The 414,870-nt window shown below is 40.1% G+C and overlaps 43 protein-coding genes and 1 long non-coding RNA gene across 122 annotated transcripts in view; 21 read left to right on the forward strand and 23 right to left on the reverse strand.

Moving 5' to 3' along the window:
- The window catches only part of LOC117610197 (putative tRNA (uracil-O(2)-)-methyltransferase), a 24,579-nt gene extending 3 nt beyond the window's left edge, over window positions 1-24,576 (forward strand). The window contains exons 1-6 of one of the 13 annotated variants that reach the window (XM_034337280.2): window positions 1-89; window positions 381-415; window positions 488-1,460; window positions 1,544-15,216; window positions 16,248-18,497; window positions 20,757-24,576. The exon at window positions 1-89 is cut by the window's left edge and continues 3 nt beyond it. In XM_034337280.2, coding sequence (XP_034193171.2) covers window positions 522-1,460; window positions 1,544-2,425 — 1,821 coding nt within the window. In that variant the 5' untranslated portion in view covers window positions 1-89; window positions 381-415; window positions 488-521 and the 3' untranslated portion in view covers window positions 2,426-15,216; window positions 16,248-18,497; window positions 20,757-24,576. Of the gene's footprint in view, window positions 90-111; window positions 289-380; window positions 1,461-1,543; window positions 15,217-16,247; window positions 18,506-20,756 lie in introns of those variants that run through there. The other 12 variants (XM_034337281.2, XM_034337282.2, XM_076691710.1 and 9 more) reach the window with 12 other exon arrangements.
- LOC117610192 (uncharacterized) lies at window positions 1,873-10,143 on the reverse strand. Its single transcript, XM_034337271.2, has 24 exons — window positions 10,005-10,143; window positions 9,813-9,931; window positions 9,453-9,737; window positions 9,231-9,365; window positions 8,997-9,161; window positions 8,777-8,908; window positions 8,561-8,704; window positions 8,361-8,478; window positions 8,115-8,257; window positions 7,807-8,050; window positions 7,640-7,718; window positions 7,434-7,569; window positions 7,213-7,352; window positions 6,738-7,133; window positions 6,443-6,677; window positions 5,998-6,334; window positions 5,791-5,906; window positions 5,401-5,715; window positions 5,046-5,302; window positions 4,807-4,960; window positions 4,562-4,674; window positions 4,245-4,494; window positions 3,904-4,183; window positions 1,873-3,831 (listed from the first exon to the last, which is right to left on the reverse strand). The coding sequence occupies exons 1-24, from the start codon at window positions 10,105-10,107 to the stop codon at window positions 2,711-2,713; spliced, it is 5,517 nt and encodes a 1,838-aa protein (XP_034193162.2). The 5' UTR covers window positions 10,108-10,143; the 3' UTR covers window positions 1,873-2,710.
- Window positions 24,577-25,418: 842 nt separating the features above from the next.
- GlcT (ceramide glucosyltransferase) lies at window positions 25,419-28,036 on the reverse strand. Its single transcript, XM_034337302.2, has one exon. The coding sequence runs from the start codon at window positions 26,879-26,881 to the stop codon at window positions 25,685-25,687; it is 1,197 nt and encodes a 398-aa protein (XP_034193193.1). The 5' UTR covers window positions 26,882-28,036; the 3' UTR covers window positions 25,419-25,684.
- A 159-nt stretch (window positions 28,037-28,195) lies between these two features.
- Window positions 28,196-32,244, reverse strand: hay (ATP-dependent DNA helicase hay). 2 transcript variants are annotated; one of them, XM_034337275.2, is made up of 15 exons: window positions 32,104-32,244; window positions 31,659-31,870; window positions 31,471-31,581; window positions 31,251-31,400; window positions 30,996-31,166; window positions 30,744-30,935; window positions 30,592-30,689; window positions 30,405-30,511; window positions 30,038-30,334; window positions 29,704-29,972; window positions 29,473-29,637; window positions 29,216-29,402; window positions 28,997-29,145; window positions 28,801-28,917; window positions 28,196-28,722 (listed from the first exon to the last, which is right to left on the reverse strand). In XM_034337275.2, the coding sequence occupies exons 2-15, from the start codon at window positions 31,698-31,700 to the stop codon at window positions 28,612-28,614; spliced, it is 2,166 nt and encodes a 721-aa protein (XP_034193166.1). In that variant the 5' UTR covers window positions 31,701-31,870; window positions 32,104-32,244; the 3' UTR covers window positions 28,196-28,611. The 2 variants fall into 2 exon arrangements, with proteins under 2 accessions (XP_034193166.1, XP_034193165.1); XM_034337274.2 differs by having other exon boundaries at window positions 32,020-32,236.
- A 121-nt stretch (window positions 32,245-32,365) lies between these two features.
- Dus2 (Dihydrouridine synthase 2) lies at window positions 32,366-34,680 on the reverse strand. 2 transcript variants are annotated; one of them, XM_076691716.1, is made up of 5 exons: window positions 33,977-34,680; window positions 33,398-33,893; window positions 33,042-33,287; window positions 32,625-32,969; window positions 32,366-32,555 (listed from the first exon to the last, which is right to left on the reverse strand). In XM_076691716.1, exons 1-5 carry the CDS (start codon window positions 34,164-34,166, stop codon window positions 32,447-32,449), a joined length of 1,386 nt encoding a protein of 461 aa, XP_076547831.1. In that variant the 5' UTR covers window positions 34,167-34,680; the 3' UTR covers window positions 32,366-32,446. The 2 variants fall into 2 exon arrangements, with proteins under 2 accessions (XP_076547831.1, XP_076547830.1); XM_076691715.1 differs by having other exon boundaries at window positions 32,367-32,555; window positions 33,380-33,893.
- A 2,322-nt stretch (window positions 34,681-37,002) lies between these two features.
- On the reverse strand, window positions 37,003-40,456 carry LOC117610212 (transcription initiation factor TFIID subunit 6). Of its 3 annotated transcripts, none has more exons than XM_034337322.2 (11): window positions 40,169-40,456; window positions 39,898-40,011; window positions 39,650-39,710; window positions 39,370-39,581; window positions 38,967-39,285; window positions 38,491-38,894; window positions 38,207-38,410; window positions 37,951-38,133; window positions 37,656-37,869; window positions 37,248-37,570; window positions 37,003-37,158 (listed from the first exon to the last, which is right to left on the reverse strand). In XM_034337322.2, exons 4-11 carry the CDS (start codon window positions 39,547-39,549, stop codon window positions 37,066-37,068), a joined length of 1,920 nt encoding a protein of 639 aa, XP_034193213.1. In that variant the 5' UTR covers window positions 39,550-39,581; window positions 39,650-39,710; window positions 39,898-40,011; window positions 40,169-40,456; the 3' UTR covers window positions 37,003-37,065. The 3 variants fall into 3 exon arrangements, with proteins under 3 accessions (XP_034193213.1, XP_076547682.1, XP_034193214.1); XM_076691567.1 differs by having other exon boundaries at window positions 39,370-39,579; window positions 39,898-40,082; XM_034337323.2 differs by having other exon boundaries at window positions 39,892-40,082.
- Window positions 40,457-40,685: 229 nt separating this feature from the next.
- Window positions 40,686-43,907, forward strand: LOC117610215 (E3 ubiquitin-protein ligase ZNRF2). Its single transcript, XM_034337326.2, has 5 exons — window positions 40,686-40,875; window positions 40,990-41,401; window positions 43,363-43,458; window positions 43,561-43,666; window positions 43,748-43,907. Exons 2-5 carry the CDS (start codon window positions 41,023-41,025, stop codon window positions 43,803-43,805), a joined length of 639 nt encoding a protein of 212 aa, XP_034193217.1. The 5' UTR covers window positions 40,686-40,875; window positions 40,990-41,022; the 3' UTR covers window positions 43,806-43,907.
- A 1,561-nt stretch (window positions 43,908-45,468) lies between these two features.
- Window positions 45,469-55,393, forward strand: LOC117610209 (uncharacterized). Of its 5 annotated transcripts, none has more exons than XM_034337309.2 (27): window positions 45,469-45,484; window positions 46,291-46,473; window positions 46,555-46,669; window positions 46,736-46,959; window positions 47,027-47,312; window positions 47,727-47,915; window positions 47,990-48,165; window positions 48,227-48,478; window positions 48,552-48,595; window positions 49,651-49,680; window positions 49,748-49,872; window positions 49,955-50,093; window positions 50,174-50,339; window positions 50,417-50,524; window positions 50,605-50,820; window positions 50,895-51,022; window positions 51,092-51,214; window positions 51,285-51,493; window positions 51,555-51,700; window positions 51,770-52,033; window positions 52,109-52,259; window positions 52,885-53,424; window positions 53,496-53,801; window positions 53,863-54,252; window positions 54,324-54,649; window positions 54,724-54,808; window positions 54,887-55,318. In XM_034337309.2, the coding sequence occupies exons 3-27, from the start codon at window positions 46,655-46,657 to the stop codon at window positions 55,316-55,318; spliced, it is 5,070 nt and encodes a 1,689-aa protein (XP_034193200.2). In that variant the 5' UTR covers window positions 45,469-45,484; window positions 46,291-46,473; window positions 46,555-46,654. The 5 variants fall into 5 exon arrangements, with proteins under 5 accessions (XP_034193200.2, XP_034193199.2, XP_034193198.2 ...); XM_034337308.2 differs by lacking the exon at window positions 45,469-45,484 and adding an exon at window positions 45,910-46,157; XM_034337307.2 differs by lacking the exon at window positions 45,469-45,484 and having other exon boundaries at window positions 45,911-46,473; window positions 54,887-55,187; window positions 55,257-55,393.
- Window positions 52,263-59,773, reverse strand: Sec5 (exocyst complex component secretory 5). Of its 2 annotated transcripts, XM_034337320.2 has the most exons (11): window positions 59,260-59,769; window positions 58,873-59,173; window positions 58,459-58,654; window positions 57,887-58,388; window positions 57,525-57,814; window positions 57,158-57,342; window positions 56,979-57,093; window positions 56,624-56,902; window positions 55,994-56,320; window positions 55,728-55,912; window positions 52,263-55,655 (listed from the first exon to the last, which is right to left on the reverse strand). In XM_034337320.2, exons 1-11 carry the CDS (start codon window positions 59,366-59,368, stop codon window positions 55,469-55,471), a joined length of 2,676 nt encoding a protein of 891 aa, XP_034193211.1. In that variant the 5' UTR covers window positions 59,369-59,769; the 3' UTR covers window positions 52,263-55,468. The 2 variants fall into 2 exon arrangements, with proteins under 2 accessions (XP_034193211.1, XP_034193209.2); XM_034337318.2 differs by having other exon boundaries at window positions 55,728-56,320; window positions 59,260-59,773.
- Window positions 59,774-60,326: 553 nt separating this feature from the next.
- On the forward strand, window positions 60,327-63,495 carry Akt (AKT serine/threonine protein kinase). The gene is made up of 7 exons (XM_034337324.2): window positions 60,327-60,611; window positions 60,936-61,203; window positions 61,282-61,504; window positions 61,591-61,788; window positions 61,869-62,139; window positions 62,219-62,455; window positions 62,541-63,495. Exons 1-7 carry the CDS (start codon window positions 60,530-60,532, stop codon window positions 62,879-62,881), a joined length of 1,620 nt encoding a protein of 539 aa, XP_034193215.2. The 5' UTR covers window positions 60,327-60,529; the 3' UTR covers window positions 62,882-63,495.
- On the reverse strand, window positions 62,992-66,137 carry LOC117610214 (acid phosphatase type 7). The gene is made up of 7 exons (XM_034337325.2): window positions 65,815-66,137; window positions 65,500-65,694; window positions 65,095-65,422; window positions 64,836-65,018; window positions 64,549-64,768; window positions 64,286-64,480; window positions 62,992-64,221 (listed from the first exon to the last, which is right to left on the reverse strand). The coding sequence occupies exons 1-7, from the start codon at window positions 65,912-65,914 to the stop codon at window positions 64,120-64,122; spliced, it is 1,323 nt and encodes a 440-aa protein (XP_034193216.1). The 5' UTR covers window positions 65,915-66,137; the 3' UTR covers window positions 62,992-64,119.
- Window positions 66,138-66,468: 331 nt separating this feature from the next.
- LOC117610210 (uncharacterized) lies at window positions 66,469-105,223 on the forward strand. Of its 6 annotated transcripts, none has more exons than XM_034337311.2 (18): window positions 66,469-68,785; window positions 69,264-69,376; window positions 69,489-69,546; window positions 74,458-74,518; window positions 75,020-75,101; window positions 76,225-76,310; window positions 76,872-77,013; window positions 77,738-77,928; window positions 95,074-96,967; window positions 98,584-98,760; window positions 101,156-101,375; window positions 101,794-102,029; window positions 102,134-102,464; window positions 102,546-102,760; window positions 102,842-103,044; window positions 103,439-103,611; window positions 103,685-103,849; window positions 103,929-105,223. In XM_034337311.2, exons 1-18 carry the CDS (start codon window positions 68,722-68,724, stop codon window positions 104,423-104,425), a joined length of 4,908 nt encoding a protein of 1,635 aa, XP_034193202.1. In that variant the 5' UTR covers window positions 66,469-68,721; the 3' UTR covers window positions 104,426-105,223. The 6 variants fall into 6 exon arrangements, with proteins under 6 accessions (XP_034193202.1, XP_034193203.1, XP_034193204.1 ...); XM_034337312.2 differs by having other exon boundaries at window positions 74,461-74,518; XM_034337313.2 differs by lacking the exons at window positions 66,469-68,785; window positions 69,264-69,376; window positions 69,489-69,546 and adding an exon at window positions 73,581-74,250 and having other exon boundaries at window positions 74,461-74,518.
- A 1,554-nt stretch (window positions 105,224-106,777) lies between these two features.
- LOC143305995 (protein stoned-A-like) lies at window positions 106,778-114,606 on the forward strand. 5 transcript variants are annotated; one of them, XM_076691563.1, is made up of 3 exons: window positions 107,339-107,765; window positions 110,608-110,811; window positions 111,856-114,606. In XM_076691563.1, the coding sequence occupies exon 3, from the start codon at window positions 111,889-111,891 to the stop codon at window positions 114,604-114,606; it is 2,718 nt and encodes a 905-aa protein (XP_076547678.1). In that variant the 5' UTR covers window positions 107,339-107,765; window positions 110,608-110,811; window positions 111,856-111,888. The 5 variants fall into 5 exon arrangements, with proteins under 5 accessions (XP_076547680.1, XP_076547678.1, XP_076547679.1 ...); XM_076691564.1 differs by having other exon boundaries at window positions 110,608-110,720; XM_076691565.1 differs by lacking the exons at window positions 107,339-107,765; window positions 110,608-110,811 and adding an exon at window positions 106,778-107,332.
- LOC143305996 (uncharacterized) lies at window positions 108,252-110,658 on the reverse strand. Its single transcript, XR_013063261.1, has 3 exons — window positions 110,256-110,658; window positions 108,433-110,075; window positions 108,252-108,330 (listed from the first exon to the last, which is right to left on the reverse strand). It is a non-coding gene; the product is annotated as an uncharacterized LOC143305996 (long non-coding RNA).
- Window positions 114,607-114,706: 100 nt separating the features above from the next.
- Window positions 114,707-122,393, forward strand: LOC117610251 (protein stoned-B-like). The gene is made up of 11 exons (XM_076691560.1): window positions 114,707-115,294; window positions 115,380-116,358; window positions 116,418-116,586; window positions 116,660-116,861; window positions 116,941-117,435; window positions 117,510-117,744; window positions 117,816-117,984; window positions 118,072-118,186; window positions 118,290-118,608; window positions 118,673-118,883; window positions 119,474-122,393. Exons 1-11 carry the CDS (start codon window positions 114,707-114,709, stop codon window positions 119,616-119,618), a joined length of 3,627 nt encoding a protein of 1,208 aa, XP_076547675.1. The 3' UTR covers window positions 119,619-122,393.
- A 2,601-nt stretch (window positions 122,394-124,994) lies between these two features.
- mlt (tubulin folding cofactor E like protein mlt) lies at window positions 124,995-141,866 on the forward strand. Of its 3 annotated transcripts, XM_076691854.1 has the most exons (12): window positions 124,997-125,279; window positions 131,233-132,243; window positions 132,346-132,515; window positions 132,997-133,105; window positions 133,386-133,490; window positions 133,779-136,081; window positions 136,162-136,361; window positions 136,819-137,114; window positions 137,337-137,447; window positions 137,522-137,800; window positions 139,243-139,583; window positions 139,741-141,866. In XM_076691854.1, the coding sequence occupies exons 2-6, from the start codon at window positions 131,245-131,247 to the stop codon at window positions 133,929-133,931; spliced, it is 1,536 nt and encodes a 511-aa protein (XP_076547969.1). In that variant the 5' UTR covers window positions 124,997-125,279; window positions 131,233-131,244; the 3' UTR covers window positions 133,932-136,081; window positions 136,162-136,361; window positions 136,819-137,114; window positions 137,337-137,447; window positions 137,522-137,800; window positions 139,243-139,583; window positions 139,741-141,866. The 3 variants fall into 3 exon arrangements, with proteins under 3 accessions (XP_076547970.1, XP_076547969.1, XP_034193386.1); XM_034337495.2 differs by having other exon boundaries at window positions 139,243-141,866; XM_076691855.1 differs by lacking the exons at window positions 133,386-133,490; window positions 136,162-136,361; window positions 136,819-137,114; ... (2 more) ...; window positions 139,243-139,583; window positions 139,741-141,866 and adding an exon at window positions 133,540-133,670 and having other exon boundaries at window positions 124,995-125,279; window positions 133,779-133,917.
- A 533-nt stretch (window positions 141,867-142,399) lies between these two features.
- On the forward strand, window positions 142,400-151,863 carry LOC117610279 (uncharacterized). The gene is made up of 10 exons (XM_034337491.2): window positions 142,400-142,548; window positions 143,152-143,273; window positions 143,556-143,730; window positions 145,141-145,468; window positions 145,548-145,851; window positions 145,933-146,217; window positions 146,419-147,596; window positions 147,997-148,395; window positions 148,467-148,625; window positions 148,729-151,863. Exons 2-10 carry the CDS (start codon window positions 143,184-143,186, stop codon window positions 148,889-148,891), a joined length of 3,081 nt encoding a protein of 1,026 aa, XP_034193382.1. The 5' UTR covers window positions 142,400-142,548; window positions 143,152-143,183; the 3' UTR covers window positions 148,892-151,863.
- Window positions 151,864-152,684: 821 nt separating this feature from the next.
- Window positions 152,685-154,140, reverse strand: LOC117610283 (uncharacterized). The gene is made up of 3 exons (XM_034337502.2): window positions 154,010-154,140; window positions 153,612-153,696; window positions 152,685-153,200 (listed from the first exon to the last, which is right to left on the reverse strand). The coding sequence occupies exons 1-3, from the start codon at window positions 154,138-154,140 to the stop codon at window positions 153,006-153,008; spliced, it is 411 nt and encodes a 136-aa protein (XP_034193393.1). The 3' UTR covers window positions 152,685-153,005.
- A 470-nt stretch (window positions 154,141-154,610) lies between these two features.
- On the reverse strand, window positions 154,611-160,839 carry LOC117610282 (uncharacterized). Of its 3 annotated transcripts, XM_034337497.2 has the most exons (7): window positions 160,695-160,839; window positions 158,923-159,124; window positions 158,214-158,453; window positions 156,751-156,837; window positions 156,442-156,573; window positions 156,043-156,194; window positions 154,611-155,954 (listed from the first exon to the last, which is right to left on the reverse strand). In XM_034337497.2, the coding sequence occupies exons 2-7, from the start codon at window positions 159,121-159,123 to the stop codon at window positions 155,828-155,830; spliced, it is 939 nt and encodes a 312-aa protein (XP_034193388.1). In that variant the 5' UTR covers window position 159,124; window positions 160,695-160,839; the 3' UTR covers window positions 154,611-155,827. The 3 variants fall into 3 exon arrangements, with proteins under 3 accessions (XP_034193388.1, XP_076547971.1, XP_034193392.1); XM_076691856.1 differs by lacking the exon at window positions 156,751-156,837 and having other exon boundaries at window positions 154,613-155,954; window positions 160,602-160,729; XM_034337501.2 differs by lacking the exon at window positions 156,751-156,837 and having other exon boundaries at window positions 154,614-155,954.
- A 2,819-nt stretch (window positions 160,840-163,658) lies between these two features.
- Window positions 163,659-165,297, forward strand: LOC117610155 (proteasome subunit beta type-2). Its single transcript, XM_034337208.2, has 4 exons — window positions 163,659-163,882; window positions 164,079-164,435; window positions 164,516-164,691; window positions 165,002-165,297. Exons 1-3 carry the CDS (start codon window positions 163,792-163,794, stop codon window positions 164,689-164,691), a joined length of 624 nt encoding a protein of 207 aa, XP_034193099.1. The 5' UTR covers window positions 163,659-163,791; the 3' UTR covers window positions 165,002-165,297.
- A 108-nt stretch (window positions 165,298-165,405) lies between these two features.
- LOC117610154 (signal peptide peptidase) lies at window positions 165,406-167,456 on the reverse strand. The gene is made up of 6 exons (XM_034337206.2): window positions 167,106-167,456; window positions 166,779-166,889; window positions 166,615-166,697; window positions 166,351-166,525; window positions 165,777-166,270; window positions 165,406-165,696 (listed from the first exon to the last, which is right to left on the reverse strand). Exons 1-6 carry the CDS (start codon window positions 167,388-167,390, stop codon window positions 165,621-165,623), a joined length of 1,224 nt encoding a protein of 407 aa, XP_034193097.1. The 5' UTR covers window positions 167,391-167,456; the 3' UTR covers window positions 165,406-165,620.
- Window positions 167,457-167,577: 121 nt separating this feature from the next.
- LOC117610152 (uncharacterized) lies at window positions 167,578-173,675 on the forward strand. 6 transcript variants are annotated; one of them, XM_034337204.2, is made up of 4 exons: window positions 167,578-167,893; window positions 168,283-168,667; window positions 168,746-169,218; window positions 169,287-173,675. In XM_034337204.2, the coding sequence occupies exons 2-4, from the start codon at window positions 168,586-168,588 to the stop codon at window positions 170,964-170,966; spliced, it is 2,235 nt and encodes a 744-aa protein (XP_034193095.1). In that variant the 5' UTR covers window positions 167,578-167,893; window positions 168,283-168,585; the 3' UTR covers window positions 170,967-173,675. The 6 variants fall into 6 exon arrangements, with proteins under 6 accessions (XP_034193095.1, XP_034193093.1, XP_034193092.1 ...); XM_034337202.2 differs by having other exon boundaries at window positions 167,578-168,056; window positions 168,283-169,218; XM_034337201.2 differs by having other exon boundaries at window positions 167,578-168,017; window positions 168,283-169,218.
- Window positions 171,861-174,259, reverse strand: LOC117610153 (uncharacterized). The gene is made up of 2 exons (XM_034337205.2): window positions 174,081-174,259; window positions 171,861-173,685 (listed from the first exon to the last, which is right to left on the reverse strand). Exon 2 carries the CDS (start codon window positions 173,647-173,649, stop codon window positions 172,450-172,452), a length of 1,200 nt encoding a protein of 399 aa, XP_034193096.2. The 5' UTR covers window positions 173,650-173,685; window positions 174,081-174,259; the 3' UTR covers window positions 171,861-172,449.
- A 3,443-nt stretch (window positions 174,260-177,702) lies between these two features.
- Rpn1 (regulatory particle non-ATPase 1) lies at window positions 177,703-181,050 on the forward strand. The gene is made up of 4 exons (XM_034337560.2): window positions 177,703-178,003; window positions 178,094-178,818; window positions 178,896-180,466; window positions 180,540-181,050. The coding sequence occupies exons 1-4, from the start codon at window positions 177,926-177,928 to the stop codon at window positions 180,839-180,841; spliced, it is 2,676 nt and encodes an 891-aa protein (XP_034193451.1). The 5' UTR covers window positions 177,703-177,925; the 3' UTR covers window positions 180,842-181,050.
- A 26-nt stretch (window positions 181,051-181,076) lies between these two features.
- On the reverse strand, window positions 181,077-186,373 carry LOC117610313 (VWFA and cache domain-containing protein 1). Of its 3 annotated transcripts, XM_034337557.2 has the most exons (9): window positions 186,145-186,372; window positions 185,494-186,033; window positions 185,066-185,431; window positions 184,816-184,992; window positions 184,269-184,738; window positions 184,008-184,209; window positions 183,030-183,934; window positions 182,575-182,953; window positions 181,078-182,496 (listed from the first exon to the last, which is right to left on the reverse strand). In XM_034337557.2, the coding sequence occupies exons 2-9, from the start codon at window positions 185,966-185,968 to the stop codon at window positions 181,964-181,966; spliced, it is 3,507 nt and encodes a 1,168-aa protein (XP_034193448.2). In that variant the 5' UTR covers window positions 185,969-186,033; window positions 186,145-186,372; the 3' UTR covers window positions 181,078-181,963. The 3 variants fall into 3 exon arrangements, with proteins under 3 accessions (XP_034193450.2, XP_034193448.2, XP_034193449.2); XM_034337559.2 differs by having other exon boundaries at window positions 181,077-182,496; window positions 182,584-182,953; window positions 185,494-186,373; XM_034337558.2 differs by having other exon boundaries at window positions 185,494-186,372.
- A 1,112-nt stretch (window positions 186,374-187,485) lies between these two features.
- LOC117610318 (transmembrane protein 64) lies at window positions 187,486-189,685 on the forward strand. The gene is made up of 4 exons (XM_034337565.2): window positions 187,486-187,688; window positions 187,761-188,359; window positions 188,433-188,594; window positions 188,674-189,685. Exons 2-4 carry the CDS (start codon window positions 187,829-187,831, stop codon window positions 188,836-188,838), a joined length of 858 nt encoding a protein of 285 aa, XP_034193456.1. The 5' UTR covers window positions 187,486-187,688; window positions 187,761-187,828; the 3' UTR covers window positions 188,839-189,685.
- A 226-nt stretch (window positions 189,686-189,911) lies between these two features.
- On the reverse strand, window positions 189,912-192,111 carry LOC117610316 (alanine--glyoxylate aminotransferase 2, mitochondrial). Its single transcript, XM_034337561.2, has 8 exons — window positions 191,971-192,111; window positions 191,805-191,893; window positions 191,528-191,712; window positions 191,101-191,416; window positions 190,836-191,039; window positions 190,432-190,746; window positions 190,113-190,364; window positions 189,912-190,054 (listed from the first exon to the last, which is right to left on the reverse strand). The coding sequence occupies exons 1-8, from the start codon at window positions 192,038-192,040 to the stop codon at window positions 189,947-189,949; spliced, it is 1,539 nt and encodes a 512-aa protein (XP_034193452.1). The 5' UTR covers window positions 192,041-192,111; the 3' UTR covers window positions 189,912-189,946.
- A 470-nt stretch (window positions 192,112-192,581) lies between these two features.
- On the reverse strand, window positions 192,582-195,495 carry ECSIT (evolutionarily conserved signaling intermediate in Toll pathway, mitochondrial). 2 transcript variants are annotated; one of them, XM_034337564.2, is made up of 3 exons: window positions 194,464-195,495; window positions 192,954-193,999; window positions 192,582-192,874 (listed from the first exon to the last, which is right to left on the reverse strand). In XM_034337564.2, the coding sequence occupies exons 2-3, from the start codon at window positions 193,828-193,830 to the stop codon at window positions 192,582-192,584; spliced, it is 1,170 nt and encodes a 389-aa protein (XP_034193455.2). In that variant the 5' UTR covers window positions 193,831-193,999; window positions 194,464-195,495. The 2 variants fall into 2 exon arrangements, with proteins under 2 accessions (XP_034193455.2, XP_076548032.1); XM_076691917.1 differs by having other exon boundaries at window positions 192,954-195,495.
- A 4,583-nt stretch (window positions 195,496-200,078) lies between these two features.
- Window positions 200,079-202,373, forward strand: Eaf (ELL-associated factor). Of its 4 annotated transcripts, none has more exons than XM_076691515.1 (6): window positions 200,079-200,612; window positions 200,710-201,078; window positions 201,234-201,465; window positions 201,528-201,761; window positions 201,901-202,190; window positions 202,269-202,373. In XM_076691515.1, the coding sequence occupies exons 2-6, from the start codon at window positions 200,937-200,939 to the stop codon at window positions 202,370-202,372; spliced, it is 1,002 nt and encodes a 333-aa protein (XP_076547630.1). In that variant the 5' UTR covers window positions 200,079-200,612; window positions 200,710-200,936; the 3' UTR covers window position 202,373. The 4 variants fall into 4 exon arrangements, with proteins under 4 accessions (XP_076547630.1, XP_076547628.1, XP_076547627.1 ...); XM_076691513.1 differs by having other exon boundaries at window positions 200,288-200,619; window positions 201,889-202,190; XM_076691512.1 differs by having other exon boundaries at window positions 200,288-200,612; window positions 201,889-202,190.
- Window positions 202,374-202,589: 216 nt separating this feature from the next.
- On the reverse strand, window positions 202,590-206,420 carry Chpf (Chondroitin polymerizing factor). Its single transcript, XM_076691504.1, has 6 exons — window positions 204,895-206,420; window positions 204,504-204,811; window positions 203,846-204,436; window positions 203,505-203,780; window positions 203,248-203,428; window positions 202,590-203,156 (listed from the first exon to the last, which is right to left on the reverse strand). The coding sequence occupies exons 1-6, from the start codon at window positions 205,538-205,540 to the stop codon at window positions 202,846-202,848; spliced, it is 2,313 nt and encodes a 770-aa protein (XP_076547619.1). The 5' UTR covers window positions 205,541-206,420; the 3' UTR covers window positions 202,590-202,845.
- A 139-nt stretch (window positions 206,421-206,559) lies between these two features.
- Window positions 206,560-209,095, reverse strand: LOC143305989 (uncharacterized). 2 transcript variants are annotated; one of them, XM_076691517.1, is made up of 4 exons: window positions 208,599-209,095; window positions 208,257-208,506; window positions 208,010-208,073; window positions 206,895-207,074 (listed from the first exon to the last, which is right to left on the reverse strand). In XM_076691517.1, the coding sequence occupies exons 2-4, from the start codon at window positions 208,414-208,416 to the stop codon at window positions 207,047-207,049; spliced, it is 252 nt and encodes an 83-aa protein (XP_076547632.1). In that variant the 5' UTR covers window positions 208,417-208,506; window positions 208,599-209,095; the 3' UTR covers window positions 206,895-207,046. The 2 variants fall into 2 exon arrangements, with proteins under 2 accessions (XP_076547631.1, XP_076547632.1); XM_076691516.1 differs by lacking the exon at window positions 208,010-208,073 and having other exon boundaries at window positions 206,560-207,074.
- A 114-nt stretch (window positions 209,096-209,209) lies between these two features.
- On the forward strand, window positions 209,210-209,705 carry LOC143305990 (NADH dehydrogenase [ubiquinone] 1 alpha subcomplex subunit 1-like). Its single transcript, XM_076691518.1, has 3 exons — window positions 209,210-209,349; window positions 209,448-209,534; window positions 209,607-209,705. Exons 1-3 carry the CDS (start codon window positions 209,251-209,253, stop codon window positions 209,631-209,633), a joined length of 213 nt encoding a protein of 70 aa, XP_076547633.1. The 5' UTR covers window positions 209,210-209,250; the 3' UTR covers window positions 209,634-209,705.
- A 1,401-nt stretch (window positions 209,706-211,106) lies between these two features.
- On the forward strand, window positions 211,107-234,030 carry Lapsyn (Leucine-rich repeat activity-regulated protein at synapses). Of its 4 annotated transcripts, none has more exons than XM_076691510.1 (4): window positions 211,107-212,067; window positions 230,972-231,189; window positions 231,428-232,299; window positions 232,377-234,030. In XM_076691510.1, the coding sequence occupies exons 1-3, from the start codon at window positions 212,019-212,021 to the stop codon at window positions 232,265-232,267; spliced, it is 1,107 nt and encodes a 368-aa protein (XP_076547625.1). In that variant the 5' UTR covers window positions 211,107-212,018; the 3' UTR covers window positions 232,268-232,299; window positions 232,377-234,030. The 4 variants fall into 4 exon arrangements, with proteins under 4 accessions (XP_076547625.1, XP_076547624.1, XP_076547623.1 ...); XM_076691509.1 differs by having other exon boundaries at window positions 232,394-234,030; XM_076691508.1 differs by having other exon boundaries at window positions 231,428-234,030.
- LOC117602079 (interleukin-1 receptor accessory protein-like 1-A) lies at window positions 232,357-296,386 on the reverse strand. Of its 2 annotated transcripts, XR_004580877.2 has the most exons (9): window positions 295,406-296,386; window positions 264,623-264,804; window positions 259,153-259,366; window positions 250,186-250,319; window positions 249,615-249,779; window positions 246,982-247,119; window positions 244,870-245,867; window positions 243,046-243,208; window positions 232,357-232,487 (listed from the first exon to the last, which is right to left on the reverse strand). XR_004580877.2 is itself a non-coding variant. In XM_034319602.2 (7 exons), the coding sequence occupies exons 1-7, from the start codon at window positions 295,618-295,620 to the stop codon at window positions 245,428-245,430; spliced, it is 1,488 nt and encodes a 495-aa protein (XP_034175493.1). In that variant the 5' UTR covers window positions 295,621-296,386; the 3' UTR covers window positions 237,654-245,427. The 2 variants fall into 2 exon arrangements, 1 of the variants encoding a protein (XP_034175493.1); XM_034319602.2 differs by lacking the exon at window positions 232,357-232,487 and having other exon boundaries at window positions 237,654-245,867.
- Window positions 234,666-242,816, forward strand: LOC117602076 (putative multidrug resistance-associated protein lethal(2)03659). Of its 4 annotated transcripts, none has more exons than XM_034319591.2 (14): window positions 234,666-234,891; window positions 236,335-236,451; window positions 236,893-237,192; window positions 237,273-237,419; window positions 237,657-238,081; window positions 238,174-238,330; window positions 238,404-238,606; window positions 238,676-239,492; window positions 239,583-239,766; window positions 239,834-240,010; window positions 240,082-240,538; window positions 240,623-240,995; window positions 241,060-241,756; window positions 241,844-242,816. In XM_034319591.2, exons 2-14 carry the CDS (start codon window positions 236,375-236,377, stop codon window positions 241,985-241,987), a joined length of 4,158 nt encoding a protein of 1,385 aa, XP_034175482.2. In that variant the 5' UTR covers window positions 234,666-234,891; window positions 236,335-236,374; the 3' UTR covers window positions 241,988-242,816. The 4 variants fall into 4 exon arrangements, with proteins under 4 accessions (XP_034175482.2, XP_034175479.2, XP_034175481.2 ...); XM_034319588.2 differs by lacking the exon at window positions 237,273-237,419 and adding an exon at window positions 234,973-235,123 and having other exon boundaries at window positions 234,669-234,891; XM_034319590.2 differs by lacking the exon at window positions 237,273-237,419 and having other exon boundaries at window positions 234,669-234,891.
- Window positions 296,387-301,541: 5,155 nt separating the features above from the next.
- On the reverse strand, window positions 301,542-304,131 carry LOC117602081 (uncharacterized). Its single transcript, XM_034319605.2, has 6 exons — window positions 304,033-304,131; window positions 303,116-303,197; window positions 302,870-303,023; window positions 302,565-302,756; window positions 301,909-302,017; window positions 301,542-301,825 (listed from the first exon to the last, which is right to left on the reverse strand). Exons 2-6 carry the CDS (start codon window positions 303,192-303,194, stop codon window positions 301,628-301,630), a joined length of 732 nt encoding a protein of 243 aa, XP_034175496.2. The 5' UTR covers window positions 303,195-303,197; window positions 304,033-304,131; the 3' UTR covers window positions 301,542-301,627.
- Window positions 303,075-337,887, forward strand: LOC117602077 (acetylcholinesterase). Of its 6 annotated transcripts, none has more exons than XM_034319592.2 (11): window positions 303,075-303,217; window positions 305,999-306,199; window positions 306,494-306,747; window positions 319,940-320,108; window positions 323,886-324,223; window positions 324,441-324,671; window positions 325,112-325,403; window positions 325,640-326,275; window positions 326,371-326,532; window positions 327,195-327,370; window positions 331,483-337,887. In XM_034319592.2, exons 5-11 carry the CDS (start codon window positions 323,911-323,913, stop codon window positions 331,656-331,658), a joined length of 1,986 nt encoding a protein of 661 aa, XP_034175483.1. In that variant the 5' UTR covers window positions 303,075-303,217; window positions 305,999-306,199; window positions 306,494-306,747; window positions 319,940-320,108; window positions 323,886-323,910; the 3' UTR covers window positions 331,659-337,887. The 6 variants fall into 6 exon arrangements, with proteins under 6 accessions (XP_034175483.1, XP_034175486.1, XP_034175484.1 ...); XM_034319595.2 differs by having other exon boundaries at window positions 323,899-324,223; XM_034319593.2 differs by having other exon boundaries at window positions 319,940-320,104; window positions 323,899-324,223.
- Window positions 337,888-339,771: 1,884 nt separating this feature from the next.
- Window positions 339,772-342,935, reverse strand: LOC117602078 (RCC1 and BTB domain-containing protein 1-like). 2 transcript variants are annotated; one of them, XM_034319601.2, is made up of 10 exons: window positions 342,462-342,935; window positions 341,801-342,000; window positions 341,547-341,705; window positions 341,235-341,469; window positions 341,029-341,159; window positions 340,702-340,974; window positions 340,500-340,624; window positions 340,343-340,440; window positions 340,139-340,269; window positions 339,772-340,063 (listed from the first exon to the last, which is right to left on the reverse strand). In XM_034319601.2, exons 2-10 carry the CDS (start codon window positions 341,957-341,959, stop codon window positions 339,923-339,925), a joined length of 1,452 nt encoding a protein of 483 aa, XP_034175492.2. In that variant the 5' UTR covers window positions 341,960-342,000; window positions 342,462-342,935; the 3' UTR covers window positions 339,772-339,922. The 2 variants fall into 2 exon arrangements, with proteins under 2 accessions (XP_034175492.2, XP_034175491.2); XM_034319600.2 differs by lacking the exon at window positions 342,462-342,935 and adding an exon at window positions 342,101-342,432.
- Window positions 342,936-343,765: 830 nt separating this feature from the next.
- LOC117601994 (RCC1 and BTB domain-containing protein 1-like) lies at window positions 343,766-346,460 on the reverse strand. Of its 3 annotated transcripts, none has more exons than XM_076691507.1 (10): window positions 346,291-346,460; window positions 346,007-346,206; window positions 345,721-345,918; window positions 345,430-345,652; window positions 345,225-345,355; window positions 344,903-345,169; window positions 344,703-344,827; window positions 344,546-344,643; window positions 344,454-344,485; window positions 343,766-344,077 (listed from the first exon to the last, which is right to left on the reverse strand). In XM_076691507.1, exons 1-10 carry the CDS (start codon window positions 346,376-346,378, stop codon window positions 343,976-343,978), a joined length of 1,464 nt encoding a protein of 487 aa, XP_076547622.1. In that variant the 5' UTR covers window positions 346,379-346,460; the 3' UTR covers window positions 343,766-343,975. The 3 variants fall into 3 exon arrangements, with proteins under 3 accessions (XP_076547622.1, XP_076547621.1, XP_034175282.1); XM_076691506.1 differs by having other exon boundaries at window positions 344,352-344,485; XM_034319391.2 differs by having other exon boundaries at window positions 343,766-344,273; window positions 344,352-344,485.
- Window positions 346,461-347,491: 1,031 nt separating this feature from the next.
- Window positions 347,492-348,913, forward strand: LOC117601882 (zinc finger protein 706). 7 transcript variants are annotated; one of them, XM_034319204.2, is made up of 4 exons: window positions 347,492-347,902; window positions 348,000-348,248; window positions 348,410-348,554; window positions 348,646-348,913. In XM_034319204.2, exons 3-4 carry the CDS (start codon window positions 348,411-348,413, stop codon window positions 348,733-348,735), a joined length of 234 nt encoding a protein of 77 aa, XP_034175095.1. In that variant the 5' UTR covers window positions 347,492-347,902; window positions 348,000-348,248; window position 348,410; the 3' UTR covers window positions 348,736-348,913. The 7 variants fall into 7 exon arrangements, with proteins under 7 accessions (XP_034175095.1, XP_034175097.1, XP_034175098.1 ...); XM_034319206.2 differs by having other exon boundaries at window positions 348,000-348,241; XM_034319207.2 differs by having other exon boundaries at window positions 348,000-348,214.
- Window positions 348,914-350,211: 1,298 nt separating this feature from the next.
- Gnmt (Glycine N-methyltransferase) lies at window positions 350,212-353,075 on the forward strand. The gene is made up of 5 exons (XM_034319203.2): window positions 350,212-350,390; window positions 351,044-351,402; window positions 352,058-352,193; window positions 352,275-352,395; window positions 352,486-353,075. Exons 2-5 carry the CDS (start codon window positions 351,069-351,071, stop codon window positions 352,774-352,776), a joined length of 882 nt encoding a protein of 293 aa, XP_034175094.2. The 5' UTR covers window positions 350,212-350,390; window positions 351,044-351,068; the 3' UTR covers window positions 352,777-353,075.
- Window positions 353,076-355,977: 2,902 nt separating this feature from the next.
- eag (potassium voltage-gated channel protein ether a go-go) lies at window positions 355,978-397,586 on the reverse strand. 12 transcript variants are annotated; one of them, XM_034319038.2, is made up of 17 exons: window positions 390,874-391,071; window positions 390,577-390,758; window positions 389,073-390,491; window positions 375,013-375,113; window positions 374,411-374,543; window positions 373,291-373,348; window positions 372,813-372,919; window positions 370,875-371,143; window positions 370,501-370,800; window positions 370,140-370,408; window positions 368,947-369,212; window positions 368,289-368,574; window positions 367,849-368,212; window positions 364,598-364,713; window positions 363,424-363,540; window positions 359,774-359,931; window positions 355,978-359,707 (listed from the first exon to the last, which is right to left on the reverse strand). In XM_034319038.2, exons 3-17 carry the CDS (start codon window positions 389,149-389,151, stop codon window positions 358,677-358,679), a joined length of 3,654 nt encoding a protein of 1,217 aa, XP_034174929.1. In that variant the 5' UTR covers window positions 389,152-390,491; window positions 390,577-390,758; window positions 390,874-391,071; the 3' UTR covers window positions 355,978-358,676. The 12 variants fall into 12 exon arrangements, with proteins under 12 accessions (XP_034174929.1, XP_034174928.1, XP_076547584.1 ...); XM_034319037.2 differs by having other exon boundaries at window positions 390,577-390,783; XM_076691469.1 differs by lacking the exons at window positions 390,577-390,758; window positions 390,874-391,071 and adding an exon at window positions 397,136-397,586 and having other exon boundaries at window positions 370,155-370,408.
- Window positions 365,286-367,705, forward strand: LOC117601833 (MTOR-associated protein MEAK7). The gene is made up of 2 exons (XM_034319049.2): window positions 365,286-365,550; window positions 365,631-367,705. The coding sequence occupies exon 2, from the start codon at window positions 365,631-365,633 to the stop codon at window positions 366,960-366,962; it is 1,332 nt and encodes a 443-aa protein (XP_034174940.1). The 5' UTR covers window positions 365,286-365,550; the 3' UTR covers window positions 366,963-367,705.
- Window positions 397,587-401,878: 4,292 nt separating the features above from the next.
- On the reverse strand, window positions 401,879-402,637 carry Grx5 (Glutaredoxin 5). The gene is made up of 3 exons (XM_034319533.2): window positions 402,427-402,637; window positions 402,215-402,356; window positions 401,879-402,119 (listed from the first exon to the last, which is right to left on the reverse strand). Exons 1-3 carry the CDS (start codon window positions 402,499-402,501, stop codon window positions 401,932-401,934), a joined length of 405 nt encoding a protein of 134 aa, XP_034175424.2. The 5' UTR covers window positions 402,502-402,637; the 3' UTR covers window positions 401,879-401,931.
- Window positions 402,638-414,870: the final 12,233 nt, after the last annotated feature.

Raw genomic sequence — 414,870 nt, forward strand, 5'->3', positions numbered from 1 at the left:
TTAAACAACACTTGATTGAGCCAGACAAAGAACGGGTACGACAAATTATGGAAAAGGCAGTACACGATGCAGAATGGATCATAAATAAGGTTATATGTATACCGCAGTTCACCAGAGTCCATAACTGCGAAAAGACCAGTTTTCGTTCTTTGCGCATCTCCAGTACGCATCTTCGCCCTGATTGGCGATACTCCCGAACGAAGTGGAAAGCGATTAGCAGAGAGCTCGCTGCGTTCCCCCACCATCTTCCAATCTGCGCGTCGCAGTTATGGACTCTGGTGAACTGCGGTATACATATATTTTTTATGTATACAGTATACACACAAGGTTATACGTATACATCTTTATATATTCTAACAGTTTGTTAACTTTTTTTTCAGTATACTAAAATGGAAGCAGAAAAAACGCTTGAAAAGTAACAGTTTTAATAAGGTAGTTAATTTCTCGTTAAGTAGACAAATTACATAATTATTTTTGATTTTCTTAGTCAAGAAAAAGTTTTGGAGTATTATACTTAAACAATGGATTTCACAACCATAGTAAGCCAAGAATCTGGAGCTAATGCTTCCCAGTTTTGTAAAGCAGTGAATATTTGGTTGCATAATCCTCAGATTGTGAACCGTAAGATTCTTGCTTCGAGTGAAATATTGGATATCGAAGTTAGTTGCGATATTTTGGAATTTTTTAAACGTATCGACGCTTTAGATATTTCAATGGTAACGACAGAAGATCAGAGAGACGATATCAATAGCGCAAAATTGTTAAACGTATTGCGTATCTCTGACGAATCGTCCAATACACAGCGTAACAGGAACATTCGATTATACATGACAAAACAGTTGCCACGTATGCCTCATATATTTTCTGCTGGTATCGAGTTTCTGCTGTTGGAAAAACAGAAAAATTGTATCATAAATATTCATAAACCTTTCGTTACGGACAAACGATCCCTTGGGCCTAGAATGGCGTACATGATACAACAAGAAGCGGATAAGTTTACGTCCCTTGGTGTGTACAAATTACAAAACGTTATACACGAACAGTCGAGTATAGAATGGTTAGAGAAGAAGCTCTTTCCATGTATATTGAGGTGGATGAGAAACGAATCGAGAACCGCGTCGACACTGTCTTCGTTAAATTTCGTATCGACTGAAAAATATGCCAGATTGTATTGTAAATTGAAAGAGAAGCACGGTATGAAATTAATAAACAATTGGCCGGAAAATACAGATCCGCTGAAATTCGTTTACGAAGATATCGCTATAGCTACCTATCTGTTGTTGCTTTGGGAGAAAGAGAGGACAGAGAAAGGAACGAGTGATTTACAATCGTTCCTCGATCTAGGATGTGGCAACGGTTTACTCGTGTATATTTTATTCAATGAGGGTTATCGCGGACTGGGGATCGATTTACGACGGAGGAAAATTTGGGATTTGTATCCGTCTGAAACACCATTGCAGGTGCATCGATTTATTTAACTCTAACTAACACGAAAATTCCAACACCAAGAATATATGTGTAATGATTGAATTTTGTTGCACAGGTTTGTACCGTGATTCCGTCCTCCACGACGGTGTACACAGGAGTCGATTGGATCATTGGAAATCATTCGGACGAATTGACACCATGGATCCCTGTAATCGCAGCGCGAAGTTCTGCCGACTGTCGTTTCTTTTTATTACCTTGTTGTCCGTACGAACTGAACGGCACCAAGTATCAGAGATGTTGCGCTTCGAAAAGTCAGTACTCAGAATACATTGAATATATTAAAAATCTAAGCAACGAATGTGGTTTCGAGACGCATCTCGACAAATTAAGAATCCCATCTACTAAACGTATCTGTTTGATCGGTTGGAAAAGGGTAGAGGAAGAGAGAAAAACGAGAGAAGAACGCATTCAACGAATAATAAGCGCGAAGACGACACTGATGCAAACTAAAAAGCAGAAAGAGGATGATGTTGGTGAATGGACGTGTGACTTTAAACCGAGAGACACTGTAGAAAAAGTAAGAAACTGCACGCAATTAGATAAAACATTAATCAAGAATATTGTTGATACCGTCGCGAATCAGCTACTTTACAAAGGTCGTATCGTATCGGTGGATGAAACGCAGAGAAGAACTTGGAACGCGGGTCGATGCCTGGAGTTATGCGAAATCGCAAATTCGATACCGAAAGAAACGATGCTAAGTCTACGAAAAGAATGCGGTGGTTTGCAAACTTTACTGAGAAATCATAGTCATATTTTTTGCGTAGCAAAAGGAAAAGTTCAGTTTAGAATACCCGGAGCGGAACAGGATGATGGCGGACGATCAAAGAAAAGGAACTTTTCGACGCCACGAAAGAAAACCAAGCCCTGTTGGTTTCATGAAAATCATCCGAACGGTTGTCCAACGAGTGAAACGAAATGCAACTATAAACATTGATGGTATGATCGGGTGAAAGTAAAAACAATGGTAATATGTCTTAAAAATTTTATTTTCACTATATATCATATAAACAGAGTAAACGTGTTCTATACATCAAACACGATGGATTATTTCGTTCGTTTTGTTCAGGATAACACAAAACTAACGGTTGAACGTTGACTGTCGTAAAACACATTGGAAGAACGTAGAGTATATTGTGTACATACAGTATATCGGGTTTCGAGTAGTTGGAATAAATTTCATTAATAAAACAAAATCGATAGGAGGTGAAATTTGTACATCCTATTTAAGGAATTCAACGAATGGTATATCATCTAAATTCAAAGTCTTTGTTTCAAGTACGCTGTCTTGAATTGATTTAGGTAGAAAATATTGACGCCCGCGCTTCAATTTCTTCGCATTGATCGTATCCAACTGATGTACCCGTCTCACGTGTGTTCGCAAGTTGCCTTTCTGTGTGAAAGAATATTCGCAGTACGGACAGGCGTACGGACGATCCCCCGTGTGATGTTTCTGATGCATTTGTAGAGTAGATTTTTGAGCGAATGATTTTGTACACAAATCGCACTTGTACGGTCGATCACCCGTATGAATCCTCTTATGCCTTTCAACCTGATAAGGCTTCGTAAATGTCTTTCCACAAATGTCACACTCTTTTCTGGCCGAGTTTCCTTTGGTTAACGTTTTAGTTGTTGTCGGTAAAGTTTTATCGGCAAACACTTTTGACAATGGTTGCTCCATTTGCATCGTCGAAGTTGCAACCGTTAACAGACAGTTGTTAGATTTCTGTTGATGCGACGACGACGACGACGGTAATTGTGCTGTATGAATATCTTCCTTGGCATGATCGTTGTTGCTGGTACCGGATGAAATACAGAGGGTCGGTATACACACGGAATCGGACGTCATAGTCGAACGATTGTAGGACACGTTATTAACCGACGTCGATTGCGACAATAACGATTCCTCGGTTTGAATAGTCACCAGTCCGTTCGTTAAAAGAAAATGTAGATTAGTAACTAACTGCTGATTTCCTTCGCTCGCTGCCATTGTTGGATTATTGTTCGATACGATAGCCGCATCGGTATCGGTATCAAAGTTGATTTGATCAGTTAAACAGGTTGCAGCTGCCTCGACGCTAATTGTATCCAAGCGAGGATAATCCTTTGTCTGCGGCAATTGTTGCTGCTGTTGATTCAGTTCGAAGTTACTCGTTTTCTCTATATTTCTACCAAGATTTTCTAAATCAGCCGCTACTTCTGCTATGGCAGCAACTTTTAGATGTTTCTGTTTCCTCTTTGGACTCTCCTTATGTTCCCGCGCGTGTTTCAATAAATGTACTTTTCTGTGGCCCGAAGTCCGAAATCTCGAGTCGCATACAGGACATTTGAATGGCTTCGAACCTTGATATAATCGAACAAATTGTAACAAATACTCTTATCTATTATTACAAATCGTTTATGCATATTACTCACCTGTATGTAACCGCATGTGAACCTTTAGACTGCCCTTGGTCGCAAACATACTGTTACAAACATGGCATCGGAACGTCTTCTTACCGGTATGAACTTTCGTATGCGAATCCAAAGTACATTTCACGGCAAAGCTTTTGCTACAGAAATCGCACTTGTAAGGTCGTTCTCCTGTATGTGTACGCACGTGCCTTATAAGATCACTCGGCTTGCGAAAAGTTTTCGGACAAGACTTACACTTATTCGTGTATTCTTTTCGTTCCCTTTTCTCCCCTGAAACAGTCTAAAATATTACAGTTATTACTCCTCTGGTCATACTATCGAGAACACTCTCCTTGACTTACTTCTATTTGATCCATCACTGCCTTTTCCGCCATTGTGTCCAACAGAACCTTTTCAGAGACAGCTGAGTCTGGATCTATCGCGATATCGTTTAAACACGGGTCGCTGTTATTCGTAACTGGTTGTAAATCTGACGAAACCGAAGTCTCCGTAGACATTGCGTTCCAAATCGAGATTTCATGAATTTTGCTATGCGATCGCAACTGCGTTCTGCTACTGAAATATTTCTCACAAGACGAACACTTCCATGACCTAGAGAAATTACAATAATTGAATAGATCTAAAACGCACGAATGAGTTTAACAAAATATCTACTTACTGCTTAACAACATGTATCTTCGAATGTCTGTTCAGTCCACCGTTTGTGCAAAATCTTGAAGAGCACTCTGTACATTGATATTCCTTTGTTCCACGATGAGTCTTTAAATGTTCCTTAGATCAAACGAAACAAGGGAAACGTGAAATATTTATAAAGTTTTCCCGGTATGGACTTGATACGAATCGTATTAGAAACACGCCAGCCGAAATGGCAACGAGTAATAAGATAATTTAAATAGAGAATACCTTTAATCCGATTGCCGTAAATCCTTGTTGACTACACATATGGCATTGTAACAAAGATTCACCGTGTGATATTTTATTCGTACAGGAGGACATCGCGTTCACTTCTGATTGATTCTTTATCGATTCTTGTTGTACCGATCCTCCGAACTCTTCTCTGCGCACACAAATGACACGTATCATTCTTTTACGTTTAGCGGTTATCACATGGTTAGATACGCGGTAAGACAGAAAGAACTTACGTCAATAGCATCGGACTCATTACACATTGTTTTCGTATAGCGTCTTCGTTCACTCCTTCCAATTCCGTCGTTGCATCTTCCTTTCTCGAAAGATTTTCTTGCGAAATGAACACTACCGTTTGAATACTAGTTTTTCCCGATTCTTCTCTGTCCTGGGCATCCTCAGACAGCCGATGTTCTTTCGCAGTTCTAGGGAGTATACTTACCATACTCGTCGAATCGCTTGCAACCAATCCGATATCAATTTCAGTGTCCGACTAAAAGAACAAAAAACTCTTATTCGTCAAATTGTTTCTGCGATACATTTGCTTATTATTACAGATGCCTTTTATTAATAATGATACTTTGATCTTACTTGCAATGCAATATGATCCATCTCGAATGAATCCAATTGCGATGAAAATACATGCTCCTCGGATGGTTCTACGTTGCTGTCATCCCCTTCCTCTTTTTTATCATTATTGTTATTGTTACTGGTATTATCATTGTCAGTGTTTTCGTACATAACGTTCAGCACCGTTCGTTGCTCTTCCTCTATGCCTTTTGCACCATCAAAATCATTCGCATTCGCGTTGTTTGAATGTCTCGAATGACTATTTTCAAGATTAATGTTCATTCCGATGTTAAAAAACTGCTGGTTCAATGTTTCTTCTATTTCTCGTATACTCTCCTATAAATAGAAATTAGATTTTCAACATTTCAAGCAACACAGTTGGATGATTTACATTATTCGTGATAGGTGTACCGGTGTAAGTGCTTGATCACCGGAATAAACGGGGGGCAATGTAACCGAACCAGTTTCATCAGCGTGTAACATTTGTGTATTTTCAAGATTCGCCATTACCGTTTCCGATATGTTGTCTAAAACAAAAAAAAGGCAAAGGTGTAAGTTGAAATAAGAATGTTACGATTCTTGAAAATAAGTTATACAACAGAGGAATTCGAAACGTACGATTAATAAACGTCGAAGCGTCGCAATTTCCTGATAAAACTGGTCTCGTCTTCTCCTGCTCCGGGAAAGTTTGTGAAAAATCGGTACCGAGTTGTGGCTGAAACGATATTTCAACCGCGCCAAGACGAGAAAACGACGTAAGATTGTCGGAAAACGTAGAAACGGCCGTTGTAATAATAGCAGAAGTGGCAGCGACGGTCGTGACGACATTTGTACTGGTAGCGTTCGAAACAGAGGGCGAACAGCTCGATTCGAGAGTTCTCATTTCTTTGGAATCTTCACGGAAAATCTGCTCCGTCGATTGTTCCTGCATTTGAAGTTTCTGTTGCTCCAATTGCTACAAACGAATAGAAGAAATAATTGAACGTTCATATGCAATAGTAATCTGCAGTGGTCGTCGTGTCCATTTTTTAATCTTCAGTAGATATATACATATATATCATACCCGTTGTGCCAATTCGTGTTTATGGATTTTCATATGCTTCCGACAATTCACGTAAGTCTTGAAAGTCTTGTGACAGTACGGACACATGAATGGTCTTTTGTTACTGTGAGTAACTAAATGCCTTTTCATGCTACTTTGCGTAGAAAATTTCGCATCGCATATGGGACAACCGTACGGTCTCCAATCTTCGTGCGTGTGTAAATGTGATTTTAACACGCTGTTCGATGTGAATCTCCTGAAAGGACATGAAATATTTATCCCGAATATTTATTCGAACGCGGTAAGGAAACACTACCTGTCGCATTTGGTGCATTCGTAAGGGCGTTCACCGGTGTGCCGACGATGATGTTGCTTCAAGTGACTGATTTTTCTGAATGCCGCTTGGCAGACCAAACATTTGTGCGGTCTAGCTGGATCGGTAGACGCATCGTAAGCACGTTTTTCCTTTGATGCTACTTGCGCGACGCAAATTTTATTCCCCGTATCACTGATTACCAAGGGTTCTTGTAACACTACTTGCTGTGCTAGGCTCTCCGCTTCGGGTGATAACTTTGACTTATTCTTAGCTTGAACTTTCGACTGATTGACAGACTGACAGACACCGCTGATACTTTCTCTGGTGTGCACACCGCTGTTCTTATCATCGTCGACAATTGTTTTATTACAATTGTTTTTAGATTTTCCATGCAATCTGTGATTAAAATACATTCATCTTTGGATTAACGATTCAATATAATCTGGAGAAAAATGTAGCGCGAAGGCTCGCTCACCTGGTATGGCCAACTAAACTTCCATGACACGCAAATGTTTTATCACAAGAATCGCAAGCATATCTTTTCGTACCAGAATGAGTTCGTTCGTGTGCTATCATGGTAGACTTCAAAGCGAACGAACGATAACAATGCGTGCACTGAAAGTATAGAAAAAGTGTGAATGCCTTGCAACAGAAAGGTATATAGAAGAAATTTCTTTTTCCCTGACAATCGCATACCTTGAAAGGTTTCTCCTGCGTGTGTACACGAAGATGACGTATCAAATCTGACGACTTTTTAAACTCCTTATGACAAAAGGTACACGCGTACCACCTTATGTTCCCTACGCATCGCTGTTTTATGGTTAAATATTTTCTATAAAAACAAGGAAAATACTGTATGAGATACAAGTTAGGTTCTTTCTTAAAAATATGAAACAAATTACCTAGTGCCACCGTCGGGCGCTCGATCCAATAACGTTACAAAATTAGTACGCGCCCCAAGCTTTTTCGTTTCCGTCGTACCTTTGACAAATAAACTTCGTAAGCAGGACAGTACTAATTAAAGATAATTTCCTCACGTATTCTTGTAATGTTCAATTGCATCGTATACCTTCGTTCAGGGTTTTATTTTTACTAGGGAGACCACTATTTTTCAGTGCTTCTTGTAATATATCCTTTTTCATAGTTCCTTCCGAAGACAAATTTGCTTTGCTATTTGACGATTTTTCAATTTCTTCTGTGTTCGCTTCCAAAGACGCCAACTGTGTTATAACACTGTCCACGGTCGCACGTATATCGGATTCCATGATATCGGCCGGATGAGCATCACTAGCAGCAGCAGCAGTGGTTCCTTCCTAAAAATTCCATACAGTTTGTTTCAATCGTTTTATTGCATTTTACAATAATCGAAGAATTTACCTCGTCTATATCGGCATGCATGCGTTTCATATGGCCGTTCAAACTTCCAAGCTTTTTAAATATGCACGAACAATAGTTACATCCATATATTGGCTCTCCCTCTGGCACATTGTGAACTCTCATTATATGAGCGTTCAAATTACCTGTGGTGACACGTTGTACAGATTTGTTTAGAAAAATAAAACGAATCGAAGAATATACGAGTTCGTAGAAAGTGTATAGCGGTAATCGCAATTATAAAAGTACCTTTCTGACTGAATTTTGCGTTACAAAGTTCGCAAGCATGAGGCCGAATACCATTGTGCTGCCACGTATGAATCTGCAGCGAACTTTTTTGTGTAAATGCACGACTGCACACGGTACACTACAAAATTGAAGGAAAATCAAATTGAACGTCGATCGACGAGCATCAATATTAACAACGTACAACATTAACGTGAACTCACTTTGAAAGGTTTTTCACCGGTATGCACTCTGATATGGCGCATTAATTGACTCGGTTTCTGGAAAGACTTTAAGCATATCGTACATTTATATACAGTTTTATGTTTCGTTCCTTTTTTCGTCTGTTTTGTCACTTTAGTCTGCAACTAAATAGGGGGAAAAAAACAAATGATAAAACAAATGAAAATAAATTTTAAGACGTGCAACCCGCTACATACCCTGTAATGTTCACGAATATGAAGCCTGTACAAAGCCGGTTGACTAAATTGTTTATTGCATAGCTTACACTTTCGCGCCTCTTCCGTCGCCCACTTTTCTCCGTGAAGTTTCAAATGTGCATCCAATTGAGCCTGTGAATTACAAGCAACAAACATGTTGTTATTTTCTACTTGACACAACTGTTTCTTCATTTACTCACCGCTAAAAGGGGAAACCTACTTTAGTTGAAAAAGCGTCTTCGCATTCTGTACAGAACAAATTTTCTTCTTTTTCGTGTAGCAACATATGAGACTTTAAACTAGCCATTCTTGTAAATTTTTTCCCACATTCTGGGCACTTTGGTTCGCCCGTATTATGAGTCGCCATATGAAGAGTAAAATTGGTCTGGCACAAAGATATCAGGTATTAAGAGACGATAATTGAACAACGAATTAAAAAATCGTTATCAATTACCGGTACATTGAACGATGCAGAGCATTTTGGACACCGATGCGGTTTCTCTTCCGCATGATTTTCCATGTGTTTCCGATATAAAGTCCGTTTGACAAATTCTTGATGGCATATGTCGCATCTTAAACATTCTGTACCCTATTATATTTGAAGGTCATGCAAATAGTTACAATTATAATTGTATATGGAATAATGTTGATAGTAAAAGATAAGCAGTGAAATTACTTGTAAGGAAACTGTTGCAGTTTTCTTAGGTCTTCCAGGGCTATTTCTTTTGACACCATCGTTTATTGACTTTTGCACAGAGCTTTCATCCTGTTTGTTAATTGTTGTTAAATCATTTTGCAAAGGAGATCGGTATTCCCAACTAGTTTCTGTCTTGCACTTTGCTTCCATGGACATTTGTGACTTTAATCTGTCGTCAGTAGCAGTACCAGATTCAACATTTTCTGTAGGCTGTTGTAGATCTGTCCCATCTACGATATCTTCTATGTTCAGTTGAAAAATAGGCTGAAATAATCATACCTCTTAAGGAAAAAGTTCTCTTCGAAAATAAATAAAAGGACAGAATAATCCTAAACCTACAGAGTGCAGTATAAAGTTTTCATTAAAGTTTTTTACATCAACCAAGGAAGTTGGTGAACCGTTTTGACCGATGAGCGTAACTGGAGTTGCAACGATTTCCATCATACCATCTTTATGTTCTGTAAATGTTGTAACGTGTTGCAAATTAATCTCCAAATGTCTTCTGATCGTTTCGTTGAGGAAATAACTCACCTGTCACTGCCAAAAGCGTTCGACCATCCTCGGTGGTAACAAGATTAATCGGTATAGCCTCAACGTGAGGTGATTCTGTGATTATATTATGCCGCGTCAACATCTTTCTCTAATTTCAGAGTACTTGTGCGATTAACGAAGAAAATAATTCTTCGTACAAGTATTTATATATATATATATATAAATAGGTACAGTGATATTGCACTGGAAACAACGATGATAATATTCCGATGCACTAACTATGTTTACGAATACCTTTCATCAATTTCAATTGTCTAAAAATTATTTCGGACAATTCAAATATTTGAAATTGTTCGTAAAGATGCATAATTCACTTTTCTTTCTTCTTTATTTTACGAAAGATTAAAAAAAATTTAACCTATCGTGGAATAAGGAGGTTAATTTCACTGAAAGGCGTCATCGAATTATAATGAGTCGGTAAAGAAAACGCTAGAAATAGGAGAAATTACATTGCATGTAGTTTAGGAAGAACGACATTTTGTTCTACCGCCGGTAAAGTCATTCATTTGAAAGTAGCCCCTGGAAATTGCTTATCAGGGAAATGAGTTTACACGAGAGGGCCGGGAAGCCGGGAAAGCCTATGGAAAGGGGCATCGCCATTTTTCCAGGAGAAACCTAACATACTCGATACTGTAGAAAAAAAACGGGTTGATGGAGGTCAATGTCTTTGCATCGTTCAAAGCGTCAATGTGACTGATGCATCTCCGATGCGCATTCAAGTTCCAACTAAAAGTTTTGCAGCAGTACTGCAGTATTTTTACCCTTGACAACTCGTCGTGTAATCGTGGTAAATGTTCGTGCGCACTCGACGTGAAATCGTTATACCACCCTAAACTCTGCACGAACTTCATGGCATTGAAAATTCGGATTCTGTTTATGAACAGTGGTTCTCAAAACAAACATCACAAAGAAAGAATATTTTCTTTAATTTCACATAAAAATTTTATTTGTAAAAACAGTAATTTACATATATAAAAAATAATAGTCAATGACTTAGGAATTCAAATAACAACTCGTTATGCGAATGTAACAGGTGCTGCCACCTTTTGCAAAAAAATTTAGCAATCTATCAGAACGTATTCTAGAAAAAATTTGAACATAAAGATCGTAATATATCTGAAATGCATAAAAGTAATAATTACGCATACTATTAATTGTTTTTTCTTTTAATTCAGTAGTCACATCTTAATCGTAAAAACAATGAAAACACGGTAAGTCTCATTCGCAAACAAGTATATCTGTTCGTGTACTATTCCAATCTAGCGTTACGTTATTATTTAAGAAGCACTTATTTTTAGTGAACCGTATTAACGCAAGAATTAATCTTAATGATAGTCACGGTAATTCTGGTACAATTTTTTAGTGCGATTCTATTATCATACCTCGACAAACATTGAGACTATCATAATGATCACTTGGCAGTCGTTTTCACGAACAACGATAACGAGACATTTACGCCTATTTTACAACATTGATAAATAATTAACTAGCTCGAAATAGGTACTCGTTATTTCTTAGATAAGTATATCGTCGTTGTAATAGAAAACGAGCTATATTATAGCGGCGAAAGCTAAAAATAGAATTTCGCCACATTTTTACAGTGAGCGCCAAAAACACTATTTTAAAATTCAACTGAGCGATATTTTAAAATACAAATGGTTCCTTGACGGATCCTAGATGGACCCCGTTCACTGTTTGCACAAAACTGAATTATTTTTAAATGTTATTCGTTTCTTTCCTTGATCTAATTTTAGCCATATTTTTTTTTTTACATAACAGTATTATTCTTTTCTTGTCTAGAGTCTTTAAGACAACAATACTGATTAGGTTTTTCCCTTTTTGTTATTACATGACGGGAAAAAACACACGCTGCAGTTTCTTTCCTCCCCACTTATCAATGCCGAATGATTCGTATCTGTCTAAGTTTTCACCTTCCGAGCACGCTTCCAATTAAGTATTCTTCCGCGTGTCCAATTATATAAAGGAAAGAAAAATGTTGTTACGTGCAGAATACAAATAAATTATTTTATTCTAAGCACAAAAGCTTCATGTTCTGAAAAAGGAAAGCACTGTATACTTTGCAATGCTTTATATTACAGTAGAACGTTCGATTATCCGAACATGGATCAGCCGAGTAAATACTGGAGTCTAAATAGAATTAGTTCGGATAATCGAGGTTCTACTGTACCTACTACTTACTGTTACAACACTGTTATAATAATACAGTAACAACGAGAAATTAGTATATAAAGATAATACTATTCCGTAAGCTCAGTCTATATCCGATAGTTAATCGTCGTTTCTAATTCGAAGCGACGGAAATTACCAGTTTCTTTGAATGGTAATTATCGCGTGAACAACGCGAGACACGAAGGTGTTTCATTTTCGAAAATCAGTTTAACAACGTCGAATGAGAATTCATCCGTGAGTTGAGCTCTATTTCGCGTTGAAGAGACGCGACGTACCACGAAGTGCTCTCTTGTTAACGATTTACTCGATGCTGGTAGGCACAATGCGCGTGTAATGAAGTAACAAAGAGAGAGAGAGAGAGAGAGAGAGAGAGAGAGAGAGAGAAGGAAAAAAGAAAAATCGTAATCTTGAAAGCGGGTCGGATCTCGAAACTTCACCGACCTAGTGATATTAAAAACCCGTCTCGCGTTGCTATCGATCATTGATGTGCACGGCTGCTAATTCAAAAACGTTTCGGAAATCATTTCAGTCATGCATTATTCATCCTCCATTTGCATACAGTTTTTGGGGCCAGAGATACTTCCGTTTAATTGATAGGCTTCAATCAAAAAAGGAATTTCACTCTATACTTTTAGCTCTGTGTACGAATATGTAATTATAACGAAGGCGTTTCCAATATGACGTGTGCCGTTTGATAAAACTTGCAAATTCTGTTCTTTTGAATCGTATCAGCTTTACCATGCTTCGTTTCACCAAAGCGGATGTACAAACATCCTCGTTAGCTTATCTGTTTTTGACAAATAGCTTGAACCAAAATGTAACCAAGCAAACGAGATAATGTGTACCAAGAATTGTCTCTGCGCTTCCGATAAAAAATAATTTCCTGTGCTACTTTTTCAAATTTATATTCCTAAACGGCGCGGTCCAGACAGGGGGTGAACTTTTCAACTTAGACTTCAACGAAAGCTTCTGTAACTTCTTCTTCCTCTTCGCGTACGAACGGTTTGACCTTTAATGAAACAGCCGTGGAGAAATTTAATGAATTCCGCTTTCGGATTTTAAAGCGAATCGTTCCTATCGTCGGCTAATATTTCGTTCAATATGCGCTCGTTATGATAGAAATCCAGAGAAACAAGGTGGAAATTTTCACAAGTTCCTCGAACGCCTCCGAATGACGCATTGTTCTTCCTGTTCAGATTTCGCATGTATTCAGGGACAGAGAACTAGGAACCTTGCTCAGAGAGAGCTTGTTCCCTTGTTCATTTTGAAAATAAACGTTCTAAACAAGTACCTGGAAACTTGTTAAGAATATTCCACACCTCGTGGAGACCCACAATCTCAGACACTTCAGGTACTTGATTTATTTAGATAGTTTTTATTCGGCTACCTGGAATGCTTAGGTACTCGGCTCAAGCGCTCAAACACTCGGCTACTTAAGTACCTGGTACCCGAGCATTCAAGCACATCACTGTAGAGTACTTGGGTACCTCAAAATAGGTACGGTTGCGTAAAATTTAGGTATCCCTTAGTTAAAAAGTACAGGAGATTCTAGGTAAGGATCTTCCTAGGTTCCTCCAATTGGTGGGAGACTCCTCCCCTCTATTAATTCTTAACCGATTGAAACGAATCAAGTAGTACCATGAATTTTTCATGTTTATGAATTATTCAACTGTAGTAGGTATTATTTATGACACTTGCTTAGTAACAACTCTTATGACACAAGAATTCGCACGCACGAGTTCGCCAACATCACTTAAAGGGGTCTTCTGAATAACCCTCGGATGCTGGCCGTTCGTAAATTACACTAACGTTTTCTTTAAATATCATTCCCTGGCCTTGAGATAAATCTAGGGGACAGCAGGTTTTGTGGGAATTACGTAATTTGCCAAAATGAATGAACGTGACTTGCATGATATTTTTAAATAATTCCCTGCGACCTCATTTGCGGAAGATAGAAGGGAAATGATGAGTGCACTGAAGTGTTCGCATCGTAAATTACAAAAATCTTCAACGAGATACTCGTTAAGGAATTGATTTTTGATGAACCGCGATACAGTTTCATCGTTTCTACTATCCGTCGATAAAATCGTGTAGGGATGAACTGACCATGTGAATCACAAAGAAACAATAAATTATTTTTTCAAAATAAATTGATAATACGTGCAAGGTTCTTGAATTTGTCCTTGATATCACTATCGATAAAATCGTCACGTCAGATAACGTACACTTCTTCTTTTTCTAATGAGCATAATCATAAATAAAAAGCTGTCAATTTGAAAGCGGAAATATGATCTACCGATTGCAAGTAGGTACACGACTACGTATGTATGTATATACACGTGTGTCGTGTAACGTGACAATGTGAAAAATTTACACAAACTGTTTTCTTTTGACAATGAAAAAATTAACGGGTAACAGGACACCTGTGTGCCCAACAAATACCAACAGTCGTGCATTTTCTGTAGAAGACCACGGATCGAATGGGATATCGCGTTCAAATCACTCCACCTTCCGTCGCGTCGTGTTATTTTGTTTCGCGTATCCGTGACAGCTTGCAGGAAAATAAATAAAATAAAAAGTCACGTCATCCTTTTGACGGAGATCGTGCGTTATACATCTATTTGCATAGGTTAACATTTAAAAAATATTATTTTATCAAGGAGGAAGAACCGAAACAGGAATCACCGATTCCACGTAACGGTCCGTTCCTTTCACTTGACCTTTTTAAAATACAAATATGTCTATCGAGCACTGGTTTTTCCTTTAAAACAAAACTTAGCTCACTATTGTGACAGACACTTGACGTCAGTCTTCAGATAGATGCAAATCGAAGTAAAAAGGAACAAAGTGACGATGGTAAAACAGTGTTGGATTCGCGCGGGCAAAAATAAGGGAGGAGTCTCTAGTATAACACACGATGGTGTCGTTTACATGCCACGAGAATACGATATACGTTTTCGATGCCGAAGAGAAAACACAAGATATAATGGTTTCCATTCAGGTACTTTAATAAACATGTACAGTTGAACGTATTATTATTATTTGATGATGTATATATCACCTTTTGAACACGGGCGGACTCCAGCGTCATTTCACAATATATGACCGAGCAAACACAGTGAAATGATACGACCTTGAATTCGAACCCGCCTAATACGCATCGAATGAAATTATTATAAACTATAATTGGCAATGTTTCGCGTGACACAAGAATTTCCAAACAAGTATATGTAACCGTTTGTGTTTCTTTAATCCCATCCCTCCGCAATGAAATAAAAATCGCGCGACCGTTTAGCAGCGTGTCGAAGATTTAGAATAAGATCGTGATAAAAAGAAAAGAAAAGAAAAGAAAAGAAAAAAAATTTGCGCTGAATTTTGACGGACGTCCGTGTTGGTAAAACAGTACCCTACAATTTAATTCCTTTCTTTTTTATTTATTAGGCATGCGCGAATTTCTTGTGTGTAATTTCAATTTGACAGCGACAGGATAGATGCAGCTTTAAAATGATGCTGCTTGAAGACACTTTCGATAGGTTTAGAAAAATGATGCGAGACACATAGATTGTCCATTTTCTTATAGCGTATAGTCACGTGTGTACAAAACCGGAGGTGCTTGAACAGTCATCGAAAAGCAACGCGAAGCGATAAATTCGTTTATAAATAATTCGCTGATGCCTAAGTCAGTGATGCGAACGCACACGGAGCGGAGAAGCGTCCGTTTTACGTTACACATCTAACAAATATCACGCATACGCGATCATCCACGCGTTGAGCACACTCTCTCACACATACACGCACAACTTCCTTGTACGTTCACGTTTCAGGCTCCACCAACAAACGGTAGATATACACATATTGCTATCAAATATTACAGACTATCGATTATTCTCGACAGAATGTACAACATTCGATCGTTTCAATGCTTTATTTGGCAGTAAAGAAATTAAGGAATTAATCTCGCGGAATTACACACCTCTAATAGCAACGCAATGCTATATCTATCTATGTATACATAGACTCGTTATTTTACAGCGCTACGGAAGAAATACGTTTGGAAATCAAGAGAGGACCGACTGGACGTTGAAACTCTGTTGCGTTTATGTAGTACAATAGAAAAGAAAAGAAAGGAACATTCGTGAATACTTAGTTTTGCACGATTTCCTCGCTCTAACAAAGATGAGATCAAAATGTGTATGTATGTACACCCGTGAACAGAAATTACAATGATCGTTGATTCGATAAAGCGTAAAACCTACAAGTAAGTAACAAGTGTCTTCTATTTTTCATCGCTCCTTCGTTCTTTAACACAGCAGCATTCAAACGTTCACGTTTGAATTTTCTTTCTTTCGTTGTGTACATTTCGAGTCGATTGGCGGCATGAGAGAAGAAAACTTTGTTATATTATTTTTCGTAACATCTGTAATTTAGCAGTTATTTCAAACAGGAGACAGATTTATAAACACCTTGTACATATATATTTCCTTTCGATATTAATGATCACGGTTCGCCGGTTGTTCTCTTCTTTTAACACGTTCGCTACGAATACGGTGGTTCTGTTGTTCCACTCATTTGAAAGATGTGCGTTTTCATTTAAAAATAGAAATTCGCAGTTCAAAGTAGTATGCGTGTACATACGTGTGTACTACTGTTCCTACGATAATAGCCGTTATATCTGAAACTATCTTAAGTAATAAATAACGCCACTCGAAGCAGAGCAAATTACCATTAAAAGTGAAAAATTACGATAAGACTAATGTCGATATGTATACGAGCTCGCGGTGGCTCGTATATCGCAGCGAAAGTGTTAATCAACGTAAAGGCGAACCATCTCACTACTGTAGCTTCGAACGAAACCGTCCTTTAGTGACGTACCATTCTCTCGCAATTGCATTCTATTCATTCCCGTGTTCTTACAACCTGTAATGTGCCATTTTCTCGTCGCAACCCATATAACAAAAAGAACGTATCCAAGCATATATCACTCTCGAAAGAAAGAAAGAAAGAAAGGAAAGAAAAGCATTGAAAGAGAAACAGGTTACTTCGTTTTATTACAATCCGAAATGTATCACAGTATTAAAAGGAACTGAAAATAGTTCTTAGTTTTGGAATAATAAACACTTGTGTTGTGTTTACGTCAAAGATAATCTAAAAACGCATAGCATCTTATCGGAATGATCCGATGATAGAAAGGCTTGTTTTACGATTACTCATCGTTTAGTTTCGTTAATCTATCGAACCTTTACGGCACAGTTGCCGTCGAAATTCGTAGAACGAAATCAAGCCAAGATTCGAAAGGATGCAAAAATGCGGATCATCCATTCGACGAATCGATGACTCATCCATCGACTGGGGCTTCGAGAAATACCGAATCCATATTCATGAGACCTCTTTTTTGTTCACCCTCCAGCTGGCTCCAAAACAGCCGGTAAACTTATGGCGTTCTAGAGTTTTAGTTGCGTGTAAGCCTGCGCACACGCATGCGCAAATACAAAGTAACGCGCAACCCGATAGTAAAAAATAATGGTACATACGCGCTTTCTTTCGACATCTGTCAACCGGCGAAATTCAAGGGAGAACGTAGAAACTACATTAGCGCACCGTGTGCAACGATGTCTATGATTACACAATGCTTAGAGAAGTCTTTCAACGTGAACGTTTAACGAGACTGGACGCCCACGATTTGAAATCCTCTTAATGGTGGTAATAAGATCGAATCGAGAAAAGTCGATTGCGCGCAAGTCAAATTTCAACGAAAAAGTCAGTGATTTAATAGGAGAAACAGGTTTTTCGAGTCAGTCAGATCAAAAAATTTGGATAGGTATTTGTTTTCGTTTTAATATCTTCACAATTGCTTTCGTTGCAGTTCCCCAGTGCGAACAAAGTGCATCGAAATAAAGCCGAAAGTACAATGGATTCGGTAGACTCGTCGGTTTCACGCAGTCGGAACCGTTGTAATCGGATTGTTTAACGTGTGTTCAGTAGGCTGGCTGCTCGTGAAAAACGTAGACGCAGGAAACGTGTGAAGCGTTTAAATCCCAATCGACTCGGATGTGTTCAATTACAAACTGGGTCTGAATTGTTCGCAGTCGATAACTGAGTAGGCATCGCCGACGAATCGTTTAAATCTCGCCAGGCCACGTCATTCGATTTCGTGGAAGATGGAATTTGTTCACGGGATGGTAGGAATAACTTAGAATGTGAATAAAATGACTAGTAGGCTATAACGAGTCCGTATCTAAGTATGTACCGGGTGGCGCCCAAAGAAACGTTCATATACTAATCGTAAGTATGTAAGTATGTATATGTTACTTTAAAAGCATCAAATCTAATAAATCATTTATCAAATTAACACATTTACCGTAACATATACATACGATAAAAGAATTATATTGATTCAAGTAAAAGCAACGGTAAGTTTTTGATGTTTCACGCTTACACGTGTCTTATCTACATATATAATATTATTCAATTATATTTATGATATCCAGATGTAGGTACACGTATAATTTCTGAACGTTTCGAAACGAACTTCTTTCCTCGTTTGTCTGTTTGTTTGTTTGTTACGTTTATTGCCAGCAGCATCATTATCAGGAGTTCCTTCGCACCACCGGGTACTGAACAAAACGGATTTAGAGCTTTTGTAAATGTTGATCCATTGGACGCGGCTACGCGCACCGATGATGACATATGTATATTACATAAGGCGCGGAAATTCTATCTAAGCGGATCACAGTTACTTCCGCTTGGCCACCTTTTCAATCTCCCTTAAGTATAACCTCCCCTAACCCTCGATCGCACACTTACAAACTACTGGTCGATTTTTTAATGAGATTTTCCGCGATACGCGAGGAGCACAGACAAAGCAAACAGGCCCCAAATTGATCAAAGTGTCCTATCAAATCGACAAATGAATCTTAATGCGTTCGATTTATAGGACAGTTCTTACTTAAATAAATATTAGTTGATTAATCGTTTACAAAACACCGTTTTTCTATTTCTGATTACACTCGTGAATAGTCCCTTGGTCTGCTGCTTCAGTTCTATTATAATGATCTTTTTACTTATTTTATATGATATAATATGTTTACAAATACAAATTTTTTGTTCAAAAGACAATTATGTAATTTGAAGAGAGACAGGAAAAGATTATACCTATCTTTGTTTCATTCTTAGAATTTATGCAGCAATCCAAGCGATTATCAAAAACGCAAAATCATCGATAATCGTAAATAAAAAGAAATTATAGCACAAAGATCTTCCGAAGATTATAATCGAAAAAAAAAATTTCCATATCACTGATAATACCTGATAATGGTTCGTGCTGTGGTGCAGATTCGAACGACTTCCAATAGTTCTAGATCCTCCTTGATTATGCGCGAATAATACTAATTTTCAGTATGCGCCGCAATTACATGGCTAATTACGTGAAAAGATATTAATAAAAAAAGAAAAACGAATGTTAGTCCTCTCTTTCCTTAATGCCGTACACTTTAGTGCGCATGCGCATGCGCGTGCACGCGTACCACACGACAAGTTCAGTAACATTTAACATTTAACATTTAACACAGTTGATTAAGCAGTGAATATAGAGATTTATTTTAAATTTCTGCTACCTTTTAATTTGATATATACTTTGAAAAATGTGAATCAAGTACAATTAAGAATTTGATCCGAAAAAAGAAAGTGATTCGACTTACAATTAGATTAGAGGTGAATCAACTCTGTTAGTATTATCTTCAAGTTATGCGTTTACGTGCACGTTTTGTTTCGTTTTGCATCATATCATTTCCGCATGCTCGACGATTTTTTTATTCGTCAAAAGAAAGTGAAGTGGAATAAGAAGAAAGCATAAGCAAAGAGTTTTGAGAATTGCAACGAGTCGAAACAAAAACGTTAGAGGAAAAATGAAATTGCGATATCAACGAAGGGTACGCGTTCGAGTTTACTGATAGCAATGTTTCAAGGATCAATGCTCGTCACTGGTACATCAATGTCGGAATGAGTCATACGACGTGAACGAATTGTAATAGTACAATTACCGTTGAAGCCTCGCGAGTAAATTTTAGTTTGTATTGCGGCTCGCAATCGCATTGAGATCGTACGCACGGTACGTTGTCCTCTAGCAACGGGATCGAAAGACTGTTTCCAGTTAATATAAACAAACGGATGTCCGGTTCAAGGCTACCTTTTAAATGCACCGTCATATAACACTTTCATTTACAGGCAAAATTTCCCAGGAGTGTTTCCCTCAGATTTTAATAAGCTTTTGCATATTAATACATTCGTGCAAGGCGCCTAAGGAAGAAAAGACCGCTCGAGACTTTTCGGCGAGTCTCGGGGAAGATCGTCAAACATCGTGATATAGAACATCTTCTAAAATGTCAAATATGTATTAATAAATGCATGTTTCTTTGTATAATTAACAATTATATTATTTCAGACTTTAGAAAATGTCAACGTGAAATTATTAACATGTAAAAGTTGGTGCAAAAATTTCAAGGGGCATGATACATACTAACATTAATTTTAATTCTTTCATAGGTTTTCGAATATTAAGGGAAAGAAAGAACGTTCATTCAGGTGTTCGCCCGATACTTTATACGTTCTATACACCAAACGACAATGCTTATTACTCGAACGAACAAGGTAAGCTCGAGGACGGTATTCAATTATGTAATGATAGTAAACGAGACTCGAGGTTTGATTCGTTCTTACGTGTACGGATTGATCGTATATACCGTGGACGTTTGCGTGAGCACGTAATCGTATGCGGACAGATATGACCGATACGCAGCCGATATATGTATATGTACGTATGTCTTTTTTATTTCGTACCTTATGGAATCATTTTGTTTCAAAGAAATAGGAGATAAAAGACATTTCTTTAGAAAATCTTTCGTGGAAATGTAACATGAAACAGTGAAACAGTGAAAAATGATAAATGAAGAAGACTCATCTTTATGATAGTCATCGCTTACACTTTACTCGATGACTAAATTCGTTTTATCTACTTTCCTTTTGAAGAATTCGTTCCGAGACAGTCACGGCATGAGTCAGTTTATTATGTATCGTATTAATTCCTTAATCTAAAACACGTCACCAATAAGATCGATTAACAGCGTAAAACGTTTCTTGAGAAAAAGGAAAGTTTATTGAATATTTTACGTAACTGCTACATACACTTATACGAATGCTACATACCGCACAATGCAGTTCAGTATAATATGAACATTGTCGCGCACACGCCCATAAATCGAATTTCCGATATCGCTTTATTACCTTTAGATTTGGTTTACATGGAACACGCGAGGCGTTCTCAACCGTGGGAATCAAATTTCCGATTGTTTTATTAACTCCTATCGACGTTATTAACATTCAGTCCGATAAAAAATCTTTTCTCCAGTTTATTGTAATTTTCACTCTTCTTCTTTTTTCTTTTCTGACCTATTTATTTCTTAATTACCACCTTTTCTAATATACTTAATTTTTTTTCATTTTCAGAGTAGAAGATCTGAGGGAAACGAAACGAAGACTGGAACAGGATTTGAACCTACGACACCTTTGCCATTATAACCAAGCCCTCTATGAGACTTCGCTACGGAAATACCTATCAATGGAATTTTATTTTTTCTCTACTTCCTCATTCTAATCTCTTACTTTCTGATAGAAGACATTTTTCTGAGTACTAGAAAAAATTTTCACTAAACAAAGAAAGGGATATCGTTTCTTTTATTCGTTTGCTCGGCTCGATAGATATTATATTTATAACTAAAAAGTAAACGCGATAGAAAACGGGGCGATGTTACGTAAGGAAACACAATATGTAAACCGTGTATCGATAGATCGACATTAGCAATCGCGTTTGGTAACGTTCGATTCACGTGGAAACGGAAACCGATACAAATTTGATAAATGGATTAAACGCGTATCATTGTTATCGCTCGAAATGTTTAATCGAACTCACAAATCACTGTAAAAAGAAAACTCACTGCGTTCATTTTCTCGAAGGTGATTCTAGAAATATATATATATATATTTTTTTTCCTTTTATTTAAATCGGCACACGGAGGTATCTGTTTTATAGTAAATTTTAATCGCATCTAAGAACACGCCACGACAATTTCAAAGAGCGTCCTTTGAGCGTCGCAAAGCAATCTTCCCGAGATTTCTCGATATTGTCCTGGTTAAACGTTTTGCTTCCTCTCATTGAAACGTTCTTAATCTTTCCGCTTTATTTTTAGAACCTCTAAGAACTGCACTTCACTCGATAATTTCCTTCCTCTATTTCTGAACTGTTTTTCCCTTTCATTTTCTTCCCATTCAATTATCATTCGCCAAGATAATTTATTATTTTAACCTATGACTTTATACGTATACGTATGTATTTAAAAACCTCTTTCCTTGTTTACACTTTCATGGGGGTAGAGATTTCCAGTAACGAACAATAAAAATAAATTTTCGCGCCCTTTCTACTGCAGGTTCTCGATCAATTCGATGTATCGATCGCACGTGACTCGAAAATGTCGTGCGACCAATGAAAATCAAGAGAATCGCGAACGACATAAATAATGGCGGCGTGATAGCAGTTCTTTCGATGAATCACAACGAATCGGGTAGACAAGCAATATTCCTTGTTTTATCGCGAAATATACTCTATAAAAAACGAGTATTCACGGTCCAATCCATGGGGAAAAAGTTCAACCATTGCAATTGCTCCATCAATCGACGTGAGAATTAATTGCACTCGATGTAGGTATTGAGCAGAATTCGTGTGTACTAATTGTAAGTAGAAATCGTAATATATTTAAATAGAAAAAAAAAAGTTGCTACAAAAAATATATTTCGAAAAATTTTGACATTATGCACGACTCCTAAGATTAAAAAATACATATTTATATACATGTTTATATGTATAATGGAACATTCGATTGGAATGCAAGCCCTAAAACCGTTACAGACAAATGCGGCAAAACATTAAAAATTGCTCGATGTAATTGTCGCTTAATTAAACGTGTTTTCTATTTGTTGAAATCCGATGTGCGATAGTGGGTTAAGCAGTTATCGGCCACATAGCGGTATACGACAGTATAAATATCACAATTAATTGACCACTTGACTGATGAAAGTGTCAGGGTTCAAAAGCTTTAGATTCACTTTTGTCGTTAAGCGTCTCCGCTTAACGCTTGGCTCGTTGTACAAAAAACTTGCAGAATCTGCAATTTCTCACCGAGCCTGATAACATTTCTCGCGATGCTAGATAGGCTTCTATCTACGTATCAACGCAAATTCGAAAAAATAGCTACCCTTTAGATGTCTTCTAACCATCGTAAAGCTTTGTGAACTCTCTAACAATATATCTTTCAAGTAACTTGTTCGTCAGGGTAAACTAATCTCATATCGTATAAAACAAAGTAAAAAATTAATATAAACCCTCCTTACAGAGCGTCATTATTAGGTATGCTCGATACCGCGCTAACCTTCAACTCTTCGTTCTCATAACCTCTGGCTATACGTTCAATTATAAAAAGGTATTAATATTGCTGAAGTTAATTAGCAAACTTGAAAGTTTAAAAAAAAAAACAAAAAAAAAAAAAAGAAAAGAATGATTGATATTTCCATGTTACTGGTACGAACAATAACGACGATGTTTACCACACGAGAGGTTAGCTTCAGAGTTCAACATTCATAAGATTTGTCACGGTTGTTAAGCATCTTAAGGAACAATTCAAAACCGAATACGTATTATCATAAAAAAAGTTGACACTTATTGTCTTTTCCGTTCTCATTTTCTTTTGTTACCTAATAACATGAATCATGGAAAAATAGAAACGCGGAATGATAAACCTTGGCATAATGACTTGGCTGCATATTTTCTAATCAGGTTTGCTTCAAATATCAAAACGTACTTGACGGTTCATAAAACAAAAATGGCAGATTTTTAAAGTTACCGCTTGCTAAGCACGGTAATTGGTTCTAATGAACGGAGAACAAAGAGTTGATAGTTTTGGTTAGAAAAGGCGCAACAATCGCGATCGTCGCGACACACAAGGAATGTAGAAAAACAAGGAACCATTTGTTTTCTGGACATACTATCGCGTTAAAAAAGGTCTGCATCAAATTTCTACCAAATCTTGAGATTATTGAACTTTTCTGAACTTAAGAATGAAATAAATGCATGGATCTTGATGCGGAAGAGATTAAATTACTTAGGATAACGTTATTCTGGTAAGCACATTGTTTTACAATAAGTATAGCTAGTAGGAAAACAATTGATTACTCAAGTTTGCCGTCTCATCGATTTCCTTTGATTTCATGATTTCTTGTGACGATAATAATAATAATAATAATAAAAAAGATAATATTATATAAATGATTGGTTAAGATACAAAATCTTGCTTAAGTAAATGTAAATTTATGACACGGTTAATCTTAGAGTTAAAAATTGAGTTTTTTCTCAATGTGAAGTATCGCAAAATTTAACTAACAGTAAGTACCCGTTATCTTCACGCTAGTTGACCGAATGTTTTTTTAAATGACTACACATGCGTCATCCGTAATGGGTTAATTAACCGTTTTACTAACGCACCTATGCACTCTCCGATTCCACTTTCTCTTATTTTACCGACGTATATCTAACGAAAGAAACTATGCGGTGCCAACAAAAATACTACCGCCATTTAAAATTAGCAATTTCAGCAGCAACAGAATCTCGAATGATTCTAATAAATTTCAATAATAGACAAAGGGATAAATAAAATATTAACATTGACAGTATCAATATCACATATGAAAATAAAATAACAAGCATGTATTTTGAGAACAAATTATTAGTACTACGTCAACAAGATAATTAAGTTAATCTCGGTACCCTTACAATAGTGATTTCTCATAGGAATCATTTCATTAGAACACATCAATAATTTACCGCGGGGTATGCTACCATTAATGACTCATTTGACCTTGTTTCTCGCGAGGGCCTTCAACAAAATTTACAAAAAGTTTGATTTCACTTATTATTTTCTAACGTAACTAGAAAATTTTTTATAATATTGCACAAATAGTGAGCGTATCGTGAGATGGCGGAGATGATATGGCGAGTAATTAAAAATTTATTTTCGCGCGCACGTGCGTAGATACGTGTCGCACGATCATTGTATTTACGTAAACGCGTACTTGTGTAGGTGCGCGCGCACGCGAGCATCCCCTGTTTTTATTATACGGTGTGCGTATACGGCGTGTATTATTTTTTTTTTTACTCATCTAACGTAATACATCTATAATAAGTAGTATATGCGTAATAGCATAATATATCGGATATATTACAATACACCCACGCTGTTGTACATTGTGGATGTCGGTTTAAGAAACTATCAATGAAAAGAAAGAAGTAGAAGAAAAAAAAAAGAAAAAAGAAAAAAGAAAAAAAAGGAACGAAAGAATTGATATACAATATTTATTTGACGCGTGATTTAATACTTGACTTTCGCCTTAACCTCTTCCGCGACGCCACCCCACCTGAGTTTGTAAACGCGCGATCGCCACTGTATCAGAGGATCTAGAACCGCTTGAAGGAATAAATAGGGCCTGGTAATCTCACTGAGTAACCATCCGCAAACAAATTCTAATTTGTTGAACGGCAACGGACCGTTCTGTACGACGCACAACAGCGTCCAGTCCAACATAAACCACAATAGTATATGTACCAAATAGAAAACCAGAGAATCCCATTCGAAGAGTACGCTGGCCGCCCAGGAAGCACAGGCACCTAACACTAAACACTCGCTCAACGGTTCCAGAATGATCATTGTAGGTAACATAGCCACACGTAGCTTCGCCCACCTTCGTAACCTCGCTTGGAAAGAATGGAGCTCGCAGTGGCCGCTGTTCTGCAGAGCCGGCTGCGAGGACACAGTGATACGCCAACCCCGATCGGTCAACGACTTTGCGTAGAAAAAATCTTCGGCAAGATACACTCCGAATGTTTTTAAACCACCAACCTCGTCGAGGGGCGCTTTCCTCAGCAACGCCGACATACCGGTATGACAGTTTATCCTGAGCAAATCGGCGGCAAGGTACATACGGGACTGTACCGTACCGAAGAAGATTTTCTCGTATGCGGCTGCGAAACCTTCGCGATCACAGGTAAACGGCATCTGATGTACCAACGCGACATTGTCGGTCATATAATTAACCATATCTAACAGCGTGTCCTCTTTCATCTTGATACCACTGTCACTGATCAACACGAGCTCGTGTTTCGCTGCCTCGTATGCCGGTTGCATATTGTTGATTTTCGGATTGACACCCACGTTGCAACCACCGATAAATAGTTTTGCGTCCACCTCCGGATACTTCTCGATCAGTTTACGCACTAACATTAACACAGGATCCGAATCGTCCTCGACGCAGAATAGTAGCTCGTAACGAGGATATTGCATGGTGAAAAAGGTCTCTAAGTTACCGAACAGATTCGGATCAACGCCCATCAATGGTTTGATGATCGACACGCCGGGTAAGGGCGTTTCGTACGTTGGTACTTGAATGACTTTACGGTGCAGCTTCCACCGTCCGGCTATCAAAGCCAACACATGAACGATCCACATAACCGACCAGAATATTATAAAGAATACCGCGAACCCGTAGAGGGTATATACCATGGAGTTCATCTTCGAACGAAGATCCTCGTCTCTCGGAGGTGTAACCTCCGGGGTTTTTCCTCACCTCTCACCGTCGCTTTTTTATTTCGTCTCGTCGCGTCTCGTCTCGTCTCGTCTCGTCTCGTCCTCGTCTCCTGATTTTATTATTCGATCCTTTCGTGGTGTTTAGCGACAGAAATGGTGCTCTCGAAGCCCGCCATCCTTCTACGCGACGACGATGTTCGCGGCATCCTCGACGTTCCCGTCGTGCCGCGATCAGAGATACCGTTGAATCGCGCGGGCCATCGGTGTAACGTTTTTGGCGACTTCCACGGTGTAGCACCGTTTTCACGGCGATCACAGCGACGGCGGCGGCGACGACGACGAAGACGTGACCACCGCTTCCAATACATTCACGCACTAGGCTTCCCTTGCGGTTAGGGTGGCTGCGTAGCCGACCACGGCTACCAGCACTCGAAACGCCGGCACGCTATGTCGGCGTCTATTACCTTCCTCTCCTTTCTTTCACTTTCCTTCCAGACAAGGATCGTCTATTTACAATCACCACAGACACCGGAGCACCCTCTTTGTTACGACCAACCAAACGATCCACCCCAATTTTCACCGATACATCGAACCTTTCTCCTTTCCTGGCTGAATTCGATTCCACGATACAATCAGATCTCTTGCTTGCTGTTCTTTACTTGACAATCTTCTCCAATGATGTCACCTTATTCTCCGGGATATGGTATCGGAGACACACCGAGAGGATCACAGTGGTTGATGCTCCCTTCTGAACGACACTTTCGTTTTCCTTTTGCTCAATACAAAGATACGCTAATCTTTTCAGTGCAACATGTATACACGTCAAAGCAGCACGGTTCGGTTTGTGTTCACGAAAAACGACTGCCTCCTTTCATAATGATGCGCCTACGCGGCCTTGTCCTGTTCTGATTCGCCCGTTACTACTGCACTGCCACCGAGTGCCGATGCATGTCATATTGATAACCAAACTTCTGTCAAGTGACGCGCGAACCGATATGAAACGTTTCTCGTGAAAAACCGTATAGTTAGAAACGGTCGCGACAGCCACAACTCCTCTTCGATAAAACGACGCACCGTCAAGCGTCGACGGTATAACTGGCTGCATGTGACAGCCGGTAGCTCGCACGGCTAATTTGCAACTAAGTTCAGAGTGAACGCGTCAGCGGCCGGAATGGCCAATCGGCGTTTGTCGCGCGTATTTCATGAACGTGAAATAAACATAATCTCCTATCCTATTTTGACAAATGTTCAGCCTTGAGATAACGAGAAACTTCATTTTCCATAAATTAAGACAGGGAATGTAGAACGATAAATAATAGATATTTATTTCCTAAACAATTATTTACAAAATTATTCTGCAACTCCTCAACAGACTATCTCTGAATAAGTATGATATTGAGTATACTATAGATATACGAATCGTTATCGCTTTAAACTAACAAATTTATCAGAAATATATTTATCGCATTTCTTGGGATAACTGATCATTAGGTTCTTATAAATCCAATAAGCAAAAGTATAAATATGTAATATAAACGGTACCCGGTATGTACAAATTATTGGTTGTACTACCAAGTTAAAAGCGTAGGACTGATATTTTGTATGAACTGAGAATTATGCATATAAAAGTTACTTCTTAAATAAATAGAAAAATAATAACGAGAGTGAAGTAATTTTACATATATATATATATATATATCTACAATCAAAAATTTTCATGCTCTGAATTTCTTAAACAAAGGATGCTTATTTGCCTTTTTGTACTCAGAATAAACTGCATCATCTGCACCAGACATGGATGTCATGTTTCCAGCTTTACGTATAATCTGAAACAATTTAGGTGGAATAAAACAATTTGTACAATTTTTAATGTGATTAATGATATGCTTATAAATAGAACATACTGGTCTTGGTCCTTCACCCGGTATCCTTTCCTCATCTGCATCCATGTCGCTAGCAGACAGAACTTGTTGCAATAAATGACCCTGTTCTTCCCTTGATGTATACATCAAGTCTGGTTCCTATATTACGAATAATAGAAGAATTCATCTAAATTAAGGAATTTCGAAAATAATTATCAAATAATGAATAAATGCATACTTCATCCATTCCTGCAAGTTTCGTGATCACTTTATAAGCATATCCTTGATTCACAAGGAAACGTTGACGCTTTCTTGAATAATTCATTTCCATTGTGTCTTGTGATACTAAGGTATAGAAAAATGCATTGTACTCTTCCGCAATAGCGCCTGCAAGAATTTGATTTTATAGTATTTAACACGATTAATTAATTTATTCTAAAATAATAGCAATAATTACCTTTCTTAGCTCTTAAAATACGTCCCAATCGTTGTGCTTCTTGTCTTCTTGAACCACCGTGTGAGGATATTTGAATTAATACATTTGCTTCTGGTAAATCGAAGGAAGTGTCAGCCACTTTACTCACGAATATCGTATTTACTTTGGTATTAAATTTAAAATTTTGCAAAATTTGTATTCGTTCACTCTGAAATTAATTGTTGTTGTGTACAATATATATTTCAAAGTTAATAGAATATTTTGTTTTTTATACTTACTTGACTAGTTGGACCATAAATATATGGTTTATTCATCTTAATAGCATAATGTTTTAAAGCAAAAACGTTATCCGAGAAAACAATGGTTTTATCACCTCGCCTTTCGTGGTACCGTATCAAATATTGGCAGCAACGAAATTTGTTAGGATTCATTACGTAAAGCAACTGCAAATAAAAATATTTGTAAATTGCTAAATATTACTATTAAGTTGAAATTAATTTATTACCTACCAGCTTTTTACTCATTTTGCAACCAAGATATTCCCTATAAAATTCTGGCGTCATAGGACACCAAACTTCAGCACACTGTACCCTTGCAATAAAGCCTCTCTTTTGTAATTCCAACCAGTTGGCTTCGTACAATTTAGGTCCAATCAGAAAATTGAGATCAGCAATCTTGTCATCTTCTCGTAATAACGTTGCGGTCAAACCCAATTTACAATGAGACTGAACAATAGTTAAGACCCTTCTGAACATTTTTGCTGGAATTGTGTGGACCTCTAAAAATATAATATGCGTTAGTTTAACGAAACAAATATGATACATCTTACAACAAGTGTATTACCATCCAAAACCATTATTCCCCATTCTTGTTCTTGAAGCCATCGCATTGTTTGTTCAGCTTCCCATGAACGCTTTTGTGTATGCGTAATCATAGAGTATGTAGTGATTAAAATTTCACAGCCCATGGGTTTGTCTTTAGCTTCGCTTGTAAATCGGCATATCATCGAATCGTCCGCGGTCGACCACATTTTAAATTGTTGTTTCCATTGTTCTACCGACACTCCGGAATTACATAATACCAATGCACGTTTCCGAACTGTACAACAAGCTGTCACACCTACTAAACTTTTACCGGCACCTGTAAATAAGTATGAGAATTATAATATTTATAACACAATACTTCCACTGACAATCAAACTATTACTTACCACAAGGTAATACTATAACACCAGATCTGGCACGTCCATTACCAAACATTTTTCTTAAACTCTTCTCCTGATATGGTCTTAATACAGCTGATGGTTTTAAATCAATACTACGGTAGAACAAATTGGTGTTTTTATACATTCTCTATTTCATTTAAACTATATATATATCTGTAATAATTGTACTTACTTTATATCAGGATTTACACTATCATTGCGGAAATCATATTCTGCCAACAATGGATGTTCTAGCTCTATACATCTCTTTTGTATAACTTCAATTTTTTCCTATAAAAAAACTGATGAGTATTCTTTAGTAATGAATATGTAAGATATACATACCTGATTTACTTCAAAACTGACTGTTTTTAATTCTTGTTCTTCTTCTTCCTCTTCATCCTCTTTATCCATTTTGTCATAGAAAGTAGATATATCTTCGGGAACAGTTGCTGTTTCTGCTGGAACTTGATCATTAGATGTTTCAGTTACTTTGGTAGTTCCAGGTGGAACATTGGTTATTGCTTTTGCCCCAAACTAAACAATATAACCAATTAATGTACTGGTACTTTAAAATTGATATAACAATTTTATTACCTGTAGAACTTTTGTTTTACTTTGAACATTTGTAATTATTTCCTCTTTCTCATTTTCTACACTCTTTTTTAACCTACATTCTTGTATCTTTGGATCCTTTAATAACTTTTGTAATACTTCTGGATATGGAGATTCAACAAAATATTTATTATGCTTCAATACCAGTTTTACCTGTATTAAAAATCAAAATAATTTAATGCGTATAATTCATAGTAATCTATACATATCTATATGTTATGTTATCAATCAATTTACCTTGCCATACGATAATGTACATAATTTAATAAATTTTATAATACCATCAGGAATACTGGTTTTACTAAGTCTCTTTAAATACTCTATTATGTCATGTGTTTGAAGACCAACGCTAACAGCAGCATATAATGAATAAGCAGTTAGTTTGTACTACAAAATAAATGTCACATCAGAAATGTTCATTCTTATATAAATTCATTGTTTGTAATGATCATTTTACCTCATGAATATGTTCTGGCCGACATACAGGTTCTGAGATAGCAATTAAGAAATCATGAGCATGTTTATATACTGGTGAAAAGGATTCTAAAAAGATATGTCCATTTGGTGCCTAAAGAAAAACTTCATTAATGTAAATAAAATACCTTCAGCTTGTGAAACATGAAAAAGAAAGTACTGTTGACCTACCACCCAAAGAGGTCTTGAAGCACAATCAGGTTTCAGAATCATTTGTGAACGATAATCCTTTGCGCCAAATTCATCTTCCAATGCAGTTTCATCTTGTTTCTCGACATCATTTTTTGCTGCATCAGGAACACCTGATGTTTCATTATCATCTAAGGAATCATCATCATTAAATTCTTCAAGATCCTCTTTACGTTTTTTCCATTTACCCCTATCTGTAAAAGTAATAACACATTTCACTGTACTAAGAAGTAACCTCTTAAACAATTACAAATCATTATTCTTTTGAAATATGACGGATAATAAAAAGAAAATCATAAGTAAAAGTTACGAAACTGTTTTAAAATAAGTAATAGTTTCCTACCATTATCTTTTTTAAAACGTTTAGGAGGACCCATTATCGAATAATAACGTTGTTAAACTATGAAAAAATTTGTCTAACTCGAACCTTTTTTATAATATGATAGTGAATTTGTAAAGTTTGTATTTGTTATTTATATTTTCAGCTGAAACAGAATCCTTTGTATCGCATTCTAATTGTGGCATGCACTGAACAATACTGAAATGTATAATCATAATATGCCAGAAATGTGCAATATGAATATTGCGCCCTCTATACATTTTAAATGAACTTAAGCTAGAATACGGATTGAAAAAAATGCTGTACCATTTTGTAACAGAAAAAATGTTTTATTCATAACAAAAGTAATACAAAAATATTAGGTCAAATCTTATAAATCGACGTAAAAATATTTCGTTTATTAATCAGTTCTGTTTCTAGGTTATTGATATCAAGAAGATATATTGTCATTTGTGGTGAAATTTTTGTTACTGACTAGACCTAATGAAACAAGGCAAACCAATGCCGCTCCTTGTTCTGCCCACTTTTTATTTTTTTCCCTGGAACAAGAACAGAAAACAATTAAAATACATGTTATTACCATACATTACATACTTCTATTTAATTACCAGAAAGATGATCCGAATTTCCTCCCATCGACGGTAACAATAGAACGGAAGAGCTTTCCTCTTTGTAATGTATCGTAACGCGGCATTTTCTTCCTCTGACTTTGTGTCCATTTGTGTAATATAGTTTTTGGCAAATCAAGATCCGTCGAATAACTATTTCTTAAAAATGCACAATGCATTAAAACTACGTCCTCTTCATCTAATAATTTTCTCTTATTTGACATTTGGTCTTCATTCTGTTTATCGTCATCCTTCATAGGCGAAACCTGAGATCTTCCCTCTAAACCTTTTTCATCAAATTCTTTTCTTTTTAAACGACAATAATCACTTAAATTCCATATAGCGCTAAAATGAGACATTTATTGTATTTATGATGATAGCAAACAATTGCACTGTTTTTACTAATACAATCTATACCATATTTGCTCTAAAGTTTGAGAACTAAGGAACTTTCTGCCTAGTGCTGATTCTTGTTGCTCACGAAGAATATTCTGTATGCAGTACTTGGTATTTGAAGGTGGATTATCACAATCCACAGCATATTTTAAATACGACTTTATCACATCTTCCATGGGAAGTAAACCATCTTTGCTAAATATTGAACAATTCCATTCAGCTGCACGTGCAAGCATTACGCTACTACATCCTGTAACTTCTTTAAACCTGTAAAGAACTATAATTATCCTCAAACTGCATAAGTAACATCATGTAGAATATTAAGCTACAGTTGATACAAAAAATTACGAAGATATTACTTGAAAATATCAGAATACTTCTGTATTTCTTTTGAACCTCCATTTGCTATAACTGGTATTGAAAGCTTCTTGGAAATTTCTCTTAAAATTTCATTACGGTTTGCATGTTGAGGCCTTTCATTAACAGTACGACCATGAACTGCTATTGCTGATATACCAGTTGAGGCCAAAAGTTCACAAAGTTCCAAAGTTTTGTCTAGGTCTGGCAATACACGAATTTTACAAGTTACTGGTATACTCAAATTGTCTACCAATGTTTTTAGAATATTCATTGCAGTTTCTGGTTCTTGTAAAAGGGCAGCTCCCATTTTTCCTACCAATGAAAACAATTTTGGGCAGCCCATATTTAAATCAATTCCAGCAATATCTTGTTCAATCATTTTAGCAACTTTCAGTGCTCTTGCTGCATCACAAGTACCAATTTGTAAAACTATTTGATCTCTCTCTCTAGGACATGTTCTAAAAGTTATAGTACCATCTGTTTTGTCTACATAATCAATTGTTCCTAGAACATCTAAAAGTAAATTCATTTAAGTTTTTCTTTGTTTGCATTCAACATTTTCTTGTAATAATAACATAGTACTGATATCGTCTTACTATTTTCACGGCGAAATGATCTTAACAGTTTCCAGTCTATGAGTTCTTCTGTGTATACAATATTAGCACCATAATCAAGTGCAAGAAGGCGCATAGGAAGGGTACCAATACGCACCATAGGTGCTAATATGAGTTTATTCTCATAATTCAATCTTTCGTTTGCCAATGACTTTGTTACTTTTTCATCCATTGTATTGTCAATACGTTATAATGTTTACTACAATCTTCAAAAGCATAACCTCTAGCGAAACGAAAGTTAATCGAAACAGTAATTAACAGATATACAATCCTTTGTCACCTGTTATCAATGTATAATAAACGTAAGGTATCTTCACTTTCAAACATTACTATTAAAACTAATTAACAGGTTAACAACTCCAAAAACAGTGACTACAGATCCAAAAAAGACTGAACATGCCGACATGCCTCCGTTTTCGAGCGCCATCTGCTCTTAAATTATTTTAAACCTACATTTGAAGTATACAAACTAAATAGAAATTTAATGATCTATTATAATTAATTCATGGATACCCTTCGTAATAGTTGTCAGGTAAATAGCCCCCTGTGGCTCGGGGGGTTTAGAATACGGCCACGGTATCCCCTGCCTGTCGTAGGAGGCGACTAAAAGGGGTCACACAACACATACACACACGCTCGCACGACGTACACACACCGATTCAAGCGAAAAAGATGAGCAGACTTTAAAAGTATGGATCGAGTGCAAGATTTAAAAGTATGGACAAGTACGAGTAATGAAATTTTAAAAAAATGCGCGGGGTTTGGGGTTGGCGGAGCTGCCAACCCATCCCCGAAGGCGCGTGGTCCAAAGCGTTCGTTAGGTAACATGGAAACAGAAAAGTCTCCAAAATTGCCAGTCTTTGGGCGAAATTCGAGGGTCAAGTAAATAGCGCCTAATTATAAGTGATATTTTTCTTTGTTTCAGTTCTTTGACCCAATTTTTACTACCTTTGATTCTAGCACAAAACTGAACAATTATTGTTGTAATTATTTGACGAACATATGTATATTTACTTCATGCACTTTAAGAAATAAATTATTTGAAAAATGCAACTAAGTTATTATTTAATTTACCCAATTTCATTTCTGAGTTATTTAATACTCGTGAATTATTTTCTCAGCTATTTATTTAACTGATTTAAATTCATTTATCATTTTTGTTATTCAATGTAAGTACTAAAAGTCCGTAGGGGTCCCTGACACCCCGTATGCCGTAATGTCGGTATGCAGAGTTTCACAGGTTCATAGGGGTCCTTGACACCCCAAAGATATCAAGCCGATAAGTACAAAGCCCCACCGGTGCATCGGGGTTCCTGACACCCCAAAGACATCAAGTCGGTAAGTAGACACCGCGACCTGTGCACCGGGGTCCTTGGCACCCCAAAGACATTAAGTCGGTAAGTAGAGAGCGCGAATTGTGCCCCGGGGTCCTTGAAACCCCAAAGATAGCAGTTCAATAAACAGAGAGCGCCGCCTATACGTCGGGGTCCTTGACACCCCAAAGATAGGAGGTCGATAAGTAGAGAGCGCTAGAGGTGCACCGGGGTTCCTGACACCCCAAAAACTTCAAATCGGTAAGTAGACAGTGCGAATTGTGCACAGGGGTCCTTAACACCCCAAAAATAGCAGACTGATAAGTAGAAAGCGTCATTGATGCATCGGGGTCCTTGACACCCCATGTTACCTCCTGACCCACCCAAGAAAGGAAGGTCATAATGAATATGTAATTAATTTTTAATTTGGAGCACTTTTAGGAATGCCCAAAAATCGTGTTCCTCCTGGATTTCAGCTCTCCCGCGGGACCCTTGACCGGCTGCGCAGTAGTTAACGGAGAGAGTTAGCGCTGCGCAGTAGATTTTTTATAAAGAGGCTTTACCCAGAAAGGCCAGAATTGATCCCCCTTAATGAATATCTAATTAATTTTTAAATTGGAGCACTTTTAGGAATGCCCAAAAATCGTGTTCCTCCTGGATTTCAGCTCTCCCGCGGGACCCTTGACCGGCTGCGCAGTAGTTAACGGAGAGAGTTAGCGCTGCGCAGTAGATTTTTTATAAAGAGGCTTTACCCAGAAAGGCCAGAATTGACCCCCCTTAATGAATATCTAATTAATTTTTAAATTGGAGCACTTTTAAGAATGCCCAAAAATCGTGTTCCTCCTGGATTTCAGCTCTCGCGCGGGACCCTTGACCGGCTGCGCAGTAGTTAACGGGGAGAGTTAGGGCTGCGCCCACCGCTGCAGGCCACCGTGGAGGTTTTAGTGGGTACAAATCCCACACTACCCTCGGCCCCTCCCCAGGGGGGCGTGGGGTGTCTTTTGAAGATTTCCTCCACGTAAAAAAAAAAAAAAAAAAAAAATATTTCCGACCATGAATCAGCGACCTCTGGTGGGAGAAAGAGGAACTAAAGCTAGCACCAATTTTGGCCCTCTAGCGGCAAAAATGTGAACTAAAATCTCGACCTCGAATCAGCGCCATCTGGTTTTTGAAAAAGGAACTAAAGCTAGCACCAATTTTGGCCCTCTAGCGGCAAAAATGTGAACTAAAATCTCGACCTCGAATCAGCGCCATCTGGTTTTTGAAAAAGGAACTAAACCAAGTAGGGATTTTGGCCCTCTAGCGGCAAAAATGCGAACTAAAATCTCGACCTCGAATCAGCACCCTCTGGTGGGAGAAGAAGGAACTACATTTTACACAAATTTTGTCCGTTATGCAACAATGTTACGATTTCACGAGACTTTACTTACCTTTACTTACCTTTACTTGATCCGGTATTTATAATATATCATGGTATTTGTAATATATTTATTATAAGAGTTACAGGGTGATAAGGGATGCAGAGATGTAATGGGTGCAGGGATATATAGGATGCAGAGGCCTAAGGAATACAGGGATGGCTTTATTCCAATTTTATATTATTTTATTAAAATGAATTACGATTTTTAATTTAGTAATTATCTTATGTTTTGTTATTCTTTGTCGTTTAATAAAAGTAAACGTATATATGTATAAAGTTTATTAATATTACAATATTATTTCTGTACACTGTATTGGTAATTTTGTTCAATATTATTATCACTGATAGGAATGTTCTTCTTCTGGGCTCAGAGAACATTCGACATTCTGTTGAGTAACGAATACATTCTGTGCTTTTGTTGCTATATTTCCCTGTCATCAGAAGTTTTCAATAGTTATTAAATTATTAAACTTCCAAATTAAGTATTTTATATCGTTTTTGATAATATATTATACAATACCTGAGTGACCGTAGTAGTACCATGGTTGCTACTAGACATACAAACAACCACTAATTTCGGTGCATTACTTTGTATATGGGTTTTCTGTTGAGTCACATTACTTTGAGCTATTTTAACTTGTTGCTGCGATGGTTGTTGTTGCGGTTGTGACTGAGATTGTTGTTGTATTGCACTAGTGTTAATATTTGTAGCAGTTGGAGTTTGAGAACGTGATTGTAAGATCACGAACTTTTGTCCACCGCTCGTGGTAGTTCCACCGCTAGTTCTACTTGTACCGAGCATAATTGTACGTCCAGTTTGTTGGCCAGGACTAGAACTTGTCACTTTAATAAAAGATAAGAAATAAATTAAGAATAGATACAACCAAAGGAAATATTTATAGTTTCAAATGACCAAAAATAACATTACCAGCTTGTACAATAGTTTTTCCAGTGCACGTAGGACCTTGTTGGCTTGTCGTTAAAGCAGTTGTCGATGCAGTTGTTGTTAAAGTTACCGGTTGGGTACGAGCTTTTGCAACTGCCGCACACAAGGCAGGACCTATATAGCCATAATCTTGTTTGTAATCTTCCACATAATCTGGTGGAGATCGTATTGTTTTTAAAACGGGAGCAACTGATTTCTACAAAAATGTATTACAACTTGGCATCAATTTTCACAGAAAAATGTAATAAACATTGTATAGGTAGAATGCAACATTTACCACAAGAAGGGTTTTTATATGACCTGCTCCATTTTTATCTACACTTGACAAACCGGGGCCTTCGATACATGATTCGATACGTTCAGAAATTGATTTAATTTTTGGAATAACCAACGCTTTAATTACTTCCGGGCCTAATTCGCACAATCCTTCGATTGCGCCGTAAAGTGATGCCAGCGGTGTCTGGAAAGTTTGCAATCATTAAAATTTTATTGCTAGTTTTTTTTTTATACACATTGCAATCCTCCTATCATACCTGACTGTTTTTAGCCAATGCCTGACTAAACATTCTGGTTACTCTGGTCTGTACATTATTCGTAGAAGTATTAAAATTTTTACAAATTTGAGCCATAAGGCGCGATGCAAAATCACGAAGAGCCCAATGATTGTCTACTTCTGGTCTCATACACAACTGTCGTGAAACTATACAAGTCGCAATAGATGGTATCAATTCGTGCAACTATAATTAAAATATGATGTTAACCAAAATCAATGAACTGTACATTACATATTAAAGATAATAAAACTTGTAATACATACGTATTTTTCTAGGTACAGGCTAGGATTGTCCAGAAGAGCTTTAACCATACGCATTAGATAAATGAGAAGTGCAAGATTATTTTGCACTACATTAACACGTACACCTTCGGCGATAAAAGTGCACATACGTGCTAACATTTCGTGTAAACCAGGATCAGCAGAAAGAGACTGAAGAGCTTCAGCTCTTCGTGCTTCGTCTGATCCAACACAAGCTTCTGTAATTTCTTTATAATATAGTTGCTGTTCAACGCTTAACTCATGGGTAGCCAGCTGTTTGACATGAACAGTTTCTACGTTACGTAATTTCTGACTTTTGCCACCCCCTCCAGGTTTTCCAACACCAATATTTTGGCTCTTATTTGTAAGTTTACTAGTTGGATCAACACTTTCTAATCTTTGAACATCTATTGTATCATAAATTAATTAATGTTAGTATTTTATAAAATAAATCTTTGTATGATATGTTAAATTATTACCCTTAGAGACTGGAGGTGGATTTTCTGGTATAGTGGGTTGAACACCATCTATGCAAAGCCAATGGGCACGTAGTGTAATTTCTAAAGGTAACTTGGGCCACGTTTGTCCACTAGACATAGATATTACTTCGTTAAGATCAATTTCTTTTTCCTCTACAAAGTGTAATTCACGACCACCGCCGGAAGCAAAACGAAATGGTACATGGTCCTTGGCAAAAAATCCATAAGTTGGTTCAATGTTCTTAATTTTCAAAGCATGATCAATGTCATACGTTGTCATACGTTGACGTTTTCCATGCCTCATAAATTTTGCTGCATCCTAAACGTCAAACATTCAAACAAAATAAATTCAATATAAGTAACAGATAGCACTAATACAAATATAATTTAAAATTATACAAACCTGTATGATTTCTTTAAGTCTGTAGCTTACATCTTCGGCAAGATCTTTAGCAGCTTCATCAGGAAAATTTCCAACACCTATACTTTCTGCAATTACTTTTATTGATTCTTGTGATAATGTAGTACCATAAATGGATTCACTTTCATTCATCTTTAATATATTTTGTTTATCACATTCCATATGATGTAAACCGAAAGCCCTTTTCTAAAACTCTATGTATACACTAGTTATAAAAATACACTAGTTAACTCCAAAATCAATATGTTCACACTATACTTACGCTATTATGTTTTAATTACAATTCTATTCATTGTTACTGCTACGAATATAAACACTGATTCCTAAAAATGAATTTTACATATAACATATACATAACTAAAATTCCCAATTCACAGTATGTACAGTGTAATTAATCAATTTCTTTCGATTTTGAACTTGTAGTATTATATATGAAGTATTAAGAAATACAATTTATTTCATAAAATTTAATAATAAACCTTAATCTGTTAATCTTAAACAAACCTGTACCTATATACAAACAGAACAATTGCTTCGGTGTAACTGTTCATAAGTCATAAGTGGTCACCATAGACTAAGTAAGAGATAGACCGATCAACCTTACGGGAATTCGTATATTATGATCTGAAATACCGATGTTGTTACAAATTGAAACACAAACGTCTATGCTTCCAATATATGTTTGTATTCAGATTCTACAAAACCGTATGAGAAACGTATTTAAAATACGATAAAATTTGTATGTATGTATGTACATACATATGTAGAACTAAATAAATACCTTTTTCTCCATTTAGACGTACTCTAGGGACTTTGCATCTGTCCCTTTTTGCCCACCGAAAGGTTGGCATTGCTGCCAATCCTTTCTCGCGCCATTTTCAATTTACATTATTCTGCTTTTCGTGTTACATTTTTCCTTTGCTCGTTACATTTTCTTTTCTTACATTATTTCCATACTTTTTATTCTTCTTTCCTGTCTTTCTCTTGCGCCCCCTTTTAGTCGCCTCCTACGACAGGCAGGGGATACCGTGGCTGTATTCTAAACCCCCCAGCCACAGGGGGAAATAATTGAATGAACAACTTGTTCACATAATTCTTATTTAGTAGATAGATCTTTACTCTAAATTAATAAACAATTATGAAAAATTATAAAAATATTATTATATACGTATATATTATACACCTACGGACGTTAAATGTTAGTGTTTAGTATACATACTAGGAAAATTTTATGTATGAATTAAACTATACATACCCAACATAGCAGCTGATCATTGTCTTCTAGGAAGTTTCTCACAAGATGTCGGGGGGTATTTTGCGTGACAAGCCGCTAGTATGCTTTTGGACGATATGACTTGCTCTCTGCGGTGCACGTCTACAAAATTCCGGCCTATATTAAATCCTAAAGGGCTGTAATATTGTCGGAATAAACATTATTAATTTTGACTATTCTTACAACATTGAAAAATAGAAAAACTAGGACTATTTGTAAGAACTGTGTCAGTGCGTGTATCACTGCCAAGACCAATTATTTGGAATATTAATTTTTCATGTGATTACGAAATAGAATTTTTATATTGGACAGAAATACTTTTACTATAGTTGGAAAATACGTTACCACTATTTAAAATTGGGATGGGAGCCAAAGCAAGTACGGTGGCACAATCTGCTGGAGGCAATGGACAATCCTCTACTGGAGCAAATGAAGCTGCGATGCAAGGTTTTTCTATGCTTCGCTCTCTTCCTGGAGGTGTTAGCATGTTACAACATCAACATCAGCAAGGAAATCAATCACAAACCTCTAGAGTATCTGGAGATAGTAGACAGCGTGCTCGTTCCTTAAGTTCAGTGCCAGATCTTTCTTCTGGCGAACAGAGCAGTCTTGCTTCTTCTGTAGGAGTTGGAGTTGGTCAGGCACTTGGTCTACCACAACTTGATTCAGATGAAGCAGATGAGGATAGTGGTCGGGTATATGCAGCGCACAGCTTGCCTTCTCATATTTGGTCTCTTAATGGTACGTTCATGAATTTAAAGTTACTAAATGATTATAGAATTTAAAATCATTTTTTCCTTAATAGTATATTTATACATGTTTTCATTAATATATATTACAATAAATACATGTTTACATTCATATACACAAATATATATGTATATATAAATGCAAAGCATTTGTGTTATTATTGGTCAGTATTTTTCTTTTAACTGAGAAGTATATGGAAAGAAAAAATAAATGAAACATTTCAATAGTAACAATGTATTTAAATGTTGAATATGTTATTGCATCATATTTTATCAAATTGTTTTGATAGTCCTCGTATGAATTAAAAAAGTATAGCATCCTTTTAACAAAAAGAAAATTAAAATCATCTATATGTTATAAAATTTATTATAAATTTGGAAATTAATTCAAATTTCACTATTCTTAGTAAAAACAATGAAACATTTTCTTATCAGTTGGTGCTAGACAATAATAGTACATATTAGAATACATATTAGAGTAGAATTAGAATTATACTATATTAGAATGAAACATGCAGGTATTTGTGTACTACACTCAATATTTAAATATAAACATATGTACAAAGTGTACAAAAGTAATGGTCATAATTTTTAAAACAATTATTTGTAAGAAATGCAATTTTCCTATAATAAACTATTAACATTTTTACAGAATTTAAATAGTTCTTAGGTACAAGATGACCCTATTTCAGGCCTTCAACACTATAGGGCAGAAATGGCTATCTGAAATCAAGTGTAGGTCTAGCCTACTTCTATTTTATATCTATGTCCTCTTCAATGTGTATAGATTATGGTTTGTATGTAATGTCGAAAACGTTGGTAATTATCAGTAAGTATAATTTTTCAAAAAACATTTATGCAATAAGAATAATTATTTCTTATGTATTACATCAGTTTTATTTAGACACAAGACTGTATCTTGAAAAATGGTATTGACGATTACCGACGTTTTTAACGTCGTACACGGATCACAATCTATTCATTGTTTTCTTAGGAAGCTATTCTACATAAAGAAAGTAAACTTGGACTGCGATTATTTTACTAACATAATTTAGATTTGTGGGGCCTGATGATAAGGATCTTGCATTAAAAAGAAACACTGTAGTGTCGTCACGACCATTACTTTTTTAATACCTTTTGTGTGTGTGTGTGTGTGTGTAATTAATGCACACACGTGCGTGCATATACAATTTATTACTATAAACATATGAAATTCATAATTTAATAACGTATAGATAAATCGGTGAAATTATAAATTAGTTGATAATATTATATAGTACATTGATGGAACGAGAAAGTTTATCATTTGTTATGTAATTCTATATTTATGCGCGTCTAATATGAACATATAAAAAGTAGAAATTTAATGCTTTTCCATATCTTATTTTTAGGAAAAAGAAAGATTTTTTTAAACATTTAACATTCAGTAATTTTTTTTAAATACATTACATGACTTTCTTATTACGAGGACTTCTTCTTTTCATTAAATATGCTTTTCTACAAATTACACATTGTTGTTTAAGTACATATTTTTTCTGAATTTAAAAAACAAAAGGGAGGGTTATGTAATAATATTTTGTAATGATAATCGTGGGTGAAATAAAGGGCGTTTGTTTGGCGCATGTTGTCGAAGTAGTTGGCCCGGTAACCACGTATATAAATCAATTGTGATCTAACGTAGTTCAATAAATTTTAAATTCCGACTGTAAAAAGTAATAATTTTTAAAGATGGAATTTCACAACTATTTAATTGTATGTATATGATGGGTAAACTAAGGTTATGTAGGTTTTATTATGGGAATTATAATAAGTTCATGTCTAAATGAGGCTGAGGCTGAGGTTGTTCCAGTAAATCAAGTGAGAAGAATTTTGTATGGTATAGTTCTCCCTAGTTTTCACAGCAATTCATTTCTGTGTTAAAACCATGAATAATATATTTATTTTACGTTTAAGGTCTAAAATGTCCCGTTTGTTCCAAATTTATTCTACCAGATGATATAGAATGTCACCTGGTCATGTGTTTGACCAAGCCACGTCTTAGTTATAACGGTAAGTTCATGTCTTCTGCTTTTGTTTGATTTTGAAATTCATATTATTCATTTTTTATTGAATATCTATTAATATGTAATTTTGTATTATTTTCTACTATAGAAGACATATTATCTGACGAAAAAGGTGAATGTGTTATTTGTCTTGAAGAATTACAACCTGGTGATGTTATAGCCCGCTTACCTTGCCTTTGTATATATCATAAAAAGTAAGTTTGTATGGTAAAATTAAGATTAAAAGAAAATCTATTAAAAACTTGATAATAAAGTAAAATATTATTATTTTTCAGTTGTATCGATAAATGGTTTCAAGTGAATCGTAGTTGCCCTGAACATCCTGGGGATTGATTTATACCCTTTGAACTTAGAAAAGCACAATGTAACTTGTTAATTCTGAAGACTCTCATCTTAGTGGGAACGAAGTCGGAGGAAACGGAAAAAAATTAAAAAGCTAGTCAAGATGGCTGCTAGTCATCATGGTGGTTGGTGTATGCGACTGACTGAATGGGACATACTCAATTTGAACATGAAAGCAAACATTTAATTAAATCCTTGATTATATTATCTGTAAGCAGGGGACTTAAAAAATCGCCATAAGATTCAACGACACACAGTGCTAATATGTATGTGTATCTATAATTAATCTATTACTGCTTTATAGCTTACTATCAATTGTACCATATTTATAAATTTTACTTAGTTTTATATCTTGAAATCGAAGTAGCATTAAGCAAGATCGTATATTTGTTATTATTACGTACTTTTTTTTTTTTTGGAAAAGGGAATATAAAATGAATATTATAATTCCAGAATAATGATTAGAAAAAGTTTATATTAAAAGCGTTAATTGTAATTTTATGGTTTCATAATAATGTTTCATTTTTGTTGTTTGTTGGGGAATGTATATCAGAAAGGATATTTTTGATACTTTCATAAAAGGAAGAGTTGGTATATATCAAAGTTTTAAGAAACAGACTTTTATTAGAAATGATGTTGATGTAGTAATAACGGTAAAAAGTTTAGATTTAAATTTATCTTTACTAAAATTACAACTATGTGATAAATTTCATTTACGTTTTTAGAAGCTAGAAGGTCTCTAAGGATGGAATGTAATTTACTATCAATTACAAGTTAGTTATTTCATAATTAATATCTTTTTTATATGATAAGTGTTAATATAACTCATAGTAGTTTTTATAACAGAAATGAATATGGTCTGTCAATTTTCCAGTAATATACTCATTGTATATATCTGGATTAAACTTGTATCATACAAGATAAAAAGTCTAATAAAGTGAATATTCCAAACCAAATATAATTATATAAATTTAAGAATTCAATACAATTATAATAATGTAAAAACAAAAATTTTATGTCAATGGGAAAGTAAAAATTAATTCCACATTTTAAAATTATAAATAATGAACACTGTTATACTCTTATTTGCAAATTTTTTCATCTATGATATTCTTGCAAACAATTTGTATACTTAGAAGTCACAATATAATTTTGTAGCTTCTGTTTTTAAATGGTACCAAGAGAATAAATCAATTCTTTTATGAAACAATGCTATGTGAAATATTTTGTCGTTTGAACCATTTTATGTATAAACAATTTTATTCACTTTCTATATTGGTTTGTAGAATATGTTTAAATGGGGATCCGGAAAATTCATCGCCATGTATCGGGAGGTCGTGGGAACTATTCAGCAAGTAGTTTCCGCTGTTTTCGTATAGATGGCGCAATGGTCGAATAACTTCAAATTCCGCGTCGGTAAAACAGTCAACGTTTCATTGCAAATTAGGCCGAACAGAAACTGATTTAAGCGCCACCTCAATTATCGCATACTATCAACTAACGGCATACTATGCTACGTCTCCTTTCGCATACACCTAAATGACACGTGTATGCTACGATAGCTATATGTATAAGTACATAATTAAACAATACTGACCATGCATTCATTATTATTAATTTTCTTTCCGTAAAATTGTAGTTGCAATGTGATACACTTCAGAATCTGAAAGGTATAGTTCCTGAAAAATATATAACAGAGATTAAATAGAAAAAAAAAGCATAAATTTCGCAGCCATTTCGCTAGTATTATTTGCTGCATAATTAATAAATGTACCATAGAAATAATGATACAGTTATTAATTAGTCATCAAATAATAACGATTGCCCAGGTCTCACCACGAGGAGGTTGCTGCGGTTTGGAGACGCGCCCTACCTCATCCCATCCACCCTCCATTTATGCAAATTTTTACTTTCATTCAATAATGAATTCCTCTCGAAAATTGTTATAAGAAAAATATTTGTTAGTCAACGTGGCGAATTTGTATCAAATGAAAAGCAGAAATTATGTGTTCTGTAGACGTTAGTTGGATGCGATAATTCAGGTGGCGTTGAAATCAGTTTCTGTTCGGCCTAATTTTCGATGAAACGTTGACTGTTTTACCGACGCGGAATTCGAAGTTTGGCCTCCACGCTAGCATCGCCTTAACATATGTTAGGTTTTTCAACCGGCTAAATGTAAACATGATGCGTATGCATAATCTGGTATCAATGAACTCTTAGTGATAGAGTAGTCATTAAATATTCATGAGTTACATGAATCTGTACGTAATAAGTATCTACAATTTCATTCCAAAACCTGGGAGAGATTGTGCCACATCGCTTCGGATCGCATTAGAGTCGAGCGTATGTACACAGACTGATACAGACAATGTTAAGATTATATTAACGAAGATTTAAATACAAAGATGCAGTGGCCGTCGTTTACTCTTATATTGACCGAAATATTTTTAGCTTTTATTGCTTATTCAATTTATAGTTTGTCTTTGTTGTTTGTGGCACCAGTTTGCGAGGAAGGCAAATCATGCTTAACGTCATACTTGAATCAACAGCCACAAGTACAGTTACAGGTGTATAGTTCTATTGATAAATATCCCTCAGATCGACAGATCGATTTTGTGTATGGCAATGAAAATTTTAATTATACACACCCAGATAACTTGTGAGTATATGCTGATCTTGTATTAGTAAACTTAATGTCGGTAAACATTCTTTTAGATAAATATTATTTCTGTTCTTTCAGTCCTTTGACTTTGACCATTCCACGCAAAACACGAAACAATGGAACATTGTTTCTACATATTATCATTGCACCAAGTTCTAAAAGATATGGGAAAAGTATCATGGATGCACAAAGGGTACGTGTAAAAGATAACATAAATTATATTTGTATTTAACTGTCAATTAATACAGAATTTTCTCAGGATCCATATGTATCTTATACGAGTATTAAAATGACTCAATATATGGTACCTGAAGCAGAAGTTTTTAATCTACTAGGTGAAAAAGAATCTCGTGTAAAAAAGAAGAAAACAAATTCAATGCAACCTGTGACTCATCTCAAAAGCCGTGTAACTTTCACGATAATGACAGATGATGCGAAGCTTCCTGTGAATAATGTACCAATGGAGCTTGTAAATCACTTGAAGTATGACAGTAATGTCTTTGATAAATAGTTATTTGTAATAGGTATAAAGATAACAAATTTCTTCTAGGATTATACATGGGAAAACATTTTTACCCATAGTCAAGTGTGATTTCCTACAAACCAGACATCATGATTTGGTAAAAATCATGCCTCAGAATGACACAGTCAATATCACCTTACAGTATTCTCCAGTTTCTCTTGGAAAGTTAAGACTGTTGCTACACGTGGAAGCTACTATGCAGAGCTTAAAAAATCTCGGATTTTCTGATAAAGATGTAAACGAAGTAAAAGGAATTTTTGCAGACACTAATATATATATCTTGGGAGGAACTTTCTTTATTGCAGCCATTCATGTATGTAAATTAAACCAGGTCACCATCTGTTTCATGGCTGACATACTGGAGCGAAGCAATTGATTTGCAGTAAAAGTAACTTTAACAGAGTTGGGACATGATATAGCAATTAAAAGTAGTGTTTAATAGTTGATAAAGTAGCATGTAAAAAGTAACAGTGAAGAGAAATTTAGATTATAGCATAATTAAGATTTCTCTCATAGACTCAACATGGGTATCAGTTTCTGTGACCATTCCTCAAGGACACCACCAATCTCTGATTTTATTCTATATAAACACTCACAGTGACCACTGTGATCGGCTTGCAAAGAATGGTCAAATTTGATATTTTAAAATTGATAATCTTCGCTCCAACAATGTGTATGGGAAAATTTAAGATACAATGTAATATGATTATGTTTTACATTACCACAGTTGCTGTTTGATTTTCTTGCCTTTAAAAATGATGTCAGTTATTGGAGGAGAAAAAATAATCTTGTAGGCCTTAGTAAGTGGACTGTTGTATGGAGAGGATTCAGTCAAACTATCATTTTTCTGTACTTGTTAAATGAAGGTTCTTCTTTGCTCGTTCTTATTCCTACTGGGATTGGATCCATTATTGAGGTAACAATATTTTTTTTTTTTTGTTTTTTTTCTTTAATACGTTTTAATAACATGTATTTTATTTGATTTAACAGATATGGAAATTAAAGAAGGTATTAAAGTTTAAATTTAACAGAGACAATAATATTAATGTAGCTGAAGCTAAAACAAGACAGTTCGATGCAGAAAGTATGCATTACTTAAGTTACTTGTTATACCCTCTTGTCATTGGTGGTGCAATATACTCCTTGCTCTATCAGCCTCATAAAAGGTGAGGATTACGTTTAAATTTAAAATATATAACTTTTCATGCGAACATTTAAAATTTTCAGCTGGTACTCGTGGAGCATAAATTCCTTAGTGAATGGTGTCTATGCGTTCGGATTTTTATTTATGCTTCCTCAGCTTTTCGTGAATTACAAATTAAAATCTGTGGCACATTTACCATGGCGAACGTTCATGTACAAAGCATTTAACACATTTATCGACGATGTGTTCGCATTTATAATTTCCACGCCGACCGCGCATAGAATAGCTTGCTTCAGAGATGACGCAGTTTTTCTTGTTTATCTTTATCAGCGATGGTGAGTCATCAATTTTTTACTAAATACTATATTCTCTACGTTGTACTCAATTACACTATTTATATCTAATTAGGCTGTATCCAGTAGACAAGTCTCGCCCAGATGTTGACTGTATTGGTGAGGAATCTGTTGACTTTAATAGTGTGAACAAAAAATTGGATTAAAATAAAGATTTATTTAATTGCTATTTATATTTCTATTATGTTTAACACAAGATAGCGTTGTTAAACAATATTGTTTGTATTAGTAATGAATATATGACACGAGCATGATTAAATGTTACAGCATTCAAATTTTATAAAACTAGTTTAGATTCTGTTAAGGAAGCTTGAAATACCAGTATTTTTTAGTGTTACATAACAGAAGAATAATCATTTAGAAATAAATAAAGTTTGCTGTGAATAATATTTTATTTTTTATTTTAGATAAATGTTCTGTTATGAATTATGCAGTATAGTATTTTCAATGTAATAATATCACATGTAAAGCGATAACGAAATCCCTCAGGCTTTTAGATAAGATTAGAGTGTATTCAGTTTTATTTCATTTAATCTCTCCACAGCGACCTTTAACATTATTTCCTATGACACTGTAATAATGCAAAATTTGAGATTTCAATGATTTTACATTCCATGTATGCTGTAACAAATTAAGTGTACGTGTTATGTAATTTTTTCTCGAGATTATTTCCAAGGTCACGTAACACTATTTAAGTGGTACATGAAATGATGAATAATCTGCTAGTATAGTAGTAGTCAGCATTCGTACATGACTGACGTTTCGGTTTAAAGCAACATTTAAACTGCATAAAAAGAAAATAAAGCGCGTGATAAATCGGATATAGATTAAGACGTTCAAAAGCAAATATGATCTATCATGAACGATTACGATTAAAATCCATCATTACGAATCCTGTAATTGTATTTGTTGTTATCATATATTGTTAGATAAGTGTACCAATCACAATGTCAAAAGCGATAAAGATAAGAAATTTTGATTAAATTTCTTGGCCCTATCTATTTTGCTCCCATTTTCGTTAGAATCGTACAGTCGTAAATATCATTGATATTTCATCATTAAGATTACCGAATGCAGAATGGCAAACATTCTGTGTATCGTACAAATTTTACTTTTCATTTTTTTTACTTTACAATTATACTTTTGGATTAAAGCGATAAAAAAACGAAAATACACCAAAGAAGGTAAGCTTTTGCGATTGACTATTGTTAATAGAATAAGTATGAAACTATTCATAAAAACTTCTTTTAGATGTTTACTTCTCACTAAAACGTTGGTGGGCAGAGTGTTGTATTAATCTGAAAAAGAAACAAGACAAGAATTTGCATCATTCTGGAAAAGATGTTTCAGAAAATTTAAAAATCAAACATGAAGATGTAAGTTATTATTTACTTCACTAAATTAACATTCAGACTGATTCATTTTACAATATTTCTGCTTTATTCATATTATATTTAGAACAACAACAGTGTACTTTTCTATGGCACAGATCAGAAAGGTAACTCCTTATTTGTTAAATTTTCTCACAGAAAATTTAAACTGACTGAAGTATCACTGCAGCTTTCTACATCTGATGGTCAGCTATATGTTTTGCCCGGTAAAAAAGAATCTTTATTTGCCAACAATCAACATTTCTCTTATTAAAATACAGCATAATATTATTAATTTTATCAACAGACTATCCGGACACTACGCTGGTAAGCAGTTTAAATCAGGAGTGGATTGCTGGTGGACTTAAAATTGAATTTTTAGAATTTCAAAAACGTTGGAGGATAGTTTATAATGGCATGCTTCGGAACTTAGCTCGCGGTGATAATATTGATCACGTTCGCTTGAATTTCTTGTAAATATAAAAGGAAAAATGTTTATCATACTATTTAAACAATTTTATGTAACGTTAAACTGATAATCTTTGTTTAGATTCATTGAAAGTTCATATCCGTTAAAATGGCCAGAAGATTGGAGTTCTAAATTGCATGCTGAAGTATTAGCGAGTGAACCATGGAGTTTCAAATGGATAAATAAAATGTATTCGATAAATGTAAAAGCATACAGTTACAATTTGATTTTCATTTATTAAAATAATACACTATGTTTAATGTTCACAGAAAATTATTCGATAACGCAGGTTTTGATCAAACGGGATCGATGTTGGGACAAATAACGTACAAGGATGCGTCTGTTTCTACAATGTATTTGCGTGGACTTCACCAGCATCGTTGGGGAAAACATGAATTTCACGAATCAGTTACTTTATTCGTTGTAATGCCACTTGGGGATATATATTATCTTGGCGTGGGCAGTACAAAACACAGCTTTCCACAGTAAATTTATATATACATTACACTTTTATATACCATAATCTTCAATTAATTAAAGGAAAAAAATTTGCTTACAGACTGCAGTTTGGTCAGTTTAAACATAGCAATGAAGAAGTATACGAGATAGAGAAAATAGACTTCAAGTTATCTGATTTTACCCAAGGAAAGTTTAATGCTAACTCTACACACAAAGTGGGATTCGAAGGTTAATTGCAATTTATATAAACGATTCGTGTTTAAATCTACAGATAATAGATTACATGTTTAATTTCAGTCGATGGTAAGGGGTATAATATCGTTGTAAGGGGTAACGATCCGTTAACATTACATTATGGTCAACCATGGAACTGGATAAATAAAATTGCTACTGTAAAGTTAGAAGTCAATGGGAAAGAGGGTATGATTACTGGAATATTTTAATATAATATTTCATGGAACAGTATCTAACAGATAAGAGTTTTAAATAGGTTCTGGATTAATACAATTATGGTCTCCTTATAGTGGACCATGTCGTACAAAACTGCCTAAACAGTTACAGTTTTTGAAAGAACCCAACATATCTGCACAAAAAAATGATTATGTTTTATACTTTAATGATAAGAAATGTCAAAATGAAAGTATTGTCGGTGGAAAAGGATTTTCTCTTGCAATATTAACCGCGATAAGGGATGTAGAAGTAAGTGTTATGAATATTATTGTATTTACAAATGTATTTAGATTTGTGTTTATTTTTATAGTACGTTGTACCGAGAGGATTTTGCATAACTGTTTTTGCCCTGGAATTGCAATTAAATACATATAAAGAATTACAAGAAATAATCAGTGACATTGAGGACGTCAGTGTCGGTAGAAAGGACGGTGATCTTCAAAAACACTGCGACGAGTAAATTATTCAATTTATTAAATTTATAAATATTTTTTGTTTAGAGATATTTATTATCTGTATTTTCAGAGCAATGAGTATTATTCAGTCAACTCCTTTAGCTGATAAGATAAAAAATGCGGTTTTGGAAGCAATAGAAAATCTGGAGTCAGTAGATGATGATAAATCACCTAGATATGCAATAAGATCTAGCGCTGTAGGTGAAGATAGCGAGGAAACCTCCGCAGCTGGACAGAATTCAACATATTTAGGCGTTCAAGGGGCGGATAATGTTATCAAAAGTATAGCTATGTGTTGGGCGAGTTTGTTTTCGTATCAAAGTGTTAAGTATAGGTAATTCCAAACACAGTAAGTACAATTAGTCTTTGTAAAATCTGTAACATTAACGTTAAATCATTTCTATACCAGGCAACAACATGGCATGTTTATAAAAGCATCTATGGGAGTTTGCGTGCAAAAAATGGTAAATCCTGATGCAGCTGGTGTAATGTTCACTAGACATCCAACCACCGGCGATCCCTCAAATATTATTATTACAGCTAATTATGGACTAGGAGAGGTATTGTTGAAAAAAAAAAAAAAAGGAAAAAAAAGTAGTACAGTGGTACCTTGGTATACGTCCTGTTTGAACGTAACAAATTTTGCTCGGTATACGACATAAATTTTTTCTGTGAATTTTTCGTCATTTTTAAATAATTATCTCGGAGGAAAAATTAAATGAATAATCAATTATATTCGGAGTTGATGTATTATTAACTGACTGATCATACAAGTAAGGATATCATATAACAAACTATAACCGCAAAACAGGAGGCAATCAAATTTATTCCATTTGGTTTGTTAATTTAGAATCTATCATTAGGTTACATTTATATTTTACAAATTAATTATGTTAAATAAACCAGTGAATATTTTTTATAAACTACTAGGAAATCGTTTAAATGCTGTTCATGACATAAACAGTGTTTAAATTATTTTACAACCCCATTAATGTAGGTATAATATCAATAACAGTTTCTTTTACATGAGAACGGATTAATCAATTTTTACATTACTTCTTATGGGAAAGGTTGGTTTGGTATAAGTGCAAACATCAGGAACGGATTAAGGTCGTATACCGAGGTACCACTGTATGTTATAGCCATGGAATTCTACAATCAGTGATATTTTTATGCTTTATGCAGACGGTTGTATCGGCAGCGGTTGAACCTGATACTATAGTCGTTCACAAAACCTGGGACAATAAATTAGCTGTAAAAAGTTCGACAGCAGGGAATAAGAAGGAAAAGATTTTGGCAAGTGGCGATGGAGTAGTTACAGTTAAACTGGACGATCAAGAGAGCAAAACAGTTTGCTTGCCAGACAAAGTAGCTTTACGATTAGCTGCTATAGGAATAAATTTAGAGACTCTGTTCGGCAGTGGTAGGGACATAGAATGGGCAGTGATCGACGAGAAGATTTATTTACTTCAAGCTCGTCCTATTACTACGTTATACATGTGGACAGAATTCGAACTGATACACGAATTAGGAACAGGTGTTCCTAGCGATATTGACTTCAACACATTTGCCAATGTCGGCGAGGTGTTCCCACATCCAATGTCACCCTTAACAGTATCTATTCTTCCTCCAACGTTCAATTCAAATTTGAACGATGAAATTGGAACGAAAAATCAGACCTGTTTCAGCATATTCAGCATGAAAAACGCCATAAATTATTATGCTGTAAGTTATACTGAAGAATCGTAATGAAATTTACAATACGTATGTTATAAATTATGTATTTTTATTAACAGACGTTTCTACGAAAGCCTGCTAAGAAAATAACGCTTCAGAATAAGATCGTAGATATTGCACTTAGCGGAAAAGTGGTAATAACACCGGAACATCATAGAATCGCGTGTGAAAGAAACGGTATAGCTACTGCAAGATTTCAAATGCTTGCAATAATAAAGATGATAAAAGAAATGATACAAAACGGTAGAATAGAAAGGACTGCGGCGGAAACTTGTAAAAATTTAAATTTAAAAGCAGAAGAATTTTCTACCGCCCACAGTTTATACGATGAAATCACTCGGAGATTGAAGGATTGTTTCAGACCGGTAGGTTTTTAGATATTATAATGTTTTAATTAATATATTATTGAATTGTATGAAATTTCAGCAAGTAGATTATCATTCGCATGCATCGAGAGTTAGTATCAGTTATCAAATCTTCGCAATGACACTACTGACAAGCGGTTACACAGACTTCGTACCAGAGCATTTTTCAGACATTGCGCTTTTATTGAGTTCTTGCAGCGATATTATTGGTACCGAGGTGGTGATGAGCCTTAAAAAGATTATAACTTACATAAAGAAAGATGAAAAGGATGAGGAATTTAAAATAGTTGAACCTACAAAAGGAATTGATTGGTTGAAAATTAATTGCCCAGCTGCTGCAGAAGAATTGAACAAGTTTCTTAAAGAGCATGGGCATAGATGTATTCAGGAGATGGACTTTATCTCAGAACCATGGGATCTTAGACGTGAGAATCTCATCGTCACGCTTCAGGTAAACTTGAGTGAGTTATTTGCATAAATACAATGAGAACATATCAGTGAACCAAATTACATTTTTTCTAGACAATGATATCAATCTCGGAAACGAGCAGTCCAACTAAAGTACTCAGCGTGGAAGAAACAATAACATCGTTAAAAACACCAAAATCAGCGATTTCTAGATGGCTCCTTAGAAAAATTACACCTCTCTGCAGAAAAGCTGTTACGCGTAGAGAACTAACTAAATCAATTTTTGTAAATGTGATACACAGATTCAGATTAGCTTTTAGAAGATTAGGAAAACTGATGGTTTTAGAAGAATATATACCTTCAGAGGATCTAATATTCTTCTTAACGATCGAGGAAATAGGAGAAACTTTAAATCACCGTAGTGCAATATTAGTACAAAAGTAATAGAATCATTGAAATTTTATGATATTTCAAAATCTTTCAAATCATTGACGCATTTTTACACATTTTTTAGAGCTTGTCGTAGAAAACGAATCTTTCCTAAATTAAAAGAACTCGAATATCCAGAATTTAACATTGGTATGCCGAACCCTATAAAGGTAAATTATCCTATTTTATTTTATAATAATTTACGTACTATAGAGAAATAAAAAGAAACAGTTATTCCTGTGTTACAGAAAAGTATAGATGTGCCAATAAGCGATGGTAATGTAAAGATTGAAGGAACGTCGGTATGCGGTGGTTCTATTGTTGGCAGAGCATGTGTAATAACAGATGTATCACAAGCGAACACTGTACAACACGGTGATATTCTAATTACTCGTTCTACTGACATTGCTTGGAGTCCATATTTTTCGTTACTGAGTGGAATAGTTACGGAATTAGGAGGACTAATAAGCCATGGAGCTGTAATAGCTAGAGAATACGGGCTTCCTTGTATCGTTGGCGCTAACAGAGCTACACAATTTTTTCGAACAGGTAAAATTTTAGTATTCAGTAAAGAAAAAGAAAACGGAGAATACACTAGATATATAAATGTATTTTCAGGCGATACTGTATTACTGGTCGCGGATACCGGCACTTTGCAACTAGTGAAGAAACACGAATAAGAAAACCAAAATCGTGTCTACCCTGCCCATATTGTCCACTCTCGCTTCTCAGCTTACGGACAACTAGAGAGATTTTACTGTACGTTGTAAAAACATAATGTTGGTAAATGTAGTGATTTACTTACTTAGATGCTTACGTTACTAGTACAACTATACAGTGGTAACACGATTAGGATCAGCAATCAACGTAGGAGTATTATTCTTTGTATCACTGGCAAGACACGACAATTGTAAATGCATGGATGTTGCCACTTTTGATAACAGCATGTCGACTCGCATGCGATCTTCTTTGCTAACAGGTTGTGGTATAGCATCTAAAGCTTCTTCGAAGAAGTTTCTAAAAAATAAAAGTAAAATAAAAGTATTTTAATTGTAAGATTACCAGTGCTAACGAAAAGAGAATACTTACTTCGCCCTCGTCGTACTGTAAAATTGTAAAGCATTTCGTAAAAATATAATGTCTGTTCGTGCTTGTACAACTCCGGCCGGTCGAAATTGAGTCACGCATGACATAAGTCTCGCAAGTTCTTCCGCTACAGTTTCTACTATATGTGACAATACTCGCTGTAATAAAGCTGGCGCGACACGACGTACCTGTAAGAAAAAGAAAGCGTTACGATAAATAAAAACCGTGTTTCTAAAATCCAATTTAGCTGAGGATGAAATTGTAAATACTTCTGCATGAACTCCGATTAAATTTGCCAAGATTTCTTGCGCATACGGTCTCACGTGAGTGGGCTCAGATTCAAAGTCCCATTCTAAACCGCCTAGATACATGCTCGGTTCGATTGTACCGACTAATGGATCGCAACGACGTTCCAAGTATGCATCCAAGACAGCTGTATCCAATGTTTCTAGTTGCGTCCAATCAGAGTTCCATCCAACCGCGTTTGATAAACTTGGATAATCCAGATCCTTTAATGCGTCTCCAATTCTTGGTAAGATGGTGTTCAGTGTATAGCGAATATTACTTAACGAGATTAACAGGCATTGTTCCCACGTCTGATAAAAAATTCAGAAGTAATGCTAAAATACATTACTGACTTCAAAAGATGCTACAAATTGTATTTATTTATTTATTTATTTTTTGTAACAATAATTAATATATATATAGCATATGGTATTAAGATTGATTATCTTCCTTTATAAATACACAGGATGTCCTTTAAGGGGGTGGTAGCTGGGGTGAATCTTCGCAAAGGAAAATGTTGTTCGGATTCACTCCAGCTACCACCCCCTTAAAGGACTAACACGCTTTCTGGGACACCCTGTATACATATATTAGATACACATTGCAGAACTTACTGGGCCTTGATGTTTGTTACCCTTGCTTTTATACCCGGAAGGGGAACCAACCAATTGGGAAACGGAAGACTCGTCATCATCTAGAGCTTCTTCGCACCCGCTAAATGCCAAACTCTGTAGACATCGCGTAAACGATGTGAACAATGTTTTGATAGAATTGTAATATAAATTTTGATGCGCAGGATTGGCAAACAATGGTCCTTCACGAGGACCACAAGCAACCACTTTCTCTCGTGCTCGTTTCGAAACTTCCATAACCATTTCTTCAAATAGGTATGGCTATTTAAAATTAAAAATGTATTTAATCACAAAACATGTACCTTATCTTACTGTTTACGAAACGAGAAACAATTACCACTTTCGTAAGGCCACCATCTTCGTTTAAATATTCTATTTGCCACGATTCCTTTTTATGTAAAGCTGATATACTTTCTGCAGTTTGTTTAAAAAGAGCCCCGAGACACTGCAACCTGATTTAAAACTTCTTTAGTTTATTACAATAACAAAAATGTATATCTGTGCAATGTTTCATACCTTAAGTCGAGTATAAATTTTCCGAAAATATCCAATGCTTCGTTTGGCAAATCCAGATGAATTAACGAAGCATACATTTGTCTAATCCTGCGTAAGATGTGCAAAAGCCATATGGCGTCCAAATCGTTGCTACATATACCTCTCATGGCTTCCATGGCATGCTGCATGCTTGACAGTACTAAATTCTACATCAAAATATTTTTTTGTAATGGAAAGAAGCCGTACATTTCAATCATTGTAATTTCACGAATTCTTCATTCTCCTCGAAAACATCTAAGCACTAAGGCGAGGAGACAGGCGCAGGGGAAGGGAGCACCCGGGATATCACCATTTATCATAGGAAAGCCTACTATACTCCATACCGTACCTTGAACGGAATTTGTTTCTCTGCATCCACTGCAACGTGCAACTGTCCTGTAAAATAACTTTGACCTAATCTCCATAAATCGGGTAACTGTTCAACTATTATATCACAAATAGCTTCAACACACGATATTTGTGGCGGAACATTAGTTGTATCATTTTTGTTTGATTTTAACTGTTTATTATTCTGCGCCGATTTCATTTTATTCGAATCCTCTCCAGTCAAGTTATCGATTTCTAAATGTTCTTGCATACATGCGGTAATACTTTTCTTTAAGTAATTTGAATGTGAAACTGGGAAAAGGTAATTTTGTTAGTGTTATATTTTGTTAGTGCTTCATGATATACGTTATCATGTATAAATACCTATTGCATCCCAAGCTGGATCTCCTTCGGCTTCCAAATTAACAAGATTTCTGATTATCTTTTTATGCTCCTCCAAACTGAAAGGCATTTCTTCAAGCTTTTTCCTTAGATGCACTTTAAGCATATCAATTTTATCGTCGATTTCTTGTAACACTTGTTTGAAAACATCAATTTCTGTGTTTTTAAATAAATTCTTTACTCTAGCGTAATCGTTAATTACAAGATCGTAATTGCTCCGTTTTATATTTTTGTCTATATTAACTGGCATACAAAAAAGGAACTTGTATCTTTGCATTACAGCTAGGGCATTTCTCGTTGCATCTGCTCTGTCTCTTCTTGCTAGTACATCGTCAAATAATTTGTTAGCCTCCGACATAGACCTCTGAATAGATTTTTCTAATTTTTCAGTAGGATCATTGCCATATGTTTTTACATCACTTTCAAACTGTTCTTTCAACAACATTATTGTGTCTAATTGTTCTACTACCGAGCCTACATTAGCCTAAAACATTATTTAAAACATCAAGCAACATTGTAGACATTAAATATATTTTTGTTTTTTAACTGATTACCTTCAAAAATGATAGTTGACCTTCTTTCTGTGAATTTACTTTTCTCTTAAGATATGCCAACCCAGCTTTCAAGTCTTCAAAAGTGGTCGCATGATGGTGTTGCAATAAAAACCATCCAGGGTGAAACTTTTCACTAGTAAGATCACCGCTACCTTCTCCAAATAATTCTATTAATTCATCTTCAGGAAACTTTTTGCTGGAAAAAAGTATGTGAAAGTGATTTGCGTTAACGCGTTGACTGCTATGGTATGTAACAGAAAGCTCTTTACGGAAGCCAACAACGAGTCAATTTGTGCACAAAGTATGGGATAACTACATAGTTGGTGTCCTAGGCAATAATGCAAACTACGAGTTATCTCATAGTTGGCAGTCAATGTGTTAAACTGATAAAGAATGTTTATTCTATTAACATACTCGTTGCCTTCTACGCTTAAACCTAGAGGATCTTCTTGTTGATAATTAGTTGGGGACAGTGTTCTTCTTCCCCATACAAAACTTTGCATAGGAGCTTCTTCGACCCAAACTGCAGATTCTTTCATAGGACCTATAGTTTCATGGTAACCACGAAATTGTACTGTTGATGTTCCCTGTCCTCCACTACGGGTAGTTACTATAATATCTCCACGACCTTTACAAGGTCCTGATCTAGCAATAATTTTGTTAGAAGATTTCCATTCTGCTGACAGAAGACAATCACATCCACATATTGTCAAACCTAAATGGAATAAACGTTGCATGAATAATGAAGTTTATTTAAAAAAGCAGAACATTTTTAACTACTTTATTACAAGTGAAATTAACCTATAAGATCCTGTGCCTTGTTACCCAAAAATTCACCACGGACTATTACACGAGTTCCAGGAGGACCTTCTTTTGGAGATACGCCCGTCACAACCGGAGGAGGACCCATCTCCCTGATTATATTTTAATACAAAATTCTTCTATCTTTGTACAAGTAAATATCGATTACACATAATTTTAACCTTAGTAACTTAGTTAGTGTATCTTGTGTTCAGATATTTTTACTTATAACACATCACAGATACACTTCATCTTTTTAAATTATAGTTCTTTTAAAATCAACATCACACAATACTATTGAAAAGATAAGAATATGGGTTAAATCGAGCCACGGTTTCTGTAAACGATGGCCAATAATCCAATGACAGAAATGACAACTGATATCCGAGAGTGGGAGGTAGATAAGTTTAATTAAATATATGAAAAGGAAACATAAATTTATGGTGAAGATACTTGCTTATACAAATTTGCTCTGTGATTAATTTTTATTAAAGACACGGTAAAAAATTATACATAAAACGATGGGAATTGTGATGCAATTGTAATTTCTATATATGAACGTTTAAATCGTCATATAAAATAATTCATTTGACTAATTACATAAAACGTTTTAATTATTTGTTTTTAGAGTTGAAATTTGTTGAAATGATATGCTTTTATTCAGAATTTTAGATAGAAATAATTCAAAGTAGGTAATTATTTAAATATAAGAATTCAAAATCACTGATCATTTCCAGATTTCCAGTTACCCCATAAGTGCACGGATAATCATACAGTGGCATATACGATTAAATATTTTAATTTATTTCAAAGAAATAGTGTTTATTTTTTATTAAATACATATGCGTCCTTCTATAGATACATTTATATATATATAATAAACCATAATAAACAAAAGGTTTTGCGCATGCTTGTCTAAAAGGATAGAATGCATAGAAAGATGATATTGACGACAATAGTTGCATCGGATGCACCAATGTTGATTGAAATTAGGCAAGCGTTGTTCATGAGAATTCTTCTTTATTTGTAATCGATTGATGCGCCATCTCCGGAATACAAGGAGGCAATGCTAGTTAGTGCGCATTAGTGCGTCTGCCGATCACAGAGTATAGTCGAGTTTACCTGCCAAACGTGTATCTATGATTGCTCAAGTTTGTATACTCGTGCCATCCTTGCTGTTGTATTTCGCCAATTTTTGTGGAATATTGAGCTTGGACGGAAACACGAAGTATCTGGATTCTTTCCATAAGTGCGCATTAAGAGAGAAGTTATGGGGGACGCAGCGATGAACGTCGCAGCGTCCGGTGGCGGCGGTCAGCGTGTCGTTAAAGAAGGCTGGCTGCAAAAACGCGGTACTGCAGAGCACTTTCATAATATTTGTATTTACTTTATCGTTTTATACTAAGCTGATCAGTGATATGAAATTGAATCACTCTTTCTTATATTCACACCTGATGTTTTAAATTATGCAATTCCCTGTTTAAGAAGATGTCAAAATTACATTCATTGATGTCCTTTGAAGAGATATTAGATATAATTTTTTTTAAATTAGTCCTTTCATTTTTGCGTCCTTTCGTTTTATTTCGTTCACGTTAAATGTTATTATTTTTGTAAATAATTGAAGAAAATTATTGGTAGAGACAATTAATAATTCAAACTTTATTTTTTATGTATAGGTGAACATATAAAAAACTGGAGGTCAAGGTATTTTGTTTTAATGGATGACGGTACACTGGTTGGCTTTAAAGCTAAACCGGATCAACAAATGGCAGCTTCTGCACAGCCTTTAAATAATTTCACAGTTCGCGGATGTCAGATCATGTCTGTAGATAGACCTAAACCTTATACTTTTGTAATAAGAGGTTTACAATGGGCAGCTGTAATAGAAAGAACCTTTCACGTAGAAACGGAACAAGAGAGAGAAGATTGGGTTGCAGCTATTAGGTTTGAATCTTTTGGATGTCACAGTCGCAAAGTTCAAGTTTCCTTAAACAATATCTAAAAAATTTCTTTTCCCAATAGGTATGTAGCTGCTAGACTGGCAAGCGAAAAACAAACCCAAATGCAACATTCGTTTTCATCGGAAGATGTTGATATGGAGTCTTCAGGAGTCGGTAGGTCAGATTCTTGCGGATCTGTTGGTGTAGTGTCTTCAGATACGGATGGTGGTAGTATCGATGAATTGTCCGCAAAGTTTAGTGTTCAAGGAACCTCGAGTAGTAAAAGTACAGGGAAGAAGAAAGTAGTATGTGTACAATTGTTACGGATTACTTTGTTCCTTGCAATGGAAGGATCGACTTGTTCTAATATTTGGATAAACTTTTATTTCAGACCCTTGAAAATTTTGAATTTTTGAAAGTTTTGGGGAAAGGTACGTTTGGAAAGGTGATACTTTGCAGAGAAAAAGCAACGGGACACTTATACGCTATAAAAATATTAAGGAAAGAAGTGATCATTCGTAAAGATGAAGTTGCGCACACGCTTACCGAAAATAGAGTATTGCGTACCACTAATCATCCGTTCCTAATTGTACGTATTTCCGTAGGTTATTTCATCATTTTTCAATTAATTTTATTGCTAATTTATATTTAACGTTTCTTGATTTACAGTCTTTAAAGTATAGTTTTCAAACAGCAGACAGGCTGTGTTTTGTAATGGAGTACGTAAATGGCGGGGAGTTATTCTTTCATTTAAGACGTTCGCGCGTGTTCGGCGAGGATCGTACTCGATTTTATGGCGCTGAAATAATTTCAGCATTAGGCTACCTTCATTCGCAGGGTATAATTTATCGTGATCTCAAATTAGAAAATCTTCTCTTAGATAAGGATGGACATATTAAAATAGCTGACTTTGGATTGTGTAAAGAAGATATAACGTACGGTAAATACGGCGTGTAAATTGAAGTAGAACTGTTTTGAGTGTATAAAAACATCGAAAAGTATCGATAACGAACTTTTAGGAAGGACGACGAAAACATTTTGTGGAACTCCCGAATACCTTGCGCCGGAAGTGCTCGAAGACAATGACTATGGAAGAGCAGTAGATTGGTGGGGTGTTGGTGTTGTTATGTACGAAATGATTTGTGGTCGATTACCTTTTTATAATAAGGATCACGAGAAGCTTTTCACGCTTATTGTAATGGAAGAAGTAAGATTCCCTAGAACGATCAGTAATGAAGCGAAAGATATGCTTGGTGGTAAGTAAAAATAGTGTACATTGATCTTCATCCGGTGAAAAGTAAACGGCAAATATTTTATTTGATCTTTAATATTCGTTTGCAGGTTTACTTATAAAAGATCCAAGTAAAAGATTAGGTGGCGGACCCAACGATGCGAAAGAGATTATGGATCACGCATTCTTTTCGTCGATCGATTGGTCCGATCTTGTACAGAAAAAAATTCCTCCCCCTTTCAAACCTCAAGTTACTTCTGACACGGATACCCGATATTTTGATAGCGAATTTACGGGTGAAAGTGTTGAACTGACGCCGCCTGATCAGGGCTTCTTAGGGAGTGGAGGTGGTTTAAATTCGATAGCTGAAGAACAGGAACATTTTCCTCAATTTTCGTATCAGGAAAATCACCCAGCAGCAACTTCTCCCATTGTTTCTATTAATCACTGACAGTACCAAGCGTTTCCTTTATTTGCGTATTGAAAAGCATGACTAAATGCATGGAAAAGTCAAAGACACTCGATCGCGAAAAGTGATTTGTCTAACAGTTTGGAAGAATCTTTCTTTCTTTCTTTTTTTTTTTTTTTTTTTTCTCAAGCAGATAAATCGAAATATCAGTTTTCGCTAATTTACGATGCTTTTTTGTGCATCTTCGAAAGATTTTAACACATATCTCCGATGGCAGATTCGCTTGTACACGTGGTATACGTGCGCGTATACGTGCATTCGTTAAAATTGTACATGGAAAAATAATGTACTATAAGATTCAACTATTTATACCTGCTGAGTAGGTCGCGACGATATAATTTTTGTTTAAGAAAAAGAAAAGTGGAAAAAGCAAAATAAGAAAAACGGAAATTAAGTATATCCCCTCAATTATGTTATGTTATACAGAGTGGCACATTTCTTTTGCGAAAGAACGATATTATCATAGTTACAGTTCTGTGTTTAACAAAAAAAAAGAAGAAAAATATGGTATTTAAAACTTCCTGGCTTCATTGTCAACTCTGTTGATAATTTATATAGAAGGGCAGTTCCTGGTTACTTTTTTTTTTTTTTTTAAATTCATTAGTCAACTGTTATAGCAGAAACCAAAATAGCAAATTATACTTGGCAAGGAGTCAGTCAATGGGCAAGTGGTTTATCCATTTTGAAAGTAGAAGCATAGAAACATTAACAGCTTTAAGTGAACTATTATGTAAATTTAAAATCGATTTTTAGCATCGAAAGAAAGCGTTTCTTTGTTATACTAGCGCTATTGAATTAGGAAATTTTTCTTCTCCCTTAGTGTGGATCGCGTTATTCATCATGTATCATTGACAAATAATGATTTACTGTGAGAATCAGATGGAAATATGAAATGCTACCCTAATATTATATTATTAATATTATATGCTACGATGATTATACATACATATATTTATATTTTAACAATTAAAGGATTATATTGTACACATGGATTATTAATAATTTCCATCTCATTTGTAATTAGTAAATTTGTGTAGTTTATTCGTTTTTATGCAAGAAAGAATAAGGTGAATTTTCTAAAAGTATACACAATGTCAATTGCTTGAAATTAACAGATATACCATTTTGTTATTTACCATAAAAGAATATGGTGCATTATTGAAGAAAAACGACAGAAGACGTTTACATAATATTTCAATTAATATTTCCTAAATTATACTTTATATTTTATTTGCAAGGTAATCTAAATTGTACGCTGGTAAAATATCGTCCTTCACGAGCCAAATTTGATCCAAAACAGCACCCTCCTTGTCGTCCGATACCTAGTATCAAAAACATTGTAAATTAAATAATGAACATTCCCGTTTCTTCCAAAGTATTTAGTACCTGCTCGAGATAAAGATGAGTCAAATTATATGCTTTCATTCTTGTATATCCATAATCCGCACTACGATACGCGGACCACTCCGGTCTCTGTGGAACAAACTTTTCTCTACCTTCTTTACACCCCGCTGATCCAGTTACTATGTGTACAGGTGCCTTGTAATTCTTATATGGTTCCTCATAACTACCATTTTGTACCTGTAATTATTTCTTCTTATTTTTCTCACTATTGGTTAAGTTTATTTTAAAAAGTATGTTTGCATTACCTTGAAGTTGTACATGGGCCACATACGCTCATAACTATGTTCGTGAGCCCACAATAATAAATCTACTTTATACTTAAAAAAGAGATCTTCAAGTGCGAACCAATTTAAAAACGGTAATCCAACTCTGACAAGACTTTGGTGATTGGTGCAATCATCAGCATTCGCATTACTACAGTACATTGGTCTGTGACCAAATGTTACTATCCATGGTCGTTGCATTCTGTACATAATTGTTGTTCATTTTTACTCAAACATAATAGAAAAGAAGAAAAAAAATGTGAACTTACCTATTTTTAGGCATATTTGCTTCTATTAAATCTTTTTCTAGCCACTGGTACTGTTTAACAAGTTGCTTTATACCATAATTCATAAAGTAATAAGCTTCAGTTTCTATAGCTATGAAGTGAACAGGTCCAACATTAAAACTGTACCATAAGCCTTCGCTATCTCCAGGCATCGTAAAACGGGCTCTGCCAAAGTTACATTAATATTAATAGGATTATAAACGAATTGATTAGTAATCTAACATTTAAAATGCATTCTGACCTGTAATTACTAAAATTATACTTTTCTTCATGATTACCAGGTACTGTCATATAAGGTAAATAAGCAGCAACACCTTCTATTTGTTTCATAAATTCATCACCGACGTGTGCATTATCAGTGTCCATATCATATGCAAAATCTCCTACATGAATTGCTGCATCGTATAGTCCACGTTGTGCTTCTTCCTGCAATCTTGACAAACTCTGAGCATTTTCGTTACCCATGTCACCGAATATAACAATTTGTGGAGACCATTCTGCCGAGTCTTTAGGAGCAGTTTTTACATAGAATACATTTGACCATCCGTATTTACTACCACAATGATAAACTGTTCAAATAATTTAAATAAAGGATTAAGCAAATAGTCCCGACATAAAGGGATGCACTATAAAAAATTATACTTACGGTATTTACTATTGGGTGTTAAATTTTTCAACCATACTCTATGGATGTATTGTTTTTGTTTTTCATCTCCACCATCAATAAATAGAGTGGAATTTCCTGTCGCTGTAAGAATTAATCCTTCTACTCCATATTCCACGATTGATTCTTCTGTATTGTTTCTGGTACTCCATGTCACAACAATATCATGAATATTGTCTTAAAGAATATATCAAGTTAATTTTTTTGACAAACCTTTCGTCATCCTTTTGATGATGAATATACATAGAATAACAGTATGAAAAGGAAATATAATAAGTAAAATATGGTGCATATTACCTCCATAGGCAAGATGCACAGCTTCAGGTTGATAGTAAATAACGTTGCACAGTGTGACAGAGATTAAGGATAAAATAACGAATCCAACGATCAAAGCCATTTTATTATAACTGACAATGTAAATTACATCTGACGTTTATTAGTCACAATAACAGTCGATACATATATAAATATAATATGTATATCTTGTGTGTACGCAAACGATCTCCGTTTTTCAAGATTTCACTGTATTTATACTACGCTATAAGGAAACACACTGTGTTCTTATTTTCGATGAACAAAGAGTCGTAATAAATATGGACTTATCACTCATGATCGAATGTCAAAAACAATGACTCAAGCATTATCGAAAAACTGTTATCGGTTGCGTTGTATGTACAGTTATTTATGTATCACAGTTCGCAGTATAGACTGTTAAACTTATTAATTGTAAAATATGTTTTGTATTTGTAATATTGTAACAAAATCAGAAATTTGTCCTCATTGATATTTAAAATCGTTTAGCTTTTTACTATCGACGAAGCATTTGTAGAGTTATGTTACGATCCGAAATTATATAATAGCGCCATCTCGAACTACGATGGTAATTAGTTACAGTTTGATGCACATTGCATTTAGAATATTCAGGAGTTTAAAATATTCAATAAACAGCAAATATCGGGTGAAAATATTTAAAACATTTTTATTCGTACAATCTAAATGTTAGATTCGAGTAAATAATTCAATTATCTAAACGTAATACGAACAGGGAAGATGAGATGGAAGAAGAATTTTACAATAATTGTATGAAAATTTAAGTTGAACCAGCTGATATTAATCACGTAAGATGAAAGGTGAAAGCTGAAAGGAACTACATAGCTCGAGAACTGTACAAGCAATTACAGAGTTAGCATCCCCTATATTGATCACGCGCTGTGTCATTTCTTTCTCCGTCTTTCTCTCAGAGAACTCTGATTTTCCGACGCACGTGCGCGGACACGTTTTTCCATATTGAATATATGTATGTGAGTACATTCATCGAACATCATCAGCTCACGTTTCTATTTTATTAATTTTAATCGTCGCGATTGTCCTTCCAGCATTAAAATATATTCGCGATTTGAATAAGTGCTATCGAATGTTTGACGTTATTCGAAAAAAAAAAAAACGTTATGGATGGATAAAAGGTGGATAAAAATGAAAGTAAAATTTGTATAAAAAATGAAGAGCATTTTATTGATGAATCGACAATGCAAGTAATAAAAGCAACGGTGCGGTGGAGGATTGGCAACTCGAAGATGGAGGGGTTACCGCCACGAAAGTGACGACGGCGCCGTGTTTAGCTGCTACTGCCGCCGCTTCGCGGCGAGGGATGGAGATTACCGGGCGACGAGCGATGTCAGGGCTGCTGCCGCCGTCGGTTAACACGCACAGGTTCACACCCATCCTCGCCGATACCTTAAACCTCTCTGACATCGCGGGAAACGAAGAGGATCGCTTTCGATCGGCGGAAACTATTGTTGTCGGATTTCGGTGAATAATCGATTTGATCGTAGTGCGTATCCAGATCGGTGAAAATAATTGCGATCGGGCAATAGAAAAAAGTGTTGTAATGTGCATCGGACCAGAGTAGGGTGGTCGAATTTGCTGTGATGGTTCGCGCGATCTTGAAACAGAATCGAAGTAAAAGGAGAGAGAGATAAATAAGGAGAGATGTTAAGGGTGTATAGAATTTAGTAAACTCCGAGGGAATATTTAGTGTGTAAGTACACGTTAATCGTTCGAGTGAGAAATTCATCTTTGGTCCTGCGTGCAATTGGGATGTCGTAAGTGTCCTTCCTAGAGGGTGGGCGGAAGGGAGAGTGGAAGGGTGGGAGAGGAAGAAGATAATTCAGACAGGAGCGAGAAAGGAAGAGGGTAGAGAATTGCATATGGGTTTTCGACGTTGCAAGAGAATGTGTTTCGTTTAGTGTTATCGAGGTTCCTTCTTGGAGTGTGTGTGTATAATCGAAACGGCAATAAGCGATGAGGTTAGCCGCTGAGAATTTCGCCTCTTCGAATCGGGGCTCGTTTCACGGATGCCACTCGGAAAGACCCATGCGCTCAAGGATGCAAGTAATCAGGATGAGCGAACCGAGCGAGGAGTCGCATTCAGTGAAAGCTGTAATCGATAAGCTTGGGCTCGAGAGATTCTGAACTCTGTGATCATTTGTGGAAGGCGACATTGTTACAAGGATGTAGGGGGGCCCACGCTCGGGGCCCCGGTGAGGGTTTCCTCCGAACTCTTTTCACGTTCACCTTCGTAGAAGAAAAACGGAGTCGTGTCAAGCGACTTTTTAGGACTTCCTTGCGTATATTAAAGTGCATACATTACGTATAATTAACACGAGACAAGAGAGATCGTTTCTCCAACCGGAAGTAACAGTCTAAACCTGTTTATCGAAAGGAATGATCGACGCTTATTTTTAACAATTTAACGCAATTCTCTTAAGGAATACCCCGTCGATAATCTTCTCGTCGTTTGTAGTCGTTAATATCGGTGTACGTGGATGCAACAGCCTTAGTAATTGTTAGTGAAGTTTGAAATTCCCGCGCGACTTTGGCGACCGTTAGTTCGAATCAACCGATCGAGAAACTGTGTTCGAAGTCTTCGAGGATGCGTTCACGTTTACAGAAAACGTAGGTGTTGCTAGCGGAAATATAGGTCGCCAAGTCGATAGTAGCATGGAACGCGAGGATGCAAGAGGAGCAGCGAAAAGAATGGGACGCGATAACGACGTTAATATCGGCGAATCATTTTTTCGGTGATGATGGGGCGGCTTCGTGTGTCGTCAAGTTTAATCGTGCACGTCGCGTCAAGATTCGACCGAAGCGTCGCTCTCTTCTAGTAATCGAGTAGACCAGCGTCTATCATAAAGACCAGCGAAAATGGTCGATTTAGGAGGATACATTATCATACTGATCAACCACAATGATAAGATCAAACTATATGGTGAGTATCGATTGCATCATAACAAACATAAGATCCATATATAAAATTTAATTTTTTATTAAATATTTCTTCATGATATAAGTATTCATTGCAAGATTCTAATTCCCCTTATTCTGATAATTTAATATCATTCCATAATTTTACCTTAATATTTATAATTGTAATTATTTCAACCACATTTTTTATATTAATAGATATTTTTAATAACAAATTTATTGTTTGTCACTGTAAAACGAGAAACTTCTTTGTTCCTGTTTAATTAGCACTGGCCTATATGGCTTAAGGAGTGCTACAATAGTTGCTCATTAAGCACGTACACGTTTAAACGTATTTTAGCTGTAAAATCGTTTTTATCTATCTTTATGTTTTGTTTTTTTTTTCTTGGAAAACGATACCGCACGAAATTATTGACGTGTTTATAAATTATTAAATTTCCAATATTGTTTTATAATTGAAATTGGTATCGAATATGCTACAGGTTCACCGGCTGACAACGCGGACACGTTGGAAGTGGCCGATGAAATTTTACAAGTGAATGGTAGTACGTTGGAAAATGCCAGTCAATCCGAAGTCATTCAGTATATTTATCAGGTATCTCATACGTTTATTTATTTCTCCCACGTGTAAATATAATTTCTAATTATCGCAAACGTTAATTGGTCTGATATCGATCGATTAATCGATTAATCGTCTCTTGTCTTAGTGTATCGAATCGCGAACGATATGTCTGCGAGTGCGGAGGAGAAGCGGAAACAAGATGGGTGAGTGTTTTTCCAAAACGTTTGTTCTCTAATTTCCATTAGTTTATAAAAATGTTGTCAGTTAATGCGGATTTACAAATAGCAAGTAAAAAACTACATAAAATCGTTCGATTACACGTAATGGCGCAGTTAAATTGAGTAACAGGGGTTGGGGATCGAACATCGAGTTGATCGCTACCGAGTTTCGATATTAGGATCGATAGTTTCGCCAGTATGGCGGCAACACTTGTCGAAGAGGACAGCTTTTCCGTAGTGATTCTCAAGAATAGGGAGTTTCTGTTCAATGTTCAATGCGATTTAACATTTTTACAAAGTAATTAACTGTCTTCTCAATTGAATCGTTCGTGTCAAAGTTATCCTCGGTGGAATCGTAGTTCTTCAGGATTTAAACCGTACGGTTGCGTGAGAGATCGGCCGATTTCGTATTACCTCGTGCGGTTCCGGCGTTCGCCAGGTAAACGTTCAGGTCGTCGCTTGTATGTACCAGTCACGATAGAAGGGCGGAGGGGGCAATGGGAAACAGTGAAGAGAACTCGGCGAGAGGCAAACAGCACATTCGAACCGAGGGAATCTAACCTTCGAATGTGTCCGCTGTCATGCTCGGTTCTCGCTAGTACGGAACCGTACATACGTGCCAGCGGTTCCGCGAGATTCCGCGCGCTCTTACCGTCCTCCTAACCTCTTGTCTTTTCCGCGTGGTTGCCAGTGGAATTTTCGCAGGACGTTTCACGGTAGCGGGTTCCTTTCGCCAAACCAGGAAGCATCCTTAACCCGAGTGTGTTTACAGTGTAAAAGTGTGCGTTTTGTTCGCGGATTCGTGGTGGGTTTCCCAGTGCATTCGTGGCCGTTTCTGTGTCTGTCTGTGAGCAGCGTACTACGCGGTTGTCTTACCGGTCGAGGGAACCGGGACGACGAACCAGATGGCAGCTGGGTGCGCCGACGTATCTTTTAGGATTCTGAGGATGCGAGATTACCGAGCTCCAGAATCTTTCCACGATCTCTAGTTGTTTACCGTTAATCGTCGATCGCAGTCGAGAAGGTGCCGTCGATACGGAAGGTGATTGCTTCTCCTTTCTTATTCTTTTCTTTTTTTTTTTTTTTTTCATTTTTTCTTCCTTGCCGTGTTGCTTTTTAAGGCCACGTTTCGTTCGTCCTCCGCTCGATTATTGCGCAATCAACGTTTGTTCCCCCGCTTGTGTTATACGGGTCGTATCTCTCTGCGAACGAGAGAAATGCGTTTTTGTAGAGTCGTTCGTTCGTTCGGCGGAGGACGAGACGCGAGGCGCGCGGCGGTGCGACAATGTGTCATCGTTACGTGACACGTTAACGGCAACGTTTCCGTCCGCGAAAACGGAGACGAGGAATCTGTCGCGATTGCAATTTCTTGCTTAGCCCGGTGATCGGTGTCGTCTGCGAATTAGGATTCTTGCTAACGAGAGCACCGGTTCCTTCGCTACTCGAGCTGGAACAAAGGTAAACTATTGAGTATCGTCGGTAAATCGAACCATCGAAACGAGTTCCATTCGTATCAGCGAGGAAAAGGAATCAAGCTGCGTTCTTTCTTCGTTCCATCTCCCCCCCCTCTCTCTCTCTCTCTCTCTTGCTCTTGGAATTGAAATAAAACGAGAAAAGTTACGTGGAATCGATAATCGATTAATTTTTTTATTCGATTACTCGATGGTCGTTGAGTACTCTTATAGGTACACCTAATCCTAATATGCTATTATTAGGAATTATTTTCGTTACGATGTCCGTTTGAAGTGTTTTCGAGTTCGCTTGGTAGGGAAATTGTTTAAACATTAATACCGTTCTCGCGTCCGATCATTATTATTCGTTGTCGCGTAACGAGATTTACGAGCGTCGAGTGGTAGCGTGCTCTTTCGTTTGACTGGTAATTAACCGGCTCTTTCTAAAGTGAATAACCTTTAATGGTTGAGGAACTCGAAGAGAGGGTCAAAAAGCGCGCGCATTAATAGCGTAGGAGGGCTGGTAAAAGTGCATGGAATTAAAATTGAATTGTGAACAGTGAAATTTCTGTTGCGCTCGAAATCGATAGATACGCGATATGTATATCCTGGTCAGAATCAGGGTCGGCCCAGAGATTTCGTGGGTCCGAGGCGGGCTCCAAAACAGGGCACCTTTACATATATGACATAAAAAAAAGTACCTCCAATAAAATTTATAAAATTAACATTAAAGCTTGTATAACTAATTTAGATTTGCAATTACATCGATTAATATTCAAGTAAACAATTCTTTTGCATTCTTTGAAGCAAAATCCTGTTACGGGGGCCCTGGACCTTGGGGGGCCCTAGGCGGTCGCCTAGACTCCCTAGGCCCAGGACCGGCCCTGTTCAGAATCACTTTTGTTGCGTTTCTATCAACTATATCAGTTACCTTTCAAGTTAATTTACGTATCACGGTATCCGAATACTAATACGGTCCACTGTACGCGTTAACCATCTACTTTGAGACATATTCGTTCATCGAGCGTCTGAAAATACTCTTGCACGATCGATAGAATCTCCGATAAAATAGAAAATCTCCGGTCTAAAGCAACGCGAAAATGTTTCGTTGTCGAGAGAAAAAGAAGAAGAAGCTCGATGCATCTTCCTGTTTCGGCAAGGAGGAAGAATCGAAAGGAGGAAATCGAGTCTCGATTGGGAATTCGAGGGTATCATTTGCGGTGGTTCAGCCACTTGTTAGCGTACGTTCCTTCCGAGTTGCACGCGTTACGAGCACGGGACAATTACTGAATAGCGTGGCGAGTGAAACGGTTAGCGGTTAGAAGAAACAGAGGAAGGAAGTGGAAAAAAAAAGAGAGGAGAGTAACGCCGAGGGAAGGTGTACCTATAAGAGGGTCGCGAGAAGGTGTGTAGGAGTTTTACACGGGCGTTAAATGCACGGCGAAGGGCGAGAGAGGAGAAAATAGATCGCTGGAAAATATATTTATGCTTGGCTCGTTTGATTATCAGGTCATCCTGTGATACGAATTTTCCTTAGGTATTTTTAGAAGGCTCGCTTTTACTGTGCGCTACAAATACGTGATCAATGAGGCAATTAAAACTCTTCCTTTTATACTTCGATCTTCCTGAGAATTTAAATACATATTCCCTAATGGGAAAGACATCGAATACTCTTGTACCGTTTTGCAATGCGAACTTTCGTTTCCGAGACACAAGCGATCGAAAATTGGCCGTTCAACTTCTGGGCTACAGTATTGCCTCGAAATAAGCAACTCGCTTTTATTCCCTCTTCTTTGTTTCAAGTCGCCGGCAGAGCGAGTCGCTTATTGTAAGTGGCTAATATTTTTAATTTATTGTTTAATTTAATCTAGTTTTTTTATTTTGCTACTATTATTATAGGACAAATTAAATTCATCAACTGCTGAGGGAGTATGATTTTATTCTCCGCTGCCGTTATCTTTATGCCTAATTAATTTTTATTAATCTAACATTTGGAATTGTTAAATAAGTAATTGTGGTGTAATTATTGAAATACCAAGAAATTGCTAAATACTTTCTTCGAGGCTGGCAGTAACACCTCCTGGTTACAGCGTGAAAGTAAATTCGATTAACGATGACCACTTTCCTCTGCTCGCTACGAAGTAAATTGAGTTGACGCTTCTCGATAAGATCGAACCATTAGCAGTGGAAAACGCATGCTCTAAATTGCCCTGGCTGCGCATAATCTAGACTCTAGAACACTTCAGTCGACATGTTCAAAGGATCTTGCCAGTGATTTTAAATACGGAAAAATCTTTTGATGTATTTGCAGTGGGTGATCAAATTATTAGAGCCATGGTATGAAAAATGGGTTTTTCATGTTTGCGTAGAAATAGAGCCAGAATTTTAAGGTTTTTACATTGTATAACTTTTAATCAATAATTCTCCACTATTAATACACAAAAAAATACATTCAAAACTACTTTGTTTCTTGGAAAATTGAGAAATTATTATATTTATACATTGGAATTTGTCGTAGTTGTTCGTTTTACAATTCGTCGATTTCGGACCCTGTCGCCAGTAAAGTCATCGACAATTGATACATTACATACTTCTGTTGATTAGAAAAGTTTAGACACACGGTAAAAGCGTGTGTGTTGTTGTTGAACGGAAGGCATTGGCGTAAAAGTACGTTGAACCGTCTTTCCTCTGTTCATTTTCACCAGCCATACCAGTGAAACATTTCCAAATATAAACCCCTTGGTCGCTACCAGCGCCGATGCCATCCATTCCTGTCTCTGTTCGGAGAGTTTATTTTCTATGGTCCGGCGACACGTGCGCGAGAACTGGTCGTTCTTCTCCGTTTCCCAACGATTTTCCGACCGTTCGCTACCTTCCACGAGTTTTCCACGCGAAAGTTTCTCAAGTTTTCTCGAAGGAACGCCGCGTTTTTACCCTTTGATCGTCCGCGAGCAAGACACGAGTCGAGAATGAATGGAAGTGAAAAGAATCAGTTGGTGAATAGAGGATAGCTCGAAGATGTCCAGGTTTTTCCGTAGGGTGATCCTTTGCGGATGTTTGTCCCGACCGGGAATCGATGGACGAAGATTCGTCGTCGACGAATCCGTGGTCGACGATGGTTCAAAGTCGATCGAGTTTCCGGCGGACGAACAGGAATCCGAGGATGTCGCGAAATACTTTGATTTGTCCAGTATCAAGTTCATAGACGACGAGGAGGTGGACGAGGATGCAGGAAACGGTATTCTCTTCGATTCGTTCGAAGTTTAATTATTACGCCGTGTGTGACGGTGATTGTAGCTTCATTTTAAATAGAAGTAGTCGTGCCTAATTTTAAAGTGGCACCAAGCCACGATTTTTTCCATTCCACGAACGTCGAATTCCCTTTGAATAAATAACGTCGAACAAACTCTGTATTCGCGATTAATTGTTTGAAAATTGTTGACAGTAGAGCTGGACGGCTTCAACGCTGGTCGGGTCCGAGAAGCTTGGGTCATCGCTGTCGAAAGGTAACTACACTCGTTCCTGTTTTTAAAGAACTGTTAGCTAATAGAAATTTATCAAGGTTTCACGCGATTGTCTGTCAAAGTTTTGGCGTAGAAAATTCACACGAGTCCTTGAAAGTCCTTGATAGTCTTTGAATGAAACGTTGGCGCTTGTTCGCGTAGCCAAGTTCACTGGCGCTTGCTATAACATTAATGTTTTATGAGGTACTTTGGCTACTGGTTTTAGGTCAGTTCACCTTGCGCACTTTTAGTCGTTTCTACAGGGTGTTCTGAAATTCCTGTACCACCAGTTTAAGGGGTTAGACCACTCTAGGGCAAGAAAAAAAATAGGCATATTTTGGGAATTTCTTTTTTTTTAAATGATGGAATAAATCCAAATTCTGTAAGCATTAAGGCACCTTTTAAGCAAAAAGAAAATTTCGATTTTTTCAAAATTCTAGTGGCGCCTAACCCTTTAAGGTCGCACACTGATGATATGATAATGAAACGGCATTTTCGTTACAGGCGAGCAAAAGAAAGACTGCAGAGGCTGGCATCCCACTGGAGGATTCAGCCGCGGGATATTCAAGCGATTTTACACCAGCAGGTAAGATTCTTCCAGTCCTGGTTTATGCATTCGATCAACAGGTTAATCGATTCGCGTACAGTTCGAGCGACGTTCTCTCTTAAACGGCGATCGATAATCAGATAAACTACGATCTCACGGTTCCATTGTATTCAAACAGTCAAGAGTTTCTATTCCATCAACGTTCGACCGTGATCCATCGAACATTCCAGTCGGAAGACCAACCGCGAATTCATAGCGTATTTCCAAACCAGCTCTGTATCGTTGTTCGTCCAAATGGAACAACGATTCGCGAATGAATCGATCAGGGAATAATGATACCCGTCACGGGGTTTGCTTACGATACATGAAATGCAAAGTAAACGAAGTTAAGAGTGAACGGTGGACGGGATCATGGACGGCCTTGGATAAAGATTGATTCACAATACAGCTTACGCCCAAGATACTCCCACAGATGTTGGCAAACGAGCTAGTTACTAATCACACGGTTAAACACTTAACAATTCGTTACGGTTCATCCTTTGGATCTTGGCTAGACTTGTTTTTCCGATGCCGTCACTGCGAACTTGCTTGATTTTGTCTGTATTATTAAGAATAGGAATAATTAATTTTCAAATTTCAAATGTCAACCTTTTAATTTGGTACCTTACATTATTACAGTATAATAACAATACTTTGGAAAATAATATTTTTCTATTGTTTTCTTTTAATTATTGGAGTGCCTGTTGTAATTTGCGATGCCGGTCACCGGTGACCCCCATGGCGTTCAAGGTGTTAAGCTCAATTTCTTGCAGCATTTGAACGTAATTACAAAGTGTGAACTAAGCTTAAACTCGCGTGGCTTCGTTCCCGCGTATGTATTCCACAGGTTGTGGCCCAAAAACCGTTGCCAGTATTTTCTCTTTCCATATTTCTTTTTTTCCTAACTCTGTTTTTCCTGGCACGATCATGTGTGTTGCCAGAGAAAGGAAGGAAGGAAAGAAGGAAGGAAGGAAGGGAAAAAGAGCATCGATCGAACTGTCGCGTCGGGTAAGCCTTTGTTTTCGCGAGAAACGCGGGTGGGGGATGGTAACCGACAGGTAAAACTCAGCTGATTGTTGTTCGTATTCCGTGTATTTTCGTTTCTGTCTATGCACACGTGCAGATCAACGAGGCAGTCGCGTCGACGAGCGGGGACAGTGCGGGCAAAAATGTGACGGGCAACCAAATAACCGTGACGCTTGCCGACAAGTAAGTGCCATTTCATTCCTTTCATCATTCTTTGAAATATCTAATTGAACGGGACGTTTCAAAGCTTTTTATTCGTCTGTTAATATATTTTAATTGAACGAAAAAGGAATAGCGATTTTTCTTTAAAAAGGTTTATTCAAATAATATCCGTGTCTCCTATATAATTTATTTCCATTTTATAGACGTTTTATTTCCGCCTTCCTGCTCGTTATATTCATCGTTTCAATTACGCTGCCATGGATAATTTCACTTTTTGCATTCTCAAACGGTTTCGATTTTCTGCGATGGAAAATGCATTTATCGCTCTCGAGTAGAAACGTGAAAATTCACGACAACACCGATGGGAAGTAGAATTATGGACCGGATGCGAGAAATTGCGATTGCCGTGATTGATATCCCATTGCGATGCAACCGCGCATACCCTGTCCGTTGTTTTTATACCGAATGCCATTCGTGCGTCATAACTCGATTCTTCGCGAAATTTCCCTGGTTATTTAACCCGTTTCTCTCGTTACCAGAATTTATCGAAAGGCATTGAAAAATTTGGAAAATCTGTTTCAGGGAACCAAGTTCGAACTCGTTCACCCCGAAGCTGAGCAACGGTACGATTCCAAAGGGTTTAGGGAAGGAGGTGAAAGACGGGAAAGAAGGAAAGGACGCATCGGAGAAACAGCAGATCTGCCCCGAGGAGACGAAACTTTTGGTCTGTCGATTTTCTTCGTAGAAATATCATTCCGTACGAAACGATTCATACGTGCCTCGTCGTAGAATTGCAACGTCGAGTTGCATCGATGATTTAATATCCTTGAAATCCGACTGGTCGTTCGCTTCTCTCTTTGTACCTTCCAGCGGCAAATATGATTTCTTTTCTCCTTCTCTGGTTGATTATGTAAACGCCGCCTGTGCGCGTGGTTGAGCAAGTGTGAAGTAAACATTTCCCGGAATCGTAATTCATTCCTGCATAATTAATTGCAAAGGATACCGTGAAACTTACCTTTTGTATACAAATAATCCTTTGCGCCCGATGCTAGTCTCGTCTACAGACGCAAAAGTTCATTGTAGCAAAAGTGCCTTTGAGCGTAATTTTTAATTATTTACAATAACTTCATTCTCTTCATTCTGATCTTGCTTCATCCAGTGCAAGAATATTAGAAATTACATTGGATTTAGAACTGAAAAATCTGAAAAAATTCACAATCGTAAAGAAACATGTCTAGAATATTCTAGAATTTTTTCAGTTTTTTTTTGAATACCAATAAATAGGGAAAATATGGCAAAAACCGTTTTTTCGATTTTACCCTCTAACTACCCTCCCGGTTGAGATACAGGGTTGAAACTTGGTGCTGAAGGGCACTTTTGACCATCTTATCCTGCTATACCCTTTAACAAATATCTGCGTTTCGACTAACGATGATTCACGTTTGCAGACACCGGTGCAAGGCGGAAGAATTGGAGAACGACGTGCCAGCAGTCCCTTCCAAAATGGTCAGACAGAAGTCCTGATCGGCGAACCGGAGGGCGGCCCGAGGTCGCCGCGGGGATCCACCTCTTCGGCGGTGAACGACACCAATTTCCTCAACACACCGGATGAACGTGACGATCAGAAGCCAATTTGCAGGTGAGTAAGAAAAATACTACGGTGATGCATGCTTCTTTCTTATTTTGTCAGTGCTTGACTAGCGTTGCGTCACGCCGTGAAGAATGTTCCTGCAGATTACATTATACATACGTGTATAATCTGTTTGACTTTACTTTGAAAAGCGAAAGGATTGTATTATCATATTCATTAAGAATATTTCACTCGGTTCATACGTCTTATCTGTCCGTCGAGAGACAGCCAAAACCTGGTTGTTTCACCGGTAGAATCCTTGTAAGGAAAGGCTTGAGAGGACGTAGGCGTAGATCTCGCAGTTCCCTGCAACTTGTCTGTCCGTCGAATGCAACTGCATCCTAGTTACCCTTCCGGTGCATACGGAACTCTGCAGGTGACTGTCAGATGTCGCGGTGTACGTGTTCGTTGCGATACCTGTGCTTCCCCGTTACCAGGGATCTCCGTTATCGAGAGAAACCAATCCAGGAGTTGAGATCCAGGTAGACAAACATACGGTTCTCCCGTTGAAAGATCAGCCATGCATTTGAATAGATCCCCAAAGCTTCTCTGAATGAACTAACAGTTTTTCTTCCGAAACTTGTACCATAGTAGGAATTACCTGCAAGGTTGTATAGAGGACAGTTCCAGAATCGGAGATGACATAATCGCCGGAAGATGGGATAGGATGGATAGCGTGTACGAGAGAGGGAAGGTTCGAGGAATTTTCGGTGTTTAGTCAACTAGCTCATGGAAGTTTTAATTGAACGCATATCGTCAGAAGTTCGTGGTCCGTGAAGCACGAACGCAATTAATTTGTAGAAAGTGCAGTCGATGGAGTAGGAGTAGGCCACTCGGTTGGGAGGATCGTGCAGAGTCCTGGTACATACATGCACATATGTGTTCGGAATCTAGGGTCACTAGGGTTCGGTTTCTAGACCCTATCGGGAAGTTCCTACCGGAATCTCCGACGTGGCGGGATAGTAGTCGGCAAAAGTGGACCTCGGGGTCTCTCTGTAGTCAGTCCGGCCGGTATTTCACGCTTGTGACACACCCACCCGGCCAGGCTGGTGTAAGTGCAACCTAAACAATGCGTTTTCCAGTCCTCGCGATCCACCGCCTCGCTGTATCTCAGCGTTTCCCAACCTGTGCATCAGCTGATTTCAGAGAAACACAAAATTGCAACAGAGTTAACTTAATTGCATGCATACCAGGTCAATGACTGAGACTTATTATCATTCATCGAGACGCGAAATCAATTTCATTGATTCTCTACGAGATGAAAATTACCATCTCTACGATTAGTAATTCAATTAGGTTATTGCTTCATGGCACAATTTCATGACACGATTTTCATAGCTCGAAAAAATATCGTTTCTTCGGAGTTTGAAATTCACAAGAGCACCGTGCTCAAGAATTCCGCACGGAGTTTCGTGCGAGTTGATCGCAAGAGGAAAGTGACATTCGCCAGGATGGTATTCGAGCAGGCAAGATTGGGAAACGCTGTCGTCTTGGCTACGGATTCCTCCCTTCTTCGTTCCTTTTCTCACTCTTCGTCTACTTACGAGCGTACGACAAAGACGAAGGAGGCCGAGCAAAGGCGGTCCAACAGCCTCCACGCTTGCGAATACTCTTCGTACGCTTTCTATTACAATTACATTCGTATTTTTTCCGCGCGAAATTCACTTCCATTTTTAGACCGTATTAGCCGCCTTTCAAAAGTAACGATCGTTCGTTAATTAACTGCACGTTACGGAGAATTCGAAAGGAGTCGAAAGCGCATTGTTGAACAGCGCGTGTCTTTTTTTTTTTTTTTTCTTCTTCATCAAACAAACGTTTACTTAATAAGTTTCGTCGGCGAGTTACTAGGAAAACAAGCGAGACGAAAATGACCGTGTAGGTACATATTCATAAAAGGGATCAGAGGAGGCGTACAGGTGCGAATGAATGCATCCATTGACAGAGGAGTCGCTTTGACAGAGGAGCACACCGTGAATGGACCGAAACGAGAGCTTTTTCGACTTTTAGATAAACGCTGGTGACACGAGGTCATCTAGGAACTAGGCTGCTAGATCGCAATTATTTCTTTCCCTTTTTCCCCTATTTTCGCTATGGATCTCGATCGAGCCGTCGCTGTCCCAGTTCTTTTCTCATCGTTTTCTCGGTTAAACCCTTTGAGAACCTGTACAGATTGCGAGCCCCGTTTCCCTGCAATGAATTTCCTGTTTCAACGGATGTTGACGCCTCGTCGCTCGAATGCGAAGCGTTACCCTTGACTTTTTGGTAACTATTTGTGCAGCGATCGAATCGTTTCAACTTTTATTTATTCGATCGTGCCCGTACACTCGGGTATATGTAATTGTTCGGCTGGTAATTTTATTCGTTGATACGTCGGAGAAAAAGAAAGACTTTCTCGAAGATAAGCGCTCCGTGACCGAGTCCTGCGATTGGTGGTCTGGTATCCGTTATCCGAGCCACGGATATCGATTTGCGTTCACGAAATCGATATCGAGCCGACATCCTCCGACGTTCAGGCTCGCACACGACCCCGTGTACAGTCTTGTAACATTTTTTCACGTCGTCGCCTCGAGCCGATTTGCATTTCACGACGCGGCTCGAGGACAACGTTCGTTTGCTTCGCTAGACGCTAAACATGTAATATCTTAGATTTTGTGTATGCGCAGTATCGAATAGTACACAAATTTCTTACCATGATGATCTCAAAAACATCCAGCTCTGAAACCAATTTTAATTGCTTTCTGATAGTCAATTTAGGTTGTATACCGAACCTGAGTTCTCAATTTTGATGGGGCCATTCGGATACTTATCCCAAAATTAAACATACAATTGGAAATATTTAAAAAAAAAAAAAATAAAAAATGTAATTCTTTGTATTGATTATCCGACACCGGTGTTATGATTGTTTCGATTTAGCGAATGTAAACATCGACGATTAGTATCGTTAGAAAGACGGCGAAGCATTCGGTGCAACCGACGGTAGGTCCGATTCTCGTGGTCGCAAACGTTTCGTGGAGGCTCACCGTGACACAAGCCCATGGAATACCGATTGCTCACTCTCCCATGGCGTTTCCTGTTCCGACCACGTATACATCTCCCTTTCGAAATGAAACGCGTAATACAGAAGAAGAGGAGAACGAGGAAAAAAAAAAGAAGGCATACGGGGCGCCGTAAACGGAGACGAAGGACAGGGTGGAGACGATTTAACGACGACGATGACGGCATTGGTATCGTCGAATCGACGCCTCTCCTATTGTTTCTTTGTTGCATTGTGCGCTTCGTTCAATGCCTTTTATTACTCGGCCGTGTTCCTTGGCTCGGTGTACACGAGCCAAATGCAAAGTTAAAAGTCTTGTTACGTGAATTACAAACACTTGTATCGTTTAAAGGGGTTATATCTAGTCAGGAGGCGGAAAAAAGTGATTTTCCAAGTATTTGTTTTTTTTTTTGGAAAGACGTTTGCATTTATTTTAATGAATCATTTACATTGAATTAAGTTGATTTAAGTGTGCCGAAATAGGACTACCCAAACGATTCGTCGATATTCTTAACATAAAGTGACCGATTCTTTGTTGGAGCAAACAATGGATCAACTTAATAGAGGCAATCTCGATACTGAAGAAAAAGGTGTTGAATAGATTACAATAAAAAATATCACGGTATCAATTTAGCATAGCGGAATATACATTTTCTGCAGAAATATGAAATAAAGAATATTTTTATTCAAAGTGTCCAGAATTAATTCCGCCAGTGTATCTGGGGAGGAGGATTTTCCAGCAGTTTCGAGAGGTGGAACTCGTCGAGTAAACTGGATGAAACGGATTTCTAATCCCGTCTCGTCGAAACCGACGAGAAGAGGATGGTAATTAACTTTGAAGGGAAGAAACACGCGAAAGCACTCGATTCGGAGTTTCAAAGTTACTGGATATACGTAGAGAGCGCCGCTTTAACGGTTCAAACCACTTTCCTGGAGCCCGCCAAGAGCGCAGTGAACGAGCACTCGACGCGCACTTTCGAGCACCAGCACTTGCATGTATCAGCCTACTGGCTGTTTCTCGTGCGCATCATAATATTCACGGTGTAACTAGCTTCGAACGTTTAGCTGAAAAATATTCCAAGGAAAAAAGAGAAAAGAGAAAAGAGAAAAGATTAACTCACGTTTAAGATTGTACACGGTGTCTTCGAATTGAACAGATTATCATGGAATGTGATTTTGGATAGATTAGATTAAGTCTCGACGATTCCACAGCCGTAGGGCAGTTATTTATTGTACGCGATGTGGCAAGATGACAGAATGAAACAAATGTCAGATGTCTGACCAGAGATAAAGAAGAAAGTGAACAGTCTTTCTCTTAATGACTCGTGACGTCATTGTTCAACTCTGGCTGAGATTAATTGCGTAAATTGCGTAAATTGCAGAAAGTTTTTAAACGGTAATCTTAAGAGGAAGTATGACGATTGTGCAATCCAGAAAAGAGGAAGAAGATAAGGAGAACGATTCGTTCTGGATGTTTCCTAATGGATTTATCAATTAGACATAGGAACAGTCAGCGCTGTTGAAATTTTAAATTCTTTATAACATACATATATTACAATCTGTGACTTCGTTATCGTATTCATTGGATCGCAGCGCTGTTTTTGAAAAAAAAAAAAAAAAATAAAGGAAGAAGAGAAAAGAGGAAGAGGACGAGTAAACAAGTGGATCAACGGGAAGAAGTACGGATCGTGAGACAGGATCGAATAATGGAACGTTGACAGAGAGGCGGTCGTTAATCAAACCGATTAATCGAATGTCATGGAAGGTTCGTCGATGAATTTCCAGCGCGTGGAAAACGGTACTTAAATACCCCCTGTTACCCCGCACAATACTTTCCAATCTTCCACTATAATGAGCCGCAACAACGCTGCTGCAGCTGGGAAATGGAGCATTTTATCGATGTTTCTCTTCTCTCTTTCTATCTATCTCCTCGGGAATCAGTTATTTAGACTATCGCGAGGCTCAAGGTTGAAGGCGTGTATCGATTTGAAAAGAGAAACATGTAATTATGTTTCCGTGGAAAGTCGATCGTAGTTCCATTAACGTCGCGTACCCGTTCAAACCAGTCGGTCGCGTGTCGTTGCTGATACTAACGATAAGATCAATTATTCAGCGACGATGCTCAGGATTAATGGTAAATAATCTCACGAGACGAGAAATCGAAGATTCGTCGAGATTTTCTTGCAGATACAGTGGGTTACAGAATACCTCATTTAAAAATCGACCAAATGACGTGAGCTTTCTCGAGAAACTATACTGTATATCGACTACTTTCCTATCCGTTAATTGGAATCAACTTAAATTACTATTATCCGTAATACTTTTTCGTTAGTGAAAAGTTTTTGTTTTAATTTGTCTGTAAGGATTTAAACGAACAGTTATTCTTCGAGCTCATCCACTTTTTTGCTATCGCATTAGCTGTAACGCTTTCTCGTTAGAAGGCCTAAAGACTTATTACCGAACAGAGATACTCGTATCTTAATTACTTTGTAATAAATTTAAATAAGTCACTTCTTTTTAAGTGCATGCACTTTCCTGCTCGTGTTAGGTTCAAACGAGGTTCGTGTTGGTATTTCTTTCTACCAAAAGAAAAGACCTTAATAATGCAATTATTGAATGCACTTTCAAGTTTTTCTTTTGAAACTTGTAATTATTGCATAGCGTTGAAGGCGTGCAATCGATTGACGTCTTCCGATCGAAAGAAATCTCGTAAGAAAAGAAATAGGTCGAGTTCGTTGGAGACCTTCTTTTTTTCTTTTTTCTCATTCGTTTCGCGTCAATTGCAAGCAACGTAATCCTTCGTCTTACACTTGGATGCCGTTCACGTTCGTTTGAGAGCCACTGACCTATTGTCAAGGTTGAAACGAGCAAGCTAATTGAAAGTTCATTATGGTTCTCGTGGTCGTAAAACGGCCGGGTCCGTTCTGTAATAAAAATTAGTAATATTCAACGACGATTAGCCCCTTTCACTCAGGTAAAACGCGATCTTTTCATCCGCAAGAATTCCAACAATGGCAACAGTTTTCCTCTAGGTATACTTATTTCAATGAAACAAATTTCTTTTCTACCCGAATACATGGAAGTACGAAGCTAGAGTTATTTTCAATGTTTGTTTATCCTTTGTCGAACGATGTCCTGAAAATGGTCGTTCCTTGGAACGATAACGAAATAAATGAAAAATCACAGAAGGATTTCCGTTGTTCGTAGATCTATGGATCGTCGAGGTGAGCAGGCATGCGAGTACGTGCAGGGACTACGCTCGTAAAGGAATTCTCGGCTCGGATAGAGTGACGGTCGTTCGTTTCTCTTTCCTACGATATTTCTTGGCAATCCAGTCACAGTCACGCCGAGCCTCGAATTAATAAATAATCGCGGCAATAATGAGATCAAAGTTTTTAACGTTCAGCCTTTCGGATCTAACCGATGATTTCCTATATAGAAATAGAAATTATTTCATTTCTCGAATTTCAAACGAAAAATGTGCCCCGGGCTATAATGATTGAACGGCGTCTGCGAGCCGATTACTAACCGTATGGCGGCGAGGTTTCACGGTATCGTGGCCTTTTCAATGGAAATCGTTACGGGAAAAGCCGACGCGGCTGGCTTTACCTGCATACTTGTTTACTCGTACCTGATGTCATTGTGATATACATCCCCTCTCGAAAACCTCACCAGTCCTCCACGAATTTCCGATCGACTAGCTACTGTGCGCTTAAGCCTACTCCACGCTTGGATTATCCTGGCTTTTCCTGTTTCATTTATTCCCGGAGGACTTTTTCCTCACCTTTTCACACCACCGATCACGTTAGTACACCTATGAACGTCCTATTAAATATGAAATCTCCGACAAATTAATTCTACTTTAGAATCTACTGTATACTCGTCATTGTTTCACTTTAATTCCGCACTATATGGGGGATTTTTAAAACTAAATTCCGCAGTTAATAGATTAAATGGAACAACTTTCTGGCTGTATCATTTTTCTTGTTACACATCCAAGTGTAACACAGCTTGTACTCTGATGTTTTGTTTTAAACGGATGTTCGTAGACGCGTAGAGTTTACTCTGGTTGTAGGGGAAAAAGAAATGGGCCGAGCGTAAATGGTTTGCCTCGGGCAAAGCGTGAAACAGGCTTTAGGTAGTAGTTGGCCATAGTTGAGTTTGGGTTAGTTGGATCTCCAGGTAGGGTGGATTCACCTAGTGTACACCTGCGTTTCCTGTCCCTCGAGTCGTAGGGACGCGCACCTGACAACCGGAAGCCAATCGTCACTAAACCAGAGTGGGAAGGTTTAGCCTCGTTCCCAAACGAAAGTGAAATATGAATTTTCTTAAATGCATTCGTATCCACCGCCGTAGTCTATTTAAAATTCACGTCCCTATGGAAAAAATTAAAATTCAAAAGAATGAAATTACACCCGCCCTCGATTTACGCGAGTATTTTTATCTCAATTTCCGCGGAATTGATTTACGCGATCTTACTTTACGTGGTCAGATAGAAAATAGAATTGTGGTTTCTCGAGAAGTTATACAAATTAATTTACTGACAATGAGATATGTGTCTTTGTCGTTTAAAAAAATTTAAATTTGCCGAAATCGGGAAAGAAATAATAAAAGGCAATCCGAACCTGTAACGAAAATTTAAAATATGACATAATTAAATTAATTAATAATTAAATATTAAATCGACGTCATCTTCGTTTCTGTCGACGAAGATCGTTGGCGTTCGATAGCATTAGATACCGGCGTGTTCTCGTTTCTACGAGCCAGGTAAGAAGGTCGATTCCATGGCTTCTTTATTTTTTTTCTACATATTCGTTTCGAGTGACTCATCGATGGGGTTGCGTCTATCGCGTGCACGATTGATCAGGCTGTTTGTTCTGTCAGGTGTGCACACACACGGTGTGTTACCTGCGAGGCAGACTATTCGATCGGACACGTGTATGTACGCACGCGAGTGCCAGTCGATGGCTTTCAGGGATCTGTTATCGTTTTAGGAAAAGGCTACGAGTTACTGATAAATAATTTCCATTTTCCCTCCGTTTTCATATGGTATGTCGCAACTGCAGTCGGGTATTTAGAATAAAAAAGGGACAATTAGTTTGCCTGAAACAGAGGAACAGTAGGAAACACTTGTCGGCAATTGTGAGTCAAAGTCTATTCGCTGAAGGCGAGTACTGAAAGAGGTTACGTGTATGTGCACACACGGTCGAGAAAGATAGTAACGACGCTCGTATGCACACAGAAGGAACGAGAAGAAAGATAAGCGTTCGATATCAGGTGGCGGGGTCTGATAAAGACCACATTCCAGGTCCCAGTTCTCATGCTGTACGTCGACCGTGCGTCGTGTCAACAATTTTCGATCCTGTGTCCACGCGTGTCTGTGCGTTTTATTTCTTCACCCGGTTCGTTCACCTTCGTCGACAACCCTGGCAGAGGGTTGCATCCACCCTCGCGGTCTAATTAAAAGCATGCGATCCGAGTGAAAATGATCGACGTCGATTGGGCCGGTTGGTTCCACCGCGATTCCTGCAGAGCCTGTTGGCTCTGCATCGCCAACAGACTCGGCTTTTCCACCATTTTTTGCAGGTAAACATGTTTCGATTGCGAATGTACAGATTTTGTTTGTTGCGTTCTCGAATCAGATTCACGAGACACTGCTTGATAATTATCTGCTTCGTTAAAGCTTTGATAAGACATAAATGTTTCGTGTCGTCGGTTAGATTGTGTGAAACCGAAAGTCCTCGTTTCGTTCCAAAGGTGTATATCCATGCGAATGTCTCGATTCTGCTCTGAATTATTTTTCGAACTCTAACGAGATTCGAAAATCGTTCGAAGCAACGTTTAAACACGATCGAGTGCAATTGGTTTCACTCTGAAACCTTTAGAAGACCGTTCTCTATTTGAATTCGCTCGACGACCTTCGAATTTCACCGTGTAATCATTGAAAACCACAATTATTTACGTCTATCCGAATAGAAGCTGATGCAGCCACCAGCAGCAGCGGTATTTTTCTGCATTGCAGGTTACGCAATCGTTTCGTAACGACCGAGTTAATTCACGTTCGCGAGGAGGAAACTCATCGAGGTCCGGTCAGCGGCGTTTGTTCGAACGTGAATTTCACGTAACGACCGGAAAACGACCGATGAAAAACTGACCAAGTTCCGACGAAATAATGAACGGCTTACGTAAACGGTACCAAACGACGAGGCGCGAACGTGTCATTGTAATTGCATGAAAATTATTTTCCCAGCTAAATTGCGCGTGCCGTTGAGAGCGATAACGACAGTAATACTTTAACTGGAAACCAGTAGATTGGGCGAGGAGCAAAAAAAGATTTAAGAACGAAAGAGGTGTTGGAGGTGTAGCGAAAAATGGAATTTTTAAAATTGTGCTCGACGGATTTCTTACGTTTATTGCGGATTTCCAGAGGATTTCCGGAGGAAGAACGATAGCTTCGAGAAGGATCGTAGGATCAGCTGAGAGTAGAAAGGCGAGGCAGTAATCGAGAGTCTTGCGTTCGGCTTCCTGCGTGAGCCACGGCGGCAACACAGGGTCGAGAGACTTCAATGCCTGGTTACGCGATGCCCGGAACGCAGGAGCGACGACACCAGCGGCGTACACCGCGACAGAGAAAGCAGCCATCGAGATGAGAGTAATCGTGCGTTTGAAAGAAAACATTGATAACGCTGGAAATGGAGAACGAAGAAGAATTTACGACGAAATGTTTGCGGAAAACAGAAGACCTGAAAGGTGAAAAATGATCTAACTTGAAGAAACGCATTCCGTGTATTCTCTGCTTATCTTCACGCGAACATACGTATTTGAGGAATCTTTTTCCAAAAATAACTTGCGTGTAACGTTTCAACCTCTCTCAGCCCGTTATCAAATAACTTTCTTAACTTGAAATAAAGGTGTTTGATAAGGGTCTAGAACAAGGTCGGAGCATCGTTTCGAACTGTACAGTTATACGAAAGATTATTTTTAAAACAACACGCTACGTGCCGGTGCCTCCGAGCAAAATGTCACTGAAATTTCATCGATTCTCTATCAAGCTAAGAGAAAGAGTGTTCTCCTGTTTTTCGCTTCTCCGGCGAAAAATACCGGGTACGGTAGTCTCGTTGAGAAACAAAAGCCAGCCGGAATTTCGTGGCACGAACAAAGAACGAGGCAAAGACGAAGCCCAGAAGAGCCGGCCGGCTCGGGTATATACGCGAAGAGGCAAAGAAACGGACGAGAAGGAGCCCTGGTGGCGCACGGTTAAGAAGGAAGGATAAGGAGAAGCTGAATAAACCTGGTGTGCATCGAAAAGAGAGGAGGATGCAGGTTGGAGGGGCATGAAAACGGACAACACCAGGTTGGAGGGAGGGCAAGGTAGAAACGCGCAGCTGAAAAGTGGTGGAGAACACTGTGGAATAAGGAGGGGTCGTCTGTTGAGGTGGGGAAGAGAGAGAGAGAGAGGAGAGGAGAGGAGAGAAGGGGACACCGGTGGCTTGCCTCGGAGTGAAGCGAAGCCAACAAACTCACGTCAGTTCGAACCTGGAGGGATGCCAGCGTTCTTCGCGCGTTCCTCACCGTTTATCGTGTACCCTGGTGTCTCGTGGTCAACGGATTGTACCCCTGTAAACTTCCAGACACTTTACTACCGGTGGTGAACTTGAAGAAACATCTACGAGTTTGCTCGTCGATGCAGAGGGTAACATTTTTGCTCCTCGTACCCGTAAGAAGTTGCAAAGAAGGATATTTTCAAGGACCAACGATTGGAAACGCGAAAAGAAGCGAGCAAGAGTCTCGTTGAGTGGTTGCCTCAGTAACAACCTAGGTGTTTCGAAGAAAATTGGAAGGAAAAGAGGCAGAGAGTTTGGGTCGTCGAAGAGGAAAGTGGTGGACGGAAGATTATTGTTCGAGTCAGCGAGGTTAGGAAAGGGTCCGGATGATATGAGCCGGTCGCAATTAAGGCGGTTAACGGAGTCGGGAATACCTGTCCGGCGTCGGGCCAAAACCGGTACGAGCGTTCTCCACGCGATATAGCGCGCCTTTACCTCCTCCGCCTCCTTCCTCGTGGCGCATGCAGCCTTCGAAAGGTGCATACACCTTCGCTTGCCATCGAGTCTGCGCCTCTTCGTGCCACACTGTACCTTCTTCTTATTCTTCTTCCTTTCCTTCTTCCAACCCGTTCCTCGCGTGTCTTTCTCGTTACATCGAGTGATATACCCTGGTTCTTGGGAGTGCTACCGTTCGAGAGTGGTAGGTGGGTCGACGCACTTAGGGGAAGTTGGTGATACGAGAGAATAGCATTTGGAATATCTGTGCGTGTCGTGGTGCGTCCGAATATCGAAGCTGGTGGGAATGTTGAAAAGGGCGGGAAGTAAGAAGTGTTTGGTAGGATAGAAGAATTTTTTGACAGGACGAAGAGGATGAAGAGGACGATGATCGACGGATAGAACAAGGGAGAGGATTTAGAAGAAAGAAAAGAGAGAATATGGAAGGTCTTCGGATAGAGAAACATTGAGATTCTTGGCTCGTTTGTTTGCCGAGCGAAGAATATAACCGCGAGCTGCGAGAATCGTCCATGAGGTTTGAACGAAGGACGAATCGTTGAGAAGCCACGCCATGAGAATCCTCAAAACGCTACACTGGTACGTTTCAACGACCTGACGATAATTCTTCTCGGTTAAATCTAACGTTCTTTCTATGGAAATCAACTAGAAAATGAAATTGCTTTTTCGAAAATGTACAGCCAAACGATGACTGATCAGGAGTCGTGACACATTCGTCTTTCACGGTAACTGAATCAGACTAGCAGATAGTATGAATCAATGTTCCTATTGATTAAGAGATACGTTACTCGTATCGTGTTTGATGCGCAGGAAAGCAACTCGTTCGTTAGCAGAAAATTTTTTTAATTATCTTCGTTCAATATATTGCAAAATAAGAATCTCATAGTCTTCCACGGTTCATTGTTCTAGACTGGTGGAATTAATTCTGGACACTGAATAAAAATATTCTTTATTTCATATTTCTGCAGAAAATGTACATTCTGCTGTGTTAAATTGATACCGTAATATTTTTATTGTAATCTATAATGTTTATACCTGATATTTTCACACGATTTGGTTTGTAAATGTTTTAAAATTTTAATTAAAAAAAATCTAAACTGTTTTTGCGCCTGGCAACACGAATGCGCCTTTGATATGTTAAAATTATAATTTTTATTGTATATTTAAAGTACGGCTGTAAATGGTCCTTTTACTAAAATTAGAAAACAATGATTAGAATATATTAAATAATTTGAATAAATGCGAAATTTCAGTGTCCAGAATTAATTCCACTAATTAACTTCGAGTAGCGTTTAATTAAAAACACGTTGATGTAGATGAAAAATGATCTACTCGTTGTCTTTCACGGTTCGTATTTCTATGGATAACTTTACTAGGGATAGAAATGATACACTTAAGCAATAGTCACCGAACATGGCTGGAATTTCTTCGAAAGTAGATCGTTTGGGGCACGTGGGTTAGGTCAGCACTGTTCACGTAATAATGTCCATTTGTTTTAACGTTTATCTAGCCTGTAGCCACGAAAATATGGGTAACGAGCATTTACCGAGGTCGGTTTTAACGAGCATGAATAGACAAGCAACGGTACTCGTCGAAAGGTAGGCATCGTTCGATGCAAAGACTCGTCGAGGTTCAGAGCTCGAAAATTGCTCGAATTTCGGCGAAATACCGGGAGGTACGCGTAAAATCGACTCCATAACTGTTTTCCGTTTCGAAAATGCCGAAAAGAGACGGTAAACTTCTGAAATTAAAGCCTTTTTAAACCCTTTTCATGTTTACCATATCAAATATACAACTCGTTATTGTCAAATAAACAGTTTTATATTCTACTTTGTGGTCGTAGCCGGTTTTACGTTCGCTACCTTGTACTTCTCGAATAATTTATTGGACAAACTTCGTCTTTACGGACAGAAGATTCCCAATTTCCAGGGCGAATCTTTCTCGAGATTCAGAAACGATTGTGCAATAAAAAACCGTCGAATAGCTGTTTAAAAATATGTAAGATACGAGGAAAAAAAAGAAATGGAAAATTTTGCGACAGGTATTTTCGTTTCTACAGCCCTGCTTACCTGGCCGCCTCCGCAGGTATCCCCGTGCCAGGCTCGTACATTACCAATCACGGAACCTTGCGAATGTTTGCCATTCTGATTTTTCCCCTCGCTTCGAATTCCTTGCCTCGGAAATTTCCCACGATGCGCGAACCTTACCGTTGGAAAATTTCTCTTACCTTCGAAATCTGAACGCCTCCGTTTCCTGGAAATAAGTATCAGGAAAATTCGTAGCGTCGGCATTTCCGATCGGAATCGTAAGATTTATTATACCGTTTGTTTTTACTTGGACAAAAATGGTGTAGCTTTTCCAAATAGAGAACATTTCTAGGCCTGAAACGAGTGAAATCTCGGAGGAAGCTCGTGAAAGGAACATGTGGAATGGTTTTAGCGAATTCCTTGCGGGAAGAAGCCGACGAAAGAGAGTTCGGGTGCTGAAGAGGCGCAATGCCATTAGGTCTGTTCAGCTTTTGAACCTCTTCAAGACGACACGGGGTACTTCGTGGAACGACCGTAGACAAAAACCAGATCCTTCTCAGGACGAAACTGCTCGGGAGTTCAGAGTTACCATTCTTCGGAACGGAAACGATTTCTTTCGGAATCCTAGATTTTTCAACAACCTTCAACAACGTTCAAAGAAATTCACGGTTATTTGTCAAACGCGATCCTGTTCTTGCCTCGTCGGTGTTTTCTAACAGCGGAAGTAGAAAAATAGATTCGAACGTTAAGCAGGTCATTTTTAAACTGGATTAACCCATTCGATTGCAAAAACACGATTATTAATTTCATCCTTGTGACACTGAAAGCCATTTGACATTGACCGTTGCAACCTTGAGGAAATGATAAGAGGGGAAACAGGAAATGGTTAAAGAGAGAAAGTTTGTCGAGAAAGTGGAAGGAAAAAGAAAGACTCGGGTAAAAATTTATTGGTCACCCAGTTATGGATAACTCGGTAATGAAACTTGTGAGCATAACTATGAAATGAGATTTTAAAAAAAGGACACTTTCTCCGAATGTAAACGCGAGAAACGTTGGGAAAATATGGAGATTGGCGTTCGCAAAAGAAGAAGAAGAAGGAACGCTTTGATTGGAGGTCACTTTGTCGGATTTAGAATTTGTTTTTCCAACAAGTACCCCGTCGAATCGAGACTCGTATGGTCGTTTCCTTAAACAGTAATCCCTATTAAAAGCGTGTAACCTAGATATCGTTTTCCTGCTTTAGATCGAGAGTTAGAGAGCTGGTCGAGTTTCCCATCGCGGTAGCCAACGCGTACTCACACACTGCTTACCATGTATCATTCGATCCATTTTATTTTTCATTTCAATATTACATATTTGGTAAATCGTAAATGATATTACAATAGATAGACCAGTATTTGCTTAGCACCCTATAAAGATGTACTCGAATAAATCGAGTACTCGCACACCTCTGGCACCCTCTACAATAATGTATTTATTTATTCGTTAATAAACGGGATTAACCCTTTGGTACAAAATTTTTAACAGAATAATTTAGGAACCTTGGTGCATATAAGATACTACATAGTACTTGCGGCATTCAATGGTATTACACTGTCAAAGTATTAGGCAGATGGTTAATGTCGTTTTTACAAAATTCCAACAGGAAGTACAGTGAAAGCACATGAACCCGTTTACGTTTGACCGTGCTCGCATAATGAACCGTGTATGCTATATGTCTGTGTGTACAAGGTGTTTCGAAAAAAAGAATTGTACGTCCCTTATTGCGTTTTTTAAACACGTACGATTAAAAATTCCATGCTCTACTTTCGGGGTACCATATTGTTATCTCCAGTAAGTAGCCCGTAAGTGCATCCAGTTAATTATCAAATTACAAAATGATAAAGGACTTTTCGATTATTCTTTAACACGAAAAATCTGCAGCTTCCATTTGGAATTTTTTACCGAAGACACCCCGTAGATTCTGTCGCTTTTGTTCGAAGGAGCAGAGCATAGTAAATACATATTGTCTGGTTGTTCTTGATGGAGCCGGTGAATTCACGTGGTCGCCACTTACGAACAAACCGTAATGCCGTCGTCTCTTGTTCTTTGTCCCCTTTCCGTTTGCCCTTGTAACTGGATCCACGGGAAAAATCGTATTCAATCACCAGCCACCGTGTTCTTCGAATTCGTTTTCGTTTTCTTCCCCTTGCCACCGAGCTGAGTCTGCTTTCTGCTGTTTCGGAGTAACGTTTTACTTTTGCTGTAAATAAATTGATAAATATAATTACCAGATAACCGAATGCCTGTACAATCAAAGGGTTAACGAAGGGTTGACGGTGTAGGAGGATCTCTGTAAAGCAAGATCTCGTTAAATTTATTCTTTCTTTTCCTTTGTTATTCTCCTCGTGCCATTGGTGATATTCTTTTGTAGTCGAGAATCGTCATCCTCGAATACCGTTCGATATCTAATCGTAAAAGGTTAACGAGCATCTGGTCGTTTCTAAAACTGTTCCAAGAATAACGTTGGTTTAATATTCCCAATCGCATGCATGAAATTTTGTAAGAACACTAATTGATTATTGGACAGTGTGTAATGAGAATGGAGTAATTTCGAAAGTCGATTGGAATTAATTAATGTACTCGCGCGAGTGTGATTGCCAGCGATCGGAGAATTGAGATCGGGATCGGGATCGAATAACCGGCGTGCTCGTTCGATATTCGTCTGAAATTTCTATCGGGTTATTCACGTTGCTGTTATCGAGCTGGTAATAGCTACGCTACGAATACGTGCACGCCGGTCGAGTATCGGTTGCGAATTTTCTAAGCTTGCAAATGGATCTTTAATCTGTGTTTTCCAGAATCTTGAAGCTACCCCTTTAAACACCAGGTGTTTCGAGTTGGATAAGATTGAACCGTTTCGACGATAAAACTCGACTCGTTTTAAATACCGAAATGACACGTACCTTTGTAATGGTCGGATCGGAGTAGAGCAGGGTTAGTTGTAACTCCCCTGTATCCAGTGTCGCGTAAATTTCCACTTTCACGGAGATTCTTCACGCGCAGGTTCGACACGCGCCACTACCATCCACAGGTTTCCATCTTTTTATAACGTCGCCTCTCTATTTTTTTTACCGTGAAAGCATCCCTCCTCTAACGACGTTTCATCGTGCAAATTATTGTACATCTTGTCGTGAGGAAAATTCGTATTCACCGTGTGTTCGCGCGACAAGTTTCGTTTCACGGTACGTTCGAGTTCGCGGCGAAACCGTGAAACGTTTGATCGTAAGAAACCGAAGTATCTAGCTAATTGTATTGAAAACCAGATAAAGTTGAAGCGACGGGGAATCGTCGAGGGAACGTGAGAAGGTGTGAATCTTAATTCCGAATGATTGTTTCGCGCCGGCAAGTGGCTGCAATTTTAGTTGACCTCGATCGCTGTGTCAGGAAGTTCGTTATCTTCTCTTCAGCTAGTTCCATTCTTCTATAGAATTTACATGCTCCATGTTTGTGTCAAACCGTTCCCACAACGCTTGCTCGGGCATCGCTTTTTCATTAACTCTTACATCTGATTCAACGTAAATGTATTTAATTATTTCATCAAGAATTTTCTTATATTTTTTTTTTCTAATATATCAGTAACTGTACCAGCTTGCGTCACTGTATCGTAGTAGCTAGTTGTAAAACATTGCCAAGTACAAGCAGTCATCTTTTTTATATTTGCCGTTGCTTAGAACCTCCAGCTTAAGAACGAAAAGGTTTGAAAGTTAAATAAGAGAAGGTGGAATGTCGCATCGATAGCGATAGGGTTAAAAAAAAAATTAGGCTAAAGATGGTGGAGGTTGGAAGCAGCGTGCCAAGAAGACGCTTTGTTTCTTAAATACATAGCTGGCAACTGGAACGACCCCCTTGAATAGCAAGAGGCAGAACGTTCTGGTAAAGCCGGGAATAAAACGCTAAGAAGAAAAGAATTAAGTAGCGTTGGTAGTTGGTAGTGGTAGCACTCGTTGCATCGAAAATCGTTAAAAGGGTCACCTTTCTGTTTGCGTGTTGCCAGGTCCCGAAGGCGTAGCGTAGTGACGGACATACACTCGCAGCAGCAACAACAGCAGCAGCAACAGCAACAACAGCAGCAGCAGCAGCAGCAGCTGCAGGAGAACAACAACAGTAGCTCGCGGGAGGGAAAGAAGGCTGCGGAGGGGCTGGTTCCCGATGAGATGTGGGCCCCTGGCGGGCTAGGGCCTCACCGGGAGCTACCAGTCGACGTGCCCGACACCCTTCTGCAGAAGGCCTATCCCAACAAGGTAAACAACTGCTCCTCCGAGTATCGGAACGAGCTTCGTGGTCCCCGTAGCGCTAGCGATCTCGATCATCTCGATCACCTCTCCCTAAACCTTAAAAACGCCGACACCCTTAAATCGCCGTCGACGCGAATCACCAACGCTGACGATCGCGCTAGAATCGTGCCGTCCGTCGATCTTTCAACCGACATCACCGACGACGCGATCTCGAAACACTGCCTGAGAAACGGTCAGCCTCAAGTGCTCAAGATCGAACTGAAGATCGAGTCGTCGGAGAACCTCGAGGACGAGAAGGAGAAGGAGAAGGAGAAGGAGAACGAGAACGAGAACGAAGACGAGTTGAAAGACATCAAGGACGCTGGAAAGGAGACGGATTTGGACAAGTATCGAAACAGTCCGTCTACCTTAGGCTCGCCGGACTTGAAGAATCCTTTCAAGGATTTCGAGGAGGAGGAGGAAGAAGAAGAGGACGAAGGAGTGAACGAGGAGACTACGAGGGGTCAGAAAGAGTCGAGCGTCGACGTGGACGTCGAGGAGGATTATCCTTTCGCTAAGGAGGACTATCCCACTATGTTGAAAACCTGCAGCGACGACTCGGCCAGTCCCAGAAGTTCCTCCGGACGGTCCGACAGCACCGCGCCCCTCGATAGCAGCCTAGTGTTGAGGCACGCGAAGAATCGTGGCAAAGAATCGCCCGCATACGACGCCAGAAGGATAGATCTCGGTTCGCCTTGCAGACCGGTCGTTCCTGACATAAAAATAGCCCCTCTGTTCGGTAGGACCCGGGACACAACGTCCTTCGACAATCCCGCCTACGGATTAGCCGACCTGCAAGATCTCCAAGGGCTGCTGATGAGGTCGGACGAGGTGTCGGACTTGACCAGGCTGATCGACGAGCAATGCACGATATCCAGAATGCCTCGTGATCAGGAGCGAGCCTCTCCGACGTTACAGAGCCCGTCGCGACCGGAGACTACCCCTTCGAGCAAGTCGGCGAAGAGTACGAAGGCTCGGAGACAAAGCGAAGGGGAACGCTCGAAACAGAAGGCGAAGGCGAGAAGCGTGGACGCGGAGGAGCTGATACGGGCCGGATCGAGCGAGGATCTTCTGGGAATCGAGTCGGGCAGCAGTCTCTCCTCGTCCTCGAGGCAACGGCCGAAGAAGAAGAGACACCAGCAGATCTCCAGCGGTTACTCGACCCTAAGGAGCGACGCGTCCACCGATCTCGAGCACCTAGATCGTAGCTTCCTTATGGTAGCCGGGAAAACGTACCGCGAGGTGGCCGTCGATTGTCCGCCCGATTTCGTACCCGTCACCAAGTGCCACCCCGTCTATCCCCCGCCGAACAAGACCCCGAACAACAGCAAGCACAACACACTAGAACCGAAACGGGATCGTGGCGGGAAATCGACCGATAAGTGCAACGTTAACAGAGACAGTAGAGATGCGTTAACCGGCTGCGGGGAGGACGGGAGTGGCGCGTGCACTGGCAACAGCAGCAGCACGATCCTAGTAGCCTCGTCACCACCCTGCATTCCCTCGAACGACCTTAGTAGCTTCGCTGCTCTAGCCAGCGGCGAGGATACTAGCGCCACGGAGAACGTGGCCGCGCGCACGCTAGACAGAAAACGCGACTCCTCGTCGAAGAAGGTAAGGTCCAGAGTAAAGAGTTTGCTTATCGACAGCTTCTTTTCTATCGTGCACCAGCATCAGCAACCACGGCACGACAAAACGCTTCTTCACGCTTCCAGCACGCGGCACAATTCCTCTGATAGCTCGTTACTCTCCTGCTCTAACGATCGGCTTCGACGTTACAGCCTCGTACCGAGATCCTACGATCCGGACGACGCTTCCTCTTCGTTCTCGCTCACCACTCGCAAGCTGTCCGTTTCCAAAGAGGACCTGCCCGCATTCTGCACGGTACAAACGCGTTTCGCCAACGATTGCCGCGGATGCACTCCTCCCAGAGTCGTTCTCTCGAACCGGCTCGAAGAAAGCTTCTCTCTCGACGATCCTTTCCCCGAGAAACAGAGCACCCCGGTCAGATGCTTGTCCTTCGTTCAGGAGACCAATCAGAACTGTCGTAATTCTTTGCGCGAGTACGATCGTTCTGTCGATCAGAACGTGAAATCTTGGAAACACGAGGAGGACTCTTTTAACGCTTTCGACGACTCGCCCAACACTCAGAATCAGAAAAACTCGCGGTTATCTTTCGAGTATCGACGCTCAAAATTGTTGAACGCTTCGCGCGACTCGCGGACGAGGAGCGAGCCGGAATTGTCAGCTTTGCGCGTTGACGATCGTCGTGCCGATCGCCGTGATTGGTTCTCAGACGGCTGTTTCGTTTCCCGTTCGAATTCTTGGAAAATCGTTGTCGATAACGTACGAGCTACCACGAGAACAACGAAACCGTCGCCGGATGCACCGAAGAAACGTACGTACCCCTTGTGCGGGGACCTTGGCGATCTTGGGAAACATCAGGTAATGCTTTGCTTCCATCTTTTTCACGCTTTTTTTGTCGTCGAAACGGTCTTCTCTTGCGCTGTCTAACTTAGCCGTCTATTTAGAAACAGTAACGTTTTAATTGAGTCGTCAGAGAACTTCTCAGGGTAAGAGCTCCTTTTAGCACCCCCCCTCCAATCTAGACAACAACGAGATTTTGGCGAACGAGGGAACAAGAGACACGAGATGATATTGATTAGATGAACTTAAAATCTCGTTGTTTTTGTCTAGAAGAGTAAGATCGCGGTGATGAAAATGGCCGCAATTTTTCATGAGCCAAGAATTTCCGCGAGAAGTTTGCCTGGTAATTTTTGAGTCGATTGGAGGGGGGTGCTAAAAAGAACTTCACCCCTTTTCAGGGCATACGCAGAAGAGCAATCGACCGTTTCCGCGGCAAGCATGCTAGAGAAACCTCTAACGTTTACTCGCAATCTTCTAGAGAATGTACATACATATATCGTAGTGCACGTGCTTGCTTTCCGACTGTTTTTCTATTCTCGCCTCTCTCCCTGTTCTCTCTTTTTTTCAATTCTCTGGCTGTTCTTCGCTTCCGTGTGTAGCCAAGAATATAAACGCCGCTCGAAGGAATTGTTCGAGCCATCGTTCAGAAAATAATTTAAATAAAAAAAAAAAAGAAAAGAACAAAAGAATCGGATATACAGACACAGGGATGAAGAGAAGAAGTCTTTGGTAGTTGCGATCTCGAAGGATTTGCCGAAGGGACCTTTAATGCGAGCTGTGTTTTGTTTGAAACGGATTTTTAGGCCGGTCTGAACGGAGTGAAACCAGCCATCCCTCCGAGAGATCAAAAAAGGGCACCTGCCAGACCACCGAAAGATAATCTACGTTTGTCCGCCAGCCAGAACAACAATGTGGAATCGACCGATAACGCGAATGCCGAGCCCACGCAGCAGCAACTGCATTCCATCAGGAAATACCAGGTACCGTGTTCCTTTTCTTTTTTTTTTTCTTTTTTTGGAAAACCTATCATTGGTCCTACACCTTTTTTTTACGTTAACAGAGATTACCTTCAAAATGATTCCTAGGATCTCTAGCGAATTTGTTTTCAAATGGAATAGAAACAGAATCGGGTGTTTATGGTGTTTCATCGTTGGAATTCATCGAATGCTCATTGTTTCGCGTCGTTTCGAGCTCGGAACGATGCAAAGCCGCAGGAATAATTGAATCGTTGACCAAGGTATTTCGGTGTGGGAATGGAAAAAGTATCGAACGCGTGGAAACGCTTGGTATTCCGCATGAATAATTTAGCGTTGCGTAACATTATAAAAGCAGCGTAGGACAGATGGTTGTTTAAGAGGGACGTTAACAGTCGCCACGTTCCAACAGGAAATTACGGATCCAGCAGAGACAACAATGCTCGTCGAACAACCGTGCCCCGGCGCCGTGGCTCTCCATCCTTTTTTCAATTTCCTATATCGTCGGATAAGAATAATATTTGGAGAGAGATGAATTTTAAATTAAGTTTCAATTGTCATTGATGAGGTAATCATCCAAGTACGCCGCCAGGTGTGTCCGTTGATAAGCCAATATGATAGGCCCTCTTGGAACGGTTAAAAGTCGAGTATCGGTACTGAGAAATACCAGAAACAGTCTGGGGTATGGCGTCCCGACGCGACGCGACTCGACGCGAGTCTGTTGTTAGCCCGGGGAAGAAGAAAAAAAATTCTCGCGCCACCTCGACCACCTTTAAGTCAAGTGTGGTCTGGAATGTAAAGAACCCCGTGGCAATGGTCTAAGATTACACGACTCCAGTGTAACGTTACGAACTTTCGATAGGTGTAGACTGTTGGAGGCGGAGAGCCAGGCAGGCTGACTCAGGCCAACAGCATTCGTCTCTCCCTTTTCTGTTCCCCAACCATTTTCCATACCCTGACCTCGGTTAGGACTGCTCTTTCTGCCTGTTCATGGTAGAAGACCCGTTTTTTTTCTTATTTCCGAGTCATCGAAAACCAGACCACATCGGTAGATTGAAAACTCGGAATCTTTGATGTGGAAGTTGGGCTTCGAAGCTTCGAGTGCTACGCCAGCCATGCGCGGGCGATCTATGAATTATAGAGAAATGTTTACTTTGGTTCTATTTCTTTTTTTTTTTGTTGAAAAGGTAGGCAGATTCATAGGAAATCCATCGAATAGAAGGTAGAAGCTGACGTTCGAGAAACCCTACGCGTGTACAGCGAGAGTAAACGGGGCTTCGTCCAACTATTTCTCCTCTCTGGCGATAATACGCGAGCCTTGTGCGTTACATAAATCACAGATCACCGATCGCTGTTCAAATGATTTTTGCGTCAACGCGAACTGACATCAGCTTTTTATCACACTCGGTGGGCGTTGATCGACAAACATTCATACTGGCTACTCTTTTACAACAATAGATCATATTATACGATAGTGGAATTAATTCTGGACAGAAATTTTAAATTTTTACTTAAATTTAATATATTCTAATCATAGTTTTCTAATTTTAGGGCGTCGCTTATATAAAAAAAATCAGTAGAAATTACAATTTCAACATATCAAAGGAGGTAGAAGAAAATTAATGATATCCTTTCATCCTGTGATTGGCTTGAGGGATTCGATTGAAACAAAAATAACAACACAGTTTAGATTTTTTTAAATACAAATTTTAAAACATTTACAAACCAAATCGTGTGAAAATATCAAGTATAAAGATTATAGATTACAATAAAAATATTATGGTATCAATTTAGCATAGCAGAATATACATTTTCTGCAGAAATATGAAATAAAAAATATTTTTATATTCAAAATGTTCAGAATTAATTCCACCAGTGTACAGGGCGATACATGCGCTTAAGTTCAATTTTATCGAATGCTTGCTTGATGTTAGATGGAATGTTACGTCTTCCACGAATCGTTTTTCCTCTGTCAACGTGTCACACTTGTTTTTTGTTCCTTGAATGTTCTTTGAGTAAGATACGCTTACGAGGAACATTTCGATAACACGAGGTAGGTAATCGAAGGATTCACGATGATACTTCCAATTTACACGAATATCATTTTTCTCGTTTGCAAATGAATGTTGAATAATCGAAAGATTCGATACCCTGTTTTGTCTGTTACGATAATTACCTAGAATTACCCGAAATCAGGCTTTTAAAGGAACGAGGTAAGGAAACGAAACATTTCAGTCTTGATAAGTGCGAAAAAAAGAAAAAGAAAACATTCGATTCACGGCTGACAGCTCTGAATTTCTTATTTATCGAAGATAATTAAACGTGTTTAGTGTTTATAGGAAACGGTTGGATCTGTTTTGAAATCGTCAGAGGGATTGATAAATGGACGATTCGATTGTAGGAGCAGTTGCGGAAACGAAAGGATGAGGAGGAGAGGCAAGAGATACTCAATCGATCGCTTCGTGGATCTAGAAAGCTGCAGGCATTGGAAAGTCACGCGACGAGTCTTTCTGGCCAAGAGAATCCTGCTTACGCTCAAGATGAGGTGACCACAGTCGCTCGTCCGACCCATGTCGTTGCAAATGCAACGCAAGAAGCCGAGGAGCCTCCCAGGCCCCTCAGTAAGTTCTATTTTCTCTTACACAGGCTATTTCAAAATCAATGTACAGTGGTACCACGGTTCCTCATGTTTATTTATTTATTTTATTTGAACATACGGGCATGGCCCTTTTTATAAATGGATACATAATGCTTTCAATTGTTCAACCATTAACATAACTTATAGTTAATATAATTTTTGTGGATACGCTATTGCTGATCAGTGCAAAACTGGTAGAGTATACAGAAAAATAAAAAGAAAACCGAGTTTTGTTTGGACTTATATTCAGTATCGGGAAAACTCAGAGAGAACCTTAGGATTTTAAGACACCCTGTATACACTGTAGTCCGTGATTCGCCTTCTCAAGACTCGTATTTCGATATCGTTACAATTTGATAAGAAGAATCTCGTTTAATCAGTCTTCGTTTCGTATTTCTCAGCGTACGGAGAGGTCGTCGCTACGTTGGAGAGGCTACAACTTCAGCTGCGAAATATTTCTGGTGCTCTAGGCATCTCCGGTCCGGGAGTGGAAGCCGAATTAGAAGCGGTGCGAACACTTTTGGTACAGAGTCGGTTCGCGTCTGCTTTAGCCACCCATCATGCTCTGAAGAATCGCTTAAGATCCAGCAAAGCTCTGAAACATCATGCCGAGGATGCGTCTAGCTTGGCTCGTGACGTACGTCCCGATACTCCATCTATTCCCTTCTTTCAACTATGTAAATTTAACCGAGCGATAAGTAAGCAATTCCAGAGTACTCAATCGTATGATGTAATTTCTAGGTCGTCGATATTCTCGAGAAATGGCAGTCTTCGTCGACGGCAGCAGGTGTCGGCGGAGCGGAAACGATCGCCGCCGTGGAGGAGCTGACCGGAATTCTGACGAGCTACGACATGGAAGCTCTCCTTCTCACTCACGACTCAATCGTCTCGTGCGTCGACGGGTTGCAGAGAAAGCAGAGTCCTTCCTCATCGTCACCCAGTGGTCCTCCTAGTCCGAATTCCAGCTGGAGGGGCTCTCGAGGCGTGGACAATATCAAGATCATCAGAATCGAGAAGACTAACGAACCTCTGGGTGCTACCGTTAGAAACGAGGGCGATGCCGTTATCATAGGTATTATCATATCGCTCTAGATAGTATAGCAAACGCAATTTCCTTTGAACCGAACTTCATCGTTAACTGCTGCTGCTACAGGTCGCGTGGTTCGTGGCGGTGCAGCGGACAAGTCCGGGTTGCTGCACGAAGGCGACGAGGTTCTGGAAGTGAATGGTGTGGAAATGCGCGGGAAAAGCGTGAACGAGGTGTGCGACATTCTGGCCGGCATGCAAGGCAGTCTTACGTTTCTCGTGCTTCCAGCTCCCACGAGTCAGAGAAATAATTTGTCCAATAGAAGGGAAGACACCAACCAGGTATCTAGTGCTTAAATATCTTCTGATCTTCCAGAATACAAAGAATCAAATTGCTAAATACTTTGTGTACCTTCTCATTAGATACAGCATATACGAGCTCATTTCGACTACGATCCAGAGGAAGATCCTTATATTCCTTGTCGAGAGTTGGGTGTAAGCTTTCAGAAAGGTGACGTGTTACACGTGATCTCTCAGGAGGACCCGAACTGGTGGCAGGCATACAGAGAAGGAGAAGAGGATCAAACTCTGGCTGGCTTGATACCTAGCAAAGCTTTCCAGCATCAGTACGTTGATCGATTTTAACCCCTAGGCTGCTGAGAGCGCCTATAGGCACTTAGAAATTTTGCGTTTGTGGACAGTTGACAGTTTGGTTTTCTGTCATGGAAGGCACCTATAGGCGTCCTGAAAATTTTATCGATAATTATTCTCGGTTCAGAATACAAAGAAATAAATAATATTGTTTTAATGTAGTGAAATTCAGTTTTTTTTGATTATTGAAATATGTTTTCACAAAAATGCATCCCAATCCAAAATTTCGCCGTTCTCGGCGTACGTCGTAACTGAATTCCTACCGTATGGTACGGCCGGTGCGTCTCAAAGTCTGCCGTAGTCAAGGGATTAATCGAACAATCTTTGGAACAGTCTTTGGAAACGGGTAAAATTATGTTTTCGTTGCAGACGAGAATCCATGAAACAAACTATCGCCGGTGACAAATCGACCGTCCGCGGTTCGAAAAAGTCCAGCACGTTGTTGTGCGCCAGAAAGAATCCAAAGAAGAAAAAACGAAACAAATTCGGGGCGAACTACAACGATGACGGCTATCCGCATTACGCGACAACTGCCATCGATGGTGGATACTAAAGTTGATTTTACTAATAAGTTTACTAAAGTTTTTTTACTAATAAAATGTTCATAATTTATAGATTACGACAGCGAAGAGGTGCTAACGTACGAGGAAGTAGCTTTGTATTATCCGAGGGCGAATCACAAGAGACCAATAGTTCTGATAGGGCCACCGAATATCGGACGGCACGAGTTGAGACAAAGGCTGATGCAGGACAGCGAACGTTTTGCAGCGGCTATTCCTCGTAAGCACTCGTCGATCGAACCATGCGTGTAGAATGTGTGTTCGAAAAAGATTTAAGCGTGTTTCTTTCTCCTTTTCAGACACCAGTCGTCCTAGGAAGGATTCCGAAGTGGACGGTCAAGACTACCATTTCATCTCCCGTTCTCAGTTCGAATCTGATATTCTGTGTCGAAAGTTCGTCGAGCACGGTGAATACGAGAAAGCGTATTACGGCACATCCGTCGAGGCAATTCGATCCGTCGTGAACTCTGGGAAAATCTGTGTCCTTAATCTTCATCCTCAGAGCTTGAAAATCCTGCGAAACTCGGACTTGAAGCCTTACGTAGTGTTTGTCGCGCCTCCGAGCTTGGAGAAGCTTAGACAGAAGAGGATCAAGAACAATGAAAGCTTCAAGGAGGAAGAATTGAAGGATATAATAGAGAAAGCAAGGGAAATGGAGGACAAGTACGGCCACCTTTTCGACATGATCATCATAAACACCGACACAGACCGAGCTTACAACCAGTTGTTAACGGAGATCAATTCGTTGGAAAGGGAGCCTCAGTGGGTGCCTGCGACTTGGATACAGTCAACGTAAAGCCTTTCAAACCATCCCAGATTTTCGCTGGAACGGCAGCGGAGGCCAGTATTCGAGAGAGGCGACTTGAAAGTCTGACTGGAAGAAATTGTCATAAAGGACAGGTTCTTTTATCGGTGCCTGTGTTATACAATATTACGTTTCGTACAGTAACGCTCGTCGCCCAGGCTGTCGTACTCCAAGTACCGCTGCTTCGGTGCAGTCTTCCGTGTCGTATTTGGTGCCATTGGATGCTCGAGGATCGTCGTCGATAATCTTCCAGATTCTTCGTTCCTCGACTTCGAGCTCTGCGTCGCGTGGAAACAGATAAACGAGATAACCTCGTCTCTGGAGTCGGATAAATCCCAAAGAAATAATCCTTTGGTTGTCGGATGCACGACGCACGTTTCTCGAGGATTTCACACTGCACAATTTGTGTTCGCATAGAGATACGGTGTTGCCTTTCGAAAAAGGCAAGATTTTACCACTTCTCATTCTCAAGCTATAAGGACAAGCTTTTCAAGTTTTACTTTGATATTGAAATAACAACTTTTGCACACTGATAGATTGTGATATTCCAAATGTATGAATGCTGCGGTCCAAGTGTGCCTCCTCATCAACAGTCCAGAACCAAAAGATAAATTCTAATCTCAATTTTTTTTTTTTACCACAACACGATTCCAAACTTGGGCCATTTAGAGAGGCAATGCAGTAATCTCGAAGAAAAAGTCGCTACAGTTCCACGTAAGATACTAACGTTTCTCAAAGATGTGAATCTTGAAACCCCCTCGTTCTTTCCAAAAAAAAAAAAAAAAGAAATCGTCAGATTTTTCTAGGATACAGCAAGTAAGAATCTTGTACGACAGAAGCGTTTTCACGTCCATGGACGTTTTTTGTCATATAACATTCAGTAGTTTCAGAGACATCTTACGTAAAGGAACGTGTCACGCTATACTTTAGCCCGGAAGATCGCGAATCGTTCACGGTCAACGTCTCCTGGTACTTATAATTCGTGTGAACTAGTAAACTCCAAAAAAGGCGGAACACTCGTAAACGTTTCATCGTTCGCCCTAGGCAGTCTCTCGTGTTTGTTTAGAGATGAAAAGTCATACCTTCTCCCCCCCCCCCCCCCCCCCCCCCGTAGACCCTCGTTAAATGATCGATAGACTTAGGATCGTGTGTGAACCAGCGTAAACAGATGTTTGAAAAATTTTGGATTAAAAAGAAAAAACAAAGAAGAAGAAGAAGAAGAAAAAGTTCTACGGTATTTATTATGTTGTTTTCTTTGAAACGTAGAATTTTTATTTGTTATTTTCTTTTCTTTCTTTTTTCGTCTGATGTCGCACTTTGCGTCGATCATGTATTATTCACGAACCATTTGCATCTTCTTTAGGCGACTAGCAATAACGAAGGATGTGAAAAACGTGGCTCCAGGGAGAAAAGAATAGAAGAAAGAATTGCAACGATGATCGATCAGTTTAGTTAGGCGAGGAAGCTTTTTGCAAGGGTAATTTGACCCTTTCGCTGCGGACTGTGTACAGAGAGTAAAGCTGAGTAGGAAAAACTTTTACCATTTTATAGTTAAAGATTTCCAGGGATTGAAAATTGGGTGTGTTTAAATTTTTGACGACAGGCAACTTATTATACAACATGTACTTCAGCGAAAGGGTTCATTTTTGTGTGAAAGGAATGGAAAAAAGAACGGCGAAAACGATACTATAATTCTCTATCGTTTTTGTAATCTGTCTGTTTGAATTAAGTTTGGAAATTACGCACGATGGTCGGAAGTATTGTGCCAAGTAACGGACCGCGTGTTTAAGAGACATGAGAAAAACTGAGATGTGCCAAAATATCATCTGGATTCTGTCCAGGAAAGAATTGAATTTTTAGCAGAATAAAGAAAGTAAAGAGAGTGAGAGTGAGAGAAAGAGAGGCAAAGAATGGGAAACACGCTCAACGGCACCTTCGTATCTGTCATTATATTGATTCTGTAAATATTTGTGCACTTGTATAGAAAAAAGAGATGATGAATAAGAAGTTTATCGTTATTATTATTAATTATTATTATCGTACTCTTTTTCTCGAGCAATCATTACATGTTTAAGCGAACGAAGGTAAGTAAACCTTTGTCTAATTTAATTTCACATCAGCGCGAAGGTTTCTGGAAAATGTTATTAATGATTTTTCTCTGTGTGCATAGTATACCTCGATAGTTAGTTTTGGATCCCAACCGCTAGATGGCGCTGTTCCAGAATCATTTTTTAAATTTTCCTTGCCCACATAATAGAACCGTATAGAAGATTGAACAGGTTTAGTATCATCTTTTTAATAATTAATCATATTTACAGTACAATATTGTTACATTCAAAATCAATTTTAAACAAAATTTTATCTTTAATTTATCAATATAAATAACGCTGAGCTCGAGACAGTGATTGACAATGATGAAGTATGGTACCCCTTATCACAAAAGTACTTATTAAATACTATATATAGATACTATACATCTATAATTTATATTAATAAATATTAACAAGCCTACGACAAGTACTTTTTACTTGAGAAATACATATCTGTATCTCTTATGGTGCTTTGAATAATTAAGATGACATTAATTAGGGAAAATATTACACTACCCTTTTTCGATCTACTATTAAATTGGTCGAAGCGATCAATTTTCCATGGCGTTCCACGTAAGGATCGATCGGGGAGGGAAAGCAGCGCGCGTTTCGGTTCGAATCGACGTTTCGCGGTCCCCGCGGAAGACTTAGACCATCGAAGAAGGGTAGTAGCGTTCGGAAGAAGGGGTCAGAAGGTTGTTCGGGGCGTCGGTGGCGTCGGTGGGCGTCGCGGTACGCGCATGTTTCTCCCGCGAAGCGGATCGATGCTGGAAATAGCTCGAGCCGCAGGAGAGAGAGCGAGTACGAGGTGAGTCGGCTTCGCTTTCAGCCAGGGCCTTCGTGGCTCTCCACGCCCGCTCTAGCTGCCTCTTTTCTCTTCTTCTTTATTCCAGACGAAGGGAAAATAAGTACCCCCCAGTACCAGATCTGATACGTTGAAATTCATTATTCGACTCGTACTCTGTTCACCGCGGGTTTCATCGGGTCCGCCCGCGAGCTTCCCTCCATCGACCTTGTTCTTCCTCTCCACGAGACCCCGGTCTCTTCTTCTCGATACTCGTTACTTCCGATGGTGGTTCCATATATCCTGATTAAAAGAGAATAATAAAAGTGCGTGTATTAATCTGGACAAATTTCATCGACGAAACAGACGCCGAGATAAGAAAGGGGAGGTCTGTTGTCCGCGGGGATGAATCGGGAAAAATGTGCGTCGTACCGATGTGGCTGACCAGGCTGGAATCGTAAGTACTCTAATCGAGATAGATTAAGGTGAATCCAGGCTTTCGAATGTTTAGGAGAAACTTATAGATTTTCGCTTGTCGTACGCGACATCTACGCTTCTACCGACGATTGATCCGTTCTAGAAAATAGACGACACTCGCTCCTTGTACATTTTCGGCTTAATTTATAATTCAGATCATCGCCGACCTTTTTCTTTTTCCTTCTCGATTCGTCGAATGATTTTCTCAGAGATGTTTTCGAATGGCCGGGTAGCTTCGTTTCTAGGGTTTCATTCGAATGACGCTTTTAGAGTTTCCTCGAGAAGATTCGGGGTTGAGCGTTACCAACGAAAGTGTGTCGAGACAAGCTTTTCCTTTGCAGTTTTTTTTATTTATCCGACTGTTATTCGAAGGTTTGACATCGTTTGTTTCATGCTTGATTAACGTGTTAATTGGCACAGTGAAAATGTAGTAGAGCGCACTAAAGCACTAATTATTATTAATGATGAGCACTCAGTTTTTCTTTCCCTTTCAGTTAATTATTCGATTACACAACGTCTGAAACACCGGTGACCTCCATTCAACTCTGCGCAAATATAAGATTATTTATTTAGAGTGATTGTGAATAAACATAATAGTTGCAAATATTGCTGAAACGACCGCGGCTTCGTGAACATAGCTGACACACCGATGATCGTTGCTAAGACGATAATGAAAGCTTCTCATTTAAAACTTGGCTTGATCGATACACGCCGTTGGCTTTTACTACCTCGTCTTTTTCCCCTTTTTTCCTCCATAAATTCGTCCGAGGAAACGTCGTGTCCGCGGTTTCTGAATTACCAAGGTAAATTTTCTGTAAGATTTCTCGATTCTCGGGACGAAGTCTGAATGGAAATGATAGCTGAAAGAATTCCATAGAAATAGTTTGAATTGTGTCTGATGGAAAATGTGACGGATCAAAGAAATTCTCGAGGAAAGAGCAACGTCTCTGCTGATTTTACGCGTGCGCCTTTGTAGGACAAGCGTTACAGGATATTGGAGGAATGTTCCTCATTGAAAAGTTTCTCAATTACGTCATAAATTCTATAGTACCTGTCTATATAGAGTATCTTCAGTTTTCCATTGAATCGTTCTAAAAGGACCTTTATCTTCAATTCTTACCTTTATCATTAGGCATCGTTATAATTTTCCAACAATTAATTCCACTTATTTTTGATAAATATTGCATTCCATAATGTTATTCCACATAAATAAATCAAGGTGCTGCCGTTTTTCGAAACATACATAGAATCTATATTTCCACCACATCACTGGATTCAGTATGGGGTTTGGATCTTCTAAATATAAATCGGCATGCGCGCCATTTTTTCCCCTTTCTTTGGGTTTCGTGACCTCGTTCTGTTGAAACCTGTGTTACAATTTTTCTAACTATAACGTGCCCACGTACCATGGAATCATTTATCATCTACAACTGGAAATCGCCTTGAAAAATTTACCTCCTGTCCGTGAAATACAGGTAAGTCTCGATTAATGCTGGTTCAATCAAGACCTACCTGTAATTCATTTTTTCCAGTGCCATTTAATAAATGATCTGCTTGTTTAAAGAAGTTAAAAATACTAGTTAGTGTTAGTAATTAATTGGTAACAAGTGTCGGTGTCGATTCTCTGTGCCGTGTCACGAGGCGTCCTGGTCGATAATCCCTATTCACCCAGTGACGCTCCAGCCAAATTTAATTATCTGGATCTTGTAGATGAGAATATGTACACCTTATCATGCTGAGTTATCGATGTCTTCTTCGTGCGTCATTCGATTTTTCTATTTAACTCTTCTTCTTCTTCATTTTTAAAGTTAATCCATGATAAACAGAGTTCATGTTCTCTCACGGTTCAATAACGACGAATAGCAAAATGTACGAAACAGAATTTCATCGATAATTGAAGGGAACAGAAAAGAGGGGCACGTGCTCCAGATTACTGTAGGGTGGTCGTGTCGAGTCGGTGTGCTAACAAACTCGTCGTCGACAATCCCTATGATACCTTTACTGAAACCGATATACAAAGTACACCTGCACACACGACAGGGAAGGCTATAATCGATAACAGGAATCGGTCGACTTCTCCACAATTTCTCCTACAACCGGTGTTCTAATTCTATCAGTCGTCCCTTGAAAATCGATTTGTTTCATTCCAACGAATGCTGGGACAAATTATTTCTTCTTAATAAATTACTTGCACTTCTACTCGTTTTCAACCAACGTCGTCATTTTGATATTAGTTTAAATAATCATGGAGGCTCTTGGAAGTCTTGTTCTTTCTCATCTGGAGCAGAGCCTGTTTAATAGAATATACCAAGGGTTAATTAAATTTTCCACTCGATACGGATTAATAATGCTAAATACTATCGCGTAAGACTTTAAGCTTCTTATCACCGATACAGACCCCACCGTAACATAGTGAATCGAAATAATACTCTTCAGCTGTACGAAAAGCTTAAAAATGCATCTTCTTTACCTGCACTCCCACAAATGGAATTAATCGAAAACAATTCGTGCCGGATGAAAAGTTCAGTCATTCCTCATTGATTGGCATAAAAGTTGAATTGGAAGGGTAAAATGGGCATGGATACGGTACTGCAATCGATTAGCCTGTATTCTGGCAACGATCCCATGACGCGTGCACGTCCGAGGCTTGGATTCGTATGAAATCGTTAGAAAAATCTCGGATAACCAGTGTATTGTTCCAATCGCAGCAAACAATATTTCTCCTCCTCTTCCTCCTTTTCTTCTTTTTCATTTGATCCTTCTTAGTGATTCACTAGATATCAATCGATTTTTCCAACCACGTACAGATAGCCTTCTTACAGTATCGACGCAGAAAAGTGCCGAGGATGGACGTCGTCGAGAACCGTGTTTCGCGACGTGCACGTGTTAAAAAAAGGACAGGACAAATTTAGCACGACCTGCTAAATAAAGATCGGTAGTGTGCAACAAGTATTTATGATGATACGAGAAAGTACAGTACATCAGCTGGTAGCAGCTGCTGTTGATTTGCACGTTTCGACTGACATGTACGTTCGAAGTTGATGGAATATGGAAAATGGCCGGACAATCCGTTGATCCACTTATAAGTTCTTGAACATATCTGTTTGAACTTTAACCCTTAAAGGTCGGAAGGCTCAGCTGTGGAGATATACAGGGTGTTCGACAACAGGTGGGCAAAATTTTAAGGGCTGATTCTAGGGATCAAAATAAGACGAAAAATATCAAGAATAACGAAATAGCGTTTGCGGCTTTGTTTTCCAGTAATTAACGTTTAAAGATTCGAGTAAAAAGCGCCTGAAACCTGCAACCCGTCCAGCACCGACGACTGAACCGACGTCAGGTCAGCACGGGGAAGGTACAGTTACAGCCAAAAATCGTTGAATAGTAGAAACTTACTGCAGCATTCGGCTTCGATTCTTGGTTACGACTATACCGACCCCTGCTGACTTGACGTCCAGTCGTAGGTGCTGGGCGGATTGCAGGTTTCAGGCGCTTTTTACTCGAATCTTTAAACGATAATTACTGGAATTATGATCCCTAGAATTACCCCTTAAAATTTTGCCCACCTGTTGTCGAACACCCTGTATAAAGAAGAATTGAAAAATGATCGGTATTATAAAAAGAAACGTTGACCGTTAAGGGTTAATTAACCGTAGATGGAATGGCTGAAGTTTGAGTAGTCTTGTAGGAGTTCCTTAACACTTTGAGTGGCACACTAAAATTCTGGAAAATCATTTCAGTTATTAACATCTAACAAGTCTATTTATATTCTACTTTAACGATGTTTACCTTCTTCCGTAACATTATTTATAATTGAAGAGATCGTTAAACGACGTGGCATTCAAAGTGTTAAATTTGAACCGGGCACTTACTCCTGGCACGCAGAATGCAATCTTGCAATTTATCGTGGATTTACTTTGATTCGGACGCGTTACACGTTCCTGAAAAGTAATATGAAAAGTGTGAATCACGTTCTAGTAGTTTAGAAGCACTGAAAGCAACGAAATGTGTGAATATCCTGATGGATCTGGATCCTGACGAGTTTGACGTTGGAATTCGGTTGGTTCCAGGGGCCTCGCGCGTTCCACGTTAGCTCTTAGAGGATGCACAAGCTAGCCAAAGGCCTGAAGAAGAAGAAAAAGCAGAAGAAGGGTAAGAAGGGGGCAGAGGAAGAGGAGTTCGATCCGGAGGAGCTCGAGCGTTACAGACGCGAGCGGGCGGAGGCCCAGCAGAAAGCCGAGCAGTCTGGCGAACAGTCCAACACCGCCGCCACCTCCGACGAGTGGAAGAAATTCGAGGCGTTAACAGCCGGTGTCGATTCGATTCTCAAGAAGACCCAGGGTGATCTAGATCGTATCAAATCCACATCATTTTTTCAACGTAAACCACCGTTAGAGGAGGAGAAGAAGAAGGAGGAGCAGGATAAAGAGGGGACCGAGAAATCGTCCTCGAAAAAGTGGGTAGGTTTCGACGAGGACGGGAATCCAATCGAAGAGGAACCACCAGACTTCGAAGGGAAAGGAAAGAGGAAGGAGGAGAAACCGTTGGTGAACGAGGACGGTTTCGTGGATGTCCCGGAAGACGAAGATGAACCGGAGGACTCTGGCGACGAGGACATATTCGACACCACTTATGTGGATGTTCTCCAGAACATCGACGTTCAATTAGCTTACATTCCGGACAGCCCTACCGAGCAAGAGGCAGGAGACGACCCTTTCGACACCACCAACGCGGACAAGGTACTAAAGACCGTCGACAGAAAAGGGAACAAGTTAGTGAGTCTAGGAAACGCGGTCGAGGTACTCTCCGGGAGGATCGACTATGTCAGTTCTTGCAAGATCTCGAAAGGTAGACGGCCGAGACTTCAGCAGGATCTGTTGTTAGACGATTTCGAGGAAGTTGAGAAACCGGAGGACAGTAACGCGGTCTCGGCACCTGTCGAGGTTGAGAAAACCTTGCTGGACGATGACAACGATCTTCCGGATATTCCTGTGGATCTGACCAAGCTTCCGCCCGTCTTACCAAGACCAGCCAGCCCTGCTGTCACTCAGGACAACACCGCCGTCGAGAAGGAACCATCGAACGGACCGCCTCTGGACATCTCAGAATTCGAGGTGTTGAAGGAGAAGACCATCTTAGAGGAAATTCCTGACTTGGACGAGGCCGAATTTGATTTAACCTCTGCGCCCGAAGATCCGGTGCTTCTCGAGGAGGCTGAAGATCCATTTGGGAGCAAAGGACCGGACGCGGTTGACTTCCAGTCGGAGATAATCGAAGCTAGTTTCGAGGCAGCTACCTTCGTCGACGAGGAGGATCCTTTCGACACCACTTTCGCCGATAATATCCTTCCTGGCAAGACTGAGTTGAAGTTCATCGAAAAGGAATTGGAAGAGTTGCCTGTGTCGGAGGTGACGATATCGTTGACCGATCCTGCCGGTCTGAACAGGGATTACGAGACTGGTGGTTTGCTCACAGAAGCGAACGGGATAAGAAGCAATGGTTTGCTAGGCAAGAAAGACCTTTTAGGAGGATCGACGACCGATCTCAGTCAGCTGACCGACGAACCTATAGCACCGGTTGAAGACATCAGCTACGTTGATCCATTCGACACCTCGGCCGTCAAGGAAATTCCACCTGGTAGAACGGAACTGAAGTTCCTCGAGAAAGAACTACTTGGCGAAGAGACGAAACTTACCAGCTCCCTAGAGGACGACGACTTTGACCCCAGAAAGGACGAGCAACCAGTAGCCCCGGTCCAAGCGGCTCCCCCCAACGCTCCACCGAGGCCAGCTCTTCCACCTACGCCAGCTAAACCAACTTTCAAAGTCGATTTCGGCGAAGACGAGGACGAAGCTACGACAGTAGAATCCAGTGATCTTGGACGAAGAACATCCAGGCCGGAGGTGCTTGAGTTAGCCCCTGCCAAGGCGGTTGCCTTCGAGTTACCAACACCGTCCAAGCGACCCGATCTCCTCGCTACCAGCGAAGAAGAAAAAGCGTTACCCTCGAAACCGCTCACTCCATATTACTCCCAAAAGTCAATCGACGAAGGTCTGCCCATCGAAGAAGAGGAAGTTGACGTGGATCCCTTCGACACGAGCTTCGTGGCCAAAGTAGCTCCAGGAAAAACTGAGCTGAAGTTGATCGAGTCTGAACTGTTGAAGCAGGAAACGAAGTTGCCTCACAGCTTGAGCGATCACGATTTCGACCCCAGGGCGGAGGTAGAGCCAACCAGGAGGCAGAGCGACTTCACGGCTAGCTCCGTTAGGCCCAGCAACTTGAAGATCAGCGAAGCCCAGAGTACGGGCCTGCAAAAATTCAAAGAGCAGAATCAACCGAAACAGCCAAAGAGACAAGAAAGCTTACTGGACGCTGAGATCGAAGTAGACGCCAAGCCACTTACCCCTAGAATCGAGGCGAAGCCCATCGAGGAGGAAGTACTTTCTTACGAGGACCCCTTCGATACTTCCATCGCCACCAATATCCTTCCTGGTAAGGCGGAGTTAAAGATTTTAGAGAGTGAATTGCAACAAATACCTGAAGAGATACCTGTACGTCCGGCAAGCATCGCTTTGACGGCAATCGTCAGCAGCACCGTTCCAGAGATAGACGACTTTGATCCCAGGGCAGAGGAGAGGAAGGAATCGAAAGACTTCTTGTGTATCGACGACCAAGATCCCGGGGCGAAGGTACTCACCCCTGTACAGAACGAGAGCTTTAGTTTAGACGAGGAAGTGGATCCTTTCGACACCAGTTTCGCTACCATTGGACCAGGAAAGACCGAGCTTAAACTATTAGAGTCCGAATTGATGGAGCAGTAGAAGTTTCGTTTTAAATATCCTTCCAAAGACTCGCTAACGCCTTTCACGAAAGTAATTGCGCAGGAGACGCTTAAAGTTAGTCAATTAACCTTCGATCAACATGGATTCCAAAGGAGGAAATCCGTTCTTAATGGACGACGACGGAACCGGCACGAACGACACCATGTCCGGACAAATCTCAAACCCCTTCCTGCAGGATTTCACAGACACGGAGCCACCTGCTGGCGGAGAGAATCCGTTCCTGAACTTTGGCGGGGATCAGTCGTACCAGTCGACGATCACCGTCGACTCGACCAATCCTTTTGCCTCTTTCACCACGGATACCACCGCACCGAGCACCGGCTTCGAAACCACCACCACCACCACAACCACCACCGATACCTCCTCCGCCAACATATTCTCTGAGCAAGGAACAAACATATTTGTCACGACCAGTGAATCCAGCAGGAATCTGTTCGAGGCAGAAGCCCCCGCGCAACCGTCGCAGGAAATCTTTGATCAAGCTGCGGCCGCACCAGCCCCTCCAGCCCCGGCACCAGCTCAAGCGAAGAATGGGAAACCAGCACCTTCGAGACCGCCTCCACCGAGGCCTCAACCCCCAGCACCTCCTAAGAACACCAAAGACCTGATCTTGTCCGTGACTGGGGCAATGGACGCCACTTCGAATCATCTTCTGGATCGATTACAGGTCTGTATACGTCCTCTCGTTTCCTGGCCCTGTTTATGAAATGCAGAATGTCATACGGTTAGTCTGATTTAATTGTTTATCGCAGGCGACGAGGACACCCAGTCCTACCCTGATGCATTCTCCATCTCCTACACCGGAGCACAGCTTCGCGGACCTCTTGGACGTCGACTCGAATATCCCAGACTTGATGTCCGACGACAGCAAAGGGGTAGAACCGTCACAGAATCAGGATATCCTAGACTTGTTCGATGCCCCCAATACCGACACGACCACCACTACTATTTTCTCCACTCCGATGACCACCGCGGACACTACCAGTTTAGACGCCGAAGTCGCTAACACCACCGCCGTCCAGGATAATCCATTCGCCAGTATGACGGATCAGGAAGCGACCACCGATCAGGAGGATGATGATTTTAAGTCGGACTATCCAGAAACCGCGTCTGTAACCAGCGAAAAGAGGCCCTCCATCGCTTCTACGACAGTGGTGGTTGGCTCTGAACCCGACACCAAGACTGCTCTCGACTTAGATTTTAGCAGCGAAACCGAAGCTGCTGTCACGGAAACTCAACATGCCACCACAGCTGACGAATTATTCGCCACGAGCGCTATGGACCAGTTTTCCACCACCACGACAGTGTCCGCGTTCTTCTCGATGGCGGAAACGACTACTTCTGCTCCGTTTCCAGTGACAGATAGTGTGTGCGTACCGTTTGCGATCGCCACGAGGGAGCCAATCGTGACTAGCGCACCTTCTACGCAGTCTAGCGGACCGTTTGCAACGGACTTGCTTGGCGATTTCGGCGAATCTGCCCAGGACACCAGTGGAGTAAGGTCGACCAGTCCGATTCCTGGTGCAGAGTTTCCCACTAGCGAAGCTTACAAACCCGAGGAGCAACTGGACAACTTTGCGGCCACCACGAAAGCTATCGAAAACACCAGCGATGCATTCGATATTTTCGCCTCGAAGTTCGATAAGGCTGCAGAGTCGGAGACTAACTCGGGTGATCCGTTCATGGATGCCTTCGGAGGTGGACCAACTGCTATGGACACGTCCAGTGATGGTAAATTAAATTGAAGTATATTTTCGAGCAACTTGTTACTAATTGTATACCGTTCACAGTTTGGGGAGACTCGTCTGCAGCCGGATCAGAAACAGCAACCGCTGGTTTCGGCGAAGCTGATGGATTCGACTCGTTCTTAAGCATGACTGCTCCTCCACCGGAACCGAGGATGAAAAGAACCGAATCTGCAGAATCGGACGAGGGTCCAGATTTCAGTGTATTCATCAAGTGAGCATCGACGGTTTAATCTCGAAGTTGCGCACTCGTGCCTTGTATACTAACGTTTATCGTATTCCTTAAGACCAAAAGAAGATGAACAGGCTGCGACTGGAGAGGGTGGAGTGGTACCCGCGTTGGCCCCACCGCCAAAGAGTCCTCAAAACACAGCCTACACCGATACCTCGCCTCGATTTAATCCATTTGACAAGTTTGGATCTGCACAGGACGCCATCCCTACCACAGAAACAGCTCAACCAGCGGAACTGACAAGAACAGATTCTCAGGTAGTACTTTATACATAATCTATAGTACTTTAACGGTCATTAGTACAGAGTATAAAAAACTGGGACAACTTAACTTCAGGAAACTCCACCAACACCTCTGTTCGACGAAGACGTCAGTCAACCTTTAGAGGATTTCCCAAGAGTGACGTACACCGGTGACGGTTGGGAGATGCATCTACGTCAACCTAACAAGAAGAAGATAACTGGCCAGAGATTCTGGAAGAAGATCTTCGTCAAGTTGGTTTATCAAGGCGATAATCCTGTACTTCAATTGTTTAACAGCAGAGATGACAAGGATCCCTTCCAAGAGTTACCCCTAGTACCCTCTTACTCGGTGTCCGACATAGGAGCACAACAGTTTGACCAATTCGGAAAGATATTCACGGTGAAGCTACAGTACATTTTCTACAAAGAACGACCTGGTGTTCGACCTGGTCAGGTGACCAAGGCGGAAAGACTTACCAATAAACTGAGTCAGTTTGCTGCTTATGCCATTCAGGGTGACTATCAGGGGGTGAAAGAATTTGGAAGTGACTTGAAGAAGTTAGGACTCCCCGTTGAACATGCTCCACAGGTAGAGTTTCCTTCTTGTATTAGGAAGTTTCTTATTATCATAGAACTGTCACGAGGAAATGAATCTTCCCGTAGATTTCCCAGCTGTTCAAGCTCGGTTCCCAATGTTTCGAAGACATGAAGCAATTTTCCTGCGTAGTCGAGGAAGCACTGTTCAGACTAAATGCTCATAGAGATAGAGCGCTGCATTACAAGATGGAAGAGGTGCAAATAACAGTAGTAGATGAGCTCTATGTCGAGCAGAGTGCTCAGGGTATCGTTGAGAAGCAGATAGCTCGTGTTCGACTGTTTTTCTTGGGCTTCCTTTCTGGTAAGTACTCGTAGCACCATCGCAGCCAGGGTTGCTGGAAGTGTAATGGATCGTTCATTGAATTATTCCAGGCATGCCTGACGTCGAGCTGGGAATAAATGACATGTGGCGTCAGGGTAAAGAAGTAGTGGGTAGACACGACATCATTCCAGTTGTGACCGAAGAATGGATTCGTCTGGAGAACGTAGAGTTCCACGCGTGTGTCCAGCAGGATGAATACGAAAAGTCTAGAATCATAAAGTACGTCCTTTAACTAGTCTTCGTAACAGAGTTTTAACTGTACTAACAAACTAACGCTAATTAACACCCCCTTAACCCCGTTCGAAGGTTTAAACCACCAGATGCATGCTATATCGAACTCATGAGGTTCCGAGTAAGACCACCTAAAAACAGGGAACTTCCTCTTCAGCTTAAAGCCGTAATGTGCGTTACGGGTAACAAGGTAACATCGCTTTCTCTCCTATTTTCCAAGAACAATATTTTCACACTTGTTAGTGTTGCGTTATATCCTTGTAATCTGAACCTCCTGTTCTTTGGGCTGGCAGGTAGAGTTGAAGGCAGACATCCTTGTGCCTGGATTCGCGTCAAGGAAACTAGGACAAGTGCCCTGCGAGGACGTAATGGTCCGTTTTCCGATTCCAGAGTGCTGGATCTATCTATTCAGAGTCGAGAAACACTTTAGGTACGGGTCCGTCAAGTCGGCTCATAGAAGAACTGGAAAGATCAAAGGTATAGAGAGGTTCCTTGGGGCGGTGGACACACTGGAACCGCAACTGATGGAAGTTACCTCGGGTCAGGCTAAATACGAGCATCAACATCGTGCTATCGTTTGGAGGATGCCCAGGTTACCGAAGGAGGGCCAAGGTAATTCCTCTTGATTCCTTCAGTTCGCTGTTAACATACTATAATTGAAACCTACTATCTTTAGGAGCGTACACGACACATCAACTGATCTGCCGCATGGCTCTTACCTCGTACGACCAAATCCCTGAGAATCTCGCCGAGTACTGCTACGTTGAATTTACGATGCCTGCGACCCAAGTGTCTCACACCACCGCGAGAAGTGTCAGCCTTCAAAACACTGACAGCGACGCTCCACCAGAGAAGTATGTTAGAAATCTGTCCCGACACGAGTACAGGTACGTCCTTTTTAGATAAGGCTCTTCTTTAACCTTTTGCCGTACTTTGACGAGTCTGACTCAGTTCTAACATGAACTGTTGTACAGTAAAACCTGGATAAATGCAACATTGAATGCCCAGAATCGACACCTCGCCTGGATAAATGAAACCTTTGAAACCAGAGCCGACACCGCGACTGGTTTTGATTTCGATCTCTCTTGCTTTTCGCCACTGTCTGTCCCTTTCTACGTTCACGCTTGGCTGGTCGTCGCGTGTAACTCGAGATTCGACACCTCGCTTGGATAAATGCAACCACTGGGTCCCAATCTCGGTTGCATTTAAATTAGAAATAATTTAATAGATAATTTCAATTAGAATTTGCACAACCAATTTCCTTGATTTGCCTCAATATTATAGCAGTGATTAGTTAGCTTTGGCAGAAGCAAATGCTGAGAAAATGGTACGGTAAGGAGTTTTAATAATTAGAAGAAGAAAACTTGAATTTTCTCTTTACAATGGTAGATGGTCCACTCGTCAACATAATCCATTTACGATTGAAGCATTCATTAATATTTCAAGAAAATAAATTTTCTCATCAACTGTCAATTAGGGTTGGAATCGAGCACACTCAAGGCGAAGGACCAGCAGCATACGTAGCGGCGACGTTTACAAGGAAGATCCCAGAGACAACAACGGAGGCACCGAGTGAAGTGTCAGACGCGGGTGCCGAGTCCGATTCGGATTCCTCCGATTAATCTTCGCTGTCTGTATGTAAGGTAACGGGTTAAGATGTTACGAAACTAAACTAACGAGAGTCTTATAAGACGATAAAGAAAATTGCTTGCTAATAGTATATACAGAAAAAGAAAGAAAGAAAGAAAGAAAGAAACCGATGCCTGTGAATCGACGCACGATGCGTTTTGCGGGTCATGGATCATTTCAAGAATGTGATTTTCTGTAGCTTCAAACGCACATCAGTATTACAAAGTTTATAGCTGTGCCAAGTGGGAGTGTTATTCTAATTACGCATGCGTTGGGAGATCATTCCTCTTCAGGAAGGAAGAACCTTTTTCCCACCGCTACTTTCCCTCTTTAGCATACGTACAGCATGCAATTTTAGATCTATGAAGGATATAAAACAGGCCTCAACGTCGATATCGAGTATGTTTCTAGTTGTATCGATGACAATTTCTATCCCAACTTACGCTTTTAATCCTTCTCCGTGACGCAAAGCTCCGCCTTTGGCTTTCGTTCTCGCTTGGCAAAACTATACCGCAGGATACCGTTCGCGTTGTTTCGCTCGTTTCGTGACCCACGAAACGCTTGTCGCCGTGTGTTGTTCATGTAACAGTTAAAGAGAGATATACATATGAAACGAATAATTTATAAGGGTGGACAATACTGATTTTACGTTCAGTCTAGCTTGATAAGTAGTTATACGCACTCGCAGCGAAAGGCTTTGCGCCGCGGGCAGCATGTTTCAAAGACGGATATACAATAGACATTTTATTATTTTACATTTTAGATTCCCGATTGTTTAGAGCGTTATATTATTTATGTGAAATTTTTCTTATTCTGAATTAATTTATCAGAATTTTTCATTCGTTTAACCCAGGGATGGGCAATTGTTTTGGCTCGGGGGCCACTTTATGGAAGCCGTGGTTAGCGAAGGGCCGCATCTTTTAAAATGATTATATTCATTAATTAACTTTGCATTTCAGAAAGGTATAAATTGCACCATAAATTGTCCTAGGGGAAAATACGAGAGAAGGAAATCTCGGTTCAAGGCGGATTTTTCTGACTGACGGTGGGGCACAAAAAAACTCTTAGCGGGCCGCTATTTGCCCACCCCTGGTTTAAGCTATTTCAATGTTTCACAACATTTTTAAGAGTATAATTGTTATACAATCAGTCAGAAAAATATCTGTACACTTTGTTAAATCATAATAGTTACAGTATTTCATAGTATTTATCATTATAAATATATAAAATAATGTAAATATTATTTATTTATTATTTTCTGTGTTAAAATTACGCGCAATACGCTAACTGAACATTAACAAAGTGTACGGAGATTTTTTCGACACAGTGGATATCGCAATAACACGACGATCGGAGGACAATAGTTGTTAATTGAACGGACTCGTTACAATTCGAAGGATCGTACCCGCGTATCGTATCGTTTTGAGCTTGCAAATGATCTATATCGAATGTTATCTAGTCGTTTTTAAGAGTTAGTTTATTGACATTAATCGACGGTTATTAAGCACGTAAGTAGACGATAATTAATCAAAGTTTGCCTGTTTCGAGAATGCGTGTTGATGGAAGTGTGAGAAATCTAGTCGTTAATTTATTTGAGCGCTTTGCAAATGATATATCTAATGACGTATACAGGGTGTTCAATTATAGGTGGGCATAGTTTAAGGATGCTCATCCATAGCCGCACATCCTGTACAGTCGTTTCAGTTTCGCGTTTTAATTTGTCGAGAATATAGCAGTAATGTTGATTAATCGAAATTTCCCGCGGTTAGATTAAGTGAAACGAGTGTGTATTTATCTGCAGATAAGGTAAGATTATTCTATAAGAACGAAAAACTTAGCCACGTAAGTTTCCGTTGAGGTTTTACCGATTTTTTGTTTCACATTTTTCCTCCTGCAAAGGAGATCAGAAGAGTCTATTCTAGTCCTTAGCACGTAAGAAGATCGTATGACCATTCAGGTTTTACACCAGTCATACGTTAATGTTAAGTCTATTTAGGAGCTAAATCGATTGAATCAACGACGTTCAGTAATGTCGACCGAGATATGCCAACTAAAGTAATAGATAATTAGAGCTATTAATTAATAATGTCGATTGTTGCTCTGATCCGTGTCAATGCGAATACAGATTCACTAGTTTAAATCTTTGAGCGCGCGTTTTCTGAAAACGCGCTTGGTCAAACGATCCATCGAATCGTGTCAGACAATACAACTTAGCTGCACCGGATAGAAAAAATACTGCTGAAGGCTGTATGATATATAAATATTGTATTCCGCTCTTTGAAACAGCGCAAAACTTTTCGATCTGCGGCATGATGGTCTGTTTCCGTTGGTACATTAAACAAGTCCCGAGGGAACTTTCCCTGCGAAAAGTTCGACCCAGGATATGACGTTTCCAGCTCGTGATCTCAATTACGTGTAATATCGCGTTATCTTGGGATATCCAAGGCGGCGTTTGTGTATCTAAAAAAGAGAAGATTCATTTAAACACACGATGCATGTATAGATATCTTAGGAAAGGTATTTAAATTAGAGGATATGTGCATTGCCAGCAAGCCTACCGATGTTTCTTCAAGTGTGATTAAAAACCGTGCGATTGTGCGAAAGAGAAAGAGAAGTAAAGGAGAGGTCGTTTTGCCACTTCGAGGAGATTGTAATTCGAGTTTCATTTTTTAAGAGAGGATAAATTGATTGTTTTAATTAAATCTTAGTCTTACGGTATATGAGATTTCGGTTGAACATTGCCTAAAAAAAAAGGAACAGATTTTATACACTTACTGGTTCCTTAATTGAAAGCATAATTAGATCTGTCGACCAGTGGTAGAATTATAAACCATAATCATGAAAGATACGAGTCAGAGATTGATCTTCTGTTTAAAATAATCATGGAAATGGTATAGCAGGATAAGATGGTCAAAAATACCCTTGAGCCGATTTTATTGAGCTATGCACCATTTAATAGGTTATTAAAAACAACCATTATACACCAAGTTTCAACCCTACGCCTCAACCGGAAGGGTAGTTAGAGGGTAAAATCGAAAAAACGCTTCTTGCCATATTTTCCCTATTTATTGGTATTCAAAAAATCTGAAAAAATTCTAGAATATTCTAAATATGTTTCTTTATAATTGTGAATTTTTTCAAATTTTTTAACTACCCTTCCGGTTGAGATACAGGGTTGAAACTTGGTGTATACATAATGGTTTTCTTTAATAAGCTATTAAATGCTGCATAGCTCAATAAAATCGGCTCAAGGGCACTTTTGACCATCTTATCCTGCTACATCCTTTACCTAAAAAATTTTAAGTTATTAGGTAGACATATTATTGTGTTCGAACACTGTGCAGTTGCTTTCGATAGGATGTTACTGGGGCTAAAAAGAGTCGGTAAGGTAGATATTAACATATACGACCTCCATTTGTTGTTGCTCCTATAGATATCATCCCTGACTTTGCGAAAACTTATTCCTTTACATGCGTATGATTATTATTAAGCTGCGTAGCCTTTAGATATAATCCTGTTAACTGAAATCTGTAACGATTAATTGTAAAGAAAATATTAGTAGTGTCGTTGTTGATCTTATTATTATTAAGCAAGAAGAGAAAAAGAAAGAAAAGAAGCGAATGTTCTGTACAGGTGAAGAGGCTCTGTAAAGATGCAGTTTATGTGTCACGCTAAGATCGCTAATTACTAGAATTTAAAAAAGAACGTCCGTTGTTGTATGGAACGAGTAACGAAGGAACACAAACCCCTTGAAGATGCATTTTCGCTTCCCGTGTAGGGTATGTGCGGGTACCCGATGTTTTCCGAACCGCCCCGACTAGTCGGGTACCCGACACATTAGTCGGGCTACACATCACTATTCCCGTGTAATCGTCGCCCACCATGACAGATCGATCGATAATTTCGTCCATCAAGCTTTTTATCAATAGCTGCAAAGTGAAATTTTGTACCAAATTTTCTCGATATTTTAGTTAAACAATTCAAAATTACTTACTCATTTATTTACGTTGTTTCTTTCGATCGTTAGCCGACCAAATTTAATTTCTTTACCACGCGCAATAACCTGATATATCAACGAATAAGAACATAGTGTCGATATGTACTTGGTAAAAAACGATAGCATTTAGCACCATCGATTCTTCGAGAAAATCGAAACTGTTTTATTTTTCGGTGAGTGCTTCGATATGTGGTTAACAAATATTTTTTTTTAATTCCGTTAAGGATTAACGTTGCGGACGCGAATCTCAATCTCGAAAAGTTTATAAGACCAGTTGAAATGAAGAAGGACACAGAATATAAAATGTTTCGTTTTGATCGTTGTGAATAAGTTGAATATTTCTGACAGCAACGAGTCTCGAAATAATGGTAAGCAATTAATGATCGAGAGTTTCGAAACATTCCCTGAAAAATGGAGGTACGGTACACGTACCTCTAATCTCCGATCTGTAATTTATAAATATATAAATATATAAATATATATACAGGAACACGTGTATGTAATGTCGTAATGTGTAATTAAACATGTATGTATGATCTGTAATTGTGATCTAATAGTAATCAATGCGATGTATACAAAATGATAAAAGGAAGAGCGAGAGAGAGGGGGAGGCGCCGATCGAAAGGAGCGAGTTTCTCTTCGTATATGTATGTATTATAATTTCGCAAATGAGAAACGAGAAAATGACAACTTTCGAGAAATTAGACAAAAGCAAGTGTAACACTGTTAGCTAAAGGTATTATTGATAAATTCTATGTATCAATAAATAATATAAAATTGTTTAAGCGACAAAGTTGGGTTAACAATGCATCGATTTTTCAAAAGAAACATCATCAATACTCCGCTCATCATCTTTATTTTTTAATTTTTTTTTAGTCATGCTCGTGGATTTTAAAGCAGAAGATTCTAATACATCCTTATCTATATTCAAGTTTTAACGAAATTTTGTAATACTAGTGTCATTGATAAATTACGAATGCACGTTTCGTAAGTGATCTTAATCATCTTAGAAATTCTTGTTCATTGCATTAATTGATTTCTTCTTCCTTGACACTGAAATTCCTACCGCACCCTAATTGAATTATTCAAGCAACGTGACAAGTATCATAAAAAACATCTGTTTAATTAATTAAATTTGAACAATTGTTAAGTATTTCAAGTAATTTAAATAACTCATTCATGTATGCTGTTTAAATATTGTTTATTCATGATATTGTTTAACACAAAATTGTAATACGGCGACGCGCTATTGCGGGATGTGATTCTACGATTGGCTGAACGCCTAAGCTCACGTGACCAGTCTGACAAGAAACGCGCATGCGCATTACCTTCGGCGTTGTGCGGGAATAGTGGAGTTAGCTCCCGCCACCTCTACAACCATAACCAGAAGCGCAACTCAGCTGTTTCTGTTTACTAAACAAAGGAGCCAGAAATCAGTTCAACGGTGGACGGCGAGCGGCACGTTTGTGTGTCCGTACGCGACACCACATTCTACCTAACCTCTTCGATCAACCAATATAAAACCGATCTCGCTTCGTGATCGCAGGTAAAAATCGCGAGTGCAACCAAACCAGGATATTCTTTGTAGCCTCGTCGACCACGGGATATACGTACACAAGTATCAGAGGAACGAGCGTGAAATAAAACGGATGAAACAGTGAGTACCTGTAACATCGAGCTTTAAATACACACGATTGTATACGTTATCCAGAGCCAAGACAATCCTTGACCCGATTCTTTCGCGATATTCTTATACTACGTCTTCATTTTTTTCCCGTTCGGTCTTTCTGAACTTGTGCTTAATCGATCCAACCTAGCACCACGATGAACGTACAATGAACGTTGTTCTTTTAGGAGTATGTAACGCGAAATTTTCCACTGGACGTTGATTAAAGAACCAGAAATTAAATTATCGGTCTAGATGGTTGTGGTGTACCGAGAAACCTAGTTAATGGACGCGCCAGAGGTACGATCCTGGTAGCAAAGATATTAAATACGTCGTACTCCGTTTTGGAGTAATCGAATTGCTTTGAAATTTTCCTATGATTTCACGGGTTCTTGCTACTGAAGCATATTTTCCTACGCGTTGTGCGTTCAAGCCTTACATAATCGCCATCAGCTGTGCGCGCACAATTTACGCTTCTAAAGCAGCGCGCTTTGACAGCTGGTAGCGTCATATTTTTATCACGATGCATTTTTCATGGAGTACTATTTTTCAACGTAATCTTTATTAACATGTAATTCAAAATCTGTTAAACTCTCCTTTATAGTATGTTAAAGGGATGTCTAATTTATCGGCAATGAAAGTGATGGTTCATCAGTTATTAGGTTATATTTGAACGTTGTTCAGGAATTCATTTTTCTCAGCAGACGCGTAGATCAGATGAAGGTTGAACGATTGAAAATTGAATTTGTAAGACATTATTAACGGCAGCATGATAGTATGAACGTTTGTAATAGTTTTCAGAATGTATTACACGTAACGTTAAAGCTGAACGATAATAGAGCGTAAAAGAAGCTGGAACAAAGAGTCACGAATCGTGAGAATTGCGTCGATCCTTGTCTACTAACTTCAAGGCCAACACAATTGAAAGTACAGTACTTTTAACACGTTCGTTCGAACATAAAGAAGCGCAAAATTTATGCAGTTTCAAATGGCGCGTCTCAATTTGCAATCTTCCTGGAAAGTTACTTTTCATTTTTTTTATTTTTTTTTATTTTTTTTAAATCATGTATCAACGTTTCATCGAGTTATTACGAAAGAGCAATGCTTGACGTCTTACTGTGCATGTTGCATTGTAAAACTGATTAGATAAATCCGATTTATATTGCGACATCGTTATCACGGTCATTCGAGTACGATCAATTGATTTTTCTTCCGGCAAAGAAATGAAAAGTTCTTTCAACAAGATCAGCGTTCATTGGAAAATCTTTCTTCGGAGCATTTTTATCGGATCGAACCGTTTTAGATGGAACGTTTGCGGAAGACGCAGGTTGTGTAAACGAAAAAGGGATTTTACGCCGGGAATAACGCTTCTGTAACGTTTATAGTTACAGTAGGCGTGTTTCGATGCCAAAAATACTCTTATAAATAAATGATTAGAAAGCATGCCGCGTGTTCGGACGTCTATTGTTCTATGATGCGTATAGCTAACTTTCTGATTTATTTTCGAATAGGCATTTTTCAAGGAAAACAAAGAAAAAGGAAGGATATTAAAATTAGTTGAAGCATAGTATCGATCGATTGGACTGTGTTTCCGAATGGCTCCATCAAAATTGAGAACTCAGGTTCGGTATGTAACCTAAATTGACTACAAGAAACCGATTAAAGTTGGTTTCAGAGCTGGATGTCTTACCGTTTTCGAGATATCGTGGTAAGGTTAAGTTAGGTTTGGTTAGGTTCTGTGTATGTGCATATCGAATAGCGCATGCGCAGTATTGAAGAGCGCATGCGCAGTATTAAAGAGCGCATGCGTAGTATGGAATAGCGCGTACGTAGTCCCAAAATTGTACAAAAATTTCTTACCACGATATCTGAAAAACGGTAAAACATCCAGCTCTGAAACCAATTTTAATCGGTTTCTGGTAGTCAATTTAAGTTATATACCGAACCTGAGTTCTCAATTTTGGTGTTCGGAAACTTATCCATCGATTGATCTATTCGAAACGGTAACTCTGCAGTCTGCAAGAATTGACAAAGGGTCGATGTGATCGTGTTAAATCGTTGATCCGATGAAGTGCAAGCAAACCATCGTCGCGTCGGTGAAGCGTCCTCAGTTCAAAAGGGAGAGGCCTGGTATAATACGGACGAGGCTAGCACTTTTGTGTAGCGAACGGTGTTCAATGTATCTCTTGTCGACTTTCACAGAAACATATGTAGATGTAATTGCCGTGCATCCATGTGAGACACGCTCTCAAAAACCGAGAAACGAACAAAGAATACGTGCGCAGCGCTTACCAATTTTGCGGTAAATCAATGTCTCGAAAAGTAAAAAGCGTAGGTTAACGATAATCCTTATTTTTCAAACCTTGAATCATTCGATGATTATGACGCAGTTGTATGCGATTTAAACGGTGATTAATCGTGTAAAACGCGTTACGCGTAATTGATAGATTAAGCAAAGAAAAAGGTTGGGAAACGCTGCTAACATGTATCCCCCCTGCGGTTACGTGGTATATACATTAGAGAGGTAGATCTATGCGTGTATCGTAAATGCACCACTGTAGAGGTGTGTCTCTGTAAGTGCGTGGCAAATACATCTATACACGTGCATAATGCTCGGGTCGTGAGCAGAACGAACGGCAACCTTGGGCAAGCGAGTAATAATCCGAGACAGGAGAGCATTTGCGCAGCATACGGCCACCGGACTTTCGTCGATATTTACTTCTGCCGACTATACATATTGGTAACGGGGAAAGAATAGATCATTGATTATCTCGAGGCAAACGGAAATCTTCATTCCGTTAACACCTGCGAGGCTGCGTGTACCAAGAAATCTCCGCGTTTCGCGTTAACTCATTAACCACTTAACTGCGGAGTTTAGTTTGAATAAAAACTCCTCGCGGTATGCGGAATTAAACTCAAGCAAAGAAGTGTATACACGTCGACCGCAAAAAAGTAAAGCAGAAGGTGGAAGAGTTACATTTTTATTCGATACAAAATTAACACTACATTGTTGGAAAGATTATTATTATTAAAAATTGTCAAAAAGTTATATAGTACAAGTTACCGAGCGCAGTTAACTGGTTATTTCTTAATATACACACAACTTTGAGTATTAATGGGTTAAAGATTCCTACGTAGTTTTATTTCAGCCTCAAGTTAGAAAGTATCGTTTATCAGTTTTTGTTAGCCTCCAGAACTTGAACTAAAATGATTAGGGGAGAATTATAGTGGAAAATGGTCGAGAGGCCTCCAAGTTTTCTGCTTCATATCTCGCAATAACTTTCTAAGTCCTTGAGCTACGAAAGAGTAATGCAATATCACGGTCTGCTCGAAGAATGAAAAATCCGGCAAACTAGTTTCCTTTATACTGTTTTACGATTTTATTTTCCACTCGAAATTGATTGATTCATACAAGACGCGCTTGCAAAATATCCCAGCTTTCCGATTGACCCAGTAGTAGTCGGCTGCTTCTGTTTGACATTTCGTAATCGTCAGTGGCAGCGTATATTTAGCTACACGCGTTGCCCCTGCGCACCCGGCAACCCGTGAATTTGTTTGATATCGTTGAACCGGCGCTACTACACCGGAAGTCGATGAATAGTCAGCTGTTTGAACCACTTGCGCGACCTAACTTCTGTAACGATTGTAAAAGTAATTCTCTAAACTTGTTTTCCATCGAAACTTCACCTTCGTCTTTCTCTTTGTTTATTTCCGCGATCGAACCGGTTTCATCCAGAATTTTCAATTCAATTTGTACCGTCGGTTTTACGAATAGTTGGCGCGTAAAATCATCAGCCAAGGAGAAAGTAGCCTATTCGTGTTTAGCATTGTTACCCCGTCCGATGTTAGTACAGTTAACAAATATTGCAGTCTCGTGATGCAACCAAACGCATTGTGTAATTTGATTACAATTATTTTACGTACTGTCAATTTGAAGAAACATATTTTTATACTTTCTAACATTTGAATGTAATTTCAGACTTCGGATGGACAAATGCCTTATTCCTGACCTATCTTCCTACTCTTCCATCGAAAAGGAATCATCCTGAAGGACCTTCCAATATTTCCTCATCATTCAACATACACCGTCCGGCTAATCGTATCGACCTGTTGTAACACGATGGCTATTCAAAATTTCTGTTCCAAATGCTTGAGCAACATGGTTCAATTTTAGAATCGTTCGAGTACTTCAAGATTTATCAAAACAGTTACGTCGTTCAGTGTTTTCGAGACTTCTAGGTAATTATTCATTTTTGTAAGAGCTACCGATTATTTACTATAATAATAATAATAATAATAATAATAATACAATACAATAATCTTCCCCCTTTTCGGTAGTTTGGAATGCGTTTCCGCATATTCTTGTTAGATAGTTGAAAGTTATAAAATCGTAGTGACCATGAATAAGAAGACTTTGTATATGGAAAGTTGGAAATTTCACAAGTATTTTGGAGAGCAGGATAATTAAGCATATGGCTAGAAAAGACGCGTGAACCGCAAGGGTTAATGAAACGGTCGATAGGAAACCGGTTAACCGAGCATCCAGGATTGAAACCAGATTGAATCGACTGGAGTAACATCGCTAGGCTTCTACATAGTATGCAGCAGCAACACGATGCAACGAGCTGTTTCTAGTCGGGCTTCTCTTAGGCAGACCCGTGCACGGAGAAAGTTAATTTCGCATGGCCGTTGAACCGATATCGCGATTACGTGTAGGGGAAGCAAGGGAGTAATGCAACGACTATTATGCCGGGGTCCACTGCCAAGCGTCGATCACCCAACGAGACTCCTCTTTGTTCCGATTTTCCAGTGGAGATGAAACCCGTTGCGTCCCCCAACGAAAGGATACTCTTGTCTTTCAGTACAACGTATACTTTAACGCGGCTGGAACGATATAAAATCACCGTTAGAAAGCGAGAGATTCCTATTGCTGCCTCGTATTACGAACTACGGTTTCGTGATAAATAGAAAGGACACTGGTTGGCGGATGTCCAAGAATCGCGAACGCGTTTTTCACTGGCACGTAGGATCTATGCCAAATTGACGCAACTGTTCCCTTCTCGTCCGCGTTGTCCGAACGATAATCCGTAATCGCCCTCGTCTTGGTTCGTTGCACCGCTGCGCTTTTAACTTGTAGGATTTTTCGCGTGAAAACCGTCTACCGCATTCCATTCGCGCGATTCCTGGTTCCTCTTAGCGTTGTCTTTCATTGGGTATCGTCTTCTACGAATCGTCTGACGTAGAAGATACAGACACGATCACCTGTTGACCGAGTCTTCCTAGAATCGCCTCTCGTACACCGTTCTTGAAACACTCCGTATTGTTAACCTTTAACACAGTGAAAGTCTAACATTCAAATCGGTTTATGCGCTATCTATGCTTGCAAAAATGATTTCCTCGATCACACAGCATAGCTGGGGGTATCTAACCGATGATGGTATACGCAGGATTGATTTAGGAGGTTGATGTTAAAGTATCCCAAAGAGTACCTGGAGAAACGAATGAAACGAGATACAAAAGAGCATAGAATAACTGCGTGGGTGAAGCTCGTTCGGCTGTGGAATGGTTTTCCAACGTCAACAGGGGAACCGGTACCGGTTTTTCGTGGCGCAAAAAGACAATACCGCGACCTTAACGGATATGGTCAGACAAGATATTCCGCGTTCGACGTCGTCCTCGAGGATCCTCGATCCGCGTACTTTCTTTTTACCTCTGTTGCCCCTTTCTTTTTCTTGTACCCTTTGCCAGCGACAAAAGCAACCTTGCGTGAATATCACTCACAGACTCTTCTTTGTCTCTTCTTTGTTAGTCGATGATGCTTTGAAGTTCTGGCCAATGGTGTTGTTTTGTAAGGCATAAAAATCGATGCTACTATGATAGTTCCTGTATCGACAGAAACAGATCCATTATGGAAAGTATAAAATTGACGTATGGTTGCTTTCAGAATGCAGTAAACATGCCGTCGTTGTTGGAAGCGCTGGAGCTTAAGTACGGTAGTTCAACGACCGACTGCTCCCTGACGGACGAGGAGACAGAGTCGAGCTCGCCGAAGGCCGCCCTCTCGGTCAGCATCTTCATACCTAAGAAGTCACCCCGTCACACGGTGCCGGCGTTACTGGTGTTACAAGACTGCGACATCGAGTCGGCCGGGAACGACGCGGAGAAGCTTCGCAATAAATGCAAAAACGTTGAGGAGCTCGATCTAGCGCAAAACAAGCTGTCCCAATGGACGGAGGTGTTCGGTATTCTACAACACATGCCGAAGATCAAGTTTGTCAACTTGAGTTTCAATTGTCTGGCGGAAGTTCTTGAGATCAAGCACGGTAGTTATGATCTGTTGAAGAATCTAGTTTTGAACGGTACCAGGGTCTCCTGGTCGACGGTCCAAGGACTCGTTCGGCTCCTTCGTAATCTCGAGGAGCTTCACCTCTCCCTCAACGAATACAAGACGGTCGACCTGGACTATCAGAAGTCAGAGAACGGTAACGATTCGCTAAAAAAGCTCCACTTCACTGGAAATCCCGTTGAAGTATGGAACGAGATCTCCAAGCTGGGATACATCTTCCCGAACCTGGAGAGTCTGGTGCTCGCGGAGTGTCCGATAAGGTCGTTGGCCCTTGTGGATAATAGGAACTCGAACGAGGAGACGTGTTCGAAGAAAGAGACCGAGAACCTTAGCCAGGACAACGAAAACATGAACAACGTGGACGTGGAAGAGAATACCGTAGACGAGAAAGGTAACAGGATATTCAGCGAGGTGAAGGTCAACTACGATAGGTCCGAGTCAGAATCAGAGTCCAGTGGCACCACCATTAAGTCCTCCCACGATCCTTTTAGGAAACTTAGGTTCCTAAATGTGAATGGTACCCTTTTGTCCACTTGGGACGATGTGGAGAGATTGGCCAGATTCCCGGCGCTGAAGTCGTTGAGGATTCAGGGCTGTCCTCTTTTCGAGGTAAATGTTCTGAAAACCTTGTACACCGCTAATTCATGCACTTTATGTATCATCCTGTAGAGCAGCAAAACAGCAACAAAAATTGTTCTTTTTTCGTTACAGAGTCCTCGAGAGTACACGGAACACGAAAGGAGAGAACTGTTAATCGCCAGACTTCCAAACGTGGAAACGTTAAATGGCGGTGGCGTGATATCGTCACAAGAGCGCGAGGACGCTGAAAGAGCCTTCATTCGATACTACATGGACAAACCGGAAGCTGATAGACCCGAAAGGTGACGCGTTTCTCGCCGATTTTAACGAGTTTCATGACCTACCGTTTCAGGAAAAAATACTTCTTATTCTCCGCGTAGTCTTAATACCAATGTAAATTAGAAAAGAATCAATGTAAAAATCAACGAAGAATTGTATTTAATGCAAATCGCTGCTAAATTTGTCAGAATTTTAACGACAAGCGAACTCTGGCGTCTGAGAAATCGTGTCTCTATTTAGAGTCTCCTCCTTATTTCCTGCTTCGCCATTTTTATATCTTAATTTCTCGCTCGGTGTCTCTATATCGTCATCGTTATTCTGTTTGCATTCTAATGTTAATTAGATTCGTAAGTGTGTCATATGATTTACACCTGTTTTCTACCCTTTACCGCTGTCGTTTCTATTTCAGTCAAACTAGGACCCATAAAGTTATTCTAGTATCGTCACCATTGCAGACGTCGCTGGTAAAATATATCTCGAGCTAACCCTGTTCCTTGGTTTCAGGTATTCCGAGCTTGTGGCTATTCATGGAAAGCTGGATCCTCTGGTACACGTTGACCTAACGCCAGAGAAAAGGGTCAAGGTCACGTTCACTTACGGAGACCTGGTCGAGGTAAATTTACAAGATAATTTGACTTAATATCAGGGTCGGCCCTGAGATTTCAGGGATCCCGAGCTTTAACATTAAAGCTTGTATAATTAATTTAGATTAGCATTTATGTACATCGATTAATATTCAAGTAAACATTACTCTTGCATTCTTTGACGCAAAATCGTCTTATCAGATAAACAAATCAGCTTATTAAGAAAGAGTTTACAAAGCAGTTCAAGGATGAAAATAGTATCAATTTTGTAACTTGAAGTATTATTAATATTAATTATTATATTTGTAGGTACGATCTGTAGATGTATACAGAACTGTTTTCGAGTTGAAAACTAAACTGGAGACAATGGTTAAAATCCCCGCTAATAGGATGAGACTATTCTACGTGGATCAGGTTTGTTTCGACAAGTTCAGTTATTAAGAAATCCTTCTGTGCTTTACAGAACGTTTGGTTCCTCGAGAAGCCCCATAAAAAACACGGAATCACCATCTAGAATTTACAACAATTTCCATGACTCCTGACTCTTGATATCCCTTCAAATTTTCCAAACATTATATCATGAAATATTTTGAGGTATAATTGTAACTTGATACTATATTTGAAGCTTCGTTCATGTGCCATTTATTTTCAAACGAAAAATGTTCAAAGAGGTTTTATGTTAACATAGTTATATATCTACAGGTGATGAAGGCACAGTATGGACCAGAAGAAATGCTGTATCCGAACAAACAATTGTATCGGTACAATATTCGAAACGGCGACGAAATTATAATTGACAGCAAACTAAATCGCTTCGTCTCGACGTCTTCGACTACGTCTTCCATTCGTTCCTGAAGAAGATTTACCAGCGAATCGTCGGACGATACGAAACACACCTGACGGTTGTTGGAATCTGATCTCCATTGATGAATCCTACGGTTCAAAGGACGAGTTTGCTTCGATCGTAGATCGACCACGAACTTTTTTACATATACATACACAGAGTAACTGTTCTAGCAATTGTATTTATCGATTGTTCAGGGTCGAGGAACGTATCGTATACACTGAGAACAGATGGAAGAAACGTTATGAATGATGAATGAATGCCCGAGGAGAAACGAGGTGGGATATTCACGCAGTATGAACGTGTAAAGTGAAATTTGGATTAAGCAGATTCGATAGAGGCGACGAGCAAAACTGTGAATACACGCAGGATAACAAGTGTATTATATTCGTCATATTTTTACGAAAAATTTCAATGGATACAAGCTCGTAAAGCATAGAGGCTCTTCGAAGCTTCGCATTAATCTTTAGCGTAGATTTCAATCAAGCCTACGGGAAGAGTAGAAAAAAAAAAAATTGTATAAAGTACTTATAGTTAAGTAGTACTCGATTTACAAATTGTTTTCAAGTAGTACGCGTTGTCTGTTGCTTCGAAAGATGAAAGTTAACACACCTTGACCATTGTACAAAACAGAGAACCTGGTGACTCAATGGTCGACTCGATTGAGGATGAAACATTAAAAATTCATATAGATCTTAATGTCGTTGTTGGTTTTTAGTAGAGTTAACATTTTTTGTAACGACAAAGGCGATACAGCTCGGTTACACAGGTGAATTTAACTGTGTTAACAGAGATAGTGGGGAGTTGAATGATCGAACTCGTGAATAAATTTCTAAACGTGACACGGTCACATAATCGCAGAACAATGCAACGAGCGTGATGATAGAAGAAAGTTATCGAAGCTGCTGAATAGAATAAACTATTTTTATAGATTGCAGCCGTCTGTGTGTAAGATTAACGTGAAGAAATCGATACAGCTTTGTTCTGTTTCCACTAATGACGAACACACCAAATTTTGCTTCTTTTTGTTATTTTTTTCTTTGGAGAAGTAAGACCTTGCTTTATGATGTAGCAGCTTAATTAATTTAAAATTCATATGTATGTTTACATAGGTGGTAGAGAAGAAAAAATGATTTCTGAATTATGAAAAGAAAATTATATCATAATTTTGGTGTGTACTTAATCTTGGAAGTTATCAAGATAACAATGAATTAAGTATGTATCGCTATATTCTATATTTTTAGTTTGTAATTCATAACATGTCTTTCATTATATTGATTTCTCTTTTGATGTTTGTAAAATGTCCAGGGTGAAGCCTCGTTATCTAATGAAGTCTGATGGATATAAGACGTTGACCTTTTGCACTTGTATGAAAATTATGATAATTAGAAGATAACGTACAGAAAAATAAGTGGAAGTAATTGGCTATACGTTGACTGATCTACAGAGTTTAAATTATTACTATTTAGTGCAAAGGGTTATATAAAGGAAGACACGAAGATGTTGCACGTTTCAGTTTAGTCGCTTGCAAAGTTGGAACCTTGAAGAGTCACTTAGTGCCTGCCTTTTAATAGCGTAACTCGAATACTTCTAACACTGCCCTGTAAATACCATGAAAACGCGTACTTCAAAGCATCTTCGTCGACTCTTCATGGTATAATTAATTCGGTTGACTGGTATGTGTATCTCGTCCTTGGCATTGGAATATTTTATGCTTCATTGGTAATTATTGAATCAGTTATATTTTTACAACTGTATTACAAATTTCGACAAGAAAACCATAGAGAACAAGGGAGAGCGTGTAAATATACTCCAGTGCATGGGAAACAATATATTCATCAAAAGAGAAAGAGAAAGTTCATCATTGACGAGGAAAGTCGGTCAATGTAAATCTTTCAGAGATGGAATCTTGCATTGCGAACATTCTTGAACGTTGGATTTCAGGGTGATCTGAATGGATCTGAATTGTTCCATAGAAATGGATGAAAACCCTGAAATTCTACGACTTGTATGTGTCTAGTCTCGGAAAAGGAACCCTGCATTGTTCTCGTTTTATAATATGATCCTTTTTTGTGCTGGCGCAAATGTGTACGTACTAACGAAATAAAATCTTTATATGAGACGACCCGTGTTTCTCTACACGATGTCGAAGCTAAATAATGTTTGTATTAACTTTTCAGCCATTTACTGTTTGAGATTATTTAACAAGATTGAAAACAATTTTATGGGGTTGAATTACAGGTCAATGATCAAAACAGCCATCAAAGAGCGCCAATAAAAGGAAGATGTTTACGAACTTGGTTTTTGCATGTGGCTGCATAGGATGTATCTGTTTTGACCCGTGCGAGGAACATTGATCGAAAGCGACCCTTGGTGCCAAAACAACCCTAAAGGAGACGCTGTGATAATTTAGTGACGACATATATTAACTTGAATAAAAAGTAAAGAAAAGCATTCTTTAGTAATGTTATATTCATATATTTATTAGTCAATGATTTTATCTCTTGAAATTCAGCAGGGGATGGCTTTGCAACTCGCGCCACCTCTGTTCTTAGGGGTGTGTGCTTTTATTGGATACCAGAGTTGGGTGCCTAAATTCGAGCACCCTGTATAATTATTTCTGCAATTGTAAAATATTCGTTTAGCTCTATATTTACAGAGAATGCATTTAAACGAAATCTGATAAAATGTATGCAATCATTAGTACCTCAAGTCTGTAAGGATACTATAGTATAAAGAATATGTTAAAACATTAACAGAAAATAATTCTACAAATCTTTCATTTTCTTTTTGAGCTGCTCTTACATATAAACTCAAATCAGGATTAATTTTAGAACTATGCAATTTTGTTTGATGTCAATTTCAGATCAACCCCTTTCATGTTTGAATCGATTTCAGATGCTTTCTTGTACACACCGGCGGACAAGTAAACAATTAACGTCGTCGTGAAATTCTGTTCGATTACATGGTGCACTGTCCGATCCGGAATAATAGAGAGGCACGAGGTGACAGCTCGTTACGAGGCTCCACTTTTTTATTCCTTTTACCTTTGAAATTTTACGACCGAGTAGGATCGTGACTAATCCTACCCTGGGGGAGGGTGCGCCCCTACTATCCGCTAAATCCGCACAGAGGACTATGCTGATTCATAGGCCCCGTATCTCCAGATTTTCAACATGTTCTTTCTACCAAAGGTGAATTATTTTATCATATATTTATAACCAACTTTCTTATCATAATTATTCTAAAACCATCTTTACATATTTTTTGATATTTAATTTGCAAACACCCTATAAATTGTGTTGCAAAGAAAGTGTCCATTATTACCATTATTACCACCTTGTCCTTCATTATTGCCCCCTTAATTTACAAATACCATGTATAACAACACAGCTACAATCATATTAATTTTGCAGATCCTCTAGTATCCCTGGTATTTATGAGAAAATTTCAAAACTGCCGGTGTTAGGAGATGGTCAATGGCCCATCGCCAAGAGACTGCACCCCTGGCACAGAGCAGGCAGTAGGTAAGGGCAGCGAGTGCGCGGTGGAGAGAGTACGCGAGCATGAGTAGGACGTGGGTCGTCGTGTGTCGCTGCAGAGGGCCGAGAGAGCGGGTCTCCCGCGGAACACAGCTGGTACGGACCGTCAAGATGTAAGGTGTGGGCAGAGAAGTGACGGTAGCCGTTGGCCCAGGCCAAGAGAACGCACGAGGAAGAGGAACAGGAAGAGGAGGAGGAAGAAGAAGAAGAAGTAGTAGTAGTAGTAGAAGAAGAATCGGAGAGACGACCCGATCGAACGGACGATCCGGGAGGATGGAGTAGCGGGAACCAGGGATCGATTGCTTCCCGATAGTTGGCATGGAGGACACGACAGTGGGGTAAGTGAGACACCAGGGTTCTCGTTTCCTTTATACCTTAACTGTCCTACATATCTTTATCTTCGATTGACTCTTTATCAGTTTTCACTACGGATCTCCTGTTCACCAGGCTCGATCGAGTGTGTAAGGACGAGCTTGAAAGAATAACGTGAAAGGAAAGATGATGAGACGATGAGATAGTCAGTGAAGAAGAAGTAGATAGCGTACAGGATGTAGGGAATTTAGATCGAAATATGGCTCGCCAGGAATGAAGATGCGATACAGGACACGCTTTTCAATAATGAAAAGAATGATGCTTCGTGGAAGAATGAGAAATTCAGAATTCGCTTGTTTCTTATAAGACTGTTCTTCAAAAAATCAAATGACCTCTTTTCAATAGTGTACACCGAGTTCAGTGGGCTACTAGATAGTTGCATTTGTTTTTCAGAGAAGAACTATTGATTTTTTTTAAATGGTGACAGACTTGTTTCTTCTGCTTTTTAAAATTTCTGTTTTCGATAATTCATCGACTTACCATTTGAATTCTTATCTGAGAAGAATTGCAGTGTTTTATCATCTTCTTCTTGGTATCGTGTGATCTGAGATTTCAGATCACTTCTGTAAAGATTCATTACAGTAATTGATAAGGATAACTAATGGAAATTCAGTAATATTCAGTGATATCTGCAAGTAGATCAACGTGTTATACAAAATGTTTCTTACGTAAAAAACGTCGATTCTTTTTTACTCTCGTTCTTGTTGTACGTTTCAGAAGCGACCCTTTTCATTTTACCGAAGCACGCTTGTCCCACACCCCCTAAAGTCGTTCACCGTTCATGGAGACGTGAAACGAGCGTGCTCGACTCGTGTCCTGAAAGCGCGTGAAGCTTTCGACGCGAATGGTCGATGGGGGTTTCATGGGGTATCGAGTGGTGGAGCGTCGAAGTGCGTCAATGGGTTAAGAAGGAACTTAAAGCGACCCTTTCGCTTCGATTCACTTTCTCCTCGCATCAAACAATTACTTTGTACAATTAGTCGCCTGCGTGACAATTTCAAATGATGTACATCTAACCGTATTAGTTAGTTATAGTAGATTTTTTGAAAATAATTCATAAGGTCATATTCCAAATTGCATCGCTTCCATCATGGGCGTTGCGTTGAAAAAAAGCAGGCCTGCAAACAATGCACACTCATCCATTGTCCATGAAATAACCCGAGCGTCGCTCCGTTTAAGCAATTTTTGTCCTCTCCAGGCTGGGGATCTATTCGGGACGCGTTTAGAGGAGTTCATTGTATCGTTGAATCGATCGAAGATTTTATTCTCCCTCGTTGCTACTTCGAATCCTGCGTATCGATCAGTTTCTAATGAATTTATTGACCTGTTTCTCGATCTTCGCCAAATTTCTATTACTTAAAATATATCGTTTCGGTTAGCGGAAAGTTTCTCACCAGTTTTCTTTTAGCTATCCTTCTGTTTCGAGGAACATTCCGTGGCTCTGCGAAAGATATTCCAATGGGATCGAGAGACGTATTGTAAGCGTGCAGTGATAAAATCGATTCGTCAGCGCCGACGGAAAAATATCCAGATGGTAACGGAATTTTGAATGCCGTCCGACGAGGAGGACGTTTATAAATAAAATTGAACGGTCAGGTTTGCTGCGCAACCATCTCAACTTCTAATACGTCGAAAGATAAAATGTAGCAACGTCATCGAGCAAACTCCCGCTCACGAAATGCTCCCCTAGAGGATCTACATAGTTGAACACGGGGGAGGATAACTATAGCAGTAGAGCAGGAGTTATAGGTATATAATACTCGCTGATCCTACCACTATTACTACTATAGTAATTTAATGATAATCCAGTAACAATGTAGTTAGCGGCATATTAATATTAAGTAGCGGAAGAAAATCTTAATCTAAATTGATATAACAACTTCTTTTTCATTGTCTGCGAAACAAGGTGTACCAAGGATCGTGCTAAAGAGTGTCTAGCGTTTCTGTATAAAGCGATAAAGGGGCGAAACTACTGGCTACCTTAATATTAAACTGCTGCCGCACGCAAGGAGGTGTATCGTATCGACCACTCTTCCTTTGATTCGCTGTAATTGTAATAATGAAATCCAACCAACTCGATGCTCGAGTATTTATTCCGTCTTCTCATTACCGTTAGTACCATCGTGCAATTAAGGATCAATTACACGGTGTGTAAGGACGGTCATGTTGGATCATAAGTAACGAGGTGCTTGCCTTGTCGCTTGTCAACCGTAAATTGCTCAAAGTATGGCACGCAATCATCAACGAGAGCTTTCCATCAGGGACTAGAATTGTCTATGGGTTCTCTGTTTACTTGGCGTCACGAGTACTGTCCATTTGGTTATTACTGTTATATTACCACCTTGCTGTATAATCTGCTAATAGAAAGATTTCCAGAAAACGCCAAAGGGTTGAAATACGAGGAAGACGAAAAATCAATGCTCGAACCAGAGGGAATCGATTAAGAATAGAATGAAAACGAGATCATAGGAAGAGAGAGAGAGGTGAAATGTGAGGAAGGTAACGGGTGGATAAATCGTTGAAACCACGAGGCTGGTGCCGTTTCATTATTCATTTGGCCGACGGAACGATTATCGGCTATCGGTGGTTGACGATCGCCACCTTCCTCGTGTATGAAAAATAAAAAAAAGAAAATTATGTCTGCTGTGTCTATCCGCATGTATGTACGTACGCGAACATCGTGTAACCGCTAACAAGGCTTTTTCTATTTATAGCACCGTCGTCGTTCCCGTGTTACAGCTTCGAGAAGCCTCGACTGTTTTCCGATTTTCTCCATCAACCAACCTTACCTACCTACACCTGGAGCTCCTCATCTATTACTGTGATGCACTTTGTTGTTGTTGTTGTTGTTGTTGACACTTGGAGTGTATAGTCTAGAGTCTAGAGGATCTTCAAATTTACAACTAATAGTTAAGCAGGATGTTAAAATATTGATTTTAGAGAAAAAAGTTTCAAACAAAAAATGAAGCTCGTAAAAAGCTCTTTGAAGGGGGTTGAGGGGCAAACGAAGCTTTGTCGCCATAAATCTCCTTTTAGGAACTTTCTTCTCTAATCAAGGATAAGCTTTGGCGAAAATTTCAGAAAAATCGGAGGGTTGTCATTTTGAACGCTTGTAAAGCTTGGTTGTTATCAGAGGACGCAGTTGAATTTTCAACTGTCTTAAAGATCTTCTCTGTAACTATAAGAACTTTCGTTCCAATGTTCTCCCCACGTTCTATTTATCTCTTCCTTCGGGAATAGACACTTTTCTGATATTGGCACTATTCCATGCTTTTGCGGCCACTCCCACGCATTAACCAATACGCTTGGTTTCCGTGCCTTAACATTCAGTCGTTCACCTTTCCAACGGAAAGCACTGTATAACACAGATGTAACTTGGAATCTTCTTAAGATCAATGTGTTAAAAATTTACCAAGATTCTTATCAGAAAGAGCCCATTACTGGCCCTTTATTTTATTATTCTTCTGTCTTATTCTTGAACCATTTATTAATTCAGCTGGTATTTGCAAGTAACATCTGCTATAATAATTGACATTGACATAGTAGTGTTAATACAGGAGCTGATATTTACAGTTTCATCGTAAAAATCGGTATACCGCAGAAATCAAAGATGAGACGTTGATCGATCGTTTTTCAATCGCCAGAAGCGGCTGTGGTTTGTTTTAAAACGATCTCACGTTCGCCTGAAAGTCACGAAGACTTCGTTTAGCCGACATTTCCTTTCCAGACGACCAAACAATTAATTTATCGAAAGATTGGAAGCCGTGAAATAGATTCAGACAGTGAAACGTTCTTCGTTTTTTAACAACGATCTTTTTCTATCTTTTTCTTCGTCATCAATTTCCTTCTGTTAGATACTGGAGCTGAGTTATGCTTATCACGTAATCCGAAGGTTGTTTCGTCAAGAAAACGAAGACGAATTTACGGCTGAACAGGGTGCATTTAACAGTCTGAGCCCGTCGAGACTTCGTTGCTAATTGGCTCAACGTATCAACGACCTTTCTCACCTGCCGAGTTCCTTTTTTTTTTTTTTTTTCTTCCCTTGGCTTGGACAGAAAGAGCTTGGAACGGACCAGTTTACTGGAACATGTAATTTTTTCATCTTATTCGCTTTATCGAATTTAATAATTGGCATTAGTAACGTTGTTAGGATAATTAGTTGATTCGTGGAAAATTTAATAGGATTGATTATCTGGAACTCTCTGTTTGATCTAATATAATTTTTTCTTTCATTCATGAAACAACTCGGTTATGTTATTAATGTTTATGTAACGTTTTATTTTTAAATTCATACTGTGTAATGCTAACACGTGGCACGGAATGATTGAATATTTCCTGAAATAACTCAACTTCGAGTCGAAATATTTTCCTTTTCCATTGTTCTGACAGGAAAACGGTTGTGTTTCGTTTTCAAGGGAACAACGAAAAGAAATGACGAGAGGATCGACGTCTCTAACTTCTTGGAATATCTTTAACTTCTTTACTAACCATTCGCGTAACACGATATCACAAACTCCGAGGCGTGGTAAAATTTTTAAGTACATCAAAAGCGTAGTTACCGGAGAGAAGTTACCGGAGTGACTGGAGTGTTAAAAGAAGACTTGGTATCAAAAACTGATTGTTCTAAGTCTTCGAAGAAATTCGCATCATTTTTCGTGAGATTATTGGAGGAAGTTTTACGAACGACGTGACCGCATTTTCATCGCTCGACGAGGTAATAGGGTCACGCAAGAAAAATATTTCGAAATGGTTTAATGGAAAATTGCAGCGCTGATATACGACAAGTGGTCCTCAATGTCGGCACATCCTGCACATTACTGCGCGACCTAATCGATTCGCTTAAATGTTCTGACATCGACTTTAATTAGCTTCTTTGTTTAGCGAAATCACAGCTACTCGACAGTAACTGTTAATAATATTTTTTTAAAAATAAAAAATATTGGGAAGGGCGGGTAGCCCCGGACAGTTTAATAAAATACAAAAAAAAAATTTCTCTTTCAGGTAATAAATATAAGGTCTTTTTGATTCATTAAATAACTTTAAGACAACAAGCAATAAACTGGAACCTCTGTTTTTACTCATTCGAAAAAAGGCGAGTAGCCCCGGATATCATTCAGCAAAACTAAAATTTATATAATGACCTAATTTGCTTGGCGTGCATACAATTACTGGTTTGCAATTGTTTTTTAAGCACAAAAGCCTTTCCCTACATTCTTTGGAAAATTATTTTATTTTTTAAATATAATTACAGAATAAAATATATAGGCTTAAAAGTAATTGGAATCGAATAAAAGCTAAAATGATGGGTGTTTTCCAGCATCATCGAGGGCTAAACTATTGGGATAAAATATGGCGTCAGAGATACCGAGCGTTCATCAGAGGAAGCTTGGACCAGCGCCGATAGCATCCTTCGAAGACCTGTCCGACGAGGTGGAAAACGTGAGTCCTTCCCTGTGTCCTCCCTGACTCCTCTCCAAATCGGCTGTTCCGAGCGAGATCCGCTCGAGTTGTTCTCGTTGTCGTCGAGGATCTCGTCGAACGCGCTTCACCTGCGTCGTGATCCCCGTGTTCGAAAGTCGAAGCTCCGTTGTCCCGTGAACGGAACAGAGCCAGACACCTGTGTCCACCACCACCACCACCACCATCACCAACCACCATCACCACACCCCACAGTGACACTGTGACTCGACGACAAAACCAGCCTTACGAATTTGAATGCAGGGGGAACCGGCTACGCGAATGCCAGGCATCGTTGAGGTGGCCACGCCGGCAACGCCTGGTAGTTCGCTTAAGACACCCAGCACGCCGAGAATTGACATCAGCAGGGCGAGCAGTTCCTCCCACCATGAGGATAGTAACTCCAGGGACTCGTCGCCGGAAAGGGAGCTCCTTGCAGGTACCCATCGTCTAAAGACATACACCCCCCACACCTAGGACTACCCCGGTACCGTTCGAACCTTATAAGATATTACATATGAAACGATCGATTTCTGAAGAAAAAGTCAGGCTAATCATCAGAATTCTTCGTACCATATAAAACATAACTCGTTCAGACTCGAGCTAGCAGCTTTAATATCACCCCCTTACGTACAATTCGCACCCTTCTGTCGTCATATTGGAACAAAGCAGGGGAACGATAAGATCGTTGGTGACTCATTGTTACCAAGTTCTCTTATTCGACCCTCGAGTTGAAAATATAATTCACCGTTGTCAACCATTGAAAATCTTCGGGCAAACAGAACCAATACACTTTCGAGCGAAGAGCTGTTGTTGCAGACGATGCGTGAACGATTGCAATATACAATTTTACTGCGGCAAAGTCTCACAGTTTTCCGCGTATCTTGGAGATTGGAAGTTGAATCGTTTACACGGGTAAATTGAATTTTCCACGGGTATTCGACGGAGACGTGTGACGAAATTCAATTATACCCAGCTAGACAATGCGCCAGACCTTACAGCTTCTCCTCTCGTGTGGAAATTTCAGTCGTGATAACGCGACCAAACAGCGACAGCTTGTTTCTTTGCTCGTAGAAACAACCCTACTACATTCTTTTTTAGTCCTCTGCTTTTTTGTCTTCTCTGTACAAGCATAGGTGAAAATAATCTATTGCAGCTCTGATAGGTCTGTCTACGATTTTAAAGGTAATAGGATTTATTGTAACAATTGTAGCGGTACAAATATAGTTTAGACTGTTGAGTCATTAATGTCACCACCTAATGGTAAATATCTTTGATTTTTGTTAACATTTTAATTTATTCTTCCTGAATGTGTTTCGAAATAACACGGAAGAGTCGTTTGTATTTTGTAGTTAGAGAAGCAGGTTCTAATCGATCGCGAGGTTCTAAATGGTCCCTAGAGATACGCGTGCCACGAATTAATACGCGTCGCAAGTTGCGGGAGAATCGAATGGAAGTTTGTCCTATATTCGAGAAGCAAGCTCGATTCTATCAAGTGACACACAAACGCGACACGATTCTCATTTGCTTCGTTAACACTTAACGCATTCATTTCATAACGTAGCGCTAACTATGCTAGTAGAAACCAGTATATACCTACTATCACTGATTACAGTATTAATATTGTAGCTCTATAGTTGTATTTATAGCACAGATTGTGCATCGTAGACAGTGTTATATTTGGTTTAGAGTATAATAAGGAAATATAATTGGTAAAAGACAGTTTGTAGATTCCTTTAAAAAATAGATAGTGCACTGTTAGCTTCAGTTATTACAGATTAAAGGACTATAGTTATTAAATTAACGAGCTTCAGTTCGGTCGTTAATAATATACGAATGGAAATTGTAGGTGGAGAGCCTCCGGCTGGATGCAAGCTGACTCTGGGATACAAAGAGGATGCTCAAGATTTGAGATCCTCGACGGAAGAATTAGATCTGCAAGATCCGATTCACGAACAGGATCTCAGAAGGGAATCGAAGAAACTCGCCAAAAGACGAAAGGATGATTCTCAGTCAGATTACAGTGGTAGTAAATTGGACCGTGAACGCAAAGACAGCAACTGTTCCGAGATCATTTTGTTGAATATCAGTGGAAGAACCTCCAGACTCTCTTCCGTGGGTAGCCAAGGTTCTGGTGCATCTGGCAAACTCTCTGTCGTTTCAGCTACTTCCTCGAGGTACACGAAAATTTATGTACTAGGTGTGGCAACGTATCCGAAGAATACTGAAGAGAGCTAATTAGTATTTTCATTTCAGGTCACCTAGCCCACACAAATGCCTGCTGGAAACATCGTTCTGTGGGAGCAAGCCAACGCTGGCAGACAATCTGATAGAGCCATCAAAGCCAGAGACAGACGACCTAGAAAAGATCCTGTTGAAACGAGAGGCTGACACTACCAAAGCGTTGATTCCAGACAGTATAAAAGTGTCGATGGTCGATGGAAACTTGAAACCGGATCCCTTGGACAAGCCTCGAAGACGGGGTCGCGAGGAAAGAAAGGAGATCTTCAAGAGGGAGGTGGAAATCACCAAGAGATTTTTAGAGAAGGTGAACATAGAGGTAAGGGTTTCACAGAGTTAAACTGTAGTGCTTAATTTGGAATATACACAGGCAAACTTAACGATATTTTGGCAACTGTAGCTGCCTGTCGTGAAGAAGTCAGCAGACACGCAAAGCACAACGTCCCAGCAACAGACGCCGAAGAACCAAGCGCAAGAGGTTCAGAAACCAGCCACGTTAGATTTCAACGACAAAAGAAAGAAGACGCAGAACTTCAAGGAAATCGTGCAAACCACTCCGACGACGAGCAGCGTAACCGGCAGCCCGAAACTGCCGAGGCATCAGAAAGTGCGGGACCTCGAGGGTTCACGAACACCCAGTCCCTCTTCCGTGTCGAGGAAGAGCAGCTTCACCTCCCTGTTCAAGGTACTCCCTCCAATTAGACACAGTAGTTCCTCCTAAGCTACCGATAATAGAAAATAGACAGAATAGGTTAAGCTTTCTACGCTTCTTCACTTCGTCCAGCACATGGATTCCTCGCTTTGTCTTTGTAGAAGATCCGCTAGCTTTAACGAGAAGAAAAAAAGACACTGCATGTTCTGACCACCGCATGTTCGACTTTTCAAGGCCCGCACAGACAGCAGTGTTTTGAGCCCAGAATCACCGTCGCCCAGCACGAAACCACGCCGTAGCCTGACCTCAAAGATAAAGGACACCACCGAGAGTCTGCGAAGCAGATCGAAGTCACGCGAAAGAGTGTCCATCGACAGAGGGTCCAGCTTGAAGAAGGACTCGAAGAACAAAGGCGTCTTCTCGTCGACGTTAAGTCTGTTCAAGAAACGTGAGAGAAAGAAGAGTTACGACGAGGCTATCGCGGCTTCATGTGGGACCGACTTAGAGGGCAGCGGAGGACACCCGTCTTTGGAAAGCATCGGTCACGTGGAGTTCCGGTTTAACGCGGAAAAGGAGGACCGCAAGGACGACTCGATTTTTATAAGCCTCCACGCTGACGATAGAAACTACGAGGAAGCGCTGCCGTCGGAGAGCGTCTCGATTCCATTAGAAACCCCGACGAAACTGTTGGACGAGTACGAGTCGGAGCCTCGTACAGGAAGCATAGTGACGGAAGCATCGATAGAACATTACCCGCCACCGTCGAGAATCAGAACCGAGGTTCTGATCGAGACCACCTCAAGATCGTACGCGTTAGACCATGAGGTACCACGAAGCGGATCCAAGGATTCAGAAATTTCGAGAAGCTCCTCGAAGGATTCCAAGTTAAGTGGTCAAGTTAAAACGAGCGAGGTTGTTGGGAAATCATCGACGGTGGAGAGCAAACACACGGAACATCGTGTGTCCAGTAGTTCTTCGAAGGATTCGATCGGTAAGAAAGAAGCGACGAAGCCTAAGAGAAGAAGCAAAGAGGTTAAACAAACGATAGAACCGCCTGAAAGAATAGACGAAGGTAGACAGAAACAGGTGAAGGAACAAGTGATACAGAGCACGGAAATTAAAAGCTCGAATTTGCTGGACGACCTGATCAGTCTCGCGGATGGACTCGCGAAAATGTCCAGCGTGATTTCCGATCTGGATCACAACAGCTCGGAGTCGGAGAGAGACTCTGAGATCGAGTTCGTCAAAAACAAGGTTGAGAAACTCGCCGAGGAATTGCCTGATGAGAGAAAGGGTTTGTTCTACGAGGAGAGCTTCGAGGAGGATCTCCCCTATGTTCCCACCACCTTGCCTATGGAGAAAAGCGTGGCTGTGCCGATGCTGCCGGTTAAACAACGACTTCAGGAAGTAAGGTAACTGTCACAAAACCAGATGCAGCTAACGATGCGATTAACGGTTGACGGTGAGATTGAAGCTGGGTCTAATTTTACCGTAGATGAAAGGGTATAGTAGGATAAGATGGTCAAAAGTGCCCTTGAGTCGATTTTATTAAGCATAGCAAAAATCACGTTTTCTTTCTCACCCTGTAACTACCCTCCCGGTAGAGATACAGGGTTGAAACTTTGTGTACAATGGTTTTTTATTATAAGCTATAAAATGGTGCATTGCTGAATAAAATCGGCTCAAGGGCACTTTTGACCATCTTATCCTGTTACACCCTTTTATCAAATAATTTGTACTATCGTTGATCCGGCTCTACTAACCGTTCTTTTTCTTCAACTACTGTCCCTTAAATCATTCGTTGATATTTAGAACGATCCCCATTGAGAGGCCTCGATCCACGACGCCCATAAATCCGACTCTCCTCGACGAGTTCGTGATGCACACGTCGCTGGACGAGCGTCGCGTTGAGAAGATGAAGATATCCTTACCGCGGGAGGAAAGTTTTAAGCTAAAGAGTCCGAGGAAGCACGCGGCGAACACGTTCATGGAGTTTGCAGGCAAAGTGCCCGATGGAGGACGAAAAAGTGCTGGGAAATCGCCGAGTCCACCGCCACTGCCACCAAGATCGTCCACGAGACCAAGCAACTGGATCAATTTCGAGGAGATTCCTGAAAAGAGGAAAGCACCGAAGAGAATTCAAACGATCCCCCGATCAGATGACGAAGGCAAATCGGGCGGGTACAGTTACGTTCAACCAGAGGAGTGCAGGTATTTGACAAAAGTTCTCCGTATCAGGGTTAGTAGATCGCATCGATTTAATCGATCGTCCATCGTTGCAGGTGCGAGTGTCACGAGGAGTCGCGAAGAGCGTCGATGAAAGAAGCGACAGCAACGAGAACATCCTCCTCTTCCTGTAGCAGCAACGGCGAACGACCGTGTAACGGCGATAATTGCACGGTACCTAGCTCGACATCCATGGACCGTGCCAGCATCGTCAGGTAAACAAGCCCGGGTACGATCGTCGATCAAAGCACAAACGGTCTCGTAGGGCGATTCTCGAAGACGCTAGTGATGAGTAGAGGTCTGTTTCTGTACTTTCAGTGACAGCTCGCTGGAGTGTAGCCTGAGCATCGAGGAAGGCAGCCAATCATTGTACGCAGGCTCCTCGAAACCGTTTAGCATAGACCTGGATGTAAGGTCGAACAGGTCCAGTATCGTGTCACAGGACGAGACTGACGAGACAGCCTGCACCAATAATAGTTAAACACCGGCACGCCTCGCCTTATTCTCCTTATTTCTTTTTTTTTCTAGATTCTCCTCGTTGAAACTCTCTCTTCGAGACGAGTTCTCCGTTGCTCGTTTTAGCGCGCGTCTAGCTGTGTTCTCGAATTTCTATCGAACCTTTTCCCCAAGAACGTAATACTATTCTACGATGATGTCTTCACATTAATAGAGAAGTTTCTTAACGAGTTATTCCTATTTCGAGATGCTGTCTTAGGTAATTTTTAGAACTAGAAATAGCCCCTCCAAATGGGAATACCTTCTTAACGAAACGAAAACATGTATAAGCACAGAGTCGTTCGTTATTCTGCAAACGCGTACAAAATGTACAGGGTGCCTCGAAAAAGATGTACACCTTGGAAAAAAATCAGAAGAATCCTTTTCCATCTTTCGTGTACCATCTTCTTTGAAACAGCTTGTATACTTGAAACTGTCAAACGTTATTGCAATTTTTCTCGACTTTTCTCATCGTTGGCCGTAAATGTTTTCTGAAATTCGATTCTGAAATATTTCACGGTCGATTTCATGAAAACATTTTTGCGAAAGTCCCTAAATCGTTTTAGAGTAAAACGTGAATCTTCCACGAGAGCTCGTTCGTTCCCTCGTTACTTGAAACTTTGCACTAGGGTATGCTTCCTAACGACGGTGGCTCGCCTTTGAAATTATTCGTTTCAAACTTTTCGAGATCCATCCTGTTAAAAATTAATCGAAATTAATTAGCTAGCTGGATTTGAATTGCCTTGAAAGTATCCTGGATCTCGAAAATTAGGGAGCACATTTTCTATGCTTCATATCATGTAGATAAACTTAGATCTGTAAGTGATTCGTTGATAGAAGAATTTAAACGCATGAGAAATTAATCGAACGTTGAAAAGAAAAGCAAATTATGATTAAATAAGGATCTCAACCTCGTCTTTTCTAAGTATCCTTTTCTCTAGTTCATATCGCGGTTGGGTACAAAAGTCGAGGAGTTTCTTCTTCGTGCATTTCATCGACACATCATTCTATCAGTATTACGTGTAAGAAATCAGTGTGCTTGGTGGGCGTGTATGAGGAACTCGTGTGTATCGTCATTTCATAAACGGTGCACAGTCATGGTGCACTTCATATCCATGGAATTCACATTTCATTCGAAAATGTAACGCCTCTATTATTGAAGCATAGTTTCAGAAACGAGCCACCATCCACGGATAAGAAACGACGAAAACGAGAAGATGTTGTTATTGTAACGAGTTTAGAATCAAATGACCAGAATCGTACCAGTCGCACCTTCATCTTGGACGTTAGGGTATTCTGATTTAAGGTTTATGCTGCTTTTAAATGCTGGAATCTGTGCATATGAGCGAGATTAATATCAGTTCGCATTCACTACTTTGTTATTCCATTTCACATACCTCCAGTGGCGGCTCGTAGGTAATATTAATGGGGTGCTGTTTCAGAAAATGTTTAGCTTTTGTTTTTAAAAAACCGGCACTGCGGGAGCGACAGTGCTCTCTCTCCCGCGCAGCCTCGCGCGCAGCTTCCTATATGCGCATGCGCACGCAGGCAAACACTACGCCGCTGGAACTGTGAAACGCACAGTTCCATATAAGGATTTTTGTATCTTTTTCATTAACAGGGGAATGGCTACTGACGTTAAGCTTAAGGATTATATATTGTACAAGTATAACGAAAGAATTAAAGAAGAAAGGACACGTTATATTAAATGTTATCGATAATATCAAGTGGAAATAGGGGGTGCTGCAGTTCCACAGTGCCTATATGCGAGCCGCCATTGTATACCTTTTTGTCTATTTTCAGATTCGTAGAAGCGTTGTAAAGGCGTTTCAAATTCTTTCGTTCACAGAGATTCAAGGGAAAAAAAGAAAGACTTGTATACACGTTTAGGAATTGAATGGTTATTCTGTTTTTTGCCATTGGAATAAAAAAGGAGCCTAACTGGCACCTGAAAGGTAAAGCTTAACGAATTGTTCAGTGGTTAATCATGTAATTAGCTAGCTCGTCGAGATCTATGAAAGGATCTTCGATCGACGAGACTTTTCTTAGATGTTGATAGTTTATCTTTGCCATCTTCGTCGGATATAATCCAACTTCATCGTATTCGATATCCATTGAGTTTTCTAGTACCATGATGAGATATGGAGAACCTCTAGAGATCGTCTGTTACTTGCAGACGAAAGATCAACTCGTTAGAGAAGATTTTCTTCCATGGATCATCGATCTGCTGATTTGATGATCAAATTCTTCATTCTCATGTACATTTTAAGAATTCCAAGTTTCTCTCTTGGATTTTCATGGTGTTCTTTAGAAATCTGTATATGAAAGAAATTCAAAAGAGGAAGATTAGGTTTTCTTTTGCTGGACGTGTTCAAGGATGTAAGTTAATCCTTTGCATTCTGAACTACATTGATTAAATTACCTTTACGAGCGCTAAAGGTTGTATGTTTGTTTATTTTATAATTGGATAAAAGAAAAGAATTCTTCTTTTTATTGCAAATTTCATTCTTTTTTTTTCAGCCATTTAATGACATTCAAACTGTGATACATCGTCGTTCGTGTGCAAAGGATTAAGCTTTTCTGTATCCCAGAAAAGAGGAAGAAAGACAAGAATTGAATGGATATAAAAGTTGTTCAAAGGAACATCCTGAAACCATATTGGGATATTCCTTGGTAATCAACCATCCAGTCTCCCTTTAGCAATACATATACACATACACACAGGAGCGTTCAAGATTATTTTTAAGATACGCGACGAACTACGAGAAATTTAAAAGAATATTTAAATGTTTCTAACGTTGTGTATATAAATAAAAATGAATTTTCAGAGAGTGCATATCTTGAAGAGGTGTGTGTGAGAGAGAAAAAGAAGCGAAGAGAAACGTCATATGTGTGTGAGAGCGAGAAAGAGAAAAGAAGCGGACAAAGAAAGAGAATAAAATAATGTTTGTGTTTTGACGGCTGGCTCAATCATTTCAAACTGCGTTCCTCTAGACACTAGAATGCTCTCTTGCCGTCAGAAAAATTGTAAGAAATTAAAACAAGCTTGATAACGATCATCGTTAATGTTACGGATGAATCCCTTGGCAAGGAATCGTCCACGAGTTGAGATTTTGAAGAAAACATTGCCTGAACCAGAATTCATTTGAAGGTATCGTTTAAGTTCTTCTTTTAGAATTATCAACGGTACATCGATCAAACTATTGGCATTTGAATCTATTTTCTAATAATTGATATGTATTCGAAGGCTCTCGAACGTCTCGAGAGTTTTCTGAGAATCTTTCAATTTAGAGCCAATTAATTTGCAAAGTCAAGAATAAAGACACAGAGAAAATATTACAACCAGAACACAAATCAAAGTTTCAAAACGACGAGGAGAAAGGTCGAAGATAAATAACGAAATAAAATAAAATAAAATAAAATAAAAAATAGTAGAAGATAAAAGAGAAACGTGTAGAGAAAAAGGAATCTGTAGGAGAGGAAAAAGCTTCGTCGTGGACGGCTCTAAGCCTGTTATTTTCTCAGAAACAGCATTAAATTATTCCTATAGAGTCTATTCTTATAAATATAAATATAAAAATATATATATTATATCTTTCGACTGAGTTCCGCGTCAAATTACCGGAAGTTCGATCTTCATATTCGTTCGCGGGTGAATTACAAAATGAAGTGAATAAGAAATCCAAGATTTTTTTCGCTGTATATATATGTATGTTTATTCTCAAAGGAGCTATACTGCTATTATATAACTTACAAACAAAATATAAATAAATATATATATATATATATATATATATGTATAGAGAGTGAGAGAGAGAAAGAGAGAAAAGAAAATCACACACACACACACAATAAAACAAAAATTCCAATAAAACAAAGTATGGGATGTATGCTATACATATATGATATTTCGAAGCACATCTGTTTTAAGGAATTGTTACAGAATGATTCAAATAAATATTATCTTAATAAAACTGATGACCCTTCTGGGCGGATCGTTAACCGGTACGAAAAGAATAAGCTTCAAACTAATTTCTTCATCCTCTCTATGTGAACTACCATTCATCTTGTACGAATCATTATGTACAAATTAATTTCATTTAATTAATATATTGACTGTTAAGCCTTTGGATCTTGGATTTTATCGATGTCCCATAGATACCGTCGTGCTTCACCTCGTCCTTCTTGATGTCCTTCTCCTCTTTTACATCTGCGACCACCGATTGATCATCGTTCCTTAACACTATCGTGGATGTCGTGGTTGTTGCCATTGTATTGTTATCTTGCATGGATTGCTGAAACGATAAGTATGATTGAACAATGGTACATTTGAAGCTTAGAACTGTTGGAGATGTTATATCTTTCAGTGGCACACAAAATCTCGACAGCCCAAAATCCCGACAGCCAAAATCCAGACAGCCCAAAATCCCGATTACCAAAACTCCGTGTTCTTGGTTAGGTTAGGTTAGTTTTGTTGTTTGGCGTGGTTGAGTTAGTTTTGTGTATTTCGGATGTGTCGGTTTGATTTTGATTTTAGGCTGTCGGGATTTTGGGTGTCGGGTTATTGGCTGTCGGGATTTTGGGGTGGACCCATATCACCATTGGGGTGGACACAATTAAATATTCTCTTTCAGACACGACAAATCAACAGGAAGTAGATCCTTCCTCGACCTCCTTCCACAACAGAAAGTTCCACTGATAATTACCTGCATCACGTTTATGAGGAACAGGAAGGCGAGCAAGGTCAACGCACTCAACGCTGCTCCACTTCCGCCTTTACCCTTGTAGCTTCTACAAAAATTACTCAATTTGGTTTAACGTTAAATAGTCACATTTGAATAGGTATTAAACAGGGCTGGTTTTGGGTCTAGGCAGACTAGGCGGCCACCTAAGGCCCCCATAAAACGATTTTGCGTCTAAGAATGCAAAAAGAGTAATGTTTACTTGATTATTAATTGATATAAATGCAAATCTAAATTAATTATACAAGCTTTAATGTTAATTTGATAAATTTTGTCATATATGTGAAGGGGCCCTTTTTCGGGGCTCGCCTCGGACCCCCGAAATCTCAAAGTTGGCCCTGATATTAATTGATATTAATTACCCTCGTGAGCCATGATAATAGCCACCAGAACCACTATGATGGTATCCATTAGAGTTGTGGTATCTATCGATGCCAGGATGATAAGGCCCTTTGGCGAAGTTTCCAAAGTTCATCAGAGATTTGAACGTCATCTGAAGGAATATCGTAAGCAAACATGAAGTACTTGAAAATAACGCAAGCACTATTACCTTGCCTTGAAGAAGAAAAAGCTTCCGGATTTTACAATCTTAGACTCTCTCCACGAGGCACTAAAGCAGACTGTTTCGTCTAGAAAACTATTGTCTGTTCAATCCGTTTTCTGTCACGGCACGTGAATTTTCATGGTTCCTGATGACACCTACGTCTTTCCACTCCTTGCACAAGTTAAACATACATTGTCCTCGTTATCGTGCTTGGTTGCAATAGAGTTTCAAAGATTAAGGTGAACAAAATAAAACTGTTAACTGTAAGAATTTTCATTATCAATTTTAAGTATAAATACTCATATTGTATGTATCTGTTATATTCTAATATGTTTGTACAATTTCAGGAATAACGATGGAAGGTGAAATGAAAAGAAGATTACTTATGAATAAGACCGTTTATTAGCTTCAATTTAAATATAATCGTACCACACGTCATACATACAACTTATTTCTAAGTGATACGCTAACTGAGCTAAATAGAACGTGGTTATTGCGAAACACTCCACCCGTATATATATATATATGTATAATGCCTATATACAGTAGATAATTTTGAGCGGGTGATAGAACAAACACAATATCCTGAGACGTTAGCTTGTATGAATAATGGAGGGCTCTTTCGAGGACGAATCAGTCGTTTACGTGCAAAAGAACAGAATAATCGTACAATTTGAATATTTCAACAAAAATTTCGACCTGTCTACAATGTTACAACTTTAAACTTTCATTCAAAATTGTTTTTTTCTTTTTTCTTCATAAAAGCTATGTCCTATTTTCCATCGTAACTGATCCAGTCCTCGAGGGTATACGCTAACTCTACTAGATTTAATACATTCAAATAAATAGAAATAAATATCGTGATTGTCGTTGAGAGACCTAGACGAACGGTTCACAGTTCGTTCAGGCCTGGATTCTCGTTCAGTCTATTTCTACGTTAAGTGTTTCTCTCCCACTGCATGCACTTTTCTCCTTTCTACCTAACTCTCTTTCTCTTAGAACTTATTACAACGTAAAATCTGCATTAGTGTACTCAGAAATGTAGAATCTACGTTAATGAACTCTCGGTGTTCACGGAAAAGATGCGTAGTTTCCAGGGACACCAAGAGTTCTTCCTATAATTCATTGCATCATTGATCAAATCATGGTAGCGTAGTTAATTGATTAATGAATTACTATACAATCACTATAAAGATATTCACACTGGCACTTGTTACTTTACAGATAGGACCAGTGTGAATGACCTTTTAGCGTTGCTAGTTTGTTGTATGTCTAAGTACACGTATCTACACGTGACCGTTAGTGTATCAGTTGTAATTAATTGATTAAATAATTTTGACGTTAATGAAAGACCGATTAGGAGGTACTAAGCGAGAAGAGAGTTAAGTTTCTGGTTTTGGTCTCGGCACGCTTCTTGCGCATATTCCACGTCGCGTCTAAAGCTATTTTATCCACCATTTCAAGTGCGATCTAAACCTCGGGACAGAAGAAAGCACTCGAAAGCGATCGAAAGGAATGGAATTTGAAGCTAGTTTCCCGGATTTTCGATGTTGAAAAATGCGGATGGAAATCCGGGGTCGATGGTGTCCCTGAGCGTCTAAATCGTACTTGAATGGATCGAGACGAAACCGCTTCTTCATACGGCGTTACAATCCACGAACAGAGTTCTGCAATCCTCTCCGGTACGTCCACGTCGACCTGCCTCGTAGAGGGCCTCGAAACCTACTCCGCTCTGCCTCTGCAGTAAATAGCTCGTCGCGTATCTTGAAGAAAGAATAAACTTCCGCTTAGACACTTATAATTTAACCGTTTCAGAGGACTGTCAATGTAGTTTTCAGGGAAGATACGTACGATCCAAGCTGACAGAAGATGGACGATGTGCCCTGAGCATCTGCAACACACTCGGCACTTGCCTCGCAGAGCGCTCTTTCGGCGCATCCTCTCTGACCCTCGTCTTCGGCGCGACCAACATTGTTAAAGGATTTCACCGACCTCATGTAACCCTGTATTTAAAATGTTTATTCGTTTAGACACGACCAATTGTTAATGTAAAACACTACAGAGTCCATAACTGCGAAAAGACCAGTTTTCGTTCTTTTCTGCGCATCGTCGCTCTGATTGGCGATACTCCCAGACGAAGTGGAAAGCGATTGGCGGAGAGCTCGTTGCGTTCCCCCACCATCGTCCAACCTGCGCGTCTTATTGTTAGTTATGGACTCTCGTGACGTGAAGTATAGATATAAGTTGTACCTTCAGCATGGAAATGGATGCGACGGCAGCTTCTGAAACGGTATCTCGTCTTCCCATAGATCTGGCCGTCAATGAACGATGAGAGAACGAAGTCTTCAATGCGTCCAACAGGTTGATCACTATGCTAATGAACTATTCAAGAAGAATCAAGGTCAATTGATACATGGAAGCAACAATATCAAAGATTCTTTGATCCTCTCTGCTTTGTTATTAACACATATACATGATACTCGTTAAGATATCAAAGGGCAGTTCTCTATACGGCAATTGAAAAGTGCAAAATCGATAGAAGAGAAGCATTCTACTAACCTCGGAAGCGTTTTTAGCCATGACAGCAACCTGATCGGGGTCTCTGCCCTGTCCTAGAAACGCACCCAGCACCGCAGTCAAAATGCCCTAAACAACCGACACCAGCCGTGTGCTCTAAGTTCACATTCTCATAATTGTATATGTACAAGGAATCGTATCTAACGTTGCACCCAAGCAATAGATATATTTTCGATAGATACGCTGAACATTCACGATAATGAATTATTGATCACGTTAACGTATTCAGTCGATGCAAAAGATATATTTGGATTAATAATTAGATAGTATTGTTACTTAGAGAGGCGTTACGTAAATTAATCTCAAACAAACCTAATGCATCAATACATGAACTTCATAAGAGTTTTGTTACCAACAAGGGAGAACAGACATTCTTTCTTTCGACCATCGAGAGTGACGCATTTAACTTCGCCTCGAAAGGGAATTAAATCGTTTAGAAAACGTGAAGATCGTTAACGGATCTAAGTCCCCGTGCGAAAGTAACGTCGCGACTCTTAATTGCCGAAGAGACAATGAGCTTCATTACCGTAAGCAGTCTCACGTGTCAGGAAGCGATTTGTACATCGTTGTAAGTTTCTTTCAGAACGATATACCTCCGCGTATAAAAGTAGAGAAACGGATAAGCGACGATTATTTTACAATGCATGCATGAACGGCACTTATAAGTCCTCAAGGTTTCCTATCACTTTCTGTTTTTTTTTTTCAGAAGACAAAAGGATAACAATAGATGAATGGAGAATGCTTCAAGATTTTAAGACCTCCATTAAATTTTTCAAAATAAGGTAATACCAATAATTGATAACTGTTCGTGTTCGTTTCATGCTCAGCGATATACTATCTACTGCTACTATATTAATTAGCTATACTATCTTAATTAGCTACTGAAATGTACAGCGTGTCGTGTTTAAACTAAATGATCTACAGAAGGAAACAAATCGAACGATTCCATGGTAAACTTGAATGAAAAGAAGAACATCTAAAGCAGATTTCCATAGAAAATAGAAAAAAGAATGTAACTCGTCGAAGCGATCATTGCACGGTTGTTAACCATGGAATAATTCAGTTCTCCGATGCGTTTGACCCACATCGGCTCTCGCAATACATGTACAGTCAATTCGGCTTGTGCTTTCGTTACGCGACCCGAATCGCGATGAAAGTCTCGGAAACTCGTTGCTCTTATTGCTTGAAACGATTTTCAACGACCCTTCGTTGCTTTCTAAATCCGTTTTGATTGGGACCACCTCCGCGCGTACGAGGACGGCATTGTATTCCGTCTACCGATTAATTATATTTCTGCTCTAAGCGGAAATGACCGTAGTTCCACGTATCGTTTCAAAAAGGATGTACACCTCGACAAAATTTGTCTTGTCAGTTTTCATTGTGTACATCCTTTTTTTTTCAGAAAAAGAAGAGATATGACACGATCAGAAGGATGCACTAAGTACCTGCATGGGACTGCTCTGATTGTCAACCTTGTCGATACCGTCAACGGGTTGTTGAGGACCTCCTAGCAGAGCTGTCAGTACCCTGAGACCTACCGAAAGCAAATTCGCCCAAGGGCTAGCTGGTGCACCATCGTCGATCTCGTTCTTACTCGGTCCGGCTACACCGCCAGTTTGTCCCAACAACATCTGCATCAGCATACTCAACATGTTCGACCACGAGAACCCGGTACTGCCACCTTCCTGATAGAACAGTTCAATGGAAAGTTCGACATACGTTGAAATTAATTGAACATAGAATTGAAAAGGTGATATATTCCAAATTCGACACAGTGGTATCCAAAGTAATATTACTATTCCATTTTATTAATAGTTGTATATTTTTATACAGGGAGTAGATGGAGTAAATGGATTAGTATTTATACAGATAATCCTAAGGAATTGGGGCATCAGTTTAGTATATAGGCTGCTCCCCATTGGGTTGTAATCTATAGCGTTGGATAACTTGGAGGATGAGGATCACAAATATGGTGGTTCCAAGTGTCGAAGTCTTAAGGGGGCGGGAGATATAGGGGTTGACAGTTGCAATGAACTGAGACTCGAATTTAGTATATAGGCTGCTCCCCCCAAGGGAGGTTATACCCCCCGGAATTGGATTAGATACCGTTTGTCAGGTAGTAGATAGGTGACATGCATAAATAAAGAGGCTCACTTGAATCTGATTGGTGCTGATATCGTCTAGGTCATCAAGGGCAACCTTCTTCATCGCGTTCGGTTTCTCAGCAAATTTCCTCTCGTCCCTGACCTGTTGTTGGTACTGTTGCGGATGATACTGGGGATGCTGTGGCAGTGTTGCTGCTTGTCCCAGGACAAGCGCCACCAAGCATAGCGACACGTACTGATTGTAATGCATTCTACAAGGGAAAAGTATAAACTGTCCATTAAGGATAGTGTTATTTAATTTTAAACTTATGTTTTTGTATTTTAATTATTCAATTCTACTAAATTTTGTCCTGTCACGGTAGTCAACTGGTTAAACGAGGAACGAACGTGAACTCTCTCTTTCCGTAATCATCGAATGATTCAAAAGAGAAAATAAGAGGGAACGACCCACTCGAGAGAAAATTCGTGAATCACGTTTCTAATACATATGACACACAATTGACCCAATTGATCATCGACGAGAAATCAAAGATATATCACATTGTTTCCAGAAGACACTAATATCCATCCTGAGTTGAAGGACAACAATCCTATGATTTCGTTGAAATTTACCTGGTCCTTCTACTATCAATGGCCTTGATCTTGGAGTTAAGAAATGGTAGGCAAGAAAGAGCAAGCGATCGCGCGAACACGGAACGAATAAAGCTGAACGAAGTGGAGGAACAACGCGAAGCGCGGCTGGAAAGTGTGTCAGAGCGGTTAAGGTCGTCCTGGCAGCACCAGGTAGCCCACTTCTTGATCCGAGCTACCGGTTTGTTGAACCCGGTAGGTACCGTTACCTGAAAATGCGGTCGCGACCTACTGTCGTCTTTGCCGTCCTCCATTGCACCGATTGGCTTAATGAAGAATGGGAAAAATAAAATAAAAGGCACGAAGAGGGAATGGGAGAAATTCTTTCACTCGAAACATCCAGAAAATTCTAGACAGGATTAAAACCGTATAGTTTTCTTAATGATGAGAAGAACGTGTTATTGAAAACCAGATTTCCTTTTTTAACTGATACGAATTAAACTTCAGAAAATAGAGCTAATTTCTTTTTTTTTAATTTGTATCTTTTCCCTTAGATTCTCGTATATTACTCTGAATGTAATATAAAAATGATAACTTTATTATAATTTATCCAAATCTTTATTGTATAAATTTTAGGAAGGCTACGCAAACGAATGAGCTCATCTTTACTTGGTTAACAAACGGATCGAATACTGAGCTCAGAAACGGATTGATTCTTCGACGTTTAAAATACAGTTAGAAGAACGGAAAGAAGAGTATCGCGTGCAATACCGTGAAAACAAACAAGAAGAGTATCTTACAGAGTACCACACCTTTCGAAAACGGTACCTACGGCACCGGAAAAATTGCTCACGATTTCTAACTGTACCGTGATACCTGCAAAAGGTATTTTCTACCTGTCCCTGGCTTGTTCCTTGCAATTTCAACAATTCTTACATCTGAAACTTTTATTTCAGATCTGTCAAACGGAAGATAAGCAACGAGGCGCCATAGATTGAGCTTAAAATATTCGTAATCCGGCACCAAAATACTTTGCCGATTAAATATTTCTATTTCTCGTATTCTACATTGTGTAAGTACGAAAGCAAAACACTTTGTTCTAATAAAAACCGATGAAAATCGTATCGAGAAATGTTTCGACGCTTGCACGCTACTTACGTGTATTTCAATGGCAAGTATCGGAAGAGAAACGATCCACAAATTTTCGTAGCTTTCCTTGATTTAAGACAATGTTAAACAAGCTTTACTCACTTCGTTACTTCCAGGTAGATTTCCTTGACACTGACTCTCAGTTCTGAAGATGAAATTCCTCGCGGGGTCTTCTATATAGCTTGCGCACTTACGTGGGGGTAGACTGCACGGCCAATGACCACACACCTTTGGCACTATTTTCAATGGAACTGACCAATCCTCTGCTTCACTCTTCGTCGCGGATTACCAAGCTCTACTTTTCGAATACTTTTCGACCAGATTTTACGCTCCTCAACGTTTCGCACGTTTTTTATATTTCAACCAAATTCTCTTACACGAAACAGTTGCTGTTCCTGACAAACATTTTTCTTCTACAGATATAGTTTTAAATAATTTCAAACGATAAGATACTTGTTTTAAATTTAATAAGCATCTTAAGAATTTCGAATCTTCTCGACTCGAAACAATGGCAAATTCTTCAAAATTTTAAAGGTCTGTAATAATCATATGATAGTAGTTGACGTAATTTTTTCACCCACTTACGCATGCATTCTTGCTAGGATATTGCCACCCCGGATTCCTGTCATGCTACCCAGAAGGAACCAGTTGTAAAGCGAATATTTCGCGAAAGAAAAAACAGCAAGAGAGAAAGAGAGAGAGAGACTATATTCATGAATGAGATCGAAAGAAATCTCTGTCAAGCTTTTCTGAACATAGAGTATACATAAGTAGAAACAGAACGTTATGCTTTCATAAAAAAATTGGTGAAACAGAAGGAGAAAATACCAGTTGGATTTAACGAGCTTCCAGGTACAATGAATTATGTAAAATTACAGGGGCAAAAACGTATCATATTATGTAGCTTAACAAATGCATTAATTATTACAGTAAGAATACAGCACACTATTATTAATATTTATTACTTATTGGGGAGGTTGTGATCATGTTCAACGTGTTAACAGGCCCCGCAACTTGCACACGCCTGAATAATTAAAAGAAAACAATAGAAAAACATTATTTTAAGTAATATTGCTATGGTACAAATAATATGAAATGGCAAATGGAAAACTTGAAATTTAAAATTTGAAAATTAATTATTACTATTCTTACAATAATTAAAGCTTTGATACGTCCCAAAAAAAAATGCCCAATTTCACTGTACGTGTTAACCGATATTCCTGGAAAAAGTTCAGATCGAACGCTAGATCAAATCTTCTATTCAGTCATCCGCAACGTTACAGGCTTTACTTTTCTTCGTCAAGGCTCATTTTGTGTTGCGTGCACCCTGGACTGGGTGATCGAGATTCATCATAACTGTTTCAGTAGCGGAATGTTGGTGTAGTGTCTTCTTATTAGGAGGATCTCGCTAATCATCGTGTACAGCGGCGACCCGTACTTCATGAAACGTAAATCGAATCCCAGGTGAACGTACTTGTTAATACATCTTCGACTCTCTCCCTGTTTCGACGTTATCGAACGACTCTACAGCAGAGAGATAAATAATTCGATACATAAAGCTGTAAGTAAATAGAAAGCATTCACATCTTTGATGAAGAAAGTTGTCTTATTAGATAGATACATTTATTCGATGGCCAAAAGAAAAAATTTTTTATTATTAACATTTTAATTATATTTGCAGTATGAAGATTAGTACGTGAATGCGTAATTTAGTTCAAACTAATTGGATACTTCGGTGTAGTGTTAAAATGCGCCGAGAGTCCATCGTTGAATGCTTCACTCGCGTCATAGATGGATAGTAACGTAACGGGATTAACGAACGACCTTCAACGAGCCTAAGCTGGCGATATTTCCATGAACTTGCCTTGGATATCGATACATTTTGTTCCTCCATTCTTTCTCTGTTGATTGAACGGAATGAAACAAACATTTTGTTTCATAAGAACAAGATATACAAAGATTTGTGCAATTTTATTTCAGTCTACAAATTATATATTTAGAGGAACCTGTCTTACCTACAAACGTACAATATAATTAACGCTATCTACGAATTATAGCTGTTTCTTATTTCAGTTATATCTTAACCACTTACTAATTAATTATACTTAATAATAAAATCAAATAAGTTACACGTAACTATAAATCTTTTCAATTTTATTTCAGAAATATTAAATTTGTCGATAAAATAGATTTCGTCGAATGACCTGTATAGAAATGATTGAAGCATAAATTTTATCGGCGAGCCGAAAATGTTGAAAGGAATACGATCTTTTTGCAATAACGGAAAATGTTTAAACAGTTGTTAGCGAGTTTAAAGTTCGAAGGAACGGGAACTCGTAACAAATATATGTACATGCTCCGTTTCTGCACAAAGAAATTTCTTCATTTAACGAGTTTCTAGACTAAGCGTTATCTCTCTAAAATGTCCTGTTGAACGTTCGTTCTTCCCGAACGAACCACAGGAAATTATCGGTATTCCGGCATCTATAATAAGGCTGAAAGGAATAAAAGATCGAGTCCGCTATTAGACCTTTACCACTGACATAGAAATGCAACGGCATACCAGTTGCACGTGAACCGGTCATTTCTGTGCGTCTCTCCCTTCCATTTACTTTTATCGTAACTGAATAAATATACGATGATGATTAATTTATCCTATGAGCTCCTATAAAGAAATCCGTTTACTGCCTGTAATACAATCTTCTCTGAAGTATATTTTTATTCCCTTCCATTATTTTTATTTTTCAAAGTTTTGAATAAGTATACCACAGTTCACCAGAGTCCATAACTGCGACGCGCAGGTTGGAAGATGGTGGGGGAACGCAGCGAGCTCTCTGCTAATCGCTTTCCACTTCGTTTGGGAGTATCGCCAATCAGGGCGAAGATGCGTACTGGAGATGCGCAAAGAACGAAAACGGGTCTTTTCGCAGTTATAGACTCTGGTGAACTGCGGTGTAAGTACCATGCACACGTATATAGAGACAATGTGCTTGCGTGTGAATCTCACCGATAACATTTATATGTGTTTGTAGCGACACCAGCGCCGCCTGGATTTTCTGCGCCAAACTAATTTTAGAGGGCCTGTGCTATATTCACTGGTCATTGTAAATTTAACCTCACAATTCGTGACAGGCAATTTTCAGTGTTCTTTGCGAGTGTATACTTCTAGTGGAGTTGGTTAAAACAATCTTTTGTCAAAATGGAATGTTTAATCGGAATACAATTTAAAGATTTCGTGTTAGTTGCAGCCGATATGACTACAGCTCAATCCATTATGGTTATGAAAAGCGGTATGAAATCATTTACTTGATTACAAGCTACAAGAAACTTGAAGGAAATTTATTTTTTCATTGTTATTTCTATTTTATATGAATCCTTATATTTGTAAACCTACTTATGTTAGTAGTGTAATACAAATGTATACGTAAAATGTCTATAGAATGAACATAAATCATATTATACTTTTCATTGGTTCTGTTATTTCAGATGAACAAAAAATTCATAAAATGTCTGACAAGCTTATTATGGCAGTCTCTGGAGAGGCTGGTGATACTACACAATTCTCAGAATACATAGGAAAAAATATACAACTTTACAAAATGAGAAATGGCTATGAGTTATCACCAAAAGCTGCTGCGTCCTTTACAAGAAGAAATTTGGCTGATTATCTTAGAAGCAGAACACCATATTTTGTAAATTTGTTAATGGCAGGATATGATAACAATAATGGACCAGAATTATATTTCATTGATTATTTAGCATCATGCGTCCGAGTGCCTTATGCAGCACACGGTTATGGAGGATTTTTCTCTCTTTCCATTTTAGATAGATACCACAAATATGGTAATAAAACTATTTCAGTTAAATATTGCACCAAAATTTATGAATACAATAATTGTCTATCGTATTGTGATATATTACAGATTCAACAGAAGAGGAAGCTTATATACTAATGAAAAAATGTGTCAGAGAAATACATAAACGGTTAATAGTTAATCTTCCGAATTTCAAAGTACAAAAGGTATCTAAAGATGGCATAAAAGATTTGGAACCCATCACAGCAAAGGTTTTGGCAATAGAAGATGCTGAAAAAGCATAAGTAACTATTTCTGTTCATTTTATTTGTAATATTGTTTACAGCTAAAAGGATAAATATATTAAAATAAAATGTGGTCAATAACGTGTACATTTGAGAAATTGTTTTCTTTCATATAACAAATCTAAACAGTTATTAAAACAAAAAATATCCAAATTTTAAAAAAATGTTTTATTATATTTTTGAAAGATTTTTACAAATTGTTCTAACTATACATATTTTACAAAATTCATTTTTGAAAAAAATTAGCTTATATATTAAAATTAAATAAAACTTGGTTTCAAGAATTACATTTATCACTATCATTTTCCAGATTGTGTACATACAAATTAGTACTTTATAACGAATAACACCAAATATCATATAATACTTTCCATGAAGCCAGTTTTTCAAGGAAAAAAATGCTCACATGATCCGTGACAAAAATAAAATTGTTACTCGCTCAGATTTAAAATGTATACAAATGCTGATTTTATTTTTGATAACAGACTTGATTAAGAAGAATAATTACACAAGACAGCTTATAGATACCTTGTACCAATTAAATTATAAAGCTATCACGTGCATTTTCGAACAATTCTAGGAATAATTACTATCAATTTTTCTAAATTTTTGTATGTTTATAAAAATGGAACAATTGTTGATTATAAACTACAGTAAATTATTAATTCATATGAATTCATATGAATTCATATGTATCAGAGTATATTGTCATTAAAAAAAAAAAGTCGAATATCTGATTATATCCTTGCAATGTGCACGTACGACATAATACATATGTCTTAGATACTTCGAATTTTATGATTGTGCGTTTTGAGCATAAGACATAATAAATTATCGATTCTATTTCCTACATTCGACAAATTTTGAAAGAGTACAGCATAATATTAATGCTGAAGATTTTATTATATTAATTATTTCAAACATGAATACTATGTCTCCTTTTTTCCTTCAGTTTGTGCTTGTACAGATTGTTCTTCTTTTGCAATAGTTGGATGATCTTCATAACTGCATCAAAAAATTAACAATTTACAACGGGTTTCAACTTTACATACAATAACAGAAAATAAATATTTAATAATACGTACGAAAATAATGCCTTTAAATCTCCTTTAACTAATGCCAAAAGTAAAGGAGTTCCTAAACAGGCAGGTACCAAATACAAAAGAGCTGGCTGTGCATGATTGAACAAATGCATAATAAGCATCGTCGCCAACAGTCCCATGAAGTATGCAAAGAACGTTGAATAGAAGTACACATTTGTTTTCCTACTCAAACTATTGTCAAACCGCAACAGAAGAGCAATAAAAATTCCAGGTAAAACAATGTCTCCCAAACCCAACATAGCAAAGTTGCTAGCAGTAAGACCTTTTTCTAATATATCTTGAGGGAACACTAATTTAATTGGTACTTCAAATGATTTTGCAACTGTTACCATCACGTCAGTACCAAATACCCAAAATGCGTCGTAAAACAGGAGTCCGCAAAGCAAAATACATCCTGTTACAACATTATTTAAATGCAACAATTCAACTCCATTAATTGCAAATGCAATACCAAATAAGTTATTGGCAATCCAATGCTGAAAATCATAATGGTATTATAATCATTTCTGTAATAATTAATTTCTGTTTATTAGGGTAGGGCATTAAGTGAGGATACCTTCTTCAACAGATACCAAGCACCAACAAGAGAACAACATATCAAACAGACAATATCATGGAGATTGAATTTATAATTGATAATATGTTTTGCCTTATCATCTTCACCTCTGGTAAAAAGTATGTGATATTGAGTTTTTGGAATTGCAGCAGGTACCAATGATGAAATTAATGGACTGAAATTATTGGATACAATTACAATACATAACATTCAAATCTTATGATTGGATTACATAAAGATATTAAAATCAGTAATTATTCATACCTAGTAAGGTGACATAAAGCTAAGATTCCTAAGAAGAAAAAATAACCAGCTAAGATCAGATTGACTAATTCCTTTGCAAAAACCTGAATAAATAATATGACACTGATATAAAATATATTTCTAACAACAACAATTTACAATATCTAGAACTAAATTAATATTACCTGATACAATACATAAAGCCCAACTAATGTAAAACTGGAAATGAAAGGAAATATTGCTGCTTCTTTACGTGACATTGTATCTGGTTGTTCTCCACTTTCTTTATATTGTTGCTAGAAAATACATAATAATAATTTGTATTACAAAACTACATTTCATTGATAAAAGGTATGAAAACTTTCTTTGTCAGAAACTATCTGAATATGTTACAAACCAAACACTTTCAATAATTGAATCTGACAAATGTCTAACTAAAGCTAGACACTGAAAAGTTATAGAGATATGCTTAGAATGAATGTGTAAAACATATGTCAAAACGCGTGGCTAACCTGCTGCTCCTTATGGTGTTTAACAGCACGGTAACTACCGAAGAAAATAGGTAAAATAGCCATAATTATCAAGCTTCCATAAGCAATAGCCATTCCCTCGGGTGTCGAGGGTATTCTTCCCGTTATGTGATCATTGTTTTCCGTAATATTTTCACCCGCTTGAGTTAATAATTCGTTTACCTCACTTGCCATCTTGAACCTATTAATTCGACTGTGTATAGTCAACGTTGTCAGAGGTAGGGTAAAAATGGCTGTGTAGGGTAAAACTCGAACTATACAAATCATTAGAGGAGACGATAGAAAAGAGAAAACGATGGATCCCGTGACGTTATCTCTGACCGACGCCACGTAACCATAATCCATCGCATGATGTGCATACCATGTACTGTACGCGTCTGCTAAGTTGAGACTCCTAAGGAATTGGGTCTGATTGGTCGGAGCTAGATGGGCCAGACTTAGGCACGCAACTTATACAGTTGACCCACACGCATTCTCGCTATTCGCTCTCTAGATTACAACTACTAGTAGAAACTACTACTACTACTACTACTACTACTACTAGACGAGGGTTCCTATTATTGAAAACAGGACTCCCGATCCCTCCACAAGGGGTGTTGCCACGTTGTTCAGCACGGCTTAGAGTCGGCTCTCTTTGCCCTTAACCTAGTGATTTTATCGAGGATGTAATGGCAGTACTAATAAGCTGCTTGGATGGATACTCGTGTGATTCCACGAAAACCCGCTGTGAAAATTCATGAAAATGGCAAAGAAGCGTTCGCGTACGAATGGTAAACAAAACTAGGAAAACCTGTGTACAGAAGAAAGATATTAACAAATTTCTAAAATGTAACTTTGAATCAGACATAAAGATTTAATTGTGGTGTAAAGTCAACATTATAGTCGGTAACTCAGGTTAAATTTTCTGCTGTTTAATAGTTAAGGAAAATAAAGGTGTTACATGAATGTTTATTTTAATTACATATTACAAATAAATAATTTACACGTAGTCAATAAAGTTAGGGAGAACGCTTTTGTACATTCAGCGTATATTCATGTTATTTTTCTTTTTGATTCAGTACAGTTTATATCTCAGAAGCACAGTTTATAATACTTAACCTTTGTTATCATTCTTATTTTTCAACAGTATTGTATCTAATATACTTATTTATTTTAACAGATTTTAATACATTAGGACATTAAATAATGGAAACAACAAAAATTAATAAAGTATCAAGAAATACGTGTAATCTGCTACATAAAAAAATTAATATTAGATCTTTTAAGCATGATGTAAATTCTTATCAAGAGGTATTCATTTGTACCCTTTTAAAAGAAGTATTTAATCACAAATTGTGATAAGCAGTAAAAAGATCAATATAGGGATATAAGATACATGTTGGAGTTATATGGAATAATTGTATAAAACCTTATGGTCTTCAAATAAAATACAGTTATATGATTCATATATAAAACTGGAAAAATGTATTCAAATAACATCACAAACAGAAGATTATATCATAGAGGACAAATTGATGTAATAGACATGCCAGTACAATTCACATGTAATTATAAATATTTTTTTGTTTATGAAGATCAGATATCTAAATTTGTAGTATTAAAAGGCTTACGTGAAAATACAGCAAATGAAGTAGCTATAAAGCTCTTGGATATACTAACTATTATTGGAGCACCACAAGTTTTACAAAGTAGAAATGGACGTAATTTTGCAGAGCAAGTTGTAAAAGAATTGCGTTTATTGTGGAAGGATTTTATAATACTTCATGGAGAAATTTTAGAGAATAAAGAAAACAGCAGAAATTTTAAGGATTTACTTGAAGATTGGGTACGGGATAACCCAACAAAGACATGGTATGAAGCTTTAAAACATGTACAGATTATGCAGAATTCGACGTTTCATTGTGAAAGCGGAAAAATTCCTTACGAAATATTATTTGGACGAAATGTTCACGTAGAATTTCAAAAGCAAACTAGTACTGTAGATTCAAAAGAAAATATATGGGCAGAAGAAGAATGGTTTAATACGAAAGATGACGGTAAGAAGGATGGAAATGAAAACTTAACTGAGGATTCAAGCATGAGGGATGCAGATAGTGTAAGTAAAATATTAGTAATATAGTAATTGTTAAGTAAATTATTAACAATTTTCTTCTAATTTATTAGTCAAGGGATTTTGACAATGACTCCTACAGTGATGTTAAAGATGATCCTCAAAGAGACACTCCTGGTTTTAATTTTGTTAATGTTAGAAGTGAATCCTTAAATATGCATACTGAAGATTCAACATTTGAGGATGAATCAGTGGCAGAAGATAAAATAAAGATAGAAACTCAAGATTTAAAATGTACAGTTTGTCATAAACAGTATATGAAGCCTGGTCATTTAAAAAATCATATGAAAACACACATAAAGAGAAGAAAGTTGGAATGCAAACTCTGTAACAAAAAATTTCATGTTTTAAATTTATATGAAAAGCATGTAAGGCAATCTCATAAACTCAAATTATTCAATTTGAGTAGAACCAGAAGGAGTAAGGATTTACAAGACGATTCGATGTTAGATGCAAAAGCGCCTGAATCAAAGTGTTTTTCGGATGGAACTTTGAGCGATACAGAATCCAATGTAACTGATAAATCTCCGAAAACAACAAAAGAAAGGAAAAAGTCCCTAGAGAATAGGCCATTAAAAATGAACGGAGACCCAGGTCTGAAATGTACATATTGCAATCAAAAATTTAATTTTCCTAGTGTACTGAAAAGACACATGCGATCTCACACAAACGAAAGACCGTATATATGTGAAATTTGTAATAAAAGTTTTAAACAATTGGGTCACCTTAGTCAGCATACATTAACGCACAAGGATTATCGTTCTTTCCACTGTACAGTTTGCGGGGTACAATTCGAGACGTTGAGCTCGTTAAAAGTCCACACTCAAACACACAAGGAAGACTATGTTTCAAAAACTAAAGAGCATTTTCGTTTATTCGAATGCGATAATTGTAAGAAAGTGTTCACTACTAAAAGTGTTTTGGAGAGGCACATACTTACCCATTCCCAAGAACGTCAATTTGCCTGTGTAGTTTGTGGAAAAAGATTCAAACAGGCAGGACACGTGAAGTCTCACATGTTGGTGCACACAGGTGAACGAAAGTTTGAATGCACTGTATGCAAAAAGAGATTCAGTCTTTCGAATTCTCTTAAGAAACATATGTACGTACATAATGGGGAGAAGCCATATCAGTGCGACGTGTGCGGTGCACGGTTCCTCGAGAAGAGAAATCTAAATGGGCATTTAATGACTCACACGAACGAGCGTCCGTTTCGCTGTAAAATTTGTGGAAAACGGTATACTTTGGCGGATACTCTGCGTCGCCATATAAGCGCAGCTCATGAAGATGGCCGCACGTATCAGTGTGAAATTTGTGCAAAAATGTTTAAGCAACTTGCTCATTTATCTGTTCACAAAAAGGTTCACAATGATGAGCGACCATTCCAGTGTCATTTGTGCGAGAAAAACTTCAAGCATAAAAATGTGCTTAAATCTCACTTGGCCATACATGCTAATGTCAGGCCATTTGAATGTGATGTGTGTAAGGCTACGTTTGTAAGAAAGACGAATTTACAAACGCATATCGCATCAGCTCATATGAACGAGAGACCGTATGTTTGTAATATATGCGAAAAACGATTCAAACAAATTAGTCATTTAAATGGTCACATTGTAGTACACAGTAATTTAATGCCTTATCAATGTGATTTCTGTGATCGGCGATGTAATAGATTGGATAATTTGAAAAAGCATATGCGTCTTCATACGAAGAACAAAGAACAAATAGTATAAGAGTATTATTCGATACAAAACATTGCAAATTGTTTCAATGTGAAACTGAAAGTGTATACAGTAATGCTCGGTTGAATTTCACATCAGCAGGATAGCGTTTGTATTCAGCTGGGTAAAGACGAGCACGCCGTGGCACGGAACGAACGTATTTGTGCGAATATTCATTCGTTTGGACGGTAGCGCGAATATGTCACATGGCACTACTGTAATGCCGCGCAACGAACCAATTTCTGTCGGTCTTTTGCGCGAACACGAAGGGGTTCCTTGCCGCAGTGTGGACGGTTTTCTTCGGGTTTGCCGTGTTCGAACCCAAGTACTGAAAACATTGAACCGATGGCGAATGCGCGTTGAAATTCATGGTTCGTTCCATGCGCGGCGCGTGTTCGTGGTAAAAACGAAACACCGCGCACAGTTTGTAATGCCGCGTTGCAGCCGCGGCGCGCTCGTCTGAAAAATTTAATTTACGTTCGCATGAAACTTGTAGTATATTATTTGTAACCATGCATGTACTTCTATGTAGCTAGTATACATATACTTGTAGGTTTTACATATTTTTTTATCTTGAACAGAATCTCATACCACTTATAAAAGTTTTATTCTTTTGAAAAAGTATAAAATAACAAACGAAGATTGATGTAAAAGAAAATTTCACTGGAATGTAGCTACAAATTTTAATATACTTTTTAATATACTTTGTGTTACTAATTATAAACTTTACAGCGGTCTAAACATAATTAGGATTAAGATGCATAATTATACTGTATAAATATAGAAATTTTTAACTGAAATCAAACCCTTTAGTTATACATGTACTTGTGTATTTAAAAGTTTTATTCTTTTGAAAAAATATAAAGTAACAAACGAAGATTGGAGTAAAAGAAAATTTCACTGGAATGTAGCTACAAGTTTTAATATACTTTGTGTTACTAATTATAAACTTTATAGCAGTCTAAACATAATTAGGATTAAAATGTATAATTATACTGTATAAACATAGAAGAGAAATTTTTAACTGAAATCAAACCCTTAAGTTATACATGTAAGTATTTGTGTATTTAAAAAAAATATGAATAGTAAAATACTTTTTATATAGAGTATATTGATTCATTTTCTTTTTTTTAAATAAAAAAAAAATACTTTTTATATAGAGTATCATATTGATTCATTATTTTTTTTTCTTTAATAAAATTTTCTTTTTTTTTTAATAAAAAAAAAATTGATGCCAATTAGTTAAGGACATCAATTAATTAATTAGTTAGATAACTAGGTGATAATATGCCGTACCATAAGCAACGTTAATATAATATTCGTAGTAATATAATCAACGTGATATTCGTAATAATCCGCCAGGTTTACTAGAACCTAGAACTGTTGTTATTTACTTCTCGGAAGTCTTGAATAAATCTGTCAAGATCGCCTCAGCTCCATTTTGATCTGGTTCGACAACAGTAGATTGTTTTGCTAGTTTGAGCTGGTCCAAACGCTAATATAAAGTGTTTCCGTAACGTCTCGCACTTGCATACAATTCGATCTTTCCTTTAATCCACTCAGCTCTCCACACGCCATCCCCGTGACATTTTTCCAGAACTCCTGCGAATATCACAGCCAAAAACATGTTTTCTTTGGGTGAAAAACCTCTGAGGTATCCGTCATCAATTATCCTCGCCCAGCGGTAACCATACTGGAGTCTACCTTTTAAAGCGAACGTTTTGTAAAAATTGTCTATAGTTCGCCAAGAAGTCAATGTCTTGTCCAAGAGGGTGTAATCACGCAACATTTTCCAGTTTAAATCTAACACCCCCGTGACTTGTTCTATCATCTGGATCATGCCCAAACCGTTGTTTGCCGTATGCATCAGTACAGCTTCATTGAGGAACTCAGCCACTCCCGGATTCTTGTAATCTGTTTTTTGTGTTAATGTAAATTCATGCGCGAGAATTGTAAAAATCGCCGAGGTACAAGGCGTCCCTTTGATTAAATCCCTTGTTATTTCTTTTATGCATCTTTCACACGGTGGAGCCCATGGTAATTTCGCGGACCAATCTGTAATTGTGGCCAGTTTGAGGCGAAATTGTTTTTTCAAAAACGCATTTGTCATTTGAGTCTGATTCTTGATTGCTGCGCGGAAAAAAGAAACCGCCAAGAAACTAGACATTCGAATAAAAGTTGTTTCATCTTTGGTGACAACTCCATCTGCTTGAATTTTGTGAAGCAAAGTTTTGACTAGATCTTTGAATCTTTTGGTTTCATATTTATTTTGTTGTTCAGTGGTTACCACTGTAGCTTGCATGATTAACTGGATAGTTGTTCTCGGTTCCACTTGATTAATAGTTTCCTTTAGGCTGGTGTTTGGTTTGTAAAACACTCGTCCTACTACGGATGGGTTCCATATTGTGCCATATGAGGTAGTAGCTAGTCCGACCACGTCACATACAGTTGCGGCTAAGGAATCACCAGGTCTTATTGTACCCGAAAAATAGAAATCGTAAAATCTCGCCAAAATCCTTTTCAGCTCTGCTCTTGTAAATATCACATCTGGAAATTTATATTTCATCCGTAGTTCACGTAGATGATCATCACTCCAACCTTCTTTATATGGGGCTGTAGCCGAAGGGATATGGTCGAGTATCTCATTGTCTGTGGCTTTAAATTCCCGTAGCAAAGCTTCCAATTTAAAATCCATAATTAAATTTCTCAGTCGTGGTTCTCTCTAAATCACCTAAAAAAACGATAAAATTATATTTACCCTTCTCCGCCAGGATTACTATAAAGGAATAGAAAATTGTCGTAAACATAATAAATTTTTAATACGTGAAATGAAACGCAGAAATTTTTGTTTTTCTATCCAATTTCTGGAAAAGACGGTTTTGAAATGAAAGAAAAACACCGACAGATGGATCAGATTTACAAGGAATGCACAATCTATAAAAATTTAATACAAAACGTCGACGGAACGAGATACGGAATTTAAAATTCTCGATTTATCGCCATAACGTGGAAGAGCAAGTAGGTTTGAAAATACAAAATTACTTTACTTAAATAGTTTAATTTAAAAAGTATATATAAACATTCGATTTTAATAAAAATAAAACAATAATAATTAAAAATAATTACCATCCATATAGACAGAACTATTACAAATCTATGAACGCATGTAAGATGATAATATGGACGCCAAAACAGAAACGGTAAGACTAAAACGCAAAAACAAAGAAATTGGGCGATATAGGGCGTTTCCCTGACGTTAGGGGGGTTCCTTGACAACAGGGGCATTCCCCGGGGTTCCCCACTCAAACGCCACCTCTGGGTAAGAGCCAGAATAAACCATACAATCAATCAATCAATCATCAACGCTAAAACCGCAATGTTCTGTTGTGTTGCCAGATTTCTCGTGGATTATAGGGATTTTCAGTCCAAGGGCCGTGGATTAAGTGCCCGTGGAGCGCTAAGTACTCTGCTCAACTTACATATGTATGTACATATGTAAATAATTGTAGTGCGCATGCGCAAAATATACTCAGGACTCTTGCCAACAGAGAGCATATCGGCGCGTTACGTATAGCGGAAATCGTTTAAATTTCCCTCTGTGGCTCGAGGGGCTTAGAATACGGCCACGGTATCCCCTGCCTGTCGTAAGAGGCGACTAAAAGGGGTTACACAGACACATACATACACGTACACATGCACGCACACACACACCGATTCGGACAAAAGATGAGCAGACTCTAAAAGTATGGACTGAGTAAGATTTAAAAGTATGGACAAGTATGAGTGACGAAATTTAAAAATGCGCGGGGTTTGGTGTTGGCGGGGCTGCCAGCACATCCCCGAAGGCGCGTGGCCGATAGGGTTCATTGGGCAATATGGGGACAGATAAGTCCCCAAAAGCGCCGGCCCTTAGGGGCGAAATTAGTGAGATAAGATGAGATCGTTTAATTTTCTGTTTCATATTCTATGGGCAAAAGTTCTTTTAATTTTTTGGAGCAACTGCCATTCTGCTGAAGATCTTTTATAATAAAATAACAAAAATAACAAGATAAATGATTTCATATATTTTTATATATTATATATTATTTATAAATATTGTAAATCGAGTTCCTTTTCTTTCTCTTATACCTTCCGGCTAGATTCATGTAGGTAGCTAAAGGCATACATATACCCTTATTTTAATTTCTGCGTTCATTTAATTTGCTGTAATTATCTTCTTAGTTTATTGAATAAACTACTTAGGAGGACGAACGTGTTGATTTTATTACTTCCGTCTGCACCCTTTATATCTCCGATTCCACTATATCTCTGCACCCTTATATCACTACATTCCTTACATCCCAGCAACCCTTACATCTCAGTATTCCTAACATCTCTGCATCCCTTACATCTCTGCATTTTTTTCATCCCTACATTCCTTACATCGCTTCATCCCTTATATCACTACATTCCTTACATATCTTTATCCCTTATATCCCGACATTCCTTACATCTCTTCATCCCTACATTCCTTACATCTCTGCATCTCTTACATCTCTGCTTCCCTTACATCCCTGCATTCCTCACATTCCTGCCTTCTTTATATCCCAACATCCCTTACATCCCTGCATCCCTTACATGCCTGTATCCTTTACATCCTCGTATCAAAATTTTTTTAAAAACAGCGCCCCCTAGCGGCAAAAATGCGAACTAAAGTTTCGATGTTGAATCAGCGCCCTCTGGTTTCGGGAAAAGGAACTAAAGCTTGCTCCATTTCTGGCCCTCTGGCGGGAAAAATGCGAACTAAAATTTCGATGTCGAATCAGCGCCCTCTGGTTTCGGGAAAAGGAACTAAAGCTTGCTCCATTTCTGGCCCTCTGGCGGGAAAAATGCGAACTAAAATTTCGATGTCGAATCAGCGCCCTCTGGTTTCGGAAAAAGGAACTAAAGCCTGCTCCATTTCTGGCCCTCCGGCGGGAAAAATGCGAACTAAAATTTCGATGTTGAATCAGCGCCCTCTGGTTTCGGAAAAAGGAACTAAAGCTTGTTCCATTTCTGGCCCTCTGGCGGGAAAAATGTGAACTAAAATTTCGATGTCGAATCAGCGTCCTCTGGTGGCGGAAAAAGGAACTAACTTACCTTTACTTACCTTTACTTACCTTTACTCGAAGCAGTCTTTATCATATATTTATTATAAGGGATGCAGAGATGTAAGGAATGTAGGAATGAAAAGAATGTAGGGATGAAAGGAATGTAGGGATGAAACAAATGTAGGAATGAAACGAATGTAGGAATGAAACGAATGTAGGAATGAAATGAATGTAGGGATGTGAGGAATGCTGGGATGGAAGGAATGCAGGGATGGAAGGGATACTGGAATGGCCTTGGCCTATTATGAGGGATAAAATTATATAAATGACTGGAAAAGGTAAAATAAATCTGGTCCTCGGCTGACACCCAGAAGAGTGATATAATCATAAATGTTATTCCCCTTCGATGAGCTTATTCAATAAGCAAAAAAAAATAAATGAAGTAAATTGAATAAATTCAGGTAAAAAATTATGCTGGTTGTGCCCCCTTCATACGGACCTGATATTATCCAGGGGTGCTAGGGACCCCGAAGCGCCAATGACTATGTCTACATACCAACATGATAACATCTGGGGTGTCAGGAACCCCATAGGAACCGGTAACACAGTTTTCATACCGACATTATGGCATTCGGGGTGTCTAGGACCCCGAAGCACCGTTGACACTCCCTGTATACGACATTATGGCATTCGGGGTGTCTAGGACCCCGAAGCACCGTTGACACTCCCTGTATACAACAATATGGCATTCGGGGTGTCTAGGACCCCGAAGCACCATTGACACTCCCTGTATACGACATTATGGCATTCGGGGTGTCTAGGACCCCGAAGCACCGACGACACTCTTCGCTTACCGATACTACGGCATTCGGGGTGTCTAGGACCCCGAAGCACCGTTGACACTCCCTGTATACGACATTATGGCATTTGGGGTGTTTAGGACCCCGATATACCGTTGCCGCATACCGATATTATGCCACCGGGGTGTCAGGGACCCCAAAGCAAATAGCGAAATATAAGAACGAAAAACGAACAAATCGTGAAACTCACTTGTTCGGAATAGTGATGGGTTTGACCGGATCTAGCGAAATATAAGAACGAAAAACGAACAAATCGTGAAACTCACTTGTTCGGAATAGTGATGGATTTGACCGGATCTAGCGAAATATAAGAACGAAAAACGAACAAATCGTGAATCTCACTTGTTCGGGGTAGTGATGGGTACGACCGTCTCTAGTGAAATATAAGACCTAAATACGAACAAATCATGAAGCTCACTTGTTCAGGATAGTGATGGGTACGACCTGATCTGTAGCGCATGCGCACTACAATTATTTATTGTAAAACATACTTGTAAATAATTAAGAAATTATTCACTCACAAACAATGAAAATGATATATTTGTAAATCACAAACGATTTCCAATCAATTACAGTTATCAGTTATCACAAAATCTGTTTATTATAAAAAATTACTAAAAACTTTCGGCTCACATCGGGATTGAAATAAAATTGCTAATTACGAAAGAACTAATTTGTCACAAACGTTAAAAATAGATTCACAATCAGTCACAAACGATTTACAAACGAAATATACTAAGAAAAATTAAAAATAATCATATTTTATTATTCCTTCCGGCTAGCTTCATGTAGGTACATATATCCTCTGTAGGTTTCTAGCACTAGCTGAGGAAATCATCCATCTGAAAAACAAATTGGGAACCTTCAAAACGATTTTCCCGAAATAACATGCAGAGACGATTCTTATAAGTATCTAATTGATGATAAAAAGCGGTGACTAGCAAGTAGAGGATACGGTCATTCCAACCTAAACTGTAATCAGTTGCTAAAAGGAAATTGAATTTTCTGTTCTGTATTCGTTGTATGATATAATTGAAACAAAATGCCAGAGAGCGTAAAAGTAGAGTCGAAGACGAGTAAGGATGTCAAAAACGGAAAGGAGGAGGATAAAAATGAATTGGTAATTTCAGTTAATATTGAAATATTACGATATTTCAGTGTTTGATGGGAAAGGTACTAACATTCTTTTTTTAAATGTAATATCTTTTAGTCTGAAGAAGATAAACTCCTGCAGGAGGAATTAACTCACCTGGTTGAACGCCTACAAGATCCCAATACTAGTTTACATCATTCTGCTTTAGAATCACTTCGCAATCATATTCGTGCATCTACAACTTCGATGACCAGTGTTCCAAAGCCTCTTAAATTTATGCGACCTAATTATGATACCATGAAAGCTATATATGATAAGTTAGCAGATGTAAAAGCAAAAGAGCTATGCTCCGATGTTATTTCTGTTCTTGCTATGACAATGGGCGAAGGTAGAGAATGCTTAAAATACAGACTCACTGGATCTGCAATAGCTATTGGAGAATGGGGACACGAATATGTTAGGCACTTGTCTGGTGAATTGGCAGGAGAATGGGATGAGCTTTCGGATGATGCAGAAGCTACAAAGAAATTAATTGCTCTGGTACATGAAATTGTACCATATAACATGGCTCATAATGCAGAAACTGAAGCCTGTGATTTATTAATGGAAATTGAAAGACTGGATCTTTTAGAACAATATGTGGATGAAAGTGCATATCAAAGAGTTTGTTTGTACCTAACAAGTTGTGTAGCATACGTTGCAGATCCTGAAAATAGTACTCTTCTTCATGCTGCTGCTAAATTGTATAGAAAATTTGGTCAGTTTCCACAAGCAGTAAGATTGGCTATGCAACTGAATGACTTACCACTCATTGAAGATATATTTACAAAGTGCACGGATCTGTGAGTTGAACTGATATTCAAATTAATTTCATGTAAAAAGAAGAAAAATCCTATTTATCATTATTTTTTTGTTTCAGTTCAGTGCAAAAGCAATTAGCATTCATGCTGGGAAGGCAACAGATTTTCCTAGAATTACCTGAATCCACTCCAGAGTACGATGATTTGGTAGAAATAATGTCTAACTCTTTGTTAAATTACCACTTTTTGAATCTGGCACGAGAATTAGATATAATGGAGCCGAAAACACCGGAGGACGTGTACAAGTCACATTTAGAGAATTCAAGACCAGCATTTGGAGGTGGTCAAGTTGATTCAGCAAGACAGAACCTCGCTGCAAGTTTCGTTAATGGTTTTGTAAACGCAGCATTTGGTCAGGACAAATTATTGATAGAAGATGGAAATAGATGGTTGTATAAGAATAAAGAGCACGGAATGCTGAGTGCAACAGCGTCTCTTGGTCTTGTATTGTTATGGGATGTTGATGGTGGTTTAACACCGATAGACAAGTATCTATACTCCTCTGAGGATTACATCAAATCTGGTGCGCTGTTAGCTTGTGGTCTTGTCAATTGTCGTGTTAGGATCGAATGCGATCCCGCTTTGGCTCTTCTTTCTGATTACGTTTTACATAGCAGTAATATTATGCGTATCGGTGCAATAGTTGGTCTTGGTCTGGCGTACGCGGGCTCAAATCGGGAAGCTGTTTTAAGTCTTTTAGTTCCAGTACTAAGCGATCCCAAATCTAATTGGGAAGTGATAGGAGTAGCAGGTCTTGCGCTTGGAATGGTTGCCGTAGGTTCCTGCAACGCTTACGTTACTACCACGATAATGCATACTTTGATGGAAAAATCAGAGGCAGATCTTAAAGACACGTATGCACGATTTCTACCGTTAGGTCTTGGTTTATGCTTCTTGGGAAAACAAGAAGCGGCAGAAGCAATCATTGCAGCTTTAGAAATAGTACCTGAACCTTTCAAATCAATGTCCACGACTCTGGTAGAAGTGTGTGCATATGCTGGTACTGGGAACGTTCTTAAAATTCAACATCTTTTGCATATTTGCTCCGAACATTATGAACCGTCTAATGAAAAAGAGGACAAGAGCGACCGTAAGGACAAAGATAAAAAGGAAGAAAAGAAAGAAGATAAGGCGAAAGACCTTAGTTCTAGACAAGCAATCGCCGTACTTGGCATTGCTTTGATTGCAATGGGAGAAGAAATTGGTGCTGAAATGGCGTACAGAACGTTTGGTCATTTATTGCGTTATTGCGAACCTGTTATACGGCGGTCGGTCCCTCTCGCACTTGGACTTATATCTGTTTCTAATCCGAAATTGAATATATTAGATACGTTGTCGAAATTTTCTCATGACAGCGACCCTGAAGTAGCGCATAATGCAATCTTTGCGATGGGTTTAGTCGGAGCAGGAACGAACAATGCTCGTCTAGCTGCAATGTTAAGACAGCTGGCTCAATTTCATGCTAAAGACCCGAACAATTTGTTCATGGTTCGTATTGCCCAAGGTTTAACGCATCTTGGGAAAGGTACATTAACGTTATCTCCTTATCACAGTGACAGACAAGTGTTAAGTCCTGTAGCGCTAGCTGGACTTTTAGCTACACTTATTGGATTCCTTGATGTAAAAAATAGTGAGTATTTATAAACTATTATAACATTACAATGATTTGGGGTTCATTAAATGGATATAATTTTTGTTTGCAGTCATTCTTGGTCGTTCACATTACTTGCTATACACGTTAGCAGTAGCAATGCAGCCAAGGATGCTGGTGACATTTGATGAAAAATTAAATCCACTCGCTGTACCAGTAAGAGTGGGTCTTGCCGTCGACGTCGTAGGTCAAGCAGGAAAACCAAAAACCATTACTGGTTTCCAAACTCATACAACACCTGTCCTGCTTGCATACGGTGAAAGAGCTGAGCTTGCGACAGAAGAATATATTCCTTTAACTCCGATTATGGAAGGTTTTGTGATTTTAAGGAAAAATCCAGATTTTGTACCTTAAGCGAAAAACATATTTCATATTATATAATAAGTTCTAGTATAAAATATAATAAAAATGATTGTGTATACACAATTTTTCTGGTATATAATTTACAAACTAAATAATAGATTTAAAACTAATGGAAACGATCGAAATTTATTTTTCACGAATCACTGAAACATTTGAATAAATAAATAAGGAATTTTGATAATTTTTTGTATTTTTCATCCACAATAATAATAAAACTATACTTTTTCAACGACAATTATTATGTTTTAATAATTAAAATACTGATACAACGTGTAAATTACTCAAAAAGTAACTATTGTAAATTTCATTTATAAAAATAGTAAAATTTTCATTTACAATAAATCGCATTTTTCTTAAAGTAAACAGTAAAATATTGGCAAGATGATGTCATAAGTAGTTCAGTCATGTATACACGAAATGTAAATTCTTACGAGATTGTCTCTTAAATCGTTATATTCTTTGATATAGAAGTTAACGTCTCTAATACAATAGAAACCTGTACATCTTTTCCAAAACAGTATCTCAATGTATAAAAATGTAAATATCTAATAATTATGCAATAATTTTATATCTGTCAATATTTTATCGTAAATCTTAAAACTACATAGCTTACACTTATAGAATATATAAATAATTAATCTGTGATGATTACTTTTCAACTACGTACGTAATAGAAACAAACTGTAGAATCAAGTATCCCGTTATTTTATGCGTACAAAATTACCTAAAATGATATGTAAATTTCCAAAAGTAATTTCAATAATATGGGATACTTCAGTTACACCATTTGTTTCTTATATCAAAAATAGATGATTGTTCTAAGTAATATTCGAACACATTTAGATTTGTCGCGTCGCACTTAAGTAAAAACACACGATTTAATAAAAAGAAAAGTAATAACAGTATAAGGTTTCCAGTTATTGCAACATATGTAATTACAATTAAAGTTTTCGTGTAAAATATTATCTTTAAATAATATTATTGGACATATATATCTCTATATATCACTGCAGTTTGTAGAAACTTAACATGTATGTAAAAAAGTTACCAACTTTTTTCTTAATTAAACAAATCGTACCTTAACAAGGTTTTTATATTTACTTAAAATACTCACTAACAGAAATTTGCTTCCATGTTACAATGAACAGTAACAGGTGCTAAAACATGATGAGGAGATCCTAAATGAGTTGTCGGAGACGGAAGGCAAATAGATCGTCTTCGAAGATCAGGTTCGGTGTTATTGCCAACTACCAATAATGGTTCAGCAAAAGTTTGTTGTTCAGAATCATCGTAGGGTGTCATTGTACTATACCCATGATCGCTATCACCTCCAGGTGGTTTCCTGTAGTTCGTCGATACCTTATATGGCGATATAGGAGGAATACTATCTTTTATAAGAGAATCTAAATTATTTTTCGTTTGTTCTAACTCCATAGGTTCTGCATCTCCTTCTAAATGTGTCATGCGTAACATATCAGGCGATGTATGTATATGCAAACACTGATGTTCTAAACCAGATTGCACAGAACGAAGTCTATAACAAAAAAGCATAATTCCTAGTATTAAAAGAAACGCTAATATTCCACCAGCTACTGGCCCGACGGATGGCCATTCGTGTACTGCAATTTCTTCGGTTGACTGGGAATCTAAAAACAAAATAAAAATCCAATTAAACATTCTATTTTGAAAATAGGATCTATATATTTAAGAAGGAATTCACATACTATATATACCATCGCTAAGGGGTATATAAGACCCAAGAATGCCTCTGAAACATCGAGACATGTCGCTACAAAAAGGAGTTTGTAAAAGTGTTTCTCCGTCGCTATCTACATGGCACCATTGGCAGCCTACTATTCCTAGACAATCGTTTTCCATCTTAAATGCCTTACAATCAATGGACGGACAGATTTTTAAGTTTGTAGATTGTATCCAAGACATCTGTGAGTTTCCTCCGTGTTCATACATTACTGGACAAGGTTCGAGATCACGCATATCGTGCATATTATACTCCGCGCAGTTTGAAAAATATAAAGCACATTCACAGGGACATTCGCACTCCGTTTGTTCCATTCTTTTACAATTCAAACACGAACGATCCATCTATGATAATTTAAGATACTTTTGTTAAGCATTAAGAACATTGATATCCATAAAGAGTAGTTATGTTATTACTTACAGTGCTGCATGGACAGAATGCTCTCAATAAATTGCAAGTTATGTTAACTACTCCCAAAAATACATTTGTTCCAGGTACAGCTGCTACTTGGTACTTGACACAATGCTCACCATGGACGATATTCGTAAGTACTTCATTGAGGGAAGTGTTAAACTGATAGTATCTTTGTACAGTACCATCTAAATAATTTGCACATGCTTTCTTTTTTACAAAGAATTCATGATTCAATATATCATTTGCAACTAACAGTTCTTTATGCGTCAAATGTTGTTGTTCAATCTTTCCGACTGGTTCTAACAATGCTGGATGAGATACCAAGTATCCTTTGTCATCCATTAGGAAACATTTCACTGTAACATTATTGCAAAATGGAAACATTTCTTTTAAGAGTCTAGCAATGAAACCCATTGTTACGTCCATAGATAGAACTGCTACAGCAATATCGTTTGTTCTGGATTCTGAATTACGATGAACTGTACGACTCAAAGTAATAACGTATCCTGAACCACCCGCGCTCAAATAAGGAGGTGTAAAGACTAATTTTCCAGGATATTCCAATGATTTCCCGTACCACATTCGTCTTTTAGGATCAAAACTAGAGTCAAGCATGATTCCTGGGTATATTTCTAAGACTCCGCTCACAGTCCCAGTAATATACCTTCTTATTATAAATTTATTTAAAGTACTTTCTGTGTGTCTATCTTTAAAGTGCCCTAATATTTGAGTCAACGTGGCTACATCTGGTCTAACAGATTGATGAAGACCAGGATTAGCTAAAACACCTGTTAAATCTTTTAGATACGCCATGTAACTTTGAACAGTTACAGCAGGCCCGGTTTCCAATAATTTCAGCTGTTCTACAGGTGACTGGAAACACCATGGAGAAAGATAAACCACTCCTGTTGCTAGAAAATAAATATGTATATATATATTTTTTCCTAAAATTTAAAGGTACACTTTTCATGATTATCAACTTACACAAAGTTAAAAGTTTATTGTGGTAGGTACATAGAATACTTTTATCGGTAATACTATGTAACAGTAGGTCGAGACGATGATGTAAAATATTTGTCGATGACGTTGGCACCAATTTTGCAACAGGTATTACACTTTCATTAGTTGCTGACACCAAACATACTATCAGATCTTTATAGGCCAAATGTTTCCATCTATACCATTTCTAAAATATAAAATCTAAATCAATATAAACTGTACGAATATTGACAAATATTAATATACCTGTTCGCCTAATCTTGTTTTCACATTTAGAGCACCTTCGTATTGCTGAATCATCGTATTTACGGTCTCAGGACTAATATTTTCAATGTGATGCAAGTTAACTTTGAAGGGTTGATCCATCATCATTTCCATTCGCGGAAAATCTTTATGAATCCAAACTGTACCTTTGCTATCAAATAATATAGCATATATATGGAAACCGGCATTAAAATATGTTATATCATCAAGAAAATTTCGTAATTTAATATCTAAAGATATCAGTGCTTTGTCTGTAATATGTCCAATAGACAAAGTCATTGTTTTACTATACAAGTCAAAATATGGATCAGACAGGTAATAATCTTTCTTATGTTCTCCTGAACATTTCAAATCAGAGAATAATTTTGATATTTCATAACCAAGCATATTCTGTGTTGGAAGAGTTAAAATACTACTATTGTACTTGTTATCATTTGTATGTGCCTCTTGATCTACGAAAAAAAGTATAGCGTTAATTATATAACAACAAAAAATATAAACAATTATATATAATACAACTTAAGTGCACCTGAAAGAATCAGAACTGTTCTTAAGTAACCATTTACTTTCCCTGTAGATATCATGCTTTTTATCTTCTTTATGGGCGAAGTAGCTTTAAGTACATTAGTCAAATGTATAAATACTATTTCACCCTTCACATTTTGCAGCAATTTGTTGAAATTAAATTCCAATGTATCATTTGTTTCTAAAAATTAAATAAGATGATTCTGTAAAAACAAGCTAATGATAATACTTACAAGGTTTAAAATAAATTATACCTGTCCTGATTAAGCTGTGAATATAGCGTGCTAACTGAAACTTATTGACATCTGTTGCTTTCAATAAACCATCTTTACAATATATAGAATTATTGCTAGAGAGACCAATAACATTAATATGGTCTGACTGAGACAGCATGTCAATTATTGTCTCTGCAGTTATCTGAGCTAAAGTAATATCCCCTTCAGACATGAACATGCCATGCTCAAGTAGCAGTAAAACTTTTTTGTTTGGGCAATATTGGGACAACAAAAGAGGTCCAATATTGTGACCTGCACTGGGTGGACCGCACATAGTAACAGGATACATAAAAGGTAACAGATGTAAGTTCTTCCATTCCTGACTTCTTATATTAATTGCCAGAGCTGAAATATATACAAAAACATGTAAGAAACAAACAAAAACATTAAATAATTAAATTCAATACCTTGAGCAATCTGTGAGCAAAAATCAGACAACCCATTTGATATGATATCTAATCCACTTAAAGATCCAGAATAAATGAATTGATCTTCATTCTTCGTTAAAATCGGCTCTACAACGTGGTAACTTTGTTTAAGAAGTTCCGCGTAGGACGATAGTTTCTTGTTTAATTTATCAGCCAATAAATTTAGCTTGCTGTTCAAACTCCTTGAAACATTTACAAATTCCATTTCGTTAAGCAATATTTCGAAGGATTTTAAACCGAGTTCCGAATTTGTGATCGACCGAAACTCGTTTGACAATCGGACCACGATATCTCGTAAACATGTTCCATTCAATGGTTCTGGATTCACCTGTTTTCGTAATGTTTTACCGAACTGACATTTTGAGTCAGTAGTCGAATCATCTTCGGCTATAGTGTATAAATTCAGAAACACTGTCACGATGAATCCGAAATGCAAAATCCTATCGACGATCATTCTGTCAACAGTACGAATAATTTAAATGCACCGTTTGTTACTGACATTAGCGGCTCAGAATTCACCTAAAATTACAGATTAGTGTTAACGATCACAGTATTTAGACAGTGTTCATTCAAAGAGACAGAAAAACAATCATTATATCTGTTAAGTATAACGTGTATATTTTCTGTAACCTTAAAAATTCGTTATGCCGCCATACCGACGCGACCACCACAAACAAGGTTGACAAGTGTACAACTGGAAATATTACTTTCCTAGTCCTATTACTTTCTAACTGAAACCCAACCGATATGTCCTTAGTATTCTGAATATTATCTTGTGGTTTTATAAACCTTCGATTCTCCCTTCTTATTTTTAAATGTTATTCTAAATATTATACATGAAATAATGCGCTATTGCACTACAGTGCAAAAAACGTAATGGATAGCGGAGATTTTTCATTTCAAAAATAGATAAATTAATGAAATCAATTATTTGACAAAAATTAGAACTACAATTAATGAATTACAACAAAAGATTTCATTTAAATATTCATTTATAATTACATTTATGCTAACCATCGTACTCTCCCATCACTACTATCTCCTATATGTCATATACAAAAAGACTGGACATACTTTTGTTCACGAGGAGTCATGATCTTTTAGGATAAATAGTCAAAGATTTAATGTATGTCAGTACTTAAAAATAATATACACATTTAAATTTATTTAAGTTTTAAAAATGCCGATAAAAGGTGGTACAGATTCGATCCCAGCGCCATCTATACAAAAATAGCGGAAACTATTCAACAAGTTACCGACTTATCGACTCTGTCAGCCGATAAATTGTTGTAAAGTTTCCGCTACCTTCTGATAGACGGCGCTAGTGTTCCCGCCTTTAAAAATCTCAGTAGGTAAGTCGTTGAGTAGTTTGAGCCGTTTTTGTATAGATGGCGCTGCTGTCGAAGCATCGAAGTACACCATCCTTCTTCTCCGACGTCCGAAGACAGACTGATGCGCTTCAGCGCGAAACGGTTAATTTAGATTTAGAGCTGTACGTCCGCTCAGGACCGGTTTTAGCAATATTGGCGCCCCGGCCAAGATTATCGTGGCACCCATTCAGGGGCTAATCAGGGAAGATGTAGACATAAATGTCGCAGCATATATAGCATATATGTAATATTACATGAGATGCAGCTAGAGAGAAGAGACAATGAGAAAATATCGGTATATTCGCATGTTAGAGACACCGGGCTGCGACGCCTACTACAGATCTAGCGCCCTGGACGATTGCCCGACCGCGCGCCCCTCTAACGCCGGCCCTGCGTCCGCCCCACCGCCACACAGCCGGCTACCTTTACTTAAATGTATTTTCATGGCAATCTATTTAAAATACAAATTTGTCAAGCAATTATTTTAATAATTTATCAGTCTTCTACTGATTTTGATTGATTTCTAAAAAATAGAATCAAAATTGTGTTTTTTCAGTTGAAAATACGAGGTGTAGTAAAAGAGGCACGACTGTTATACTGATCTAGGGATGTCTGGGACCCCCAAAATCATAACACCTAGAAAACAGTGTCATGTTCAGTCCTTTTTGTATTTGTAATCACAGCACGATTTGTTTTCATCGTAAAAGTTATATGTTTTACCATGAATATACACAACAATGTAAAAGTCCAATGTAATAATTAATTTCCTTATTTTATTAGTGTCATTAATTTGACATAACATTGGTAAGGATGAAATGTCTGTATATCTAAAACATTATCATATACATGCAATAATATTTCATACATTTTAAACAGGTCATAACAGAAGAATGGCACTGAAATGAGTATTTTAGTATACATAATGAATAATAATTGCATTGGACATGGATATAATTAATATAGAAAACGTAGAAGCTGGTGTGCGTCCATCAAAAAGTTCTACTCCAATACAATGCAATTGCATCCATTCAAACTCAATATGTTACGTTATTGTAACAGTTGCTACCCTAGCTCTTCTGGGAGCAATTGTTTTCATCTGTAGGGACTATATTAAAATCCTACTTTATTGGATTGAACATCAAAACATATGGGTTGTTACTGTAATATTCATTGCATTGTTTAGCGTGGTTTCATTCCCTATTGTAATTGGTTATTTATTTCTTATCATTGCTAGTGGTTACCTCTTTGGTATATTAAAAGGTATAGTAATGGTAGTGTTATCTGCCAATTTGGGAATAGCCATAGCACATGTTACTCTTAGTGCATTGTCATCGAAATTGCCTATTGGAACACTTTTGCAAAATAACACTGCAAGAGCAATTCTTAGGGTTATTTCTGGACCACAAACTTTTAAAGTTGTGTTGTTTGCCAGATTAACTCCGATTCCCTTTGGTCTACAGAACACAATTTTCGCGGTATGTATCTTTTGACAAAAATAAATTGTGTTTATAAAAGTTTATATTAAAAATAATGTATATAAATATCCAGGTTAGTAATATGGGTGGTTTTCAATACCATGTAGCTAGTGCATTAGGCTTACTACCTGCTCAGATCATCAACATTTATCTTGGTAGTAGTTTAAGATCTATGCAAGATGTTCTTGAGGATAAATCAACAGCAGCAACTGGTTACATTGTCTTCTGTTTTCAGGTATATCATTCTGTTTTTTTTCTCATCAAAATATTAAGATTGTTTGAACACAAAATATATTTTTTCATTTCATTTTCAGATTTTAATAGGCATTTCATTAATGGTGTATGTTGTACAAAAAGCACGAAGGGAACTTCAGTTAGCATTGTTAGAAGCTGATCTTGCTTCAATGACAGATTCTTCTCATTACCTTCTTGACACGCTCCCAGATTCTAAAATAGTTCTAACTAACTTAATTGCTTAAAGGTTTGAAAGAAAATTTTATTTTACTAATGGGTACCTACATGTTTCATACTTAATATGACTCATATTATTTATGACTAATGACGGAAGTAAAATTTAATACCTTTTCGGAATTCAGAATTAGATTTCATTAACTAAACAGATAGTTATTGATATTTCTTTTTATATCATATTCTAAAAGAACTGAGTATTTTATAATACAAGCAATAATGGGAAACTGTATAGCTGAATACATTTGAGCAGTTTTTAGACAATAACAGGAACTGATAGAGTCACGTGTTCATATTATTTCTTTTGATACTCTAATTTTGTGCCAAATCTCATTTCCATTTATTAAAAGTCTTCATGCATTATATTTTAATTCGTTATAAGAAATTTGACTGCATTTATATTTGTCAGTATGTCTTCATTTTTATGTTCTGTTGACAGCCTTATACATTTTTATTTAGGAGAATATAGTTTCTTCTTATAATGCTGTTATAAATAGGTCTTCCATTAAACTGATTAATTGTTACAATTTTAAGAAACATGGAGGTTCTTAAATACTCAGATATAATTTATTTAACTTAAAATGGATGAAACTTATTGTTCTCGTTTATCTGCATATAATTTTATATATTAGTTTAACTTAAAATACATGATTAAAAAACAACGTGTAAAAATACATTTACCATTGTAAAATAATTACCATGACAATTGCATTTGTATAAAAATAATTATTCCGTCAAGAAAATTATCGAGTAAACTTACGCATTTTATCAGGAAGACTGAAACTATGGTAAAAGGTATCAAATGTTCACATTAATTCGTTACATTTTTGTTAACTTGGACATCTGTTTATCCGATTCTATAAAACGTATTATTAGTTTATTAGGAAAACATACGTTTGTACATACATAGTGATCAATCTTTATTGTCTATGGATATTGTGAATCATTAGCATCATGTACAATTATATTGTAGTGACTGCAGTGTAGTCACAAAATCTGCATGTTAAATTAAGGTGTAATAACAATAAAGAAAGAAATTATATTGTACAAATGTAATATAAATGACTATACCAAACAAAATGGATTGTATTCGCTTAATGTATTAAATTGTTCTTTGATCTATTTATGGTATTTTTCTTTATGAACTTCTAATGCTCTTCTTATAACTGCAACTGTAAAATTTGCATCTTCCTTTGTTATACATAAAGGTGGTTTTATTCTCAGTACCTATGTATAAATAATTATAAATATATAAATATTTAAATATTATAAATATTTAACTCACATTCCCATGTACTCCTCCTTTTCCGAGAAGAATTTTCATATTCTTTATATCTTCAAAAATATCAAGCATGTGTTCAGCTTTTAAAGGACTTCTTGTCTCGGCATTTGAAATTAGTTCAACTCCAATCATCAATCCTTTCCCTCTAACATCTCCAACAATATTGGGGAATTCTGATAACAACGTACTTAATTGATTAATCAGGTAAGTACCGACCTTATGTGCATTCTCCTGAAGACGTTCATTTTCTATGATCTGAAATAGAATTATTCATGTTCCAACAATATTTTAAATAATTAATATTTTAATAAGCGATACTTGCATCAAGCACCGTTATCCCTACGGCGCAAGCAAGCGGATTTCCTCCAAACGTATTGAAATGTAAAGCGGCATTTAGACTCTCAGCAATTTCGGCGCTTGTTACTACTGCGCCTAGAGGAAATCCATTACCTATACCTTTTGCTAACGTCACTATATCCGGTTCAACCTTATGGCTTTCAAAGCCCCAAAAATGCTCCCCTGTTCTACCAAAACCAGTCTGAACTTCATCCGCTATACACAGACCACCTTGTGCATGGATATAATCATATACTTTCTGAAGAAAGTTTTTAGGATATTGTATTGTTCCTCCTATTCCCTAAAAATTACATAATGCTTATAGATAGTAGCTATAATTAAAAAAACAAAAATCAATTATTTTGCATTATTCGTACGGTAATAAGGTACCTGAATACTTTCAGCTACAAATGCTGCTATACTGTGTTTGTATGGCAAACTAAATTGAAATGTCTCCTTAAAATCATCAAAGTATTTATCTGAAGCTATACATTCCTTCTCCCCACAGGCACAATTCCTTCCACTCACTTGTACAGGGGAATCTCTGCAGCTGGAACCACCCCAACTACCCTTGTATACATCTGGGTATACCATCTGAAATAATTAAATAGTATTAATATAATGATAAAGGATCTAATATTTGTATTGCACTTACGTGCATATAACCAGGTGGTTGTACAACATAAGGATATTTCCAGTTACTCAATGCAGTAGATGCTGAGGTTCCATAAGTTGCTCCATGATAGCCGTTTTTTAAAGAAACAATATTTTGATTGCGAGTATAAAGTCTAACCATCAAAAATGCTAATTCGTTAGCTTCAGATCCACTGTTTGTTAAATAGACTACTTTCAACTTTCCTGAAAATTTATCGATCAACTTGGCCACATATTCTTGTAGACGAGGTTGCATGTAGACAGAAGACACATGGTTCAATTTCGATGCTTGCTCAAATATAGCAGCTACTATTTTTCTGAAAAGTAAAAAACAATGATTTTTATTGCTCGATAAATATTTGAATTTCAATTCAATTCGTGTTAACTTTTCAAAACTTTGTTATCAACAGTTAATAAGATTTTTTTACGGATGAGAATGTCCTACAGATACGGTAGCGACACCGCCAAACATATCCAAATATCGTTCTCCCCGATGATCCCACAACCACTGTCCTCGGCCTTCGTGTATAATTAGCGGTTCTTTGTAAAATGGTTTTAAAGAAGGCGATACAATCGTCTCGTGTGCCCTTTTCATGTCTTCGTAGCATTTGCCCTAGATTAAAAAGACATCGTTAACTTAGGCAAAACCCAATCGATAAACTCAATAGATAAAATTAAAATTTCTACAATAACATGAAATATTACCGTATACGTAGGAGGTACATGTTTGCAAGCGGGCATTTCCAAACAATTTTTTACATCATTTACAAAAAATCTATTTTGTATGATAAACCCTAAAAGAGTAATTGAATGAATTTTTACTACATGATCCATTAAAACTTTAAATATTAATTAATAAAAAGATACTTACACTTTAAGTATGATAAATATGATGTATTAATATAAGCTGAAGAGGCGCTTATAAATTTATTTACTGGCATGTTTGTTTAAAAGTTAATTTATACTTGCAGATTCTATTTTCTATTTTATTAGAAATTTAATATTCACTTTTATAAAACTTGTACTGGAAAGTGTTTTAACCGTGTAAAGAACGATCACTTACTGGCAGTACATGATTATACATGCACAAGTTTAAAAGTTAAACGAATTTATTTTGATACGAGCATTCATGTATAAATGTAGATACGTTAAGGTACATGCTCCCGAAGGAGGTCAAAAAATTCGTTTAAGAATACTGATAGATACGCATTGTTTCATTGCGAATTAAGTGTTCATCGTGAATATAAATGTTGTTTTTATTTCGAGTGAAACTTTAATTCACATCCTGTAAATGCAAATTATCTAAATTACTCAAATTTTACAAGAAAAAAATATATCTTTAGGAATTTACTTACTTTGCTACTGGCCATTAATTATTCTGAGGAAGTTTCTGATATGTGGACAAGAAGAAAGATAAATAGTAAGCATTATAAATACTTTATTTATACATTTTTATGTTACTTATGCTCATAAACCATTTAACTATTCTTTCAATGCATCTGTATCAGAAGGTAATTGTTCCATAACAGGTTTATTTTCACCTTGTTCAATAAGTGCTTTTTCTTGCGTGAGTGATTTCAATTTGAACACTATTGGTATATGTTCTAGAATGGGATTTGTTTTTTCTAAGCACCTTATCCAAGATAATAGAGAATCTTTGGAAGAAGTACCAGTAGCACATATCGCATAATACACACCATCAGGCTGTTCATGAATGGTATAAGGTATTTTAAAGTGATGCCTTTCCCAAAAGGGAATTTCTAAATTAGAAATATCTGAAAGAATACAGTAGAATGCATAAAAATCTTATTGCAGTCTAAAGTAAACAATGTTTAAGGCACAGTTCGATCTTACCATCATAACTCTCATAAATAATTTCTCTTTTTATTGGTTCCCCTTTTAGTACAAAATAATCCATGCAGGTAGTTCCAGTCCAAATTATAAAAGGACCTTCTACAGATAAGGATTTGTCAGTTGGTTGTACAGCAAGTAGTTCTTGTTGTGATCTGCTCATAACAGATACGATCCATGTATCATCAATAGCATCTGGTACATCTTTTGTTCTATATTCGGTAACATTGCTTTGTACATCTATGCTAGATATTTTTTCTATTGCTAAGTGTGCTAATTCTCTAGGGTCTGATGGTGGAGGTTCAGGGACTGGCCATGGATTTAAATGAGCAAATTTTGACATCCAATAAGTCATACGCCAAAATTTTTTAATAACATAACTTCTTTCGCCAAAAATATTTAATATCATTTGCTGCATTTCATAATCAGGCATCACAAAATTATCTTCCATTTGTGCAAGCAATTCTATAGCTGTATCTTGTTGCTTTGGATAATGATAAGACATGGCTTGATAAATATTCACTGGTATGAATTTCCCTTTTGGAAATACATCTAGTAATGCTTTGTACGTTTCCAAATCTTTATTCACACCAAATTCATTCATGTATTTTAATGCCTTTAATATAAATTGTGTATGTCCTCTTAGCAAAGTATTCTCTTTAAGATATATACGTATTATTTCTAAGAATACTTCTTTCTCTTTGCTTTTTGATGCATTAAAATAATTGAGTGAAATATCACTGGATGCTTTTTTTCTTCTATTATACAAAATTTGATTGTTGTGAAAAGCATGAACAATCATCACTTGTGGACTAAAATGTTCCTTAGTTATTAAAGATTTACTTAATGAAGTAAAAGCTCTTCTAATAAGTAAACTCATGTTAATAAATTATTCGAATTTTGTTGTTACATAAATTTAATACCATTTACAAATGTACATTATGTATGTATCTTTAACCTTCTTTATAACCTGTTTTCTTGATTATTAATAAATTACCTTAGTACATAAATGTACATGTGCAATTAACATTCTGCGTATGTTACATATTCTGAAAACATTAATAACAATTCTTAATTTCAAATATTAAAATATATCTTGTTTGACTAATATATATTGTATTTTTCACGAGAGAATAGTATCATTTCGCGCAGCTCGACTGAGCTCAGAATTTCTCCCACCAGTAGCGCTACCTCGCCATGATTTACTTCCCATTGCATTCGCCATATACACGGTGGACAAAATATACTAATATAGGAACGGACCGAACGGAACGGCTTATTAAAGGACAAAGGTAGTGAATTATAATTCACAAGTTTATGATTACCGGATATACTTTCTGCCCAGCGGGTCTTATACCATACAGCCATACAGCGCATGCGTGTTACCTTGGTAGCGGAGCGTGGCAGAACCAATCAGAGCCAACATGCGCAAACAAAACCAAAATTCGTTCATCCGATGGTACTATTCTCTCGTAAAAAATACATATATTTGATATAATGTAATAACACAGACTCATAAACGCCACCCAACGTAACAATGAAGTACTAATTTTAAGATCAAAAAAGGCCAATGAGAGATCCATTTCTTTAGAGCGTCGAGACCGAACTTCGAATTCCGCGTTGGTAAAACAGTCAACGTTTCATCGAAAATTAGGCCGAACAGAAACTGATTTAAGCGCCACCTCAATTATTGCATGCTATCAACCCTATCAACTAACGGCATGCTATACTACGTCACCTTTCGCATACACCTAAATGACACGTGTATGCTACGATAGCTATATGTATAAGTACATAATTAAACAATACTGACCATGCATTCATTATTATTCACTTGTATTATTTGCTATTACCATAGAAATAATGATACAGTTATTAATTAGTCGTCAAATAATAACGATTGCCCAGTTCTCACCACGAGGAGGTTGCTGTGGTTTGGAGACCAGCCCTACCTCATCCCATCCACCCTCCATTTATGCAAATTTTTACTTTCATTCAATAATGAATTCCTCTCGAAAATTGTTATAAGAAAAATATTTGTTAGTCAACATAGCGAATTTCTATCAAATGAAAAGCAGAAATTATGTGTTCTGTGGACAAGAGCGAGATCTGGCGTCTGACCAGAGTCATGGATAAAGTCATGGCCTTTCCAATGTACAACGTCTCTGCTTGAAATATCTTCGCCAGGGTTGATTTCTTTCTACCATTGCGTATCAAATAACTTTGTTCTTTCTAAATTCCATATTTTGTGATTTTCTTTTTATTTTATTTTTAACCGACTTCGAAAAGAAGGAGGTAATTAGTCATTTGTAATTAGTCAAAAATCATACAGGTTCCTTTTTCAGGAACTATAAAATTACTATAGTTATACGTTTTATATGGTAATATTGCAATCCCGAAAATACTTTTCTGAATTTAAACTATTGTTTCCCAATTAAAAAATATATAAATCTTTTTATCGTAGCTCTTAGCTTGATATCGCTTTCTAAAAGTTATCTTTAGAAAACGATATCAATTACCAGGTCACACCACATGGAGGTGGCTACGTTAGTGACCCACCCTAAAATCATAAGAACGTGAAACCATTCAAAACAGGCAACATAAAATAAAAATTTAAACAATACAATCTTGAAATAGAAAATAAAATTAACATCCTAATATCAAAAACAATTGCGAAAATAATAATAATTTAATAATAAAATGCTGTAACGGAAAACAATTATTAGGATTAGATATACAATAACGTGAAACCATTCAAAACAGACAACATAAAATAAAAATTTAAACAATACAATCTTGAAATAGAAAATGAAATTAACATCCTAATATCATAAACAATTGAGAAAATAACAATTCAACAATAAATGCTGAAATAGAAAATATAATGATCATAATTAACAAAATAACAATTCAACAATAAAATGCTGAAATAGAAAATATAATGAACATCATAATTAACAAAATAACAATTCAACAATAAAATGCTGAAATAGAAAATATAATTAACGTCATAATTTCTGTAACAATTAAAAAATAATTCAACAATAAAATGCTGAAATAGAAAATATAATTAACATCATAATTTCGATTACAACTGAAATGAAAAATGCTGAAACAGAATATATAATTATCATTACAATCTCAGAGTAGGTTTTAAATAAATAGAACATAATTAAAATAAGAACATGAAATATAATTGATGTGCAAATCAATAAGAAAAGAATAATTTATTTCAATAAAGCAATAAACGAAAAAGAAATAGGGGAAATAAAATCGCGAGTTGACCATTCAACGAGTTGGGTATTGAACTCGTAAAATGTAGAGTTCAATACATCCTGGACGGTATTATTCATACCGTTCAAGGAAAAACACAAAAAATGAAAAAACAAATTAGCGAGCATAGTGACAGAATGACTGTCCATCCGAAGATGGAGAGCCATTAGTAGTTCCCCTCTTCTGGGCAAATTTTGCCGGGGCTCTTCAGCATATAGCCTCTTCTTTCTTCGGCAATAGCCTCACAAAAATCACTCGCGAAAATTTTACGTTTGCTCAGACATTTGTAAAAACGTAACACGTAAACGAGCAACGATCCCTTGAATCGCTACTCGCATACCTGCACAATTTTTGCAAATGTCCAAGCACAAAACACTTTTTAATTTCACTTCACTTCACTTCACTGCACTTTCACTTTAATACTTCATTTTTGTAATCGGGTCTAGTACCACGACTACGACTTACAAACTAATAAGGCTTGGCCTTGAAAAAATCAAGAGAGAATGCTAAATTAATTAATTGATAAATTAATTAAATTGCATTTTCATATTTTCTCTTGATTTTTGGTTTCCCAACCCCAGATACAAGCTTCTCACGTATTAGAGGAGAATACGAAGAGAAACATGAAAGCTTGCTCTGGCCCTACCTACTTATAAACTAAACTCAATCACACCAGAAGTAAACTACCTGCCTGCCTATCGCTATATTTAAAAAAGGGCAAAAATCATTCTCACAAAAATTCACTCCACGGTTCTCATACAACCACCCGGGTGCAAAAATGCCTACACCTAGGGAGAACGTCCCGGGACGCCTCCGACACCCGAGTTCAATTCAACTTTCACACTCTAATAAAATCATACCTTTTTGCTGAAATCGACTGACAAATAATAGTGAACATTATGCTAAAGTAATACATTTCATTTTCGTATTCTATTCAATTATCTAATGTAAAAATTTTTCAATTTATTCTTGATAAGTATTTTGTAATGTTATAGTAAGTTAAGATTGTTAATAAACGATACAAATCCCACATCCTAACCACACACACACATGTGGAACTTCTATCGTGGTTCACTATTGGTTCACTACTTTTGTCAGTCGCGAAAATGTATTACACTTAAAACTAAACCTTGTCCACCGCCCTCCACCCACGCGAGTACATCTAAGTACCCGAATGAGCTTTGGGCATAAAAATGAACAAGGCCAAAGGTATTTTCACCTACCAGTTTTCTTCATGTGTGCTGAAATGCCTAAGCTAAAACGTATGATTAGCAAAAACTAAAGATGATATTCTCACTTTATTAAAAGTAATTCCGATTTAGTATATGGGCTGGCCCCCCCAGGGGATTTTATTTTTAATAAAAGTGACTCGACTTTGCAAATATAAAGGTTGAAGAGCAAATACAGAAAAGCAAAATTGAGCAACTATGACACAAACATGGTGCACTGCTAATATCAGCTGGCAACGAAGGGTCTCACGCCCCCTAGACTTACGCCAGACGCTACATACCACCCACCCCGCCTGGACGTCGTAACGCCAGGACAGGATGCACCCCTTCGCTAAGAGCGCTACCCGCCCGTCCAACACGTTGCATCCAACGGTGTCAGATTGACGGACGCCCATAGTATAGACAAAAGGACTACAGTTTAGAATATGGTAACATATTTTCATATGTTCCGTATCCTAAAGCTGCGCCTGCAAAGGCCTAGTAATGCATGGGTTTATCTCCCATGAGATGGTGTTCACGGTCTTATGCCGCGGAATCCTTGTAACTAATTTGATTAAATAAATAAAATATTGGACTGAGTTTAAAAACCAAAAGGATTCCCACCGAATACTAGTCAGTGCATTGTCATATTTACTCTCGCGTTGGAAATTTTTCGCAACACTAATTAAAATAGAAAATCCTGATCTAGCAACATGACTAAAGGGGATCTTTAAATTATGCTTGAAGAGCAAATACTGACCCCCCTGGGGGCCAGCCCATATACTAAACTGATGCCAATTTCACGAGTAAAATCGGAAAAACGTTTCAATTTCAAGAGCGATTTCGTTATCAAAGTAAGTAGTTATAATAATTAATAGTATTCATGCTTATTACTTTGATATTGAAATGCGCTCATCGCGAAATAAATTCTTGTACATATAAAAAAGAAAGTGTATTGTGAAGTCGGAGGGTCATCCGACTTCTCTACATTTTTAAACTCGAAATCTATGTATGTAAATATGTACAAGAAAACCCTATCCTGAGCTAAGGCATAAAATACAGAAAAAAGCAATTTGCACGATTATCATTGTATAAAATGATACAGTGATATTCGTGGGTCACTATGCTCGCTCAAAAAATAAAAATTACAACCAATTCCCGTGTCGCTACGGACCATTCGTCCTACGACATGATGGGAACCGGAGGAACTTTAAAGCATGCGACTCACCGATCGTTGACTTGCACCACTGCACTCGCCACGCATCTTAGATTGATCCATAGCTCGACTGTTGGCTCGTCAAAGAAACGGTACCCTCACTAGCCAAAGCACTCATCTGGAAGCATAAAAATCACGATTCTTGAACGATATATATTTTCTCTCAATTTGTTGTAGTTAATATGCTAATACATACTATAATTTAAAAATATGCATGCAAAACTATATGGGAATAACTACATCATAAAATACGGTAAAACGCATGCAAATAAATACATCCCAAAACACATGAAGATCAAAACCATAGAACACCATAAAATATTTGCAAAATTGTAGTAAAACACATAGGGTACCACTCCAGAAAACCTACTAATAAATCCGTATAAATATACCAAAACACATAGGGTACTACTCCATAAAACCCACTAATAAATCCGTATAAATATGCCAACACACATAGGGTACTACTCCATAAAACCCACTAATAAATCTGTATAAATATGCCAAAACACATAGGGTACCACTCCATAAAACCCACTAATAAATCCGTAAAAATATGCCAAAGCACATAGGGAATCACACCATAAAACACAATAAAGCACATGCAGGTACATGGGGTACCACACCATAAAACACAATAAAGCACATGCAGGTACATGGGGTTCCACACCATAAAACGAACTAATATATCCGTATAAATATTCCAAAACACATGGGAAACACTATAGGAAACACTATAGGCAAACACAGTAACACTTGTGGTAATACACTGATAAATCCATGCACGAATATCCATGGTATCAACCCGTACCGGTATATGTTTGACAGATCCATCCGTATCCTTCAGCGGTCGCGATAAGACTGATTAGATTTGACCTCTCTCCAGGTCGCGCTTGTACCGGCGCGCTGCGCGCGCAATCAAGCATGACGTTCCGCTTCACCGGTTCCGCAGATTTAACTATTTCTATCTGATATTTGTTAATATTTGTTTAATTATTATTTTATATTTTACAATTGTTTATTAATCAAATTATTGTTATATCTATTTCAATTGTTTATTTCTTTACATTTCCGCGTGGGTATATTGCAAAATTTTGTTTAATTATTCTATTAAAAATTATTTAATTATTATTTTTAATTTTACAATTGTTTATTAATCAAACGAACAAACTGCGCCCTACAGAATGAACGAGAAACTAAATTTCTGGTCTGTTTTACCTTGTTGGCGTCTTTCGCGAGTGAACAATCAACGAAATCGTAGTTTTCAAATTACTTCTACCTGGAGACTTGTACATCATCCCTTGGGTGCTCGTTTTATTCCATCCGACCCAAAGAATATTAGTCTTGTGCCTATTTGGACAAACTATTGGCAGAAATGTTTATATTACGAATAAATCAATCTAGCTGAGTCCGATCCGCCATTTTCTTGACCGTTGACAGACAGCTATTTCAATATTTTATAAGTTTTTGACGATTTGGATAATATAAGGACCAGACTAATATTCTTTAGAGCCTCCTGAACACGTCCCTCAAGTTTTTTTGCATTTTGTTTAGAAATGAGGACGTATTTTGAGAACTCGCGTCTAGGGATTTTTCTAGGGTCTGTCGGTGAAGTTTTCGACGCTCGCATCACCTTAAACGTCATGTCCGTCATGGGATATTATAGAGTACAGATAGTCCATCTATATTCGATACAGATTCTATGATAATACTTAAATAATTCCTCTAATTCTATGGAAAGTTAATTTTTGCTGAAATCAGTAAAAGGTTCATTACAATGCTGTTGCTCAGAATCCGTGAACAGATCAATCGTAACATATCTTGAGTTCGATCGAATCGACGAAGCATTGAACAGCTGTAATTAATTCTGATAACGAATTCTTAAATTATCAATCGAATTAACCATAAGTGTGGATCTTCATGAGTGCAGATATCAGGAGTAACTAGGTCAACGAATCTTATTGTGTGAGCTGTAATATTTTCGTTCGACTTTTATATAGCGTACTAATTTGATGCTCATTAAAATATAATTTAATGATAATCCTTTCCATACACATAATAGATCAAATGAACGAACTGGCTAATCGGTCGTAACAGTATAAACGAAGGAACTTTCGAAGCAGCTGTTACTGGCAGTTACTGGCAAACACAAGTGCGCGTGTCTGCCATATTTTGGCAAAATAATTAGTAAAACCTGGGACGATTAATCTAGATCGTCCGTAAATTTCACGTGCCTCCAGCACCTTGCGTATTCACGATATCAAGAAGTGATAAATAAAGGTGTATTCAATGAAATCAGTCACCTCTGTTCCTGAAGCAAGCTTCGGGCGTGACATGGCAGAACGCCTGGGTTTGGGACCCGAAATTCGGGAACTCAAGCTCGGACCTACATTTACAAATAATAGATCAACAGCTTTTCATACTTTGAAATGTTAGTATGTCGATTTATATAATAGATATTATATGATAGATATATAAATCTACTCTGAGAGAATTTTCTGGATGTCAAGTACAAAGAGTACCAGCAGTTGCCAAACCGATCAACTTCCAGATAGCGATTGTGAAATTAAATGTATTTCATTTCAGATGATTTTAAACCAGCCAGTGTGGATGTTTCTAAAGTGGCAATGGTAGATGTTGGAGCAAACAACACAATGACAGTTACTGTCCCCCATTTAGATGGTGCTGGAATTCCTCATACAGTGTTTAAAGGTTCCCAGAGACCCTATAGCAAAGAATGTGTATTAATAATTGATAGAGTTACAGGAGAAATTACTTTAGAAAAGTTAACGGCAAACATACAAGTCAAAAAGACCCGGTATGGTTTTATACTCTCATACTATCTATTAAATTATAGTATATACATATATTACTTTTTAGAACCGAACCCAAGTCTCAGTCACACTTAGGGATTTCCGGAGGTAATAGTAGCAACAGACCTATAACTCCGGTTGAAACCAAAAGGAGTCCCACGCATGGAAGGGCAAATGGAAGAACGAAAGTTACAAGTGGAAAGAAAAGGGAACCCAGTGTGCAGTTACATCCGAAACAGTACAGTCCGCTTAGAGTTTCTCCTTATCATGGGAAAAGTCCACCTTCAGCTTTCACTAATAGGTAACAGATATTATTCCATATGAACAGTATTTCATTTGAATTTCATTCAAGCTGTATTTATGTAGTAATGTTATAAAATTATATTAAGATCTTTTTCTAAACGTACTAAAAACATACAGAACTTTAGTTCACCATTTAGTTCACCAGTGCAACCACAAGTGGCATCATCGACTCTGGCTAGTTTGCCGATGATCGGTTCCGACAACGATGATTGTCCTTTACCATCATCTGGATCGTTACCAACTGTAAACTCTTCGGCACCTTCAAGATCGTCCCCTGCAACAAATACTCAGTCTACCATGAAACCTTCCATAACTGTAGACAGTGAATTAGTAGCTCTCAGTGATTCTACATCAAGTAGCTCAAGTTCAGATAGTTCAGACAGTGATTCTGATACTGAGAATGCTCCAGTGTTAATGGGAACTAATGGTATTTCTTTCAGAATGATTTTTTGAAAATTTTTTCCTCATTATATTTTAATTGAATACGTATCCTTTTTTTTTTTAGGACATTTGAATAATACAACTTCGTCACCCACCGTCCTTATGCCACCAAATAATCTGTTGAACGATGATTTGCAATTATCAGAATCAGAATCTGATAGTAATTAATGGTAAAGTATATTATAGCCTTCGTCTAATAATGTTTTATGCTTTAATGAATCTAATTCTGTTAAAACTTTTCAGGGAAAAAATAAACGGTCTTTTTAAGATCTCCTTCGTTTTAAAACATTCGAAAAAATTGAATGCCATACCAATTAATTGATTTTTCGATTTGATTAATTGATTCTGTGTTAAAAGAAACGATTGAATGACTGAAACGATTGCATTAATTACAAAATATTTATTTAAATGAAATGCTGTATAAATTTAATAAAGTATTCGTTATAATATAAATTTTATTACGTACATGCATAAAAGGTTAACATTTCATATCAAATTTCATATCAGATATAAAACTTTCGTTTACTTACCTCATTTAAAATTATCTCAACTTTTGTACTATAGAAACTACATAATTATTTCCAACTCGACAATAATATAAGTTTCAACGTTTGATAATACTTATTTGTGATAAATATAATTTATGCCAATAAACTATTCTTATAACTCTGGTAATCTAGTATTAATCTAGCGAGTTGACTATGTCGACCCAAATAAAGATTTCTTGATTGAATACAAATCTTGTACATATTGTTTGTAGTATTAGCGCAATTAATGTTTTTATATTTTACTTTGAGCGCCGGCTCTACTGCACGTAGTACGTGAATATTACTAAAAGAAACGAACATCTCGAACAAAGATGTAACAGGTATGTCCTGTGACAACTTTAACAAAGAATGAATGTCTCGATCAGAGTGTATTATTGGAATACTAACTTCCACAGTTTTCCGCACTGTAACAAAAATGTAAAAGTATTAGTTAAAACAAATATTCTATTTAATATTCAATAAAAGAACCTGTATAGAACATAATCGAGTACATACTTGCATTATAATCCCTAACATAAAACGCAATGTTATTGTAATTGTATTCATCGTATCTCCCATGATTTCTGTTAATATCTGTGTCTTGTTTCATATCGTTTATGTGAGCTATATCCGGATGGAATTCCATAAATGGAATTGGGCTAAATATTTGATACTGATTGATAGTATTCATACGAACCTAAATATTTGAATGTTAATTAATTTGCAAATTTTTACTATTATATACAAATTATTTCTGAAATAAAAAATATTACTCTATTTAAATAATCCAATCGAAGCTGTATGTCCATCTCGACGAAAAGTATTAAACTTTCAGGTGAAAATTTTCTAATGCATAAATCTGTTACAGCGATATTTAATAACTGATTAGATCCTATAGATGTTATATCATTTGGTAAACGTACAGAGAGCCAAGTGATTTTGGACTGATGTTTCTTGTATTTTTCAGCCAGCATCAGAATATAGTGTTTAATGTCGTAATACATATCTTCCTTACCTTTTGAAGTGGAATCAAAATTGTATAGAAGCACCTGTACATGAATAAGTATTAAACAATTATATTGAAACAATAATTAATTAATTTAGGGATACCAACCACCATAAGGAAAGTTTTGTACTTTTTCTCCATACAGTCTAATGCATATTGCTCTAAAAAATTTAATGCAGCCTGTTTGTTCAACGAATCTACAGTCAATATTATATTTATTCTTGTGTTTTCTGTTACATATGGCACAGGTAAAATTTCAACTTTACCCAGTGGCTTGCATACTTCCACCCTTTTTATCAATTCTTTATCAGTATTAGTATCGATAAACACTAAATCTAATATGTAATCCATCCCTCGGGATGCATCAAACTTTTGATATCCATTTAACAATCTTTTAAATTTCAATTTTTCATCATAACTAGCAATAACGCTAGAAGCCGTAAAGTTTATTATTCGATCTATATCAAACTTTGCGTCAGTTTTTAATTCCTGCACGGTGGAGAAATCAGTATTAAAAAATGCATGAGTCTCGTTAAAATACGTCCATCGTAAAATATCGAAACGCCCAGTAGCTTTGTTTCCAGGTTGATTACCAATAGGCCAAGAAATATTTCGTTCTTGTAATGGTCCTAAAGGTGCCATATTTAAAACAGCCTTTCGTATGTAAGAAATTTTTTCCTGAATCTTCACAGACTTCGTCTGAAATTAATAAGTGGTAAGAATTAAAATATCAAATGATAACTTCAAATATGTCCAACAAACTTACTGCTGCAAAATAGGTATTGAATTTATAAATAAGAAGGTGATCGTATATTGGATATATTACAAGAGAACGTAAAAATTCTTCATTTTTAGCTAATTCTTTAAAATTTTGTTCAAATATAAAGGTCGGTTTCAATTTTGTAAATACAAATTTCTGCCCTTGTATTTGGTTGGAACAAGGCGTTGACATAGAATGGATAATACATCGACCAAAATTAACATCATCTGAATCGGAATAAGCATTTTTTACGCACCAATCTAAATTACTCTTCAATTCTTGAATCACTGAATTACTCAAGAGAATTCCTGAATCTGAAAAGAAGGGTATAAGTCATTATGGTTCCTAGAATATTTACTTCGTTAGAATGAACTTTTTAATACATTAATTATTTTACCTAAAGAACAATAAGTTGGGATATCTCCAGGAACGCCTACATGAACATTCTGACTTACACTGATCTTGGAAACAAAGTTTAATAATTGTTTAACATTGATATAACTTATATCTTTGACTAAAAAATAATAATCATAATCTTCCAAGTAATTATCAATGATATACTTCATAGTATGAAATGGTTTCAAGATACTCCTAGTGTCTGTAAATCCAACTATACCAGGAAGAGTTACATTAGGTTTGGTTCCTTCCGGTATAGAAATAAAATACCTTACTTTATCTACAATATGGGCAACTGTTTTATTAATTGCTGTGTCTCTACTGTGTAAATATTGCTGGCTTGTTATCACTCCTATGAAGAGCTTTTCTCTGATTCCAAGCTCTGTAGAGTAATATCTTGGACGTATTAATGTTTTGGAAACTTTTTGTGCTTGTTGCGGTTTATTGTTAATGTTTATCTTTGGTTCATATTCATCCAACTCGTCTTGATAGTTTGAGTAATGCAGTAAATTCTCTGTTTTACTATCGTACTCATTGATATCGAGTGGTACTGATATTATGCTGAGACTTAAACCCATGCTTAATCCAATTATTAAATACATATTGGTCCAACAATAGGATAGAAGTATTTTTAGTACTAAATTCATTTTTAATAGTATTTATTTCTGTGTCAATACTTAACAGAAAAAATAGGAAGATTCTTTAGTTATCTAGTTTCAAATTTTTTTTTCATTTTTAGTGCTATCGGTATCTGACATAACCATGTTTATGTAAATAGGATCCATAATAATCATTATCAATAATCTTCTTTTAAAATTTCATTGACTGTGTGTATATTAGCTTATTATAGAAGTGTTTTTCTAATATCACTTTACCAATATTAAATTAAATTATTTATGTAATTAATCTGCTTAGTGAAACACTAACAAACTCGAATGCCATAAATTTAAAAAAAATTGACAGCGCCGTCTTGTGGTCGGGAGCGGAACTAACTGTTTCTAATAGGAGAGCAGGAAGCAAAGGAGGTATACCAGGAAGTATACTATGCGCATACAGAGAAAAATCATTAATAACTAATTTTCTAGGAACAATTTGTAAACCTTTATGATTGATTCTTGAAGAATATGCTTGTAGCAACTTTCCCATATAGATTTTGTAAAGAGCTTGCCAGTAATTAATTAATTATAAGCAATTATAGGAGCGGCGACTCGAACCTACAGAAACGATCACTCCAAAAATTGTTAATAACTAATTAATCACTTATTGGAAGTTCATAAAACCTATACCAGAAGAAAACTAAAATAGTATTCTTTATTCTTTAATCGTTGAAGTACGGAAATTGATCACCGGAAAGCAGATAACTATGAAAGTTCCCTATCTTGAGTAAGCGCGAATCGAGCCGTCGATCTTAAAATTGCTATAATTTATTAATTACTGGTTGGATTTTGACAAAACCTATACGTGAAAGTAGCTGCGAGCGTGTACTTTAAGAATGAATCATAAAGGTTCATAAATTATTCCTAGAAAATGAGTTATTAATGATTTTTCTCTGCGTGTGCATAGAATACCTACTGGCATACCTCCTTGCTCTTTCTGCTATCCTGTTAGAAATAGTTAGTTCGGATCCTATCAGCTAGATGGCACTGTTACAAAATTTAAAAACAGGTAAATGAAGATTCGGTTTATTTTCTTAAATATGTAAAAATATAATAATAATACATACAATCATTTACAGTTCATTCAAAGTTAAGACCATAAAAATCTCTATAAAGCACAAAGAATACTGGGTCAGATCAGTACTTGGTATATCATAATAATAACAAAATTCGTCAATGAAAAAACGCTCAAAAATGTAGGAGGCAACTAAACTGATAACATTATAATTAGTATTTCTTAAACCAACCAATGTGATCATTAACAACTGTAAGGTATAAATAATGTTCATTAACAATTGATGCTTTCTCATCTGACTCTCTTTTCTCTTTGGTTGTAGGTAAAAAAATATTGGCAATACACCTAAGGACAATACTGTAAGCCAAACTTTTTGACTAACGCCATATCCGTGTAAGAAACCAGCCGTAAATACTGCCAAAGGTACAACATCGACAATCTTGGAGTACCAGTCATAAAAGATCCTTAAGTACTTTGTAACATCAATTGCTGATGTGATAAATGGAGCTCCTGCAAGTAATATTGCTTAAAAATAATGTGTTCAATGTTGGATGTTAATATTATCAGTGCCACTATATTCACTATATGTTATAGCGTGAACTAATTGTTTTTAAATAGCCATAAATGTTTTTCAAGATGTAATTTATAAAAATATTATAAAACTTTCAAATCATTTTATTAAACAAAACCTTGTAGTAAACCAAGAAGAAATAAAAGATGATAATATTTGATCTTAATGTTTATAAATCACATAAAAATATATTGATGTAGTTTTAAGATTGTCTGAAGAATAGTTGGAACTTGCGAGAAATAATATGAATATCAGATATTTAAATTACTACAGATTCTAATTATAACAGGAACCATAAATAATTTATAACTCCTGGGGTACTGAAGCTTCTTTCAAAAAAGTTTGCAAAAACAAATGTTAGTAATAAAATCACATTTTAATGTAATCAGTAAAATAATGGGATTAAGGTAGATGTTTAATAACTATTGTATGAAAATGTTATATGTAAGGAAAAAATTGTACAATATTTTTTTTTAACATTCATAATTACTATGTAGACACAAAAAGTTCAAGCAGTATCATATGTACAAAATCATTAAGGAACTACAACATTTAGTTCAAAACTACACATGCAAATATATTTTACCATCAAAGCAAGTCATACTACAAGAAGTTAATGATATGTGTGTTTGAAAAAAAGCAACATATATACGTAAACAATGCATGCATACAATATTAAACAAAACTGTTATATCATCATGCGCTAAGCATAAATAAAGTCAATATTTACTCAACATTATATTAAATGTATAAACTAATATAATATTTGAATAAATACTACTCTACTGTTACTGAATAACATATTTGTTTAACCATTCAGTTTATGAAATATTTTATTTGAATCAGTGCACTGAATTACAATATTATTTCTCACCTGTTCCAACAAAATTGAAATATTACAAATGAAGAATTAAAAACACGTCTTCTTCCTTTGGGTCCTATATTCAAAAGTCAAATACAATACCCTTATGTAGTTTCATACCAACTAATCCTTTGCGTGACCCCCAATAACTTATAAGATGAACTTTTAGGGGGCCCTGTACAGATAATGCTGTTTTAAAAATATACTATACAAATGGCAAGATGCAAAATGTACAAATATCAGAAAATCTTTCTCTTACCAAATCTGAGCAATCCAACCATTGAGTGTAAAAGTTGCATTTGGAAGGCACGAACTGACCAAGTGGTTGCTTTGCCGTAATAATTATTAAGAGCTCTCATACAACCAATTGTCACAACAAATTTCGCTAAATGCGCTAAAACGCTGCTGGGACAAAACATCGTCAGCTTTTGTTTAAAAATACTGTGTTTCTTGAATTAAATAATTTCAGGGATGTAACAAATTTAACTCCAACTTCCATACGAGCGCAACTGTGAAAAGTTAATACAAAATAGTATTCTTATTCATTAGTAAATAATATTGTTACAATTTCTTTGGTATTTGAGAAAGGAATAATCGATACCGATCAATCATTATCTTCCAGAGAGTAATTCATGTTATTGCATCTGTCCGAATTTGTTCAACTCTGTTAAGACATAAACGGTGACATAGATAGTAGCACGAACACGGTATTTAAATATAGTAATGCTTGACTTCTGCAAACAACCTGAAACAACCTCACGGGGGCAAGGTGTATATTTTTATTAATCATTTGTACAACATATGTATGTATAGCAACGAGCATAGTAGACTTTCCCATGGAAAATAGCGCTATCCCTCTCATCCTTCTCTAGAGAGAATGACAACGTAGGGAAGACGGTCCTGCTTCCTCTGTATACTTGATGTCACGATAGTCCATAACTGCGAAAAGACCAGTTTTCGTTCTTTTCTGCGCATTGTCGCTCTGATTGGCGATACTTCCAGCGGAAGTGGAAAGCGATTGGCGGATCACTTTCCCCCACCATCACTGCGTTCCCCCACCATCTTACAACCTGCGGGCTTAGTTATGGACTCTCGTGACATCAAGTATAATGTCATTTCCCCTAGGGAAGGCAGCTTTGCTCGATGTTGTATGTCGCGTATAAATACCTAGCATATCGGTCGAATACAAATGACGTAATTCTAGATGAAAGTTCCATTTGGGAGGATTGTGATTTGATAACAATTTATTAAAAATGTGGTATGAAATACTTCCTACGATGGGTATAATAGCAGTTTGCTATGTAGTACCACAGTTAGTTCCATATTATGTAGAAAAATTGGTTTATGGAAACGTAAGTAGTTTTTGTAACATAACCTCTATACAAAAGTACATTGTTTTCATTTACCGATTATGAGTTTGTAATAATTTTTACATATTTTATTGTTACAGCCAAGAAGGAGAGACTTTACTTTAGATTGGACTGCAGTTATGACTGATAGGGATGAGTTGTTAACCGGTGACTATAGGAAGCCAAAGGTAACTTGTAATCATCTTTGAAATATTAGTTGTTTATCAATAAATACATTTAATATGATTATTCTATTTCAGGGCTTGGAGGCTATTCCAGATAACTAAAATTTATTCAGTATCTATTTAGTATTATTGGTATGTAAATATAATATTTCAAAATACATAATTGAATAATGACTTGTGGTATTGATTTCCTTTAACATTCCTCGTTTTGTATAAGTTTGCATTTTCATTGAAAGGAATAAATACCCTGGAACAGTTATGCGATCGTTTCAAAGGGTACATCGCGAATCTCATAACCCGTTATTGCAACGAAATTGTCCTTTGAGTGTTACACGAGAAAACTCGTATATTTCTGGTCGTCGAATACTCGGAACAGAATGTAGAGTTGAGATGAAAAATTAATAATTGTAAAGTAGTTCCGTCTGGAGGAATATTGTTATTATATGCTTCCGTGTATGTACAACTAAACGGCTGAAGTCCTTTGATTGTTCACCGGTCGGTAAGAAAGGAATACCTGCCAGTTTCAATAGGAATTCTTGTTTTCTTCATTTAAAAATATATTTCCCCAGAAAAGTCCGCTATTTCAAATAAATTTCGAATATTATGAAAGAACCGTTTTAAAGGGAAAGTAGTTCTAGATATTCCGATCGGCGATATTCTTTGTTTTCACGCCATTATGGTTTTGAACCCCTCAAAAATATATAAGATCGGCCCCTATGCATAGGCAGAGATAACGAACAATGGACAGCCGAGGGGGACGGGCCTTTGAACCAGGAGCATAAAGGGCGTTACAGGTATATACCGTATGCTTTTTTTTCAGTAAAAATTTTGATAGAAAAGAAAGCGAAGTAATTATCACGAAATTAATTAAACCATTACGTTGACAAATTATCGATAAATATTTTCGTTGGATTTGATTTCATTCAAAGATACAACTTAAAACGTTCGCACAAAGTACGATAACGTGTCGATAAAATCGTTCTTTTCAAAGAAAAATGTAAACGTATATGTAGTATGTTACATATGGTTTGAAACGTTTTTTGCTCGAAGGTGAAACAATCGTTACAGATATAAAATAACGTAGATATCGTTAGGAATAATAGGTATTGCACTGACTCATCGATTACGAATACGAGAGGATATAATCTTTAGCTCGAGATAGGAGCACTTAGAAGGCAGGTACTTTCATCGAACGGATCTCAAAACGTTTTCTCCAATCGGTGTAGCGAATCCGGTCACGAAATCGGAATTTATCGATTCTCCTATTCATCTCCGGCACTCTTACCTGACGGGGCTTCCGACTAATCGATACCGATCGTTCGTCTTCAAAAATTACTCACCGAGAGTACTATGTATGTTCCGATGATTTCTGACACCGTCAACGAGTGGCAATCCCTTTTGTCCGGTACTGTACCGTCACCTAGAAGGTTAATTACCTGTCAGCTCTTATCCGTGTCGTAGGGCATGCCTTCAATTTCAGCTGCAATCACGAGGAAAACTGGCAGGAAAATCGGCCTTGCTCGAGATACCGCTCGACGAGCTGGGGCTGGAGCTTTAAATCGGTCCTCGCTCTGAACGAGCAACCTCGCAGTCCAGTGCGAGGCGTCGTCGGAGTAACATCGCGCGTCACGCGTCAATCCTTTCGTTCACGATTTTTTAATTCGATCTTCTGCCAATCTTTTTCTTCAAATTCTGAATGAGAAACATATTCAGTACGGATCGAAATCAAGGCAAATAACAACGAAGAAAAACGAGAAGGGGGAATCGTGTTCGTTAACGGCGGGAATTCTTGAATCTCGGTGGTCAAATAGCAAAGTGCATCTGCATCTCTCAGGCATTCGCTCGTTTGCTTCTCAAGGATTCTCTTCGGCAAACTCGTTCGGAATAATATTTCACTGGGCAGAGAGGGAGAAACGGGAGAGGGGAACAGGACTTTGAGTCGTTTTCTAAAGAACGAAATAGCGTGGCACGTTGCAACAAGTCCTTCGATACGCCACACTTTTCTGCTTGCCCCTGTGTAACCTACCCTTCTCGTAACGGTTAATTGTTCCATTTCGTACCGCGAGGGAGAGAAGGAGAAAACAGGCGAACAGCATTTGGTGCAGAGTGTATCGAGGAAAGTTTCGTTTGGCGTTTCACGGTCAACCTGTTAGTCATGTGGGAACGGTAAAAACTGCTCGGGCAGGAACTCTGGAAGAGCAGTTTCTCGGAAACGGACGTCGGAATGGTAATAACGACGCGGTAAAACCTGCTTCTATGTAGCTTCAAGCAAGGATACACGACGCTCCGACGATCGTCCTTTCGGTCGTGCGTACGCTGTGATGTTTATTTACCGGTTTTATAAACGGTGCGTTCTCATAGGTGTGTGCAACGTCGTTTCGTTCGTACACGGTCCTGTAAAAAGACAGGGTGCTTAAAAACTCAAGACACAAACTGAAAAAAAGAAAAACACCGAATCAAAGAGAAAATTGGTCTAACGGCGTAACCATGCGGCACTTTCGGAACGTATCCTGGGGATGGCACGATAAGAAGATGGGTAAGCGAAACGTAGCAATCGGTATCTGTGTTTCAAACCGATTTACCGGCTGTGCGGTGGCTGCTTTTGTTTCGAGTGCGAGTGCTCGTTCGCTGCCTACTCGAAACGCATAATCGACGTTTACTACGTGTTTGTCCTCGTTCCATCGGTGAAAATGTCGACTTTTGTTTTCCAAGTTACTTACACTTGTTATGCCTTGGTTGGTTATCGTGGAAAGATCCACTACGTTCCACGCGATGCTCCGAATATAACAATTTCGACGCAAAAGGAATTGCGACTCGTCTCGTGAGAAATCGATCGCATTCCCGTCTGCTTACTTTTTGCGACCCATTCAAACCTACGAATTACAATAGATACGTAGATATCGGAAGCGTCTTTGGAGCGTCGCGTCCGATTGTTGCTCGATAGGTGCACGTATCGATACTGACGGAAACACGAGTCGATATTTTCGGTCCAAGGACGCCTCGAATTCTTAAACATTTAACTCGAGGTCCATTACGTGTAATTACCACCTTTGCCGTTATAAGGTTAGCTTTTTTTTTTGTTACTTCATCATCAGTTACGGGACAACCGCTGAGGGAATTGCACGAGGATCGAGGTTACTTGAGGCAAATATTTAAGATCCATTTAGAAGAAGCGGTAGAAGGATGGCGAGGTCGGCGAGTCTTTCTCGACGGAACCGTCTTGCGAGATTTCTTCCCGTGCAACGACCATAGATCAAGGATTAAGATCGAGTTAAATTACTTTTCTTTCGACGTTGCGCTCGCGTTATCGGCAAGAAAGCTAATCTATGTTCCTGAGCGTTGATAAATCGGCTCTCGTGGCATGCTTTCGACCACACTTTTTTCCCTTCTAATCTCTAACAACCGTTGCTTCCCAGCGTCTCGTTTGCTATGTAAACATGCGGTTGTTTCGTGGACAGGGTCGAAACAAATATAACCTGCAACGATAAAAATCGGTCGTTCTTGATATAAAAAAAAAGAGGGTGCCCGCGGTTCCTCTTCTTCGGAAACGTCGAACGAAGAACCCGGGACAACTTTTTAATTAAAATAATATTCGCTGCTGCAATTAAAAGTTTCCATCCCTTTGAATTCGTGCATATCCGCGCATCCTTTTTCCAGAGTTAAATATTCAATTCGCGGTTCGCAGTTAAGCGTCGGGGCAAAGAATCGTTAGTTTTTTATCCCCGATGTTAGCTCTGTTCGAAAAATAAAATAATCGCTTGTACGCGTGCAAAGTTAGCGATGCTGGCTTGCTTTTCTCTCTGTCGGTTCTGCGAAAGCGGTTACGTAGCGACAAAGGAAAGGTAACGGCTGATTTATCAACTTTCTTATAAGGAAGACTGCTCAGATGTTGCGGCAATATTTAGACGGATTTACTGCAGAAAAGAATGTTCTTAAGCTTCGTTTTCTACACGATTTTCAGCGTGGACGATTTCCAGGAACTTTCAAGCAAGTAGAAGCCAGCATTGATTGATATCTGAAACACGCTGAAAGTTTTAAGACTTGACCGATAGAATGAAACGTCACGTATAGTAGTTATCGGATCTTGTAGCGCCATCTGTTGAAAGCTTTCGGTACAAATAGAGGGTAAACTTTAGGGGTTCCTCTTTCTTTGCTCTTTGCTGCCGTTAATTTCCGTTACGATTCTTAAAACTTTTAGTGCGACGCAGTTGGCGGCGCGCTCGAGCCAGGAGGAAAGTCTTAATGCAAGGGGTTGAAGGTTGACGATTTCTCAGGTGTTTCTTTCAAGAAACGAAGAAATGTTGTCGGAGGCAACGCCTGCCTCTTCAAAAGGGTTCGGAACGGTGATACGATACGGGCGTTTGATACAGGTGGATGGATACTGGCTTTAGAATCGGTTGGCTGCTTTCGTCGCACGTTTCGAAGCGTTTCCAAGGGTTTCTCGTCCCATCGTTACGCACGGCACGCGCCGCACGATTGTTCGCGTATTTAAACGTGGTAATTAAACGTTGTTGCATCAGAGCCAAATGCAATAATCTTTGCGCGCGTCGGTTGGTTTCCCATTCACCGGGAAACGCGAGCGAATAATTGCCTTTTGCTTCATTGTGCAACGCGATCGGTCGGGCTCGCGTTTCGCACTCAAATCAGCATTTTCTCTTTGTCCGCTCACGCGTTCCATTATACGAAGCTATACTTTTCTTCCCGGAACACCGTTTCTCCTCAGCTTGCCCGGTGACCCGACCGTTCTTTTACAACGGCTGCCTAGCCGAGGGTTCTATTCTGTGTCACCCAATGTCTCGAGGATTTACGTACACCTGGAACAGATGTAACACCCCACCCTTCGACCGAATAAGATCGAAAGAGGTCAAAGCAGTATCGTGACTTTCTCATAATTCTTACCGTCAATAGTCATGGAAATTTTTCCATCAACCAATTTCTGTTCCGCGTTGTTTCCAGCGTATCGCTATCGATGCTTTGACCATCGTTTCCGAGCCAACATCGTTGCTTTCGCCGAAAGGATAAGGTAGCCAACCGTCAAACTTACTTTCGCCTCTCGCTTTTCCAGTTGAACCGACGAGACTCGTTATTACATTCCCGTGTTTACAACTGTGTATCGTTTGCTTTTATTATTTTCATACGATAACTCGCCCGCTTTTCCCCCCCTGGTCTATCGAACGAACACGAACTGCCGACGATGTTTGCCCCGTTTTATCGAGAAACGTGAAATTCAATTCCTCTGTATCCGCTTCAGACAAATTGTCTTTCGCGTTGATCCTCGTGTAACGTTCGGTATACAATCGCATTCGTGGAACAACGAACGGGTAATCGTTAACTTTGTTTCAACGACGAGATAGAGCCCCGCATGTTCCGGGTCTTGTTCGATCCACTCGTCGATTTGTTATAGATATTATTTTTATAATTGCATCTACCTTGCTGGTTGATCGTTACGTTCACCGAGAACCTGCTATCGGCACCGACTATGTACCTCGATTACCTCCGGAAAAATCTCTTTCTCTGATCTTGTTACCTTTGCTTCCTTAACGTTGCTCTTGAAACGTTAAATCGATGGAACAAAAAACATTCCCTCTTTGTTTCCAAGTATACGAATACTTTTCCGTTGTGCTCGATCGCGAACGATGAAAATAATTTTTGCGGAACGATTAAAGCTTTCAATTGAATAAATAGATATTTTATTCATCGTTCCGTTTTCTACTGAAACGCGTCTTCCACGGTCCCCGATTCCCATATTTCTTTGCGTATCAGTATAAAAATGAAATATCGTTTCGAGAGAGGGTAAGCGATTAACGTCGAACGATCTTTGACCCGGCAGCGAACTCGCTGCTCGAATCAGTATACGTCGAATTAATTTTATTCAACGAAACGCGACCGTGATAGCTATCTAAATTAAAGATCAAAATTAATTCCGTCCGAGAGAAAAAAAAAAAAAAAATCCGAGGAGATACGTTTAACGTTGGAGAAAAACATCCCCTATCTGTGGATGTGCCAGTAACGGTACAACGTGCATTTCAGTTTCAGTTAGTAGTCGGCGTGCGGCAGTCGCGTTTCCTCCGTTTCGAAGCGACCAGATAGAGGAAAAGAAGGAAAAGGGAGGCTTTAGTGGAGTCGCGTTGAAATCGATGTTCCAGTTAAAACTGCACGGGGCATGTTAATGAGCGTTAATGGGAGACTAGCGGGGCCACGGAACACCGGCCACGGCAACAAGAACGGAGGAAAAAAAAAAGACGCAGGGAAAAAGAAAGATGGATAGCGGGAAAAACGCAGAGTGAAAGAGAAGGAGAATGGCAGGGAACGAAACTATAGGGAAGGAATAATTACGTAGTTCAGCTGGAGGACAGTGGTAGCGGGTCTGCATTCTTCTTGAAATTAGCGGGAAATTTCATTGCGGAAGTTGGATACGCGCGAACAGCGTGCAAACTTCTTCTGTACCGAGTTAGCGAACGAACAACCCCGACACTAGGATTGTTACAGATTTCCTTATACTTCGTTGCTGTTTCACGCTTTTACGTATTCCCGATTTCCATTCCTCCCCCGCGACACGCGATTATTCGCGATTAGAGCCGTGGGAAATATTAATATTAATCTGTTGGAAATAATTCGTCGAGTCGAGTAGAGAAACAAAGAGAATTCGAGGGAAGGACCTATTTAAAGTTTCTAGTTTCTCAGAGATCTTTTATTTAATTCAAGATTCGCATAATTCCGTTGCATCACAATTGAGAGCTTGTGAAAAACGGGCACACGGTTCCCAATCAGAGACGGTAGGCGGACCGTTCGCAACGACTCGAGGAAAAGAATGAACGCAACGAGTTCTATAGAAAAAGGCTCGTTTGCCTAACTGCACCTTCGCTAAACTACTATGCGATCACCTCTTCTGAATACTTGATTGCACGTTTCAAGGCCGTTGCATCTACGGAATGCACATCGCAGCGGAATCGTTATAGAGTATGCAGTAACATCTCGATAAAAGGCTAGATCGATCGTTCGCACGCGAAACAAGAACGCGACACCTGTTACTTGATTCCAACATTTTTGCCAGCTGTTTAATTACAAGTAGATTGCTCGTTAAATCGACCGTCTATTAATTATCGATTCCTATACAGAAGGACGTCGTGTCGTGACGAGAATCGTTTACAAGTTTGAATTTACAATTTCATTTCATTTTCTAACTTGTCGATTCGCGTTATCGACATAATGTTCCCTCTTTGCGGAATTATCCGATAAAATTTTGATCGACATCGGCAATCATCACTGACCCCCCGTGGCATTGAACGTGTTAAGCGGCAAAGGTTGAAGAAGCTTTCCAGTTTCCTATAATGTAAGAACTTTTCTATGACCCCCGGAGCTTCTTTGCCGGTTTTTCCCTCGGGGGAACAAAACTGGAAGGTGAATTACCTTTCTTTCCACTTACTTTTTAGGACGTTCTTTCGAGCAAAGCGATGCTGTTCTACGTTCTATCCCGGATTCGTTTCGTTTCTTGTTCGTAACGCGGTATTAATGAACCTCCAGCGAAACGAACCATCTCCTTTTTCGTTCAAATAAACGTAGAATTCTTGAATTCTCGTTAGCCGGCCGTGAATCGTAATAGCGAAAGAAACGTGGTTTTGATAAGTGTCGTAAAGCGGAAGAAACCGTCGCTCGATTTCTTCCACCTTGCCTAAATTTAGCTGATGAGCGTCCTTCAATTTAATCCGTTCTTCTTGACCCAAAAAGCGTTTCCATCCTCGTGTAACGCCAGCCATGAACAGGTTACCCGACCAGCCAATTATTAATGGCCCGTTGAAACATGAAATTCCCTCCTTAATCCATTCAAAGTCTGCCTTGTTTGTCCCGTCCGCCATTCAGTTTAAAACCTTGAAAGAACTTAAATACCTTGCCTCGTATTTTCGAATCGGCCAACCGAGATTCGAACCTCGATGAAATCTACGAGTTTAGTTTCAGATTCGGTTTAGTCTTCAAAGTATTCGAAGGTTTCAAAAGCGCGAGGAATAAAAGGAAAAATTTGATGGCTGGCAAGCGGATCGCGCAATTTCAAATACAGCTCGAATTGCGCCGCTTTGTTCGAGGCGATGCGAAGAGGAAAAGAGCTACTGCATTCTGTCCTCGTCTATTTGATCCGATTGATTCCGCTCTGATATGCAATACATTATTAATATCGAATGTCAGTGGACGTATTGATATCGAGTGTCACGCTACCGGTCTTCGAAGGTCTTCGAAGGCGACGAGCTTGCGATACCTCGGCGATTTTTCATTCTTGATCCTAGATACCTACGTTTATATATTATGCGCGATATTGTCGCGTAATGATTCACCGAGAAAGACAAGTGCTTTCAATGGAATCCGATAATAATCTTCGAGGTGAAACGTGACGGCATTGTTAAGATGCCTTCGAAGAAAAGAAGATTTCGCGGAATATCAGAGTCATTTTTAAACATGATCGATATCTATCATTTTCCACGTCTCTGATTTGCAAATATCGGTCTAAAAAGTGTAGAAAAAGAGAGGGCGGAGGATCCACCGGTGCAAAGAATTTTAAAACGAAAGTAGAAGCTTCGGTGTGTTTCGGGTTAAAGGGGAGAAGGTGAGGAAACATGGAAATAGAGAATATTCATAATTCTCGTTGAACTCGGTGAGCGATCGAGCACGAGCCGTCGAATAAATTTGGGAAAAGCATAGAGTTGTCAAAGGGGTTGATATCTGAGGGAGGGTGGTTTTTCCCATCGGTTGATGCGTGCAACGGGAGAATAGGAGAACGGTGGCAGAATTTCTGTGGGTTCATTTGTCCAAGTCCGGGATGAGAACTCGGCGCAATGGATACACGCGCACAATATATCCCAGCAAGCTGCAGAGAATATTTATGAAGCTTCGACCGAAGATGAATGAGAAATCGTTCGCGAGAGCTTTGTGCGATCCTCTGTGCGATGGCTGCCTTCATCGGGAACACGTCAAACGTTCCCCAGAGACTTTGCTTCGTTTCGTCACCCACTCTAATGATCTAGCTCGCCTTCAGGGATATTGTCATCCGGTGACGAGGATGTCCTGGTGCATAAGGTCAAGAAGACGAGAAACAACCCCGTAATCTTGAATGATTTTTCTTCTTCTGCCTCGTCGACTGCAGAAGAAATTAAAAATGACTACTACCTCTTGAAGTGATTTTCAAAGAGGACCTTGTTCCGTATCGACGTGCCGGAACCATTTTAAACTGTACACTTCCTGGTGCGAACGAGTCGCTTGTTCGTCGACACTTTGTAGCCTGACGTCTCTATTTATGTACGCTCACGAACGTACCTTTTGCTAGACTCCTTTAACCCTTTAACGCTTTGACGGCCACGCGTTTCACAGTGCATAAATGTGCAAGCGCAGTGATCCAGGCTCGCTATAAACAAACTATTAGGATACGGTGATAAATAAAACAGGCCGTTCCTACTTCTAAATTTAACAGTTTGGAAACTGAGAACTTGTATAGAGGAGAATATTCGGGGGCTGTTGATCGAGACGTTCTCACAAAAAAATAATAGATTACTTTTGGCTGTGTTTCCGAATGGCCCGACCAAAATTGAGAACTCAGGTTCGGTATATAACCTAAATTCACTACAAGAAACCGATTACAGTTGGTTTCAGAACTGGATGTCATACCGTTTTCGAGATATCGTGGTAAGGTTAGGTTAGGCTAGGTTCCATGCACGCACAATATCGAATAGCGCATGCGCAGCATTGAAGAGCGCATGCGCAGTATCGAATAGCGCATACGTAGTCCCAAAATCGTAGACGATATCTCCAAAACGATAAGACATCCAGCTTTGAAACCAACTTTGATCGGTTTCTTGTAGTCAATTTAGGTTATAACTGAGTTTTCAATTTTCGGGGGCCATTCGGAAACTTATCCTTACTTTTTGCCTTTATCTTGTTTAATAAACTCAACACAAAGAGGGTTCGATAGGTTTCAACGCGAATGAAAAGCGTAGGAAAAGCGCTTGAAAATCTTTCGTTGAACGCCGGCATACGACTACTACCCTTGCCGCGATATAACCGATATTCGAATTATATTCTGTTTGCAAATGAAGCGTGGATCGAAATATTCTCATTACCGATCCACCCGGCCGCTTTGGAGGAGCTGCTCGAAACTTTTTCCACGCTTATTCGTCGTGCGGTGGCTTTTCAACTTTCGAGGGGTCGAGCTTTGTAGCATTATTCAGCCCGATGATTCTTATTAATTCTTCGTGTAGCCACTCGAGCCACTTTCCACCCTCTTCATAGTTCGCCCCAGCCTGCAATTTCATTACGGATCCATCCCTCTTCGCTTCCGTTTAATCGAACCGGTCGAAAAGACCAAGATTCTCTAAAGTCGCTTGAAATCGATTCAAGTTTCTTTTATGAACGAAAGGGCGGACTGGCCGGCTCTGTCGAATTCGCGCGGCTGTTTATAATTAGCGGCTTCCGAGAGGAAAGGAAGTGCACGCGTGCGCCGCTCGACGCACGTAAAACGGTGAGGAAACAACAATGCCTGTTTCTCGTCAGACTGACGGGACCACTCTATAAATCGACCGTTAAAATAATATTTGCCCTTTCCAACATTATATCCGGTGGCCGAGTAGCAAGAGGCCACCGCTCCTTCTTGTTTCGTTGCATGCAACGAAATGCGATCACGCAATGGCGGAAACCTAACGATCGTACGATCGGAAAGTATGAAATGTTGGTTTTTGATTTCGAGCGATTCGCCGAGTGGTGGTAGAGAGAATGGGATGAAACGTGACTAGCGATCGGATGGTACGCGCGCTCTCTTGAATTTCTGATTCGAGGACGAGAGCCGTTCTCGTTTCTAGAGCAGGCAACTGGTTAACCCGGAATCGAGGACTAATTGTTACGTAATCGATACATGAAAGTCACTGCCAGAGAATAAAGTGACACGAGATCCTAGTTCCGACCGCAATGGAAGCTTGAAACTCGCGAGCGATCTCGTTACGGATCGCCTACTTCCTCTTACCTGACAATTCTCAGCTAAATAAAGCGATGACGCGTTACTCAGCAAAGTTACCATTGCTTCTCCATTCAAAATGAAATTTTGAATACTAAACTTTTTTCCCTTTTTTTTACCTCGTATCGGTCGTATTGTCATCGAGAATGCGCGTTTCCACCGTCGCGTCGTTGCGCGACAATTAACGAAGTCGATTTCTCTATCGCCGATTCGATCGACGATTAAATCGAACAGATATCGCGTCGAATCGTTTCTCTATAACGATGCTTGTTATCATGAGCGATAACGGAACGCTCCGTCAGTCTTCGGCGTTCGGGCGTGGAACAATGCCGTGAAAAAAAGGGGCGAAGAATCGACGGATATCCGATTCACCGGCTTTACCTCGTCGATCACTTCGCGATCGATAAATCGTGCGAGGATCAACATCGCCCCTATACATCGTGTACTTTCATTCACCCGGTAGAATTAGGAAGTTCTCCACTCAGTTGGACATTTTATTTTTAACGAATCCAATCTATAGGGTTATCCAAATTGAGTGTCACATTTTCAAATTGAAATACAACGCAAAGTATTTGATTTTTGTATGGTTACTTTATTTTGATACTAAGTCTATTTTATGACATTAATTATGAAAAACAACATCATTCAACAGTCCTTATCCATTTGATATATTTGACCTTTAACGAAGGAGTAATTTTTCACGAGGAGGAAGGTTAGGGAACCCGGAAATTCAAAAAATTGAGAAACTTCGCACAGAAGTACAGTAAGTCATCCGTAATACGACCCTGTTTTCGGTTGGTGCCATAATTCGGTTTTAAGGGGTGAAATTACCCCTTGAAAAAAGTTCGAAACTTTCTTTTACGTGGAATATCTTTACTGTACTTGTATGCGAAGTTTCATAATTTTTGGAATTTACGGGTTCCCTAACCTTCCTGGTTTAACACCAGGAAGATTTTTTTTATTATGGCGTTTATGGAAAGTGAAGTTTACGCCAATAATCCAAATCACAATCGTTATTGATGAAATTGAATTCTACTTGTGTGAAAATGTAATGAAAAATTGGGTGAAAAATGCCGAGGGGGACATTTAAGTAATATTGTCTTTGATAATTACTTTGCGTTTTATTTCAATTTAAAGATATGACACTCAATTTGGATAACTTTATACTATACTTCCTTCTTTTATCTGTACGTTACGAAAATTCTACATAAAATCGGCGATGATTGTGCATTTCGGGAGTCGATGATTCACCGTGACACAATCAATCGTTAAGAAGTACTTCCACGGAAGGCGATAACGCTTGCTGGATGCACTTTGCTTGCCAGACCACCATTGGAACGCATAAATCTCGGTCGCACGCGACCACGCGAATACCTCGGGACGCAACCTGAATGCAGAAGACGATCTCGTTCGAATCGTTTACACGGAATTAAATTGCTTTTCAACGCGCCTTCGTCTTTCCCTTTCAGCTACCCTTGCCAGTTCAGGCTCGGTTACAAAACTTTCCAACAATTCTTCTTCGAGGTTCGTTTCGTAAAAACGAAGGAAAAGAATGCAAGGACGACGCTTTGAATTTACGTAGTCGGAGCAGCCGCGGAAACGAGGAGAAACAGTAAACTTGACCCACTCCTGAAATATCGTTCCCTGTTTCTCTAATAACCTACCCGAAGGAAAGGGAAAGCTGCCGTTGCTTGTGTTCTTACGAAATTAAACGATACAGGTCGAAAGAAACTGGGCGGTCTATAAATCACGGTACAAGTAGAGTTTGTTAGGTAGTTAATCGCGTTTACTTCTCTGGTGCTGCTTGTTCCTTTTTCTCTTGCCAGGAATATACTCGCATAATTCGCTTCGAATAGCGTCGAACGAAGGTAATTGAAAATTCTCAAGAGGGAAGGATCGCGCGAAAAACGGCGGGAAATCGAGTTGCCCGGACGAATGTCGGTAATTCCAAGCCGGTCCTCAACGTCGACGGGCCGAAGAATCAAATAAATAAAATCGAGACTCGCGTTGCGAGCGGAGCAGAGAAGCGGTTGTTATTTTTAGTAAGATACACCGAGGGAGCACGTTCTGCTTCGTTTCCGGGCCAAAGAGGATCCTTCTTACTTACGGACAAGTGCGATTCTCGAGTAGAACCGATGGAAACTCTAGCTTTCCCCGTGATCCATCCCGGCGAACTCTTGCTTCTTTGGCTCGGAATGGATCGGAACGGGATCCATTTTCGGACCCACCTAGCGTTCTTCGAAATAGAGAGAGAGATAGAGAAAAAAATGGAAGAGATTGCAAAAGACAGAGATTTATATTTCCTCGAGGAATTTACACGGCTGATCGGCCTGATCCCGAAACTTCTTACGACCAAAGTGCTAAAGAGATGCTCGTTAAGGAGCACGGAATGCCCGATAAAAAATTCAATTTATACGTAAAAAAGTAGTGGGGAAACTTAGATGAAGAAAGTTCATAACTGGCCATTAACTCGTTTTCCCTGGCTGCAGGAGTTGCCTTCCTTTTTCCCCAGCCCTATACACTCGTGTGGAAAAAGGAACAAACCCATCGCTTTTGTTGCACTACCCCTATTATGCGCCGCTTCTAAACCATACTGCCCGCTTCGATTCGATCGTTCCGATAAATATCTCCTTTAGTTATTTTCTATTTTCCTTCGAGGAAAATCGCTTCTTATTTTTGCCACGGTCCGCTGGCAAATGCCAGATCGAAATAAAGAGCCAGGTGGATTTTCATCAACGGTCCGAGCTCGGGAATGTTACAAGAATATTTTTCGCGGTTCGCTTCCTGCCTCTAGCTCTGGTTAAAAATAATAATGGAAAAACGAAATGAATCCCAGGTTATACGGCACGTACCGCCATTCTCTCTATGTTAATATCCTTCCCATCAGCCGGAGCCATCGTTGTTCCGTTTCAACTTCGTCAAATGAAATTATCCGTTAGTCATCGTAGCCGGAGTTTCCTCCTCTCTTCTCTTCTCTTCTGCTCCGGAGGCCGTAAACGAGGTCGCGAAACAAAGCTGCTTAGAAAACGCAACTAATGCTGTTGCCCCGGGCGTTAATCGCCTCTCTGTTCCTTCTACGTTCGGGTTAATTTTCAACCCTTCCAAGATTCGTCTCACCCCGGTGTCAACGACCACCGTCTTCCCTCAAAAAGCGCAAACGCATTTCGTTCCGCGCAACCTGTTTCACTCTTTCCTCTTATCTTTTCATACACCATTTTTATTATTCTCGATAAGAGTAACTTATGCTCGTTATCAGGAAGAAATACGCGTAGAAAAGTTTGATTTTTCTGCGCGTTACAGAGCAAAAGTTTATCTTTTCTATTACGAGATAACGAAGCGCGTACAGAAAAGCGAATTCTAGCAGGTAGGAAAAGTTACTCTCGGCCACTGATTGCCGCGTTCGCAAAGATTTGAATAAGAAGATCGAACTTTCAATTATTAAGAACCAGAATATTTCATGGCTCGTATCTTTCGCTCGACGAACCTTGTTAGTCTTTTGCGTTGGAAACGATGTATCACCCATGAGACCTATCGTGTTCGCGTACAACGATAGAAACAACAAAGAGCCTAGACTACAGTCCCTGGCCATGGAATTAGGCCATCAAATTATTACTAAATACATTGATAACCAGGTATACATAACAATAGATTTGTTACTATTGTGATGAAAATAAAATGATGTGGGGTGCGAATGTTTGTCTGGAGCCTACTCAAAAGACTTGTTTAAAACTGTCCAAATACCACATTATCTGAGTTGAAAATAAGAATTACAGATATTTGGGAAAATAATGAAGATATAAAGCATGTGATCAAGCAATGTATACGGAGCATACCGGAAAGGATACAAGCAGTCATCAAAACAAAGGATGGAAATACAAGATAATAATATCTGTTAATAATGTTATGTACAATATCTGATTTTGGAGTCCAAGTTAAACCGCAGCAAATATCATAAATTTAATTATTTAACAAAAGCATAAATATAATTAGCATAATCATCTGATAAAAGCTTTAGAATTGTAGCAGTCGAAAAAACAAACAGTGTTTCATCTCGGGATTTGTCTGTCAGACTCGTCAGTGGGGCTAACAACAAACGGTCCCTGCTCCAGACACTTATCATACCGCGCTTCGAAACTTGTATTTATTGGTTCCCGGCCCGTACTCAAGGCGTCCGGGGAGACGAAAACCCCTCCACTAAACGATTGCGACAGAATATTCAATAATTTAAAATTTCAATGTATGTTTGATATTGTACACTAGTAGTGTATTATGTTAGTAGCTAATAAATTATATCATTACGATTTGAACAGGGCTTTTAATTTTACGGATAACGTGAAAAATGCTGAAAATTTGTAGTGGTCCTAATTCGATGGCCAATGACTGTATATCAATCGGGGGGGTATGCGTGTTACCGCGTTATCCGAAACATCAGATTGGAAAAAACATTGGGAACACAGGGTTCACGCTCGGAAAGCCTCAAGCTAACAAACCAGGCCTGCAAGCTGTCGTTCGAATTTCCGTTTGTTAACGGAAATCGATTCGGCTGGGCTAAAGGTAGAAAAAGCGAGCATTCCAGGTGTCTTTTTGGGGGCGAGAAACAACCGGTGACAAGAGGGTCACGAATTGCAACTCGTTTCGGGAGCACGCAATAAACGAGAAACCGTGTTAGACGGACGTACTATGCCGGGGAAAATATTCCAGTTACGTGGCAAATAATCGTGGGAATTTCGGAGGAAAGGAATCCGGTCGAAAGTTTGGTTAGCGGGACGATCGTTTGCCAAAGGTATACTTTCCTTTTTAACGATACCGAGTGTTGTTATTTGCGTTGTTAAAGTCAGCAATGTTCTCCACGCGAACGACTGGCAAGAATTTAATCGAACACCCGTTACAGGGTAAACTATGCGCTGTTCGTTGCTGTAACAAAAGGGATTAAGATTCGTATTTCTCCCGATAGTGTCCTGTTCCCGATTACCATCCCTGTTCGCTCTCTTTTCCTTTATTTTCTCTCCAAACTACAGCTTCGGTTGAACCAATTGTTAATAGCCAGCCGCGAGAAGTACGAATGTTTGCTGGGAAAATATCTGGTCCCGGTGTTTGCACCGGCTTCAAAGCTGGCGTTTGAATTTTTGACGAAACACCGCGATTCCTCCTGGCGGTCGTTTACCTTGCGTTTCTCTCTCGACCTTCGACACTGATTCCTTTTCTTTCTGTTCCATCGCTCAGGACCCTTCGAGCGTCTCGCAAGTGTTTCAAGGTTGATGCTCGATCTTCCAACCGATTGCCTTTTAGCCGTCCCAAATACAGGAGGGTAGAACGGCGCTTTGTTAATTTGCTTGAAATAATGAGCCGGACTAATGCAAGATAGCCTCGAAGCTTTGATTACATTGGTAGAGTAAGGTAATGGACCGGTCGTAAATAAATTCTTCTTTGCTTTTGTTGGCCCCATTAAAATTGAGAACTCAGGTTCGGTATATAACCTAAATTGACTACCAGAAACTGATCAAAATTGGTTTCAGAGCTGGATGTCTTACCGTTTTTGAGATATCGTGGTAAGAAATTTTTGTACAATTATGCGCTATTCGATACTGCGCATACACAGAACCTAATCTAATCAAACCTAACCTTACCACGATATCCAGCTCTGAGACCAACTTTAATCGGTTTCTTGTAGTAAATTTAAGTTATATACCGATCCTGAGTTCTCAATTTTGGTGAGGCTATTCGAAAACACAGCTTTTTATTCTTTCGGATATCAATTTACGTGATCGGGAACTCATCGAGCGTTGTTTGCAAATTGAAATTGTACGGTTGTTTGCGATTGGATCGAGCAGCATTTTCATTTGTTCAGTTATTAAACAAATAACGCGCGATTCCGTTGGTCTGTACGCGTATCATTCAGCTGGTAAACACTGAGACAGCCGTTGAGAATTATGAACGTTTAAATTTCGAAAACGAGCCGTCAACCTTTATCGCGACAGCGTCGCGACGTCTCAGGTTTTGTTTCCAGAACGGGACGCTCGATCGCTTTGTTATTTCTGGTGATTTTCTCCTCGGATACGTTTTATTTCCAGACGGATCGTCGCTTACACTTGCAACACGCTAAAATTGCACCGCTGCTTAACCTTCCACGCGAATCTCGCTTCCGATCGATCTTCCACGACCTTTAACTGTTACCAGCGAATTTTAGCCGCGCCTCTCAACAGATCCTTGGTCGCAGCGTTGTCATTTTGATTGATTTAAAGCGGCATGTTTAATGGAACGTAGCCTGAACCTCGTCTTTAGATGTTCTTTTCTTGGAATAATTAAAAAGTTTAGTTTATCCGAGGTGTTCCGGCTTGATAGGGCGAAAGAAGTTGGTCAACGAGTTGGAAGTGAATACTAAGCAGCACGAAGAAACGAGAGCTTTGCTGCTTTTGTTGAAGCGGTAGCGTTTTAACGTGCGAACACGGGCACACCTATACACCTATACCTTTCCTTACGAATAAAAATTGAATTCGTAAGATTCTGCTTCCTTAGAAGTAGAAATACTCTTTCGTCTGCTTTCAAACAGCAATTTATTTCTTCCTCGCGACTCGTTTTAACGCTCAATTACTCTCAATATTCCTTTAGAAAGAAAAAAAAGCTTTTCAATGCTTCGGAGTAGAAATTGAGCGTTCAATGAATTCTAAGAGACCGAATCCTTGTTGATCATAAATGCTGTATGTCAGAACGTCCAGCTAGGATGAAAGTTTTCAGAGACTTCGATGCTTAAGATTCGAACAAAGCAGCCGGAAGTGAAACGCCTGATCTTTCTCGTAACAATTTCAGACATCCCATACATATCATAAATGTCTGATGAAACTTATAATGAATGACTGTAAAATACCCTCGCAATCTCAATCAACAAGTTGAAATTGTGTCGAAACTGAAGGCAAACGTGTCGCGGTGATAACGTTATCCACAAAGAATTATTATATAACATTATCTTGACACGACATGCGTCTTGAGTAGACGTAATCCATTCTAATCTACTTAAGCTGTTAAAATGGAAATAGATGTCGTTTCCATTCAGCCGAATCGCTTCTGTCTAAACGAGTTTTATTTTATTTCAATTCCCTTCCATTTACCCGTTCGATCGTTAGTTATCGTATCGAAAAAGTTATAAAGAATGTCTGTATGATTTTCATAAAGAAAAAGAGTTTCAACTGAAATTTGCACAGTTTGAATGGGCAGACGCTAATCCCTGGGCATCGAATTAGGACCACTACAAATTTTCAGCATTTTTCACGTTATCCGTAAAATTAAAAGGCCTGTTCAAATCGTAATGATATAATTTATTAGCTACTAACATAATACACTACTACTGTACAATATCAAACATACTGTCCGTTCGTCTAGTGTATTTGGTAACTTCAAATAAATTATTGAAATTCTAAATAATTATATAGTGTGGGACTCATATCCGTCCAGAAGGGACAAGGCCCTTAGGGCCTGAGGCTTCACTCTCCCAGTTGACTCCGTTTTGCGTTGTTACCTTTTTTGTGCAGAGATTTGCACGGAACTGGACGTTAGCATGCAGTCATCATTGGTATCATTGGAAAGAACACGTTTTGAAGTTGTGTAAAAATTCTTGATTTTTCAATTCCTATGGCTAGATTTTGAAATAATCTCAAAACCGATTTAGGTGTGTTTTGCTACCTTAACAGCTAAAACAAAACTTTTGTGCGAAAATGGTTGAGAAAAAAAAGGAAAAAATATTGACTGTTCCAAATCTGGAGTTTAGCCTCCTTACTCTAGGTGTTCTAGTTTTATTTTCATCACAATAGTAACAAATCTATTGCTATGGTAATACCTGGTTATCGATGTATTTAGTAATAATTTAAACGACCCAAGACGATTTTCATATATGACATACTATTATAGCCATAAAAGTGAAATTTTCGTACGTGGTCCTAATTTCGTTGGCCAGGGTTGATAACATTTTTCGATAATGATGATCCTTTTTTTTTTTTGCCGTCAAAAAGAACGAAATTACTTTGGTCTCATGTCGAAAATAGGTAAAATTCCGATGGATTGCTCGTGATGAAAAAATATGCAAAGCAATGATTGCGATCGTTTCAGTCCGTTGAAAGCATTCGCCTTTTCGGATAACCGAACCGTGAATATTAGCCGAGATACGAATATTCGTTCTCTCCAATTTTATTCGTGTTTTTTTTTTATCATGATGAACCAATAGGTCAAGCTCCTATTATTCTAGACCCGGCTGATCATTGAAATTGACAAAATTGTCGCAGCCGAAAAAATGAAAAGGAACAGAGAGTTTATTCAAATACAAAGTGCTTCGATGTTGAATACGATGCTCTTTTTGAATAACCCGGTAGGTTGAAACGGCTCGTAAAGCGATCGTTCATTCCTGCTTTCTAGATCGTGAAGCAGCGAAAATTCGCTAGAGAATCACGGATCAAACGATTCGCAGATTCACTGATTTACGAAAAGACTTTGCTCGGGTTCGAGCACGAAATGGGAACATTTATTGCCTCTGGTCACGGTTTAACGACTTGCTTGTCGCGAAATTAACGAAAACAAATCGAAAGCTCTCTTCTTCGCAGTCTATCTCCTTTTACTGGAAAATATTTACAAGTTCAAGCGAAACTCCCTTTGGAAAGCAAGCAACCGTAAGAAAATAAGCTAAATTGAAGGTTTAAAAATAAATTTATAAAACTCGTTCTATAGACAGACTCGAGAGCTCGTTTTCAATTTACCTTTTGAAAAGTTTCGCCCGTAAGCGAAACGTGTATCTACATACTCGCTATATTATACAATATTTATCAGCGTTGTTGAGGTAAAAGCGTTTAGATAACGCACTGTTCAAATAGTCAAGTACTTGTACAATAGAAACAGTAACAATACAGGTCTCAGCGAACTGGTGTTTCCTAATTGAATCAAATTGAATTTTCGCAATTTTGACCCAGCCGGATCCTCGAAACTGTTCGCACGATTTCGTGCTTCGACATCCCCCTCTTGATTAGAATAATTAATTTTTCATGTTCCGCACAATTGCAGGGGATCCTACGTCCTTTTCGTTAACAGTACCGTGGATAAACGCGATCGAGTTGCTAGTCTCTTCTTTCATTAGATTTCGCAGACCTGTTGCTGTGTAACGCGTTCACCTTTGCGATAACAGCGTCTATTTCGGTTCCTCTCTTCATCCGCCAGATCTCTGTTAACCTTTTCGTCACGTACATTGTATAGAGTCTGTTTCAAAAACCTTGCGCTTCGTGGAAAGGGGTGCTCTACAGAAAATAGTACAGTGAAAGCTGGATATATGCAACAAACATTGGGACCCAGACGTTGCATATATCCAGCCGAGGTGTCGATTCTGGGCATTTAAACGTTGCATGTAGCTTTTACTGTATTTAAGTTCCTTCCTTCAAGCATTTAGCTACAGCAACTCTGTCTTCTAATCGAAAGGCAGCAGCCGTTTCTCGAGTGCCTTCGATATCCAGGAGCTTGTTGAAAATTTATGCGATCCTAACACGTCGAGCTAAGCGATATTTGAAACTTTAAACACTTTGCATTTTCATCGAGGCGGAATCGAATCGAATCGAATCGAATCGAATTGAATCGGCGAAAAGTAGCAACTCGGATTAAGCGCCTCGCAGTTAAAGAACACGAAGGATCATCGGCTTCGAATTTCGCGACGCGAAGCGGTAAATGTATCTCGAGCGAGTTTATTCGTGAGAATATAGTTCGTTTGCTTACCTTTAGCCGCCTCTGCAGTTCATCAAAGCTTGCTATAATAAACAGACGTCGCTCGTTCGCTTGGTCTTCCCTCGAAACTCACCCGGACGGTCGTGAATCTTCTTTCGTATCAAACTGATCGAACAGAAAATCTTCTTTGACGGTTTCTTTAATGTTTGATGAAATATTCGATGGGTATATGGTTACCTCTAACGAAGCCTCGTAAGTTCAATTTTTACGTCACTCTAATTTCAGCATAAACTTCCGAATCCTTTTAAAAGTAGCTCCCGGGCGAAGGACAGTTTCCCGACCGAAATAGACTTCGATAGGTGTTCCAAGCTAGTGAAAGATTCAACGGAATCTGTAAACTCATGTACCTCCCTGAGAGACACGGTGTCTCGAGAATACCTATCAGAAATTCTCTGTTCATTGTTCATTCCCGAAAGCGACCACCTACTGGGTCAAACGAGAATAATTCATTGTAATTTAATGCCGCATACCGCATACCGCTTCGACTCTACGTTGTATCGGATTTTCCAAGTTTTCCTCGTGAAAGATGTCCAGTGTTCCATCGTTAACGATGCCACGAATTCTCCGCGAACCAGTATCGTGCCTTTAATTTAGCTTAAAAATCACCCTGACGTTGCAGCGAGAAATCGCACCTGCACGAACGTTGCCAACGTCTCTCGATATCGTTTTCGATTTTCAGCGTGAAAAATTTCGTTTTCAGATATGAGCATATTTCTCGTTAATGGCCTTTCGATGCTGCTCTTGGTTGTCGCTATCGTGCCAGAAGCAACGGTCCTCGGATCTAACCCGACGTTGATCATGGAGCAGGATCTACCTTTGAAGACCTGCAGGTACAGCAAGGCGTACTCGATGTTTCAGGTTCGTTGCAGCAACCTGGGTATCGACGATATTCCATCCACCCTGAAAACAGACATACAAGTGAGTTGTGGAAACTTCCGGATTGAACTTTACCAAAAGGTGGGAAGCAAATCCGGATAGGTCATATATCATTGGAAAGCCCTTGACGAGAGGAACACAATGGTGTGGGTGGGAGGTGTTAAATATGTGACCCTGACACATCCGGATTTGCGTCCCATCTTTTGGTAAAGGTCAACCAATTTTCGAATAACCTGGTTATAACAGAGGAATCTGAAAATATTAATCATAATTCCTACAGATTTTAGACGCATCGGTGAACAGAATACGAAAGCTGACCAACGATAGCTTAGCCGCGTACAAAACCCTCTCGTACCTATACCTGGGCGATAATTTCATCCAGGACATCCACGAGGGGGCATTCAGTAATCTCCAGTACTTGGAAGTCTTAGACCTCTCGAAGAACGGATGCCGCGATCTGCCCAGGAATCTCTTCCAGTTACCTTACCTCCGGAAGGTCTACCTCTGCGACAACAAGCTAGACGACGTAGTGTTCAGGCGCATGGACGTAAGGTCACCTCTGACTTTCCTGCAACTCTCCAAGAACAACATCTGCAGGATACCTCAGCTCGGTCCTGTACCATCGCTAGCGCACCTGAACGTCTCCGGTAACTGCATCGCTGCAGTTTCGCCGGAGGACCTGGCGCCTTTCTGCTCCCTGAAGCTCCTCGATCTATCCGGCAATCCGATCAAGTTCGACGCGAACGAATGCGAGTGTCTCGCGTTCAACGCGTGGTTGAACGCGCGTGGGATTCACTCGAGTCCCGTGTTCAACTGCACGGACGAGGAGGAACGTGGTTGCTCGCCGAGGCAGGAGTTCAGCAACAAAACCTCGGAGCTCTACGAACGGTGCACGGAGATTCTCCGATTTCAGATAGAAACGGAGAAGGCGAGAACCACGTGGATAGTGGTCGCCTGTTGCATCGCCGCGTTCCTCTTCTGTTTGTTCATCAGCCTCCTCTGCGTGCACAAGAAGAACAAGCGGAAGAAGAGGAGGCTGAAAGAGGAACAGAGGCTGAACGCGAACAACGCCAACACCGAGCTGTTGAACAGTAATCTGAATCAACCTGAGAACACTTGAACTTTTGACAACGGTGCAACGTCGAAAACGGGGTACGTCCGTGTTTTAGATTTCTCTTCTATTATACAGGCTGTTTTGGAAAACACAATCTTCTTTTGAACTGTTATAGAAATCTGTTGTCTGCAGGTGTGTGCCGTTTCCTGTTTCGGAGCGAATGAATTTCTAGAAGACTGCGCGAGCTGGATGATTTGGTGAACGTCGAACATCCGGTAACAGGTGGCTGAAACCGACAAGAAATCGATTTTACATAAACGGGCATCGAGAACAGAGGGTAAAATTTGTGATAAAACAGGTCGTATTCTCCTTGATTTTTAGCCTTTGTATTTACGAATCCACGTTATGAAAGATTAAGCAGTAAAAGTGATTTCACTGCTGTGCTATACAAAATTTATACGGCTCTGATTTGAATAATCCATTTAGTCGAGAACGAAACTTCCACAAATTTTATCCTACATTTTCGAAACATTTCTAAAGAATGGTAACGTTCAGCAAGTTATAAAAGAGCGAAAGAATCCCTGAGCGAGTAAATGAGAGAAAGAGAGAAGAGCGCGTGGACGATATCAAATAAAATCGCGGTTAAACCCACAAATACTTAGGTCTAACAAAAGATAACTCGTATTACGATTATGGCACAAGTTTGTCAGCGATTTACGTGAGGTTCAATCGAAAACCGATACGCAGAATCGTTGCCCTTCGTGTTTTCAACCAGCAACCAAGCAATGAAACCTGCGTTGTTCACGGATACAGAATTTCAATATTAGCGAAACATGTAAACTGATGAGAGTCGATTCGTTTTAATCTAATTTCAACACGTTTGCGGTCCATTTGAATTCTATACATTTTATCCAATTCCCTAATGGAACTAATTTATTTTCAATCGATGTACTTAACGTTACCAACAGTGTACTGGAATGCAGCGATTAACGAGAAGCTGATAAATCTGTTAACTATAAAATTTCATCAAATACTTTGAACGAAGTTACCTAATATTGGACTTGTACTTAGCACCGTACTGACTACATAGCCCACCACAGCTCATCGAGAATGCTTTTCTCTATCCATGTATTGTACAAAATCCCCCGTCTACCTATTTGCGTAAATTACAGTTGCGTGTGCGTTGATGGCTGTATGGAATTGTAATAACATGTACGATTCTAATTAGGTCGGGTGTAAATGTTTGGACGATCTTAGTTTCAAGCGTCAACCGTTTGACTGTATGCCATGTGACATTCATTTCTCTCAATCACGTTGGTCGTTATGCGCTTTTATATATTAAAAAACTTTCAACGAAAATGGACAGTCGAGCGGTTAATTGCTTGCGACTGAAAGGGAATATATAAATAAAGCTACGAACAAATATTCCTGTTTTTACGGTAAGCGAAACTCCATGTTGTAGATATATGTATATTATATATTAATGTATTAATATTATTCTATTTATTTATATTTACCGAGAGAAAAATTCTCTATTTTTTTTTTTTTTTTGCGAGACATCCACGCGACAACGATGTGCCATTTGTTTTTCTTCATTTTTAAAGAGCGTATTACTTTAACCAGGAGTACGAATTAAATGTAATCGTCGTGCTTTCCTGTAAAAGATGCCAAATGTTAACCCGTCGCTGAAAAACAAAGGCAAAATTGAAAAATATGTCCCGTGGTGTCGGAAAATTGATACGCCAGTTCCTAGTAATTGTACGATTTCCCTTTGGTTACCTTGTTTCCGTGGGAAACACCCGTTTAATCTTCAGCGAGTGAAAAACATATCTTTTTTAGTTGATTCTCAATGGAAATCTTGTATAAGTAAGACTAAAACTGATTCAATGTCTGCCAGTAAATGAAGCGCGTTGTGTACTTAAACTGTACTCTTAATACTTTTCTATTGACTTTTCTTTAACTTTTAATATACGGTAAGAATGTAACTCCGTAGGTTGTACAAAAATGTTACCAACAATTGGATGAACTCTACCAAATAAATCTTAAATCTATATACGAGATATTGATTTCTAATCATTTTTATACCCCTGGTTCACAATTCAGTTGTAAAATATCCCATAAAAAGTTTCAAATTCGACCATTGCGGCATCTCTACGAAAACGGTTGAAACTACTTATCAATTAAATGTCTTATCCATCGATCCTACGGCAATCGGTAAGCCTCTAACGGCATTTGATGAGATAAGGCGGGAAAGAGGAAATTAACAAGCAGATAAGAGCCAGATTTGGATAGAACTAAATTTGACATTTATGGAAGTATTTCGTTACTATTTCTGTAACCGAATGATTGTGCTTTTAGATCGTATATCATAAAAGTACAAATGATAAATGAATGTTCTTTCCGTCAGAAGATGCCGTGCCGATCGTCACGGTGAAAAGCAAAAAGCTATTACATTACAACATGCGTAAAGAAGAATGTAGAGATATATCAAAGATATCTGGCAGTATCACGTGTTAATTTAAGGTTAACCAATAATGATACATTGGAGCGCTGTTCAGTCAAGCGCAAGGCACAGTCGAGCAACGGCCTTCTACTTAAGTGGACGTCTGTCATCCAGCGTATTGTTGAGTAATCAAAAAGTAATGGAACGTTCACGTGTTGGAAAGTAGAAACGACTATCCACATTAATTGTAAGTGACACAAAGAAACCAGTCAACATTACGTTACATGTCATTTCATAATTTTCAATTTATGATTTTAATATAATGTAGCGTCAATCTCGTTAAAGTTATTGCGCTTCGAATGTCGGAGAAAACCGAGTGACAGAGATCGTCTTATTAAACATTGCCGTTTTATTAATTGGTGAATCACTACCGTTGGCGATTAGACGTGACGAGCGATTGTTGCACGCAATTTCGAAAGGTTCAAATATGTATTTTCTTTATTAACGTTATATAAATCATATACAGATTATTTATTCATTTATCATGTTAAATAATTGATCTATTACACGAAAGAAATCATGCGCTAATCTAAAATGTAAAACTTCGATCGCGGTCATCGTGATTTGTAAAAATGGCTTTACCCGAAATAAGCACATGTCGATTAGATTACACCTGTATCAGTCATCGCTTAATTTTGATATATGCCGTTATTACTGTTCGTAAAATTTTGTAAACACTGTTTCATATAAATCATTTTTATCTTCAATTATAAAATTTCTTATAATATACCAACTATTACTCTTGTAAAATTCCTATGAAAAATATCTTTCCAACAGTTTGTTAGTTCAGTTTGAACTGAACGAATTTATGTTTTGAGAAAAAACTCATGATATTTCTGTTTGAATAATAAGACAAGGAAATGTGCACCAATATAATGTTCATTTAGCCTGTGAAGGAAAGATCTTCTTTTATAAACACAGATAGCAGCACTAAGCAGTATGAAAAAATATGAATCAAAGAATTTAAATTATTTGATATTAAGAATCAGTTAATCATTTCAAAAGCATTGCCTTTGTTTCATTGTAATATGAGTATGTTAGCAGAAAGTAACATACAATGTAGTAAAATGTTTATTCAAGATGGTAATTAACTATTTACTCACTCAGTTACTATATCTTATGAAGCAATGCTGGATGAATTTTATTTTTGCTGCTAACTCATTCTGTTATAGATCATAAAGGAAGTTAGTTCCTGTGATATTGATACATTGATTTCAATATATACATGTATTGGCACAAGTGTCGCAAAGACCTTCCTCTTTATCAAGTTGTTATAATTTTTTTTTTTTTTGTGTGTGTGTGTGTTATTTATGTATGTTTGTACTTTGAAGGAAAAATATACAAAATTTATAAAGAAAGATATTTACACTGTTTCTGTATTATACCCACAAATAATGCAAATTATGAATATTCAGTGCACTTTTTTTCTCATTGGATTTGTGGAATTTAAGATATTTTATTATCACATTTTTTTTTGCAATGATTAATATGTTTATTTTCACTGAAACTTATATGTATAGATTATAGTGTATCTTTTGTATGTTTGTTAACTTTCTTTAGAAGAAGATAGTATCTTTTAAATGTTATATAATACTATATATGTATTTAATAATCTTTTGTCTAATTTCAGAAATTTACATAAAATATTAGTAAATGAATAATAAGCTATCATGGATGGAAAAATAAAAGTAGAAAGAAAAAAGAACCCAAGAGAAGGAGCAAATCCCCTTAGCATTTTAACATTTGCGTAAGTTTTGTAAAATGTGATAAGTTTTGTTCCTCTATTTTTTTTGCTTGTCATTGACTGCCAACTGATACACAAAATCATGGTGATAAATAAGCATTACTTTTAAAATATCTTGATAACTGATACTGAGAATCCTTCTGTAAATAGAACAAAATCTATCTTGGATTCCTCTTTCAAGTAAATAAATGAAGCTTTCAACCTGTTTATTGTTATCTATTAGTACACTTGAATAAAACTTTTCATAGGAACTTTTTCGTTATCTTCAATCAATTACCAATGATATTAGTTGTTCAAAAACAAAGATAAGATACATACCTTGAAATATTTGGCATAGTCATTGATAGAGATAATGAAGAATAAAGTTATTATATTTTTTATATTGAATTCAAAGCGTTCTTCGCTTTACCGACATTCATTTTAATTTTTAACTTTTCTCAACAGATTTACACTGCCTACATTTTGGGTGGGTTGTCGCAAGGATTTAGAAATAAATGATTTATACAGACCCCTCAAAGAACACACAAGCAGTCATGTTGGTAAAAAGATATCAAAACTATGGGAAAAAGAGTATAGTGCATATGAGAAGCAAAAGTTGCTTAACGAAGAGAAAGCAAACAGTGATAACAAGTATGATGTTAAGAAGTTGAAGGAACCCAGTTTAGTAAAAGTTCTTCTAAAATGTTTTGGTGGTCAATTAGCACTCTATGGAATAATTTTAGCGGTACTAGAAATTTTCTTCAGGTATGTAATAAGAATATGATGTATTCCTATTTTTCCAGTTTTATACATAGAATCTTAAAATCTGTTTAATATCTGTTCAGACCGTTACAGCCTTTGTTTCTTTATCTTCTGATTCATTCCTACCGTCAGATGAAAGTTCCACATACGCCGGTGCATACCGTATTATCATCCAGTTTACACAACTTATCCAATTCGCAAGTTCACGAAAGCGAAGATGCAGCCGAATTGTTAAGTCCCTTTAAGCCCTTTGTATCCTGTACCTGCTAATCCTCCTACTATCTTGTCTGTTGCGAGGCTTCATTATTCCTAATTGTTTTGTCGAAAAAGTCTAAATCGATTTTACAAGAAAATTTGCTACTTCATTTAACGTTGTAACAATAGTTACACTTGTTAGAAAGTTGTAGTTGCGTTATTAATTTAATCTACAAAGATCTATTAATAACTCAACATTGTTTCATGTACAGGGTAATGCAGCCAATATTTCTTAGTCGACTTTTACAATACTTCAGCAATAACTCAGAGACAAAAGATAATGCATACTTGTATGCAGGTGGTGTGATATTGTGTTCGGGCGCATTAATATTTGTTATGCATCCATACATGATGGGTGTACTTCACACGGGAATGAAAATGCGTGTGGCATGCTGTACGTTAATATACAGGAAAGCGTTAAGGCTTTCAAGAACAGCTTTAGGCGAAACAACAGTAGGACAGGCAGTTAATCTACTGTCGAACGACGTTAACAGATTCGACGTAGCAATTATACATTTACATTATTTGTGGATCGGACCGTTAGAAACTTTGGTTATTACATATTTTATGTATAACGAAGTCGAAATACCTGCTCTTCTTGGAGTTTCGGTGCTCTTGATGTTTATCCCTCTCCAAGGTAATGAATCTCGATAATTCGTATCATTTGTTCTATTTTCTATATTTTTTTTTTTTTCATTACTTCTCTTTAACTTCTCTTTAATTGCACAGGCTATTTGGGTAAAAGGTCTTCCGTATTAAGATTGAAAACCGCTATTAGGACGGATGAAAGAGTACGATTAACAAACGAAATTATCAGCGGTATTCAAGCAATTAAAATGTACACTTGGGAGAAACCGTTTAGTGATTTAGTTGAAAGAGCAAGAAGGTATTGTTTATTCTTTCAACGGTTCTCTTGGTTTTAATCAGCAAATACGATATCGTCTTCCATATGATTACAGGAGAGAAATCAGCGTTATAGGAGCCATGTCTTTAATCAGAGGTATTATTATGTCTTTTATCATGTTCACAACAAGGATGGCCCTATTCATTACGATAATAGCATATATTTTATATGGCCGAAAAATAACTGCCGAAAAAGTGTTCATGTTACAGGCGTACTATAATATTTTACGTCAAACCATGACTGTTTATTTTCCACAAGGTAAGTAGAAACGAATAAACAAATATCGATAAGAGGTGATTGAACTTCACAAAGCTGTCGTTATTGCAGGCATAACGCAAATGGCTGAATTGATGGTTTCCATAAGACGTTTACAAAGATTTATGTTACACGAAGAAATGGATATTAAAAAAGAGAAGAACGAAGATTACAATGAAACGTCGAAGGACGAAGAGAAGAACAAAAATGACGTAAATAGCGTAGACAATGAAGTAAGCGGTGCAAAGCCCGTGAATGAAGATGATAGCATTATATCTATAAAAGATGCTAGCGCAAAGTGGGTTTCGTACGAACAAGAGGACACACTAAAAAATCTTACCGTCAAAGTAAAACGAGGCGAATTAATAGCGGTTGTCGGTCAAGTTGGTTCTGGTAAAAGTAGCTTGCTTAATTTAATACTTAAGGAGTTACCCGCATCTTCGGGTAGTATAGAGGTGAACGGAAAAATTGCGTATGCTAGTCAAGAACCGTGGTTATTTGCTGGCTCTGTTAGACAGAACATACTCTTTGGTAGACAAATGGATCAGCATAGATACGATCGTGTGATTAGAGTGTGTCAATTAAAAAGAGACTTCACCTTGTTTCCATACGGTGATAAGACGATAGTTGGTGAAAGAGGAATTAGTTTATCGGGTGGACAACGTGCTAGGATTAACTTAGCCAGAGCAGTATATGCCGAGGCCGATGCGTACCTACTTGATGATCCGTTAAGCGCCGTAGACGCTCATGTCGGGAAACACATGTTCGAAGAATGTATCGAAAAATATTTAAGAGGAAAAACTAGAATCGTTGTTACGCATCAGCTGCAGTACTTACGAAATGTCGATAGAATAATCGTCTTAAAAGACGGTGATATAGAGGCTGAAGGGTATGTTTCATTCCATTCCACTGTTCCCTTGTTTTATGTAAGTTAATTTCCGTATAGAAACTTACGGTGTTCTTCTCCTTTTTTTTTTAGTAATTACGACGAACTTGCTGCAATGGGAATAGATTTTGGAAGACTCATGGAGAAACAACCACTCGACGAAGAGGAAAAACGAACAGCATCTGGCCCACCAAGTAGAAGTACTTCTCGAAATGCTAGCATTTCGTCTTTAAGTTCATTGAAGAGTAGTATCGGTGAGAAAGATGACCCAGTGGAAGTAAGTACATTCGTATGGTCGGATGAAGATTAAATTGAAGTCATTCATATGTACATTGTTGCTTTAGGTAGCTGAAACTCGCTCGAAGGGTAGAGTTTCTGGTAAAGTGTATTCAGGATACTTTCGAGCAGCAGGAAATTGGTGCGTCATTATTGTTGTTGCTTTGCTCTGCGTCATGGCTCAAGGATTAGCCAGTGGTAGTGATTTTTTCATTTCTCAATGGGTGAATATGGAAGAAAAATATGTGAGTATTTCCTTTGCTCTCTTTTCAGTTCACTTTTAAATTATTATAAATAAACACGTATTCGTTTAAAGGTAACAGAAACACCGAATGGAATCGTAGAAAATTGGGAGGGTCCCATCAGCCGCGAAGTGTGCATGTATCTATACAGTGGTTTAATCGTGTGCACGATAGTAATCACTTTAACACGTTCGTTCTCATTCTTTTCGGCGTGCATGAAAGCATCCACCAAGCTGCACGATCGAATGTTCCGATGCATCAGTCGCGCTACTATGCGTTTCTTCAATACCAACCCGTCAGGACGTGTCCTAAATAGATTCTCGAAGGATATGGGTGCTATAGACGAAGTGTTACCAATGGCGCTAATCGATTGCGTACAAATTGGCTTGTCTCTGCTCGGAATTATAACTGTGGTCGGTATAGCTAATCCATGGCTGATGATACCCACTGTGATCATTGGAGTGATCTTCTATTACATTCGAGTTTTTTATCTGGCAACCAGTCGCAGTGTGAAACGTCTCGAAGGAATTAGTGAGTTGACCTTCGGTAGATTTTTATTTCATTTCAAAAGTTTTATGGAGTAAAATTAATCAGAGCTTCGATAATTATTCCCAGCTCGATCGCCAGTGTTTGGGCATCTCAGCGCAACATTGCAAGGATTGCCGACTATAAGAGCCTTTGGAGCTGAAGAAATTCTGACAAAGGAGTTTGATCAACACCAAGACTTGCATTCATCGGCGTGGTACGTCTTCATAGCGTCATCCAGAGCGTTTGCATTCTGGTTGGATTTCTTCTGCGTTGTCTACATCTGCTTGGTCACTTTAAGTTTCTTAGTAATGTATGATTCTGCGGTCTCAACGCAAGGCGGTAACGTTGGCCTTGCCATAACTCAGAGTATAGGGTTGACGGGTATGTTCCAGTGGGGTATGCGACAAAGTACCGAGTTAGAAAATCAAATGACTTCCGTCGAGCGTGTTTTGGAGTACAGGTGAGTTAACGATTAAAATTCATTAAATTTTCAACAATTAATATTATTCGAACGATGATTTCAGTAACGTGGAAAGCGAACCACCATTAGAGAGTACACCAGATAAAAAACCTCAAGATACTTGGCCGGAAGAGGGTAAAATAGAATTCAAAAAGGTCGCGTTGCGATACGATCCGGCAGAGGCTCCGGTGTTGAAGAATCTGAATTTCGTGATTTACCCTCAAGAAAAGGTTGGAATCGTTGGAAGAACTGGCGCTGGAAAATCCTCCTTAATTTCAGCGCTTTTCCGTTTTGCGTATCTCGATGGTGTTATCGAGATCGACGGTGTCAACTCTATCGAGATAGGTCTTCATGATTTGCGTTCAAAAATCAGTATAATCCCTCAGGAACCGTTCTTGTTCTCGGGCTCGTTGAGAAAGAATTTAGATCCATTCGATAGCTACAACGACGACGTACTCTGGCAAGCTTTGAGCGAGGTTGAGCTTAAAGAGATGGGCCTGGATGCTCACATAACCGAGGGTGGTTCCAATTTGAGCGTTGGACAACGTCAGCTCGTCTGTCTGGCACGTGCAATCGTCAGGAATAACCCCATCCTTGTGCTGGACGAGGCTACAGCGAACGTAGATCCACGAACCGACGAGCTGATCCAAAAGACGATTCGCGAGAAGTTTGCTAAGTGTACAGTGTTGACCATTGCTCATCGTCTCAATACCGTGATGGACAGTGATCGTATACTAGTGATGGATGCTGGTACCGCCGTGGTAAGTGTACCACCGTTAATCCCTCGTCGAGTCTTATATTTCAAGTGTGCATCAAAATCACACATGATTAATTCGTTTTATTCTTAGGAATTTGATGCTCCATACGTTTTGATACAAAAGAATGCAGGATACTTGAAGGGCATGATCCACGAAACTGGACCAGCAATGGCGGAAGCATTGAAAGAAGTAGCTCGTTACACTTACGAGAATCGTACATCCACTGCCCTTTGATAAATTTTCAACGTATTACGCCAATTTCTACGTTGGACTCTGCATTAAGCCCCATTCTATAGGTTCAATTTTTTAGTAGATCTATTCTGTCGATAATCTTTTTTGTACGGTGATCAATCTGGTGATTACATAGTTAAGTGAAGGCATACGTTATCATCATGATTCTTTTCGTCTCTTCGACCTTCAGTATTATTGCATTGTTTTTTGTAAATGAAATCGACGGGAACTTTGTACTGGGACAAAAGTCGCTGTGTTGTACTTAATCGTCAAGATAAACTCGTTAAATAAGAGGCGTCACAGTACTTTCTTGTTTTGTATACGTCGTGCCACAAGTAGGGATAAACAATTTACCTCGCTATTAAGTAATTTTTGAGATGTTTATACGCAATATTAGGTTTCTCTTGCTCTCGTGTCGGTGCTATACGAATACGAAAAGACGGGTGGCTATTTTTTCACTTTACAAGTAGAACATGTCGAGCGCTATATTGGAAACAAATTTTTATTCAAACATCGAAGACGGTACCTTGATTTTATGTACATAATCGTTCAAAGAAGAATTACCAATTAGAAATCTTCGATTGTTTGTACTGTATCGTTTGCTAGGTCTTACGCTTTTGATACACTATGTCGTATCTGTTACACGTAAGGCAAAGTCAACGAGAACAGCGTTGTCAATGCAAACAATTACATAGTGTTTGCAAACAGTGCAATTCTTCCTATACAAGCTTCAAATTCATATCTTCATACTATTCATATTTGTCGTACAAGCATAAATGTTTGTAAAAATAAAAAAAAGAAAAAAAAAAAAAAGAAAAGAAAACAAAAACAATTGCCTTATGTACAAGTGCCTATGTAATTTAATTATTATTAATGAAAAATATAAATGCAGAGAATTATTTATCTTGCTATGCAGTGTGTCTTTTTTCCCTTAAAGATCTTGTCAAATTCACCTGGGGTCGATTACCCCAGGTGGTTACACGATAAACGTAATCGGCAGTGAATGTATTATATTATCTATATATATATGTATATATATATATATATATATATCTACATACTTGTTAAGAAGAAAAGTAACAGCAGTCTGACGTCTTCTGGAAATATAAATATTCTCGTTTATTCACGGTTACTCGAACAATTTCTCTTCTCTCCTCGACGTCAGCGCGAAGAGAAACAGAGCTCTGCCTTTTCTTTATTTTCCATTTGGTACTTTCGTAGAGCCTTATAATAAAAAGAAACGAAAGATTAATGCATTAGGCATACTCTGGCTTATTTTTTTTTTTTTGTACATTTCGCTTCGCGAGAAATGCTAACCAACCGTACATAGTTTTGTATTCACGACTATACATATACAAAGTATAAAATGAAAGAAAGAAACCTCGTACACTGTTGTACACTATCGTTAAAGAAACAAGTATACCTCCTAATATGTCTATACTCTGCTTACTCGGCTCGCAACAATTGCCCGGGGCACTAGAGTATCGCCCAAAACACATTATCGCGAGACAAGTACACTAGTGTATCGTAATACTGACAGTAAAGAGAGATTACTATATATGACGTTAAAAATTAAGCTCAACGCGCGCGTTGCAGATCGGTCTGTAACACCTAAAGTACAATTACACGCGGATATAACAGTTAGGCTACAATATTGTTACAGATAATCGTTACACGCTACGATTAGAATTACAATTACAGGATTTTTATCGGGATTACGTTCGCCAGATACATTTTTCTAAGTCTCTGGTATTCGATGGACTGATAAGAACACCTTTCAAAGAACGGTACAAAAACTGATATACATATATATATACATATTATATAATACGCACAGATATGTATATATATCCATTTTTTCCCTTTACACGTATATACAAAACAGTATAAAACATTACGTTTGTTATTCATTTTGCATGCGCTTTCAAATCCCTAATAAAATCTAGCGTGATAGTTTGCTTAGAAAAGTGTGCCCGGTAACGTAAGTGCATGATACTCGTGCGCCGAACCCATTCGACAAAAAAGAAAAAAGGCTGAATGTAAAAATCTAAAAAAAAAAAACGGTATAAATAATACGGCTAGCTAAATAAATAAGGACGATAGAGCACCGATCTATCCGATATATACAAATAGAGAAAAGAAACTCGCTTGCAACGATCGATTACGTAACACTGGCAACGAGTAACGAGACTCTGATCGTTGTTTCGTTGCGCTCGAAACGCCGTGCTCGCGAGAAGGAAGACTGCGCATTAACCGTTTCCCCATTCTTCGAATTTCGCATAAAAATATTGGTACGGTGCGATGGGAAAAGAGGATATTTTTGGTTAAATAAAATTGAAATCGAGATTAGCTGCCACGAGAAAAAAGAATGCTCTGGAACACCGGTTGACGCGATCGTTCCGTTTGTTACCGACGGTCGGTAATGTTGTACAGGCTGTCCCAAAAGTTGCACTCAGCGCGAATAAAACTTTTGACGCAATCTTAATTACTAAAATCACTAGAAACAACTTATTTCTTCGTTTTACTATAACGTAACGTGTAAAATAATAGGAGTTGCGGTTTTGTGACAGCCTGGAAAAGTACGAGTTTACGAGGAACGATCGGTGTCGTTGAAAAGACGTTTGCGAGTACGATCTTGCGAGATTCGACGAGGAAACGGAATTGATGTCGCTCACATTTAATTATGTTACAAATAGACAAATTTTTCACAAGTGTTTCGTCGCACGATGGCGGTTCGTCAATAACTGGCTCAAACTTTATACGCATCTAAGCATTGTTTCGTACCTTTATAATTTGTATCGAGCCTTTCGAGAATTAATAAAAAAAACCACTGAATATCGCATTCGTATTAAAACAGGCGCTAAAATATCAATCGAATTTTATACCTCAAACGTGTTGATGTTCAACTGAAGTTACACGTCGAATCTGTTTTCGTTCACTTCCATCTCTATACACCTGTTTCGATGCAAGACTGGTTGAAACTCGATCGCCAAGATAAACAGAAAAAAACACAATTTACCGTATAAAATCGCATTTCGCGGGTAGTAAAGTCGACAGAAGCAAAAAATTTCACGCAGCTTTGAACGATGGCGTAGGTCGGCGGCCATGACACTGTACATGCGCGATTCTCGAACCGGCAGATCGCGCATTCGATTATCGAACTCGATCAGCTATGTTTAAACATCGCGATAGTAGAGGCGCGAGAAACGTTTGAATTTGAACGCGTAAAACGTACCGCACCTATAAAACATCACAAAATTTTGAAAAGCAACGAGAGTTCTTCGAGATCAGCATCTCTCGAGCTATTTTCACACCATGTTACCTTACGTGGACGCAAAAGAGGAACGCGAAAATTAGTGAAAGTAGAAACAAGTCAATTGTTCTGCGAAACTCTTTCTTTCTCTTCGAAGCTTGTTTTTTTTTTCTTGCGGTTTTCTCGCGAATTAAACGAGAACCTCGAGACTTTCTCGCGAACGTGCCTTCTGTTGTCCACATTTTCCATTAGCTTGAACAATCATGGCGACCGATTGGCAGGCACTGTCGGAATTGATCGGTCGTACAGGCGGCATCGCTAATCGAAGCTTATACCAGAATTTTTGCCCACCCGATACAGGGCTGGTGTTCTCGTCCCACTTAAGAATCTTCAAGTGATCGAGCGACAGCTCACCAGCATCATTGCAACCCCGATTCGATCGTTTCGCGATCGTGGTTGCATTTGGTAGTTCTTTCGTAGCGATTACTATCGTTCGCGTAGTGAGCGACGATAATTGTTTGAGAACAGCACCTACGCTGCTCTCGGTCCACGTGTTTCCCAAAGAGGACGGGCTCAAGACGACTATGACCCTTCGGCTTGAAGCGGCGTGTGGTCCAATCTCCAAACCCCCTGGAACACAATGTTTCCTTTGAACGACAGGCGACAGAATTTTAGGAAATCATTAATTGGGATCAAAGTTAAATCACCGCGAGAGATTCCATGCTCGGATAAGCATCGTGGATCATCGACGATCCCCACAGGTATCATAGAATATCAAAATTTCAGCAACAAAAATGGAAAAACCAAAAAGTAGCTAGGGCCCGATTGGAAAGAAAATTTATGTATAGGTTGCTTTGCATCGTTGGAATCGAGGTGGCAAAGGCAGGCGGGCAGGCAGTGCGCGGCAATTTACATGAATAAAATCCTGGTTACACCCGAGAGAGTCGGCTCACCTACACCGGCCAATTTTGTCCTGCCAATTAGAAGGAAATTAGCGTCTGAATATTTTGCGGCGAGCAGCCGTTATCGCGTTGCAAGCCTAACTGTTGATATTCATGAGATGCAGACGCGGATTAGGTCGAAACGCGTCCGCGAAACTAGATCCCGTTGCACCCTGTTAACTTTCGCCCACTTTTATCCCCTTGTATTCACGGTAATAATCGCCTTCCTTTTGCCTCCTTTGCCCGGTCGAACCGATCGATCGATCTACTCTACCGAAACGCCCATCGATCCTTTCTCCCATCCCTAAAGGATTCGATTTTAATCGATAGCCCCGCGACCAGGGTCTCTCGTTTTCTTTTCGTTGGAGGGATCGAGAAGTACTATAGAGAGATGAGACGTTGACGAGGCGTCGTCGATAAATCAGACTTAATCGCGATCACACACTAATCGCGTCGCCTGACGAAAAAGAAAAATTTCGCTTCGCGACAAAGCGAGATGGTACGAAGTCAGCGTTGCGGCGTTGTGGGGACTGTGCCGTCCGGCTCGTCAACTTCTCATCTCTACATAGTACAAGCCTTTTGTTTCTGTTGGAAGAGAAAATGCGTTATCCCCTTGTCGGACTATTCGGCTAGAGGGGGCCCGGGGCAGTGTGGGACTCATATCGCCCAGAAGGGGCAGCCTGGCGCCCGTGAGGTGAGGGCAAACCCAGAAGGGGCAACCCAAAAAGGGGTTGACCCCAGACATAGTAGAAGCCTTCGAAAATTCAAAGTCCCCAACTGCGGCGCGGCGCATCGGTACTTACAATTCTGATTGAGCTGAGAAAGCTCAAGCGACGTGCACTTGTATCGATGTCTCGACTCCAGGGTAGGTATCACTATTCCGATGACCAGGTTGGAATCCTTCTCGTGGTAGCACACCAAAGCGTCGCATTCCTTGCCGTCTGTAATTCACAATTGTGTTACACGCCTGTCTGTTCTCCGTTCTCCTTTCTACTATTCACCGTCCAGTAGGTACTTTGCGATTAAAAAGTGCGAAACTACGGTGTTTCTCTTCAACTTTAATTCTAAATTGAAGCGGAAATCGTAAAAATCTCGGAAAAGCTAACAATCAAAGGAAAAGAAAAAGAAAAAGAAGCAGAAAGGTTAATAAAAGGCGGCGACAGTCGCGTTTACGGAAAAGGAAGCGGCAAGAAAACATTCGAGATAAGAGTAGTTTTCTGGCGACGTCGATAAGGGAACGATCTGTATGGCAAACAATCGTCGCGAGCAGGCTTCCTATTTACGAAAACGGAGCGATAAAAATCCGTGCCAGCCTCGTCTTCGAGGCTTCTCTCTGTTTCTAGGCCATTGCTTTTCTACTCGAAACCGTGTTTGCGATGCTGTTTAAAGCATCGACGAAGCTATCGCCAATTTCATAGCGAGTATACGACGAAACGGGGCAAAGTGAAAGTGGCCGATTGTTTGTGGATTCGAATAAAGGAGAGTCGGTCACGAGTAACGCGAATTCGCGTAAATTGTCAGTCCCTTCTCTTCATCTCGATCGGTTAACAGGAGAACAAAGAGAAAAGGATCTCCGTGAAACGTTAATGGGAGACGTCGTCGAGTCGATGCTTCCGAGAATCCTCAGTAATCGTGGTAATTTTCTAGCTTCCGTATACGGGGCTGTTGCTCGCGGCACTCGATGTAACCCCATCGTGGAGATCTCGTCGTTCGCATAGCACGCGGCCTATCCTTCTGTAACATGCTACCGTTTACACGTGTAACTCGCGTCTTCGCGTCTACTCGCGATTTATCGACCTCCTCCTCTCCTCTCGTCATTTTTTCCCCTCCATTCCACCGTTCTAGCCTACAGAATTTCATTCGCTAATAAAATCCCCGATTCCTGGAATATTCAGAAACAGAATTCGGGGTAGAAAAAAGTTAATTAATCCTGCATCGACGTTAATGAAGCTACGTTAGAACGTTTCAACGAACAAGTTTTCATTTAACCGCGCAATTTACCACCTCCCTCCGGCAAAGGAATCTGATCCACCTAGGTGTAATTGTGCCGTGATAATTACACGTAACAGCGTGTAGCAAAGAAAACGCGAAACCTTAAGATCGACTATGCCTTTTAAAGGAAAATTCGCGACAGTTGCTGGAAGTAATCCAAACGAGAGGATGTCCGTTGCGTTTAACGCGAAACAAATGAAATTCCTTTAAAACGAGATAAAACGAGGCAAACCGCGACAATTGACGCAAGAAGGCGGATGGAAAAATGATGAGCGCGATGTTTATCGAGTAGAAACCGGGAATTCCAACATTTCAATTTGCGTTATTATCAGCGTAGACGGTTTCTAATTACTCGGAGCATCGAAGGGGGCAGATTAAAGTTGCTCGCTGCCCGATTCGGTTCGCGATGGAAAGAAACGATGGAGAAACTCGTTAACGTCGCCCGTGGGACTGTTCCAGGTTGGATTAAACGAAGATTAAGTAAACTGGCATCGAGCGAGAGCACTCGTTTCTCCGGAAGGTTCGTGATATTACGGTGATTCAGACGGAGAACGCGCGCTTCCTTTCGCCATCGAGCGGATACGAGGAGCCCCGAGGACGAAATGGGAATTCGATATGTTAATTTCGGCCTGGGTCAGAAAAGCTGGCGAGTCTGCCTCTCAAAAACTTGCCCGGAACAAATGCGATTTCGTGAAGAGAGCCGTTTGTCGAGAAAAAATTGAAAAGAAAATAGGAAGAATTTGCGGGAGTCTCTTTTTTCTTCCGTGAAAAATATCGATTGTTTTACATTTTTGGAAAAATGGAAGGGTGTAACTAATTTGCATATATTTATATCATACTTTTGCTCACGTGTACAGTTCTTATTTACGATAGACTAGGACGACGATTGACACGAATAAGAAGAAAGTACTGGACCAATCGACTTGAAATTTTAACTGTAGTTTGACGAAGAGTCCTATTATCGTTTGACGATAATAGATTTATTTAAAATATCAAAAGTATGAACAATTTGCCCAGTAAAATTGAACATTTCACTTTGAATAGCATTTACCATTTCTCACAAAATATTTTTTTTTGATGATTCTAGGTCAGACGATAATTATATGTATATATATAAAATAAAACATTATTAGAATTTTTGATTTTAGATAAACTGGAGGGTAGATGTATCAACCGGCACTGAAGAAATTACTAAAAAATTTAAATAACTTAACAAAAGTATGAAGTCACACCCTTTCATTTTACAATCGACATTTTTCACGAAGGAAAAAAAAACTCCCCCCTTAAGTCCTCCCTTCGTTACACCCTCTTCTATTCCTGACGTTCGAGAAAATATGCATCATCGTTGTTTATAGCCTGAAAGATGTCACGTTTCTCGATAAAAGGACACGATAAGAGAAGAGGTTAAGATTAAAAAGAGATGACGAAGGGTTTTGATAATTACCATTCTCCTCGAGGGGGGCGAATTTGTCGCGACAAAGCAGAAGCAACGGTAGCCAGCAACGAGCGTAAAAGGCACCGGCTGAGATCAGCAGAACCAGCACCAACACGCCGACCAGGAACGACTTCCTCCAAGATCCATTCTGAAGTCCTAGCGCGAACTGTGGTTCTGTAAAAACAAATATTCTCTTTATTTTTCCGTCCCCTTCAACGTGAACGCGAACGCTTTCTTTCTTTGCAAATATTACAGGGAGAAGATTAGAAACCGCGCGCCTTCGAGCTTGGCGAATCTAAAGGGAATTCAAGAAAATGAAATTTTAACAGAAAATTTTCTGCGGTTGTTGGAGAAGGAAAATTTGTATCGCTGTTAACGCAAGCGTAGAGCGAATCGAATCACGACGAGTGTATGAATTTCGGTTAATTGGCCGGAATTAATTGGGCCACGCTGGTAACGAGCGGAGAATTAAATCGGATCCGATTGAAATCGGTACATCGGATCGTTAATTAGCCACAGGGGATACATTCGCGATTCTTTTCCCCTCTCTTCGTCTGTCGATGAAGCCTCAATGTATTACCTTGTCGATAAATGTGAGCGGTTAAAGTGATCTCCTCGTCCACGCCGTTGCTCACTTCGCACTTGTACTCCCCGTAATCCTCCAGAGTTATGTCTTCGATTTCCAAGTAAGAACCGATGATCTGATTGTTTTCCCTGAAAGCAGTCGTTAATACTTTTTTAGCGTTACCCTGGAACTGATAGATTGACAATAACATGGAAATTTCAATTCCCCGCGTCGGAGGACACGCGACTTCAACTCCAAAGTCCTCCTTTTTCGTCGAACAACGACAATCGATTTATAAGTGGAACCGACTGGTGTATTTGTCAGCTTTAAAATATTCTTTTTCCACCCTCTTGTTTTTTTTTTTTTTTTTTCTCCCTCGATCGCTTCCATTAGCCTTGATTGGATAATCCGACCTAAAACGATTTCCATGAAAAATAGAACAGGCCGAAGAGGTATACTCAGTGTCCGTGCGAATATTTCATTTCCAGGTAGCCGTTTTAATTGCACCTAGAAACGAGTAACTCGAGCACGCGAGATCGTATTTGGATCGACTGCGATCGTTTGTCCGTTCGTAGAGCGTGAAACTGACTGGAATCGATCCTGTTTTATGTTCGATATCGAAAAGTTTGCGCGGGTCTAACGGGAATTTTCAATCGTCAAACTTTTCTCCCGTTCGATTCGACAACTTTTAATTAAAAAGTTGCGCGGTTAAATACGAAACAATCGAGAACCGTGGGGCAACCTGATTTAGGACGCCGAAAATTGCATAATATTGGGTGAAATCGATTCCTGGGAAAACGATTTACCACCTGATTTTTGTCCATTAACCGCTGGACGGCCATGGTCGCGCCTATCCTCGGGATCAATCGACAGGAATGAAGATTGATGGGTCGCCTCTAACGGCAGTTCATAGAAGAGAGCCTGCAAAGGCTCCAAGTATCTCGTCAATTGAAATAGTTTAAATCGACTTAACGGCACGGAATTTATAGAGTGTTCGTAGAAACGCGTTACACGATCGTGGATCGTGCCTGCCGCGATCTCGCGAGGTGACGGGAAATCGATGAATGTAATCACTCTTCCTCCCTCTCGTTCTTTTTTCCTGCCTTTCTTGCTTCCCGGTCTCTATCGTGTACGCTATCAACGTCGCCCGATTGATTCCACTTAATTAAGAGAAACCAATAAACTCGCTACTCTTTGCCACCACCTCGGAAACTCGATTCCGGCCACGAACGGGAAACGCAATGACTCGCGTCGTTCGTGTTTTAATTAAATTTCAATACAATTAACGAGAGGATAATAATCGTTTCGCCATTTCACGAAGAATCCACCGGTTTCAGGAGCGACCCAGTTATTTTCAACCGTGTCACCTTGTTTCGCTAAGGATTTTCTGGGATTTTTCCAACGCCGCACACGTATCCGGAACGAAATCAATAATTCAGCCGAGATGCAGGTGCATCGGCTACGCGCATTGTTCAACCGACGAAATTTACTCTGTCAGCCGAGTTTTGTTAAAGGTTCGGGATTTCTTGGAACGCGTCCAACGACTTCCGTTTCCGGCTGCATTCGCTCGATTATTTACATGGAAGCGTCACATCGCGCTGGAAATTCGCGGCTCTGCGACGCGAGATATGTATTCGAAACCCGGTTAAATCGTTCACCCTCAGCTTCCCTCCGGCTCCTTTCGAATCGAATCAAGGGTTAGCAAACTCCGTTCTCCAGGGAAAATTAATTAACTCGAGCGGAAGAATACGATTGCGTCGAGGATCAGGATCGACTTTCGACTTGGCTTGCAACCTGTAACTTTCCACGGTTGCCTGTTCGCGATACTAATTTCGTTCGGCATTTCCCAACGAAAGTTACCGGTTACATTGAAATGTTCCATAGGAATTTCTATTTAGACTTCTCGAAGTAGCGATTAATTAAGATCCCTGTACGGTTAGCAAAGAGTATAGCAGGATAAGATAGCTTATAATAAAAAACCATTGCACACCATGTTTCAACCCTGTATCTCTACCGGGAGGGTAGTTACAGGGTGAGAAAGAAAAAGTGGTTTTTGCCATACTTTCCTTAGTTAATGCCGAATAAAATCGGCTCAAGGGCACTTTTGACCATCTTATCCTGCTATACCCTTTCGTATTAATTATAAATGGGCGATATGAACCATCTCGGATTTTCTTCAGATCGGGGATGAAACTGAAACACGGGTTAGATGAGAAAACGCGTGACGTAATTTCCTGTCAGGCAGGAGCGGAACGAAAGGAGGACGAAAGGAGGACGAAAGGAGGACTAAAAGGGACAGGCTGAAATAATTAAACGGCACATTGTAATCCGCGATGACAGTGCCGGTTGTCCCGGCGGCGGCAGACGGGACTCGTTCGTCAAATTCCAGCCAGCTGAATCAGGACAGATTAAGTTTCCCAACGAGGAGACAGTTTCGCGTGCGTAGGCACGGGTCAGACAGGATTAAGTGTCTGCGCTGCGATTTCTCTACGTTTCACCGAGTGCATCGAGCACGTATTCACGGTCTCGTTGCCGTTCGTGTTCCCTCGACGACTCATTTCGTTGAATCGAAACTTTTCACCGAAACCATTACGAACGGATTGTCGCGCTATGATTCGTTAAATCGCTGGAAAATCGGCGAATAACGTTCGCGTTGAACGGGAAAATCGTTAGACCGTTTGTCTGGATGTAACAGGCGTTGACAGAACAACACTCCGAGCCTACGAATTCCAGCTGCGTTGCGTCCGAAATCCGACCGCATGCCGGAATCGATGGAAACAGACGATAATACGCTAATTTAATCGAGTAAATTGCACGCTGACCGTTTCGCGCACCCGCTTCTATTGATCGCGGAATCGAATTAGCGGAATGGTCAAATGTTAATTAATCAGTTTGTCACTGGGCTATCGTTGCGTTTTGCGATTTCCCCCTCGGCTCGATTCCATTTCATCGCCTCGATTCTCGCGGCAAGTATCCGTTACTTTCGTTCGTTTCTCTTCCGCAAAATTTGTTCGACGGATCGTCGAAGTTCCGTCCTCATCGCGGTGTGGAAATTGAAACAAGAAAGAAGAGAATATTTCTCGTTATCCCCTGTTTGCGTCGCTACACCCTTTCTATTTCCATTTTCCAATTACTAGATCCATCTCTCTCTCGTGGAACACTTCCTTCTTTCTCCGCCCTTTTGTTCCCTTTCAATTTTCCTCTCTGGACGTTTATTTTCTCTCGCGAAATTTTCATCATTCTCCGGCCGGCAAACTTTCACCGGCCCACCCTCTTTCGAGGTTCGTTCGATCACAATTAAAAGAAGTAGAGAAACCGGCGGGCAATGCTCGATAAGACTATCGATATCCGACCGTATTACACAGCGTACGCCCCTGAACAATGCAACGACATCGAACAAAAGAAGGCTGACTGCACCCACTGCACCCACTGCACCCACTGCAGTTTCCTAAAACTCTATTCAATGAACTTTCCCTGCCAACCAACTTATACCGGTGAAATTGAAAAGGAGCTTTCCACAGAAATGTCGATTTTTTAACCCTTTTATCAAACCGCGGCTTCGATCCGCAAGGGTTTGCCTTTGAACGCGATGCGCATACCTCGCTTCACACTGATAGCGATGCGGTTGAGAAACGAAGTTTCTTCCAGCGATACCGTTCCAACGCTCCAGGGATAGTATTTTACGGGGCAAACTCGGGGAACGTGGCGATTCAAAAAGAAGAAAAACCGATCCGTTCGTTTCAGATGCAGTTTAAATGTTCTCAGGGTACTCATCGATCGTTGGATAACTCGATGTCTCCTTTCTCTTACTCCGGGGACTGCATTATTCGAGCGGGACGGCTCGGAATTAAGTTACAGGCCCATTAATATTAATTCCGGTTCCAACGTGCCGATTAATTCGCCAAGTCGCAGGGAATTAAACGGATTACGCGGGAAATTTAACCGGTCGTGCTCCAACTGTTTTTCACTGTCACCAAACTCGAGGGTGGTATATCCTTTCCCTTCCCTTTTACTCTGCCAATTCAACCAACCGTCCCGTGTTAGACATTAGAGAAATTTCACTTAGCGGAAACGAGCTCGTTTCATTTTCATTAGAACCTGGAAACTTTGATGGTTTGTATTTGGCCCGGGACTGTTTGCAAAAATATTCATTAATCCGAAGCTATTAGGGGTATGAAAAAAGATTAGCACGATACGAGCGGTTTTGGCGAAATCTGCCTCGTGTTTCATTTTTATTTATTTATTTTTTTTTCGATGATTAGTTCGATGATAAATCTTGATCTCCGACGGCTTCTAAACACGAAGCAACTTTATTCGCAGACTGTGGCTCGTTATTCCTCTCTGAACTTCATTGCGGTATTCAAACATTTTCCACGTTTATCGCCGACGGGATTACAATTAAAATGCTTCGCGGAGAAGTGGGTCAACCTCTGGTAATTGCATCGAATTCATCGATGTCCCGGGCTTCGACGACCCCGAAACTTGATCGAATATCGTTTTTATCCTGCACAGTTTTTGCTACCCTCTAACACTGATGACCCGCCTCCCTTTTCCTGTTTCCTTTGTTTCCTCTGCTCTTTTTTCGATATTTCAACCATCATTTTTCTTCTTCTTCTCCCTTTCACCTTATTTCTTCTCGGTCCGTTTCTTCAACCTTTTCATAAGGTAAACGTTGAGTCTTTCAACAACTTTCTTCTTATATGTAGCTACTTCTTCGGAACACCGTTCCTCGCCACGATCGTTTTGTATTTTTTATCATTTATACTCGTGCAAAGTTCAACGGACTTTTTCAATACCTTGCGAACAGTTTCAGTTATTTCCGTGTTACAAGCAGCTATTCGAAAATACGCGCGACAGCTTGGAATGATAACAACGACAGGTGTCAGCGGAGGAAGAGTCTTTCTACGAAGAAGTTTGATTTTGATTTCGCTAATTGGATGACGAAACGAGAGTTACACGGTTCTCTGCTTTTCTGTTCATCGGGGCACAATTAAAGCCGACAGAAAGGGGCAAGAGTGCCTCGAGTGGTCTCGACTAGTCGAGATCCACGAGCGAGCAACGCGAATTTGCATTCGAACGCAATCAACGTTAATAGATCCGCGTGAATGGCGCGGAGCTAGTAGGCCGAGGGTAATTCGTCTCTATTAGTCGGTGAGTAACCGGTCGCTTAGGATCTACGGGACCGAATCGCCATCAATCCGTCGGAATCTGTTCGTTGCACCTGCTAATCCCGCCCGTCCATCAATCCGCCACCCAGCTGCACCAGCCAACAGAAATGAAGCTTAATCGTTTCTCTAAGACATTACCATTTCGACGGGAATTACTACCTCCTACGAAGACGCGATGAAATTGCTTTAAACAAGAATCGTAATTCTCAAAGTTTCATTATTTTTCAAGAGTTTAAATCAAGAGTTACATTTTTTGGTGTGTTTTTTCGATTCAGTGGTCGAATCAGCGAATTTCCGGCTTCTAAAAGATCTTACTAGACCACTGTTTATCCCGATAAAAAGGACGAACCGATTTCTCGTTTTCAATCACCAGAGTAATTTTAATCGCGAGCCAATTAATCAAGAAAGCATCATCTATTTAGCTAGGTTCGAATCGTAATCAGTGACAGGAGTTGGATTTGATGTTATAAGGTAGGGGATTAACCCGATCTTCTCGAGCATAATGGAAGCTCGATTAAAAGGGAATTGAATATAAATTGGAAGTTGACGAAGAGCGAAGCGGTTCTTCGTCTATCGATGATCTCGTTTAATCCTGAGCAAGGAGCGGCGAAGCTTAGAATATGAGAAGCCTGGATGGGACCACCCATAGCCGGTCGAGTTCAAGCTCGCTATCTCGCCACGATGATCGAGAAGGCTCGACGACAAAACGAGAGACAAAAGGAGAACCGGCCAAGAGAGACCGGACAGAGACCCGTGACCCTTCTTCTTCTTCTTCTTCTTCTTCTTCATCTTCTTCCATTTCATTCCGTTCTTCTCGCGACCCGGTTCTTCCTCTCTTCCGACTACCCGGCTTGACCTCACGACTTTTCTTTCCTCCTCGAGGGACGCTCTTGCCCTCTTATCGACACCGACCAGCCTGCCCTTGCATTTAATTGGACCCTGGAATCGTTGCGTGTATGTACCTCGACGCGATTCCACTGGCCGTTCCTTCGACCTGTCTATGACTTCGGATTCTACATCGGTGAAATATTTTCGTTGCGAATTAGGGGAGACCGGGTACGGTTGTCACATTTTTTTATTTTTATTTCTTACAGGTTATAGTTAAACATCCAGCTCTGAAACCAATTTTAATCGGTTTTTGGTAGTTAATTCAGACCATGGGTTTAGTTTCTTTTTTATAACAAGTTACGTACCGTGTCTTCTCTAATTTCACCGTGAAAACGGAACAGCAATCGAACGGGGCTGCATCGAAATCAGTCGTGATTGGCAGATGGAAGCCATCCTGCCGCAAGGTAACACTCGATCGATCGTGTGCACCGAATCGTCCATGAACAAAGTCAATTTCCTTTCCCTCCTTGCTCTGTCTGTCTATATCGCATTACTAACTGGAAAGCTCGCGTAGCCGAGTCACTCGAATTAATCCGCAGGTGGACCAAGCTGGACGGCTTCGCAAGAAGCGTTCGCGGACGGACAAACGAACAATTATCGTGTCGCATTTTTCTGTTTCCTTCTGTTACGTCCGCTCGTCCGCTCGTCCAGTCGTGCGGTGGTCGAGTTTCGAGCGTGATCGAGATCGAGATCGAGGGTACCGACGCGACGGTGGAGCGGAGCGCACGCGAAAAAGAGGGCGATTCTTAGCGAGGTAAGAGAGCAAGGTATCATTACCGTAATGACGGAGCTCCGCTAGAAGAAGAGCAGCGAAAGAGGGAGGGACGAAGAGGATTCCTTGGAATTTCTTGCCTACCACCGCACTTCCTTTCTCTCGCTCTTTCTTCTTTCTTCCATGAAAGAACCCGATTTCGTCCTCGTTCTTGCCCCAGCTGGACTCCGTCGAGTTTGTCCCGGCGTTATTACGTCCATAATGCCCAGCGGTGGGAAGGGCCGCGGCAAAAAGGCTAATCACGTGGACCTGCAATCGCGCTCGTCGACCCTGACGACTCCTCTCCGTCGAGGTTACATCTCTACGGTCTTCTGCCGCGGCGCGGCGCATCGCGCTCTTCAAACAACACCGTACATTTTACCTTGAAATTCCGTCATCTATCTATCATATCGATCTGCCTAGACGCGTACAGCTTGTTCCACGATACGTAACAAAACGAAAAATAAAAATCCTTTGATTTTATTCGAGTACTCGAATTTCGAGTGAAACAATGATCGGTCGGTCGAGCCGAGTCCAAGCGCTTGAATTTGCCGAAGCTACTCGAAATCGACCAACTGTTTGAAACAGAAGCGAGCTACTCAAATATTCGAGCTGAAAATTGATCTTCAAGTAAATCGAATATTCGAGTAGTTTGATTTTTTCGAATAGCTCGCTTTCGTTTCAAACAGTTCGTCGATTTCGAGTAATTCGGCAAAATTGAAGCGCTCGACTCGGCTCGAACAATCGAAGCGAGTTCAGCTCGTCTCGTAAATTACGAGTACTCGCACACATCTTTGATTTGAAACAAACACCCTTTCTGTTTTCCTAAACAAAGCTCATCGTTAGCAGAAGACAAAAGCGCAGGGTAAATTGCAGAGAATTAGATCGTTCCGAAATCGATACGGAAACGTTGGGAACGTAAAACCGTATTGCAGGGTCTCATTATATTCGGGCCGGCTACAAGCATTACCCTAGAAGCGTGGATGTGGTCACTAATTGGAAGACAGGTTTGCAGCACAATTTCGAAATTTACCCGCGAGACACATGCTTGAATGCGAAAGCATTTGCATTCGCGGAAACCACGGACAACAAAGGGTGTCTGCAGCCGATTATACACCAGCTAAACTTTGTTCCATACGCGAACAATACTTTACAAAATTAATTTCCATTGCCCTTTAGAGTTTATACGTACAATCAGGGCTTCTACCTACGAAATTCTCAAGTGATCGTAAGACAAAATTTATTGGAGCGATGCTCCGCTATTAACCCTGATTACTCACTCACTAGGGGGTCTGAAAGACCCCAACATCAATTTCAGAGATTTTTTTCTCAAAATATGTCTCTAGATGATAAAAATAAAATTTCAGCCAAATGTAATTAAAATTGAAAATGTTATGAATTTTTGAATGAAAAAGTGGTCTTTCTCCAATTTTTAAACTATCAGAACTTTTCTCAGATCTCCATATAAATTTAATACCTCAGGAATTTTGAATTGACTTCAAAAATGTTTCAAGTGAAAATCTTCGGTACAATGAGTTACAGAACGGTCGAAACTTGCCCGGGGTCTATACGACTGAAGTTAAACGACTGATCGGGATTGTGACTTTTTAATTGAAAATCTAGATTATCAATTTTGACCATTCTTTGCAAGCCGATCACAGTGGTCACTGTGAGTGTTTATATGGAATAAAATCAGAGATCGATGGTGTTCTCGAGGAATGGTCGACAGAAACCGATACCCATGTTAAGTCTAACAATAAGAGAGAAATCGGAATTTACGTGTTCCGTAAATTAAAACTCGGGTTGTTTTGTTTTCTTTCGCGCTCCAGTATGTCAGCCACGAAGCGGATCTTTTCAAGATAACCCTAGGACCTCCGCATCCGGTGGTAAACACCGTGGGTATTTCACTAAGCTCCTATCAAGCGTTTCACGAACAGGAATTTCACGGCTCCCACGTGACTTCCGTAAGCAGGATATATGCGAGACTAGGATGAAAGAGAACTTCCGATACGCCCCTGTCGAGCATGTCCCTTAATTAACGGTTCGATATCGTACACGGTACGCTTTCGCGTTCGATCTTCAGCAAAACCTCGACCGACTCTTCTACCATCTCGAACTTCCTGTTCCGTATTTTCAAGGTTTTCTTTCGAAATAAAAATAGAATTTATAACTCACCTGGACACTCTGTGCTGGGCGATCCTCCCTTGACTCGGTAAGGTCGCGTTGCTGTCGCTTTTCGACCAGGTCACCGAATTTTTCGCATCCGGAAGCTCGACCTTTCCCAGGTAAGCTTCGCAAAACAATCTCGCTGCACCTCCCAGGGGAACCAATTGCGATGTTGGCTTGTACGTCGGCAGTGGTTTACCCGTATATCCGCCGGACTTCTCTCCTAAAAGCATACGGCCAACACCTCGTAAAATATTTGACAACCTCTGCAGGATAGTACCGGTTGTTTTATTGATTTCACTTCTCCTTTAATCCCACTCTCTTAAAACCAGTCACACCCATATCGATAATTCGATCGAATAAATCATGTTTCTAAAATGGTTGAAAATATTAATTTTGATATGAAATAAAATTTCTAACAGCGAAAAATAACGTAGCAGGAAATTGGCAGCAAGTTGACGGACGAGGTAATTCAATGGAAGAGTGGGTGGGATTTCATTTGGGTTACGGAGGGTCACTACTCGATAGCCAATTCCACCTCCTGCGAACCTGCCCAATCGATATCGTTTTCTACACACTGCGGAGATACAAAATCTCTACAAATCTTTTCCAAGATTTTTTTCACGTTCCCTCTGAAGCCATCGAGAAATCTCGACGAATGCAGTTTCCAAACTTTCCGTAGCTTTCGAACGGTAAAATTTGTAGGCTAACGAGACGAAACTTTCTTCCAACTACCGCGACTGTTTCACGTACGTACATACGTCCTTTTACCCGTTTTCGCAGACCGCGATCTATATAGACGGAGATAGAGAGGAGCTTTTGTATCTAGCCGGAACAAACGCGCAGAAAGTATTTCATGGAAACGCGAACAACTCCTAATGGCTGAATTACAGTTAGACGAGAGTGGCGTTATTAAAGCGATTTTCATTTCCCGTGCGATTCATTCTTCGCCTCTGTGCCCCTTAAAACACCCGGGTGTCCTACCGCGTTCGAGTAATTACGAAATCTCATTTTCCTCGTGGGCGGCCGCAAATTATCCCCGCGAACCACCGAATGTCCTCTTTTCTTCCTTCTCCGACGCTAAGCCCGCTACCGATACGTTTGATAAACAAATAAATCTTCATATTACAAAGGTAGATTGTATCGCGTTCGAAACACACAATCTCCATTTTCGACTCTACTCGTCGCGGCGCGGCACGGTTAATATCCTCGATGCATCGTTTGACAGTGGCAAATGCAGCTGTGTATACATACATGCGGGTATTCGGGTAGAATCGCGTCGAATCGTGTCACGTGTCGCACAGGATGCGTGTGCATCTCGTATACATACGCGAGTGTAGATGCACCTTGTCTCGTGTCGAGCCATGGAATTGATCCACGGGGGTAAACGTCGTCTACAGGCTCTGTTTGCAACCGACAGCAAAGGACACAGTGTCCATTTTCTCTTAATGATAATGTAGGATAGTGGACATTCTCTATTAGGTAATTTCGTTGTAGTTTAGTTATCCATAATCCAGCCGCAAATACAATCTTCGCCAAATTCCAATCGAGCCAGAATTCGTTTCCACCTTACCATCGTGTCAAATCCTACAATATGTAATTACCTCTTTTGACTTTCCACGATAAGCCTTTGGTACGTTGCGGAAAGATCGAAATTTTTCGCTCGTACGTGCTAATGCGTACATTAATTCCACGTATTCCGATGCGACGACGAGCAACGCCTCGAAGTTGAATAACTTTGAAGGAAATACCAGCCTGTTCTTTGACTCGAGACACGCGTGCATCGCGACGCGCCACGTTGCATCGTGCATAACGCATCGAGCAACATCTTGAGGCTGGTCAGCAGGCGCCGTTAGTCCGTTTTTAAACTATTCTTCTCTGCTGAACGACAAGAACGCGAATTGCGAAACGGTTTTATTGCTGGCAAGTTTGATCATTCGTTCTTTCGTTGGACGTTCGAGGGGGGTCGTTAAACGGAAGGACCGAGGAAACTTTCCGATCAACCGTGAAGAGACTTTCCTTCCGTTGTCGCGGTGGAAAACTCGCTTCGAAAACGAATCCCCGGATACGGCGACGGGGATGAAACGCGTTCCTATCGACGTTTCTCTCGTTCTTTCAGGCAACTACGCCGAGGATTCCTCTCCGGATTGTAAGCAGAGAAACAAGAGGAATTGGAAGTCTTTCAAGAACGTTTCCATGACAGGTATTCAACGGTTCCTGCTACTGTTGTCGGTTACAATCGCAGTCGTTTAATGTCGAAATTAACCGAAGTACCGTTCTGTCTCCTCGAACGAGATCGAGCAAAATTTCAACGGTTTCGCGAGGAAATGCACGAAATGCAGTATCCCCTGCGTAGCTTGGAGCAAAAGCTGAGCGGAGCAGAGCCAAGACCAAGTTCTCGAGAAAGACTTCCAAGAATTCCGGTTACCGGTGGCGAAGAAAGGGCACACGATTCCTTTCGCGGTTTTAACAGGGCTTCTTGGAATCGCGCGTGGGTAGCTTTATTCAAATACTTGTACTTCTCTTTGCTCCTCTTCCCTTTCTACGTTCGCGAAGGGAAATCGATGAACACGGAACTAGAAGCAAGGGCGGAGGAGACAGTGGGTCTCGGTTCGCGAGGTAATAACTCGAAAACCATGCTCCTTTCTCCATTTTATTTCCCCTCGTGACACTCGGCCGTCACGCTCGCGCTTTTCCACGGGCTTAAGATTTCCATTAATCTCGGAGAAAATCGCTTCTTCTGCTTCCGAGAGAATCCATCCGGCTCACTGATAGCGTTACCTTTCTTATCCCGGGATTACGAATTTCAATGGGGGGGTGGTGGGTTTACCTTTCACAGGCTTTTCACTTCTTACCAGATAATTCTCGATTCTACGGGTAGAATCTGTTTTTAGTTTCTTTGTGATAAGTAAACTTTCTGGTATCCAGTCAATTCGTCGAATGCCAATTCATCGAACGGACAATTCCCCGAATTGACAGTTCATCGAAAAATTGATAATACGCTTATGGTACTCCTTATCACATTATATAAATTGTATTTGGTCATGATCTAAATACAACCTCACCGAAATTGGAATAACCGAACTTAGCTCTTCCGATGTGTATTCCTAAGAGGTACAAAGGTAATTTTGGTCATTGCAATTTCGGTCGCCTGAGGGATGTTTTATAAGCCAAGCAAAAACATATAAAGGGAAATTAACCCCTTGACATACAAATAAAACGGAATTTGATGCGTCCGAAAAATTATTATTATTATAATTATTATAAAATAAGATAAAAAACATTCGACGAATTGTCATTCGATAAACCAAACTTTCTACTTATCTTTAGGAACGACGGGGATAATTAAGGTAATCAAAGTTAGCGGTTGGCGGTTGACTTTATGCGTTTGCCGTTTGTATCGAATCGTAAAACGCGAAACGGAGAGGAAGATAGGTGCGGGGCAGAGTTGGGCCAAGCAGAGATGCAGCGGCTAATTGCATTACCGGGAACATGATCGCTCGCAGCCTCACTCGCTACGAGCTGATACGCATTTACTTAATGTACGGGCCATACAACCGCTCTGGCCGTGCACTTAGCCCTCAGCTATTGGCTCGTAACTCACCCTCCGTGTCGCTCCAGCCCCTCGTATACATATTTGCTCGAATCGACTTTCAAGAGGGTTACTCGGTTAGCAAATTAATTTCGTCTCGTCCGTTCGGTTGTTCCGTGGAAAATTATTGTCGATCGACGCGTCGCGACGCGACGGCTAATCCGCTTCGATCAGCGAGCGCGAAACAGCCAGGGATAAGAAAGAATAGAGATTCAAAGCCGAAGCCATTTGCCAACGCAAATTAGATCTTGCTAGACCTATTATTCCCCGTTTCGTGCTCGATTTACCACGCGTTTCGTCTCCGAAAGCAGAGGATTCGATGAAAAACCGTTGCCCGAAGGGTTAATCGTTGAACAAGGAGAAATTGATTACGGGGAAAAGGCGTCTAATCGAGAGGTTCCACGAAAATAAAGCGACGAGATACGCTTCTACGTTCTACGCCAAGTTATCTCCGATTCGCAACGCGCATCCGTACCGATAACTATTTGCCACTCTCTATCCATTCCCTTCCGTTTAATTTCCAAGAAAAAAAGTCAATCGATTTACGCCTCCTAGAATCTACCACCTACCAGGTAAGTAGGTACATACCTATCAGCAATCCTAAACATGACGCATCGATCGAGTTTGCTCGCTTCCCTCCTAAATCATCCCTAGAATCGTTGCTGCTGAACGAGAATGGAAAGGCGATCGTCGAGCAACGTAGCTAAATAATCGAGAGAGAGAGAATTTTCGAGCCAATTTTCGTTGCCCGGATCGATCCACGGGATAAACGCGGGCTAAAAGTCTGTGCAAACGAATCGTCGACGAAGTTCGAGGCCGCTCGTTTCGAACGGCGATCGTCCGCGTCTGCGAGTTATAGCATGCGAATTTGAACGATTCTCTCCCATTTTTTCTCGTAAATTTTCGGAAAAATCGAACAAAAAAAAAAAAAAATAATTCATACCGTGGCTGTAATAATTTGATTACCCACTGTAAAATCTAAATTAAATTAGAGTCTTCAGGAATCGTGTGAAATTTTAATAATACACGAATGGAATAAAAACGATTATTCCAGCGTCTGCAATAAACCTGTAAATCGAACCTCGACGTGGAACGGAGGGAACTGAAAACGACGAGTTTTACATTATTAAAAGGAACGTCAGAACGGAGAGAGATCAAGTGTTTGCTCGACGATTCGATCTCCTGTCTCGTATCCGTGTCGAGAGATCTCGATTCATTTGCACGGCATACTCTTCTCTGCACTCGATTCTCTCTTTTCTCTGCTGTTTTTCCCCGCGTCGCGTCGATTGAAAAGCGATCGCTAACGAATCCGAATCCGAATCCGAATTCGTGAAAGCTGGAATAAATGGTACCTGGTAAATCGTCTATTTCTCCCCTTGTTTTCTGTCCCGATACAGAGAATACGCAAAGAAATTCCCTGTATTTTCAATGAGCATGGTATCGATATACAGGATGTTACAGTTTCAGTGGTCCAAAAGCAAGTAGGTGATAAAGAACATTTTTGATGGTTCAATAGTTATTTCAATTTTAATGATTTGCTCATTATTTCCTACCTTTTGCAACAAAATCCGTTTGTATTATAGTAAGATTATCAAAATTTTACATAGAATTTTTCTAATAGAAAACACGCTTTTCGCGAAGACATTTTCTTTCATAACGATTCTTTTAAAATTAAAGACCAAACACCAAAGTCAGTAATTATTCAAAATAAAGAGATATCTCATAAACTTTTCTAGCAAATAGAAAACAATTTGTTTTTGTGTTTGATAGCCACATTATTATAGGACCTTTTTTGACGAAAATGATGTCCTCTATCGCCCCGCTTGCTTTCGGACCACTGAAACTGGGACACTGTGTACAGGTTGGTAATAGAACGGAGACACTTACCAAGCACGACCAGGGTGATATCTCCTTCGAGGATGGTCGTGTCGTTCCTTGCTCGACAGGAATATCGTCCCGCGTCCGATGCTCTCACCTTTTGCGTGTAAATCGTCTGATTCGCGCTCTCTGGATACAGGATGAAGTGACTCTCGCCACCTGGCCAAGGATAAGCCCTGTTGTCCTTGTACCTGCAACAACAAACGCGACAACGTTATTAATCGCCGTTCCAAGATAGAGAACGACCTTTCTCTCAATCGTACGATTCGACCAAGGTAGCCGGCATTTCGCTAAATCATAAAAAATACCTTTAGACTCGACTCGACTTTTCGATGCTCCTATTCGTTCGAAATTGCATCGAACAAAACACGGCTCGGCACGGTTTTGAATCTCGCAAGCGTATCGCGTGCTCGGAAATCGAAGCGGCCCGCTTTCAGAGGAAACGATTAAACCCTATCCGTTTCTGGTCACGGCTTTTCGCGCTGCATCGCGAAACTACACGCTCCGAACAGCGATTTCTTCTAGCTGGATGACTTGCTGGCTGCTCGTTTTTGCGGTAAGCGAGGCGAAATTGCGAATCGAAATTACACGTGCCGGATACGAGGCGTTCCCGTGGGACAGGTAGCCAAGGGAACGCGAGAAACGTGTTGCAAACTGGCGAACGTCGAAGAAGGACATCGTTTCGCGTACTTGGAGATCGAGTACTCGATCATTTCCATAATCAGAGCGTAAATCGTGGCGATAACGACGGGGCCCGATCGATCGTCGGGAGCATTTCCATCGGCACTTGCACGACGCGCCGCGCCGTGTAATTTCACCGATACCCTAGCGAAAATCATGTCTCTGTAATATCGTAAATTTGCTACGTCGATTTTTTTAGATGCGCCAATCGTCACGTAATATTCTTTTTCAAGGAAACTCTAAACTTTCCCCGATGAAATAAACAAGTTCCCTCTGCCCACGCTCGTTGGACGAATCAATTTTCTGGCTTGACACGAGCCCATTCGGTTGTTATATTTCCAGGAACAGCGCGGCGTTGCGTCATCAGTTATCGCAGAGTTCGCGTCAACGAAGCTTTCCAGGAAAATTAACCCAACGATTCATCCCAAAAGGAACGTAACATCGACCCACCAAGGCTCCTCGAGCGGTCGAGCGGAAAATATCGATTGGAAAGCAATCCCTGCAGATATACGTAGGTACTCTCGGTCCTACAGATTCCCAGAAGTATACGCGAGCAATTTCGTCGTTGGTTATCGGTTATCGGTTATCAGAAAGGCAGCTTACGTTGGCGAAAGATTCGCGAGAAAATTCCTAGCTAGTGACGCGGTTAACGCGTACGACATTGTCTTAAACAGCGAACATTATTCATTTTCACTACATTTTGTTTGACTTTTTCTAAAATATGCAAATAACTAATTCTGTAAAACAGTTTTCTATTCCTTTTTTGTCTTTCTGATGTTAAATATTATATGCAGTATTCCTCCATATAGCGAGATGAGTCATATTTGACCCCCACTGAACATTGTTGAAGTTTCTCATATTATTTTTGTATAGTTCAAATACCTACATTTTTAGAAAACTAAATATATTTTCGTACATCTACATTGTACAAAATTACCATAAGAAACATAATGACTTATTAATTTGAAAAACAAGTCATTTTGACCCCTCCGGTAAAAGTAGGTATACCACAATCGCCGGTTGTTCTAGATCGCGATTGAGAATCGAATAATTTTGTTCAGGTCGCGTCGTTGGTTAGAGAGAGAGGGGAACGAAATCGCATTGATTTGATTTTCCATTTTTTTCCTATCGCGTCCCACCTGTCCCATTTTCCATGAAAACGGTTTCTCGAAGCGCCGTGGAATAATTTCCCGTTGCCGCTATTGATCTCGTGGGGAACGAAGGGCGTCGGTGGATCGACGCGGCATGGAAATTTCATTCGGTTAGCTTGGAACGAGAGTTATTAAAATCGTGAACCGTGAACAACCATGGTCGACAATCGTTCCCCCGTTAGGAACCCTTTAATTCCCTCATTTTTCTTCCTTTTTCTTTTTTTTTCTTTCAAGTGACGCGGAAGGAACTGTCGCCTCTTTCGCGCTCTATTATTTCGAAGCAGCCATCGATTCCGATTCCCGGCACGTATCTTAGAATTTCTGGCTTTCTCCCGGCGTTGCACGCTAGGTACACACCGCGTGAAACAAAGGACTTCCGGTACCGGTGAGCCGCGAAAATATCCTCGGAGCCACGAAACGAGTCGGAGAAAATTGAATCGTGCCGCCTTTTCAATTTCGAGAAAAGAAGGGCAAACGTGCGCGTTGAAATCCCTTCTCGGAATCGACGCGTGACCGACTCGGAAACCTTTTTTTTTCGCGAAAATATCACGTCGTGGAAAAGCGGCTATTATACTCTAGCGTAGGCGATCGAATTAACGACGACAATGCTGGTAAAATTCTAATGGCAAGGAAAAGACAGAATTCCGGGAAAAGTTGCTACGAACTCTGCGGAACGAGTCTTAATCGCATCCACTTGCTTCTAAAGCAATTGTAACGTTGAGTGCTCTACAGAAATACCAGGAATACGAGAGAAACGGAGAGTAACCTGAGGAAAGTTTCAATCATTCTATTAGTTTCGGTACGCGTTGTATTCTAACGCGATTATAACGCGTTACTAGTCAAGCCGGTCAAGTGTCAAGAGTGTAGACGTTTAGTGGAGGGAGAGAGAAGGTTTCGTCTCCCCGGACGCCTTTAGTTCAGTCCGGGGACCGCTAGATGGCGGCGAGACGATCGGGTGACAGTGTTCTCGCAAGCGGTCGCCCGGCATGCAGTCCAAACTGCGGTATGATAGGGTATCTGACGTGTCTGACAGACGTGTCTCATCCCGAGACGAAACGCTTTTTTCTCCCCTCTTCTACAAGAGTAAAGGAAAACGTTGACGACCCGCGCAAGAGACAAACCGAAGGTTGGATCGATCGGCGGAGTTTAGTAGCGATGAACTTTCTTAGAAGAGCGACATGACGCGACGCGACAACGGCGGGACCTCGGTACACGCAGGGAGCAATATCGTGGAAATGTGGTACGTGGTCGTGGAGCGGTATCAGCGGCTCGTTTTTCCCCTCTAATCGTTTCTACGAACAGAAAAGTGGAAGATTGCTCGGCGTGCAATCGATCCGTACCACCGAGTCCCTACGTAATCGGCGTGTATCCTGTCCACCAAGCCGCGCTGTCGCACCACCTTTTACTCTTCCTGCAATTTCCTTTTCCTTTCTATTTTATTCCAAACAGATTTTCACATCCGGACTATGGAAACGTCTAACTCCTCTAATACCTTCAAGGCACACGGTATTCGATGCAGGATTTTAATTCCAGCTCTTGCTCGCGATTCCCGTAGCCGGTAGCGAGTCAAATAAGCGACTCGTTAACCTGTCCAAAGCAGCAGCATCGAGAATCGATAACGTGACACAGCAACCCTCCGCACATCGATTTCCATCCGATGAAATTTCCATTTTGTACGAGAAACTTCTAATAATTCGTAGGAAATAAAATATTATATTTACCTTAGAAATACGGGTATTATTTGTTAGGTCGAAAGGGTTAATACAACACAATTAACAAAGCTCAAGAGAAATTGCAGGTAAAACAACGACGACGTCGAGGTGGTGGAGGACGATGATAGTTGTCTGCACTTTCTCGCTCGTTGGCCGAGGATTTACGAGCGCGACCGCAGACTTATAATTATGCCCGAAACGAGGATAACCCGTTAACCGGGCTGCAATGAGATGCGAGGCAATTGAGAATGTATCGAATATCGTTCGATGAAACGCATAAAGCGAACCACCAGCGAGAGGCTGATTACAAAAGCGGGGGGGCGGGTAATTAAAAAGCGCGAGACCAGCGTGAATCAAGGCTTTCGTGAGAAACTTGTATAAAATTGCATTTTGATATGCATTTCATTTCAATACGTAATCCTATGCATCGAGTAACGAGGCTTCTGACCAATCGAACGCGGTAATCTCTGATCTCTTTTTCGCGAGGATTCAATAAGATCAAAGGCCGAGTTCGCTTTCCAGGATGGCGTGTGCTGCCCGTTACGCGATCGACTGGGGAAAAAAACGAATCTTTCGCACGAATCGATTCTCTTTGGATACCGAAGAAGAGATCAAAGCTCGAATCAGGATAGCTCGCGTCGTCCCAAAGGACATCTCCTTTCGTTCGGTTCCTCGTCTAGAAGGATTCTATCCAACCTCTCTGCCACAGTCGACGATCCTTAAGGACGATAACTAAATCTGTGCAGCAACCTTTGTTCCTTACTATTCTTTATGAAGAATATTGAATTTTTTTTCAAATATTTCAACGCCATTAAATGCGGATCGAGGCGATGAAAGCGCGGAAATATAGCGATTCGCGCTGCTGCTTTCACCGCGAAAGAAAGATGGATAAACGACCGGTCTATCGTCGTATTTCACCATAAGAGAAACGTCGATAGCGTTTCGAGCGGCAAGTCAATTATTCCGAGATTTGAAAAGCGGAAGCGTCGCGAGGTCGTTAGACAGAGGAATAAGGGGCTGATTGAATGGTTCATCTCTGTCAGCTGCGAGAGTAGCTGGCGACTGCTTAATCATGTACCAGGTATAAATTAACACCTGTCCACTTGTGACGTTGCCTGTTACGAATGACGCAAAAATGTCTAAAATTAGTACACTTATAGAAAATAACCATCGTTTACGTACGGTTCGAGAAACGTCGAGGTAATTGAGTTGACTCTGCTGGATTTTAATCCACCGCCGTCCCCTATTCTTTCAGAAGTCTCGTTTCTTCCGAAACTCCCGTGGGATTATTATTTCTCGGGCAGGTGCTTTCCCGTGAGAACCGAGCAACAGGAGAACTTTGTCTCGCCTTCCAACTTTCTTTGTCCCAGCGGACGAACCGTGAGAATATTAACTCTTTCTCTATGAACGACGTACGTATTTGTCGTCGAAAGTGGATCGCAAATAAACTAGACTTATTCCAAGGAATAAACTTGACTCAATTAGAGCGAACCAATTGTAGGTGGCGTTTTGCTGACGAAAAAGGAGCTCGTCTTTTCTGTCGAATCGAGTTCGCGGCGATCCAATTATTCAGCTATTGAAAAGGTCCGTCGCATCGAATACCGAGCAAGAATACAGATACTTCCTTCGCGGCAACCGCAGCCCGAGTCTTTCCTTCTCCACGGGAAGCTTGTCCGTTGCTCTAAATACTCCTCCTTGTTCTCGTTTTTCTACCTCGACAAAGCCTTTCCCGTCTAACGCGATTACTTCTTCATCGAACCAGCTACGCAATTAATCAACGCTTAATGTATACGCCTACGAGGAGCGAGGTTGCTGCGCTCACCTTAATTTAGGGGTTAATCGCAAACTACGGTCTATTTTATTATAGCGCAAAGCCGAAGACAGCCATCGCGGAGGATCGAAAATGGATGTGTCGTAATCGTGTTTAGTGGAGGGGGTTTCGTCTCCCCGGACGCCTTTAGTTCAGTCCGGGGACCGCTAGATGGCGCCGAGACGATCGGGTGACAGTGTTCTCGCAAGCGGTCGCCCGGCATGCAGTCCAAACTGCGGTATGATAGGTGTCTGGGGCAGGGATCGTCTGTTGTCAGCCCGAAATACCGTTTGTTTTCTCGACTGCTACAGATGTTTAGGTGGAAGAAAAGGATTAAAACGCGTTTGTAGGTGGACGAAGGAGAAAGCCCGTTCACTTTCCAGGTGATCCCTGGCCCATTAAGAGGCATTCTTCGAAATTCCCATCAACTGGAAGAGAAGGAAGAAAGGAGAAGAGAAAGAGAGAACGAATCGATCCATTCTTGGCTCTCTTGAGACGCTATCATCACGGCCGGTACTAATTGCGTGACCGAGACTCGAGACCGTGGACAGAGAAACGAGGGAAGACTCTCATGCCTGATGTACGAATTCTGTTCCTCCGATAAGAGGATCGTAGTCTTCTTCTTTGCCGCTAATTCACCATCCGACTGAATATTTTCTACGTGTTTGCTCGTTTTAACCTCGGGACCAGTTATTTAAGTGCCGTCCAAGTTCGACCAGACAAGAAACAAGAAAAATCTTGAATCCTTCTCGTTCGCGCAACAAGTTTAACTCCGTTTACGCGCAAGATTAGCTTGATACCGGTGTCGGTAACCCGAATGAAATATTTCCTCTTCCTCCATAACCATTATTGTTATACAATAATAATAACAAGGAAGTAAGCAAAAGAGGGTTGGGGGCAGGGAGGAAACGCGGTAGCTGAATCGATTTTCCATCAGGAATTCTGTGAAGTGTCGTGTCTGGGAGAGCCACTGTTCCGTAGAAAGCTAAAGCCGAAGCCACATGGGTCTCTCGGAATCGATCGCTTTATCGTTGCCTCTTTCGATAGCCGTGGCGCGAATTTATCGCACGCCCACCTCGAAACATTACACGAACGATTCCGTGGAAACGATTAGCAATCGTTCCGATAGACCGACTCCTCGCCACTCTAAGTGGTCGTCGGGAAAATATTCACTCCTCCGATTGCGTCGATTCCATCGCAGCTTTGTTTCCTTCCACGAACAATTGCACCACGAACAATTGCTAAACATCGTCCATTCCGTTAAGGGTCGAACGAGTCTTGGAAAAGTCCAGTGTTTTCTATCGGAACTCCAGGTTCCGTTTAACGAAGAAAGCATCGTAGTGAAATTAAATCGCTTTGATCGTCCTGGACGAGTTTAGACAAACTTCCCCAATTTCTCCCTGATTCGTTTTTACGAACAAAACTTTCGACAAACAGAATAAATTAACGCTCGTCCACCGGTCGTGCCAATGTTTCCTTTTCCCCGGTTCCCTTTTCCAGGAAATTGGATTTTTCGTGATTTTTCAGAGCTCTACGAGCTTGCCAGATTTTCCACTCGACTATTCGGGCCAGAATCTCTAAATATTTGTACGCTCGTTCGAGAGTATACTAGGAATCAGTGGAGAGCACTCGAACCCTATTCCGTTCGGCAACGCTCCTCCATTGGAGGTCGTCGATCTTACCCAGTGACCGACACTGACCTTACCCCCTAGGCCCTAGGCAAGGTTACCCTCGCGTGTTCGCAACCTATACATCGGAAAACTTCGCCAAGTACCGCGTCTATCGTCTGAAACCGAGTCGCCGTTTTTCCCAAACTTTCAACGCGAACACCACTGCTAACTTCGATACGAAAGAACGTAGCTTTTTCCAGGAACGGACAGCTCCGGGTTTTCACCCTCTTATACAGGGTGATCCTCTCGCTAGGGGATACAAAGGAACACTGGCGACAATGGACCCCTTGACCACACCATAAAGAGGTCCGTATTGTCACGTGCCAGCGGGGACCTATCCGGGCCGAGACTGCTCTGTGTGTCTTCGTGGTGCGATCAAGGGATTCATTGTCGTCAGTTCCTTTGTGTCCCCTAGCGAGAGGATCACCCTGTACATACGATCCTGTAGGCGTTTAGTGGGGGGGGGGGGGGGGGCCCTATTCCGGGCCGGGGACCGCTAGGTGGCGGCGAGATGACAGTGTTCTCGCTAGCGGTGGCCCGGCATGCAGTCCGAATTGCGGTATGATAGGTGTCAGGGATCAATATCGTCTGTTGTCAGCCCCACTGACGAGTCTGACAAACGATCCCAAGACGAAACGCCCTTTTCTCCCCTCTCCTACATTCCCTTTTTCTCTCGATTCTGCCAAAGTACACATATGGGTACGGGCTTCGGGCCACTCGTTTTCGTGGGCGGTGAGAAAGAATACGCTTTTTTTCCACCTCTGAATTTACTGCGTCGAGGGGAGTTTTTCACCGGCTGCCAGGACGAGTGCTTTTATTTCCTGCACGCGCACAGAGAGATTCGGTTTTCCCTGAGTGGAACCGGTGGAACAGCGCAGTTATTAACGTCGGTATAATTAATTCCTGAAATAGTTTTCAGACAGTACCTTTTGGTTGAAAAATAAATCGAAAAGCCATCGGGATCGAGGTCGAGAGCTTATTTTCTCGAGTTCATCGAACTCCACGAAAAATTCGCGCCGTTACGTTTTTCCTTTCCGTTATAATCCTCTGTCACGATTTCAACGAAGAATATGGAAACGCGAGAGACAACTGGCGTAATCGGGGCCGAGCTTCTTTCTGCCCCTGTTTTTTCCTTCCCAAACGTCGTTTCGAGTTTTTTGCGCGCCGTCAAGATCGTTGAAAACGGAGAAAATTAGGCCACGTTTTCCTGAAAACGCTCTACCCTTTTAATTAACCGTTTTCGACGTACCTGGTGCGCGAAATTCCCAGTTTCATCCCGAACGAGCACATTGTCGCGCATTAATCCCAATATCGGCTGGTTTTTGTTGCACGATTCTGGTAATTTTTAATTTAAACAAACGTGTCGCAAGTCCGGGACAGTTAACGAGGTAAGAAGGATCGTTCGTCTGTAAAGCGAACGACGCTGGTGGGTATTATCGATGTGCATCAGGATCCCACGGAGAAAGCGGAACACTCTGAGAAGCACGGTGGTGAAGAGTGGAGAGGAGAGGAGAGGAGAGGAGAGGGAAGAAGCTCGAGGAAGGAACACGGGTCATGCACGTGGATTATTATCGGCAAATGAGAAAGAGGAAGGCGAAGGAAGGCGAAGGAAGGCGAAGATGGAGAAGGGAGGTCGAAGGTACGGGTAGGGCGTAGGATGAGGAAAGAGGTCGAGTAGTTTGTTTTCAAAGGACAGGTAATAATGGCTGTTAGAGGTGGGTAGGGCAAGCCTGCATGGAACTCTCGAGGATGGTTTGTATGCAGACGACACAGCTCGTTCCGACACCCGGCACGCGTGATGAAATTTCCTGACGGCGGAACGCTACCTTTTACGTCATCCAAATGAAACGAAACGAAACGAAACGGAACGGAAAGCTTCGACGACAAGAAGACACGACTCCTTTACGCAACACTATCCGCGAGTTGTCCCTTTATTGCCGGCTTATCAAAGGGAGCGATCGTTAACGCCTTCCCTTCCGGAACTAACTTTTCCTTCTAATAAAATTTCGATACCGCACGCACAGCGAATGCTAAGACTAGTAATAGAAACGGTGGAATTAAGAACCATTTCTTTCCCAAGTCTCTTCGCAGAAATAGATTTTGCGTTGCTTCTGTTCTTTCGAGACGATTCTTCTTTAATTATCGAATGTTCCAAGAGACGGCATCGATTTCGTAGCCGTTGGAAAGAAGAAACAGAATGGACGCTCGTGGTGTTTCGAAAGGGGTTAAAGTCGGCCGTCGAAGTTGATTTAATTGCATTTGCATCCTTCGGACAAGGAGAGAAGAAGAGAAACAGAGAGGTAGCAACAGGGGGAATTGAAAGGCGGCCGTCGTTGTAAGGGACAGCTGCTTCCGGTTCCTCGAGCTTCGACAAACCTATTTCGAGGAAGGAAATTACCTGGCGTCACGTGGCAGCTCGCAGAAAACTGAAACAAGCCTGCTTCAGTTCCCTTTATCTCCATCCACCTTTCAATGTAGTACCCATAATTTATTTACACTTTTTAACAAATTTCCGGCGACTTTGAATCGAGAAAGACAAAACGAGGGATGGAAAAGAAAAGTAATCTCACTTTAAGCGGTTGTTTGCAAGAAGAATGAACGGGAAGCAAATTCACGGATGTTGAAACGATAAGGAAGTGTAAATGAGCCGTTAAGAACTCCCTACCGACTCGGGGAACTTTATTAAACTTCTATCGAACTCCGTGCCTCATTAAATTGTAATTATTGGCTCGTTACCAAACCTTTGTCGATACATTGTTTTAACAAGCCTGCCTTTGGATCAAAAAATTGTAAAAATCTTTTGAAAAGGAAGGCACGTAAAATACACGAGCTGCCGAGTTAATTCGTCGTGCGTTTTTTTAAGCAGCGCGGCAACCGTTTCGATCCCGTTCCGTTCGTCATCTCGAGGATCCACTTAGCATAGAAAGAGGAGTCGAGAGGCGGTAGGAAAGAGAAAAGAAAGATCCTCCGACGTGATCCACTCTCGGCCAGCGGTCCGCGAGGCCGGGATTAATTAACGTTCCCTAATTTGCATAGCGTTTCGCGCGTCAACCAGCTACGGAAGCTCTATTCCCCGAGCACCCGGTACATGCTGGAATTTCAGCGGCCCGAGACAGGATCCGCCTACCGTCTCCTACGCTCTCCTTATGCCTCCTTTTGCTTCTTCCCTCTTATCCTTCGCCATTTCGTCTCCTCTCATCTCGTTTCGTTCCATAGCTCGACGAAACGTTTAAAACGATGACCGGTAAATTCGAAATTTCACTGGTTCACTTTGCAAAATCTATGGATACGCGAAAGTTTGTTAAAATTTCAGTCGGTGGCATACGGTGGTGTCCTTGCACCGATTCTCTTTCCGTTCAATTTTAAACGACCATGCAATTATACCTTCCTTCGCTCAGAATTGAGCGGCTAAAAATTCCATCGTCCAATTATTTCTAACCGTGTTTCGAAGCCGAGCTCGTAAATTTCTGCGGATTACCTTTCGAGGGACCCAGCCCATCCCTGACCCGCCACTTTTTCAGGTAGCCGCTTCGTTTCGACAGATTCCATAGATTTGTACCGGAGAAAGAAAGGGACTTCTTCGTTTCCCTTTCCTGTCTCTTCTTTCGCCCACCGTTGCTTTCGTTCCCCTAGCTTTGCTCTTTTCGCCTTTTTTCCACGGCCTGTTACCTGCTCTTCGCGGAACGTTACAAGTTGTTTCTGTGTCCGATGAAGTCGTCCAGACAGTCGGCTCCCCTGTTCTCTTTCCCTCGCTAATTTCGTTGCTCTACACACCGAGGACACGCGTACCTCGATAATATCGAACGCGGACGACACGAGTCTGATCGCCGTTTCACATTCCTTCGGCAACAAACTGGGAAATCAATCGGATTTCGTCGAATGTCAGCGAATCGTTTAGCGGCTTCGATAATTTCATTTCGATTTCGCGATTTCGAAACGTTATCTAATCGGTTCGAGCGATTAAAAGCCTGCCAGCGACAGGGCGTAGGCGAAGGAAACGGAAGACGGTTTCACCGAGGAGGTGAGAAGGGAGTTGGGTAAAGCGTTCGAAGCGCTTTGGATCGGGCGAAGCTCGCGGTTCAACCAGTCGATGGGGATTGTACAATGGAAAATGAAATTCTCGTTTAATTGAAGCTGAATGGCAAATTGGGGTAACGACGCGAGCCGATCAAAGAAAAACGAAACGCTGCCAATTTATCGGCTGAATTTCACGCCGCGTCATCGCTCACCGGAAGTAATCAACGCTGACCTGCTTGTACGTTAACGAGACGGTCCATCCGCTTCGTTATTCCATTAGTCCATCTGCCTGTCGTTGGAACGCACAAAAAACACCAAACTCTTTCCTTTCGACTCGATCGATCCTTATCGCGTTATTGCGATTCGCGCAGTTTCCATAACGCGCTCGAGTTGCAATTACCGTGCTCGGAAAATTTAGCGCAACTGGAAAGCGGTTTGCATGGTCGATGAATTTATTTCAAACTGTTATTCCTCTCGCCGGAAAATTCGATAAACATCGTTTCGACTCTTCGCCTAATCCTGCTCCCGTTCGAGTTAACGAATTAACTTCGGGATCGTCGACCGTCGCGTGAAATTCAGCAAAAGCGCACTAATTTACCCCGCGCACAGGTGACTCGCACGCAACCTCTAACGAGCGGATTTTCAGCCTCGCCTGCGTTTCATTTTTACGAGATCCTCGTAAATCATTCTTAATCCTTGCTCGAATTTCGGACGATTCGATTTCGGGGACTCGGCTTTGAGACGAACGGAACGGAAAGGAAGGCGGCCGCCCGTGACAGGATTAGCCGATAAATCTCAATTCCGCACGGATCGTGAGCGATAAATTCTAATCTAGAGAGTCGCGTATATAGGTTGACGAATACGGAACGATGCAACTCTCGGAGCCGATGTCGCAACGAAGCCAGTGTTCACGCGATTCAACGTACGCGTCAGCTATAAATCGTTTTACGACCCTTCCGATCTTCTTGACTCGTAAACAGTCATTTTCCGGGACAGACCGCGCGGAGGCGGCCAACGCGCGTTTCTGATTCTCGTTACAAAGGCTAACACCGAGCCCTTGCTCGAATCGGAGTTTGCGATCAAGGTATAATTGCAGCACCGAGTGAAAATTTGTCAAACTGGTGAGCAATCGATTAAACTCCACCAACGCGGGTTTGGAGAACGCTTTACGACGTTATAAACGGAACACGGTTTAACTGTTTGCGCTTCTAATTACCTACGCTGGTTTCGTTACACGACCATTGCGAATTTAGCTCGCAACTCGATGCAATTAAACGCTGCGAACGCGTTGATGTTTCGATTTCAACGAACAAACGTTTTCAGAGTTTCTCGAATTTTTGCGACGCTATGATTTCGCACCAATTTCTCTGCTCCCCAGTTATCGTTACCGTCCGTCCGCGTTACGGTCCCCGAGGATTCCGCAAACGGAATACAAGAACACAGGAGAATGCATTATTCTAATGGAATTTCGCGGAAGGAGCGAGCCAGTGTTTCGAGTAAACACGATCGTGCCTCTGCATTGTAGACGACCAACGTCTTAGCCGCTGATACTCCCAGGAATTAGATTAATTGGCCTACCACCGGATATACCTGCCCTGCGAGCTGCCGCGAGAAACTCTATCGTTAGCTCAATTTCATCCTTCTTCTACTGCTGCGCTGCTACTCGCTCGATTACGAAGCGAAAAGAAGGAAAATAAAATTGGGATCCAGCTTTGCAATTTTCACAATTTTCACAATTCTTTCTTGTACGTGGCTCTATGATAATATTCCCTCATTCGAATCGCCGACGTCCGGGTTCTTTTGCCCCCCGTCCGATGTGGACGATGCTCGGTGCAGTTATTGTTTACTTCGGAATACAGTAAAAGCTGGATATATATTATTTTCTCCTTTATTATTCATGTTACTTGTACTAGTAAAAGAAATCAATCACTACAAAGAAACTAAATAATTTCCTTGGGTCTAAACGGACCCAGGCATAGCCGCTCAGAGACCAGCCATCCGAGTGTTAACGGTCTTGCTAATCCATTACCAAGTTCGTTGATCGATCGAGTTGCTGAAAACAAGTCCACTAAGTACCGCAAATTTGTAACAAAGGAATCTGTAAAGGATATCTGTTCGCTTCGAATTCTCGTGTTGGAAAAAAGGCTTTACCTTTGGACGCAACAAGTACTCGAACGAAGGAACGAGTTTAACGAAAGGGAGGAAATTTGAAGAAAAAGCCTTTGCGAGCGCTCATTGTTTCGTAATAGAAACGAGTACCTTTGCTTCTCGCCACTTTGACGGACTTTGTTCGACGTCGGAAAAGCGAGCAATGCTTACCGTACGAAAACGCCAAAACAATGGACGATCCGAGGTGAAAAAGTCTTTTAACCGTTTAATTCGTGCCTTCCTTTTCATTCGAGAGGCTAAAAGCTTACTTTTTTCTTCTTCGAGACTATATAATATTGTAGAAGCATACAATGGGTGATCATATTATTATGAACAGTTCGAAATTACCACTTATTTGAAGTTTGATCAGCAACGGAATTAAAAATACACTTAAAATGGTACCTGTTTATTGCAAAACTTACCGTTATATTTTTATTATTATGCTATTGCTATATTTTACAACTTTTATAATTTAAAACACATATAATGTTAATATTTGGTCACGTAGCTCTTGGCATCTACAGGGTGTCCCAGGAAGAGTGATCTCTTTCTGGGACACCTTGTATAATTGCCTGAATACGTCTCGGCATGCTTTCCATATTTTTTCGGCAATTTTCTAGCACTTCTGGGTCCGTAATGCCATACGAATTTAAATTTGTCAATCAATTATTGCCTGTTAGTTATTGTCTCTGATGCAATGGGACGCTTTAATAATTCCCATAGATTTTCTATTGGGTTCATATCTGGTGACTTTCCAGGCCACGGTAAAACTTGAATATTTTTACTAGTTAAGTAGGCTGTTTTTGCAGGAAAGGATATATTTCACTTTTATGGAATACACAATAGCATCGGAAACATAAAATATGTAAGTTTTCCATCTGTTCATAATAATTTGACCAGCCACTGTAATCAAGATACATGGTCGTTTAATTAAACGAGGAAAGTTTTGGGTGTCGAGGGAGGAGGGTAATTTTCTGTGGGCCGTATAAATGTTGTAAATGGTAGAAGGTTGAATCGTGTAACAGAGAGACGAACAGGAAAGTGGAAACGGGAACTGACGTAACTCGCGTTCGATCCAGCCCGTTCCCGTTAAATTACACCTTCTCCCGGTCGAGCTACACGGGTAGCTACATACACGGACCTGGTGGAGGAGCGACGAGAGACGAGTACCGATAGTCTGGATCACCGACACGGCACGATGCGGCACAAGGATCACCCTATAAGTAATCTTGTCCAGCGGTAACAGCGCGCCTTTAAAAGCGCTTCGTCTGATGGATTATTCAAGAAGAACGCGTGCTTATTGGCGAATCGGTTCGACGGAAATAGAAAGCCAACCGCGACAGAGGCTACCGATCTCTTCGATATGAAATTTGTTGAAAACTAACGTTTCGAAGGGTGGCGGGAAAATCGTAGGCGATCAGAGTCTTTCGTGGAAAGAAAAATAGAGGGAAATCGGACGATTTATAGGTATCCGATACTGTTGGGGGCAGGGATAAAGATACGAAATTGGAGACGTGTGATTTTAATAGAAACGAGGTGCTAACTCGACTTTTGAATGAACTCTAGTGCAAAGGGTAGGTCGACAGGATTTTGGGTGAAATTGCATAAATATCTGTGCATTTTTTCAGCTATACCATAAATACAATGATTTTTTATTTATTTTGAGATTACTATTTTATTAATTATTACTAATTTTTGAATTACTATTTTGTAATCCATGCAAGCTCGGTTCAAGACAGCATTTTGACAATTTTTTGTTCTTCTCTTTTAGATGATTCTATTCATGAATTGATTTTTCTGATTTTTTGAAGCAAAAATGGAAGCGATTTTTTTATGATTTTACCATTTTTAAATAAATTAAAATAAATTTTGATATACATAAAAATATACAAAATTATTGTTATTTTCTATTGCACATAAATAACATAATAAAACCACATGAAAAAATAATACCACGTAATAGATCGGTTTTTCTTTTGCTGCAAAAAATGAAAAAATCAATTCATGAATAGAATCATCTAAAAAAGAAAAGAAAAGAAAAGAAGTATTGTCAAAACACTTAACCTGCTCGGCTATTTCGGTTCATACTGAAATTTAGCTATTCATTGTATTTATGGTATAGCTGAAAAAATGCATCCAAAACCTTTAACACGATTTGTACTATCGACTTCCCCATTCGAATGCACTAGAGCTGATTGAAAAGTCAAGTTACCACCTCGTGGCATCTGCTTGCGAGTGAAAAACAAAAGGGAGCACGCCAAGAACCGTGGGCCTCTGCACTCTCCGCGTCCAGACAGGAACGCGGTGATCTCATCCGGATAACGATCTTGAAAAACGCATCCGGTCTTCCTTTTTTGAAACTAATATCGCCAGACGAGAAAGGAACGAAACTCGATTCTCTCCTCTCTTCGCGCGACGGGGCTGTGATTTTCTCACGATATCAACTGATTTCGAGATGATTCCGAGAGACGCGCGTCGAACAGCCACTCACCGTCAACGACGATAAGCGGGCCTTCGCCTCCATTATCCACCTTTTTGCCCGGCTACGCCACGTCGCTGCCTCGCTTTCTCTTCGACGATGACTAATGCACCTTCTCGAGAGTGTTCGTTCGTGCCTGCACGGTTCACCACGTTGAACACCGGAGAAAGGATCTCGCGCCTGGGCTCTTTCCTTCTCGCCGACTACATTCGAGATCCTTTTGCCGAGCGACTTTGACCTAGCCAGCTTCTAAGTACGCGGTTCGTTCGATAAAATATCGAATGGACGAAATGGAAGTCGAATGGAATTTTCAGCCTCTCGGTGACTCGGCGAGTCGACTTTTTTTTTTGTTCGCATTATCAAACCCGATAATGGGTCCTATAGGTCCTATGGCGATAGCAAAGAAACGATTCGGCCGGCCAAGTCTCTATCGAGATTCGAGGAAAGAAGCGATCCAATCTACAGGGATAGGACGAGGGTCTACGGAGGAGAAAAATGGAAGCGAAATCGATACGGGGTTTATTATCGGTGCACGCCCACCTGGACCTGCATAGGCGGTTGCCTGCGATGCAACAATTACTATCGAAAAGCCCGTGGCTGTCGAACGAGCATTAGAGGTTCCAGCCTCGGCTACGCCGACTTGCTCGGCCAATTGCCCTTCACCGTTCTCCGTTCTCCGTTCTCCGTTCGCGGAATAATCAGCCAAGGGAGATCGCAGCCCGAAGAAGCAGCCGGTGAATAGCTGTTATGAGTTCCCTTTGTTCCAACTCGCCGATCCACTCTCTCCGTTCCTGTCTCCTCCGCTCCTCGAGCTCTTTTTCCTTTTCTCCCCGGCGCGACCACTTACATCGGTCGTTGGTTCCGGCAAGCCGGCAGCAAGCAGAAATCGGTACGTAATACGAGCGAAACAACCGACCCGCTACGCTATTCGATTATGTATCGGTGAATTCAAAGTCGAAAGAAGAGTTGCGAAAGGGAGTTTAGACGCGTTGCGCGTGTAAACTCGCGAGAATCGGTGCCCACCTACGGCCTCCTCCTACAGGAAACGGCATATTCCGTTCGGGACATCCGGTCACGCTTTTTATAGACAGGTGCTTCTCCCACTCTTTCGTCGAATACACCTACGCCTCTGGAATGAGCTCTGTTCGCTCGTTAAACGACGCTCAACTCGACGTGGCTCGAACGACAGACATTTTGTCGCCGGTGTCGCTCTACGAAAATCGATGCCGAGATTTTCGACTCGCAATAAGCCAGCCTTCTCGAAAACAAGGCTCTCGCAACGAGTTATCGGTTCGATTCGGCAAAAACTAAACGGGAACGTTTAAATATTTGATTTACGTTTCATTGGAAATCAACCGATTGAAATAAAATCGCGACGATACCAGGGGATAAATATCAGAAATTAGCTGGACGCTCGTTTTAACGAACCTGTTTGCACCGCTTCAAAGGCACAGCGTATTACGCGCGTTAAACAATGTCATCGAATTTGCGAAACGGCGATGGCAAATAGGAGATGGTTGGTAAACGCGATTTAATGAATTTCAATGCAGACACGTCCGCGCTAAATAATCCTCGCATTCATCGATGAAGAGATCTATCTCGAGCGAGGATCGGTCGTTTCCCCATCATCCTACCAAAATTAGTCTCGTTTGCATCGAACAATCTCTTCCGTTCGAGAAGAGATCAGCCTCTTTCGACTATGTCCTGTTTCGCTAATGGCATCGCTTGTTACACTGGATGTAAACTAATAACGAGCTCGATTCCACGCTCCGACGGCGCAGCAATTAACTTTTGCCTAGCTAAAAGGACGGACCAATGGTACCCGTTCGTTCGTTCGTTCGTTCATCCTTCCACGGTACAGTCTGTTCTCGAACGTTTGCATCGTTCGCTTTTCGAAGCTAATTATGGTGAAATAATTTGCGAATCGATGGAATCGTTTCTCGAGACACAACGGTGTTTCTCCGATCGGACGATCGTTTATCCGTCGCAAGTTCGGTAGAAGTAGGACTTTTCGACGCAGCGTAGCGAGGCTGGTCCGAGTGGAAACGAGGGTGAGGTGATCGCATTGTGAAACGGCAGGGCATTGTGTCGGGACCACGACAAGATACGAGAGCTTTCGAGGAAAAGCTTTCGGAGAATCGGAAGTACGTCGTAAATCGAAGAGAAGAGACGAGGAACCTTTCTGGAAATAAACGAGACCCGAGCTACCATCTTTCCTTAATCTTTCCTACTCCTATTCCTTTTGCTGAATCGCCCGAATCCATCTCACCCTCGCGATCTGTTACCGCTCCTCTTATAATACCAGTCACGTGTCAAATTGTTAAACCTTTCTTCTAACAACACTGATCGCTTTCTTCGCGATAACTCCGAAAACCGTGAATAGAAGATGGCATCCTTTCCGCGTATCCTGTTGGACGGATTTAGTTATCGGATACAATGCGGTGGAAAACTCGCGTTTCGGCAGGCTTAACTTTACTCGTTTCACGCGAGACAAAGAATCCCCGTCGAGTTTCAAGTTTCGAGTTAGAGCCCGCCATCAACGCACGGGGAGAAAAGTTTTCGACGATCGCTCGTCGACAGAGGGACGAGAAGCTGTTGAATCCTGATTCCAGGATCGCGCCAGGCCCGAACCGTTTCAACAGACCCTGAAGCCGAGTTTCCGCAAAAACTTACCGGTAAACCGGTAGACCGGTTCACCGGCGTTCGCGTTTCTCCTCTATCCGACCATAACGTCTGCCAACAGCACAGATTTAACTTCCTTTAGCGACGTACCTTCACCCTCTCTTCCAGCCAAACGGAACGGAACCACCCTGTATTTCCACCCTGCCCCAGCAGAGGGTGGACTGGAGTTTGTTCGACGTACGCTGCTACATTTCCAGCGAAAATCAAACGAAACAACAGACTGCGAAACAATTGAAAATGTTCGCGTTAAGGGGTTAAGATTATTTTTACCCTCCTAATAAATATTTATTATGAAGTGAAATATACCATCGAAAAATACATGATTTTCTCGAGATCACTTGCAGTGGCTACGATATCTTCCAAACCGCTTTATTTGAAATCAAAACCAAAGAAGATTCGATCCCAACTAGGCGTAACCCCTTAACGTTGCAGCAGCGAACAGTTGGGTTTAGCAAGGGCTAAGAAAAAACGGTGATTGAGAAAGTACATAAGACGATAAACGCCTGATGGTGTAACGTTGTAACGCTGTCTAAAGTGCTGTTCGGGCAGCGTCGATGCTCGACGAGCTGGAACACACTCCGCTGGTGGCAATATTTCTTCTCGTGGCTGGCTGATAAAGGGAGCTCGGATATAACCGGGTTATTCTACCGGGTCACCGCCCCGCGCGTAAAACTTTGCTCCCGATGTAAAACGACTTAGGAGAAAGGAGGCAAAACAGCACGCAGCCTCCTCTGATAACGATGTTTACGCCACAAAACTTCCCTTCCGTCACGGAAATTGGATTATTTCGCAGGGTAGCGTTTTATTTCCCTAATGAAAAGCCCCAGCCCTCTTTCGGTTCTCGCGATTAATAATCACCCCAAAAGTTTTTCCATTCATTTCTTATCGTTAGCGAAGAATCGAAAGATTCGAAACAACGAAACTCGCAGCTCGTACATTTTATATCGCAGCCTCGATATTTTTACGAGCACCCTTTGCTCGGGGTGTACTGCATCTCGTAAAGATGCCGCGGCAACCGGAATACCTCGATTGTTCCGCCCTCCACTCTTTTCTTTCTCTTCCCCCTTTTTCTCTCGAAACTTTGATCGATGTACAGGTCAGTTGGCGGAGAATTTAACGCCTACCTTTTTTCCACTTTATACCGGTCCTCTATAAACAACTCGCCCCGTTACTTATTTCCATTATCGCGAAAACTATTTATCCCCGACCTAGCTGGAAAAGCAACTCGGTATCTCTTAATAAATAAAAAGTTACCTCTGAAGAAAGAAAGGGAAAACGCGTGGTTGGACTGGTTGGCCGAAAGTTTGCCCGGCTCGGAGAGGTTCTCACGATCGGGGAGCCGAGACACGGGCAAAGAAATCGAAAATGGAATGGAAGAGCGTCGGTGGCGGGCCCCTTTGGATCCCTTCGGCCCTTTTCGGCCCTATGGCGTTCCTTCTTTTTCTTCACGATCCGGTTCGAGGGCTCGAGACATTCTTCGGTCGCGTTTTACCTGACTCTCGAAACGCACGGTGGCGAGCCGATCATCGACTCGATCGGCGCAAAACAAAGAACCGGCCGCACCACCACCACGCACAGATTAAAGGGAGGAAGAAAGGACGAATTGGCAAGGATAATAAGCGATTCTCTTTTCTCCACCGCGTGTGAACTTACTCGAAAACTCGAATTTATAGAAGTACGTACTGCGCGTTGATTTGCAGCATATCGATCTTTTTAATAGAAATAAATTAAAGCCAGTTAATAAAGTTTGCTTCGCGTTCCTTTAAAATTTTCGGAAGTTGTCTGGTTGGACGCAGACGGGTCGAGTGTTTTTCACGCTCGATGCACGAATTTCAGTTTACTCTCGGTTCGTTTCGTTTTTCTGCGTCTGCCGGGAATCAACAGCCGGCTCGGTTCAAACTCGAGATCCCCCTCGAGAAAGGGAAAGAACGTACGACGAAATATGTAAGTGGCTCCGATCTGCGGGCAGGAATTACCTTTAGAAACCGGACGAGGATAGAAGCAGCTTCTTCGTTTCTCATCAATTTCGCCAGTTTTTCGAAACGACCCAGCGTTACGCTCTTCTTCGTTTTCCCTTATCTTGCTTTTTCATGCTGCGCGTTTCAAGCGCAAAACAAGCCCCTTTAAAGCAAGGAGGATAGGTTAACTGGTGTTTGCGGTTGGATTAATATCGTAGCGAGGCTCGACGGGGCTGCCTAACGCGATATCGTAGACAACAGGTGCTAACAATAGCTACGTTAACCTAACAGTTGCTTGTCACGGTTTACTTCCGCGCAGCTAGTAATCAGCACCGGCTTAATTAAGTATCTCCTACGGTAATCGCGCACCGCGTTGTTGAACAGCGGCTCTCAAAATCAGCCACTATTCCTCTCGATTTCCAGCGTGTAATCTCTCGTGTTTCGAGTTCGTTGCCTCCGGGTCCGTTATCCTCGGAAAATCGAGAAAGTGTTTTCAATTAACGCACCGAGTTACTTCGACGCGAAACGCACGAAACAAAGATTGCAAGAGAATCCTGGTACTTTTCTCCTTTCGAAGGTGTCCTCCGCGTAGCGAAGATAGGAGGAGCGTTGATAATCCTATACCTCTCGGCTCGATTCGTCTCGAGCGTGGTCGTCGAAAGGACTGTTAATTATTTTGCTCGAAGAATCGCCTTTCTATCGGATCGAGGAACGTACGCCTTGCCTTGATTCGGCTCCTTTGACGGGTTCGAGGAAGAAAGCCGTGATTCCAGGTACGGGACAATGGCCCGGGAATTTATCATTCCGAGACGCGAGTACGACGAAGAGAGGTACGTGACGAGTGCATAATCGCGATCTCCTTTGTCCATGCGCCGTGCAGAATCGTCCGTCGTTCGTTGTCGTCGCATGAAAATGAACGCCGATCCGCGCCTACCCCCTTGATCGATCGATCACTTTCGTGCTTCCCGATTAATGAAATTCTCTCTTATGTACTTTGAAACTTTTTCAAACTTCTAAATGTTACTGTCCGAGCTTATGATTGAAAGTCAGTTGTTCGGTTTACGTTAGTGGCAATCTTTCGAGCGCTAAGTCGATGCTCGTGATCCCCGTTCCTTGTCAATCTGGGCTAACGATATATTTATGTTACGTAGACGTAGCACGATTTTATTACCCTTGATACACGCGACCGAGTCACGAAAGAAGCGGTCGACTACTGGGAAACAACCCCTATCGATCCTACCTTTTCAACGCTTATCCCTTACTGTCCCAAATAGGCGCGAGTCACTTGAAATTATTTGGAAATTTTTCAAGAAGGCCTACATTCCAGACACTCTGATCGCGGAGAATCGACACGCGAGTACACGTGTAAAAAGCGATTTCGAAATCGGTTCAAGAATCAGTTGGCTCGTTTGTCGTCGACTGGATGTTTGGGGACAGTTTGAAGCGGACGGCTGTTCGGTGGCGAAGCTCGAGCCTGCTTTCAGCATCGAGATAAAGGTTTCCCTTCAGCTCGGAAGGGACCGAAAAGGCCATTTACCTCCGGCTTCGTAGCGTGTCGCTGGAGATTAGAGCCGGGACCCCACGCGAGGCGTCGCCCGGAACGTTTTAAACCGCTCCACCATCGTTCCAGCTTTATTGTTTCCCTCGGTCCCAAAGATCGCGACTGCCGGCTGCGTCTCTCCGCGTTTCAGAATGTTTCCTTCGACAAACTCTTCGGCTCCGCCGCCGCGCCGCTTGAAAGTTAATGACCCTTCCAATCGCCCTAGATTATTTAAAATTTCCATAACATTGTAACGCCACGTGATATCGACCTCGGTACACTTCCTATCGTCTTCTCCGACCTTGACTTATCTGATAAAATAGTCATTTATCCGGGAAACTGCAATCCAACCCCTGGCGCTGGTGTTCACAGTGCCCAAACCTCGACGTGTAATGTGATAAAAACTCGCTTTCTCTCAAACGCGAAATTCGATTCGGCTATAAGTGCCATCGTCAACCACGACAGGAACCAGGTAGTTTCGGTAACTACTTGCCGACATCGTAACTCGTAGCTAGCTAATAACGTTGACCGCCTGAAACTGCAGATATTCAGGATGCAGCTGCATCCAAGAGGATGGCTCTCGCCATTCATTCGGCACGACGAGCCCCTCAATTTTCCGAGCTTTCCACGTAATAGCTCATCGATTCTAAATACAAACACCTGTAACCTTATACGCTTTATAAGTTCGAGAAGGTGGTATGTTAAGTATACGCCGAGGAATAACCACGGCTCGTCCCAGATTCTAGAATCACCTTGAACGAGAAAATCTTGCACGAACAGTTTGGAACTTTCTCATCGAACGATTCCGTGGAATAGGTTTTCGGAAAACTGGGCATCGCAAGCGTGCCAGCAGCTTCTACGAATCGAGCAGCTCTTCTGACCGAGTTTCGCCTCTAAACATAAACTCGAGACACTACCCTGAAACGTGTTCGCGTTACCGAACAAGATTGCATTAGTTTCCCTTAACCCTTTAACTCCGGGTGGGGTTTATAAACCGCATATTAAAATTGTATCCAGAGGCGGGTGTGGTATATAAACAGTATGTTAATTTTTGCTAATATCAAATAGCGGCTGTGGCTTATGCACCACTAAAATAAAAATAAAATAAATAGAATAAAAAGAATCTTTTAAAACAGAATATCACTTCGGTAATATAATTTAAAATTAGAGCGATCGGTTGTGCTAAAAGTACCCGCAGTTAAAGGGTTAACAAATACATTTCAAATAGCTCACTTTCGACCAGGTTTCGTTTCAGAACCCTATGGTGCACCATGGAGAAGACTGTAAATTTCAAGCTGTCGAGCAAATTCCAGCTTAGCCAGCCTTTTTTCGGATAAGAAAATTTAATAATTTTAGTGCCGTTTTCGAAAAGGTTTTACCAAGAAAGCAGAATCCTTCTTGGTAGCGGAGCTATTGTGATTTAGAGGGGAAAAGGCAACCGGAAGGACGAAATAGTGATGGAGTAGCGTGGAAGGGAGCGAGATAGCAGGCTCGAGGCTAATTACAACAACGATCCACCGGTTGTTCCACCTGCTAGGGTAAGGAGAATTTACATAAACGCATTCGCCGAATACGCAAAGTGGAAACAATAGGTTGAACAAGCAAAACGAACGGTGACTCACGCAAATAGGCTCGCTTCGTGTTCCAGCAAGGTGCGTTCGAAACGTTTTACTTGCCCGATAACTCAGGTACTTCCTCTCTGACGACTAAACAACGAGAAATGGAAAGAAAGTTGGTAAATAGCCGATCGACGATGTTTCATTTCACGGCCGTTACGCGTGAAATGAAGATAATTGATTCTTCTGTGTAGCAGTCGATGTGGATGCGCAAATCAATGAGCGTTATTAACGTCGATCCACGTTCCTAGTTACATACGCAAACTATTTATAGATTTCATTCTCGAGGTATGCGCAATGCCTACTCGATGCATCGTTATCGATATCGATATCGATATCGATATCGCTACGAATATCAATCGATTCCTTGCTATGCACGCTCAGCTTGAAATCGCAATAAATTCTCATTGTCAGCGAGATTTCTCTACGATTTACATTTTGCCGAACCTTAGATGTCGAACTGTAGGATGAACGATGAATAGTGGTAAGAGATTCGCAAAACTGTGGCCCGATTTAATCGAGGCCAGGCTTCTTGTATCGGTTTTACAAAATTTCCTGACTAATCGAAAATACTTGCAATTTAACACGCGGCGCTGCGGAAAGTTTCCAGCAGTTCCTGGTATCTCGTTCGCGGTCGACTGGTAATTAATAAAGCATGACGCGTTTGTCGGCTGTTTTGCCTGGTGTAACGGTGAATCGAAAGCAACGACTCGAACGCAAACCAAGAAATGTCGGTAGAAAAATAAAGGCTGCTTCGGTTAAATATTTGCAGTAATGGATGTACATATGTATTTTGTTGATTCGAGACGACGTTTACCATGCGCCGTACATTGAGAATCCTAAGCAAACACAACGCAGAATCATTTACTTTCACCGAAACAATTTTTCTCCTGTCTTAGTTTTTGGAAACAGTACCGCGCCCGTTGGCTCGTTTTCTAGGAAATCTGTACTTTCTGCTCGAAAAACACGGACCCGTGAACGTTCTTAAAAGCCTAGGCGATAGGTGTATGAAACGGTAGTAGCGTTTTTCAGGCGGTTATTTGTAATTTCTCTGGCAAATTTCACCGTTCGCCGAGTCGAACAGACCGACCCTCCACCGCAGTGCAGCTGGCTGCATTTACTTTCATTCGAAATAATAAATTGCAGCGAACGTGCGATTACAGGCGACCAAGGGTTAATAAATTATTGGAAGCAACAGGTTGTGGTAACTGCAATCCACTGTCCTACGACACTTGGATGGTATTACAAGCGCTCCGAATATATCCATAGGTTTTACATCATTCAGTATAAAGATAAAAGCCCTACGTGTTAATCCTATGATTAACAAGATTATCCAATTATTCTTTGAAAAAATTCGATGAAATTTTGCCCCGTATTTGTTCCCGTTCCGAGTATCGTTACGCGTTACCGCAATGCTACCACTTTCTCACGGTTTCTCCGTTTCGTTTCGTTTCGTGTTCGCGATGTACCGACACGCCTGCTTTAAGGGGCTATACCGGTGTAACACTTTTGAAAAATCGATTTTTTTACATTTTTTGAAAGTCTATACTCTCTAGAATATCATATTAAAATTTTAAGATCGAATCTCAAATAGTTTAGAAATGGCAGCGTTTTTCTCAAAACGGTATTTCTCAAATTTGCTGCAACTCTAACTCGAATACAAATTGTTGCAATGTCAATTTGGCATTAAAAAAACTACTATTTTTTTAGGCTAAATTCCAAACTTTTATATTTCCCGATATTCCTGAAAACGTGAGTGTAAATAGACTGTGCGATGGGTGTCGGAGGGTTCGCGTTAAAGGGTTAATCGGCGTGACAGGAAGCAAGGCGGGTTGTCGAGCGATCGAAGCAGCAAATTCTCAGCGACCTAGAATGAAATTTCAGGCTGCCAAAGACTGTCGACTAACTATAAATCGAAGTATTCCAAGAAGCGGCGTCGTCATGATTTTCGACGCGCTTTTCCTCGTAACGCAGACGAAACGTGACCGCAAATCGCGACGGATGTACGTCAAGGTAAGAAACGATTCTACGAAATGTTCTCCTTTCGATCGCATCCGTAAAACGTTTTGCGCAATTGCTTCGATTTTTCGCAAGAAACTATCGGACCGGATCGAAGGGGACTATGACGAATCGTTTCGCAACGCGATTTGCACACCGTTCGAGCAACCGCAAAGACACCGACAAAAACTGTCCTCCATCGAGGAATAACGAAAACGAAATGGCTTCTAGAACAGGAAAACTTGTTCCGTTCGCTGAATTTGCACTGTTCTTTGAAAACCACGAATTCTCCGCGACAATGATTTAAGATCGAGTCTTCGAGAGGCGAAACGCAAAGAAAACTGACTTTCCTGAAAGGCGCCTCGGATCATGCAACGAACAGCGACGTTGCATTTGCATCGATAACACCCGGAAACCACGACCACCACATGGAATCCCTTTTTCTCGTTTTGGTAACCGTAACCTTACACGGATGCTGCTACTGCTGTACCCTACCTTTCCTTTAAATTTAATCGCATCACCAGCGAGTTTGACACCGGAGAAAATTCGACTCTGCCGCGCCGCTGTTCACGGAAAACCTCTGGAGAAAAGTCGAGCGGAGAAACGGAGCGAACGGAAAAATTGCGAGGGAGCGTTTACAATTTCAGGATCGAGAAACTTTTACCCTGCGGGAAATTTAGGCCCTAACGTGCGCGTTTCCTCCACGATTGAAATTCGTCGAACTGCGAGAACATGACCGCGATTTTTTCCTTCAATTTATCAAAGTCAATGCCCCGTGGAATATTCGAAGCGAATTTCCCGATTATCAATCTTATCGGGACGGAAATTTACGAGTGGAAGTTTATCGAGCCCGAAATTAGCGACAGCAGGGAAAACGATCCGATTTCGTGTCTGTTGCAGTTGTTTTCGATCGGTAGCTGTTTTGTACCGTTCGAACAACGTGTTCGCATGGCGGAGGATAACGATGGTAGCGTGTGGAAGGCGAGGGAGAGACAACCGGTCGCGGGGTCCGGGACACGCTTTCGATGTAACGGAAGTCGGTAATCGTTTTGCGGAAAGTCGTTTCCCAGCTGTCCGGGACGTCTCCTTTTCGTGCGTTTTCCAACAACACGCGAGCGTGTTTGCACGCGTTCCACATCCGTTCCGACATATTTTTCCTCTAACTATAATCGCTCGAAACCCTTCTCTTCTTTTTTTTTTCAAAAGCGGTCGTTAAAAAAATCAGCAGAAAAAGGAACTACCAGTACGTAACAAGTGTACTTGGTAAATTACATATCGCTATGAATGAAATTGCAACTTGTTACCGTTTCATTTGCACATTCCCACGAATACTTGAGACGATCGCTTGAAATCGCGAATACGGCCAATAATTTGCGTAAAGTCTCTTGCGTTCTTTTTATTTAGATTACATACAACTCGCAATCTAGAGATCCACGGTTCAAATCCTTGGTTCCCAACATTTCTTTTTTTTTTTTTAATGATAATTTGTCTCTTTTTGAATAACTATTACATAAAAATTATCATTAAAAAAAAAAAAAAATTTTGGGGAACCAAGGATTTGAACTTAGAACCTTCAAATTGCGAGTCATGGTTCCGCTCAGTAGTTAAACACATGACTCACAATCTTAAAGGTCCTCGGTTCGAATCCTTGGTTCCCATTTCTTTTTTTTTCTTTTTTTTTTTTTTATGATAATTTCTCTTTTAAAATAATTAAAATTCTATATAATTCTAAACTAAAATTCCATATTCTATTTTGAGACCTAGAGAGCCCTAACAATTTTTACCGAAGGATGGTCTGCCGCAGCACTGTGTAAATGAGCTTTTTTAATTTATAAATTTATAAAATTTTTTGAGAGATCCCCCTGTCAGTTTTATAACGAATCGAAATAGGAAATGTCGAAACTGCCGGAGGCGTGTTGTGTCGGTGGTTCGTATAGAAGGGAGCTAGGAAATTTTTCCAAGTAAAAAAGTTGCGACTGCAGGGAGGTTGTAAATGTTGTTAGAGGGCAGAGAGCGTCGCGTCGCGTTCCGTTGTGTCGCGTCGGTTTCGAAGGGCCTCGGGGCCTGGGTAATGACAAGTCAGAGAGACAGAACTGTAATTTCAGGTTGGAAAAGGGGACTCTTACCGCGCTCTGCCTCCTCGAGTATCGTCCGTTCGCAGAACCGCAGAACGCGTTCCAAGACGATTTTCGAAGAGGGAGTATGTAATTCCTAGGATGGTTAAGGCTGTTCGAAGCAGCCCGCCAAATTGACGACTGGCCGGTTCGTCTGATTACGGTTCTCGAAGAACGCTGAATACAAACACGAATACCCAGATCATTCTTTTGCTCGATTTAAGAATCACGGGGTCCGTTTTAACATATACACCGGATGCATCTTCGCAACCCACATCTTTTCGCCAATTCTTCCTTCGGCTATTCCCAACCGATCTTTTCTTACCTTCTCCCCCTTTTATTATATCTCCTAATCGAATCGATTGAACGAAACGAGGAAACTACTCATCGAATTCCACAGCTTCTTTACCGTAGATCACGTTTTATACCGATAGTACTCGCGTCATTCTTGTAAACGATGAAAATAATTCCGTTTACGCGTATAAATAGCCGATGACAATGGCAAGACGAATAGAACACGTCGCATCAATGCAATTCCCTTTCACTTCTAAACGATCGAAACAATTATACAACGAATTCTCTACATTTCTGATTCGATACCCTCTCTATCCAACGACTTTACAACAAATCACTATGGAACGCAACCGCCTTTTTACAAACTCCAGACGTTAAATATTAAATAGTTCCCGTACGTGTTCCTGGTACTCGAAAGTATAATTTACGCGTTCCACGTGTCCTTTGTTCCGTGCATGAATTCGACCGCTAATAAAAAGCGTCACTGAAATGTTCGCGCATCGACGAGTTCGCCCTTTGTTCTCGTCGACCACCGGTGCCTTGTTCTCGGAATCGTCATCGACGCGATGCACGCCACGCCGGAAGAAAGAGGGCACAAATCGGCCGCGGTGGAATTTAAATAGCGGGGAAAAAAGAGAAAGAAGAAAATAAACGGGAAGTCATCTCGAAAGGTTTTCTCGTCATTCAGGAACAGAGCGTATCGCGATAAGATCGGAATCGGTTAGGAAAACCCGACAGGTAAAGATCCAGGTATGTAGGTAGCTATGGGAATATTTGGAAACTGGTATCGAACGACTGTTTGTGCAAGGTGCAATGCCGCGGCACGCTTGCGAGGTAAAGAAACGGAACGGGCCGATTTGCTCAGGAAACCTAATCGAGTCTATCCGTCTTTTCGAATTAACGACACGACATCGATGGGAGGCCGGTAGAGTCGGACGACCCACGCACGAACATCCGCATAATTTCGTGCGCGTTCATCGCCGACGAGCGGAGCGGCGCGGCGTGCTTTAGATGGACACGCTCGATAGAGACGTAACAGGTGTGGACGGGACGGGACGGGACGAGTTCATGGCACACGTCCGTTACCATGGGACTTTTCGAGAACCCACTTCATTTTTTCTCTTTCTTTTCCCTCTTTTCGTACGAAAAGCGAACGCGTGGAACAAATATACCGTTTGACACCTGAAGAAGCACCGTCGAGGGCGCACAATGGGAACTCGGTAAGGTCCCACTTTGTCCCAAGAATAATAAGGTTCCCGGTGCGGAAGGGATTCGGCAAATCGGCCCCGGTCAGCCCCTTCGAGAACGTTTCTCGGAAACGTTTCTTTGTTGCTTCAGCTCGTGGGCCTCGGTTCAGGGCTCGGTTCTCGCGGCTTACCGAGGGACAGTCGAACCGTCTCAAACTGCGACCCCCTACAGCGATTTCCATCTCGCACTTCGTACCGTGCTTCTAGATTTATCGCGGAATAAACAAGCGTTTCGTGGAAACGCGTTATTACCCGAGCGAACGCCTTCACTCGGTTCGCCCTCCGCTTCACTTCAGCCAGAGCCTTTCTTCCTCGTTTTTACGAATAATCGACCAACAATCGGCTCGTTTGCCACGCTTCGACGACCCTCATTTTTCTCGGAAACCTGTTACACTCTCTGACAGACCGAACACCGTTTCCACAGACAATATAACGCGGGCGCGTCGCGTCGCTACACCTATCGGACCTTCTTACCAGTCGGCATTCTTTTCTTTTACAAGATAACAAAATAATTCGCATGCTCGAAGTCAATTCCATGATAGCAACGAACTATGAAAAACTTAATAATTATAATTGTCGACTATCTATTGCGCTGCGCTTCGTCGTGTACTTCTCATTGTCTCACATTTATGTACCTTCATATTCTGTACTTATGTTTTCCTAATGTAATGTTTTCAGCAATAATGTACTATGTATGTACATACATACACCTTGTACCTTATATGCGCGAAGGTTGTTCCAATTGAGTTTAGGAAGATGTCTATTGAATCACAACGGTTTACAATTTTTTTATTTATTTTACTAAATGGGAATAAACCCTTTAATACAAATTGTTATTAATATTATTATTATTTTGTTAAAATTTGTATTAAAGGGTTTATTCCCATTTAGTAAAATAAATAAAAAAATTCTGAACCGTTGTAATTCAATAGACATCTTCCTAAACTCAATTGGAATTACTAGAAGCAAACTTTGAACCCACTTTCAGCAAGCATTAGTCACTCTCCAACACCTAAATTCCAGCACATACTTTATATCGCACTATTATTTTTCTAGTATTATATCATTACGCTATTATGTACATATTTTGTTTTTCTTTTTTCTCATACTTTTCTGTATATTCTACCAGCTTCGCACAGATCAAACGTGTCCATACAAAACTTATAAAAAGGGCCATGCCCGTATATTCTAATAAATAAATAAATAATAATGTATTTATTATAAGACAGGGAACATTGCACAATGTAAACAAATTCGCGGAATCGGATCATCAAATTGGTTGGAAATCGTGAGTCAGGCGATCGAAATGAAAACAGAAAAAATTCCGGCAGCGAGACTACGCGTTGTCTCTCGCCGACGCGACGTCAAGCTCGAAAATGGAAATAGGCCGTATGGCATGGAGTAACGGAGTAAACGTATTAATTATATACTCGAATCGAGCAGACGCGTCGCGTCGTTTAACCTTCGTTCGTCTTTCGAAACAAATGCACGTTCTAACGCGTATTTTACATCCGACTATGTCTATCTTCCGCCGCTTCCTTCTCCTTTTCTAACTAACGAACCATCTGTTCTTACTCGTCGACTCCGGAATCCGGCAAGGAAAAAAGAAAACGAACGTTTCTTGGACGAGCGAAGGTTACGCTGCGAAACGAGAGAAAAAGAAACTGTCACTCACCATTCGATGCTCCTGTATCCTCGTAGACAGCAATGGAGGGCTTTGAACGCACCGATGTTTCCGTACTCGGTCGTCACCACTTCCTTCGTGAACCTCAAGCCGCCAGGTAGATTGTCGAATTTGTGAATCGAACAATAGTCCTTCAGTTCGTTCGCTCGACAGATCGCAGTCATCACGGACAGAACGATCAGCAGGCTATATTCCGTCGGTGTCATTTTCAATATTCGCGACACGATACCGAAGTAATCACCAAGTTCGATGAGAACGCTTCACAGTCCGCACTTTTCGAACGAAAGAACCGCCATGACCGGATCCACGAGAAGGTTATGTCGCCACGGTTCGCGGCAGCTTTTTCCACGAAAGAGAGAAACGATCTTTCCCTCGCCCGGTCGGCGCTGAGTTAACCTTCAAAGAGGTACACGAAGACTCCCGTTCGAGTACGAACGGGTAAGCTTAACCGATCCACTCTGATATTTGTCGTCAAACAGAAACTCTTCGTCCTGCTTGGGAGTCTGCGTGTTTACTCGGGATTTCAAATACCACTCGTCGCGCTCGTCTTTCTCGTGTCAACCGATAAACCAACCGCTTAACCGTTCAGTCACCTTCCACAAAAGTCATTCTCTTCTCGCGATCTCTCTTCGACGAACTTTGCCACCACTCCGAACGGACGCTAACAGATTTCGAGAAAAATCATAGACGTGTCCGAACGCGTTTTCTCGTTACACCGTTTACGTTACTCGCAAGGCATCGTGGGACTACGGTGTGTTTTCAAAAGCGTCGCGTTGTTGCGTCATCGACCGACACCATCACGATGTTACGGTCGAAAAAGCAATTAAAGTTATCGCGGATGGTTTCTCCGATGAGAAAAATAAGCACCAACAGCTAGGAAAACAGTGATAATAAATTCGTAACTGTACATTCACCAAAAACTGACGTTTCACGTACGCGCGATACAGACAGTACGAAGGTCGGCGGCTTACTGTCGGCCCATCGCTCCGAAAACCTCCGTAGGCCGCCGATTTAAAACGAACCGCCTGTTGCCTCGTGTTCGCTCGGTCGCCCTCGGCCATCTTCGGTCTTTCTCGGCGGGATACCTACACGCCGCGCCGGTACGGTCGCACGAATCTGTGACTTGTCGTTCTCCCGTCAAAGTTATACTTAATCGTCTTCTTTTTCTTCAGTTTTTCTTTTAATTCTTCGTACGTGGTATAAGAGACGACGATTTGCGACTCAAGTGTTACGTTAATATCGAGTACAGTTGTTTGCAAGCTGATGGTGAATAGGAATCGAAATCGATCAACTGTCAAGGAAGGTAAGGGTTATAGAAAATTTTGAGCGTGGCTTTTTCTTACTGTCTGTAATCGGAAAATGGATAATTTAGTTTATTTTCGATAGTTATATATTTATTATTGATTCATAACGGGGAAAGTTGGATTGCATTGAGAATTGGTAAAAGTAACGACGATTAACTTTCAAAACAGAGTAACGGCCAACTATTCTGTACAAACTATACTTACAATTAGAAAAAGAAACATTTCTCTATTTACCGATGACATCGGTATTCTTTTGACATAGCTTATTCTACTTTATGATTTATAAAATTTCAAAATTAACTTGAAACCACGTTCGTCGAGTACGGTTTGAGGTTACAGTTAGTCAGCCATTAATCACGTTGAATTCAAGATGGCGGCTCTTCGAATTTTTGATAGCGCAGTCGTCGTAAAAAGGTAAGTTCAATGATCTTTTATCGATCTCATCGATTTTCTTCGCTGAAACAACTATTTTTAAGAAAAAAGTATGTAGTTGAGAAAACTAAGGGACTAGTTAAACGACGAGTTCTCGCGTGTATTTGTTTTGCTTTTACTCCTCGTTTAAGGGTAAACGATTCGTGCGGCGGTTATGTGTGTTCACGAAGAAAAACAAATAACCAAGGAATATACGTATTTTTCGACATAACATAACGAGATACATACTTGGGAAGATGCATCAACCAAGCCGGCACGTGATCAGAGTAATCAGGATACGTATTCGGTTTCGAAAAAACTTTGATTAAAGCGTACGACGCTTTCTGCGAACTCGATAAACTTCGAATTCATGTACATAAGTGTATATGTATTTAACCACGCCACGAACAGATAACTTTAGCGGATAAGATTCTATTCAAGGCAATCGGACCGTCCGATATTGTTCGTCGAATTCGTTTGTGTCGTGGTTGTTTAAAGTCCTTACAACCTTCTCGATATTTCAACTGTTCGTGACGTTAAATCAATAATGGTAATCGAAGAAAACGACGCGGCGCGTTCCAATAAAAGTTGAAGATAATTTACGATAATGTAGCGAGCAAACTCGGTGTGTCCAGTATCGCCTAAAATTGCTGTTTTTACTCCTCGTTGATCCTCTTGTTCGCTTCATCGTGCTCTATTTCTGCGGCTTAATCTTTATTATCCTCGTTATCGTCTTTACGTTTCTTTTTTTCTTTTTCCCGCTCACATTACCAAACGACTTCTGCACGGTTCGTATTCTCTGTATGTATCGCAACGCCGTACGGTGTCTCATTTTTACTTTCTCTCTTGGCAATGTTGTTTCAGGTTATCAAACTCGATTCCTTGGAAGCCGTACCCGGTGCCGCTCTCATTATCCAGTTTCGAATATTTCTCGGTTACATTGCTCACCGTCCCATGATTTGATCATCGACGAACACAACGACGGATGCTCTTGGTACGTTCACTGTTGGACTCGGTAGGTCGGTCCCGGTCGCTCGCGGCACCGCTGACTTGCATTCTGGGAATTCGAGTATGCGGTCGGTCGTTTCGTGTCGTGTGGCAACGATTATGCCGGATGATGATCGTAGTCAGAGCCATGTTCACGTGTGTACAACCGCCACACATGCGAGAAACTTTTATGCGTGCCGACGATCAATGCACCTCCTTCTCGTAGAACCAGTTTCTTTTCCGCTTATTCCTTTGAAAACGAAGGGCTCGATGGTGTATCACCTTTCCCTTCGAGTATGTAACAGTTTTAACAACGATCATTCGAAAGGATCGATGTACGAGCTTTCCTGCCGATTGTTCGTCGCGTCATCCTTTTCGAATCAATCTGGTTAGATTGATGGATCGTTGGCTCGATCGACACCTCGCTGAACCCGTGTCCGTTTATCTACTCCTCTTGTCAGAAATTGAAATTTCGATAAATATCATCGACGGAACGGTTACGTTTCTTTATTTACAAATCGACGTGTATCGAGCAGTCTACTCGGTCGTTTTGCAGAGAATAATTATCGAGTCACCCCTCGAACCGAGCTTCACAGAACAGTCGTGTTATCAATTAGAGTTCCGAGATCACAGTGTACGTAACGAAATTAATCTTCCCTTAATTAATGGCGTTAAGACGCATTCAGCCGTCGAGGCGGTACGAGTTTCCTGATTAAGACGACGATACGGCGTTCTTAGAAGCGACATCGAAGGAACCGAGAATGGCCAGCGTGACCGGCACGCTTTATTGAAATCTTGTACAATTAAAGCTGGTACAACAAGTGCTGTGCGCCTGGTGTCGACATCGATTCCGAGGGGTCACGATACCGCTCTATTTTATATTTTAACCCGGTTGTAAGCTGGATTTCGTTCCCGTTCCAAACGATACCCCTTAATTGTAAATACAAACCAGTAATTCGCGATAGAATCATAACTTTTAATGGAGTAATTGAAAAGCGAATAGGTACCGTTTGGAAGTGAAATTACACTGGTAATTTGAAATATCAAACCGAAGCCGTAAGATGGTGGTACCCGCATAAACGTTCAACTTTGAACGGTTTAGGAAGAAGCACTGGTTGAGAAATAGTTTTCGTTGCGAAAAATTTGCAACTTTCGAGGAAATTGGTAGGAAGTTTATCGTTACCCTTTTCGCAAGAGGATAATCAGAAAGGACGAGTAGATTGAGTAAGGCAGGTCATGGTAAAGGCGGCGAAGCGTTTTCACGCGTGTTAGAGAAGCGATCGCGAACCTTTGTCCCTCGCGTATATCTCTGTGTCGCGGCACGATATCGACGTTTCAGCGGAAATGAGAAACGCCTGGCGGTATGTTGGCCGTTTTCCTCGTTTTACCGAGAATCCGTAATTACACGGCACACACGCCACTTACAAGCGTTCTCGGTCTCCACATACCGGGTGTCAAGCGGTCGTACCGTCGCGTCGTTGGAAAAAAGAAGCCGCTGTTACGAGATTAGTCCTTAGACGGCTCGGAACGTTTTTACTTTCGTGAGATTCACAGGTGTCCCACGGACGGTAGTCGTTTCGCTTATTCGACCGAGCGGACCGCTGTAATTGTCAGCTGTCCGTTCCGTCGTGTCACCTCGCCATACCTTCCCATCCTTTGTTTATTTCCCGCTCCACTACCCACCCGACCGGTTTCCTTCGAAACATTACAATTTCTTTTCACGACACTTTTCGCCCTACTCAAGCAAAGTTTCGCATTTCATTCTACGCTCCACTTCAGCCTTTGCCGGCCAACTAGTTTTTTTCAACTTTCACAGCGGATCTTTTGAAAAATTAAATAACGTAACTTCAACATTTGACGAATGTTAGAAAACAAATCTTACAAGGGACATTACCCAATCGTCACACGCCGATTTTGATGCCCTTTGAGTATGACATACAACTCAAAAAAATATTGTGTCGCTGAAGGGTTGAAAAAAATGACAAAAATAGATTATTTTTCAAACAAATAAATTTTGTCAAATAGGTTGTTCAAAAACACACAAATTCCATTTTGAATTTTTCGCCTACACCTAATAGTTTCTGAGATATTCAAGAAAGTATGTTTTGCAACCCCAACTTTGGGGGCTATTTTCACCCCTTCAGCCTGGACGATTGCCGATAAAAAAAAAATACGTGTCAAATATTTTTTTGAGTTCTATATCATATTCAAAGGGCATCAAAATCGGCGTGTGTCGATTGGGTAATGTCCCTTATTAGAACCCCGTAAAGAATCGATCGGTAGCCGAACGGTCAAAGAAAAGGGCCAAGAGTCGAGAATTATTACCGTGCGAATGTTGCGTGTGCTCGTACGCGATATTAGGAGCATCCATATCCGAGTACGTAAAACACGGCCTCGTCGTGATAGCGTAGCGTTACGTTAATCGCATTACATCAGCTCGTTTCTAGGAAAAATTGTGGTGGAACGGTGTACGGAGAAGCAGTCGCGAAACGAACGAATCGCGCGTTTAACCGTGAGAAGACGTTCCCGCGTTGACCTCGTTTCTATTTTTTTTTTTTTTTCTTATTCAACTTGCCAAACTCGATTAAACCACTGGCAAATCTAACCGAGCGAAAATGCTTTGAGCAAAGAGGTCGGACCTTTCTAAGGGAAATTCGATATTGAAGATCCGAGATTTATCGGTCGCATACGAAACGTGTTTATCGAACGGACACTTGTTGCTCTAGTCAGATATCGACAATTTATAGATAGCAGAAATTTTCGTTGGAATTTTAAACGAAACATAACTTCCAACCGCTGACGGGAAGTTTTACTAGGTCGAAAAGAAATTTATCGTTGCTCCGTTTCCTTGAGCCTTGAATTTATCTTTCTCGGTGCATCGGTTTCTCGTCGATTTTCCGGCTAATTACGTTGGCTAAAAGTGCAGCCCGGATTAAAGGGATTTTACGTGAATTAATCGAGGAAAGCAACGAGCCAATGAAACAATCGAACCGATATCGTAGACAAGGAAATCTACCCCGTTTTTTCTTTACCTTTTTAACCGACTTCGATAAGGAGGAGGTTACTCAATTCGATGATTATGTTTCTCTTTTTTTTTCTTTTTTTTCTGTGTGTGTTCACCGATTACTCCGAGATGGATGGACCAATCGGAACGAAACGTTTTGCATCTTGTAGGGTGTCTTCCAATTGGTCCCATTAAAAAAAAATTTTTCATTTTTTCATTGTTATTGCAAAATACAGGAAGTTTTTAATCTCAGGTTGAAATGTATTTAGTATACTATTTAACGAGTAAATAGATTTTATTAATAGCTGTTGGATATTTGTATAAATGAGGTAGAAATTATTTCATATTTTTTAGTGCATTTCGAAGTCGATTGTATTTTTTGTTAAAAATTATTTTATTAAAGATCGATTAGGTACACAGCTGAAAACAGAAAATTAAATCTTTATTTTAAAATCGCGTTACAATCGAGAAACAGAAGCCTAGAAGAGCTAATTCATTAATTGCCAATTAAGCTTTAATCATATTCAAGAAATCGTTGAGTGTAAAGTGCTGAAGATACTTGTTCAACATATCGGTAACTACTCGATTACTGATACGAGACACTTCCTTCTGATGATCTTCGATCCATTTGGGCATCGAGTTGGTTATTTTGATTGTTGCCAACATGGATTTCTCCTCGTTATCGTATAATCCGGTGATTTTGAACTGTGTGCATTTGAAAACAGCAAACATGTCAATCGAATCGATTTTGGGTCTGTTACGTTCGAAAAATTACCAACAATACTTACAGCAAATTTGTTTAAATGAACTTGGGACGACAGAGTCGATACGGCCATTTTTCCATTCTTTACAGCCAGTTTCGTGTTCACCGTCACTTGAAGATCTCTGATGACGATTCTAAAAATGAAATGAAAACGATTCTGAAGCTAGCACGGGTTGATAAATCGATGAGAAATCGCGTTACAGAGACCTAGGGAAGGAATCGACGATACTGGCTCTTGGTAACACTGTTTTACTAACGCCAGAGAGCTACAGAACCGACTGTGAACGCGTTTCGAATCGTATACCCTGTGCCAAGGATAGCACGTTTCAACAGCTGATGCAGAGATGCTGTTGCATGCTCGTATCCCGCTTTGTTTCAGGAATTTAAATAACTTGCCGATTAATTTTCAAAGTTCAGCCACGGTGGTCCCATAGGACCAGCGCTTGTCTTTTTCATTTGGGTTATGGTGGTCATCGGTGACTACCACTAAGAAAAATGTCCTATTGGCAAGATTGTACCGTTATTTTAATATATTTCGCAGTTCTTTGCCATTATAAAATGTTTAATATGAAATTTCTGGCCCACTGGTGCAAGTTCAAAAATTCGCGTGGCAGCGAAAGGGTTAATACGAAATAATTTACAGCGAACTGATTGCAGAAAGAGGACGAAACGGAAGCTTACCCAACGGCTCCTTTCCCCCAGAGAGGAGTATTATCGGCGGTTTTTCCTGTTACGCTGTAATTAGCGGCGATCGAGATTTGATCCCATAGAAGACTGACGTCGGCTGTGAGTTTGCTCGATGAAAAATCAGCCTTCTTTACATGATAATTGGACATACCAGCTCCGCGGACATTCGTCAATTTTCCTTTCACTCTGTTTACGAGAAATCCAAGGTAAGTCGATTTACGATTCAATTTAATTATCTTTCACAACGATATTACTCGAATGCATTTCGGTAATTAAAAAGAATCTAAAAGCGTACTGACGTGATAAGCTCATTGTTGTTTATGCTCATTTGACTTTGTGTGAAAGGATCGAGCTTCGGGACGCCGGTTTTCGAATCACCGGTTTGCATGGTGTGCTTGAATCTCTGGAGGAATCCTGCCATTTCATTGGCATACACCTCCATCTCGATGGGTACTTGAAGAGAGAAAAAAAGAAATGAACGTTCCCTTATGATTCTAGAGCTTGATATCAACACGATGGAAGATGAAGAGCTAGAACATGCTTACGATCCATGTCGACCGTGTCGGGCACGAATGCCTGACAGGAGATCAACGTAATAGCCAGTATCACCACGGAGAAGTACATTTTCTGAAAATGAAAAGGGATAGGTAAATTTTGTTGATTACACTACTGTACGCGATCGATCGACCCACTTTGACAACAAATGTTTATCGCCGAGTTTCGCGATACAGCACAAACATATCCGAAATCGCAATACGATCAATCGTGGCTAATTCTAGTTGCTGTTCAATCTCCAATTTATTGTTTGCTAATCGCATGTCGAACCGGTTCAACATCTGCTGCGTATCTCGCTCGGCACATGCGGGGGGTAGATCTCCCAAATTATTATTATTATTTATTATACGGGCATTTGCCCATTCATACATATACATAAATATACATGAATATAGAACTCGCTTCAGTTCTTTACTGAAATAATGTGCTGAGTTTAGTCTTGGTGCCGGTGGTAGTGTCATTAAAGATGTCTAAAGAAGATTGGTAAGAACTTACGACAGCACATGATAGAGCACTTATTAACATTTAAAGATATACGATTGCAATTGCACCAAGGTTCTAAGCTGTGTATGTTAAATGGATTTTCACCAACAATTTTCGTAATCCGCTTTTTTGGACTGTTAGCAATATGTCAGTCGACTGTCTGGAAATTTCGATTTACAATATCAGTGATTCTTATTTCGTAAAACGTTACAACGTGTCTCGCGGTTAATTGTGTGGAAACAGGCAGACCGAGATTGCTTTTGGCAACTTTTAGCCAGTCGAGCTGTAGTTGAAGCCTATCACAATGTTGTGAAATAAAAATTTGAAAAAACGAACCATAAAGATCCTATCACCTGCCACGATTGATCGAATAACTATTCAAAATTGTCGAGCTTCTAAGAATTGAAAAATGAAAAGTACTCACGATTTCGAACGAGAAACGCAATTACGATATTCCTTCGAACACTGTCTCTCGTTCGTGAATCGTCTCTTATATACTAGAACAGCTATCGTTCATCTGAATGGTAAGATTCTGTTATCTGTAGCAACTTATTGATCGTGTTTGATCGTGGAACCAACGAGACGAAAAATCAGTAAACAGGTACTCGAAATTACGTCGTTCTCTTTTGCACTCTTTAACGAGATAATAACTAATAACTACACGAACAGTAAGTGTACACACAAGTGTACACGAGCAATAGTAGCAGAGATGCTAGAGTATGTGTGTCATGCATCGCATTTGTGTTGATGAACAGTGTTTAAGGGGTTACGCCTAGTTGGGATCGGGTAATTTTCGTAAAAGACCCAAATAAACTCCTAATCGAAATGCAATTTTATTCGCAATGGAATCTGCAATTTATCGTTTATTAAGTAAGGAAAAATCTTTTGATATTTACAAAGTTATAAGATTTAAAACACTTGATGCTCTTTATTAAACGGGTAACGGTCGATTAAGCATCCTTAGAGCTGCGGTGAACCGTTCGGTAAAGCGTTTCAACGTATGTCTTGTGGTTAATTGCGCGAAAACAAACAGACCGGGATTGTTTTTGGCAGCTTTCAGCCGGTAGAGTTGTAGCAAGTGTTTAAATTACCGTTCTATTGTACCGAAGGTATTGTACCTTCTCTGTTCTCTGAATAAATCGTGTCCGCGTTACCAGTGGACTCGAATCCTTTGAATTCTACGAAACGTAAAATTCAAAAGACGAATTTCAAAAATTTTATTACTAGTCACGATCAATCGATTACGCAACGTTCGAAGACAGCGGAATTTTCTGAGCTTTTCCATTATGATAGGATGGATATCTTTCAGGTCGATTCTAAGATGTTTTCTGGGAAACGAGTTATCGAACATGTTCGGTGAGTTATCATCCGCATCCAGTGTGAAAGTCAATTAACGAACACTCGTAATTATCTTACTCTGTAAGCTCTATAGGAGGAGGGTGATAATAACGAGTGTTGCCGTCGTCGATGACCGACGCGACGCGACGTTACGAATTTAATTCTTACCGCTTCGTTGGCGCTTTTATGCATTCAGCTATTTAACCTCTATTTATATCGATACAAAGTAAATAATTAACCGTTTTTTTTTATTTCTACAACCATCATCACGAAAATAGCTTATTGTTAGACCGGTGTGGTCGATCGTATTGGAAAATTCTTGTAGCGCATATGGTTAACACAGTCGAATAATTAAGAAAAGAACGAAGATAGGGAAGATGTAAAGGCAAGGCGTTAGATTCGAAAATAATTCGTTGATACGTACGTTTCTAGCGTGCCAGTTATCGTGCTAATTGTTACGAGAAGAAAGTTAATTACTCGTCGCAGCTGTCCGTTCGAATACCTCGTTCCGGCGCGGCGATTCCGACTTGGAAATTGAATTAAACCGCTAGCTGGACCGTGTAAAGTAACAAAACGTAGACCAGCGGTAATTGTTTAAACAGCGACGAGCGAACCGTGAATTTCCATAAATCCGAAAAGTCTGTTTTCGCTGGCCATGAAATTCGCCGGGTGTATCGATCGTCATGGCGTAAATACTCGGTTATTGGAAGGCTGAAATCGGAGCAAACGAGAACGAAGTATACGGGATGAGGTTGTAAGCCGGCAAATAAACTACGATATCGATGGGTAGTAAGTCGCGAAAGGGATATAAGGCGAGGTGGGAAAAGGAAAGGAAACAGCGAGAATATCGCGGGATGGCAGACTGCGGGACTACATAGGTAGTAAGGCACAAAAAGGAACTTCGCGAAACGAACCCTGTAAATTTCTTTGCCACCATTAGCCCTACTAACACACCCTACCACCCGTAAATAAACGGTGTCGTCGCAGACGCGAGGAAATCTACGGAAAAATTCATTTCGACGTTTCTAATAATTTTCAATTATTCTTTGCAGACAGTTCGGCAAAGATTCAAACGTTCGTGCGGAAAAGGATCTAGGAGATGAAATAGGGTGAGGATGATAAAATAATCGAAGACTATCCGTGGACTAGCGGTTGAAGAAGAAAAAGAAGAATAAGAAGGAAGAAAGGAAGGGAAAAGAGAAAAGCGAGAGGGAAGAAGAGACAGAAGGTGAAAGAGGGGAAGGACTAGGAGGGTGAGTGTTAGAGAAGGAGGCTGAGCGGAGAACGAGAGGGTAAGAGTGGGGTGAAAGCAAGAGGGGATGCCAGGCCAGTTCACCCTTACTAGCTACGGCTCGACTCGTCAGTGCGGCCTGAACGGTTAACCGGCCTACTTGTTTTTCGCACGGTTGTTTCCACTTACTCATTTCGTTCTTCCAAGTTGCGTCTTAGCCTTCGTCTTCGTTTTACCGATCGTTCCTAAACAGTCTGCGACCTCGTCACCGAGGATCAACAGCTCCGTAAAACTGAAAAACGATTATCGTTCGCAGAACCAAAGAGGATCGTTCAACGGTGAGAGATCTTGGTCCATCGTCCGCGTCTCGGTGTTTAACATTGCCCTCCGACTAAATTTCACCGAGTCGACGTCGATGCAGAGACGTTGAACGGAGGGATAAAACGAGGGAAGAAGAGAGACGAGGTTATCCAGCTGGACACGTCGCGATTCGCCGTTTCATCGTGGTCGTCGTCGAGCTGGACCCAGGTGCAGGAGAAGCGGCGACGGTGCACGCTCTCCCAGAGATTCGTAAGTGTTTCTTTTCGCTGTACAGTCTTGTTTGTAAAATTTTCACGATGAACGGTCGACTGACCGAGATTGCGGACAAGCTGCGTCACTTCCGGCCGGCACGGTTTTTCGAGCGGCTATTACCTCGGCGAATACGCTCGCCGCGGATAAGAGGGTAACTTGTTTCCAACAGGGCTAACGCTCGAAAGAGATCGATCCTTGCGCCACGTTTCATACGACCCGTACAAACGGTCCAGATGAAAAAAGCAATCGAAAGGATTGCTGCAGCGCGTCTCGTCCGCGTTCCCTTCGCCGACCACTAATTAAACAGAGGTATAGCAGAGGTCTTTGATGTTACTCGGGGGACAGAATCTGCACGCTCCGTTTCTCTTCTGGCCTTCTGGCCGTCTGGCGTTCGTTGCGCATCCGACCAGCGATGCTCGTGGACATTACTCTCTTGCTAAACGATCACGGTGCCGCCTGATTTTCCCGCTTATTCGTTGTAGAAAATTACCTTTTGGGAAACTTTTGGTAAGGGGAACGCGAGACTGGTTAAGCTGGCAAAGAGACGGAATCGATTCCGAGCAAAGATTAGTCGGCAATAGTCCTATTAGTCCGCGTAAATTACGAGGACAGAACTGCCGGATCGACGATAACATCACCGAGAACGGACATACTATATAGGTAGGTGGCACGGATTAATGGCAGGATAGGTCTGCCAAGTCCGGCAATAAATTTCGATAGGTTTAAGCTGGCTGGATAGAGCGGAGGAGGGCTCGATACCCCTATGAAATTTCCATTTCTTCTTCTTTCTCTCTTGGTTCACCGCAGCTTTCCTGGCTGTCGCGATGCACACATAGGGCGCATAGAAAGGGATGAGAACGTGGAGGGAGGAGAGCGATGAATCGCGTAGCCCTTGGAGAACGGGGTCCTTGAAAAGATTCGAATAGAAAACTTATCGATCGCACTTGACTCGTCGGATGTCTATGTGTTTTATCGTCGAGCGTATTACGCGAGCCTTCGGCGTCCGTTACGCGATTGTTTGGCCGCGTTTGCGTATCAATGGTACGAGCCGACCACGGTGAAAACGAATCGCGTGCCACCCAGAATTCGTCTCGAACGAACATTAATTTTCTTTTTTTTCTTCTCAAACGAGTATGTATATGTAGATAGATACATATTTGTTGTGGGTTCCATCAACAGGAGATGGCGAGCACCTGAGTCCCACACTGCCCCGGCCATCTTCCATACCAGGGGATGGTCGGCGCGTACGTAAATGTATTTTCCTCTCTGTCTAATGAAAAATAAATAAAAATAAGGTACATATTTGTTCCTATCCGAAGAAAGCAAACACTCGATACAATATCTGTAGAGTGGCTTCGAGTGGTTCGCGTTTACCTGTGCATCGAGATAAGAGCTTCGTTAACCCTTTCATCGCAAACCCGTATATGCATCCAGAAATACCGTGATCCCGTGTACACTATCGATCGAAAGTTTCGCATCATCGAAATTGTTATCGCGAAGCGAAATTCACCTGGTCGGTCTACGTTTACGAGCAAGAACTGTTCGGCATAAAAATAACTATTGTACAGAAAAGTTGCGTCGATTGATGGAAAGGAATCGCGGGGAGTATTGTTGCTCGATCCACGGAGAAAATTGAATCTCGAATTTGGAACTTTTAAAGCGAGTCGCGCGATTCGTAACATATTTAGCCGAGTGGGGAACGGCACCTAGCGTGGCAGGCTCTCGTGTCGGTGGAGGGTATTAAAAAAGAAAGAAAGAAAGAGAAAAAAAAAACACACAATGACAAGGTTATATACACGTGACAAAAGGAAAATTGACGCGTACTCGACGGCCGCGTGGAAGCTGGTTTTTTCCCGTGGGTTGGCGCGCCGAAGCTTTGTCGGATCAAGGGTCGCGTCGAAAGCTCGGGAAAGAGGAAAGGCTGGCTGGGTGCGTGTGCGTCCCTTGGTTTTCCACGACCGAACGAGAAAAGAAAGCAGCAGATGAGAGCCGGTAAAAGGACCGGGTAAGAGCAAACGTTGGACAGACACACAGGTGGCCTTTGGCTTTCGTTTCAACTCGCGCAATCGGTTGCGAGTAAAAATAGGAACCGTGACCCAACTACGCTCGATTCCACAATTATGCATTTCCTCCCGTTGTCCGACTATTTTTCACTCCTCGCCGGCGAATCAATGCGCCGTTAAGGGTGTCTGTGTGTCGCGGCCAAGTCGATCGGGAATCCGCTCTACGTGCGCTTTGGCTGAAAGTGAGATGAAATTCACGATCAGACGGATCGAGGGAGACAGGGTCGAGTCGATATTATTTTTTTCTTTCCTTCTCTTCGACGATTATCCCAGCGCCGCTATTCTTCCAACGATTCCGTGCGATCCTGAAAGCTATGATTCGCGATAAAGAGCTTATTAACGTTCCTTGATTAACCAACAGATGCCGGGATGCACCAGCATCGTTGCTTATCTCTGATTCTTCGCGACGCGAAATAAGAATTCAGCAAAATTTCAACGCTCTATTCCGTGAGAACGAGTCGTTTCCTTGACAGCTTTTTAACCTTTTAACGAGTCGAGTTAACGACCTTCAATTTTGGGGTCTCAATTAACTTTGCGGCTGAGTTTCTTTTTCGCGTGTCACGGCCGTTACTTTCTTTTTTAACCCCCTGCAAAAGCTCTCAAAACATATATTCTTTTAACACGTTGCCGCGAAATCGCGTTTTCCCGCCAATTAACTGTCAACGATTTCAATTAATTCTCATCAACTTTTTACATACTCCTTGTTTAAACTTATCTCGGAGAAGAAATGGTTGCTCGCGCAGGAAAGTTGGTAGATTAGCCGGTTGTCTGTCGTTCGGAAGCGTGACGATTCGCGTTATCCACCATCGTTGTTCACCTCGCCGGCCGAATACCGTACCTTTCTATCTTCGACGTCCTCTGAAAAAGAAGTTCATCTCGATATCGATAAGCGTCGAGATGAACGTCTCCGATAAGCACGTTGTCCTTTATTCGCGCGTGGCACAAGTTATCGCGCTGAATCTGCAAAATTTTCCTGCTTCCAGTTTCTTTGCTCGTCCCGCGACGAGCCCTCTATCAGAAAATGAAACGGGAAATTGAAGGAATAATCGTTGAAAGGTAATAGCGCGCGATCCCTGCAAAGAAAGCGTACGTCGATGATAAAAAGGAACACGGTGGAATATAATGCGGCAACGGAGAGGGAAGAAGAGGTCGTGACGCGGTGCAATATTCATGAAGTTTCGAGGCTAGAGAGGAAATTGGCCCTCGCGAACGAGGTGAAACAAAACGGAACGGAACGAAACGAGGCGAAAGAGAAATGTATCGTCTGTTGTAAATATTGGTGGATGAATCGCGTTATAGGGAAATTTAAGGGATATAATAAGGATAGAGAAAGGAAGTGACGGAGTGGAAATTAGAAATGGCTGTAGGGTATCGAGAGGGGCCCGCGTTTGCTTTCGGGTAGGAAAGGTGGCGGTGGTGGTAGTAGCGCCTGGCAGCTAACCCTCCGGCTCCTATTATACGGCCGTGTTCTCCGTAGATCCTTATCTAACCAGGTTAATCTATCCTTTCCTATCCCCCTTACGACTTACTAGCACCACCCTCAACCTTCCTCTTCGTCTATCTACGGCCCATTTTCTAGGGCTTTGTGTCAGCTGACACGTAACTGTTTATACCGTATATCGGACTGGCGCATCGCGTGACGAGACTCGTTGCTGGATACGCCATTCCAGAGGACTAAATTGCACGATTTTACAGACTTTCCAGCCACTCGTGTCGTTGTCTCGACCGGCCACGCCAATCTCCCTTTTCCACAACGCTTCATCCCCCCCCCATACACCCCCGTTTGTTCGCCTCTTTTTAATCTTCCCACTCGTTTCCATCGCCGGAACAAAAGGGAAATAAATGCGGAAACACCGAACGGTACAACGCCTATTGTTTTTCCCTCGGTCAAACTTGGAAATCTTCTTTTCCCTGATTTCCTCGCGTTCCCTTACGATTTTATCTGTAACGATGTTAATCGATTTTTCAACGAGGCCAAAAAATGAAAGGAAAGGAAAGGAGAGAAAGAATCGTGTGAACGCGTTAGGTAGAAGTGTCAAGTGAAAGATGAAGACGCAAAGTCGGCCAGCAAGTAGAACGTAAAGCTCGTTGACGCGACGACGGTGAAGGCGAGAAGCCGGGCTGGCAGCTTTCCCTCCATTTGTTATACCACCGCTCGTTACGCTCATTATGTCAGCTTTCACAGTAGATTCTTATCTAATCCGGTCTAATCCGGTCTGATTTTTATGCATGACCTAAACTTCACGCGACTTCTTTAACTGCCTCCGAAACCTAATCCACTTTTCTGGCTGCGTAAAAAGTTTTCTCCGCTTTCCCGCGACTTTACCCTATAGAAAGAAACGAGATAGATAAAGGGACGCTTCTTTATTCAAGTAAATTTCAACGAATTCTCGTCCTCGACCGTATCGATTGATAAAACCGGGGTTCTCCTAGTGAAAATTGGCAAACGGCAGGGCGGTAAGGCGTCTCGCGACTCGCCTTCTCGGTCCGTCCATAGGACTCGATGGGTCCTGTACGGGTGAAAGAAGAGACGTAAAAAAAAAAAAAGAGAAAGGAACAAGTGCATCCGGCCACGAACGATTTTTCTTTGCACCGGAGCTGCATTGCGGCTGCAGCAGTTTCCGACGCATTGCTACCGTGAACTCGCGTCGAAAGGCTGCATCGAACAGGAGAGGAGGCTAAGCGTTCCACCTGAAAGGATGTCTCAATTCGACTCGCGTACATACACGTATCAACGAAACGATTCGTACGATTGTTCGCGACGTTCGTCACAGTCGAACGAGAAAGATCGAAGGTATCGAAGGGACATAGAGAGAAGGAGCGCTTTCTTGTCTTTATTGTTTCGAGCGATTAGACGTTTCTATGCAGAATAATGGCAGGAGGGAGAAATATTTTTCAGGCACGTTAACCTCGCGAGCACCGGTTCCGAGAGCTTTCGAGGAGAGCGAAAAGCTCTCGGGGGAAGAAGAAGAGGAGACCGGGTCCTTTGAGCCTGACGATTAACGCTCGACTTATCCGAGTCGAGTCGAGTCGAGTCAAGTCGAGTCGCGATGTTCCCAACAGCTTTTCAATCTGTAAGAGCGGCTCTTGGTTTTCCAACGAAACGCTTTGATGCCGCGAGCTACCGGTAGCTGGTAATTCGAAGGAGAACCATCGATACCGCTTTTATAGTTACCTTCTTCCATCGAGAGATACAAAGATACTTCGTTTGAAACGGTTTTAGGTCCGTGGGAAATTCGTTGGAGAAATGGTGGTCGGCTAGCTTTCGACTTGTGGCAGACGTTTTCGAGGTCAGGAAAGATGGTAAAAAGTGAGGGAAAGGTAAGGAGGAGTTGGCCGATGGAGAAAAGAGGTCTCGGTGTCTGGCTCGGCCTGGCACATCTCTCCATTGCCAGCTTTTGCTTTGGCTGCGGCTCGCGTGAACTTTCAAACTTGCCGTTTCAAACTTTCCCCCGTACGTGTTAACGAGCAAAAGATTCTAAAGTCTAAAGGCTCCCATTCGCGTGTGCCGTTGAATGTTCTTTTTTCTGATTGACGCTTCTCATAAATAGGTAGCGTTGAAACTCGTCGACGCTACCATTGTTATACACCCCCGCCTCCAAATATCCAATTTTCTGCTAATAAAACCGAAAATTGGCACGTTAGGTAGGAAATAGGGTCGCGTTTATCGCAGCATCATCGATGCGTCGCGTATCGAATTCTCTGAGAAACGTAGTAGTCGTGGAGGTAAACGAAGCGAAGGGAGGCAACCTTCGGAAATACATTTTCCAGCGTGTTTCTTCGCCGGTTGCATTTGCATCCGCTTTCCGACGCGACATAACAGCGACGGCACTCTTCGCGACGTTGATCCAGCTTCGCTCTATATACTTTCGACGCGCAAATATTTATACTCCATTTAGAAGGAAGAGTGTTGTAGTTCTCAAACGCGCGTCTACGCGTTCTATACATCAATGCTTTGCAATTTTTTCCGAGGTCTCTAAAGAAAAGACGGGGGGCGAGAGAGAGAGAGAGAAAGGGGATGCCGGATACACTTGACCCAAAGTTATTTACCGAGTTTTCCTAGATATCGATCCATAGCCACTAATCTCGAGTTGTCTATTCTAAAGACGAAGCAGGGCGGCGAGTGCCTTTCCAAGGCAGACTTTTCGACGCCTCTAGGTACACAAGTTTACCACGCGATCGCGGATTCGCGGGAAATGATTTCTCGTCATCGAGGAGGATGAAACTCGATAAGACTTTTCGTCGACGAGAGAACATAGACAGGCTGGCTCGTTATTATTTGAATATATGCCAAAGGTAAGGCGCGCGAGTCGCGACAGTAACGAGCCGTGAAACGGTGTCGTGGTTTTAAGAAGAGGGAACCTTTCGTTTTTAACGACTTCCTAAAGACAGGCCTCGGACCTGGCTACAGAGGTTAGGTTAATATTTGGCTCGGTCGCGGTAACCGGGTCAAGGATCAACGGGCTTGGCTACCAGACAGAGTAGTCCTAGTCCTGATCCTTTCGATATCCTTGCCTCGAACGTTTTATTCGAGGCTAGCAAAATAAGCGGATAAATAAACGGTTGTGTTTCCGAATGGCTCCAACAGAATTGAGAACTCAGGTTCGGTATATAACCTAAGTTGGTTACAAGAAACCGATTAAAGTTGGTTTCAGAGCTGGATGTCTTACCGTTTTCGAGATATCATGGTAAAGTTAGGTTAAGTTTAGTTAGGTTCTGTGTATGCGCAGTATCGAACAGCGCATACGTAGTCCCAAAGTTGTACAAAAATTTCTTACCATGATATCTCAAAAACGGTAAGACATCCAGTTCTGAAAGCAATTTTAATCGGTTTCTGGTCATCAATTTAGGTTATAGCGAACTGAGTATATGCCGAACCTGAGTTCTCAATTTTGCTGGGGCCATTCGAAAACTTATCCAAATAAACGATGGCGTGTGTCGTGTGTCGTCCGCTCGGCTAGCCAAGCGTGTTTGCTAGCGCATATTTGCACGTGCTCTGCTACCCTTACGCAGACGAACGCAGCACCGTGAATGTGCGCAGTGTGCGGAGGATGCAGAGTTGCAGTCGTGCTATGAATGTAGCTTGTACTGCAGATACGTTGCGGTTCTGCTCTGCTAGCTGTTCCACCCGGTTGCCGGACGAACGTGATACATTGTTCCTGCCAAATTCATGCAACAACCGAAAATTTGCTCGGCATTGTGCGGGAAACAACGGACTGCTGGCCTCCGGCCGTCCGATTATCTCGACACGTGAACGTTCTCGATGCTGTACTGGCGATCCTTTTCCTGCATCGTTTAGCTTTTGTTTAATCGCTGGAAATCAAGACAAAATTGCGCTTGCCCTGCATTTTTTTCCCCCCTCCCTTCCACCCCCGCTCTGGTAAACCATTGTTCCCGGAATGTCCCTTTGTTCGTTCGTTGCAATCAGCGAAATACATTCGAGCAGAAACAGAAAAAAGACGTTCGATCCGCGAACGTCTCTTGGCTGGAAATAGCTGGTAAACTTTAAATATGCAATTCAGTTTCTAAACGCTACCCCGAAACGTCTGTTTCTCGTCTCGTCGCTTTATAAATAAACCAGTAGACCAGCGATTTTCTTTCCGTCCGAATACTCGATCGTCGCAGTCGAATTTCGAGGAAACTCGATCGAAACTTTCGTCCGAAAGCAAATTCGAAGTACATAAAGGAAAGATGACCGGTAAAAGGAGAAACAGGCGTATCGATGGCACGAAGGGACTGGAAAATTTGCATGCCAGTCTAATTGAAAATTAATCCCACAGCTGTTTGTCGCCGATTTCATCGTACTCGACTTTCTCATTACGTCACGTTACTCGGTTCGCTCGTCGTGTCGCGTCGTTGCGAAGCTTGTGCCGTTCGAAAATTCGCTGACAAATTCATATCCGTTCCGCGTAGCCGGAGCATTCACGGGCTAACGCGCGACACCGTTTCCATTCTGTGCGCCTGTAAATCGAGACGAGGGATTAAACCGGGAGAAAACGGGAGAAAACGTCAGACCGCGCACAGAATGCAGCCTGCGCTAATAAAACTTCCCGCTCAGCACGAACGAATGAATTTCGGTGTGTTCGTTTCATCCGTCAACCCTTCAACCCACTCGTTACACGATTTTTCTCCCCTCTTCAAACCTGACAACGGTACACGTTCTTCTATCTATTTTTGTCTTTTCTTCTTTTTTTTCCTCTATGTCTTTCCAACTTATTTCACTTGGACTTTGTCCGATCTTGTTTTTCCTCCGTTGATTAAATTTACACCATCCCGTCTTCCCTTTGACTCCTCGGATTATCGATTTTCCAACATCGGGTGTTCTTAAAATTTCAATTGAATTCGGGTATAATACGGCTAATAGGTGGAAAATGAATTTCGTCTCGATGCCTCTCGCTAGATTACGGGGAATTAAATCGGCGATAGTTGTTGGAATATTTTGTTTATAGCGATAGAAAAGCGGATGATAAGTCGAAGTAACGAACTTGACGAAACGTCGATGATATCCGGAAGTCTTTCGCCGCTCCTTCTCCATCGATCTTGCTCGTCGTTCTTATCGAGGATATAAAGTAGGTCTTCGTTTTTCGTTCATCGACCATCGAATCAAATTAATTTTCCCATCAATGTCGATGCTCTTGGAAGAAAAAAAGGAAAATGATTCGATAATATAATATCGTCGCATAAAATAAGGGAGTGTCAACCATCGCGAGAGTGGTCGAATATGATGTGTTTGGTTGGTACCTCGTCGATTGGAAAGCGTTGAAAATTAGGATAGAGGTTTAAAGGTTCGCGTGCCGATGTAGGATGCAGAAGAACGGTCAAGTGGAACGGGAAACGTTCGTATGTAGATATCTGCAGGGCTGCATGCCAGCCTATGACAAGCTAAAACCGAGTGTGTATCACCAGCTATCAGGGTTATAGATGGCCCATGGGCACGCTAACCCAGTGACATCTCTAGGTCAGCAGCGATTCTCGAACCACCCCTTCGTTTCTCTTGCCTGCCTACCCTGTCCTACCCTTCCCATCCCTTGCCTTTGTGCCGGCCAACCCTCGTTGTCTCTCGTCTTGTTCGTCGCTGTTGTTTCAATCGTACGTGCTTTTATTCCACATTTTATTAGACTTTGTAATCGAACTGGAGCTAAGGAAAAAATAAAACGTTCGTGGATCGATAGTTTATCGTTGATAAATGGAGATTGGTCGGTTTACTCGTAGCGTAAATGGGAAAGATAAGGAAGATAAGTGGGTAACGGTGGCGATTGTTGATAAGTACATTGGTTTATTAATTGAATCGATAAATGGAAAAGTAAACAATTGGAAGTAGTTTAGATATGAAATTAGATGGGTAATCGTTGAAGAGGGCTCGGCTCGTAAAGGTGGGCGGAAAGGGAATCGAGGCTACAAACACACGATGCTAGTTGGTGCAGAAAGTTTCTGGCACGCGTTCGCAGGGAAATCTCCTGATGGTATAGGGGGGCGCAACAACCCTGGCCTGATATTATTAGCCCTCGAAACAGCGATCGAATCTTCTCTCGAGAATTTTGCATATCGTTAGAACGTCGTTAATTTTGATCGAGTGTAGCTTTAGTTTCTAAATTCGGACAAGTTAATAAATTTTTTCGAAGAAACTAACAGCGTTCGCAGGGAAATCTCCTGATGGTATAGGGAGGCGCAACAACCCTGGCCTGATATTATTAGCCCTCGAAACAGCGATCGAATTTACTCTCGAGAATTTTGCATATCGTTAGAACGTCGTTAATTCTGATCGAGTGTAGCTTTAGTTTCTAAATTCGGACAAGTTAATAACTTTTTTCGAATAAACTAACAGCGTTCCGTGCCTTTACGAATCTAATTGTAAGTCTCGCGAGTCGATAGTCCGCTCTCGAGATTTCAACGAATCGTGCCGCGAGTCGCGGTGGAATTTTTCCAGCAAGACAGACAGCGGCGAATTAATTAAAGGGGATTCGCGACGAGAAGAACTCGTCTTAGGAGTTTCGCGTTTCGGAATTCGCGTTCTACCGTCGCGTCGGGCAAAAGTTTTCCCAGCTGCGAATATCGAAGTTGCCCGAACTCGAATAATCGTATCGCGTAGCTCGTCGTGCCGCATTGTTGAATTTCGAGTACTCGTTACCGCGACACGCGATAGCTCGTCTAATTACCCAGCCTGTTCGATAATTGCGACGAAATTACGCGCGTGAGATTACGAAACACGAGTCGTCGCGTTGAATTTCACACGATATCCGCTGACAATTTATTTTCCCGAGAATCCTAGTATTACGGAGCCAGGTTTCTAAATATTCCTGGTCAATTAGGCAACAAAGTTCGCTCGCTCGAACAATCCAGATAAAAGTAAATTCGACTTTGAATTTCTAGCGAAATAAATCGTCGAGTCGATTCGTTTTCGTGCTTCCGAACCGACCCGACGAGACGCATCGAAAAACGCTTTGCCCGGCAGACTGTGCCACGGGAAAATTTATTCGCGTCGATAGGCATGTGCGTCGAACGTCGAACGACCAACGAGAAAGTCTCGTTTAAACGTTTCTTTTCGACGACATACGGGCCAAACGATAACTGCAGCTCTTGCCAGAGGGAACAATGATTCCCATTACGGGTCGCAGTTTTATTTAAAAATTGCTGCGAGCTATTGTTTTCCACGGACAATCAGTGGACCGCGAATTTTTCGTCGCGTTTTCTTTCTTTCTTTCTTTCTTTCTTTCTTTTTCCAGTTTGATCGCCGACGACACGGAATCGCGAGGCTATTCGCGTTTAAAGGCTTCTTACGCGCATTGTTCGTACGATGAAAAGCTTCCCCTTGGTGAAACTATTGGACGAAGATCGCGGACGGGACTGTCAGAACCTTTTCTCGATCTTTTCGAGAACACCGGCAAGCTTTGTTCCGCTAGAAGCTTCGCTGCTCGGCTATCCGCTTATAGATCCGTGTTACGTTTAAGGAACGAGACGTAAGAAGTCGAGATTCCCTCTATTGTTTCGGAAGCTCTAGATTTCTCCTTTCCCTTGTGTTAAAATTAAGCAATTTTTTTAGAACAAATAATTCGAACAAATTTAACATAGCTTACTTTAATTGACGATCAATTAAACTCCAAATCAAGCGATTAATCGAGTTCAATCGAAGGCGTTGTCAAAATAGTAGATAACGTCACGATACGGTAACGAGCAATCGTGGCCGCGTTATTTTCGTCCGTTTTATCGGGACTGAGTAATCGATTAATTGCGATCGGAATTTCGATAAGAAAGGAACACGAGTGTGTTTCTCTTTCCTCGAAGTTGCACCTTGCTGAAGAAAAGAAGAGAAAAATGTGTATCCGTGAAAGTACACCGATCGTCATCGTCCTGGAAAATGTTCTTCCTTTCCCGTTCGTGTCGTGTCTCCTCCTCTTCTTTTTCGCGTAAAATTCGCGACAATGAAGAAACGGCACGCGAAAAGACAGCTTTTCGCTTCCCCTTTGTTTCGAGTGGATTTCAGCCGGGAAATGGATCTCGCTGCTTGCTTGCCTTTGGGAAATCTTTTCCCGCGTGTTGGTTTTTACACTGGTTTTATTCTTTTCTTTTCTTTTTCTCTTTCGAACAAAAACGTGTTTCAGTGAAGGCGTGTTTAAACCGTCGACCCGCTAAATTTCTGTCCTACTACGTCCTTTTTCTGTCCATTTCTCTCCATTTCGTTTGGTCAAAGATTAACGCGTTGAACGCCACGGTGAAAAGAGCCGTATTGAAACTCTAATTATTAAGAAAACAAACAATTAACTTTCAAATTTCAAATTAACTCTTTCTTTCCTTAATAATGTTTTTCTATTATTTTCTTTTAGTTATTCAGGTATGTGTACTTTGCGGTGTCGATCACCGGTGACCCCCATGGCGTTCAACGTGTTTACCATTTTGTTGCACCGTCTCCATCTTTAAATGATCCAACCATTTTCACGTTCTTCAAGAAAAGTGGACGAAAACGTAAAAGAAATTGCGTCATTTTCTATCGACTCGGAAACAGGAAAGAAAAGGGGGAAAAAGAGGTAGGCAAACCATCGTCGAAACTCGAGGCCATTGTTTCCACAGTCGAGGATGTTAATTTTTCCGCTGGGTGGACGAGGATCGAGCAAGGGGTTGGCAGGACAACGATGGAACAAGGACGATCAGAAATTTCTCTGAAGCATTGTGTCCCTTTGGACAAACAAACTCTGCGAGGAGATTGCACAAAGGGGCAAATTGGGTGCGCGAAGTCGATAATTCATTGGTACATTGAATTCTTCTTCTTTCGCTTCGCGTCCTCTTCTTCCTTATTGTCTCGCTGTCGAAAGCGTCTCGCGATCGAAATGAAACGAAGGTAGAGAGGCAGAAGAGGGGAATTAATATTAATACCCGCTCCATAGTTTACTATCGTTCGTTCGTGGTATGCTTTTGGAAGACAGATGAAGTTATAATCAGTCTTTTAATTGGTAGGTAATTATTGTTGGTAGGTTGCGACAACCGTGTTCGATATGTCGAGGTTCAGGCTGAAAGAAGCGGGAACGCGGAAACGGGGGTGGAATATATATCTTGACGGTGCGATCCAAATTCATTATCCGCGTTCCCGCGGGGCGAGGCGTCGCGAAATGAATTCCGAAAGTGGGGCGTACGCTTATTAGAAATTCCTGGATTGTTCGGCGAACGTGTGCGCCCAAGTCGGGGTTTATTTGCTTCCTCCAAGTCGACCAGCTTGGAATTCACGGGCAACCTTTGGCCAATGGGTCGGCAGCAGCCAAAATACCGTAGAGAGCCCTCCTTCAGCCATCTAAGAACGAGATATATGCTTTTATTAAAAGCCAGCCAGCTCGAATTCAGCGTTTCCACGCTTTATGAGGTCGCGCGGTACCTACTTCTTCGAATTTATTAGGTCGTCCCGATACTTTGAACAGCCGGGAGGCTACCACTCGGATGCGTACGAAATTTCTCAATTATCTAACCTTCTTCTAACGATGTCGGTAAATTTAAAAAGGTGAAATTAAAAAAGTCGGACAACGGTAGCTACGTACCGGAAGAGCCTGGTTCTTGCGGGATAACGATCGTCTGATCTTTCGACCTATCGAATTTTTCACTCATGATTGCCGTCACTCAATTTTCCACTCGTGCTGTTGCAGCCAAGCGATGATCCGTGAACTGGGAATGTAGACGGAAGGGCGGGAAAGCGGATCTGCCCCTCGCAGAATCGAAGGAAGGGCTTTTCCTCCATCTCCACCGTCGTCTTCAACCTCCACGAGGTTCTTCGAATACCTTCAGCCTCTTCGTCGATTTGGACACCGTAAGTAAGTAAGTACGTTTCAACGATTTCTTCTTTTTCGCTCGAAAATCGCCGACCACGACAGGAGGTACATTAATAATTATATTTCTTCCGTTTTCCACGTTTCCGTGCCGATTCACATTAGCCCGTTGGACCGTACGAGCTGAAATGACGGTATCGCATTTACATTTATTCTGAAATTAACATAAACGCGTAGAAAGGGGGTGAAATAACGGGAGAGAGGAATAAAGAGAGGTCTGGTGGGATTTCTCGTTCTACAGTCTGTCGTCGTGGCACGCGCGTAATTAATTATCGAACGATCCGCTTTGTAGAAGGCGAGGGTGCGCGCCCCGTGATTTATTCACGCGACCGTCAACGTTTCCTGATCGTCGTATTAATTCGAATAATCGCCATGCAAATGCATTGCTCTTCTCTTTCTCTCTATTTACATTTCTCGTGTTTCCTTCTCGTTAATCCTTTCGTTGTACGATATCATCTCCATTAATTACGTCGAGCCAATTCGATCGTTCGGTATTTATTCATCGATGCGGTGTCGAAACGGTATCGAGGCTGAACTGATAGCTCTTGAAACGGTATCGGACAATACTAATACCTTGGTTACGAACAGAAAGTGTCGATACCATCGACAGCGTGATCAAACTTTTCAAGAAGTTTATGAACACGAAACGTTTTTTTTTTTTATTTGTTCTTTATTAAATTGTTCCTGACTTGTTTTATCAAGTGTATTGAAAGGAAGCGTTTGGATTTCGACTCATTAGTCGATTATTACTGTTATCATTAGAGTAGAGAAGGGAAGAAGAAAAAAGAGAAAATGGAAGAAATAGGAGAAAGAGAAGAGGGAAAGTAATTGAAGTGAAAGTACATTAGTATCTGATTATTTGTTAACTGTTTGGCGTAAGCAGATCCACTGTTTCCTTTTCAGTATTCTAGGTAGACTTGAATAGCAGTTGCTGGCAAGTAGATTTTTATGAATTTTTATTCTTTGCATGTGAACTTTGGAGTATTTCCTTATTTCCTCCTCCACAGTAGCGATTTTTACAAGGAAACTAGCATATCCGGAAACTAGGATGCCGAATGCACGATTTCGACCACTTTCCATAAAGCCCCGTGTTAAAATGGTCAACTTTGAGCGCCATTTTGACTATGGAGTATTTCCCATTAATCGATTTGGATAAAACTTGGTACAAATCATCTTGGCGGCCTATTCTATGGATTCCATGGGGTAAAAATTTGCCGGGACAATGGGGGTCGACTAAGGAGGTGGCCATCTCCTTTAACTACGTTAGTTTGAGATATTTCTGTGTTGTGAATATGGACTTTAGGAGATGGTTTTTTATTAAGAGGAACACGAAACGTGGATCGAGTGATTCGTAAGCATTAGGTAGATTTATTCGCGAACGAATTGTTTTTCATTTTTCCTTTTATTTTGAAAGTGAGCGTAAAGGCTGACGCAAACGCAGCTATACTTTTTCACCGGTAATCTGGCAGCAGCAGCAGCAGCAGCACTGTGAAACGATGGCGGATAATTTCGGTGTATAAACTTTATATAGCCGGATAAGCCAAGCAGCTGTGGTCGCGCGATAAAGCGGGACGGAATCTCGCATCCGGCAAATTCCAGCGGGACGAGCCGCCGATATATTTTCCCGGTTTAATCGAGCGGCTCGATTCCACGCGGCCCGACAAATTTCAGGGGTTAGATTTTCCGGGACACTCGTGGGAATTGCTCGTTACTCGTTACCCGAACGCACAGTTAATACGAAAGCGTTTATTACACCGATACAGTGTCACGCTATCATCGTTTCCACTCGCATTTGTCGTTTCGTGGTTTCATTGGCTTTCCCTCGAAACGTGTACCAGTAAAATCAGTCTATAAACCAGCTCGAAAACTCTTCTCCATTCGCTTGGTTATCATTTGTGCTTTTAGTTTTTCCCTTCCCGCCACCATGTATAACAAATATGCACAACAATTTCGCTTTATTCGAAAGATACTCCGGCTGTTCTACTTTGATCCAACCTGTCGGGGGAAGGTTCGATTACCGCTATCCACAGAGTCGAGGGTGCTCGGCGAACTTTCGACGAGTGTATCGCAAACCAAACCGAAGACGAGTAGTTGCTCGTGTCGAAAGCCAGTCGAGAGAGCCAGGAATCGGAAGAAACGTGGAGTAGAAGCGGTTTCAGGGCGTAAATAAACGAGAGGTAGACAGCTGTATCGATCGATCGCGATAGAACACGGGGTCCTCCTTGGACCCGTAGAGTGGTCGACCCCTCCGCGGACAATTCGAACAGAGACTACTCGAAGAGAAGCTCTGTATCTTCTTCTGTTTTTATTTCTGCCGAGGTACACTGGATGAAAATATGGAATTTTCACGATCAGTCGTCGTTGCAAATAAGCTAGGAGTAATAAATGAAAACGGGCAAAGAAGGAAGAACAGCGTGGCAGAGGCGTAACTATCATAGCCTTAATAGATAGCGGTTTTACGTGGGTCATGGTGCGTTGCACGATGCTGCCATCGCGACAAGGGGGATAACTATCGGCAACGCTTCCATTCGCAGCCTCTGTCTTCGTGTATGCCTCTCGCGATCGAAAGGCACCTCGCTTATCTAGTTCGAATCATTCTTTCGTTTTCGTTTTCAAATTTCTTGCCCGGAAATGCGGTAGTGAACGTGAAAAGGAAACGTGTCTTATCGCGCGTCGCGCGGTCGTGAAGGGAATATTTCGGAAGCAGAGGAACGCGGTGATTCTTGAGAGCTCGTTCATTTTCTCGAAACTTTTGGTGAGTAAAGGAAGAAAAATCGGGGATAGGAACGTTCGTCGTGGACGATCTCGCGATAAAATCTGTACCCTGGATTCTGGAAACGAAATTTTCGCGTCTTGAAACGAAATTTTGTCGAGTCGAAAGAGAAGAGCCGGTTTGTCCCCATGGCGTTAATGGAGGGACAAGCAAAGCAGGCAGGCGGTCGATGATAAATTGTCACTGCCGATGACAGCTAATGCGCTATTTTCTCTCACGAACGCTTCCGCGTGTAACACCTCCACGTTGCGTGTAATCACGCGTGACCACACGGACGGAACACGTAGAAGGAAATGACCAATCAACCCGGACCTTCGTTCACAACTGTACCGTGTATTTCCTTCTGATGGTGTAGCTGCGAATCGAGCTGCCTCTCCACGCGGAAATATTTTTTATTCTCTTTCTTCGTTTCATAGAAACGGCGGTCAAAGTATTTGCAAACACAAATAAAAGCCCTTTCCCTCTGAAAATACCAAAATCGTCGGCGAATCCTGTTATCAGCCTTGTTCGCGTGAAAATTCCCGAGGGCGAGAGGAATTTTTGAAACGAGAAGGAGGAAAAAAGTTTGACTCGGATCGATTGAACGAAAAATAATAGAGAGGAGAAAGGTGGGCTTAATTATCGAGCAAATGGTGCAAGCTCGACGAGTGAAAGCGATAGGGAAACGCGCTGTTGGAGGGTAGACGTTGTTCGAACAAAGACCGACACCATTTCCAATTAATCGATCGCGATACCGAATCCTGTCCTCGCCGAGAGTCTCGCCTCAAGAAAGTAACAATCGTTTCCGACCGATCTGTTCCGCACAAAACAGCCGAACAAGCTCCGCGTTCGTTTCTCGCGAGAAACGATTCTACTCTACTTACGCTCTTCTTGCCGTCTTTTCACCAATTTTCTTCTTTTTCATTTCCTCGAACGATAAGAACGATCGTCGAGCAACCTAACGAAGTTTATCAAATAGGTAGGAAATGAAAAAGGAAGAAGTTACAGAGATAGACGGTGTTTTCAGGCGTGGAACAGGATGCCAAGGAAACGATGTTCATTGACGAAGCTCGAGGCTCTGATGGTGCTTAGTTTAACGGTGCTGGTGCAGCTGGACGTCTGCTGGTGCTCGCTGACCCACAGGAGCAGACATCACGCGGACATGTCGCACGAGGACGGGAAGAGCTTCAGAACTAGCGAGGAGCTGCCTAGACCAGCCGCCCTCAATTCCAACGACGATCCGCTGATAGTTCAGACGAGAAAGGGCAAGGTCAAGGGTAAGACCATGACTGCGACCACGGGAAAGGAGGTCGACGCCTGGCTCGGCATCCCTTACGCGCAGAAACCTCTCGGTAGGTTACCACCTGTGTACGGTCTATCGGCTTCAACCACTCGCTAATTAACCTTTCATCAAAGTCCAGCCACTGCACTACGCGCGCTCTCTACCCTACTATCTATTCTTTCCCACTTTCTTCGGCTACGAAAGAAACGAAAGAAATTGATAGAAAGCATTAATCGTAGACGCGTGACAAGCATCGAGGAACGTTACGAGAAGGGTTTCTGTTGCAGGACCGTTGAGGTTCCGGCATCCGAGACCAGCGGAACGTTGGCCGGGAATTCTGAACGCCACCACGCTCCCGAATAGTTGCGTGCAGATACTGGACACGGTGTTCGGCGACTTTCCAGGTGCGACGATGTGGAATCCGAACACGCCGCTCAGCGAGGATTGCCTTTACGTGAACGTGGTCGCGCCACGACCTAGGCCTACCAATGCCGCTGTTATGGTATGGATATTCGGTGGTGAGTTCCAGCTGACACCTGTTCCGTCCTCGCGTTACACACAGACAAAGAGAGAGAGAGAGTAAAGTTGCCTTTACAGGTGGTCGGTTCTTGACGCGAAACGCTTATTTTTGGCCCGCGGCCTTATTTTAAGACAGCTGCCCTTTTCGAACGGAAAGTCGCATACGGCATACGCCGTCGAAAGACTAACGGGTTAATTTTAACGATCCTCTCTCGCTCTGTCTGTGCTTGTATCGCTCGAAGCTCGAGAAATAGACACACGATTTGAAAAGAAAAAAGAAAAAAAAGAGGAAAGGTGTAATAGCTCTCGGAAAGAAATAATCGAAGGAAAAAATGGAAGATAGCCCCCTTGTAGAAAGGGCTGGCACGACGGGTTATGTAGATATTTGAAGAAGAGAGGCATTTCTTTGGAGACATGGAATCGCGGGACATCGTTGTAGGTGGCTTTTACTCCGGCTCGGCGACCCTCGACGTTTACGATCACAAAACCCTGGTGTCCGAGGAGAAGGTGATCCTGGTCTCGATGCAGTATCGAGTTGCCAGCCTTGGTTTCCTCTACTTCGGAACGTCGGACGTTCCTGGGAACGCCGGTCTGTTCGATCAGATGATGGCCCTACAGTGGGTACGCGACAATATCGCTGCTTTTGGCGGAAATCCTGAGAACGTGACCCTGTTCGGAGAGAGCGCGGGCGCCGTATCCGTTTCTATGCACCTACTTTCGCCTCTGTCAAGGTGCATACCTTTTTCTGCTAGTCACAACCGTTTGTTTGCAATTGCTTGCCGTTGCTTGTCGTTGCTTGTCACGCTTCTCGCTTCACGCTTCTCGCATGACGAGATCGTTCGACCGACGGATCCGTCGGTCGACGGAATCGGTAACGAAATCGTACCACCTTCGAGTAATTTCCACGAACGAACAAATTATCCGGAGAGGCCGCCCGCGTCGTGGCGGCCGTTTCTATGCGTTCCAGGCATCTGTTCAGCCAAGCGATCATGCAGTCCGGTTCGCCGACGGCACCATGGGCCATCATCTCGCGGGAAGAATCGATCATGCGGGGTATTAGATTGGCCGAAGCGGTCGACTGTCCCCACGATCGGGACAATCTCCAGGAGGTGATCGACTGTCTCCTGGTGAAGGATCCGATAGAGCTGGTTACGAACGAGTGGGGCACTCTGGGCATCTGCGAGTTTCCTTTCGTCCCCGTCATCGACGGCGCGTTCCTCGACGAGACCCCTCAACGTTCCTTGGCCACTTCCTCCTTCAAGAAAGCAAACATCATGATGGGTTCCAACACCGAGGAAGGTTTCTATTTTATCATTTACTATCTGACCGAACTGTTCCGCATCGACGGCACCGAGGACGTGAAGGTCAGCAGAGAACAATTCGTCAGCGCCGTCTCCGAGCTGAACCCGTACGTCAATCAGATCGGAAGGCACGCGATCATCTACGAGTACACCGACTGGCTACGTCCCGACGACCCTCACGTGAATCGCGACGCATTGGACAAGATAGTCGGCGACTATCAGTTCACCTGCAACGTGAACGAATTCGCCGGACGATACGCCGACACCGGAAATACCGTCTACATGTACTACTATAAGCACAGGTGAGAATTCTCATCGGGATATATTCCGGCTGAAAATTTTCCAAACAAACGAACGATCCTACTGTTTTCCTTTCCGTACGTCCTGAATCGAACAGATCCGCAAACAATCCGTGGCCAAGGTGGACCGGAGTGATGCACGCGGACGAAATCAGTTATATATTCGGAGAACCGTTGGATCCCTCGAAAGGCTACACGAAGGAGGAAGCGAACTTATCGAAAAGGATGATGAGATATTGGGCGAACTTTGCGAAGTCAGGGTAAGGACGGAGGAGAAATTTCGTCTAATATTTTCGTTGTATGAGCGAGAAAAAGGTATCTCGTTAAGGGGTTAGGATACTTTGTAATTTCGAAAAAGTCGATTTTTTTTTTTTCCCTTAAATAATAGTTTGAAGCCTTAAGAACATTATGCAAAAGGCCCAGTTTCGAAACAATTTTTTTTGCTGGAAATTCAGAGCACTGGAGCCTACTTTGAACGCGTTTTTCTCGAAAGTATGTTTTTCAAAACGGTGTGCAGGATTGCTCTAGTTCTAATGAATCAATTGCTTTGAAACTTTACAGTTACCTTTGCTATTACATTTACTAGGGACTGACCATCCGTTTTTCTTTTAATTTTCTAACAATTCTGCAAAATATAAGCAACAACTCATTTTTCGTCGAAATTTCATCTTCAAACTTCAAACATCTGCCATATTGTTCATTTTTACAAAAATTGAAATGTCTCATCGTCAATCCCTAGCAATTTTATCATAGTTAATTTTTCACCCAATATTACACTTAATTATAGTACAAAGTTTCAAGATAATCGATGGTTTACTTTTTCGTTTATCGCCACTTAAACAACGTCTCGTTTTCCGGTGCTGACAAAGTATCCTAACCCCTTAAGAAATAAAAGAAAGATAATGTGCTATGATTACGTTAGGGATCCGAACATCGGCGACGTCGCTTCGTGGACGCTGTCTTACTGGCCACCGCACAATGCCGCAACGAAAGAGTACCTGACGTTGGATACCAACAGCTCCGAAATCGGCAACGGACCTAGGGTGAAACAGTGCACCTTCTGGAAGAAGTATCTTCCCCAGCTGCTAGCCGCCACGTGTGAGTAACACTTTCTTCTAACCATTATCTCCATTACACCGCAATCGTCGCCGCTTCCACCGCGTTTTATCCGACCGCGAGACATACTCTTCTATGACACCTGTTGAGTAGAAAATGCGTTTCGTTAACGACGAAGCAAGCTCGTGACCGTCGAAAGCGAATCGATCCTCGCGATTATTACTTTTCTCGGTTGAACGATTTTAATCGAGCAACCTTTTGTTTCGTTAAACATCGCTGTTTGTCGTCCATGGATTCGTAGGGAAATTCCTCTTGATTCGCTGCAACAAAGTAGAAATTTTTCTTAAAATTTCTTAAAATTTCTTTCACGCGAAAAGCGCGTTCGAATTTAAACGGGCTTCTTTAAATTCGCTCGATTCATTATGTAAATCCGATCTGGTCGGTCGGTGCAGAGACGAAAGATCTTGACGGGTGGTGCTTTAAACGTCTTAAGAAGCCTTTCCCTTTTAACGTAATCGCCTTTTCGAATGACCCGCTACAATTTTTAACGTCGCGATCAGAGTCGCTGGCAAGCAATAACGAACGAGTGAAACAGGAAAGAAGATTTCTACCGTTAATTCGAGGGAAAGTTGGAAAACGAGCGAGCGATTCGAGGAGGCAGCAGTTTCGAGAGAAAGAGGATAGGGATGAAACGGAACGAGCGAGTTCTCTCTCCCCTTTGGAAAGCAATTTCGCATCCCATTGACTCTGAGCCGAGCTATTAATCGAGGCTGCTTACCCCGCTCGCTGCTTCTCCGGCAAGTCAGATGCTGCAAGAAGAAATGGCCGGGTGCCAATCACCGATTTCTATTCAAAGTACATATAATACGCCTCTGTTTCGTCTTTGATCCAACGACGAATAAAAATCGCGAAAGCTTAGAGACGAGCCAATTTTTATTGGCACCGACGTCCGACAGTTCTTCGAAAGCTTTTTCTAAAATTACGGAATCGTTGGCACGGAACAGGATAACCCGTGGTCGCCGACTTCAGGATATCACTCGAACTTCTCCGGCTCGCGAATAAACGGAGAAAATACAGTTTACTTTAGGAAGATTTGAGGAGAGATGACGATAGCAGCCTGTCATTCGCGTAACGTCCCTCTTCTGACGAGTTTTTGCCGCATCGAGTCACGTCTTTTAATTCTAAAGCGTTTGTTTGTTAAGAATCGTACGAAGATCAAACAACTTTTGATTCGAAAGGAATCCAGCGACAATCGCAAGTGAAAGAGACAAAGGAGAAATCGGGAGCATCCGATGGATGGTTTGACGGCAGTGAAAACGGATAGATTAGAAAAGAGACATCAAGGTGGAATAAAATCGGCGATGCAGAGGAAAATTGCTACCATGGCGCCCTCTTTGTTTCTACTCCATCCAGTGATCGTTTTCTTTTTTCCTTCTTTCAAATAATATCCATTCTAGCCTGCAGCTAGTATCTCGATCTCTTTTTGCGAAACCGTCCGAACTCTCTGCCTCTGTGGATACACGCGACGTAGCTATGCGTTTGTTTCCTTCTCTCATCAGTTCAGTAAAAGTTTCTCTTAAAATAATTAGTCGAGTCATAAGTAACTTCCGTTTTTTCATCAGTCATTTATTTTGCTCTCATTCACCACCGTTATGTATAACCTTCTCCCATCTTCCTGGCAGTTTATGAATTCCTTCCTTGTAAAATGTGGTTGGTTTGGACTGGAAGAAGTTTTCGACTTGCTCTTCAGAATTGAAGGTTTTTCCATTCAAAATGTTTTATAAGGAACAGACAGTAAGAATTATTTCTTGAGTCACCCTTGCTGTATGTGGTCGCGCATTGTCGTGTAATTTGATGCAGCTGATCAAAAAATGTCATAGAACATAAATAGTTGGAAATTTAATTTTTTACAAAAAAGGTCTCTTAACATTTTGCCATATTTCGCACAGTTTCCGAGATATTTGAACAATATCGGAAGTTACTTATGACCCGACCTAGCAAATCGACGCCGAGCTGCCACGCCTTGAAGGTAACTGCGAGTTCGGTTCAGCCAACTTTTATTTATTAAATTTACAATAGCTTTAGGAAAATTCGAGAAATTTTGTAATAGAAGAGGAAAAACGCGGCGGTATTGCTTTATAATTACTACATCGGTGGGTTCGGAAAGGGTTAACCGCACGCGGCGAAGGTAGCTGCGACGCGTCGCTGTCACGAGTACTGATGCTTCGTTTACTCGACAAACCATTCGCGTGACCGCAAATACACTCTGCCTGTACACCCGCGTTGCTTCCGAATCAAGGAATTCGAAATCGACCGATCTCTGGTTGAACGAAGAAACGAACGAAGAAACGCGTTATCCCCCTAGGTGCTTACCAACGCCACTCCAAATTTCATTTACGAGAGGCATTCGAGTATTTCAATTTTTACGACCGGCAAAGATTTACGACGCTTCGTGAAACGTAACAGCGAATAACGAGAACGGACGTGGATACGTGTCATTTTCATCGTGGCCTCGCCGAACCGTGAAACTGATTCTCACCAGTGTCGATGGCAGTGGTGCCGTGACGTCAGCCGAGTTAAACGCACCTTTGCTTTGGACGTATTTCGTCGTTCTACCGTTCCAGCGTTTCCCATAATCTACAATGCGGCAGGGAACTGCCGTTGACACGGCGCCAACGCGAAATCCCCTGGGAACAGGCCGTGGCTGCGATCAAATTCACGATAGTAACCCGTTATCTCACCCTAACGATCCCTCGTTAAATCCTATTTATGTCAATGCCGCAACGTTTTGACTTTCGTCCAACATCCTCCCCCGTTCGTATCCCTTCGACCGATCCCTTCCCCGATCTTCGCGCGCCCTCATAAATACTGGTAACAATCGATTCGTTCATCTTTATCGATGCGTATTACGCGCCGTAACGAGGAGTTATAGCGTATGTTTCGGCGAGATCGAGGAGAGGAGAGAGCTTGCGCTTCGACCGAGACCAGATTCAATTTCACGCGGCCCTGCACACCCCGATACGATTGGTAGGACGATACAAAAAAACGGACGGGAGACGAACCAATGGACGATCGATCAACCGAAATCCACGTCCAGATAGAACGGGCTGGGGTGTTCGCCGTTCTCCCCTAACCTTTTTCATCAGTCGATCAGTCCTCCGACTCGCTTTCCTTCGCTCGATCGAATTAACGATCGTTTACCCTATAAGCAGCTAACAATTGTCGGCCAAGCGCCGACACGATTAATCGATCCGTTTTCCTTCTTTCATCAGGAATCTTGGATCTCTTTTCACGCAACCATAGGTAGGAACCTCCTGAAACTTAATTACGGTGCTTGCCGTCAACGACTGAAGTATGTCGCCAGAATTCCATCACGAAGACTTCTCTATTTTTCTCTCTGGCAATTGGTCGGAAACTTTTCCAATCGATCGCGAAATCGAGTGTGCTTCAGGGAATACTTCCGCGTTCGGTTGCCCGTTTTTTTTATCTCGTTAGCCGACGTACCGCGCTCCCATTTCCAACGAATTCATTTGAGATCCGACACGGCTTTGGGATTTTTAGGAAAATCAGAATGTAAATCCTGCGATAAAAAGAAATAGCTAAATCATCGAAATCGGAGAATTAATACAAAATAAGAATGTGAAGAAGACGGAAGAGTTGTAAGCCCCCGAAAGGGCAGGGGTGGCAGAAAGGAAGAACGGAAGGAAGGAAGGAAGGAAGGAAGGAAGGAAGGAAGGAAGGAAGGAAGGGAAAGATTGGGAGACGGAAACATGTAAGAGAGGAGTAGGGGTTTTGATCGCGGCAGCCAGGAACGAAAGGAACGGACGAGCAGGGCAGACGAGGGTGCGGGGGTGGAAACTGGCCGCTCGGCAGGGTGGATCGATGCGGCCGCGGGTACGTCCGTGCGCGCAAACCTGCGCGCGTGTGCGTGCACCTGTGTACACGTGTGCACCCCTATGGAGATGCGTAGACGCTTGAATCAACCGTTTCTCCTGGATCGGGGATCCCTTCTCCCAATGCCCTCCAAGAATCGCGCGATCTTCTTTATTTGCGAATCGAATTTTCATCGAATTTCCCCCAACATTGCCCCCCTTTGTAGCATCCTGCGTAGAGGGAAAATAAAGAGAATGATAATTGGTTTTTTTCTGTTGTAGCGAAACTAGAGCTCGGCGCGAAGGAGACGTGCAGCAGTACCAGCGTGAACGACGGGGGCCATTTGTTGGTGGTATTAAGCGTCGCGGTAATCGGCATCCTCTTCAGCCAGAGGCTGGCGATCCGAGTGGACTCGGACGGCGCACCGCGGATCTTCGACGCCCGAGGCTTCGTCTAGCTCCGGCAGTCGGCTGGCCGCGGACCGTCCTCGATCGTCGAGCATTGCCAACCGGGGTGGCCAACGGGAGACGAGAAGCGACACAGACATATCAATGCGCTCGAACGCGCTCGATCGACCGAGCACCGGTCGACGCGAGTTTCTGCTTCGCTGGTGAGACCGATCGTACGCGAACTACGAACTGCAAACTAAGAGCCGAACACGCGCTAGAAACTGTACCGATGCCGAGGGGACTCGAGGATCTCCTAGGACCGACGCGTCGGCAAAAAGAGTGCCGTTTCTCCTTTTTACTTTTCTCTTCCCTTGCTTGCCATTTCTTTCTTTTCCATCCACTCTTGTTGCTTTACGCAACGAGCTCTCGAGAGCAGGATGAAAAACGAATAGTTGCGACATCGCGGTTCTCTCGCGCCTTGTCAGAGTTACACCCACCGATTGGCGAAACGTACGTTCGAGTAATTAAGTAGTTAAGAGATGTTTGGGGAAGATAGAGACGCGTCGCGCCGTAAATTGTCCGACCTACTCCGACTGCGATTACTCCCGCAACTTTACGGCTGCGAAAGACCATCGTTGCTTCTACCCTTTCTTACGCGTTTACAGAGTTACTTTATCACAATCTCTTCTTATCCCTTGTAAAGGAGATCGTAATCGAGGCGTCGCGTCGTCGCGATAACGTTAAAAAATGAAGGATCTCGTACAGATTTTACTCTTTAACCAGGCGACGAGCAATGTGGGTCACCGCATCGGAGCTTTTATTTTACGAGCAAGATCGCCGTCAAGCTGGACGTTATCGCGTCGATATGCTATATACTGCGTGTACATACTCGACAGGATAATTCGAGCTGCCTGTTGGAAAATTTGTTAACGCGACCGATCCATTATCCGCGCATTCCTTATCGTCTACATATTTCTAAAGGTCAGCTTTCGTTTTACGTTCTATCGAGCAAGATATCAAACGACGAAACTTTAGCGAATTCGTCGCGTTCACGAGTACAGTCGACTTATTCAGTTTCGCCGGTACTGCTTTTAATCCGACCATTATGGTACCGTAATGGTAGCCGCAATTCGATCTATACGCTCTGCGGCCGTTTATACGCGCGCATATTTGTAATGGAGTTAATTGCATTCGTACGAACTGCGGAGACTTACAAGGGGAACTGCCCAAGTGTTACACTCACTTATCAATGAAACTTTGCCAGCTTGTAGAGCTCGTCGAGCTGAACATGCCTATATCCCGTTTTGTGACGACTAATTGTTTAAAAGATATTAATAATTAAAGTTAGTTACTACTTACATTGAGAAGTATGACAGACTCACACATACAACTCGCAATCTAGAGATCCCCGGTTCAAATCCTTGATTCCCAACATTTTTTTTTCTTTTAATGATAATTTGTCTCTTTTTGAATAACTATTACATCAAAATTACCATAAAAAAAAAAAAAATTTTTTTTGGGAACTAAGGATTTGAACCGAGGACCTTAAAGTTGCAAGTCACGGATCTGCTCCGTGGTTAAACGCATGACTCGTAATCTGAAGGTCCTCGGTTCAAATCCTGGGTTACTGTTTTTTTTTTTTTTTTTTTTTATGTAATAGTTATTGAAAAAGAGACAAATTATCATTAAAAAAAAAAATGTTGGGAACCAAGGATTTGAACGGTGGATCTGTAGATTGCGAATTGTATGTGTGAGTTTGTCATACCTCGGAATGTAAGGAGTAACTAACTGTATTTGTTAATATCTTTTAAACAATTAGCCGTCTGCCCCAAAAGACGGTATAGGCGTATTCAGCTCGACGAGCTCTGCAAGCTGGCAAAGTTTCATTAATAAGTGAGTGTAACACTTGGGTAGTTCTCCTTGTTAAACGCTGTTGGAAAAGTTCGAATTTATCTGATTTATTGAAATAGAAGAGAAAAGAAAAAAACGATCCAAAATGGTGAGCTTCAGTTGAATTTAATTGGGTACCAGCCACGGTAAGTTGTCGACAGGAGCCGCGATCGCCGGACAGAATTCGATAAATTGTATGTAATATAGTTTGAATTTTATAATAGACGTGTGCGATGTATTGGAAAAGACACGTTGAATTTCGCGGTGGTAGCTGGTGCTGGTTCCGCAGAATAAAGCAAACGCCGTAAAATTTTACGACGCGACAGCGAATGTAGATCTGGTCGCAGACTGCGGCACAGGCTCGATCGAAATTAAACGGCTGCCAGGACGCGTCCAGGTGCTCTGTATCGCCGCATCGAAGGTGCATTCCTACGTGCATCCCATCCCATCCTATCCTATCCCATCCAATCCCATCCCATCCCATCCCATCCCATCCCATCCCATCCCATCTCATCCCATTCCGTCCCATGCGCTCTATTTTTCTCGCGCGGCTCCGGGCGGCATCGATTTTACACCAGAATACGCTTCTATTCTTCCAGCCTGGCGGCGAAGGTCGAGCCTTAACGTTCCGACCACGAATCGCGTCGAAGGAACACGGTCTGTAAAGCGAACCATTTCAATTCCTCCACACACATTTTGCGTTTTACGTTTTCCTCTTCAGAAATATTCCAAGTTACCTCTGCAATCGATGTATACGTTGCCTCTATAAGCGACAAGATTTTTATCAACACCATCATCTTACTCCGACCAGAGGGTAGATTGTCTCTAACTATGAGGGGAGGTAACGATGCAATGTACACGCGTCTCTTGCCCTCTGAGGGTTAATGGTTGAGCGATAGCCTTGAAACGAGACTCTTCCTTTGTATAGGTTTCCTCTATAGATTCTATACGCGTTTCGCCCGTGATTCTGTCAACCGCGATTTAATCGAACACCAACAGACGCCGTCGAGAACCGGCGATTTTCTCGAAGCTCCAATTAAATCAGGGAAGATCCGTGATCGAACAAGGTCATGGATCACGGATCTTCTTCTTGTTTCTTCCGTTTCTCGCTCCGTCAACCCCTGTATCGATTGTAACGCGAAAACTGCGAAAAGGAATCGCGCACGAACGTAGACTAAGCTCGATCAAAATTAAACGCAGAATTATTTATAAGATAAACTATTACTGTAAGTAGAATGAAACACTGCGTGCGTACACGTATAACGCGCGTACCTTAAGCGTGTACATATACATATATAATATTATGCAAAGTGTATGATATGTATAGGTATACATATGCGATGCATTGGCAAAAGTTCACCCGTGTAAAATCATCGCCGTCGAATGCTTTCTCTTTCATCCCTTACCCTTTGCCGCCAATTTTACGATTCGAATTTTTCCAACGTGGATCCTGCAACTTTGATATGTGCATGCAAAAGTATCGAAGAGAATACTTGAGAGAAATTGTTTCTGTCTGTTTTAATTCAACTGGAAGGAGATACGGGCGAAAGGGAAAGCGTTCGTAAGATGGGGAGGAAGCGATTCGAGTGGAAACGAAAATGCGAGAAAGGACAGCGAGCGAACGAACGACGCACGCGTCAGTTTGCACACGAACGATTCTCCAAGCAGCGAAAGGAATTTATTCGATAAAACAAAAACATTCGTTGATAGATCGTTTGAAAAGAACGTGAAATTGCTAGCAAGCGCGACAACGTTGAACATGATCCAAAGACCGATTTTCTTTTTCTTTTTTCGTTCGCCAACGACAGGGTTCGAATGTTCGATCCGAGCCGAGCGCTTGAATTTTGCCGAATTACTCGAAATCGACGAACTTGAAACAAAAGCGAGCTACTCGAAAAAATCCAACTACTCGAATATTCAATTTACTTGAAGATGAATTTTCAGCTCGCTTTTGTTTCAAGCAGTTCGTCGATTTCGAGTAATTCGGCAAAATTCAAGCGCTCGGCTCGGCTCGACCGACCGAGATCATTCTTTGACTCGAAATTCGAGTACTCGAGTACTCGCACACCTCTGAGGGCAGCATCGCCTTCTAATTCGTTATGTGTATTATATCGTGTAAATATATAAACGTTAAGAGCCGAAGGAAAGTGTTCCAGCGACGATAATTGACGATGAAAGGCGAAACGTCGAAGGAACGTCATTCTGACGCGTGAACCGTCTCGATTCGCCAGCAAAGCAACAGCCATGTGTGAACAAGTATTACATTCACCCCGGACGATTTCTCGATACACTATGTATAATAACTTTTGGATAATTAAGTAGCTGTGAAGGTATGGTGGTGCGTGTGTACATACCTACAATACCCCTAGCATCAGGCGCGAGTATCGAGTATCGAAATGAACAAAGAAAATAATTTATTGTTCTATTGTAATCATCGCGAAACGGGACTGATAATAATTTGACGAGAAATTTCACGAGAAACCCATTCTGCCGAGATATTCTCGTTCCTCCTGTTTTTCCCTCGAGAAAAGGGAATGCGTCTAGCATTTGCATCATTTTCTTTTCTTTTCTGTCGATAGCTTCGAGAAATCTGTGACGGTTTTCTTGTTCGTAGAACTGTTTTCTTTGTCGTAAACTGGCGATATCACAGAAAAGCTATCGTCCCGGTTTCTAAGCGGGGGGTCCAAGCCAAAGTAATCCCGCTGATATACTTATTCGGATCGGCGAAAAAGAAACTGGAAGAATGCCGTCGGCTGGAACATTTCCAGGAACGTTTCTCTATTGATTCTTTATTTCGTATCCGTGTGTCGATGCAACCAAACGGATATTTGCCAGACTATCGACGTTCTGTCCCGGAATTTTTTTCCTTCCTCCCCCTCTTTATTTCTCTTCTTCATCGTCCCTTCTTCTACGATCCTTACATTTGTTGTTATCGCTATCGATACCGCGTCCTCCTCGAGGACTCGTCTCGATTGACCGCGCGGAGGAGCGGAACGAACGATCACGAATCGGATAATCGATAGTTGAATGAAGTAAAGAGCAACCAATACGAGTCGATTAACGAGCAACGATTTTTCCTCCGACTTTTGCCCTTTGTCTTTGTCTTTGACGATAAATGGAGGGGAAAAGCAGGCGTCTCTGATTCAAAGCAAAATGCTTTTCAACCATTTACGCACTTCGAAGTCTGTACAAAGGACTCTAAACGATGCAACATCGCGGTGCCAGGCGCCGCGATGGATTTCAGCCAAAGAGCTGAAGAAATGCACGCAAAGCTAAGAAAATCGTCATCGGGGAAACGCGCAAATATGATTTTCCTCTAGGAAAAAAGATATACCGGGTACATGAAAGTCATCCGAACAATAGTATGCGTTCACGGCTGAAACAGATAGGGGGAGTTCCCTTAGTACCGGTCGGCACCTAGTATCGGACATTAGCTATATCTAAAAGAACTGAAATGTGACAAAATTGTTTCAACAGTCAAAACAAAGGAGAAGATAAAAAAAACGTTTGACGGTTAAAACAATTTTGTCACATTTCAGTTCGTTTAGATATAGCTAATGTCCCATACTAGGGGAACTCCCCCTACACCTACCGTTCATTTTCTCATTATTTTTTTTGATAAATTTTCTGTGATATGTACCTACTTCGAATCAGCTTTAAAGAAACCGAACAAACGCGATGATAGCAAACAGAGTTGAAATACTTTTGCGAACCGCGCACTATCTTTCGTTGCTGTTGTCTTGATGAAGAACTCTGTTACCTAAATTATACAGTGTGTAGTGTCGTATCGTGTCGTATCGTGTCGTATAAGTAGGTAGTGGTACAAGCTGAAAAGTGGCGATTCGTACGAGGCTTTCTTTTCGAGAAAATTGATCTTGAAAATTCTCTTGACACGAATGTACGCTTCGTTTCCGTTCGTGGAACAGCACAGTTACCTATGCTAATAGAATGAGCGACGCTTTCAACAATTTTTAAGCTATTCAAATAAAACTGTTTAAAAAACGAATGTTTTTCTTTTTTTTCATTCTTAGAAATTTCACTTTCCCGTTTGTACCACCGCATTGCTTTCGTTGTACCGTTTTGTTATATCCGTTTTTCTTGCGAACCTCCATACTCTGTTCGAACGCCAACGTGTACCCGTGTACAATCCGCTCTGCGATCACCGTTTCAATTGTCGCTTAACAAACTCTGGCTAATCCTGTATATAATTGAATGTATAATAATCGCTCGTAACACGTCGAATGTCGTTCTTCTGTGCATCGTTCGACGCGATGCTTAGAATAAGCATCGTAACTGCGGCGATGTTTCCAGACTCGTTAGAAACGAAATCGGCTTTCGGTGCACCCTGTCAACATTTTCATCTCCCTGTATGACGCGAAATAAAAAAAAAAAAAAAAAAAAAAAAAATTTCATTCGAATATTGAAAGCGAGAAAGGAGGACCGACGGATTGTCGAAAGCGGCGAAACGATTAAAAGCTGGATATATGCAATAATCATTGGGACCCAGACGTTGCATATATCCAGCCGAGGTGTCGATTCTGGGCATTTAAACGTTGCATATATCCAACCGAGGTGTCGATTCTGGGCATTTAATGTTGCATATATCGAGCCGAGGTGTCGATTCTGCGTCCGTACACATCGTTTGTATTCAGCCGCGATACCTATTCTACGTTCGTATACAACATGCGACGTGTTGCATGTTGCATGTTGCGTGTTTGATGCATCTTTCGTGTACGGCCTGCCTTATGTTTGGTATCATTTTAATCAGAAAAATCTCACAAATACGTTAGTAAAAGTTTCATTAAGAAAAAGTTAAAAATAAAAAAGTTTTATCGTTCAATTAGTCACACCGATATTACGGTCGGATCATATTACACGGTTTCCTCGTCGAGCGACTCGGTTCGCTTAGGGGGATCCCCCCCAAGTGGAGGGGATAGCGATGTTGCATATATCCAGCTTTTACTGTATTCGATAAAGATCCATGTTTTTCCTTTCTTTCTATCTTTCGTCGTCGAATCGAGGTCCGTCTAAATGGGGTAGAAAGGAGATTTACAGCGAGTCGTTGAAGAAAAGTAGCCCACAGGCCTAAATACGCTCTAATTAATTACAAAACACACATACATACACACGCGCGCGCGAGAAATGGAAAAGTAATTAACCATAGCCGAATAGCTGATCGCATTCGATACGACATTTGTTAGCCGCATCGTCATATTTTTCTCGTTCGTTCTCTGTTATTACCATCGTATTAGATGCCGATTGTCGAGACACGATCGACTGCCAGAGGGTTGCGTCCGCTCGGCGGTGCATTCTATCCTGCTTCCCTATGGTTCGATCCTCCATCGAATCTATCCCTTCCGTTCCTCTCGATGCTTCTTCTTACTCGACAAAGCCTTTTCTTAACGAGCAAATGTTTCGTCCGAGTAAAGCTCGATCCTTAAACAATTAAACAATTCCAGTAAAAGAATTTCTTCAAAGCGCAGTTTTTTAGCAACGAGAATCGAGGCACAAACTCACGGAACGCGAACGCGCGTGACGACTTAACAAACGACAAACCAACTACCTAATATTACCTAAACGTATAAATATAGAGATACAAAACAGCGTAACGATTATTTATTACGTACAATTATTCATTGTTTTATGTTCTTTCTTTATTTCTTTGCGATTTCAAATTATCGCCTCACTGTATTATCAGATAAAAGATATGAAACTCTAAGTTTACGAACCTGACTCATGAATGAGTTATTTTCATCGAATAGATTAATATTGCTATCGATATTGTTATTATCATTATCATCATCGCCATCAGTCGTCGTCGTCATCATTAACGTTATTATTATTAACGAGTAGTTGTTGCGTACATATTATACGAAGAAAAAAAGTTTTAAAAAATAACTTTACTGCTTGTATATACTGAGAATATCATAATAAAAATAATATGCGAACCATAGTGCAGTGCCGTTCTGTTGATCACATTTCCCTTTGAAAAGGATAACGCGTTGCCTCGGTTACGATTCTTCGTATTCACTAATCTTTACGCTTTATCGATTAAACAAATGGAAAACTTATCGCTTTTCATCTTCGAATCGTGACCAATTCATCGATAAGCGGATCAAATGAGAAGCGATACTATTAGCAGGAATTCGATTGAAATGTATGCACAAAGAACCAAGATATGTCGCGTGTTACCTTAAAGAAAATTAAGCTCGTCATTAAATCGAACGAAAAAACTAACGTTTTACATATGTGTAAATTAATGTAACATATATTTATGTACGTACAATGCATCAAGGAATAAATGCACCGTAACAGAACAGTATTTATTATAAAGTACAAAGTATAGAGACATACAGTAAATATAAAAGAAATACATCATTTTTGTACATGTATCACGTGAAAGATGTACATCTTTCAGACTTTGCCAGACAGATATCGTAAGCTACTTGTTAAAAGCACCTCCTTCAACAGCTTTCATTACAAAAATTTTGTATGTACAGCCATCTAATTCAGTGAACCCCGGAGTACGTAACATTATGGTGATACGATTCGCTGCAAAATTTAAACAGTATTCCTGTATTTCCTAAAAGAAGAGTAATACACATCACGTACATTAATGCTGTTCTATTAAGAAAGATATAAAGAAAACAATACTTACCTTAGCTGTATATTGAACAGCATTTTTATACAAAGAGATTACATTTCCAATAGTAATCCCTTTCTGTACTGTAAACATACAGAGACCCTTCAATTCATCTTCCGAATAGGTATCCGCTATATGAAAAAGCTCTTGACAAAAAGATACACAGTTGTTAAATATAAAATATAAAATACCATAAACAGTATGATTATGTATATTTACCTGCTACATCTTCTACAAGTAAATTAATCTCATTGGTGTACAGATATTGCAAGAAGCCTGCATATACATTGTAGGAAAATTCTTCGATTTCTATAACACTGAAATATACCGACTGTGTCAATAAAAATACAGACGTGTATAAAAATTATGAACCTACCTCAGATTCTGCTTATCCCAGTCTTCGTCAAACTTTCTTCTAAGGTATCGACAACGTATTTTTAAAATAGCTTTATGTACGTAGATAGGTTTTCTTTGCACTTTTATGATCAGGTCGCTTGTAGTCTTTCATACAATATAAAAATAATTAGAAAAAACAGCAAACACAGTAAAAAATGTAAACTCCCTTGAAAAATACTTACTGGGTCGTTAAATGCATTCCACAAACAGTCGATCAAACTCGCTTCCGTTGGTTCTCCATAAACTACAAGTGGTTGATCCGTTACACAACGCGATGAATAAAACGCAAACGCATCGTGCAAATGTTTTAATGGTCTATACGTTGGGACTCTAATAAGTTTTTCGAGACAACGTCCCCAAACAAATACCTCGTTTTGCTCTCCCATAGCTACACTTATATCGTTACAATATGAAGCCGCTACATCCAGCACTCTTCCCATTTCATGTGCATTCAGCTAAAGAAATCTTCATTACTATAAATTCAATAACAAGAGTACATTTTATGTTACCTCCACTGGATGAGAAACACTATCATGCTGATTAGCAATTCCCAACTGTCTGGCATTGTTTCCACCCCATACATACAAAACTCCCGTAGTACTCAATGCTAGAGTATGTACACAACCACAAACTACCTTTTCTATCAAACAAAATAAATACTACTAAAGTTACAAAATAACTTTAATTTATGCAGAGAATCAAAATTTGATATTACCAATCACAATGCCATCGAGTGCTGCTACTTCGCAAGGATTCTTCCGTCTAGAATTATTGCCAATTCCTAGCTGACCTTCACTATTTTCGCCCCAACTATAAATCTTACCCATATCTGTAACTATCATGTTAAATGCCATACCACAAGTAACAGAAACGATGTATTCATCAATTAAACCAGTCGTCATTTTCATAGGTACATTTATCCGAATACCAATACCACCCCATGAATATACCTTAAATATACATGTATCTTGGATTAATTTAAAACAAAAAAAAGTAAACTATTTTATATATGAAGCTTCCATTTTACCTTTCCTTTATTTGTCAGTGCAAGAGAGTGATAACATCCACAAGCTATATCCGTAATGTGTTCATTGCGTACAGAATTTGTTACAATAGTTGGTATTAAAGACTGTTGGTAACATCCATTCCCTAATTGACCATAATCATTTTGTCCCCATGAATATACCTTTTACATAGAATTATATTATTAACCAATATAATGTTTTATTAAAGTTAATAATACTATTAACAGTATAGTTTGATTTAACAAGTTTTAAGTACCATTCCTTGGTTTGTGAGGGCCAGAACATGATTTTTGCCAAATGAAAAGGTTTTTATATCCTTGTTACATAATTCTTTAACTGGAATTGGATCAAATGTGTCACAAGTATCACCAGTTCCAAGACACCCATTTGTATTAGTTCCTATTGCATATACCATGTTATTATTTGTTACTAATAAAGCTTTGTTGCCTGAGTAATCTGTTGAATGAAAATTCATTTTATTACTTGTAACAAGATTTATTTTTTTACCAATATATGAATAATATACATAAAATGTAAATTACAAAATTAGTATTACCATGCACAATAACCATACGGACTTTTGAAATGAACTGGGGCTCTAATATAGTAAAAATTGGCCAATTCTTTAATTCAGAGGAGGAAAGCATGTTTATATTTCAACCAAAGTTTTGAAGTAATAAAATAGTCTGAATACTTAATTTAAGGCTTTAATAACTTAAAAAGTTTTCATAAACTGTTCAAACTTTATTGACATGTATCAATACTCCTTCTGTTTTATAATTAGATGATCAATTTCCATACTCCAACAATTAAAGAATGAACAATAGCATCTTAGCCACAACCGACTCTAGTACTAGCCGTGCTGAAGTAAAAATGGCAACACCGCGGGAGTCCGGTCTGAATATATCAACACCTACCCTACATCTGCCTCCCGGACTCCCAGACTCTCAGCCAATCAACGTCGTCAGACTCCCGACTACTCTCTGGACTTCACATAACCTCTTTGGTTTCGTTCCAATAATTTCGCTTGTTTCAAGGTTTTTGTTAACTTATATACACGTTCATCAATTCTTAAATGTTTCAATTTGATCCAAAGATGGTTTCATTTTGCTTCATACCTAAATTTTCTTGAAACCATTGTAAATATTTCAAATATCATGCTTCACAACACCAAACTACTTTGAGAGTACACAAAATATATATCACATTTATAACAATTTTATACTACCACATCACTTCTATTTGCCATAGTTGCAACGTTTATATATTGTTTATACATAATTAACACCAAATAGTGTATATTACTACAGCTTTTAATTAAAAAAGACGTTAATTACAATTCCGAGCACAGGACTCTGTTTTTGAAAATAGGACTCCCGATTGTCACGTGAGCGGTGTTGCCACGTTGTTCAGCGTGGCTAGCACTAGAGTCGGCTGTGGTCTTAGCTTCTTTCTAGTATAAGTTTTATGAGCCTCCTGTAAGTGATTTTTAAAGTGATCGTTCTTGTAAGTTCGACATGGGACGATGATGTCGCTATGATTATTTATAATTAATTAATTACGAGCTGGATCGTTAAAAAATTTACATATATATATGTGAAAGTTGCTACAAGTTATGTAGATTAAGAATCAATCATGAAAGTTCATAAATTGTTCACCAAAAAGGAGTTATTAATGATTTTTCCTTTCACTGTCAATTCTTAAAAGTTTAACCACGTCAGACTTTGGAACTAACAAATAAGAAAATCCAGTTTTTTGGCAAAATAAGGAATCTTTGAGCCTTTCCAAGGCCGCCAAATGATTCTCTGAGTTTGTATGTATACCGCAGTTCACCAGAATCCATAACTGCGAAAAGACTGGAAAAGACCAGTTTTCGTTCTTCACGCATCTCTAGTACGCATCTTCGCCCTGATTGGCGATATTCCCAAACGAAGTGGAAAGCGATTAGCAGAGAACTCGCTGCGTTCCCCCACCATCTTCCAACCTGCGCGTCAGTTATGGACTCTGGTGAACTGTGGTATACATACACATAGGAAAAATCTCATTTCAAACATAGGCATTTCATGGACGAAAAAATTGGCATCCATCTAGCGGCAAAAAGGTGGAACTAAAGGGCCAATATTTTTCCTGCCCTTTTTAACTCTATACAAAATTGAACTGATTTATCATGTTTTTAATAATTAAAACTTTGGAGGAAAATAAATCACTCAATTATAAATATATATGTATGTATTTGCGGTATAATATTGTTGCATTCAAAATCAGTTTTAAGAAAAATTTGATGTTTTATTTATCAATATAAATCCCTTTAGAGATGTTATGACCAATCATTAATTTTTCCTATTGTAATAACGCAGAAGGGTGTCTGGAGCCTCTAAAATAATGATCCCTCGAGAACAAAACATCGTCTAGTCTTTTTTTCTAATTGTAATCACATTTTTATTGGAGATAATCCATAAATGTCTATATATATCTGTACATTCTCCCTCTCTCTCTCTTCCTCTCTCCAAAGACGGAATGGTGTGTCGCATTCCTCTCCAACCAGAACAAAAATTGCCTTGTGTTATTCACATAATAAACATTACAACCTATGTTTTAAAAGCACCAGCTCGGGCAGCTTCAATTAAAAAACCGTTTAGAATTTTTTTATCCAACTCCAGAAAATCTGAATTTTGGATTACTGCAGTCATATGATTCAATGCAAATTTGAAGCAACATTTCTCTAGTTCCTAAAGAAGAATGATATGTGACAATACTTTAGAAAAAACTACTATATTGTAAGGAGTAACATAAAGAATGTTACTTACCTTAGTATGATATTTAAAAGATATAGTATAAAAACAGGCTATGTTTTTCAATGTAATTTTTTTCATCAACATCTGTATACAATGTTCTTTTAAGTGACTTACGAGGTACATATCGGCTAACTCCAGAAGTTCCACTATATAAAAAATACAGTTAATAAGATTGAGAAATTAGGGCGTAAAATGTAAGCATTTACCTAGTTCGGAGTCGGAAACTGCATCAATTTTGTCGGTATATAAATATTTTAGAAATAATCTATATACTTCGTAAGAAAATTTATCGATTGACACATCACTACAATAAGAAGCTTAATTAATAAAAATATAAATATGTGTAGCAAAAAGCTGACTCACCTTTTAGTATTCTCTGCCCAATTGTCTTGAAACATTGTTCTGAAGTATTGACAACGTATTTTCAAAATTGCTTTATGCACATGAATGTGTCTTCCTTGCACTTTAATAATGAAATCACTAGTGACCTTTGAACACACAAACGATAACATAAGGGAATAGTGAAACCAATAAGGATATCATTGCTGATAAAGAATACATACTTGATCGTCAAACGCTTCATCCAAATTATTCGATAAACTTAAACCTTTTTTATTAAAAACGAGCGGCTGATATGTTACCCTAGGCCACGCATAATACGCAAAAGCGTCGTGTAAACATCGTAATGGTGTGCATCTTGGGGCTATGATGTTCTGTCCTAGACACTGTCCCCAGATAAACACTTGGTTCTCTTTTCCCATAGCTACACTTATATGACTGCAATGCAAAGCCGCTATATCCTGTACTCTTCCCATTTCTTCTACTTCCAACTGAGAAATTTTCCATTATTTCAAACTCAGTAACAAAAGTATACTTCACCATTACCTTAAATGGAACGGGATTATTCTCCAGTGTAGAACCATGACCTAATTGCCCAGAACTATTTCCACCCCATACATACAAAGCTCCTTCATTACTCAAAGCTAGGGTATGCATGTAACCACAAACTACTTTTTCTATTAAAAAAAATAGACACTGTTATAATTAGGAAAAATCATAATCTATACAGCTGGACAAAATTTGATATTACCAATTACAACACCATTTAGTGCTATTATTTTGCAAGGACCGTTTACATCAGAACAGTTACCAACACCTATCTGGCCAACTTTATTTTCACCCCAACCATAAACTTCTCCTTTTATTGTAACTACCATGCTATACTCGTTACCACAAGCACAACAAACAATGATATTATCATTTAAAACAGGATATGTTATTCTTGTACCGTTAGCATATGCCCATACATATACCTTAACAAAAAAAAAGAAATAAGTACATACATACAATTATAATTCTTTATCCAAAGCTTTCATTTTACCTTTCCTGTATTTGTCAATGCAAGAGAGTGACAACTTCCACAACCTATACTCACAACATGTTCATCAGGTAGAGTATCTATGATAATAGATGGTTTCACATTTTCCATAATAGATGGTTTCACATTTTTCGTAACAAATGTTCTATTAGATAAAGATGAGTGTGAACGGATATGATCCCTTCTTCCCCAAGAATATACCTTTATAATTATATTATTAACCAATATAAAGTTATATTAAAGTTAGTAATACTATTAACAATATAGTGATTTTATAAATTTCAAGTACCAGTCCTTGCTTTGTAAGAGCCAGAACATGATCTTTACCAAATGAAAAGGTTTTTATATCCTTGTTACATAATTCTTCAACTGGAATTGGATCAAATGTGTCATAAGTATCACCAGCTCCAAGACTCCCATTTGTATTAGTTCCTATTTCATATACCATGTTATTATTTGTTACTAATAAAGCTTTGTTGCCTGAGTAATCTGTTTAATAAAGGTTAATTTTAAATTACAAACAGTGGTAATAATTGAAGTTTTTAAACAAATAAACTGAAAACTAAATATTACCATACACGACAGCTATATGAATGTTCGACATAAACTTTGGTTCTAACGTATTAAAAATTTGCCAATGTTTTAAGTCATGAAAATGCATTGTTGCAACGACTACAGATCACTATAAATTGCTACAGATCAAACAAGACTACACATGCTCGGTCCTTGACACCCCGATGCAAAGAATGTTACGGTATACAAAGAATGTTATAAGTGCTCGGGGTCCCTGACACCCCGGATGCTATAATGTCGATACGCAGAGCATTCCCGGTGGTTCGGGGTCCCTAACACCCCAAGCTGTGGCGACCGTTGTCGATAAGGAAGATTGAAGATTATTCTCATCGCCACCTTTTTATAACTACATTTATTGTTCATTTGTCATTTTAAACAAATTAGAATAACTTTTGTAACTATTCATTCTTCGCCAAATTCTCCAAGCCTAAAGACGTGTCAACCTTTATATCAATATTTCCAAATATATATTTTTACAATTTAAACTCTAATAATTCATTTTTAAATATGGAATAAGTCCTCCATAAAGCCATCGGACATTGCGCCATCTATACAAAAGCGGCGCAAACTATTCGTTAACTTACCGACTGCCGCAGGGTCGATCACCGACTGTCAGAAGTTCAGTCGATAAGTCGGTAAATTATTGAGTAGTTTCCGCCGCTTTTGTATAGATGGCGAAACCATCGAAACAAAAAAGTACAACTGGTAAGTACTTCTTTGATGTCCAAAGACAACTTAATGCTTTTCAGCGCGTAGCCAAATGTCCCTTTGTCGAGGTATCATATCCAGTGGTGGAGATAACTTCCCTTCCCTTAGCTTAGACCGTCTTTTTCCCTATTTAACATATCGAATAAATCTTTCCTCTATTTTAATTCGGAAAGATTGTTCTTTATCAATAAATTTCCATTTGTTTTTGCAAGTAAAATCTGTGAATTGTATGACACCTTGTATATTTATCAATAATAAAGATTTTATGTCAGAATTTAATGTTTATTACAAAAATTCACTATTCATTCCTTTTGAATACAAAAAGAAAATTCTTCTTATTAACTATTCATCTTATCATTTTCTCTTTAATGTTACTTTATTCGAGAATTAATTGCTTTGGGAAATTTAATCCAATAGAATGGGAGAGCTATCAGAAAGAAGTCTTCCTTATTGGAAGAGAGTTTTTTCATGCTCATACATACGTATATATTTCTCGGCTAAAATGCGGTCACTGAACTTACAAGCCTTAATATTTAGATATCGATTAAAAACAATTTCAACTTTGCTCCATTGATCAGACAAAAACAAAATTAATCAAGAAAAAATCACATTGCAAAAGCTTAACTCAAAATAGTTGGTCCGATTTCTTTTTATTTAACACATTGTTCTCGTTTCTATGGCAATACTTTACGTGCAAGTGCTCGAAGATTGGCTTGGCCTAACAGACGTGCCGCAAGCACTGCTTTTGAGTGCTGGTTATTTTTTGTAACCTTTTTCTTAACAATTTTTAATTGTATATCAAACTAGAGGGACAAAATTACTTTTCTTTGTTACAAAAAACTGAGCCCCGGATCATCAAGGTAGCAAGGAAAACTTGCTTTCAAACACGTTCATTCTCGCACAGGTGAGCAATCCATATATCATATAAAATATTCTTTCTAAAAGTTCTTTTACTTTGCATTCGTCGGGACTCTTTACTTGAGTGAGATTTTTCTATGTAGTAATTCTATGTTTTGCCTGAAATTTATTTGATAATGGGAAACAGTGCAATAGCATCGGGCAATCTGGCACCTCGCTCACCTATTTTATAGGTTGGGTATATCTCAGAGAGGAGAAAGTATGAAACAATAATCTGTAAAAGAGAAAGAATCGAAGATCTTGCAGTCGAGTGAAGATGTCAGCATTTCTTTACAAGGAACATCACAGCCGGAAATTTGTATAAACTGTATTTTGCATTATATCGGTACTTTGTACGTTAATTGAAAATAAAGATATGTCGAAAATTTATAACGGAAACATTAATTTTGCGTAATGGAGGCTTTACCACTTTTCGTTTTTTATTTCTACATAATTTTTGCGTTTGTAGAAATAATATCAAAGGTAGAAATAATTTACATTACTTCTATTTCAGAATGGCTCGTGGACAACAAAAGATTCAATCACAAGCTAAAGCAGCAGAAAAAGCTGCAAAAGTAAAAAAGCAACAAGGACACAGTGCCAATGAACAAAAAAAGGCTGCACAGAAAGCTCTAGTACATGTGTGTGTAGTATGTAAGGTTGGTAAACTATTATAAAGAAGCTCTATGACTTATTACTTATAAGTATTGCCAGAATATGGTTGACACTTGATATTTCATGTATTAACAGGCCCAAATGCCAGATCCAAAGACGTATAAGCAACATTTTGAGAATAAACATCCCAAGAACGAGTTGCCAGACGATTTAAAAAATATATGAGGGTGCGATCTTTTGTATAATTGCAGAGCTGAGATGCAGCAAAAAAAGAAATGACTACAAATGACAAAGTGATATACTTCAATGTTCAACCGATCATTAAATAGTCTTAATTCAAAAAATAAATGAAATCTTGTTAGTGTTTAAAGTGAACTATTGCACAGTTAAGAAATGAATTTTTGTGCACAGCCCCGAATTATTCTAACATTATTGATGGTTCACTTACAAAATCAAATATCCATTTCTTCCAAAGATATTCAGCATTCTTCATCTAATATGTGATTCTTAAGTTTTTCACTTAAGCATAAAAGCAATGGAGTATGTATATTGCTAAGAAATAAAAATAATGAATTTAGCAGAATTGTTCCAAGGATTTGTACGTATTTTGATGTTATAGGCAGTAAAACAGTATTTATTCCTCTGTTATTAGAAAAATGATTAATTCAATGTAGATATTATATGTATAACGCATGGAAATCGCACGATTCTCGAGAATTTAAAAAATTCCAAGAAACAGATGAAAATGATATTTTACGAGAATTGAGAAACTGCCATTTTATAGCATCTACCATTTACTTATTAATATTCTATGATTAGAATGTATCACACTATGATCTATTATTCTTTCATGTATTTGAGCCTCATTTTAACTGAAATGAAATAGTTCGTTATTTTGAATTACGTTATATTAATGTAAAACTTAATAGATATTTGTTTTTGACAAAATTACAATTAACTTTCAGTACTTAAACCCTTTGCTCTTTTATACCGAGAATAATTGATACAGTGAACTGTTTTGTGTAAATTAATTTTACAAAGTATTGTGTACTACATTGTACATTTGTCTCTATGCGTTAACAAAAATGTGTAGCACTTATTACAGAATCTATTATTCTCGGTAATTGATAGACTCATTGTACTTCAAAATACATACATATGCTTTAATACGCCAAGTGCATAGAAATTTAAATATACTGAAGGTATGTTAATAGTGTTCAGTGCTAACGTGGTTTGTGGGAATTCCTAGCATGTGTTTAACTTAGGAATAAGTATGCGCATTATGTAATTTATTCTGATAAAATAATTATACAATTTTTCACAACAATTGCATCATATTAATCGTTTTCCTTTTAAAAACTTTAAGATACACAATTATGTTGCAGTATCGACATAAAGTAATTTTAAGATTACTTTATTTTTAAACATCTTTTATTTTGCGGTACCTCAACGATAAACAATAAGCAGAAACTTCAGTGCAACAACGATGACGTCATGCGGTAACAATCAGTGGGAAAAATGTTGCATAGAAAGCTTCTTCCTATTAGATAGTATTTTTTGTTAGTTTCGCTGTGTCACGATTGTTTATCAACTGATTTTAACTGGAACCATAAAGTCTAGGGAAGATTACATCATTCAGGGAGGAAGACGAGATCTTATATACGTACGAATGATCCATGGGTATCTCAGTCAGTTTTAATCTGTCACTGCGCGCGGCAGCATCGATATTTTCTTCGGAGCTAACAACTTTCATTTTTATACTTAACACAATTTAGTAACTTTCTTTCTGGAGGTCATTTTACAAAATTTTATACTTGAAAATTGATCCTTCTTTGTAAATTCCATCATCGACGGTTCCAAGAGGTAGCAAGTTAAATCAGGTACTGTGTTCTTTTTTTAAATAATTCAAAATCCGTGCAGTTCGTTTGTTTCGTCTCCGTTAAAAGATAAAATCTTGGAAAACATTTGAATATTGTATTTCGACTTCGTATTGCCACGTTAAACGGGTTCGTTAGTTTTCTTCGGTAATTCGTCTTAAAAATTTCGTAACTGATCTGCTATAATCTAATCACAAACGTACACTGATCATTTAAATAACAGATAAGAGGATGAACGTATTTATTTAATTAATCGCAGCTACGGTTCTTTACAAATTAAGGCGTAGGGTTAAAACGAAAATTCCTGCTTTTCTATAGTTAACTTTACAGATATCAGCTACTTGGATTAGAAACGCTGCTCACTATCTAAACTCTAAACACTGATCGAATAATTAATCTAAATTCCAAGAAGACGTTATTCTTCATTATTGTTCTTGAAGAATAATGATCACAGTTTCATTATCCTAGAGTAATTCATGTGATAAAATAATTGACAATATATATATGTATTTATTTGAGAAAGATGAAGTAACTAAAATCTTGGTTAAAATCTCCCAAGATGGTGGAAGGTTTAGCTCCTTAAAGAAGAAAAGCCTACGTTGCAGCTGAGTGCAATATATATACAAATATAATTAATTTTCACATGAAAATTTCAGCCGACTTCTATTGGGAAAGTGAGAAATGATGGACTCGGTATTTCGTACCCGATCACTTGGTACCGCAGCTGAGGGTGTCCGCGATCAGTATGCGGATGGAAGAGCTGCTAAAGTATGGGAAGTGTTCATAGGCGACACGAAACAGAGGACCCAAAATTATCGAGATTTCTTGGTGGGCTTGTTACGAAAGAAAGGTTGTCACAGAATTCTAGACGTCGCATGCGGTACAGGCGTGGACTCTGTGATGCTTCTCGAAGAAGGTTTCGAGGTGGTCAGCGTCGACGCCTCGGACAAGATGCTCAAATATGCACTGAAGTCTAGATGGGAACGTCGCAAGGAACCGGCCTTTGATAACTGGGGTAAATATCACTCGGTACCTAACATTACATGCTCCAAACAGCCGGCGAATCTTTGATGTTCCGATGGTGATCGATGGATATAGAGAAATAGTACTATATATCTCTTTGTAGGGGTTTATTCATTTTATTTGATCTGTCTCTAATTATATTGTCAAGGCATTGTTGTTATCGAGAGATACAGCAAATGTTGCTCGATACGAATGCTTTTTATCTTCTTTGTACCTCAAAACATGTTTTGTATTGGCGAATCAGGAGTTGACCGCTGTGTTTTCGTAAGATAGCAACTGATTAAAATGGCAGCTCCATCTTCGTTGCAAGAAATTACGTAGCGCGTACGAGAGCAATAGAATCATTATGAAATCACTGTCTCGATAAACGCTCATCTTTCATTATTATTGCTTCTTCTTTTTTCTTCTTTTAAAACTCGCTCCTGATTATCGCTTATCGTCCGGGAGCCACATGGTAATAAAGAAAACTGCCTTATCAAAGGTCAATCGTTCAGAACGCTCTTCTATTTTTCTTCTATTTCATTTAAAATCTTTTTATGTTTTGATTTAGCAATAATGTTTACTCCGTTAACCGTTTTCAGTAACGTGTTCAAAATCACGTATATTTGCATGCAGTGTGATAGCCACTCTTCTTTTTCTTGTTACAGTAATTGAAGAGGCAAATTGGTTGACTCTACCAAAGGACATTCATCATTTGACAGGAGATGGTTTCGACGCCGTGATCTGCTTGGGAAATAGTTTTGCTCATATGCCGGATAGTTTTGGCGATCAAAGGGAACAGAGGTAATACCATCTCCAAATTGAATGTGGATTATTTAGACAATTTTGTTTGAAGTTTTTTTCTAATTTGATTACTGTCTGCAGGCAAGCGCTGCTGAATTTTGAGCGTTGCGTGAAACCAGGTGGTTTATTGTTAATTGATCACAGAAATTATGATTATATCATTGAAACTGGCAACATACCTCCAAAATGCATATATTACAATGCAAGTATCTTTTTTTTCTGTTTTCTCTTTCTAATTGATATATTTCTCGTTTGAATTGGCTGATTTTAACAGTTGTGAAACTCATTACAGAGCCAACACATGACAAATATTAAAGCATCGGTGCTGTTCGTCTCAGGGAAGCCAGCGATCGTCACCCTGGACTACATGATTACATTGGACGATAACGAGGAAGAACAAAATGAAGGGAACGTAAGCGAGTTTAGACTCTCTTATTATCCACATCGATTAAACGTCTTCAGAGACATGCTGGACGAGGCGTTCCACTATAGGGCCAAGCATACCATTTACGCTGACTTCAAGGCTCTCGAAGAGACGAAGAATCCTGGTTTCTATATTCACGTGATGGAAAAGCCAGTTTAAAAACGTTTTCTGCAAAATTCTGATCGTTTCCGGCGTCAAGAGCGGTTCATAATCGGAATCACTATTCAAACTTGCATCTGACGCTTCATGGGAAAACAAAATACCACCGCGCAATCCTTACTTAGTCCACGATTTACATTATAAGTTTCTTCATTCATTTGTGCATTTATTCAAAAGTTCGTGGATCAAAGGTCAAGGATTAATCTTGGAATCTATTGTAGCTTCTTGGGCTTACATTTTGCAACATGACTTTATTTTTATTGTACTTTTTTATACCAATAAAAAATCTCATAACTTTGTTTGCAGTTTCTTTTGTTATAGCACATCTTCTTTTGATAGTACTACAAGTCAGACAAAATCAGTACAAGACCGAAAAATTATTAAAATAATTATCTGACACACTTATATTTTGAGAAGACCGCCAAAGTTCGACCACTGCGCCATTTATACAAAAGCAGCGGAAACTACTCAATAAATTACCGACTTGTCGACTGAACTTCCGACAGTCGGTAATCGACCCTTTGGCTGTCGGTAAGTTAACGAATAGTTTACGCTGCTTTGATATAGATGGCACAATGGCCGATGGCTTGGGGTATTAGGGACCCCGAAGCACCGGTGATGCTGTTTGCATATCGACATTATGGCACCCGGGGTGTCAGGGATCCCGAACCTACAATGTGGGACCCAGACATTTTATAGAAAAATTAAAACCTCTGTAACTTTTGACTCCAACCACTTAGCCGCACAAACGCAACGGTTTTGAGCTAGTTTCAGTGAGACCTGAAACTCTAACCCTAGTAATTCTCAAGTTGAATTTTATATGTATTGTAAAGTATGACTTGGCCGAAAGTTCGACTCTTACAATAAAGGGAAGAATGAAAAGAAAAAAAAAGAAAGGATCGCACAAGGATCGATTCAAAATGCGTATACGCAAGAGAGAGCAGCTGTTTAAATTTTAAACTTTTTTTATTATAAGTTCGAAAGCAGCTTTCCTTTGAGTATTCTAGCCAGGCTTCATTCGATGCTACAATTTGATCTCTCGATGATACGATTTTTTTTTATTATTACTATTTCTGAGCGGTCGTCGTCGACATGTTCTTGCATAAATGGTTCCACGCTTCTAAAAGAAACTAGGCAAACCAGTTAACATGTAACATGTTTGCTTGATCTTCACACTTTGGCTTAATCCTAGATGTTGTACTTGAATTTGTTACCTCAGCATCGATACTTTCTTCGACTCGATTTCTCCTCTTTTTTAAAACTCTATACCTGTTTTAGTAACGAGTCATCCTCGCTACTTGCTCACCAAATTTCCTAAAATAAGTAATACACTTATTCTAACTGTCTTCCATCGCATTTTTACTCTAGTCCATCAGAAAGTTTAAAAGTGAGTTAGCGGAGGGACAGATAATAAAGTGAAATCCTAAAAGCAGTATCCTTCTAAGTGGTAAGAGAGGGATTTCAAACTCGTGCCACTTAGAAAGGTAATTATACGTACATAATCATGAATTTTCTACTGACCCTGAAACCTTCAGCAATTTCCAAGATATCCTTTATCGAAATTATTCAAAGTCTCTATGGAAGTAGATATTTACAGAATCGTTGGATGGATCAGCTTACGAGGAAATATTTCAGGGTCAGGATAGTTAAAAGTAAGCGATTATGATGTGAATTTCAATCGAAGCTGAGGTCTCGTACGATCCTCTACGATGGTCGTCGACGATCGCTCGAAATTGAAAATGACAAGAACAAGAACGTTGGCGAGGATCATTCGTGTTCGTCGCGTTTACTTTTTTCTGGCTCGCGTCGAATTTTACGAGAGTTCGCAATAGATCGGCTCGTCGAGCCACGAGCGCCACGGAAACCTGATCCTAATCTACAATCCCAACGATATCAATACGTCCAGCTTGATTAACGATCTCTTTTCAATATTTTTCATAACGTCAATCGATGTTAATTCGTTAATTCGTACTGTTGGATGCCTGATTTTGTTTTTCATTTTGGCTATCTTCCGAAACCGTGAACCACGATTCGATTTCGCAAAGTTACGATCAAATTTTATTTCGAGTTTGATCGCAGTACTATAACCAATTTTTCGATTTTTTCAAAAAGTTGACGACTAAAGAAACTAGAAAAGAAAGTATTCTCTAGTAGATGAATTTCGAATTCGAATTTAGTTCTATCTCGAACATCGAACAGTACGTTGATCGATCGATCGATATTCCGTGACGCTCGACAATCGAAGAGCACTACCGGAAGTGACAAGGACAGAATTTACAAGGCCGAGGATTGATTACAGTGCAACGAATTGCCCATATAGAAAAATGGACGAAGTGTTAGTTATAGCAAAAATTTGTCCCCCCCCCCCTCCCTCCCGCCCCCTCCCCTCTTCTAATCATAATAATCATAATAATAATAATTATATATATATTTTCTTCTTTATTTCTTTGTTATTTCGTCGGATAGCTATTATAGACTCTCTCTTCGATCATTTTCACAAAAAATTCAACACGATCACGGCTTCTTCGATCGTCGTAGCGATCACTGTCGTCGTCTGTGCAAATGTGTGTTTGATTTTGGAAAAAATATTTGTATACAAGTTTTTACAAGAGTCATACGCATACGGTAATTGGAAAAAACATGTACATACGATTATATCATTTATATTCAGGATCATCTGATTATCAAATGAGAAGAGATCAGAGGATTAATCCTAGAAAAGCCGAAAAAAGAAAGGAGTTTCGTTTATTTGATTAAGACCGACGACTCGTGTCGCGACGCGGTTTTCATTTTAGAATAACAGCGCGATATAGTCAATTTATTGCGATGTAGCTGATATATATATATACACACACACATACACACACACACATTTCGATTTCGTGGTCGTATATGTAATAATGATATCAGCTACATATATAAAATCGTAATATCACATGTTTATATCTGTTTCTCTTCTTTCTAAATCTTGGGCGCTCCTCGACAGTTTCATCGCCGATGTACTACAATTTCTTCCTCAGTTACCGATTGAACGCGAGAGGGTTTTGTCGTTGCATCGTCGGTAATGTAGATCGATCCACATGGAAACTCGTCGTCCCTGTTCGAACGAGTCGAATTTTTCTCTTGAACTTAATTTTTATAAAGTTTTTATTTAGTAAAAGTCTGCTGTATAGCAATCCGTGTAAAAATTTATGGAAAAAGAAAAAAAAAATGGAATGCTCCTCCCATTGGGAATCGAACTCTGGTCTCCCGCGTTGTAGGCAACCACCTTGTACCCAACATTAGAACGTAATCGTGAAACCTAACCCTTCCCTTTAATGCTCACGCGATATCGCGTGTTGGGACTAGTTTATAAGGTAATCGCTTACAACGCGGAATTTATAGTACGTGCAAGTTATAAATTACTCAAAAAAATCACACCGTTTTCCGGTGGATACTCAGAGCCAATACGAAGGTTGAGAATGTTCGGTTGTACGTGTATAAGAGGATGAAAAATTTATCAGTCTTTAGCGTTTTAAAAAGTTGAAAGATGTACTGTTGACAGAGTAATTGAACAGGGACGAAGGAAACGTGCGCGAAAAGAGAAACTCTTAGGTTTCGATAATTCGAACAACGTGATCGATCGATCGATCGATCGATACCACGATCGAACGGATTGGAAACGTTTTTAACCACGCGTTCTTCAGCACTTTTAACGTTTCTTGTTAAAAGTATAGAAACTACGATAGAGCCAGCTATATCGTATCCGTCGCTAAAAACCTAATTAACAAATTCCTCATAACTGTTCGATAATTCATTACTTTTTCTTTTTTTCCTTCTTTATATATATATATCCATCTCCTCGTTTTAACATGAGATTATAACTATATTTTTCGCTCGCATTCTCAAACATACTCACTCACTTTACATTCACTCGCTATCGTCTCTGCGCTTTTTTGCATAATATTTATAATATTTACACGGATCGATGTTTATGTCAGCGCGTTTGCAACGTTCATGAATTATCTCTTTCCTTCGTTCTTTCGTTGTTGACATATTAGAACTGCTTCTTTCTTTATCAATTTTGTTTTTTAAGAATCGCTAATTGAACGCCAATTATCTCCATCCCATTTGCACCGTGTAAAATGATACGTTCGCGTCGCTTTACGCCAGGGTTTTCTACGGTTCAGCTTAAGCTAACGAAATATACCTATAGCCTTAATCGATTAATCGCGTCGATCTATATGCGAGATCAATACTTTCCATCTTTGATTGTCCTTCAGAATTGTGTGTATACATATATATGTTGTTGTTGTTTGTTATTCCAGTGGTTAACAAGCGACAGCAACGCAACAAAATGTACTCCCGGTTCTTTCATGATGGATGCTTGCGAATGGAAATTGTCTGTTTTCTGAAAAGCTGCGTTGGAAGTCGAGAAAGAGACGAAAAGAATCATTTTAACGCGCTAACTGTTTAAAAAATTATTCTTTTCTTTTTTTAGGTTCAAATAAATTAGACTCAAGTTGATCAATTTGTTAAGTATCCCTATAGAGACGTTCATTTCTATACAGAAATCATTTGAACTGCATAACTCACAGGCAGCTATCTATTACATAAATCGATAAATGCCAATAGTAAAAAAAAAAAAAATCAATTGCAGTTAACGCGTTAACGTGATGCACTCTCGCAAACGCGCTGCCACGAACACGCGCGCCGTATTTCTTATTTACGAGTACTTATATACACGTGACCGTAGTTACAAGAGATATATACACCTAATATTGCTGTTTGGCTTCCGTGAATGCCACCATACGCGGGATTAGGTCATGTTTTCAACGTAACAAAGTAGAGAATCTTTGGATCGCGAGTAGGGTGGTCGCGTAGACACATGGGCTCTCGTTCAGGACAGTGCTGTCCATGAGAGGGTTTCATTTTTCTTAGGCTCATAGTAAATCAGGTAGATAGGGAACAAGGGATTTTCTGATTTGATGAACACCTCCTAAAGTCCCCCGTGGACAGCACCGATCCAAGAGAATATTTTGCTTCGATACTGCGGGGAATCTCAGAAGATTGCCTCTGAGAACCGTAAATCTATCGCACGCTTCTGCAATTTTAACTGAGATCCCCTAAGATGCGTGTAAACCTACAATTATAGTATGTGTATCTGTATGTGTCTGTGTTTGTGTGTATCTTAGTTGTAGAACGTGAGTATTCTGAATAGTTTCTTTCTCTCGTTTAACGTTCGATGTCTCGAAGAAGCCGTCGCAAGCAGTTAATTCGATATATGTACTTGGTTTCTTTACCGCGTGATTTGGCCATGCAAAAATATGCCAGATTTTAGTAGCCGGAGATTTCATCTCCTCCATTTTCTTCTTCGTCATCATCAACATCTTCTTCTTCTTCTTCTTCTTCTCCTTCTTTGTTGCTTTTTTTTACATTCGACGATACGCTGCTAGTACTTTTCAATTATTTTAGGTTCCGACGACCTTCGATGAAGCTCGCTGAAGACCATACGCGAAGCGAGTAGCGAAAATGCAGCGTGTACTTAAACGTACGCGGTGAACTTAACCAATAATACGATTTATTTATTTAATCGTTCGTCGACTTTATCACTTCGTTGAAAAACAATGTTCGGTGAAACAGTCTGCTCGAGGATACACCATTTCGACGAGAACGAGTTCTTCTACGGCACTCTTCTTCGTTGTTTCATCCTTTCCAGAATACTTTTCCTTAGATCGATACTTTCGGCGAACAACTAAGACCTTGGTAAGGCAATTATTTTGGTTGAAAAAACATCAGAATCAAATTCTTTCTTGTTCCATCGAATATCAAATATTCTGTAATCTCGTTCTTCGCTGTTTCACGCGTGGATATCCTCAGGGCAGATACGCTGAGACGATCGTTCGGAGCCGCAAGAACTTTCACAAGTACTCCCTGGTCCTGGGCGGAGGCCTCTTCCTGTCCGACCTGTCGCTCCTGTCAGTGGTGACGGTGCTTTGCTCCCTATCGTCGGTGCACTCGAGCATCTGCGTGGTTTCTGTCGCTTCGGACGGGCTAATAGGCTGGGTGGCAAGGGGCGCTAACGGTGCAGCGCCCTTGTTCCGCGACTTGCTCCGCCGTTTCCTCAGAATCAACGGTCCGAGGGAAGTCGAGTCGTCTCCTCGAGAGGTGGACGCCTGGGCGAGCCTTTCGAGCAACTCTTTGCTCACGTCTCTGGGCGAGCTCTTGTAATCCGTTTCTTTCAGCCTGTCCGATTGTTGCTGCGACTGATGGTGATGATGGTGATGATGATGGTGTTCCTGAGACTTGGAGCTTCGCTCGGTCGCGGTGCCTTGCTCCCTGTAGCTCTCTGTACACGTGGTGGACGTCGAGGTGGTCGCTAACGACACCTTCTGCTCGCTCGTCTGCGTCCCTTGAGAGCCTTGCTGACAGCTGGACGAACTTTGCGACTGACCGGATTGACCCTGAGACGAACCACCGCCCCCGCCTGGTCCTAAGCTGTTCGAACTCTTCTGTTGTTGCGCGTTGCACGCTGGCAACCGGCTCATCAACGTCTGCATCATATCCTCGATCTTGGCCAATCGTTGATTCACCCGTTGCACCTCCAGCTTTAAGTCCACTTTCACCTCGAGCACCGCGGCGAGGATCTCGCGTTCGTGGCTCGGCTGCGTGGTAATCAATCCGTCGTCGTAACTCTCCAAACGACGAAGCTGCAGCTGCTTCGAGTCGACTGTGCTTTGCTGCTGTTGTTGCTGCTGTTGCTGTTGGCCACCGTCCTTCCCGCTCTCTGCGTCCCCCGCCTCTTCGATGGTACCGCTCAGTTTGCCGAACTTTGGGAATATCTTGTTACCACCGGCACTTGATCCTGCACGCGCATCCCTAGCGCTCAGGGACCGTTTAAACGTGTCCACGCCGGTCCCTGCCTCGCTACCGGAGTCTAGGCTCGAGCTCCCTAAACGAAACGTTTCGTTAGCCATCTTCAACCCTGTCACATCTATTAATTCAATCGCGATTTTACCTAACAGTCGTCCCCACTTTCCCGGTCGCGTCTTCACGGCAGTGGTCTCCTCCGCTGTGGAGAGTTTTCTAGTATGCGACGATTCTCCCTCTTTTCCATCCTTTCCCTCTTTACCGTCTCCTTTCTCCACGTCAGCAGTGTGTCTCTCCCTGCGGAATCTGTGTAGAAAAAAAAAAAAATGTCGAGAGCGAGAACGCTCATCTTTAGTATCGAAAGAGATGGTCACAGGACTATTTACATTACGGGGTTAAAGGTCGGTTTCACTAGGCGACTGATCGAGTAAGTAAGGGGATAATAATAAAATACATGGTGTATACAAGTCGTGGGGTTTTGGGAGTTGCTTGCCGAAAGTTTCACTCTGGCTCGGTGAAACTTTTCGCTTTCCCTTTTCTCTGATCAGAGAGCATTCGTTCTGCGTCATTACAGTGTGTTCATTTTTTTTTTTTTCTTTTTTGAGATGGGGATTTGCTCTTTCTTTTTTTCTTTTTTGTAGGGATGAGGGTGAAGAGTTGTTTCATTTTTTGTGGTTTTTGGTAGCAAATGAGTCAAGTTCGTTCTACTGAGGCTTAGAAAAAGGGAGACAGCTCCAGCGGTGTTCACGAGCAACCTACTTTGGTGTGCCTACAGGATTCGAAAGAAAGTATTCTTAGTGGTGATAAAAATGCCGATAAAACATACGGGAAAATCTGGCCTGCGTCGATGAACCACTACTTAAATATTTAGAAATTATCGATACTATCTTTGAAAATAATACTCTACAGTTCCTACCACCACGTGTATTAACTTATTCAAATACAGGTTCATCGACGCAACGTTCGATGATACAGTTGTAAATGGTAACGAGCTGCTTGATCAACTTTAGGAATGCCATTTTAACATTCAAATCATAACTAGAAAAAGTTCTAAATACATATTTAAACGCCTCTTTCGTTTCCCGGTTTCTAATGCAAATCGATGGAAGAAAACAAAACACGCTATTAGTATCTATCATGCATGTAACATGCTACACGATCGAGGCTTCTACAAGATTGATATCGCTGTTCCTTGGCAGTCTGGCTGTTTTTCAAGCAGCTACTTGGCATCGTTATATATACATATATGTATGTATATACGTATCAAGAATACAGGGTGTTTCAAAAGGTTTGTACACCTTGAAAGTTACAGATCCTTCGTGGCGAAACGAATGAAAAATTTCATTACCATTTTACAAAATTCTTCCATTCGTTTTGCTACGAAGAATTTGCAGCTTCCACAGTGTACGAGGATTTTGAGACATTCTGTACACGTAAGTACAGGTGACAAAGAGAAATTTGAATCCTAGAGTGTGTACGTCACATGCATTCGGCGTTGCATAAAATCGTAAAAGGATCGGATGCTCGAGCCACGTCGAGGACTCTGCTATAACTTTCGCTTTGGACAATCAACATTTTGGAAAACTAACAAAAAAAAAATATGGTAGTAAAAGATCAGTGAAAGAGACGAAGAGTCCTCGAGTCTGCTCTACGCAATCCTGGTTTCGCAAATAAAATGTACATATGTATATATGTATATGTATATGTAGATATACATATACAATATATGGTGGGAGAAAGATGCGCATAACCCTCTAAAGCCGTATATCTTACAGCACTCTAGCATTCGTCAGAACTGCAGTGATCGTCAAAAATGGCAAAGTTTGTAATGGCACCGAGGTTTCAATGTGTACGCACCTGAATAAGATGCGGCTTCCAGGCAAACGGAGCTCAATAACTTACACGTTTGTTCGTACGTTATTTAATATTGACAGAAACGAGTGAACCGAGTAGCGGACGGTTAATTTCTTCTATACTTTTCCTTGAACCTGATTTACATTGGTAGAGTACATCGATGCTAGTAGGAAAATCCGTAGACTATACTCGTTTCATTGATGGAGTGAAATAGTACCGTGGTAGATTAACTTTTACAGTGAATGTTGTATTGCTAGAGTATACTAGCAGTACTACATTGGAATGGTGAGGAGAAGGCTACTAGCAGGTAGAGTATACTAGCGCTAGTACATTGGAGTGGTGAATGAAAGCTAGTGGTAGATTTACTTTACCACGGTGCTATCCCACGATTGGTTTCGGTATAGTAATCAGACTTTCTCTACTAACGCTAGTATACTACTTTAACCCTTTCGCTTCTACGCGAATTTTTGAACTTGCACCAGTGGGCCAGAAATGTCATATTAAAAATTTTATAATGGCAAAGAACTGCGAAATGTATTAAAATAACGGTACAATCTTGCCAATAGAACATTTTTCTTAGTGGTGGTCACCGGTGACCACCATGGCCCAAATGAAAAGACAAGCGCCGGTCCCATGGGACCACCGCACCGTGGCAGCGAAAGGGTTAACAATGTAACTCAGGCTCGCCACCTTTTCATTGTCAGCCATTAACCTTCTCCCATCACTTCAGTGTACTAGAGCTACTATAATCTACCATTATATACATGTATAAAGTAAGCCTTACGGGGCCTTCTTACACGAGTATGGTAAATGGATTTTTCCTACTAGCCTTGCTTACTCTACCATTTGCTCTACCAATGTTAACGTGACTTTACTAGGAGATGCCTTCATTGTACGCGACAATATGTATGTATCAGTCATTTTTCCTGGCTACAGGAATGATTGAATTTCAAATACGAGGCTCGATTTGCCTGGGCTGTTTCGAAGACGTGCTAAAGTGAGATTACGTATTCAGTTTCTCTTTCAAGCGTGTGTACAGCGATTGCACATCCGTGTGATACCCTTCGAACGTCGCAATTTCTCGAGATGCACTTATCGTTACTCTCGTTGGAGCGAGTTTCAAACACGAGACGAGAAGAACAAGAAGAAGAGGAAGAAGAAGATGAGGAAATAATAGAAAAATATTTGTCAAAAGATATAACGTAAAAAGATTCGCACACGTTCCATCGTCGCTTACGTATTTCCGGTAATGATCGCGGGATAAGAAAAAATCTCTCTCTCAATCTCTCTCTCTCGTGGTTTGAAAATGTTTCGGCTAAATTCGCAGCTACGCATATACAGAATCGACGCGTCCAGTATTATATACACGTATATAATTATGATGTATAATAATATTCGGATGTATATTTACATCAGTGTACAAGGTGTTTCAAAATAAAAGATCAGGTACACTGTGAAAAATTCGCATTTTTCATAGTGCACATACGTTTTGATACAACCTGTACAATGATGTAAACATACAGGGCATTTCAAAGTTAAATGATCAAACCCTCAGTGTTGTTCTATGAGTGGAAATACGAGTTTGTTAAACAATATGAAACATTTGAACAAGAAGAATATCATCAATCTAATTTTACACAACGTTCCTTCTCTTTCCCTTTTGTTTTCGCTCATAGGACACACGAGATTTGTATCGTGTAACAGTGAAACGCTCTACAAAGAGAAAAAACGAAATCACAGCTTGAGAGTTAATAATAATATAAAATATAACGATATACAATAATAAATAACGTATGGGTAATAATCATAATGAGAAGAATCATAATCGAATCAATAAATATAGTTAATATAATTAATCATAATAAAGTGTGTACGTAAGAAGTAGCAGAGATGGCAATAAAAAAGAATGAAGAAGATAAATAAATACGTAAGAAATGAAATTGCCTAAAACTGGGCCAGGGCGGCAGGACGTTCACGGTGAGCTCCTCGTCGGAATCCTGTTGGGACCGTCCGTTCGCGGCCCTAGTCGCGCCAATCTGGGCATCCCCGTCGGTCTTGAACCTTTACGGACAACAGGCCAGCCAAGCAACGATCAACAATCAACAATCAACAATTTACCAGAGATACGAAAGGAATTGTACATAATTTGTGCCACGTGATCGCCTCTCGCTGACGTCACACAATTTCTGCTTTCTCTCTTTTTTTTTGTATTTTTTTTTTTCACTTTCTCTCACACACTCATGCTCTTGCTCACTTTACTTAACATTAACATGTTATTATCTTATGATTCAAACGTTAATGATTGCCTCGTATTTAGTAATTAACATTTGAATCGTGTCTGTATGTTACACACGTATACTCTTCTTACCAAAACACCCTTATCAGCCAAATTATATTACTCTTCTTTACTTTTCTTCTTTCAGAAGAGTATACGAACCTATAGAAAGTAGAATGCAGTCAGTACCCGTTTGATTTCATTCAACTTGTCTGAACGTTCATTCTGCTTCATTCTTTCTTCATTCTCTCTCTCTCTTTCTCTAAAATTTTCTTTTTACTGAGATTTCTATTAAAAAAAAAATAAAGTTGTGTGTATCGTCAGCTTGTGGATCTGTAAAGACACAGAGACCAGATGTTTGTTTGGTCTTCCATACAACAGTGGAGAATTCGAGGCTGGATGATTGGTTAATCGTTTATGAAGTTGTATATTCGTTCGTAAATTCATGAAATTTATGGTATATTTCTCTCGAATCAAAACCAGCGACAAACATATTCCCATCTTATTTCAGCTCCAATTCAGATCCTAATATTCCTGCATTATAAAGAAGAAAAAAGAAAAATAAATATTAATATAAAATTCTTTTTACGAACGAATATTTAAACGCCTAAAAAATTCAAATTAGCGATAAATTTAAAATTGATTTCCTCCGGTATGCCCCTATCGGAAGATAAAAGAATCACAAGTACGTGCCATTGAATGCTTTATAACCTTTCGTTATTCTTATAATAATTCTTTAATAATTTATAGAGACGGAGGCATACCGGAAGAAATAATAGTTAAAAAATGGAATGGATTCGACGACATCCATTCGAGGGGAATGAGCAATAAATCTGTCCCTACCTCGAGAAAATTTTTCGCACTAGATGATCCTGTGCTTGATCCAACTGAGGCTCATTTTTCCTTCTCTCGGCCAACTCTTTCTCTCGACGAACGTCAGCCACTTTTCGAAATATTAGCTGTGAAAAATATTTTTAATTTCATATAGAACATTTTTTATAATTCACAATTAAACGAATTAATTGGAGTGATTGATGCAAAGTATTCGCAAACGAACGGATATGTTTTATTTACGGGGTCCGGAACAATTATTTCTGCCCTCGAGTTCCTTCTTCGCTATTATTAATTGTTTCATAGCGCGTCAAACCTTCTATCGGTTTTTCCACCCTACGTGCTTAGGAATGTAGGTGAGCATTATTCGGTTAATTGTTGAGCGTTAATAATTATTTTGACATGGGTTGAGTTAAAGTGACGCTAAACGATAAAATGTAAGTATATTTGAACAACCTCTTAAAACTCCATCTAGTATTTGAACCTTTTGCTTCATTATTCCTAATAAAAAAGAAAAATAACTTGAAGTAATGCTTTCAATGATTTAGTGTTTAAATATTTTGTTTTTAGCAAATTGTGGTTAATTTGAACGACAGAATTTTGTCAGCAATGCTGAAGAACATTGCTTCCTTTTTGTGATCGAAAAATTAAGATAGAGGGGATTCCCCTGCCTATATATTTCAGCTGCGCATGCGCGTAAGCAGCAGTCGATAGGCGCACTGTTAGCAGACTACCCGTACTCGACTAACCTCAAAATATTTTATTTATCAAGAAGGTTGCGGACCGGTCTCCGACGAGTTCCGTCCTGGAACTTCGTCTCGGATGAATCGTGAAAGGTTTTAAAAATAAAAAAGTACGCGGTCCAACGCGTACTTTTACCGTCGTGATTCGTTTCGAATCGAAGTTATAGGTGAAACAGGCAAAGTGTATGGATTGTGGTGCAAAGCGTTCCTCGCGTTCGAAAGGTTTGGCTAATAATATTTTTCTCGAAGAACGCTTGCTTTTTCAGTCACGATTATTGCATCGATTAATCGAATTATTTCAGATGGGTCATGGTACGAGCCGTTCCGCATCCTCTGCGAATATACTTTCCGCGGACGAGCTGACCTTAGTGGAGAATTTGTTCAAGTCCATGTCCCGTAGTTCTGGTTCCATAAAACGCGAAGACATATTTAAGCACTGGTCATCCCATTTAGACGACGTATTATTGCAATTTGTGGTAAGATTCCTATGTCACGAACCCGGAAAGAGAGTATCTACTATCAATGGAGAGAATTTTGGACGGTTATACGTGTTTGCCGTTCGTGGTAGTCCAGAGGAGAGAACTAGTTTAATTTTCAATGGTTTCTCAGAAGAGGAACAGAAACATGAAATACCCACCAGTGCGTTCCTTCAATATGTACAAGCTACTATAAATTCTTATTTAAAACTGCAGAAGAGTTCTGGAAATGCCCATTATCTAACTTGGAGCAGTATTGGCTGTACAGTAAATACCAGGAGAATAGGAATGCGTTCTAGAAGTCTGTGCGAAGATCTGGTTAAGCACAGTGACTCTTTAACCATAGATCAAATTGAAAACTGGTTCTCCATGGCTGGTACGTTCAAGGTGATTCAGTCGCACGTCTTCCAGTGCCTTTTCTTGGTCTCCCAGAAGAAAGGAGACAAGAACACCAGTGCTAGAATAAACGATTTGAACCTTCTACCGATCTGCAGAGGTTTAGAAAATATACCACATTTCCCTAGTATTCTCGGGCTGGGCGACGTTCTATTCTTGAATCTAAGCTTGCCTCAAGAAGTTCGCAACGAATGGAGATTCTTGTTCTCCAGTCAAGTTCATGGAGAATCATTTTCCACTATGCTAGGAAGAATTACTATGCAAGGAGCCACGATCATGATACTTCAAGATACGGACGACCACGTATTCGGTGGTTTCGCTTCAGACAGTTGGGCGATCGGGCCAAATTTCATAGGAAATCAAACTTCTTTTCTCTTCAAATTAGAACCAGACATATTAACGTTTTCCTCGTCCGGTTACAACAATCATTACCAGTATCTGAATCTTCATCAACAAACTATGCCTAACGGTTTGCTGATGGGCGGCCAACTGAATTACCCTGGTCTCTGGCTAGATTGGGAGTACGGGAATGGTAAATCCAGCGTATCGTGTACGACCTTCCAGAACTACGTACAACTCAGTGGCAAAGAGAACTTCAAGATCAAACACTGCGAGGTATGGGGTGTAGGCCCAATTCCAGAGGTAGAAGAAGACTTGCGTGATTCGAGATCGGTTCTGGATCAAGATTCCACCTCGAAAGTTATGTTGCAATTGGCTGGACGAAAGATGTACAGCGAGGATTTGAAGGAGGTGAAAGAGTAGTTGCGATACCAGAGATTCGCATGAAACTACAACTATCTGTCAGGCTATTTCAAGTATACCAACAGCTTCCTAGAACAAGAGTCATTGTAAAACAGTATCTGTAATGCGATGAGATAAAAATAATAACGATCGTAGATTTACGTTTGTACTTATAATTTCGTTTCTAAACGGCTAAATAGAAACAATCGGTTATGAATTACACGAACGATCGTCATCGTCATCGTCAGCAAATGATAAAATTAAATTGCGTTTCGTAAGCTTCTTGTATACTAACACGTTTCTTTCCACCTGCCTCGACTGTTAATTTAATCGAAAAGAAAGTTTCACATATCCTCTGCAACGGCCTGTCATATCAATCATATCTACGACTTTAGTCTGCCATGTAACGCTACCTACGAACACCATGTCGCGATATTTAACAAACAGATATACATAATATCGTACGAGTTGCTGTGTCTTTTGAATGCCTATTATCTAGTGCCTGGTGAGTCATCAATCATTTTTAATCAGAGTTCTTGATAACCTGATCAAACTCTATCGATGAAACGTACAACATGGATTGCTACCATTGTTATATAAGACTATATGGATGTATGTATGTATGGATGTGCGCGCGGATGTATGTTATTGGTATTTGAATTCACGCAAACGGGTTGGTTGCGTCGTCGACGAAAGAAACCCAAGGGAAAAACACCGCATTGTTATTCGGTATGTTAAGAGTTCAATAAAGAATTGAAACCTTAGCCAAGACTCTCTTTATTGTTTGGAAAGAGGAATGATTGCTCAAGGGTGGGACACTTAAAATTTCATAGGAAACAACACATGGGCCAAAGAGGACCTTGAGCAATCAGCAAATTAGCCAACTGTAATTAAATAACGTTCTTACCCGGTGGCTTAGGTTGTAAGTTAGTACGAGGTTCCTGGCGAAAGAGTTTGCGAAAGCTTGGTAAAAATCCAACACTTCCAACAGTCGATCCCTCTTGATAGTATGAAGGTCGCAGTAGGTCAGAGCCCGTACATTGGCCGCGCTTTGTCCCACGGACGGATTCGTCCAGAAGCTGTCTCCGAAGACGTCTCCCTTTCCAAGAATCGCCACCACCTCGTCGTCCTGGATCACTTCGAGGCTCCCGGTCACGATGAAGCACAACGAATCGATTGACTCGCCTGTGTGATAAAGTAAATCGCCGGGCGCACTGTGCGACATTGTAAAGTGCATCGCCAGTGCGCGCAGGCAACCGTCAGAGGCCAACCTAAGAAACAGTAATCGTATTACACGGGTTAGCTGTTTAATTAATCAAGTAGGTTAAAGTAGCGGATACCGCTTACCTGAACGCTGGGTGTTCGTTGAAGACTTTCCTGTTTAGATGAACACAGATGTCCGCTTTCATGTCTTTTGGGCAGTAGTTGAGTACCTTGTCAGTGTCTAGGCCCTTGGTCATCGCCCAGGTGCTCACCACGTAGTCCATCACCCGTTCGCTTAGCGCTTTCGGCACCTCGTGCAACTTCATGAATTCTCTCACGTTGTTCAGCATGTCGTGATACTTGGCGGTGGCGGATGTCATCTGTTGGATTATCGTGGTGACGTGACCAAAGATCGTTGCGTACAGTAGGGCTGTAGGCATACAAACATATTGCCTAATGAGAACTCTGGGCGCTAAGCGCCTGGTGGGTGTAGTCGCTACCCTACTCAAGTTAGCTTGTTAGCCCTAGACAAAAATTCCTTACACGCCGACAATGAGTCAAGTGTTGGCTCTTCCGTACCCGTACGACGATTGGCAAGCCCATGAGTGAAATTTTTACCAACCCCGCGCCACCTGGGTTTTAGCGCAATTTGCGCCCTTTAACACCGCCGTTATAACCGATAGCTTGGGTACGACAGAGCGGGTTATCAACACACCAAGGCACACATTCGACAATAACCTGTCTAATGAGAACTCAACTTCTACCTACGATATTTTAATCGTCATAGTATAGAATATTTTACCAGCGATGATCATCATGCAGATGGTGAAGATTTTCTCGTTGTCGGTTTCCGCGGCAACGTTCCCGAAACCCACGGAGGTCATGCAGGTCATCGTAAAGTAGAGGGCGGTGACGTACATGGTCCTCCTGGACGGTCCTGCGACCAGTTCCGGTGCAGTGCTGGTATTGGTCCACAGATAGCTGTACGGTGACTGGGTGACGTTGGCCAGCTTCCACAGCCAGGAATACTGGACCCCGTTGTCGGCATCCGACCTCCCTATCGAGTACCTTTAACGCAACAACACTTTTTATCTGGATGGAATTTCGTCGATAAAAACAGCCTCTAGGTTAGAGAATGAAGGATGACAGGGTACACTATCGAGACGCGTGAGGAAAGCTCGCTTCATGCTCTTTTTTCATCCACTAATCGCGCGTTAAGCGTTTCTTTTTTTTTCTGTATCTTTTTCACCTCTGTCCTTTTACACTTCTCTTTTGTCTTCCCGACAATCTCCGAGAAAGATCACGATCAAATACTCGAAGCGTGATACCTTTGGAAACGAAGAGGTTTGCCAACTTAACGTAATAACGATGAAAGAGACCGACCGCCGTTATTACGTTCCGTCTTTCGTCTGTTCGACGTCCGACGACAAAAGGGAAAGATTCTTTGTCGAAGAAAAGGGCAGAACGTTAGCATCGTCGAGACTTTCATTCTCAAAGATAGCGTTGATCTCGAGCAGCTACTTCATTCATGCCGCTTCGCGAGCAAGCAGCGAAAATAATTAAGAAGCCGCTCTAAAAGAACTAGACAGCGTTTTAAATGCAACGTTTCTTCTCGCTTTAATAGCGAGATAAGTCGATCCTTCTTTCCTGACTCTCGGAACCAGAGTCACGTAAATTAAGTGGGCATCTGTAACATTCTAAAAGCTGCGGCAAACTGGTTTCTATCGAAAGAACAAAATTAATTTGAAAGATTTGAAAGAAAGAAAAAAGGAAGACACTTCGGATTGCCTCCGATTAGAATAAGAGAGTTTAAAGCTGTTGAAAAGCAGCAACGCGTGTTTTATGTACAGGTGTGTATGTGTGTGTGTATGTACGTTTGCGTGTTTGACGTGTTGTAGGGTTAACGGTGAATCAAAAGGATGGAATGACGTCGAGGAAGCCGTCAATCCTGCCGCAGCCGTGTTACCTTTCAGTGTGTGGGCAGGGTAAAATCACCTTAAAGTGACGTACCAGACACAGGCCAGCCAGTGAGCAACCAACATGTAGAAACAGAGCAGAAGAATGAGCATCGCGGCTCCATACTCCAGATACCGGTCTAGTTTCCGAACTACCCGACCCAGACGAAGCAGACGCACCACCTTCAGAGCGGAGAACAAGCTACCTATACCGTCCTCGTCGTGATCGAACGCGTTAAACACGTCGTATGGAAGGCAACTTAGAAGGTCGATGATGAACCATGATTTCAGGTAGTTCATTCTGATCACCTGCAACAAAGGTAAATCGAAACGTTACATCCTGCTGATCAATTTTTCACTTATGATCCTTCATTTCTACTTGATCACCGTGCTGTTTGTACCTTTGGGTCAGACACCACCTCGCCACCGGGACCGACGAAGGTCGTGTGAAAATTTAGGACAATGTCGATGAAGAATATGACGTCGACGATACTGTCGACGACTAACAGAGACACATCCTCGCTGGTCTTGTTTTTGAAGGCTACGTTGTATGGTACCATGATGGCCGTGTAAAAGGTCAAACACAAAATGATCCAATCCCAGATTGCCTTGAACGCGCAGTAATGTAACAAAATGTGCGGCGGAGTTTTCGGCGCCTCTTGTCTGTACTGCGGCATAACGTCGCCGCTTAAGGACATCATCTGAAAATTCGCATCAATCGTTGCAGTGTTAAATGTAAATTTGTAATTTTCATTTAAATTGATAATAAACTTACATGAGCTAAATGCGATTGTTTGGTGGTGGTTGGTAACGCGGAATCCTTCAGGGCAGGCAGATGGGAGCTGAACTGTGAGACAAGAACGGATCTGGACCTGGTGACCGATCTGGCTAACTTGGCGAACTTCGAGAGGCCACCTTTGGTGTCGTCCGTATCGATTGGCTGCTTCAGGGCAGTGATGTCCCGGAAAGTCAACAGGAACAGGACCACCAGGTCCCGTTCGTTTTTTATTGGCGCTATTTGCAGAAGCAGCCATAGTGGTGTTTCTGTGCATCAGGTGAAATCAGACACTCTATTATTCACTGGGAAACCAATCGGCATAAGGCTAACCTATCATCAGCTAATTGATACAATATGGTAATCAACTTTGATTAGCTGTTCGGGTATTCGTACAGTGAATATTTTACTCAACTCCCTGCAGGAAGGAATTATTCATTTGTACACTTCAATTGTCTTTGAAGACTAAAATTCTTCAGAATTACAAACGTGTTCAGAAATTTCATGGGAAGATCCCCTAAATCCTTCCTGATCCTTCCTGCAAGGTAAATTATCCTTATCTATCGTGCTACGAACATTAAAGCAATTGTTATCAGGCAAATGAGTAGCGCAAAGAAAATATTAAATATGGTTTACACTTATGGCGATGCATAAACACATTGGATAAACCAGCTGATTGAGCAAAGCGATATAATTCCATAGGAAGATTTTCTTCACTACAGAAGAGTGAACTCATGCCACCATGCAAATGAGTATCGCGTGTGTTGGGTGTGAAACACAGAAAAAATCTTTTTTTTCTGTGAATATTCATATTCTTTTTCTTTTGCAAGATATTTTTGATTTTGTGAAAAATTGAAGCGGTGCTCGATTACGATTGCGAATAGAAAAACTAGATTATGGAATAGTGAAATTGGTGATATAGATTGAAAGAGAAAAATTGGTTGCAGAAAATGTGTCTGACGCGTTCAGAGGATTTTTCAACCCAGTGCTGGGGGTCCTATTTGGATTTAGAAATACTACTTTCATTTTATTTACAACAGTACTGTTTGGGATATTAACTCGGTCAAAGGTTTAAATAATTTTCGTATCGAGGTTTTTGGGAGGTATCGAGGAATTTATGTGTAAATTGATAAATTGTGTTTGAATATGCAATTTCGTTAATTATCATGTAAAATAATCAATTATCCCCCATATTGCACCCCTTGATATTATGCAAAATATTTTTAAGGTGATTCACCCTGTACAGAATTTTAATTATACAATTACTTTACTACCACTGGATTACCAATGAACCATTCAAAATGAAGGAAAACAATTCTGAATAGCTCTAAAATTACGTACACTAATGATTCTACCGTGTCAGTCAATTCTACTGGTTAAGAGTTAATCGAGGGTGGCTGGGTATGAGCGGGTAGCTTTGGGTTATCAGAATTTGTAATCCCATTTTCGACGCGATTTCCTTTACTCGAATATACAGGGTGTCTCAAAAAGATTGTGCACCACAAATGTGAATTTTAATAAAAATACTTCCATCTATTGTACTTATTTTCTGTCAAGCTACAACTTGCCTACAGACATGTACAAATAGGAATATGTTTACGAGTGTGTTCAAAGTGACAAAGACACTGGTGATTACTCGGCCAACGCCTGCTCTCATCGTTAATTTTCATATTCTCAACATCAACTTCAATAAAGACGAAACATACGAATAAGATACATTGCGCTTGCATACGTACTCGGCGAACGCGGTTTGCTGATAAAATGTATTCCCTGAAGTGTTGAAAAATTTAAAAATATAAAAATATAAAAATTCGAAAAATCGTGGTGCAAAAAGCACGCGTTGTTCGCCGAGCTGGCAACGGTACATCTGCAAGACAGCTGATGTATATACGTGTGTCTAGAGTACTTAATTAGGAATTGATTTGGGAAAAAATTAACTGAAATCAAGAGTAGGTGGGAGGTCGAATAGTGTCCTCTCATTATGGCCGCCCCTTGGTCCCGGGATCGTTCGACGATCCTTGTAAGTGTGTCGCCTCTTGTTCAGGCTAGATATGGGAGTGTATAATAATCGTATACAGTACCTTCAATTTGTACATTTACATGTATATTTCTTAACATATGTATAATATAAGCACAGAGTCTTTCCACATTAAACTGTGTCAAATTCTGTCAATCTATTCTGTCAATACGAGCACGATAAACATATTCGATTCGTTTTGTCATCAATTATGAACAAAGCTTTTTTAGAATAATATCGACGGAATATTTTGATCGTTTTCTTATTCACAGAACTCACAGACACAATCTGATTGTTTCATATGGAAACACTCTGTACATGTATGCATATATACGTGTATGTATATATATAATCATAAATTATATGGTGTTTGTATAGTTAGATTCGAGGGTGACTTACTGGTGGGTCTTTCGAGCACTCTTTTGCGAACCTGTGCTAGACATACCTCGTGGGGCACCTTTAAACAGAACGATCACACATTATTGGGCTCGATTGTCCGGTTAAGTGTTTGCACGGCCTAAATAGAAGAGACGGGTGTTTCTTTGCATAAAATCGTTATTTCGCAGATTACCCCTATCGATCGTTTCAAGATGTCCAAGTCGTCAGTTTGATTATAAATGATCGTGAATCGAACGCGAACGGATGATAATGTATAGTACGTTTGAAAAAAAAGAAAAACAGAAACGCACACGATAAAAATTGTACATTCCTCGTGGCAAAATTGGAATCGAGAATCATCCAACAATTTGTACTTACGTTCTTGATTCCAATCCCCTTTTACCATGGAAAGTTTCCAATTTTTATAACGACTACCTCTTTTCAACTGCTCTGTAGAACGCAGGAAAAAAAACTTGAAAAAAAAATAGAGGGTATGAGAAACTTTGAAGCATCGTGATACAGAGAAAGAAGTACGAAGATGAGACGAGCGTAGATCAAACGTATGTATTCCTGACGCTCGTTACGTTGATACACGAAGCGAAGACTCAGGTGAATATCAGGCGTAACACCAACGCGTGACATTGACAAAAAAAAAAAAAAACATAAAATATGTAAAGTAAGACACGACACTCGAAGCCGAGAATCGATAATATAAACGAAGGCAGACAGTTCGATTTCGGTGGTCGGACCAACGTCGAGCATGCACAATGATACATCGTCTCGTGCCTCGAGGTCTTCTGTCAGAGGTAATTTCGTCGAGAATAGACGATTTCCTGTTTTCAGTTCGCCACATTTGTCAATCTGACGCCTTTCAAAACACGCTGAACAATTTTCATCCATGTATGTATCTACATATGTACGTACATAGTTAAGTACTACACAGATGGTTCTTAACGCAATAGAGAAACTATAATATTGTTAATCATCAAACAGGCATATGGCACGTTTGATTGTTGAGGATATCTTGATCGATATTAATTTGATAAAAATCGTCGATTCTGACAATGAAAGAAGCCACGAAGAACACCACACATTTAATTAAGCTTTCTCCCATGCCGCCCTTATCGTTCGTAGTACTTACTGTTCTTCTTGTACAGCAGGATCTCGAATTGATCGTGAATCTGGCCCTCGAGGCATTCCTCGATCCTGGCGATCGTCTCTTTGTCCGTCAACTCCCCGTACATGAATCCGCAGCGGCAGGACTTTTGCATAACCTGTTTTGGTACAATTCATATCGCGATGTTACCACGATTCGTGTCATTCTGATGCGACGATTTAATTTTATCCTTAGCCTGAAGGGGTTTAATTACAAAGAGGTAGAGAAAGGGGAATGGGAATGGAGAAATAGTAATTACTCGAAATCGCTGGACGGTAGAAACATTGGTAGTTTTCATGGGGTGCATTAACGGTGATGCGTGCGGGTAACACAGGAAACTAGATTAAAATTGGCGGGCCAGGTACGCTACCCTCGTGTAACGTACAATTACATTAAACCGATTATATCTTGGTGGACACTCGAGGATAATAGGATCAACGGTGTGATTTTCGCAAATGAAATTACCGTAGCTCGTAGGGTAGGAATGAAAAATCATGGATTGCGCTTGAAAAATAAAATATCTCAAATAAACATCGCGACAAATAATCCGAATAGATTAAAAGTAGAAATGGTAAGGTGTTTATTACCTCGGCACGATTATAGCCAGAGATTTTGCAAAAGCTTTCGTTGCAATAAACAATAGGGAAGTCGACGATCTGAGCGTTCGCCAGGAGAAAACTGCTGTCAGCTGTAAACAGAAAAAAAGAAATAATGTAAATTAGTCGAATATTTGCTGTTAATTTATAAAAACAGAAAAATTCTGCGATTAATTCTATTAAGTAAAGCAATGTTCGATGCGAGGGTAAGAGATGAAAAGGATTTCGCGGAAAGTTCGAATGAAAGAGTTGCTGGCAAGTCTGCAGATATTCTCTGTTGTTCTTTCTAGCCAGAAAGATGGAACAATTCTTTTTCCCCGTCGGTATCCAGCTGTTTCTTTATTATTGAAGTCACGACACGTTCTCGTGTTGCTCCATTTGTTTGTCAAAACACCGAGGCTCTATTATTCTATAACGGACTAACTCGTATCTCCGCGAGTTCTTCTTCTTTTATTCGCAGCATCTGTACGGCGCGGGGAACGTTTAATAATAAAACGTTGTTTCAGAAGTAGCGGTATGCCGCGCCGTTACGTTGCTGAAAAACGCAAGCCCAAAGGATATTTGTCGCCTATCCTATCGAAACGGTTTCTCTTGAAAAAAATATTGAAATCTATCAAAACTAGAGATAGAAATTGTTTTTTCTTTCTTCAATTGTTCCATCACGTTATATTTGAGGTGAGCAATATGGAAGAAAGAAGAAAGGAGCTGGCGCGACCTTGCTGGTTTTTCCTTGCATTTCCCTCGGCGTTTGTCATTTCTCTTGGAACGATAACGATAATCACGCGTACATGCACGCGCGAGTTAATTCGCTTTCTATGCACGCCAGGCGAACAAGCTTCGCCAATTTGCCAGTGTTTCCATGTTCCTGACCTCGGTCACTCGTTCGAAACAGGTCAAGGCCACGTGCTACGGCCTTAGGTGCACACCTCCACTGATCCTTTTGACTATCCAGTCGAAATCGACCTATTCTACCTTCGCCTCGTGAACCATCAACCAGCAGAGCTTTACTTCAATTAAGACATCTACGTGCACCGTCACATTCAAACTCAACGCGTTAAAGCTCTAATTATTAACCCTTTGAGTTCAGCGAAAGCTAACTGTGTGGACTAACGACGCATATATGTTCGAAAATAATTTTCTTGTATTATTTCATTTGACGTACAGGAATTACAATTGTAACTTACAATTAGTTGCGCCTTGCGTATTACATCAACATAGTTCATATTAGCAAAGAAAGTATCGCAACCGTAAGGTACGTGCCGTCCATACGAGCTGCTTCCGCCGGGAGTATTCGGTACTCAAAGGGTTTGTAGGCGTTTAGTGGAGGGGGAGAGTGGGTTTCGTCTCCCCGGACGCCTTTGGTTCGGGTCGGGGACCGCTAGGTGGCGGCGAGATGATCGGTGACAGTGTTCTCGCAAGCGGTCGCCCGGCATGCAGTCCAAACTGCGGTATGATAGGTGTCTGGGGCAGGGATCGTCGGTTGTCAGCCCCACTGACGAGTCTGACAGACGATCCCGAGACGAAACGCCTTTTTCTCCCCTCTTCTACAGGTTAAATTTTCTACCCTATATTACTGTTATTTTATTGCATCTACGAAGCGTCGCGATGCGTTGAATAACGCTTATCATTCACGCGATTGTTTATTAACAAGACTATTACCGGGTTAATAGATCAATTAGAATTGACGTCGCTTTTATAGTTTACGCATCAAGGCACAGGTCCACTACCTTCTCGTTCTTAACTCTCAAGGTCTAGAAATATCATAAAATGGCAATCAAGTCGGAGAAATATCGCGTTACCAATCGTCACGTTAGGTTTTTCATTGAGATATTATCGGGACTCGGTCGGTGGTGTTACGCGTGGCTCGTTTGAAAAGTTTTCCTACGATTGCTAGCGATCGGGCCTGATAAAAACTTCCTTCTTCCTCGTCGACTTGCTCTGCTATAATTTTCAAAGTCGATGAAAAACACGGGAACAAGTAGTATAGATAGTATGGTCGGTAAACGATCTAGAAGAACGCTTAAAAGTTGATCTTCACGGAACAGGCGGAAGTGGGTGCTTGTTTATCGCCCCAAGGGCTTCAAATGTTCTCTTACATCAGCCGGTTAATCTCATCCATATTCAAGAGGCACTCCGTTCTGCTGAATCGGATTTAGCCTAGCTGTCTCGATAAACACATTAAAAAGTCCTGATGCGGTGCAAGCTTCGAAACACCAAACAGGAATATGTATAAAGCTGGATTTTATAAATGGAATAACAGTAGGACCCAAGTTTTACTTTACCGTCACGTGTCAGTAGAATTAATTAATCTTTCAAGCGACGTGATCTAAGAATACGAAACAATATCTCATACTTCATCTTCTTCTTATTAATTCGTTTGAAGAGCTGTGCCAAGCCTCTCGAGGATGCCGACTGTTTCCGGTTTCCTGTTGCATAGGCCTTGGCCACGCGTTCCGAGGATGCACCGTTCAGGGTCTCATCGAGACGAACAGCCGTCGCCGTTCGAGAGGGAACACTCGATCAAAGTGCCTCCTTCTCGTAACGTCTACGACCCGTCTTTTCTCTTCATCCCCAAGCCCATTCAAGCTCGATCACCTTCTTACATCGCGGTATAAACTAGTACATTAGAGGGGCGATGGTGAGCGCTAGGTCTATTAGATTTAAGATCAGGTTAGTTTAGACAAATTACTAGTCACTCTATCTTTTCCGCTTCTGTTTCCAGGTCTGATTGCACCGAGGTAACCATCGACGAGCCGAAACCCCTGACCCCGGTTCCAGTTAAGCAAAGAAACGAGGCGAATGATTTTAAAGAGCCTACGGAAATCGATAATAAGTAGGTAGGTAGGTAGGTAGAAGGTTGAATAACGAACAAGTGGTAAGCCGGTAGATTGCTAATTGAGCGAATTGTAAAAGAGGAAAACGTGCACCAGCTTCGAAGCGTTTTGTTTCAGCGATGGTTGTTCGATAAACAGAGAGAAATAGAGGGAAAGAAAAAAATAAGGTAACGGGGTTGTGTTTCACGAACAACCGGTTATTACGACATTTATTCTAATTTCTGTGCGCCTATTAATACTTGCCCCGCTCGTTATACCCGCAAGCAGCTTTATCGTCCACGGGCAAATATTTCCTTCCGGCAAACGAGCAATAAGTCGCGATAAGATTGGACATTGGCTTACGTTCTACGTTCGTCTAATAGGCTGATTTACGATCCAGTTAAACTACTTTCGAGCAATCCTCTAACAGAGACGAAGACGCGGAGATGAAGAACGAAAGACGGTTCAAGCTTTAGCTTGGATCCACAAGATTTATCGCTAAACATTAGAAAATTCGATTCGATGCATCATCCGCAGGATGGTAGAAAGCCTGGCTTGACAACGTGCATTGACTATGACTCGTGGAAGAAACATGGCGTTATATTTATCGGTCGGCATAATCGATAGTTGGTCTCTCGGGTAAACAGTGCTGCACAGGGGGTGTGACCGTTATTTCGGTGGAGAAACGTGGTTGCATGCTTGTACTTGAACCACTTTCCGCTTTCCGTTCAATTCTAAACGCGATTATAAATCGGCTTCGTGCGTCGGACAGAAGGAACGCGAGGAAGTTACCTTGAAAGAAAATTTTGTGAACCGACTAGAAATTTCTCTCTGACAACTCGTTCCTCGTACTATACCAAGGATCCGTCGAAAAAGTTACCGTTCCATTTCTAGGCTTTCCGAATTTTCTAATTTATTAATTCGGTTTCGGGTTGGGCTTGAGCATGAGTTAGGTAAGCAAACGTAAACTTACTTTTAATACTATTAATATCCTTAGGTAAGGAAAGTTAAATTTCATATTGTGAGAAGAACGTAGGTAACAGGCGAGCGCACGTGTGATGCCCGATGTTTAATGGACTTTTCTACTTAAGAAGCCAGTAAAGTGCTTCGAACCATCCCGAACATCTTTCCCCTTTCACGTGAAAGCTCTGATTTACCCTTGGACGCGAACGCTTGTGCTTCTTGATTCCGCGGAATGAAAGAGGTAAACAAGTGAAAAAAGAGAAGAGAAAAGAGAAAGAAAGAGAGGGAAAGGGAAGACATTGAAAAATAGAGTTTAACGCGTTCCATGCGTCAACGGGTCACTGGTTGGCACAACACAGCATGTCAAAGTAAATGAAAAATATTTTAATGAATTTAAAGGAAAACTAACTTAATACGTCTATGTTAATAAATTTATAACACGACTATGGTAAAAGTACATTCCATGAGGTTGTTATTGTCAAAGTTTTAATAAAGGAAAATTTGGCCGCGCTATATTGACCCGTCTAGAAGGGCCGACTAATGTTTAACCCTTTCCACTAGACGCGCGGCTGAACATTAATGGGCTATTCTACTAGCCGCGCCTCACTACCATGCCCGATTAAACACACGTTGGCTATTCCTATCCACACAAATTAGAATACTAAATGTACTTCTCTCTCTCGCCATACTTTCTGTTTACAAAAGTCTGAATGAGAGTGAATTTTCGCAATAAGAAAACGTCTTAAAGAAGAAAAAACACAGCGTGTTACGCAGCTGGCGATCGTGTTTACCGAGAGTAAGGTCAGTCAGGGCTGGCCGACTGCTTAATCTTGATTCACACGCGACAGAAGCCGGATCGGCTGGGTCAAGGTGCAGTTGCACGCACCTGCAGCTGCGCCTTGACCATTGTACTCGCACCTGTACACCTGTGACCGTGGTTGATTTCAAGTTTCATTATTTTCAAACGTTCCAACGAACGACAACACCCTCTAATCCTTCATCGACTCGAGAAATTTCTTCGAACTACCCACGATATTTGATTACACCGTTTCATTTGGTTTTTCTATTAAACCGAAAGATTTCGTTTTACGAGCAGAACCATTCTACGGATTATCACGACTAATTGTCGAGTCGACCTTCCATAGAGCGTGTAAGAAGTTTGAACGAGTCGAACTATCTCGATCGTTTCTTGGATAATCTTGACGGACACACGAGGGGGCGGTTAAACATGGCCATGGTTACCTAATATCTTTTGAAATTTATTATTTTTTATATCTATCGAAAGAAATAACCCTGCTTAAATTAATTATCCTCGGCGTAATTGAAAATCGTTGCAAAATATCTGTCACCTTATTTAACAGAGGAAGATTCGTCGGGTAACCGATGGGGAAAGCATAATTTCTAGGTCGAGGAGACGAGCAGATCGTCAAGTTTGGTATCGATGTCAATTGATCGAAAGATTTGAACGTTATTCCGTTTAATCTCCGCGAGGAATCCTCACGAGTGAATCATCGGTGACAGGTTAAACTGCATTCTCATCGATGCGACGTCTCCGACGATCGATAGTCGGTGTAACCGAATCATTTTGCAAGTAGGAAAGTTCGAAATTTTCAAATATATCGATACTATTAAAAGGAATACGAAATACGAAAGAAGAAGAGAGTAATGATGGAAAACAGAGGATCGATCGGCTGGAATTTAATAGACTTTAGTGTATGGCGAGCAGGCATTGTGCCGTTCACTAAAGCGATCATTGAAAATTGCCGATATTCAACGCGACGAATACGGAATACGGGAACGAGCCCCGGTGAATGACAACGAGATAACCGAATCAACAGGACGCTATCTCCGTTATTAGGAAGGCCGACGATTTCCTCGAATAATGGCTGACTGCTCTACGTGCCCGTACATACCCGATCTGTGTGCCTGAGAACGCGCCCGAATAACCAACATTTTCCACAAAAAAGGCAGTTTCAGAATAGAGGGGAAAAAACGCTGAAGTTGCACCATCATCGTCGAGGAAGGAAAAAAGTTTATCTCTGAACATTTTTAAATTAAAAATAAAAATTCGAGACTAAAGAGAAAGTAAGCGGGTAATAAACGAGACGAGCGATATTTCGCAAAATTTTCAATTTTCTTCACTTCAAATGATTATCAACGGTTAATTAATGTTGAGCTTTTGATAAATCCCGTGGGTCATCTATCGTGGTCGTACGAAACTTCAAGATCGACAAGATTGTCACGAAAGTGAACGAATACGCAATAAAGTCGAGCACGGTTGGTACGGTTCGGCCGAGTGACACGCGACATGATTGAAAGCAACAAAAATATACTTGACCGCGTTGAGCGTGACGTCTTAAGACGATACCCGGTCCACGCCAGGAATCGGGCAATCTTTCATCGCTTATTTCCCGAAAACTAAGCTTCTGATTGAAAAATGGTTCAGGAGTTTTCAGTTGGTTTAACCGCAAAGAATTCATAGTTGTCGCAACTTCTCCTAAGGCTTTTTCTATAAAATTTCCCAAAAGGTTTCTGGAATTTTATCGGTCACGGCACGCACCATCTTGCCCGGCATTCTAAGGGAAAAGCGAAACTGTACCGATTACGAGCACGATTTGTTAGCCAGGATCGCGTGTCGTCGTCGAACGGTGAAGCTACTAGTCTCGTTGGAAATTCACCCCAAGGCTGATCTCGAATTCCGGTGACAAGCTTGTACCAGCCAACCGTACGCAGTCACATTTTTCTCCGCGAACATTATTTATTCGATTGCGTGGGACACGGGCAACGTAAAAAAGAAATAATAAATGTGGGCTGGTGTTTCTGAAAGCTTGCTTCGACTTCTACTACGTTCTAAGCTACACGCACCCCCATTGATTCATTACTTCCTACAGACTTTCTTAGTCACTATTATAGTATTTTCTTTTCTTTAGATTTCATGGCCTAGTTTCTGCGAGGGTTAGGTCTTTACGATAAAAAGTTTTTTCATTATTTTGATTTTAACTACACTTTCAATGAGCCTTTATTGAATACTATTCACCGAGGAATAGTGAAAAGTTCAAGGCGAAGGCGGTGAAGAAAAAACAGAATTCGCAAGAAGAAGAGAAAGAGAGAAAAAGAGAAAAAGATTGCGGTATCGCGTGTATCGTTGTTTATAAATTATACAAGTCCACGGAATAAGGTAACCCTTTCGGTGGAACCTGTAAATTTGGGTCACTAATTAACTTCTCGTTTTTAAAATTCACGAGAATCTTATTCACCGCACAATGGGATTTTTTAATTTCGATTCTAAAAATAGTATTGGAAATAATTACCCGCTGATGTTGTTTGCAAATTATAGGCCCTATTACCGATTAAAAACAAATCGTAAAGGAAACTTTGAACCGTGAAACGCGATAAAAAAAGCCGTCCCCTATAAAGAAGAAAAATAAAAAGTTTCCCTAGCAATCATAAAAGCATCCATTAAATTCAATCAAAGTCAAACATTCCAGAAGGCAAGTTACAAGTTTCTTCGATGTTCCGGGTTTTCATGTTTACGGGTGAGCGGCTGGCACAGACCACTGCTTCCGTTCTTCTTCCGTGATCTCCGTTCCCTTTTTCTCTCCTACCTTCTGTCAATCGCACCCCTTTTTTTCCACTAAAAATAGCACCCCCGCTGGCTTTCGAGAAAATTTATGTCAAGTCGGAGGGATGATCGCGACCACCTTACCAACACAGCTTCGCCAGATCGACAACCTATTGTCTACCCTGTCTCTCCCTATTTCGTTGCGCTTCTACCCCGTTCTTTCATCTACTTCCTTCCTCTTCGCATCTCCGCCCAAGTCCTCTACTTTTTCTTCAGATTTCTCGGATTCAATTGATGAAACGTACTTCACCCTAATTACTTTTCACACAAATGTAAGCAGGTTGATCGTAGCCACCGGTGCGGTGGTACCATTCAGAGAGACACATCCTAAAATCTCGAGCCGAGGTGTTAATACCTCTGGTGAAAAGAGTTTAAGGCGTATTCTCGTGTAGGTTAGGACGTCAGTCGAGGGCCGAGGTTGAAGGTATCCAGAAACAAGTATCTCTACATTTGATCAGTCGACAATTGTTCGAGATTCCAAGACCGCGTCAAGATCTCTCGTGACAAGAGGAGAGGACGGAAAGAAACGCCGATAATTTCCTCATCCTCCCCAACGTCTCTTCGTCCTCGATTTCCTTCGACTGTCGGGACTCACCCCCGAGCGACTTTTTATTATTCCACTTGCAAGTATTTTCTATTTTTAGCCGGTCCATTTTCAGAACGTCCCACTTCCCCGATGTTCCCTTTCCCGTGCCACCAATATTCTATTTACACATGTTCCACGGAACATTGTATTCGTTTCTCTTCTTCTTTCCTTTCTTTTTTCGGCAACCTTAACTCCTTCGATTCCTTCTCTTTCCTGCGCTCCATTGTTATCCGCATCGTCGATATAATTTCCCGTTATTGTTCGTTCCGCATTCGCATTGCCACATCCGCAGGAAGTTGTTCGGTAGGGGTGCTTTGTTTATCGAGGAACGTCGATATCCGACGATGAAATTCAATTTTAAGGAAATGAGGGAGTTGATTCGCGAACCGAGCCTCCCACCAGAAGGTAGCTTGCCGTTTTCTTTTTCTCTTCCTACTCTCCTTGTTTCGGCTGTACAGATTCATTCGTAACAACCGAGCGTGACGTAGGAATCGTTGAAAAATAGGAAACAGCCGCACCCTGGTTCCATCGCTTCTTGGAATACGAAGGTTTCGCGGTGGCTAATTTTGAGATATTGCTTATCAATTATGTACTTAATTAGTTACGATATTATTTCTATTCTATTCTATTCTATTCTGTTCTCGCTGATTCGAGAACAACGAGATTACAAGGTCCTCCAGGGATATGTAGACGCGGTGGTTACACGAATCGAGGATCATTTGCTAATTGATCTATTATGCAACGTCATTTCGTGACGCGTCTAATTGGAAGGAATCTCTGGCACAGAGGAGGAATTCAACGGGGATTCGTGTTGATTGGAAACTCTAGTGTCCCTCAAATAGACAAGTAGTCTACTCGCGTTGATTTAAAACGCAGGGACCGTCAATTTTCTGTGAGCAAAAAACAAAATCTCACATTGCACAGCACCTCTGAGACTATCAACAAAGAAGCAGGGTTTATTTTAATTTTCCTGAAAAAATCTCGAGGCAAAACTTATACCGCTCCTTAATAAACCCAATTTGTTTTCAGAGGCTGAGAAGCAGCCTCCAGGCGGCTCTCCATCGTCTCACCCTCTCGCCACAGCCTCACCCCGAACAAAACAAAACAAAAAAAAAAAGAGAAGAAAAGAAAAGATGACTCTTCTGTGCTCGCTTCGTTCCGAAATTTACAAAAGATGCTACTGTGGAAACGGGATGGAAAGAGCGTAGAGATTGTTGGAAAGCTGAACATTCATCGAGGCATACCCGATCAGATAGGGTCGAAAGGACATTGGATGCAGGCTCTGGCATCGACAGGCGACGTCGAAGGGTTAACAACCCTCGAAGCTGTCTAGCGAACGGTTGTACACGGTGGGTCGAATTGACAGGACTCGTTTTAAAATCGATATCAGTATCGCGAACGGTGAGCGGGGAGCAGGGGAAAGAAGGGTTGAAGTGGGTGGGTGTTACGGGGCACCGTGTCTCGTGCAGCACGAGTTATTCATCTTTTATTCGAGCTCGACCCGGCCACTCGGTCGCTTCTCTCACTCGGGGCGGTCGGCTGTTTCTAAAAATAGTCGTGCATCGAATAACGAGCCGGCCCACCCCCAGCTAACGCTTCAAGTTTGCATTGTGAACGCGTACTGTATGTACACGGTTAGCCCGATGTAACCGAACCTTTGACCCAATGACCCAGCGGAACCGAAACCCGAGTGAAAACCACCGATCGTCTTTGACGACTTTCCAAAAGATTCGATCGCGCTCTGATGTTTCTACCAATACCGGTGTGCGCTGTTAACCTTGCTGGTTAGCTGATAACATAACAGAATTTACGAGATAGAATTTATGAGAGAAATTACTGTGAACGAGAAACGTGGATGAAAAGCTACAGTGGGTGATAAAATTATTAGAGCCACGGTATGAAAAATGGGTTTCTCGTGTTTTTGTAGAAATAGAGCCAGAATTTTAAGGTTTTTGCATTGTATAACTTTTAATCAATAATTCTCCACTATTAAAAGATTATATTTACACGTTTATGTTGCTGCAATTCTTTTCGGCATTTTAAGCAATTTATTTTGATCGCTTGATTTTTGGCCCATACTTCTATCAAACGTTCAATCAATTGACATTTATTACCAATAATAAATAATTCCACAAATTTTCGATGGGGTTGAGATCATAATTTTACAAGCATCAATACATCATAAAGAAATAATAAAAACTCTGTTTAACTTGATTTTTCTATAAAATCGTCAATTTATGCGAACGGCTCTAATTTGATCACCCACTGTATATCTCTATCGGCATGGAAAGCGTGGAAGGCGTGGCAAACATTTGACGGGAAAACAGAAGTATGTATATCAATTCGCTTTTTTTCTATCGAAAAATCGGCTTTCTCCGCTCCGGCAGACAAACGTTGCTAGAACGGGTGTGTATGCCCTTTAAACCCGATCACTGGGTGCATTCAGTTTCTCCACTCGACCCGAAAATGTAAATTTCCATGCGGGCACGCGAACTCGTGCATTTTTCTATGGATTTCCATGTCTCGATATGGTCACATAGGGATTGAAAGGGATCTAAAGAAATTTTCCACGCGTTCTTCATAACACAATACGTTTCTGGCGGAGGGCACGTTTCTTCCAGATTTGTCGGAGGACGCGTCGCATCGCGCCGTTTCCTGCACGTCGATGCAACACGAACGGAATCAGATACGTGCGAGTGCAGGATGAGTGCAGGATGAGTGCAGGACGAGTGCACGATGAATATTCTAAAGAGAAAAGCGAGATAGGGCGGCGGTGAATCGCCGCGAAATATCGGCAGAACGATGCGACGATAGAGCCCTGTTCCAATAGACGCTCTATATCCTGTTCTATTTTCGATACATTTCCGGTGCTTGGAAGTGGAACGATTGTTGCGTTTTTAAACATTCGAATGCATTTGGGTAGGTTTACTTGTAAGTAGAAAGTAGAAAGTAGAAAGAGTCGAAGGAAGGGTGGGTGTGCAGCAGTATTATGGGAAAAGCGTGATGCAAATGTTTGCACGGATTAATTGACAAACTGATATCCGTCGGGGCCGCCTTCACTCGCGACAACTCGTGTCCGGTAATTAATGGCGAACGTAATTAAAGCCGTATTTATTTCCATTATTGAAGGGACGTTTATCGCGTAGTAATGAAACGTCGCGTTGTAATAAACAGATTTCAACGGAACAACTGAAAAATCATCGATCCTACACTGAAAATTGCATTAATCTAACTCTAACGATCAAATGAATTCGTTTAACGGCATCCTGGCTAATTGATCCAACAATTATCGTCGGATTCCAGGAATACCTGAGAATTTATCGAGTCGACGAAGTAAAATTTTCTGCGGCTAAGGGATGAAAGAGAAGGGGAGTCATTCAGTGGCCGGGAAAGGTCAGCGAATGTTGATAAACCGATGTGAAAATTAACTCTTCTAGTATTTAAAATTGGAAAACAACTTTTCCTCGGGCGACCGTTCAACGAGGCAGCCGAGTTTGAAAACTCGCGTGTTTGCGTTTACCGCGAAAACACGTATAGAAAAGTTTCGATTAAAAGCGGAACAAATTTAATTTCTTTCGAGGAGATTGAAATTTTCTCTGACGATTAATCGCTAAAATTATCTTTCCGATATCGACGACTTCTCTCGTTAAACAAACGATAAATAGTAAAATATAAAATCTCCTTTTTTTTTCAATAGTACGATAAGAGTTTCAGCTTTCGTCGAACGTTAACGTCGTTCTGGAGGACAGGAAATTTCCTTTCGACGATCGAACCGGATCGTACTTGGATGAAATATCCGGCCAATTAATCGGCATCGACTCGCGATCCGTGTCCCTGATTTTCATTCAATGGAAATCAATCTGTTCTTCGATCCAGTTGAACACGCGCAATCTTCAAGACTCGTATAAAATCGTAGCGTACGTTTAACAGCGTCACAGCGTCAAATGCTACTCGTGTTTGTGTTGTTTGTGAGAAGAAAAGTCCTGATATTGGTCCTAATGTCCTGATATTGGTCTATGTCTGGTACCATTAAATGTGATTTCATTTAGTAACTATTTATAGTTACTGGATTTTTCAAGGGTTTTTATTTCACAGTTTTCATTTAAACATTCAATTTTTTGAATACTTTTTTAATGTAATAACATTGTCTTCAATAAAGCTTCTTATAAATATAAGAAAAAATGAAGGTTTTTCTTTTACCCGTTTCATGCTTTTAAATAGGGATCTTAAGTGGTTGAAGCTTCCTACGTTGTTTTACGACACGGCAATGTTAAACGGGTTAATGGCCGGTTAGCGAGAGTTACTTAAACGCGGACCCTCTGTGCTGCTAATTGTAAGTGTGTCGCTGGCAACTTCTTTTATCTTTGTTCCTTTTTGACCGGTCGTTTTTCGCGAGGACGAAAAACATAGGTGGTACGTGACTACGGCTCACCCTCCGCTAGTTAATTCATTCGCGGCACGTTTGAATTGAGGACGTAACAACCTGTGCACAAGCACCGCCGACAGAAGTGTGAACAAGAGAGGGAAAGTAGCACCGTTAACGTTCTCCTCTTTCCAGCCTGCCTTTCAAAACACTGCGATCCATTTAACATTAAATACTTTTTCCACGATTAACCTAAACTCGTAAACTTGTTACGGTAACTATGAAACATGGTGAAGTTAACGTTAGTATGAAATATGTGTCGCTAATGTTAGATGTTCCGAAAGGTTTCCCACAATTTCGATTAGCGAAAGCTTTTGTTCGACGCTCGAAGCGTCTAGCAGTCTAGTTGTTAATCATCGTGTGTATCAGCGACCGTTGAAACCGCTGGAACGGCTGACTCCGTGAATCGCGATACAGATTCGCTAGGTAAATCATGTCACGCTATTGCAGTGGTTCATCGAAAATTTAACGGGTTAATACACTGCGACTAGAATGTTACCTCTTTTTTTCCCCTTGCCTGTTAAACATTTATCGAAACAGAGACGTGTACCGTGCGCGTCTCCTCCAAGGATCAATCATTAATTTTCTAATGTTTCAAACGAGTCTTTTCTATAATTAATATCGACGTTGGAAACCTAGTATCAAAGTACCTATTAAACACTATAGATTCGTTCAGGTTACTCGTCATCGTTGCTTTCTCCCTAATCGTAAGACGAGGATATCGACAGATGAGTAGTTCATGGTGTACTCGAGTTTCCAGCCACTTCGTGGAGTTTCGAAAGTCCCTAGGATAGGTCGAGGAAGTTGGAAGGATGCTTGGAAAGCTGGAGAGAGTGTAGGAAAGTTTCGAGAAGATCGAAAACGTTGAAAGGCAAGTCTCGGGGAAACTGAATCCAGTATCAAGAAAGTCTGCAAGCTGAACAGGATGTTAAGCCTCGGACCTCCTGCATGAAATTTCAACGAGACGAGCGTTTAGAAGTTTGCTTTGATGCTTTTGAAGGAGCTACAGATTCGTATGCGTCGGTTTTGCAAACATTTTTTCAGAAAATTTCGAAAAAAGGAGGATTTATGATTAACAAGTCGACTATCTTGTCTTGGTAACTAGTCATCTGATCTCCTTAAAAAATTAAGGACTAATGCCAATTGTAATGCGGTATTTGGCTTTAACGCGATAGAAACAGAGGCAAAGGGAGTAAGTACTCGAAGGAGGACCATCGAAAGTAGGAATTTCACTCTCCTTTCGGAACCGAAACGGTTGACTAGAATCTATCACGGTCATCGGGAATAATCTCGTTATACGGGGTAACTTTTATCTCTGCACGCTTGCTGCGGTTACATAAAGTTATTAGTTTGACCTACTTCCGTGAGAGAAAGAGACAAGGGTATAGATAGTTGGTAGGAAGAGACAGAGGGATGAAGAGAGAGGCAGCGTGAAAGAACACGCACTAAAATGCCATGAATTCCCACAAAAGCGGTCTCGGAATCAATCTCTGTCTCTCTCTGTCTCCTCGTCCGAGCTGTTGAATCCACAGGGACTCGGCATTATATTCGTCCAATCATCGATTCATCGGAAAACGAAACCAATCAAGGTACATATATACCGTATAGTGTATAATGTATGTATATCAGTTGGACATCACTCACGTTGACTGCTGCTACGACGTATGATGTTCTCGAGGAATGTGTTTTGCGGGGCGACCAGGCCCCTGCGCCCCCCTGGCATCCTTTCTCCTTTGGATAATCCCGGATCCTGGTCGCTGCGGCTATCAGGACCTCGGCCAGCCTCTGGCTACGACGATCTCTGGCTGTCTTTCTCGCCTCATTTCATGCAATCAGTCCGGCCGCATATCCTGTCGCCGTCGACGCTAGGCCTCTCTCGTCGCTTCTTCTTCTATCCTCCTATCCTCCTATCCTCCTATCTCTTTGCACACGCGACACAGACGCGACTCCACTAACCGAACCCCATCGTCCGAAGGTAGTTCACCATCGTGGATCGAGTCCGAATCACCTGTTTGACGCGGCCTGGAACCGGTCCAAACCAGCACGCCGCGCCGCACCGCGTCGCACAGAATACCTGTGTACTCTTGCTTCCACTACGATCACCAAATTGTCCCAAACACGTTCCAGTAATCCTCGACGAGCTAGATTACACCGCGGCTGTTGCTTTTCACCTTGCCCTCGTCCTGCGAACCTTAATCTCGCTGACGAGGATAGAACGGCGTTCCCAACCAACGTCCGCTTCTTTACGCTTCTTTATGCTTCTTTACGCTTCTTTACGCTTCTTTATGGTACAGAATGACTATGGCTAACGGTAACGCGATTTTCTCCTACGTGACAAACGTTGGACCCTTCCGGAACTCAGGATCCACCCGCGGCACACTTACGATGTCTCTGTCGTCACCTGAACGCGAACGAACCAACTCCTTCGACTGGGCTGCTAGCTTCGTAACTCGTCCTCCAACTTGCCACGTGTCCCAACTCCTTCGCCGACTCGGTTCGAAGCTGAGCAACTCTATGCTCAGAGTCCGTCGGGTCAAGGGTCGTCGGTGAAGAACGACGCCTCGACAAAGGGAACGGGGAGGACGGTGATCCGGATTTATCGAGGCACCGACCACGACGACGTCGATGGGCTCGCGGAAGTGTCCTCGGTTGGTGGACGCGCGATCGATGACCCATCTAACCGCAGTCCTTCCAGGTGATCGCGCGCGCTATCGTTGAGACCCGACGGCAAGTAATTAGACGACTGCGCGCTACCTGCCACGTCGTTCTCCACATCCTCGGCGTCCTCCTCGGCGTCGGTGCAGCTGGTGCCCGCGGAGGAGGACATCCCTTAGACAGGGGAACGCAGCCGTAGAGTAAGCCTCGATCACATCCTCGTCGCTGAACCGCGGGCCCCTGTCGTCGTTGTCGTTGTCGTTGATGTTGCCGACACGTCAAACGTGACCCGATCACAGACCAGAATCGACGATACTTATTCAACGTCGACACGCTTTCATTTGCTCCTCCCGAATCTCTTGCGAAGACCCTGCAGCAATTTCTTCGCTGCTGCTCGACGAACAATTGCTGAAACAGAAGGAAACGATAATTCAGCATTTGTATCGTCGCGGTCGGTGTAGTTATTTTATTTTATAACGTCATCAGTCGAAACCTTTCGACGCGAATACGATGGAGCTAGAAACAGTGGTACAGGTTTCAATCGTTTTTCCAACCGAATGGGACATTCATAGGGTTGTGACGGACAACTAGCAGCCAAGAGTACAGATAAAACTGAGTTTCCATGCTGCGAGAAATGAATCGTGCCAAGTTATCTTTATGGTTCCGTGGAGTCGTCTTTATGCGGAACAAGATCGGAGTACTGACATAATAATGTTTTTCAAGAACTCATTAATCTCCCACCCAAAGCACCGTAATTAAAATCCTATATTTCGAACAAGTTTAATCTAACCTGAATACAGTCTTCACAATCGTTGATCTTTCAAATATTTTTCATTTAAACTTTAAACAGCAAACAGTAATGGCGTCGCAAATTTCATCGAGGTTCACGATGACGTAACGTTTGTTTCTCGGTTATTCTCGAGATTAAAGAGTCGTTCGAGTGCGAGTACTCGAATCGATCCGATCCCCCTACCCCCACCCCTTGAAATACCGAGGATCGCGAAGCTAGAATTTCCAGGCTAAAATTAAATCGGCCGAATTGATGAAAATTACCGCGATACCTTCGAGTTATCGAATCCGCAATGGGCCGGCCTCCTGGTGCAGTCATTGTTAACGCTAATTACTCGAGATCGTCTCGATTCGAAAACCGCTTGTTCACCGTCCTTTTCGCAACCTGTTCGTGCGATACCTCAGCCGCCCAGTTCGATAGAATCGATTCACCGTAACCGTCCATTGATTATCGATTACGTATCGATAACTTACCAACCATTATCCTAGCATATTCAGTCCGCTTGATCTCATCGAACACGTTGTTAATTGTTCATCGCGTGTGCAAACGTTGGATGAATGAAGATTATTTAATAATTGAGCGAGTGTTGTGTTATTTTAATCTAAATCGAGAAGGCTCGAAGTTATGAAACAATCGACGATCGATGACACTTCAGCCGACTAATTAGGTAAGTGCATTAATTCGTGTTATAGCAGTAGAGGTTATATAGAGAAAATTTTGGTTTAAATTATCGATGCTTCTTTTTACGTGAAATTACGCGCTACGTCTTATCCTTCGGTCTCGAAGATTAATCGTTCGAAAAGTCGACGCTGTCTCGAACGAAAAGAAACTTCTTCTTTCAATATTTTTCAAACGATTCCTCGATACATGTAGCGAGCTTAGCGGATTCTCCGAGAAAATCCTTCAATCCCTGTTTTGGGGATGGGGGTTCAAGCAAAATTCCGCTCGGTCCATTCGACGGGAAGATTACTTTTCCTCTCCGTTATGTATACTCGTTTCGTAACGTCATCGTCGCTCGTTCTTCCAATACGCTTTATTTCTCCTAGAACGTAGTGGTATTATTTTCGACATCGACAAGATATTCCTTGTTTCGTTTCGCATCGTTTCAAAAATTCTTCCCAGTGCTGAATTCTCCGATGAAAAATGCATCTTTTTCTTCTCAGAGTTACAGTTTAGGTTAGGTTTTGACGCTTTGACGGTCGATGTCACGTGGTGTTGTAACCAGGATATATGTGTATATAGGATCATAGTGTCCGTTCGTTTATCATAATCATCTGATAAAAGCTTTAAAATATTCAATAATTTAGAATTTGAATAATTTATTTGAAATGACAAAATACACTAGACGAACGGACACTATGATTGATATTGTATGTAAATCGATGAATAGTTTTAGGTGGGAAAACGAATATAAAATTGAAAGACAGGCAGAATTTCTATCGATCCGGAGTTAGAGAACGAATTACTTCAATCCGATAAATTCCAACCGCAAATCCTAATAAGAGTAATCGTTTGCTCGATCAACGGTAAACCACGTGACTACAGAGAAAAGTCCCTAGCGATATTCGAATATATCAGCGAAATACAAATCCATTGAAACTTAGCAGAGAGGTACTTGTCAGATAAACAGAGAGCTAATTAACTACGTAAAATTTCACTTTTTTTTACAAACACTGCTTTCGACTGTTCGCTTTGAATAACTCCACTAGAAAGGAACGCTTAAACGTTTCACGAATTACTACTCGTTGCAACATTAACTCAGCCAGCATTTTCCTTGACCACTTGGCATTTTTGCACCCAAATAGCAAAGGACGTGATTTGAATGGCGGAGCCGGGTGAATTCTGACCCATACCTACGAAACTTTATAGTATAACGGTGCTGCGATTAAAATGAAGATCTCACCCCCAAGACGCTTTGCACCCTCTATTATTTGGTGGCTGGTATAGGACAAAGGAGGGAAAATTGCTGTTCGTCGTAGAAAAAGCAATGAAACCCTAGGGTTTTCTCGCGAATACGTAACTGTTCCCTAGGGTTCTGTTCAAAGGAGAATCGAAGACACGATGTTAAAGGAACAAGCTCCTTTTATAGCCCTCGAACTAACCCTAAGAGAGATAAAGAAATTCTGCTTGTCCCACGGTTGAAATTATTCTAACGTTAATATAGCGGTTTTGTCCCTTACTGTTCTTACGCTTGTAAGGCAGCACGCGAGCGATAATATTAGAAATAACGAAACGAAATCGGGCTAGGTCCGATTCACAGGAATACTAATAGCTAATAGTTCGAAGGTCGGTCGAAAGTGGAAAAGTAGTTCGCTCGATCGATGCCAACTGTTCTCACGTCGAAAGGTAAAGTACGAATGATGAAAGGTACGGTTGAATGCCACGCATCGTTTGTCATTCGTTCGAAACCGAATAAACACGCTTCTCTCGGCCCCTCGTACCCGATACGTTGTGGGATTAGAGCTCGAAAACTTGAATAAGAAGTACCCCAGTAGGTATACATAAACGAAGAAACAAAGTCGCAGAGCCCTTGAAATCCGACAGAACCAATTGCCTCGATACTCGAGGAACACGAGGACGGACCAGGAGAAGACAACGATTTTCCATTTTCCGATCGTTGTTTCCTTTGCGCGTCGTCGCTCGACACGAGGGCAAACTGGAGGCTGCGACTTCCGGAAGATCAACTTGTCTGACGGATAAAAGAAGAGAGAGAAGAAGAGGGTTGGAAGCTTAGAAGAAGGGCGGATGGGTGGACGGGAGGAAGGAAGGAAGGAAAGAGGGCAAAGACCGTGTCGGTGGAAAGAGGTCACCCGGATTTCGAGCGGTCTACTACTCACCAGAAAGCAAGTCGTATCTCAAGGTAGCCCATCATTTTTCGTGGGAGGAGTTTTTGGCACGGATGCCATCGTTTTTTTCCCTCGTTCTTCGGTTGATCGATCGACACCAAGACTATGCATTCAACCGACCAAGAAGAAACCTAGACTACCAGGCACTACCATACTCGATTTCATTCGCTTTTACCCCGTTCCTCCCAAAGCTTTTACAACTTTTCAAACGCCTTTCGACTCGTCTTGCGAAATCTCATCGATGATTATTACCTTGCCGGGCTAAAAGCTTGTTAACACACTTCTCCATTACTTTACCAAATGATAAGGCTACATTTGAAAAGCTGTAAATCGATTCCATGACGTTAACTTGCTTGAATAGTTGTTTACGATCTCTGTTCGGGGATAGAAGCGTAAGTTTTCTGGAGAATGCGTCGAACAACGTTTCACTGGTTCGCTTTGAAGGCGGAGCGTATCGATCGATGAACCTTCAACGTTCCTCAAAGGTAGGCTACCTTTTCGGTTTCACCTTGCACCTACGGCGAACGAAGATAAAGGGCAACAGAGATTGATGAGTGGATAGATGTGTAGAATAGATGCACTAGAGGGAGAAAGGAAGAGAGAGATATATCGAAGAAAGAAGGGAATAGTTGAGAAGAGGAAGCGATCGAAATATAGCGAATCATAAAAGGCCATAGGGGAAGATGACGAAAGAGAGTAGATAATACCTTATAAAAGTTTAATTTTACCAAGCGACAAGGTTACTCGAACTCGAGTGATGCCTTACAGGAAGATTCCAAAAGGACTATTACGAAGATAAACATACATTTAAGGACTCGTAGTTCCTTCTACTGAATTTGTGACACAAAATGACGTCACTTGTCCTGCTTTCGCGATCAATGCTACAGGAATGCGCTGGTAAATGCCACTTCGGCAATGCGAACCATCGGTTCTACAGGCAGTTTCAAACAAAAAAGTCAAGAATCCTTTAGCTACAGGAGGAAGATTCGAGGAAGAAAAATCGAAGATTAAGGTGGCGAAATAAAGATGGACCAGGAAGTAACGGTTTCCGATTTCCCATGGGAGATCAAGAGAATTCATAACGCAATCTATGTGGAAGCAGAGAAACGTCACTATGAATTCGATGACGTTACGATCGGGCTTTCGTCCTTATTGTTAATCGATGAAGAATCTAAAAAAGTTAGAAAACGCAGAGAATATTTTATATGACGAGGATTTAATCATTTCGTAGATCGCCTTAATATTTGTCCCTGGTCTGGATCAGTGACACCAAATAAAACGAACCTTTCTCTTCACTTTCGAAAATTCTAATTAACTTTGCAAATGTCGGTCCAACGTAATATTCAGACATGCATAACTTGTTATAGTTACTTTCTAAATAGGCTGTACTTAAAGGCAATCCAAGATTTCTTTATACCTCTCGTTACCGCTTTACGTAACTGAACGACACATGTCGTGCGCCTGTAAGAACCCGGTAAATCGTATTCGTCCCGCTACGTGGCATAATCCTATACATACACCGTAATCGTAGTGTAACGAATATGTTCCGAACAATTGGTATAGCATTCATCAAGAGGAAAACAAGGAAAAGCAGGTGTCCAATGTACAACGGTGAATCAAAGAGAATAAATTCAAGATAAAAAGAAAGTGGTTCCCTATCGAAGAGGGATGTAGAGAAACGTAGAGAGAAGGGTTGCTATACAGTGTCTGGGTTTGCAAACGGGACAGGACTATTTAAAACTGGCAGACACCCAAAACTGACATCACTCACGAAAAAACTAGCATAATCATACTACACTTTGTCGAGATCGTCGACGAGAATTATCTACTACCGTTCTTAACCCTTTAACTGCGGGTGTGGTTTATAAACCACATAGTAAAATTATAACCAGCATGTTAATTTTTGCTAATGTCAAATAGCGGCTATGGCTTATATATCACTAAAATAAAAATAAAATAAATAGAATAAAAAAATCTTTTAAAATAGAATATCACTTCAGTAATATAATTTAAAATTAGAGCGATCGGCTGTGCTAAAAGCACTCGCAGTTAAAGGGTTAAATTTCTCTTTTCGTACCGTCGCAGGGTACAGGATAAATTAAGTCCAAATACATTTTCTCGCCATACGACGATTTCGAAAAGACATCGTTAAAGGGGGTAGAAAACACCATGCGAATTAACAGCATGCTCGACCGTGAACTCGTTTAAGAAATGTGGCAAAGTTCGAAACAGATATATTCTTTGTTTTCGCACGAGTAGTAAATCGTATTGACCTCGATCCTATCGCGTAAGCTTTCCTCGATTATCTTAACTGAGAAACCCTAATAAATCTAACCTATTTCTTTTTTCTTTCTGAAAATCCGTGCGATTCGCGCACGACAACCCGTTCGAGTGACAACGACGCGACCACTTTTCCTCCGAACCAAAGACAAAAGGAAACTGACGAATCTCTGGAAGTTGACGCGAAATTTCACGCTCCTCCTTGACCTCTCCTCTGCGACCCAAATATTTTCTCTTCCGATAGACTCGTTCTAGGCTTTCGCCCACAGCGATCGTCAAAGGAACCTTCAATTAATCGCGATTCACAGAAGAATCATGGGCGACGTTCGTTCCTCTAATTCGACTCCTCCTCCACCTCCTCCTCTACCTCTTACTCCTCCTTTTTCTTGTCAAACGAACAAAGAAAAAAGAGAAACCTTGATCATCGCACTCTTTGTTTTCATCGACGAAGACTCGAGCATCCCTTCGACCGGCTACCGCTTGTCGCGAACTCAAACCATGACTAACGCGACATCCACGGATTCTCCCTGTCTCGTAGTGTTGGCTTGTATTTTCATGCCTTGACCTATACAATACACCATGCCGCGGGCTACAACGTATTCTCATAGGTCCCCCTAAAGCTTAGCATTAGGACTCGACGGATTGATCCACGCGCGTTCCACTTAACACACACGCTCCAGCTTCCATTCGTGGACTACCGAGAAATTTCCATCGTTTCTCCCCTGACCTTGCCCCATAAGACGCAAAACTTCTACACCAAGATCCCACTGTTCCATCGTCGCGATCCGTGGATAGAGCCATACGCGCCAGTCGGACCGGTCCACTCCCTAACCAACCCATCTTCTTCTTCTTCTTCTTCTTCTTCCCTGTCGGTCGTTTGATCAGGCCGTTTTATCCGCGCGTGGCTCTGTCCAACGATCCATCAGTGGACGAACAGGGATGAATCGAGAAGAGCGAACTGAATGGAAGGACAGTGTACGACAGAGAGGGATGGGAAGGAAAGAGGGAAAGGGTGAATCCAGTGGCGCACCACGCGACCGCAATGATCGTCCAACAACGGAATCACCGCTGGATCCTTCTGGAGGAGGACGATTGAAAAACTAGGTTGCCCGATCAGCGATGGGAGATTGTCGTACCGAATTATATGCCGACGGTGTCTGCTGGATTGTTCGACGTCGTTATCCGTGCCGTGGTAGCAGGGTGGTTCCGTCCATCGCGTTTCTGGATCGTATCGCCCCGAGGATCGATCGTGGTCGGGTGCACACGCGCTGACCGGTTGCGGTACGCGTTCAGAAAACGCGTCCCAGACACACGTTTCGTCTCTCGAGACACCCTCGAGCCAGGATAATCAACCCCGTTCCTCTATCCTAGCATCTTCTTCCAAGATCTGATCTCGACGAGTGCTCGTATGCACCGTTTTCCTATCCCTTCCTATGTTGTCCTTGCTTAGAAGAAAGAGAAGAGAAGAGAGGAGAGGAGAGGAGAGGAGAGCGCGCGCGCGCGCCTCTTTCACCGTAGTATTCTCGCGCAGATGGAGACCGAAATCCAGCCGTACGGCAGGCTGACCGAGTGGCGACTGAGACTCACCCTCTGTGGCGGCGCTGACTACCCCCGAACAACGTTCCACCTACCCTCTCGCCCTTCTCCTTTCACACCCTCCTACCCTCCATACACAACGCGCCACCCTCTTGCCCTACTCCTCTCTGCAACCCTCTCTCCTCTCCGAAGGAGCTTGCGTGACTCCGTCCCTACGTCTTTCCATTTCTTCGCATTTCCCTCTGTTCGTGGCTCAAACAGTCTCGACCAATTTTTTTTTTTTCTTTCTTTCTTTCTTCTCTATTTTCTTTACTTTTAACCCCTGATTTTCGATGCTCGATAAAGGTTCGGTTTTCAGAGGGAGAGTGTAATCTTTGACCATGTTTCCAGGATTATGCCCCTCGCGAAAGGTACAGGGTTCGAGGGTATTAATCCATTGGCCTGTCCGTTAGGGTGCGTATCAATCGACGGTTGATGTTGAACTTTATAATGTTGAGGAGATTGAATTTTAGAAGGGATTCTCTAGGTGGGATTGCGATGGCGAGTGTTCAGTCGCGCGGACATCTGTTGCGATCGAACACTTTATTCGATATAATGCCTAGTGCACACATTTCGATCTTAAGACAAAACGATTTTGTGAATATCCACTTGTGAATTCCAACGACTGGATGAGAAGTGTGTACCTTGTTTTATAGACCGTGTACAGTAGGGGGGGTTCGATGATCGCTTTTCCTCCGCCCTTGGACACGCGAACCCCACAATTTAAGGGGTCAAAATATAAATAACTGTAGACCCTTTAGCACAATATAGCTTTATCCTATTCTTCCAATAAAGAGTTGTTACGAAATGTTCTAGCTCGTAGAACAGTAACTCTCGACGACAACGTAATCAAGCTCGTCCTCCCTTTTCCACGTGTAAAATAACGAACGACCCGTGACATTTTCTTGAACGAGACCTTCTTGATCATTGTGTCGCTATTTTTAACTGGTCCTTCGCGACTTCTGTCTTGTACCATCCTCAAAAACTCGATTCCTTCAAATTACCCAACTGACAAAAGAACCTTCTGCTGAGAAAGAAGCTACGTTATCCTCGAATCAAAGTGTCTGGCTGAGTTTCGATGTTTCGGGACAGACACGCGCCGAGATAGGCGACAACAGGCTGGATTTGGCGAGCGAATTTCTCGAGTCGAAGGGGAGAAACAACAAAGTGCCAGGGGCGTCTCATTATCCACGAAACGTGTTTTCACCGCTTTAATGAACCACCCTTTAATTACTTCACCGACCATATACACGGTTTGATGAAATTGCCGCTGAGAAGCTACTCTCCGTGAAACCTTCGCGAGACTGAAGAGGGTTAGATGATGTTCCGTTTCTTAAGTTGATTCGCTAAGCTCATCGACCAAGGCAAACGCGTTATTTTTTTCTCAACCATCGTACTTCAACCCTTTTCCTAGATATAAACTTCTTAGACCCTGAAAAGTTAACAGCCGAAAGACTTGGATTGAAGATTTCGAAAAGAAGAAAACGCTGTTGTTATATTTTCACAAAGCAATTCTAACTTTTAATCGTCCGTTGAATCTAGAAGAGCAACTAACAACCCATTAAACGAGATCAAGCCTCGATAGGGGTTCAAGATCAAAGGGTGGTCGAGACGATCGAGACGATCGGGACGTTCTTCAAGAAAGATGACGAAGAAAGAACAGCTTGTAAAGAGGAGGAGAAGAAGTCGAGGGGGTTAGTTCGATCGAAGTTGTCGAAGGGAGGGCGCCACCTTGCCAACCACCCCATTTTCCACTTATCACCCTATTCTTACCATACCTGTTTGTCATTTAACATCACCTGTTAACCGAATCATTTTTCAACCAAAAAATTACTCTTTCCCTTCGTACGTCTGATGAAATATGATATTATTATTAATATTTTCCACCTATCGAATATTTGCAGTTTCATTTCGCAGAAGTATAAACGCGATTTAGCGTATAGAAGGTTGATAAAGTATTCCTGAAGCGTGTGTAAAGTTTTCCAACAATCTGTCAGAATCGCCAAGCAGAAAATGAAAAGTTTCGAAAGAGATCCTCCTATGTCCTAAGGGAGAGGAGGATGAGGAGAGAGAGAAAGAGATTCGTGGGTAGAAAAGTTTCAAGCTCGATCGAGCTTCGCGTAATTCCGTAGAAACGAGCGTGAAGAGAGGGAAATAGAGGGAGAGCAAGTGCATTTACAGCAAGTTCGCCGAGAAATCGTTAAGCGAATGCGTAATTTCGTTTGGTCCTGGCTAATGCGCGTCACAAGGGCCTTTCTGAACCGAAGCCGAATTCAATTACACCCCTGCCCTGGCTATAAGATAATTGAAGCTGTACCTACCTGCGCGCACCACCGCGCTCTCCCGCCTCGCCTTACACGTTTATTCTTATCATCCCGCCGTCTCCTGTTCTATCTCACCTTTCTCCTTCATACAACGCTCTAATTCTTTAACTTTCTTAATGAAAAGTAACCTTCGACTTTTTCTTTCGTCCTTCTACACTTCCAGTCCACGAGTCCTCTTTTAACTGTTCTTTCAAACTGTAATAGGCAACAGGGAATTGAATTGCTGTCGGTTCTACGTTAAATCAACTTAAATTAACTCGATTGGTTGAAGCTTAGGAAACTAGTTTGAAATTCAACTGCATAACGTTGTGCCGGTGGTTATAGTACTTGCCATTGCGTGGATCTTGCGGTGCCAACTTTCTCGCCAGTCCTATTCTGACTGAAGAACTGTCCATCCACGCGTGTATATCCTTTCGCCTAATCTCAAATATACTTGTGCCTAAGGTAATTGCAAAAGGGTTGGATTAGCTACTTTTACCAATGGAGTACAGTAGCTGCAGATCCCTTGATACCAGGCCAACTTTCAATGCCCTTAAATTACTGTGCGCGTTTAGTGGTGGGGGAGAAAGGAGGGTTTCGTATCCCCTTTAGTTCGGCCCGGGGACCGCTAGGTGGCGGCGAGATGATCGGTGACAGTGTTCTCGCAAGCGGTCGGCCGGCATGCAGTCCAAATTGCAGTATGAAAGGTGTCTGGGCCAAGGGTTGTCAGCCCCACTGACGAGTCTGACAGACAATCCCCGAGACGAAACGCCTTTTTCTCCCCTCTCCTACATTACTGACACGCTTTTTTAATACATCAGAATTTACTGTCGGTAAATTGGTGAGTTTCTTAGCCACGAAACGATGAAGTGGATCTGCCATTTCCAGAAGGACGCAAAAAATTCTCGCTTTTAAACGATCATTTAAAAGGCTAAATACGTTTCGCGAGCATATGAAGTATAACCGTAAAATAGAGATGGAAAGGTAATGGAAAAAGGTATGAAAATGATAGAGGGGATGGTAGGTCGTTAACGAGCACGTTGACATGCTTCTTGTTGACAACGAAGGAAGCATTGATATTCCCGGCACGATCGTGTACACCGTGTTACTTAATATCTTTTTTCTTTTTTTTTTACCTTTCCATGTTACCGTAGAGTCGAGATTCCGCTCGTCATTTGGTATGCCATTAATTAATTTGGGCCTCGAGAGCCAGCCAGACGCGAGCGACTCGCAATTAGTGTCAGAGAATCAGAATGCACGTGTCTACCAACTGCTCCTGTAAATATTTCTTCGTTCCATTCGGAATCAGGTTTTCACATGTATTTTTTTACCCTGAAAATTACCGAGATTTTATTTAATAAGATTCATCGACTAGTACCGGAAGTCGCCATCGTAATAAACCAAATTTAAAGGGTAATCGAATGAAAAACAAGTTTTTTTTTATATCATTAGTGATAAATAAAATACGATATAAGTTCTATCAGTATCGTGTAAAACTTTTATTAAAGTTACATGAAAATTGAAGACCTAGCGCTTTCAAAGTTTCTCCTTTTCCGATCGTTAATGGAAGTTACCGAAGACAAAGAGTGTTGCAAAGAAACGTTTCGTCTTCGAATAGAAGTTGCAATGGGACTGCAATGAAGGGAATCGAGTCCAACTTCGTGAACGCAATGCGGAAAAGTAGGAGGTACGATCTGGTGGTAGCTGTGCGTGCACGTGCACGCAAAACGGAACCTCTTGGACCATGACCCGCGTCACGTGACCTTGATCCACTTTTTCCCCCCTCCAACCCTTTTCAATGAACGCTGAAGAGAAACGGTAGTACTGTATTACCTCCTTAACTGCTAATATGGTATTGCAAAAGTTACCATTTAAACAGGACAAAACAATCACCCTAAATTCTGCCTAAACGTTTCAATATAACTATTCAATATACGTTTCAAGTTCTCGCATATTATTTATTTAAAATGAACCATACTTAAATGTGAACATAAATATAAATAAAAACAACAGTTACTTTATTTACAAGTTACAAACAAAGCTTTGGAATAAGCTTAATTAGGAGGTTTCTCTTCTTTGGATTCCTCTTTTTCTAATAGGGCACTCGTGATACCCACTTTTTTTAGTTCTTCCACAAGCTCTCCATTCTTGTGCATTTCTAACAATATATCGCATCCACCAACGAACTCTCCATTTATAAACACTTGAGGTATTGTAGGCCAATTAGAATAGGTCTTGATACCTAAATGTATATTGATTAGTTATTCATTTATATACTACAGTTCATTGCATTTAGCTCAGAGAAAGTACAATAGTTGTATTTGGAACAATGTTAACCTTGTCTAAGATTCTCATCTTCCAGAACATCATGGGCATCGTATTTGACATTGTGCATCCTTAGTATTTGTATAACAGCATTGCTGAAGCCACACTTGGGGCTGTCTGGAACACCTTTCATGAATACAACTACTTTGTTTTTCTGTAAAATACAATTGACAATGAATAGTATAATAGAAATGCAATACAAATGTTACCATGAGAATGCTTACTTTTACAAGGGTAGCAATTTTATCGGCAGTCGTAGAGAGATACCTAATACCGTTGTAAAGTTTAAAAGGAAACATTTCTCTGTCAACGATTATAAAACAATTAAATACGATCTGAATTTTCTAATGGAAAACAATGTGATAGGTTAACCGGTTAATGTATCGGTCACGAATGAATGAGGCCATCTTGGATTTCAACGTCTCTTGAAAACAGTACTGCCGGCACCATCTCGGGGTGAATTACAAAACATGGCAGCATCCTTTTTTAGAACGTTTATTGATAAGTATCATTTTAAAAGCAATAAAGAAAAAGCCAAATAAATAGAGCATCGAACAAAGTAGACTTCACTCCCTATGACATAAATATCAATCCGAATTCGCCCGCGTGAACATTTATATGTAAATGATATATTTTTTTTATTTGATTGGTTTTATAATTCGGTATGAGATGGCGTGGACGGCACCTTTATCAAAGTTCGTTATAAAATGAAGAAACATAAAAAGGTAAGATTCGCCCAAAACTTTCAACTAATTATTTTGCAAGAACACACAGAATCATCTTTACCGGCGAAGTGCGCAGGCCTGACGGCATACGTCACTTCCTTTCGCAACTTCGTCGTGAGTGCATGCGTTTGTATCAAAGTGACATTAAATAGTATTAAAATATCTTATTAAATTGTGTATTAGGTATCAGAAGTACAAAGAACAGGAGACAAAGTTGAAGAGACGACCGGAGTTGTGATTTCTGACATCAATTCAGCATTGTCTTCAGAAATGCGTAAGCTGAAAATTTATACTCTACTCTGTCGATATAGATACGAATTAAAATAACATTTTCCTCATTTATTCTGCTTTTATGATAGTAATTTATTAAATACCATTAATATCTTACTTTTGTTCTACTTTCTCTCCTATATTTCGGTGCCTTAACCTCTTAACTTAAAAGCCCGAGAATACTCGGGCAAAATATATTTGTTATAATACAATTATTAAGTTAAGAGGTTAAGTTAAAAAAAATAATCTTGTCTTTATTTCAATATGGCCTCGATAATGTTCAACGAATCTTTCCCTTACGATTAGTATTAAAGTTTCGAAGCGCTTCGAAACTTCTACCAATAGCTGTGATTGGTCGACCCATTATGGCGTCCTCTCATTTCGACCAATCAGATTCATCGTTGTAGGGTGAAGTGCACGAAGTGTAGCGCAGCGCAACGTTCCTCTTAGAAGCTTCGTCCGTTTTGCACGCGTTTGCAACAGGTAAGATTAAATTATCTTTAAACATTATATCAAATTCCCTTTCGAGTGTTAGAAATACAAAAATAAAGGTCGAAGAGAAGTCTAGATTTTTGATTTTCGACATTAATTCGGTGTTTTCTTAAAAAATACGTCAGTTGCAAATTCTTGCTCTTGTCGCGAATTCACAATGAGGTTGGAATAGCTGAATCTCAATAATTTCCTATTTATATCGATAATTTCTGAAATATTATTGAATGTTTTTAGTACTGTGTCCCACAATTTACTGTTTTAAGTTGTGAAAATTTATTTCGACAGTTTGTTTTTAGCAAGAAACTTCGATAACGTTCTTGAGCATCGTAACATGAGACCTGTTCGTTTACCTGTTTCGGTATAAGCCGATGCCTGCCCGGGCCGAGCGATACCGAATAGTACCGAAATCCACCGATTGGTCGCGCCACTTCTCTCGCGAACGTCGAGGTGATAAGACTTGTCGAGAACCGCCTTCCGTATTAGCACATAGGTACGCGTACTTTACCTATAATTTGCATGCGTTATAGACTTCGATCTTTCGTTAATAATAATTTTATTGCTGTTGGTCAAATTTTATTTGCTTAAATTCGTATCTCTTATTTGTTACAGACATTTGGTTGATATTGAAAAGACGCCACGCGATACGACAACGTGACACTTGATATTGATTTCAAATACAATTTCATAAAGAATTGGTAACGTTTTAATTTACTATTATCAATTATTAATATTTATTATTACTTTTTTTCATTGAATCGTTGTTAACTGTAAGCATTTTTGATATTTAATTACTACCAAGGTCAAGGAAGAAAAGATAAAAGAAATTTTTTTTTCTTTGATTAATTAATAGAAAAAGGATACTTAATTTTTCATTTTATTGAATAACTTCGAGTAGTAATTTAACACATGTGTTTTAAACTAGAACAAAATTGAAACAATTTGTATTTTACTGCAGATAATTACTTCCCTTCTGCAATTATTTAATTATATTATAATATACACTTTTCGGTGCATGTTGATATTAAAACGTTGATATTAAAATAAAATCATGTTAATAGATAATCGGATAATTTATAAATCACGATATAATAGAATTTCCAACAATTTTCAATATCAACAGCTTACAATTTCAACAACAGAAATCCCCTACTTTAATCAAATAGTTTAATATTTATTTAACAATGATTTTCTATCCTTGTAATATTCATTGAAATAATGGTCAACAATTATTTAAAATATATTTCACTGATATTTCCATTTACACATAATAACAGTACATATTTCCTTAACGAACGCTGAATAAGAAGAATATTTTTCTGTATATTTCCACTCGTTCAAAACATCCGTCCTGATTTTTTTTTCCAGGAATTGTTGTGACCGCGCGCAAGGCGGTCGGTAAAGTCAGGGTTTGCACGTACATACTTCCAATGTTTTGATTTTGTCAAGGGTGAACTGGCCCTGAATAGAGTTGCGATTGAACGATTAGGAATCACGCGATAGTAGAGTCAGTGTTTGCTACGTATTATAAAATATTTTCTAGAGCATCGCGGCTCTGCTTTTTCTTTTTTCATCGCGAAAGTAGAGTCACTACAATTGTTCGCCGGAACTTATTCACGGTCGCGTTACTAGTACTATATATCTTTATTTTTATTTTTTTTCCTTATTTTAATTGCTCGATATATTCGGTATTAGAGTCAGTGCAGCACTGAAGAGGAGTCTTGGACGTTGCTCCATAAGGAAAGAGTGTAAGTATCTTATTACTTTATTTAATTAATTTTAATTCAAATAGAATAATTTACAATTTCAACACTTGAGAGTTGTTTTTAATTGCTATCACTTTATAAAATTAAAGTTCATATATAATTTTAATAGAATAAAAATTGATAATTTGCAAAATTAACCGTAATTCTTTTTTATTTTGTTATAGATGAATTCTTTTATTTTGCCGAGTTCCTGGACGGATTCTGATGGCTTTCTTCACGTGTTCCGTCTTTTCCAATAAGGCAACCTCCTGCCTGGTTGTTGTGCATCCTCCTACCTGATTGTTGTGCATCCTGCTACCTGGTTGTTGTGCATCCCCCTACTTGACAGTCGGAAGAAGAGTATATCTGCGAACGGTGAGTCGCATGGTTTATGGTTCCTCCGGTGCCCGATCATGTCGTAGGACGAATGGTCCAAATCGACACGGGTTACTGGTTGTATACGTGGTTAGCGAGCATAGTGACTATGGGTATAATTATACTCATGAGTAGTAGCATTTTTATTGTGTTTCATTTCAATCAGTTCAGGCTAGGTCTTCTTGTACTTCGCGTTTAAATATTATTTCTATTCCACATATTCCAATAGATATTTATGAAATATATGAATGCTCTTAAATGTTCTTAAATGTTCTTAAATGTGGAATATGAAATATTTTAATACAGAAACAATTTTATTTAGTTTTTCTTTAACAGAGAAATCAGATACCATCTGATTTAGTTATTGCAAAGATTCAAATACTGGATATACGTATTAATAATACTTTTACAATTGATTTACATTTTGTACGTTGTAAATTCAAATATAATTTGAGAATTTTTTATGAGTAGTAAAGTTTCATTCATTCTATAACGAAGTTTAACTTATTTACACGTTCATGAAAAATTGAACAATTTATGTGCAAGAAGACAATTCGTGACGGGTAGATTTCCAACTCAGAGTGATCTATTTCAACACATTTTGCGTATTCTTGAAAATTTACTCTGAGGAGGGAGTCGCCCGAGGATGTTTTAATTTTTTCATTAATTTTCACAATCAATTCATTTTTCATTGCAAAAAATTCTTAATTAGAGTAATTTTTCTTCCAATAAAATATCAAGTTCAATTTTCTTTTTCATAATTGCTCAATATTGCTTTTCAGTATTTCCTCTTGAAGCTTTATATTTACAAAGTCGAGTCACTTTTATTAAAATGATGAAATATTAGCCCGTTAGATGTTTATGTATTAATCATGGTTTCTAGATCAGGATTTTCAGGTTTAACCCCTTCCGTGTTTATTGCCAAAGTCCATTCACGTGCTCAGGTGCTACTTGGATGGGTAGAGGCAATGGGCACGATGACTTAGTTCATAAGAATAATAATTAATAAGCGGCTGGCATTGTGTTAGTATCTCGTGCACGACGTAATCTCCACATATGGTGTGTGTGTTTTTAGGCTGTGGGGTTGCGTCGGTTTAGTAACTTTTTCATTTAACTTTTAATTTGAAATAATATTTTATTCAACAAGATATACGATGAACGTGCAAACCAAATAGTATTATTACCATTACTATTACTATATTGCCATTACTATTACCATGATTATTACCATTATTATGGAATATCCTATATCAAAGTGGTTAATTAAATTTTTTAATTATCATTATACGCAATGATTGCTAGCCATGCCAAACGATTTCAGTGAAAAATGGTACGTAACGTAGAGTGTGATGTGAGATGAAACTCGGGTGACGGAGGCGTCCCGGGACGTTCTCCCTAGTTTAGGCTTTTGCGCCCGGGTGGAGTGTATGGGGGTCGTGGAATGAATTTTCGTGAGAATGTGATTTTGCCTTTTTTAAATATAGCGTTAGGTAGGTAGGTAGTATACCTTCTGGTGTGTGTGATAGATCGTAAGTAGGTAGGGCCGGGACAGGTTGTCACAGTCTCTTGGTCGGGTAGGCGCGATTTCGCGTGATCAACCTGTACCTGGAATATATTTGAAGAATTGACGATACGATCGATACGAACGGAGTATACCGTTCGCCTTCGATTCTGTCTGTACAATTTTTCAAATTTTTGGCGACTTCATAAGTCGTCATACGCGATCGCGATGGCACGAAACGCACAAGTTCTGCTCGAGCACGGCACGTGTGCACGAACAACGGCTTATATAAAGTCCATTTTCGTCCACGTGTCAATTAGAGTTTCGCGATTTTTCTTTTTTGTTCATTGGTTTTTTTTTGTTTTGCGAATTTGCAAGTCTCGAGCTTTAGATATAAGTTTCAGGTGGGTGGACCGCCCGAAGAAAGAAGTGGCTATGTGCCGAAGCGCCCCGACAAACTGTCTTTCAAGAGGGGAACTACTAATGATTTTGCATCCTTTTGCAAAAAAGGATGGGAAATCATTATCGTTACTACTTTGTCACTGTGCTCGCTTGTAGTTGTAGTTTTGTAATTGCAGGAGAAGAGGGAGCCCGTGACCTCCATGATTTTGGGCAAATCGCGTTTTCAATTTAGTGTTGCGAATGAATATCGATCACGGTTCAATTTAATATTGCGTATGAATGATTATCGCGATTTTCATTTAGTGTTGCGAACTTTAAATATCGCGTTTCTTTCTTGCATTGCTTCAAAATAGAATTTAATTTTTCAATATCAATTGCTTTAAGATTTTTTAGAGCTTTGCTTTTTAATGTTGATTGCTTTAGTGTTGCGAATAAAAAATTCACGGTTTGAGAATCCCCTTTTTTGCATTTTAATTGCATGTCTGTTAAAGATAGCGTTGCGAATGACATTAGCGCGATTGTTTCCCCGTGTTGCGACTTATAAATACGCGATTGCTTTGCATTAGTTTATAGAGTTCCTTGCTAATTAGTGTTGCGATAATGAATATTCGCGTTTTGCATATTAGAGTTGCGATATATGATGAAATGCCCAAAAACGATGCAGTGAAGCTACCATGGTCCATGAGGCAGCTATGGACCAGCTGCTGAGGTACAGCCTTGGATTGGCTGTACCACTTTTTTAGATTAGTGTTGCGTCTTACAAAATTCGGTAGATTTGAGTAGTGTTGCGTTACAGTTCGCGTTTTTTCTTTTTTCTTTTTTTCAGCTTAGCGTTGCGCATTATGGAGCAGCCTTCACGTGTACGCTTTTGTATTATATAATTAATGAAATTAGTGTTGCGAATGAATTCGCGATTGTTATTAAATTTTTCACTTTTTTGCATTTATTATTCGATGGGAATCCATTATTAAGGATCCCTTCTTTTCAGCCATTAATGTTTTTGTCTTTGTGTGAATTCAATTAATGAGTTTCTGTTACAGATAAGTATCTTTATAGGAAGTGTGAATTGATAATTTGAATAAAACTGGAATAACACTCGAAGAAATATAATTAATCCTTTTTAGTTTGTTTCAGGAAGTATTCTGGTAAGAACAACAAAATCAACAAATTTATTATATATATCCCCTTAGATTTTAGGCTGGTTATAAGTTTATGTTGTATAGGATCTATACATCATAAATAATCTTAAGCACTGCAGTGTTTAATTAGGTTTGTTTTACATTTAAGCGAATATGTAACATTATTACGAGCGCTCGTATACGCAAGTATCTTTAATATTTATAAATAGACAGGACAAATATGCAATTGCATATTTGTTGATTACAGATCTGTGATAAAGATAAAAAATGTTGAGGCAAGATTAAAAAACAAAAATGTAAATAGAAAAGTAGATAGGCAAGTAGTGAATAAAAATAATGCTCCTTTTGTTGCTCGTTTGCACAACGCTTAAAAACGTTTTACAAATGTTCATCAAGAGAATGATGTTATTGAATAAAAATAAAAATTTGCATAAATGGAGGGTGGATGGGACGAGGATAGGGTAGGTCTCCACTGGCAGCAACTTCCCCATGGTGAGATCTGGGCAATCGTTATTAATTGATGGGTAATTAATAACTGCATCATTATTTCTATGATACATTTATTAATTATACAGCAAATAATATGAGCAAATGGGCTGTGAGATTTTTTTTTTTTTTTCTTCCATTTAATCTGTGTTATACTTTTTCAGCAGCTATGCTTTTGAAATGTCGAAATTTCAATCAGAATTTGAAAATGACAGTTGAATGCAAGTTGCAAATACTATTTTAGAAAGGGAAAATTATTATGAATGAATGTGGTTCTTGTATATGCTACCATGGATGTCGTTTATAGATTTCTATTCTTTTGCAAAAGTTGGCCGCGTGGTGCAGCACCAATACAGCAAATAAAACTCCGAACGTGAGCACTCTCTCTTCCTATCAAGATTAAAGTTTTCAGAATTCCTTCTTTCCCTGTAACGCCATTTTCCCTGGTTAAGCCTACTGTTCTTGATCCTTACATATGTATGTATTTGAAAAATTCAATAACGCTTCGATAGTCTATCAAATACGTATATTTAAGCTTAGGAACACTTCATTTCAGTATTATCTCTTTTTTTCCAAGGATATGACAACGTAATTACATCGTGTAATAAGTATGTAATTATACATATATACATATATGCAAATTTTAATAAGTATTTCAAGTTAGGTGGGACGAAATAATGGTAGATAAAGAAATGAGACGAAAAGAGTGTTACTTATCAAGGTTTTTATTTAATAATTGTATGTACAGCGTGGTTCTTAATATTTATAAAATACTTTTACACAGTTTACAATATATTGTCTGTTTCCCGAAAACGGTATAACGTTTCAGCAGATTCATAAATGATACAGCTGTGTAACCCCATTTCATCGCAGTCACTTCAAATTCGATCTACGTTCGTGGCCTACTTTTGTAAGTAGACTGTGTACGTAACGCAAAGAATCTTGCGAGCGATATTTCATAGATTATCATTAAATATTGTCCCACCTAGCCTACATTAACGACGAACAAGAATTCAATCTGTATATTAAAAAAATTTATGAATTCTATTCCGAGTTCGTCCGGCAGTTCCATCCGCCCGATTTGCATTATTTTTTTTTTAATGAAAGGTATTCTTGCATAGATAACGCAACAAGCATTGGAATACATTTACCTTTCGCCCCTCTTAAGTTATATACTCAAACGTGATTTTTCTGGAATTTCTTTCCACTCAAAGCTTCTTATCTCCGGTTCTAATTGAGGTTCGTTTTTGTCTAAGAACACTCAGTGAATCAAGCTATTTCATTTGAGCTATTGACCAGTTACATTGGATGATATTGGATGAACAAAGTTGAATTTCAATTTTTCTAATAATCTGATAGATTAATAAGAAATAAGAATTTTTCGCACAGGTCAACTAGTTATACAATAATACAATTTGGGAAAAAAAGAAATTAGCATACTTTTAAATGTTTTTAGAAAGTACACGCATACATATTCGTATATCATTAGTAGCTTTAAATACAAGAAACAAAATATGACGCAAAATACGACACGATTACGTGAATATTCATAAATAGTCGGAGTTTACCTTATCTAACAAATACAAAGTATCAGCTTGAGTGAAAACGCGTTAAACAATTTTTCGAAAGGCGCTGTTGAACAATCGATCGTAAATGATCGGTGTCGAAAGAATTTCCTGGGAAAATGTTTCGTAGAGGTTAGTGTCATCGATTACAAAATGAACGACGCCCAACAAACAATGCAAGGCGTTCTTTTAATCGATTCATCGCATTGACGCGAAAAAAGCTACCTATACGTGTATCGATGAATTTTTTTCAAAAATAATCATCAAGCAAGAATCCGCCACCGCTGCAACCCACGCGCTCGTTATTTTGACGCAACGAGTGACTTTTTTCCTCGTGACGCAACGGTGAAAAATCGTTACAGAGGGGTAAATTCGTTAACCCGATAACACGTCCGTAGCGCGTGGTTGTCCTTTCCAAAGCTGTGACGTCAGGTTGAAATCATGGTCACCTGGTGACTGATCGCCATGGAAACTCTGGCTGGTGTACCGACGTGAGAAACGCCCACGAGATTTTAAAGTTCGACCTGTACGCGGCAGCGTCGAACCGCGTCGCGGCGCCGCGCGGTTTTATACGGGTGGAAGTCGTTGCGATAGGTCGGGGATGAAAGCACGAAAATAGCAACAGGTAAAAATATTAAAAAATATTCACTTTCGAGTGAATCACGGGAAAATTCGCTTTCACCGCGATCCTCGCCGGAATTTCAACGCGTTACTCTTTCATTTTCGTCGAAATTAAAGTAAATAAAATCATTTTTAACAAAAAATACAACCGACTTCGAAATGCACTAAAAAGTATGAAATAATTTCTACTTCATTTATACAAATACCCAACAGCTATTAATAAAACCTATTTACTCGTTAAATCGTATACTAAATACATTTCAACCATTTCGGAGGCGGTGCAAAATTAAAAACTTTCTTCTACTAGGAAGATCCTAGTTCAGGCGTCAGCAACCTATCAAATCGTTATTGGCAGCATCGTATATTCGGGTATTTATTAATGTAGTAGTAACAATAGTTTTTCACGAATATCTCGGAAACTAAATGGAAATCGATTAGTGGTACAATAAAATCTGGATAAATGCAACCAAGATTGGGACCCAGTGGTTTCATTTATCCAGGCGAGGTATCGATTCTGGGCATTTAATGTTGCATTTATCTAGGCGAGGTGTCGATTTTGGACATTTAATGTTGCATTTATCCAAGCGAGGTGTCGATTATCAGTCCGTACACATTATTTATATTCAGTCGTGGTGTCAATTCTATGTTATTTATTCTATTACTATTGTTTATAAATATCATTCAACCTATATTGTGTTTGGTGTCATTTTAATTAGAAAAATCTCACAAATGCGTTAGTAAAAGTTTCATTAAGAAAAAGTTAAAAATAAAAAAGTTTTATCGTTCAATTAATATTAGTCACACCGATATTACGGTCGGATCATATTACACGGTTTCTTCGTCGAACGGCTCGGTTCGCCTAGGGGGATCCCCCCAAGTGGAGGGTATAGCGATGTTGCACTTATCCAAGCATTCTTTCGTTGCATTTATCCAGGTTTTACTGTATTAGTCACACCGATATTACGGTCGGATCATATTACACGGTTTTCTCGTCGAGCGGCTCGGTTCGTCTAGGGGGATAGCGATGTTGCACTTATCCAAGCATTCTTTCGTTGCATTTATCCAGGTTTTACCGTAGTTGGTGTGCGGAGAATAGGAAAATGATTTCGATAAACAGGCGAGACTCGTACTCCTCGCCTGCTCGTCTCGATTATCCTCGCGAGTCGCGAGGTAAGTTGGGTGGGAGAGGTTATCGGCACTGGCAAGCATCTCCGACGGAGAACAAAACGGTGGAACGAGAAGGAGAACGCTAGTCGAAAGAACGAGGAGAAAACGATTCGTAAACGAAGATACGCCGATTCCTTTCGAGGTCGAACGAGAAGGAAACAGAAGACAAGACCGGTCGGTCAGCCGTTCTGGTGCATACGCGACTACTAGAAATAAGAAAAATCGTCGCATAATACATGCGCCTCGTTGTCAAGCGAACGCCTACCCTAAACGTAGAGGGAGGAACCTTCCAATTTTCTAGAAAGCGATCAAAGATCTTACAATACGAGATGCTCATTACCAACAATTAAAACCGGATTCACCGAGATGTTATCCGAGAAAACAATGCAAATATTGTAAAAGAGAGAGAGAGAGAGTGTGTGAGAGAGGAAGGAGTGGAGAGAGTGGAGAGAGTGCCACGCGACTTGTTCTGAGACGAAAGAGCGAGCAAGGCAGAGAGGAGAAGGGGGTGAAAGGAGTGGGAGAAGTAAATGGAGTATCCTGCGAGAGAAGGGGGACGAGGACAAATAACGAGGCGCGCGCGAGCCATCAGGGCCGTATGTATGCTAGAGAGCACGCGACACGCGTTCCGGGAGCCATGGCTTTGCGCCTGACCTTAACCCTTAACTGCTATGGTTAATAAAAGTCACGAAGCATGTTAACACAAAGCTGTCGCGTTCTGCTTAAACGACCTGTGTCAGAAAACACATGTTCGTAGTTCCCGGATTATTTTACAACCAAACTTCCATAGCATAGTAGTCCTTCTTTAATGGTAAATGGTAAATGTAAAATTTCTCGAGTTTATTCGATTTCAATGGACATGTCCGTTCGTAAAGTTCATTCGTGAGCAATAATTTATACGAAATAATCGGTTATCGCTATTCACGAATTTCAGCACTCGACAAAGCATCCATTGTATCCACAATTGAAATGGCTTTTTGTACTCTGACGACCGAATTGCATCAGACGATTCATGAGGTACCTACATACTCCTGCCGAGATTTCGTACCACCTATTTGATTTACAATTTTTTACCATTGACGTTGATTCACCGCGGATACCAGGGAAGTAAAATAAATTGAAAACGTAGTCATCGTACTATAATTCGTTTTCAGGATCGTCCATGGAAATGACCAGAATGATTTCAAGCTGGACAGATGGTTGGATGCTTCGACAATATCCCTGGAAGACGGAATCCAAGAGACATCTGTCCGGCTTCCCAGGAGCCAGGCTAAAAGGTAGCGGGTTAAAACCAAGAGACGCATAACTTTGCGTTTACTGGCCGGTTACTGGTAACCCGGGTAAGCCATAACCTGCGCGAGTACGGGATCGAGGATGGGAGCCCTCGCGAAGGACAGGGAATGAGAATGGTGGCGGGAGAACGGGACGTAAAATCAGGCTCGGGGAATAGAGTGGGAAAGGATACGAACAGAAGGAGGGGGAGGTTGAAATAGAGCGGGAAAGAAGTTGAAAACCGAGAGAGGAACTGAAATAGAGAGTGGAAGAGGATTCACGAGTGCCTCACGAACTTCTCCTCTGTATTAACGCTCGCAGACTACAAAGTACCAGAGGGAAGGAGAGAAAAAGGCGAAAGATAAAGAGACGCGTCTAATATTCCACAATTATTTAATACAACGCGAGGTTTAACGATCGAATTTCAAAGTCAATTACAATTACAAAAATCGGAGACTTACTCTACGAGTCCGATACCCTTCGCTAACTCGGATGGCGCGTCCCTCCAAACCTATAGCGTTATTTTGCCAATACTCATTCTTGAGCACAAACAATTCGTTATCTTTGAACAAACGTCTTCATTCGGTGCTAAGCCGTGTCGTCGAGTAGCAGCTTACCTGTCAAGTGGGTCAATTTCGTGATGAAATTGATCTAGAAACATACCGTTTCGTATACGTTGTTTTTATCTTAGCCAGCCTTGACAAAAGTATGCGCCCAGCACGTACTCGACCTATTTCTAAGTCATTTCCTCCGGCTCGGTATCCCTAACTCGAGGTTAATTACGTTTCTTTGATGCATCTCTTTTTTACCGGTATATTATCAGCGTGCTCTCTCGATTGTGTCACGATTTTTACGTCACCCTGTATATTTAGCGAGGGAGACGAACGAAAAGAAAGGAAGAGAGAGAGAGA

The sequence above is a fragment of the Osmia lignaria genome, chromosome 13 (assembly GCF_051020975.1).
Source record: "Osmia lignaria lignaria isolate PbOS001 chromosome 13, iyOsmLign1, whole genome shotgun sequence".
Classification (NCBI taxonomy): Eukaryota; Metazoa; Arthropoda; class Insecta; order Hymenoptera; family Megachilidae; genus Osmia; species Osmia lignaria.

Bases quoted from the DNA above. Each gene is read 5' to 3' on its own strand.
- LOC117610192 (XM_034337271.2), bottom strand. From the start codon at position 10,107: ATGTTGACGCGGCATAATATAATCACAGAATCACCTCACGTTGAGGCT. The intron at 6,678-6,737 runs GTAGTGTTTCCT...ATGTCCTTTCAG, and splicing joins GAATGCACCAAATGCGACAG to GAGATTCACATCGAACAGCG. The intron at 6,335-6,442 runs GTATGATATATA...ATTCGTTTGTAG, and splicing joins AACACGAATTGGCACAACGG to CAATTGGAGCAACAGAAACT.
- GlcT (XM_034337302.2), bottom strand. From the start codon at position 26,881: ATGAACTCCATGGTATATACCCTCTACGGGTTCGCGGTATTCTTTATA.
- hay (XM_034337274.2), bottom strand. From the start codon at position 32,053: ATGGGTCCTCCTAAACGTTTTAAAAAAGATAATG. The intron at 31,871-32,019 runs GTAGGAAACTAT...TTACTTTTACAG, and splicing joins ACGTTTTAAAAAAGATAATG to ATAGGGGTAAATGGAAAAAA. The intron at 30,335-30,404 runs GTAAGTAATAGT...ACTTATTTACAG, and splicing joins TGTTATAGTATTACCTTGTG to GTGCCGGTAAAAGTTTAGTA.
- Dus2 (XM_076691715.1), bottom strand. From the start codon at position 34,166: ATGGATGAAAAAGTAACAAAGTCATTGGCAAACGAAAGATTGAATTAT. The intron at 33,894-33,976 runs GTAAGACGATAT...ATTTACTTTTAG, and splicing joins ATCATTTCGCCGTGAAAATA to ATGTTCTAGGAACAATTGAT. The intron at 32,970-33,041 runs GTATAGATTGTA...GTCTCATTTTAG, and splicing joins CAAACTTTAGAGCAAATATG to CGCTATATGGAATTTAAGTG.
- LOC117610212 (XM_034337322.2), bottom strand. From the start codon at position 39,549: ATGGAATGTGATAAACAAAATATATTAAAGATGAATGAAAGTGAATCC. The intron at 38,411-38,490 runs GTATGTATTACA...TTTTAATTATAG, and splicing joins GCCTGTACCTAGAAAAATAC to TTGCACGAATTGATACCATC. The intron at 38,134-38,206 runs GTATGATAGGAG...CAAACTTTCCAG, and splicing joins CATTGGCTAAAAACAGTCAG to ACACCGCTGGCATCACTTTA.
- LOC117610215 (XM_034337326.2), top strand. From the start codon at position 41,023: ATGGGAGCCAAAGCAAGTACGGTGGCACAATCTGCTGGAGGCAATGGA. The intron at 43,459-43,560 runs GTAAGTTCATGT...TTTCTACTATAG, and splicing joins GCCACGTCTTAGTTATAACG to AAGACATATTATCTGACGAA. The intron at 43,667-43,747 runs GTAAGTTTGTAT...ATTATTTTTCAG, and splicing joins CTTTGTATATATCATAAAAA to TTGTATCGATAAATGGTTTC.
- LOC117610209 (XM_034337305.2), top strand. From the start codon at position 46,220: ATGCAGTGGCCGTCGTTTACTCTTATATTGACCGAAATATTTTTAGCT. The intron at 48,166-48,226 runs GTGAGGATTACG...TAAAATTTTCAG, and splicing joins CTCTATCAGCCTCATAAAAG to CTGGTACTCGTGGAGCATAA. The intron at 48,479-48,551 runs GTGAGTCATCAA...ATATCTAATTAG, and splicing joins GTTTATCTTTATCAGCGATG to GCTGTATCCAGTAGACAAGT.
- Sec5 (XM_034337318.2), bottom strand. From the start codon at position 59,368: ATGGGTCCTCCTCCGGTTGTGACGGGCGTATCTCCAAAAGAAGGTCCT. The intron at 58,655-58,872 runs GTATGTTAATAG...ACTTTTTTCCAG, and splicing joins TTAAGCGTAGAAGGCAACGA to CAAAAAGTTTCCTGAAGATG. The intron at 57,343-57,524 runs GTACGGTATGGA...ATTTTGATGTAG, and splicing joins AGAAACAAATTCCGTTCAAG to AATTTAGTACTGTCAAGCAT.
- Akt (XM_034337324.2), top strand. From the start codon at position 60,530: ATGGGGGACGCAGCGATGAACGTCGCAGCGTCCGGTGGCGGCGGTCAG. The intron at 60,612-60,935 runs GTACTGCAGAGC...TTTTATGTATAG, and splicing joins AGGCTGGCTGCAAAAACGCG to GTGAACATATAAAAAACTGG. The intron at 61,505-61,590 runs GTATGTGTACAA...CTTTTATTTCAG, and splicing joins GTACAGGGAAGAAGAAAGTA to ACCCTTGAAAATTTTGAATT.
- LOC117610214 (XM_034337325.2), bottom strand. From the start codon at position 65,914: ATGGCTTTGATCGTTGGATTCGTTATTTTATCCTTAATCTCTGTCACA. The intron at 65,695-65,814 runs GTAATATGCACC...ATATTCTTTAAG, and splicing joins TGTGCATCTTGCCTATGGAG to ACAATATTCATGATATTGTT. The intron at 65,019-65,094 runs GTCAGAATGCAT...TAACTTTGGCAG, and splicing joins TATAATTTTAGTAATTACAG to AGCCCGTTTTACGATGCCTG.
- LOC117610210 (XM_034337311.2), top strand. From the start codon at position 68,722: ATGGTCGATTTAGGAGGATACATTATCATACTGATCAACCACAATGAT. The intron at 96,968-98,583 runs GTAAGGTCCAGA...ACGGATTTTTAG, and splicing joins GCGACTCCTCGTCGAAGAAG to GCCGGTCTGAACGGAGTGAA. The intron at 102,030-102,133 runs GTACGTCCCGAT...TGTAATTTCTAG, and splicing joins CGTCTAGCTTGGCTCGTGAC to GTCGTCGATATTCTCGAGAA.
- LOC143305995 (XM_076691565.1), top strand. From the start codon at position 111,889: ATGCACAAGCTAGCCAAAGGCCTGAAGAAGAAGAAAAAGCAGAAGAAG.
- LOC117610251 (XM_076691560.1), top strand. From the start codon at position 114,707: ATGGATTCCAAAGGAGGAAATCCGTTCTTAATGGACGACGACGGAACC. The intron at 116,862-116,940 runs GTAGTACTTTAT...ACTTAACTTCAG, and splicing joins TGACAAGAACAGATTCTCAG to GAAACTCCACCAACACCTCT. The intron at 117,745-117,815 runs GTAAGTACTCGT...GAATTATTCCAG, and splicing joins TTTCTTGGGCTTCCTTTCTG to GCATGCCTGACGTCGAGCTG.
- mlt (XM_034337495.2), top strand. From the start codon at position 131,245: ATGCCGTCGTTGTTGGAAGCGCTGGAGCTTAAGTACGGTAGTTCAACG. The intron at 133,106-133,385 runs GTAAATTTACAA...TTATATTTGTAG, and splicing joins CTTACGGAGACCTGGTCGAG to GTACGATCTGTAGATGTATA. The intron at 133,491-133,778 runs GTTTGTTTCGAC...ATATATCTACAG, and splicing joins GACTATTCTACGTGGATCAG to GTGATGAAGGCACAGTATGG.
- LOC117610279 (XM_034337491.2), top strand. From the start codon at position 143,184: ATGGCGTCAGAGATACCGAGCGTTCATCAGAGGAAGCTTGGACCAGCG. The intron at 146,218-146,418 runs GTACTCCCTCCA...CGACTTTTCAAG, and splicing joins GCTTCACCTCCCTGTTCAAG to GCCCGCACAGACAGCAGTGT. The intron at 148,396-148,466 runs GTATTTGACAAA...CCATCGTTGCAG, and splicing joins GTTCAACCAGAGGAGTGCAG to GTGCGAGTGTCACGAGGAGT.
- LOC117610283 (XM_034337502.2), bottom strand. From the start codon at position 154,140: ATGACGTTCAAATCTCTGATGAACTTTGGAAACTTCGCCAAAGGGCCT. The intron at 153,697-154,009 runs GTAATTAATATC...TAATTTTTGTAG, and splicing joins TATTATCATGGCTCACGAGG to AAGCTACAAGGGTAAAGGCG. The intron at 153,201-153,611 runs GTAATTATCAGT...TTATCGTTTCAG, and splicing joins TCCTCATAAACGTGATGCAG to CAATCCATGCAAGATAACAA.
- LOC117610282 (XM_034337497.2), bottom strand. From the start codon at position 159,123: ATGCATTACAATCAGTACGTGTCGCTATGCTTGGTGGCGCTTGTCCTG. The intron at 158,454-158,922 runs GTGAGCCTCTTT...CTGTTCTATCAG, and splicing joins TCAGCACCAATCAGATTCAA to GAAGGTGGCAGTACCGGGTT. The intron at 156,195-156,441 runs GTACAACTTATA...TTTTAAATACAG, and splicing joins CATCCATTTCCATGCTGAAG to GGTTACATGAGGTCGGTGAA.
- LOC117610155 (XM_034337208.2), top strand. From the start codon at position 163,792: ATGGAATGTTTAATCGGAATACAATTTAAAGATTTCGTGTTAGTTGCA. The intron at 163,883-164,078 runs GTATGAAATCAT...CTGTTATTTCAG, and splicing joins CATTATGGTTATGAAAAGCG to ATGAACAAAAAATTCATAAA. The intron at 164,436-164,515 runs GTAATAAAACTA...GATATATTACAG, and splicing joins AGATAGATACCACAAATATG to ATTCAACAGAAGAGGAAGCT.
- LOC117610154 (XM_034337206.2), bottom strand. From the start codon at position 167,390: ATGATTTGTATAGTTCGAGTTTTACCCTACACAGCCATTTTTACCCTA. The intron at 166,890-167,105 runs GTTAGCCACGCG...TGTATTTTCTAG, and splicing joins AACACCATAAGGAGCAGCAG to CAACAATATAAAGAAAGTGG. The intron at 166,271-166,350 runs GTATCCTCACTT...TATGATTTTCAG, and splicing joins CTTGGTATCTGTTGAAGAAG to CATTGGATTGCCAATAACTT.
- LOC117610152 (XM_034337202.2), top strand. From the start codon at position 168,586: ATGTATTCAAATAACATCACAAACAGAAGATTATATCATAGAGGACAA. The intron at 169,219-169,286 runs GTAAGTAAAATA...CTAATTTATTAG, and splicing joins GCATGAGGGATGCAGATAGT to TCAAGGGATTTTGACAATGA.
- LOC117610153 (XM_034337205.2), bottom strand. From the start codon at position 173,649: ATGGATTTTAAATTGGAAGCTTTGCTACGGGAATTTAAAGCCACAGAC.
- Rpn1 (XM_034337560.2), top strand. From the start codon at position 177,926: ATGCCAGAGAGCGTAAAAGTAGAGTCGAAGACGAGTAAGGATGTCAAA. The intron at 178,004-178,093 runs GTAATTTCAGTT...AATATCTTTTAG, and splicing joins AGGAGGATAAAAATGAATTG to TCTGAAGAAGATAAACTCCT. The intron at 180,467-180,539 runs GTGAGTATTTAT...TTTTGTTTGCAG, and splicing joins ATTCCTTGATGTAAAAAATA to TCATTCTTGGTCGTTCACAT.
- LOC117610313 (XM_034337557.2), bottom strand. From the start codon at position 185,968: ATGATCGTCGATAGGATTTTGCATTTCGGATTCATCGTGACAGTGTTT. The intron at 184,993-185,065 runs GTATAATTTATT...TTTAATTTTTAG, and splicing joins TCACAGCTTAATCAGGACAG to AAACAAATGATACATTGGAA. The intron at 183,935-184,007 runs GTAAGTTGATAA...TTTATTTTCTAG, and splicing joins CAATAAACTTTTAACTTTGT to CAACAGGAGTGGTTTATCTT.
- LOC117610318 (XM_034337565.2), top strand. From the start codon at position 187,829: ATGGATATAATTAATATAGAAAACGTAGAAGCTGGTGTGCGTCCATCA. The intron at 188,360-188,432 runs GTATGTATCTTT...ATAAATATCCAG, and splicing joins TACAGAACACAATTTTCGCG to GTTAGTAATATGGGTGGTTT. The intron at 188,595-188,673 runs GTATATCATTCT...TTTCATTTTCAG, and splicing joins ACATTGTCTTCTGTTTTCAG to ATTTTAATAGGCATTTCATT.
- LOC117610316 (XM_034337561.2), bottom strand. From the start codon at position 192,040: ATGCCAGTAAATAAATTTATAAGCGCCTCTTCAGCTTATATTAATACA. The intron at 191,417-191,527 runs GTAAAAAAATCT...TTTACTTTTCAG, and splicing joins TCTGTAGGACATTCTCATCC to AAAAATAGTAGCTGCTATAT. The intron at 190,747-190,835 runs GTACCTTATTAC...TGTAATTTTTAG, and splicing joins TTGTAGCTGAAAGTATTCAG to GGAATAGGAGGAACAATACA.
- ECSIT (XM_034337564.2), bottom strand. From the start codon at position 193,830: ATGAGTTTACTTATTAGAAGAGCTTTTACTTCATTAAGTAAATCTTTA. The intron at 192,875-192,953 runs GTAAGATCGAAC...GTATTCTTTCAG, and splicing joins TATTTATGAGAGTTATGATG to ATATTTCTAATTTAGAAATT.
- Eaf (XM_076691513.1), top strand. From the start codon at position 200,937: ATGAAATCAGTCACCTCTGTTCCTGAAGCAAGCTTCGGGCGTGACATG. The intron at 201,079-201,233 runs GTTAGTATGTCG...ATTTCATTTCAG, and splicing joins AGCTTTTCATACTTTGAAAT to ATGATTTTAAACCAGCCAGT. The intron at 201,466-201,527 runs GTATGGTTTTAT...ATTACTTTTTAG, and splicing joins ATACAAGTCAAAAAGACCCG to AACCGAACCCAAGTCTCAGT.
- Chpf (XM_076691504.1), bottom strand. From the start codon at position 205,540: ATGAATTTAGTACTAAAAATACTTCTATCCTATTGTTGGACCAATATG. The intron at 204,437-204,503 runs GTAAGTTTGTTG...TATTAATTTCAG, and splicing joins TCAATACCTATTTTGCAGCA to ACGAAGTCTGTGAAGATTCA. The intron at 203,781-203,845 runs GTTGGTATCCCT...ATTCATGTACAG, and splicing joins ACAAAACTTTCCTTATGGTG to GTGCTTCTATACAATTTTGA.
- LOC143305989 (XM_076691516.1), bottom strand. From the start codon at position 208,416: ATGTTTTGTCCCAGCAGCGTTTTAGCGCATTTAGCGAAATTTGTTGTG. The intron at 207,075-208,256 runs GTAAGAGAAAGA...TATTACTTGCAG, and splicing joins GGTTGGATTGCTCAGATTTG to GAGCTCCATTTATCACATCA.
- LOC143305990 (XM_076691518.1), top strand. From the start codon at position 209,251: ATGTGGTATGAAATACTTCCTACGATGGGTATAATAGCAGTTTGCTAT. The intron at 209,350-209,447 runs GTAAGTAGTTTT...TTATTGTTACAG, and splicing joins AAAAATTGGTTTATGGAAAC to CCAAGAAGGAGAGACTTTAC. The intron at 209,535-209,606 runs GTAACTTGTAAT...ATTCTATTTCAG, and splicing joins GTGACTATAGGAAGCCAAAG to GGCTTGGAGGCTATTCCAGA.
- Lapsyn (XM_076691508.1), top strand. From the start codon at position 212,019: ATGCGGCACTTTCGGAACGTATCCTGGGGATGGCACGATAAGAAGATG. The intron at 212,068-230,971 runs GTAAGCGAAACG...TTTCGTTTTCAG, and splicing joins ATGGCACGATAAGAAGATGG to ATATGAGCATATTTCTCGTT. The intron at 231,190-231,427 runs GTGAGTTGTGGA...TAATTCCTACAG, and splicing joins CCCTGAAAACAGACATACAA to ATTTTAGACGCATCGGTGAA.
- LOC117602076 (XM_034319591.2), top strand. From the start codon at position 236,375: ATGGATGGAAAAATAAAAGTAGAAAGAAAAAAGAACCCAAGAGAAGGA. The intron at 236,452-236,892 runs GTAAGTTTTGTA...TTTTCTCAACAG, and splicing joins CTTAGCATTTTAACATTTGC to ATTTACACTGCCTACATTTT. The intron at 240,996-241,059 runs GTGAGTTAACGA...CGATGATTTCAG, and splicing joins GAGCGTGTTTTGGAGTACAG to TAACGTGGAAAGCGAACCAC.
- LOC117602079 (XM_034319602.2), bottom strand. From the start codon at position 295,620: ATGACACCGACGGAATATAGCCTGCTGATCGTTCTGTCCGTGATGACT. The intron at 264,805-295,405 runs GTGAGTGACAGT...TTGTTGTTGCAG, and splicing joins GGATACAGGAGCATCGAATG to GTACAAGGACAACAGGGCTT. The intron at 250,320-259,152 runs GTGAGTTATAAA...GACTGCTTTCAG, and splicing joins GCCCAGCACAGAGTGTCCAG to GGAAAACAATCAGATCATCG.
- LOC117602081 (XM_034319605.2), bottom strand. From the start codon at position 303,194: ATGTACTTCTCCGTGGTGATACTGGCTATTACGTTGATCTCCTGTCAG. The intron at 303,024-303,115 runs GTAAGCATGTTC...TCTCTCTTCAAG, and splicing joins CGACACGGTCGACATGGATC to TACCCATCGAGATGGAGGTG. The intron at 301,826-301,908 runs GTAAGTATTGTT...AAATGCACACAG, and splicing joins TTCATTTAAACAAATTTGCT to TTCAAAATCACCGGATTATA.
- LOC117602077 (XM_034319592.2), top strand. From the start codon at position 323,911: ATGCCAAGGAAACGATGTTCATTGACGAAGCTCGAGGCTCTGATGGTG. The intron at 325,404-325,639 runs GTGCATACCTTT...TATGCGTTCCAG, and splicing joins CTACTTTCGCCTCTGTCAAG to GCATCTGTTCAGCCAAGCGA. The intron at 326,533-327,194 runs GTAAGGACGGAG...TGATTACGTTAG, and splicing joins GCGAACTTTGCGAAGTCAGG to GGATCCGAACATCGGCGACG.
- LOC117602078 (XM_034319600.2), bottom strand. From the start codon at position 342,191: ATGCTTTCCTCCTCTGAATTAAAGAATTGGCCAATTTTTACTATATTA. The intron at 340,975-341,028 runs GTAACATAAAAT...AGATTTCTTTAG, and splicing joins GTGTTTCTCATCCAGTGGAG to CTGAATGCACATGAAATGGG. The intron at 340,270-340,342 runs GTAAATATACAT...CTTTTTGTCAAG, and splicing joins ACTTGTAGAAGATGTAGCAG to AGCTTTTTCATATAGCGGAT.
- LOC117601994 (XM_034319391.2), bottom strand. From the start codon at position 346,378: ATGCATTTTCATGACTTAAAACATTGGCAAATTTTTAATACGTTAGAA. The intron at 344,486-344,545 runs GTAAATGCTTAC...TTTTTTATATAG, and splicing joins AGTTTCCGACTCCGAACTAG to TGGAACTTCTGGAGTTAGCC. The intron at 344,274-344,351 runs GTAAGTAACATT...ATTCTTCTTTAG, and splicing joins CTTTTAAATATCATACTAAG to GAACTAGAGAAATGTTGCTT.
- LOC117601882 (XM_034319204.2), top strand. From the start codon at position 348,411: ATGGCTCGTGGACAACAAAAGATTCAATCACAAGCTAAAGCAGCAGAA. The intron at 348,555-348,645 runs GTTGGTAAACTA...ATGTATTAACAG, and splicing joins ATGTGTGTGTAGTATGTAAG to GCCCAAATGCCAGATCCAAA.
- Gnmt (XM_034319203.2), top strand. From the start codon at position 351,069: ATGATGGACTCGGTATTTCGTACCCGATCACTTGGTACCGCAGCTGAG. The intron at 352,194-352,274 runs GTAATACCATCT...TACTGTCTGCAG, and splicing joins GGCGATCAAAGGGAACAGAG to GCAAGCGCTGCTGAATTTTG. The intron at 352,396-352,485 runs GCAAGTATCTTT...AACTCATTACAG, and splicing joins CAAAATGCATATATTACAAT to AGCCAACACATGACAAATAT.
- LOC117601833 (XM_034319049.2), top strand. From the start codon at position 365,631: ATGGGTCATGGTACGAGCCGTTCCGCATCCTCTGCGAATATACTTTCC.
- eag (XM_076691467.1), bottom strand. From the start codon at position 389,151: ATGCCAGGGGGGCGCAGGGGCCTGGTCGCCCCGCAAAACACATTCCTC. The intron at 370,409-370,500 runs GTACAAACAGCA...CCTTTGTTGCAG, and splicing joins AGGTGGTGTCTGACCCAAAG to GTGATCAGAATGAACTACCT. The intron at 368,213-368,288 runs GTAAGCGGTATC...ACTGTTTCTTAG, and splicing joins AACGAACACCCAGCGTTCAG to GTTGGCCTCTGACGGTTGCC.
- Grx5 (XM_034319533.2), bottom strand. From the start codon at position 402,501: ATGTTTCCTTTTAAACTTTACAACGGTATTAGGTATCTCTCTACGACT. The intron at 402,357-402,426 runs GTAAGCATTCTC...TGTATTTTACAG, and splicing joins AAATTGCTACCCTTGTAAAA to AAAAACAAAGTAGTTGTATT. The intron at 402,120-402,214 runs GTTAACATTGTT...ATATACATTTAG, and splicing joins AGATGAGAATCTTAGACAAG to GTATCAAGACCTATTCTAAT.